Source organism: Loxodonta africana, chromosome 4, assembly GCF_030014295.1.
Source record: "Loxodonta africana isolate mLoxAfr1 chromosome 4, mLoxAfr1.hap2, whole genome shotgun sequence".
Taxonomy (NCBI): Eukaryota; Metazoa; Chordata; class Mammalia; order Proboscidea; family Elephantidae; genus Loxodonta; species Loxodonta africana.
The window spans coordinates 173,553,864-174,130,579 of NC_087345.1; the positions used below are offsets into that span (position 1 = coordinate 173,553,864).

General features: G+C 39.0%; 1 protein-coding gene and 1 long non-coding RNA gene across 5 annotated transcripts; one reads left to right on the top strand and one right to left on the bottom strand.

The window, feature by feature from the left end:
• Positions 1-55,961: 55,961 nt before the first annotated feature.
• LOC111750844 (uncharacterized) lies at positions 55,962-154,798 on the bottom strand. 2 transcript variants are annotated; one of them, XR_010321971.1, is made up of 5 exons: positions 153,882-154,798; positions 109,786-109,921; positions 104,386-104,483; positions 103,896-103,963; positions 55,962-58,951 (listed from the first exon to the last, which is right to left on the bottom strand). It is a non-coding gene; the product is annotated as an uncharacterized LOC111750844 (long non-coding RNA). The 2 variants fall into 2 exon arrangements; XR_002785881.2 differs by lacking the exon at positions 55,962-58,951 and having other exon boundaries at positions 103,053-103,963.
• Positions 152,779-378,715, top strand: ZEB1 (zinc finger E-box binding homeobox 1). Of its 3 annotated transcripts, XM_064285050.1 has the most exons (13): positions 207,825-209,306; positions 210,731-210,795; positions 214,663-214,818; positions 231,193-231,335; positions 236,532-236,589; positions 309,589-309,789; positions 344,496-344,555; positions 354,582-354,743; positions 358,769-358,971; positions 362,903-363,008; positions 371,457-373,267; positions 375,361-375,541; positions 377,952-378,715. In XM_064285050.1, exons 5-13 carry the CDS (start codon positions 236,586-236,588, stop codon positions 378,530-378,532), a joined length of 3,309 nt encoding a protein of 1,102 aa, XP_064141120.1. In that variant the 5' UTR covers positions 207,825-209,306; positions 210,731-210,795; positions 214,663-214,818; positions 231,193-231,335; positions 236,532-236,585; the 3' UTR covers positions 378,533-378,715. The 3 variants fall into 3 exon arrangements, with proteins under 3 accessions (XP_064141117.1, XP_064141120.1, XP_064141118.1); XM_064285047.1 differs by lacking the exons at positions 207,825-209,306; positions 210,731-210,795; positions 214,663-214,818; positions 231,193-231,335; positions 236,532-236,589 and adding an exon at positions 152,779-152,867; XM_064285048.1 differs by lacking the exons at positions 207,825-209,306; positions 210,731-210,795; positions 214,663-214,818; positions 231,193-231,335; positions 236,532-236,589 and adding an exon at positions 300,368-300,409.
• Positions 378,716-576,716: the final 198,001 nt, after the last annotated feature.

The following is a 576,716-nucleotide window of genomic DNA, read 5'->3' on the forward strand; positions in this document are numbered from 1 at the left end:
TTGATAGTAAATAGAAATACAAAATACTTTTGTATTGTTCTTATATCTAGTGTTTCCATGCTGAATCCACTTATTAATATAGCAACTTGTAGATTATTTTGAATTTTTTAAGTATGGTAACACTTATGTTTCTTCCTTTCTTATCATTCTACATTTTTCTTGCCTTATTGCACAAGTTAGGACCTCTAGTACAATGTTAAAAGAGAATAGTGATCTTTGTCTCATTCTGACCCAAGGAGGTAACATTTTGATATATCAAAATTAAGTATGATGCTTGCTCTAAGATTTTGAAGATACTTGTTTATCAATTTAAGGAACTCCCCTTCTGTTTCTACTTTGCTAAATTCTATTTTAAAAACATTATTAGGGCCCAAGATACATCTATTGGACTCTACTCATCTGGAGCCAAAGAGAAAAAGGAAACTAAAGACCTCAAGAAGAAACTAGTCTGCAAGACAAATAGCCTATATGAACCATGGTCTCATCTACCCTGAGACCAGAAGAACTAGATGGTGCCCAACTATCACTACAAACAATTATAATTAGGGCTTCAATAGATAGATCTGGGTAGAATGGGGGGAAAAATGTGAAACAGAAATTCATATTCCTAAAAACAAACAAACAAAAAACCAGACCTACTAGACTGGTTGATACTGGAGGACTTCCCGAGACTCTTGCCCCGACATACTCTCCAAACCTTGAACTGAAACTAACCCCTGAGTTCACCTTATAGCTAAATAACAGATTGGCTCAAAAAATAATGAATATCACCCGTAAGCGCTATGATTCTTTAAAAAGTGACCCATATGAGACAAAACAGTCAATAACTACTTTAAAACAAAGATGAGAATGTAAAGGGGCAGGGAAACTAGATTAATAGAAATGAAACAACCAGGTGGGAATAACGTGAATGTCCATGCATTGTGAAGAATGTAATCAATGTGCCTGTGCAACTTATGTAGAAATTGTTGAATGGGAACCTAAACTGCTGTGCAAAACATCACCAAAAACATCATAAATTATTATTTAAAAAAAGAGGGGTGGAGCCAACATGCCATTATAGACAGACACACCATGTGATCTCTCTGCAGCAAAGACCTGAAAAATTAAATAAAACAGATACAAAAGTCAATCCTGGAACCCTAAGCCTCAAATGAGGGATAAAGAACTAGATCAAACACTGAATAGAAGAAGTAACTGAAGGAAAATAGAGAAGGAAGACGGATATGGAGTGGCAGTCACCTGCCAACTAACGTCGCACAGCACTGCCATCTTGGAGCACAGCCAGCAATGACTCTGGAGAGGTAGTGTGGGAAGGCAACTTTATGGAGGTCCCAACATAAAACAGAGTTACAGGTAACCAGAGAAATGTGCTTTCCCTCCCCTCACCCTTCTGTCCTGTATGCCACCTTCATCCCTTTCCATTGGGCCATGGCACACCATTTTTTCCCCCTTTCTTCCTCCCTCCCACATACCCCCATGGGCCACCTCCCCCCTTCCTACCAGGCCATGCTGCACCTCCATGGGTAGAGCACCACTAGTCTGCTGCCTGGGGTCAGCCCCACCGCCACCTGCTCGTTCTCTATGAGCCATCTTTTTTTTTTTTTTTTTTTTGCACTGTTCCTTTATCTTCTTTCTTTTCTTTCTCCCTCCCACCTAGCCCTGTACCTCACCTTCCCTCCCTTCCAACTGGCCCTCAGGTCTGCCCAGCCCCCACTCACTGGCCCGCATCATGCTGCCTATTTTTAAATTTTTTCTTTTCTCTTTCTTCCTTTCCTTTCACCCTCCTATCTAACCCTGTACACTACCTCAACCCCCAGCTGCCAAACTTCATCATGCCACCATGGATAGAGGACTGCTGGCCCACCACTGCTCCAGCTTCACCCTTCCACCACCCACTGACTCCCACTAAGCCTATTTTTTTCTCTTTTACCCTTTCTTCCTTTTCTTTCTCCTTCCCACCTAGACCTGTATGCCACCTCCACACCATTCTGCTTGCCCACACTGTATCACGGCAGCTAGAGAGCCACCAACTCACTGCTGTCCCGGGACTGCACTGCCCTCACCTGCTGGTTCTCACTGCATTGCCATTTTTTTTCTCCTTCTTCCTTTTTTTCCTTCCTCCCACCTAGCCCTGTATGCCACCTCCCTTCCTTCCTCCTACACCCTGCCACACCGTGGCAGCTAGAGAGCCACCAGTGCACCAGCTACCATTGCCCCAGGTCTGCCCTACCCACACCCATGACTCCCACCACACCACCATTTTTTTCTTTTCTGTTTTTCCTTTCTCCTCCTACCTAGCAAAGTACATCACCTCCTCTAGTTTTCACTGGCCCCCAAATTCCCACACCCCTACTTGCTGGGCCCACCATGCCACCATATTTTTTCTATTCCTTTTTTCCTCTTCTCACTCCCTCAAACCTAGCACTGTACACCACCTCCCCCTACTCCCACAAACCTCCACCATGCCACCAGGGAGAGAGTGCCACTGGTACACCAGTCACCTCATATGCCAGCCTCCACTGTGCCACCATATATTTTAGTTCTTTTCTTTTTCTTTCTTTTCTTTCTAGCCCTCACCTCGTCCCATAAGACACCTACCCCCCTTCCTGCTGGCTCCCATGTCTGTACCATACACATCCAGCTACTCTTTCTGTATTTCTCTCACTTTTCTTTATCCCCTACACCTAGCACAATATGCCTCCTCCCTACCCACTGCTCTTCACTGTGCCAAACTGTCCACAGCATCCCTGGTGCTTAGGTCCACCACCACAACAGGATGGCACCACCCCTCCCCTTCCACCACTAGACCAGCTGCTGAATGGTGGGAAGTGATTCCATACCACTCCCTGTCCAACACCTATGCCTATCTTATGAGGGGCTCTCAATGCTCCAACATTGCTGGACCAACATCAGGAGACAGACAGTGCACACCCAGTCTGCCCTCAGCCACCTCACCAAACCAATGTACAGCAAAGCAAGCTAGCCCTGCTTGCTGTGCCCTGCCCACCTGGACAAAGTGTTGAGAGCTATCATGCCCACAGACAAGCAAGCAGCAAAGCATGCCTGGCCTGTCCAGCCTGACATATCAAAAGAAAACAATGGAAGACAGAGTCAGCGAGATTGAAGACAAATCCAAAGAAGGAGGACAAAACAAACATACGATCAATCAATAAAAATAATTAGTACCTTAATATGTCAGAGACAGCCAACAAAATAAAACATAAAAAGGCAGGACAAGATGGCTATAACAAATGAACAAAATACCTTCTGGTAGAAGAAAAGGCAGTGGAACTACCTGATATGGAATGCAAAAGACTAATACTTAAGTCTCTCCAAGAAATTAAGTAATAGATCAAGGAAAACACAGACAAACCCAAGGAAAAAATAGACAAAATAATGGAAAACACAGACAAAACCAAGAAAGCATAGCTAAAATCAAGAAAAACACAAATAGAAGAATTTAGTAAAATAATACAAGAACAAAACATCAAAACAACTAACAATTAGAAATCATACAAAAACAGCAATTAGAAATCCAAAATATAAACAAAATTTCAAAAATGGACAACTTAATAGTTTTAGGAGCAAATTTGAAACAATGGAAGACAGAATCAGTGAGATTGAAGACAAATCCATGAATGCCACTTTGAGGAAAAATTAGAGAAAAGAATGAAGAAAACCTAAGAATTATGTGGGACACGATCAAGAGCAAAAATTTGCACATGATCAGAAATTCAGAACAGGGAAGAAATGGAAAACACAGAGAAGATTGTTGAAGATTTGCTAGCGGAAAACTTCCCAAATATCATGAAAGACAAAAAGCTGACTGTAGAGGTGAGGGGGCCAAGATGGCTGACTAGGTAGATGCTACCTCAGATCCCTCTTGCAACAAAGATTCAGAAAAACAAGTGAATCTATCACATACATGACAATCTACGAACCCCGACCAACAAACACAGATTTAAAGAGTTGACCTGAGTGACAGAGACCATGAATGAACAACTATGGCGAGGCAGTGACTGTTTTCGGAGCCTGGAGCCAGCCTCCCAGTCAGGTAACCTTGGCGCCGGGCTTTGGACTAAGCGCAGGAGAGCTGAGCACAACATCCTGTGACGGCACAAACACAGGGCGCAGCCCTACCCCCTTGAACTGACCTCGGGAGGGGGCGCAACCGGTCAGCGCTGGCGGCTTGGCGATGCGGCTGGCAGGAGGAGAAGTCGCCAGGAGGCAGCGACTGCTTTTGGAGCCAGGAGTGCAGCGTCCCAGCCAGGGAACCTTAGCGCTGGGCTTTGGACTGGGCACAGGGGAGCTGAGCAATAGAATCTGTGAAGGTACAAACACGGGGTGCAGCCCTACCCCCTGAACTGACCCTGGGAGGGGGCCCAACCAGTCGGCGCAGGCAGTGTGGCCACGCGGCTGGTGGGAGGAGAAGTCCCCGGGAGGCAGCGACTGGTTTTGGAGCCAGGAGTGCAGTGTCCCAGCCGGGTAACCTTGGCGCTGGGCTTTGGACTGGGCGCAGGGGAGCTGAGCACCACATCCTGTGACGGTGCAAACATGGGGTGCAGCCCCAGCCCCCTGAACTGACCTGGGGGGGCCAGACGGTCCACGTGGGCGGCCTAGCAACGCAGCTGGTGGGAGGAGAAGTCAACGGGAGGCAGCGACTGTTTTTGGAGCCAGGAGTGCAGCGTCCCAGCCAGGGAACCTTGACGCTGGGCTTTGGACTGGCAGCGGAGGAACTGACCTCGGCTTCTGAGATAGTGCAAGCACGGGACACGGGCCTGACCCTCGGGGGCAATCTCTACCCAGCCAGCGCACACAGGTGACGAGCCCCTTGGGAATCTCAGATAAAACGGTCATCCCAAGCAAGATAAGTAACTTTGTCTATATTCCGGGTTTTTTTTTTTTTTTTTACTCTCTCCTGTTTTTCTGAACCCTTCCCTTGCCTTCCCAGGCGGCTTCATTAACATTGGAATTTCCTGACCCAGAGGGAGAACTGCTCCGTGCTTTTTCTTTTCTTTCCTTTTTTTTTTTTGGTCTTTTCCTAACCCATTCTTCTGGCCTGAGAGAAGCAACCACAAAAAACCCAGGGACCAGAAATCCTTCCCTAATTGGACTGAAAACACAGAACCAGCTCCAGCCAAGGATATGTGATCCACAGTCTCGGGCTTTCATCCCTACAGGGAACAAGGTGGCTATTATAATGCAAAGGCATTTCTGATAGGGATCTGACTGCATTTTTTTTTTTAGCGGATTTACTGGAAAGACAAGTTTCCCAGGTCTGATATCTCTGCATATTCAACAGAGCCCTCACTGACCCACAACAGGGAACTGAGGGCTACAGCTCCCCCCAGACCACCTAGCCTCCTGCCTTAGGGGGCTAAGGAGGGTGACACCTACCAATCTGTAGAGGTACTTTCATTGGGGGCCTAAGGTACAGCTGCAGAGCCCACCCACCAAGGTGCTTTAGGAATAGGGACACACCTACCTCACTGACACTTGGGGGCAGCCTGTCAGCATCCTGCCCCCCCCGGAGTGTGAACCCCAGCTGCTACTAGAATCTGGTGCACACAACTATCACCACTACTTCTCAAGGTGGATAGCTGACAGGGTGCATCACACATTTGATGATGCAAAATCAGATTCTACTCAAGAATAGTGAATGGATCCAGGCATACATATCTGGTAACAGCCCAAACTAGCAGGTAATAGGTCATAAGTAAGTCAAGGGCTACAACAATCAAGACAGCACAATCTAGTAGCCCATTCATGTATATTGAAAGAAAACAAAACAAGATAAGACTCAGTGAGCAAATATAGAATAAATCACTACAATATCTTAGTGATGGCTCGGAGACAGCAGTCGATATCCAACCACATAAAGAAGCAGACCATGACAGCTTCTACAACCCCCCAAACAAAAGAATCAAAATCTTTCCCAAATGAAGATACAATCCTGCAATTATCAGATGCAGAATATAAAAAACTAATTTACAGAATGCTTCAAGACATCAGGGATGACCTCAGAAATGAAATAAGGCAATCTACAGAAAAAGCCAAGGAACACACTGATAAAACAGTTGAAGAACTCAAAAAGATTATTCAAGAACATAGTGGAAAAATTAATAAGTTGCAAGAATCCATAGAGAGCATGCAGAAATCCAAAAGATTAACAATAAAATTACAGAATTAGACAACGCAATAGGAAGTCAGAGGAGCAGACTCGAGCAATGAGAATACAGAGTGGGAAATCTGGAGGATCAGGGAATTAACACCAACATAGCTGAAAAAAAATCAGATAAAAGAATTTTAAAAAATGAAGAAACCCTAAGAATCATGTGGGACTCTATCAAGAAGGATAACTTGCGTGTGATTGGAGTCCCAGGACAGGGAGGGAGGACAGAAAACACAGAGAGAATAGATGAAGATCTACTGACAGAAAACTTCCCTGATATCATGAAAGACGAAAGGATATCTATCCAAGATGCTCATCGAACCCCATTTAAGATTGATCCAAAAAGAAAAACACCAAGACAGATTATCATCAAACTTGCCAAAACCAAAGATAACAAGGAAATTTTAAAAGCAGGGATAAAAGAAAGGTCTCCTACAAGGGAGAATCAATAAGAATAAGTTCAGACTACTCAGCAGAAACCATGCAGGCAAGAAGGCAATGGGATGACATATACAGAGCACTGAAGGAGAAAAACTGCCACTCAAGGATCATATATCCAGCAAAACTCTCTCTCAAATATGAAGGCGAAATTAAGATATTTACAGATAAACACAAGCTTAGAGAATTTGCAAAAACCAAACCAAAGCTACAAGAAATACTAAAGGAAATTGTTTGGTCAGAAAACCAATAATATCAGATACCAGCACAACACAAGGTCACAGAACAGAACATCCTGATGTCAACTCAAATAGGGAAATCGCAAAAACAAATTAAGATTAATTTAAAAAAAAAATGCTCAAAACAGGGAATCATTGAAGTCAATATGTAAAAGATCACAATAATCAAAAAGAGGGACTAAATACAGGTGGCATAGAACTGCCATATGGAGAGAGATGCAAGGCGATATAGGACAACACAAGTTAGGTTTTTACTTAGAAAAATAGGGGTAAATATTAAGGTAACCACAAAGAGGTATAACAACTCCATAACTCAAAATAAAAACCAAGAAAAATGGAACAACTCAGCAAACATAAAGTCAAATACTATGAAAATGAGGATCTCACAATTTACAAAGAAAAACGTCTCAGCACAAAACAGTAAGTGGAAAAATGAAATTGTCAACAACACACATAAAAAGGCATCAAAATCACAACACTAAACGCTTACTTATCTATAATTACGCTGAATGTAAATGGACTAAATGCACCAATAAAGAGACAGAGAGTCTCAGACTGGATAAAGAAACATGATCCGTCTATATGCTGCCTACAAGAGACACACCTTAGACTTAGAGACACAAACAAACTAAAACTCAAAGGATGGAAAAAATATGTCAAGCAAACAATAAGCAAAAAAGAAGAGGAGTAGCAATATTAATTTCTGACAAAATAGACTTTAAACTTATATCCATCACAAAGAATAAAGAAGGACACTACATAATGATAAAAGGGACAATTGACCAGGAAGATATAACCATATTAAATATTTATGCACCCAATGACAGGGCTGCAAGATACATAAATCAAATTTTAACAGAACTGAAAAGTGAGATAGACACCTCCACAATTATAGTAGGAGACTTCAACACACCACTTTCGGAGAAGGACAGGACATCCAGTAAGAAGCTCAACAGAGACATGGAAGACCTAATTACAACAATCAACCAACTTGACCTCATTGACTTATACAGAACTCTCCACCCAACTGCTGCAAAGTATACTTTTTCTTCTAGCGCACATGGAACATTCTCTAGAATAGACCACATATTAGATCATAAAAAAAACCTTTTCAGAATCCAAAACTTCGAAATATTACAAAGCATCTTCTCAGACCACAAGGCCATAAAAGTGGAAATCAATAACAGAAAAGGAAAAGAAATCAAATACTTGGAAAATGAACAATACCCTCCTGAAAAAAGACTGGGTTATAGAAGACATTAAGGAGGGAATAAGGAAATTCATAGAATGCAACAAGAATGAAAATACTTCCTAACAAAACCTCTGGGATACAGCAAAAGCAGTGCTCAGAGGCCAATTTATATCGATAAATGCACACATACAAAAAGAAGAAAGAGCCAAAATCAGAGAACTGTCCCAACAACTTGAACAAATAGAAAGTGAGTAACAAAAGAATCCATCAGGCACCAGAAGAAAACAAATAATAAAAATTAGAGCTGAACTAAATGAATTAGAGAACAGAAAAACAATTGAAAGAATTAACAAAGCCAAAAGCTGGTTCTTTGAAAAAATTAACAAAATTGATAAACCATTGGCCAGACTGACTAAAGAAATACAGGAAAGGAAACAAATAACCCGAATAAGAAACAAGATGGGCCACATCACAACAGACCCAATGGAAATTAAAAGAATCATATCAGAGTATTATGAAAAATTGTACTCTTAACAAATTTGCAAACCTAGAAGAAATGGATGAATTCCTGGAAAAACACTACCTACCTAAACTAACACAATCAGAAGTAGAACAACTAAATAGACCCATAAAAAACAAAAAAGATTGAAATGGTAATCAAAAACTCCCAACAAAAAAAAGCCCTGGCCCGGATGTCTTTACTGCAGAGTTCTACCAAACATTCAGAGAAGAGTTAACACCACTACTACTAAAGGTATTTCAAAGCATAGAAAATGACGGAATACTACCTAACTCATCCTATGAAGCCACCATTTCCCTGATACCAAAACCAGGTAAAGACATCACAAAAAAAGAAAAATTACAGACCTATATCCCTCATGAACATAAATGCAAATATCCTCAACAAAATTCTAGCCAATAGAATTCAACAACATATCAAAAAATTAATCCACAATGACCAAGTGGGATTTATACCAGGTATGCAAGGCTGGTTTAATATTAGAAAAACCATTAATGTAATCCACCATATAAATAAAACAAAAGACAAAAACCACATGATCTTATCAATTGATGCAGAAAAAGCATTTGACAAACACCCATTTATGATAGAAACTCTCAGCAAAATAGGAATTGAAGGAAAATTCCTCAACATAATAAAGGGCATCTCTACAAAGCCAACAGCCAACATCACTCTAAATGGAGAGAGCCTGAAAGCATTTCCCTTGAGAAAGGGAACCAGACAAGGATGCCCTTTATCACCGCTCTCATTCAACATTGTGCTAGAGGTTCTAGCCAGAGCAATTAGGCTAGACAAAGAAATAAAGGGCATCCGGATTGGCAAGGAAGAAGTAAAATTATCTCTATGGGCAGAGGACATGATCTTATACACAGAAAACCCTAAGGAATCCTCCAGAAAACTACTGAAACTAATAGAAGAGTTTGGCAGAGTCTCAGGTTACAAGATAAACATAAAAAATCACTTGGATTCCTCTACATCAACAAAAAGAACATCGAAGAGGAAATAACCAAATCAATACCATTCACAGTAGCCACCAAGAAGATAAAATACTTAGGAATAAATCTTACCAAAGATGCAAAAGACCTATACAAAGAAAACTACCAACTACTACTACAAGAAACTAAAAAGGACCTACTTAAGTGGAAAAACATACCTTGCTCATGGATAGGAAGACTTGACATAGTAAAAATGTCTATTCTACCAAAAGCCATCTATACATACAACGCACTTCCGATCCAAATTCCAATGTCATTTTTTAATGTGATGGAGAAACAAATCACCAACTTCATATGGAAGGGAAAGAAGCCTCGGATAAGTAAAGCATTACTGAAAAAGAAGAAAGTGGGAGGCCTCACTCCACCTTATCTCAGAACCTATTATACAGCCACAGTAGTCAAAACAGCCTGGTACTGGTACAACAACAGGCACATAGACCAATGGAACAGAATTGAGAACCCAAATATAAATCCATCCACATATGAGCAGCTGATATTTGACAAAGGCCCAGTGTCAGTTAATTGGGGAAAAGATAGTCTTTTTAACAAATGGTGCTGGCATAACTGGATCTCCATTTGCAAAAAAATGAAACAGGACCCATACCTCACACCATGCACAAAAACTAACTCCAAGTGGATCAAAGACCTAAACATAAAGACTAAAACGATAAAGATCATGGAAGAAAAAATAGGGACAACCTTAGGAGCCCTAATACAAGGCATAAATAGAATACAAAACATTACCAAAAATGACGAAGAGAAACCAGATAACTGGGAGCTCCTAAAAATCAAACACCTGTGCTCATCTAAAGACTTCACCAAAAGAGTAAAAAGACCACCTACAGATTGGGAAAGAATTTTCAGCTATGAGATCTCCGACCAGCGCCTGATCTCTAAAATCTGTATGATTCTGTTAAAACTCAACCACAAAAACACAAACAACCCAGTCAAGAAGTGGGCAAAGGATATGAACACACACTTCACTAAAGAAGATATTCAGGCAGCTAACAGATACATGAGAAAATGCTCTCCATCATTAGCCATTAGAGAAATGCAAATTAAAACTATGATGAGATTCCATCTCACTCCAACAAGGCTGGCATTAATCCAAAAAACACAAAATAATAAATGTTGGAGAGGCTGTGGAGAGATTGGAACTCTTAAACACTGCTGGTGGGAATGTAAAATGGTACAACCACTTTGGAAATCTACCTGGCGTTATCTTAAAAAGTTAGAAATAGAACTACCATACAACCCAGAAATCCCACTCCTCGGAATATACCCTAGAGAAACAAGAGCCTTCACACAAACAGATATATGCACCCTCATGTTTATTGCAGCTCTGTTTACAATAGCAAAAAGCTGGAAGCAACCAAGGTGTCCATCAACGGATGAATGGTTAAATAAATTATGGTATATTCACACAATGGAATACTACGCATCGATAAAGAACAGTGACGAATCTGTGAAACATTTCATAACATGGAGGAACCTGGAAGGCATTATGCTGAGCGAAATTAGTCAGAGGCAAAAGGACAAATATAGTATAAGACCACTGTTATAAGATCTTGAGAAATAGTATAAACTGAGAAGAACACATACTTTTGTGGTTACGAGGGGGGAGGGAGGGAGGGAGGGAGAGGGTTATTTACTGATTAGTTAGTAGATAAGAACTGCTTTAGGTGAAGGGAAGGACAATACTCAATACATGGAAGGTCAGCTCAACTGGACTAGACTGGACCAAAAGCAAAGAAGTTTCCGGGATAAACTGAATACTTCAAAGGTCAGCGGAGCAAGGGTGGGGGTTTGGGGACCATGGTTTAAGGGGACTTCTAAGTCAATTTGCAAAATAATTCTATTATGAAAACATTCTGCATCCCACTTTGAAATGTGGCGTCTGGGGTCTTAAATGCTAACAAGCAGCCATCTAAGATGCATCATTTGGTCTCAACCCACCTGGATCAAAGGAGAATGAAGAACACCAAGGTCACACGACAACTAAGAGCCCAAGAGACAGAAAGGGCTGCATGAACCAGAGACCTACATCATCCTGAGACCAGAAGAACTAGTTGGTGCCCGGCCACAACCGACGACTGCCCTGACAGGGAGCAGAACAGAGAACCCCTGAGGGAGCAGGAGATCAGTGGCATGTAGACCCCAAATTATCACAAAAAGACCATACTTAATGGTCTGACTGAGGCTAGAAGAATCCTGGCGGTCATGGTCCCCAGACCTTCTGTTGGCCCAGGACAGGAACCATTCCCGAAGACAACTCATCAGACATGAAAGGGACTGGACAGTGGGTAGGAGAGAGATGCTGAGGAAGAGTGAGCTATTTGTATCAGGTGGACACTTAAGACTGTGTTGGCATCTCCTGTCTGGAGGGGGGATGGGAGAATGGAAAGAGTTGGAAGCTGGCAAAATTGTCGCGAAAGGAGAGACTGGATGGGCTGACTCATTAGGGGGAGAGCAAGTGGGAGTACGGAGTAAGGTGTATATAAACTTATATGTGACAGTTTGTCTTGATTTGTAAAGTTTCAGTTGAAGCTCAACAAAAGTTAATAAAAATATATATATATATATACATATTAAAAAGCACCTTGAAGACTAAGGTGCTCCTGACCCAAGCCACGGTGTTTTCAATTACCTCTGGACAATGAATACAGAAGACCAAAGAAGAATTGATGCCTTTAAATTATGGTGCTGGAGAAGAATACTGAATATACCACGGACTGCCAAAATAATTAACAAATCCGTCTTGGAAGAAGTACAGCCAGAATACTCATTAGAAACAAGGATGTTGAATTCTTTTGTGGTTACAAGAGGGGGGAGGGAGCGAGGGTGGGAGAGGGGTATTCACTAATTAGATAGTAGATAAACACTTTAGGTGTAGTGAAAGACAGCACACAGTACAGGGGAGGTCAGCACAATTGGACTAAACCAAAAGCAAAGAAGTTTCCTGAATAAACTGAATGCTTTGAAGGCCATCGTAGCAGGGGCAGGGGTCTGGGGACCATGGTTTCAGGGGACATCTAAGTCAACTGGCATAAGAAAATCTATTAAGAAAACATTCTGCATCCCACTTTGAAGACTGGCATCTGCCGTCTTAAATGCTAGCAAGCAGCCATCTGAGATGCATCAATTGGTCTCAACCCACCTGGATCAAAGGAGAATGAAGAACACCAAGGACACAAGGTGATTACGAGCCCAAGAGACAAAAAGGGCCACATGAACCAGCGACTACATCATCCTGAGACCAGAAGAACTAGATGGTGCCCGGCTACAACTGATGACTGCTCTGATGGAACACAACAGAGAACCCCTGAGGGAGCAGGAGAGCAGTGGGATGCAGACCCCAAATTCTCATAAGACCAGATTTAATGGTCTGACTGAGACTAGAAGGACCCCAGTTGACTGCTGCTTCCATGGTTGTTGATTGTGGATCCAAGTAAAATGAAATCCTTGACAACTTCAATCTTTTCTCCTTTTATCAGGATGTTGTTTATTGGTCCAGTTGTGAGGATTTTTGTTTACTTTATGTAGAGGTGTAATCCATACAGAAGGCTGTGGTCTTTGATCTTCATCAGTAAGTCCTTGAAGTCCTCTTCCCTTTGAGAAAGTAAGGTTGTGTCACCTGCATAATGCTGTTGTGAATGAATCTTTCTCCAAGTCTGATGCCATGTTCTTATAGTCCGGTTTCTTGGATTATTTGCTCAGCATACATATTGAATAAATATGGTGAAAGGATACAACCGTGATACACACCTTTCCTGACTTTAAACCAGGCAGTATCCCCTTGTTCTGTTCAAACAACTGCCTCTTGATCTGTGTACAGGTTTCTCATGAGCACAATTAAGTGTTCTATAATTGCCATTCTTCCCAATGTTATCCATAATTTGTTATGAGTCACACAGTCAAATGCTTTTGCATAGTCAATAAAACACAGGTAAACATCTTTCTGATAGTCTCAGCCTTCAGCCAGGATCAATCTGACAGTAGCAATGATATCCCCTGTTCCATGTCCTCTTCTGAATCCACCTTGAATTTCAGGCTGTTTCCTGTCAATATACTGGGGCAGATGCTTTTGAATGATCTTCAGCAAAACTTTACTTGCATGTAATATTAATGATGGAAACCCTGGAGGCGTAGTGGTTAAGTGCTATGGCTGCTACCCAAGAGGTCAGCAGTTTGAATCCACCAGGTGGTCCTTGGAAACTCTATGGGGCAATTCTACTCTGTCCTGTAGGGATGCTATGAGTCGGAATCGACTCGATGGCAGTGGGTTTAATATTAATGATATTGTTTGATAATTTCCATATTTGGTTAGATCACATTTCTTGGGAATAGGCATAAATATGGATCTCTTGCAGTCAGTTGGCCAGACTGACTGGTGAGTGAGCACTTGAAATGCCACATCTGTTTGTTGAAACATCTCAACTGGTATTCTGTCAATTTCTGGAACCTTATTTTTCAACAATGCCTTCAGTGCAGCTTGGGCTTCTTCTTTCAGTACCATCCATTCTTGATCATATGCTACCCCCTGGAATGGTTGGATGTCAGTCAATTATTTTTGGTATAGTGACTTTGTATTCCTTCCATCTTCTTTTGATGTTTCCTTCATTGTTTAATATTTTGCCCATGACATCCTTCAGTATTGCAACTCAAGTCTTGAATTTTTTCTTCAGTTCTTTCAGATTGAGATATGCCAAGCATGTTCTTCCCTTTTGGCTTTCTATCTCCAGGTCTTTGCAAATGTCATTATGATACTTCATTTTGTCTTCTTTGAGCTTCCCTCTGAAATCTTCTGTTCAGCTCTTTTATTTCATCATTTCTTCCTTTTGCTTTAGCTACTCGACTTCAAGAGCAAGTTTCAGAGTCTCTTCTGACATTCATTTTGGTCTTTTATTTCTTTCTTGCCTTTTTAATGACCTCTTGCTTTCTTCATATACGATGTCCTTGATGTCATTCTATAATTCATTACTGTTCAACGCATCAAATAAATTCTTGAGACGGTTTCTAAATTTAGGTGAGGTATACTCAAGGTTGTGCTTGGCTCTTGTGGACTTGTTTTAATTTTCTTTATTTTCAACTTGAACTTGCATATGAATAATTGATGGTCTGTTCCACAATCAGCCCCTGGCCTTGTTCTGACTGATGATATTGAGCTTTTCCATCATCTCTTTCCACAAATGTAGTCAATTTGATTCCTGTTATTCCATCTTGCGAGATCCCATGTATAGGTGCCATTTATGTTGTTGAAAGAAGGTATTTGCAATGAAGAAGTTGTGGGTCTTTCAAAATCCTATCAAGTTATCTCTGGCATCATTTCTATCACCAAGGCCATATTTTCCAGCTACCAATCCTTCTTTGTTTCCAACTTTCACATTCCAATCACTAGTAATTATCAATGCATCCTGATTGCATATTCGGTCAATTTCGGATGGCAGAAGTTGGTAAAAATCTTCAGTTTCCTCATCTTTGGCCTTAGTGGTTGGTAAAAACCAAAACCAAACCCACCTCTGTCAAGTCAATTCCAACTCATAGCAACCCTGTAGGACAGAGTAGAACTGCCCCATAGTGTTTCCAAGGAGCTCCTGGTGGATTTGAACTGCCAACCTCCTGGTTAACAGCTGTAGCACTTAACCACTATGCCACCAGGGTTTCCTAGTGGTTGGTGTGTAAGTTTAAATAATAATAGTTGTATTAACTGTTCTTCCTTGTAGGTGTGTAGATATTATGCTATCACTGACGGTGTTGTTCTTCAGGATAGATCTTGAACGTTCTTTTTGATGATGAATGCAACCCCCATCCCTCTTCAAGTTGTCATTCCTGAAGTAGTAGACCATATGATTGTCTGAATCAAAATGGCCAATACCAGTCCAGTTCAGCTCACTAATGTCTGAGATATTGATGTTTATGCATTCCACCTCATTTTTGACAATTTCCAATTTTCCTAGTTTCATACTTTGTACATTCTAAGTTTCAATTATTAATGCATGTTTATAGCTGTTTCTTCTCATTTTGAGTTGTGCCACAACAGCAAACAAAGGCCCCAAAAGCTTGACTCCATCCCAGTCACTAAGGTCAACTCTACTTTGAGGAGGCAGCTCTTCCCCAGTCATCTTTTGAGTGCCCTCCAAACTAAGGGGCTTATCTCCTGGCACTATATCAGACAATGTTCTGCTGCTATCCATAAGGTTTTCACTGGCTAATTCTTTTCAGAAGTAAACCTGTGGGTCCTTCTTCCTAATCTGTTTTAGTCTGGAAGCTCAGCTAAAACTTGTCTGCCCTGGGTGGCCCTGCTGGTATTTGAATACTGGTAGCATATATTCCAGCATCACAGCAACACGCAAACCCCCACAGTAGGAAAAGCTGACAGATGTGTAGGGGACAATAATAGCAGGAAAATTAAACACACAACGCTCGGTGAATGACAGAATATTGAGAAAGAATGTCAACAGAGATACAGAAGATCTAAAGGCCAAAATCAACCAACTTAACCTCATAAACATGTATAGAACACTCCATCCAACAGCAGCAAAGAATACATTTTTTCCAATGCACATGGAACATTCTACAGAATAGACCACATTTGAGACCACACAGCAACCCTCAATAAAATCTGAAACACTGAAATAATACACAGAATTCTCTCTTGATCACAAAGACAGAAAATTAGCAATCAGTAACAAACATGAACAGCAAAAAAAAAAAAAAAAATCAAATACATGGAAACTGAGTAATACCTTGCTTTCAAAAAAACTGGCTAATAGAATAAACCAAAGAGGGTATTTAAAAGAAAAATGTCTTAGAAGCGAAAGAGAATGAAAATAATCATAACAAAACCTTTCAGACATAACAAAGGCAGCACTCAGTGGTCAATTTACACCAATAAACACGTACATCTAAAAAGAAGGGGCCAAAATCAAAATGTTAGCCATACTACTTGAACAAATAGAACAGCAAAAGAAGGTCACAGCCACCATAAGAAAGGAAAGGATGAAGATTAGAGCAGAAATAAATGAAATAGGGAACAACAACAACAAAAAAAAAACCAGAAAGAATCTATAAGACGAAAAGTTGATTCATTGAAAAGATCAACAAAATCAACAAACCACTGGCCAAACTGACAAAAGAAAAGCAGGAGAGGAAGCAAATAATCCAAATAAGAAATGAGATAGGGGACATTACAACAGATCTAACTGAAATAAAAAGGATCATAGCAGAATACTATGAAGAATTGTGCTCCAACAAATTTGAGGACCTAGAGGAAATGGATACATTTCTAGAAATACACTACCTACGTAAACTAACACAAGCTCAGATAGAAAATCTGAACAGACCCACAACAAGAGAAAAGATTGAAGACGTAGTTTAAAAAAAAAAAAAAAAACTACCTACAAAAACAACAAAAGCCCTGGCCTGGACAGCTTCACTGGAGAATTCTTCCAAACACTCAGAGAAAAGTTCACACCAGTACCACTCAAACTATTACAGAGCACAGAAAAAGAAGGAATACTCCCTAATTCGTTCTATGAAGCCAGCATAACCCTGATACCAAAGCCAGGCAAAGACACCACAAAAAATAAAAAGGACAGAAAATTACAGACCATTATGTCTCATGAATATAAATGCAAAAATTCTCAACAAAATTCTAGCCAATAGAATTCAGCATCATATAAAAAATAATAATACACCATGACCAAATTGAATTCATAATATCGGGTATGCAAGGATGGTTCAACATTAGAAAACTTAATCAGTGTAATCCACCATATAAACAGAACAAAACAAAAGAAACACATGATGATCTCAATCAACACAGAAAAGGCATTTGATAAACTCCAACACCCATTCCTGATAAAAACTCTCAATAAAATATGAGTAGAAGAGAACACTCTCAACATGATAAAGGGCATCTATATGAAACCAGGAAACCCTGGTTGCACAGTGGTTAAGAGCTCAGCTGCTAACAAAAAGGTCAGCAGTTCAATACCACCAGGTGTTCCTTGAAAACCCCTTGGGGCAATTCTACTCTTTCCTATAGGGTCGCTATGAGTTGGAATCGATTTGACAGCAATGGGTTTGGGGTTTTGGATACAAAACCACAGCCAATATCATTTTCAGTGGAGAGAGGCTAAAAGCATTCCCCTGAGAGTGGGAACAATTTTACCCTTTACTACCACTCTTATTTAACATTGTGCTGGAAGTCCTAGCTAAAGTAATAAGGCAAGAAACAAAATGAAAGGGCATCCAAATTGGAAAGGAAGATGTAAAACTATTCCTTTTTGCAGATGATATGATTCTATACATACAGAACCCCAAAGATTTCACACACAAAAAAAAACTACTGTAACTAACAGAAACACTCAGCAGAGTAACAGGATACAAGATCAACATACAAAAATCAGTTAGATCCATATACACCAACAAAGAGAACTTCAAAAAGGAAATCAGGAAAACAACACCATTTATAACAGCCCCTAAAAAACCAAAATACTTAGAAATAAATCTAACCAGGGATGTAAAAGACCTATACAAAGAAAACTACAAAACACTACTGCAAAAAACCCAAAGAAATCTACATAAATGGAAGAACATACTATACTCATGGATAGGTAGACTGAACATTATGAAAATGTCAATTCTACCCAAAGTGATTTACAGATATAATGCAGTCCTGATCCAAATGCCAACAGCATTCTTTAATGAGATGGATAAGCTAATCACCAACATTTTATGGAAAGGAAAGAGGCCCCAGATAAACAAAGCAGTATTGAAGTAAAAGAACAAAGTAGGCAGCCTCCCACTACCTTATCTCAGAACCTACTATACAGCCACGGTAGTCAAAACAGCCTGGTACTGGTACAACAACAGGCACGTTGACCAATGGAACAGAATTGAGAACTCAGAAGTAAATCCATTCACCTATGGTCAGTTGATCACTGACAAAAGTCCATTAAATGGGGGAACAGGCAGTCTTTTTAACCAATTAAAAAAAACCAAACCCAGTGCTGCTGAGTCGATTCTGACTCATAGTGACCCTATAGGACAGAGTAGAACTGCCCCATAGAGTTTCCAAGGAGCACCTGGCGGATTCGAACTGCCAACCCTTTGGTTAGCAGCTGTAGCACTTAACCATTATGCCACCAGGGTTTCCTTTGGTGCTAGCTAAATTGGATGTCCACCTCTAAAAAATTAAACAGGACACATATCTCACACTATACACAAAAACCAATTCAAAATTTATCAAAGACCTAAAAGTAAAACCTTAAACGATAATGATCATGGAAGAAAAAACAGGGACAACACTAGGCACCCCAATTCATGGCATAAATACAATGCAAACCATAACTAACAATGCACAAACATCAGAAGATAAATTAGATAACTGGGAGCTTGTAATAATTAAATGCTTATGCTCATCAAGAAACCACCAAAAGACTAAAAAGAGAACTTACAGACTGGGAAAAAATTTTTGGCTATGACATATCTGAAAAGGGTCTAATCTCTAAAATGCATAGGATACGTCAACACCTCAATAACAAAAAGAGAAATAGTCCAATTAAAAAGCCGGGCAAAGGATGTGAATAGACACTTCACCAAAGAAGACATTCAGCAGTTAGCAGACACAAGAGGAAATTCTCACAATCATTAGAGAAATGCAAATCGAAACTACAAGGAGATACCATCTCATCCCAATGTTACTAGCACTAATAAAAACAAATAAATGTATAAAGAACAACGATGAATCCATGAAACATCTCACAACATGGATGAAACTGGAGTGCATTATGCTGAGTGAAATAAGTTAGTCACAAACAGACAAATATTGTATGAGACCAGTATTATAAGAACTCAAGAAAAGGTTTACACACAGAAAAAACATTCTTTGATGGTTACGAGGGTGGGGAGAGGGGAGGGGGGGAAATCATTAACTGGATGGTAAACAAGTACAACTTCGGTGAAGGGAAGGACAACACACAATATAGGGGAAGTCAGCACAACTGGACCAAATCAAAAGCATAGAAGTTTCCTAGACACATCCAAATACTTGGAGGGACTGAATAGCTGGGGCTGGGTACTGGAAACCATGGTCTCAGGGGACATCTAGGGCAATTGGCATAATGTAGTTCATAAAGAAAATGTTCAACATCTCATTTTGATGAGTAGTGTCTGGGGTCTTAAAAGCTTGCAAGCGGTCATTTAAGATATAGCTTTTGGTCCCATCACGTCCAGAGCATAGGAGAATGAAGAAAACCAAAGACACAAGGAAAATAGTTCAAAGGACTCAAGGACCACATGAACCAGAGACTCCACCAGCCTGAGATGAGAAGAAATAGATGGTGCCTGGCTACCACCAACAACCACTCTGACAAGGATTACAACAGAGAGTCCTGAACAGAATAGGAGAAAATGTAGAACAGAATTCAGATTCACAAAAACAGAGCAGACTTACTGGTCTAACAGAGACTGGAGGAACCCCTGAGACTATGGCCCCAGGATATTCTGCTAATCCAGATCTGAAGCCATTCCTAAAGCCCACTTTTCAGACAATGATTAGACAGGCCTATAAAACAAAAAATAACACATGTGAGGAACATGCTTCTTAGCTCAATCAAATATATGCGACCAAACGGGCAACTCCTGTCCAAAAGCAAGACAAGAAGGCAGGAAAGGAAAGGAACTGGTCGAACGGACACAGTGAAGCTGGGGTGGAAAGGGGAAGGATGCTGTCACATTGTGGGGATTGCAACCAATTTCACAAAACAATATGTGTATAAATTTTGGAGTGAGAAATTAATCAAAGCTGTAAATTTTCACCCAAGCATAATAAAGTTAAAAAAGGATACTTATACAAGATAATTTAACTTATATCCTATCTCTGAAGTATTATTTGCTAATTTACATAATCTTGTAAAAGAGATAAATATCTAAATTTTAGTATACAATAAACAAAGTTATAACATTAAAAAAAAAAAAAAACCCAGAAAATAACATATGTTGGAGAGATTGCAGGGAGATTGGAACTCTTATGCACTGTTGGTGGGAATGTAAAATGGTACAACCACTATGGAAAACAATCTGGAGCCTCCTTAAAAAGCTAAAATAGAAATACCATACAATACAGCAATCCCACTCCTAGGAATATATCCTAGAGAAATAAGAGCTGTCACATGAATAGACAAATGCACACCCATGTTTGTTGCAGCATTATTGACAATAGCAAAAGGATGGAAACAACCAAGAGCTCATCAACATATGAATGGATAAACAAATTATGGTACATGCACACAATGGAATACAACACAACAACAAATAACAAAGATGAATCTGTGAAACATCTCACAACATGGATGAATCCGGAGGCCATTATGCTGAGTGAAATAAGTCAAACACAAAAGGACAAATATTGTATGAGACCACTATTATGAAAACCCAAGAAAATGTTTACATACAGAAAGAAAAAAAAATCTTTTATGGTTATGAGCAATGGAAGGTGTGGGGAGGGGAAATCACTAACTAGATAGCAGACAAGTATTAACTTTGGTGAAGGGAAAGACCACATACAATATTGGGAAAGTCAGCACAACTTGAACAAGGCAAAGTCCTAGAAGTTTCCTAGACATATGCAAAAACCTTTAGTCACCAAGTTACTGGTTCTGAAGGCTGGGGACCATGGCCTTGTGGAATATCTAGGTCAATTGGCATAACATAGTTCTTAACGTAAATGCTCTACAGCCTACTTTGGTGAACAGCATCTGGGGTCTTACATCTATTGGTCCCAACACATTCAGAGCAAAGGAGAATGAAGAAAACAAAAGACACGAGGAAAATATTAGTCCAAAGGACTAATGGACCACAGGAACCACAGCCTCTACAAGCCTGACCCCAGAAGAACTAGATGGTGTTTGGGAACAACCACGAACTGCTCTGACAGGGATCACAATAGAGCGTCTCAGGCAGAGCAGGAGAAAAATGTAGAACAAAATTCAAATTCACAAAAAAAGACCAGACATACTGGTCTGACAGAGACTGGAGGAACATCTGAGACGATGGCCCCCAGACACCCTGCTAACTCAGAACCCAAGCCACCCTGAAGTCCACTTTTCTGCTAAAGATTAAAACAGGTCAATAAAACAAACAATAATACACGTGAGGAACATTCTTTGTAGTTCAATCAAGTGTTCCAGACCAAATGAGCAACATCTGCCTAAAAGCAAAGATGAGACACCAGGAAGTGACTGGAAAACTGGACGAATGGGCGAGGAGAACCCAGGGTGGAAAGAGAAAGAGGGAGAGTGCTTACACATTGCAGGGATTACAACCAATGTCACAAAACAATATGTGCATAAATTTTTTAATGAAAAACTAATTTGCGCTGTAAACTTTCACCTAAAATACAACAAATTTTTAAAAATACATTATTGGATTTGAATATGATCAAATGTTTTTTTCTGGATTCGATGATATGATATTATTATTTTCTTCCTTATTAAATTAATGCAGTAAATTGAATTTTATTGAATTTTGTGATATTAAATCTACCTTACATTCCTGGAATAAATTAAACTTTTTGTGATTTGTATCTTTTTTAATAAATTACTGATTCAATTTGATAATATCTTGTTTAGGATTATGCATCTATGTTCATGAGAGAAACTGGCCATTAACTTTCTTTGGTTGTAACATTCTTGCTGGGCTTTGATATGAAGATTATGCTGACCTCATTAAAATGAATTAGGAAGTATTCCCTCTTTTTCCATCCTTGGGAAAAAAATTTTGTAATACTGGTGTTATATCTACCTTGAGGTTTGGAAATGTTCACAAGTGAAATCATCTGGATCTAGAGATTTCCTAGTGGAAAGCTTTTAATTACAGATTTAAGCTTTAAAAAAGTATTTAGATTTTCCATCTCTTCTTATCTTAGTGTTAGTAAATTGTATCAAATATATTTTAATACGCTATATTTTTATTGTCATTCAGTCCAAAATATCATTTAGTTCCGCTGAGATTTCTTTTTGACTCAAGGTTTATTTTAAAACGAGTTGCTTAATTTCCAAATATTTGAGGGTTCTCTAGTGATTTTTTTAAAATTCTAGTTCAGTTTCACTGTGGTAAGAGAGCATAATTTTAATCGTTTCAAAATTGTTGAGTCTTGTTTTATGATCGCAAATGATCAATTTTGATAAATTTTCCATATGACATGAAAAAAGTATGTATATTCTGTAATTGCTGATGCAGCATTAATTACATTAATTTTGTTATCACATCGTTCATATTTCCTATATCCTTACTTATTTTTGTATGTGCTTGTTTTATCAATTACTGAGAGAGGTGTGCTAAAATTTCTCACTCTGTGGATTTGTCTCTTTTTTACTTCAATCTGTTTTTTGTTTACCATGTTTTTACAAAAATAATGTACACCTTCTATGTTTGTTTGCCAACTGCATTCTCCCCCTGGGAGGTATTTTTGTAAGAACGCAGTGCCAGTTTTTTTTTACGTGTTGCTGTAAAAAATTAGCACAATGGTGCTTACAAAAATAACTTGTCGGGGGGGAGGGCATGATTGGCAAATAAACATAGAAGTTTCACATTATTTGCGTAATATATTTTGTATCTATTTTCTCAGATGCATTCAAGTTTTTAATCATATGTATTCTGTTGGATGGACACCTACAAGCATGAAAGATTCTTCTTCATTTCAAGAAATGTTTCTTGCCTTTAAACCTGCCTATTTATACAGCTACACAAGCTATCAGTTAGAGTTTGCATAGTATACATTTTTCTACTCATTTATTTTCAATCTTTCTGGATCCTTTTATTTAAATTATATCGTCTCAGACTGACAATAGGTGTTTTTAATAGAAATAATTAACTCATTTACATGTAATATAGTTTTCTACTTTTGTGTCCTTTTTTTCTGCTTTCTACCCCCTTCCTTGGGGTTGATTCAGTTTTTTGTCACTGTTTGTTTCAATTTCTCTCCTATTATCATTATTAGATAATTATTTTGCTATTCTTTTAGTGGTAAATATAGAGATTACAGAATTTTTCCTTGACTTACTTGAGTCATGATTTAGAACATTTCCACTACTTAAATGTTGTTTTTAGGTGCCTTCAAGTCAGTTCAGACTCACAGCGACCCCATGTACAACAGAACAAAGCACTGCCTGGTCTTGTGCCATCTTCACAATCATTGTGCTTGAGCCCACTATTGCAGCCAGTGTTATCAATCCATCTCACTGAGGGTCTTCCTCTTTTTTCTGACCCTCTACTTTACCAAGCTTGATGTCCTTCTCCAGGGGACTAATCCCTTCTGTTAACATGTCCAAAGTATGTGAGACATAGTCTCGCCATCCTTGCTTCTAAGGACCATTCTGGTTGTACTTCTTCCAAGACAGATTTATTTCTTCTTTTGGCAGTCCATGGTATATTTAATATTCTTCACCAACACCACAATTCTTCTATCTCCCTTATTCACTGCACAGCTTTCACATGCATACAAGGCAACTGAAAACACCAAGGCTTGGGTCAGGCACACCTTAGTCTTCAAGGTGACATCTTCGCTTTTCAACACTTTAAAGAGGTTTTTTGTAGTAGATTTGATTTGCCCAAATGCAATGTGTCTTTTTATTTCATTACTGCTGCTTCTATGGGTATTGATTGTGGATCCAAGTAAAATGAAATACTTGACAACTTCAATTGTTTCTCTCTTTATCATGATGTTGCTTATTGGTTCAGTTGTGAGCACTTTAGTTTTCTTTCTGTTGAGGTGTAATCCATACAGAAGGCTGTGGTCTTTGATCTTATCAGTAAGTGCTTCAAGTTCTCTTCACTTTCAGCAAGCAAAGTTGTGTCATTTCCATAATGCAGGCTATTAATAAGTCTTTCTCCAATCCTAATGCTGTGTTCTGCTCCATATAGTCTAGCTTCTTGGAATTGAGTTGACTCAAAGTCAACCTATTCATACAGCCTGAATAGGTATGGTAAAAGGATACAACCCTGATGCACACCTTTCTTAACTTTAAACCATGCAGTATCCCTTTGTTCGGTTCGAACTACTGCCTCTTGATCTATGGATCACTTTCCTTGGGAATAGGCATAATATGGATCTCTTCCAGTCAGTTGGCCAGGTAGCTGTCATCCACATTTCTTGGCATAGACAAGTGAGCACTTCCACAGGTGTATGTGTTTGTTGAAACATCTCAATTGGTATTCCATCAATTCCTGGAGCCTTGTGTTTCATCAATGCCTTCAGTGTACCTTGAACTTCTTCGTTCAGTACCATCAGTTCCTGATCATATGCTACCTCCTGAAACGGTTGAACGTCAACCAATTCTTTTTGGTACAGTTACTCTGTGTATTTCTTTCATCTCTTTTGATGCTTCCTGAATTGTTTAATATTTTCCCCTATAGAATCCTTCAGTATTACGACTCAACTTCAGTTCTTTTAGCTTGAGAAATGCCAATCATGTTTTTGGTTTTCTACTATTTAGATTGTTGTTGTTGTTAGGTGCTGTCAAGTTGGTTCCAACTCATACCTACCCTATAGGACAGAGTAGAACTGCCCCATTGAATTTCCAAGTGGTGGCTGGTTGATTTGAGCTGCCAGCCTTTTGGTTAGCAGTCAAGCTCTTAACCACTATGCCACCAGGGATCCACTATTTAAATAGTGCTAGGATATTAGAACACTTTAACTGTATATACTCCCATCTTGCCTTTTGTGTTTTTGTTGTCATGAATTGTAATTTTAGAATATAGTTTAAACCATACAATATGACATTATTTTTAATAGTAGAAGTCAATAATATTTTAGAGTTACCCACTATTTTCCCTTTCTTGTGCCCTTTATTTCTTCCTGAATTTCTGCTAGCATTTGGAATATTTTTCTTCTCCCTTTGCTGTTTCTTTCTGTACTGATCAGCTGGAGATGAATTATCTTAGTGTTTGTCAAGGAATACATTAATTTTGCGTTCACTTTTGAAGCACATTTTCACTGAATATACTTTAACCACTGTGCCACCAGACCTCTTGAATTCTATGTTACTTGACTTTTTTCCTCAGTCCTTTGAGGATGTCGTCTCATTGTCTTCTGGTTTTCATTATTTATGTTGAGAAGTCAGCTGTCAGACATATTGTTGCTCCTTTGAAAGTAATGCTTCTGTTTCCTCTATCTGCTTATAAGATATTCAGTAATCTTTAGTTTCCATAATGTACCCTGTGTGTGTGTGTATTTATCCTGCTTATTGGCTTGTAGCACTTCTTGAATTTGTGACTAGATTTATTATACCAGTTTTGGAAAAATCTTGGTCATTATCTCTTTACATATTGTTTCTATCTTATTTTCCTTCTGTGATTTTGAAGGAACTTTTTCACCATATCCCATATACCTTTTACTCTGTATTTTGCACTCTTTTTGTTCTCTATGCTCGAATAATTACCAAATTAGCTTCCAATTCACTAATTCTCTCTTCAGTTATATGTAATTAGTTATAAAACATCTATTTACAGCTTAATTTACATTCTATTTTTCAGTTTTTTAATTTTTAAAAAATAGTACTCTGGTAAAATTCTCCATTTTGATTTCTATTTTTTTAACATAACGATCTCAGTTATTTTTAGGTACATGTCTGAGAACTTCAATATCTGGGTCACCTATGGGTCTTATTTTTTTATATACCTGTTATTTGCTTTTTTTTTTTTTAACAATGGACATTGTGATTAAAAATATTTATGGCTTTGGGTGGTATTATCTTTCTCCAAAGAGGATTCCCCCTATCTTTTGTTAGATCTCTAACATGGGGTCATGTCAGTTGAATCCAATCAGGAATTGAGTTGACTCAAAGATGAGTTATAAAGTTTATAAGGCTTGGCTTACTGCCAGGCTTGATGTAGCTTTTAGGAATCCTGAGTGAAAGGCTGGATGTTTACTAGGGCTCTTCCTTTTTGGCGGAAACTGAAACCCAATTCTTGTCTCCCACACACCATGAGACTGTCAAAAATTCCACACTGCATTTCAGTTGTTTCTGCTGTTTCCTAGGCTTTGCCTTACATAGCTTAAAATTTATTAAATGCCTTACAGAGAAAAATGGTGCAAATGTTGATCTTTCCTTAATATTCTTTTTATCTGGGGATATTGGTCCCTCAAGTCCTGGCCACTTCAGTGGGAGCATTGGTCCACCACAGAAGCTAAAGTGTATAGTTTGAAAAGAAAACCTAGAACTTGTAGGATGATTTTCCATTTATTAATGCTTTTCCTGTTCCAGTCTTATAAAGTTCAACAAACTCAGTATTTTTTATTTAACATCACAATTTCTAGAAGGTAGTTGGTTTAGTGTTTCTTTTAAAACACTTAGTTATTGTAGATTTACATCATAGCCAGTACGAATATCACTGGACTAGCTATTGTCAGACAAATTATTAGGTTGGACTGAAGCTCATTTTATTAAATTGTTTTTATTTTTATTGATTATTTACCACCAGTTCACTCTCTTCCTTGTAATTCTTGCTCATTTATGTTTGTAGAGGTGCTTGATCCTAACATCGTAAACAAAAATGTTGGAGTGGCTTCAGATTCTCCAACAGTCAATTATTTCCTGAGTCTCAGGCCATCCAAATTTATTTTTGGAACAAATGTCTTTTTTAAACTAAGCTTTAAAACATCCGCAGGAAAAAAGTGTAGTTGTTTTTTTGTCAATCCTCTCTTGTGGATAAAAACCTCGAATGAAAAATTGGGAGCCAATCAAAGGCTGTGATTCTCCACCTGAAGAATTGATAATATTTGGTAAAAATATAAGTCAGGGTTTTTTCTTAAAAATCAACATATTCTGAAATGTAGTCCAACAGAGAGGAAGCAAAAGAATCTGAGCTAAGACTTTTTAAACTTCAAGATATTAATTTTAAAGTTTATTATGAAGGTCCTTTTTTTAAAATGTAAGGGTTTCATCAGCATTCTCTTTTAGTGAATTTCAATGTGTTTTTTCTCAACTAGTAAGTCACGGACTGTTTTGTTCTTCTGTGTCCTGTTGTTGTTTTTGTTAGGTGCCGTCGAGTCTGTTCCGACTCATAGCAACCCTATGTACAACAGAACGAAACACTGCCCAGTCCTGCACCATCCTTACAATCATTCTTATGCTTGAGCTCATTGTTGCAGCCACTGTGTCAATCCACCTCATTGAGGGTCTTCCTCTTTTCCGCTGACCCGGTACTCTGCCAAGCTTGATGTCCTTCTCCAGGGACTGAGGCCTCCTGACAACATGTCCAAAGTATGTAAGACGCAGTCTCGCCATCCTTGTCTCTAAGGAGCATTCTGGCCACACTTCTTCCAAGACAGATTTGTTCATTCTTTTGGCAGTCCACGGTATATTCAACATTCTTCTCCAACACCACAATTTAAAGACGTCAACTCTTCTTCGTTCTTCCTTATTTATTGTCCAGCTTTCACATGCATATGATGCAACTGAAAATACCATGTCTTGGGTCAGGCACACCTTAGTCTTCAGGGTGACATCTTTGCTCTTCAACACTTTGAAGAGGTCCTTTGCAGCAGCAGATTTGCCCAATGCAGTGCGTCTTTTGATTTCTTGAGTGCTGCTTCCATGCCTGTTGATTGTGGATCCAAGTAAAATGAAATCTGTGACAACTTTAATCTTTTCTCCATTTATCATGATGTTGCTCATTGGTCCAGTTGTGAGGATTTTTGTTTTCTTTATGTTGAGGTGTAATCCATACCGAAGGCTGTGGTCTTTGATATTCATTAGTAAGTGCTTCAAATCCTCTTCACTTTCAGCAAGAAAGGTTGTATCATCTGCATAAGGCAGGATGTTAATGAGTCTTCCTCCAATCCTGATGCCCTGTTCTTCTTCACATAGTCCAGCTTCTCATATTATTTGTTCAGCATACAGATTAAATAGGTATGGTGAAAGAATACAACACTGATGCACACCTTTCCTGACTTTAAACAAAGCGGTGTCCCCTTGTTCTCTCTGAACAACTGTCTCTTGATCTATGTACAGGTTCCTCATGAGCACAATTAAGTGTTCTGGAATTCCCACTCTTCGTAGTGTTATCCATAGTTTGTCATGATCCATGCAGTCAAATGCCTTTGCATAGTCAATAAAACACAGGTAAACATTCCTCTGGTATTCTCGACGCTTTCAGCCAGGATCCATCTGACATCAGCAATGATATCCCTGGTTCCACGTCCTCTTCTGAAACTGGCCTGAATTTCTGGCAGTTCTCTGTCGATATACTGCTTCAGCTGTTTTTGAATGATCTTCAGCAAAATTTTGCTTGCGTGTGATATTAATGATATCGTTGTATAATTTCCACATTCGGTTGGATCGTCTTTCTTGGGAATAGGCATAAATATGGATCTCTTCCAGTCAGTTGGCCAGGAAGCTGTCTTCCATATTTCTTGGCATAGATGAGTGAGCACCTCTAGCACTGCATTTGTTTGTTGAAACATCTCAATTGATATTCCATGAATTCCTGGAGTCTTGTTTTTCGCCAATGCCTTCAGAGCAGCTTGGACTTCTTCCTTCAGTACCATCAGTTTCTGATCATATGCCACCTCTTGAAATGGGTGAATATCGACTAATTCTTTTTGGTATAATGACTGTGTATTCCTTCCATCTTCTTTTGATGCTTCCTGTGTCGTTTAATATTTTCCCCATGGAGTCCTTTACTATTGCAACTTGAGGCTTGAATTTTTTCTTCAGTTCTTTCAGCCTGAGAAATGCCGGGTGTGTTCTCTTCCCTTTTTGTTTTCTATCTCCAGCTGTTTGCACATGTCATTATAATACTTTACTTTGTCTTCTCGAGAGGTCCTTTGAAATCTTCTGTTCAGTTCTTTTACTTCATCAATTCTTCCTTTTACCTTAGCTGCTCGACAGTCAAGAGCAAGTTTCAGAGTCTCCTCTGACATCCATCTTGGTCTTTTTTTTTCCAAAAGGTTGGCAGTTCAAATCCACCAGCTGCTCCTTGGAAACCCTATGGAATAGTTCTACTCTGTCTTATAGGGTCGCTGTGAGTCAGAAATGACTCAAGAACAAGGGGATTGGTTTTCTGTGTCCTATCATATAAAATAGTTTTACAGAGAAATTGGATGAAAATTAAATGTGGCTGGGTAACAAATGAATTCTTTATATTGAAGATGAATACATGCCTATATTTTAGAATGAATAATTTAAACCAAACGTGACACAATGGAAATTAACATTTGTTTTTTCTCAATGCTTGGACACTGAGTAGTATTCTCATATCTGATTTCCCAGTTACAATAACATGAATAGATATTGATATAGTCTATTATCTCAACAATAATGCATATTACTACAAGTGATTATTTATTAGCAGTAAATGTTTCCCTAGGGCTTAATTTAGAATGCCTAAAATAAAATGACAAAATCTCAGTCTTGGAAGTGATACTCTGTGTAGTTATTGTTTAGGGAAGTTTTTATGGCTCCCCAGCAGTTTAAGATCCTTAATTGGCTAGTTCTTTGGAATGAAGGCATATGGTCCAGTATCAAAGTCTTGGAAGCCTGATGTAAATGAACCCATGCAGTACTGGAAGCCAGGCTCCTTGAAATGGTTGGTAGCTTTTAGTACAGAGGAAGAAATGGTAATCCCCTTTACGCTCAGCGACATCCCTAGGACTTCTGGATGTCCTGCTGCCTAAGCAGGTTCTAGCCATGCCCTGGGCTCTACATGCAGCTAAAAATGTTGACATGGGGGTGTTAATGCACTCAACTGTATTCTTTCATGATCGGGGCTCAGACAAATGACAGGACAGTGCAGATGGAGTTGCAGTGGGGTTATGGTGTGAAAACTAGCTGATCCGATGGGTTAGAGCAGGTTATCCTAGAAGATTTCAACACTGATAGGTTAAATCTACTTAAGACTTTACTAGCAAAAGAGGAATCTGATCCTAGCAATCTCTTGTTAGAGCAAGCTTACAGTCCTGAAAACACAAAGGCAGTTAAGAGTTCAGGTCCATAGGAGGAAGATAAGAGTACAAGTCTGGAACTTCAGAGTTTCCAGGTGAGGCCTTATTAGAAAGCATAAGGTGAGTGTCAATTTATCTACCACACTCAGGAGTGCAAGGTCAGAGTGGGGACTACAATAAGGCAGACTTTATGCTGCACCACCAAACTAATAACTAAAGGCTTCCTACCTTCTCCCTGATCAGAAATGGCATTGATCATAGAGCCTGGTACAGTGTTGAGTCTCCAAGTAGTCACTAAGTGGTCCAGCTGCGGGACTGGATGGCTTTAGGAGTGGAGAATTATTAGGTCACTACATCCTTCCCCATTCTAGGAACTTATTTCTGTGGGCTTCTTTATCCATTTCTAAGATTCTTAATTTTGGTGATCGATTCTGGATCTAGAGACGGAAATTACCAGATATCATTCTTGTGACCCATAAGAGATACTCAATGAAATTGGTACAGGGTCCCAGGTACCCTCTTCCTGGCATAACTGCAGTTGTGCCTAGGTCTTAGGGATGGCCCAGGGCCCCAGATTTTTTTTTTTTCTTCTGAGCTTCCATTCAATCTGCTGACTGAGGACTGAGTAATGGCTGAATGCGTCCATGACTGAACTAAAATCTTCATGCTTCCAAAACACTAAAATAAATTTCGTTAATGGAACTGTTGGCTAGGGGGAAAGCATCTATAGAATTCTTACTTGTACTTCTCTCCAAATCTTTTCCAATGATTCCAAACCCCAGGCTCTCAGTAGATTGCTTAATTATTTGGAAAGGTGCTGAACCAGCAGGTGGCCTTACTCAGTGCAGATCTAACCACACTGCAGCCAAGTATTGCCTCCATCTCCTGAGCAAGTCTGTGTCTTAAATAGGCTTGCCTCCTCAGGACCACTAACTTGGCTGAACACAGTTTTTCTTGTTCATCTTCCTTAGTCCAGAATATTAGGATAATGGCTGGGAAGTAAAAGGTTCAGACAAACTAGGGAAGCCTGGGTCTTCAAGTAGAGGTACATACAACACAAAGAAGCAAGTCCTTGTACAGGTGGGAGTGAGTTGAGGAGATTCAGCTTCAGGTAAAGAGAAATCCAGCCAAACAGAAGATATGGTATTTGGATTATAGACTCAAATATTAAGTAGTTGACTCAAGAATAGCACAGTGTAGGATAAAAAGGATGGTCTTTAGGTTTTCACAAACCCCACATGGAATTTTAATGCTTCCAATGACTCTCCATTAATTCATCCAACCAACATTTGCTACACACCTACTATGTATCCCCTCCACACATCTGTCAGTTTGTCATACTATGGTGGCTTGCTTGTTGCTGTGAAGCTGGAAGCTATGCCACCAGAATTCAAATACTAGCATGGCCACCCAAGGTGGACAGGTTTCAACAAAGCTTCCAGACTAACACAGACTAGGAAAGACCTAGCAGTCTGCTTCTGAAAAAAAATTAGCTGGTGAAAACCTTATGAATAGCAGCAGGACATTGTTTGATATAGTACTGGAAGATGAGCCCCTCAGATTTGAAGGCACTCAAAAGATGACTGGGGAAGAGTTGCCTCTTCAAAGTAGAGTCAACCTTAATGACATGGATGGAATCAAGTTTTCAGGACCTCCATTTGCTGATGTGGCAAGACTCAAAATGAGAAGAAACAGCTGCAAACATCCATTAATAATCAGAACCTGGAATGTGGGGAGTATGAATCTAGGAAAATTGGAAATGGTCAAAAATGAAATGAAATACATAAACATTGTTATCCTAGGCATTAGTGAGCTCAAATGGACTGGTATTGGCCATTTTGAATCAGACAATCATATGATCTACCATGCCAGGGATGACAACTTGAAGAGGAATGGCATTGCATTCATTGTTGAAAAGAACATTTCAAGATCTATCCGGAAGTACAACACTGTCAGTGATAGGATAATATTCATATGTCTACAAGGAAGACCAGTTAATACTATTATTCAAATTTATGCACCAGCCATTAAGGCCAAAGATGAAGAAACTGAAGGTTTTTACCAACTTCTGCAGTCTGAAATTGATCAAACATGTAATCAAGATGCATTGGTAATTACTGGTGATTGGAATACGAAAGTTGGAAACAAAGAAAGATCAAAACCAAGAAAACCAAGCCCACTGCCATCGAGTTGATTCCAACTCATAATGACTCTATAGGACAGAGTAGAACTGCCCCATAGAGTTTCCAAGGAGCACCTGGTGGATTTGAACTGCCGACCTTTTGTTAGCAGCGGTAGCTCTTGACCACTACACCACCATAGTTTCCAAAGAAGGATCAGTAGTTGGAAACTATGGCTTTGGTGGTAGAAATGATGTCAGAGATCGCATCATAGAATTTTGCAAGACCAACAACTTCTTCATCCCAAATACGTTTTGTCAACGACATAAACAGCACCTACACATGGGCCTTGCCAGATGGAATATACAGGAATCAAACTGACTACATCTATGGAAAGAGATGATGGAAAAGCTCAATATCATCAGTCAGAACAAGCTCAGGGGCTGACTGCAAAACAGACAATAAATTGTGCATATGCAAATTCAAGTTGAAGCTGAAGAAAATTAAAACAAGTCCAAGAAAGCCAAAGTACAACCTTGAGTATATCCCACCTGAATTTAGAGATCATCTTAAGAATAGATTTGATGCATTGAACACTAATGACCAAAGACCAGATAAGTTGTAGAATGACATCAAGGACATCATACGTGAAGAAAGAAAGGAGTCATTAAAAAGACAGGAAAGAAAGAAAAGACCAAAATGGGTGTCAGAAGAGACTCTAAAACTTGCTCTTGAATATTGAGTAGCTAAAGCAAAAGGAAGAAATGATGAAACAAAAGAGCTGAAGATTTCAAAGGGCAGCTCAAGAAGACAAAGTGAAGTATTATAATGACATGTGCAAAGACCTGGAGTTAGAAAACCAAAAAGGAAGAACATGCTAGGCTTTTCTCAAGCTGAAAGAAGTGAAGAAAAAATTCAAGCCTTGAGTTGAAATATTGAAGGATTTTACGGGCAAAATATTAAATGACGCAGGGAACATTAAAAGAAGATGGAAGGAATACCCATAGTCACTGTACCAAAAAGAATTGTTTGATGTTCAGTCATTTCAGGAGGTAGCATATGATCAAGAACGGATGATACTGAAGGAAGAAGTCCAAGCTGCACTGAAGGCACTGGTGAAAAACAAGGCTCCAGGAACTGACAGAATACCAACTGAGATATTTCAACAATCAGATGCAGCGCTGGCGGTGCTCACTCGTCTATGCCAAGAAATATGGAAGACAACTACCTGGCCAACCGACTGGAAGAGATCCGTATTTATGCCTATTCCAAAGAAAGGCAATCCAACCGAATGTGGAAATTATGGAACCATATCATTACTATCACATGTAAGCAAAATCTTCCTGAAGGTCATTCAAAAGTGGCTGTAGTAGTACATGCACAGGGAACTGCTAGAAATTCAAGAAGAGGACATGGAACAAGGAATATCACGGCTGCTGTCAGATGGATCCTGGCTGAAAGCAGAGAATACCAAACCAGAAAGATGTTTACCTGTGTTTTATCGGCTATGCAAAGGCATTTGACTGTGTGGCTCATAACAAATTATGGATAACATTGTGAAGAATGGAAATTCCAGAACACTTAATTGAGCTCATGAGGAACCTGTACATAGACCAAGAGGCAGTCGTTCAAACAGAACAAGGAGATACATGCGTGGTTTAAAGTCAGGGAAGGTGTGTGTCAGAGCTGTATTCTTTCGCCATACTTATTTAATCTGTATGCTGAGCAAAAAATCTGAGAAGTCCTTATTGTTGTTAGGTGCCGTTGAGTCGGTTCCGACTCAGTAGGGACCCTATGTTCGTTCTGTTGTACATAGGGGAAAGTTGGCATGGGACATTATGGCAGCTGGTAACAAGCCTCAGGGGAGAGCTGAAATCCAGAGCTCAGCCACCAGTTCTGAAAAAAAAGAAAAAAAAAAAAAAACCCGTTGCTGTCAAGTTGATTCTGACTCATAGGACAGAGTGGAATTGCAAAGGAGTGCCTGGTGGATTCGAACTGCTTACCTTTTGGTCAGTAGCTGTAGCTCTTAACCACTGCGCCACCAGAGTTTCCCACCAGTCCTGAGGGGCCTGGAAAACCAAGGCAGGGAGTGAGTGGAAAGCAGATTAGTCATGAGGAGAAATCAAAAGCCCAGTCACTAGATGTGAGGTTAGGCAGGAGGTTAGGGAAGGACTGGTCAGAGGGGAACAGCAGCTGCTGCATTTCAGCAGGACCTGTAGCACCTGGCAAGAAGGAAGTCATTTGTCAGAATTCATTGATCCCATATTCCCGTCTCCCAGGAGCTGGAGCTCTCTGTTCATCCTTGCATGACTCAGCAACTACTCAGCTGTTTCCACCTGTCTCCAGCCTTGTTTCTCAGATCCCAAGGACCGATCCTCTGCATCTCTGATGCTGTCTTCTCCCAGCTTGGTTCACAGTCAGCTCACTCGATGCTGAGTCATCTAGAAGTCAGGGCTCCTTGAACTGCCCTATGAGTCAGTGGGCCTGTGCAAGGCTGATGGGGTTGGTGGGATAAGTGGTCCCAGATGGGGCAGGCAGTGACTGTAGACACAGAGCCCAGGTAAGAGATCCCCTCTGCAAACACACACACACATACATGCTCACACACACGGACACACACACCTTAACAAGTCATGGGAATATGGGGTATCTAGGCCATATTCCTCCATAGGAGAAACTCTTCTTGCTCTTGACTTCTGAGTATTGTGATTATTTCTTTCTCATCAATGAAGGTGACTGACTCCAGCATGGACATTAAAAACAGGGTTTCCTCCTGAAACTATGCCCCTGGACACTCTGCTAACCCAGAACTAAAACCATTCCTGAAGCCCACTCTTCATAAAAAGATTAGACAGGACTATAAAACAAAAAAGAATACACATGAAGAGTGTGCTTCTTTGTTCAATCAGACCAAATGGGCAGCTCCTGTTCAGAGGCAGGATGAGAAGGCAGGAAGGCACAAGAACTGGTTGAACGGACGTAGGGAACCCAGGGTGGAAAGGGGGAGTGTGCTGTCACATTGTGGGGATTGTAACTAATGTCACAAAACTATACGTGTATAAATTTTTATATGAGAAACCAACCTGAGCTGTTACCTTTCACCTAAAGCACAAAAAAAGGGAAGGGGGGGCTTTCTCTGATTTCTGTTCGTTAATTAGACCATAATTGAAGGACAGGAAAGTTTGTTTTGTCTCCATGTAAATGCATGTAATTAGATCTGGACTGAATTACAGAATTATCATATTTCTCTCAGTTTGGATCCCAACCCAGAATTCATCCTAGGGCGTTCTCTTCCTTGAACATCCACCAGGTTGGCATTAATTTGTCCGTTGAACACATGTCCATGAAACATCAGCAGAAAAAGTTTTTGGATATGGGATCAGGAAGAATGTGAGTACAGAGAAGGGCGTGTGTCTATAACAAAAGGAGAGTGTCTAAGCAGACACATACAGGGATAGAAATTACATAAAAGTTATGTAGAATTCCTTTTACACTTACGTCTTAGTCATCTGGTGCTGCCATAACAGAAATACCACAAGTGGATGGCTTTAACAAAGAGAAATTTATTTTCTCACAGTCTAACTCGACGGCACTGGGTTTTTTTTTTTAGTAGGTTACAAGTCCAAATCCAGGGCGTTGGCTCTAGCAGAAGGCTTTCTCTATGGACTCTGGAGGAAGGTCTTTGTCCTTAATCTTCCCCTGGTAGAGGAGCTTCTTGGGTGCACGGACACTGTGTCCAAAGAAAGCGCTCTGCTCCTGGCGCTGCTTTCCTGGTGGTATGAGGTCCCCAACTCTCTGCTTGCCTCCCTTTCCTCTTTATCTCTTGAGAGATAAAAGGTGGTTCAGGCCCCACCCCAGGGAAACTCCCTTTACCTTGGATCAGGGAGGTGACAGGAGTAAGAGTGGTGTTACAATCCTACCCTAATCCCCTCAACATAAAATTACAATCACAAAATGGAGGACAGCCACACAATACTGGGAATCATGGCACATATTCTTGGGGGGACACAATTCAATCCATGATAACTTAGAATATCATTCACCATCTCTCTGAATTCAAATATTTCCACTCAACCACAGTTTAGCTAAATTCTTCCTTGGTCATCTCTGTTAATAATTTATTCATTCTCAGAACTCCCTCAGACCCTCATATGGTTCTCTCTTCTCACATTCCTTCTTTTGTCCCAGGGGTACATTCAGGTTATGTAGGGCCTGAAGCTTAAACAATTCAGGAGTGCCTCTTTAAGAAAAGCAATTGAAAACTGTTAATATAAAACTAGATACGAAAATGAATGTTTATTTAGAATAAGAAATCACAACAAAAACCTGGTCTTAAAAAGTTGACAAATACAACAAACACTACGAAATCTAGAAAATAACATTTTTAAGTGACTATCTTATAATATTAATATTTGTAATATTTTCTATCAAGAAAATGGAAAGATAACTCAGTTTTTCTTTTATAGTGGTTGATCACAATTTTTTTATTACTGATAACTGAGATGAATAAAACACAACTTTTTTTTCTCATGCAAATGTACTTACTCTTTGTAATACTGCCACAAGGTTGTATCCTAGAAACATACACATTCCATAATTTTGTGTAATTATCAACAACAACAAAAAAAATTATATGGTGTATGGATAATTGTATAACTGTTTTTGCTGGGTTTTTGAGAATATTCCTGGCATCAGAGAATTCTGTTTTTATCAGGCACTGATGATAACCAAATTCTGTGTTTACAGTTTTACATGTCTGATTAGAAAAATTTTCCACAGACTAGCTTCTGGCTCCCTGCATCTCAAACTTTACTCCCTTTCTGGTACCTGCATACGTCCAGTTCTATGTGTCATACAGTGAGTTTTTGGCATGATACAGTCTCCCTTCTGCATCCTCGTGTCATGAGTGCCCAACGAGTCAGCACGGACGGTGGGGGGACGTTTCTGGAAATCACTCCTCCACCAGGGCAGCCAACAATAACTTAATTCTACCTGGAAGTGTCTGTGAGTGAGCCTTACACATACATTGCAATAAATTCAAATAAATGTGTCATCAATGTAACTTCCTCTTAGTTAGATCTCAGAAATGACCCTGGTCATTCCAACAATAAGGAAAGTGAGAGGGGAAAGAAACAGCAGTTTAAGCAATTGCAGTTTTCAGAAATATCTCACTTTTGCAAATTTTAACAAAACGTATGACTCCATATGCATGTATAGGGCCTGTCTCAGAGCACTGGAAGGGGCCCATGTAAGTGAGGGGCACCGGTGCTTAGCTTCATTAGCTTTGCGGTAAATCTGCCTCTGCTTTCACTTTGTGTTGTAATAATCACTGTGCCCATTTCATTATGCCTACTACATTTGCAAACATTTTACATTTTTCAAGGCCTGATACAGTTTCTTTCACACAGAAGCTGTTCAATCAATTTTGTTGAAGTAACTAAGTAACCCATGTACTTTAAAAAGCCGTGGTGGTGCAATGGTTAAGCACTCAGCTGCTAGCCTAAAGGTCAGCAGTTCAAATCCACCAGCCACTCCAGGAGAAAAAGGTGTGGCAATCTGCTCCCATAAAGATTACAACCTTGGAAACCCTATGGGGCAGTTCTATTGTGCCCTATAGAAAAAAAAAAATTTTTTTTTTTTTTTTTAGGGTCGCTATAATTCAGAATCAACTCGACGGCAATGGGTAATGGGCAGTTTTGTAGCCTGATCTTTCTCCTCACGTGATCCAGTGTGCAGTGGAACATCAGGCTGTCCACCTCAAGGAAAATGACAGTTTGTGCCTTCTTAGAGAGGGCACCAGTCAGCGGATTAGCTCTTGGCTTGCTCAGGAACCCCAAGGTTTCTTTCACTGGTCTTAAGAGGGTCAGAGACTTCTTGGTGATGACTTCTGTAAGGATCAAAATTTATTAGTTTAAATAAGACTAATAGTATTTTACTACTACGATTTAAAATAATTAAAATGAGATATTGCTTAATTATAGTACATATATAAAATGGAATGCTGTTGCTAGGTGCTGTTGAGTCAGTTCTGACTCATAGTGACCCTCTGTACTACAGAACAAAACACTGCCCTGCCCTGCCCCATCCTCACAATTGTTGCTATGCTTGAGCCCATTGTTGCAGCTACTGTGTGGAATACTATGCTAAAATACATGGGGTAGGTCTATACCTTTTAAAATAAAAAAAAAACTCTGTGGTATCTCATTAGGTAGAATAAGCTCTCCTTTCCAAAATCAGCACCAGTTCCAATCACTCCAACTGCAGTATTTCGTCCTTCCAGCTTGTCTGCTCAGGTAACCCTACCGCCACTCTTCTGTAACCTCAGTGGAACTCTGTATCCACTGTCCTCTCCACTTTCTCCCTGTCCATCTTTGCTTTCTTCTTATCCACCTTAGATTCCATGGCACATCATTTCAACTATTCTCTCGCAAGTACTCTAAACTCCTTTGGCACTTGTATGTCTGCTTTTTAATTGCACCCTGTCCCCCACCATCACCCAGAAAAACTTTAATCTTTATACTGGCTCAATCATTCTTCTTCTCTTGGGTTGCAATCAGGCAGTTGAATACCAATAGAGAAAATTATTCTAATGGTAGGTCATTAACCATCATAAATTAATGATCTCCAAGTAAAACTGGAACCTACAAATTTCCGATCAATCTTTCTTAAAAAGGTTGTATCTACTTCATCTTCTCTTAGTTTTTTTTTTTCTTTTTAAAAATATAAAATATTTCAGACACCCACTGGAATATAAGCTCTATGAAAGTGCAGATTTTTGTTCATTATGTTCCTTAGTTCTTAAAACAGAGTCTGGCACAGAGTAGACTCTCATTTTTAATGAATGAACACAGTTGTTGTTAGGTGCCATCATGTCAGTTCCGACTCGTAGTGACCCTACGTACAACAGAACGAAGCACTTCCTGATCCTGCATCATCCTCACAATTGTTGCTGTGTTTGAGCCCATTGCTGCAGCCACTGTGTCAATCCATCTCATTGAGGGTCTTCCTCTTTTTCTCTGACCCTCTACTTTACCAAGCATGATGTTCTTCTCCAGGGACTGGTCCCTCCTGATAACATGTTCAAAATATTTGAGATGAAGTCTCGCCATCCTCGCTTCTAAGGGGCATTCTGGGTGCACTCTTCCAAACCAGATTTGTTCATTCTTCTGGCAATCCATGGTATATTTAATATTCTTTCCCAACACCATAACTCAAATTCATCAATTCTTAGTATTCCTTGTTCATTGTCCAGCTTTCACATGCATATAAAGCGACTAAAAATACCATGGCTTGGGTCTGGGGCACCTTAATCCTTCAAAATCATGTCTTTGCTTTTTAACACTAAACCCTATTGGACAGTTCTACTCTGTCCTATAGGGTCACTATGAGTTGGAATTGACTCGACAGTGATGGGTGTTTTTGTTTTTTTGATCTTTTGCAGCAGATTTGCCCAACGTACACAGGGAAGTATAAAATTAATATTGAAAATGCACTTGTACCTTCACACTTTATCAAATCTTGACATATTGCCTTATTTGTCCCCAGATTCTTCTTTCATGAAATTAAATATTGCAGATATAGTTTATCTAAGTTATCTAGTGCCTCTATAACAGAAACACTACAAGTGGATGGCTTTAACAAACAGAAATTTATTCTCTCAAAGTCTAAGAGGCTAGAAGTCGGAATTCAGGGATCCAGATCCCAGGGAACGCTTTTTGTCTCTGTCAGTTCTGGGGAAAGGTCCTTGTCGTCAATCTTCCCCCCGTCTAGGAGCTTCTCAGGTGCAGGGACCCTAGATCCAAAGGATGTGCTCTGCTCCTGGCACTGCTTTGTTGGTGGTTCGAGGTCCCCTCATTTTCCTGCTTGCTTCTTTTATATCTCAAAAGGGATGGACTTAAGACACAACCTAACCTTGTAGATTGAGTCCTGCCTCATTAACATAACTGCTGTTAATCCCATCTAATTAACATCACAGAGGCAGGATTTACAACACATAGGAAAATCACATCAGATGACAATATGGCAGACAATCACACAATACTGGGAATCATGGCCTAGCCAAGTTGACAGATATTTTTGGGGGGACACAATTCAATCCATGACATAGTTGAAGCCCCTTATGTGCCCTTCCTAAATCCTATTTATCTCTGTCCACTCCCAATCATAGTTGCTGTCAGTAGTTTGGTGTTTATCTGCCTCTTACAAGGTTTTATATTTTACTGCATATTTAAGGATCTCTAATATATATTTTAATATATATAGTATTGTTTTGAAGGAGTATAAACTCTATATAAATGGCACCATATTCTGGATATGATTCTGCAATTTAGTTTTTTTCCTTATATATTATATTTTTGCAATTCATCCGTGTTGATACCTGTGGATCCAGTTCCCTCATTTTAAGTTGTATAGTGTTCATTTTTGCTTTTATCCCAATTTGTTTATCCATTTTCCTATTGACTGACGTTCAGGCGGTTTCCAGATTTTCACCATTAGCAGCACTGCTGCAACAAACATTCCTGTACAAATGTCCTCGAGTAACATCTGCAAGAGTTCCTCCAGGAAGGACCTGTATCTAGGATTGGAATGCAGGGGTCTGGGGTATACATAGTTACATCTCTACTAGATATTGTCAAATTATTCTACAAACATCTTGGACAAATTATCACTCCCAACTGAAATATTTGAGAGTTCTACTTGTTCCGCATCTTAGCCATCATTTGGGTATTGCCAGGCTTTAAACATTTTTTCGAATCTTGTAATGTAAAATGGCAACCCAGTCTTTGTCTTGCAGTTCTCTGATTACTAGTGAAGTCATTTTTCATGTTTATTGGTTGTTAGGGAATCCTTTTCTGTAAATTGCCTTCTTATATAAGTTTGTCTATTTTTTATTAAGCTATTTCTTTTTCTCTTCAATTTGTAGGCATTCATTTTATATGCTGGCAATTAACCCTTTGTCAGCTCTATACATTATAAGTATCTTCTCTCGGCCTATGGTTTATCATAACTTTATCTTTTTTTAATAAAATTTTACATTTTTATGGAGTCAAATTTACCAATTCTTTCCTTAATTGCATTTGTATATTGTGTGAGACAGCACTGGGTTGGGTGGGTATTGTGTGAGAACTCTTTTCCCATCCCTAGTTCTTAAAAGATATTTGCCTATGCTATCTTCTGAATGCTTAAAATATATCCTACACATTTAGTTCTTAATCGAGCCCAGCAAATGAGGTTAGAATTAAATTTTACCGTTTTCCATATGGATAACCCAATTGTTCCCCCACCATTTTATTATCCCAGTGATCCAGAATGCAACTCCTGACAGATACTAAGTTTCCATGTATGGATGAGACTAAGCTCTGTGTTCTGTTTTCACTGGTCATTTTTGTCTGTATTAATCACCATAATTTTGCAAAAAGTATTGATTTCTTCCCTACTTTGTGCTTCTTCAAACACTTTTGTGGTCTATTCTTGGTTCTGTACCATATGAATATTAGGAAAACTTGTCAAGTTTCATATAAAACTCTGATGGGATTTTAAATGAAATTGCATTGAATTTAGAAATTAATTTGGAGAGAATTGGCATGCTTATTATAGTAAGCCTTCTCTTCCAAAAACGTGGTTTTAATTCATGACTTCTCCAATTATTTGGCACAATGCTTTGTTGTTTTCTTTTTAAATGTCTTGTACATCTTTGTTGGATTTATTCTTAGGTAAATTGTATTTTTTGCCCTGACTGTGAAAAGTTTCTTTTTTGCATTGCCTTCTTTTTGTATATATATCTATATATTTTGTATTGCAGTGAAGTTATTAAGAATTTATAACTTATTTTTGTATGCCGAGCTTGTATCAAAATCTGGATCAACTCTCAAGTCAGATTTAGAATTTTATATTTGTTCTATTACTGAACATAATATTCTCTTATGTTTTATATGCATGGAAATAGGGCTCACGTCTTTCTTTCCAACACTTACATCGCTTATGTTTTTACTTTGTTTTACTGGATTGTCTAGAACTTCTGATACACTGTTGAATAGAAGTGGTAGCCTGAAATATACTTGCCTTGTTGCCAACTTTAATGGAGATACTTCTAAAATCTCATCAATAAGAATGCTTACTGTAGGTTTGAAACATTAGACAAAGAAAGGACCCTTGTATTATTAGTTTGCTAAGAATTTTTTTTTTAAATCATGCTGAGTGTTGATTTTTATCAAATTCTTTGAGATACTGCATGGTTTAAAACTGAAAAAGGTGTCAGGGATGTATCCTTTAACCATACTTATTCAATATGTATGCTGAGCGAATAATTCAAGAAGCTGGACTATATGAAGAAGAATGCAGCATCAGGGTTGGATGAAGACTCATTAACAACCTGCGATACGTAGATTATACAACCTTGTTTGCTGAAAGTGAAGAGGATTTAAAGTACTTACCCATGAAGATCAAAGGCTACAGCCTTCAGTATAGATTACACCTCAACAGAAAAAAAAAAAAAAATCCTCATAACTGGATCGATAAGCAACATCATGATAAATGGAGAAAATATTAAAGTTGTCAAGGATTTCATTTGACTTGGATCCACAATTAACGCCCATGGAAGCAGCAGTCAAGAAATCAAACATTGTACTGCATTGGGCAAATCTGCTGCAAAAGATCTCTTTAAAATGTTAAAAAGCAAAGGTGTCACTTTGATGACTAAGGTGCACCTGACCCAAGCCATGGTCTTTTCAATTGCCTCATATGCATGCAAAAGCTGGACAATGAAAAAGGGAAACTGAAGAAGAATTGATGCATTTGAATTATGGTGTTGTTGAAGAAAATCGAATATACCATGGACTGCCAGAAGAATGAATGAATCTGTCTTGGAAGAAGTACAGCCAGAATGCTCCTTAGAAGTGAGGATGGTGAGACTTCATCTCATGTACTTTGGACATGTTATCAGGAGAGACCAGCCCCTGGAGAAGGACATCATGCTTGGTAAAGTAGAGGGTCAGCGAAAAAGAGGCAGGCCCTCAATGAGATGGACTGACACAGTGGCTACAACAATGGATTCAAACATAACGATTGTGAAGATAGAGCAGACCGGGCAGTGTTTCCTTCTGTTGTACGTAAGGTCACTGAGTCAGAACCAACTTGATGGCACCTAACAACAGCAACTTTACAATCTTAATATGATATGTTACATCAAAAGATTTTTGAATCCCTTCTGAAACTATCCTTCCATTCTCATCATGAACCTAACTTGAACACACTGATGAATTTGATTTGTTATTATTTTATTTAGAATGTTTTGCCTCTGTGCTCATATATGAAATAAGTCTATAGCTTCCTCATATTTTTCTTGTTCTCACTAGATTCAAAAAGGAGCTATGTGGCTTTTCTCCCTTTTCAGTTCCCTGAAATAATGTGCGCAAATTAGAGATTATCAGTTTCTTGTAGATACACCCATATAATCATCAGTACCTGGTGTCTCTTTGGTAGAAAACGGGTTTTGATTACTGACTTAATCTCTTGAATGATATTAGACTATTCATGTTGTCCAAACTTTCATTAAGTTAATTTTTGTGATATTCTTATTAAAGAATGTATTTATTGTATCTAAATTTTTACATTTTGCGCATAACTTTGTTCATTGTACATTTTGTGCTTTTAAAAATCTCCATCTGCAGTAAAGCCCCCATTTTAATGCTAATGATATAAATTTATGTCTTTCTCTTTTTTCTTCACTGTTCTCTTTCATTATTTTTTTCAAATAATTAGTTTTGGGGTTATCCTATCTACTTGTTCCTTTACATTTTATCACCTTAATTTCTTTTCTATACTTCTTGGGCATATTTTGCTGTTATTTTTCTGGCTTATTTATTTTTAATATATTTTATTTTTTTATTTCTTAATAAAGGCATTTTGTGCTGTGTCCACCTAGCAGTACCATAACCATAGTTGTTTGGTAGGTAGTACATCACTGCTGTTTAGTGCTAAATGTAGTTTCTGTTGTCATTTCCTCTTTAACCTATAAGTTATTTAAGTTTCTAAACATTTTTTTCTGTCCTTTTATTGTTGATCTTTGACTTAATTTCATTTTGGTCAGAGAAAGTTCCTATATATTAGCAATTCTTTAAAATTTATTAAATTTTCATTGTTACTTTGTTAGAATCCCTGGTGATGCAACGGTTAAGCGCTCAGCTGCTAACTGAAAGGTCAGCAGTTTGAACCGACTGCTCTGTGGGAGAAAGATGTGGCAGTCTGCTTCCGTAAAGACCACAGCCTTGGAAGAAACCCTAGGGGCAGTTCCACTCTGTCCTACACAGTGGCTATGAGTCGGAATTGACTCGATGACAAGAGGTTGTACATGGACAATACTTGGAAATACTCTGTGATTCTTGAAAAGAAAATGTATTTCTTACAGGAGGAAGAAAATGCCTTCATATAGCCTTCTGTATAAACCTACTAGATCAAGCTTTTTAAGTTGTTGTGTTGTAATAGAAAAATTATTAGTCCACATTACTTGTAAGCAAAGGTACCTTGTAGGAGACAACAAATTCTACAGTAAATATGGAGTAAGTTCTGGAATAAGACTCTTAACATATAACTGTTTTATTATTTTATACATTCTTTTTTTTTTATGGTTGACTACATTTAACAATTTATCTGAACTCTATTTTGAAGCTTCTACTAGAGCACTAAAACAGAATTTTAATAAACCATCAGAAGAGAAAGTGTGGTTTTGAAAATACCTAAAGTTAAGTTAGCCTTGGGAATGTATCTCTTTGTCTCTAATATATGTAGTACAAAATTTTACATAGCTTTTGAGGTAGGCTGAATAATGCCTCCTCCCCCCGTTCCAAAGAAGCCCATGGGCTAATTCCTGGAACTTGTGAATATGTTACCTTACCTGGTAAAAGGTGCTTTGCAAATGTAATTAGATTAAGGTACTTTGCAGATGTAATTAAGGATCTTGGGAGATGATTCTGATTATCCAGGTGGGTCCAATATAACCACAGGAGTCCTCATAAGTGAAAGAGGGAGGCGGCAGGGTCAGAGTCAGAAAGAGATTTGAAGATGCTAGGCACCTGGCTTTGAAGATGGAGGAAGCTGATCTAGAAGCTGAAAAACACAAGGCAAAAATTCTCCCCTAGAGCCTCTACAAAGAACACAACCCTGCTGACATCTTTTGGCCCTGTGAGACCCATTTCAGACTTCTGACCTCCAGAAGTGTAAGGGAATAAATTTGTGTTGTTTTAAACCACTAAGTTCAGATAATTTGTTACCAGCACTAGTTTGTTATAACAGCAATAATAAACTAATACAATATGGAAAAGTCCTTATAAAAAAAATATGGAAAAGTCCTTATAGGTCATCATAATTTTAATTTTTTTGACACGTATATCTTCCTTACTAATTTTTATCTGTTTGATCAATTTTTCCCACTGATTGTGGATTTGTCCATTTATCCTTGTACTTTTGTCAGTTTTTGCTTTGCATATTTTGATGCTATGTTGACTTGAGCTAATTCATGATTGGTTTGGCTTTTGGGTAGATTGTTGTTGCTGTTCATTGCTGTCAATTAGATTCTGACTCAGGATGACCCCGTGTGTGTAGAGAGGAGCTGCTCCTTAAAGTTTTCAAGGCTGTGGCCTTTCAGAAGCAGATTGCCAGGCCTGTCTTCTGAGGCACCTCTGGGTGGGTTCGAATTGCCAGTCTTTGGGCTAGTAGTCAAGTGCTTAACCAGGGATTCCATCTGAGTATACGTGTTATTCCTCTATTATTATGCAATTTCAGTTTCCCACCTTATCCCTTTACCAGTTTTCACTTACATTGACATTGTCATACAAGTGCTGTAGAAGCTGTTTATGCTTAACTATACTCCCCTCAGAATTCACCTGTACGTGTAAAGACTGCTTGCTGCAAATACCTAGGATTTTCTACCTGAGGAATTTTTTTTTTTTTTTTTTTTGTAATGGTAGAACATTCAGCTCATACACAAGGCAAGTCAAGACGGTCAGAGAGTTAACACTCCCAGAGCCAGCATTCCGCAAGGAAAGATGGGGAGTTGGTCAATAAATACTCAAGTTTCCTTGCCCCTCAGTTGCCCACAGTTGTTGCTGGTTTGATAACACACCTTTCACTGGTTTCCTTCTCTTTCCTTTCTCAAGTCTCCATTCCCCTACCAGTGTTTCCCCTACTGGGATCACCTCCCAAATAAACTCCTCCTCCTGGAGAAGAGGAGACCTCACTTCCTAGTCTGCTTTTGAAACACTCAAACTAAGACAACTGGATTTCTTTTGATTAACATATTCTTAGTATATCTTTTCCTACCCTTCTATTATCAATCTCTTATATAATTTTTTTTAGGCTTTTCTCTTGTAAGCAGTATGCTTTTTTTTTTTTAATGTACTTTAAAAATAATCCAATTAGAAATTTTTTGTGTGTTAAATGTTTAATTCAGAGGTTGGCCAACTACTCCTACAGTCAAGTCTGGCCTGCAACGTGTTTCTGTATAGCCTGGAATCTAAGAATGGTTTTTCACATTTTAAATCAGTACAGAAACTGTATGCGACTCACAAAGGCTAAATATTTATTACCTGGTCCTCTTTAGATAAAGTTTGCCAATACCTGGCTTAACCCATTTATATTTATTGTGATTGCTGACCTATTACATATATTTCTAACATTTTAGATTTTAATTTACTATCATTTCCTTTGCAGTTTTCTCCTTTTCTGTCTTCTACCCTTGGTGGCACAGTTAATTGCTTAACAGTTAATCGAAAGGATGGCAATTAGAACCCATCTGGTGGCTCTGTGGGAGAAAGACTTGGTGGTCTGGTTCCATAGAGATTATAGCCTAGAAAACCCTGTGGGGCAGTTCTATTCCATCACACAGGGTCGCTATGAGTTGGAATCAACTCAACAGCACCTAACAACAACACAACAACATTGGATTGATTAAGTTTTTTTGACCTTTCTTTTTCTCCCTTCTGTTTGTTTGGAAGCTCTAGGTTATATTCTTTTGGTGATTACCATTAAATTTTTTGGATCCATTCATACCTATAAAATTTAGACAAGAAAGCCTAAAGTTGTTCAGCATATTAACCTCCTCCCACTGAGAACATCATATTGTTATTTACAGCTTCAGTTCTATCTTTTATAACACCAAAAAGCAACTGTAATCTTTCTAATAGTCAGTTGTTATTGTTGCTCTTAGGTGCCATCGAATTAGTTCCGACTCATAGCTACCCTATGCACAACAGAACGAAACACTGCCCAGTCCCGAGCCATCCTTACAATCGTTGTTATGCTTGAGCTCATTGTTGCAGCCACTGTGTCAATCCACCTTGTTGAGGGTCTTCCTCTTTTCCACTGACCCTGTACTTTGCCAAGCATGATGTCCTTCTCTGGGGACTGATCCCTCCTGACAACATGTCCAAAGTATGTAAGACGCAGTCTCACCATCCTTGCTTCTTAGGAGCATTCTGGTTATACTTCTTCCAACACAGATTTGTTTGTTCTTTTGGCAGTCCATGGTATATTCAATATTCTTTGCCAACACCACAATTCAGAGGCATCAATTCTTCTTTGGTCTTCCTTATTCATTGTCCAGCTTTCACATGCATATGATACAATTGAAAATACCAAGGCTTTGGTCAGGCACACCTTAGTCTTCAAGGTAACAGCTTTACTTTCGATACTTTAAAAAGGTCCTTTGCAGCAGCAGATTTGCCCAATGCAATGCATAATTTGATTTCTTGGCTGCTGCTTCCATGGCTGTTGATTGTGGATCCAAGTAAAATGAGATCCTTGACAACTTCAATCTTTTCTCCGTTTATCATGATGTTGCTCATTGGTCCAGTTGTATTTTTGTTTTCTTTATGTTTAGGTACAATCCATACTGAAGGCTGTGGTCTTTGATCTTCATTAGTAAGTGCTTCAAGTCCTTTTCACTTTCTGTGATCAAGGTTGTGCCATCTGCATAACGCAGGTTGTTAATGAGTCTTCCTCCAATCCTGATGCCCTGTTCTTCATATAGTCCAGCTTCTCAGATTATTTGCTCAGCATACAGATTGGATAGTCAGTAGTTAATATAATGTCTTTATGTCTATCAAAATCTATGCTCATGTTATCTTGCATCCCATATATTCACTTAGAATGCAAGATAACAAAGAAACACGGGTTCATTTCTTTCCCTTTTTTTTCATAAGTATATTCTTTAAGGAGAGTCTATGATTGGTAAATTATCTAAATCTCTGTAATTATAAAAATATCTTTGTTTTATGCATTTTTAAGTTTTGCTGAGAACAACATTCTAGATTGAGAGCTAATTTCCTCAGCTCCTTGAAGACAGTACTGTCTTCTCACATCTGTCATACCTAAGGAGAAAATTCGGCTGTCAGTCTATTTAGTGTTCCCTAGCATGTAATCTGCCTTTTCTCTATGGAAGCCTTTTAAGATTTTTCTCTTTATTCTTGATTTTCTTCAGTTTTGCTATGTTGTATATTGACTTGTCTTCATCCTGCTTGGTACATTAATATATTTTAATCTGAGGATTCAGGCCTTACTACAATTCTGGAAAACCTCAGTTCTTATTTCTTTAAATATTGCTCTTCCATTCCCCTTTTCTGTTGCTCCTATTAGGTATATATTGGAGGACTCGTGTCACTCCTCATCAGCATCCTTGCTATTGCCCATTAGGTTGTGTCTATTTCTCCATCTTTCCAAATCGAAAATTAAGATAAAATATAAACAGTGAAGAGCTTAACTATTATTCTCCTAAAGTAAAATACAAATTCAGAAATGTACCAAGCCACATTGTTTCTAAGCCAAGGACATTAAGACTGTAAGTAAGATGATTTCAAAATTCTGTTTATTACCCACCCAAAACTATAAGGCTAAAAATATAATTATGCTTTGAATTTGATTGACTAAAAAAAAAAAAATCAGAAAGCTTCTTCAGACCTAAAATTTATAAGTGACAACAAATTACTTATCCAAATCTATTTCAAACTAGTTATAGGAAATGTCTAATTGTCGAGTCCTGATGCCATTAAAAACCTGCTGATACATGCTTATGGTGTAATCGAGTCAATTCTGACTCATGGTGGCCCTACATGTGTCAGAATAGAACTTTGCTCCATAGGGTTTTCAATGGCTGATTGTTGGAAGTAGATTGCCAGCCTTTCTTCTGAGACGCCTCTGGGTGGACTTGAATCTTTTAGTTAGCAGCTGAGTGCTAGGTAATCATCTAGGGACTTCTTACTGTATAATAGCATGTATCTATTCTATTTAAAAAAAAAATTTTTTTTTTTGTAAATCATAATCCTGTATAAAATAACACCCTCCAGCAATTGTTATCCACATATCCATTTTCTACATAACAATTATCCCATCTGATATGTGATGCATTAACTTGCTTATTTGTCTGTCTTCTTCCTCTAAAATGTCCATTCCATGAAGATGGGGACTTCGTCTTTCTTGGTCTTTACTATATTGTCTAGAACACTTCTTTGAACATTCAGTTACTTAGTAAATACTTGTTGAGTGAGTGGTAAGCTCAAAACTATATTTCTATATGTTCCAGAACTTAAATCAAGTTAAAACTGAATGAGAGACATTTCCATGAAAATATGTAAAACAGAGTTATGGGCATGTTGAAAGCCCAGATGAATCAAAGAGATTGAGGAGGACAGTGGCTGAAGTAGGTAGAACAGATTGAGCAATGACCAAGTTAGAACAGTCCAATAGCTGCTCATTCTGGCCATAAACCCATTGTCATCAAATCAATTCTGGCTCCTAGTGACCCTATAGGGCAGAGTAGAACTGCCCCATAGGGTTTCCAAGGAGCACCTGGTGGAATCGAACTGCTGACCTTTTGGTTAGCATCAAACTCTTAACCACCATGCCACCAGGGTTTCAAATTAAAACAAATGAACAAACAAACTCGTTGTTGTCAAGTTGATTCCAACTCATAGCGACCCTACAGGACAGAGTAGAATTACCCCATATGGTTTCCAAGGAGTGCCTGGTGGATTCAAACTGCCAGCCTTTTTATTAGCAGCCCTAGCTCTTAACCACTATGCTGCCAGGGTTTCCAATAGCTGAGATTAATTGTGGAAAGATGAGATAGTAGGAGAGCTAGCCAAATGGTTCGGAGTTTACGAACTTTCTCAGGATTGAGCCTAGATGCTTAAATATAAGCAGGTAAAGAACCTGATAGATAAAAAAAAAGGAGTTTACGAACTTTCTCAGGATTGAGCCTAGATGCTTAAATATAAGCAGGTAAAGAACCTGATAGATAGTTGCTCTAAAATAAAAACAGTTCTTAGGGTGCCTCCTCCAATGGGTCTCATTACATTCAATTCCCTGGGAATGGCATACATTGTCCTTTAGGTTCCGGTCTCTACCTCTCCAGCCTCCTCTCTACTTCTAGCTCCATCCACTTTGAATTAATCCTGTTTTACCTGAACTGGATCTTGCTGTTTCTCACAGGTTTGGACTGTTACTTATGTATAAAATATTCCGCCATCTCTCCTTACGTTTGCTCCCCCTTAAGTCTCCTGGCTATCTCCTTCTTTTCCTTCAGGTCTTCATTTAAACATGGCCACTTGTGGGAAGTGTTTTCTGTTCTCCCAGATCAGGTACAGTGCCTTTCTGATATGTTCTGACAGCACCCACTCACCTCTATGTAGCATTTCTTATATTGTTTTGAAATTGCCATTTTCATGGCTGTCTCCCCAACCAGCCAGTAATCTCCTCAAAAATAGGGACTAAGTTTTGTTCACGGATGTATCTGAGTGCCCAGCACAAGTGACACAAAGAGGACACTCAATAGTTATTGAATACATGATGACAAAATGAGTCACAAATGAATGAATGTGAATAGATCCAAGAGGGCAGTTGAATCATAGGCAGCCTAAGGAGGCATGATCATGTGGTTGGTCAAAGAAAGGTATGTGTTCGGCTTAGGAGTCAAGGGAGCTTTAAGGAAGACTGGGAGGCATAGGTGTCACAGCTGAGTTGTGTTAAACTCCATTGCCATCGAGTCAATTCCAACTCATAGTGACCCTATAGGACACAGTAGAACTGTCCCCATATGGTTTCCAAGGAGCGGCTGGTTGATTCAAATTGCCGACCTTTTGGTTAGCAGCCAAGCTCTTAACTACTACACCACCAGTTGTGTTAAGAAAGGTTAAGTCAATGGCAATTTAAGGCTAGGCTAACATAAAGTTGTCAAGTAGCCACACTTTGTCTGTGGAAGTTCCAACCTTTCCTTTCTGGTGCTTTCCCTCCATCTCAGTGTGGCATCCTCTTATATAACCTGACTTCAAACATCAGATTCCCTCATATTCTATCTCCTTTCTGTAACACCGACTCTCTAGACATTTTATCTGTGAAATGTTAGGCACTCACCAGTGAAGAGGGTCCCTGGATGGCGCAAATGGTTAAGTGCCCAACTACTAGCCAAGAAGTTGATGGTTCGAACCCACCCAGAGGCACCTCAGAAAACAGGTCTGGCGATCTGCTTCCGGAAGGTCACAGCCTTGAAAACCCTGTGGAGCAGTTCTACTCTGCACACACAAGGTCACCATGAGTCAGAATCAACTTGAGGGCTGATGAGGAAGGCGCTATGGATATTTGAACTGCAGGATGTTCTCTCAGACTCTGGCTATGTGACCCATAAGAAGCTACCCACTTGGCTACCAGTAGGATGGGTGAGCACTCCACTAATCACTTAGTGGAGAATCAGGAAGACTCCCATGAGGACATGGAAATCAGCCTAAGAGAGGTTGTTAGAGAGGTAAATGCCTGGTGTAATTTCAGTTGGTTAGAGATGATCTTTAATGATGCACAAATCATACGTCTACAATTTCCGCCAACTGGAATCCCTTATTACCCTTTTGAGCCAACTGTTCCCCAGGTTTTGTTCCTTATAAAGGAAGCATTACCTTGAGATTATACCTTTTTAACCGTACATCCTCAGAAACCTATATTGATACTAATAAAGGGACTCATTTCTGCCCCAAGAGCCGCTCTGTGGAAAAAAGTATGTTTGGGTATTGCCTGATGAACTTATAATAAATATATACAGCCATAAAACAGAGCAAGAGTCCTGATAGCCTGTTATTTGCAGTAATTGTAGATTGTGAGTGGCCATTTTAAAGAGTGGCTTACAAGTTAGTTGTACTTTCTGGTAGTAATTACCTCCCACAAACATGACTCACTTCGCAGTTTAAATGCAAGAGTTGGGTGTCCCAAAATCAACAGTCTTAAAATAAACCTCTGAATCATGAACTGAATGCATAAATGTTTAAATATTTCTCCCTGATCTCAAGGACAGCTTTAGATTTAAGATTTCATGCATTGAAATACCTTAGACAAAAAACGAAAACAAAAACAAAGATTGTGGCTGTCTCTATGTACTGTAGTGAGGTTTCTTCATTCAGGGGCCACTCTGGAGCACAGAAACACCACCAACCAGAGTGTTAAGTGTATGTTTTCTTCAAGCCGGGAGGGGATGTTTCTATTTGTTCTAATGCAGCCCTTTCGTGTTTTAAAATTGTGCTCACAGAGAAGACTTTTATGGTAATGTAGCAGCATTAATGCTTTCAGGTGGGACTGCCCAAGAGGCTCATGGGGTAATAGAACATACAACTGAAGAAATGTGGGCTGTGTCCACTAGGAAGGCATAAGAAAGAACAACACACCCCAGAAGGAGATATTTACATTTTGGAATGTTCACTCAAAGACAGTTTCTCAATGAGCTGTAGACTTACAATCAGTGAAACTTTTTTTTTTTTTTTAACATAAAAAAAGCACACTTTGAAAGTATTAGCAGAAATTTAGGTGCTGACATCATCCACCCACTAAGTCCATTTTTTTTGTTTGTTAAGTCCTAGTTTTATTTGTGTACAGTTAAAAAGGGGAAGTATATTAAAGGCTCTGTTCTATTCTCATTGTTGTGTGCCCTTGAGTTGATTCTGACTCACGGTCATCCTATAGGACACAGTAGAGCTGTCCCATAGGGTTTCCTAGGCTGAAATCTTTACGGGAACAGGTTGCCAGATCTCTTTTCCCTCAGAGAGACTGGTGAGTTTGAAGCTGAGTGTTTAACCATTGCACTACTAGGACTCCTTTCTAGTCTCATTATGTCTATGTACCTCAGAGTGTGATATTAATCACCCACATGGATCTGAGAGTCAAGTCCAGGGCCAGAACTCTATCATCTATGTTTAAAAAATGAAATCACATGTCAGTCTACATACTTTTTTTTTTTCCATTCAAGTTTAGCCACATGGCAGGCGATGTTTCACTGAATCCTATAGAATGTTCATTGCCAAAAGAGAACTGCTTCTGCTAAAAATTATTTTCCAGTACTTTTCTGAATCTGATGTCTATTTTGTTCCTAGTCATTTCCTCAGCTGCTGCTGTTGCATTCCCATCTCTTGGAAGATTCCAGAGGAATACAGGGTTCCTCTGTGGCCAAGGGGAAAAACGCCTGCCAAGAACGCTGAACTTTTGGTGAAGGTCACTCAATACTACAAAATGGACTAAGTACAGTAAATAATAATGTTGGTGCAAACAAATGAATAGACTATGGCAATGGCATTTTGTGGAGAAATTTGATATCCTATAATAACAGTAGTACATCTAAACATGGAGGAGCATTGTAAAATATCTCCAAGGGCATGCAGCAATTCTGTGGTTAAACAAAGACCAGCCCAAGGCTCAAAGCGTCCCAGAATAATCTCCATAACAAACTATTGGTATGTTATATGTGTTAGAACCCTCCCCCTCAACTCCCCCTGCCCCCCCCCCTCCCCCAGCATCACAGGCCAGGAACTTTCCACCTGGCTCTTATTAAAAGTCCTTGGAACAGGAGGGAAAAACTAGCCCCTTTTCTTTTGAGGGCAAAATGATCACTATAACTGGCTCTCGGACTCACAGCATGTTAAATGATGGGGCAAATAAATCCCTCCATATATCTCACTGGAGATGCTTACAGTGCCTAGGATGTTAATTCTGGTCCAGGAAGAGTCTTTGAGTTTTGAGGGGACAGGGTAGGGAAGTGAAAGGCTGTGGGAGGGCAAAGTCTGGAGGAGATTCAGCATCACATGCGTGTCCTCAAACCACTTTTTGAACAAGAGTAGCTTACTGCTCTAAAGACAGAGCTCTGAGGCACCTTAATAAGCATCTGGGGAGAACAGACGTTGCCTTGAGGCAGCTCAGAAGTGGCTTGGGAGAGGCCAGAAGAATGCTAATTGATCCTCCAATCCCCAGGCTCCTCTGCCAGAGAATGAGTGAGGTCTCTCTTCCAAAGGCAGTAGCAAATCCTTTTGACTTTAAAAATAGTATCAAATTGTCTGCATTTGCTTTTAACTAAGTTGGTCTTGTTGTTGTTAGTTGCCGTGGAGTTGGCTTCAACTCATGGTGACCTTCTGTATAACAGGACAGAACTGTTGCCCGGTCTTGCAGGGTCTTGTAGTTGCATCAGGAAGTAGCATTTCCTTGTTAAATTGAGGGACTCTCTGCTCCCCACTTTATAATATCCAGTTTTTTGTAAATTTGATCCTAATCATAGCAAGTGAAAGAGAATGTAAGAAACATGCCTTTAGGTATAAATGGAATAATTCCCTTTTTAAAATTTTATTGTTATGTTCCAGAATGGAAAAACTAGATAATATAAAGAGTTTGTTGATTCCAAATTTGCATTCTCTTAGAAGCTCCTCAGATAACTGTCTTGTGGGCTCTGTCTGGGCTTTTGTCTGGGGCTTCTGTTTGATAACCAGGCGTGAAGCACCATGGGGACCACCAGGGGCCGGTCATGTACCACCCAGAAGTGTGGGGAGTGGATTCCCTGTGGAGTAAAACTTGATCAATGGGATGTGAGGGCCAGGGCTTCCTTCCCTGGATCTACTGCCTTGAGATGCTGTTTGTTATGGATTGAATAAAAAAAAAAAATAGGTCCCCCAAAATATGTGTTGTAGATCCTAACCTCAAAGCCTGTGGTTATAATCCCATTTGTGAATGGGCTGTCTTTGTTATATTACTGAGGCAGTATTAGTGTAGAGTATCTTAAGGCAATCTCTTCTGAGATGTAAAAGAGACTGAACAAGCAAGCAGAGGAGAAATGGGGTAAGGTAGATGCAAAGACACACGGAGATCTCCAAGGAACCAGGAAGTAGAAGCCGAAGAGACAAGGACCTTCCTCCAGAGTCGACAGGCAGAGAAAGCCTTCTCCTACAGCCAGCACTCTGAATTTGGACTTTTAGCCTCCAAAACTGTGAGAAAATAAATTTGTTTGTTAAAGCCATCCACTTACGGTATTTCTGTTACAGCAGCACTAGATGACTAAGATACTCTCTCTATAACTTCTCAGAGGAGAGCCTGTAGGATTGAACAGTTACCCAGAGCAACAGCCAGCTAGATGACACCTTCTTCTATTGGCTCTCTCTCCTTCCCTGCTTCATTACCCTTGTCCCTCATGATGTTCCCTAGGGCTGGACTCCCTAATAAGCATAAATCCTTTGTCTTGGCCTCTGCTTTCTGGAGAAGCCAGGCTAAGACACACTTTTCACAGAAAACAAATGGCTCTGTAGTTCACCTGGAAGAATAAACTATCAAAAACAGTGTGTAATTCCTTTATTAAAAGGAGTCTGATAAAGGACTAGCCCAAGCAAATATTAAAACATATTATGGAGTTACAATGATTAAATCAGTATGCTCTTCATGCAAGGAAAACTCAGGATTAGCTGCCTACTATGTGTCAAAACCAAAAAAACCAAACCCGTTGCAGTCGAGTTGATTCTGACTCATAGTGGCCCTATAGGACAGAGTAGAATTGCCCCATAGGGTTTCCAAGGAGCAGCTATGGATTCAAACTCCTGACATTTTGGTTAGCAGCCATAGCTCACAGTAGCTCTTAACCACTGTACCACCAGGGCTCCACTATGTGTCAGACCCTATGCTGTATATTCTACATGAACTATCTCATTTAATCCTTAGGCTAGCCTTGTTTGGTAGGGATCATTTAGGTCATTTCATAAAATTGGAAAAAACAAAACAAAATCCTGAGCCCTAGAAACTTTCCCATATTCACTCAATTAGTATGTTGCAAAATAGGATTTGAACTTTTAAATAATAAAGTTTTACATAATAATATTTATTGAAAAATAAGTATAAAAATTAGATACATAATCCCTGAATGTTAAAATTTTAATGCATAGATAAAAAGATGAGAAGAAAATGTTGCTGTCATTAGCTGCTACGAGCTGACCCTGACTCATGTTGACCCCATGCACAACAGAACTAAACGTTCCCCATCTTGCACCATCCCCACGATCGATTGTGGACTGGGCAATTGCGATCCACAGAGTTTTCACTGGCTGATTTAGTGGAAGCAGATCACCAGGATTTTCTTCCAAAAAAAAATATATCAGACTCTCTTAATAGCTGTTGTTTCCAGACTGGGATTGATAACAATTTTTTTCTGCTTCTTTATAATCTTTTGGCAGGCACAATGGTACAGGTTCACAAATCATTTCATTCTCTTTCTGGACACACGAGAAGACTACATTTCCAGGTGTTCATTTAGGTGTGGTCATGTGACTCCTTCTGGCCATTGCAATATGGGCAATAGTGATGTGTGCCACTTCCAGACCTGGCCCCTGAAATCTCATCAGAGACCCTGTGCTCACCTTCCCCCTTTCATTGGCCAGCTGGCTGCAGAGGATCTAGCAGATGATTTCAAGATCCCAAAGGACTCCAAGGCCCCAGAAGGGAATGGATCCACTAGATGAACAGGCTAGATCTCTAGTTGCTGCTAGAAGGAGAGCAACCTAGGAAAGCTGCCCCAACCATCACCCCATAGGACTGTGACTTGAATGAAAAATAAATATTTTATTGTGTTTATTTCTCAGTTAGCTCCTGAGCTTCAGGGCTGTTTGTGTAACAGTCATTACTAACTACCTCAATGAACAAATGTACTTGCCAACTTTTTTTTTTCCTTGAAAAGCAATCCAAACCATATAAAGCAACATTAGTTTCTTGGCTCAAGAATTCCAATTTTAACCAGTGATTTTTTTTACTCCCTTAAAGTTTTACCAGCTCCACTCAAGGTAATAATCACAATAGCAACAACAATAATTAACTCACTTTTGGCATAGAGCTTGATGAATTTTGGTAACTGTATACAGTCATGTAACCACAATCAAGATCTAGAATATTTTCATCACTCCAAAATGTTTCTTAGTGCCTCTTTGCAAGTTTAGCACCTCCTAGAACCCTGGCCCAGGCAATCACTGATCTGCTAGCACTATAGTTTTGCCTGTTCCAAAGTTTCACATACATGGAAATATACAGTATGTAATCTTTTGTAATGGACTTCTTCCACTTAACATAATGTTCTAGAGATTCTTCCATGTTATTGCATGTGTAATGTCAGGGCCCTTTTAATCACATGCATTTCCCAGGTGTGACTGTGAGGATAAATTCGCTCCAATGAGATGTAGAGGAGAAATGATACATTTGATTCCCACATCATCTTAATAGCAGATTGCTTGTCCTGAATTTCTCCTTCCTGCTAGCTGGGAAATTTGACTATGTCTGAAGCAGTCTTAGAATCTATATGCTCAGGGACACACTTGCCTCTGGAATGCTACAGGGGAAATAAGCACATTTCTACCTTACTTAAGCCATTGTAGCTTTAGATCTCTTTATTAACAGCAGCTAAGTAATTAGCCTAACAAATGCACTCCCCATGAAGCAGGAGCTATATTTTATTCATCTTTGTAATCCTACCACTGCTTGGCTCAGTGGTTTATATTGAACAAACTTTCAGTAGCTGTTTATTGGAATGAATATTGACTAAATAAATGAATGGATTTCATTTATGCATAATGTTAACCCTGGCAGAAATATTTTAAATCTTAAAATGTCATGTAACTTTTATCTTTTAAATATCAAGAGAAAACATGTTATGCCAGCTTTGTCCTTGACACATTATAAATGCCTAAAATTAAAGTTGGTAATGTAAAAAGAGCAGAAAAGGGAATGACTCTTAAAGATGGCAACTATATAATGCTTTCTTCTGAGACAAGAAGCACATCCAGAATGCTCCTTAGAAGCGAGGATGGCAAGACTTCATCTCACGTGCTTGTCCCTGGAGAAAGAATTCATGCTGGGTAAAGCAGAGGGTCAGCAAAAGAGAGGAGGACCCTCCACGAGATGGACTGACACAGTGGCCGCAGCAATGGGCTCAAGCATAGAAACGATTGTGCGGATGGTGCAGGACCGGGCAGTCTTTTGTTCCGTTGTACATAGGATTGATGGCACCTAACAACAAAAACATATAATGCTTTATTTTTTTTCAGTCTGTATTATATAATAGTAAAGTAATGCAAACAAGGATGAATTATGAGATAACCATCTAAACATAATTTGACATCCAAATTTATAAGTTTTTCTTTCCAAGTAGTTATCAACTTCCAAATCAACTAAAACATAGCTATAACAATTAACTGGAAATGTGCGTTCATAAAAAAGTAAATAGGGGACTTCCGGCTAACTTCTGTCATTCCTAGAACACAAAGTGTCAAACAAAGAGAGAGAACTCAGCCAAACACCTAATGGAATAACAAACTGACAGAGGACAGAGAGTCAGGAGAGATACATGCGGAGGTCCCCTATCAGCTAGCACAGCACAGATTAGCCATCATGGACTCCTGCTGGAGATTGGTGTACAGGGGGTGGGGGAAGGCAGCTTCACAGAGCTCCGAGCAGGAGACAGAGCACTTGGTAGCCAGCGATACATGCTTTCCCACCCCCCCATTCTCTCCTGGCTTCTCTATCTCCTCCTTCCTGGCTGGCTGCTGAAAGGGAAGTGCAGCACCCCTGCCACTTGGATTCACCCTGCCCACATCAGAGATTGACGGACAGGGAGTATGGGAAAGCAGCTTCACAAAGTTCCCAGCAGTAGACAGAGCACCAGGTAACCAGCGATACACACTTCCCTAGCCCTCACCCTTCTTTCCCTCCCCGCCCCCAACCTTCAGCCTCCTCTGCTTCCCACTGGCCGCAGGACTCTTGACCAGAAGGCAACTGCTTCGGCCCCAGGCCACTTGGATTCACCCCACCCACACTGGCCGGCTCCCTGAGTTGCCATTTCTTTTGTTTTCTTCTGTGCTTCTCACCACCTCCGCCTCCTTTCTCTTGAACGTCTGGTTCTGTGTGCCATCTTTGCTTCTTCTTGAAAGCCCGTGAAGACACACTCGACTAGGGAACCACTCTTCTGGCCCGTGATACCACACTGCTAGGATCCCTGGGGCTTTTTATTATTATTTTGCTTTGTTTTGTTTTGCTTTGGTCTGTTTTGTTTTGATTGTTTTCTTTTTTCTTTCACAGTTTGGGAGACCCTTCTAGCCAGGTTGCACTACATAGCTTAGGAGCCACTTCCTCAGTCTATGCAGCCCCTGAGGGCATTTCTTTTTTCTTTATTTCTTTTTTTTCCACTAATTTTTCCTTTCTGTCTTTCATTATTTTTCAGTTGTCGTCTCTCTATACTTGAATACCTGGTACTGTGTGATACCTATAACCCCTCTAGCCAGGCTATACCATGCAGCCTGGGAGCCACTTCCTCAGTCTTTGAGGCCACACTGATGGGACCCCTGGGGGATCTTCTTTTCTAAGTTTTCACTTGTTCCCCCCACCCCTTTTTCTTTTCTCCATTTATTGGTTTCTAATCTCTCCACTCCACTGGCAAGTTGCCTTAGCACTCTTTTTTTTCCCCCTTGGTTTGTTTTTGGCTTCTGTTTCTCTCTCCTATCGCTTCTCTTTCCCATACCCATATTAGCTTCATACATCACAATCTCCTCCCTTTTTCCTGCCTACCTGCACCATGTGCTGAAAATCACACCCCTGAGCAGCATAGGCATGGCCTATCAGAACCTACCCAGCACTGATTCCTTGCCCGCCCTGTAGGTCCCAGTACGTGCCACAAACGAACCATCCCAGCCCCTCCCCTTCAGCTAGACATGCCCTGCTGCACCATAGTTGAGTGACTGGCCCTACCCATTGGACAAGGAGGTGAAAAGTATCATGGCTACAGATGAGCAAACAACAAAGAACACACAGTCAGCCTGCTCAGACATAACCAAATAAAACAAAAAAGTAGGATGAAACAAAAAAATCTACAATAAATAAATGAAGAAAATAACTAATGGACGTCCTTGAACACAGCGACAATATCAAAACATATTTTAAAAAGACAGTATGGTTCTAGTAGGCATCCAAAATAAAATACCATATGACTTTCCAGTAGAAGGAAAGGCACTAGAACTACCTGACAGGGAATTCACATCTCTAATATTCAAAGCTATCCAAGATTTGAAGCAAAAAGCAGAAAAAAAATGAGGAAAAAATAGACAAAGTCATGGAATATACAGAGAAAAACCTGAAAGAATTCAGGGAGATAATACAAGATCAAAATGCCAAAATAAATTCACAACTAGAAATCATACAAAAACAACAATTAGAAATCCAAAAGATAAACAACAAGATTTCAGAAATGGACAGTGTTATAGAAGGGCTGAGGAGCAGGTTTGAAATGATGGAAGACAGAATCAGCAAAATTGAAGACAAATACTTGGATACAACTCTGAGGAAAAATCAGAAAAAAGAACAAAGAAAAATGAAGAAACCCTGACAATTAGGTGGGATACAATCAAAAGCAAAAATTTACGAGTGATCGGAGTTCAAGAACAGGGGAGAAAACGGAAAACACAGACAGGGTCACGGAAGAATTGCTGACAGGAAACTTCCCGAATATCATGAATAATGAAAAGCTGACCATCCAAGAAGCTCAATGAACTCATACAGGATAGATCCCAAAAGAAAATCACTAAGGCATATCATAATCACACTCACTAAAACCAAAGACAAAAAATTCTGAGAGCAGTTTGAGAAAAACAAAAAGTCACATACAGAGGAGAAACAATAAGACAGCTCTGATTATTCAGCAGAAACCATGCAGGCAAGAAGGCAATAGGATGACATATATAAAACCTTGAAAGAAAAAAAAAATTGCCAACTAAGAATAATATATCCTGCAAAACTTTTGTTCAAATATGGTGGTGAAATTAGGACATTTCCAGATAAATGGAAATTAAGGGAATATGTAAAACCAAACCAAACTTACAGGAATTATTAAAGGGAGTCCTTTGGTCTAAGAACAAACAACATGAGACCACAGCCTGAATCAAGGGTGTAGGACTGCACCAGCCAGATACCAACCTAGGAAATGAACTCTCAAGGACTATCCAAAACCAAAAGAATTGCAACAGGGAACCAGAGAGGCTAATGTGTAAATGACAACAACCTCAGAACAATAAAAGAGGGATTAAACAGTGTAGGTATTGAACTTTCTAATGGAGAGGAAGGCAAGGCAATACCCAGTAATGATAGACTGGTTTAAACCTAGGAAGATAAGGGTAAATTTCAAGGTAAACACAAAGAAAGTTAACAAAACTACTCATCAAAATAAAGAAGAAAAATGTAGTCTCAATAAAAACAAAATCAACAGAAACAAAAGAAATGAAAAAGAAATCCACAAACAAAAGAAACTGAGCACAGGAGAGTAAGAGAAACGAAGAAAATGTTAGTGCCACAAAAGAAAAAAAAAAAAAAACTAGAAAATGATAGCAATACACCTATCAATATTACACTGAATGTAAATGGCCTAAATGCACCCATAAAGAGACAAGAGAGTGACAGAATGGTTGTAAAAAACAGGATCCATCAATATGCTGTCTACAAGAGATACATCTTAGAAGCAAGGGTGTAAATTTATTAAAAATCAAAGGATAGAAAAAAATATATCAAGCAGTTACCAAAAAAGAGCAGGAGTGGCAATACTAATCTCAGATAAAATAGACTTTAAAACAAAATCCACCATAAAAGACAAAGAATATAATGATGAACGGGATGATCCATCAAGACGACTTAACCATAGTAAACATCTATGCACCCAATGACAGAGCTCCAAAATACATAAAACAAACTCTAATAGCACTGAAAAGAGAAATTGACAGTTCTACAATAATGTAGGAGACTTCAACACACCACTCTCGGTAAAGGACAGAACATCTAGAAAGAAACTGAACAAAGATACAGAAGAGCTAAAGAGCACAATCAGCTAACCTGACCTCATAGCCATATATAGAACACTCCACCCAAAAGCTGCAAAGTACACATTCTTTTCCAATGCACATGGTCTATTCTCCAGAATAGACCACGTCTTAGGCCACAGAACTCACAACAAAATCCAAAACACTGAAATAATATGAAGTATCTTCTCTGACCAAAATGCCATCAAAGTAGAAATTAATAACAGGAAGAGTGGGGAAAAAATTAATTACATGGGAACTGAACAACACCCTGCTTAAAAACCACTGGGTAATAGAAGAAATCAGAGATGGAATCAAAAAATTCCTAGAATCAAATGAGAATGAAAACACCTCATATCAAAACCTTTGGAACACAGCAAAGGCAGTGCTCAGAGGTCAATTTATAGCAATAGACGTACACATCAAAAAAGAAGAAAGAGACAAAATCAAAACGTTAGCTATGCAACTTGAAAAAAATAGAATGAGAACAGCCAAAGAAGCTCACGGCCACCAGAAAAAAGGAAATAATAAAGATCAGTGTAGAAATAAATGAAACAGAGAATAGAAAAACAATAGAAAAAATAAAGAAAACCAGAAGTTGGTTCTTTGAAAGGATCAATAAAATCAACAAACCACTAGCCAAAATGACAAAAGAAAACAGGAGAGGATGCAAATAACCCAAATAAGAAATGAAATGGGGGACATTACAACAGATGCACCTGAAGTAAAAAGGATCATAACAGAGTATTATGAAAAACTATTCTCCAAGAAATTTGAAACCTAGAGGAAATGGACAGATTTCTAGAAACACACTAGCTACCTGCACTAACACAAAATGATGTTGAATATCTGAACAGACCCATAACAAGAGAAGAGATTGAATAGGTAATTAAAAAAAACTCCCAGCAACAACAAACCCTGGCCCAGATGGCTTCACTGGAGAATTCTACCAAACATTCAGAGAAGAGCTTACACTAGTACTACTCAAACTATTTCAGAACATACAAAAGAAAGCAATACTTCCGAATTCATTCTATGAAGCCAGCATAACTCTGATACCAAAACCAGGCAAAGACACCACAAAAAAATTGCAGACCAATATTTCCCATGAATATAGATGCAAAATTTCTAACCAAAATTCTAGCCAATAGAATCCAGCATCGTATCAAAAAAAAAAAAAAAAATACACCACAACCAAGTAGGAGTCATACCAAGTATGCAAAGATGGTTCAACATTAGAAAATCAATCAACGTAAGCTACCATATAAATAAAAGGAAAGAAAAGAATCACGTGATCATCTCAGTCAACACAGAAAAGGCATTTGACAAGGTCCAACACCCATTCCTGATAAAAACTCTTGATAAAATAGATATAGAAGGGAAATTTCTCAACCTAAAAAAGGACATCTATGAAAAACCAACAGCCAACATCATTCTTAACTGAGAAAGGCTGAAAGCATTTTATCACCACTCCTATTTAACATTGTGCTGGAAGTTCTAGCTACAGCAATAATGCAAGAAACAGAAATAAAGGGCGTCCAAATTGGTAATGAAGAAGTTAAACTGTCCCCATTTGCAGATGATATATATAGAAAACCCAAAAGACTCCATGAGAAAACTACTGGAACTAATAGAAAGATTCAGCAGAACAGCAGGATACAAGATAAACATACAAAAATTAGTTGGATTCCTATACACCAATAAAGAAAACGATTAAAAGGAAATCAGGAAAACAATACCATTTATGAAAGCCCCTAAAAAAATAAAATACTTGGGAATAAATCTAACCAGGGATGGAAAAGACCCATAGAGAGAAAACTACACAACGCTACTGCAAGAAGCCAAAAGAGATCTACATAAATGGAAAAACATACCATGCTCATGGATAGGGAGACTCAACATTGTGAAAATGACAATTCTACCCAAAGCAATTTACAAATACAATGCAATACCGAACCAAATACCAACGACATTCTTTAAGGAGATGGAAAAATTTATCATTAACTTTACATGGAAAGGGAAGAATCCCCGGATAAGTAAAGCACTACTAAAGAAGAAGAATAAAGTAGGAGGACACGCACTACCTGACCTCAGAACTTACCATACAGCTATGGTAGTCAAACAGCCTGGTACTGGTACAGCGACAGATCCATTGACCAATGGAACAGAATTGAGAACCCAGATGTAAATCCATCCACCTATGGTCACCTGATCTTTGACAAGGGCCCAAAGTCCATCAAATGGGGAAAAGATAGTGTTTTTAATAAATGGTTCTGGCAAAACTGGATGTCCATCTGCAAAAAAATGAAACAGAATGCATACCTTACACTATATACAAAAACTAACTAAAAATGGATTAAAGACCTAAATATAAAGCCCAAAACTATGAAGTTCCCAGAAGAAAAAATAGGATGAATGCTAGAGGCCCTAAAACACGGCATTAACAGGATACAAACCATAAGTAACAACACACAAGGCCCAGCTGATAAGCTAGATAACCGAGATCTTCTAAAAATTAAATACTTACGCTCACCAAAAGAGTAAAAAGAGAACCTACAGACTGGGGAAAAAAACTGGCTATTACAAAGTAGATAAAGGTCTAAAATCTACAAGAAAATCCAACACCTCTACAACTAAAAGACAAATAATCCAATTAAAAAATGGGCAAAGGAAATGAACAGGCACTTCGACAAAGAAGACATTCAAGAGGCCCAGAGACACATGAGGAAATGCTTGCAATCACTAGCTATTAGAGAAATGCAAAACAAAACCACAATGAGGTACCATCTTACCCCAGCATTACTGACACAAATCCAAAAAACAGGAAATAACATATTTTGGAGAGGCTGCAGGGAGACTGAAACTCTTATGCTCTGCTGGTGGGAATGCAAAATGATACAACCATTTTAGAAAACAATATGGTGCTTCCTTAGAAAGCTCGAAATAGAAATACATATGATCCTGCAATCCCACTCCTAGGAATATATCCTAGAGAGATAAGAGTTGTCACACTAATACACATATGCATACCCATGTTTACTGCAGCATTGTTCATAATAGCAAAAACATGGATACAACCTAGATGCCTATCAACAGATGAATGGATAAACAAACTGTGGTGCATACACACAATGGAGTATTACGCAACAATATAGAACAATGAATCTGTGAAGCATCTCATAACATGGATGAATCTGGAGGGCATTATGCTGAGTGAAATAAGTCAATCACAAGAGAACAAATATTGTATTGAGATCACTGCTATAAAAACTCATGAGAAAGTTTACATACAAAAAGAAACAATTTTTGATGGTTACGAGGGAGGGGAAGGATGGGGATGGAAAAACACTAAATACACAATAGGTAAGTGGTAACTTTGGTGAAGGGTAAGATAGTACACAATACTGGGGAAGCCAGCACAACTCGTAAAAAGCAAGGTCATGGAAGCTCCATAAACACATCCAAACTTCCTGAGGGACTGAATTGCTGGGCTGAGGGTTGTGGGGACCATGGTCTCGGGGTACATCTAGCTCAATTGGCATAACATAGTTTATAAAGAAAATGTTCTGCATTCTACTTTGATGAGTAGTGTCTGGGGTCTTAAAAGCCTGTGAGTGGCCATCTAGGATACTCCACTGGTCACACCCCTTTAGGGGCAAGGAAGAGTGAAAAAAACTAAAGATACAAGGAAAAGATTAGTCCAAAGGACTAATGGACCACATCCACCACAACCTCCACCAGACTGAGTCCAGTACAACTAGATGTTGCCCCCTGGCTACCACCACTGACTGCTCTGACAGGGATCACAATACAGCGTCCCAGACAGAGCTGGAGAAAAGTGTAGAACAAAATTCTAACTGAAAAAGAAGGACCTGACTTGCTGGCCTGGCAGATACTGGAGAAACCCTGAGAGTATGACCCCCGGACACCCTTTCAGCTCAGTAATGAAGTCACTCCTGAAGTTCACCCTTCATCCAAAGATTGAACAGGCCCATAAAACAAGACAAGACTTAAGGGGCACATTAGCCCAGGGACAAGGACTAGAAGGCAGGAGGGGACAGGAAAGCTGGTAATATGGAACCCAAGGTTGAGAAGTGAGATTGTTGACATGTCATGGGGTTGTTAACCAGTGTCCTAAAACAATATGTGTACTAATTGTTTAACGAGAAACTAGTTTGTTCCGTAAACCTTCATCTAAAGTAGAAATAAAAATAAAAAAAAGTAAACAACATGAATTGAAGTATACAGCTTGATCCCCACTGAGACAAAATCTGATTCCTTGCTGAAAAAATCTGCTCAAAACAATTCCAAAATCTATCCTGCATTCCTTGTAAAAATAACTGAGTGAAAAAACGTAATGGCCTTTTAAACATTCTTTAACTAATTGTCTAGTCTCTGCAATTAACTTAAGGTTCTAGGTCAAGTTTTTCACAGCAGAAAAAGGACCAGAATTTTATGCTGTTTCACAGGTGTAATTTTAAAAAAAGGTTTTGTTGCTGCTCATGGCCAAACTACTTCTTCTTTGCTATTATTTCTTTTACCTCGAAGCTTTAAAAAGTAGAAATTTGTATGTCAAATTAGTTTAAACGGTTAATCCCTAATCCATCCATGATTGTATTGTTTTATAATCAATAATACAAACTGAAAAACATAAAGTATTATTGTATAGTTGCCATCTTTAAGAATCTTTCCATTTTCTGCAAAACCAAAGAAATATAATGTAGAGCCTAGATGACAATATACCAATGTTGAGTTTTAGGGCTTAAGCTATTGTGGAGTGTCACTGTCTAGTTTACACCACAGGAGCTAAGCAATTGCAAAGTCCCTCCACTAGGAAATCCTATGAACAGTTTCTACCAGGTCCCACTCCACTCTGCCCTAAGGGTGCAGTGATTTTTTTTTTTAAGGTCAAACTAATCATTGGCAACTATAATTGTGTATTTTCAGCTGTAATTTACTTATTTTCTAACTCTAAAACATAATTTTTATTTTAGCAAATCAATCTCCTTTCCTAATGAGTGTTTTTTTAAATATAATGATGGATTAGCATCCTTTTAGTTTAATAAACTATAAATGGTATGCTCACATTGCTCTTGCATTGATATCTCGAACTATTTGCCATTCTTTTATTTGGGATAATGAAAAACCACTTAAGGCCATTTACAAACCTGGCATGTAAATGTAAAGTAGCTATCCATCACTAAAATATTATATTAAGTTATTAAAATGCCATTTCATTGTACTTAAAATAGTTACTCTAATGTGAATTTTAAGTAGAGAGTGAGTTATAGCCTTCAAATAATTTCTATTTAAAAGCTTTAACATACTGTTATTTGCAGAAGAGTTTCAACAAATTATTATTATTTTCCCTATTATAAAAACTTGAATGGCTGTTTGACATTTAGAACTCAAGATGGAAAGTTCTTTTTATCCCCTCTGCCTACCTTTGGGACTGCATTTTTCTTAAAATAATTTCCTTATATTTTCCTGTGAGGGACTCAGCCAGTTTTCCTGACTTTGGATCACAGGGACTTGGAAAACTGTTGTGTAATGTAGTAAATCACAGGATTTGCCTGAGGATCTTCCTGTTTGTGCCTTTGATTCTCCTTGCCCCTTGGAAGGCGAGGAGGAAGAGGGGCCATGGTTGGAAGGGAGAGGAATAATGAAGACATGCCGGGAAAGGAGATACAAGGTCACAGTGGGAACATCCATCTTCTGTGACTTTCAAGGCAGGGCTTCTCGAGAGCTGGCTGAGGGACAAATCATCCCAAGGGGACAGGAGGGGGGTTGCACACCACCTGGAACTGACAAAAGGGATTAAGCACGATGATGGGTTGCTGTTGGCTCTCCGAATGTCATCTATATATTTTTGTAGAACCAGATGCTTTCTTGGATTGACCAGATTAATTCCAGGCCCAAGGAGCAAAAGGATCATAGAGTAGAGTCATAGGGTGAGAGCTGAAAGGAGCTGTGGATGATGCTGTCCTAAGATGCAGAAGCCCAGACATTCCACGTGACTTGCCTGGATCTCACAGAGAGGAAGTGGCTGAGCTGGGGATCCAAGTCTCATGACCCCCAGACCACGTCCTTTCGTGCTACACAACGTACATAATGTGGTTCCAATCCTCAAACCCTGTCTCACTTTCAAATTTGTGTCTACAGCAGCGGGGCCAGTGGCAAGGTGAGAATGTCTTCCTTGCTCCCTGGCTCAGGCCTTCTGAGAGTGGTTGCCCCAGAATCTCTTCTCTCATGTCTCCAGAGTCCTATTGTTCTGGATTTTAAGCAGTCGCCTCCCATTCCCCAAATCTCCTACTTCCTTTTCTCTTTACTGTCCCATACCAAGCCAAGCAAGAGGGTGGGGCCGAGAAACCTTGGAGTCCACAAAAAGATGATGCATACAGATTACTGCAACTAAATGGTTTCAGAATTATTGACTAGGCATGCTAACTGATATAAATTCATCTAGAGACAGTTCATTCTACATTTTCTTCCAGTTAGGAGGGTAAATTCTCAAACCACCACTAGAACAGCACTCTAGGATTCCATTTTTTACAACTCCCAGTGGAGCAGTCTTGTCCAGTTGAGACCTGCACTGGGCTTACTACCAAGAGGTCTGCCCATATTTATTGGTTATCAGTTGGCAAATTATATGAAATAAATGTCCTTTCTCACTAATAAACTTAAATCGTATCAAAAAAAAAAAAAAAGTTGCCATCAAGTCGATTCCGACTCATAGCAACCCTATAGGACAGAGTAGAACTGCCCCATAGTGTTTCCAAGGAGTGCCTGGGGGATTCGAACTGCCAACCTTTTGGTTAGCAGCCGTAGCTCTTAACCATTACGCCAACAGGATTTCCAAATGGTAAATGGTCATATTAAAAATAAGATTGCCTAATACCAATCTTTCAACGACCATTCTATCTGAGTCATCTATAGTACCCCCAGGTATGGAATTTGTAGAAATAGTTGATACTTGTTGAGTACTTCCTTTGTAAAGACATTATTTAAAATATTTTTCCATGTAAAACTCATCTACACCTTGCAAAAACTCTGTGGGGGTAGGTTCTAATATTCTTCCATTTTACAGAGGAGGAAACTGAGTCTTAGGGTGCTTAAATATATTATTTTGTCCACATTCACATGCCTAGTCACTGACAGAGCCAGGATCTGAACAGAAGCAGCCTGGCAATATGGCTGTGTTCCTAATAACCCCATTATACAACGTCTCTAAAGGTCAGCTGGTCTGCAATAATTCTGTGTGTAGCAAATATGGTATGATGAAAAGAGCACAAATTTTAAAGTTGACACAAACCTGAGTTTAGTCCCAGTTTCTTCTCTATAAACTAGTTAGCTTTGAGCAAATTCTAAATGACTTGGTTTTCTCACCTATGAGAACAAAAAATGACTACCTCATTGAGGTTTTTGAGGAATTCAATAGGAAATGTACGAAAAGGGCCTAGGTGAGCATGACTTATACTAGATGCTCAGTCTAGCTTAGTGCCTTCTTTCCCTCTGTTCTGACTGGATTATTTAATTTGGCTGGATCTGGTCAGTCCACTCTCATTAATGTAAACCTAAAAGACCGGAAGAGTTAGTTAGAATACACCTTGGAAATGATATACTTCCCTTAAGCCTGATTCTTTGGCTTCCAGACTATTAGCTGTTTTATTGATGTCTGAAAACATGAAGACAGTCCTGAGGAACTGGATTTTCAATGAGAAAGGGATGAGGTAGGATAAAGGAACAGATTGATCAGTGTTTAAAATGTTGTTGTATGTTTTTCTTTCATGAGTAAGTCTCAAAATCCTATAATGTTTGTCCTGGATGGTTTCCCTCCAATGATATATTCTCAGGGCTACAAGAATAACATATTCCTCAACCTCTTTCAATTTTTGTTCTTTTTTCCATTTCTTAAAAATTTTGATGGGTTCTGAATAGCGAGAAAGGCAATGATCCTTTTCTACTTGAGCAAATTTATGTTATTATTTCTAGTTCAAAAGTCATCTACTGCAATGGACGTGTCCAAAAGTATGTCCAAGTTTGTCAAAAAAGAATACTTTCCAGTTCCAAAATTAGAGGTGAAACCTATTGTGCCCAGCTCTGCTGAGTCTTCCACAGTCCTCTCAGCTGAGGAAGGAGCTGGTTCTGTCAGGGTGAGGTCTGAGGACCTGGAAGGGGTTCAGCAGTCACAGCTTTTGGCCACAATATGAGGATATTTCAGGAGACCTTCACGGGACTGAACATTTTGCAACTGACAGGGCAAATGTACTTACTGCCTGTACAATCACAAAGGAAAGTTCTTCCTTTGGGAAAGTGTCATCAATAACATGGATGGCCAATCTGTTTACTTGTTCTGGAGAGGACACCATGTCTGGCTTGTTTTATCACATGCTACATATATCAGTTAGCAATACTTTCAACAAACCACCAACTAAAAATCAGCACAGCGTTAATTTAGACAAACCCTAGCCTTCCCAGCATGTCCTCGAATAGCATACCTGGAAAATGCGGTGTTCCAGTGCTTGCCTCCACACGTGGATATTTAACCTATTCAGGACAAATTATTTTCTATGCACTTCTTGAGTGTCCTCAAGGAGGTCTACTATCTCTAGTGTTTGGTGATACATTATCTGCCTTACATACTACTGTGCTTTAGAATGGTTGAGTGAGTCATATCCATGGATATGAAAAAAAAAAAAAAAAGACATGGAAGGAGAGACAAGAGTGCCTTGATGGGCTGTGTAGCAGAATAGAAAGAGTATGACATTCAGAGCTAGACAATCCTGGTTCTACCTCTGTCACTCGTTAGCTGCAGTACCTCATACAAGTGCTTCGACATCTCTGTGCCTCAGTTTCCTCACGTATAAAATGGGAATAATACTTGATGTTTTTAGGTCCGTCAAGTTGATTTTGACTCCTAATGACCCCATGTGACAGAGTACAAATTCCCCATAGGGTTTTCTTAGCTGTAATCTTTATGGGAGCAGATTGCAAGGTCTTTCTCCTACGGAGTCACTGGGTAGATGTGAACTACCAACCTTTTGGTTGGTAGCCAAGAGCTTAACCATTGTGATACCACGGCTCCTGGGGATAATACTAGTTTGTGGTGCAGTTGATTACTTTTGTGTGTGGCCTTTCTAGCCATAGGCTTGTAGCTCCCTCCCAGGTGACCGTGTGATAGGATAATTGCGGCTTACCAAAGGGATTGGTCAGCTTTGCCTTAAAAGAGAGCCAATTCCAGAGCAGGGAGGAAGAGTCCCCCACCAAGGAAGGAGAGACCCAGCAGGAGAGAACGGCAGCAGGAGACGGCACGGTGGGCTTCCTGGCCTATGGAAGGAGAAAGCTGAGTGCCTTTGGGCAGAGACTGAGGGCCAGAGAGAGGCGTGCCTGCAAGCTTGGCTGGGAAAAAGCTGTCCTGATGAAAGAACTGTATCATTGAGTGTTCTGAGCCTAAATTGTAACCTGTTACTTCCCTAATAAACCCCTTAATTGTGAGTATGCTCTGTGAATTCTGTGTGGCTACTGCAATGAATTACTGAACCCAGCAGAGAAGTAGAAAGTGCTGTGGGAGGGATGACTGGTGTCAGAGTTGGTAAAGATGGCAAAGAGAGTAGGCATATCTGAGCTCTGCCTCAGAGGAATAGCCTTGGGCTGTTGATCTTGGTTCTCCTTCCCCGCTGTGGGGTTGGAGGAAGTTAGACACTGCCCCCAAGCCATTCTTACAGTCTTATAAAATGGGCTCATAAATAGTAATAAAATAACTAATATTTATGGAGCACTTACTGTTATTTGTTATAAGCATTTCATGTGGGTTATCTCTTTTAATATTCACAGCAACACTAAGAGATGGGTTCTATGGTGACTGAGCTTTACCACAAGGAACCTGAGGCACCATAATAGCCATAATGGGAGCTGTTATTATTAATAATGATGAGGTCATTAATACTGCAGTTTAAAAGTTAAGTGCAATGAAAGGAAATAAAACTAACAGGCATTGTTCCACTCTTTTTAAAAAATTATAAAGCAAGATTTATATAGGAAAAAGATTAGTAGTGCTCAGATAAATCATTCTTTAGATTTATACTTGATTCCTTCTCCCTATGCCTCTTACTCCATAAAGGCAGGTAGTCACAAAAACCATTTACAATAAGTGAGCCTTATAGTCTAAACAAAGGTATGTTTAGATCTTAGTTCTGTAAATATAGAGAAAGTGAAATTATTTGCAAGTTCGAGAGAGAACAGGGAACATAGATTGGGGAAAGCATAAAATAATTCAAGAATACATCGCAAAATCAAAGGATATGAGTTTCCAGATTGAAAGGGCCTAGCACAATGAAATAGGAGCCCTGGTGGTGCAATGGTTCAGAATTCAGCTGCTAATTGGAAGGTTGGTCGTTTGAACCCACCCAGGTACTCCCCAGGAGAAAGAACTGGTGATCTGCTCCTATAAAGATTACAGCCTAGAAGACCCTATGAGGCTGTTCTACGCTGTCACATGGTATGGCCATGAGTTGAAATCAACTCGACAGCACCTAATGATAACAGCACAATGAACAAAAAAAAATCCTCACCAAGGCACATCACCAGAGACGAAGAGACGATCCTAAAGGCTACAAACAAAAAGCAAATAAAAACTACTTACATAGACTCAGGTGTCAGAATAACATCAACACAGGAAACCTGAAGATGATGGTAAAATGTCTTTGAACTTCTGAGGCAAAATTATTTCCAAACTAAAATATACCCAGAAAAATTATCAATTACCTCTGACATCTTCTGATGTTCAAAGACTCAAAAATCATACCTTCTATGCGTGCTCTTAGGAAACTACTGGAGAACGTGCTTCACAAAAAAAAAAAAGTAAATGAGAAAAAAAGGAAGACTTGCCAAACAGAAAACAGAGGATGTAGGAGACTAAAGGAACTCCCAGAAGTTAGTGAAAGAATGTTCCAGAATGACAGCTGTGCAGCAGCCCTGGATAGTAAGCCTGTAGTTGAGCAGGAGGATCTAGAGCCATGGGAGGAAAATCTCCGGGCAGGAAGGGGGGGAATGGAACTGATCGATCTACTTTGTTTAGCTTTTGGAAGTTATTTCTAGTTTGACAGACATGTTAAAGCACTAGAAAAAATACACACAGTGATAGCTACACAGAAACTAAGCAAATAAAAATATAAACAAGGTAATTATTAATTCTAGGAAGAATAAAAAGTTGTACAAAAAAAGGACTCAAAATACACTCCTGAATGGAAAATTAAATAGATTTACATAGATTGTTCATTGATATGAACAATGACTGCTGAGCTAGTAAAAAATTGAAATGTAACTCTATTTGGAAGATAGGAATGGGGAAGTGGGCTTAGACAACTGAGCCTCACCTACCATAATATTAAGCTGACCGTGGCTAAAATTCATAAACTAAAGAACTGCATTATATATAAGCATTACTTAATATGGAGTATTACTTAAAATATGGACAAACAGCTAAAAGAATTGAACTTGGCTGCCTCTGAGTAGTCAGTTCTGGCGGTTGAAGTGGGATAGGGAGCAGGCTACTGTTTTCAACAGTAAGAGTTTTAGGTTTTTTAATTTCAAAATGTGTAAACATATTCACGTATTACTCTTCAAAACAGAAAATAAATAAAACATTTTTAAAAGGCTCATCTTGAGTAGGTAACTTCATCAGAGATGCTGCTGAATTCAAGGATCTGCTTTTAGAACCCATATTAAGTAATTCCAATCTGATGGTTAAAGGTTGCCATTTGCTCTTTAAAAAAGAATGAATTTTTGGAAGTTAACTGTAATGCCCCAGACTGATAGAAAATAAGCAGAAAAAATTAAGGATGAGAGATAGTCAGTAAGAGGAAAAGATGTTAGGAGAGGAAAACGAAAGAAGAGCAAATAAGCTGGAAAAAAGAACTTGGGAGGGCAGTGAACACTCGAGCCAAGGATTTGTGGAAAGGCTCATGTATTCAGAAAACACTGGAAGAGGAGACAGGCTCCCAGAGACCTTTGCCGGCCATCCGCACGCACAATAGGAAGGAAAAGATTTATTGCAGCCAAATAAATCATTTTTTTAAGAATCATTGGCTATTGGTTTGAAATTAGTTGCTAAAAAGTTTTTTTTTTTTTTTTCTCTTTGAGACTTAGAAAGGAAAATCCAGGAAAATGTACACCTTAAAAGAGAGAGCAGAACTAATTCACCTTGAGAGGAAAAAGGGACATTTCCAAAGGTGTGAAAACTCTTCCTTGGTGGGTACGAGTGACAGGGTATTGCCATGCTAACGTACGTGAGCTGTCGTCTTCTTTGGGGCAGAGGAGGATGTAGGGCAAATGAAGAACTCGGGAAAAGCCTACTCAGAAATATAGGTTTTTTTTTTTTCTGATTGGAAACAGATTTTGATCAGAATTAATAATCCTTTCTTTCTTCTGCTTCTATGCTTCCATTCTGTTTGTGCTACATAAATTTCCAAATGTTCTGAGTTTCTGGGTAAAATGATATTCAAAGTCTCATTCCCATTTATCCAACGCATTGTGAAATTTGGATGCTTGTGCGACACTATGGAAACTACAGGTCACATGTAGATTGTTCTTTTGATGCCACCATTATTTATGGTAGCAGAAATTCAAAGCCCCTTAAACTGTGTAAAAAGAAGAAAAAGAAAGCACTAGCTTTCTGTAAGGCAAACATAGACACTGCCTATTTTACAATTTATATAGTCATTTATTTTTTAATAATCCCTAACTATATTCCCTGAGTGGTACAAATGGCGTGTGCTCGACTACTTACTGAAAAGATGGCAGTTCAAGCCCACCCAGCAGCCCACACAGATGAAAGACCTGGAGATCTGCTTCCATAAAGATTACTGCACAGAAAACACCACAGAGCAGTCCTACCCTGTAACACATGGGGTTGCCAGCAGTCAGAAATGACTTGATGGCAATGGGTTTTGTCTTTAATTACATTCGTAAGGATTCTAGGAATAAAGTGGCCTGATTTGGCACAGTCTTTTTCTCTCCTTAAGCTCTGGGCCTGGGTTACAGCCTCTGGCCTATGAAGAGGAAGAATGTGGCATGACAAACTTTCCTTAGAGTTCCCGAAGTTCCTGCCCTCAGTTTTAGCGTTAACTGTTGTTGCTTTCTGCCGCCGCCCAGCTGGCTCAGGTTTTCTCTGCTAACACTCTGCTGGGGACTAGTTATTGTAAAAGGTACCACATAACCAGTTCTAGTTTAACATGATTGAAAATAAACAAAAATATAGAATGTATATAAAAATGTATTTCCTTTAAATACACACCCATACACATACTCAGTAGAATATACCTCTGCATTAGAAAACCTCTGGTTACAAGTCTAGGAGCCGGGCCTAATGTTGTAAACATAGTTTAGCACGTAATCTACATGGTAGGGTTCTGACTGGCCCTAATGTCGTAAACTTAGTTTAGCACGTAATCTACATGGTAGGGTTATGACTGGGCCCGAGCCTGGAATGTTCTTGCTCGGGATCGATTCTTACTAAAGCTGCCTGTGGTTCTCACATGTCAGAGAGAATGTTCAGACAAGTCAATTTCATCTCTCCTCCGTGGGAAGACATCTCTAATAAAGTGATAGAAAAAGTACATTTTTTCAACAAGTATTTATTGAGCGACCATCTTCTAGGCGCTGATGATTCAGTAGTGGGCCAAAACACAGCAATCCCCACCCTTGTGAAACCCACCTTGGAGAGGGAGGTGGTGAGGCAGGGAAAGTCAATGTGAAAGTACATTTCTTTTTATAGAAATGCCCTGTCCAGCCAACTGTGTAAGGTTTTTTTTTTTTTTTTTTACAAAATTAGGGAAATTTATATAGACATTTACTAAGTAAAATATAGCTCAACTTAGAAAACCTCAGGTTGAAGACTGGTTAACTTATGTGGTTAAAATTTCATTAAAATGTAATGAAATTTAGTTATAAGGCCACTCAGCTGTACTTTATAACTATACAAACCAACAGATTTGGTTACGGAGCAAACACAGACACTGTTTACATCTTACTTCCTGTACCAAATACAACTGAACCTATATTACGACACAATTCTACTTAGATGTAGCAATATTTCTATTTCTGTAACGCGGTTTTTGTATAATTTTGCTGCTCATGTCTGAGATTCAACAACCACTATCAGTCTTACCGAAAAAAAGAAAAAATCCATTGCCATCAAGTTGACTCCAACTCATGCAGAGTATAACTGCCCCACAGGGTTTCCAAGGAGCAGCTGATAACTTTGAACTGCCGACATTTTGATCAGTGCTGAATGCTGAACCACTGCACCACCACGGCTCCACTATCAGCCTTAAGAGGTGTAATATCTATTAACTGAGAATTCTCTACTTCTTCTCACATAGCAGCTGCAACAACAGCAAAAAAAAAAAAAAACAAAAAACAATAAACTCAGAGTTGTGACAATTATTCAGGTTTTAAATAGTGGGTGGACAGATGGAGAGGGATGGACAAATAGACATCCAATTCATCTAGTTGACTTATAGGCACAATTACTCCATTCCCCCTTGCAAGATAAATGATGTCCAAAAGAATAAAAGGTGGAAAGGTGGCTGCCAGGGAGTTACAGGCAGCACGGGAGAGCCCCAGAATGTCAAATGTGGGAATCTATGTTCCTTTTGAGTGTCTCATCAACTGAGGATTAAGACATGCATCTATCAGTTTGTTGTACTGTAGAGGCTTGCATGTTGCTGAGATGCTGGAAACTATGCCACCAGTATTTAAATACAAGTAGGGTCACCCATAGTGGACAGGTTTCAGCTGAGCTTCCAGACTAACACAGACTAGGAAGAAGGACCTGGCAGTCTACTTCTGAAAAAAATTAGCCAGTGAAAACCTACAAATAGCAGAAGAACATTGTATGATACAGTGCCAGAAGATGAGCCCCTCAGGTTGGAAGGCACTCAAAAAAATGATTGGAGAAGAGCTGCCTCCTCAAAGTAGAGTCAACCTTAATGATGTGGATGGAGTCAAGCTTTTGGGACCTTCATTTGCTGATGTGGTACAACTCAAAATGAGAAGAAACAGCGACAAACATCCTTTCATAATAGGAACATGGAATGCACAAAGTATGAATCTAGGAAAATTAGAATAGTGAAAAAAGAAATGGAATGCATAAACATCTATATCCCAGGCATTAGTGAGCTGAAATGGACTGGTACTGGCCATTCTGAATCAGACAATCATATGGTCTACTATGCTGAGAATGACAACTTGAAGAGGAATGGCTTTGCACTCATCGTCAAAGAGATCACTTGAAGATCTATCCTGAAGTACAACACTGTCACTGATAGGGTAATATTCATATGCCTACAAGGAACAGCAGTTAGCACAACTATTGCTCAAATGTAAGCACCAACCCCTAAGGCCAAAGATGAAGAAATTAAAGATTTTTACCAACTTTTGCAGCCTGAAATGGATCAAACATGCAATCAGGATGCATTGATAATTACTGGTGATTGAAATATCAAAGATGGAAATGAAGAAGGATCTGTAGTTGGAAAATACAACCTTGGTAATAAAAATGATGCCGGAGATTGCATGATAGAATTTTGCATGACCAATGACTTCTTCATTGCAAATACCTTTTCCCACCAACATAAACAGCAACTATCTACATGGACCTCGCCAGATGGAATACACAGGAATCGAATCGACTACATATGTGGAAAGAGACAATGGAAAAGCTCGATATCATCAGTCAGAACAAGGCCAGGGGCCTACTGCAGAACAGACCATCAGTTGCTCATATGCCAGTTCAAGTTGAAGCTGAAGAAAATTAGAACAAGTCCATGAGAGCCAAAGTACAACCTTAAGTTCAACCTTGAGTACCACCTGAATTTAGAGATCATCTCAAGAAAAGATATGATGCACATGAGTTGTGGGATGACATCAATGACATCATACATGAAGAAAGCAAGAGGTCATTAAAAAGACAGGAAAGAAAGAAAAGAGCGTAATGGATGTTGGAAGATACTCTGAAACTTGCTCTTGAACACAGAGTGCCTAAAACGAACAGAAGAAATGATGAAGTAAAAGTATTATAATGACATGTCCAAAGACCTGTAGTTAGAAAACCAAAAGTATGTACTCAGCATTTCGCAAGCTGAAAGGACTGAAGAAAAAATTCAAGCCTTGAGCTGCAATATTGAAGGATTCTACGTAGAAAATGTTAAACGAGGCAGGAAGCATCAAAAGAAGGTGGAAGGACAGTCACTATGCTAAAGATAATTTGTCGAAGTTCAACCATTTCAGGAGGTAGCATATGGTCAGGAACCTATGGTACTGAAGGAAGAGGTCCAAGCTGAACTGAGGGCATTGGAGAAAAACAAGGCTCCAGGGATTGACGGAATACCAATTGAGATGTTTCAGCAAATGGATGCAGCACTGGAGGTGCTCATTCGTCTATGCCAAGAAATTTGGAAAACACCTACCTGGCCAACCAACTGCAAGACATCCACAGGGGATCAAACTGAATGTTTGATGTTTACCTGTGTAAACATAGGGGATTGAACTGAATGTTTGATGTTTACCTGTATTTTAATGACTATGCAAAGGCATTCGACTGTGAGGACCATAACAAATTATGGGTAACACTGTTAAGAATGGGAATTCCAGAACACTTAACTGTGCTCGTGAGGTACCTGTAAATAGATCAAGAGGCAGTCTTTCGAACAGAACAAGGGGATATTGCAGGGTTTAAAGTCAGGAAAGGTGTGCATCAGGGTTGAGTCTTTCACCATACTTAATCAATCTGTATGTTGAACGAATAATCCAAGAAACTGGACTATATGAAGAAGAACGGGGGCATCAGGATTGGAGGAAGTCTCATTAACAACCTGTGATAAGCAGACGACACAACCTTGCTTGCTGAAAGTGAAGAGGACTTGAAGCACTTACTGATGAAGATCAAAGACTACGGAAGCTTTCTGTATGGATTATACCTTAACATACAGAAAACAAAAGTTCTTACAACTGGACTAATAGGCAACATCATGATAAACGGAGAAAAGACTGAAGTTGTCAAGGACTTCATTTTACTTGGATCCATAATCAACACCCATGGAAACAGCAGTCAAGAAATCAAATGACACATTGCATTGAGAAAATCTGCTACAAAAGACCTCTTTAAAGTGCTAAAAAGCAAAGATGTCACCTTGAAGACAAAGGTGTGCCTGACCCAAGCCATAGTGTTTTTTCTTTTTTAATTGTACTTTAGGTGAAAGTTTACGGCTCAATTTAGTTTTTCATACAAAAATTTATAATACATTGTTATGTGACCCTAGCTTCTATTCCTACGATGTGAATTCACAATCTTCGTTTCCACCCTGGATTTGCAGTGTCAATTCAACCAGCTCCTATCCCTTTCTGCCTTCTCATCTCACCCTCCGGATAGGAGCTGCCTAGTTAGTCTGCCGAATCTACTTGAACCAAGAAGCACACTCTTCACGGGTATCGTTTTATGTCTTACAGTCTGGTCTATTCTTTTTCTGAAGAGTTGGCTTCTAGAATGATTTTAGCTCTGGGTTAACAGAGAGTCTGGGGCCATATCTTCTGGGGTTCCCCCAGTCTCAGTCAGACCATTAAGTCTGGTCTTTGTACTAGAATTTGAATTCTGCACCACACCTTTCTCCTTCTCCATCAGGGAGTCTCTGTTGTATTCCTTGTCAGGGTGGTCACTGATGGTAGCCAGGCATCATCTAGTTCTGGTCTCAGGCTGATGGAATCTCTGGTTTATGTGGCCCCTTTTGTCTTTTGGGCTAATATTTTCCTTTTGTCTTTGGTGAGGAAACCCTGGTGGCGTAGTGGTTAAGTGCTCTGGCTGCTAACCAAAGGGTCGGCGGTTCAAATCCACCAGGCACTCCTTGGAAACTCTATGGGGCGGTTCTACTCTGTCCTATAGGGTTGCTATGAGTCGGAATCGACTCGACGGCACTGGGTTTGGTTTTTTTGGTTTGGTCATTGGTGTTCTTCCCTCTCTTTTGCTCCAGGTGGGTTGAGACCAATTGATGCATTTTAGATAGCTACTCACAAGCTTTTGAGACCCCAGATGCCACTCACCAAATGGGGACGCAGAATATTTTCTCAGTAAAATTAGCTATGCCAATTGACCTAGATGTCCCCTGAAACCACGGTCCCAGACCCCTACCCCTGCTACACTGTCCCTCGAAGTGTTTGGTTGTGTTCAGGAAACTTCTTAGCTTTCAGTTTAGTCCAGTTGGGCTGACCTCTCCTGTATTGTGGGTTGTCCTTCCCTTCAACTAATTCTTGTCTACTATCCAGTTACTGAATTCCCCTCTCCCTCTCTCCCTACCCTTGTAACCATCAAAGAACGTTTTCTTCTGTGTTTAAACCTTTTTTTTTGAGTTCTTAAAATAGTGGTCTCATACAATATTTGTCCTTTCGGGACTGACCAATTTCACTCAGCATAACGCCTTCCAGATTGATCCATGTTATGAGATGTTTCGCGGATTCATCCTTGATCTTTATCACTGCATAGTATTCCATTTTGTGTATACACCATAATTTGTTTATCCATTCATATGTTGATAGGCACCTACGTTATTTCCATCTTTTTGCTATTATGAACAGTGCTGCAGTGAACCTGAGTGTGCATATATCTATTCCTGTGACAGCTCTCATTGGATATATTACAAGGATTGGGATTGCTGGATCCTATGGTACTTCTATTTCCAGCTTTTTAAGGAAGCGCCAAATCGATTTCAAAAGTGGTTTTACCATTTTACATCCCCACCAGTGGTGTATATGTCTCTCCAAAGCTCTCCAACATTTACTGAGTTTTTTGGATTAATGCTAGCCTTGTTGGGGTAAGATGGTATCTCATTGTAGTTTTGATTTGCATTTCCCTAATGGCTAATGATCATGAGAATTTCTTCATGTATCTATTAGCCACCTGAATGTCTTCTTTGGCGAAATGTCTGTTCACATACTTTGCCCATTTTTTAATTGGGTTATTTGCCTTTTTGTGGTTGAAGTTTTGCAGTACCTTGTAGACTGTAGAGATTAGACCCCGATCGGATATGTTGTAGTCAAAAATTTTTTCACTCTGTAGGTTGTCTTTTTGCTCTTTGGGTGAAGTTCTTGATCAGCATAAGCATTTGGTTTTTAGAAGCTCCCAGTTATCTAGTTTCTCTTCTGGTATCTGTGCATTGTTAGTTATGTTCTGTATTCTGTTTATGCCATGTATTAGGGCTCCTAGCATTGTACTTATTTTTTCTTCCATGATCTTTATCACTTTAGATTTTATATTTAGGTCTTTGATCCATTTTGAGTTAGTTTTTGTGCATGGTGCGAGGTATGGGTCTTGTCTCATTTTTTTGCAGATGGATATCCAGTTATGCCAGCACCATTTGTTAAACAGATTGTCTTTTCCCCATTTAACTGACTTTGGGCCTTTGTCAAATATCAGTTGCTCACAGGTGGATGAATTCATGTCTGGGCTCTCAATTCTGTTCCATTCGTCTATATGTATGTTGTTGTACCAGTACCAGGCTGTTTTGACTACTGTGGTGCTATAATAGTTTCTAAAATCAGATAGTGTGAGGCCTCCCACTTTATTCTTATTCTTCAGTAATGCTTTACATGTCCAGGGCCTCTTCCCTTTCTATACGAAGTTGGTGATTTGTTTCTCCAACTCATTAAAAAATTTCGTAGGAATTTGGATCAGGATTGCATTGTATCTGTAGATCCCTTTGGGTAGAACTGACATTTTCACAGTGTTGAGTCTTCCCATCCATGAGCAAGGTGTTTTTTTCTACTTAAGTAGGTCTCTTCAGGTTTCTTGTAGTAGTGTCTTGTAGCTTTTTTTTGTGTAAGTCTTTTATTTCTCTAGTTAGATTTATTCCTATTTCATAATCTTGGGGGCTATTGTAAATGGTATCAATTTGGTGATTTCTTCTTCAAAGTTCTTTGTTGGTATAGAGGAATCCAACGGATTTTTGTATGTTTATCTTATACTCTGATACTTGGCTGAAATCTTCTATTAGTTCCAGTAGTTTTCTTTTGGATTCTTTGGGGGTTCTCTGTGTATAAGATCACATCATCTGCAAATAAGGATACTCTTACTTCTTCCTTACCAGGCTGGATGCTCTTTGTTTCTCTATCTAGCCTAATTGCTCTGGCTAGGACCTCCAGCACAATGTTGTATAAGAGTGGTGATAAAGGGCATCCTTGTCTGGTTCCTGCTCTCAGGGGGAATGCTTTCAGACTCTCTCCATATAGGATGATGTTGGCTGTTGGCTTTGAATAAATGCCCTCTACTATTTTTTTTTTTTTTTTTTACTATGTTGAGGAATGTCCCTTCTATTCCAATTTTGCTGAGAGTTTTTATCATGAATGGGTGTTGGACTTTGTCAAATGCCTTTTCTGCATCAATTGATAAGATCATATAGTTCTTGTCTTTTGTTTTATTTATGTGATGGATTACACTGATTGTTTTTCTAATGTTGAGCCATCCCTGCATACCTGTTATGAATCCACTTGTGTCATGGTGAATTATTTTTTTGATAGGTTGTTGAATTCTATTAGCTAGAATTTTGTTGAGGATTTTTGCGTCTATGTTCATGAAGGATATTGTTCTGTAATTTTCTTTTTTTGTGGTGTCTTTACCTGATTTTGGTATCAGGGTTATGCTGGCTACACAGAATGAGTTCAGGAGTATTCCATCATTTTCTATGCCCTGAAATACCTTTAGTAGTAGTGGTGTTAACTCTCCTCTCAGAGTTTGGTAGAGCTGTCAGTGAAGCCAGGTTTATTTCTGTTGTTGGGAGTTTTTAAATTACCTCTTCAATCTCTTTTGTTATAGGTTTATTTAGTTATTCTACCTCTGTTTGTATTAGTTCACATAGGTAGTGTGTTTCTAGAAATTTGTCCATTTCCTGTAGGTTTTCAAATTTGAGTACAATTTTTCATAGTATTCTGTTATGATTCTTTTAATTTCAATTGGGTCTGTTGTAATATTCGAGTTATTTGCTTTCTCTCCTGTTTTTCTTTTCTGAGCTTGGCCAGTAGTTTATTAATTTTGTTGATCTTTTCCAAGAACCAGCTTTTGGTCTTCTTAACACTTTCAATTGTTTTTTTATTCTCTATTTCACTTATTTCTGCTCTAACTTTTATTATTTCCTTTCTTTTGGAGCCCAAGGGTTTTTTTTGCTGCTCTCTTTCTATTTGTTCAAGTTGTCGGGTTAATGTTTTGATTTGGGGCCTTTCTTCTTTTTGGATATGTGCATTTATTGCTATAAATTGATCTCTGAGCACTGCTTTTGCTGTGTCCCAAAAGTTCTGGTAGGATGTGTTTTCATTCTCATTTGGTTCTGTGAATTTCTTTATTCCGTCCTTGATTTCTTCTACAACCCAGTAGTTTTTGAGCAAGCTTTTGCTCAGTGTCCATTTATTTGACCTTTTTTCCTTGTTTTTTTCTGTTACTGATTTCTACTTTTATGGCTTTACATTCAGAAAAGATGCTTTGTAATATTTTGATGTTTTGGATTCTGTTAAGGCTTGCTTTATGGCCTAATATGTGGTCTATTCTGGAGAATGTTCCATGTACGTTGGAAAAGAGCGTATACTTGGCTGTTGTTGAATGGAATGTTCTGTATACGTCTATGAGATCAAGTTGGTTGATTGTGGCATTTAGATCTTCCGTGTCTTTATTGCGTTTCTTTCTGGATGTCCTGCCCTTCACCAAAAGTGGTGTGTGTTGGTCTTCTACTATTATTGTGGAGGTGTCTCTTTCTCTTTTCAATGCTGTTAGAGTTTGTTTTATGTATTTTGGAGCCCTGTCATTGGGCGTGTAAATATTTATTATGGTTATGTCCTCCTGGTGTATTGACCCTTCAATCATTATATAGTGTCCTTCCTTATCCTTTATGGTGCATTTTGCTTAGAAGTCTATTTTGTCAGATTAATATTGCCACTCCTCTTTTTTGATTGTTGTTTGCTTGATATATATTTTTCCATCCTTTGAGTTTTAGTTTGTTTGTGTCTTTAACTCTAAGGTGTGTCTCTTGCAGGCAGCATATAGACGGATCATGTTTTTTTTAATCCATTCTGCCACTCTCTGTCTCTTTATTGGTGCATTTAGTGCATTTACATTCAGTGCAATAGTGTAATTATTGATAGGTTTTTTTATGAGTTTAGTGCTGTCATTTTGATGTATTTTTTTATATGTTGTTAACAGTTTCTTTGTTCCACTAAATTTTCTGTGCTGAGTCATTTTTCTTGACGTATTTTCTTTTCCTTTTTTTTTTTTCGTTATTATTGATTTTGTATTTGCTGAGTCTTTATGTTTTTCTTGGTTTTTTTATTTTGGTGTGTAGGACTGTTAGTTTCATTTGTGGTTACCTTAATGTTTATCCCTATTTTTCTAAGTTTAAACCAATCTTTTATTTCTTGATATTGCCTCGACTTCTTCTTTGTATGAAAGTTTCATGACGTTATTTGCTCGTTCTTTTTTGTGTTTGTGTTTTCATCTTTTACTTATTGACATCTCTGTTTCCCTATTTTCAGTGTTGCAGCTTTGCTTTATTTTTTGACTTCCCCGTCTGGGTTGATATCTGGTTGTTGTGTCCTGTGTTCAAGTCTTGGTTTGTTATCTGATGTTATTGATTTTCTAACTGGAGGTCTCCCTTTAGTATTTCTTGTAATTTTGGTTTGGTTTTTACAAATTCCCTAAACTTATGTTTATCTGGAAATGCCCTAATTTCACCATCATATTTGAGAGACAGTTTTGTTGGATATATAATTCTTGGCTGGCAATTTTTTTTTAAGGCTTTATATATGTCATCCCATTGCCTTCTTGCCTGCGTGGTTTCTGCTGAGTAGTCAAAGTTTAGTCTTATTGACTTTCCTTTGTAGGTGACTTTTTGTTTATCCCTAGCTGTTCTTAAAATTCTTTATCTTTGGATTTGGCAAATTTGACTATTTTTGGTGACTTTCCTTTGGAATCTACCTTGTGTGGGGTTTGATGAGCTTCTTGGATAGATATCTTCTCATCTTTCACAGTATCAGGGAAGTTTTCTGCCAATAAATCTTCAATGACTCTCTCTGTATTCTCTGTTATCCCCCCTTGTTCTGATACACCAGTCACTTGTAGGTTATTCCTCTTGATAGAGTCCCCCATAATTCTTAGGGTTTCTTTATTTTTTAAAATTCTTTTATCTGATTTTTCCTCAAATAATTTGATGTCAAGTGCTTTATCTCCAGTCTCAATAATTCTGACTTCCATTGCCTCAATTCTGCTCCTATGGCTTTCTATTGAGTTGTCTAATTCTCAAATTTTATTGTTAATATTCTGGATTTCTATTCGCTTTCTATAGATTCTTGTAGCCTATTAAATTTGCCATTATGCTCTTGCATAACCCTCTTAAGTTTATTGCTTTATCTATGTGTTCCTTGGCTTGTTTTGTGTTTTGCCTGATCTCCTGATCTCTTGCAGAGTTCTGTATATTGGTCTTTTGAATTCTATCTCTGACAATTCCAAGAATTTATCTTCCTCCAGAAGGTTCCTTGATTCTTTGTTTTGGTGGCTTGCTGAAGCTATCATGGTCTCCTCTTTATGTGATTTGATATTGACTGTTGTCTCCAAGCCATCAATAAATTATTATATTCATTTATTTTGTTCACTTACTGTGTCCTAGCTTCTTGTTTGGTTTTGATATGCTCAAATAGGCTGGTTGTGTGAGCTAGTTTGATTATTGGTGTCTTTGAAGCTCCCACGTTCTGTCTCCAGGTAGCTAGAGCTGTTACTAGGTATGTGACCCCAGGAGTCCATTTACTTTTCTTGTGTGGATTCAGTTCAGGTCTCCAGGTTGTCAGTCACTGAGAGTGTGGTGCAGGCTCTCATCTACTGCCCTAGTAGGGCAGGGTGGTTAGAGTATGCACAGGTATCTGGCTGCAGTAGGGGGTCATACACTGAATGCAGGGTGCTGACTGGTGCCCCTGAGTGTTTGGGTAGGTGTGTCCCTGTTCCCTAGGGCACTTAGGTAGGTGGGTTTTGCAGCCAGACTATGGGCACCCAATGCTGTTGGCTATAAGGACTGACAGTCACCACTTATTCTTGGACCCCTGTCACAGTGGCTTGGTGGTGTGTGTGGAGCCATCAGTCCTTAGGCCCCTGATGTGGGTAGGTGAGGACACTGTTTAAAGGGCTGGGCAGTGTCAAATATCACGTATCTGCCACTTCCCCTTATAGGAGATACAGATGAAAAGAGGTTTCAGGTATATACCCTGTTATACTGTGCTAATGAGGGCCTACACTGTTGAAATGGGCCCACACAGGTCTATGGAGGGGTGAAAGTCATTCAAAGTCTGTGGACCCCTTATGCCTGTGCCTAGGCAAAGGGGCTGTGCCTACCCTGAGTTCCTAGCTTAAGGGAGCTGGCAGATTATTTATTCCTGTTTGTTAATTTGTTCACTCTCAAAGCTGGGAGAATGGCTTGGGACATGCAGTGGGTCCCACTTTTGGCCCAGGGAGCGCAGCAATTGCTGAAGCAGACCAGAACCTGGAATAGAGTGGTACCACTTTTGGCCCAGGGAGTGCAGCAATTGCTGAAGCAGACCAGAACTTGGACTAGAGTGGGAAGGGGCCTGGTGTGATGGTTACTATTGTGTGTCAACCTGGCAGGGCCATGATTCTCAGTGTTTATATGTGTTCACTCCCATGACTGAATCTGCTGTGAGTAGCCAATTAGTTCAAAAGTAGTTTCCTTGGGGGGTGTGGCCTGTATCCAAATATAAGCAGAAGTTCTGGATTTTTTGCTAACTCTGGATCTTGTGCTGCCTCCTGTTCATCTGACCTCTGGCTCTTGGGATTTGACCCAACAGCTTATCTGCAGATCTTAGAATTTGTTGATCTTCACAGCCTGAGAGTGGAAGCCCCACTCTCCAACCTGCCAATCTTGGGTTTGCAATCCCCTGCAGGTAGATGAATTGAGAGAAGCCTCTATCCTGATACATGGACTTGGGATGTTTCAGCCTCTACAATTGCATGAGCCTCTATATATATTTATACGCTGTACTGGTTTTACTTCTCTAGAGAACCCAGGCTAAGACAGCAGGTAAATGGGAGAGAGGTACTTCCCAAAAGGGTTTTTGTTTTTGTTTTTGATCTACATGGTAGGTTAGACTTTGTACTTATCTTTCACTGATTGAGCACTGTTTCTCACTGGTTGTGAAGGTTTGAGCTGACTCTCTGCCACTCAGTCTCTCCCTATGTGGAATGTGTCCCAAGTGTCACTGCTTGGCACACCGCTTGTGCCAGCTGATCCAGTCTGCAGGGTGCAAGCACCGGCCAGGTCAGGTCTGCCAACTCCTCGCTACCTATGAACCATCTCTCCCTCCTCCTGCCACTCAGTCCGATTCCTCAACTTTGTCCTTGATGTTCAGGTCTCCTAGATTGTCATATATAATCAATTCACTTGTTTTTTTGTGTCTTTGTATAAGAAGGCCCACAGGAAGCGTCTGATTATTCCCCCGTCTCGGCCCCACCCAGCCATGGTGTTTTCAATCACCTCATATGCATGTGAAAGCTGGACAATGAATAAGGAAGACAGAAGAAGAACTGATGCTTCTGAGTTGTGGTGTTGGCAAAGAATACTGAATATACCATGGACTGTCAAAAGAACGAATAAATCTGTCTTGGAAGAAGTACAGCCAGGATGCTCCTTAGAAGCAAGGGTGTAGAGGCTACCTGTCACATACTTTGGACATGTTAAAGGAGGGATCAGACCCTGGAGAAGGACATAATGCTTGGTAAAGTAGAGGATCAGTGAAAAAGAAGACCCTTGATGAGATGGATTGACCCAGTGGCTGGAACAATGGGCTCAAGCGTAACAATGATTGTGAGGATGGCCCAGGACCAGGCAGTGTTTCATTCTGTTGTATATAGGGTTGCTATGATTCAGAACAAACTTGAAGGTACCTAACAACAACAGTAGAATATGCTTAGGCTGTTTTGTTTTGTTTTTTAATCAAAGCTTAGAATGGAGTAAATTACTTATGGTATAGAATTAAAATTAAAGTCCAGTGAGTGAGGTGGTGGTTTCAAACTTGAGTATGTATCAGAATCACCTGGGGGGCTTGATAACACACAGGTTGCTGGGCCCCCAGGGTTTCTGATTTTGTAGGTCTGCGTTGGGTCTGAGAATTTGTATTTCTAACAATTTCCATCTGACGCTGATGCTCTTGGTCCAGGAACTACATTTTGACAACCATTGGGTTATGGTATTCCATAAAGATGGAGAAAAGGGAGTGGGTATGGTAGGTAAAATTCTAAGATGTCCCCCATTATCTTTTTGCCCCTGATGTTATGCTCTTGAATAATTCCCTCCCTTTGAGTGCAGATGGAACCTGTAAATATGATAGGATATCACTCCTGTTATTAGATTAATAATCAGCCTTTAAATAATTAAAAGGAGGATTATCTTGGGTGGGCCTTACCTAATCAGGTGAGTCTTTTAAAAAAGGTGAAAAGCCAGAGAGCAATGGCCCTGCTGGCCTGGAAGAGTGCAAATATTCATTAATTTGAACTTACATTGTGGGGCCACATGTCACTTATATCTAATTCAACAAATATTTATTAACCGACTAGTATTTGCAAGTATATGATGGGCCCTGCTGTAGATTTAAAAACAATTCTAGGAATGATGTTTGTCTCTGTTTTACTTAGTCTTTCAGGTCTTTGCTGTGGAGGGACGGTGTGGTGCTTCTGTCTTAAGGGAATATGTAAAAACCAAATGAAACTTACAAGAATTATTAAAAGGAGTCCTTATGTTTGAGAACAAACAACATCAGACCACAGCCTGAATCTAGGATTGAAGATCATACCAGCCAGATACCAATGTAGGAAATGAACTCTCAAGGACTACCCAAAACCAAAAGAACTATAACAGGGAATCAGAGAGGTTAATCTGTAAATGACAACAATGTCAGAACAATAAAAGAAGAAATAAATAGCATAGGTATAGACCTTTCTAATGGAGAGGAAGGCAAGATGCTACAGCATAATAACATACTGGTTCAAACCTGTGAAGATAAGCATAAATTTCAAGGTAACCACAAAGAAAGTTAACAAACCTATTCATCAAAATAAAGAAGAAAAACATAAGAACTGAGAAAAAAAAAAACTATAAAAACAAAAGAAATGAAAAAAGAATTACAAACAAAAGGAATTCAGTGCAGGAGAGTAAGAGGAACAAAGAAAATGTCAGCACCATAAAAAAAAATGCTCTACGAAATCATGGCAATAAACTCAGACCTATCAATAACTACACTGAAGGAAAGTGACCTAAATGCACCCACAAGGAGACAGAGAGTTACAGAATGGATAAAAAAGCAGGATCCATCAATATGCTATCTACAAGAGACACACCTTAGACACAAAGATGTAAATTTATTAAAAATCAAAGGATGGAGGCGGGGCCAAGATGGCAGACTAGGTAGATGCTACTTCGGATCCCTCTTGCAACAAAGACTCAGAAAAACAAGTGAATCGATCACATACATAACAATCTACGAACCCTGAACAACAAACACAGATTTAGAGACGGAAAACGAACAAATACGGGGAAGCAGCGACTGTTTTCGAAGCCTGGAGCCAGCGTCCCAGTCAGGTAACCTTGGTGCCGGGCTTTTGGGCCCAGGGGAGCTGAACTCAAAAATCTTGTGATGGTGCAAACAAGGGCTGCAGCCCTACCCCCCTGAACTGAACTCGGGAGGGGGCCCAGCTGGTCCGCGCGGGTGGCGTGGCGACGCGGCTGGTGGGAGAAGTCCCCGGGAGGCAGTGACTGGTTTTGGAGCCGGGAATGCAGCGTCCCAGCCGGGGAACCTTGGCGCAGGGCTTTTGACTGGGCGCTGTCACGGCACAAGCACGGGGCGCAGCTCTACTCCCCTGAACTAACCCCGGGAGGGGGCCCATCCAGTCCGCGGGAGCGGTGCAGCGATGCGGCTAGTGGGATGAGAAGTCCCCGGGAGGCAGCGACTGATTTTGGAGCCGGGAATGCAGCGCCCCAGCCAGGGAACCTTGGCACCCAGCACTTGACTGGGCACTGTCACGGCGCAAGCACGGGGTGCAGCCCTACTCCATGAACTAACCCCAGGAGGGGGCCCATCTGGTCTGCGGGGGCAGCGTGGCGACGCGGCTGGCAGGTCAAGAAGTCCCCGGGAGGCAGCGACTGATTTTGGAGCCGGGAGTGCAGCGTCCCAGCAGGGGAACCTTGACGCTGGGCTTTGGACTGGCAGCAGAGGATCTGACCACGGCTTCAGCGGGCCAGACTCCCGGGGACAATCTCCACACAGCCAGCACATGTAGGCAACACGCCCCTCGGGAATCTCAGATAAAATAGTCATTCCAAGCTAGACAAGCAACTTTGGCTATATTCCGAGGTGCTACTCTCCTGTCTCTCTGAACCCTCCCCCACCCTTCCCAGGCGGCTTCATTAATATTGGAATTTCCTGAGCCAGAAGGAGAACGGCTCTGGCTCCGCGGCGGCTTTGCTTCCCCCCATCTTTTTTTTTGTTTTTTTGGTCTTTTCCTAAGCCATTCTTCCAGCCTGAGAGACAGAACCACAAAAAACCCAGGGACCAAAAATCCATCCCTAATTGGACTAAAAACACAGAATCAGCTACAGCCAAGCATATATGATCCAAATCTCAGACTTTCATCCTTACAGGGAACCAGGTGGTGGTTATACTCCAAAGGCAGTTCTGATAGGGATCTGACTGCATTTTTTTTAGCGGATTTTCTAGAAAAACAAGTTTCCCAGTGATGGCTTGGAGACAGCAGTCGATATCAAACCACATAAAGAAGCAGACCATGACAGCTTCTACAACCCCCCAAACAAAAGAATCAAAATCTGTCCCAAATGAAGATACAATCCTGCAATTATCAGATACAGAATATAAAAAACTAATTTACAGAATGCTTCAAGACATCAGAAACGAAATAAGGCAAACTGCAGAAAAAGCCAAGGAACACACTGATAAAACATTTGCAGAACTCAAAAAGATTATTCAAGAACATAGTGGAAAAATTAATAAGTTGCAAGAATCTATAGAGAGGCAGCATGTAGAAATCCAAAAGATTAACAATAAAATTACAGAATTAGAAAACACAATAGGAAGTCAGAGGAGCAGACTCGAGCAATTAGAATGCAGATTGGGACATCTGGAGGACCAGGCAATTAACACCAAGATAGCTGAAAAAAAATCAGATAAAAGAATTAAAAAAATGAAGAAACCTAAGAATCATGTGGGACTCTATCAAGAAGGATAACTTGCGTGTGATTGGAGTCCCAGAACAGGGAGGGAGGACAGAAAACACAGAGAAAATAGTTGAAGATCTCCTGACAGAAAACTTCCCTGACATCATGAAAGACGAAAGGATATCTATCCAAGATGCTCATCGAACCCCATTTAAGATTGATCCAAAAAGAAAAACACCAAGACATATTATCATCAAACTCGCCAAAACCAAAGATAAAGAGAAAATTTTAAAAGCAGCCAGGGAGAAAAGAAAGGTCTCCTTCAAGGGAGAATCAATAAGAATAAGTTCAGACTACTCAGCAGAATCCATGCAGGCAAGAAGGGAATGGTACGACATATACAGAACACTGAAGGAGAAAAACTGCCAGCCAAGGATCATAAATCCAGCAAAACTCTCTCTGAAATATGAAGGCAAAATTAAGATATTTACAGATAAACACAAGTTTAGAGAATTTGCAAAAACCAAACCAAAGCTACAAGAAATACTAAAGGATATTGTTTGGTCAGAAAACCAATAATATCAGATACCAGCACAACACAAGGTCACAAAACAGAACATCCTGATATCAACTCAAATAGGGAAATCACAAAAACAAATTAATATTAATTAAAAAAAATGCTCATAACAGGGAATCATTGAAGTCAATATGTAAAAGATCACAATAATCAAAAAGAGGGACTAAATGCAGGTGGCATACAACGGCCATATGGAGAGTGATACAAGGCGATATAGAACAATACAAGTTAGGTTTTTACTTAGAAAAATAGGGGTAAATAATAAGGTAACCATAAAGAGGTATAACAACTCCATTACTCAAGATAAAAGCCAAGAAAAACATAACTACTCAACAAACATAAAGTCAAACACTACGAAAATGAGGATCTCACAATTTACTAAGAAAAACGTCTCAGCACAAAAAAGTATGTGGAAAAATGAAATTGTCAACAACACACATAAAAAGCCATCAAAATGACAACACTAAACACTTATTTATCTAAATTATGCTGAATGTAAATGGACTAAATGCACCAATAAAGAGACAGAGAGTCTCGGACTGGATAAAGAAACACGATCCGTCTATATGCTGCCTACAAGAGACACACCTTAGACTTAGAGACACAAACAAACTAAAACTCAAAGGATGGAAAAAAATATATCAAGCAAACAATAAGCAAAAAAGAAGAGGAGTAGCAATATTAATTTCTGACAAAATAGACTTCAGACTTAAATCCACCACAAAGGATAAAGAAGGACACTACATAATGATAAAAGGGATAATTGATCAGGAAAACATAACCATATTAAATATTTATGCACCCAATGACAGGGCTGCAAGATACATAGATCAAATTTTAACAGAACTGAAAAGTGAGATAGACACCTCCACAATTAGAGTAGGAGACTTCAACACACCACTTTCGGAGAAGGACAGGACATCCAGTAAGAAGCTCAATAGAGACATGGAAGACCTAATTACAACAATCAACCAACTTGACTTTATTGACTTATACAGAACTCTCCACCCAACTGCTGCAAAGTATACTTTTTTTCTAGTGCACATGGAACATTCTCTAGAATAGACCACATATTAGGTCATAAAACAAACCTTTGCAGAATCCAAAACATCGAAATATTACAAAGCATCTTCTCAGACCACAAGGCAATAAAACTAGAAATCAATAACAGAAAAACTAGGGAAAAGAAATCAAATACTTGGAAACTGAACAATATCCTCCTGAAAAAAGACTGGGTTATAGAAGACATTAAGGAGGGAATAAGGAAATTCATAGAATGCAACGAGAATGAAAATACTTCCTATCAAAACCTCTGGGACACAGCAAAAGCAGTGCTCAGAGGCCAATTTATATCGATAAATGCACACACACAGAAAGAAGAAAGAGCCAAAATCAGAGAACTGTCCCTACAACTTGAACAAATAGAAAGTGAGCAACAAAAGAATCCATCAGGCACCAGAAGAAAACAAATAATAAAAATTAGAGCTGAACTAAATGAATTAGAGAACAGAAAAACAATTGAAAGAATTAACAAAGCCAAAAGCTGGTTCTTTGAAAAAATTAACAAAATTGATAAACCATTGGCTAGACTGACTAAAGAAATACAGGAAAGGAAACAAATAACCAGAATACGAAACGAGATGGGCCACATCACAACAGACCCAACTGAAATTAAAAGAATCATATCAGATTATTATGAAAAATTGTACTCTAACAAATTTGCAAACCTAGAAGAAATGGATGAATTCCTGGAAAAACACTACCTACCTAAATTAACACAATCAGAAGTAGAACAACTAAATAGACCCACAACAAAAAAAGAGATTGAAACGGTAATCAAAAAACTCCCAACAAAAAAAAGCCCTGGCCCGGATGGCTTCACGGCAGAGTTCTACCAAACTTTCAGAGAAGAGTTAACACCACTATTACTAACGGTATTTCAAAGCATAGAAAATGACGGAATACTACCCAACTCATTCTATGAAGCCACCATCTCCCTGATACCAAAACCAGGTAAAGACATTACAAAAAAAGAAAATTACAGACCTATATCCCTCATGAACTTAGATGCAAAAATCCTCAACAAAATTCTAGCCAATAGAATTCAACAACATATCAAAAAAATAATTCACCACGATCAAGTGGGATTTATACCAGGTGAATGGCACTAGTTTTTACGCAAGGCTGGTTTAATATCAGAAAAACCATTAATGTAATCCACCACATAAATAAAAGACAAAAACCACATGATCTTATCAATTGATGCAGAAGACGCATTTGACAAAGTCCAACACCCATTTATGATAAAAACTCTTACCAAAACAGGAATTGAAGTAAAATTCCTCGACATAATAAAGGGCATCTATGCAAAGCCAACAGCCAGCGTCACTCTAAATGGAGAGAATCTGAAAGCATTTCCCTTGAGAATGGGAACCAGACAAGGATGCCCTTTATCACCACTCTTATTCAACATTGTGCTAGAAGTCCTAGCCAGGGCAATTAGGCTAGACAAAGAAATAAAGGGAATCCGGATTGGCAAGGAGGAAGTAAAATTATCTCTATTTGCAGATGACATGATCTTCTACACAGAAAACCCTAAGGAATCCTCCAGAAAACTACTGAAACTAATAGAAGAGTTTGGCAGAGTCTCAGGTTACAAGATAAACATACAAAAATCACTTGGATTCCTCTACATCAACAAAAAGAACATCGAAGAGGAAATAACCAAATCAATACCATTCACAGTAGCCCCCAAGAAGATAAAATACTTAGGAATAAATCTTACCAAGGATGTAAAAGACCTATACAAAGAACTACAAAGCTCTACTACAAGAAATTAAAAAGGACATACTTAAGTGGAAAAACATACCTTGCTCATGGATAGGAAGACTTAACATAGTAAAAATGTCTATTCTACCAAAAGCCATCTATACATACAATGCACTTACGATCCAAATTCCAATGTCATTTTTTAAGGTGATAGAGAAACAAATCACCAACTTCATATGGAAGGGAAAGAAGCCTCGGATAAGCAAAGCATTACTGAAAAAGAAGAAGAAAGTGGGAGGCCTCACTCTACCTTATTTCAGAACCTATTATACAGCCACAGTAGTCAAAACAGCCTGGTATTGGTACAACAACAGGCACATAGACCAGTGGAACAGAATTGAGAACCCAGATATAAATCCATCCACATATGAGCAGCTGATATTTGACAAAGGCCCAGTGTCAGTTAATTGGGGAGAAGATAGTCTTTTTAACAAATGGTGCTGGCATAACTGGATCTCCATTTGCAAAAAAATGAAACAGGACCCATACCTCACACCATGCACAAAAACTAACTCCAAGTGGATCAAAGACCTAAACAGAAAGACTAAAACGATAAAGATCATGGAAGAAAAAATAGGGACAACCTTAGGAGCCCTAATACAAGCATAAACAGAATACAAAACATTACCAAAAATGACGAAGAGAAACCAGATAACTGGGAGCTCCTAAAAATCAAACACCTATGCTCATCTAAAGGCTTCACCAAAAGAATAAAAAGACCACCTACAGACTGGGAAAGAATTTTCAGCTATGACATCTCCGACCAGTGCCTGATCTCTAAAATCTATATGATTCTGTGAAAACTCAACCACAAAAAGACAAACAACCCAATCAAGAAGTGGGCAAAGGATATGAACACACACTTCACTAAAGAAGATATTCAGGCAGCCAACAGATACATGAGAAAATGCTCTCGATCATTAGCCATTAGAGAAATGCAAATCAAAACTATGATGAGATTCCATCTCACTCCAACAAGGCTGGCATTAATCCAAAAAACACAAAATAATAAATGTTGGAGAGGCTGCGGAGAGATTGGAACTCTTATACACTGCTGGTGGGAATGTCAAATGGTACAACCACTTTGGAAATCTATCTGGCGTTATCTTAAACAGTTAGAAATAGAACTACCATACAACCCAGAAATCCCACTCCTGGGAATATACCCTAGAGACACAAGAGCCTTCACACAAACAGATATATGCACACCCATGTTTATTGTAGCTCTGTTTACAATAGCAAAAAGCTGGAAGCAACCAAGGTGTCCATCAATGGATGAATGGTTAAATAAATTGTGGTATATTCACACAATGGAATACTACGCATCAATAAAGAACAGTGACGAATCTGTGAAACATTTCATAACATGGAGGAACCTGGAAGGCATTATGCTGAGCGAAATTAGTCAGAGGCAAAAGGACAAATATTGTATAAGACCACTATTATAAGATCTTGAGAAATAGTATAAACTGAGAAGAACACATACTTTTGTGGTTACGAGGGGGGGAGGGAGGGAGGGAGGGAGAGGGTTTTTAGTGATTAATTAGTAGATAAGAACTGCTTTAGGTGAAGGGAAGGAGAACACTCAACACATGGAAGGTCAGCTCAATTGGACTGGACCAAAAGCAAAGAAGTTTCCGGGATAAAATGAATGCTTCAAAGGTCAGCGGAGCAAGGGCGGGGGTTTGGGGACTATGGCTTAAGGGGACTTCTAAGTCAATTGGCAAAATAATTCTATTATGAAAACATTCTGCATCCCACTTTGAAATGTGGCGTCTGGGGTCTTAAATGCTAACAAGCAGCCATCTAAGATGCATCAATTGGTCTCAACCCACCTGGATCAAAGGAGAATGAAGAACACCAAGGTCACACGACAACTAAGAGCCCAAGAGACAGAAAGGGCCACATGAACCAGAGACCTACATCATCCTGAGACCAGAAGAACTAGTTGGTGCCCGGCTACAATCGATGACTGCCCTGACAGGGAGCACAACAGAGAACCCCTGAGGGAGCAGGAGACCAGTGGGATGCAGACCCCAAATTCTCATAAAAAGACCATACTTAATGGTCTGACTGAGACTAGAGGAATCCCGGCGGTCATGGTCCCCAAACCTTCTGTTGGCACAGGACAGGAACCATCCCCAAAGACAACTCATCAGACATGAAAGGAACTGGACAGTGGGTAGGAGAGAGATGCTGATGAAGAGTGAGCTAATCATATCAGGTGGACACTTGAGACTGTGTTGGCATCTCCTGTCTGGAGGGGGGATGGGAGGACAGAGAGGGTTGGAAGCGGGCAAAATTGTCACGAAAGGAGAGACTGGAAGGGCTGACTCATTAGGGGGAGAGCAAGTGGGAGTACGGAGTAAGATGTATATAAACTTATATGTGACAGACTGACTTGATTTGTAAACGTTCACTTGAAGCTCAATAAAAGTTAATAAAAAAAAAATCAAAGGATGGAAAAAAATACATCAAGCAAACAGCTACCAAAAAAGAGCAGGAGTGGCAATACTAATCTCAGATAAAATAGACTTTAAAACAAAATCCACCATAAAAGACAAAGAAGGGTACTATATAATGACTAAAGGGACGATCCATCATGAAGATATAACCATAATAAGCATCTATGCACTCAATGACAGGGCTCCAAAATAATAAGACAATCTCTAACAGCACTGAAAAGAGAAACTGACAATTCCACAATATAACGGAAGACTTCAACACACTACTCTTGGTAAAGGACAGAACATCTAGAAAGAAACTCAGCAAAGATACAGAATAATTAAAGGGCACAATCAGCCAACTTGACCTTATAGACATATATAAAACATTCCACCCAACAGCTACAAAGTATACATTTTTTTCCAACGCACATGGAACATTCTCCAGAATAGACCACATCTTCGACCACAGAGCAACCCTCAACAAAATCCAAAACATTGTGATAATACAAAGTATCTTCTCTGACCACAACGCCATCAAGGCAGAAATTAACAACAGGAAGAGTGAGGAAAAAAAATCAATTACACAGAAACTGAATAACATCCTGCTTAAAAAGCACTGGGTAATAGAAGAAATCAGAGATGGAATAAAAAAATTTCTAAAATCAAATGAGAATGAGAACACATCATATGAAAACCTTTGGGACACAGCAAAGGCAGTGCTCAAAGATCAATTTATAGCAATAGATGCACAAATCACAAAAGGGACAAAATCAAAGCATTAGCTATACAACTTGAACAAATAGAAAGAGAACAGCAAAAACAGCCCACAGCCACCAGAAGAAAGGAAATAATAAAGATCAGAGCAGAAACAGAGAATAGAAAAACAACAGAAAGAATCAACAAAATCAAAAGTTGGTTCTTTCAAAGGATCAACAAAATCGACAAACTACTGACCAAACTGATAAAAGAAAAAAAGATCGTACCAGCCAGATACCAATGTAGGAAATGAACTCTCAAGGATTATCCAAAACCAAAAGAATTACATCAGGGAACCAGAGAGGTTAATCTGTAAATGACAACAATGTCAGAACAATGAAAGAAGAAATAAACAGTGTAGGTAGGACTCACTTAACCCAAATAAGAAATGAAATGGGGGACATTACAACAGACCCAACTGAAATAACAAGGATCATAACAGAGTATTATGAAAAACTATACTCCAACAAATTTGAAAACTTAGAGGAAATGAACAAATTTCTAGAAAAACACTACGTACCCAAACTACACAAATGATGTTGAAAATCTGAAAAGACCCATAACAAAAGAAGAGATTGAAAAAGAATTAACCCCCCACCCCCCCCCAAAAAAAGCCCTGTTCCAGATGGCTTCACTGGAGAATTCTACCAAACATTCAAAGAAGAGCTTACACCAGTACTACTCAAACTATTTCAGAACATAGAAAAGGAAGCAATACTTCCGAATTCACTCTATGAAGCCAGCATAACCCTGATACCCAGACCAGGCAAAGACACCACAAAAAAGGAAAATTACAGACCAGTATCTCTCATGAATATAGATGCGAAAATTCTCAACAAAACTCTAGCCAACAGTATTCAGCATCATATCAAAAAAAGAATACACCATGAACAAGTAGGATTCACACAAGGTATGCAAGGATGGTTGAACATTAGAAAATTAATCAACATAACCCACCACATAAATAAAATGAAAGAATCACATGATCATCTCAAGGGACACGGAAAAGGCATCTGACAAAGTCCAACACCCATTCTTGATAAAAATTCTCAATAAAATAGGTATAGAAGGCAAATTTCTCAACATATTAAAGGGCATCTACGCAAAACCAAAGGCCAACATCATTCTTAATGGAGAGAGGCTGAAAACATTCCCCTTGAGAACAGAAACAAGACAAGGATTCCCTTCATCATCACTCCTACTTAACATTGGGCTGGAAGTTCTAGCTAGAGCAATAAGGCAAGAAAAAGAAATGAAGAGTATCCAAATTGATAATGGAGAAGTTAAACTGTCCCCATTTGCAGATGATATAATACTATACATAAAAAATAGAAAATCCAAAAGACTCCATGAGAAAAATACTAGAACTAATAGAAAGATTCAGCAGAGTAGCAGGATACAAAATAAACATGCAAAAATCAGTTGGATTCCTATACACCAATAAAGAGAATGATGAAAAGGAAATCAGGAAAACAACACTATTTACAAAAGCCCCTAAAAAAACAAAATCTAACTAGGAATGTAAAAGACCTATACAAAGAAAACTACAAAACACTACTGCAAGGACCCAAAAGAGATCTACATAAATGGAAAAGCATACCATGCTCATGAATAGGTAGATACAACATTGTGAAAGTGACAAATCTACCCAAAGCAATTTACAAGTACAATGCAATCCTGATCCAAATACCAACAACATTCTTTAAAGAGATGGAAAAACAAAACATTACATTTATATGGAAATGGAAGAAGCTCCGGATAAGTAAAGCACTATTGACCAAGAAGAATAAAGTAGGAGGACTCACGCTACCTGACCTCATAACTTACTATACAGCTAGGTAGTCAAAAGAGCCTGGTACTAGTACAACAACAAGTACATTGACCAACGGAACAGAATTGAGAACGCAGATGTAAATCCATCCACCTACAGTCACCTAATATTCGACAAGTGCCCAAAATCCATCAAATGGGGAGATGGCAGTCTTTTTTAACAAATGGTGCTGGCAAAACTGGATGTCCATCTGCAAAAAAATGAAACAGAACCCATACCTCACACCATACACAAAAACTAATTCAAAATGGATCAAAGACCTAAATATAGAGCCAAAAACTAAAGTTCATAGAAGAAAAAATAGGATCAACACTAGAGGCACTAATACAGGGCATTAACAGGATATAAACCATAACCAACAATACACAAACTCCAGAAGATAAGCTAGATAACTGGGATCTTCTAAAAATTAAACACTTATGCTCATCAAGACTTCATCAAAAGAGTAAAAAGAGAACCTACAGACTTGGAAAAAAAATTTGGCTATTACAAAGCAGACAAATATCTAATCTCTAAAATCTACAGGAAAATCCAATACCTCTACAACAAAAAGACAAATAATCCAAATAAAAAATGGGCAAAGGAAATGACAGACACTTCATGAAAGAAGACATTCGAGTGGCCAGCAGACACGTGAGGAAATGCTCGCGATCACTAGCCATTAAAAAAAAAAAAATTAGAGAAATGCAAATCAAAACCACAACGAGATACCAGCTCACCCTGGCATTACCGGCACGAATCAAAAAAACAGGAAATAATAAATGTTGGAGAGGTTCTGGGGAGATTGGAACTCTTACGCACTGCTGGTGGGAATGCAAAATGATACAACCATTTTGGAAAATGATATAGCGCTTCCGTAGAAAACTAGAAATAGAAATACCATATGATCCAGCAATCTCACCCCTAGGAATATATCCTAGAGAAATAAGAGTTGTCACATGAATAGACATATGCACACCCATATTCACTGCAGCATTGCTTACAATAGCAAAAAGATGGAAACAACCTAGATGCCTATCAACAAACTACGGTACATACATACAATGGAATATTATGCATTGATAGAGAACAATTATGAATCTGTGAAGCATCTCCTAACGTGGATGAATCTGGAGGGCTTCATGCTGAGTGAAATAGGTCAATCACAAAATGACAAATATTGTATAAGACCACTACTGTAAAAACTCATGAAAAAGTTTACACACACAAAGAAACAATCTTTGATGGTTACGAGGGAGGGGAAGGGTACAGAGAGAAAAACAATAAATAGACAATAGATAAGTGGTAACATTGGTGAAGGGTAAGACAGTACACAATACTGAGGAAGCCAGCACAACTTGTACAAGCCAAGGTCATGGAAGCTCCATAGACACATCCAAACTCCCTGAAAGAATGAATTGATGGGTTGTGGGCTGTGGGGACAGTGGTCTAGGGGAACATCTAGCTCAATTGGCATAACATACTTTAAAAGAAAATGTTCTACATTCTACTTTGGTGAGTAGCATCTGGGGTCTTAAAAGCTTGTGAGCAGCCATCTAAGATACTCCACTGGTCTCATCCCTTCAGGAGCAAGGAAAAACTAGATGGTGCCCAACTACCACCACTGACTGCTCTGACAGGGTTCACAATAGAGGGTCTCAGACAGAGCTGGAGAAAAATGTAGAACAAAGTTCTAAGGCACAAAAAAAAGACCAGACTTACTGGCCTGACAGATACTGGAGAAACCCGAAGAGTATGGCCCCTGGACACCCTTTTAGCTCAGTAACGAAGTCACTCCTGAGGTTCTCCCTTCAGCCAAAGATTAGACAGGCCCATAAAATAAAAAGAGACTAAAGGGGCACACCAGCCCAGGAGCAAGGACTTGAAGGCAGGAGGGGACAGGAAAGCTGGTAATGGGGGACCCAGGGTCGAGAAGGGAGGGTGTTGACAGGTCGTGGGGTTGTTAACCAATGTCATAAAACAATATGTGTACTACTTGTTTAATGAGAAACTAGCCTGTTCTGTAAACCTTCATCTAAAGTATAATTTAAAACAATTATAATTATATTTAATTGGGGGGGAAAAAAAGAATTCCAAGTTTTGCCCTTCAAAGAGCTTACACTCTAATATGAGAGAATAAGATGGATAATACAAGAACACAAATGATTTTTCTGCAAGGAAGATGATAATAAAAGTCCCAAGAGAAACATAAACAAAATGTTACCCTGTTTAAAAGAACAGCATTTGAAATCTGGCTACAAATGGAAACATTTAATGGAGAAAAGAGGTATGTGGGAGAGTACTAAAAAATAAGGTTACCATTGACAGAAGGATAAAAAAAAAAGAAGAGCAAAGGGGTTAGATAAAATGAGAGGATATATTTCAGGGAGAAACAAACAAACAAACAAAAAACCAAATCCATTGCTGTCAAGTTGGTTCTGACTCATAGGCACCCTATAGGACACAGCAGAACTGTCCCATGGGGTCTCCAAGGAGCGGCTGGTAGATTTGAACTGCCGACATTTTAGGTTAGGAGCCAAGCTCATTCACTGTGCCATCAGGGCTCCCATTCCAGGGAGAGACACCACGTAAACAAAGGCTCGGAGGTGTAAAAAATACAGGGCATATTTTTTTTTCTTTATATTTGTAGAATCTCAAGTACTACAGTATGGTTGGAAGGATGCTAAGTGGTGCAATCAGTCGATAACTGAAAGGTTGGTAGTTCGAAGTTACCCAGTAGCTCCACAGCAGAAAACACCTGGTGATCTGCTTCTGTAAAGATTTACAAGCAAGAAAACCCTATGGATAGTTCTATTCTGTAACACATGGGGTCACTGTGAGAAGAACAATACAGTACAGCAGGAGAAAGGGAGGATAAAGCCAGAAGATTAAGTTGTAAAGGATTCTAAATGTTACAGATTGATCAGTGATTGGGAGAAGAAAGTGAGAGTCAGTGTTGGGGCCTGTCTATAGAAGTCAGTGGGACTACAGGTAGGACTGACTGGACACTAAATTGATGACTTTTTGTTGTTAGCTGCTGTGGTATTGACCCCTAACTCATGGTCACTCCACGCACAATGACCAAAATGCTGCTTACCAGCTATTGCTTTGCTTGGCCTTCCTACACTTTCTATTACCAGACTTTAAAATGGTGTTGTTTGTAACGTCCACCTCATAGGACTGTTAGGAGGAGTATATGAAATAGTAAAATTAGGCACTTATAATAAGCACTCAAATATTAGCTATGATTTGACTAAAGACTAAAGGTCATTCGGTAATCAAGATTCCCACGTGTCCCCTGTTATTTACTATCAACAATCTTGTATTAATCCAAGGAAAAAAATTATTTTGATCCATGGAGTAGGTAAATAGCAAGGAGTCTGGGTACTAATTTTCTGGTTGTACAGAAGAGATTTTATTGGTTCTTTTCTTAATTCAACTACCTTTGGAGCGCATTAATACAGATGGTGTCCACTGGTTCATTTCTAAGAGTTTCTGATGCCTTCACATCCTGGAGTTAAACAAAGAACCATATCAGCAGTAGGTAAGCATTTAAATGATCAACAATCCTCCATTAGAAGAAAAACTCAGTTCTTAGAACAGCACGACTCTGTGATGACGGCTTTTCAAAGTAAACATGGCCTAATCCTGGGAAGACGATTTCCTATTTTAAGGAATCCCAGGGAAAGGTTTTCTTCGACTACTAGTATTATAATTTGTGATTTAATTATATTCTGTTACAATTTCTGTTTGTGAATATTGGCCATTGTTTTATTTAAGTTGTTTGTCCATTCTATATTTGACATTTACCTTTTGATAACTACGATGGGATTAATGGGTCATATGGCTATGGGTTTGAGGTGGGGTAAATTATCTCCTATACGCATTCATTTCTGCTAAAATTCCACACCATTACCCTTTAACATATTTTACCTGTCTTGATAGACTCATTGATTCCCATTGTGATGTCTTTAATTCTTGATAAAATTATTTGCCTTTCCATGATGCTGTATCCATTTCTCGGTGACTACCTATAAAAATAAAGGTATTATTCAAGTTATTTTCAAAGTAAAAAAATATTCATACCCATGACCCAGCAATTCCTATACATCTGCTCTCTAAAATTAATAAAGACATTGGATGGATGGATGGATGGATGGATGGATGGATGGATGGATGGATGGATGGATGGATGGATGATTGGTTGCAGCATTTTCGTAATGACAAAAACCTGGAAAAAATCTAAATACCTGTAGTATAAGAAAACCCTCATGGCGTAGTGGTTAAGAGCTACAGCTGCTAACCATCAGCAGTTCAAATCCACCAGGCGTTCCTTGGAAACTCTATGGGGCAGTTCTACTCTGTCCTATAGGGTCACTATGAGTCAGAATCAACCGGACAGTAGTAGGGTATTAGCAGAAAGAAAGTTAAATAAATTATGAAATTTCCCTATGTTGGAATATTATGTAACCATTAAAAAGAACAGAGTGGATATTTATGTTCTAACATGTAAATATGATAAAACAATATTAATGTAAAAAGAGAGTTGCAGGAAACAGTATGATCTTAAACACTGTAAAAAGCAAACAAGCAAAAACCATATGTATACACATAGAGGATTTATAGAAAGACAAAAAAAGAAAAAGAAAACAATCTGTTAGCATGCTTAATTCTGGGAAGAGGGAATGGGGAGGACAGAGGTAAAGGGAAATTTACTTTCTACTATAAAATCTCTTGAGTTTAAATATCTTGACATTTACTTTATAAGAATAAATAAGATAGATACATAGATATCTGATTTAAGAAAATGAACAATTTCAAACATATACTTTAGGTGTAAAAAGAAATCACAAAATAATATACAAGATATGACTGCATTTCATTTTTACAAACTTATACATATTTTACTTGTATTGATAATAGCAGGTGTAGACAAACGGAACCACAGAAGAATGTATAAATTTGGAATTAAAATATTATTTTTAAAAGCATGTGTTTGACCAGACTTACTGGCCTGACAGACTGGAGAAAACCCAAGAGTATGGCCCCCGGACACCATTTTAGCTCAGTAATGAAGTCACTCCTGAAGTTCACTCTTCATACAAAGATTAGACAGGCCTATAAAACAAAACAAGACTACAGGGGCACACCAGTCTAGGGGCAAGGACTAGAAGGCAGGAGGGGACAGGAAAGCTGGTAATAGGGAACCCAAGGTTGAGAAGGGTGAGTGTTGACATGCCCTGGAGTTGTTAACCAATATCACAAAGCAGCATGTGGACTGTTTAATGAGAAGCTAGTTTGTTCTGTAAACCTTCATCCAAAGTACAATTGAAAAAAAAAAAGTACGTGTCTGATAAAGTGCCTCTTAAATCTTTGTTCCCATGCTTGCTAACTCAGAATATCCAGTCATTTTTAGGGTCAAAAGTATGATCTCCTGAGACTCTGTAATATTTATTAGTTAACATAAGACCTTTCCCAACAATGGTAGCACATTGCAACAACAACAAAATCAACTGACAAAACAGGTAAAAATTGTACTTAATGAGTAAGAGTTGCTATATTGCAACGGGAATTTTTAAGAATAGTTTTTAAATTATTGAAATATAACAGACATATATTAAAACACATAAGTGTATGTAGCTCAATGAATTATCACAAAGTGAACATCTTTATAACCACCACCAAGTTCAAGAAAGAGAATATTACCAGTACCTCATATCCCTGTCTTATTCCTTTCCACATATAAACTTTCTGAACAAGTAATCAATACTCTTATTTTTATTATCATAGATTAGTTTTCTTTGTTTTTGAACTTTATATAAATAGAATCACAGTAGTTCATTTTCATTGCTTGAAAGGACATTTTGCAATGCTATTTACATATAAGCTGCTATGAACATTCCCGTACATGCCTCTTAGTACATTATGCACATACATAGGCATTTCCACCTAGAAGTGGCATTACTGGGTAATAAGTATTCAGTATGTTCAGCTTTAGTAGATAATACCAAATAGTTTTCTAAACTGCCAGTGCCAATTTACATTCTTGCCAGCAATACAAGAGTACCCATTGCTCCACATCCTATTTAGTACTGTCAGTCTTTCATATTTTAGCCATTCTGGTGGATTTGAAGTGGTATCGATTTATGGGTTTAATCCGCATTCCCCTTAAGAGTGATGATGTCACCTTTTCAAATCTTTACTCGTCATTTGGATATACTCTTTTGTGAAAGGTCTGTTCAAGTCTCCTGTTCACTTTTCTATTTGGTTATCTGTCTGTATCTTATTCATCTGTAGGAATTCTTGATATATTCTGGATATGAGCTCTTTGCTGGTTATATGGGTTACAAATATCTTTTACTCTTCATTGTTATTTTTTTAATAATATCTTTGAGGAGTTGGAAGTTCATAATTTTAATGTAATCTAATTTGTCAATCTTCTTTTTAGATAGTGCTTTTTGTGTTAAATATTAAGAAATGTTTGCCTATCCTAATGCCTAGAATATAATCTTCTATTGTATTTCCTGGAAGATTTATTCTACATTTCATATTTATACATACATACAATTCACTTGTAATGGATCTTTCTGTATGGTATGAGGTAAGGGTCAGATTTCATCTTTTACCATATTGACTCAGTACCACTTATTGAAATAATGCCACCTGTCATAAATCAAGAGTCCATATATGTACATGAGTCAGTTTTTGAACTCTCTTTTCTGGTCCACTGGCCATTTTGTCACTCCTTTTATCAATATACACTCTCATTTTGTCTGATAATAAATCTTGATATTTGTTAGATGAATTTCTCCATAGTTCCTTTCCTTCAACACTATCTTAGCTATTTTTAACCCTTTGCATTTCCATATAAATTCTAGAATCAGCTTGTCAGTTTTCACAAAAATGTGCTGGAATTTTTATTGGGATTGTTTGCATCTATTCATTGCATTAAACCCAGTGAATTTGGAAAGAAGTGGTATCTTCAGAATATTGACTCTTTCAATGCATACATATTTATTTAGGTCTTCTATACTTATGATGGAGCCCTGGTGACGCAATGGTTAAGAGCATGGCTGCTAACCAGGTCGGCAGTTTGGATCCATCAGCCACTCCTTGGAAACCCTATGGGGCAGTTCTACTCTGTCCTGTAGGGTCAGTATGAGTCTGAATCAACCCGACGGCAATGAGTTTTATACTTTTGGTAATGTGTTATGGTTATCGGTGTAGAGGTATGCATCTTTGATTAGACTTATTCCTAGGCATTTGATACTTTCTAAAACAATTTTATATGGTATCGCTACAATTTTTTTCTCTTTCTAAGTGTTGTTTATTGGTGGTATAGAGAAATGCAACTGATTTTTTTAATAAGCAGTACTTTAATATTAGAGTGATTTTTCTCTTAATTATTGTACTTTAGATGAAGGTTTACATAACAAACTGGCTTCTCATTACACAATTAGTACACATATTGTTTTGCGACATTGGTTACCAAACTCAAGGCATGTCAGCGCTCTCCCTTCTTGACCTTGGGTTCCCTATTACCAGCTTTCCTGTCCCCTCCTGCCTTCTCATCCTTGCACCTGAGCTTGTGTGCCCCTTTAGTCTCGTTTTGTTTTATGGGCCTGTCTGATCTTTGGCTGAAGGATGAACCTCAGAAGTGACTTCATTACCGACTTAAAAGGGTGCCCAGGGGCCGGACTCCAGTCTCTGTCAGGCCAGTAAGTTGGATCTTTTTAACGAGTTTAAATTTTGTTGTACATTTTTCTCCAGCTCTATACAGGACCCTCTACTGTGATCCCTGTCAGAGCTGTCTGTGGTGGTAGCCAGGCACCACCTAGTTGTGCTGGACTCAGTCTGGTGATGGCCATGGCAGGTGCGGTCCATTAGTCCTTTGGACTAATCTTTCTTCTGTGTCTTCAGTTTTCTTTATTCTCCTTTGCTCCTGGTAGTGCGAGACCAGTAGAGTATCTTAGATGGCCACTCACAAGCTTTTAAGACCTCAGATGCTACTCACCAAACTAGGAATGTAGAATATTTTCCTTATAAACTATGCCAGTTGAGCTAGATGTCCCCCAGAGCTATGGTCCCCAGACCTCAGCCCAGTATTTTGGTCCCTCAGGAAGTTTGGATGTGTCTATGAAGCTTCCATGACCTTGCCTTGGTCAAGTTGTGCTGGCTTCCCCAGTATTGTGTGCTGTCTTATCCTTCACTAATGTTACCACTTATCTATCGTCTATTTAGTGTTTTTTCCTCCCTACCTCTGCCCTCCCTCTTAACAATCAAAGATTGTTTCTTTTTGTGTGTAAACCTTTTCATGAGTTTTTATAACAATGGTCTCATACAGTATTTGTGCTTTTGTGATTAACTGATTGCACTTAGCATAATGCCCTCCAGATTCATCCATGTTGTGAGATGCTTCGCAGATTCATCCTTGTTCTTTATCATCGCACAGTACTCCATTGTGTATAAGTACCATAGTTTTTTTTTTATCCATTCATCTGTTGACGGGCATGTAGGTTGTTTCCATCTTTCTGCTATTGTGAACAATGCTGCAATGAATATGGGTGTGCATATGTCTATTCATGTGATGGCTCTTATTTCTGTAGGATATATTCCTAGGAGTGGGATTGCTGAATCATATGGTATTTCTATTTCTAGCTTTCTAAGGGGGTGCCATATTTTCTAAAATGGTTGTACTGTTTTGCATTCCTACCAGCAGTGCATAAGAGTTCCAATCTCCCCACAACCTCTCCAACATTTGTTATTTCCTGTTTTTTTGATTTGTGCCAATAATGCTCAGGTGAGATGGTATCTCATTGTGGTTATGATTTGCATATTGATTTTTGTATATTGATCTTGTACTCCACATTCTTGCTAATAATCTTAATTAATTCTAAAAATTTATCTGACGAATCTTATGGATTTTCTTAGATCAATCATGTAATTTGTGAATAACAAACTGTATTTCTTACTTTCTGACTCTTACGCATTTCATGTCTTTTTCTTGTCGTATTACACTGGTGTGGTGCAGTGGTTAAGTGCTCGACTACTAACCAAAATGTCAGCATTTGAACCCACCAGCAGCTCTGCAGGAGAAACATGTGGCAGTCTGCTTTTGAAAGATTACAGCCTTGGGTGATATGAGGCCAAGACGGTAGAGTAGTCAGACACTTTCTGTGGTCCCTCTTACAACAAAGATCCCAAAAAACAAATAAATCGATTATACTTGACAATCTAGGAGACCTGAACATCAAAGACAAAGTTGAGGAGTTGGACTGAGAGGCAGGGGGAGGAAGAAACAGTTCAGAAGCAGGGGGATTTGCCATAGCTGACCTGGCCAGCATCCTGCAGGCTGGATTGGCCTGTGCGCACAGGCTGAGGCAAGCAGTAGCACTCAGGATACGTTTCCCACACCGGGGGAAACCAAGCAGCAAAGTGTCTCCAGAAGAAGGGAGAAGCAGTGCTGAATCTGCAAAAGTTAAATGTAAACGTTTAACCTGCCACATGGGATCAGAAAAACCCTTTCCCTTCTGGGAAGTACCTCTCTCCCATTCACCTGTCCCCTCCCTGCTCTGTTTCGGTCCCAGTATGGCTTCAGTGATTGCCATGCCCCCTCTACCAGAAGTGGGACCCGTCATGTGTCCTGAGCCATTCTCCCGGCTTTGGAGATGGAACAAATTAACAAACAGGGAAAAATAATCTGCCAGCTCCCCTAAGCTGGGAACTCAGGGTAGGCCCAGCTCCTTTGCCTAGGCACAGGCATAAGGGGTCCAGGGACTTTGAATGCCTTTTACTGCTGCCTAGACCTGTGTGGCCCCATTTCAACAGCGAAGGCCCTCATTAGCATAGCACATGGTTCCCTTCAGGTATATACAACAGAGTATATACTTGACACCTATTTTCAACTGGGAGTGACAGATTTGTGACATTTGACACCGCCCTGCCCATTAAGCAGGGTCCTCAGCTGAGGACTGGTGGCTCCTCCCACTCCACCTAGCTAACCATGACAGGTGTCCAAGAATAAGTGGTGCCTCCCAGTCTTTATATCCAACAGCACTGGGTACCCAAAGTCCAGCTGCAAAGCCCACCCACTTAACGCACTCTAGGGAGCAGTGACAAGCCTTCCAGCTAAGCAATCGGGGCAGCCGTCAGCCCCCTACCTTGCTCAGCACATCACCCCTATTGCAGCCAGATACCTGTGCCTACTCCAATCACCCCCACGTAGCCCTGCCCATCTAGGACTGTAGGTGAGAGCCTGCACCATACACTCAGTGACTGACGACCCAGACGCATTAGCTGAATCCACACAAGAGAAATAAATGGACTCCTGGGCTCACATACCTAGTAACAGCTCTAACCACCTGGTGACAGGACGTGAGAGCTTCAAAGATGCCAATAATCAAAGTAGCTCACACAACCAGCCTATGTGGGTATACAAAAAAACAAAACAAAACAAGAAGTTGGACACAGTAGGCAAACATAAAATAAATAAATATAATAACTTATTGATGGCTCAGACACAACAGTCAATACCAAATATCATAAAGAGGCAGACCATGATAGCTTCAGCAAGTGAACAAAACAAAGAACCAATAAATCTCCTGGAGGAAGATAAAATCTTGGAATTCCAGGAGGTAGAGATCAAAGATTAATATACAGAGTTCTTCAAAAGATCAGGAAAGAGGTCAGGCAAAACACAGTTCAAGCCAAGGAACACACAGACAAAGCAACAGAGAAACTTAAGAAGGTTATACAAGAGCATAATGACAAATTAAACAGGCTGCAAAAATCCACAGAGAGAGCAGATAGACATCCAAAAGATTAACAATAGAATTTCGGAATTAGAAAACTCAACAGAAAGTCAGAGGAGCAGAATTAAGGCAATGGAAGTCAGAATTAGTGAGACTGAGATAAAGAACTTGATATCAATTTATCTGAGGAAAAATCAGATAAAAGAATTAAAAAAAAAAAAAAAAGGAAGAAACCCTAAGAATTACATGGGACTGTAGGAAGAGGAATAATCTATGAGCGATTGGAGAACCAGAACAGGGGATATAACAGAAAATACAGAAAGAATTGTTGAAGATTTGTTGGCAGAAAACTTCCCTGATATCATGAAAGACAAGAAGATATCTATCCAAGAAGCTCATCGAACCCCACACAAGGTAGATCCCAAAGGAAAGTCACCAAGAAATATTATAATCAAACTCGCCAAAAGCAAAGATAAAGGGAGAATTTTAAGATTGGCTAGGGATAAACAAAAGTCACCTACAAAGGAGAGTCAATAAGACTAAACTCTCACTACTAAGCAGAAACAATGCAAGCAAAAAGGCAATTGCCAAGAATTATATATGCTGCCAAGAATTATATATCCAGCAAAACCGTTTCTCAAATATGACAGCGACATTAGGGCATGTCCAGATAAACAAAAGTTAAGGAAGTTTGTAAAAATCAAACCAAAATTACAAGAAATACTAAAAGAAGTCCTCTGGTTAGAAAATCAATAACATCAGATAACAACCCAAGATTAGAACACAGGATAAAACAACCAGATATCAACCCAGATAGGGAAGTCAAAAAAATAAAACAAAGCTAAAACACTGAAAATAGGAAAACAGAGATGTCAATATGTAAAAGATGACAACATTAAAACAGAGACTAAATAATGTAGTCATAGAACTTCCATATGAAGGAGAAGTAAAGGCGATATCAAGAAATAAAAGGTTGGTTTAAACTTAGAAAAATAGGGGTAAACATTAAGGTAACCAGAAAGGAAACTAACAATCCTACACACCAAAATAAAAAACAAGAAAAACATAAGGACTCAGCAAATACAAAATCAACCACAGTGAAAAAGATAAAAAACAAATACATCAAGAAAAATGACTCAGCACAGAAAATTAAGTGGTAAAAAGAAACTGTCAACAACACACAGAAAAATACATCAAAATGACAGCACTAAACTCATAAAAGAAAAAAAAAACTCATACCTATCAATAATTACGCTGAATGGAAATGGACTAAATGTACCAATAAAGAGACAGAGAGTGGCAGAATGGATAAAAAAAACATGATCTGTCTATATGCTGCTTATAAGAGACACACCTTAGACTCAAAGACACAAACTAAAACTCAAAGAATGGAGAAAAATATATCAAGCAAACAACAATCAAAAAAGAGCAGGAATGGCTCTGACAAAATAGACTTTAAAGCAAAATCCACCATAAAGGATAAGGAAGGACACTGTATAATGATTGAATGGTCAATATATCAGGAGGACATGACCATAATAAATATTTATGCATCCAATGACAGAACTCCAAAAACCGTAAAACAAACTCTAATAGCACTGAAAAGAGAAATTGACAGCTCCACAATAATAGTAGGAGACTTCAACACAGCACTTTTAGTGAAGGGCAGAATATCAGGAAAGAAGCTCAATAAGACATGAAAGATCTAAATGCCACAGTCAACCAACTTGATCTCATAGCCGTACACAGAACACTCCACCTAATAGCAGCCAAGTATACTTCCTTTTCCAATGCACACGAAACCTTCTCCAGAATAGGCCACATTTTAGGCCACAAAGCAAGCCTTAACAGAATCCAAAACATCGAAATATTACAAAGCATCTTTTCTGACCATAAAGCGATAAAAGTAGAAAGCAATAGCAGAAAAAGCAAGGAAAAAAATTCAAATACATGGAAACTGAACAGCTAGCTCAAAAGTTATTGGGTTATAGAAGAAATCAAGGACAGAATAAAGAAATTCACAGAATCAAATGAGAATGAAAACATATCATACCAGAACCTTTGGGAAACAGCAAAAGCAGTGCTCAGAGGTCAATTTATAGCAATAAACATACACATCTGAAGAGAAGAAAGGCCCAAAATTGAAACATTAACCCTACAACTTGAACAAATAGAAAAAGAGCAGCAAAAGAAGCCGTTGGGCACCAAAAGAAAGAAAATAATAAAAATTAGAGCAGGAATAAATGAAATAGAGAATAAAAAAAACAATTGAAAAAGTTAACAAGACCAAAAGCTGGTTCTTGGAAAAGATCAACAAAATTAATAAACCATTGGCCAAACTGACAAAAGAAAAACAGGGGAGGAAGCAAATAACCCAAATAAGAAATGAGATGGGCAATATCACAACAGACCCAACTGAAATTCAAAGAATCATAACAGAATACTATGAAAAATTGTACCCAAACAAATTTGAAAACCTAGAGGAAATGGACAAATTTCTAGAAACACACTACGTACCTAAACTAACACAAAACAGGGGTAGAACAACTAAATAAGCCTATAACAAAATAAGAGATTGAAGAAGCAATTAAAAAACTCTCAACAAAAAAAAAAGGCCTGGCCCTGATGGCTTCACTGGAGAATTTTACCAAACTTTCAGAGAGGATTTAACACCACTACTATAAAATGTATTTCAGAGTATAGAAAAGGATGGAATACTCCCAAACTCATTCTATGAAGCCAGCATAATCCTGACACCAAAACCAGCTAAGACACACCCCCCAAAAAGAAAATTACAGACCAATATCTCACATGAACAGGGATGTAAAAATTCTCAACAAAATTCTAGCCAACAGAATTCAACAACATATCAAAAAAATAATTCCCTATGATCAAATGGATTCATGCCAAGAATGCAGGGGTGGTTCAACATTAAAAAAAAAAATTAATATAATCCATCAAATAAATAAAACCAAAGAACCACATGATCTTATCAACTGATGCAGAAAAAGCATTTGACAAAGTCCAACACCCATTCATGATAAAAATTCTGTGCAAAATAGGACTAGAAAGGAAATTCCTCAACATAATAAAGCCAATAGCCAACATCACCCTATACAGAGAAAGTCTGAAAGCATTCCCTTTGAGAATGAGAACCAGACAAAGATGCACTTTATCACCATTCTTATTCAACATTGCGCTGGCGGTCCTAACCAGAGCAATAAGGCAAGAAAAGAAATAAAGGGCATCCAAATTGGTAAGGACGGAGTCATAGTATCCCTATTTGCAGATGACATGATCTTACACACAGAAAACCCCAAAGAATCCACAAAAAAACTCCTGAAATAAATAAAAGATTTCAGCTGAGTATCAGAATATAAGATAAACACACAAAAATCAGCTTTGAGGCGGGACCAAGATGGCTGACTAGGCAGAAGCTTCCGCTGAACCCTCTTGCAACAAAGACTCAAAAAAACAAGTGCATCGATTACATACATGACAATCTACGAACTCTGACCATCAAACACAGAAACTAAGGAATTGGACCAAGTGACAGGAGAGTGAGAAGCCGTGTGCTAAAGTAGAGACCAGTTTTGGAGACTGGCGTGCTGCACCCCAGCCCTGAGCCCTCAGGGGAGCGAGAATCCACATGCTGAAGCAGCAAGTAGTCCCAGAGACCGGCATGCCACGCCCTAGCCCTGAGCCCTCAGGGAAGCAAGAATCTGAGGGCTGAAGCAGCGAGCAGTCCTGGAGACCGGTGTGCTGCGCCCCAGCCCTGAGCCCTCGGGGGAGCGAGAATCCATGCGCTGAGGCACTGAATAGTTCCGGAGCCTGGCAAGCCACGTCCCAGACCTGAACCCTTGCGGAGCCTTAGCGCCAGAGCTGCGGGGATGATCGTGGCTTCCTGAGACTAGGCAAGCAGGGACGCAGCCCTAACCCCTGGGGGCAATCTTGGCGGGGACCCAGCCAGCACACACAGGCTACACACCCCTCTGGAATCTCAGATAAAACAGTCCTCACCAAACAAGATAAGTGATTTTGTCTATTTTACCGAGCTACTCTCTTCTATCTATCTGATCCCTCCCCTCTCTGCCCCAGCCAGCTTCATTAACATTGGAATTCCCTGGGCCAGAGAGCTAAGTGCTCTGTGGGGGGTGGGGGGGGTGCGGTTTCCTAACCCATTCTCCTGGCCTGAAAAAGCAGCAATTAATAATCAGGGGGAAAATCCTTTCATGATTTCTCTAAACTTGAATAACTGTACAGAACCAGCTCCATCCAGGCACAAGAGGTCCACAGTCATTGGATTTCACCCCTACATGGAACCAGGTGGCTATTTTAGTGCAAAGGCAATTCTTTTAGAGATCTGACTGTAATTGTTGCAGCTGAGCAGTGGAAAGGCAAGTTTTGGAGGCCTGATACCTCTCTACCAACTAAACAGAGCCCTCACTGATCCACAACAGTGAACTGAGGGCTGAGGCTCCACCCACACCACCTAACCACCTGCTAAAGGGGCCTGAAGATAGTGACGCCTACCAATCCTTAGAGGTACAAGCATTGGATGCCTAAGGTACAGCTGCAGAACCCACCCACCAGAGTGCTCTAGAGAACACAGATGCTCCTTCCTCACTGACACTTGGGGGAAGGCTGTCAGCACCCTGCCCTCCTTGGAGTGTGACCCCCTGCTGCTAATAGAAACCGGTGCATACAACCATCACCACTATGCCTCTAAGATAGTAGGTGAAAGCCTACACCACACACTAGATGACCCACTATCAGGACACCTAAGCTGATTCTATTCAAGAATAGTGAATGGACTCATAAGCTTGTATATCTGGTAACAGCTCAAACCTGCTGGTAACAGGACATAAGTGACTCAAAAGCTACAACAATCAAGTTAGCAAAATCTAGTAGCCCATCTGGGTGTACTGAAACAAAACAAAACAAGAAGATAAGACTCAGTGAGCAACTATACAATAATTCATTACAATATCTTATAGATGGCTCACAGACAGCAGTCGATATCGAATCACATAAAGAAGCAGACCATGATTGCTTCTACAAACCCCCAAAGCAAAGAATCAAAATCTTTCCCAGATGAAGACATATTCCTGGAATTGCCAGATGTAGAATATAAAAAACTAATACACAGAATGCTTCAAGACATCAGAGATGACCTCAGAAATGAAATAAGGCAATCCATAGAAACAGCCAGGGAACACACAGATAAAGCAGTTGACGAAGTCAAAAAGATTATTCAAGAACATGGTGAGAAATTTAATAAGCTGCAAGAATCCACAGAGAGACACCATTCAGAAATTCAAAAGATTAACAATAAAATTACAGAATTAGACAACTCAATAGGAAATCAGAGGAGCAGAATCAAGGAATTGGAATGCAGAGTTTGGGAGATGGAGGATAAGGCAATTGACACCAATATATTTGAAGAAAAATCAGATAAAAGAATTTTAAAAAATGAAGAAACTCTAAGAATCATGTGGGACTCTATCAAGAAGAATAACTCATATGTGATTGGAGTTCCAGAACAGGGAGGGATAACAGAAAATACAGAGAGAATAGTTGAAGATCTGATGGCAGAAAACTTCCCCAACATCATGAAAGATTAAAGGATATCTATGCAAGATGCTCAACAAACCCCATACAAGGTAGATTCCAAAAGAAAATAATATTCACCAAACTTGCCAAAACCAAAGATAAAGAGAAATTTTAAAAGCAGGGAGGGATAAGTGAAAAGTCACCTACAAAGGAGAAATCAATAAGTTCGGACTACTCGGCAGAAACTATGCAGGCAAGAAGGCAATGGGATGACATATCTAGAGCACTGAAGGAGAAAAACTGCCAGCCAGTAATTATATATCCAGCAAAACTCTCTCTCAAATATGAAGGTGAAATTAAGATATTTACAGATAAACACAAGCTTAGAGAACTTGCAAAAACCAAACCAAAGCTACAAGAATTACTAAAGGAAATTGTTTGGTCAGAAAATCAATAATATCAGATACCAACACAACACAAGGTCACAGAACACAACATTCTGATATCAACTCAGATAGGGAAATCACAAAAACAAAATAAGATTAATTAAAAAAAATGCTCAAAACAGGGAAGCATTGAAGTCATTATGTAAAAGATTACAAGAATCAAAAAACAGGGACTAAATATAGGAGGCATAGATTGTCCATATGGAGAGGAAACCAAGGTGATATAGGGCGATATAAGTTAGGTTTTCTTAGAAAAATAGGGGTAAATATTAAGGTAACCACAAAGAGGTCTAACAACTCCATACTTCAAAGAAAAACCAAGATAAACGTAACGACTCAGCAAAAATAAATTCAACTACCATGAAAATGAGGAACACACGATTTACAAAGAAAAACTTCTCAGCACAAAAAAGTGGAAAAATGAATTATATCAACAACACACAAAATAAGGCATCAAAACGACAGCACTAAACTCATACTTACCTATAATCATGCTGAATGTAAATGGACTAAATGCACCAATAAAGAGACAGAGAGTTGCAGATTGGATTAAAAAAAAAGATCCATCTATATATGCTGCCTACAAGAGACACACCTTAGACTTAGAGACAAAAACAAACTAAAACTCAAAGGATGGAAAAAATACATCAAGCAAACACCAATCAAAAAAGAGCAGGAGTGGCAATATTAATTTCTGACAAAATAGACTTTAAAGTTAAATCCACCACAAAGGATAAAGGTAGACACTACATAATGATTAAAGGGACAATTTACCAGGAGGATATAACCACATTAAATATTTACGCACCCAGTGACAGGGCTGCAAGATACAGAAACAACTCTAACAGAATTGAAAATTGAGATAGACACCTCCACAATTTTAGGAGACTTCAACACACCACTTTCAGTGAAGGACAGGACATCCAGTAAGAAGCTCAATAAAGGCACAGAAGATCTAATTGCTACAATCAACCAACTATAGGCTTATACAGAACACTCCACCCAACAGCAACCAAGTATACTTTATTTTCTAGTGCACATGGAACATTCTCTAGAATAGACCACATCTTAGGTCAAAAAACAAGCCTTTGCAGAATCCAAAACATTGAAATAATACAAAGCATCTTCTCAGACCATAAGGCCATAAAAGTGGAAATGAATAACAGAAAAACCAAGGAATAGAAATCAAATACTTGGAAACTCAACAATACCCTGCTCATAAAAGACTGGGTTATAGAAGACATTAAGGAAGGAATAAAGAAATTCATAGAATGCAATGGGACTGAAAACACTTCCTATCAGAACCTTTGGGACACAGTGAAAGCAGTGCTCAGAGGACAATTTATATCAATAAATGCACACATACATAAAGAAGAGCGAAAATCAGAGAACTGTCCCTACAACTGGAACAAACAGAAAGAGAGCAACAAAAGAAACCATCAGGCACCAGAAGAAAAGGAATAATAAAAATTAGAGCAGAATTAAATGAATTAGAGAACAGAAAAACAATTGAAAGAGTTAACAAGGCCAAAAGCTGGTTCTTTGAAAAAATTAACAAAATTGATAAACCACTGGCCAGACTGACTAAAGAAATGCAGGAAAGGAAACAAATAACCCGAATAAGAAATGAGAGGGGGCATATCACAACAGACCCAACGGAAATTAAAAGAATCATATCAGATTACTACGAAAAATTGTACTCTAACAAATTTGAAAACCTAGAAGAAATGGACGAATTCCTAGAAACACACTACCTACCTAAACTAACACAAACACAAACAGAGGTAGAACAACTAAATAGACCCATAACAAAAAAAGAGATTGAAAAGGTAATCAAAAAACTCCCAGCAAAAAAAGCCCTGGCCCAGACGGCTTCAATGCAGATTTCTACCAGCTTTCAGAGAAGAGTTAACAATACTACTACTAAAGGTATTTCAAAGCATAGAAAAGGGTGGACTACTCCCTAACTCATTCTATGAAGCCAGCATATCCCTGATGCCAAAACCAGGTAAAAAAAAAAAAAAAAAGACACCACAAAAAAAGAAAATTACAGACCTATATCCCTCATGAACTTAGATGCAAAAATCCTCAAAAAAATTCTAGCCAATAGAATTCAACAACATATCAAAAAATTAATCCACCGTGACCAAATGGGATTTATACCAGGTATGCAAAGACTGGTTCAATATTAGAAAAACAATTAATGTAATCCACCATATAAATAAAAGACAAGAATCACATGATTTTATCAACTGATGCAGAAAAGGCATTTGACAAAGTTCAACACTCATTCATGATAAAAACTCTCAGCAAAATAGGAATAGAATGAAAATTCCTCAACATAATAAAGGGCATTTATACAAAGCCAACAGCCAACATCATCCTTAATGGAGAGAGTCTGAAAGCATTCCCCTTGAGATCAGGAACCAGACAAGGGTGCCCCTTATTGCCACTCTTATTCAATACTGTGCTGGAGGTCCTAGCCAGAGCAATTAGGCTAGACAAAGAAATAAAGGGCATCCGGATTGGCAAGGAGGAAGTAAAAGTATCTCTGTTCGCAGATGACATGATCTTATACACAGAAAACCCTAAAGAATCCTCAAAAAAAAACTACTGAAATTAATAGAAGAGTTCAGCAAAGTATCAGGATACAAGATAAACATACAAAAATCAGTTGAATTCCTCCACACCAACAAAAAGAACATCGGAGAGGAAATTACCAAATCAATACCATTCACAGTAGCCCCCAAAAAGATAAAATATTTAGGAATAAATCTAACCAGAAACGTAAAAGACCTATACAAAGAAAACCACAAGGTACCACTGCAAGAAACCAAAAGGGAACTGCGTAAGTGGAAAAACATACCTTGCTCATGGATAGGAAGACTTAACATTGTAAAAATGTCTGTTCTACCAAAAGCCATCTATATATACAATGCAATTTTGATCTAAATTCCAACAACATTTTTTAATGAGATGGAGAAACAAATCACCAACTTCATATGGAAGGGAAAGAAGTCCCGGATAAGTAAAGCATTACTGAAAAAGAAGAACAAAGTGGGAGGCCTCACTCTACCTGATTTTAGAACCTATTATACTGCCACAGTAGTCAGAACAGCCTGGTACTGGTACAACAACAGGCACATTGACCAATGGAACAGAATTGAGAATCCAGACATAAATCCATCCACATATGAGCAGCTGATATTTGACAAAGGCCCAGTATCAGTTACATGGGGAAAAGATAATCTTTTTAACAAATGGTGCTGGCGTAACTGGATATCCATCTGCAAAAAAATGAGACAAGACCCATACCTCATACCATGCACAAAAACGAACTCAAAATGGATCAAAGACATAAACATAAAGTCTGAAATGATAAAGATTATGGAAGAAAAAATAGGGTCAATGTTAGGGGCCCTAATACATGGCATAAACAGGATACAAAACATTACTAAAAATGCAGAAGAGAAACCAGATAACTGGGAGCTCCTAAAAATCAAACACCTATGCTCATCTAAAGACTTCACCAAAAGAGTAAAAAGACTACCTATAGGCTGGGAAAAAGTTTTCAGCTATGGCATCTCTGACCAGCGCCTGATCTCTAAAATCTACATGATTCTGCTAAAACTCAACCACAAAAAGACAACCCAATTAAAAAATGGGCAAAGGATATGAACATGCACTTTACTAAAGAAGACATTCAGGTGACTAACAGATACACGAGAAAATGTTCTCTATCATTAGCCATTGGAGAAATGCAAATCAAAACTACAATGAGATTCCATCTCACTCCAACAAGGCTGGCATTAATTCAAAAAACACAAAATAATAAATGTTGGAGGGGTTGTGGAGAGACTGGAACACTTATACACTGCTGGTGGGAATGTAAAATGGTACAACTGCTTTGGAAATCAATTTGGCGCTTCCTTAAAAAACTAGAAATAGAATTACCATATGACCCAGCAATACCACTCCTTGAAATATATCCTAGAGAAATCAGAACCTTTACATGAAGAAATATATGCACACCCATGTTCATGGCAGCACTGTTTACAACTGCAGAAAGTTGGAAGCAACCAAGGTGCCCATCAATGGATGAATGGATAAATAAACTATGGTATATTCACAAAATGGAATATTACATATCCATAAAGAACAACGCTGAATCCACGAAACATTTCATAACATGGAGAAATCTGGAAGACATTATGCTTAGTGAAGTCAGTCAATTGTAAAAGGACAAATACTGTATAAGACCACTATTATAAGAACTGGAGGAACAGTTTAAGCAGAGAAGAAAATACTCTTTGATGGTCACGAGAGCGGGAGGGTGGGAGGGAGGGAGAGGGGCATTCACTAATTATATAGTAGATAAGTTTCATTTTAGGTGAAGGGAAAGATGATACACGATAAAGGAGAGGTCAACACAAATGGACTAAACCAAAAACAAAAGTTTCCTTAAAAAACTGAACACTTCAAAGGCCAGCATAGCAGGAGCGGGGGGTTGAGGACCATGGTTTCAGGGGACATCTAAGTCAACTGGCATAAGAAAATTTATTAAGAAAACATTCTGTATCCCACTTTGGAGAGTGGTATCTGCGGTCTTAAACGCTAACAAGTGGCCATATAAGATGCATCAACGGGTCTCACCCACCTGGAACAAGGAAGAATGAAGAACACCAAAGGCACAAAATAATTATAAGCCTAAGAGACAAAAAGTATCACATAAACTAGAGACTACATCAGCCTGAGACCAGAAGAGCTAGATAGTACCTGGCCACAACTGATGACTGCCCTGACAGGGAACTCAACAGAGAAATCCTGAGGGAGCTGGAAAGCAGTGGGAGGCAGACCCCAAATTCTTGTAAAAAGACCAGACTTAATGGTCAGACTGGGACTGGAGGAGCCCCGGAGGCCATGGACCCCAGACCTTCTGTTACCCCAGGGCAGGAACCATTCCCAAAGCCAACTCTTCAGACAGGGATTGGACTGGAATAGGGGATGGAAAATGAGACTGACGAAGAACAAGCTTCTTGGATCAAGTCGACACATGAGACTATGTTGGCATATCCTGTCGGGAGGGGAGATGAGAGGGCAGAGGTGTCCAGAAGCTACCCAAATGTACACGAGGAGAGAGAAGGGAGGCAAGTACTGTGCTATCTCATCAGAGGGAGAGCAATTAGGAGTGTATACCGAGGTGTATGTAAATTTTTGTATGAGAGACTGATCTGATTTGTTAACTTTCACTTAAAGCACAATTAAAAAAAAAAAATCAGTTGGATTCCTCTACACCAACAAAGAGAACTTCGAAGAGGAAATCACTACCATTTACAATAGCCCCCAAGAGGACAAAATACTTAGGAATACATCTAACTGGAGACGTAAGAGACCTACCTATACAAAGAAAACTACAAGACATTACTGCAAGAAACCAAAAGAGACCTACATAAGTGGAACAATATACCTTGCTCATGGATAGGAAGACTCAACATTGTGCAAATGTCAATTCTACCCAAAGGAATCTACAGATACAATGCAATTCCAATCCAAACCCCAAGTATTTTTTTTTAACACAATGGAGAAACAAATCACCAACTTCATATGGAAAGGGAAAAGGCCCCAGATAAGTAAAGCATTGCTGAAAAAGAACAAAGTGGTGACCTCCTGATTTTAGAACCCTTTATACCACCACAGAAGTCAAAACAGCCTGGTACTGGTACAACAACAGATACATAGTGCATTGGAACAGAACTGAGAATCCAGAGGTAAATTCATCCACCTACGACCAGCTGATATTTGACAAAGGCCCAGTCTTTTGAATGGGGGAAAAGACAGTCTCTTTAACAAATGGTGCTGGGATAACTGGATATCCATCTGCAAAAAAATGAGACAAGACCCATACCCCATGCCATGTACAAAAACAAACTCAAAATGGATCAAAGACCTAAATATAAAATCTAAAGTGATAAAGATCATGGAAGAAAAAATAGGGACAATGCTAGGAGCCCTAATACATGGCAGAAACAGAATATAAAACATAACTAACAATGCACAAACACCAGAAAAGAAAGTAGATAACTGGGAGCTCCTAAAAACCAAACACTTACACTAATCAAAAGACTTCACCAAAACAGTAGAAAGACAATCTATAGACTGGGAAAAAAGTTTTAGCTATGACATATTTGATCAGGGTCTAATCTCTAAAATCTTGGGCTAACAGATACTGCAGTACCTCAACAACAAAAAGACAAATAACCCAATTAAAAAATGAGCAAAGGCCAAGAGACGGAAAGGGCCATATAATCAGAGACTACATCAGCCTGAGAGCAGAAGAACCAGATGGTGCCCAGCTACAACTGATGAACTAACTGCCCTGACAGGGAACACAACAGAGAATCCCTGAAGGAGCGGGAGAACAGTGGGATGCAGTAAAAAGACCAGACTTAATGGTCTGACTGAGACTAGAAGGACTCTGGAGGTCATAGTCCCCAGACCGTCTGTTAGCCCAAGACAGGAACTATTCCCAAAGCCAACTCTTCAGACAGGGATTGGACTGGACCATAAGATAGAAAATGATACTGATGAGGAGTGAATGTCTTAGATCAAGTAGACACATGAGACTATATGGACAGCTTCTGTCTGGAGGGGAGATGTGAAAGCCGAGGGGCCCAGAAGCTGACTGAATGGACACAGAAATACAGGGTGGAGAGAAGGAGTGTGCTGTCTCATTACGGGGAGAGAAACTATGAATATAGGTGTATATAAGTTTTCGTATGAGAGACTGAGTTGATCTGTAAACTTTCATTTAAGGCACAATAAAAACTAAAACAAAACAAAACTAACAGGCAAAGGATATGAACAGGCACTTTACCAAAGAAGACATCCAGGCAGCTAACAGATACATGAGGCAATGCTCATGATTATTAGCCATCAGAGAAATGTAAATCAAAACTATAGTATGTTCTATGTATGTCAATTAAGTCATTTTGTTAATTATGCTGACGAAATCTTCTGTATCCTTACTAATTTATTTTGTCTAAATATTCCATCCGTTACTGAGAGAGAAGTTCAAGGCACATATGACTGTTGATTTGTAACTTTTTCCTTTTATATTGGTCAGTCTTTGCTATATATTTTGAGGCTTTATGTAATAACAAAAAAACTCCAGACCCATTGCTGTTGGGTCGATTCCAACTCATAGCGACCCTATAGGACACAGCAGCACTGCCCCTATAGAGTTTCCAAGGAGTGGCTGGTGGGTTCGAACTGCCAATTTTTTGGTCAGCAGCCATAGCTGCTTGCCATAGCTCTTAACCACTGTGCAACCAGGGCTCCCTTTATGTAATACAGACATAAATACAAGGATTCTAGAAGACTGAAAATAGAAGGATGGAAAGGATTTACTGTGTAAACATTAAAAGAAAGCTAATGCAGCGATACTAATATCAGACTTTAATTGAGAATTATTATTTCTTCCTTGTGAATCATAAGTTTTATTATTATGAAAGTGTCCTCTTTATATCTATTAATGCTTTTTTTTCTTCAAAGTCTTCTAGAATCCTTATACTTAAGGTATGCATTGTAGGCAGCATATACTTGCTATTTTTTAAATCTAGTCAATCTTTGCCTTTTAATTGGGCTATTTAATTTCTTTACATTTAATGTAAATACTAAAACTACCACCTTGCTATACCACCTTGGCCTTTGCCTTTTCTGTTCTATGTTATTTTTTTTTAATCTCTTTTTCTTGCTTACTTTTTTGGATTGATTGTATAACATTTAGTATTCCATATTTTCCTTCTATTAGCTTGTTAGAGAAATATGTATGTATATATTTCTTTTACTGGATTTTTAGCAAATATACCCTATAACATACATCTTGATTTTTAAAAAGTAAAACATAAATGAGTACTTATAACTTTTCTGGGCAATGCACAAACCTTAACTACATTTACAACTCCTAGCTGATTTGCATGTTCTTTTTGTCATATATATTCCCAGAAAACATTACAATTGCTTTATACAGTCCATTATAATTTAGACTTATTCACATATTTACTGTTTTCATTCCTTCCTGTATCTTTAAGCCTCCCTCTAGGATCAATTTCCACCTGTGTGATGAACACTACTTAATAATTCTTTTATTGGAGGTCTGCTGGTGACAAGCTCTCCATATTTTGTTTGTTTGAAAATATCTATTTCACCTTCATTGCTTAAATTTTACTAGGTGCAGAATTTTAAGTTTTTAGTTAAAATTCCAGCGTTTTTGAAGATACTCCATTCTCTTCTGGCTTCTGTTGGTTCTGTCAAAAAATTAGCTTCAGTCGATTTTTGCTCTTTTGACAACAATGTCTCTCTTTTCTCTGGCTTCTTTTAAGATCCTCCTTTTGTCTTTGGTTTTCAGAAGTTTTACTGAGATGTACTTACATGCGGATTTCTTTGTATTAATCCTGCTTATAGTTTGTGGTTACTCTAATCTGCTATACTCCTCTCCTATTCCTTGACGTAATGGGTTGATACCATTTTGGGTTTTTCCTTCCATTTTAGTGAGATTCCAAGAGGTAACAGAAACGAACATATACATGCAACGTGTCAGATTTAACCATAATTCAATTACATTTTTTGAAATAGTTATATATTCTCAATCATAGCATTTTTAAATTGGGAAAATATTACAGGTAAAGTTACCTGTAGTTTGGTTGAGTATGGTAATATCTTAATACCACTTTCTCTGAAACCACCAGTTCTTTCTTCACTATTTAAATACATAGCTCTACTTATTTTAATTGCTACCAGGTAATGTATTATTTGAGGCCTTACCCTCAACTCCTTTTTCTCTACATTGTGAACACAATTAAAATTGTTCTCTATTGCACTTAGTATAAAATTATCTTTAATGAGACAGAGAAGCATATTTCTCCATCTTTGTTCTCAAGTAATTATTGCACTTACTGAAAAAGCTGAAGAGGATAAGCAAATGGCATTGCCCAAGTGTTGGTGCCCCAAGTGTCTTAGAGCAGTTGAGTAGGCATGAGCATGATTTCCAAAACTTTGAAATATGTGATGCTAGGTGTGATAAAGGTATCAAAAATAAACAGAATAAGACAATCTTAAGACTACCGAATAGCAGACAATACAACTGACAAAAGTGTTATATCTCATAAAGTTTATTTTCTGATGGAAGGATGAAAGAGGTTTCAGGCTTTCGTGGGTAGAATTAGGGCACAAGTCAGGGGCACTGAGAGAGGGTATTCCAGGAGAGGAAACAGAAGAAATAAAAGCATAGTTATCTGGAGCACAGCACATGGGACCAGTTGAGGGAAGTGATGAAAGACGGAAAAGGCAGCCTTGGAAGGAAGTTGGAGGCCCTTGGAAAATGTGTTTGGAAGTTCGAAGCATAGTTTTTTGAATGTCCTAAAAGCCACCAAACCATCATCACTGGAAAGTGAATTTAATTTACTAAAGCACCAAATCTGGTATAATAAGTAATCAAAGCGGGTAATTCCATTTGGGGAAAATTAAAAAAAAAAAGATACGGATATTAAATAATGAGATTGCTTTCGAATGTCATTTAAGCTTGTAAATATTGTTTCAAAATGAGGAATTTCAAAAAGGTTCTGTGCAATTGCAGCATCATTCTACTCAGTGTATAACTTGCTTGGGTAAGTTTAATTTTAAATCAGAAAAAAATAGTTACGGTCAAGTCAATTCCAACTCATGGTGAACCCATGTGTGTCAGAGTAGAACTGTGATCCACAGGGTTTTCAATGGCTGATTTTTCAGAAGAAGATCTCCAGGCCTTTCTTTCGAGGCACCTCTGGGTGGACTCAAACTTCCAACCTTTCAGTTAGCAGCCTGGAATGTTAACCATTTGCATCACCCAGAGACTTCTAAGTAAGTTTTACTATGTTAAAAATCCAGATTCATTTAACAGTCATACGTTACATTCTGTTTCGGACAAAGGCATCTTCTTGTGATGCCACTTTTGCAAAATCACTTGGGGCTTCTCCAGTTTCTCCCGCCTTTTCTCTTTCTGTGACTGTCTGTCTGTCTCTCTTTCTCTTTCTTCTTTTTCCTCTCCCTCTTTCTCATTCACCACTACAACTGTATCCTCTTAACGTGGGGCCTGACACATACGGGGTCATAGTAGATGCCAGCGCATAATAAATACTAAATATCTGTTGACAGTATTAGGAAGCTTTTAGTAGAATTACTCATAATTAGACAATGTGTATATATCACACATCACAGAGCTCTGTCAGGTCTTTTTCTTTTCAGTCCCGTAATTGTTTATATCAGATTTTGGAAAACAGCCAGCAAAAGAAGTACTATGATTAGAATTCCTTTTAATAAGGGCATTTTAAAGATTAGTGCATGACTAAGGTACTATGTGTCTATGAGAATATTCTGATTAGGATTTCTTCAGTATCTCTATTCAATTATTTAGATTTAGAAATAAGCTTTGGAATCTGAGAGACCTTGGTTCTAATTGCAACTCTGAGGCAGGAACATGCCTGGCATAGTCAAGACCAATGAGGAGGCTGAAGAGACTTGAATGGAGTAAAGGATGGTGGACTGTAGGAGGTGAAGCCAGAGAGCTGGGGTGGGGCAGATCACATGGACATTGCAGACCATTATGAAGACCTTGTATTTAATGTATTGAGGTGAAGCCATGGGAAGGTTTTGAGGAAAGAAAGTGAAATGATCTGACTTATGTTTTAACAAGATAACTCTGCTGTCTCTGTTGAGAATAGGCTCTGTTGAGACAAAGGTAGAAACGGAAATCCACTGGGAGCAATCATAATAATCCAGGTAAGCAGTGGTGGCTGGGTCCAGGGTGGTGGCCAGGGAACTGATTCAAAGTAGTTAAATTCTGGATGTATTTTCAAAGTAGAACATATGAATTTTCCAAGGTATTAAATGAGGAATTTAACCAAAAGAGAGGAATCAGGATTAACTCCAAGGTTGATAGAATTGATAATACTTAAAAAAAAAAAAAATTTTTTTTTTTTTTTTTTTAAATAAGAGATTGAGATTTCAGAAGGAGCAGGTTTGGTGGAGGGCTGATCTATTAGCTATCCAAATGAAGAGACCAAATAAGCCATTGAACATATGGGTCTGGAGTTCATGGACTAGGTCCAGGCTGTGGATAATAATTTGGGAGCCACTGGCATACAGGTAAGAATTTAATGCTATGAAAATGGATAAGATCACTTAGAGATGGCAAGTAAACAGAGAAGGAAGGACATCCAAGGATTGAGCCCTGGCATGCTAGCATTTGGAGTTTGGGGAGGAGAGGACGAACAAGTAAGAGAGACTGAAAGAAGTAGGTAGAAATGTATTAGGGAAACCAGGCAAGTATGATGTTCTAGAAGCTAAGGAAGAAAGTATTTCAATGGGGAAAGAGCACCAACTGTGAAGACTTGCTACTCCAAGTTATCTGAGGTTGGGGTAATAGCTACTGGGTTTTACAATATTAAGGAGCCCTGGTGGTGCAGTGGTTAAGCATCAGGCTGCTAACTAAAGTCAGGGGTTTGAACCCACCAGTGCTCTGTGGCAGAAAGATGTAGCAGTCTACCTCTGTAAAGATTACAGCTTTGGAAACCCCTTGGGCAACTGTACTATAAAATATAGCATAATAGCTTGTCTTGTAGGGTTGCTATGAGTCAGAATCGACTTGATGGCATTGAGTTTATGATATTACAGTGTGTCTGTGTACCGAAGGAAGTGCTGATGCAGAAGGAAGGAGATAATTTCAGGATCAAAGTACTTGAGCAGCTGGGGAGCTGTGGGATTTGTAACACAAAGCAGAGGGGCTCATCTTGTTTTATTGCCTGTTGAGAAAACCAGCAAGAAAATCCAAAAATCCAAAAGCAGTAAGCCATTTGAGCAACAAGGACAACCATCCTAATGAACCTGTAAAAATCTGGAATGAGGCTGTAAGCCTCCTTACCTGGAAGCCTTTCAAAATAAGAAACTGAGCTTTGTGGGACAGTTTATATATCATCCTATCTTTCTAATGTGGATTTATTTCAATCTTTAGAGGCACTCCATAAATAATAAAATGCTTTTCACCTGCGATGGGGTGGGGCACTCCTGTTGGATAATGCTAAATTTTATTCCATTATTTATTATGCAGTTAAACTTAATTTCTAATTCCTTAGTACAGCACACCAAAAAATTTTCCTCTAAGGCAATTTTCAAACAGCAAGGGGGGGAAAAAAGAAACCCTCTAGATTTCAAAGAGTATTTTTTTTTTTTTTTGCTTTATTTTGCTGTTTCACAAAACACAATGTGATAGGTTGTTCCTTTGCAAGCTTAGTTAATGATCAGGTTGTAAAGAGAGACTTGAGGCAAAGCCTATGGTGGTTAATGTCCCAGACACTCATTAATAGACAGTAAAAGACTTGAATGTCTCAGCATTTGGCAATTCTACTTTTGTGATAATATGAGTATTGGAACTGGCGTATTTCACAGATTTGGAGTCTAAAATTTTGACTTGATCCATAAATTACAAGGTAGCAAGACCTTTTTCTTTGAAAATATTTTTACAATATCTAGTTTAAGGTTTCATTTTTGAATCTTAAACAATCAAGAATTAAGTGAACAGACTGTATGAGAGATACTGCTTCACATTGAAACATTTTTACAGAACATATTCAAAGTGAGCATAACAGTTAGAAATAAACCAACTGAAAGTCTTGTCCATAGCTGGTTGCTTCCCTTGTTGGAGATTACAACAGTTCTGTTCCAACCCCCTGAGATGAAAAGGCAGGGTGAGTCGAGGTGAGCTGAGCTGCCAGCAGGGGCAGGGAAACAGCAGTGGAACAAGAGGAAAACATGCTTAGTCATTAAAGGAAGGGCATTTACCTCCACAATACAGAGATCTGGGTTTGCTAAGCCCTATTAAGTACTTTTTCAGTTTTCAAAACAAAACCAATTCACTAAAACATAAATAACTTATTAAACATTTGTCCTTTAAAGACGGTGTAGTAATCATTGCTACCCCTCCACACATTGTGCCCTCTGCCCCCTCCCCAACTAGGTTAGTGGCCTTGGGAAAACCACCTCTCTGTGCCTCAGGTTCCAAAGAATTTTCCTGATATCACGGTGTTATTGGGAGGATCAAGTGAGATTTTAGCTGACAAAGAGTATGAAGCTCTCTAAACTATTATTATTTTAGATTAGTAATAATGCATTCGTTTCCTAATTCTAATGACCTTTCAAAGGTTGAAAAAAGAAGGAAGAATTTCACATGTCTATATGGTCTTGAACTTAAGTGTCACTGACAATGACCGCTAGTGGGAATATTACTGCAGTAGCGTTCTAGTTGGGTAGAATTGAAAGAACCAAGCAAAAGATACACAAAGCCAAAGGTCCTTAGCCCAACCCTAAGTTATTAAATCCCTTCATATCCTTCAGCTCCCTTCCCAAGCAGGTGAGCTGTACATATTTATTTGTGGCAATTAAACAAATTATCCCTGTTTTCTTAAATATACAAACATAGACAATTGTATCATCATTAACATTGATGAAAGGATGTAAATGTTTTATGACTAAAACTCCACATATGTTCAATTATTTTGTTGCAAAACAGTACTGAAATAGTACTTAACAAAATGAAAAGCCAAAGTCAGGTAAATAAAGGGAACAGGTGTAAGGGATTCACTTAATGGAAGACATGACAGATTTTGTTTATCATAGCATTTATGAAAAAGTATGTATTTATTTTATGAGAATTATACCACTTAATTTCTGCTACGATACCTGCTTTGGACCAAACATGAATTCTTGAGTAGCTAAAGTTAAACAGTCATTGATTGGACCTCCTACATGCCTAGCTCCATTCAGATCCTCCTCAACAGACTAATGTGCACCTTTCTTCTAGGTTTCCTGTACTCACTGTAGGCAACTGGAGTTTTTCTGTTTTTGTAATTTAAAAGAAGGAACCACAACTCTTCCGCATCTCCACCGCTCTTACCCTGCTCTACACTTCCATAGCACTTAATCCCTTTCTAACATATTATATGATTTACTTATTTATTGTATTTGTTGGTTATTATTTGTCTCATTCCATTAGAATATAAGTTCCGTTAGACAGAGATTTTTTTTTTTTGGCTGTATGGTTTCGTAATGTATCCCAAGGACCTGGTACAGTGCTTTTCATATAGAAACTGATCAATAAATATGTTGAATGAATGAGTGAATGAATGAATGAGTGAGCTCTTCATAGCATCCCTCTTTAAAATATTAGGCACTCTTCCTTGGTTCCAAGCTAGGTTTATAAAGTTACACGGTGTGCTTTGGCATCTATAGCTTAATATATGGTCTTGGCTTTATCTTACACAGGCATGCCCAGTTTTCTAAAATCAATCCAGTAATATTTTCTGTAATGACCTCCTCACATTGACCTTCTCAGCTACCGAAAGCACAGTAATTCCCGTGCCCTAAACCAATAGTCGCAGCCTTGGTGGCACACTGGTTAAGAGCTCGGCTGCTAACCGAAAGGTCAGCATTTCCATTCCACCAGCTGTTCGTTGAGAACCCTAGAGGGCAGTTCTACTCTGTCCTATAGGGTCACTATGAGTCTGAATCGACTCCACCGCAAAGGGTTACAGGTTATACCAATTGTTGAGGAGCCCTAGTGACGCAGCGGTTAAGCGGCTAACCGAAGTCCACAGTTCCAACCCACCAGCCCCTCCACGGGAGAAAGATGTGGCAGCGCGCTTATATAAAGATTAAAAAAAAAAAAAAAGATTGCAGCCTTGGAAATGCTGTGAGGCCCTTGTACTCTGTCTTATAGGGCTGCTATGAATGGAATCTACTTGACCACAACGGGTTTTGTTTTTTTGGTTTAAACCAACAGTTGGCTCCACCCAGAAATTCAGGAACTCCTTAAGTAATCCTTCCATTTCACTATGATTTCTGTTGTTCTAAGATCATTATTAATGACTTGGATGACTTTTGAAAGGTATTCTTTCTCTGACATTTCTTCATGTAAAATTGTTATTACCTGTGTCTATACTTACATTCTACGTTTTTTTCTTGCACAGAATTAGGCCTTTAACTTTAAATCATAGTAATAATTTCAGATATCTAGTGAAAGTATAATCTTTTATCTCATTTGCTCTTTAAAATTCTCAATCAGTACCTCCTGTGTATATGTGTATGTTCATAGAACCATTATAGAAACCAGTCTTTGTTCTGAAGTGCAATTACAGTAAGTCTCCTAAAACATTTTTTTTAGTGTCATGGTGGTGGTAGGAATTTTTTCTTCCTTTTTTACTTTTTTAGTCTAAATTATCTTTTTCATAGGCTTCTGAGATTTCTTCCTACCCTGCAGTCATTTGTTTTTAAGTAGAGAGAATCATTAACTAAGTCTTGGCTTTTCTAGCTTGAAAGAATAGGTTACCGTGATGTTATAAGGGATACATCTTTTTGAGAAAGGTTGCCCTGTTATTTAAATTCCCTTCCACAACAATTATGACATCTTGTGATATATTAAAAACTTTTCTCCCCATCCCATTTGTACCATTCTTTTATTCTTCTACTTAGAAGTAATAAAAGAAATTAATTTAGAATATACATATTGAAGGCGCAATGCCTTAAGAGTTCTACAAATTATTTTGTGTCTGGTTGGCAATTTATTTTGGTACAAAAGGAGCTAATATAGTTATCAACTTTTGGGTCTATATCCTATTTTAACATAAGAACTTAATTATATTTTTAAAAAATCTTATGTTTGTGGGTACGCTTGCAGTAATGAAATATTAGCTTTTTTTCTTGGCTTTGCCGTACTATATCCCACCTGAATTCAGAGATCATCTCAAGAATAGATTTGATGCATTGAACACTAATAACCAGAGACCAGATAAATTGTGGAATGACATCGTATGTGAAAACAAGAGGTCATTAAAAAGATAGGAAGGAAACAAAAGGCCAAAACGGATGTCAGTAGAGACTCTGAAACTTGCTCTTCAATGTTGAGTAGCTAAAGCAAATGGAAGAAATGATGAAGTAAAAGAGCTGAACAGAAGATTGCAAAGGGCGGCTCCAGAGGACAAAGTCAAGTATTGTAATCACATGTGCAAAAGACCTGAAGTTAGAAACCAAAATGGAAGAACACGCTTGGCATTTCTCAAGCTGAAAGAATTAAGAAAAAAAAAAAATAAGCCTCGTGTTGCAATATTGAAGGATTCTACGGGGAAAATATTAAACAACACAGGAAGCATCAAAAGAAGATGTAAGGAATACACAGAGTCACTGTACCAAAAAGAATTGGTCAACGTTCAGCCATTTCGGGAGGTAGCATGATCAGGAACTAAGGGTACTGAAGGAACAGGTCCAAGCTGCACTGAAGGCATTGGCAAAAAATAAGGCCCCAGCAACTGATGGAATACCAATTGACATATTTCAACAAACGGATGCAGTGAAGGAAGTACTTACTCATCTATGCCAAAAAATTTGGAAGACAGCTACCTGGCCACTGACTGGAAAAGATTCATATTTATGCCTATTTCAAACAAAGGTAATCCAACAGAATGCAGAAATTATTGAACAATATCATCAATATCACACACAAGTAAAATTTTGCTGAAGGTTATTGAAAAGCGGCAGCAGCCATACATTGACAGGGAACTGCCAGAAATTCAAGCTAGATTAAGAAGAAGATGTGGAATAAGGGATATCATTACTGATGTCAGATGGATCCTGGCTGAAAGCAGAGAATATCAGAAAGATGATTACCTGTGTTTTACTGACTATGCAAAGGCATTCGACTGTGCGGATCATAACTAACTGTGGATAACACTGCAAAGAATGGGAATTCCAGAACACTTAATAGTGCCTGTGAAGAACCTGTACATAGATCAAGAAGCAGTCGTTCCATAGAACAAGAGGATGCTACATGGTTTAAAGTCAGGAAAGGTGTGCGTCAGGGTTGTATCCTTTCACTCTACTTATTCAATCTGCATGCTGAGCAAATAATGTGGGAAATTAGACTATATGAAGAAGAATGGGGCATGAGGATTGGAGGATGACTCATTAAATACCTGTGATATGCAGATGACACACCTTGCTTGCTGAAGGTGAAGAGGACTTGAAGCACTTACTGATAAAGATCAAAGACCACACCCTTCAGTATGGATTACACCTCAATATAAAGAATACAAAAATCCTCACAACTGGACCAATAAGCAACATAATGATAAATGGAAAAAACACTGAAGTTGTCAAAGATTTCATCTTACTTGGATCCACAATCAACACCCATGGAAGCAGCAGTCAAGAAATCATATTGCGTTGGGCATACCTGCAGCAAAAGACCTCTTTAAAGTGTTAAAAGGCAAAGATGTCACCTTGAGGACTAAGATGTGCCTGACTCAAGCCATATTATTTTCAGTTGCTTCATATGTATGCGAAAGCTGGACAATGAATAAGGAAGACTAAAGAAGAATTGATGCCTTTGAGTTATGGTGTTGGCGAAGAATATTTAATACACCATGGACTGCCAGAAGAACAAGCAAATCTGTCCTGGTAGAAGTACAGCCAGAATGCTCCTTGGAAGCAAGGATGGCGTGACTTTGTCTCATATACTTTGGCCATGTTATCAGAAGGACATCATGCTTGGTAAAGTAAAGGGTCAGCAAAAAAGAGGAAGACCTTCAAGATACAGTGGCTGCTGCAACAATGGGCTCAAGCATAACAACGATTGTGAGAATGGCGCAGGACCAGACAGTGTTTCGTTCTGTTGTACACAGGGTCGCTGTGAGTTGGAACCAACTCTACAGCACCTAACGACAACAACAACCTAGAGGTACACATTCTAGAAGATATATTCCTGACATTTTCTAAGTAACACCAAAGATGTATCATTACGTGTCCTCATCTTCATGGACAATATAGATCCCTTTTTATTGCAGAGCTACCAAATTCTGGTTTAGAATTTAAATTGTTTGGGATCTTTTTTATATCAACTTTTGGCTGCTATTTTCCTTTTTTTGTTTTGCCTAGTCACATTCAAGATATTTGCTTTAAAAATCAACCTTTTCTTCCTTGGTTACCAGGACTCAATATAATATTCACACCATACATAATGATACCAAAAAGCAGTGGCTAATTCCTGATATCCCATTACAGAAGATTATCATTTTTTCAGGCTTTGTGCTTTTGGTTGTTAGGTTCAGGTTATTAAGTGCTCTGAGATAAACTGTGATCTCTTTCCATATTAGCCTGGAATCAGGATCCTCCTCCTACACCAGCCACTGATGGTAGTTACCTATTACAGAAGAGATTTAAAAAAATTTTTTTCAGATATGCTCATCTCTATTAACAGAGTTATTAGCCATAGTCTCTGTCATAAAAGTGTTTATGAAACAATTGATTATGAAGTATAGATGGCAAAAATGTGGGTGGGTGGTCAGAGACCAAGGGAATTAATGAAGAATAAAGGGCAGATGGGGAGAGGTAGAAGACAGGGTGGTGATGCAAGGAAGAAGGACCATCTTGGCAAGTAGAACAAGGAGCAGGAGGAATGTTTTGGATTCAGGGAATTGCCCAACTACAGAAGAGGAAGTGTAAAAAGAAGTACAAGTCATCCTAAATTTTGTATACTATGGAAAAAAATATAGAAATCCTGGATATTTAACAAAATATTCATTAAATATTTTTTTTCCTGAATATTACCTCTTTATTTAGCTTTAGAATCTTGTCCTGGCAGAGCCCCTGGATATGATTTTGTATTTATTGAGTACAATAGAATAATAAAAAAGAATTTAAACATGAGATTTGTAGTTAATGTCTAGGTTTGCGTCCCAGTCTGGAGTATAAAAACTGTGTGGCTGTAGCTTCTCTGAATCTCAGTTTCTACACACATAGAATAGAAATAATAATTAGTGCTAAAATGAAGCACAAATATAATTGTGTTATAGTAGATTATAAAGGCTCCACAAATGGCACATTCACATATATAGGATATTTACTTCCTTCTTTTTCTTTCTTTTTTCGTAGACTCTAAATACAAGGTATGTATGATTCGCCATTTTATTGTGAAAAGCAGCTTTCATTCTTTACCTGGAACATGGCAGCAATCATTCTCTAGTTAGATCTCAATGACTGAATTGCAAGGTGAACTGTGTTGGTGACTAACTCATTTTCTCTCACCTACAGCACCCTCTTTTCCCAAGATCAAGCAATTTTCCTGTGTAATGAACTGCATCTGCTATCAAGTGGCCTGGAAATTAACAGGTCCAAAGCATCTTCCACTTTCTTGTTTCCTATTTGGTGTCATGATGTCTTTTGCTGCTACATCACTGATCTATGTTTTCTAAGGCTATACAAAGGAAAAACACAAAAATGAATGGGACTACAGAACAATTTTATATATGGGGAAAGGCTTCAATCAATTTTAAATTATTCAGGGGATGGTTTTCCAGCCAATGAGTTGTCAAATTCTTTGCATCAAACCCTTCTGTCTGGTTGATAGCCTTTTGGTCAGTTGGTGCAGACCAGCAATGGAGGAAGGGCAGATGCGTGAAGGGATATGCTTTAGAACCAACATCAACAGCCAAAAGTGGATAGTGGTGCTTGATTTATGGCCATAATATACCCAATTTTTGGATTAGGTGAGTTTAATGGAGGACAAAAATGTATGTTAACTAGGTAATAAGGAAAAAAAAATAATAAATTCAAGCTATACCTTTTCTTATTTACTATGACTTCAATAGACAGAAAGTAAAATGAAAAAGGGAAGAACTATAACACATTCATTTGATCATCTTAAAAGATTAATTATATTTTTTTATAAGGTCAATGTTTTTAATCTTTCTTTTAGAAGACAATATCTGGAAAACAACTTCTACTATTTCTGCTATTTATAAAGTTTATGCTAAACATTTGATGTTTTATATTCATATATTATTTTTGGCATTTACTATAAATGCCACCAGCTAGCTAATGCAAATATCATCCAGAAAAATCTTCTATATTTTTATGATATTATTTGAATAAAATAAAACATAAGTATTTATCGGTGACTTAACCAATCAAAAACAGTTTTGAATGGGTAGATTCAGGAAATAATTTGAGCTGCTAAAGAGAAAATATACTTGTCTAGTGACAGTAATTCAATGTATATAAATGACTAAATTCTACAACTATTTACAGCACTAAAGTAGTATATTAGTTGCAAGTAATAGCAAAACATGTTGAATGATGCTTATTCCAAATGAGTATGCTTTATATACTATTTTAACTTGGAATGACTTTACCTATAACAAAAACATGATTACTGAAGGTGAAACAACATAGTTATCTAAACCTATATAGCAATAATATAAAGCAATATCAAAGCTAGGAATAAATAATTTGTCTCTTTGTGGGTTTCTTGATAATATGTAGGAACATCATTTAAAATACTCTAGAAAAAAACATGATTAAATTCAATTGCTTTGGACAGTTAATAGAATACTTTGGCCAAAGCTTAGGCAGATCATTTCAGAGACAAAACTGGCCGTAAAGCCAAAGCAGTCCTTGCAAAAACCTTCAGAAAGAAAAAGCAAATACTTTAGAAAACCATATCAGGGTGAATTTAACATGATAGTTAAATATTTGATATACTATTTCATTTCAGACCTCTTTTCACTCTGCCTTTTGTATCTACCGTTTTTGGCATTTTCACTGTTTAAAAGCACCTCCACCAGAGGGTGAGCAAGAGAAAGGAAATAAAAACAAATTAACCAATTCAATTTATGCTACTGAGTGGATTAACATTAGAGAGGCTCTAATAAATTCCAAAAGACCTAATTATACAAAATTCATTAATACTTGATTTGAAAAAGGACTTTTATATTAACATAGCAGACTAATACATCAAAACTTTAAAATTCTGTGTTTTACAGTTTTCAAAATAACTTCACCATGCATCATCTCATGTGACTCTCACCAAAACCCTGAATATATAGGGAAGGTGCTTTTATTCTGCAGAGAAAAAATTCTGGCTCAGAGAAGTTAAGTGATTTGCCCAAGCTTTTCAGACCCACCAGCCACTCCATGGGAGGAAAGATCTTTAAAGATTACAGCCTAGGAAACGCTATGGGGCAGTTCTACTCTGTCATACAGGAATGTTATGAGTTGGAATCGCTTCGACAGCACACAACAAAAACTGTGTTAAGTATGGACTCTCAGATCTTTTTTATTCACCTATTTGTTTACTTTTTGCTAATATTAAAACAGTTTTCCATTTCCTGAGTGTCCTTTGCCAGGTGAATGCAATCTAAACAAGATCACGAAAAGCCATCTGAAATTGAGACTTTATCACAGAAAATCATCAAAATGGAAAACTGGCAAAAATTGTATGGTTTGGGTGTGGATCAAAAGTAAAAATCCTGGCTAACAGAAGATTGGTAATTCTGTTTTATCATGCTTTACCTCTGCTCATTAGCAGGGCTGAGAGTTGACTGTATCTCTGTATCATACAGTTTTTGATGGAGTCACTTTATCACAATTTTGAATATTTCAGTCTAATTTACAAGCACCATTAGTGGGTAACCTTACACTCAAAAAGGTCTTAAAGAGTATTATCTAGCCCTTTGGGTCCATTTAAAAAAAAGTGTTATTTTATTTCAAATAGATAAATTTGATCATTACAAAATTCAAAAGTTAGGGAGATTTCCAGTACAGTCTTTCTCTCCCTTGTACTTCAGTCTCCCAGCTCCTCACACTAAAGGCAAACATTGCTGCCGATTTCTCATGCGTCCTTTCACAGATAAGCTATGCAGTTACAAATACACATATGTATAAATATGTTTGTATGTTGTTGTTAGGTGCCATCCAGTCAGTTCTGAATCATAGAGACCACATGTACAACATAGCATAACATTGCCTGGTCCTGCTTCATCTTCACAATTGTTGCTATGCTTGAGCCCATCGTTGCAGCCAGCGTGTGAATTCTTCTCCTTGAGGGTCTTCCTCTCTTTCGCTGACCCTCTACTGTACCAAGCATGATGTTCTTCTCCAGGGACTGGTCTCTCCTGAAAACATGTCCAAAGTAAATGAGATGAAGTCTCACCACTCTCACTTCTAAGGAACATTCTGGCTGTACTTCTTCCAAGACAAACTGTTCATTTTTTGGCAGTCCACGGTACATTTACTATACTTTGCCAACACCATAATTCAAAGGCATCAATTCCTCTTCAGTCTTCCTTATTCATTGTCCAGCTTTTGCATGCATAAGAAGCAACTGAAAATAATATGGCTTGAGTCAGGCACACCTTAGTCCTCAAGGTGACATCTTTGCCTTTTAACACTTTAAAGAGGTCCTTTGCTGCAGATTTGCCCAGTGCAATACCTTGTTTGATTTCTCTACTTCTGCTTCCATGGATGTTGATTATGGATCGAAGTAAAATGAAATCTTTGACTTCATTATTTTCTCCATTTATGATGATGTTGCTTATTGGTCCAGTTGTGAGGATTTTTTTCATTGTGTTGAGGTATAATACATACTGAAGGCTATAGCTTTTGATCTTCATCACAAAGTCCTTCAAGTCCTCCTCCCTTTCTGTAAGCAATGTTGTGTCACCTGCATAACACAGGGTGTTGAGTCTTCCTCCAATTCTGATGCCACGTTCTTCTTCGTGGAGTTCAACTTCTTGGATTATTTGCTCAATGTGCAGATTGAATAAATACGGTGAAAGGACACAACCCTGACGCACACTTTTCCTGATTTTAAAACATGCAGTATCCCCTTGTTCTTTTCAAACAACTGTACAAGTTCCTCATGAGCACAATTAAGTGTTCTGGAATTTCCATTACTCTTAATCTTAACCATAATTTGTTATGATCCACACAATCTAATGCCTTTGCATAGTCAATAAAACACAAGTAAACATTTTTCTGGTATTCTCTGCTTTCAGCCAAGATCCATCTGACATTAGCAATGATATCCCTAGGTCCACGTCCTCTTCTGAATCTAGCTTGAATTTCTGGCAGTTCCCTTTCAATGTACTGCTGAAAATGTTTTTGAATTATCTTCAGCAAAATTTTACTTGTGTATGATATTAATGATATTTTTTCAAGTAATTTCTGCATTCTGTTGGATCATGTTTCTTTGGAATGGATGCAAATATGGATCTTTTCCACTTTTTAACCAGGAAGCTGTCTTCCAAGTTTATTGGCATAGACAAGTGAGCACCTCCAGCACTGCATCTGTTTGTTGAAACATCTCAATTGGTATTCCGTCAATTCTTGCTGCCCTTGTTTTTTGTCAATACCTACAGTGCAGCTTGGTAGACTTCTTCCTTCAGCACCATTGGTTCTTGGTCATATGCTACCTCCTGAGATGATTAAAGGTCGACCCAATTCTTTTTGGAACAGTGACTCTGTGTATTCCTTCCATCTTCTCTTGATGCTTCCTGCATTGTTCGATATTTTTCCCACAGAATTCTTCAAAATTGCAACTCGAGGTTTGAATTATTTCTTTAGTTCTTTCAGCTTGAGAAATGCTAAGCATGTTCTTCCCTTTTGGTTTTCTAATTCCAGGTCTTTGGACATTTCATTATAATACCTGACTTTTGTCATCTCAAGTCACCCTTTGAAATCTTCTGTTCAGCAATTTTACTTCATCGTTTCTTCTAGGCCCTTTAGTGGCTCTACATTCAAGGGCAAATTTCAGAGTCTCTTCTGACATCCATTTTGGTTTTTCTTCTCTGTCTTTTTAATCATCCTTTGCTTTCTTCATGTTTGATATCCTGATGTCATCCCACAATTCCTCTGGTCTTCAGGCATTACTGTTCAATGTGTCAAATTTATTCTTCAGATGGGCTCTAAATTCAGGTGGGATATACTCAAGGTCATATTTTGGCTCTCATGGACTTGTTTTAATTTTCTTTCACTTAAACTTGAACTTGCATATAAGCAATTGGTCTGTTCCACAGTCAGCCTTGTTCTGACTGATGATACACAGCTTCTCCATTGTCTCTTTCCATAGATGTAGTTGATTAGATTCCTGTGCTTTACATCTGGTGAGGTCCACGTGTACAGTCACCTTTATGTTGTTGAAAAGGGTATTTGTAACGAATAAGTCATTGGTCTTGCTAAATTCTATCATGAGACATCCGGTGTCATTCCTGTCACCAAGGCCATATTTTCCAACTACTGATCCTTCTTCTTTTCTAATTTTTCCATTCTAATCACCAGTAATTGTCAATGTACCATAATTCCATGTTTGATCAATTTCAGACTGCAGAAGTTGGTAAAAATCTTCAATTTCTTCATCTTTGGCATTAGGTGTGCCTCATAAATTTAAATCATAGCAATATTAACTGGTCTTTCTTGTAGACATATAGATATTATCCTATCACTGACAGCACTGTTATTTCAGGATAGATCTTGAAATGTTTTTTTAAACTATGAATGGGATGCCATTCCTCTTCAATTTGTCATTCCTGGCATAGTAGGCCATATGATTGTCTGATTCAGAATGGCTAATACCGGTCCATTTCAGCTCACTAATGCCTAGGATATTGATCTTTATGTGCTCCATTTTTGATGACTTTCAATTTTCTGAGATTCATACTTCCTACATTTCACCTTCTGATTATTAATGGATGTTTCTTCTCATTTTGAGTCATGCCATATCAGCAAATGAAGGTCCTGAAAGCTTTACTCCATCCACGTCATTAAAGTCAACTCTACTTCAAGGAGGCAGCTCTCATCAGTTGTATTTTGAGTGACTTCCAATCTGAGGGGCTCATCTTCTAGCACTATATCAGACAGTGTTCTTCAGCTACTCATAAGGTTTTCACTGGCCAGTTTTTTCAGAAGTAGACTGCCAGGTCCTACTTTCAGGTCTGTCTTTATCTGGAAGCTCTGCTGAAACTTGTCCACCATGGGTGACTCTGCTGGTATTTGAAATACCAGTTGCACAGCTTTTAGCATCACAGCAACAAGCAAGCTACCACAGTATGACAAACTGACAGACAAGTATGTGTGTGTGTATAAATATATATATTTACACATTTATATATCAAATGGTAGCAAGCTATACATACTGTTCTTCACCTTGCCTTTTAAACTGACGATATTCTCTTTGAAAGCTTCCCAGATTGGCGGCTTCATTCTTTATAAATAGCCATATACTATTCCTTGGAAATCCTTTGGATTACTCTCCAATTTATTTGATAGTCAAATATAGTTACTCAAGAGTTTCAAGATTGCTAACCTTTGCTAGCATATAAAAAGGATCCTTACAATTAACTCATTCTTTTTAAAAGAGCAAGAATTTGAAACTTAAAAAAAAAAAAACCTATAAATACTGCTATTTTATTGGGTATTTCTTCAATTTAAAAAATCCAGTGATAAGCTTACTTAGAATCCAACTGAAATACAAACTTTTTTTTTTTACTATTAAGGAATTTTTTTTTTTAAATACATGCTTTTTGTAATGCTGGGTATAAGAGACCTTGACCAGGTCTCAAAATATAGAGCTGGAATGACCATTGCTTTAACCCAGTATGGAATTTACCACATATTTATATATGTTCTTGATTAGTCCATTTAAATGCTTTCCCACACATTCTAAAATGTTGAGTAATTCACATGTTTTCAGTCAGTGCGAATAAGCTACCAATTTTCAAAAAACTTTAGTCATGGAGAAAAAAATTCTCATACATTTCTAGTGACACCATATGTTGGTATAATCCTTTTCAAAAGTAAGCTGACAACTTATTTAGAAAGACACAGCCATGTTCATTCCCACTGACTAATTTCCATTTTGAGAATATTGTGCCAGCAAATGCTACAAAAACAGTATCATAAGAGTGTTCATTCTTCAAAATGAAAAAAAAAAAAAATTGGAAGTGATTTAACTGTTCAACAATATGTAACTGACTTAGTAAATTATACCATATCAATTTGAAGGAACATTACAGTCAAGTAAAAAAGGACAAGAATAAAAGCTATGCACCTATACAGGAAAATGCGTGATATGTTCAGTGAAAACAGTGTAATACTAAATTATATGTAGTTTCATACGTATATGGCAAAAACTAGACATTATTATAACGATAAAAACCATAAACGCAAAAAAAAGTGAATAAAAATAATACTGGCATTACGGGGTGAGAATAGGAATGATTGCCTTTTTATTCTAAGCTGTGTATAATGTTGTAGAAGACACGTTTGAATTCTACCAATACCTCTTCTCTGAGACATTACCACCATCATGCACTGCAGAAGGCCTTGGAAGAAAATGAAACAGATGCAGAGAGATCCAGAGGTAATAAATGAAGAGGTGCTGCCTGCATATCTAAAGGTCTTCCAATTCTCTTGTAAGACCTGGCTACTGGTGCAGTGGTTAAGCAGTCTGCTGCTAACCAAAAGGTAGGTGGCTTGAACTCACTCATCACTCCCGCGGGAGAAAAGTGTGGCAGTCTGCTTCTCTACGTGTACAGCCTGGAAACCCTAACGGCCAGTTCTACTCTGTCCTATTGGTCCACTGAGTCAGAATTGGCTTGACAGCAGTGGGTTTTTTGGTTATGAAAAAAAAAAATTATGTCCTTATTATAAATATATCTTTTTGCTTGGAGAAGTATGAATTGCTGCATGTTACATACAAACCAAGAAACACAACTAAGACAGTTTTTATATTTCCATAATAATTTTTATTTATATTAATAATTATAATGATTACTTATTGGGTAGATAGTTCTTAATATATTTAGTGTAAGCCAACTGTATTTCTAGATAATAACAAATATTCCAACTATTAAACAAAATGTCAACATCACCTCTTCTTTTTACCCTTGAATTAGGACTGTCCCACCTTTACCTGAAGTGACATTTTCAGGGATAAAAATTATTTTATCCTTTAGCTTTAGTCAGAAAGGTACTGCATGGGAATTCTGGTGGATTATGCCCTTAATACTTGATTCTAATCTTTGCCTGAGAATTTACTTCTGTTGTTGTTCTGTTGTTTTTACTACTTATCATCTACTGTTTACCATGTGCCGTGTATTATGTAAAACATTTAATATACAATATCTTATTTGCTCTTTACAAAACGCCTGTGACTGAATGAATCACAAGTGGTAGGAACTTCCCCTCTTGTCCAAAATTACTGGGATGAGGAGAAGAGACAGATGTAAAAATTATAGTAAAAGTGATAAATGCTACAACAGCGCTATGAAGTATGCGAGGGAATTACTAGCTTTGTGGGGCTGGTTGTCTAATTCCCAAGAACTGTGATATACTTGGAGAAGTGCTGAGATAATCTGAAGTCCAGGGAAAGAAAATTAATCTGCCTTCTTGGAAATATGTTAAAGTAATCTAGAAGACAGCAGGATATGAATGGAGAGGATGTTGGCTTATGTGTGTTAACCCAAAAACCCACCCAGTGCCATCGATATGTGTGTTAGGCTATAGTAAACAGCAGTGGGAAAAAGCAGCAAATTTCAAAGGATATATTGGAGACTTCTGTTTTATATTGATTCATTCTTCATCGAGTTTTGAGGACCTGCCATGTTCATGGCACTATTAGGAGCCAGACAGAGCACCACAAGAATACATAGCCTGAGTAATTTTATTAATACTATAAATACAGGAAATGCTAATTATGCTTTATATTGCATAATTTTTAAGAGCAGTACTACACTAGTCATTGCTATAATCTGAAAACATTATTCTTTATCTGTGCTTCCTGTGAATAGCCACATCTTGTATTTCTGCTGTTTTTCCTTGCTGAGTTATTCCTTTTGAAATGATTATTCAAAAGAAAAAAAATTACTTTTTCGATTCTCTTAATGCTTGTTCTGCTCACTTTTTCTTTTCCCTCATGGAACATATAACATGGACACTCCTACTTAAAACCCTTTCATGGCTAAAACTGCTTCCAATATAAGGTCCCAGATCCTTAGCATGGCCTTTCATATGACCTGGTTCCTGGTTACCTACCTGGACGGCTTGTCTGTTAATTATGTATATCCTTTTTATTCAATGTTTTACTTCTTTCAGATTCTATTCTCTCATTTGTAGCTTTTTCATTATGCTGTGCCCTTTGCTTTTGACACTCTTTCCCCTTATTCTTCCCCTGAAAAATCCCATCACTTATCCAACAAAGACTTCCTTGATTCCAGAAAATCTTAGATCCCTCTCCTACATACACCATACCTCCTTGATGTTTGTGTAATAACCTCTTTGAAAATCTCTTTCTCCTGCAAGCCTGTAACTTCTTGAGGTCTAGGACTGCCCTAGGCATTTCCATAGCCCCATGCAGTGTCTGTTATATAGAATATGCTCAAAATATCAGTTGAATAAATGAAACAATGAATAATTATTACAACTTCTACATGGCACAGCGCTAATGCTATATAAAGAGTAATTATCAACATACTATAAAGCTGCTTATCAATTAAAGATACAAATCAATAAAAACAAAAAATTTCTCAATCACAAAATTTGAAACTTGCATACTGTGATGAGTAGAATAATGACCCCCAAAGGCGTCCACATTCCTGTCCTCAGTGCTGTGAATGGTTATTCAGGAAAGGGAGATTAAGGTTGTAGACGGAATTGAGGTTGCTCATCAGTTGACCTTGAGATGGAGCCATATCATGAATTATCTGAGTGAGCCCAATTTAATCATAAGGGCCCATATAAATGGAAGAGGGAGGCATAAGAAAAAGAACCAAAGAGACAGCAGCATAAGAAAGACTCGTGATATTCCTGGCTTTGAAGACAGAAGAAGGGGGTCACGAGCCAAGGGAGGCCTCTAAAATCTGGAAAGACAAACGGATTCCCCCCTACAGCCTCAGGAAGGAACCCAACCCTGCAAAAACCTTGATTTTAGCCCAGTGGTACCCATTTTGGACTTCCAATCTCCAGAACTGTAAGAAAATTAATTTGTATGGTTTTAAGTTATTAAATTTGTGGTAATTTGTTAAGTAGCAATAGGAAACTAAAACATATACCCACTTCGAACATGATTAACTTTAGCTGCATATGACAGAAAATCTAAGATAATGGTGGCCTAAACGAGAGAACTTTTTTTCTCTCTTTATAAAAGGACTACATAGACATCTACAGACATGAAGTCCAGGGCTGGTATTGGTGTTCCTCACTGTCAAGGAACTCGGGCTCCTTCAATCTTGTTGCTCTGCCTTCCTTAAGGAGCTCAAGCCATTAGGACTGATTCCAACTACCAGGGAGAAGAAAAGAAAGAATGGTAGATCATTTCTTTTTGAAGGACCTCCTTGAAGTTACACATACCACTTTGCCTTATATTTTAGCAAGTAATGTGCCCACACATATAACGCACATAGCACACCTAGGAAAATAATGCACAAGTAGATTGCATGGTTGACAAAAAACGTATAATGAGCATGTTATTTTTGTAAAAAATATGGTATATATCACCGGCCAGAACTGAGTAGCACAGAAGCACCTAGGCACATGGAAGGAAGTTGGGAAATAGAGTCATTATTTCAAGTGGCCATGTGATAAGACTAGAGGGTTCTATTATTAAGAAAGAAGAGGAAGAAAGATATTTCCCTAAAATAGTGGGGACAAATTGCTACTATAACCACATTAATACTGTAGTATTATGATTTTTTTTCTTCTCTCATTGATTTAAGTATGTAAAAGTAGTCTCACCTAGATTTTGGATCAGTGACGGCAGGAGTTCATCCCACAGTTATTGAATAAACACTCTGTAATAGAGTGCTTGAGACATTTCTAAGTATTTGCCAGACTCCGCATGCACACTCATTAGAGCCTCATTAGAACTTGAGTATATACACGCATTCAACAAATAACATAAGATTTATATCACATTCAAACTTTGGTGTTTTGTAATTACTGGGAATAGTAGAATTCTTGGTTGATAAGAAATAAGGTTAAAAAATACTTTTTATTTCTATACGTGCATTACTCAAGGGCCTGACAGGACACAGACGGACAATCAAAGGGTTAACTGAAGAGGTTAATGAAGAAACTATTTACAGGGTGTGGGCAGGCTTTAAGGGAGCAAATAAGGGATGATGAAGTACCCAGAGACTAGCAAGAGCATACAACCATTACCATCTCCAGGCCTGAGGGAATAAAGAGAAGCAGCAGAGTTTCTGGATCCTGGCAAGACTTACAGCCATAGAACAGGGGTGTCTGACAGGAGCCATGGCTTTAGGTAAAGGCACACAGCTACTGCAAAAAACCACAGCCAAGGAGGAGGAAATGTGGGGATAATGGAATAAATACTGTGACCCTCTTTCTTCCCTTACTCTTATCATTTGACATGCCTCCAAATTGGCTGAAACCAAACAGAAACCAGACAGCAAAGGAGCCTGGGTGATGTGGTCCATAGAGGTTAGCCTCTCAGAGGCTGGAAAGGTAGAGAATGGACTTTGAGAGAGAGAATAGCCAGCATAATATGAAAAATCCAAGCATTTTACAGAATTGGAACGATTCAAAAGACTTTTGGGGGAAAAAAGTGGGGGCAGGGGCGGGGAGGGAAAAAGGGTAGTTAATCCGAGAAAGCTGTGTGGAGCCCAGGACAAAGAAAAATGGAGGAAGAGAATGATTACAATGTAAAACAGTAGGGAGATGTACAACATCTGATCTATGTATACAAGTTGGGTCAAGGGAGCGAGCAAGGAAATAGACAGGAGGTGAAGGATGAGAATGGTCTGACCAGGTATCGTATATTGTGGAGATAATCGTGTAGACTATTTCTTATTGCCAACTTTTTCACTTGAGTTTAGCACAATGGTAGGATAGGGAAAACCTGTTACTGACAGTAAATATTTTAAACACATATACTCCAAAGGTTGAACAGCGGCGGTTACTGTAACTGAGGGTCTGTAGAATACAGCAGGCCAGGACAGGAGGTCAAAGAAATAGACATACTCTGTAACAGAGCTGGTTAACTGCTAAAAGTCAACATGCCATAGCAAAGAAATATATGGAGACAAATGGGAAAAAAAGCAGTAGAAACCAGATATTAGACCCCTAATATCATGGTCAATACTTAAAATTCACTCTAATTCCAAATATGCACATGTTGTTCTTTCCCTAGTAAAAATTACCTACCTATACTTGGAAGAAGTACAGCCAGAATGTTCATTAGAAGCAAGGATGGCAAGACTTGATCTCAAACACTTTGAACACGTAATCAGAAGGGACCAGTTCCTGGAAGACATTGTGCTTGGTAGGCTACAGGGTCAACAAAACAGAGTAAGACCCTCAAAAAGATGGATTGACACAGCAGCTGCAACAATGGGCTCAAGCATTAACAACGATTGTGAGGATGGCGCAGGACCGGGCAGTGTTTCATTTTGTTATACATAGGGTAGCTATGAGTTGAAACCGACTTGACGACACCTAACAACAGCAACACACTTACGAGTTTAAGAAAAAAATTTTATTCATGTTTATAAGTAATACCAATAATAGAAACGGTATCTTCTGTGGAGGCAACCTTTGAAAGGAATCCGTTTTAATTACTGTGATTTTATGGAAAAGATTAGTTTTACTTTTGAATATTCACTGTCATCTTATAAACATCGCTATATAGTTACATCTATATCTCTCTATGTTAGACAGGTTCCTGAAAAATGCCCCTCCCCCCATAAAAGCTCGCTCCACACATTAGCTTTGCATTGACTTCTATTAAAAACAGGAGCCTTATTCCCCAGAGAGGGAAAACCATTTTGCGGTGCTGGTGTGACATGTAATAAAATCACATGTAACCAAAACCAAGCCCAAGCACATTGCCATTGTGTAAATTCAAAATCACATGTAGGTTTGGGAAAAATATTTGTCCCTATTACCATGTCCCGGAGGCTTTATGAGAAAAGTTGGTGTGGGTCCTGAGGACTACCGCTGGCTCTGGATCACCGCAGAGTCATGTTTCCTTCCTGACTCAGTGGCTGCAGCAGTAAAATGACCATTGCCATGTTTGTCCCATTGTGAATCACATATTCAGAGTCACTATTAGGCCATGGAATAGCTTTCACGCACACACACACACACACACAAAAAAACCACCAAAAGCATGCTGTCGAGTCAATTCTGACTCATACTTTGAAGGATTAACATGTATTAAATTTATTCCTTTTCTTCAAAGCTCTGTGATTAAAATTACATATTGAATTGAGGAGCGGCTCAAACTTATTCTTGCATGAACTATAACCAATTATTTTGAGGAAGATCACAGAATCAAAACTACACTTCTCAGATGTGTTCGGGAAGTGAGGTACGTAGAAAGCATATATTCAGTATGGAACACAGAGATATATCAACATTTTAAACTTAAAATAACTTTGTCAAAATTTATCCTAGTTTTATGTATGATTCTTATATGGAGAGCAAATAGCAAGCACATAGAATTTATGAAAAATTAATAGAAAAAACTCAATATTGAAAATATTCTACCTGTTTATATTTTTTCCTGTAAATTTGGAAAAGATTAGAGAAATTTATTTTTGGCATATTATTTCTCCTTCAGCACACGCAATACCAGTACTTTTTTGGGGTAGAGTTCGAAAACCAGTATATTACAGTATATATCTGTAGCTATAAAGCTCCACACATTAACATTTCATTGACTCCTATTAAATATGGTATATATTAAGTATATATTGTATGATGGTACTGAAATTATTAAAAATCAACAATGCAGGACACATGTTAAACTCTTACCAGTACCTCTCGCAGTTTCATTTAGATAAACTCAAATCTTAATAAATTTGTTCCTTTTCTAAGTTGATTCTAGTTTTTCCAATTCTTAAGTTATATTTAAGAGATAAGCAACCATCACCCATGCATCAGGTTTACAGCAGCAACTTATTAAGATTACTTTTGTCTGCTTCTTTCCAGTTTAGATTTCAATAATGTTACAAACATCACAGTAAATGAAGTGCACTAATAAACTACTCAATTTATTATATAATTACCAGAGGATTTTATAAAATTCAGATTTTGTATTAAAATATTTGGGTATCAAGAATATTGCAGAGTTAATCATTTGGAGAAAATTATTATGGAGAAACTAAAATCAAGAGTAATTAGTTTGGAAATAAGGCAGGATATAAATGACAGTAAACAACTTTCACACCCAGGATTTCAACTATTCCTAAGAACTAATGGGATGAAAGGCAGATACACAACTCCCACTTTTATAGCCAAGAATGGCCTCTGAAAATATCAACAATGTTAATTTACTTAAGAAATATTTATTTTTTATGTGTCTAAGTGGAAACCCTGGTGGCTTAGTGGTTAAGTGCTACAGCTGCTAACCAAGAGGTCAGCAGTTCGAATCTGCCAGGCACTCCTTGGAAACTCTACAGGGCAGTTCTGCTCTGTTCTATAGGGTCACTATGAGTCGGAATTGACTAGACGGCAGTGGGTTTGGTTTATGTGCCTAAGTGCTCTGCTAGGTGTTGGAAGGCACAGAAATTAACAAGTAAAAAAAAAAAAGTACCTAACTACATGAAGTTTGGCCCAAAATAACTATGCCAGTAATCACTAAAGGGAGAAAAATGACTTCCACTCTTACTGCCCATCCATGTTGTCTCTTTATGATTTCAAGGTGAGGATGAACACAGAAGGAAGTTTAGTAGAGGTGAAGAGAAAATAGCATGCGTGATACTTCATAAGTTTAAGGGTAGGTAAAATGTGTGCTAGAGTTAGAAAATATTTTTCTTTCTGAGCAGAAATTAAGACAGCGTTAAAAAAAAGTATGCAGTAGAAAATTGGTGGTGAAAGGCTATGACCTGATTCAGAAGGTATTTGAAGAACACTATGTATTTCTTAAAAGACGAGTAAAAATTACCACTGAATTGTGCAAAACAAGGACACCATTTCAACATGCATGAATTTTAGGTAATATGTTATTAGGCAAAGCAAAGATTGCCTGTACTTAGAATGATCATTAAGAATAATGATCTAATTTCAAGGCTGGTGATGAGAGTAGGTACATATAGTAAGATAATATTTACAGTCACATTTCATGCACCAATAAATAATGCATTCACTTCTCAAAATGTCAAAGCAAATGTGGGAAAGAAAATTTTCATCTATTTTCAGGATTCAACTTTCTAATTTTAAATTTCCAGACGTTAGCTATAAATTTATTTCTTGAAAGCGTTGAAGAGGTTATTAATGAATCTTCTAAAACTCGGCAGGATGTCTAAATGTTAATTTTAACATAATCGAGAATTCTTCCATAAAAAAAATTTTTTTAGGTATGGCAAAAATTACAGGTATAATTTATTGACCACCTACTAAGTGCCAGTACTGCCCTAGGTGATTTACTATTTATAACTAACATTTGTAACCATTTGTAACCATAGTATTTCAAATCTCAGCTTGCTTATTTCATAAAGTTGATCCCAAAAACATTTCCTCATTTGAAAGGGGGAGGGGAAAAAAAGAGGAAAGCTAAATCCTATTGAATCTGTAAAGATTTTGTTTGTATTCCTCATGTTATCCATAAGATCTTTCAGAAATCCCAAACTTGTACAAAGTTTAGGCTTTAATAGAAGATTAGCAATCTCTTAGTCTCACAAACCATTTTTGTCAGTGTTTCTTAACTTAAGGCCCTAAGTAGTGATAACTTCCCATTTGGGTAGTGAATCACGGTATGATAATACCTAACTAAACTTGACGCCTGCAATCCCTCAGTCTACCCTGAGGGGAAAGCAGGGAGGAGGACCGAGAGAGGCGAGTGGGCGGGGGAGGCCGAGGTGACAGCAGGTGAGAGCCTGGTAAGGATGAGGAAGTGAGACTGGGGCCGTGTGGGTATTACTCATTCCGCTTTACTGCCAAGCTTGCTTGCAAGCGGAACTTCTTGCCTCTCTTTCGGTCCAGGCGAAGTTCAGTCTAACTGAAGTCACTTCCCATCCCGGTTCGCTGGGGGGAAAACCGTGTGTCCATGTCAGGGAAAGGAGTCTGAGCTGCAGGGTCAGGTAGCCTTTCTGGTGACGCTGCGAGTCCTCACCGTCAGAGGCTGAGCTTCCCAAATCCGTCCCTCATCGTTTCCCGAACCTGCCCTTGAACTAATCATGGGAACTTCCCGCGTACAGTTCTTTATTGGCCCGGGGTGCGCGGAGGAGACCAGCAGGGCGTGGGTGCGGAGGCTAACCTTCAGGAAGAGGGAGGACAGGTTACTCAGGACACTCCTAGGAGCAGATCTGAGGGTACAGGGTCCGGAGGAGAATTAGCCAGACGCGTACGTGCCCCACCAGCCGTGACGGGTGTGGCCAGCTCAGAGGGAGAGAGCCACTGAGCCCCCCACTTTACCTTTCTCATTCTGACAGCCTGCGACCCAACCTCCCCCCTCGTCCCCGCCATTCGACAACACCTGAGGAAAACTTTTCTCTCTTGCCTCAATTCAAACTCAGCAGCGTCTACGGTTGCCGCAAACCGTCCTCTCCCTAGCAACAAGGTTCCGGCCGTAGAGCGAGCGCCCCTAGGTGTAAGGAAGGTGATGTCGTAAAACCGCGAGTGTCGTAAACCAGGTGCGGTGGGGAGGGGGGAGGGGTGGAGGCGGAGGGGTGGGGGGAAGGGGGAGGGAGGGGGAGGAGGTGACTCGAGCATTTAGACACAAGCGAGAGGATCATGGCGGATGGCCCCAGGTGTAAGCGCAGAAAGCAGGCGAACCCGCGGCGCAATAACGGTGAGTGGCGGAGGGGACCGGGGAGCGGCGGAGTCAGGGGGAGCCGGGCAGCCGGGGCGACCCGGGGGTGAGGGGGGCGAGCAGGGCTGGGGGCGGCCGGGGCAGGGACGGGCAAAGTGGAGTGGGAAAGTAGAAAGTAGTGCTCTCTGCCCCCCTCCGCTGCCGCCGCTGCCGGAGCCGCGCCGCGGCTGCTCGCTCTCCCTGAACCGTTATGTCTCTTACCTGGTCTCTCTCCGCCTAGCGGCTCCTGCCGCCCCTGCCTCCTCCCTGGACCGTTAGCCGCCGCCGCCGCCGCCGCATCCCCAGCGGCAGGGAGGGCGGCCGGGAGGCGGCGGGGCACTTTTCTGGTCCCGGGTGGAGCGGCTGTTGCTTCTTTTCGCACTTTTCCCCACTCTTTTCCCCCTCAGCGCCTCCCCTCTTCCCCCTCCTTCCCAGCCCCCCTCAGCGGTATTCTCCCTCAGCGCAGAGGCCCCCGGGAGCCGAGAACAAACTTGTTCCCGGCGCTGACCGTGGAAAGTGGCTTCCTCGCCCTGCGGCCCCGTCAGTGGCCGTCGCTCGGGCCCTGCGGCTCCGGTCGGACTGCCAGGGCGCCCGGCGGGCTACGGGGCGCGGCGCGGGGCGCGGGACGGGGCGGCCGCTGGTGCTCGCGCGAGTTTCTCGCTGCCCGCGGGCGCGTGTGTGTGTCCGTGTGCGCGTGTGTGCGCGGGCGCCAGGCTGTGCGCGCCGCGGCGGACCCGGCTCGGCCGGCGGCGGTAAAGTTGTGACCCGGGCGCGGCGCGCTCGCGGAATACGGATTAGAGGCGCGGGAGACGCGGGTCCCTAATCGCCCCTCCTCCCCCCGCACCTCCCTGCCACCCTGCCCTGTGGCACCCCTGCGCGGGAGCGGCCCGGACTAGGGGCTCCGCGCTGAGCCCCGCGAGTGAGAAGCTGGGTTTCCCAAGACCCAGGATGTCCACATTTTGTGGGGAGGTGATAGGGGCGGGAGAGGGAGATGGGGCAGGAACGGGCACCTACTTGCTGCTTCCTGGGAAACCTCTGGATGGCGGCTAGCTTGGCACCGGGGTGTGTTTGTGGAGTTGTTGTTACCTGGTCTTCGAGACAGGGAAGCACCACAGACAGATCCCCCCACCCCAGTGAGGACTTATTCTCCGCGCTGGGATGGGGTTTTGTGCGTACGCCTCTCTTTTTTCTCTTTCGGTTTTTGGGGGAAGTTGTTACCTGGGCCGGACGCACTGAGCACTGAAGCCGGATAATAGACCTTGGATGGCGCTCTCGGTCTCGGGTGGAAAGGAAGAGTGGGGGAGGGAGCAGACGGACCGACAGACGTACGTTTCTGCTGCTCTTGCTGCAGCTGCAGTGTTTATTGATTTGTGCTGATTTGTCGGGGAAACACACACCCCCTCTGCCTGGAGCGAGAGTTAAAAAAAAAGAGAGAGAGAGCCCCAAACATGTGGCTGTTGCACAGTCGCCTTTTCCAGTTTGGAGAGACGTTGTAAGTTGATTGTATTTCTGCTTATCTCGGTGGTGATTCTGTCCTTTCTCTGCCACTTGTTCAGCAGCGAAATGTCTGCTGATTTTTATTGTCTGGATAGTTCTTCTGGCGAGAGGGACGCGACTTTTCAGCTCGGGGGCGGCGGAGAGCGCCTGGGGTGAGGTGCCCCCAGCTCCGGTCGCCGCCTCTGTACCTGTTTGTATAATAATGGGCGGTAACGGCCCGCGGGCCTCTGCCCTGCCTGCCGGCTGCCGCCGAGTCTATATAAGGCATTACGCTTACATTTCGGACAGAGGGGCTTATTCTGGTTCCAGCGTTATTATTAAAGCGAGTTTAAGAGTGGGGAAATTAATGCTCATATAATGGGAAACGGAATCGCTGTATCGTCGAGAAAATAAGGAAATATGTGTTTAAGTAAAAACTCTCTCGCGCTCCCACCCCCCACCCCCAGCCCTCGCGCCTGCTCTTTTTCTCCCTCCCCTCTGGGATGCGAAACGCGAGGTTTTGTAACCTTTCCTGGCAATTTTAGATTTTGTGTGGGATTTCCTGTCTAGAAGCAGATACGAAGATTTTAAGCTGCTCCAAGATGTTTCCTTCCAATCGTAAACCTATATTTAATATATTTGAGCCGACATTAAAATCACTGCTTTAATGAATTTGTTATTTAAATAAACATTTACGTTTTAAAGACCTCTATTAGTTGTGATTTAAAGGTATATTTGGTATCTTCATTGTGGAGCGATGACTTGTTACAGCAAGGAGCGGTGCCTAGGCTGTTGCATTTTTAATTTCCTGTTTTAGCGTCAAATAGTGTGTGTTCTATATCGAGCTGTTGCCGCTGTTGCCGCTGTTGCTGATGTGGCTTTATGAAAGGTAAGTTGGTTTGGAAAGGGCTGTTGGCTTTTTACCTTATTTAAAATGTTGATCGCCAGAGAAAGGGGCTTTTCTTGTTGCTGACGACATGTGTGTGACATGTGAGTCTGAACCACCCAGCGTCTGTGCAGCTGCTGTAAACATGTTTACCTGAACAGGGAAGAATGGATTTTTCTCCTAAAGATCCCGTGATATGAATATTACACTCATAAGGCATATCAACAGATGACTTAAGGGAGAAAAGCTGTCCTGAAAGGTTCTTGAAATCAACAGGAAAAAGAGGCTCTTGATCGCTGCAGCAAATGGCAACTTGTGCAGGTAGAAAAAAGATGGTGTTTAGTTTTCTCCTGCATGTATGTCAGCCCCCTCCTGTCTGCTGCTTTCATTCTCAAGGGAGGGATTTATTTACCACGCTTGCTGTCAGTGTTTTTCCTTTGTGTTTAATATTAGAAAAACAGATTTGGGAGCTGTTTAGCACAAAACGTCTTGTCTGCAGTACGCATTACTCAGAAAACAAAAGGTGTTTAAGATAGTACTGTACTATACAGGTATCTTCCATTTTTGTCATTTTTGGCTTTATCCTTGTATTTTCTTTTTGTTCTCAAATGCATTCATCCATTGCTGACGATTTTAGCGATGTTATTTGATTTAGCCTTATATTTTGCAAATTAAAAATGAAGTTATATGCCATTGCGTTGTGAAACCTCAGAATAGGTAGTGGTTAATATTTCTTAGCAACGCAATCATGTTTAAGTTGCAGGTGTTTATTTGAGAGGATTTCCTGGAAAATGTTAATCCTTAGATCTTTTTAATGAAGGCATAAGTGATGTGTACAGTAAGATATTCGTGGAGATACTTTATACTGATATTTATATGTAAATAACATTTTTGTTCATTTTGGAATAAGAAATGCAGATTTTATGCTAAGCCTCCAGTAAAATATTTTAACTTCCTTACTGGAATATATCTGCAGGGTAGAGTATTAATGGGAGTATCAAGTAATATAACCTGACATGAGTAAACCAGTAGAGCAAGGTTTGGTCAAAGCACCAAAGCTTATGCGGTAACTTTATGGTAATGATATTATCTATAAAAGAGTGGCATTCAGTTGCTTAAATTGATTTTTATTGTATATAATTTGATGCTTTCTTGTATTTAAAAACTCTCTCTTTTTTCATTTTCTGCTTTTACTCTCTGTGGTTTTCTTATTTTTTTGAGAAATGTACTCTAGTTACTAATGACTTACATGCTGATTAATTTGCTTTAGATGGAATGGCAGGTACATATCTTTCTGTCATTAGCACCATTCTCCCTGCTGTCTTTGGAAACCACCAGTAGAGGATGCTAACAAAAGTGACTGTTGGTACAGTAGTACCACAGGTCCATGTCTTGTGCTGATTGGGACCTTCAGTGTAATTCTGAGTTTTATTGCTATTTAAAACTAGCCTTGGGTAAATTAAGCATAAGCATTTTCTAGCCTGGTAAGACTAGAAAGAGGAATGTTTTATCTCAAACAACTTTATAAACTTACGCTTTTTAAACCTTGAATTTGAAATTGCTTTTTATTCAGTCTTGCTACTTTAGATCAGTTGTTTTACTGCTTTTTTTAAAAAAAGTTGTTTTTTTTTTTTAGTGTTGTTAGGTTTAGGGAAGAAAATTTAATGATTGGCCCATATTTATTTTGCCTGTTTACTTTTTAATATCCCCTTTTTTTATTCATAGTGGGAGCACCAGAAATATATTTTTGACATTAAAAAATGTAAATATTTAAATGTGATAAGTAAAATTGTTAATTGATAATACCATGTAATTATTTTTCCATAACTTCTGTGGACTTGAAGCATAGATGGGTTGCCAGACAACTACTAAACAAGGTGTTAACCAGCTGTCAGTCACTCAGATATTTGTGATATTTAAGTTTTATCTTTTACTTCCCCTTCACGTTTCTTTCCTACTAATGGTCCTTCCTTACCCCACCTTGTTACTCAGGAGTCAGGTGGTATATAAATTTTAAATTTACCAGTTGTAAACTAAGGCACATAGGTTTGTTTTGAGGTTTTCAAGGCAGTGGAAAAATCTCTTTAGTTTAATTATTTTGTGGTTGTATTCAAATAATATTAATTTTCAAACGAACTGCCAATTGATATAACTTATATGTAAATAATTAAAAAAAAATTTTTTTTTTTTAGGTAAGATTTAATGTATTTGGTTCTGCCTCTTTGGTTTGTGTACATATAATTGTGTTAATACAGCTGTAAACTTTTGGAAGCCTTTCATTTAAGTGAAATGTTAGAAGTATTTATTTCCCTAATTATTTTTAATGGTGTTTCTATAAATGCAGCAACACCAGTACCATAATGCAATAGTCATACTCCTTCTCTTGAATTAAGTAGGAATTACCTAAACTAATCTCGTAAGCCTGTGTAAATTTCTCATTTTAAGGAGTCATGGGTCTTCAAATATATATACGTATATGTATATGACTTGATGGCACTGCATGTATATGTATATATGTATGCGTGTGTGTGTGTATATATAGCTAGTTTTAGATTTCCTGATAGGTGTTTCTGGAATTTGGTGTTCTCCTAATTCCTGAGAGCCTAGTAGTGAATAAGTGTGATTTACTTATTTTTTATGAGCTGAGGAGCTTTACCACAAAGCTGTAGCATGGAGCAAAACTTAAAAGTATCATATAAATGGAAAATACCAATCATTTAAGTCGATCCTGATATAAAAACGTGAAATATTTGGTTAATACTTTTTTCTTCCTTTCTCTAGTCCCTGCTATTTTTTAAATCCCATGCCTTCCTATGTTTGCAATTTTAGTAACTTTGAAGCATGGGATTAAAAAAAACTTCTATTGAATTGGGAATGATATTTTAAAAATAACAGCACAATTACTTTCATAGTTGCGTTTTTATTATTATTGTTACTTTTTCTGCTTTTTGCTTTCCTGTGTATAAATCACTTTTAAACGTGTGATTACAGCCAGATGTAAACATAGATGTAGTGTCATGTGGAATTGTATTGTTAGCTACTCTTAACTGTTGTTGTTGTTAGGTGCCATAGAATTGGTTCCGACTCATAGTGACCCTGTGTACCACAGAACAAAACACTGCCCAGTCCTTCGCCACCCTCACAATCCTTATGTTTGAGCCCATTGTTGCAGCCACTATATCAGTCTACCTTGTTGAGAGTCTTCCTCTTTTTCACTTATCTTCTGCCTTACCAAGCATGAAGTCGTTCTCCAGGGACTGGTCCCTCCTTATAATATGTCCAAAGTATATGAGAGAAAGTCTCACCATCCTCGCCTCTAAGGAGCATTCTGGCTGTACTTCTTCCAACACAGATTTTTTGTTCTTCTGGCAGTTCATAGTATATTCAGTATTCTTTGCCAACACCATAATTCAAAGACATCAGTTCTTCTTCATTCTTCCTTATTCATGGTTAAGCTTTTGCATGTCTATGAGGCAATTGAAAACACCATGGCTGGGATCAGGCGCGTCTTAGTCCTCCAAGTGACATTTTTTGCTTTTTAACACTTTAAAGAGGTCTTTTGCAGCAGATTTGCCCAATGCAATACATTGTTTCATTTCTTGACTACTGCTTCCATGGGCGTTGATTGTGGATCCAAGTAAAATGAAATCCTTGACAACTTCACTACTTTATCTTCGTTTATCACGATGTTGCTTATTGGTCCTGTATTGAGTTGCAGTGGTGGAGAAGAAAAGTCATGCAGGTGTTGGAAGAAGATATACATTAGCGTGCAAAAGTACAATGAGGGGTTAGAGGACTTGCAATTGTAGAAGTAGAGTTTAGGATTGAAAAAGATTTCTTAATCTTTGCAGCATGATCTCTAAGTTATGGGGAAATATATGTTGTTTATTTGTAATAGAGATAAAAGTGTGCCATTGAAAGAAAATTAAAAAAATTCAGACAAGAAAAATGCCCTGATAAGAAAATGTGATAAAATATTTTTTTTAATACTTTTTAAAAGGCTAGATGTTATACATAAACCAAACCAGAAACCAAACCCTTTGCCGTTGAGTCAATTTCAACTCGTAGCAACCCTAAAGAACAGAGTAGAACTGCCCCATGGGGTTTCCAAGGAGCACCTGGTGGATTTGAACTGCGGACCTTTTGATTAGCAGCTGTAGCTTTTAACCACGATGCCACCAGGGTTTCCAAATGTTATGTACATATCACCAGCTAAATAATCATTGGACTAGGCATACTGTAAACATATAAAATAAAACCTAATTGATACACACACAGTGGAAAAAGTTTTGTAAATACCCCAGTTATAGGTATTAATATGTTGTTGTTGTTAGGTGTCTTCAAGTCAGTTCCGACTTGTAGCGACCCTCTGTGCAACAGAATGAAACACTGCCCAGTCCTGCACCATCCTTACAGTCGTTATGCTTGAGCCCATTGTTGCAGCCACTGTGTCAATCCATCTCGTTGAGGGTCTTCCCTTTTTTTACTGTTGGGATGGAAAATGATTACTTCCTTTGAATGAAATAGTGTTTTGAGTATTGTATTCCTACAGGAAGCAATTTTAGGACATCAGTTTTACTTAATAAATAGAAAATTGCGATATGGTATGAGTATCTCTGGATTTTAACTTTGATGGAGGTGAGTTACACTATTTGTTAACATGAAATTGGGTTGCTTGAAAATATGGCAGTATGATATACTACTTAAGTAACAAAATAACTCTCAAATAGTAAAATTTGTCTTAATATTTTACCTTAATATATAGAACTCACTTCATTAATTTTGTTAAAACATTCTTTGGAATATATCATTTAGGTTTTAGGTAAATTGGAAGATTCTAAAAGGAAGAGCAAAAAAGCTTAGTTCAAGTGTTTACTTCTGTTTGTGAAACTTTATTAGATTATTTTTTCATTCCCTACAAATTATTTCTTCAAACAGCTGCTTGTTATTTAATACACATTCTGTATATACAGAGAGATTGCATATATCTGTCCAAATACACATTCCTTCTTATGATCAATAATATTTATTGAGACTTGATAGATGATCTTCAAAGTATAAGCTACAGCTGCTGGTATAAGACATAGTGTGGCACCCTGGGAAAAACTCACCAACTTTTTTTGTAGTAACAACTGCGTCTGTGCTGCGATTATTAGTAACTGATGTTTTGTGACCTCTCAACTCCCTTCCCCACCCACTCATACTTAAAATAAATGTGAATGGGAGATAAGTCTGCACATGATGATAGAATACAATAATAAACATGAGAACTAAGGATATTGAAAGTCCTCTGTGTTCTATTTGAAAATATTCTAAACATTCTATTTTAAAGTTTTCAAATAAAATGTGACGCCATTATTATTCATGGTCACCAGCCTACAATATATTCTAATTTCCTTTATTCTTAAGACCTTTGTATTCATTTAATTCACAGTTCTAACAGAATGCTTGCTTTTTCTTTGTTAAGCAGACACTGCTCAGAATGTGACTAGTTTGTTGATTATCATAAATTTTTGTATGTGGAAGAAACTTTTAAGATCATCTTTTCCAGTATCATTTTTTAAAATGATACAAGTAAACTGAAATTTAGGGTCTTCAAATTGAATTTCAGAAGAAACTGGAACACGTGTTTTGCAGAGAGGTAATGATACCAGACAGAAATAATGATGTGGAATAGTACATAGTAAAATCCATTGAGGAATAGATTTTTCTTATTATCTGTACTTTTCATTAAAAAAAGAATTTTTTTTTTTAATAGTCAATATTTTTAAACCAAATCTACTTAGGGACATAATTTCAAGTGTAGGCTTTATTGTTACATTAATATTTGTCACTAGTCAGAAAACGTGAAATTGAAACATTTCTAAAATATCATTTTATAGCTATAGTTTATGAATATTGATATCTACTTAATAAGTACCTATACATATTATTAACGGTAGGTTGGATGGTGATTCTAGCATCTCTGCCTTAATCTGGGCTCAAGTTAACCTTGCTCTGCCTTGGATACCTAAAAAGACTGTGAAAATCACTCTCTCTTTAATGTTTTCTTATGTCTACCCTAAAACTAAGTTTCTGTGTACTCCTGTTGCTACATCGCTTTTCTAAACCTCTTTCGATGCTCTTGGTTTTTGCTTTTTTCTAGGGGTGGGGGTGGATTAGTTTGAGGAGAGAGAAAATAATTTTATATGAATAAATGTTAATAACATAAAATGAAATAATTTTACAGCTGAAGGGATTTGGGAGAATCGTCCAAAATCTTATTTGCAGATTAAGGAAACAGATTCAAAAAGGTGAAATGACTTTCCCAAGTGCATATTACTAGTTTCCTTGGACTATTGTTAGTTGTCATGAAGTTGGCTCCAACTCATGGTGGTTTTATGTATAACATAAGGAAAACATTGCTTGGTCCTGTGCCACAGCTTTTCAGGTTCCTAATTCAGTGTTCCTCTTATTGAACCATTTTGAGCACATTTATCTATGATGATAACAAGAAATAACAGGTGTTGTGAATTAACTTTTCAAATTTCTTATAGTTAAAACCAAAATATGTAGAATACTCACTACAATCATCACAGAAAAGGGATTTTTTAATCCATGTGCATAAATTTGCCAAATTTAGTAGTTCATATAACTGTATCACTTAAGACATTTCAGATGTAGAGTTAGGTTAGTATTACTTAGTTAAAAACCAAGCCATTGAGTCGATTCTGACTCACAGTGACCCTATAGGACAGAGTAGAACTGCCCCATAGGATTTCCAGGGAGCGGCTGGTGGATTTGAACTGCCGACCTTTTGGTTAGCAGCCTGAGCTCTTAATCACTGTGCTACCAGGGCACCATTAAGAGGCATATTATCATTATCAGTCTATACATGGGTCATCTCTTTTTGGATTATTATTTTTTCCTTCATGCCCAATCTCAGCTCCCATTCACTCTAACGCTTCCAGCCCTCACTTGCCCCCAATCTGATGTGTTCTACCTATGTTCTTGGTTATGTATACATCCTTGTAAAACTATGTAGCTGATTGTGTGTTTTGCATTTACATGACTGCTGTTCTGCTGTATATTTTATTTAGTGTTGTTTGAGATCTGTTCATTTTGCTGTATGTACATTTGGTTCGTTGCATCTGTGTCCTGTATTTCATGGGTTATAGCTAAAGTAGATTACTTACCCTTTCCCGTAATGATGAATACCCAGGTTTTCACCAGTTCTTGGATACAAATAGTTCTGTAATAAATGTCCTCCTACATGTGGTGCAGATGGCCCTTGGCTGCTAACTGAAAGGTTGGCAGTTTGAGTTCACCCAGAGGCACCTAGGAAGAAAGGCCTGGTGACCTACTTTAGAAAAATCAGCCATTGAATACCCTATGGGGTGGAGCTCTACTCTGCCACACGGGGTCAACATGAGTCAAAACCAGCTTGATGGCAACTGGTAACTGGTACATGTCCTTAATGGCAGTGGAAGAATTTTTCTAGGGACATATATGCAGGAGTGGTATTGCTGAGTTATGGGCTAGTTGTGTATTTAATATCATGAACTGCTGCAAGATTATTTCTAAAATGGCTATGCTGATTTTTACCCTCACCAGCAATGTGTACCAGTTCACGTTTTCTCACATTTTGCCAGTCTTTGGTATTGTACAACATCCAACCTTTTGCTAATTTGACAGTTGTTAAATAGAGTCTCATGATTGCTTTAAGTTATGTTTCTCTGGTTACCAGGGAAGTTGATCATTTCTTCTTACTCTTCATGGACATTTGGTTTTCCTATTCCTTATGTGACCCATTCATACTCTTTGTTCATTTTTTTATTACGTTTCCATTTTTTTCTTGTTGATTTTCCAGAATTCCTTGTATATTTGAAATAGTGATCCTTTGGTGATTTTAGACAGCACAGATATTTTCCCCAATGTGTTAATTTTCTGTTAACTTTGACTGTGGTACAGGAATCCTTAATTTTAATGCATTCAGATATATCAAATTTTTGAGTTTGTAAATAGTAAGAAATCAAAAATATTTTTGCATATTTTCTCCTATTTTTATAGTTTTACCTTTCATATTCAGGTCTTTCACGTATCTGGAAGGAACTCTGGTGGCACAAACAGTTAAACTCTTGGCTGCTAACCGAAAAGTTGGCGGTTCGAACCCACCTGGAAGTTTGAACCCACTCAGCGGCTCTACGGGAGAAAGACCCCAATGATCTGCTTTCGTAAAGATTACAGCCAAGAAAGCCCTATGGGTCAGTTCTACTCTGTCACATGGAGTTGCTATGAGTCGAAAAACAACTGACTACCTAACAACAACAACAGTGTATCTGGAGTTCACCTTTTGAGTATAGCATTTCTTAAGAGAAAACAGTGGTTAAGAGACTAGTTGATCTGGTGATTTACTAGCAGTGTTACCTTGGCCAAATCTAATCCTCTTGTCCGATATTTACTCTGATGTAACTGTCATCTAACAGGATATTATAAAATCCATTGTTTCTGTAGTTTTGATCTTAAGCTTTGCTTAGTTGTTCTGGCCTTCAACAAAGCTGTTTGTGTTAGGACTTCTAGTTTAAGGCTGGCTGTCTTGGTTTTTTGTCTTGGAATCTCCTTAAGGGCCATTATATTGAAAGAGCCTTCACCATAATAACACTGTTATGTATACTATTGACATGGACTTCAAGGATAATGCGCTGGTGTTATTCTGTTGCATAACTGAAAGAACCCAAGACCAAGGAAACTAAGCTCTGTATTTTATATTTGAATGGCCTAACCAGTATGGAGTCTGCAGCTTTTCATACATCATTTGGCTTGGAATACTCTTTAAGAAGATGGTTGTCTTACTGTGTTCCTGTGGTTCGATCAGGGCAGTGGTAAGAAAAAAGTTAAAACTGTTCCCTGTTGTGGTGGTGTTGTTTTTAATAAACTTGGAAGTAAAATTTACATACAGTAAAAGTACCATTGTGCCTGTACATTTTGATGAGTTTTGATACATTTGAACATTTATGTAACCACCACCACAATTAAGATATAGAGCATTTCTGTTACCCCCAAAAGTTCCCTTATACCTCATTCTAGTTAATGTGCCCTCCCCTGGCCCCAAGCCACTGATGATCTGCCTTTGGTTACTAGACATTAGATTTATCTTTTCTAGAGTTTCATATAAATGGAATCATATGTTGTGTACACTTTTGTGTCTGCCTCTTTTGCCAAGCATAGTGTTGTGAGATTCATCCGTAGATCATGGATTCATGTATCAGTAATTCATTCCTTTTTATTGCTGAGTAGTATTCCATTGCGTGAATATTCCACAGTTTGTTTATTTGTTCACCACTTGATATTTGCATTGTTTCTGGTTCTTAACTATAATGAACGAAGCTGCTATGAACATTCACAGAAATTTTTGTGTGGATATATGTTTGCATTTCTCTAGAGGTAGAATTGCTGAGTCAATTTTTTAAGTATGTGTTTACCTTTGTAAGAAACTACCAAGCGGTTTTCCAAAGTGCTTGTAATATTTTATATTTCTGCCAGCAATTGTATGAAAATTTTAGTTGCGCCACATCCTTGCAAACATTTGGTGTTGTCCATCTTTTTTATTTTAGGCATTCAAGTAGGTGCATGATAGTGTCATTTCGGTCTTAATTTGAATTTCCCTGATGACTAATGATGTTGAACATTTATTGATGGCCATTTGTGTATTTTCTTTTGTGAAATCTCTGTTCAGATATTTGTCCATTTTTATTGGATTGCTTGTCTCTGTATTACCGATTGTAAGAGTTCTTTATATATTCTGATGGATCCAGGTTCTTTGTTGGATATAACATAAATATCTTTTTTCTAACCGGTAGCTTGCCTTTTAATTTTATTAATGGTATCTTTGAAGTGAAAAAGTTTTAGATTTTGAAGAAGTTTAATTTATCATTTTATTCTTGTAAGCTGTATGCTTTTTGTTCCTGCTGTAGTTTTAGCATTTAGGCCTGTGTTCCAATTCAGATTAATTTTTGTTCGTACCCTGTTTTGATCTTCATCTACAAACGTGCCTGAGGTAGGCTTGAGTGATTTGGAAGAGGCAAAAATGATCCTAATTCAGCAAAATTCAGTATGAGAATTTAGATTTGAATTTCTAAAGGTGTTTGAATGTTTAGGACTTAACTGAAAAACCAAAGCTCAGGATTGTAGAGGAACACAAATCTTGGTTTTATACTTTTTTAAATGGAGAGCAGTTGCCTTGTGCCTAGTCAGTGTGTCCAAGATTTTTCATGTCCTTGACACATTTTTAATTCACTAAGACGAGTTTCAGAGAAAGATGCCTGAGGACAGTGACTGTAGTTAAGCAGAATGTGCACATTACCTCTGTGGCCTCTTCCTTCTATGTGGTTTTAACGAGCTTAGCATGGTACCAGTTCTTTTTCATGTTCCATGATTTTTATCTTTACATAAGAGAATTTGTTTAAATCTACCATTTATCTTTAGTTCATTAAGGGCCATAATGTTATCATTTTGATACACTAGTCTCTTTCGTAGTCTCCAGGTTCTTGGCTCATCACAGTAAGGGTTCCACCCGTACTGCTCCACTGAAACTGTGTTGGCAAAGGTCTCCAGCGGCCTCCAAATCCATGAACGTTTCTCACTTCTTTTTCGGCCTCACGGTATTTGATATTGTTGACTTATCTGAAGTATGTTGCTTATTATTTTACTCTTTTTATGTGACTATTATTATTTTCTATATTACTGTACAGTCTTTTCTTATTTTCTCATCTCTGATTCCATTCTTAGCTCTTAGAGCCTCTCTATCTTTGGTATTACCCAGGACTTTGTCCTTAGTCAGCTTCTCTGCACTCAGTACCTCCTGCCTACCAAGTTTGACCCAACTCTGTTCGTATTAGCTACCACCTATCTGCTGATGTTTTCAAAATCTTTCTCTCTTGCCCTGAACTAGACTGAGCTCCAAATATGTATATGTAGTTGTTTGTGCAACTTCTCTACCTGTAAATCCCACAGGACTCACAAACTGCTTGTATCCAAAGTTGAATTCCTTTCATCTCCCATCTAGTCTTTTCTTCCTTCTCATTCCCTTATCTTGGTAGTGCTACTGCCAACACACTGAGCTCACAAGTTAAAACTTAGGGTTACCCTTCTATTCTGTTGCTTGACAGTCACCAAATCTGTCAATTCTACATCCTGACTATCTTACAAATCAGTCCTTTCCTCTCCATTTCTATTTCTATTGCATTAGGATTCTCCCTTCTCACTTGAACCCTTACACTAGGCTGCTAATTTGCTTTCCTTCCCTGTAATCTCTCCCTACTCTTCTGTCATCCGGGATGCTGCCAAAATGATCCTTAAAAAAAAGTCTATGGTAAAAAAGGTCTGCCTCGAGTGTTACGCTGCTTTAAGAGCTATCTACGTGGGATCAGATTAACAACAGCAACTGTAAGATTAGATAGGAACCTCAGGAGGCAGTGAGTTTATGTTAATGGAGAACAACTCAGAAAAGCAGGGTGAGAATGGTTGCACAACTTGAGGAATGTAACCATTGTCACTAAATTGCACATGGAGAAACGAATTAGTGTATGTTTTGCCATGTATATTGTTAACAACAACAACAAAATAAAAATTTAAAGTCTGAATCAGTGATTCTCCCAGTTAAATCCCTTCCCTGGCTCTTTGTTGTCTCACTGGATAAAAACCAAGATCCTCAGCATGGTATACAAGGCCCTGATTTATGATCCTGCGCTGTTACTTCTTCCACTGTCCTCTGACTACCTCCCTCCTTCTGCCTTCTACCTGTAGATTCTTGTATCTACAGCTGTTTCCTGTTTCTATGCCTTCGAATATACTTTCCTTCCCTCTACCTGAAATATACTTACTTTTTTACCACCCCATGCTCTCTGGTATATTTTGAAAGGTAAACAGGAATTAATCTCAGATATTACTTCTTCCAAAATGCTTTCTCTGACCCCTTTCCCATTTTTCAGAGTGTAAAAATGATGGCTTAACGGTGCCAGACCTCGTCTAACTTCAGAGGGAGAGGGGAGACTCGAGATCAACCTCAGCCCAAGGCTGATTCCCATGAGGTGGAGGTCAGATATACCTCCACTCCAACTTTTCTTTCTTTTCTTTTTTTTTTTTTAAACTGATTGTGATACCAGCCATCCCTCCTACTGCACTCTACTTCTCTGCTTAGTTTGATAATTCGCTGAAATGGCCGCACAGAACTCATAGACCATACTCATGATTATGGGGTTTACTAGGGAAGTAGTAGGTTACAGTTCAGAATCAGGTTCAACTTAGAAGTACCAGGAACGACTCAGGATACAGTTCTTTGATCAGGATAGCATCTTCTTGGCTTTGCTGCAGGCAGGACTCTCCCTCAGCCCTGCCTGAGCAAGCGTTACAAAGCTCTTTAGCTCTGCTGTTAAGTGCCCAAAGGCACCCCACTCCACTAGGAAGCCCACTGCCCAAAGGCACTCAGCTCTCTCACTTGATGGGTCAGCAAGCCTAGCCTGCCAGTCCTTGTGGTGCTGCTGTCTCGTGCAGTCTTCAGTGTTACAACTCTAGGAGGTTCTCAGTGCAGGGACCCTGGGTCCAAAGGATGCACTGTGCTCTCAGCTCTTCTTGATGGTAGTGAGGTTCTCACCCCTCCACCCCACCCCCCAGCCTTTGGGATTGGCTCCCTTTAAGCTTAGCAGGATGGCAAAACTAATTCCCTAAAAAGGTTCCATGCACTTTATTTACATAGTCCCACCTCTGTAAGGGTTCCATATACCGTATTTGCATTAGTAAAACTGTCCAATCCCCTTGGTGTGCCACAAGCACCTTATTTGCATTGCATAGTTCCATCCAGTTATTTTGTGGGGTTTACAAGACCATGGCTAGAAGGACCGTATCAAAGCAATTCACTGCATTATGTAGGAAAAAAATATTTTTTTTTCTCTGTTCTACCAATCTTTTATACTATTATTGTGCTTATATGTTAGGGTTTGTTTACATGTCTGTCTTTCCTACTTGACTATGGTTTCCTTTAGGATGAAGATGTCATGCTTAGTAGGTAGGAGTAGTTAAAAAAAAAAAAATTTGTAGTTATAATAACACTTGTAATACTGACTACAATTATATTACTCATTGTGTGCTTGGTGACATAGTGGGTAAGAGCTACGGCTGCTAACAAAAGGGTTGGCAGTTCGAATCCACCAGACGCTCCTTGGAAATTCTATGGGGACAGTTCTACTAGTCCTGTAAGGTCGCTATGAGTCAAAATCAACTCGATGGCAACGGGTTTGGTTTGGTTTATATGCCAGGCAGAGCCCTGGTGGCACAGTGGTTAAGAACTCAGCTGCTAACCAAAAAGTTGTCAGTTCAAATCCACCAGCTGCTCCTTGGAAACCCTATGGAGCAATTCTCCTCTGTTCTGTAGGGTCGCTATGAGTCGGAATCATCTTGACGGCAACAGGTTTGGTTTTGGGTTTTTTTTTTTATACGCCAGGTGTTGTTCTAAAGTGCTTTACGTTTATTAGCTCATTTGATTCTCACAATAACCCTCTTAAGTAAATATGATTTTTAGACCCTTTATACAGATGAGGAGACAGGCAAAGAGAGATTAAGCAATTTACCCAAAGTCACATAGCTAGTAAGCGGTAGAGTAGGAATTTGAATCCAGTTAGTTGCTTTAGAATCTGTGCTGCTAGCCGTTACCCTTTATTTTCAGCATAGTATATACCACCTGGTGCACAGTGGGCATTAAGTACTTATTGAATGAATGATTAATTCTGAGAAAGAATTTTCCTTCCTTGTCACCTCTACCCCCCAAAATAACTTGACTTAGTAAGATGTACTTAGGCTTTGTTTTCCTATATTTCATGCATCCTTAAAACCGTATACATCTGAATTGTTTTATTTTTATTTGTAAATGGATTTTTTTAAGTTCATTCTGCTTATAGTGGTGATATTTCACTTAAATTATGTTACTTCCTATGAACTGTGCTTGAGCCAAGCCTTAAGGATGTGCGTGGGTTATTCAAGTAAAGATGTAGAAAAGACTATTCCAGCAGATGGAGTAGTATGTTCCACAGTCGGTGTCAGACCAGTCCAGAGAGGCTGAGATCACCCTCCTCTGATGCCAGATTGTGTGGTGGATAACAAATCCCACTCCACACACCAGCTGATTCCTATAGGAATCCCAGTTTCCCTTCCTGCTCAGCTCAAACCCCAGCTGCTCCATGCAGCCCTTTCTCTCCCATCCCCATTCACTGCGGGTAGGTCAGCAGGTACCAAACCCATCTCTATTTCTTAGGTCATTGGAACGACTCACAGACTCCAGGGAGAGGACCACCTTTAAAAGATCAAGGATAGAAACACATAGGGTGAAGTCATGGAGGGAGAGGTCTTGGTGCAGAGCTTTTATGTCCCCAGGAGATGAGCTTACCTTCCCTGGAGCTCTCTCCACCCAGAAAGCTCCATTGAGCCTCAGTCTTTCAAAGCCTTTATTGGCCTTACCAAGTGACCGTGAAAGATTACAGCATGTCTCCTGAGGTTTAGTAAGCATCGGCCCTCAGCCTTCACTCGTTGGCCCCAGGTGTGATCTGGCTCTCAGGAGCCCAGGACTAAAGACCAAATTATTTACTGAAGGGGATTCCACACTTTGCATATGTGCAAAGGCAACATACATGTGTACATACTGTGGCACCTGCAGGTCAGTTAGGCTGAACTGTGTAGGGTGAGTGGAGGAATAGGTAGAGATGAGGCTAGAGAATTAGATAAGAAGAAAATGAAGACCACTATGCCTTGCTGAGCTTGGGTTTTATCCTGGGAGTGAAGGGAAATTGCCAAAGGTGTTGAAGCAGGGGAGTGACATGATTATATAACTCATCAGTTTATGTTTCTTGAATTATTAAACACTAAAATGATGAAAAATCCAAGAATATATATACTTGCTTTGTTAAAAGTGGGAAAAGCTGCGATAGTAAAAGCTGATTTGTCTTGCTTTCCTGATTTTGAGTTTTTGCTTGCTCGTATTACAATGCTGATAGCTTCACAGAGTAATTGCTCTAAAATGGTGTTGCCGTCACCACTTCTGTCATCACCACTATTTCTACACCGTCATCATCGATATCAATAAAAGGCTTACTTTACCAGAAGCAGATATGGCCTTAGGTTAGAGTTGGTTGCTGAAATCCAAACTGGCTATGCGTTTGTGTGCTGTGCACTTCTGTGAGAAATTGTGGGTTTTTACTTGTTCCTTTTTTCAAAATCACAACCCGAGCAAATGCATTGTGAACTTACAACCCTATGGAATAGAATGGTTTTACTGCCATTAATTATGGTTCTTCAAAGATGTAAAATCTTTTGCATTTATGATTATTAGATAATTTTCTGGATTATTTCTGGCATTTACTAATAGTTCTGTGTAGAGTTCCATCTTGTTATATGTGCTTTGGTATTAGTTTTCTACCATAGGTATTTAATAAAACACAATGAGATGATCCTTGCCATTCTTTCAGCTGGCATGGTCCAGTGCCAGATTGCCTGTCATAAAAGAGGTTAAGAAGTGAGCTCACTACTTTATTGTCTGCATTAAAATAACTAGACGTCTACAAAACTTTTAAATTCAAAATAAAATAAACTTGATTTGCCTGAATGTTACTCATTCAAAGTAGCTATAATTCAGGCCTGGTATGTTTTTTTTATAAAAATATCAACCTTGCTTTGGAAGTTACACTATGTACCACAAAATAAACAGATTAAAACCAGTGCCTTTCTTAGAGTAAGTGCTAAGAAAATGCATTTTATAATGTTTCAATCTCAGAGTTTAATAATTCTTCTGTAAAAAGTAGTGTTTTTATTTATAAATCGGTGTTCTAAGTATTTCATGTGTGATCTCATATGCGTGTTAATTAAGGGATTTTGTGCTTCATACATTATTATATACTGTTTATTTTTTAATCAAATTAACCTCATTTTATTAGTATTCATGCATTCCTTGCACCTTATTTACATAACTTGGCTTGTATATCATATGTTACAATAGTAAAACTGAAGAGCTATAAAATGCTATATAATTTTAACTTTCACCAAATCAGGGCATCATCTTCACTCCATTTTTTTGTATAGGTGGAGACGAAGTTTTACTGTACCAGTTTCAAAGCTGGTTGAGGGCAGTAAGGCAGACCTTGACAGTCTGTTTTCTGGCCATGTGTACTCAGCATGAGGGCAGGGAGGCAAGGTGTTAGCTATATTAAGATTTAATGTCCACACTAACCCCTATCTTGTTGATGTTCACCTGAGTTGTATAGAGCCCCAGAGACTGCCAGCTGTCTTTAGTGTATTTGATTAAATCAGCAGTGCAGGTAACAGTAGTGATCCTACTTTCACCATTACATGCTCTGAGTTTCTGATCACCACATTTTCATAAGATAAGGAAAGTGATTGCAGATGGAAGGTCTGAGATACAAGGAGGATGAGAACACAGGAAGTGTAAATATAAGGTGGTTGTTGTCGTTAGGTGCCATCAGGTAGGTTCTGACTCATAGTGAGCCTGTGTTCAACAGAATGAAACACTGCCTGGTCCTGCGCCATCCTCAGAATCACTGTTATGCTTGAGTTCATTGTTGCGGCAACTGTGCCAATCCATCTCATTGAGGGTTTTCCTCTTTTTCACTGACCCTCTCTACTGAGTGTGATGTCCTTCTCCAGGGTCTGGTCCCCCCGATAACATGTCCAAAGCATGTGAGACATCGTCTTGCCATCCTTGCTTCTGAGGAGCATTCTGGCTGTATTTCTTCCAGGACAGATTTGTGCGTTCTTCTGACGGTCCATAGTATGTTCGGTATTCTTTGACAGCACCACGATTCAAAGGCGTCAATTCTGCTTCAGTCTTCCTTATTCATCTCCAGCTTTTACATGCATATGAGGTGATTGAAAACACCATGGCTTGTGTCAGGCACACTTTAGTCTTCAAGGTGATATCTTTGGTATAGATAAAACCAAAAAAACCAAACCCAATGCCATTGAATCAGTGCCCGCTCATCATGACTCTATAGGAAAGAGTAGAACTGCTCCATAGGGCTTCCAAGGGTGAAATCCTTATGGAAGCATACTGCCAGATCTTTCTCCCACAGATATAGATAAACAAGGTATAAAACTTGAGACGAGGGTAAAATTATTGATTAGCTATATACTTTGATAAATTAAATTTTTTTAGGATAATAAAGGTCTAGCAGTAGTGTATGTATCTTCCAAACTAGTAAAGGAGGGAAATGAAATGAGAAAAAATAATCTAAAAAAGGGGGGCAGAGGAGAGGCAAGGAGGAGAAGAATAGACAGGAGGAGTTGAGTAGAAAGCACAAAATAAAATAATTCTAATAAATTCAAATATGTCAGTAATCATAGTACATATAAGTCACAGAATGCTCCAGTTAAAAGAAACCAGTTATCGGATTGGATAAAATAACAGAATCCATTTACATGCTGTTTACAAGAAATATACCTTTTAAGGATATAGAAAGCTTGAGAATAAAAAGGCTTAAAAAAAAAAAAAACAAGATACTCTTGACAGTGCCAACCAAAAGAAAAATTGTGTGGCTATATTGATATCATATGAAGTTGATTTTGAGGCAAAAACTACCCTGGGGAGGGTGTGTGTCACTAAATAATGATAAATGTAAATTCAAAATATGTTAAGAAAAAAATACAGTCACAGAAAAAAATAGACAAATCCCCTTCATTATGTAAACAGTGACTTAAAATGACATCTCAGATGTTGGAACAAGCAAAGAAAAATCCACAAGAATAGAAGATTTTAATAATAGGTTAACAAATTTGATGTAATGGACATTTATGGAGCACTGCATCCCACAACTACAAAATTCTTCCAAAGCACATGAGGAACACTTGCAAAAAATGATCACATTTTGGTAAAATACAGCTAATTTGAACAAATTTTAGTGAATTGACGTCATACTACATTCTCTGTCTACAATGCCATTAACTTAGATACAAATAACAATATAATTATCCTCCAGGTTAGATATTAAGATGTATGTTTGCAAATAATGCGCGGGTCAAAGAAAAACTTGTAATGAAAATCAGAAAATATTTGTGATTTAGCAATAATAAGACATATACGTAAGAACCTGTGTGATATAGCTAAGGTGACACTTTATGGAAATTTGTAGACTTTAATGCCTACATTACAGGTGTAAAGGCTGAAAAATCATAGCCATGCATCCTTCTCAAGAATTAGAAAAAGAACAAGAGAATGTTTCCCCAATTAAAGCAAAAAGGAAATAATGAAAATGAGAGTATAAATTCGTGCAATAGAAAATAAAAGTAAAACGGGGAGGAGGCAGTACAGCTAAATATAGATTATTTGAGAATAACAAAATTGACAAACCTTGGCAAGAATAGTCAAGGAAAAGAAAGAAGTCACTAACCAGTATCTGAAATGAAAAAGAACGTTACTACCTACAGATGTTTCGGGAATGAGCACCTTTATGCTAACACAGTTGAAAACAGTTCAAATGGACAAATTCCTGGAAAATATAGCTTAAACTGGCTCAAGAAGGAATAGGAAATCGAATAGTCTTAAAACATAAAGGAAATATCTTCTCACAGAAAAAAAGCCCAGCTCCAGACAGGTTTACTAGCAAGTTCTATAAAACATCAGGGACAATAACTGTTTTACAGAAAATAGTCCATAATTTGGAAAAAGAAACAGCAGTCCCCAACTCCTTTTATGAAGCTTGCATGACAAGGAAAGTTTGAGAAATGAAAATTGCAGCACAACCTTAACTCAAACATAGGTGTAAAAATTCATAAATTAAATCATACTGATCGAGCAATTTATAAAAAGTAATACATCATAACCAAGTTGGTTTTATCCTATAGTTTCAAGGTTGTTCTTATATTAGAAAATCAGGTAATGTAAGTTACCACATTTACTGCTTAAAGGAAAAGAATCCTGTGAACATCTCAATAGATGCATTTGCAATAAAACTCTTCAAAAGTCGGAAATAAAAAAGCTGCTTAACCTTATGAAGTCTTTTTCGAAACTTTCCAGCCTTTATCAGATTTACATTTAATGGTAAAATATTGAAATCACTCATTCTCCTTCATATCAGGCAAAAGATAAGGGTGTCTGCTCATATCCCTTTTAGCCAGCATTGTCCTAGAGGTCTAATGAACGCAGTAAGTTTAAGCACATACACACATAAAAGCCAAAAACCAAACCCACTGCCGTCGAGTCAATTCCAACTCATAGCAACCCTATAGGACAGAGTAGAACTGCACCATAGAGTTTCCAAGGAGCACCTGGCAGATTCGAATTGCCAACCTTTTGGTTAGCAGCTGTAGCACTTAACTGCTACGCCACCAGGGTTTCCACATACACACATAGGTTAGAAATAGAAATAAACTATCTTTACTTGCAGACAATATAATTAAATATGTAACCCAGAGATGTCTACAGGTGAATTATTAGAATTACTGAAAGCTTCAATTTGAATGCAAAACCATTATACAAATTACATCTTCAAACTCTGCTCCATAAAGAAATGCAATTCAAAAAGCATTATTTATAATAGCATAAAATAATATAAAGTATCTAGTAGTAAATTTAATGAACAATGTGCAGTATCTTTATGGAGAAATTATAAAATATTATTGAAAGACCTAAAAGGAAAACTAAATAAACATGGCACAACATACCATGTTCATGGAAGAAAATTTGATTATTGTAAAGATATTAGTTCTCCCCAATCTGATCCATAGGTTCTGTGCCATCTGATCAAAATATCAACAAGTTTATGTGGAACTTGACAAACTGATTCTGAAACTTACAGGGATAATAAAACGATACTTATTAAGGAAACTTGGTCTGTAATAACACTGATATTGCCAGGCAGTGGGGATAAGATGGCCGTTTCAGTAACTGGGACAGTTGGTTATTCAAATAGAAAAATTTGAGATGGGCTTCTATCTCACAACATTCAGAAAAATCAATTTCAGCTGGATTGTAGATCTAACTGTGACAGTAGAGTAGAAATGTCTTCATGACTTTGCGTAAATAAAATGTAAAAAATTAAAAAACTTAGAACAAAAGATTGGTAGATATGGCTGCATCAGAATTAAGAACTTCATCAATAGATGCCATAAAGAGAATGAGGATTAGTATTCAGCATATATAAAGAGTTCCTGCCATATTAGTGAAAATAATAATTCTCTGTCTACAACCTAATAGAAAACTGGGCAAAGAACTTGAATAGATATTTCATAAAAGGGTTAACTCATTTGACCAATAAGCACATTTTACAAGATACTCAACCTCATGAATGATCAGGGAAATGCAAATTAAAACCACAACAAAAAGGCATTCCACACCTCTTAGAGTCTCAAAAATTGAGTGTCAAATGATAGAGCTTTCAGTGTGGATATGGAGCAGCTGAAACACTTATGCAGTGCTGGTGGTGATGTAAATTGTTATATCCACTTTGGAAAAGTGAATAAAGATCAAGGTACATATTCCCTGTAATCCAGTGCCTCCATTCCTAAGTATATATCTTAGAGAAGTCTCTATACTAGTATACCAGACAGTGTATGTAATTGTTCTTACAGCACTATTTATTCTTAATAATAAAGCAACAAAAACAACTCAAATATCCATCATCAGTAGGATAAATAAGCTGTGGTATATTTATACAGTGGAATGTTATGTAATACTGAAAATGAATGAGTTACAGTTATGCTTATCAACTTGAATCTATCTCAGGAATATAATGTTGGAACACAAAGCAAATCCCAGAAGAATATAAGCATGGTTTCTTTTATATAAAACTCAAGAACATGCAAAATTAAGTAATGTTTAAGGCTATACAAGAAGTGACAAAAATTTAGGAATGAATAAATAACATGAGTTCAGCAAGGGACACAGCATGGTTATCAGAGATGGGGTAATTTTTTTTTTTTTTTTTAAGCTGGATAGTGAATACTCAAGTATTCAGTGTGTCGAGTATTTATTTTATTATTTATACCTTAGACTTGCAGAATTCTACATTTAATGTTGAATATACTGTTAATTACTGATATAACTAATAATTACTGATAATCATGTAATTTAAATTAGTAACTGAAAAATGAAACTGATTAATTTCAGGTAGAGTGTAGTATTTGCTATGTGTTTCCTATGTACATATAGTTAATCTTTAAGAGTTCTCAAATGTAACGAAATTTTTTAGATATTTAGTGTTTTATAGTATCTTTGCGTTTAATATAGGGTAATAATTTCTACCCCTGGTTTTGAGGCACTGCACATGTATTCATTTATTTCAAGGGGTACAGGCAGTTTTAATTTACATTTTTCTGATCACTAAATTTACATGGTTTCTACCTTCATGTATTTCCGTTTGTTGACCACATTTTAAGAAGTTTCTGAAAGATGATTCTTACCTTATTCTGTTTTTCTAACTTAAATCATGTGTAATGCTTTCGTTTTTATGATTACATTTGTGGATATAATATTTTGTTTGTGAATCTTTCCATTTTATCTTCTGTTTTATTAAACAATAGCGCCTATTGTCAGGCACTGTTTTAAGCACTCGAAAAATATTAACTCATCTTCATTACAGCCACATGAAGAAAATATTGTTGTTATCCTCATTTTATAGATCAGGAAATTGAGGAACAGAGAGGTCATGTAGCTGGTAAATAGGGCCAGGATTCACACCTAGGCCATTTGGCTGTATAGTCTGTGCACATAATGAACTAAACCTCTTAGGGGAAAAGTATGTCTTCTTTCTTAATAAAAAATACTACTTAATAAATTGAATACTAGTTTTGAAGGTAGCCAGGGATATTCAGACTAGGATGAAATGATTATATAATTCCCTCTCCTTTTTCTGAGAATGTAAAAATATTGGTAAATGATACACTGCTGGACATTGCTTAAATTTACTTATAAATGAAATTTGTGTCCATATATTCATGAGATGAGAAGAGTAGCTAGGCAAAAGTACCTGTTAGTCTAATTGCAGATGGGACCATACTGCATAAATGGTGAAGTGGACGTTCTTCTGATGATGGGTTAATAGAGTCATAATTTAAAATAAAAAAAAAAACAAACCCAGTGCCGTCGAGTCGATGCCGACTCACAGCGACCCTATAGGACAGAGTAGAACTGCCCCATAGAGTTTCCAAGGAGCACCTGGCGGATTCAAACTGCCGACCCTTTGGTTAGCAACCATAGCACTTAACCACTACGGCACCAGGGTTTCCTAAAAAAAATAAAAATAACAGTCACATGTATAAACTAGGGAAGGTAATATTTGATTCAGGAATGTTGACCTGTTACTTTGGGAAGCATATTAAAATATAGCTAGACTATGGGAATAGAGAAAATTGGGCAATTGTGATTTGTAAAGAAGGTAGTGGTAATATTTGAAAGTGAAGAATGAGACAGATCCTTGAGGGCAGTGGTTCTTTACCCATTGAGGATCATGTGATGCCTTTGAGAATCTGATGTTAGCTTATAGAAATTTCCATATAAATTCAAGGGTTTTATAATCCTCTTGAAGCCTATCCGTGGACCAACCCCCTCAACCCTGTTCTCATTTATAGCCTTTATTTTAGAGGTTCTTACTTGAGGGAAAATCTCATCATATAGCTGTATGCTCATGGTATGTATGACATCTCTAAGAATTACAGCTTTGCTTTGTGATGCTTTATTGTTAGCTACTTCAAATAGCACAACTTTCAGTGACATGTGGCTGGACAAAACACATGACTGTTACAGATTGTTCCTGAAACTGAGCATGTGGCCTAAATTCAGTTTTAGAAATTCTTCAGAGAGATAGTATTTCTATCTAATTTACTTGAGTGGCCTGCTTTTGTTTTAAGATTAAATACATATGTAGCAATGTGTAGCAATTTTGTTAAGATTAAGTACATATGTAATAAATATTGTAAACAGTTACCCAGTTGAGTAGATTCAGACTCATCAATGCCTGTGAATTGTGGTGATGGCGAAGAACATTGAGTATACCACAGCCTGCCAGAAGAATGAACAAATCTATCTTGGAAGAAGTGTAGCCAGAATGCTCCTTAGAAGCGAGGATGGCGAGACTTCATCTCACATGCTTTGAATGTGTTATCAGGAAGGATCAGCCCCTGGAGAAGGACATTGTACTTGGTAGAGTAGAGGGTCAGCAAAAAAGAGAAAGACCCTCAATGAGGTGGATTGAGACACTGGCTGTGAGAAGGAGCTCAAGCATAACAACGATTGTGAGGATGGTGCAGGACTGGGACCGGGTATTATGAGTTGGAACTGACTCAACAGCACCTAACGACAACAGTGACCCTATAGGAGAAAGTAGAACTGTCCCATAGGATTTCCAAGGCTGTAATCTTTACGGAAGTAGTCTGCCACATTTTCTTCTGCGGAGTGACTGGTGCGTTCAACCACCAACCTTTCAGTTAGCAGCCGAGCACTAAACCCACTGCTCCACTCTTGCAGCTGAATAAAAACATTGCACTTTTAAGAACCCATATTAAGTGTACAGCAATTTATAGCTGTAACTATCAAATTAGATTATTTGGGCTGTTCACAAAAATTTTGGGTAAATATGACAGAGTACCATCCACATCCGGTATTTGTTTTGCCCAGTTCTTTACTGGAGAGTAGGTCACATAATACAGTGAAACCTGTGAGAGCCAGAACTTGACGGGACTGCCTTGTTTTTCTGGGTCTCCCAGGTTTTCCCGTTTTGACGGTCTTACCACTGTTCTGTTGTTGGTTTCCGTTAGTGGAAAATATTTTTAGTTTTCCTTCTCTGACAGATTTTCACTTTACACGGGCTCCGGCTTTAACAGGTGTTACTGAATAGTGTATCATATTATTTTAGATTAATCAGTGTAAACACAGCACAGGAGAGCACATTATACTCATGGCAGATTTGGGGGCATAGCCTTCATGAAATGTCTTTCAGAAAGCGAGAAATATCTTTGGATTGCATCTTAGAAGTTAATGCAAAATTACCATTATGCCATAGTTTGTGTCCATTAATATAAGGACTATAGAAATTTGTATTGAAAAATTTCCATTTAAAAATTGGGCTCGATACAGTCTCTAGGAGTATTACATTATTTATTTTGTGGCTTCAAGTCTCCATGTTAGACCCTTCTCCTCCTAAGCATATCCTGCTCTTGGCAGAGGATAGCTTTCTTTCAGACCTCAAAACACTTAGGAATACATTTTATGAATTATTAATTTATTCTCTTATTTTGGAACAGACTTGACACCATTTAGAGGATAAACTATTGAAATATAAAACTCTGGTTTTTGAATGTAGCTGGAAGTAATCTTTAAGACTAGTTGATGTCGTTTGAATTGCATAACTTCTCATTTTTTGTTTTATGTAACTTTACAGTTTGGTACTTGATTATCTACTTGCTATTCTTGGTATAACATCAGATAGTATAGTTTAATAAGCATTTAATAATTGCCTGAAGCCCTGGTGGCACAGTGGTTAAGAGCTCAGGCTGTTAATTAAAAAGGTCGGCATTTGAATCCACCTGCCACTCCCTGGAAACCCTGCGAGGCAGTTCTGCTCTGTCCTGTAGGGTGCTGTGAGTTGGAATTGACTTGACGGCAACCGGTTTGGTTTTTTATTTTGTTTTAAGTTCCAGGTACTAAGCTAATTGTTGGGGTTACAACCATGGATAAAGCTGTGGTCCCACACTTTGGGAACTCACAGTCAAATTAAGGATAGAGTCACAAGAACAGATAACTGTAATACTGTATCCCAGCCCACTGCTGTCGAGTCACTATAGTACAGAGAAATGGACAAAATGGTCAAAGAAAGCTTACTAGAAGAGATAATGTCCAAAGTGAATATTAAAGGATAAGTAAAAAAAAAAAAAAAAAAAGGATAAGTAAGAGAGACAGAAAATGAAAGCATGTGTGCTTGTATGTGTGTGTATGAATGAGCGAGATTTGTGGTGAGAGGGGACAAAGGAAAATGGGAACAGAAGGACCAGCCTGCAGAAGAGTAGAAGCAAAGGCACATTTGTGAGAAATAGCATGATGTATTCTGGAAGTACAAGCACTTCTGTGTTGGTCAGAGTATAGAATTAGTGGCAGAGAGTGGTGAGAGAAAAAGCTGGAGAGGCATGGAACCAGATCACAGAGGATTTTTATGCCATGCTTAGGAGCATGAACTTTATCTCACAGTCTATATTTTGGGGATCCATTGAAGGGTTTTAAATAAGGGCCCAATATGATTTTATTTAGGCTTAATAGATTACTCCAGTAGTTATTGTGGAGATAAATTCGAAGGGAACAAGATTAGAGACAAGGAGGTAATTTGGGAACTAGTCGACTTGATAAGAGGTCATGAGGGCTTAAACTAGGACTGTGTTAACAGAAATGGAGAAGAGGGAACAGATTGTAGATTTATCCATTTTTGTTAGTAAATTCAGTAGGACTTGATGCTTGGAAATGACCAGTGGGGGAGAAGAAGTAGACAAGGTTAATTCCAGAGTTTCTAGCTGGAGTGACTGCATGGATGATGATGCCACAAGACAGAGTAAGAATCAATTTAGGAGAAGATAAGGAATTTGGTTTTAGATATTTTGAGTGTGAGATGATAGTGAGGTAACCAGTGACTGAGGTCTAATAAGGCAATTGACTTTTTGAATCTGAAGCTGTTGGGATGGGACTGGGGGCCCTAGACTGGAGATTCACATATGAGAATTCATCAGTTTGTGAAAGATGATTGAAACCTTGGGATCATTTAGGGAGTATGTGGAATGAAGGGGAAAAAAAATAAGGCAGACAATAAGATCTTGGGAAACATCAGTGATTCAGGGTCAAGCAGAGAAAGGAGCCCACAGAGGAGACAGAGAAGGGGCTGATGAACAAATAAAATGAGCAGTGGACAGACCTGAGATTAGAAACTGCATGCTTTTAATGGAACAAATCTATATAGTTATGGTTTCCTTGATGCCCTCTGTGTTCTAAATTAGTGATGGAGATTAGAATGTAGCCTTAATACAGGATTGAGGTTTTACCAGGCTGGCTCAGTGAAAAGTTGTGACTTTAAGAAAACTAAGGTGTTCATATTAGAACAGTTCATTTGATCAGCCATGGAAACTGTTGCATATTATGTGCTTTGTATTATTCTGTGTTCATTACATATATTAACACATTTAATTCTCATAACAACCATAGTTCTTATAGAAGATTCTAGAATGTAAGTTCCATGCAGGGAGATATGCTTTGTTATCCGCTGTATCCTCAGCGCTTGGAAAATAGAATGGGCTCATATGCTTATTGAATAAATGAATAAATATGAGGTACATGCTATTATCCCAGTTTAACTAATATGGAAACTGGGCACAGAGAGGTTAAGTAACTTGCCCACACAATTAGTGACAAAGTCAGTAAGGAAGGAAGTGAGCACAGCTGAGGAAGCTGGTAGAAAATTGAGGGATTCTAGAACTGGAGATGTCTGTGACATATAGTGGAAATGAAGGCATGATAGATGTAGAAAGGAAGGAAGATACGGTCAGAGAGTAAAATGTTGAGGTTTACGACTTTTTGAGGTGCCGTAGTTCTGGGTGATGGCAAAGGGACATGTTTTAGGACTGGAATGGAGTCGTTATTAGGAGTGGAGTAGAGGATGTTGTTGAAGCTATATGAATATTTACATAGATACTGAAAGATCCTAGGGTTATAATGGAAACCCTGGTGGTGTAGTGGTTAAGTGCTACAGGTGCTAACCAAGAGGCTGGCAGTTAGAATCCACCAGACGCTCCTTGGAAACTCTATGGGGCAGTTCTACTCCATCCTGTAGGGTTGCTGTGAGTTGGAATCGACTCGACAGCAGTGGGTTTGGTTTTTTTTTTTTTTTTTTAGGGTTATAATAGAAATTTGGGTAGAGAGGAAGACTGATATTCTTATTATTGTTGGGTGCTGTTGAGTCAGTTCCAACTCATAATGACCCTATGTACAACAGAACAAATCACTGCCTACTCCTGCACTGTCCTTACAATCATTATGTTTGAGCCCATTGTTGCAACTACTGTGTCAGTCCATCTTATCAAGGGTCTTCCTCTTTTTCACTGACCTTCTGCCTTACCAAGCATGATGTCGTTTTCCAGGGTCCCTCCTGATAACATGTCCAAAGTACATGAGAGGAAGTCTCACCATCCTCTCTTCTAAGGAGCACTTTGGCTGTACTTCTTCCAAGGTAGACTTGTTCATTCTTCTGGGAGTCCTTGGTATATTCAAGATTCTCTGCCAACACTGTAATTCAGAGGCATCAGTTCTTCCTCGGTCTTCCTGATTCATTGTCCAGCTTTTGCATGCACATGAGGCGACTGAAAACATCATGGCTTGGGTCATGCACACCTTAGTCCTCAAAGTGACGTCTTTGCCTTTCAACACTTTAAAAGAGGTATTTGCCAGCAGACTTGCCCAGTGCAGTAGTCTTTTGATTTCTTGACTGCTGCTTCCATGGGCGTTGATTGTGAATGCAACAAAAATGAAATCCTTGGCAACTTCAGTTTTTTCTCCATTTATCATGATTTTGCTTATTGGTCTAGTTGTGAGAATTTTTGGTTTCTTTATGTTGAGGTGTAATCTACACTGAAGGTTGTAGTCTTTGATCTTGATCAGTAAGTGCTTCAAGTCCCCTTCACTTTCAGCGAGCAAGGTTGTGTCATCTGCATATTGCAGGTTGTTAGTCTTCCTCCAGTCCTGATGCTGCATGCTTCATATAGTCCAGCTTCTCCAGTTATTTGCTCAGCATACAGATTGCATAAGTACAGTGAAAGGATACAACCCTGATGCACACCTTTCCTGACTTTACACAGTATCTCTTTATTCTGTTCAAACAACTGCCTCTTGGTCTATATACAGTTCAGCATGAGCACAATTAAGTGTTATGGAATCCCGTTCTTCACGATGTTATCCACAATTTATTATGATCCACACAGTTGAATGCCTTTGCGTAATCAATAAAACACAGGGAAACATCTTTCTTTTATTCTCTGCTCTTAGCTAAGACCCATCTGATATCAGCAGTGATATCCCTCTTTCCACATCCTCTTCTGAGTCTGGTTGAATTTCTGGCAGCTGTCTGTAGTTGCATCCATTTTTTTAATTATCTTCAACAGAATTTTACTTGAGTGTTATATTAATGATATTGTTAGATACTTTCTGCATTCTATTGGATCACCTTTCTTTGGAGTGGGCACAAATATGCTTCTCTTCCAGTCAGTTGACCCAGCGGCTGTCTTCCAAATTTCTTGGCATAGGCAAGTGAGCACCTCCACCGCTACATCCATTTGTCGAAACATTTCAATTGGTATTCCATCAGTTCCTGGAGGCTTGTTTTTTGTGAATGCCTTCAGTGCAGTTTGGACTTCTTCCTTCAGTACCGTGACTTCTTGATCATATGCTGCTTCCTGAAGTGGTTGAATGTCGACCGATTCTTTTTGGTATAGTGACTCTGTGTATTCCTTCCATCTTCTTTTCATGCTTCCTGCTTCGTTCAGTATTTTCCCCATAGAATCCTTCAGAATTGCAATTCAAAGCTTGAATTCTCTCTTCATTTCTTTGAGCTTGAGAAACACTGAGCATGTTCTTCCCTTTTGGTTTTCTAACTCTGGGTCTTTGCACATGTCATTATAATACTTGACTTTGTCTTCTCAATCTGCCATTTGAAATCTTCTGTTCAGCTCTTATACTTCATCATTTCTTCCACTCGCTTTAGTTACTCTGTGTTTAAGAGCAAGTTTCAGAGTCACTTCTGAGATCCATTTTGGTCTTCTCTTTCTTCCCTGTCTTTTTAATATCCTTTTGCTTTCTTCATGTATGATGTCCTTGATGTCGTTCTACAACTCATCTGGTCTTAGATCGTTAGTATTCCATGTGTCAAATCTATTCTTGAGACGGTCTCTAAATTCAGGTGGGATATACTCAAGGTCGTATTTTGGCTCTCGCGGACTTGTTTTATTTTTCTTTAGCTTCGACTTAAACTTGCATAGGAGCAATTGGTGGTGTTTTTCGCAATCGGCCCCTGATCTTGTTCTGGCTGATGATATTGAGCTTTTCCATTGTCTCTTCCTCCAGATGTATTGATTTGATTCCTGTGTTTTCCACCCAGCAGGGACCACATTTATAGTCATCGTTTAAGTTGTTGATAAAGGGTGTTTGCAATGAAGAAGTCGTTGGTCTTGCAAAATTTGATCATGCTATCTCTGGTGTCATTTTTACCTTCAAGGCCATATTTCCCAACTACAAATCCTTCTTTGTTTCCAACTTTCGGATTCCAGTCACCAGCAATTATCAATGCATCTTAATTGCAGGTTTGATCAGTTTCAGACTGCAGAAGTTGGTAAAAATCTTTAATTTTTTCATCTTTTGCCTTAGTCATTGGTGTGTAAAATCAAATATTAGTTGCATTAACTGGTCTTTCTTGTAGGCATATATATATTATCCTATCAGTGATAGAGCTATACTTAAGGATAGATCGTGAAATATTCTTTTTAACGATGAATGAGATACTACTCCTTTTCAGTTGGTCCTTGTTTGATTCAGAACGGCCGATACCAGTCCACTTCAGTTCAGTGATGCCTAGGATACTGATCTTTATGTGTTCAATTTCACTTTTGACGACTTCCAGTTTTCCTAGAGCCATACTTTGTACTTTTCACGTTCCGATTATTAATGGATGTTTGCAGCTGTTCCTTCTCATTGTGAGTCGTACCATACCAGCAAATGAAGGTCCTGAAAGCCTTACTCCATCTACATCATTAGGGTCAACTCTACTTTGAGGAGGCAGCTCTTCCCCAGTTGTATTTTGAGTGCCTCCAACCTGAGAGCCCCATCTTCTGGCATTGTATCAGGCAATGTTCCACTGTTATTCATGAGATTTTCCCTGGTCAAATTTTTCAAAAGTGGATCACCGGGCCCTTCCTCCTAGTCTGTCTTAGTGCGAAAGCTCTGCTGAAACCTGTCTACCATGGATGACGCTGCTGGTATTTCAGTAATGGTGACATAGCTTCCAACATCATGGAAACATGCAAGCTACCACAGTATGACAAACTTACAGACGTGGTGGGATTTTGATATAGTCCTCAATACATGAGAAGATACCTAGAGAGCTGTAGTTGATAGTAGAGAATGAAATAGGTGAATGTCGTCTTCCTCCTTTGTATCCTGGCTTTTTAACATAGGATGCGGTTCATCCTGGCTTGTTGAAAGTACAGGATTAAACTGGGTTTGCAGAATGTGATTTATTTTCCGTTTGGATATGAACCTTATTCGTAAACTTCAGGAGTATTCAAGATACAAATACAAAAGTTTTAAATTTTGCCAGCTGTGCCAGCCATACTTAGGATATGAATTCTAAGTGTTATATCCTCTACCCACCAGAAGAGGCACTCTCACCATTTGTATGCAGTAGTAGAGCAAAAGTTTTATTTTTGTGGCAGCACGGCTCACTCCTTTTTGTTTGGTAGTTGTGGGGTGCATATACCAAGGATGGTAAGACAAAATGCATTTGCTCTTCTAAATCTTCAGCCACTGCCAAGTGGATTCCCATTTGTTCCCTTGCTGACATTTTTACCCTCCCCCTCTTCCAAGGCATTTTTTTGAATGCTTTTGTTTCAGGAAGCTCTTGGGAGCTTGCTTTTCTACATTATGTTGAAGCACTGAAAAACTAAAACGCGTTTAAGCACTAAATTATAGTTAACGTTTTAAGTTAAGCAGTCAGTCTTGTTTCATTTTAAAAAGATTATTCAGTTTGATATTTCATGTGTTTTAAAAGGCTTTAATTTCTTTTCATGTATTTTGATAGCATTGTAACTTCTGTCCTGAACATTTCCCTTTAGAGAAATATAAAAATTCAATAATTTATTATTGTAGGGTTATATTAAACCTAAGATTTCATCATTTTAAGCACAGCCTTTGATTTATAGAATTTTGAGTTTTGTGGTTTTAGGTCATGCTTGCTGAACATTTTTGTTTGTGTATGTATCTGTCTTTCCTACAAATGAGTGCCACCCTATGAATAGCTCTTAGGAGATTCAAAATTAATTGACTATGTTATCGAACACGTTTGTATAATGAGAAGGTTGGAGATGATTTCCAAAGGTACCTTGTAGAGCAGATGTACTATGATTTTGTAGTTCTGCATGCCCTACCCACTTTAAAACTTAGTTTGCAGCAGCTGAAACACTGCTAAATGACCTTTGACCCAGAACCCATGAATGCCCCAAGTATGATTTCACTTTCACCATGTTCTTTGTAAACCTAAATGCTTGTCAAATCACATGTGTGTTTAGGTCGTTTTACTGAAAGTGCCTTGAGGAGGAGAACAAAGCTTAGGGTCGACTTGGCATAATCCCCACGTTTATCTTTTTCTGTTACAGACATTTGTTGGGGGACGGGGTGATTATTCTTGCTGAGGAGAGAAAGTGCAAGCAGAGTGTAGGACGACTTTTGTCTTTTCCTCCATACTTTTTCTGGAAGCCTGTATGGTATTCGTGCATTAATTTGAAGCAGACTGGATGGGTTGCTGGGTTGATATTTGTGGTTCCTATTTAATGCAGGTACCTCTCTTATGTAACAGGCACATCAACTAACTGATTATATTAAGTAAGCAAAATATTCAGCCGTGGACACTATACGTGGAAATGTTCCCCTTTTTCTTTATTGATAAACAAGATTGTTTCACAGTACTTAATATCACAAGAGATTTTTTCATATTTTCCTGTATGTGTGCAGTACAGACAAAAAGCTTATTTGTGTATTTTTCTGTGTAAATTTTTGTAAATTTGCTGATTTAGACAATTATTAACTCTTAAGTATAAAATACTTAAACTAATTATAAATATACTTGAATAAATATTTAATATTTAATTAGTATTTTACTTTTATAGTAATGAAAATTAGAAATTTTTAAGTATTTTTTTTTTAATTTTCTGGTTTAGGTTCTGATTATCTGTTTGAAAATTAGGAATATACTTAAGCTTACTTGACTTTTAAAAGCAAAAGTTACTACTTCTTTACTGGGTATAGTTGGTTAGAAGCTGCAAATAGTCCTTGATTGTTAAAATTATAAAGTTGTAGGGGGCCATATGACAAAAGAACTAGTTACCTTTACTGTTAGTTCGCTGTACTTTATGCCCTTTGTTTCAGAAGAAAAGCTCTATTCAGTGCCTTTGGTGAAAAGGCCCTTACTTCCCTTCAGACGAAGATTGTGGGAAGTTATTGCTAACTTGGGAATTTCAGCTTTTCAGGGTTATTTTAAATGTACTGAGATGGTGTCATGGAATGGTTGAGAACTTTATTTTTTCTTGTTTTAGTAGTTTAGTGATTAAAGTTTATTTCTTTTAATAGGTTTATTTTAATAAAGAAGGGAAGAGATAGTAATTTGAAATTTCAGTTAATAAAGTATTACATAGAGGGGATATTCAATAGTTCTGATACGGAATATAATAGAAAATCAAAGTATTTAAAATTTTTGTCTAGATGATAAGACTAAAACGAAGATGTTTTCTACCAGAAAAACGTTTGATTTTAACAGTTGTGGGGAGGCGGGGAGTTGGAGAGATGATCAATTTCAAGATAATTTCAAGATAGCATGCCAAATATTGAAATTCACAGGCATTTCACTAAACCATTTATGTTTTCAGCCTTTTTTTTTTTTGACTAGTCTTTCATTTACAGGTCTACTTAAATTACTCCACTTATCAATGACACCATTTAGAAGAAGATTAAAACGTAAATTGACATAGAGGAAAACAGATCTCTTTGGTTTGTATCATATAATATACTAAATCCTATTAAATCTATTTAGAATGGAAATATTGACACCACCTTTCAGAATTGTTTTAGCGATGGTGAACTAGTTTAACTAAAATTAATTTTTTCTCTAGTTTTGCCTCATTCTTTAGCTAATATGGTAAATATAAACCTTAAGTGCTATGAGTTATCCACCTGTACGAAACTAAACCTAACACCTTTTGTGGCAAGAAACCCTGTTATAGGCTATTAAGGTTCATCTTGGCCAAGCAGGACACCTAGGGAACCTGCCCAGTTGGCATTAGTAGCCAATAGTGTAAACAAAGAAGGATCAAAAGGAAACTCTTAGCAGAGATCATCATGTTACAATGGCAAGCAGTTTCTCTAGATCCCAAGGCTAGAGGAGTGGCAAAAATGCTAGAAGAGCCTAGAAACCCATTCTGTGTAAACTACCAGTCAGAAAAAGGTGAGGTTTCTTTTACTACAGACACCTCACCACTTTTGAAAGGATTTGAAAATGACTGAAATATAGATTCTTTATGTGAAAGGGGGCCTTAGAAATCCATCTGGTCTGGTTAATTTTATAGATAAGAACCGAGAACCTCAAAAGTTCTGTGATTTGGTTTAGATCATAGAGCTAGGTTGAAGCATAAGCTATGGTTTCCTTACTGGGTTTGGTTGGTTAGAAGTGTGAACTATCATTGTTAAAATGTTAGGAGGTTTTAGGGAACCATCATATGACAGAAGAACTATACCTATGCCTCACTTACTGTCTTACTATTCATCATTTCACATTTACGATAGTAAAAAACCTACTGCCCAACTATTTTGCGCATTAATGACATATGTCTGACAGTAATGAATGCCGAGGTGCAAGGTGAGAGTAACACTGGCTGTGGTGGTTAAGATTATGTGTCAGCTTGGCTGTGCCATGATTCTCAGTGGTTTGGCAGTTATGTAATGATGTAATTTGGCAGTTATGTAATGATGTAGTCATCCTCCATTTTCGCATAACACTGATTTTCACACGATGACCTGGTCTTTGGAACCTAATTAGATGGGTTTGGGAATAATAATATTTATTTTAACAAGGAGTGAAGATATAGATGGAACTTTTATATATCCATTTTTTCTGTTTTTGAAGGTAGAGAAGCTTCCAATGTTGTTCTTATCTCATGTATTGACAAGTCAGGAACACGTCACTTGTGGAAGGGAGTAATGAAATGCTAAAATAGAAAAAAAATCCTATTACAAAAAATCAGCCTTTTTCACTGCCTTTTTATTTGATGTTTTTTATGGCATAAAGTGAAAATAAGTCTTGTCAGCTTGTACAGATCATAAGCCCTATTTCTTAAAGGTATAACCATACATGTTTAGTGATGTCATTTATTTGGTTTTCTCCTACTGTGTTAATTGCGTTGAGTCAGCCCTGACTCATAGTGACGCCATGTCCAACAGTTCCAAATATTGATCGGTCCTGCATCATCTTCATGATCTTGGTATGTTTGAACCCATTGTTACATCTATTGTGTAGTGCCTTCTAGCCTTTGGGGTTTATCTTTCAGCAATATCAAGACAGTATTCTGCTGTGATATTAAGATTTTCATTGGCTAATTTTCAGAAGTAGATTTCCAGACTTTCCTCATCTGTCTTAGCCTGGAAGCTCCACTGAAACTTGCCCACCATGGTGTACTTTGCTGGTATTTGAAATACTGGTAGTATAGCTTCCAGCATCATAGCACCACAGAACCACAGTACGACAAGCTGACAGACGGCGATGGTCTGTCACTATAGATTACAGAATAAATAAATGTGTTATCAGACGTTCAAGCCTTAAGATAATATGAATATCCTTTATGTGTTTTTCTGCATTGCCTGTTTGATAGATGTACAAAATTTTTTTTTCCATTCTCAGACTATACTTCTGCTACTTAGCTTTTTCCTTGGGGTTAAGATTAAACAAGATCCACTATTTCTTAAAGAGTCTGATTTTTGAAAGGCCTCGAACTACTGAGGATGGCTCGAGGCTTTGATAAATGAGATATTATACTTTCAAAGAGGATAGTTTTTTTTTTTTTAATATCTCAAAGCACTGGGAATATATTTATTCCAGTTTTCCTAAGTCAAATACAGTTCAACTTTATTTATGTAAGGAAGGGCCTTGAGGTTTTATTTTGGGATTGAGGGAACTCATTTTATTCCCACTTTAAAGTGATTACAAGGGCAGGATTTTGTTCCCTTTAAAGTGAGAGAGGAAAAAAATGAGTTGTGTTGCAATGCCCATTAAAAAAAAAATTAAAGTAAATGTATTTTCTAGAGAAAGTAGATCATTCCCCCACCTCGTATAACTGAATTCTGTTTTAAAAAATAAGTCTTTCCTCGTTTTCTCAGTAAGTCTTAACAAGGTAGAACCTCTCTCAGTGAATATCTAAGGACTCATTTGATGGAAATATTTGTTTTGCACACATTCATGAGCTTTTGTATCTTGTTTCTTCCCCCTGCTTGACATAGAAACCTGACTCTTACAATACTACTATAAAACTTCCATAAACGTTTCACCTTGGTCCGTTACAGTTCTTTGGTTGGATGTACCATCTCCCCTTATTGCTCATTTTTACTTTTTAAATTTTCTCATTTTAAATAACTGCCATCAATATCTGTGTATACAGCTTGTCTGACAATTTAGATTTTTTATCCTAGGATAGAGTCCCAGGAGTAGAATTATTGGGCAAACGGCAAACCCTTTTAAGCTTCACAGTACATATTGCTAAGTGCTTTCCAAAAGGCTTTATCAGTTTGTACTCTCTAATATGAATTCCAGGATCCTTTTGGGCAATTGGGAGGAGGCACATAGCAGAAAGTGCTAGACGGTGTCCAGAAACCTGGTATCTAGTCTCTGCCATATACTAGTTGTAGATTCTTGGTTAGTAACTTAGCTTGTATAGGCCTCAGTTTCCTCACCATGCAATTTGATGAATACTAGCTGATGTCTTAGCTCTTATTCTCATTCTATAATAAATGGTTTTAATCAAGGAGGAGCAATTCTGAGATTTGCTGGGTGATTTGTCTGGTAGAAAGCAGAAGCAGGGAGAATCAGATGTGCCTTGAGGGAGGAAGCTAGGACAAATGAGCAAGACATCTGGTTTAGTCTTCTGTTTTTGTTGTTGTTGTTGTTGTTCTTGTTTATCTTAAGAAGAATAGAGTTTGGTAAATTTATATCACATAGATACTTATTTTGAGACATAAGGATTTTTAAATAATTTTAAATAGAGAATGAAGGTGTACCAAGCCAGATATGTAACTTTCCTAAGAAAATTGTGTTCTATGTGGGTTTTAGGTTATGTGGAATGACTCAAACCAAGCAAAAGTAAATAAATACATAAAAATTGAAGAGTATGTTTAAGATCTAAAGGAAAATATTTTAAAGTAAACTATTTTGCGATGAGAAAGAGAACAAAAATTCTGCATCGTCTCAAATATGTGTGAAAAAGAGACTTAGGCACAGCCTGGACCTGATTATTTCTCTTTCCAAGAAGCAAGTAACTTATCTTTGTTCTTATTCAAAGGAGACTTAATGTCCATAAATAATTTAGGCAACAAAACATCATTAATGGTGTAGGAGAAATCTGACTCTACCCTGGCTGTGCTAATCAAGAACCAAGACTATACCTTCCAGAGACTTGAGTAAAATAAATCGTGATGGCACTGTCAACGGTGGAGCAAGATTTTCTTGAACTAGTTTAAGGTATTGGTTATCCAGTAGCCAGGTGTACACACACACACACACACTCACACATACACATTAAGTGAGCATTTCTGTAGTCTCTTAAGAATAAAAAAAATGAATGTTGTGTTAATTCTTAATATCCTGTGATGAAAGTTATTAGCTGATTTTTTTGTCAGTTTTAAAAATTTATTCTTTTGGTTTGCCATACAATTTTTATAAATTAGAAATGTAAATTATTGGAGAAAAATATAATTTACATTTTTAGAAATGTTTTCAAGTGAAAAAAAAGTTTGCTGAATAGTGATAATCTTAAAACTTATATTAGTCTCTGACTTCACTATTTAGAGTTCCCTCACAGATTGTTAAGGAGCTCTGGTGGTGCAGTGGTTAAGTACCCAGCTGCTAACTGAAAGGTCAGGGGTTTGAACCCACTAGCTGCTCTGCAGGAGAAAGGTGTGGCAGTCGGCTTCCTTAAAGATTTAAAGCCTTGAAAATCCTAGGGGACAGTTCTGCACTGTCCTGTAGGGTAGCTATGAGTTAGAATTGATAGAAGGCAGCAGGAATAGGTTGTTAGAAATAGTGAGTTCATTGCTTGACTGAGTAAATAATTCAAATGGCACAAAAGCAGCCTTTTTTCCTCCCTAATTCTTTTCTCTCCATTGTATTCACATTCTCTCTTTTAAAAGAAAGACTCCTTTACAGCCAAAGAGCAACTTTGTTTGAATGTTCAAGAGCCTGGGCATAGTTGCAACTTTAGTGGCAGCTGAGTAAAAAAAAAGAGTATTTGGGGTCAAATAATAGAACGAAGAATCAGTCTTAAATGTGTATTTTCCAGTAGCAATTAAATAGAAATATAGTACTTATAAATTGTTGAACTTTGCTCTTATGGCAAAGTGGCTCTGGAAATTTCTTTTAGCAAAGTACCTTTTTCTTTGTGGATATAGTACCCATTACTGTCTAATCAGTTCTGACTTATAGCAACTCTGTAGGACAGAGTAGAACTGCCCCCATAGGGTTTCCAAGGAGTGGCTGGTGAATTTGAACTGCCATCCTTTTGGTTAGTAGCCCAGCCTCTTAACCACGGTGCCACCAGGGCTCCAGAAGGCTGAAGACAGATATAATTTAATTTTCCAGCGATCATTAATAAGGAGAGTACAGAGATAGGGTACTTTCTTAAAAAAAAAAAAAAAGCTTGGTACTAAATAGTCAAAAGCCAAATGTTTCATTCTATGTGAGTCAGCTGTTACTTAGTCTCAGTTGCCACCAGTCTGTCACATTGCTAATACATAGTTTTGGTTACCAGGTGAGTGAGTTAAACTGAGTCATAAAAAAACTAGTACTACATGTAGAAAAATAAGGAAAAGTGTACATCCTGCTTTGCTTTTGAAGAGCAGTTTGAGGAGAATACCTGTAAAAGAAAATATTACATTAAATATAACAAAAGAGTGGATAGACATAAGGAAGAACTTTGGGACAGTAATAATGATATTAGAATAGGTTTCCCAGGAGAATATTTTAAAGACTTGAACATATGACAATGTTATGGATTCTGTGGGCGGTGCTGAAAATGAGAGGAGGGCCAAAGAAGTAAGCTTAGTTCTGTTAAGCCTGTTTGGTCTAATAAAAGTTAGGGGGAATGTTTCATTTCCTCCGGAAAAATGCAGTGACATTGGAATCCCATTTCATACTCTCATTTTGACTGTATAAGTGATTTTTGGGAGAAGCTTTTAAGAATTATCTAAACCACTTTTATTTTTGTATGCAGCACACAGTGGACATTTTTTAAGTTACTTATTTGTATAGCACTCAATTTGCAGAACATGTTCATGCATAATGCTGTATTTTCTTACTTTTAGGAGATCATCGATTGTGAGATACATCCTTTGATTTAATAACAGCTTTCTTATTTTCTTGGAAAAAACACTTTTCTTGGGGAGGAATATTCTAAGGATTGTTCTGAATTATTTTTGCCCATAGGCATTGCAGCCACATCTGCTCTTGACCTCTAGCACTTCTAGGATTGATAGCATAATTCTGAGCTGCATCCAAGAATTACTTTAGCTTGATTTCTATTTCCTATTTAATTAAATTTGTACCTTTCTTTTTTTTTTTTAAACTAATTATATGATGTATCACTGAAAGTTAAATAGCTTCTCTTGAAAGTTACCCAGAAAACTTTTCACAGGCAGATATTTGGTACCTGTTAAGAATTATCTCTTGTTAGACATTCACTTTACATGAACCAGCCAAGTTGGCCTCCTTTAAACTTGAAAAATTTATGATCTTGCCTGTGATTTTTTTTTTTGGGGGGGGAGGTGGTGCTTCCTGCTGCTTTTAATTGAGTACCTTGGCACATCACAGGCAGTTCTGTATAGATAATCACTTGTTTCAATGCTGCATTATAGTAATCTTTTAAAAGACATTTCAAGAGGCAATTAGGCATTTAAAATTAAGTTAAAATTCAACTGTATACAGTTTTATCAATGTAGATAACTGAAGTAACAGATAAATAGATGTATTTGTATTCACGTCTAAGTTCACAGATAGATAGGCAATGACCAGGTATTTCAGCATTCTGTGCAGTGGCTGGCAAGGGTTCTTTTGCTATCTACTGTCCGACTCCTCTTAATTTAAAAAATGTTAAAGTGAAAAATGTGCATTTTAGAATTGAGAAAATAGACTATTTTTCCCTGCCTTCAACTGCGTGAAGGAGACAGAACAGATGATAGGTAGTATACATATTAAGAAATAGAATCTGAGTGTTTGAAACTTAGTCACACAGTAAGCGGTAGATCTGGGGTTATACACCACGTTTAAGACTTTTAGATATGTGCATTGTCTCTTCTGTTATGCTGCCTTTTCAACAATAATTTATTTTGGTTATGGGCTACCTTCAATTTAATGAGATTCATCAACAGACATTTATTAAATGCTATTATTTTGTGCCAGGCATTATGTTAAATGATGTTGTAAGACAGTAAAGAAGACAGATATGGTCTCAGTCCTCATGAAACCAAAAATTTTGGAAAAAACTGGAACTAAGCAAATAATTACAACTAAAATAAGATGGTGTGAGTATTTAACAGGCAGACCTAACTTGACCTGGGATGGGGAGCAGGTCAAGTCATGGAGGGACTAGAGAAATAACTTTTATGCAGACAGGGGAAGAATTAGTATGAGTTAGTTAAGCCTAGGAGGTAGGAGAGAGTGTAGATAAAGTGTATTTATTACAGCCAGCAAAAATAGCATGTGCAGAAGCAAAAGGAAGAACTAAAAGAATTCCAATTTGACTGAGCATTGAGAAAGAGAAGTAAAGGTGGGGAGGAATGCAGGATTGTGGCCTTGTTCAGGATTTTGGACTTCATCCTAAAGGGCAGTGAGAAACCATGAAGAGGCTCTAAGCAGGAGTGTGACATGATTAGGTTTTCATTTGAAAAACATGAATCTCACGGTAGCGAACATGCAGGCCACGTTAGGAAACTATTGCTATAGAGCAAGTTGGAGATGATGGGCATAGCAGTGGAGCAGTTGAAGAGAAGGGAGTGGACTTGAAATTTGGGAAGTGGACAAAGCCTGGTGATTTTACAGAAGTATAAAGCTAGTGTTGTTATTGTACCATCTATAAAATCGGATTGTAAGATCGGCTGTAACTAAACTACTGTAAGTAACTTGTGCTTATTGTCAGGAAGTGACTATACTATATAATTTAGAAAGCATTCTTTCTTAGAAAATAATTTGTGAAATGAGCTAATTCTTGTTATTGTTTGCTCCATTAATAGCATGGGGATAATTTATTTTCAAAAGAGAGTTTGGCATCTTAATGTATATGTTATAAGACATAAGTAATTTTGTATATACATAATGTGTGCATTTATGGTACATGATTTTGTTCATGCCCCTTAGTAATCAAAATCAGATTTGAAAGGTGATTGTGAATATTTAGAACTTCCCTGTTCTTGGTTGATTGGTTGAAATTTAGAGGAGGAATCTATGCCATTTTATTTTAACTGGAATTCTTTTAAGAAACACTTTTTCCTTTATTATGATAAGAATTTATTGTTGGATCTTTGATTCTTTTTGGATCTTTTTGGAAAAAAAAACTTTTCTTCGGGAGGAGCATTCTACCTAAGGATTGTTCTGAATTATATTTGGTACTAGTTAAATTTAAAGATTAAGAGTTCTAGTTAAATTAGAAGATTAAGGAGGAAAAAATCTTAGAAGTGCACTTTCCTAAACTCTTTAAGAACTGCCATATTTTCTTAGCTAACAGTAGTTCTTATATACCTGTGGCTATTATTGTCCTGTTATATTAGGGGTGGCATAGCTGAATACCTATAAAGGCCTTGACCATTAACGAATTAAACAACCAAGGGAAATAGTATAGAAACTGGGGCTTGGGAGATTTCATGTTTATCTAAGTGGGGAGGGGCCAGCTAATACTCAACTCCATCTGATTATGACCGTGTGAGTATTCAGGCTGATTGTCACATTTGTCGGTTTTTCATAGGATCCTGAAATACAGATTTTTTAAATGTGAATCCAGTTGGTAATTAATTAAATTGTGTTTAAAACACTTGGTAACCATTGCTGTACAGGGCAGAATATGCCTGTGGGATGTATTTGGCCCACGGACCTTCACTGTACCACCTCTACTTTATAGATGTCTTCAATCACTATTAAAAGTAAAAAATCAGAATTGTTTCTAGATAAATGTGGAGGGAAGGAGGGAGGGAGGATGGAAGAAAAGAAGGAAGGAAGGAAGAAAGGCTGAAATGTTTTTGTAAGAAGTACAAAACTAATTTTATAGCTTATATTTTTATCTTAAATTCAGTTCAAAAGAAATTCACTCTGCCCAGAATAATTTTTATATGCTTTAGGGCGTACTTCTAGTAGGTTTAAACATCTGAATATACATTACTGGGAACACAGAGTGAGATAGGAGTGTGTAAGAGATAGGAAGCCAATGAACTATAGATGAGAGTCTAGTTCTCTCTTAAGCAGTAATGAATAAAGTACAGCAGGAACAAGAGACAGTTGATATTGGAGAGAATTCAAACTTGAAGAAGACAGTAATCTAAGTATATCATGGGCCCATGAAAACATTACTGTATTAAAAGAATAGCATTATTTGACTTTTGTATTATTTTTTTCCGATGGCACTGCTTTTTTTTTTTTTAATTGATGTTCAAGGGAAGTTTAAATTGGTTGGTTCACTTTGATTTTTAAGTACCCCTCTTCCAATTACGGAGCCCTGGTGGTGCAGTGGTTAAGAGCTTGGGTGCTAACAAAAAGGTCGACAGTTTGAATCCCCTGGCCGCTCTTTGGAAACCCTCTGAGGCAGTTCCACTCTGTCCTGTAGGGTTGCTATGAGTCGGAATCGACTTGACGGCAATAGGTTTTAAGGAGTTCCCTCCATTATAGCGGTAATGCATGATCATTGTAAGGAAACTGAGAAACTATACAAAAGTAAGTAATACATAGTATTTTTTTAAAGCTAGGAGTAGATAAAATGGATTTTATAATGTCCTGAAAGTAATTTGGCACTTAGCAGTTTCTTAATAGCTAATTAATTTCCAAATTAATTTTGATATGAATAAAATGGATATTGGTTGACTTGCATAAGAAAGTACCAGGGGTAAGACATACATTAGAATTAGTTAAGCCAGGGACTCAAAGATTTCTTCAAGGACTCAGTTTGTGTTTTTACCTTATTCTTTCTACCCAGTATTGTCTTTCTCCCAGCACTATAGTTATAGGATAGCTGCTGGTCACGATCAGAATTTTGTGTTTCCTCCTTCAGACCCAAAGGGAAAGAATTAACTTTTCTTGGTTTTCTCATGAGCAATATAGCTTCTTTTTCCTACCTCCCCAACCTAGCTTGCTTCTCATTGGCCTACATTTGTTTAGTTCTATATATACCTAAACTAGTCATTGGCAAGGGGGATGGGTTTACTAGATGGGTTAGACTAATAATAGTTTACCCTTGGTGCTCAGGGTCAGTCAGCTTCCCCCGAGGCACAAGGGCTGTTAGGAGAGACTTGAGTATAGAAATCAAATTATGGATCATTAGGAAGAAGGAGGTGTTGGATAGGCCCTCAATATGGTCCACTGCAGATGCATTAAGGAGTATGTATTATTATCTGAAATATTTTACTTATGTGAAACACCAGTTTCCCCTCTCAAGACTGGTAAGTATGAGGTGAGTCCCTGGTGAATCTACTGTCTCTTTCTCACAGAACTTCTGTAGATTCAGTTGAAGATGATGTTTTATTAAAACTTCTCTTGTCATGTAATAGATAACTCTTGGGTAGGACAAACTTTGTGGACCAAAAATGGAAGAAAGTTAGTTTAGGCAAATACAGCTTCTTAAATAAGCTTACTTTTTAAAAAATGTGTATACTCCTTATGCTCCTCTCTGCAAAGGATTTTTGTGCCATGATATCTTTAGTAAGTAGTGTCATCCTTATTGTCTGATTATAAAGGTGAAGTATAATTTTTGGGATCATTTACAAAGCAAAAAAGAAATACTTATTTTTAAAGTTTTTAAATATCTTTACAGAAAATAGCTAATTATATATTTTAAGTGCAGCACCTATCATTTTGACTAAAATACTTAATCAGCAGACCGTATACTTTATTTCTTTCAACTTTTATATTTCTGAGTATTAGTCAAATACCCTAGCATCTGGGTCACAAAGTCATTACAAACAAATCTAGGCTAAAATGGTTTATGCTTTTCAGTTACCAGCTTAGTTCTCACTTTGACCATGCTTTGACTTCCTTTTCATTATTTGTTTCCTTTTCAACTAAATTTTATTTACTGACTTTTGCATAGTACTGTGTTAATTCTTTATATAGAACTAGTCTTCTTGTGTCTTTTTTTTCCCCACTAAATCAAGGTAACACAGCTTGATTTGCTCTTGGCTCTTGGTTGTATGTTTTAGAATTGTTGCTGTGCAAAGAGTCACACGTGTTAAATTACGTACTGCAGTGTTAATTATTGTGTGAAACCCTGTTTAAAATGCTAGAGACTGTTCTGTCACTTCTGCCATAACGTGTCTTAAAGATCTAACCTATATGCAGTTTTATATTGAAAGCCTCAAAGCTCCTAAAGACCTTACATGAATTTAAAGTTGTTTCACCTTATTAGGCTAGATTGTATAGCATCTTTCTTCAAATATAAGAAGATTGAAATGTTGTAATGTAGAGGTGGGGGAAGGGTGGTAGAAAGAAGAGGAGTAAATTGGAACAACAAAACTTTTACCTTCATCATGAATTGCCGTATACTCTAAAATTCCATTTTGAAACACTCTTAACTTTGGAAAAGATTTAGTTTACTGTTAGCTTGTGTTTATAAGAGACCCATAGTTTTCATTTTCTTAAAATTGAGAACTTTATAACTTTTGCCAAAATTGAGAACTTTGTACCTTTTGGAAATTTTTATTTTTTATTAATAGTGCTGTGGAGCCCTGGTGGCATAGTGGTTAAGAGCTCAGCTGCTGACCAAAAAAAGTTTGGCAGTTCAAATCCACCAGCTGCTCTTTGGAAACCCTATGGGGCAGTTCTACTCTGCCCTGTATGGTTGCTATGAGTAGGAATCAACTTGACTGTAACAGGTTTGATTTGGTTATTAGCAATGAATAATTTTACACTATTGTATCCTTTTAGGAAAATATAAAATGATAACATGTATCCTTCCCGAAGATTTCTAAATAAATTAATACTTTATTCGTCTAGCATGAGCGGGCACTGAATTAGTAAATTTTCCAGATAATAAATGCTTATCTTTGATTGCTAGAACACTCATTTCAACCACTTTTATTGTAAAATATCTTTCAAAGCCTTACTTATTTTAATGACTAGAGATTGCTGATGAATATTTGTTAATACACGGTCCTCAGGGCCTACTGAAGTATGTCATAGAGCCATTTGTCTTTACAATAAATAGTTCTCAATAGCTATCTTTGCTTTGAGTTTTTGTAAGCAGTGTTTCTGTTTTTTAAAACTTGGTATTAATATGGCTAGTAACATTCAGATGAGGGTATCTGTGAGTAAAGTAAGAAAAAGGTGTTTTTAATAGGCTTGAAGAGCACTTCAGTAAGTAAAGTGCTTGGACTTTATGATGTTTGCTTTTACATCACTCATAGCTTCCCCTTTGTCCCATGCATCCGCCCCTTAACCTGATACTTGGTAGGGTTCCAAATAGTTATCGTAAGAAGGACAAGCTTGGAGTTACAGCTGGATCATTTAGTGTTTCTGGGGCCTTAAGCAGGTTCACAGATATAAAATGAGTATGCTATGCCTGTCACTCACGGTTGTGAGTGAGGATTAAAAATAACAGATCTTAAATTTAGTATAACAAAACCAAACCTGTTGCTGTCAAGTCAATTGTGACTCATAGCAAACCTATAGGACAGAGTGGAGCTGCCCCATAGGGTTTACAGGGAGTGGCTGGTGGATTCCAGCTGCTGACCTTTTGGTTAGCAGCCATAGCACTTAACCACTACACCACCAGAGTTTCCAAATCTAGCATAAAAACCCCAAAACAGACCCATTGCCATCGAGTTGATTCTGACTCCTAGGGACCCTATAGGACAGAGTAGAACTGCCACATTTTTCTCCAGCAGATCCGCTGGTGGGTTAGCAGCTGAGTGCTTTAACCACTGTGCCCTCAGAGCTCATTAAGTCTGTTATAGGAGATGTTTTAACAAATGATAGTTCCCTTTCCTTAGGCTTTATGATAAGTGACCTAGTTACTTTGGCAATGGCATTTACCTACTTTAGTCTGATACTATAGGGATTAATGAACCAACATCTCTAAAATATGGTACCTTTTAAGATCTCTTGACCTGTTCACAAATACATTTTGTGTGTTAAGGTGTTGTTGATTAATTTGGTTGGTCATAGGCGTAAAATGTTTTTGAAGACTAAAAATATAAATTCAGATGCAAGAAGAAATATTTTTGAATGTAAAAACTTGTTTTTTTTACCAGTAAGTATAATTATGTTGAAATACTTTATTAATACACCCAAACAGTTCATAAACTAGTAAATGTTATTTTTTTTAATGCAGTGGCAAATACTAACCTAAAAACCATATACACACTTAAGGAAATAAAAACCTACAGAGTGCTTAAGGCCATTTTGCATTTACTGGTGCCACAACAGTGACGCACCTATAGCTGTCAGCTCCAGCGACCTGAAACAATACTGCACGGGTAAAACACATATCTGTTATTACGACATTGTGTAATTGTCCATAACTTTAATTTAACCCATTTAAAGATCAGATTATAGGATTTCACTCATTTAATAAGTATTTTTTTTTTAATAAGTATACTAAATATGTATCTGCCACTGTTAAGTTTTGATAGTACCAAAGGGGAGTAAACAAAAAAAGGATGGGAGGTGGAACCAAGATGGTGGAATAGACAGACGCGTCCGGCAAGCCCTCTTTACAAAAAAGACCCCCCCAAAAAAGTGAAACGAGTATATTTATGACAAGCTGGGAGCCCTGAGCATCAAACTCAAGCTTAGAAAACAAACAGAGGGGCAGTGGGAGGAACAGACAGTTCAGAATCAGAGAGGAGTTACTGGACCTGAATTGCGGGGAGCCCTTAGGCACCATTTCCGGAGCAGCAGCGGCGGCAAGCTGGTACTAGTGTTCGGCCACAGTTTCCTCAGGGAGAAGCAGCCAGCCACACAGCCTACTCACACCTCTGGAACCTGAGAAGAACAGCGCTCTTGGCAAAAGCTAAGTACTTGCATATATTTTACCACGACTGCCCCCACCCCAAGCCGGCTTCAGCGGCTGCATTTCCTGGGCCTGAGATAGCCACTGTTGAGCACCTAGAACCATCATCCTGGCCTTGGAGAAGGAAAAAATTTGCAGTTGGGGGAAAAGATAATTTGCTAGCTACCTTAACTGGGGAGCTCAGGACAAAAGTGGCTCCTGTCAAGGCATAAGCGGTCCATGGACTTTGAGCACCTGTCCCCTTTGCATGGACCAGTGTGGGCCTATTCGGGAGAATAGGCCCTTGTCGGTAGACTCCAACCATTTCACCTATGCAGTGGAGAGGTGGGTGTTTGATGTTTGACGTTGCTTTGCTTTGTCTATTAAACAGGGTCCTCACCTACCTACATCAGAGGCCTAAGGACTGGTAGCTCCACTCAGGCCACCAAACCACCCGCAACAGGGGTCCAAGGATAAGTGGTACTGCCCAGTCTTTACAACCAAAAACATTGGGTGCCCATGGTCTGTCTGCAGAACCCACCCACCTGCATGCTCTAGGGAACAGAGACGCGTGTTTCTCAGAGACACTTGGGGGTTGGTTCTCAGCCCCCTGTGTTGTTCAGAGCGTGACCTCCTGCTGCAATCAGATACCAGTGCCTACACCAATCACCCCTGCCACTCTAAGATTGTAGGTGAGAGCCTGTACCACACACTTGATGATCAGCTACCTGGAAACCTGAGCTGAATTCATACAAGAAAACCAGATGGTCTCCTAGAGTGATATACCTGATAACAGCTCTAGACATCTGCAGACAGGACGTCAGAGCTCCAAAGGCAGAAATAATGAAGCTAGCTCACTCAAGCAACCCATTTGGGCATATCAAAACAAAACAAAGCAAGAAGCTATAACACAGTGAGCAAGCATAAACTAATATGAAAACTTACAGATGGTTCGGAGACAACAGTCAATATCAAGTCACATAAAGAAGCAGACCATGATCACCTCAACAAACTCTCAGAACAAAGAATCCAGGGATCTTCTAGATGAAAGTGCCTTCCTAGAATTACCAGAGGCAGAATACAAAAGGTTAATATACAGAACCCTTCAAGACATCAGGAAGGAAATGAGGCAATATGCAGAACAAGCCAAGGAACACACAGATAAAGCAGTTGAAGAAATCAGAAAGATTATTCAGGAACATAATGAAAAATGTAATAAGCTGGAAAAATCCGTAGACAGACAGCAATCAGAAATTCAGAAGATTAACAATAAAATTATAGAAGTACACAACTCAATAGAAGGTCAGAGGAGCAGAATTGAACAAGTAGAAGGCAGAATTTCTGAACTTGAAGATAAATCACTTGGCACTAATATATTTGAAGAAAAATAAGATAAAAGAATTAAAAAAAAAATGAAACCTTAAGAAACATGTGGGACTCTATCAAGAGAAATAACCCATGAGTGATTGGAGTACCAGAACAGGGAGGGATAACAGAAAATACAGAGAGAATTGTTGAAGATTTGTTGGCAGAAAACTTCCCTGATATCATGAAAGATGAGAAGATGTCTATCCAAGATGCTCATTGAACTCCACATGAGGTAGATCTTAAAAGAAAGTCACCAAGACACATTATAATCAAACTTGCCAAAACCAAAGATAAAGAGAGAATTTTAAGAGCAGCTAGCGATAAACGAAAAGTCATCTGCAAAGGAGAGTCGTAAGAATGAGCTTGGACTACTCGGCAGAACCATGCAGGCAAGAAGGCTATGGGATGACTTATTTAAAGAACTGAAGCAAAAAAATTGCCAGCCAAGAATCATATATCCAGCAATACTCTCTCTTAAATATGAAGGTGAAATTAGAACATTTCCAGATAAACAGAAGTTTATGGAATTCATAAAAACCAAACCAAAACTATAAGAAATACTAAAGGGAGTTCTTTGGTTAGAAAATCAATAATATCAGTATCAACCTAAGACTAGAACATTGGGCAGAGCAATCAGAAGTCAACCCAGACAGGGAAGTCAAAAAAACAAAGCAAGATTAAAAAAAAAGCTCAGAACAGGGTGACAGCGGTATTATTATATAAAAGAAGACAACATTAAAACAATAAAGAGGGACTAAGAAATGTAATCATAGATCTTCCATATGGAAAGGAAGATAAGGCAATACAAAGAAATAAAAGATAGGTTTAAATTTAGAAAAATAGTGGTTAATAATGCGGTAGCCATAAAGGAGAAAAAATACACTGCTCGTCAAAATAAAATACAAGAAAAAAATAGAGACTCAGCAGAAACAAATCAACAACAACAAATATGAGGAAAGGACAATATATAAAGAGAATCTACTCAGCACATAAAATTAAGTGGGAAAAAGAAACTGTCAACAACACACACAAAAAGACATCAAAATGATAGCACTAAATTCATACCTGTCCATAATTATGCTGAATGTAAATGGACTAGGTACACCAATAAAGAGACAGAGACTGGCAGAATGGATTGAAAAACAAGATCTGTCTATATGCTGCCTACAAGAGACACACCTTAGACTTAGAGACACAAACTAAAACTCAAAGGATAGAAAAAAATATATCAAGCAAACAACAATCAAAAAAGAGCAGGAGTGGCAATATTAATTTCTGACAAAATAGACTTTAAAGTTAAATCCATCATAAAGGATAAGGAAGGGCACTATATAATGATTAAAGGGACAGTATACCAAGAAGATATAACCATATTCAATATTTATGTACCCAATGACAGGGCTGCAAGATACATAAACTCTATCAGCATTTAAAAGTGAGGTAAACAGCTCCACAATAATAATAGGAGACTTCAACACACTGCTTTTGGTGAAGGACAGAACATCAAGAAGAAGCTCAGTGAAGACACGGAAGATCTAAATGCCACAATGAACCGTGACCTCGTAGATATATATAGAACACTCCACCCAACAGCAACCAAGTATACTTTCTTTTCTAGTGCACATGGAACATTCTCTAGAATAGACTACATATTAGGTCATAAAGCAAGCCTTAGCAGAATCCAAAACTTTGAAATATTACAAAGCATCTTCTCTGACCATAAGGCCATAAAAGTAGAAATCAGTAACAGAAAAAGCAGGGAAAAGAAATCAAACACTTGGAAACTGAACAATGCCCTACTCATAAAAGACTGGATTATAGAAGATATTAAGGATGGAGTAAAGAAATTCATAGAATCCAATGAGAATGAAAACACTTCCTATCAGAACCTTTGGGACACAGCAAAACCAGTGCTCAGAGGTCAATTTATATCAATAAATGCACATATACAAAAAAAAGAAAGGGCCAAAATGAGATAATTATCCCTACAACTTGAACAGATAGAAAGAGAGCAACAAAAGAGACCCACGGGCACCGGAAGAAAACAACTAATAAAAACTAGAGCTGAGCTAAATGAAATAGAAAACAGAAAAACAATTGAAAGAGTTAACAAGACCAAAAGCTGGTTTTTTGAAAAAATCAACAAAATTGATAAACTAATGGCCAAACTGACAAAAGAAAAATAGGAGAGGAAGCAAATAACCCAAATAAGAAATGAGAGGGGCGATATTACAACAGACCCAACTGAAATTAAAAGAATCATATCAGACTACTATGAAAAATTATAGTCGAACAAATGTGAAAACCTACAAGAAATGGATGAATTCCTAGAAACATACTACCTACCTAAAATAACACAAACAGAGGTAGAACAACTAAATAGACCCGTAATATAAGAAGAAATTGAAAAGTTAATCGAAAAACTCCCAACAAAAAAAACCCTCACCTGGACAGCTTCATTGCAGAGTTCTACCAGACTTTCAGAGAAGAGTTAATACCACTACTAGTAAAGGTATTTCAGAGCATAGAAAAGGACGGAATACTACCAAACTCATTCTGTGAAGCCACCATATACCTGATACCAAAACCAGATAAACACACCACAAAAAAAGAAAATTACAGTTTTCTGTTTTTTTTTTTTTTATCCCTCATGAACTTAGATGCAAAAATCCTCAACAAAATTCTAGCCAATTAAATTCAACAACATATCAAAAAAAGAATTCACCATGACCAAGTAGGATTCATACCAGGCATGCAGGGATGGTTCAATATTAGAAAAACAATTAATGTAATCCATCTTTTTTTTTTTTATCACATAAATAAAACAGAAGACAAAAATCACATGATTTTATCAATCGATACAGAAAAGGCATTTGACAAAGCCCAACACCTGGTCATGATAAAAAGTCTCAGCAAAATAGGAATAGAAGGAAAATTCCTCAACGTAATAAAGGGTATTTTTTATACAAAGCCAACACTCAACATCATTCTAACTGGAGAGAGCCTGAAAGCATTCCCTTCGCTATCGGGAACCAGAGAAGGATGCCCTTTATCACCGCTCTTATTCAGCAGTGTGCTGGAGGTCCTAGCCAGAGCAATTAGGCTATAAAGAAATAAAGAGTATCCTGATTGGCAAGGAAGAAGTAAAAGTATGTCTATTTGCAGACGACATTATCTTATACACAGAAAACCCTAAGGAATCCTCAAGAAAATTACTGAAACTAAAAGAAGAGTTCAGCAGATTATCAGGATACAAGATAAACATACAAAAATCAGTTGAATTCCTCTACACCAACAAAAAGAACATCGAAGAGAAAATCACCAAATCAATGCCATTTACAATAGCCCCCAAGAGAATAAAATACTTAGGAATAAATATAACCTGAGACATAAAAGACCTATTTGAAGAAAACTACAAGACACTGCTGCAAGAAACCAAAAGAGAGCTAGGTAAGTGGAAAAACATACCTTGCTCATGGATAGGAAGACTTAACATTATAAAAAATGTCTGTTCTACCAAAAGCGATCTATACATTTAATGCAATTCTGATCCAAATTCCAATGACATTCTTTAATGAGATGGAGAAACAAATCACCAACTTCATAGGGAAGGGAAAGAGGCCCCGCATAAGTAAAGCATTATTGAAAAAGAAGAGCAAAGTGGGAGACCTTACTTTACCTGACTTTAGAACCTATTATACTGCCACAGTAGTCAAAACAGCCTGGTACTGGTACAAGAACGGATACATAGACTAATTTAACAGAATTGAGAATCCAGACAGAAATCTAACCGCATATGAGCAGTTGATATTTGACAAAGGCCCCAAAACAGTTAAATGGGGAAAAGACAGTCTTTTTAACAAGTGATGCTGGCATAACTGGATATCCATCTGCAAAAAAATGAAACAAGACCCATACCTCACACCATGCACAAAAAAGAGCTCAAAATGGATCAAAGACCTAAATATAAAATCTAAAACAATAAAGATCATGGAAAAAAAAAATAGGGACAATGTTAGGAGCCGTAATACATGGCATAAACAGTATACAAAACATTACTGACAGTGCAGAAGAAAAACTAGATAATTGGGAACTCCTAAAAATCAAACACCTATGCTCATCCAAAGACTTCACCAAAAGAGTAAAAAGGCTTCCTACAGACTGGGAAAAAGTTTTTAGCTATGACAGTTCCGATCAGCACCTTGTCGTACATGATACTGCAAAAACTCAACTGCAAAAAGACAAATAACCCAATTTAAAAATGGGCCGAAGGTATGAACAGACACTTCACTAAAGAAGACATTCAGGTAGCTAACAGGTACGTGAGGAAATGATCACGATCATTATCCATTAGAGAAATGCAAATCAAAACTACAATGAGATTTCATCTCACTGTAACAAGGCTGGCATTAATCCAAAAAACACAAAACAATAAATGTTGGAGAGGCTGTGGAGAGACTGGAACACTTACACAGTGCTGGTGGGAATGTAAAATGGTACAACCACTTTGGAAATTGATTTGGTACTTCCTTAAAAAGTTAGAAATAGAAGTACCATACCATCCAGCAATCCCACTCCTTGGATTGTATCCTAGAGAAATAAGAGCCTTTACATGAACAGATAAATGCACACGCATGTTCATTGCAGTACTGTTCACAATAGCAAAAAGATGGAAGCAACCAAGGTGCCCATCAACAGGTGAACGGATAAATAAATTATGGTATATTCACACAATGGAATACTGCACATCAATAAAGAACAGTGATGAGTCTGTTAAGCATTTCATAACATGGAGGAATCTGTAAGGCATTATGCTGAGTGAAATGAGTCAGTTGCAAACGGACGAATGTTTTGTAAGACCACGATTGTAAAGAACTCAAGAATTAGTTTAAAGAGAGAAGAAAATATTCCTTCTTGGTTACGAGAGGGGAAAGGGAGGGAGGGTGGGAGAGAGGTATTCACTAATTAGATAGTAGATAAGAACTACTTTAGGCCCCGGGAAAGATAAACACACAATTTAGGCAATGTCAGCAGAACTGGACTAAACCAAAAGCAAAGAAGTTTCTAGAATAAACTGAATGCTTTGAAGGCCAGCGTAGGAGGGGCAGTGGTTTGGGGACCATGGTTTCAGGGGACATCTAAGTCAATTGGCATAAGAAAATCTATTAAAATATTCTGCATCCTACCTTGGAGAGAGGCATCTGGGTTCTTAAATGGTAGCAAGTGGCCATCTAAGACACATCAATTGTTTTCAACCCACCTGGATCAAAGGAGAATGAAGAACACCAAGGACACAAAGTAATTATGAGCCCAACAGACAGAAAGGGCCACATAAACCAAAGACTACATCAGCCTGAGATGGGAAGAGCTAGATGGTGCCTGGCTACAACTGATGAGTGTCCTGATAGAACCCCTGAGGGAGCAGGAAAGCAGTGGGATGCAGACCCCAAATTCTCATAAACAAACAAACAAAAAAAAAAAACAGACCAGACTTAATGGTCTGACTGAGACTAGAAGGACCCCGGTGGTCATGGCCCCCAGACCTTCAGTTGGCCCAGGACAGGGACCATTCCCAAAGCCCACTCTTAAGACAGGAATTGGAGTGGACAATGGGTTGGAGAGGGACGCTAATGAAGAGAGAGCTTCTTCTATCAGGTGGACATTTGAGACTATGTTGGCATCTCCTGCCTGGAGGGGAGATGAGAGGGTAAGTGGGGGTTAGAAGGTGGAGAAATGGACATGAAAAGAGACAGTGGAGGGAGAGAGCGGGCTGTCTCATTAGGGGGAGGAGAGCAACTGGGAGTATGTAGCAAGGTGTGTGTAAGTTTTCGTGTGAGAGACTGACTTGATCTGTAAACTTTTACTTAAAGCACAGTGAAAAATTTTTTAAAAATTAAATAAAAAGATGGTTTCGGCCTTTAAGGAACTGTTTCATGGTAATAGGAATTACTTGATTGGGAAGGTTTATGTGTGTGATATAATGGAATTCTAGAAGAATTGCCTGTTGAAAAACATTTAAAAATTGGGGGGGGGGCGGTGGTGGTGGTGGTGGTAAATGAACACAATAGATATGCCTGTTATTTGAAATTTTCATATGTTTAAGAATAATACGAAATTTCAGGTGAATTCCAGTCTGACAAAGCAAGAATTCTCACTTCCAAACCAAGGAAATTAGCACTGTTTATTATTGAGATTTGTACACAAGTACTTGACATGTTTCTGTGACTGGATATTGCAAAGTATTATTGTTGATCTTTTTTGTCAGAGGTTTACTTAATTTACATTGTGAAGTGTATTAAATAGATTTGTATGTCCTACTAAACATAAGTAACATTATTTAATCTTTAAACTCCAAATAATTATCATTTATGGAAATTCTTTGCATTAAATAGTTTTGTCTTTTCTTTCTTCCTCAGTAACAACTTTAAGGCCTTTTGAAGTATCATTAAAAAAAGGTAATTGTGGGTTGTTTGGCTCTAGCAAAAGAGAACTATTTGACTGGAGGATAATTTCCTACTTCCAAGTCTTTGCTCAAACTGTTCTTTACTTTTGCTGCCACCAGTTATTCCTCCTCCCCTACTTGAAGCTCTCTCTGATCATTCGTAAGCTCACTGTTTGACAGCTTCTTCTGCCTGCTATCCTGAATGTACCCAGGGCAGGATGGAAAGTTGCCAGAAAACAGGCTTGAAATTTAATTCATCTTTGATACCTGTTTTGTTCCTCACAACCAATTGATTAATAACCCTTTAAATTATTGTCTATGTCTGTTTTCAGAGCCAGGGTTAGACTATTAAAACACTCCCCAATTTATGTATACCACTGCCAAAACAATCTTCCTAAAGTACTGATTTGGTTTTTGAACAAAGTGATACCGATCATCCTCTCCAGAGCTGGCAAACATGCAGTGTATGTAGTGTCTGGAAATATCCATAGTACATTCCCACTTCCATGTTTCTGCTTTCTACTCACACTATTTTCTGAAATGCAGTTTCTCTCTACTGATACAAATCTTAGTTAAGCAAAAACCTGTTGCCATCGAGTTGAGTCTAACTCATAGTGACCTACTGGACAGAGTAGAACTGCCGCATAGGGTTTCTAAGTTAAAGTCCAGCAAAGATCTTGTCCCTTCTGTGAAGCCTTTCCTGTCGCCCCTAACTGAAATCACCTTTCTGAGCTCCTAACTCATTCTGCTCATGGAGCTGAAACAAGACTTTAGTGATACTTGGAAGGTGGGAGGTTATTTTCCCAATGAGATTCCAGGGTTTTTGGAAGTAGAGTTTCATGTCTAGTGCTTCTATCTACTTTAACACTTAGCAGAGTATGCTACATATAGTGAGTGCTCAAATATTTCATAATTGCTTTGTTCGGAAAAGTTTTGTGTAAAATTGTTAGCTAGTATTTACCCAAGAAGAAATGAAGTGTGTAAGCTTCTTCAGCTCTGCATAGTTGGGTCCTTGGAAAATGACTAGGGGACAGAGTATTTGTGCTTTGGAGAAGGAAATAAAACTTTTAAAATATTTTGTTTCTTGTTACTATATTCATAAGGTCGTATTGGTCCTAACAGTTTCTTGTATTTTTGTCTACTTCCTTTCTCTTTAAATCAGTATTTTCAAACTTTGGTCTGATGTTCAGTCAGAATCTCTGGGAGTGTGACCCAGGAATCTGCATTTTTAGTGAAAATCACCTGAGCTGCTTATGAAAAGTGGCAGGCGGTGCTGGTTGGTGGTGGTAGTGATGATGATAATGATTGTGATAGCTCTGCTTTTGAAGTCTTACTCTTTGCCGGGTGCACTCTTCTAGGCAATTTATAGCTGTCAGCTTACCTAATGTGCACAACAAGCCTATGTGGTAAGATTCTTTTATTATCTTCATATTGCAGATGGAGAAACTGAAGCAGAGATAAATTAAATAACTTGCCTCCAAAGTAACTTTCTTATAAACAAGGTAAGAAGGCATGAAAAGGATGAGAGGCATACTGATTTGGTTGATTAAAAAAAACCCAAAATACCACTTTCTAAAGAATCGCTGTGAGTAATGTGAATGTAAGCTGTTTCTTCTTACATAAATTGGCATATCAGTATGCTAACTCCACATAGAATACTTCAGCAACTAAGACCTAAATATAGATATCCTCTTCTGCTTTCAGGAAGCCTATCACAACTCTTGATTACACAACACACACACACACACGTACTCACTCGCACTAACTTAGCATATTGAGGAAAACTTTAAAATATTACATTTCTAATAAACTTACATGATTTGGGGAAGACTGCCTTTTATTGTATGTATTTGTTTAGGTCCCTGAATGGTGCAGATGGTTTGCACTCGACTACCGTATTTTTTTGCAAATAATGTACCTATACGTATAACTGGTGGAATAGCACGCTTACAAAAATAGCTGGGGCGGGGGGAGAAAAGTTGCACAGTTGGCAAAAAACGAGTAATGTTTGCATTATTTGTGTAAAAATATGGTACTAACTGAAAAGTTGGTGGTTCAAACCCACCCAGTGGTGCCACAGAAGAAAGGCCTGGCAATCCACGTCCGTAAGCTCACAGCCACTGAAAGCTCTTGGGAGTGCAGTTCTGCTCTGACGCACACGGGACCGTGAGTCAGAACTGACTTGATGACAGGGGTTTGGTTTTTGTTTTTGGCATCTGTCAATCTATTATCTTTTTTTAGATGTTACTTTGTGACCAGATGGAATATAAGTACAACTTCTTAAACATGTATTTTTTGTTTTAACAACCAGAGATAAATCTTGGTCGTATGTGTCAAAATATTTATTCTGTTTTTAATAATAAATAAGAGTACTTTATGCCCTTTTGGTTCATAGACTCTAGAAAGTGGGGTGGAGGGTGAAGGTAGTGGTGATGGGGACTGGGTGGAACTAACTCGTTTAGCCTCATTGCTTGTTCAGGAGTTTTGGCGAATGATTTTAGATGTTTATGTGAGTTCTGGCTTTAGAGACCAGTTGAACTAAAAACAATGTTTACTGGAAACATGAATTGTGATTTCAAATAAACAGTGGAATCGAAATTGAGTTAGTGACTAACTTTATTCCTTATACCTAAACTTGAGTCACTATTTTGACTGTTTCTTTTTATAGTTTCCATTTTAAAATTTTCACAACTTCTTTTGCTGCCCATTTATATAATTGGGATGAGTTATATGACCTGTAGGAATTAATATAAGACTTTATTTCTCATACTATCCATGTGGCATGCTTCAATTGTTAGATAATCCTGTAAAAAACTGGATAAAATTGGACTCTAGAAAGTGAACTTTTTTGGGGTAGAAAGTGAAAGAAAAACAGATGTGATGCCATGACAAATTCTAGTGAACTGCCTTTTTGCTTTACAGAGAGTTTTGATAAAATTTTATATATTCCTCAGCCTCAAGTTCATAATGAAAGTTAGGTGCAAGACTTAGATGCTTGGTAGCATAAAAAGGGTTGGTATCAGACTTAATCATACAGATTTATGAATTGGCTCTTTGCATTCCTTGGGATTGATTATGTGAATGTTTGAGATTTAGCATGGAGTTGAAAAGTTGAAATTTTCCTCATCAAAGTGTATCTCATTCTGAGGCATAACTGTTTTTTTCCTTGGTTACAGTAAAAGAAGCACATGTTATCTTAAGGGGTCTTGATTTTACTGCTTTGTGACTGTAGGCAAATACCGTCATATTACTGGACCTGTTCCTTCATTTGTAAGATGAGGGGTAGCATTTAATTGTACAACTCTTATAAGAGGATTAGTAGAATCTATTTAAGATTATGCATAAACACACATATTGACAAGTCACTTGCCATTCATTTGTCATCTGCTGAAATGTGAAACTAGCTTTGTTGTGTAGGTCTGTTATTGGTAACATTATCCACACTTAGAGAATAGTTCTAGGCTTTTTGATTCATGATTTTGTTAATCTAATAGTGACTTTTCAGGATTATCTCTACCATATTAAAAATTAAATTACTGCCACGATGGTGTTAGGAATCTTTAGGATGAGTGATGTGGACAAATTTAGAATTACTTCTCATATGGAAAACCTGATTTTTAAAATATCTACATGTTCTGTGATTTCATTTGGCTAAGGAATTTATCTGTAATCTTCCAGAGTAAGGACACCAATACTGCCATAGCCATAGAGTCTGTATTTAATGACTTTTTGCTTTGTGGGTTTCATCAGGCTGAATAAAAATAAAGTGGTTGTATGTTTCCTAAGTTTAAAACATGATTCTTTATATAAAGTCTCACATCAGCTCCACATGTGACAACCTGTTCAGGTGACTGAATGTCTTAGTAGTGCTTCTCTCAGGAACCTAGCCATTCATGTGTCTTCATCTGCTGCTGCTTCTTCCTGTGTCAAGTTTTAGATTATAAACTCCTTCAGAAAGAAGCTGAAACTTTCCTTTATATCTCATAGCACCCAAGAGAGAGCTCTGTTAGTTTCTGAATAGTTTCTAAATGTTATTGCTCTTGAGGATTTTGGATTAAAATTATTGAGTAGAACGGAATAAGCCTGTTTCTAGGATATCAGACTGGGGTCATTCTGATTAACTCAAAGACATAGCAGTTTTATTAAACCTAGGCTTTGTTTCTGAAGTCATTTTCTCTTGATTTAACTCTAAGTTGGTTATTCAGCTTAAGTTGTCCGTTACATCTTTGTCTCAGGTTGTTAATAGGGGAACGCCCGTGTCAAGATAGGGTGTAAGTTGGATAGATATGCATGTGCTTGTACATACATGCATGTCTCTGTGTGTGTACGTGAGAGAGAGAGAGATTGGGAGAGACAGAAGAGAGGAGGGAGCGAGCGTGAGAATTTGGAGTACATGTTATATTTAGAAATCTGAATTATCTGCGTCTTACATAGCTGTCTAGTTATGTGCGTTTAATTTTTGATCTGTTATAGTTGACATTAGAAACAATTTTTAATCAATAGTAAGCATGATGCCTTAGGTAAGGACATGTTTTCCTTCTAGCTTTATTGCACATATATTAAAGACTGAAACTGTTGGGATAAATAATAACTGCTGAAATGAGCTTATACCTGGGCAGAAATGATATTAGGGCTCTGAGGTGCATCTTAACATTTGGGAACAATTTAATATGTCTAATATCTGAGGAGCATCAAAACATATTGAACAACTCAACAATCATAAAGCCTAACGGTCAAAATTTGTACATAATTATCAGGCTCTACAAATTAATCATGATTAAGAGAGAAAACAGCACAAAATAGTAGAGAAAAGAGGCTGAGTCATTTGTACACTATAATTAGAATATGGTAACCATCAATTTTGCCTTCTCTAAATGAAGAATGATGTTTGCAGGCGGGGATATGTCTCTTCATTGTAACTTTTAAGTTCTTGATGGTATGTACTATTATAAGTAGTTGACGATTTCATTAATATTTTATGAATATAGGTGATACTTAAAGTGGGTCCAAATATTACAGCTAGTGTTTAGGTAGAGTCAGCGTTTAACAGAATTTAAATTTGTCACTCTGTAATATGTGATACATCATTGAATAGATAACCATCTTCATCATGTGCTAATTTGGATTGCACCGTAATTGAGTGAACTTTTTGGGGGAGGGAGTTAAAGTTTACTTAAAACTGTTCTCTGAAAGTATTAAGATTTTAGAGAATTTTTTTTTTCTGGTTGTAGCATTTATTTTCAAACAATGTTATGACTGCTTGAAAGGAGGTAAATCAGTAGTCGGCCACTTTATTTTCCAGTTTAAAGTCATTGTTCGTTATCAGTTGGTGAGCATAGGAACAACTTAATAAAGTTTGGGTAATTTAGTTTTCAGTTTAAATTTTCAACTGGCAATTGGCCGAAAACTCCTGTCTGAAGACGTGAGCATCCAAATGCCATTTTGTGGTTTGGCTACTGTCTGCTTGACATAGGAAGGCCCTATCAAGAAAGACTAATGGAGTGACTATCAAAAGGAAATCAATGGTAAGAGCTTTCATTTTAACTATAATGTGTATGTGTGTACAACATACCAGTTATTATATTTGAATTAAAATTTTAGAGCTTTTTAAAATCTAGAACATAATTAATGCTAAATGTTTGAATTTATGTCTTGCATTTTTAGAATGAAATAAATGCAAAGTATGTGTTTTTATAGATAAGAAATTTTGTATACTCAATGTCAATAAGAAAATAGTACTAAAAGTGCAAAAAGTTAGTTACACAGTCGACATCCAGTTTAACAGATTCATTGTTTGTAGTTCTACTGTAGCCAATTATCTTTTAAAATTAACAGTATTATAAATATTGCTTGAGTAAAGTTTAACTTTAAAATAAAATTTATACCAAACTGAATTTAACCTGTTCAGTTTCATAGATGCTTCTTAAAGATGTAACTGTTATAAATTTTGCCATAAAGTAGTCTGTTGAACTCTGTTTTGTTTTTTACTTCCACTGTAAAATGATAGAGAGGAGGAGGACAGAAAGACATAGAATATCATATAATAAAAATCTCTTAGTTTTACATTAGATCTTTAAAAAATGTATCATTGCCACTATGCTCTGTGGCAAGTATTAAATTCTTAAAGTATTAATGGTATTTTTTTCATTAATGGTATTTTTATATTCACTCTCAAGTAGAATAACAGTGCTCATAATTTGCACATTATCAGATTTTGGTAATAAAATCAGACATCTATGCTCTGCTTTACATATGTTTGTACTGGGAACATAATTCCCAGAGCCAGGCAATTTGGCTACATTCTTGTATGCTTCAAATAACCTTAATCTTATATTTATATTCTGAATCTGTTTGGCTTTTATAGTATGCCCTTATTTGACATCTGTGTCTTACTAGATCGATAATTGGTTATGTTAACTTTGGACAGTAGTAGGGAGAGTAATATATAAGTGATGAAATCTAAAATCAGTGTTTTTCAGAGTTTTTCTCTAGGGTCTCCATAGACAAAGTAGCTTTGTGATGACTGGATAATGGCTGATGAAGATCAGCATATTAATAATAATAGATGGTGATTCTATTGACAGTTCTGTTGTCAGACTTACAATTTTTGAGATTGACATAATTTGAGTAATTTCTTTTGTTCTAATTAAAGATATCAAAATAATGTTAATTGAATCTGGCCACATTCTTAGCTGTTTCCTAGAGCTTCATAACAAACAAATCAGGAATAGCATATGTGACAGGCACATAGCACAGCATCTGTCATCATGTAAGCATTCAAAATGTTGACAAGGAACTAAGTACTTTAGATGGCAATGTCTGTGCTCCAGTCCATCTATCCAATAATTCAGATTTTGGAGATTATCTGTCCATTCAGCTAGGAGCTGAGGACAAAATGGCACAAGTAAAAACACAGCTATATCCTAACTTCTCTTGAACTTCCAGTGTAGATGGAGAGACAAACTTGAATGAAATAATTAACAGACAAATGTAAAATTGCAACTGTGACCAGTACATATGGAAGAGTATAAGTTAATATGAGAATAGAAGCAATAGGGTTGGTATATAAGTAAGTAAGGCACAGAATCCACACATTCTGTAAGTTTATTTTTTAAAGTGAATTGGTAACTTGTATTATGAAATGTTTAAGTTTATAATTCTTTTAAATGAGTATCTTCTGTCGAGGCATGTAGAAAGACTAAATTCTAAGCATGGAGAAAATAAAATCCTTATGTTGCTAGGCTATTTTCTGGAGCCCTGGTGGCACTGTGGTTAGACATTCGGCTGCTATTGAAAAGGTCGGCAGTTCAAATCCACCGCCACTGCTTCGAAACCCTGTAGGGTGGTTCTGCTCTCTCCTTTACCATTGCTATGAGTCAGGATCTGTTCGATGGCAACATATTTATCTTTTTTGCTTTAGGCTATTTTCTTAGATTTCTTAAGAATTAAAAACAAAGCTTGGTCAAAGGAGCATTGTTATGTGAAAATTTCACTTACAGGAGAGGAGTTCTTATGTGATCCTTGAACATCTCAGGAAGGAAAGCAGTGAATGAGGACCCTGATTTCTTTAACTGGATTTAAGTTAATTAAAGGATATCCACCATAAAATCACTGCTGTCCTTTCTGCAGTAACCATTCCATTCTAATACCAAGCCAATTCAGGGGTTTATTTGTCACTCATTTTATATCACTGAAAGATGTTACATGCAGACATTTTTCAGTGGTAATGTGATCTCCTTAAATCAACTTTTATCCCTTTTTTTAAAAAAAAAAAAATGACTGTAAAATACAGGTTTCATTCTAGGCTTCATTTTAAATCAAACCTCTTAAACTCTTTTTTATAATTTTATTCTAAAACATATATATTTATTAAATTTTGAAAAATAAAATGATAGAACTTTTAGATGCCTACACGCTTACACTTTTTCTGTTGGACACAGAGAATCTGGTCTAAGGAAAATCACTAGGAATGTTTGAAAAATAAGGAAGTTAGTCATTTTTACATGTTAGATTCATTGGCATTTTTAAAAACTCTCATTAAAGACTAAAAAAAAAAAAAAAAAACCAAAAAAAAAAAAAAGACATTAAAGACTAGCTTTTCTTTATTTGGAAACCCTGGCGGCGTAGTGGGTAAGTGCTATGGCTGCTAACCAAAGGGTCGGCAGTTCAAATCCGCCAGGCGCTCCTTGGAAACTCTATGGGGCAGTTCTCCTCTGTCCTATAGGGTTGCTAGGAGTCGGAATCGACTTGACGGCACTGGGTTTTCTTTATTCAGCTGATAGTATAAATGAATTGAGTCAGAGCATATAATCTAGCATGAAACTAAAATTAGAAAAGTTTACTTTTAAAATAGAAATAATCTTACCCTAGTTTGCTATTGAAATATGTAAGCTATTTAAAATATGAGCTAAGTATAAATCTTTTTCAAGTGGCAAAATCCAAATTAGGTCATTTGTTAACTTTTTCCTCAAAAATATTATGTTGACGTTAATCTCTGCGGTGACTTCTGAATTTGTTCTTTTTCCTATTGTTGTTGGATTCCAATTTACGGCGACCCCATGTGTGTTAGAGTAGAACTGCTCCATAGGGTTTTCAAGGCTGTGACCTTTCAGAAGTAGATTGCCAGGCCTGTCTTGCAAGGCATCTCTGGGTGGGTGTGAACAGTCAAACTTTCGGCTAGTAGTTGTACACTGTTCACACCACTCGGGGACTGCAGGTCACCACGGTGACTGTCAGATATTCTAATTTAAAGATCTTGAAGCAGGTCATCTCTAGGTAGCTCTCGTCAATGCTGTGAGGAAGATGTCTTTCCTGTACATTCTATCAAGGAGTGTCTTGACGAAAATATTCCTTGCTGGGTAATTGCCTATGACGTTCAGTTTTCTTCGACAGCCCCTTTTGGTCCTAGGGAGCCCTGGTGGTTACAGTGTTAAGAGCCTGGCTGCTAACCAAAAGGTCTGCAGCTCAAATCCACCAGCTGTTCCTTGGAAATTTTCTGGGGCAGCTCTTCTCTGTCCTGTAGGATCACTATGAGTTGGAATTAACTCGATAGCAACAGATTTTTGGTTTTTTTGATCCTTAGCTTTTATTAGTCTATGATGTCAAGTAGAACATTACGCATGTAGCCACTTGAAGACACTAAAAACACGTAGCTACCTAAACCTAAACCTAAATATCCCAGGTGGAGGGTGGTGCATAGCATTTCTTTTACTGAAGTGAATTAAAAATTACTTTTGTTTCTAAGCAAACAAAAGTCTCCTACTATTCATTAATGTTTAACTATATTACCTTTCAGTGTAGCAGATAATGCAGCATCTGATTGCATGCATGTACAAATGCAGTATAACGGCTGCTGCTCTAATGCTGAGGCTAAGCTGGGACTAACAGTGGTATGGGATTGGGAATTTGAATGAGACAATAAATTTGTAATAAAAGCTATTTATGGTTGTGAGAAGAAAAATGTTTTTATAAGGAAGAACCTTTTAATGTGGAAAATAAAATGGGGTGACTTCCAAGATCAATTCAAACTTAAGGATCTTCAACAGTTTGAGAAAAAAGGATTCTTGCTGATACAAATCACTGTGATTTACTTGAAGGAATTTGTAGTGTATCTTTAAAAGTTAATGTAGTAATAATAACAATTAATCACCATGATATTAATATATAAAAATTTATATGAAGTAAATAGTACTAGCAATATTAAGCTGCTACTTATGGTGGGGTCCTTACTGAATAAACAAGATATAGAAAAGCAAATCCCATTCATTCATTTTGTGAATTCTTATTGAGAACCTGCTATACATTGGGCACTACAGTAGGCCCTGGGGACATATTCTTGAATAGACTGATATGACCCCTGGTTTATAATCTGACAAGAAAGGTAAACATTAAACAAGTAATTACTATAAAGTATAGTGACATGTGACATTGTAAAGACAAAGGAATTCTTAAGAATACCTTATGAAAATTGATAGGTAGTATGCTAATAATTTTAGAAGTTTACTTTCCTTGTGAAACGAGGTTATTCATTTTGACATAAAAATTGGACAGAAATTCTTTGAGAATGGATCTTATAAATTGGTAAAGATTGAAACAGACTTGTTGTTTGTATAGCTTATTTAAGACAGAAACTGCCATGGAACCATCTTGTCTATCTACTCTTGGCATTAACAAGAAAGTGTATTCATGGTAGGAGATTGGAACTACTTTTGTTTGCCTCATTGTGGACCTTGTTCTACTTTCAGTTATGACTGAGTATAATATTTGAGTATTATTGTGCTTTTAATCCTACATTAGAACATTCTTTCAAACTTCTATCAGCCATCTAAGAATATGGGTGATACCCTTTATATATATCACTAAAATAGGTCTAAGCAGGTAAAAGTAATGCTCCTTATAATTATTTGTTATTACATATTTTATTCTTTAGTTTCTAGGTATCAAAATGTGAATATGAGCAGAAGGAACTCAAGGACTCTTTTGTATATTGCACATTATATTAATACAAATAAAATGATTTGAGATAGTTTTACATTAAAAATTTTCAAGTAGTAGTGGTTAAGAAGTTGGGCTCTAGAGTCAGGCTGGTTAGACTTGAGTATGAACTCTATCCTTTACAAGCTTTCCAATCATAGAAAATTGTATAACCTCTCTGTGCTTCAGTTTCCTCATCTGTAAAATGGAACTAAAAAGAATAACCTACCTTATAGAAAGTTAAATTATTTGATGTTTATAAAATGCTTAAAACAGAATGTAGTACATAGAAAATGCTCATAAGGGCTCCATATGTTGTTGTAGTTAACAAAAACAGCAACAATAATTTCTTCATCTCAGAATTGTCCTGCCTAATTCACAAAGTAGGGTGAAATGAAATAGTCAAAGAAATTCAACTATAAATTTCAACTATGCTACAATTATATACATTACCATACAAAGAACTGTTACCATTATTATGCTAAGTAAAATGTCAGTGAAATTCTCAGCCAGACTCTAGGGCCTGTGCTTAGCAACAGTTCCGCAGTCACTCAAAAGCCTCCATAGATTGCATCTCTCGGACCAAGGTTATCTCAGCAGTAAACCAAGACTCCGTCTATCCTAGGCTTCATAGAATTGGTCTTTCTCTTCTAAGAAAAGAAATAGCAAAAATTTTTTCCTATTTACCCCATGGAAGATAAACCCAAACCAAAGTGGAGTAAGTGTAGGAAAGAAATGACGATGTTGATAGTAAATGTTTTTTCCATGTAGAAACTCCATCAAAGGATTCCTTCCTATAATAGGTCTGTGTTAAGTGTATGTAGCACTATTTGTTACTTTACCTATATCATTAGAAAGCAAATTTTCTTCTCTCACAATTGTCTTTGTCGTCATTATGTGCCATAGATTCCGAGTAGAACTACCCCATAGGGTTTCCAAGGAGTGGCTGGTGGGTTCAAACTGCCAACCTTTTGGTTAGCCTGAGCTTTTAACCACTGTGCTAAGATGGTCATGTATTATTACATTATCTATTTCTCATATAGTTTGTGAAAAAATCCAATTTATGTTTTTTTCTTAAAATTAATGAAGATAAATAAAATATGATCATGTATCTGTTGGTTTTATGTCCTAGCAAAATGTTTTAAGAGTTAAATGATTTTGCCAGTATTCAGGGTGAAATTGAATTAGACTGGCAAGCCTGTGTATGTAAAAAGAGAGTATTTGTGGGTTAATTTAGTTTAATGTTCATAACAAGTGTAACTATCTTAACTGATTAGTTTTTGATGAAGTATTTGAATTAAATCTAAAATAGATATTTTACAACCTAGTCTCTTTTGTTTGCAGTACAGAAATATTTCTTTCATTTTAAGATGCTAAATGAGAGAAAATTATTTGAATACTATTAAGTGGGGTGTTCTATGACTACTAGTACAATTAGTTCTAATAGAATTAATCAAGTATTTATTGATAACTTATTAGCAGTATAGCATTTGCTAATCATAACATTATAGTAGCCTAAAAGAATTATACTTTCACCCTACTTAGGACCTAGGAAGGCTTGTTGTTGTCAGCTGCCAAGTCTACCCCTGATTCATGGCAACTCCATGCACAACAGAGACTAGAACCCTGAAAAGAACACTCGGACTTGAAGCAGAAAATTTGAGATCTAGTTCCTTCTCTGCCACTAATAAATGGAGGGATCTTAAATATATATATATGAACTTAATAAATTTCTGAAGCCACCTTAGCATCTCAGTTGCCTCATTGTATCTCAAATATTTCTGCTTATGTAGCATTCCTGATTCACAAGGGAAATGTAAAATTCCATTAGTTTGCCTAATTTTCAAATAGACGTCTTTGTTAGATAATTAAGATTCACAAACCAAACCGAACCAAGCCTTCTGCCGTTGAGTCGATTCCAACTCATAGCAACCCTATCGGACAGAGTAGAACTGCCCCATAGAGTTTGCAAGGAGCACCTGGTAGATTTGAACTGCCACCCTTTTGGTTAGCAGCCATAGCACTTAACCACTATACTACCAGGGTTTCCAAGATTCACAAAGGTCATTAAATTATTTTTCAAATAAACATTTTCAAGAGGTGTCACTCTTTTTTTTCCTACCTGTGGACTTATCTTTTTGTAAATAAGTTTTAAATAAGTAGAGTAGTCATACCAATTCTGTCATTTGTAACACTATAGGGAATTTTTAGTTCTTCAAATAGTGTCGTGATTTCTCAGATTATAATCTACTAATTCATTAACAAGTAGACTACAACATTTTAAGGAAAAGGAAATAAAATAAGTATGACTATAATTTATATGTATAGTATATGAGTGTGTGTGTGTGTACTACAGAAAAATCAGCAAGTGAAAACCATTATTGCGTACAGTTCTCCTGTGACATGCATGGGGTTTCCATGAGTTGGAATCAACTCCACACAACTGGTTTTTATATATATGGTGTGTGTGTATGTGTGTACACATAGACTTGAGTCTGCTTTACCAGGTGATCTCATTGAATCACTTAAGTGCGATTCAGTCCCTCTGAAGAGGAAACCAAACCCAAATCAAACCTTTTGTGGTTGAGTCAAATCTGACACATAGTGACCCTGTAGGACAGAGTAGAACTGCCCCACAGGATTTCCAAGGCTTGCTATGAGTCGGAATCGACTCCACAGCACTGGGTTTTTATTTTTAACCTTTATGGAAGCAGACTGCCACAGCTTTTTCCTGTGGAGCACCTTTCAGTTAGCAGCCAGGTACTTCACCACTGCACTATCAGGGCTCGTTCTTGAAGAGGAAGGGAATAGTAATTAGAGCTTGCCACTCTTCTTGGGAGTTGCTGATTGACCCCAAAGCATTACTGTATTATCTTGTTGTACTTTTGTGTTGTAGAGGTCTATGCCCTGATAGGTTTGTTATAATTCTAAATAGAGTCAAGTGAAAAATGCTATGTAAATCTACTAACAGTTAGAAATTGGTTGGTAACACTGTTGAACTACTAGATGCTATTATAGTTATAATTAGAATAATTTTAAGGATAAATCAAAATTAAAATAGATATTATAGGCTTAATAGAAGATTTAAGAATATATATTGTGAGCTACTCTGTTTTAAATGATAGGCTATTATAGGAGCTTTGTAAACATGTTGGGACAAGGATAATTTTATGAAAGAAGACTAAAGCTTATAAGAAAATACAATTAACGTGAAGAAAATAATTTTTTCTCTGGAGGATTTGCTTACTTTGGCATCATGGGGAGAAAGCCTATACACATTGAGCAATTGCTAACACAGTAAAATTGAAGGAGAGAACCAGCAAAAATGGCCTCTTTAATTTGCTGTGAAAATAAGATGACTAGTAGACCACCTTATGCTATAGAACACTTTTTATAAGGGGGGAATTGGTGGTCAACCGCTGTTCTTCTGTAGTGAAGTTGCATGTGGTGGAATAGATAAGGGTCTTAAGGAAGTTTTTTTGGTTCAGATGTGTCTATGCCATATACTTTTAGCTGTTAGAGATTCATTTAAATTTTTATGCAAAACATGTAAATCCAAATATCTCTTTTCATTTTATACCTATTTCTGTCATTCACTTAAATATACTTGAGTACTTACTAAGTATAAAATATTGTGCTAATAAGCGCAGTGAGGCTTTTTACTTTTGGTACATGCATATTTTCACACCTGACCTTCTAATACTTAGCTAAAACCTGTCAGTCTGATTTAGAGAAAAGAATATCAACTGATTAAAGAAGGGGTAGTTTGAAACATGGGATAATTTTTGAGAATGGAGACCTAAGTAATATATACCATTGAAAATCAGAGGGCACCATGAATTCATTGAGATAGGAAAGAAGTAGAAAGGTATCAAATAAAATAACTTACTCTGCGTTGGTTCCATGTCCCCTACAAACTGTCATGTATTTTGTATCCTTGCTTTGTATTGGTTGTGAATGTTTGGTGTACAGTACGATGGTAGATAATAGTTATGTTTTTACTCATATTAGAACAGATTTTAATAGATGATATTCCTGGGACTTGAATTTTTTTTTTAATTGCGAAAAATTTCAAACATACACAAAATAAACTAGCGTAATAAACCCCCATATATCTATCATCGTGATTTAACAACTAGCAAAAAAATTGTCCCACTTGTTTCATCTAATTTTTTCTCAAATATTTTAAAGCAGGAAACCCTGGTCGCGTAGTGGTTAAGAGCTAAGTTGCTAACCAAAAGGTCGGCAGTTCAGATCCACCAGGCACTCCTTGGAAACTCTATGGGGCAGTTCTGTGTCCTGTAGGGTTGCTATGAGTCAGAACCAACTTGATGGCAACGGGTTTGGTTTTGGTTATTTTAAAGCAGATCTCAGACCTCAATTCTTTTCACTCCTACCTTCATTGGTATATAGCTCTTTTTAAAAAGACATTTTTTATATAATAATAAAACTAACAGTAATTGGTTTTTACTACCTAATGTGAATCTACTCGATGACAACTGGTTTTTTGGTTTAATATCACATCTGATTTGGTTTTCTCTGATTTTGTCTTGAAAATGTCATTTTACATTTGGATTGCTCATTCAGAATCCAGACAAGATCCACATACAGCATTTGGTTGTTAGGACTGCCCTGTATTTCAAGAGCGCTTTCTTCTCCACCGCTTATCTACCGGTGTGCCTCCCTCCCTCCTTTCCCCTCTCCTTCCTCCTTCCCTCCCCTGCTCTCCTTTCCTCCTCTCTTCCTTTCTCCCTCCCTTTCTCCCTTCCTTCTTTTTCTTATGACTTAATAACTTATTGAAGAAACTGGCTAAGCTATCCTGTAGAATATTCCCTATTCTGGATTTTTCTGCTTCTCTAGCCTCCAAACTTTCTGAAAATGACAAATTAGCTCAAAAGACTTAATAGATTCAGGTTCAGCTTTGGTTTGTAGATGGGGTTAGGGCCGGACAGAAATACTCCCTACATGGAGCTATTCCTTCCTACTGTATCCCATCAGGAAGCATATAATGTCTGCTTGCCACCCTTTTAACGATGTTAAAATTGGTCGGTGGTGACAAACAGCCTGATCTCAGTATTGAGAGTTCTCCATCAATCTTTCTTCCAGTGGTTTCATCCACTGTTGATTGTTGCCTGAATCATTTATTTCATTAGGGTTTGCAAGGTAATGCAATTTAAAATCTGCTACTCCTTCGACATTTATTAGCGGAAATTCTTTTATAAGGAAATTTCCCTCGTAAACAATGGCTTTCTGGTTCCCTGAAATAGCAGAGGCATAGTGAGGGTAAAGAGCACCCAGGAGCAGTCTCTAAGTTTGCGGCCCCACCCATCCAGCCTCACGGGATTCAGTTACTTGGGGGCGGTTGATATTACGGCCTCATCTGGCCCCCCTTTGGAGTTGTACCCAGGGGCAAATGCCCCTTTCTGCCCCGTCCCCTTCTTAGCCTCTGTGAAACAGTTCATCTTCCAGTGTGTTCTGGTGTTTTTAATATGTGTCTTAAATACCTAGTTTAGTATCCAGGGATGACTTGTGGTATAAGGGGCAACATAGCACATTGAGAACCCACATGATTTTGAAGATTTTTATAAAGATATTTATTATTTGATTTTCACAAAAACTGTCAATATTGGAATGACTTTATATATAGTCAACAAAAGTAGGTATCTTGGTCATATAGGAGTTGGGAACCTTCTCATGATTCTACTTGGTCAAATATACTACTATGTGAGAGGGTTGGGTGATGAGGTGAGCTTCAAGGAATAGAATACCTCATTAAGTCAGCAGGCTGAAGAGTATCACCTCACGGAGCAGTAGCATAAATGGGAATGATTTTTATATTGCTAGAATCGTAAACTTAAATTCAGAAATGAAACAGTTACAATTTTATTATTTATTCGATAGTTATCAGTAACCCCATTTTTATTTAATACTGTTAATGAACAAAACCTGAAGAAAAAATAATACCAAAATACTGATTTTTGGATGACGTGATTAATTACCTGGAAAATCAAAGACAGCTTTAAAACCACTTACAAACAATAACAATTTAATAAAGTGCTAGATAGACCATATATCTGTGCCAAGTCTTTTTTTTAATGGAAAAAGATTCTACTCAGAATTGTAACAAACAAAATATGCTACTTTAGCAATACATTTGAGAGACATGTTTGACCTATCAAACATATTAGAAAAAAAATTTAAGATTCAAATAAAAGAAACTTTCTGAATCATGAAGCTATTGATAAATTATTTGATCATAAGTAATTCATAGATTTTTAGGTTTTCTTTTAATTTTTAAAATTTGTGGCATTTTATTTTACATTGATTCTGCAGTGAGGGGGAGTCTAGCCCTGCTAAATATCAGAACCTTTTAAAGCATCAGTATCTAAAACAGTGGTAATGATGCAAGAATAGATGTGTAATAACAGATACAAAATGAGACTTCTCCTCTTGGAGATTTAAATATAAATGTCCTTTGAACCTCTGACTTCATGGTCTGTGAAAGTCAAGAGACATGCACCTCATCCTATGATTTAGGCAGATTCCTGTCACTGAAGTATGACCTCATGTTTCCCTGCCTCTGCTCATAATGCCACCCTGTTTTCTGCCAGTGTCAATACAGACCTGAAATCAGCCCTTTGACTGGTTTCAAGAAGTTAGCGTTTTGTAAGTTTAGACACGGCGTAGATGGTATAACCAGCAAATTCTTTTCTTAGCATTTGTGCAAGACGCTACTGTCCACATTCATTCACGCCCCCTTCTGCTCACGTACTTTCCTAAATTAATGCAATTGCCTTAAGAGGAATTCTGAAAAGTGAACTTTTTTCTCCCATATTGTACAACATGGACCATTGGAACATTATGAGGAATCCAGAATTAGTCCCATCTACATATAACAACGTAATATATGATAAAATATTCTTTTCTAAAGGAGGGACCACGTAAAGGATACTCATTTAATGATATTGGTTAGTGGCATATAACTGCACAACTGATAAGACAAAAAAAAGTTTCATGCGTACCTTATACAACCATAGGAATTGAAAAGGTAGCAAAGAAAACAGTATTTTCACATCTCATATTTGAAGCACTACTAGAACTCACCAAAGAAATGATATACTTGGATAATAGAAAATTAGATTTTGTTAGACTAAAACATTGCAGTTAAAAGGATCACAGAAGATTTGGAAAATATCTGTAATCAAAAGTTACAAAGAAAGTAGTAGTAGCTGACATAGTTATATATTATTATGGAATATGTAAATTTGAGACATCAAGATCCCAAAATAGAAAGGAGAAAAGAATATGATGAGACTATATGAATATGAATAATAAAGAAATATGAAGGAAAATTTACTCTTGTATTTACCACAAAATTACAAATTAAAATAGCCATGAGATGCTATTTTTTTCATTGTATTGAAGGAGGTAAATTTTTTGAAGAAATTAATATTGGTAAGAAAAGCAGTGATAGCAAATCCTTTTTAGAAAGTAATGCAGAATGCAAGCTTAGAGCCACAGTAATATTCAGAAATTTCATTTCTAGGAATTTATTATTAGGAAAATTTTTTTGGCTAATTATAAATCATATATATAAATAACCAATCGAAGGGCTAACTATAAAAAAAAACTATAGAACATTAATATGAAACACATTGCCTTTCAAAGATTATTTTCGAAGACTGTAGAAGAGCACTAATAGAACTTTGTGTCGATGGAAATAATGTCCAGTTTTCACTGTCCAGTGTGGTGGCTGTTAGCCATTTGTGTTTCCTGAGTACTTGAAGTGTGGCGAGGGAAGCTGAAGAACTGAATTTTTAATTTTATTTAATTTTAATTATTTAAATGTAAATACATGGAGCTAGTGGCTGTAGTATTGGACAGTGCAGCTGTAGAAATAGGGAGAAACTTTTTTTTTTTTTTTAGGGTAAGTGAAAATAAACTGTTAAGTATATGTGCCATGATCACAAGTATGTAGATACCTATATGTACATATGGACAGTGTTATGCACAATTAAAATACTTATTTTAGGATCAAAGGAAAATGGGTGATTTTTTTTTAAGTGCTGAATTTTTAAAAACTGAGGGAAAATAATACATTTCAGCACTGTACTGTTCAATATGGTAGCCACTAGCTCCATGTGACAATTTAAATTAATCAAAATTAAATTAAAATTAAAAATTTAGTTCCTCATTCACACTTGGCTCAATAGCCACATGTGGTTAACATTTACCACTTTGGACAAAGAAGAGAACATTCCCACTATCACAAAAAGTGCTACTCGACAGTGCTACAGAAAGAACTGTACTCGTCTTTCTGTAGCAGTGTCCAGAAATATGCTGGAACAAACCATTGATAATTCATTAGCCAGTAATTTCAAAGAGCACAGGTGAATTAAAACTGGAAATTGGGTTCAGTAAAAAGTAAACCACTATAGTATCATAAGGTCATACGCCTATAACCTAGATCAGTGCTCCTTAAAATGTAGCCTGTGAACTGCTGCTGGTTTGTTACCAGTCCATGACTGAATGTTTTACTCTGAATTTCTATACTGGTTTAGAAACTTTCATAGCAGTGTGATGTTGCTGTGTCATCCAAGCACATGATCTGTGGACTCATCTTGTTGAAAAGTAGACCAGTCTGGTTGTTGTCAAAGCTGCGTGGAGCGTTTTATCTAGTGTGAATTTAGTACCTGTCATAAGTGGTAGTCCACAAACCTGTGTCTACAAAAGGATGGGGAAAGAAAACAGTCCTTCACTACAGTATGAGAAACATTGGTCAAGATGAAAGAGAGAAAGTAGATTAAGAGCATTTTTGTAGGACACATCAAATGAGTTGTTAGTATGGCAAAATAATCTATACTTGCAAATGAAATTAAAAATTGGACACTGAATCTCTGAATGTGGTAGACTTTTTAGACTCCATCCCCCCAGCTAATGGAAACGAGGCACATATATACATACATATATGTGTGTATATATATGTTATCCGCCAATGTGAATAAGGACTGTAAAGGAATTCCTCTTCAGTTCCACTGTCTCTGGAACTTATTTCCTTTTTTCACTGTCCTTGATGTGGTAGATTGAGCCAGGTAGTGGAACCTTCCCTTTCCATCAGGATTTCCACCTTTGTATTGCCGTTTACTCCCTCTTAGCCCCTTTTGGTGTATCCTGCACTTAGTTCTTTGCAACAATTTTTTACTGCTTCACCCCAAAATTAATTTCAAAGGCTTGCAAGATGTACAAAGTAGGAAAACTATTTAAAAATATTAGCTTTTGTGAATACTAATATTCTTTAACCTAAACTTTTGTTTTAAACTCTCTTCCTATCACATTTAAGCGTGATTTCTTGATATGAAAAGCAAGATACTAAACTACTTGTGAAATGTGGAAAGCATTTTACAGATATATTATCTATCATTAAAGCATTATTTTGGTGGTACAAGGGTAGACAAATTATTAATTTACTGCTTGTTTATTTTGGTTTTTGGCTATACATTCAACTCTGTCACATTGGGTCTCTATGAGTTGGAATTGACTCGACACCACACAACAACAACATATTATAAAATAAAATGCACCATGTGCATTATCCAGTTTGTTTTGAGAACTAATTCTATGTTTGTGTAATTTGGGGTTAAACTGAATGAAGTATTTTATGATAGTTTCTTCTGATTCTAGGGGTCTTGCATATTGGACTTAAAAATAATTACACACTTTCTGTCCTTTATCATTACAGTAGATTTATCTGTTATTGGTTTCAGTATCTTTTTCTACCTAATTTTTTTAATTTCAAAAGAGTTGAGAAAACAGTTGAAGAAACTCCGTTTCTTAGTTTTTAGTAACAGTCTGTAAGTTACAGAAAGACAGGCAAATCAGTAGTATTACTCACCATTTCCTATTTAAATTCTGTTCCTTTTAAAATTGAAAAAGATGTACATATTTACTTAAAAGTACAAATGAAGTCATACTTACAGAAAAGTATCTTCTGATTTTAACTTCATATATAGTAATCATTTAGGCAGGATTATAGATATAGATAACCATTTTATCATTTGCCTTATACAGACCTACTTTCCAAAAGATGAAAATAATGAATACTGAAGTACTGCTGCTTTTGTCCAAATTTTTGTTCTTATATTTGATATTTGGTAAGCGCTTGACAACTAACCAAAAGACTGGCAGATCGAATCCACCCACAGATGCCTTAGCAGACAGTCCTGGTGATCTGCTTCCAAAAGGTTACAGCCTTGAAAACCCTATGGAGCAGTTCTACTCTGCACACATGGTTCTCCATGAGTCAGAATTGACTCAAGGGCTGCTAACAACAAGAAAACAGTATATTTTAAAGTACAGTGTATGATTTCTTGCTCTTAACAAATTATTCCATTCCTTTTAGGGAGTTTGGATTGCAATAATATATTTATAGTGTTTAAATTAACATCTAAATATTTTAAGATACAGCATTTTCAGGCATTGTGTTCCTAAGTTATTTAACATGTGACTAAAAGTTGATATTGCTAACAGTATTTTTATATGGCCCATTTTTAAATCAGAACATTTTTAGGATTCTAATTGCTTCATTTTATACATATTTCACCCTTGAAAATATTCACTAATTGGTTAATATTCATTCTGTCCATCAAAAAAAAATTTTTTTTTTTTTTAGTGCTTACTATTTGGTGGGAACTATTTAAGGCTCTGCAGATAAGCACTGGTTTTTTTGTTTTTTTGTTTTTTTTAAAAGGCAAAAATCCCTTTCCTCATGGAGCTTACATTCTAGTAATTTGCTTAATATTTGTTTTTGTGCCATTTAACACAACTCATAGGGCTACTTTTCTGTTAGTTGTCAGGAAAGTGCACATGTAATTATTTGGAAATATAAAATGCCATCAAATCAATTCTGACTCATAGCAACGCCATAGGACGGAGTAGGACTGCTCCATAGGGTTTCCCAAGGGGCAGCTCGTGGATTCAAACTGCCAACTTTTTCGTAAGTAGCTGAGCTCTTAATCATTGAGCCACCAGGGCTCCACTTTTCTGTTGTCAAGCAAGTGCCCCATTGCTTTTAAATGAGTTTACCTGTACTAGTTTTTTTTAATGGAATTTACAACTATGATCATTTGGCAACCCAAAATTTTTCAGTCTTTTCTCAGCTTTCCAGCTTCTCAGCTGATAGTTCAATGATGGGAGAAGAAATTGAACCTAGTAACTTAAGGTTTGAGGCTTTAAAGAATTAAGTTTGAAGCATGCAATATTCTTTAGGAAAGGTAGTTTTTTTTTTTTTTTTAAAGAAGAGAGTGTGATTTTTGAAATACTCATGGTTTTATGTAATTTCTTTATAGCTTGAATTTATAGTATGGAAAGATAAACTTTCCAATAGGCATGGTCTCAGCATAATCTTTTACTCTTCTCTCCTTCTTCAGGAAAATCTTAAGCTTCCACCATAAGAAGATTAAAAAGAGGTCCCTCCTGCACCAAGAAAGATCTGCAGATCTTTTTCAGTGTTCTTGGAGGTGTGGGGTGTGAGAACTTGATCAGTTTGTGTCAACCACCTTGTTCTCTAAAGGTAAGCACCATGTAGTGAGCGCACACTCATGGGCCCAAGCTCCTAACGGAGGACTGGTTTTGGAATGCTCCATTGAGGGTTTGAGACCGTCAGACTTTCTCACACAAGGGTGGCCCAGGCAGCCACTTGTGGTCAGATCAGACATATCCATCAAGAGGTGATTTTAATTTTTTAGAAATGAAGCACATCCTAGAGATGTATCAATGTTTTTTGTTGTTTTGGTGTATTTTTAAAAATTCCAGTTGTCATAAAACTTGTCATCCAGTTTAATCTAAAAAGATTCCTGCCCTCCCCACTACCCCTTTTTAAAATGAGTTTTGTCTAATGAGATTAGTGACAACATATTTTGGAAGAAGAGAAGTTTATTCCACCATTCTAGAGCAAGCATTCTTTAGTTTGAGATGTAGAATGTGTATATAAAACAAAGACCACTAAGATCTTGCCTTTTGTGTCTAAAGTATCAAAAATAAGATCTTGTTCCAACAATTCTTATTAATAACTTATATCACCTCAATTCATATTAGGCAACAAAATTGCTTGTCGTATGGTTTTGATAATATATAAGAGTGAAAACCAAACGTAATGGGCAGAGTGTTTCTTCCATTGAAACTAGGACCTGGGAGAATATTTTATTTTTATATAAACACACTAAATCATACACATATGTACATACTAATGTTCATTTATTCTTTTGAATTATTTAAGAATTAATTGCCCAATTTCAGATTTCTGATTTTTCTTTCACTAGTATTAGATGCTGTGTTTTTTGTTTTGTTTTGTTTGAAGTGGCCATAGCCAGACCATGGATGCCGTCCTTACTAGACATTGGTGTGATAATGCTCCCTACCTATTCCAGTAGCTAGAGGGAGGTGAGGAAGGCAGCTCTGTGTTTACCAATATTGATTTTTTAGCAAAAGAACAAGGATATTCTAGCCTAGGAGCTATCTAGACAAGCATCGTCCAGTAGAAATACGAGCTACAAATATAAACTACGTATGTAATTTTAAGCCTTCTAGTAGTAAAAGTAAAAATAAGCAGATTAATTATAATATTTCTTTTAACCTAACATACCCCCAAATATTAATGTGTAATTAGTATAGAAATTATTTTGAGCTACTTTACATGGTTTTATACTAAGTGTTGGAAATCTGGTGTGCGTTTTACACTCAGAGCACATCTTATATTGGAGTAGCTACATTTCGAGTGCTCAATAGCGCCTATAGCTAGCAGCTGCTGTTTTAGACAGTACAGATCTAGAGTGAGAGTAGAGCTCCCATATTAGCTTCATCCATGCTGAAATCTATTGGGTAGCCCTGTGAGCACCCTTGGTTTAGAGTTCGCAGATTTAGCAGAAAAATTATTTAGTATAATATATAATTTTTTAGCGTAATGACTTTTCATGCAGTATTTGGGACATATAAAATATATTTTTGTTGTTTTTTTTAATCTGAAATTCAAATTTAACTGGACATCCTGTATTTTATCTGGCAACTCTGCCCTCGTTTAGCTTGAGTGGAAGGCAGCATCAGGCTGTGTAGAAACTTGGAGGGCTACAGGAAAGAGACTCTCTTCCTCAGTGCAGGATTTTTATAACCCTCAGAAAATCAGTATCCACATGCAAAGAAGATGCTGTCTGTAGCCCTTTCTTCCTAATTTTCTAAGATGCTTATGACAAAACAAGAGCTTATGTGATAGGAACTCATTCCTTACACATTTAAACATTTGAAATCTATATTATTAAGGTTATTAAAAAAAAAACCCATTGCCGTTGAGTCAATTCTGACTCATAGCGGCCCTATAGGACAGAGAAGAACTGCCCCATAGGGTTTCCAGGGAATGGCTGGTGGATTTGAACTGCCAGTCTTTTGGTTAGCAGCCATAGCTCTTAACCACTGTGCCACCAGGGCTCCAAAAGTTATATGGTTTATGAAATTTTATGAATTGAATGATTAGTTACTTTCAACTATAAAACATAAATCCTCTAAGAGTGCATTTACTAGTACCACATCTTAAGAAAAACAGTTCACCCTTGACAATAATCTCAGCAGCTTTCAGGGTCCTGGGCATTTTAAGGTACTTTCTTACCATTGCAGCTTTCACATAACTCTCAAGTTAGCAAACATTAACACAGAATACTGGCTTGTAGAACGCCAGGATAAGGCTTTTAGTATGCTTATTTTTACTTTTACTACTAGAATTCTTAAAATTACGTTATGTAGTTTATATTTGTAGCTCGTATTTTGTTGTTGACCATTGGATTCTGACCCAGTCAACAGCCAGCCGGTTCTTATACCAGCATCTCTGATTTTTTCTAAGAGTTTCTTTTACAGAGGTTCTATATTCAGTTCTCATTCTTTAACATTTCCTAATATAAGAATTTTGGAGCCTTGGTGGCACAGTCGTTAAGACCCTGGCTGCTAAACAAAACGTCAGCAGTTCAAATCCACCAGCTGCTCCTTGAAAACTCTATGGGGCAGTGCTACTCTGTCTGGTAGGATCGCTATTAGTCAGAACTGACTCGACAGCATATAACAACAACAATGTGAGAATTTTAGTACCATTTTTGAAGTGAAGAACAACCTCTTGGTAGTGTGGATCTACCTCCCCTTAACCTCAAGAGAAGCAGCCATTTATAATTCCTGTTCTCTAAGGACAGCAATTAGACCAGCTCCCGACTCCCTCGGGGGACACTTGCCTTAACAAGTTGAGTAACTGTAGGTGACAGCTCTGCTTTACTGCCAGGTAGGCAGGTAGATCCCAATTGCCGGTGTGGTATGGCAGGTTAGCAGTTCAGAGCTTAAGCTATGGCGCATTCCAAATCCATTCACACTTAGGAGAATGTACCCAAGGGTGTGGATATGTTTATTATTACTGCATTTCCTTCAGAGAACAAGAATTACAGGTAAGTTTTTTGCAGGTATTCAACAATTATTTTTTATTGAGAAATTTCAGGATCTGAAAGTATTCCCCTTGTCTAAAAAAAGTTACCCAAAAGTCTCAAAAATAGCCTTCATTATATAGTTTTTTTTTTTCGCCTCACTCTAAGAAGAAATTGAACTTGGTGGTAGTGGGTTCAGGGGAGACAACATATTGTCATTGGAAAGCTGTGAAAGTCACAAATTTCCATGTCTAGAAATAACCTAGATTTATGTAAGAATCTTATTTTGCCTAACTTCTGATGTCTTAGGCATGAATTATTTTATCAAATTTACACCTACATCTATATATAAGTAAGGTGTTCAGCCTTTCCTAGTTATGTCGTTAAAACAGCAATGAGTAAATTAATTGTGTTTGGGTTTTTACTTTTATTCTCGAGACTAACTGACTTTTGTTTTAAGGCTTTAACCTTATTTTGGGAACCAAAATCTGAAGTTACAAAAGACCTTAAATATCGCCCCTCTTTCCCCAGTGGTCCAGCAGTGAGTCTGAAAGTGCGTGTAAATCTCCTAAAATCAAATTTTGTATGTATGTTTTTTCTTAGAGCTAGTATCCATAATTTTCATTATATTTTCAAAGGGTTTTTTAACCAAAAATTTGGTTAACAACACTTGATCTAGTCTAACTTCATCATTTTACTGATAAAGTGAGATTCAAAGAATTAATTTCATATGACTTCATTCATATGAAATTTAATACTTATGAAAAATTAAATTTTATTTCTAAAAAGCATTGTACTTATGTTTAGAAGGCTAAAGCTTTAACTTGAATTAATTAAACCTGAGAATATCAGCCTAAATTGGAGCAGTTAATGAATTTGCTAATAATTTCTTCTACTCTGGCTGTTTGACTGGAGTCTTCATCATGCACCGAGTAAATAACATAAAAATGCCCCCCCCCAATAAAGGATGAGACTGTGTGATAAATTCTTGCTAATGGATTAAAGAGAAAATGAATTATGTTCTATTTTTTTTCTTTCAAATCCTTCCTCCAAAAAGAATAACTAAAACTCAAGAAAATAAAGCAAAATATGCTGTTTTTATTATTTCCAGAGCATTAAATAAGTAGCTAATTGTCTTAATAAACATCAAACTGGGCTTTATTAAGGTCCTTGGGTGGCTCAAAATGTTTACATTCATCTACTAACTGAAAAGTGGACAGTTTGAACCTACCCAGCAGCACTTCGGAATAAAAGCTCTTGTGATCTGCTTCCGTAGAGATGACAGCCAAGAAAACCATACTCAGTTCTACTCTGTAACACATGAGGTTACCATGAGTTGCACTTGACAACCATGGATTTGGTTTGGTTTGGTTTGGGGGCTTTCTTGGGACTCCTGGTTTTGAACCCTGGTTAAACAAATTCTATAGTAGACTGTGTATGCTTCAAGTTGTTGTTCAGTAATTAGAGTATTTTGAAATCGTTCTTTTTTTACTCTAAGATGTTTTTAATGTTAAAACAGTACTTTAGAAATGGTAAGTAAACAAGTTCTGTATTAATTAAGGAAATTAACATTTCTTTCTCAAAATAAAGGCAATACCATTGTTTTTTCTTTTCCTATTACTATACAATAAAGTCTACCTAATTCAAGATTTAATAAACTTATACCATTAATTGAATGTTAGAATAAAAAGAAATTTGAGAGATGATACACAGAAAACATTTGTTCCCTGAAAGGATTAGAAAGGAGTAAGACAACTTAGGACACTACAGGTAATCCCCAACTTAAAATGTGTTCCAGTTACAATGAAGTGCACTTGTGAAGATCTTGTTTTTTTTCCATACATCTTATCGTTAATATGTAGTACATGCAGTGTTGTAGTGCGTGATTTGCTGATGTTATCATTCTCAGATGTTCACTCGCAAATGTTTATACGTAATGTTTCTAACCCCCAAAGAGGAATAAAGATCGGATTTATAAAGATACTGATAACAAAAAGCAAGAATAATGAGCACTGAAAAGAAAAGTATTCAACTTACATCAGAACTGACTTACAACATTTGCGGACTGGAACCCTTTTGTAAATTGGGAATTACCTGTAAATGTATTTTTTTACTTTAAATTATGCTTAAAGATTCTGAAATGCGTAGTATAAAGTTCATTATAGAAAACAGCATTGATTTCTGAAATAGATTATAGTTGTGTTTTTCTTTTCCTCCTCCTTTGGGCACTACCACTCAGGGTTTAGGCTGGTGTACATACTCTTGTCCCTTTGTATAAGGTAACCTTGTAAGTGAGCCAGATTTTGCTTTTTATCCAGGAAGAACAGTGTGGCAGATGAATGCCATTCAGTAGGCGGCCCGTATGATTTTCCATGGGTAAGGCTAAAAAAGAAAATATTGCACTTTTAATTAATCAAATTACTTTATTTTTCAAATAGAAAGGCTTAAGTTCTTCTTAGGAAGGTTTAAAAATATTTATACGTAGTTTTAAAAAAGTTGAGGTAGGCCAAATGGTATTTTCTTGACTTTGCATTTAAAGAAACTGAAATAATAAATTAATTGACCCATTCACTCAATTTATTAAATCACTGGCGGAGCCTCAGTTATCAGGATGGGCTAAAAATGATTTCAGCCTCTCTGGGTAGGCGAGTAGCAAGTTATAATCAATTTATTTCAGATTTTTTTTTACTATAGATTATTGTTAAAAATAGAACTCTCATAAGCTTACGAACCATTGAAGTGACTTCTTCCTGTGCCTACATTCATGGCTTATATCTTCCTGTGCATAAACAATTTAGCATTTAACTCTGACATCCTTTAAGTTTTTGTATGAAAAATTCTTTTAACTGTTTCACCGTTATAAATGTGTATATAAATACATAGTACATAGACTTTGAAATTTTGTATCATAAGTAAATATATTCTATCAGTCATCAAGTGTGTAGAGAGCTGTGAGAATTGAGTAGTAAGCAAACACATTCCCTACCTTCACAGAACTTGCAGTCTCCTAAAGATGTGTGAATGAAGTCATTGTGAGGGGGAAATTGAGGGGATTGCAAACCTAACCTGGAGTCAGAGAAGATTTCCTTGAGAAAGTGAATTTTAGCTGAACCAAAGGCATTATTAAGAGTTAGTCCACAAAAGGAAGGTGGACTAGTGTTTGTTCTGAGTTGAAGACACAGCATATGTGAAAGCCCTAAAGGAAGAAAGAGAGGAAGACACATTCAAGGCAAAAGACTTAGAAAGATGGGACCATTTGGTGGAATATCTTGCAAATTATAGTTAGGTACTTGGTGTTTGGGCTTCAGCTTAAGAACAGTAGGAAGACATTGTACATCAGATTTGTGTTTTTCTAAAGCTTTTTATCAAAGAGTAATAATCGTATAGAAAAGTGAATGTATAGTAAGCATACAGCTCGATGAATTTTCACAAACTAAACACATCTAGGAAACCGTGGTGGCAATAGTGGTTAAGTGTTATGGCTACTAACCAAGAGGTCAGCATTTTGAATCTGCCATGCGCTCCTTGGAAACTCTATGGGGCAGTTCTCCTCTGTCCTGTAGGGTCGCTATGAGTCAGAATCGACCCGACAACAGGGGTTTGGTTTTTTGGTTTAAACACATCCATGTGACCAGTACCCAGATGAAGAAACAGAACATTCTTAGCATCCTAGAAGTCCCCTTTCATCTTTCTTTCCTGTCACTCCTGCCCCCTACCCACCAAAAGGAACTGTCACCTGACTTCTTATACCGTAAATAGTTTTGCCTGAGTTTATACATATGGGATCATATATATACTCATTTGAGTGAAAGAAGCCAGACACAACATTATGACTGTGAAATTCATCCATATTATTGAGTATAGTTGCTGGTTGTTATTGTCACTTTATAATATTCCATTGCATGAATATGCTACAAGATTTGTACTTTTCTGAGATTCTCATGTTCTTCCCACAAAGGATAGAAAGGTGTGAAGTCAGTAAGCTTTATAGTAATCTGGGAGGGAGGTTGCTAATAGGCCTTGTTGAGATAAGTGTGGTGACAATGAGGATGAAGAGAGGTGGGCAGATGAGAGAAATATTTATAAATTAGAATTTACAGGATGTGGAGATTAATTGGATGAGGAAACAAAGGCAGCTCGTGGATTTCTGTCCTGGACAAAGCTGGATGGTGGTGCCCTATATTAAGTTCAGACGCTGGAGAGAAAGTGGATTGTTGCTTGAGTTTGATGATACCCGTTGCCATAGAGTTGATCCTGACTCATAGCAACCCTATAGGATAGAGTAGAACTTCCCCACAGGGCTTCTAAGGCTGTAATCTATATGAAAGCAGACTGCCACGTCTTTCCCCTGCAGAGCAAATAGTGGTTTTGAACCACCGACCTTTGGTTAGCAGCCAAGTGCTTAACCACTGCACCACTAGGGCTCCTGAGTTTTTGTTTTTTAATTTGTGATACAGCATAATAATGTTATGTTTCAGGTGCCTGTGAAGCATAGCACAGATCTGCTTTATATAACTAAATAACTGTTTACTAACTTAATGAATCAATGACTCTCTATTCACTAATGTTCAGTTGCCATCAAGTCAGCTCCAACTCATGGCAACCTTAATGTGTAACAGAACAAAATCTTGCCTACTCCTCTGCCATATTCATGGATTGTTGGTATGTTTGAGTCCATTTTTTTGACTGTGTATCAGTCCAACTCATTGTTTCCTTGTTTAAATGGCCCTCTAATAGCAGTGTGCTAACAAAGAGCCCTTCTACATATGGTAAGTTGTAAATCTTGTCTTTCTTCTCATTATCTATTCAGCTCTAGATCTCATTAGATACTTTTTTTCCTGAGCATTTGTAGGAGTGGTTTTACCACATCTTGTGTCTTTTCTTTCTTTTGATAAGGTATTTTAAAAAAACAAACAAAAACCATTGTTGTGGAGTCAATTCTGACTCATAGTGACCTTGTAGAACGAAGTAGAACTGCTCCATATAGTTTCCAAGAAATGCCGTGGATTCGAACCGCTGACCTTTTCGTTAGCAGCCATAGCTCTTAGCCACTATCCCACCATACTTCCCAGAAATCAGTGCTAACTTTATATTCCAGCAGAGCAGCAAAACAACACTTTCCTATTTATGTAATATGAAAGGCATTGTTGAGATGTGTACATACTTCAAAAATTATGTTTCAGTCATTATAGTCTTTCCTTTCGTTAGCACAATAATCATGTTTAAAGTGAGTTTGTTTATATGAAATCATTAACCTAATTACTTGCCAAGACTAATAATGGTCACTAAATGTTGTAGGAGTAAAGAAAGGAAGATAGAGGTGAGGTATGACCTACAAACTGAGTACAAGCCTAGGCAGGGTGCCTGGGCATCAGAGAGAGCAGGAGGCGAGCTCCTGGTTTGAAAGGGAGGGAATGCCAAAGGGGAGAAGGGTCTGTGAAGGAGGAACTCTGCCTACTTGATGATGCTGCAGGGACTGGCTGTGCCTTGGGAAATTTTATGTGAACCTGAATAATAAGTAAAGCACCAAATAAAGCAAATGCCTAAGATACCAATCAGGATTCAGTGCTATGTTTAGGCCACAAAATTTGAATGAAAATCTGGACAGTTTATTCTTGTCTCATGATGTCCATGGTGCGGCAGTGGGGGTGGGGGGGAACTACACTAAGTAATCATGGTCACACTTTTCAATTTATAGAGTTTTAGATAGCTTTGGACTCTCAGTTATCAGGTGCACAGTTTTTAAAATTAAATGATTTGTTTCATTTCATTAAGTTTTTGTTTTCTTCACATTTTTGCCTACAATTCAGGTTTACCTAGTGAAACCAAACCAGTATTTTCAAAGCCATTGAAGTAAATTAATTTATTTAACAATTACTTGTGAATTCTGTCATATTTATGATTGTGCTGTAGCCTAAGGTGACGATGCAAAGAAGCATTTCTGTCGTAAGTCACTGGCGCTATACTTGGGAGGGTTGGGACACATAAAAACAGTATGAGAGTGCATATCATTATATGATTAGCTGATTGAATTGTGGTGAAAAAGCGATGAATCCAGGGGCAAGAAATTATGGGTTACGTATCAGAGAAGAAATGATAGAGGTGGTAGAATTTCATCTGGGTCTTAATGGATAGGGAGGTTTGAATAGGTGTGGCAGGAGCACTGCAGACAAGGTAAGATGGTGAGAACAGGTGCATAAAAAAATACAGCACACACTGGGCACCGTGCAGCAGTGAAACCTGCCAGCCTGCAGTGCAGAGTACAGGCAGGTGTGAGAGGAGAGAGACACTTCATGATGGTTGGGGTGTATTGTAAGAGACTTTGAATTGGGTAAAAACTTCACTAGGTATAAGGACATAAGATTATTATCTTGAGTTTTAGATTATTTGTAAGTATGACTTTACTTTATTTGTTATCATGTGATAATTATTTAGGTTTCTAACTTTTTAGAAGCCTTGTGTGAAATTGCCTGAAGGAACAAAGGTGGTTGTGCTTTTAAAGCACGGAGAGTCTTCACCTGGTATCTGTGGATAGGCTTGGGGGAGTCTAGATTTGCCTGAAACTAAGGCAGAAGTTTCAGTGTTTATCTTTTTCTGGAGGAAGCATCCATTGCCTTTATCAGAGTCTCAAAGGATCTGACAATCCAAAAGAAGTTAATAAAATAGCTCTCCTAGTAGTTTTGCTACCTTGTGTACATTTGTTTTATTAATATATGGAATTACAGTAGGGAAGTTAAAACATATTACAGGCCATCCCTGGATTATGAACAAGTTCTGTTCCCAAGTCTGTCTTTAAGTCAAATTTGTATGTAAATCGGAACAGTTAGGTACGGTTCATATCTAACATCAGTCAAACGTTTGTCTTAGTGTATAGTACATAGTGTACTTTTCTATGCATAAAACCATTAAAAAAAAAAACACTTCCAGACACACTAAAACATCTTTAACATAATAATACAGTAATAATAATAGTGTTTTGATGTGCATCAAAAAGTAGTGCCCAATTTGTTATTACAAACCATTGTATATACCTCGAATTTTTAATATAGTAGGCTTTACGGGGGTTGGTTGGTAACTGTGGCTTGTACGTAAATCGGATATTCATAACCCTAGGGACTGCCTGTAAATGTTATAATGCTTTCCTTTTCTCTTACTACTTACTGGTACAATATTTAACAGGTAATTCTGAAAAGTGAAACAATGGACTTGATTATATAACTAGAGATAGTGGCTATTTTGCGGATTCCGTGTCTTTTAGTAAGCGGACATCCAAATTGCTTTTTAGATAAAAGGCATATTTCTGAGTATGCTGTTTCAAATAGAAATTTCTTCTAGTTTGGGGAGATGTATTATAAGTCTCCTTTCTACAGAATATAAAGCATTTTTTGTCGATGTCCAACTTTAATCCTGAAATATGACTCACCTGGGTCATGTTTAAGCTTTGTACAACCGTTTAAAGGAAGAGTCGACAAAACTGTGGTCCATGGGCCAAATCCAGCCCTTAGCTTGTTTTTGTATGGCCCATAAGATAAGAATCATTTTTACGTTTTTAAGATAACTGTTAACAAAAAAAGAACAGTTTGTGACAGAGATTATATGTAGCTCACAAAGCCTAAAATATTTACTGTCTGACTCTTTACAGAAAAAAGTTTGTTGGTCCCTGGTTTAAAGTAGTTTAATTTTTAAGCTCTCCCAAATACGTGTGTTATTCTACAAGTGGGTATATTACTATGGGTAGATAAGGTAGATAGAAATTTTTTGAAGTTGAGTGTATATTTGTATAATCCTAGCAAAGTTGATTAGGTAAGGTAATCTTTTGTTTTCTATGTTGAACATTTAGCTAGTAGTAGTTCAGCTTTCTAAAGACTGGAGTAGAAAGTGTATGAACAAAATGTGGACTTCATCCATTTCAGGGAACCATGTAAATGTAAAAGTAGATTTTTTTCTTCATAAATGTATTTAATGTAGCAATTGTAATACAGACAAATTCATAAAGATTTAATGTAATCTTTACTTCTGAAAATACCATTTACATAAAGCAAGTAAATTATGTAAAAGCAAAAGAAAATATACATTTAAACAATAATGTTTCAGACAGGGCAATTAGTAAAAAGTATGTTATTCATTAGTCTACTCAACATTTATTTATAGAACTGTTAAATGTATTTTATATTGACTTTTTGTTATTAATGTATAAGACACTGATTCTAATTTTTTGATAAATATTAAAATACTCTCATTAATGGAGGATTATCATATGCCATAATTGTTGTTCTTGTTAGTTGCTGTGAAGTTAGCTCTCAACTCATGGCAGCCACATGTGTTACAGAGTAGAACTGCTCTGTGGAATTTTCTTGACTAATCTTTACAGAAGTGAATCGTCACACCTTTTCTTCCATGCAGCCACTGGGTGGGTTTGAACTGCCAGCCTTTTGGTAAGCAGCTAATTGCAAACCACTTGCACCACTCCCGTTAAACCCATTGCCGACTCATAGAGACTGTGTAGGACAGAGTAGAACTACCCCATAGAGTTTCCAAGGAGCTCCTGGTGGATTCGAACTGCCAACCCTTTGATTAGCAGCTGTAGCACTTAACCACTACACCACCAGGGTTTCCACTCAGTCCCCCAAAATTAGAGCAATTCTGCCTTCTCTCGCCTGCATCATTAATTTTTTCTTTATTGCTAGGCCTTTTCCATCAACATACTAGTAAATGCTGTGTTTTTCTCCCATCTAAAAAGAAAAAATTCTTTTTCCAGTTCTCCTTCTGGTTAGTGCCCTATGTCTGTCTTTACATTTACAGTGGATCTCTCTGTGCTTTCTGAATTCATTTTTTGTAGCTCCTGTCCTCTACCAAACTTTCTGGTAATGACCCCTGTGCTGCCAAGTCAAGTCAAGTCACTTCTCCATCCTCATCACACTTGACCTATCAGCAGCATTTAGCCCTTTCCTTGTTTGGCTTTCGGATAGTATACTCTCCTGACTTTTTCCTCCTGCCTCTCTGGCTGCTACTTCTCCATCTCCCTTGCTGATTCCCTCTCATCTCTTCAGTCTCTACATTGGGTTGTTATCTGATGTTATTCATTTTCTGTCCAGGGGAATCCTTTCAGTATTTCTTGTAATTTTTATTTGGTTTTTTACAAATTCCCTAAACTTCTGTTTATCTGGAAACGTTCTAATTTCACCATCATATTTGAGAGACAGTTTTACTAGATACATAATTATTGGCTGGCAATTTTTTTCCTTCAAGCCTTTATGTATGTCATCCCATTGCCTTCTTGCCTGCATGGTTTCTGCTGAGTAGTCCAAGCTTAGTCTTATTGACTCTCCTTAGTAGGTGACTTTTCGTTTATCCCTAACTGCTGCTAAAATTCTTATCTTTGGCTTTGGCAAGTTTGATTATAATATGTCTTGGTGACTTTCTTTTGGGACCTACCTTGTGTGGTTTTTGATGAGCATCTTGGATAGATACTCTCTCATCTTTCACAGTATCAGGGAAGTTTTCTGCCAACAAATCTTCAACAATTCTCTCTGTATTTTTTGTTATCTCCCTGTTCTAGTACTCCAGCCACTCATAGGTTATTCCTTTTGATTAAAAAAAAAAGTTTTTTTGTTTTTTTTTTTTGTAGAGTCTCACATAATCCTTAGGGTTTATTCAAGTTTTTTAATTCTTTTATTTGATTTTTCCTCAAATAAGTTGGTGTCGAGTGCTTTATCTTCAATCTCACTAATTCTGACTTCCATTGTCTCAATTCTGCTCCTATGACTTTCTATTGAGTTGTCTAATTCTGAAGTTTTGTTGTAAATCTTCTGGATTTCTATTTCTTGTCTCTCTATGGATTCTTGCAGCCTATTAAATTTGTCATTATGCACTTCTGTGATCTTCTAAATTTCCTCTATTGCTTTGTCTGTGTGTTCCATGGCTTGTTCTGAATTTTACCTGATCTCCTTCCTGATCTCTTGAAGAGTTCTGTATATTGATCTTTTGTATTGTAATTCCAAGAAATTTTCTTCCTCTGGAAGATTTTTAGATTATTTCGGGAGCTTGTTGAAGCCATCATGGTCTGCCTTTTTATGTGATTAGATATTGACTGTTGTCTCCAAGCAATCAGTAAGTTTTTATATTTATTTATTTTATACTTGCTTACTGTGTTCTACCTAGCTTCTTGTTTTGATATGCTCAGATAGGCTGGTCATGTGAGCTAGTTTGATTATTGATGCCTTTGAAGCTCTAACATCCTGTCACCAGATGGTTAGATTTGTTACTAGGTATGTGAGCCCAGAAGTCTATTTACTTTTCTTGTATGGATTCAGCTCAGGTGTCCAGGTAGTTGGTCACCAAGTATGTGCTGCAGGCTCTTGCCTACAGTCCTAGACAGGCAGGGGTGATTGGAGTAGGCACAGGTATCTGACTGTAGTAGGAGGTCACGTGCTGAGCAAGGCAGGGGGCTGATGGCTGCCCCTGAGTGTCTGTGAGGAAAGTGTGTCCTTGTTCCCTGGAGTGCATAGGTGGGTAGGTTTTGTAGCCAGACTGTGGGCACCCAATGCTGTTGACTGTAAGGCCTGAGAGTCACCACCTATTCCTGGACACCTGTCATGGGTGGCTCAGTGGAGTGGGTAGAGCCATCAGTCCTCAGGCTCCTGATGTGGGTAGGTGAGGACCCTGCTTAATGGGTAGAGTGGTATCACATGTTGCAGACCTGCCATTTCATCATACAGCTGATACAGTGAAGTTAGCCTTCAGGTATATACCCTGTTGTACTGTGCTAATGAGGGCCTACACTGTTGAAATGGGCCCACACAGGTGTATGCAGGGGTGGAAGGCATTCAAAGTCCATGGACCCCTTATGCCTGTGCCTAGGCAAAGGAGCTGTGCCTGCCCTGAGTTCCTGGCTTAGGGGAGCTGGCAGATTATTTTTTTCCTGTTTGTTAATTTGTTCCCTCTCCCAGGCCAGGAGAATGGCTCAGAATGCATGATGGGCCCTACTTCCAGCCCAGGGGAAGAGGCAGTTGGCAGTTGCTGAAGCCAGGTCAGGACGGTGCAGAGCAGGGAGGGAGCAGGGAGAGAGGTTCTTCCTAAACTGGGTGTTTTTTGATCCGTGGGGTAGGTTAGGACCATGTACTTAACTTTTGTTGATTGAGTGCCAATTTTCACTAGTTCTCGAGGGTTGAACAGACTGCTGCTTGGACTCCCCTGAAGTGGAAAACACGTCCCAAACGCCAGTGCTTGCCTCACTGCGTATGACAGCTGATCTGGCCTGCAGGGTGCTGGTTCCTACTGGGTCAGGTCTGGCAACTCCTTGTGGCTTCTAAGCCATCTCTCCCTCCCCCTGCCACTGAGTCCTATTCCTCAACTTTGCCTTTGAAGTTCAGGGCTCCTGGATTTTCATATATAATCAATTCACTTGTTTTTCTGAGTCTTTGTTGTAAGAGGGACCACTGGAAGCGTCTGACTGCTCTGCCATCTTGGCCCTGCTTCCTTCTCAGTCTCTAAATTGGGAGTGCTCCAGCATTTGGAATTTGAATCTGCTTTCTGTTCAAATTGACGCCTTTGGTTGCTTCATCTAGTACCGTGGCTTTAAGATAACCATCCATATGCTAATAAGCAGTCCATTTGTCTTCTCAGATTGTAATATAGCAAAAAAAAAAAAAAACTAAAAATATGTCTTCCATTGAAAACTTCCTCCTGCAGTTTTTCCCATCTCAGTAAATAGCAGCTGCATTCTTTTGGTTAGCCTTGATATCCTTGATAACTCACTTTCTTTCACACCATATCCTATTCCACACATCTCTTTCACCAAATTCTCTTGTTTCTGCCCTTAAAATATATCTAAAATCCAGTCACTGCTCACCATCTCCACTGCTGCATCCCTGATCAAAATTTAGATTTGATCCATTTCAAATCACCTTTGTATCTCACCTTTATTTATTCCAAAAGCTGCTCACTTGGTCTTCCTGTTTCTGGCCTTGACTTATCCATTCTTAATACAGCAGGTACAGTAATTATATTAAAATGTATGCCATATCATAACACTGCTTGGATCAAATCCTGTAGTGACCTCTCATCTGAATCAGTGTAAAAGCCAAAGTACTTAAATGGCCTACTAGCCTGTACCGTCTGGGCCCCTGTTATTCCGTGATCTTAACTTCTACTCCTCGCTTGCTCAGTCTGCACAAGTCACACTGGATTCTTGGAACATGCCAGAAACATTCTTGCTTCAGAGCCTTTGGCACAGTTCCCTCTGCCCATAACACTTTTTCTATATGTCTGCATGACTCATTCCCTTGTCTTCTTGAGATTTTTCCTTAACCGTCAACTCAGTGAGGCTTTCTTTGGCCACTGTAAAATTGCTAATTTCTCTCACCCCCATATTCCTTTCTGTTTTATGTTTCTTGTAAGCCCCTATTACCATCTAACTGTCCCATATATTTCACTTACTTTTTGTGTTTATTTTCAGCCCCTTTCCATTAAAATGTGAAGATAGGCATTTTTATTTGCTGCTCTACCCTCAGCAGGTAGAAGTATAGTACCTGGCTCATGTTACATATTCAGTGTAATTGTTGAATGAGTGAATGAATGCGTCTTAGGAAAACAGCAAAAACAGGAAATTTAAAAAAATAGTTTAGGGATTTTGAGAGCACTAGGATTTTTTTTTTTTTAGGATATTTTAATAAATAACATGCATGGAACTATAGGTATTAGATGTATGATTGTATATATTGATATTAGGATACATGTAGAACTTAACTTCTATGAGTAAATCTTGCTTTTGACCATTTGCCTGCTTAAGTTTTTAAGTATGGAATACTGAAAAAAAATTATCATAACTTAAATATGATTGAGCATACTGTAATGTGGATATTTTTTAAAAGAACCATTTTTGTCATAAGAATATCATGTTTGGTACAATAGTAAGGATTTTTTTTTTTTAAGTTTTTGAAGCTTCTAGGAATAATTTAGATTTATAGAGGTATTGCTGTAAAGATGGTACAGAGAGTTCCCGTATACCCTTCAGGATTCTTATTTGTTTTATGGGTTTATGAGCTTTAAAAAGCATGCAGTGAATACTAGTTCAGGCTACCAATGTATCTTTTTAAAATTTTTGATTGCTTTTAAAAATAGTTTTTAAATATAACTACCATAAACTAATCCAAATAACTATTTTTTAATTTGCTCATTAATTTTCTGCCTTCGATTACATGCATAGGTACTTTAAATAATTGTCATAATACACATTTCGTTTTGTTGCTTTATGACAAAATTTTCCATCTTTCACTACAGTCTCCAACATTATCTTTGTTAATTAATAGATCATCTTATTGATGTATCATTATTAATAAACTATTTTTCTGTTAAACGTATTAAGGTTATTTGTGTTGTTTTACTGCAACTGATAACATGGTTGAGTGTTTCTTCGTGCATGTAACTGCTTTCCTTTGCCAAAATTATTCCCTTAAGCGAAATGATTCAGAGTTAGATTACTATTAGGTCAAAGGATATGACATGGCTTTGTTCTTTCCGTAAGGGTTATACAACCAGTTCTGCCAAAACACCAACATATACATCCTAAAAACCATTCGCTATGCAAAACTGGACAATAAAATCATTGAGTTTCTAGAAAAAATGAGGTTGGAATACAATACCCAAAATCTTTGTCAATGACACATTAAAGAAAAGAAACCTAATAATAATAGCACAAGTCTACACATGTTAAAGGATTACACATGTTAGAGCTCAGCTGCTAACCAAAATGTCAGCAGTTCAAATCCACCAACCGCTCCTTGGAAACCTCATGGGGCAGTTCTGCTCTTTCCTATAGGGTCGCTGTGAGTTGGAACCAACTCGATGTTACCTAACACCAACAGCGTAATACATATGACACTTTGAAAAAGACTTGAAGTTTGTGGAAGCAGTCATCAGATGGGTTGTGGTCCTTGAGTTATTGTAAAATGGTGGAAGGAGGATTATCTGAAATACGAAGGGAATTTGTAACCCCAGATGTGAACAGGTGTGCTCATAACAACAACTGGGATAGCTAGTGATGGCTTGAGGTGTGTGCAGGTGTGTGTTTTGTTTATTCTGATGCCGGTTCTGTGCAGCTGGCTGCAGTTTTATGTGGTCAGCTAGTCTTTCTTGTGGATGAAATCGTGCATAAACAAACATGAAATTCTCTTTATGCTCAAATTGTCTGTAATGTATCAGTTGCATTGAAGTAAATTTGTGTTTTCAAAATAGATGTGATAGCAGAACAGAGTACTACTTCATTACCCCACCAATTTCACTGCAATTTTAATACGGTGCTTGTTTTTTTAAACCTTTATATAGTGGATTTTTCTTCATATATTCTTAACCAGATACCTTTTAGTGCTATTTACTGCGATTTTAGAGATCTAGCTCCAACCATGATAACCTCTGAATAAAAATAAAGCTTATTAATTGCACACAGACGAGAAAAAATAGAGGACAGGTTCCTCCCAAGTATGGCTGGAGCACAAAGGGAAGTTAGAGAAACTATTAAGAGAAAAAAAAGAAGATGCCAACCGCGACTGGAAAGCTAATTTGTGGCTAGGTGGAGTGCCTTGAATGCCAGATTAGAGTTTAAACTTTCCAGTTGTTGGGTGTCATCGAGTAGATTGAGACTCATAGCAGCCACATGAGACAGAGTAGAACTGCCCCATAGATTTTTTTGGTTGTAATCTTGATGGAAGCAGATCACCAAGCCTCTCTCCTGCAGAGCTGCTGGGTGGGTTCAAACTTCCAACCTTTTGGTTAGTAGCCAAGCACTTAACCGTTGTACCACCAGGACTCCTTTAAACTTTCGGTAGGCAACCAAAAATCAGTGTTTTTTGAACAGCAGAGATGAAAGACTAGAAGAGGTAGAAAGCTCAAGAAGGAGGCCATAGTGTAATATAAATTATAAATTAGAGATAGTGAGATACCAATCCAGTGTGGTGGCAGTAAGAACGGAAGAGAAAGTATAAATGCGAGAGAACTTTTGTGAGCAATAGGATTTGCCCTCCAAGTAAATGTAGGTTAAAGAAGGTAGAAAATAAATGTTTGTCACAGATTGCTGCAAAGTGTTATCCTGAGTGGCTAAGTCATGGTGATCCTAGGAACCAAATCAGGAAGAAATGTGTCAGTAGGTGAGGGGGTTCTTAAAATGATGAGTTTAGTTTAAAAGAAAGCCTGGTCCAGTAGGCAGAGTGTTGGACTGAGAATTAGGAAAATTGAGGTTCATCACCCCAGGGACCCTGGACAGTAGTTTACTTCTCTGACTTCCAGTTTTCCTATCTGTAAAATAAGTATTAGACTACTAGATGTTTGCTGATGTCTCTTCCAATTTTGAAATGATTGCCGTGTCTTTTGTTTTATTTGCACTTCATTACCATTTCTTCGTGACTGTTTTCTGTGATCTTTTATAAAGACTTTGGTTTATAATGAAAGAGGATAAAATGTTCAATCTTGGGTCTATTGGAGATTAATTAAACCTTAATATTGAAACAGTTGGTTCAGGAAGTGCCAAAACTACTAGTTCGTTTCATCTCTACTAGAAGAAATTTTTCGTAGATCAAAATTTAGAGCAAGAAAATCGGATATTTAAGGCCAAATTTGGAAAAAACATTTTTGACTTTTCATTAATACATGCTTTTAGGATACCTGTCATTATGAACCAGTGATCATGAAGATGGCACACGACCAGCCAACATTTAGTTCCGTTACACATGAAGTCAACAGGAGTCTGTGCCGACTCGACAGCAGCTAACAACAGCAACAGCAAATCGTTAGGAACTATCAGAAATCCCCATAAATGCCTTGGGAAAAAAATAATGCAATGCAAATAAATATAATCTAAGAGAGGCAATGTAATAGAGACGACGGACACACTTGGAGTTAGACAGCTTGCGTTCAAATACCAGCTTTGCTGCTTTACTAGCTGTGTAACCTTAGGCAAATTGAAATGAAAAGTTTGGTTTTGGAGGATGAATTGGTCTCTTATATAAAATGGGAATAGTAATTATACTACATTGCAGAGTTGTTATGAGGATTAGAGAGACTGTGAAGTAATTAGTGCACAGTCTGCTGTTGGGTGAACGGCGTTTATCAGTTATCAGTAAGAGTTATTGTTGTGGTGTGAACACTTACAGTCAATACTCTTTCAAAGTCTTGTGTTAAACACCTAGTCTGTATTTCTTTATTAGAATCGTGTGTTACTATGGAATCTATATTGTTTACCTTTTGGGCAGCTTAAATGAGTTGGCAAAATAAAGAATGATTTTAAGAATACATATCCTGTAGTTTCGGCACATTCACTTCTCAGATGGAATAAGGTCTGTTTTTGAGGACATGCTTCTTCCACGTACCTGCCTTTCCTGTCCTGCTGTAGTAAGAACACCTGTTAGATTCAGACTACAGTTAAAAAAAAAAATCACTAGAGCACTTTTCAGGGGGGTTAGGTCATACAATGCCAGACATTTTGTGATAGGAATCAGGAGAGCTGATGTTCTTCTCCTTAAGATCATTGCTTATGTTTTGTTTTATAGTGTCCGTGACAGGGTAGTGCCACACTGTGCGCTGGTGTGTTATTTTCTAACACCACAGCCAGAAGGACTGCCCTGGCTGTTCAACTGGAGGACAGTTCCTGTGGTTCTCAACAGCCTCTTTTGGGAATTTTATTTATTCAGAGAGCTAAAGAAAGTAAATGCAGTTCTTTGCCTTGGTTTATATTTTTTAAAGTAGAAAGCTCTTTATTCAAAAGCACATGGGGAGAGAATAGTGGTTAGTGAGGAAACTGATTGTACAGGTGTATCATGAACTTCAAAGCTAGGAGGAAAGATGGATGAAAATGACTTAATAGTTTATCAAGAGAAGACTTTAATCAGAGGCAAAGTAGAAAAAATGAAAAAAATCAGAAGAAATTTTTTAAAAAACACTTTGAATACATATTTTATAACAGAAGCAAAAAGATTTAAGTTCATGAGAAAAAAACATGTTGAATAATAGGAAATTGTAAAGATGCAAACATTATTAATGCCAAATAATATGCTATTGGAGGACCTATTTTGTGCTAGAATTAATTCAAACTGAAGTAGGATAGCTACATTTCTATATCAGGACTCTAATGACTTTCATTTTGGTGTCTTCAGGAACAGTTTTCCAGGTGATTTCTCTCTTTTGTGTCACATTCTTGAATTTTTGTACCTAGTATCAGCTCAGTAAGTGTTTTATACTTATTATGATTTCTCAATTCATAAGATATATTATACAGTTTTACTGAAAACATTTTTTGTAGTTCTGTTTTCTTAACTCCCTAACCTGGGTGGTGTGAACAGTCAAACATTCAGCTACTTACCGAAAGCTTGGCAGTTTGAATCCATCCAGAAGTGCCTCAGAAGAAAAGCCTGGCAATCTGCTTCCAAAGGGTGACAGCCTTTGAAAACCCTATGGAATGCAGTTCTCTGAAATGCATGGGGTTGCCATCAGTTGGGATCAATTTGAGTCAACTGGTTTTTGGTTAACCTGTTAGTGACCAAGACATTGCATTCAGTCATAATTGTCCCCTCATATGGTTTGATCACATTATTGCTAAAAAAGAATAGGTTTTGTGTGTGTGTTGAGTGGAAGATATATAGCAAAGATACCATTAATGTTAGTATATACCTGGAACCTATTGGAAAATGCCTTTGTGAAAGGATTTCTTTTTCTTCTAAGCTGCACTAAAACTATTCACTTGGTCTAAGGACATTTTGAAGGACATTTTATTAATAAAAAATGACTTGAAATTTGGACAGTTTCATTCAAGAGACCTCATGATAAGACATACTAAGTTTCTTAAACTTGAGCTGTATCAGAATCACCTGGAGAACTTGGTAAAACACAGATTGATGGACCCTGCCCTGGGAGTTTCTGATTCAGTAGGCCTGTAAAGGGATCCCGGAATTTGCAAGTACCCAGGTAATGCTGTTGGTCTGGGAACTACACTTTGAGAACCACCGCACTGAGAGTAATCTTTACTCATCAAACAATTAAGAATTACTTATGTTTGGATTGCATATATTAAGGGTAATCTTATGACTCTTTTTTACCTGTTTATTCCATAAAGACAAATAATGACCTTGTCCCAGGTACATGGAACTAATTTCTCCTGTTGTTTAAATACCATATCTACTCCTTTGTTTAGAAGGGAATTGTTTGTGTAAAATTAGGGTGATTTTCACTTTCTTTTTCTTGCATTTCAAAATAGCATTATTTCTGAGACTAATGTACAAAAGGAGCCCTGGTGGCACAGTGGGTAAGAGCTCAGGCTGCTAACCAAAAGGTCGGCAGTTCAAATCCACCAGCCGCTCCTTGGAAACCCAATGGGGCAGTTCTGCTCTGTCCTGTAGGGTCGCAATGAGTCAGAATTGACTTGACGGCAACGGGTTCAATGTATAAAAAGAACACTTTTCAAAATAAAAGTCTTACTTCAGATTAGTAATCTGCCAGATGTGACAAAATGGTAGAAACAACGTTCTGTTTTTGCTGACACTACCACCTTCTTTAAAAATGCACTGTATTGTGGGTGCTTAGGATTGTTTCTAGTACACTTTATATTACATATTCTTCTCTGATTTTATAAAATTTATATTGATCATTTCAAAGAAATACTTTAAAACTAGGGACTTCTTCACATGTGTTTTGCTTTTGCTTTAAATAAAAACAGATCGATGATGCAAATGATATCGTAAATCTGCCATGTCTTGCAGAAATCATATTTTCTGAAGTAATAAAAATATGTTTTATGATAGATACAGAAAATATGAAGGCAAGTTGTTGCTGAAAATTCAGATAGTCTTGATGGGATGAACTGTTAACTGTGAACCAAAATGAGCCAGTTGCTGTTAAATTGATTCTGACTCATGGTGACCCAATGTGTTGCAGAGTAGAACTGTGCTCCATAGGGTTTTCAATGGCTGTGATCTTTCGGAAGTAGATCCCAGGAGCCTAGATGGTGCAAATGATTTGTCATCGGCTGTTAACCTAAAGGTTGGGGGTTCGAACCCACTCAGCTGCTCCATAGAAGAAAGGCCTGACAAAGTGCTTCTGTAAAAGGTTACAGCCAAGAAAACCATGTGGAGCAGTTCTGCTCTGTAACACATGGGTTCGCCATGAGTTGGGGGCCAATTGGACAGCAGCTGACAACAATGTATTAAGACTCACAGAAGGATCCATTGGATGATAACGATACTAGGTGAAAAAGATGTACAGAAGCAGATTGCCAGGCCTTTCTTCCAAAGTGCCTATTAAAAAAAAAAAACCAACTCGTTGCTGTGGAGTCGATTCTAACTCACAGCGACCCTATAGGACAGAGCAGAACTGCCCCATAGGGTTTCCAAGGAGCACCTGGTGCATTTGAACTGCCAGCTTTTTGGTTAGCAGCTGTAGCTCTTAACCACTGTGCCACCAGGTTTTCCAAAGTGCTTATGAATGGGTTCAAATGGCCAAGCTTTCAGTTAGTAGTCAAGCACTTAACCCTTTGCCCCACCCAGGAACCGTAACCATAAACAGACTGGTGTATAATTACTATATTGAATTTCTACTCAAGTTATAAAAGATTCAGCATATTATCATTTTGAACATTTAAAAATAGCAAATCACACGTTTTATGAGTAGGAACAATGTTTTGGAAGTAACGGATTTATTTTATAATTGCAGTTTAATTTGAAGGCTGAATCTTAATATAACTGTTGCTTCTCTTATTGCTGTGTACTTTCCCTTTTCCATAATCCTTTTATTTTTTGTTCTTAAAGTATGTTTCATTACACAGGACTCTTTTTCTGCCTGTTTCAAAAGGAATAAATTACTCTATTTATTAATAATAAATGCAGGCTTCTGTTTATCTGCCTTTATACATTTTTTTACTTGCCTATACTCAGTGGTTACCTGTGCATAAACCAAAAAGCCTGTTGCCATTGAGTCGATTGTGACTCATAGTGACCCTGTAAGATAGAGTAGAACTGCCCCTTAGGCTTCCAAGGAGCAGCTGGTGAATTTGAACTGCTGACCTTTTGGTTAACGGCCGAGCTCGTAAGCACTCACTACCAAGGCTCCTACCTGTGCATAATGCTGTTATTTTTCTTTTTAACTCCAAAGTTAATTCCAAAATTCAGACGTTCTTATGTTTGTGTATTAAAGTTGCAATATCTTTCTCTCATTTTACATCATAACCAAAATATGTGCTAATGTTATATAAAAGACAAAAGAGTTGGATTCCATGAACTCTTCAGCATGAGCTTTACACTTAAAATTTTTTAAAGTGGTACAAAAACTTCTGTAACAACTGGGAACTTGCTAATATTCTCTTACTTGAAATAAAATTTGAATTTTGTATACTTTTTAAAATTCTGATACTTGATTAAAGTTAATAAAAATAACTAAAAGTTTCAATTTACCAAGACAAAACCTAAACTTTGCAAATGAACTTTAGAATATGGTTGTGTTTAAGGAATGTATATAATATGGATGCATTCTTTTAATTTTTAAAAATCCAATTTAAACTTGAAAAAAAGTGACTCATAGCAAAAAAACAACTTAAAATACTATAAAAATCAGTCTGCGTACAGATGAATTTGAAGGTTCTTTGAGTAGTTAAATCAGGAGCCTGCCTATCTTATATTTCACCGATTTAGAACCAGATGTGATTGGTATAAGACAAAAAAGATAATGCTGATTGTAAACCTAAAATCTGTTTTCTTACTCTTATTGTATTCATTATATATCTTAGCCTCTTAAACACAATGTTCAGCATGTTTTTCTCCTTTGTGATCAGAAGGCGACTTTTAGTGTTCATAATGGTTAAGAACAGGTTTGATGTGTAGCTTCAAGTCCTCAAAGATAGTAGTTTTATGCTGTAAGTGATCCTTGTGATTTTGGCATTGCTAATAAGTAAGCAGGAACAAATGACATCTTTGAAAGGAATAAACCTGTTTTTGTATTCACAAGTATTAATTTACTGAAAAAGTTACCAAATTTGTGGCCTTGATACCATTAAAAAAAAAATCTCTTTTAACTGACCTTGATACTTTCATTAAAAACAAAATGCTTACCTCCTACTTGAAAGGATTTGTTTTTACCTTTACTGGAAAAAATTAATGCATTCAATCATGCTTTAAGTTAACATCTGCTTACTTTCACGTATTAATTACTTTGCACTTTGTGTTTTTATACTTTTCTAGAAAGTTAATCTTTTTATGCATTCATTATATTCTGTTGTTATCTTGTAAAGACCAGGTATTGTGTTAAACTGTGGGCCTTGCCTAGCATCGTGTTCCAGTCCATCTTTCTTTTTATTCCTTCAATCTAAAGATAGTGACAATAGCAGATAGAGAATGTTGTCTCTGTAAACCATGAGCTAGCTAAGATAATTGTGCTTTAGTTCAGATGGCTGACGTTAGGGGAAATAAGTGTTCAACAGGAGACAGTGAGGAGGTGAATAGGAAACAAAGTCAAAGCCACTGAAGGCAAAGAGCAAGACCGCTTCATGGGCCTGGGCACAGTCACAAGGGCCCAGTGTGCCGAAGGACACCACGCTTGGTTTAATGCTCCGTTCTCACTGTCTTCAAATTCTTAAGTTTTGAACGAGAGGCTTGGATTTTCATTTTGCGCTGGGTCTGGCAAATTATGTACCTGAGCCTGCAGTAGAGAAACAATATGAGAAAAAGCAGCAGAGATTTCTTTCATGCCCTTAGTTCTTCATTCTTTTCCCCAGTGTGACCAGAATGGGAAAGTATTTCAAAATGATGACTTAATGACACTAAAAAACTTGTGGGAAGTTAGCCTAATTTGAAAGCAGCTGTGCGCACGTGCATGTGTGCTTTAGTCACTAGGCAAAGGATTGCGTAGAGGAAGGTGAATTTCATTGAAATTTTCTTAGCAAAAGTATCAAAGGATGGTCGCACTTCCCATAGTAACTTTACAAAGTAAGGAATGGTGATTTCTTCACGCAGAGAGCCTAATGCTTTATAATTAGTACCGTTCTTTATTACTTGGTAATTATTTTTTATCGTTACTATCTCTAGTCATTTTCTCTTGCCTTGTGCTTGCAAACTTTACTTTTTAAGGACTTCGGAAATTAAAATTTAGAAATTCAAAATCCCAAACATGGTGGTTTTTAAGGATCTCTGTCAGCTTCTTGATTTTATTTGGTAGATAAATAGTACTTGTCTATTTAAAATGATAAGTATTGTTCGTATCACACCTAGAATCGTTTTCCAAGTTTCCCTTCTTGCTGAAGCCTTGCTAATTTACACAACTAAACTGAAATATAAAACAAATCTTATTTGTATTCTTTCACATTTTGAATTTAATTTTTATTCTAATAACTATGGAATAATGACTGGGGAAAGGATTGCCTAAACTCATAAGAATCTTTGCAAACTTGGGTGACCAAATATAAGATTATTTTCTGAAAATTAGCAATTCCATTTTGCAGATCCCAGCCAGAATTAATTATGTCTGAACTACATAACAGAATAAGACCCTACTTTCTTTAATAGCAAAATTAAGAAAAATGGCAGAGGTAAGTAGAGATACTTACAGCACTGTATGTTTCTGTGCAGATTTATAAAAGAATGTGTCCATTTTTATAAAGTGTCTTACTCTCCCTTTTGTGTGTATAATAGAGAACTAACTTTTAAAACTAGATTTGGAGGGAATATCAATATTTTCCTTGTAAGATGGCTTGACTTGTGGAATTTTTGCTTTAAAATTGATGAAATACATTTATTTAAAGCTCCCTCTTAGGGAATTTTAAAGTTTCATTGGCTTAATTTTAGATCTCATTGGCCTCAATCCAAAATGTATTAGCCCTTCAGAAAGTCTCTTCTGGTTTCTAAAAGTATTCCAAAAGAGTTATCAGGAAGCAGCAGCTGAAGGTTTAAACAGGGAGTATTGCTGTCGGCTCAGTGAAGTTGTTGAAACCTTTCTGTATCCTGGAAGTATAAAAAAAAAAAACCTCAGCTTAAAGCCAGATGATTTTTTTTCCCTGTAGTTCTTCCTTTTGCAAGGGAACAATTTTTAAAGAGTCACATATTTAGGAAATTTTTAAAGCCATACCTCAGTAATACCTTCTTTTTCTTTTTTTTAGGTAGGTGGAAAAAGTCAATTATTAAAAAAAAAAACAAAAAACCTCCTGATTTATGGACCTATCAAGAATTGTTTTATTTCATTTATTTCTATCCAAAATAACAAGATTATATATTTAGATTATGTAGAAAAAATAAACCACACTAGAAACTACTTGTGTACCTAGTTTTGCGTGATGTTGTACAATAGCTGTAAAAATAAAGTTAAATGAATATAATCTTTTCTCACCAGAACCTTAAAACAGACATTAACATAGACATAGAATCAAAACCAAACCTGCTGCGGTCAAGTCACTCCTGACTCATGTTGTTGTTAGGTGCCGTGAAGTCGGTTCCGACTCATAGCGACCCTATGCACGACAGAATGAAACACTGCCCGGTCCTGCGCCATCCTTACAATCGTTGTTATGCTTGAGCTCATTGTTGCTGCCACTGTGTCAATCCACCTTGCTGGGGGTCTTCCTCTTTTCCACTGACCCCATACTCTGCCAAGCATGATGTCCTTCTCCAGGGACTGGTCCCTCCTGACAACATGTCCAAAGTATGTAAGACGCAATCTTGCCATCCTTGCCTCTAAGGAGCACTCTGGCCGCACTTCTTCCAAGACAGATTTGTTCGTTCTTTTGGCAGTCCGTGGTATATTCAATATTCTTGGCCAACACCACAATTCAAAGGCGTCAGCTCTTCTTTGGTCTTCCTTATTCATTGTCCAGCTTTCACATGCATATGATGCGATTGAAAATACCATGGCTTGGGTCAGGCGCACCTTAGTCTTCAGGGTGACATCTTTGCTCTTCAACACTTTGAAGAGGTCCTTTGCAGCAGATTTACCCAGTGCAATGCGTCTTGATATCTTGGCTGCTGCTTCCATGGCTGTTGATTGTGGATCCAAGTAAAATGAAATCCTTGACAACTTCAGTCTTTTCTCCGTTTATCATGATGTTGCTCATTGGTCCAGTTGTGAGGATTTTTGTTTTCTTTATGTTGAGGTGTAATCCATACTGAAAGCTATGGTCTTTGATCTTCATTAGTAAGTGCTTCAAGACCTCTTCACTTTCAGCAAGGAAGGTTGTGTCATTTGCATAACGCAGGTTGTTAATGAGTCTTCCTCCAATCCTGATGCCCTGTTCTTCTTCATATAGCCCAGCATACAGATTAAATAGGTATGGTGGAAGAATACAACCCTGATGCACACCTTCCCTGACTTTAAACCAATTAGTATCCCCTTGTTCTATACGAACAACTGCCTCTTAATCTATGTAAAGGTTCCTCATGAGCACAATTAAGTGTTCTGGAATTCCCATTCTTCGCAGTGTTATCCATAGTTTGTTACGATCCACACAATCGAATGCCTTTGCATAGTCAATAAAAACACAGGTAAACATCCTTCTGGTATTCTCTGCTTTCAGCCAGGATCCATCTGACATCAGCAATGATATCCCTGGTTCCACGTCCTCTTCTGAAACCAGCCTGAATTTCTGGCAGTTCCCTGTCGATATACTGCTGCAGCTGTTTTTGAATGATCTTCAGCAAAATTTTGCTTGCGTGTGATGTTAATGATATTGTTGTATAATTTCCACATTCGGTTGGATCACCTTTCTTGGGAATAGGCATAAATATGGATCTCTTCCAGTCAGTTGGCCAGGAAGCTGTCTTCCATATTTCTTGGCATAGATGAGTGAGCACCTCCAGCGCTGCATCCGTTTGTTGAAACATCTCAATTGATATTCCATCAATTCCTGGAGCCTTGTTTTTCGCCAGTGCCTTCAGAGCAGCTTGGACTTCTTCCTTCAGTACCATCGGTTCCTGATCATATGCCACCTCTTGAAATGGTTGAATATCGACTAATTCTTTTTGGTATAATGACTCTGTGTATTCCTTCCATCTCCTTTTGATGCTTCCCTTGTCGTTTAATATTTTCCCATGGAATCCTTCACTATTGCAACTCGAGGCTTGGATTTTTTCTTCAGTTCTTTCAGCTTGAGAAATGCCGAGAGTGTTCTTCCCTTTTGGTTTTCCATCTCCAGCTCTTTGCACATGTCACTGTAATACTTTGTCTTCTCGAGCCGCCCTTTGAAATCTTCAGTTCTTTTACTTCATCTATTCTTCCTTTTGCTTTAGCTGCTCAACGTTCGAGAGCAAGTTTCAGAGTCTCTTCTGACATCCATCTTGGCTCTTTCTTTCTTTCTTATCTTTTCAACAACCTCTTGCTTTCTTCATGGATGATGTCCTTGATGTCATTCCACAACTTGTCTGATCTTTGGTCAGCAGCGTTCAGTGCGTCAAATCTGTTCTTAAAATGGTCTCTAAATTTAGGTGGGATATGCTCAAGGTCATATTTTGGCTCTCGTGGACTTGCTCTGATTTTCTTCAGTTTCAGCTTGCACTTGCATATGAGCAATTGATGGTCTGTTCCACAGTTGGCCCCTGGTCTTGCTCTGACTGGTGATATTGAGCTTTTCCATCAGCTCTTTCCACAGATGTAGTCCATTTGATTTCTGTATGTTCAATCTGGCGAGGTCCACGTGTATACTCGGTCTCATGTTGGTAAAAGAACGTATTTGTAATGAAGAAGTCGTTGGTTTTGCCGAATTCTATCATTTGATCTCTGGCATTGTTTGTATCAACAAGGCCTTATTTTCCAACTACTGATCCTTCTTTGTTTCCAACTTTCACGTTCCAATCACCAGTAATTATTAATGCATCTTGATTGCATGTTTGATCAATTTCAGGCTGCAGCAGCTAATAAAAATCTTCTATTCATTTTTGGTCCTAGTGGTTGGTACAAAAATTTGAATAATAGTCGTATTAACTGGTCTTCCTTGTAGGCATATGGATGTTATCCTATCACTGACAGCACTGTACTTCAGAATAGATCTTGAAATGTTCTTTTTGACTATAAATGCAACACCATTCCTTTTCAAGTTGTCATTCCCAGCATAGTAAACTATATGATTGTCCAATTCAAAATGGCCAGTACCAGTCCATTTCAGCTCACTAATGCCTAGGATATTGATGTTGATACGTTCCATGTCATTTTTTGACAATTTCCAATTTTCCTAGATTCATACTTCATACATTTTGTGTTCTGATTATTAATGGATGTTTGCGGCTGTTTCTTCTCATTTTGAGTTGTGCCACATCAGCAAACGAAGGTCCCGAAAGCTTTACTCCATCCACGTTATTAAGTTCGACTCTACTTGAGCTTGTCACATATTATTCTTAAACTAATAATGCTAAAAATTCTTTATTCAGTGAAATATACTTTATAAGAAAATGTACTTTGATGTATTTAATGCTTCTTTGATAATAGAAGGCATTTCACTTAGAAATTTAGATGCTAGTTAATAGAATTTTTTAGTTTAATGTCTATTTCATACTTGCTGATTTTTTAATTTGAAAATATTTTGCCTTTCTTATTTTTAACTAGACAGTGTCTCTTTTCTCCACTCTGAATGCCTGCTAAGGTACTTTGCACATAATATTTTCATAAAATGCTTGATTCATTCTGTCAGCAAATATTCATTGAGCACCTACTATGTGCCAGGCATTGTGCTAGACTTTGGGACCACAGTCATGGAAAGACAGCCTTTGTTTCCAGTGTGGTTATAGGGTAGTGGAAAAGGTGGACAAGTGGGCAGACAACTCTAATGCAGTAGAAGTTCTGTAATATTTTGGGGTACCTCATCTGTTCTAGGGTTGTCAAGCTAACCTTTGCAGGAGAAGTACTGTCAGTACCAAAAAGGGAGTTAGGTAATTTTAGTCCTTGATAATCTTTTTCAGTCCCCCAAACCAAACCAAATGAACATTATAATCAAAGTAACAAAGTATGTTTGCTATGCAAATACAACTTTAAGACAAATCTTCAGCATGCCCTCCTGCCCAAAGTACCACCCCTAAACCTTCCCATATAGGAATTCTGGAATCACTTCTGAGAGGAAGGGGCTAAAGTGAGGCAAGTAGGGAGTCATCCTGAAGAAGAAAATAAGAATATTCCAGGCAAAAGGAACATGAACAAAGGCCCAGTGGTAAAAAGAGAGCAAGGTGAGCTGGGAGAACTGGTTCTCTAAGGCCAAAATGTAAATTTGGTTGGAGGGGTGAGTTAGGGGGATGCAGGCATGGCCATAGAGGAACTGCAGAAGTAGACAGGAGCTAGAACATGAAGGATCTTACAAACCAAGTTAAGTTGGATTCTTATCCTAAGTGCAATGGGAAGCCATGTAAAGGTTTTAAGCTAAAGAAAAAGGACTTGATTCTGTTTCATCATCAAAGTTCTTCTAAGCCCAACGTAGACTCTTTATTTTTCATGCCTTTTACTAGTGAATTTTTTTTAAATGCTACTTTATATTTTCTTGGTATTTCGTCAATTCCTGAAGCCTTGTTTTTCACCGTGCCTTCAGTACAGCTTGGAGCTCTTCTTTCAGTACTGTTGCTTCCTGATCATATGCCACCTCCTGAAATGGTTGAACATCGACCAGTTCTTCTTTGGTAGGGTGACTCTGTGTATTCTGTCCATCTTCTTTTGATGCTTTCTGCATTGTTTAATATTCTTCAAGTGGAATCCTTCAATATTGCAACTCGAGGCTTGAGTTTTTTCTTCAGTTCTTTCAGCTTGAGAAATGCTGAGCATGTTCTTCCCTTGTGGTTTTTTATCTCCAGGTCTTTGCATGTGTCATTATAATACTTTATTTGGTCTTCTCAAGCCGCCCTTTGAAATATTCTGTTCAGCTCTTTTACTTCATCAATTCTTCCTTTTGCATTAACTACTCAGCACTCAAGAGCAAGTTTCCGAGTCTCTTCTGACATCCATTTTGGTCTTTTCTTTCCTATCTGTTTTAATGACCTCTTGCTTTCTTCATGTATGATGTCCTTGATGTCATTCCACAACTCGTCTGGTCTTCGGTCATTAGCATTCAGTGCGTCAAATCTGTTCTTTAGGTGGTCTCAAAATTCAGGTGAGGTATACTCAAGGTCATATTTTGGCTCTTGTGGATTTGTTCTAATTTTCTTCAGTTTCAGCTTGAAATTGCAAATGAACAATTGGTGGTCTGTTCCACAGTTGACCCCTGGCCTTGTTCTGACTGATGACATTGAGCATTTCTGTCATCTCTTTTCACAGATGTAGTTGATTTCCTTCCAGTGTATTCCATCTGGCAAGGCCCATGTGTGTAGTCACTGTTTATGTTGGTGAAAAAAGGTATTTGCAATGAAGTAGTCGATCTTGCAAAATTCAATCATGCAGTCTCTGGCATCCGTTCTATCACCAAGGCCATATTTTCAAACTACCAGTCTTTTTTGTCTTTGTTTCCAACTTTTGCATTCCAATCGTTAGTAATTATCAAGGTATCCTAATTGCATGTTTGATCAATTTCAGACTGCAGAAGTTGATAAAAATCTTCAATTTCTTCATCTTTCACCTTAGTGGTTGGTACATGAATTTGAGTAATAGTCATATTAACTGGTCTTGCTTGTAGGCATATGGATATTATAGTATCACTGACAGCATTGTACTTCAAAACAGATCTTGAAATGTTCTTTTTGATGATGAATGCAATACCATTCCTCTTGAAGCTGTCGCTTCTGGCGTAGTAGACCATATGGATTGTCCAATTCAAAATGTCCGATACCAGTCCATTTCAGCTCACTCATGCCTAGGATATCTGTGTTCATGCGTTCCATTTCATATCTGACAATTGCCAATTTTCCTAGATTCATACTTCATATATTACATTATTAATGTAATATATGATTATTAATGGGTATTTGCAGCTGTTTCTTCTCATTTTGAGTCGTGCCGCATGAGCGAATTATGGTCCCGTAGGCTTGACTTCATCCACATCGTTAAGGTTGATTCCACTTTGAGGAGGCAGCTCTTTCCCAGTCATTTTTTTGAGTGCCTTCCAACCTGAGGGACTTATCTTCTGACACTATAACATACAATGTTCCACTGCTATTCTTAAGATTTTCACTGGCTAATTCTTTTCAGAAGTAGACCACTGGGTCCTTCTTCCTAGCCTGTCTTAGTCTGGAAGCTCAGCTGAAACCTGTCCACCATGGGTGACCCTGCTGGTATTTGAATACCAGTGACATAGCTTTATAGCATCACAGCAACATGGCCCCCACAGGAATTGGCGGAATACCAATTGAGATGTTTCAACAAATGGATGTAGTGCTGGAAATGCTCATTCATCTATGCCAAGAAATTTGGAAGACAAACTGTCTGGCCAACTGACTGTAAGAGATCCATATTTATGCCTGCTCCAAAGAAAGGTGATCCAGCCAAATGTGGAAGTTATTGAAAAATATCATTAATATCCCATAAAAACAAAATTTTGCTGAAGATCATTCAAAAGCAGCTGCAGCAGATATTGACATGGAACTGCCAGAAATTCAAGCCGGATTCAGAAGTGGACCTGGTCCCAGGGGTATCATAGCTGATGTCAGATGGATCCTGGCTAAAAGCAGAGAATACCAGAAAGATGTTTACCTGTGTGTGTTTTTTTTTTTTTAATTGGCTATGCAAAGGCATTCAACTGTGTGGATCATAACAAATTATGAATAACATCGCAAATGATTCCAGAACACTAATTGTGCTCTCAAGGAACCTGTACATAGATCAAGAGGCAGTCGTTGGAACAGAACAAGGGGATACTGTGTGGTTTAAAGTCAAGAAGGGTGAGTGTCAGGGTTGTGTCCTTTCACCATACCTATTCAATCTGTATGCTGAGCAAATAACCCAGGGAGCTGGACAATATGAAGAAGAGCAGGGCATCAGTATTGGAGGAAGACTTATTAACAACCTGCATTGTATAGATGACACACCCTTACTTGCTGGAAAGTGAAGAAGACTTGAAGCACTTACTGATGAAGATCAAAGACTACAGCCTTCAGTATAGATTACACCTCAACATTAAAAAAAAAAAAATTCTCACAACTGGACCAATAAGCAACATCATGATAAACAGAGAAAAGATTGAGGTTGTCAAGGATTTCATTTTACTTGGATCCACAATCAACACCCATGGAAGCAGCAGTCAAGAAATGAAAAGACACATTGCACTGGGCAAATTGGCTGTAAGAGATCTCTTTAAAGTGTTAAAAAGCAAAGATGTCACCGTGAGGACTAAGGTGCACCTGACCCATACCATTGTGTTTTTAGTTGCCTCATATGCATGCGAAAGCTGGACAATGAATAAAGAAGAGGAAGGAAAATTGACCCTTTGGAATTGTGGTGTTGGTGAAGAATATTGAGTATACCATGGACTGCCAAAAGAATGTACAAACCTGTCTCGGAAGAAATACAACCTGAATGCTCCTTAGAAGCAAGGATGGTGAGACTGTATCTCACATACCTGGGACATGTTGTCAGGAGTGATCAGTCCCTGGAGAAGGGCATCATGCTTGGTAAGGTAGATCCTTGGTAAGAGATCCTAAATGAGATGGATTGACACAGTGGCTATAACAATAAGCTCAAACATAACAATGATTGTGAGGATGGTGTAGGACTGGGCATTGTTTCATGCTCTTGAACATAGGGTCGCTATGAGTTGGAACTGACTCGATGGCACCTAACAACAAAAACAATGACATATTTCCTTACTCTTAAAATACTTTTTAAAAAAAGCATTTCAGATCCTTTAAATCAATGATCTTAAAACTTTTGTTTCACTAGCAATAGAATCTTAAAATTTTACCCGGTAACTCAATTTAAAAAAGAATAAGTGATAGAAGCAGAGCTATTTGTGTGGGGTTTGGTCGTGTTTAGGGTTTATTTTGTTTTGTTTTGTGCTGGGATGCTGGAGTCGGCAGAGATGATGACAATTGTCTTGACTCCTGGCTCCTGCACTCCGATGAGGTTAGAATTTGTGTTCTAGAGCGGCATTGTTTATGCCAGTAGATGTGACTCTGTGGTTCTAACTGGCGGTAGCAATACCTTTCATAATTTGTGGTTGGATAGTCTCCTAAGCCTTTACTTATTCAACAAATAGGTATTAAGTATTCTTAATACTGGTGATATTTCTTTGAGCAAAACAAACAAAATCCCTGACCTCATGAAGCTTCCAGTATAAAGAGATGGAACTTCAAAGATAATCGCACAATATAATTAGAAGCTGATTGATAATTGCTGTGTAGAAGGGGTAATTTAGTTAGGGAGATCATTGAAGAGATTTAAGTAGAGATTTTAACCAGAGACCTGAAGGATGAGTAGGAGATAGGCAAAGACAGAATGTTCCAGGCAGGACAAAAACATACATGAACACTCTCAGGTGATTGAGTGAGTGGCCGGGGGTGAAATGGAGAGGGAGGCAGAGGCCAGATTTTGGAAAGCCAAGTTAAGGACTTGGATTTTATCCTTAGTGTGTTGAGAAACCGTTAAAAGATTTTGAACAGGGGAATGAAATAATAAGATTCGTTTTATTAAAAAATTATCCTGTATGAAGAATGGCTAAGACTACGTTGACAATGAAATTAGGGGAAGCAGAGCCAAGATGGTGGAATAGACAGACACTTCCGGCGAGCCCTCTTTACGACAAAGACCCTAAAAAACAAGTGAAATGAGTATTTTTATGACAAGCTAGGAGCCCTGAGCATCAAAGGCAAGCTTAGAAAACAAACTGAGGGGCAAGGGGAGGAAGAGACATTTCAGAAGTGGAGAGGAGTTACTAGACCTAAATCTCAGGGAGCCCTCAGGCACCATCCCTGGGAGTGGTGGCAGTGGGCTGGTACAACTGTTTGACCGAAGTTTCCTCGGGGAAAAGCAGCCAGCCACACAGCCTACTCACACCTCCGAAACCAGAGCATGACGCTCTTGGCAAAAGCTAAGTACTTGCGTATATTTTACCACACCCACCACCCCCACCACCCCCCGCTCCCAAGCTGGCTTCAGTGGCTGACTTCCCAAGGCCTGAGATAGTCCCTGTTGAGTGTCTAGAGCCATCCTCCCAGCCTTGGAGAAGGAATAAATTTGCAATTGGGGGAAAAGATAATTTGCCAGCTCCACTAACTGGGGGAGCTCAGGACAGAAGCGGCTCCTGTTCAGGCATAAATGGTCCATGGACTTCAAGTACCTTTCCCCCTGCATGGACCTGTGTGGGCCTGTTTTAGAAGAATCGGCCCTAGTTGGCAGACTACAACTGTTTCAGCTGTGTGGCGGAGAGGTGGGTGTTTGATGTTTTGACATTGCTGTACCTATTAGACAGTATCCTTACCTACCAACATCACGGGCCTAAGTACTGGTAGCTCCACTCAGGTCACCCAGCCACCCACAACAGGTGTCCAAGGCTAACTGGTACCTCCCAGTCCTTACAGCCAAAAACACTGGGTGCCCATGGCATGTCTGCAGAACCCACCCACCAGCATGCTCTAGAGAACAGGGACACACTTTCCTCAGAGACACGTGGGGGACAATTCTCAGCCACCAGTTGTTCAGAGTGTTACCCCTTGCTGCAACCAGATACCGGTACCTACACCAATCACCCCTGCCCCTTAAGACTGTAGGACAGAGCCTGTACTACACACTTGATGATCAGCTACCTGGATACCTGAGTTGAATTCATACAAGAAAAGCAAATGGACTCCTAGACTGATACACCTGGTAACAGCTCTACACATCTGTAGACAGGACGTCAGAGCTCCAAAGGTGAAAATAATGAAGCTAGCTCACTCAAGCAACCCATTTGGGTATATCAAAACAAAACAAAGCAAGAAGCTACAACACAGTAAGCAAACATAAAATAAACTAATACAATAACTTATAGATGGCTCAGAGACAATAGTCAATATCAGGCCACATGAGGAAACAGACCATGATCACCTCAACAAACTCTCAAAACAAAGAATCCAGGGATCTTCTAGATGAAAGTTCATCCTGAAATTACCAGAGGCAAAACACAAAAGATTAATATACAGAACCCTTCAAGACATCAGGAAGGAAATGAAGCAATATGCAGAACAAGCCAAGGAACACACAGATAAAGCAGTTGAAGAAATTAGAAAGATTATTCAGGAACATAATGAAAAATGTAATAAGCTGGAAAAATCCATAGACAGACAGCAATCAGAAATTCAGAAGATTAACAATAAAATGACAGAATTAGACAACTCAATAGAAAGCCAGAGGAAGGCAGAATTTCTGAACTTGAAGATAAATCACTTGACACTAATACATTTGAAGAAAAATCAGATAAAAGAATTAAAAATAATGAAGAAACGTTAAGAATCATGTGGGACTCTGTCATCAGAAATAACCTATGAGTGATTAGAGTACCAGAGCAGAGAGGGTAACAAAATACAGAGAGAATTGTTGAAGATTTGTTGGCTTAAATCTTCCCTGATGTCATGAAAGATGAGAAAATATCTATCCAAGATGCTTACTGAACTCCACATAAGGTAGATGTTAAAAGAAAGTCACCAAGACATGTTATTATCAAATCAAACCTTCCAAAACCAAAGATAGAGAATTTTAAGAGCAGCTAGGGATAAACGAAAGTCACCTACAAAGGATAGTCAGTAAGAATAAGCTCAGACTACTCGGCAGAAACCATTCAGGCAAGAAGGCAATGGGATGACTTATATAGAAAATTGAAGGAAAAAAATGCCAGCCAAGAATCATATATCCAGCAAAACTGTCTCTCAGATATGAATGTGAAATTAGAACATTTCCAGATAAACAGAAGTTTAGGGAATTCGTAAAAACCAATCCAAAACTACAAGAAATACTAAAGGTAGTTCTTTGGTTAGAAAATCAATAATATCAGGTATCAACCCAAGACTAGAACACGGGGCAGAGCAATCAGAAGTCAACCCAGACAGGGAAATCAAAAAAACAAAGCAAGATTAAAAAAACACTCAAAACAGGGTAACAGCTATGTTATTATGTAAAAGAAGAGAACATTGAAACAATAAAGAGGGACTAAGAAATGTAGTCATAGATCTTCCATGTGGAGAGGAAGATAAGGCGATACAAAGAAGTAAAAAACCCATTGAAATCAAACCCACAGCTGTCACATCAATTCTGACTCATAGCAACCGTATAGGACAGAGTAGAACCAGCTCATAGGGTTTCCAGAGACCGACTGGTAGATTCAAACTGCCAACTTTTTGTTCAGTAGCTGTAGCACTTAACCACTACGCCACCAGGGTGAAAGTTAGGTTTAAATTTAGAAAAATAGGGGTAAATAATAAGGTAACCACAAAGGAGACAAACTATCCTACTCGTCGAAACAAAATACAAGAAAAAAACAGAGACCCAGCAGAAAGAAAATGAACAACAATGAATATGAGGAAAAGACAATATATAAAGATAATATATTTACTTTGCACATAAAATTAAGTGGGAAAAAGAAACTGTCAGCACACAAAAAAAGACATCAAAATGATAGCACTAAATTCATACCTATCCATAATTACGCTGGATATAAATGGACTAAATGCACCGATAAAGAGACAGAGAGTGGCAGAATGGATTTAAAAAAAAAGATCCATCTACATGCTGCCTACAAGAGGCACACCGTAGACTTAGAGACACAAACTACAACTCAAAGGATGGAAAAAAATATATCAAGCAAACAACAACAACAAAAGAGCAGGAGTAGCAGTATTAATTTCTGAAAAAATAAACTTTAAAGTTAAAGCCATCATAAAGGATAAGGAAGGACACTATATAAAGATTAAAGGGACAATGTACCAAGAAGCTATAAATATATTAAATATTTATGTATCCAATGACAGGGCTGCAAGATACATAAACTCTATCAGCATATAAAAGTGAGGGAAACAGCTCCAAATTAATAGTAGGAGACTTCAACACGCCACTTTGGGTGAAGGACAGAACATCAAGAAAGAAGCTCAATGAAGACGCGGAAGATCTAAATGCCACAATCAACCAACTTGACCTCGTAGATATATATAGAACACTCCACCCAACAGCAACCAAGTATACTTTCTTTTCTAGTGCACATGGAACATTCTCTAGAATAGACCACATATTAGGTCATAAAGCAAGCCTTAGCAGAATCCAAAACATTGAAATATACCAGAGCATCTTCTCTGACCATAAGGCCATAAAAGTAGAAATCAATAACAGAAAAAGCAGGGAAAAGAAAGCAAACACTTGGAAACTGAACATTACCCTGCTCAAAAAAAACTGGATCATAGAAGACATTAAGGATGGAATAAAATTCATAGAATCCAATGAGAATGAAAACACTTCTATCAGAACCTCTGGGACACAGCAAAAGCAGTGCTCAGAGGTCAGTTGATATCAATAAATGCACATACACAAAAAGAAGAAAGAGCCCAAATCAAAGAATTATCCCTACAAGTTGAACCAACAGAGAGCAACAAAAGAAACCCTCAGGCACCAGAAGAAAACAAATAAGAAAAATTAGAACAGAACTAAATGAAATAGAAAACAGAAAGACAATTGAAAGAATTAACAGGACCAAAAAATGGTTCCTTGAAAAAATCAACAAAATTGATAAACCATTGGCCAAACTGACAAAAGAAAACTAGGAGAGGAAGCAAATAACCCCAATAAGAAATGAGATGGGCAATATTACAACAGACCCAACTAAAATTAAAAGAATAATATGAGATTACTATGAAAAATTGTACCCTAACATATTTGAAAACCTAAAAGAAATGGATGAATCCCTAGAAACATGCTACCTACCTAAACTAGAACAACTAAATAGACCCATAAAGAAAGAAGAAATTGAAAAGGTAATCAAAAAACTCCCAACAAAAAAAAGCCCTGGTCCGGACGGCTTCACTGCAGATTTCTACCAAACTTTCAGAGAAGAGTTAACACCAGTACTATTGAAGGTATTCTAGAGCATAGAAAAGGACAGAATACCCCCAAACTCATTCAATAAAGGTAGCATATCCCCGATACCAAAACCAGGTAACCCAAAACCAAACAGTGCCGTCAAGTCAATTCCGACTCATAGCAATCCTATAGGACAGAGTAGAACTGCCCCATAGAGTTTCCAAGGAGCGCCTGGCAGATTCGAACTGCCAGCCCTTTGGTTAGCAGCTATGTATCACTTAACCACTACTCCACCAGGGTTTCCAAAACCAGGTAAAGGCACCACAAAAAAAAGAACGTTACAGATGTATATTCCTCATGAATGTAGAGGCAAAAATCCTCAACTAAATTCTAGCCAGTAGAATTCAACAACATATCAAAAAAAGAATTCACCATGACCAAGTGGGAGTCATACCAGATATGCAGAGATGGTTCAACATTAGAAAATCAGTTAATGTAATCCATCACATAAACAAAAGACATGAATCACATGATTTTAGCAATTGATGCAGAAAAGGCATTTGACAAAGTTCAACACCCATTCATGATAAAAACTCTCAGCAGAATAGGAATAGAAGGAAAATTCCTCAACATAATAAGGGGCATTTACACAAAGCCAATAGCCAGCATCATCCTAAATGGAGAGAGCCTGAAAGCATTCGCCTTGAGATTGGGAACCAGACAAGGATGCCCTTTATCAAAGCTCTTATGCTGGAGCTCCTAGCCAGAGCAGTTAGGCTAGATAAAGCAATAAAGGGCATGTAGATTGGCAGGGAACAAGTAAAATTATCTCTATTTGCAGATGACATGATCTTCTACACAGAAAACTCTAAGGAATTCTCAAGAATACTACTGAAGCTAATAGAAGAGTTCAGCAGAGTATCGAGATACAAGATAAACATACAGAAATCAGTTGGATTCCTCTACACCAACAAAAAGAACATTGAAGAGGAAATCACCAAATCAATACCATTCACAGTAGCCCCCAAGAAGATAAAATACTTAGGAATAAATCTTACCAGAGATGTAAAAAACTTATACAAAGAAAACTACAAAACGCTTCAGCAAGAAACCAAAAGAGACCTACATAAGTGCAAAAACATACGTTTCTCATGGCTAGGAAGACTTAACATTATAAAAATGTCTATTCTACCAAAAGCGATCTATACATCTAATGCAATTCCGATCCAAATTCCAATGACGTTCTTTAATGAGATGGAGAAACAAATCACCAACTTCATATGGAAGGGAAAGAGGCCCCGGATAAATAAGGCATTACTGAAAAAGAAGAACAAAGTGGGAGGCCTTACTCTACCTGATTTTAGAACCTATTATACCACCACAGTAGTCAAAACAGCCTGGTACCGGTACAACAACAGGTACGTAGACTAATGGAACAGAATTGAGAATCCAGACATAAATCCATCCACATATGAGCAGTTGACATTTGACAAAGGCCCCAAAACAGTTAAATGGGGAAAAGACAGTCTTTTTAACAAATGGTGCTAGCATAACTGGATATCCATCTGCAAAAAAATGAAACAAGACCCATACCTCACTCCATGCACAAAAACGAACTCAAAATGGATCAAAGACCTAAGTATAAAATCTAAAATGATAAAGATCACGGAAGAAAAAATAGGGACAACATTAGGAGCCCTAATACATGGCATAAACAGTATACAAAACATTACTATCAATGCAGAAGGAAAACTAGATAATTGGGAGCTCCTAAAAATCAAACACCTATGCTCATCCAAAGATTTCACCAAAAGAGTGAAAAGATTATCTACAGACTGGGAAAAAGTTTTTAGCTATGACATTTCTGGTCAGCACCTGACCTGTGAAATGTACGTGATACTGCAAAAACTCAACTGCAAAAAGACAAAAAACCCAATTAAAAAATGGGCAGAAGATATGAACAGACACTTTGAAGAGTGGCGTCTGGGGTCTTAAACGCTAGCAAGCGGCCATCTAAGACTCATCAATTGGTCTCAGCCCACCTGGATCAAAGGAGAATGAAGAACACCAAGGACACAAGGCAATTACGAGCCCAAGAAACAGAAAGGGCCACGTAAACCAGAGATTGCATCAGCCTAAGACCAGAAGAACTAGATGGTGCCTGGCTACAACCTATGACTGCTCTGATGGGAACACAACAGAGAACCTCTGAGGGAGCAGGAGAGTAGTGGGGTGCAGACCCCAAATTCTCATAAAAAGACCAGACTTAATGGCCTGACTGAGACTAGAAGGACCCTGGTGGTCATGGCCCCCAGACCTTCTGTTTGCCCAGGACAGGAACCATTCCTGAAGCCAATTCTTCAGACATGGATTGGACTGGACAATGGGTTGGAGAGGGACACTGATGAGCAGTGAGCTTCTTGGAGCAGGTGGACACTTGAGACTATGTTGGCATCCCCTGCCTGGAGGGGAGATGAGAGGGTAGAGGGTGTTAGAAGCTGGCGAAGTGGACACGAAAAGAGAGTAGAGGGAGGGAGCGTGTTGTCTCATTAGAGGGAGAGCAATTGGGAGTACATAGCAAGGCGTATGTAAGTTTTTGTGTGAGAAACTGACTTGATTTGTAAACTTTCACTTAAAGCACAATAAAAATTAAAAAAAAAAAAAGAATGAAATCTGGTACATTAGTTAGGCTAATAAAAAAAAAAATTTGGCTAATGCAGAGTCTTATTCTAACATCTGGCACGTAGTAGGCACTCAGCAGCTACATGTGGATTAGCTCTGTGATAAATATGTTACTGCCTCTGTTGTAATATCTCAGATCACTCATACCTTAACCGGGAGTTAATTTGAGTATTTCCAAGGAGCCACAAAAAAATGATGCTAATTTGTAGTTTTTTCCTCATAAATTTCACATATTCTAAACTTTCCTGTTTTTCCCAGTTTCTTTATCTTTCAGATAAAGAATTTACTTTGCCCAGTCTGAAATTCATTTATTCATTCAACAAATATTTGCTTAAAATGTGCCAAATACTGGCTGGGAGCTGAGAATGTAGAATGGGTGAATAAGTTCAGCAGGAATAGCTGCCATCAGGGGACTTCTAGGCTAGTCAGTCAGCTCTTAGCAAGGCAGGCTGTATAGTGGCCTCATGCCTAGTAAGTGATGGGTCTTAGCTTTTCTAGCCCAACTCAATATCTCAAATGGTCTAGGTAAGCCGTGAGACGCTCTTAGCAATTAAACTACGTCTTTCTGCTGTTGCCTCTTGGTTCTGATTCATAGTGGTAGATTTCTGTTGTGATTATCTTTGTTAAAACTACAACCTGTCATAAGCCCTAACTCATGTGACTGGGACATGATGTCCCAAAGATTAAATCTCAACTCCCTTTTACTCGTAGAAAATCTGGGACCTTGCTTGCTATAATAGTTTTCTGTTGCTGCATAAGAAATTAATACAAATTTAGAGACTTAAAACAACACACATTTACTATCACAGTGTCTGTGGGTCAAGAGTGCAAGCACAGCTCAGCTGGGTACTCTGCTCAATGCTGCAGTCAAGGGAATTCTCACCCCTAGCTCAAGGTTCTCTTCTGAGCACATTCAGGTTACTGGCAGAGTTGATTCTCTTGTGGTTGTAGGAACGAGGCCCCAGCTGTCTCTCCCTTGGCAGTTCACAGCATGGCTCTTTGCTTCTTCAGGGCCCACAGGAGAGAGAGTTTCTGCTGTTTCAAAGTCTCTGAGTTCAGGGAAGGCCTAAGCCCTCTTTTATAAAGCTCATCTCGTTAGATCAGGCAGGGCCAGCAAGAATAATTTCCTTTCATTAACCCAAAGTCAACCGGTTAACCAAAAAACCATACCCGTTGCTGTCGAGTCAATTCCAAATCATAGTGACTCTATAGGACAAAGTAGAATTGTCCCATGGAGTTTCCAAGGCTGTAATCTTTATGGAAGCAGACTGCCATATCTTTCTCCCATGGAACGGCTGGTGGGTTCAACTGGCTGACCTTTCAGCTAGCAGCTAAGCACTTAACCACTGTGCCACCAGGGCTCCTCCAACTGATTAACAGAGTAGAACTGCCCCACAGAGTTTCCAAGGAGCACCTGGCGGATTTGAACTGCCTACCCTTTGGTTAGCAGCCATAGCACTTAACTACTACGCCACCAGGGCTTCCCCTCCAGCTGATTAGGGACCTTAATTATATCTGCAAAATTCCTTCACCTTTATTATATAACTTAAAATAATCCTAGAATTAATATCCCATACTCAAGGAAGAGATCATACAAGGGCATGGGTCACTGGGAGTCAGTCATCTTAGAATTCTGCTTATCTCAGTTGTCTCTATGTGAAATCTGTCTCATCTTTTGGCTACCAACAAGATATGCTCTTCTTAGTCTCTTCGTGCCTTTTATGGTTCCTTCTTCATTCTCTTTCTCCGTTCCATAAATGTTGAGGCTCCCCAGAACTTCCGATCAACTATTCAACCTGTTTTTTGACCTCATACCAATTGTTTTCCTCTGGCTAAGGACGAATTCCCTTGTTCTTATAAAACTAAGGGCAGGTTCTTTTTCCTCTAATCACTTGCCAAAGAACTCAGACTCATCAGATAAGGAGTAGAACAAAAGCAGCCTATAATGCTACTTCCTTCCACCCTGGAACCCACCCAGGGAGAAAGGGAAGGATTTTAGCCCAAGGTAGCTGATGGATTACAGCTCCCACCATTCAAGGTAGGGTGGTCTGTGTGAGGATGGTTAGGAAAATCTTATCAGACTGGGGGCAAGCAGATGTATCTGTGAGTTCTAGCTGGTACAGCAGCAGTAGCATGGAGGTATGTTGTCTTGTTAACACCAGGGTACCCTAGAGGAATACAGCTGCTGTCATGGCTTTTAATGAGAGGGCCAGACATGCATGGGCTATGACAACTCTATGGTATCAACCACCAGTGGTTTCAAAAAATACTTCCTTACAATTCAACTGTAGCATTTGCACTTAAATTCAACCTTCTGCCCTGTAACAAAGTTGAGTATCTTCCATATAACTTAAGACCTTCAGTCTTCATCTAATTTAGGGATAGCTTGGTAGATTTTTTTTTTTTTTAGTAGATTTTGTATGGAGGGAGCAGTTCCTTTTCCTCTTTCTGAAATGCCCTTCATTCTCTCCTTTTATCTGGTTGACTTATCCAGATAAGGGGGGCGGGGGGAGAAGCTTAGACATTACCTCCGTGATAAAGCTTTTCTGTTTCTAGAAACCTGCACCACAATATCCATCCTTGAGAAAGGGTTAATCCTTTTATTCTTTTCTACCTGGATTGTAGGTCTTACAATCAATTAAACCTATCATAATGTATTGTAATTTATTTTTTTATATGTCTGTCTTCCCTACCAGTGAGATGCTGCTGTTTTTGTTACATGCCATTGAGTCAAGTCTGAATCACAGAGACCCCATTATAATAGAACAAAACACCGCCTGGACCTGCACCATCCTCACAATCGTTGTTATGTTTGAGCTCATTGCTACAACCACGATGTCAGTCCACCTTGTGAAGGATCTTCTTCCTGTTTCTCATTGACCCTCTACTTCACCAAGCACGATGTCCTTCGCCAGGGACTGGCCTCTCCTGGTACCATGTCCAAAGTACTTGAGGTGAAGTCTCACCATCCTCTTTTCTGAGGACTAAGGTGCGCCTGACCCAAGCTGTAGTATTTTCAGTCACCTCATATGCAAGTGAAAGTGAGATTCTAGGTGATAGAAACTGATATATTCGTTTTCTTAACTATAAACCAGAAAACCAAATCCACTGCCATCGAGTCGATTCTGACTCATAGCTGTCGTATAGGACAGAGTAGAACTGCCCCATAGAGTTTCCAAGGAGCACCTGGTGGATTCAAACTGCTGACCTTTTGATAAGCAACCGTAGCTCTTACCCACTATGCCACCAGGGTTTCCATCTTAACTATAGTGCCTGATGTATGGCAAATGCTCAATAAATGTTTTGAATAAGTAAATGAAACAATCTTTAAACTAGAACCACCAAATCCATTGCCATCTAGTCGATTCTGACTAATAGCAAGCCCACGGGACAGAGTAGAACTGCCCCATAGGGTTTCAAAGACTGATCTTCACAGAAGCAGACTGCCACATCTTCTCTCCCTGAGAGCTGCTCATGGGTTTGAACCACCAACCTTTCAGTAAGCAGCCAAGCGCTTAACCACTGTACCACCACAGCATTAAACTGCCCCAAATCACAATATTTCCACCCACCTGACTTCAGGTGACCAGATCTGATTCTCTTACAGACTTTGATCCTGATTAAACCTATGTTTACTTTGCTCCATGGTTATATGTTTAGATGATGGGCACCTTTCCTGTAGCTAATTTGATTACTCTGGCGTAGAGTTCTCTGCCCTTCTTTTTTACCCCATTGACCAGCATGTTGTAAAGTCGTAAGACCAGTCTTCCAAAAAGATCTTGTGACTGGGACAAATAAAAAAAAACCTTTTGTTTTGAAGTCACTCTAGAGGATATGGGACAAAGCAAAGTGCGTGGCGTAGGGTGCAACAAAGCAGAGCCAACAGGGAGCTAAATCAGAGATGGTATCTTCAGATTATTATCTCCACTGAAGACCCATGTATGTTTTTAGTGTTGAAAAACAGTATTAAATAATGGTGAAGTGGCATCATTAGAAATATGGCCTTTGGAGCACATAGCTTCCATATTAGAAATGTCCTTTTCATATTCGAGAATTAAGTCTGTAAAATATAGATGGCTGTAGCATAGGAGTATAGAATTAAGTGAGTTTTATGTAGATAACAATTTCAGAAATCTCTATGTAGCTCTTCTGGAAGATGGGCACAAATTAGTTTCATAATTTTCTCTATGGTCAACAGTTTTCTGTCAGTACCTTGTCAGAAGGTATTTAATTGACTGCAATTAACTAATTGTGGAATTTTTTAAAGATTATAAGATATGTTAATGTTATATATATTTTTCCAGCTTTTCTGTTTTTCATATTATTCCGATTAGAAAAGTTTATGCAGTCACTATACTTCCATACGATTATGTTACTGCATAATGTAAATCATGTAGATCAGTGTTTAAAGAACTGAGTAGTCAGTCACTGCCTCTGATTTACCTTTTCGCAAAATACAGTGTTTTATTTCTTTGAGTTATCTGTAAGCAGGCACATTTGTAGGAAGGAATGGAAAAATGGGGGAAATTTGGCTGCATAGCAAATAGCTTCATCCAGAAAATTTCAGGGTTTTAGTCTGAAAACTTCATGAGAAATCTTAAAATAGTCACTTAAAATCAAATATGATTATAGTTACTTGTTATCAGTTGATCTTAAGGCCCAGCCTTTTGATTCTGTTAAGTTTTAAAGTTCTTAAAGGAGGAATTCCAGAAGTGTACGACTCGCATTTAAGCTGGTAAACCCTGAAGGCACCGTAACGGTAGAAACCTACTGTGGAATTATAGGGGCAGTTTAGATTTGTCTTAGAGATGCTGTTATAAGGATCACTTGTTATAACGATGCTCTTCATACAAATCCAAATTATTACTTTTGTATTTATTATGGCAGTTTTTTTTTTTTTCCTTTTATTTTGGTCGATTAGTTTCAGTTTACTATTTTAGATCCTTACCATCCAAGTGATTCTTTACTCCCTTATTCTCTATTTGACTCTGTTTTTTCCTGAAAAGTATGCTGTGATTCCATTAAGCGTTTTACGTTTTCTTCTCTAACACGTATTTACCCAAATCCATAATTCGTATTGAGAAAAATGTTTAGATTATCAGCTGTATGGAGTAATTAATAACTGATGGCATCAGTGAGGAAACTAAATTTTCCTCATAGACTAGGCTTTTCATCATTGCACGGCATTGTTTCAGCCAAATCAACAAATCGATCATTATATTTATTAAAATGTTATTATACTGTGAATAATGCCTTAAGGTCTCAGTAATGTGAGTGAAATTTATTGGAGTGGGTGTTTTTTTAAGCTGCTGTGTGTAAATGGTGCTGTAATATACCTAGTTCTTCGAATCCATGTAGAGTGAATATTTGACATTGTTAATAAAAGGTTTTGTTAGCTTTCTTTATATTGAACATTTGAGCAATACATCGTTCTGTTGTACTTTAGGATTTGAATTGATTATGTACAAGAGTATTTACTATCTTCTTTGTTTCATTTCAGATTGACCTTATTTGAAAATGTATGAGGCTATTTATAATCGACTCTGTGGCAGTGATTAAAGAGGTGTGAATAATAGGTTGTTGGAAGTTGACAGCTTCTGGTTTGCTAAACCAGTGTTAGAACATTTATGCTGTTCAGATGTACCTTATTTTCCTAAAGTGGGAATTTCTCCCCCCACCCCGAGGGATATATATACATATTTTTTTTATTGTACTTTAGATGAACATTTACAGAACAAACTAGTTTCTCATTAAACAGTTAGTACATATATTGTTTTATGACATTGGTTAACAATACCACAACATGTCAACATTCTCCCTTTTCAACCTTGGGTTCACTATTACCCGCTTTCCTATCCCCTCCTGCCTTCTAGTCCTTGCCCCTGGGCTGTGTGCTCGTTTAGTCTCGTTCTGTTTTATGGGTCTGTGTAATCTTTGGATGAAGGGTGAACCTTGGGAATGACTTCATTACTGAGCTATAAGGGTGTCCGGGGGCCATACTCTTGGGGTTTCTCCAGTCTGTCAGGCCAGTAGGTCTGGCCTTTTTTTGTGAGTTAGAATTTTGTTCTACCTTTTTCTCCACCTCTGCCCAGGACTCTCTATTATGATCCCTGTCAGAGCAGTCAGTGGTGGTAGCCGGGCAGATGTGGTCCGTTAGTCCTTTGGACTAATCTTTCCCTTGTATCTTTAGTTTTCTTCATTCTCCCTTGTTCCTGAAAGGGTGAGACCAGTGGAGTGTCCTAGATGGCCGCTCACAGGCTTTTAAGACCCCAGATGCTACTCACCAAAGAAGAATGTAGAACATTTTCTTTATAAACTACGTTATGCCAGTTGTGCTAAATGTTCCCTAAGATCATGGTCCCCTCTAAGGTGGAAATTTCTCTATTTTGACATGTAGATTGTTGATATAGGCATATCCCATAGGTTTTTCACTTTAAAGTAGTTTACCAAATCTTAGTATTTTATTGATTTATTTTGCATTTTAAACATTCAGCCTAATGCATCAACAATCGGTGTGGACAGGGGATCGGTTTTTAAGCACAGCATTGGCCTTCTGTCTGAAGCTCTGCTGTAAGATACATGCAATCAAGATTTTATTTTAATGGGAATAAAACCTTTTTCTTAAACAGAAAATTTGAAAGCATTTGGTAGGTTATTTTGGGATGAATGTCAGCACTCCTGAAGGAATATGGAATAGTACAATATATCCAAAAAAGAAGGATGTATACTTTGTATTTCAGTAAACCTTTGTTAGTTTTAAATATAAAGACTAGAAGAGCATGTATTTTAATTAATCAAATTTGGATTAGATAACGTTTTTATTTAAGAAAAAAAGAAAGTCTAGAGAAATAGTTTAAAATTTTGAGTAATTTTGAGTAAACCAATAATTTATCAGGAGAGATCAGTCCCTGGAGAAAGACATCACGCTTGGTAAAGGGTCAGCGAAGGAGAGGAAGACCCTCAACGAGATGGATTGATGCTGTGGCTGCAACAGTGGGTTCAAGCATAGCAACAATTGTGAGTATGGCACAGGACTGGGCAGTGTTTCGTTCTGTTGTGCATAGGGTCGCTATGAGTCAGAACTGACTTGATGGAACCTAACAACAACAACAAATAATTTGTCTAATGAGTCTTCAATTTTTTGTTCTTATGGATTCAAAGCAATTTATCAGTTCGTAGCACTCTTAAAGTACTCTTAAGATTTACTAAAATGCATTTTAATATTACAACTCACTTTTCCTTTGCTAGCCAGGAGGTAGTGTTTACAAAAAGAATATGGTTGGTAAAACTGCAGCAAAGAAAGTCAGGTCTCCTAGAAAACAAATGTTAGTGAAATAAAATTAAAAATTACTATATATGTATTCCACAATAAATCTGAGAAACTTCTTAATCTAGAAAAGAAGAAATTCCAAAATAAACCACATTTTCTCAGCATGACCAGCCTGCTCTCTTAAGTTACTCGTCTCATAAACCACTTTTCTCAGTTGTGACCTGTAGACCAAACCCAACCCACTGCTGTTGAGTCAATTCTGACTCGTAGCAGCCCTAAAGGACACAGCGGAACTGCCCCATAGGGTTTCCGGGGAGCACCTGGTGGATTCGAAGTGCCAGCCTTTTGGTTTGCAGCCATAGCTCTTAACCACTACGCCACCAGGGTTTCCGATCTGTAGATAATCTCGTGCAAATTTTGTTTTATGTAAATTGTACCCATTTTTGAAGCTTTTAAGCTATCTAGATTGAAACTTTCTTTTCACTTGATTTTGTTTCATTTTTGCAAATCCGAAAAATTATTTGTATCAGCTTGGTCTTATCAAGTATTTTGATAGTACATCTATACATATTTTTCCAGATCTGGTCTTCTGTAGCCTTCTACCATATATTGAGAAGTTGGAGTACAAATGTTTTCCAATGGATGGAATAATTGTTTTAAAATTTCAAACGACTGTACATGCACATGTATAAGCACCCCATAGGTTTTTTAAATATGATAATGTATTCAAAGCACCTGATAAGAGTCTTGTAGCTAGTGGCCCTCTTTATTCCTAGAGTACATGGTACTTTGGAAAGAGCTCCAGAGACCTGTTTTTAATCCTTAGTTTCCTATTTACTCTGGGTAAATTTAAGTAGTTTTCTCAGGGCTTCAAACAGGTTTGTTCAGTTTGAACCCTTGCGATAATTTCTGTTTCTGACAAGTCCCCAGGCAATGCCGATGCTGCTGGTTAGGGACCAATTCTGAGAACCAGGAGTAGACGAGTGGTTCTCAGAATTTATTATACATAAGAATCACCTGAGGATCTTGTCAAACTGTAGATTCTGATTCAGTATATTTGTGGTGGAAATGCAAATTCTCAGCAGGGGTTCAAACCAGAACAAACTGGTTCAAAGCACTGGTTTTCTTATAACCTCACTAAGTTCTGTATGCCTTTTCTTTGGAAAGAGTACTAATAATGTCAGATCTACCAGCCTCACAGTATTGTTCTGAGGATGTTCGGTTAAATTGCCTTGTAATTGTATATTGCAGTAGAGTTGTACTATTTGGTGATGTTGTTTTTGTGCTTGTTGTCATCTTGAAGATTCAAGTGGAACACAAAACACATGACCTAGAGAAAACATGTTCCCCTTACTGTCTGGTTGGCAGCTGTTCTTGGTTAAAAGACACTTGGGAAAAACAAGACAGTTTGGGAATCTCCCTGTGAATATTCATTGACTTCTAGTTCATTTTGGCCTTTTGAGACGTTTTTCTTGATAGTCTATAACTTCACTCCAGAGTCTTTAGATCACTAGGATATTCTGATTATAGAGTTGGTTTAAGTTTATAGGCCTAGAGTAGTGCAGCGCCCTCATGTTCAGGTTTTCCGATTGAGGACATCCTGTGATCTAACTGTTGCTGGTGCACATGTTGATCTGCCCATATCCTGTTTGTGAGTAACTGAGAATGCCTGGAAGTTCTAGTGCCAGATTGTACACCTTTTACAGCTTAACCTCCACTGTTTGCTCACCTTCTCTCTTAATAAGCACCTTTTACAGGTGAGTCTTTGCTCAAAAAGGGCAGATTATTGTCTTAGTTACCTAGTGCTGCTGTAACAAAAATGACACAGGTGGCTGGCTTTAAAGAACAGAAGTTTATTTTCTGACAGTTCTGGAGGCTAGATGTTTCAGTTTAGGGCATTGGCTCTAGGGGAAGGCCCTTCTTTGTCTCTTTCAGCTTCCAGTTGCTGCTGGAAGTCCTTGGTGTTCCTGGACTTACAGCTGCATCTGCCTTCATAGTCACGTGAACCATAAAATCTAATTTTACTTTTCTTTTCCTTAATTTCAACCACTGCAAATATAGTATAAAATTTTTGAACTGTTACACACATATGCACACAATTTATATGGAAAATAATGTAGTTCATGAAAATACGTTAGCTCTTATTTAAGTCACAAGCATTTGTAGTTACAGAAACGTTGTTTAGGATGAGCTCATATAACAAGACAAAATTTAAAACAAAGGTTTTAGAAGCTAGGATAATAAAGTTTACCATTTATAAAAATTACTTCTTTTAAATAGCAATTATTTTTATTTGCTTTTATTGAAGAAATAAATTCCTGTGGTCCAACTTATAGTATACATGCTGTTCCATGAATGAGTGACTTTGTAATACCCAAATCAGGACTGCTTATTGCAGTACATCAGGTATTTTAATTTTGTAGATCATCTTCTCTTCTCTCCCCAAAAACTAGATTTCAGAAGAAAAACTTCTTTTTCCGAGAAGAATCTGTAGGGGTGTGTGGTGAGAATGATGTCCAGTCCTAAATTGGCATAGGGCTTGGGTGTGTATACAAGCAACTAATCTCTCACTTAGTTCCAGGTACATATTTTGGCTGTTGACCAGAGAAATACCTGGCCAGAAGCCCACATATCTCTCCTTTTATTAGCCTTCCTAAAAAAAAGTCACCTTGTCTGCCAGGGAGCATTGCCTGAAACTAAACTGGAAATAAGGAGAAGCCGTCATTACATTATAAATCTCTAATTACTGTATTAAGAATAATGGAGGGATGATAGAACACTATAGGCCAGCCCTAGTTTTTTGGTATCCCAAAATACTTTGCAATTATCTTAATATGTAAAAATCTCAGAAATTAAAATAAATAAAATTTTAAAATAACCAAAATCTATTATAAATTTTAGTTTTAATAAGCCTTTAAAAATTCCACTCGCTACTTTTAGTAGAGTATAAGGATTGTGAAAGCAAAATAAGAGGTGCTACAGCTTTAAAAAGTCAAGAACTCTGTAAAGCTTACAGTCAATAGTCATTCTGTGAACCTTGGTGTAATACTAGTTCATTCAAAACAAATTTAATTGTTTTATTGTTTATAGGTTTCACGTAGATTTTAAAACATAGCTTTCAACCACATGAATGTAATGTTTGGAAAACTTGAAAACTGAAAATTATTTACTATTAAGACTTACTTAGTATAACCAACAAGTAAAAAAAAAAAGTCCTTATTTATAGATATGTGAAGTGAAGCACTATAAGCATTAAACTGACTGTTGACAAAGTAGTTTATTATGCATACATAAGAACAGAAAAAGCAGAGACCCAGTGTATGTAAACTTGGACAGGAGTACATTAAAACATGAAAGTTAATAAACATAATCATGTAGTGCTTGGCCTGTGTTAGACCTCAGTAAAAATTTGTTAATATTCAGTTGAATAGGTATCTTATTTAACATCTTTATGGCTAGTAATGTATAGATAAGATACCTTATAGGTATTTACCAGTATTCAGAAACCCTGGTGGCTTAGTGGTTAAAAGGTACTGCTGCTAACCAAAAGGTTGGCAGTTTGAATATAGCTGGTGCTCCTTGGAAGCCCTGTGAGGCAGTTCTGTTCTGTCCTTTAGGGTAGCTATTAGCCAGAATTGACTTGATGGCCACAGGTTTTTTTGTTGTTTGTTTTCTTTTATCAGTATTCTGGAGCCCTAGTGGCACAGTGGTTAAGAGTGTGGCTGCTAAGCAAAAGGTTGGCAGTTCAAATCTACTAGCCATTCCTTGGAATCCCTATGGGGCAGTTCTACTCTGTCCCTTAGGGTCACTATGAGTTGAAATCAACTTCACAGCAATGGGTTTGGTTTGATTTTAGTTTATCAGTGTTCTAGTTCCTGCCATTAAAAGTCACATATTATTATGAGGAGTTAATAGAGATATAGTAAAATGCTAAAAGAATTATACTAGTGAGATATAATAAGATGCTAATTCAGAAAAAAAAAAAAAAAAACAATTAGCTGCCCCCAAATACAGTTTAGACTAGCACTGTCCAATGGAACTTTCTGCAGTGATAGAAGTGTTCTTTATCTGTTCTAATAGCCACTAACCTTACGTGGTTGTTGAGTACTAGAGATGTGTCTAATGCAACTGAGAAACTGAATTTTATATTATATTTATAATTTTAATAGATTTTAATGTGAGTAGATATGTGACTAGTGTCTGACCTATTAAATGGCATAGGTATAAAAAAAATTATAAACCCCAACAATTCTCAAACTTTTCAATTTTTAGACTCCCTTTTACTCTTAGAAATGATTGAGGACCTCAAAGTGCTTTTGATTATGTGGGTCATATCTATCAATATTCAGAATTAAAACTGAGAACATTTTACAATATAAATGAATTGATTTTTAATAATAAAGTCATCACATGTTAACGTAAGTAACATTTTTATGAAAAAAAATTTCTGAAAAGATTAGTGAAGAGAGTTTTGTGTTACATTTTTACAAATCTCTTTAATGTCTAATGTAATAAAAGGCAGCTGGACTCTCATATCTGCTTTTCCATTCAGTTTGTTGCCGTATGTTGTTTTGGCTTAAGTATATTAAAACCCAAACTCATACAGATATACAGCTAGAATTAGCCTTTTAAGATAATATTGGATATTCTTTGATTATTATACCAAAACTCATCAAGTAGCAGCTTTTTAAGGTTTAGTTGCAATATGGAATGTGAAACCTTATCAGTGAACTTTTTGTACTCTACTACATCGAAATCCATTGGTCTGGCTCACACTTTGAGTGGACTTTTTACTCATGAATTTGTAACATCATGCATTAGTCATTTGGAAAATATTGGTTCACTGAGTTATGCACATCTTTCAAACATCAACACATTTCATTACACCATATTTAAAAAAATCACTAATATCATCACCAGTCTCTTAGAAAGGTCTTTAATATTGAGAAACTGTCAAACTCATGAGAGTTACAAATTTTCTGAAATTCTAATTTCCATTTGAAAACTCAAGTTTTACCATTGGCAATAAATTTGGTCATTTATTTTCCCTGAAGTGACTCGCTTACTTCATTTATTTTTGAGAAAATCTCTGTCAAATACCCAAGTGTTAATAACCATAGCTTGTCAGTTTTCTTTCAGGAAAAGTTGGCATAGCATGAAAAAAGCTAGTTCAGCTGGCAACTCAAACAACTACATGAATGTTTTTCCACCAGACAACCATCATACTTTGATATCCAGCAGAAGTGTTTAATGTATACATCCCAGTTTGTCACACAGAATATTTAAAAGAGCATATACTAAAAAGTCAAGATTTAATAAGATGTCCTTCATAAAGGACATTCTTAAGTGAAACCAGCCTTTTTTTTATTACTGTGAATGAGTGGCAGTGAAGACTATGACTCCCAGTACACTTTGCTCTCACTGCTTTGAATCATGCTAAGGCACCAGCAGTTGTGCCTAGTTTTGCTTTGCATCATCAGTGCAAATGTCAACAGAGTAAAAAAAGGCAAATAACGCCTTTGTGTTATTATAGAAATGATTTTCAGCCTGATGGTAGAGACAACAGGGAAGGAGAAAAATTGTCTTTAGCTGGAATCAGTTGAGGAGGGCTTCATAATAGAGATCAGTGTAATATGCACGCTTTGCTTCTCCTTCACCTGCTTTTTCCTATAAAGGTAAGCAGGAAAATATTTAACAGTTAAAAAATATTGTCCAACTGTATTCACTTGTATTTTACTTTTTGATCACTTGTTAATTCAACAAGTGTTTGTTGAGTATATAGTTTACATGAGTTATATTTATTGTTGTTGAACATGGGTAATATACAACATTTGTAGTGATAAAAATGATGTTCATAAAAGCACCTACTACCCCCGTATTTATAGAGCTTGTGCCAGGTTTATGTGATTTAAAACGAGGTAGGTTTTATAGAAAGTCCACTGGATTTTGTCCTGTTGTTGCTGTGGTTAGTTACTGTTGAGTCTGTTCTGACTTACAGCAACCCAGTGTGTGCAGAGTAGAACTGCTCCATAGGGCTTCCCAGACTGTCATCTTTCAAAAGCAGATCACCAGGCCTGTTTTCCAAGCTGTCTCTGGGTAGGCTCGAACTGCCAATCTTTTGGCTACGAGTCAATCTTGTAACCATTTGCACCACTCAGAGAATCCTTGGATTTTGTTCTAGGCTCACAGTTTTCTGTGTAACTAGACAAATTACTTAACCTCTTTGGGTTTCAGTTTTCTCAAGGGTGAAATACGAGATTGAGGCTTGTCTTCAGATCCCTTTCAGCTTTAAAATTCATAATTTAACAGATATTTCAGAGCAGAGTAATCCTATATTGACACATTGTCAGAACACCCCACACTTAATTAGAAAGTCTTGAAAACAATTGCCAAATCATTAGCATAAACGTTTAGAAACATTTTTTATGTTCCTTCCACTTTAAATGTCATTGGTTGAATACATGTTTTGCAGCCCTTAATCCTTCATTGACACACTTGCAGAACACTTCACACCTTACCCAAGACCTAATGATAGGCATGTGAACTTAATGAAAGCATGCTGGGATGGGCATTATCTCAGAGAGTTGTAAAAAATGATAGAGAAGCACACAGGTGGAGCAAGAGTCAAGAAAAGTCAGAAGGAACATGACTGTTGTGATCCATTTTTTCCAGCAGTAGATTGACAGAACTTTCTCCCTAGTCTGTTTTAGTCTGGAATTCTGCAGAAACCCATTCAGCATCATAGTAACATACAGGCCTCCACTGACAGACAGATGTGGCTGTATAGGAGGTATGTAGGCCAGGAATCGAACCCAGGTCTCCTGCATGGATAGTGAGAATTCTGCCGTTGAACCACTAATATGTCATGTATGCAGGCTAGAGACCCTTATTTGCCATGCATAGAGTTTGGAATTTACAGTAGAGGCAATGGAGAGCCATCGAAAGCTTTAAATCAAGGGAATAAAACAGTTGCTGAACTGAGGTTTGGTGGTTATGTATGTCCTCCCGTCTCGTTCTGAAGTAAAGAAGAAGAATAATGATATTTTTAATTTTATTGTCTTAGATTATGTGGACTTCAGAAAGATTTATTAAGTACTTATGAGTGAAGTGTTTTATAATTCATTGTGAACCTCACTTTTTTTCTGTTTCATTTGTTTGGTTTTTGAGGACTTTTTGTTCGTTAGTTTGCTGTAACATCCTGCTTGCTTTTAGAGAACCAGTGTAGTAACCTGGTTCAGAGGATAGCCTCCAGAGCCATATGGCCTGGATAAGAATCCTGGCTCCAGTACTTAATGACTGGTATACCTCTCTTAACCACAGTTTCCTCATCTATAAAAGGAAGTTGTAATTTTGCACCAACACAAACAACAACCAAAAAATATGCCTGGTTACACTAGTATGTATATAGGCATGTAAGTAAATGAGTGTGGGTACATATGTGTGCACAGACAGAGGTATCTATGGGCATACGTACATACAGGTGTGTGTGTGCATGCATGTATATTTACATATATAATAAATCACATAGGGGACACAAGTACGATACTTCTTAAACACCTCACATGATTGGTTTTCTGGGTTTGAAGACATAAGACTGTAGTCTCATGGGACAACTCAGGTAGTTGGCATAATATAGTTCATAAAGCATAGGTTTTACATCCCAATGTGGTGAGTGGTGTCTGAGGTTTTAAAAGCCTGTGAGCAGCCATCTAAGGTACAACTATTGGCCTCTACTCATCTGGAACAAAAGAGAAGGAAGGAAACCAAAGGCTCAGGGAAGAAAGTAGTCTGCAGAGCTCATAGTTGACACAAACCACAGCCTCATCTACCCTGAGACCAGAAGAAATAGTTGACTGTTCTGATTAGAGTCACAATAGATGGATCCTTATAGAATGGGAAAGAGATGTGGAACAGATTTCAGATTCTTTAGAAATTCAAATTTACTGGACCACTTGAGACTAGAGAACTTCCCGAGGCTGTCACCCTGAGGTACGCTTTAAACCTTAAGCCAAAGTTACCCCTTGAGGTCAACTTTTAGCTAAATATTGGCTCCTAAAATATCATCCATTAGTAATGAGCTTCTTTAAGAAAAATTATCTGTAGGAGACCAATGGTCAAAATTACTCTAAAAAGAAGATGAAAAGGTAAGAGGGTAGGGAAACTAGAGTACTGCAAATTGTGCAACCACAATAGAATGAATGAGAACAAACGTACAATGTGAAAAATGTTACCAATATCACTGAATAATTTGTGTAGAAATTGTTAAATGGGGGGGGCTATCTAAACCTGCAGAAGGAGCATTGACCTTTTCTTTATACCACTAGTAGAAATTTAATAGGCCACAATTTCTTTAAAATACTTTTTTTTTTAATTTTTATTGTGCTTTAAGTGAAAGTTTACAAATCAAGTCAGTCTCTCACACAAAAACTTATATACACCTTGCTACATACTGCCAATTACTCTCCCCCTAATGAGAGCCCACTCCTTCCCTCCACTCTCTCTTTTCGAGTCCATTTCACCAGCTTCTAACCCCCTCTACTCTCTCATCTCCCCTCCAGGCAGCAGATACCAACATAGTCTCAAGTGTCCACCTGCTCCAAGAAGCTCACTGCTCATCAGTGTCCCTCTCCAACCCATTGTCCAGTCCAGTCCCTGTCTGAAGAGTTGGCTTTGGGAATAGTTCCTGTCCTGGGCCAACAGAAGGTCTGGGGGCCGTAACCACCGGGGTCCTTCTAGTCTCAGTCAGACCATTAACTCTGGTCTTTCTATGAGAATTTGGGGTCTGCATCCCACTGCTCTCCTGCTCCCTCAGGGGTCCTTGGTTGTGTTTCCTGTCAGGGCAGTCATCAGTTGTAGCCAGGCACCATCCAGTTCTTCTGGTCTCAGGATGATGTAGTCTCTTGTTCATGTGGCCCTTTCTGTCTCTTGGGCTTGTAATTACCTTGTGTCGTTGGTGTTCATTCTCCTTTGATCCAGATGGGCTGAGACCGATTGATGCATCTTAGATGGCCACTTGCTAGCGTTACTGTCCAAAGTGGAATGCAGAATGTTTTCTTAATAGATTTTATTATGCCAATTGACTTAGATGTCCCCTGAAACCATGGTCCCCAAACCCCTGCCCCTGCTACGCTGGCCTTCAAAGCATTCAGTTTATTCAGGAAACTTCTTTGCTTTTGGTGTAGTCCAGTTGTGCTGACCTCACCTGTATTGTGTGCTGTCTTTCCCGTCACCTAAAGTAGTTCTTATCTACTATCTAATTAGTAGAATACCCCTCTTCCACCCTCCCTCCCTCCCCCCTCATAACCATCAAAGAATATTTTCTTCTTTGTTTAAACTGTTTCTCTAGTTCTCATAATAGTGGCCTTATACACTATTTGTCCTTTTGCCACTGACTAATTTCACTCAGCATAATGTCTTCCAGGTTCCTCCATGTTATGAAATGTTTCACAGATTCCTGACTGTTCTTTGTCGATGCATAATATTCCATTGTGTGAATATACCATAATTTATTTATCTATTCACCCATTGATAGGAGCCATGGTTGCTTCCATCTTTTTGCTATTGTAAACAGTGCTGTAATGAACATGGGTGTGCATATATCTGCTCACGTAAAGGCTCTTATTTCTCTAGGATATATTCCAAGGAGTGGGATCACTGGATCATATGGTACTTTTATTTCTAACTTTTTAAGGAAGCGCCAAATCCATCTTCAAAGTGGTTGTACCTTTTGACGTTCCCACCAGCAGTGTGTAAGTTTTCCAGTCTCTCCATAGCCTCTCCAACATTTATTATTTTGTGTTTTTAGGATTAATGCCAGCCTTGTTGGAGTGAGGTGAAATCTCATTGTAGTTTTGATTTGTATTTCTCTAATGGCTGATGATCGTGAGCATTTCCTCATGTATCTTTTAGTTACCTGAATGTCTTCTTTAGTGCAGTATCTGTTCGTATCTTTTGCCCATTTTTTAATAGGGTGTTTTGTCTTTTTGTAGTTGAGTTTTTGCAGTATCATGCAGATTTTAGAGACCAGGCGCTGATCAGAAATGTCATAGCTAAAAACTTTTTCCCAGTCTGTAGATAATCTTTTTACTCTTTTGGTGAAGTCTTTGGATGAGCATAGGTGTTTGATTTTTAGGAGCTCCCAGTTACCTAGTTTTCCTTCTGCATTGTTAGTAATGTTTTGTATACTGTTTATGCCATGTATTAGGGCTCCTGACATTGTCCCTATTTTTTCTCCCAGGATCTTTATCATTTTAGATTTTATATTTAGGCCTTTGATCCATTTTGAGTTCGTTTTTGTGCTTGGAGTGAGGTATGGGTCTCGTTTCATTTTTTTGCAGATGGATATCCAGTTATGCCAGCATCATTTGTTTAAAAAGACTGTCTTTTCCCCACTTAACTGTTTTGGGGCCTTTGTCAAATATCAGCTGCTCGTATGTGGATGGATTTATGTCTGGATTCTCAATTCTGTCCCATTGGTCCATGCATCTGTTATTGTACCAGTAACAGGCTGTTTTGAGGCCTCCCACTTTGTTCTTCTTTTTCAGTAATGCTTTACTTATCTGGGGCCTCTTTCCCTTCCATATGAAGTTGGTGATTTGTTTCTCCATCTCATTAAAGAATGTCATTGGAATTTGGATCGGAATTGCATTAGATGTCTAGATCGCTTTTGGTAGAAGAGACATTTTTATAATGTTAAGTGTTCCTATTCATGAGCAAAGTATGTTTTTCCACTTATGTAGGTCTCATTTGGTTTCTTGTAGAAGTGTTTTATACTTTTCTTTGTATAAGTCTTTTACATCTCTGGTAAGATTTATTCCTAAGTATTTTATCTTCTTGGGGGCTACTGTGAATGGTATTGATTTGGTGATTTCCTCTTCGATGTTCTTTTTGTTGGTGTAGAGGAATCCAACTGATTGTAACATGTTTATCATATATCTCGATACTCTGCTGAACTCTTCTATTAGTTTCGGTAGCTTTCTTGAGGATTCCTTAGGGTTTTCTGTGTATAAGATCATGTCATCTGCAAACTCTGCTGAACTCTTCTGTTAGTTCCAGTAGTTTTCTTGAGGATTCCTTAGGGTTTTCTGTGTATAAGATCATGTCATCTGCAAATAGAGATACTTTTACTTCTTCCTTGCCAATCTGGATGTGCTTTATTTCTTTATCTTGCCTAATTGCTTTGGCTAGGCCCTCCAGCACAAGGTTGAATAAGAGTAGTGATAAAGGGCATCCTTGTCTGGTTCCCATTCTCAAGGGGAATGCTTTCAGACTCTCTCCATTTAGGATGACGTTGGCTGTTGGCTTTGTATAAATGTCCTTTATTATGTTGAGGAATTTTCCTTCTATTCCTATTTTGCTGAGATTTTTTTTTATCACGAATGGGCGTTGGACTTTGTCAAATGCCTTTTCTGCATCAGTTGATAAAATCATGTGATTCTTGTCTTTTATTTATATGATAGATTACATTAGTTGTTAAAATACTTTTAAAATAGCCTATTCTTTGTTTCTGTATAAAGTATTAAATTTGGTTTTTGTATTTATCTTTCTAAGAATGTTCACGTCCTTCACCACTAAGTCAGTGTACTCTTTGAAATGAAATTTACGAGAAAATGTAAGTATGGTTTAGGTCACATGCTCTTCCATTTTCTTTTTTTTTTTTTTATTGTACGGTGGATGAAGGTTTACAGAACAAACTAGCTTCTCATTAAACAGTTAGTGCACATATTATTTTGTGACGTTGGTTACCAACCCCATGACATGTCAACACTTTCCCTTCTTGGCCTTAATTTCCCCATTACCAGCTTTCCTGTCCCCTCCTGCCTTCTGGTCCTTGCCCCTGGGCTGTTGTGCCCCTTTAGTCTCATTTTGTTTTGTAGTCCTGTCTAATCTTTGGCAGAAGAGTGAACCCCAGGAGTGACTTCATTACTGAGCTAAAAGAGTGCCCTGGGGCCATACTTTTGGGATTTCTGCAGGCTCTGTCAGGCTAGTAAGCCTGACATTTTTTTTTCTGAGTTTAAATTTTGTTCTACATTTTTCTCCAGCTTTGCCCAGGGTCCTCTGTTGTAATCCTTGTCAGAGCAATTCTCGGTGGTAACCAGGTACCGTCTAGTTGTGCTGGACTCAGTCTGGTGGTGGCTGTGGTAGTTCTGGTCCATTAGTCCTTTGGACTAATCTTTCTCCTTGTGGCTTTAGTTTTCTTCATTCTCCCTTGCTCCTGAAGGGATGAGACCAGTGGAGTATCTTAGATGGCTGCTCACAAGCTTTTAAGACCCTAGATGCTACTCACCAAGTAGAATGCAGAATATTTTCTTTATAAACTCTGTTATGCCAGTTGAGCTAGATACTCCTGGAGATTGTGGTCCCCACAGCCCTCAGCCCAGTAATTCGGTCCCTCAGGAAGTGGATGTGCCTATGGAGCTTCCATGACATTGACTTGGACAAGTTGTGCTGGCTTCCCCAGTATTATGTACTGTCTTACCCTTCACCAAAGTTACCAGTATATTTTTTTGGAATGGAAAACTTTTTTTTTTTTTTTTTTAGCCCTCTATCCACCTAGTGGAAGCCCTGGTGGCATAGTCATTAAGAGCTACGGCTGCTAACCAAAAGGTCAGCAGTTCAAATCTACCAGGCACTCCTTGGAAACCCTATGGAACAGTTCTACTCTGTCCTGTGGGGTTACTATGAGTCGGAATCAACTCGATGGCAAAGGGTTTGGTTTGGTTTTTATCCACCTGGTTGGTTTCATTTCTGGATGAAATATTTTTAATTCATTTGTCCGTGCAAATGTTTTGTCCCTCTGATAATTGTTGTGCAGGAATTTTTTTCTTTTATTGTGCTTAATACTATTTTTTTAATTCTTTTATTGTTGTAGTTTAGATGAAGGTTTACAGAACAAACTAGTTTTTCGTTAAGCTGTTAGTATACATATTATTTTCTGACATTGATTACCAACCCCATAATGTGTCAACACTCTCCCTTCTTGACCTTGGGTTCCCTGTTACCAGGTTTCCTGCCCTCTGCTACCTTCTAGTCCGTGCCCCTGGTGTGGTGTGCTCCTTTTAGTCTCATTTTTTTTTTTATGGGCCTGTCTAACCTTTGGCTGAAGGGTGAACCTCAGGAGTGACTTCATTACTGAGCTAAAAGCGTGCTCAGGGACCATATTCTTGGGGTTTCTCCAGGCTTTTCCATTTTTTTTTAATATTATTTATTTTTTGGAATAGATTCTGTTCAAAAGTGATTATAGCTCCCACTGCCTCGCAGGTAAAACAATATACCAGTAATTATTTGATGCTAGAATTCCAATTTGTTTAACTTAAACACCATATTTCAAATAAAAAGAAACTATTCAAATTTCATTTCTCTGGCATATTGTTGTTGTTAGTTAGGTGCCGTCAAGTCGGTTCCCACTCATAGAGACCCTGTGTACTACAGAATGAAACAGTGCCAACTCCTGCACTATCCTCACAGTCGTTGCTATGCTTGAGCCCATTGTTGTAGCCACTGTGTCCGTCCATCTCGTTGAGGATCTTCCTCTTTTTTACTGACCCTGTATTCTACCAAGCATGATGTTCTTCTCCAGGGACTGATCACTCCTGGTGACAAGTCCAAAGTATGTGAGATGTAGTTTCGCCATCCTTGCTTCTAGGAAGCATTCTGGCTGTACTTCTTCCAAGACAGATTTGTTCGTTCTTTTGACAGTCCGTGGTATATATTCAATATTCTTCACCTACACCACAATTCAAAGGCATCAGTTCTTTGGTCTTCCTTATTTTCCAGCTTTCACATGCATGTGATGAGATTGAAAATAGCCATGGCTTGGGTCAGATGCACCTTAGTCTTCAAGGTGACATCTATGCTTTTCAACACTTTAAAGAGGTCTTTTGCGGCACATTTGCCCATTGAAATGTGTCTTTTGATTTCCTGACTGCTGCTTCCATGGGTGTTGATTGTGGATCCAGGTAAAATGAAATGCTTGACAACTTCAGTCTTTTCTCCATTTGTCATGATGTTGTTTATTGATCCAGTTGTGAGGATTTTTTTTTTTTTTTTTATGCTGGGGTGTAAGCCATACTGAAGGCTGTGGTCTTTGATCTTGATCAGTAAGTGCTTCAAGTTGTCTTCACTTTCAGCAAGGAAGATTGTGTCATCTGTATAACACAGGCTGTTAATGAGTCTTCCTCAGAAGCAGAGCCTATAGATATTATATCTTCATTTTCCTACCTTCTGGAGCACTTAGGTCAAAGGAACTAAATTATTCATTCTAATATGAGAACTCACAAATGTGTTGTGATGTTTAGAAGGTCTCTTAGTTACCTGTAAATTCCATATGAATTGTTCGTCTTTAATGCTTTGTTAGGAAATAAGTGCTAATTCGAATTTTTTTTAGTGTGACCCTTGTCCATCCATGTCTGACTAGTTGAGGACTAGAGAGACTTTTTTGGCAGGCAAGAAGCGGGGATTGGTGCCCCTGTGTTGAAGTGTGGCCTTCAGGAAAGCCCCGGAAGAGGAGATCTCCTAGTTAGGGGCCATTAAGCTTTACTTGGATTATTGTATACTGCCGCTTCCCTGGAAACAAGGGAGAATCGATCCTCAGACTATGTCCTTGGAATTCTTGATCTTCTCCTTTTCACTTCTGCAATGATTTCCTTTCCCATCGTGAACAATAGTGTCTAGCATGTGGCCAGTGGTTATAAATCACACGCACTATTTTACTAGTTTACGGGAATCTGAGAGAACCAAATGAAATTAACTAGAGTAGAATTTTTGTCCTTTTCCTTCCTCTTATTTTTCATAACTACTTCAGTTACTGATTAGTGAGTCTTAAAACAATTAGGGAAAAATAAAGTGCTGTCAAACCTTTGATACCCTAGAGTGCCTCTTGGGATTGGTAAATGACAAAATGTAAACATTTTTATAAAATAAAAACTAAGAATCATGCTAATTCCTGTAGTATAAACTATTTAAACATTTCTTGATTTCTTGTATGGAGATATGTGTGTTGCTATAACCTGTATGTTGGGGTTTGAGTTGCCTTTGACAAGGGAAAGCATGTGCTGTCCACATGGCATTGCACTTGGGCATCTGCTCACTAACTTAACTGCTGGCAGGGCGAGTGCAGCTTCTCTCAGCTCTAGCCCAGGCAGAATTAACTTATTTTGGTCTTCACTTATCTCGCCCTGCAACTATAATCTTTCTCTTTGTTTTACATAACCCTGTGCTTTATGTAGCCATGAACAGAAGAGGTGAATGTTGATTCATACCTTATGATAGACTTTCATACAGAAGGAAAACAGAGCTTATTATTTTCTAATAAGAACTTCAAATAATATTTAATTTTGCAATCTACAATTTATTTATAGTGTATTATTTATTTTCTTCTTAAATGTCATGTAACCTTTAATATTTTACATTCCATTTAGTATCTTGATTGTTTTTTAAATTACACCTCCTATTGTAAAAATTCAAACAATGTAAAAATATTAAAGAAGAAAATGTTTTCCTCAGTTCCAGTTCAGTTTTCTAAAGTTCACCACTAACAACAGTATGCTGAATATAATTTCAGACTTTTTTTTTTTTGCATATTTAAAATTTATCTTGCAAAATTTTTGGAAAATAAGCATTCAAATTGTACGGAAGGAATAAAGTAAAAGAGACAAGCCCACTCTTTCATTACCTTATTTCCTCATTCATGTATTCTTCTAGACATTGTTAATTAATATTCGGGAACATGTATGTATACTATATATCTTTATTTTCTGCAAGAATGAGATCAAACTATTTTGGAGGAAACCTCTGTATGTCAGTACAAAGGGATATATCTTGAGTGGCTATTTAAGTTTTTGTAATTAAAAACAAGTTTGCAGATAAACACATTATGTACATTTGCACACAGCGTATGTTAATTTGTAGTGTAAATGCAAGAAATTGCAGAATCAACAGATAAACATTTTAAATTTTGATAAATGTTGTCAAATTAACAAAACGTGTAAGAGAGTACCTGTTTCTGTAACCCTTGCTTATACCATGTATTATCAGAACTTTTTTTTTTTTGCCAATTTAGCAGAGAAATATCATTTATTGAGTAATTAGTACTTTTAGGCGTTGTTCTGGATGCTTGGGAACATAGCAATGAACAAAACAGAAGAAACCCCTGCTCATATGGAACTTACATCTAGTAGGAGGAGACAGGGAGGGAGGGAGGGAGGAAGGAAGGAAGGAAGGAAGGAAGAGGGAAGAAATGGAAGTATGGAGGTTAGTAATAAGTATTTTGAAGAGAAATAAATCTAGGGAGAGGGTGGGAGTTACACTTTTAACTAAAATGGTCATAGAAGACCTCACTGGCGAAGTGAAATTAAGCCATGCATAAAGAGCATTCCCAGGTAGAGGGAACATGACATACAAGAGCCTCGAGCCAAGAGACCAGTGTTGTAGCTGAAATGGTATTAAGTAGAAGATGAAGTCAAAGAGAGAACCAGGTGAACAGGAGTCAGATCGTGAAGGGCCTTTGGGTTACAGTGAATAAGATGGAAAGCCATTAGATAGTTTTGAGCAGAGGAGTGACAGGATTCCACAGATTCTTTGAAAAGATACTTTGGCTGCTGCGGTGAGAACTATCTGTAGGCAAAGGAGGAAGCAGGGAGATCTGATAAGAGACAATGACAATATTCTGGGTGAGAGATGATGATGATTGGCTTGTAGCAGGGAAGTGGCAGTGGAGGGTTGGGGCTAAGTGGTTAGATCCTGAATGTATTGTTAATGTAGACCCAATAGTATCTCCCTCCAGATTAGAGGCAGGGTGTGACAGAAAAAGAAGAGTCAAAACTGACACCAACATTTTTGGTTTGAGCAACTGGAAAAATGGAATTGCCATTTACTGAAATGGAGAAAGACTAAGAGAATAAGACTTCATTTTCAGACATGCTAGACATTAGGTATCCAAGTGGAGATGTCAGGTAGGCAGTTGGGTATCCAAGTCTGGGGTTCAAAGGAGAAGTTTGGGATGGAATATAAATCCAGGAGTCACCAAATGGTATTTACAAGTACAGAAGACAAAGGAAGAAAACTAAAAAGAAGCAGTCAGTGAGTTAGGAAAATCAAGAGAGTCAAGAGAAGGGATTGTTGTGAAAACGAGGGAGTGATAGGTTGTGTAAATACTGAGGTCAAGTAAGATGAGGACTGGAAACTGTCATTGGATTTAGCAACATAAAAGCCGTTCATGATTATGACGAGCAGTTTTGGTACAGTGTTATGATTGGAGTGGGTTTAACAGAGAACAAATTGGAGACAGGGCAACTTTTTAAATAAGCATTGTAATAAGGGGGGACTGAAGTATGGAATTAGGAAAAGTGAGACTTAACCACAATAGGGGTTTAGTCACATTAGGAGTTTTGAGAAGGACAAGGGAGATAAGAAAGTGATTATAATGCCATAGGATTAAATGGGATATTTCTTTAATTATAAGTGAAGTCAAGCATGTTTTTGCGTGTTTATCGTCCATTTATATTTTCTGTGTGTGAATTGCCTTTGCTTATTCTTATCGGGTGGGTGTCTTTGTTATCTAGTGCTACTATAACAGAAATTCCACAAGAGGTTGGCTTTAACAAGCAGAAATTTATTTTCTCACAGCTAGGGCCCTGATGGTGCAGTGGTTAAGAGCTCAGATGCTAACCAAAGAGCCAGCAATTCAAATCCATCAACCACTCCTTGGAAACCCTATGGGGCAGTTCTACTCTGTCCTATAGCGTTGCTATGAGCCAGAATCAACTCGACGGCAGTGACTTTGGTGTTTTGGTTTAGGAAGCTAGAAGTCCAAATTCAGGGCATCAGCTCTAGAGGAAGGGTCTCTCTCTTTCTGTTGGCATTAGGTAAAGGTCCTTGTCTCTCTTTAGCTCCTGTTCCTAGGTTCCTTGGGGATCATCATGTGGCATGGCATCTATCTTCCCCTGCCCCCACCCCACTTTGTACTCACTTGCTTAATCTGCTTTTGTATATAGAAAGAGATTAATTTAAGACGCACCCTACACTAGTTCTCATTAGTATAACAAAAGAAGAGTAATTCCCAAATGGGATTATAACCACAGATATAAAACCAAAAAGCCAAATCTGTTAAGTTGCTGGGAGTTGATTTCAACTCATAGTGACACTGTAGGACAGGGTAGAACTGCCCTATAGGATTTCCAGGAATTGGCTGGTGGATTCAAACTGTCAGCCTTTTTTGGTTAGCAGCAGAGCCCTTAAGCACTGCTCCACCAGGGCTCCACCACAGATATAGAGGTTAGGATTTACAACACATATTTTTGGGAGACATAACTCAATCCTTAAATGGGTCATTTTTCTTTATGATATCTTAAAATTCTATGTATAATGAAGAAAGCCCTCTGTCATATGTATTGCAAAGATTTTTTGCAGTGTCATTTTTTTTGTCTTGAATTTATTTTTCTAGGTATAGTCATGTCATGCTTCAAACAGCCTTCCTTATTCCATCTATGATTGTAGAAGGATTTGCCTATGTTTTCTTCTAGTGCTTTTTTTTTTAACGTTTATTTTCTTCTGGTACTTTTTTTTTTTTTTAGTACTTTTATAGTTTCATTTTTTTAAGTTAAAATCTTTGATTAATTTTAAAGATTTTATTTTGCTGAAAGTTGTGAAGTGTGGTGGTCTGGCTTTATATTTTTCCCAATGATATTTGTTGAATAACGTGTCTTTTCCCCCACTGATTTATAAGACTGCCATATGTTTGGGGATATATTTCTGGCTTCTTTCAAGTCCATGGTCCCTCTCTATTCCTGTACCAGTATGAATCTGTTTCCATTTCTATAGCTTCACAAAACATTTTACTATCTGATAAAGCTACTCCGCATTCCTCTACCATCATTGTTACTATAGTTTCTCTGAAGCGTCCTGAATATTTTTATTTCTTGTTTTTCCACATAATGTTGATACTATAAACAAGACTTATTGATGTGTGGTACTGTGTTAAGTGTTTTTGTATATATAATTATTTTCATCATTATGACAACCTTGTTAGGCACATATGGTTATAATCCCTGCCTTAGAAATGAGGAAACTGAAGTGTGAGAAGATTAAGTAGCATGCCCAAGGCCACATAGCTAGTAGATGGTGAAGCTGTGATTTGCACCAGGCGGTTAGCTCCAGAGACTCTGCTCCTTACCTTTCCATATAAACTTTAAGCCCATTTGGTCTAAGTCATTTAGCTTTAGAACGTGAAGTAATCTGTTAGTATTTTGATTAGGATTACATTTTAGGTAGAATTGCCATCTTTTACAATATGAAATTTTTCTATCTAAGATAAGATTTGTCTTTCCATTTTTTCATATCTTTTATGATGCTCAATAGACTGTTAGAGTTTTCTTTATATGTTGTTGTTAGGTGCTGTCCAGTCAATTCTGATTCATAGCAACCCTACGTACAACAGAACAAACGGTGCCCAATCCTGTGCTATCCTCACAATCATTGCTATGTTTGAATCCATTATTACAGCCACTGTGTCAATTCATCTCACTGAGGGTCTTCCGCTTTTTTGACAACCCTCTACTTTACCAAGTATGATGTCCTTCTTCAGGGACTGGTCCCTCTTAATAACATGTTCAAAGTAAGTGAGGCAAAATCTCACCATCCTCGCTTCTAAGAAGCATTCTGACTATACCTCTTCCAAGACACATTTTTTGTTCTTCTGGCGGTCCATAGTATATTAAATATTATTTTCCAACACCATAATTAAAAGGCATCAATTCTTCTTCAGTCTTCTTTTTATTGTCTGGCTTTCTCATGCATATGAGGCAATTGAAATTACTGTGGATTGGGTCAGGTACACCATAGCCTTCCAATTGACATCTTTGCTTTTTAACGCTTTAAAGATGTCTTTGCAGCAGATTTGACCAATGCAATGCATCATTTAATTTCTTGACTGTTACTTCCATGGGCATAGAATCTGGATCCAAGTAAAATGAAATCCTTGACAATGTCACCCTGTTGTCCATTTATCATGATGTTGCTTACTGATGTGGTTGTGAGGATTTTTGATTTCTTTCTGTTGAGTGTAATACATACTGAAGGCAGTAGTCTTTGATTTTCATCAGTGTTTCAAGTTCTTTTCACTTTCAGCAGGCAAGGTTGTGTCATCTGCATATCTCAGGTTGTTAATGAGTCTTCCTCCAATCCTGATACAGCGTTTTTCTTCATATTATGTAGGTTTCTTTATATAGGTTTTCCATATTTCATTTTACGTTTTTCCTTTATGTGCTGTCTTTTATGTTGCTATTATTAATAACTTTTTTTTCTGTTTATTTTTAGCTGGCTATTGTTGGTATATGGAGTCCCTGGGTGGAGCAAATAGTTAAGTGCTCGAATACTAATTGAAAGTTTGGCGGTTCAAACCCACTCAGCAACACTTTGGAAGAAAGGCTTGGCGATGTTCTTCTGAAAGGTCACAGCCTTGACAACCCTCTGGAGTCCAGTTCTATTGTATACATATAAGGTCACCATGAGTTGAAATTGACTCGATGGCATTGGGTTTGGCTTTGGCTTTTTATTGTTGGTTTATTGGAAAGCTGTTGATTTTTTCTGTTAAATTCATAATTAGCCATTTACGAAATAGTCTTATTACTAACAGATTTTTCCTGTAGTTTCTCTTGAGTTTTCCAGAAATGTCATCATCACCTGCAAATAATAACTTTGCTTCCTTCTTTCCAATATTTGTGCTTTTACTTTTTCCTTTAAAAAAATCACATGGGCTTGTTCTTTCAAACACTGTTAACTAAACGATGACAGTGAGCGTCTTCATCTTGTGAATGCCTCTAACGCATTGTCTTCACCATTGGACTGTCTTCAGTTTCACTTTTGTAAAAGAATATTAACAAGGAGTATTGAATTTTATCAATTGCCTTTCAATGCCTGCAGAAGTCATGTTTCTTTTTACTGTGTTTATATCATGAATTCATATATTTCCTAATGTTGAACTGATCCTTTATTCCTTTTATGTACTACTGTATTTAATGTTTTATTTAGGAATTTTGTATCATTGATTACCAGTGAGACTGAGCTTGTGTGTGTGCAGGCATGTGTGTGTGTGCGTACATGTGCACGCATGTGTGTATGTGTGTCGGTGCTGTTTCTCGGATTTTAGTTGACAGTTATTAAACCGGCTTCACGTAAAGTATTTAGATTCTTTTCTTTTATCTCTATCTTTTAAAAGAGCACGATTATCATTCCTTTGAAGATTTGAAGAAATCAACCTGAGAAAGCATTTGACTCCTTTTGGGTGGTTAACTATTCAGTATCTTTTTCAGTTTATTCTATTGTCTCTCTAGCTTTTCTCTCTTTTATTACTTATAAATCCTATACAATTATAAATGTAATTATAATAATTTACATTTTCCTAGAAAGTTGTTTCATCCCCGTTTTCAAATTTATTTGCTTAGAAGATTTGTGCAACATATTCATTTTTTAAGTAAGTCTCTTAGATTTCTTTGAAGTTTTACATTTTAATATTGAATAGTTTTGCTTCTTAACTTTTTCTTGAATTAAGTAGGCTAGTGATTTATCCATTTTATCGGTCCTTTAAAGACCTGGCTTTTGGAGTTACTTATCAATTACATGGCTTCTCTGCTTTTTAATTCAATAATTTCTGCTTTGTATTTTTATTCTATCTTCACACTTTCCTTGGGTTTTGTCATGCTGTCTGCATCTCATAAGTAGTGAATCATATAAATTAAAAAGTGTCCTTTTTATAAATGCAGATTTTACCTATGAAGGAAATACTAACTACTAGTAATTTAGTGTGAGTTGTTTTAGTCCAAATTCTTTCCTCTCACAAAGAACCACAGATTTCTGGGCCTGAGTTTAGTATAATCTACTGAGCACTTTGCTGTTTGTTTCATCTTCCTGTTTGTGAGTTGTATTAACATTGGCTGAAATTAGTTCCCTGTGTGAATGGGAGTTTTGATGAAACAAGGAGAAGGGAAGCTAATTTGGGAGAATGGAATTTGTTGGGGATATACAGACGGAGGCCTGTGGAGAATGGGTGAAAAGCCAAAATAAAACTGCAAGAATATCAAAGACAGATCCCATGAATACTTAGTAGTTTTACATAATGAGAGAGATGAAGAATTAAAAATTAAGATTCTGCAAGTGATAACAACCTTCTACTCGGCCTTTGCCTATCAGTGTTCATTCTGTTAGTAGCTTATGTCTGAGGGCATTAAAAACCACCAACCCTTTTGCAGGGGTAAAGTTCAGAATCATTGACTTTCATTGCAGTTATATTTTAAGAGATGTTTTGAAAATATAAAAAGAGTCTATGGCCATTGTTAAATTTGATAGGCACCCTAGATTAAGAAAGATTTTACCTAGAGAGGAATTTTAAATTTTCTGCACAATTTGCTGAACCATTAGTATTTACTAAAACTTAACATTTCATGGTACTTGAGACACTATAAAACAAATATGATACCTATTCTTAAAGGACTTAAAGTTAGATAATATACATGCTATATATTATTTGAAAACCCTGGTGGCATAGTGGTTAAGTGCTACGGCTGCTAACCAAAGGGTCAGCAGTTTGAATCCGCCAGGCGCTCCTTGGAAACTCTATGGGGCAGTTCTGTTCTGTCCTATAGGGTTGCTATGAGTCGGAATCAACTCGACGGCACTGGGTTTGGTTTGCTTTGGGGTATATTATTTATTATATTATGTATATAATGTTGTTAGGTGCTGTCGAGCTGGTTCTAACTCATAGTGATGCTATGTACAATAGAACGAAACACTGCCCAGCCCTGCACCATCCTCACAATTGTTACTATGTTTGAGCCCCTTTTTGCAGCCACTGTGTCAATCCATCTTGTTGAGGGTCTTCCTTTTTCTCACGGACCCTCTACCTTACCAGGCATGATGTCCTTCTCTAGGGACTGGTCCCTCCTTAACATGTCCAAAATATGTGAGACGAAGTCTTCGCTATCCTCGCTTCCAAGGAGCACTCTAGGTGTATTTCCAAGATACATTTGTTGGTTCTTCTGGCAGTCCATAGCATATTCAGTATTCTTTGCCAACATCTTAATTCAAATATATCAGTTCTTCTTTGGTCTTCTTTATTCATAGTCCAGCTTTCATATGCATATGAGGTGATTGAAAATATAGTTTGCGTCAGGTGCACCTTAGTCCTCCAAGTGACACCTTTACTTTTTTAACACTTTAAAGATGTCTTTTGAAGCAGATTTGCCCAGTGCAATACATCATATGATTTCTTGACTTGTGCTTCCATGGGCATTGATTGTGGATCTAAGTAAAATGAAATCCTTGACGATTTCAGCCTTTTCTCTGTTTATCATGATGTTGCTTATTGGTCCAGTTGTGAGGATTTTTATTGAGGTACAATCCATACTGAAGGTTGTAGTCTTTGATCTTCATCACAAAGTGGTTCAAGTCCTTTTCACTTTCTGCAAGCAAGGTTGTGTCAGCTGCATAACACAGGTCGTTAATGAGTTTTCCACCAATTCCGATGCCTCATTTTTCTTCATATAGTCCAGCTTCTTGGACTATTTGCTTAGCATACAGATAGAATAAGTATGGTGAAAGGATACAACTCCGACGCACACCTTTCCTGCTTTTAAACAACGCAGTGTTCCCTTGTTCTGTTCAAACAACTGTACCTCTGGGTCTAGGTACAGGTTCCTCATGAGCACAATTAAGTTGTTAATATATTATGTATATGTTATGGATTGAATTGTGTCCCCCAAAAATGTGTTTCAACTTAAATAGGCCATGATTCCCAGTATTGTGATTGTCCACCATTTGGTCATCTGATGTGATTTTTCTGTGTGTTGTAAATCCTACCTTTATGATGTTAATGAGGCAGGATTAGAGGCAGTTATGTTAATAAGGCAGAACTTAATCTACAAGATTAGATTGTATCTTAAGTCAATCTCTTTTGAAATATAAAAAAGAGAAGGGAGCAGAGAAGCAGAGGGACCTCCTACCACCAAGAAAGACGAGCCAGGAGCAAACTCGCCTTTTGGACCCAGGGTTCCTACACTGAGAAACCCCTAGACCAGGGCAAGATTGATGACATGGACCTTCACCCAGAGCCAACAGATAGAGAGAGGCTTACCCTAGAGCTGGCACCCTGAATTCAGACTTCTAGCCTCCTAGAGTGTGAGAGAACAAAATTCTCTTTGTTAAGGCCATTCACTTGTGTTTCTGTTACTGCAGCACTAGATAACTAAGACAGTATATAATATATTACATTAAATATACATCTCATTACATCATATTCTTTATTATAGAATGTAAAACATACAGATAGTAAGTTAATGTTATCTACCATTTAGATCAAAAGCCAGATTAACAGATATTTCCACTATTTGTGGACTAAGAACATAAGGTCCTCTTTCCTGGAGTAATTTTATATGCAGACATTTTCTCTAATCCTGTCATTGTTGTGTGTTGTCAATACCAACTCATAGTGATGCTGTATAACAGTGTACAGCTGCCCCATAGAATTTCCTGCATATTGTCAAATGACATCTCCGTTCCATTGTGCATACTTACTTAAAAGTTCTGCTTACACTTTATTTTGTCCTCAGTTTCCTAAATTAGCAGCAGCACCCAAATACATTGACTTGTTTTGTCAGTGAGAAAAAGTGTGGCTCCATATTCAATTCAGCAAATGATTTTATACCTACTGTGTGGAACATATCTCAGGTTGAGATAAACCAAAACCATTGCTATCAAGTCAGCTCCGATTCATAGTGACACCCTGTAAGACTGTGTAGAACTGCTCCTTAGGGTTTCCAAGGATTGGCTAGTGATTCGAACTGCCAGCCATTTGGTTAGCAGCCATATCTCTAACCACTGCACCACCAGGGCTCCCTCTAAGCACTATACCTGTAATAAATCATTTGATCCTCACAAGCAGCCTATGCAGAGGGTGCTATTATATCTGGCATTAAATGTTAGCAAATAATACCAACAAGAACTATTACCAAGAAGTCAGTGTGTTCTCAACCACATTCTGATGATAAGAATGCATTGAAAATGTTACCATTTTCTATTAAAATTTAAATTCATATTGTATATCATAAGATGTATTTAAAGATTTAAAAAAAGTTGGTTGCCTTGTCTATTTTTCCTTTATTCCTTTCTTGATATTTTATTATTTTAATTAAGACTCATAACCAAGAGGTGATAATAAACTGATTGTTATAACTATATCACTCTTTAGACAAACTATAATTTATTGTATTTTTTAGTAAAAGGTTAAATAACCTAGAGATGTGGAGATAAATTGACAGAGTTGTGATAACTGACACTGTCGTTGGCTGCTAGATTTTGTTAAGGGTCTGTGTTATTCTTGATGCTTTTGATGCTAGGGCTTCGTAAAGTGAGCTCTGTACATTCACAAATGAAAAGGTAGCTCAGGAAACACTGGGAAGCGTTCCTGTTATCTCAGTTACGATAATCAACGTAAGCAGTTTTCAATGTTCTTTCTCTTAGCTAAGTGATTGTGAAGCAAAAGATATTGGGGAGCCTTAGAAAATAATCACTGGTCTTTCTATATGTTAGCCAATAAAATGTATGGCTCTTTGGGATTTTTCCAGCCTTATGCTACATATGCAAAACATGCTTTGGGAAAATTCACAAGATGGCTATAAAATGTATTCAGTCTTTGTGTTTTGGAGAGTTGATTTATAAACTACCATATCACAATGGCAACTTAATCTGGCTGACAGGAAGGAGTTTCACTAGTCTTAGAAAGTGACGGGTGTTTTTTAAGACCACTTTGGGCTATGGTTGACTTAGGCAGGATAAAACATTTTGCAGCTCATGGAAAAAAAAGAATTCAGTGAAAGCTATGAAGCATATAAGCAAATATCTGAATCATAGTGCACATATGCCTGAAGGCCTAATTATTGGGAAACTTCTAAGCCCAAAATACTCTAGATGGATATGTGTTAAATGTACATTGTAGGGTAACAACCTAAAACAAAGCTGATAATGTTAAAATTAAAGTACAGTATTATATCATTAAAAGGCAAGAATAACATCAATATGAAACCTTGGCCAACTTAGGCTACTAGAGAAGCAGTAAAGCCTCCCTCCACAAAATAGAAGGAATTTCAACTGTCCATGTGTATGAGAGCTTTGCAATGAGCTAGATATTCTGTAGTGGCCACATCTAGTGGACTATAGTAAACATAGCTATAGTCTAATTTTAGTTTATAGTATTTAAATACCAACTTTAAATTACTTTAGCAAATCATTTAGTAGGTTACTAGTAAGCAGCCTTGAAAGTAGAAGTGAAAGTTAATGACATTGAGCATCATCTGCCAGTAAGATTCCCCACTCAAAAAAAATATATATATATATATGCACGCACACACACACACGTATATATGAATGCACGTCTGTGTGTATTTATTTTTGGATCTTACTGTGAGTCAAAGGCCCATCAGGAAACCCTTCAACTGTGAACTACCCTTTGAGAATAATCCTCCTTACCCACACACACAACTCATTCTGCTCAGAGTGTAGCTGAAGTAAAAGGAATTCCCCATGTTTCTGTCTTGACATACATCTTCCCCTTACTATATTAAAGGGAATTTTTCTCTTTACTATATTAATATGTTGTAATATAGTATTTGTGGGGAGAAAAAAAAAAAAACTTTCTAGAGGGAAATATAACAGTAAGTGCCCAACTGCTAACCAGAAGTTTGTGGTTTGAATCAACCGATAGGCTCCATTAAAGAAAAAGCCCTGATGATCTGCTTGGGAAGATCACAGCCATTGAAAACCCTGTGGAGCACAATTCTCTGATGAAGCACAGGGCGTCTCCATGAGCTGAAGTTGACTCACTGGCAACTGATTTGGTTCCTATTTACCTACTTAATAAGTTTTCCCTTTGACTCAGCAGTTCCACCCCTACTAACCTGACAGATGTATTTAACTAATGTCCAAAGATGTATCTACAAGAAAATTTATTCTGACATTGTTGCTAATGTTTATACAATGGAAAGAAAGTAAATGTTATCAATAGATTATTGGTTAAGTTGTACCATTACAATGGAATGTTGTATTGCCATTCAGGGGAAAATGAGTAAGCTCCATATATATTAATTTAGGAAGATCTCCAAGATATGTTTTTCATTGGCAAAATAGAAAGTATAATAGCCCATATTTGTGTTTTTAAATATACACATACACATTTATACTTAAGTGGTATAGGATTTATATTAAATATACGGGGTGTGTGTGTGAGAGTCTGTCCTACAAACGAATAGGATAAAGCATACAAGCTGTTTAGTATCATGCCTATCTAGTGCATAGAAGTAATTAATAAATTTTTCTATTATTATTGCCTTTGATAGTGGGTACAGGAAGGAAAAATAGGGGACTTTTACTTGTTTTGGAAACCCTAGTGGTGTAGTGGTTAAGTGCTATGCCTGCTAACCAAAGGTCAGCAGTTCGAATCTACCAGGTGCTCCTTGGAAACTCTATGGGGCAGTTCTACTCTGTCTTGTAGGATTGCTATGAGTCGGAATTGACTCAATGGCAGTGGCTTTTTTTTTTTTTTTTTTGTATTTTACGTGTTTTGTATTGTCTGGATTTTTTTAAATGTATTCTTTTTATAAGAAAATAAAGGAATAAGTCCTTTGCTCTTGGGAAAAGATCTGGAAAAGTGTATTTACACTAAAATATTAATGAGATAAGACTTGATATTTTCTTCTGACAATGGATACTAAGGAATTTCTTATGTGGGAAAAGGGTAACTCAGTTTCTCTTTTTGGACAGATAGGTCTTCTCAATGTTTATAAAAGCTATTTAGGAGGTATTTGATTATTTGTTCTTACTTTGACATATACATCCATCTTTTTTTTTTTTAACATATTTCTTCAAGTTCTCAGGTGTGTGTGTATTTATGTGTATTTGGGGGATATGTGTGCATATTGTTTACCGTTTAGGTGATTTTCTTCTGGCAAGAATGTTGGAAAATCTCAGGAAGCAATGCAAAGAATAACTAGAAGTAATTACTATTTAGTTATCTAAACAAAGCAAAGCTTCCCTTATCTCTCTTCCTCTCAGTCTTATTTTAGCAAGTAAGAATTACCTGGCAAATAGTTGAAAAAGGATATTCCAGTAACCACACTCATTGAGGTACTAAATAATTTATCCTATTAAAGTGATTATTACAGGGAGTCTGAAGGAAAACATTGATTACGCTAAATTATTTGTTTTAGAGAATTTTGTTCTCAACTATTACTCATAGCTCTAAGAGCTGTAAAAGTCATTCAGAATAATTACATATATTTGTAATACTAATGTTAAATTTCACTGAAATTCATTAAAAATTATGGAAAAGGTGCCCATGTGAAAACTTCTGAATGCCAGTTATTTTTTCAGTATGACTTGTGGTTATTTTTCAGAATAATTTGTAGGAATTTGGCAAAATTTCTTGATTCTTTCTAAAGTAGTACAGGGTGGAGAGATTAGTATGATATCACAGGCCTAACTGACAATCTGAAAATACCTTTGGTATGAAAAAAATTAATGATGTAATGCTATTTTATTAGGAGGGATGGCTTCTTTTCTTAAACTGTAATGCTTTAAAGGTTTGAAGCCCTAATTCTACCTAAGCAGTATTATATAAGCACATTATTATTGGAGAAGATGTTTAATATAATGTTTAAGAATACAGAATATAGAACCAGACTGCTGGAGTTCGAATTCTGGCCTGCCAATTCCTAGCTATATGATCTTGGGCAAATTACTCATCCTTTCTATGCTTTGGTTTCCACATTTTTAAAAAAAGGGTATAAGTAGTAAGTAGTAGGCAGATACCCTATTCCATAAGATTGTTGTAAGAATTAAGTGAGTTACTATTTTAGAAAGCACTTATACATATAGTAAGGAGTCTCTGGGTGGCACAAACACTTAAGCATTTGAATCTACCCAGTGGTGCCTTGGAGAAAGGCTGGACAATCTACTTCCGAAATATCACAGCCATTGTAAGCCCTATACAGTGCAGTTCTGCGTTGAAACACATGTGGTTAACTATGAGTCAGAATCAACTGGGCAGTTGATCTGGTTTTATGCATATACTAAGTGCTCGATAGGGGCCCTGGTTGGCGCAGTGGTTCAGAGCTGTGGCTGCTGACCAAAAGGTCTGCAGTTCGAATCCACCAGCTTCTCCTTGGAAAACTTATCGGGCAGTTCTCCTCTGTCCTGTAGGGTTGCTATGCGCCCGAACCCACTCTACAGCAACGGGTTTGGTTTTGGCTTAAGTGCTCAATAAGTGTAGCTATTACTGTTTGCCATTTTGCCCATCTAATGTCTAGTAAGTGCCGTGTGTGTGTGTTGTCAAATAAATTACTTGTTTAGATATCATGGTCTAAAAACATTATTGAATTACAATCTGGTTTAAGAGCCCTTTTTTTTTTTTTTTTGGTTCTATTTTCTTGAGGTAGAAAAACTGATTTTTACATTAGGTGATTTTGAATATTTGTTTCTTGTTTGTATTACAGTTACAAATTATAATACTGTGGTAGAAACAAATTCAGATTCAGATGATGAAGACAAACTCCATATTGTGGAAGAAGAAAGTGTTACAGATGCAGCAGATTGTGAAGGTGGTGTGCCCGAAGATGACCTGCCAACAGACCAGACAGTGTTACCAGGGAGCAGCGAAAGAGAAGGAAGTGCTAAGAGCTGCTGGGAAGACGATGGTAAGTTTAAGTTTTATTGTAATATTCTATTCTTTTGATTCTTTTGAAAGACACAGGTTAACTTAAAAGATAAATTGAGTGAAAACTTTGAAATGAACAGTAACTTTTTAAAATTGATCAATAGAAGGTATCCTTCCACTTACTAAAAAGTGAATTATGAAGCAGAATAATGGAGTTAGACTATTTATACAATGCTTATAACATATGAATTTTAATTGACTTTTCTAAGATCTTAAAGCTTTCTATATATCGTTAATATAATTTAACATACATTTAATTTCATATTGTGACCACCAATGAAGATCTTAGAAACCAACAAATTCTGTTTTGATGCAATGAAATCGTAATTTGGTATGCAAAAATCCCAAACACAGATAAATAATAGGAATTTTCTGAAATGTTTGTAAAATATTCTATATGTACATCAGAACCTTGTAAGTAATGTTTGTTTTCAGAATTTGGTTTGTCCTTTCATTTGCTTTAAATATTTAGTCAAATAAATTTTTTACTTTTACTCAAACAAGCTTGGTTTAGTGGAGGGAGCAGTGAAAATAAGGAGACCTTCTACTTACCACTCTTTCAGTGAACAAACACTGAATATATAAACCTCTCTTCCTCATTTGCCAAATGAAGAAATTAGACTATATTTTTTTTTCTTTCAAGTCTAAAATTCTTTCTTTCTACTTTTTCAGAGAAGCTAAATAAATTATTTAGCCTGTCTTGCCAGGATTTAAGCAACAGTTGTATAAGAATAGAAGAATGTGTTTTATTAAAAGCAAACCCTCTACATCCACACCATCCTCAGGAGTCAACAAGCAAGGTTGCCTTGGTTAGGTGACAGAGAAACAGAGAATTGTCTATGAGAAATAGTAACCACAAGCTGTCTTTCACTGATTTGCAGCCCAAATTCACATTACTGGGTAGTCTGATAAATCTCAAGCAATAATTTGGTTTAAAGTAGAACTGCTAGTACCCATAGACACCAAGCAAAAGCAAATACATATCTGTTTAGAGGAACAGACTTTAATACTTCTAGCACTATAGACACTGCCCAAATAATTTAGCAAGAAGAATGCAGCATAAGTAAGAATTACAATAAGCAAAAGGAAGCAGAAACTGAACACTAAAGACTTTAATTACTAGAGTTATCTGCTAGAGATTATGAAATGACTGCTTACTGTGTTTTAAAAAAAGGTAAAGACAAACTTGAAATTATCTGCTATGATAGAATAAAATATAACTAACAGATATTAAGAAAACTTCAATGGAACGTCAAAAGATTAAAAAAAAAGAATAATAATAAAATCAAAATTGAGAGGATGGATTTAACAACAAATTAAACACAGCTAAAGAAATAATGAAAGATAGGAAAAAATATACTGAATGAGACCCAAAGAGACAGAGATGGAAAAATATGAAAAAAATATTAAGAGACATGAAAAATAGTGTTAGAACATCCAGTGTATGTCTAATTCAGGAGAAGAGAGACTAGGGCAACAACAATATTTGGTGGGATAATGGCTGAGAATTTTTCAAAATTAATGAGGGACACTAGACCATAGACTCAAGAAGCCCAACAAATCTCAAGAAAGATAAATAAACCAATCCCTAGTACCATAATGGTGAAATTGTAGAATATCCAAGACAAAGAGAAAATGTTAAAAGTAGGGAGAAAGGAAATTAGATTATGTTTGATGAAGTGGCAGCTCAGTGGACAGCTGAATTCTTAGTAACAACAATGGAAGCCAGAAAATATTAGAGTGATGTCTGCCTACACAGAATTCCATACCTAGCAAAACTATCTTTTAAGAAATAGGGTGAAATAAGGTAATGGTTTCAGGTAAGTTTCAGACAACCAAAGCAGAGAAATTTGCTTTACTAGACACTGAAGCACATTTTAAAGGATATATTTAATGCATGAGGAAAGAAATCCTTGATAGAAGGTTAGAGATGTAAGAAAAGTAGAGGAAATAGCAAATAAATTGGTAAAGATAAATACATAGTATTTCCCATGCAAATAAGTACTAACCAAAAGAAAGCAGCATAGCTAAATTAATTTCAGACAATATATAGACTTTAAGGCAAAAAGCATTATTATAGATAATGTTGTTGTTGTTGTTAGGTGCCGTCGAGTCAGCTCTGACCCGTATCAACCCTATGTACAACAGAATGAAACACTGTCCAGTCCTGCGCCATCCTTACAGTCGTTATGCTTGAGCCCATTGTTGCAGCCACTGTGTCAGTCCACCTCGTTGAGGGTCTTTCTCTTTTCTGCTGACCTGTACTTTACCAAGTATGATGTCCTTCTCCAGGGACTGATCCCTCCTGACAACATGTCCAAAGTGCGTAAGACTCAGTCTCGCCATCCTTGCTTCTAAGGAGCATTTTGGTTGTACTTCTTTAGAGGGATTTGTTCATAAAGGATCACTTCATAATGATGACAGATTCAGTTCACTAATCAGATATTATTTTAAATATGTTTGTACCTAAAAACAGGCTTCAAAAATATGTAAGGGAAAAAGAGGTAATCTACAAAGAGAAAAAGACCAATTTACAATCATACTGGATTTTTTAAAAATTTAGTGGTATGAAATTTAACACACCTCTCTTAATCATTGATAGAATAATTATACAAAACTGATGAGAACACAGAAGATGTGAAAAATGCATAAGATATATAAAACCAAAGCAAACCAAACCCATTGCTGTCAAGTCGTTTCCAGCTCATAACAGCGCTATGTAGTAAAGAGTAGAACTGCCCCATAGGGTTTCCAAAGAGCTGCTGGTGGATTCAAACTACTGACCTTTTGGTTAGCAGCCTGAGCCATAAGATACATAGACAGAAAACAATGTACCTAATACAGTCATGCACCATATAACATCTGTTCAGGCAGCAGCTAACTGTATATACATCTGTGGTCCACTGGGTACTCTCCTGGAGATGCCCACAGCCCAACTTGACAGCAAACCTGCCCCTCTTGTACGCGCAGGAACAGGCGCCCTGCCTCTGGGAAGAGTGGATGCCAGATCCTGCTCCCAAGTGCCCCAGGTCAGCATGAATGGCAGGGCCCAGCTGGGGTGGGGTTGCCAGGTCGCTGAGACTTCTCCCCTGCTTCCCTGTGGGTGCCTAGAGCTCCCGCTGTGACTTTCACAGGGCTGCAGGGCCACGTCCTGGGCGAGGCTGTCCCAGCCCTGACCTGAGCATCAGCAGTGGAGCTGCCTAGGCTGCGTGCCATATAGCAGCATGGCCCAGTGGACCCAGGTGTTTGCACAGTGTCCAAATCACATAATGTCCTGTTTCACAGAACCTGTCATGGACACTGACATGTGACTTTCAAAATAGTTTCCAGATCATAGGTAATACTTAGAAAAATTGAACATATATAGGGTCATAAAATGAATCGGAAATTTCAGAGGATAAAATCATGCATGAACACAGTATAATTAGGCTAGAAATAAGATATGTAGAAAATTATGTTTGGAAAATTCAAGAAATACTACTTTTTAATAACCATGGGTCAATAAAGAAGTCATAATTATAATGAGGAAATACTTTGAACTGAACAATAATGAAAATATCAAAATTTATAGGATATGGTTAAAGTAGTTTTTAGGTTAAAACTTAGATCCTAAGTCTAATATTTTATGAGGCCAAGTTATATGACTTTTTTTTCAGTGAACTCATGGTGGATATTAGTGATCAATTTTTGTTTCTTAAGCACACACAAATAATATAATCTTTATAACCTGGTATGGAATACATTCTTGGCATAGATGTTAAATATCGCCAACCTGTAGTTTTCTAAAGAAAGTGGAAGGTATAATATGCAAATTTAAATGGCATTTACCCAGCTTTTCTAGCTAAAACTACTCCTTAAAAATCGTAAACCAAACCAAACCCACTGATAAAAATCATAACCAGTGACAAAACAGTTTGTGTATTAATTGTTTAATGAGAAACTAATTTCCTCTGTAAATTTCACCTAAAGCACAATAAACAAAATCATGACCAGTAAAAAAAAAAAATCAGTGCTGTATTTTCAAAGATTGTTATGTTTTCTGAAATATAATTTACATGAACCAGGATACCAAATGTTTTTGTACAATGGCTTATCTAGCCTGGGTTTTGGTTTCCCCTTTTGCTTCTCGAACATTATACTTTCTGGAAGAGAAGAGCAAAACTAATTCTTCAGCTCCTGGTTACCTGTAGGACTTGAGCCCACACACTAGCATGACAAACAATGATTCTTACAATCCAGCACCACATTGTCTTCCTAGACTTAATCTTGCACCACTCCCCTTGTCCATACTCTTGTATTCCTCTAAACCTTTGCATGTCCTATTCCCTGTGTCTGGCATGTTCTCTTCCTCTTCTGTTATCTCCTCCGTGAACTACTGCCTGACCTCCATAGACAGAGTGAATATGTGGTCTGCAAAGCTCCCCTTGTTCGTAGACTTTTCACAATGAACTGTGACCAATTGTGTACATACCCCTGATTGACTGGACTAAAACATGAAATAGAGCAGGGACTGTATCTTACTGATCTCTATATCTTTTACCACTAATGTCCGACACATATTAGATTGTTCAGAAGTCTTCTAAAATGAGTGAATATGTTGACAGTTTCGTTTTTCTTTTTAATTGTAAATCCTTGATAGTTATGCTATCGGTTTCAAGACGATGGTTTTGCCCTCCCTTGCTTACCTTAGCATTTTGAGAACCTTGGTTCTTTTTCATTTTTAATTTTCCTGACATTACTTGGACTTTAAAAAAAAGTTTGTTTTTTTTTGTTTTTAAAGTACATGGCCTAAACTCCTATATTCATTCATGGTCGTGTGACATTCTTTCTGCTCTTTGCAAATATACTTTTAAAATCTAAGCTGCCTAAAAGCGGTGCTCAGAGGCCAATTTATATCAATAAATGCACACATCCAAAAAGAAGAAAGGGCCAAAATCAAAGAATTATCCCTACAGCTTGAACAAATAGAAAGAGAGCAACAAAAGGAACCCCCAGGCACCAGAAGAAAACAAATAATAAAAATTAGACCTGAACTAAATGAAATAGAAAACAGAAAAACAATTGAAAGAATTAACAAGACCAAAAGCTGGTGTTTTGAAAAAATGAACAAAATTGATAAACCACTGGCCAAACTGACAAAAGAAAAACAGGAGAGGAAGCAGATAGCCCGAAAAAGAAATGAGGAGGGCGATATTACAACAGACGCAACTGAAATTAAAAGAATCATATCACATTACTATGAAAAACTATACTCAAACAAATATGAAAACCTAGAAGAAATGGATGAACTCCTAGAAACACACTACCTACCTAAACTAACACAAACAGAGGTAGAACAACTAAATAGACCCATAACAAAAGAAGAGATTGAAAAGGTAATCAAAAAACTCCCAACAAAAAAAAGCCCTGGTCCAGACGGCTTCACTGCAGAGTTCTACCAAACTTTCAGAGAAGAGTTAACACCACTACTACTAAAGCTATTTCAGAGCATAGAAAAGGATGGAATATACCAAACTCATATCCCTGATACCAAAACCAGGTAAAGACACCACAAGAAAAGAAAATTATAGACCTATATCCCTCATGAATGTAGATGCAAAAATCCTCAACAAAATTCTAGCCAATAGAATTCAACAACATATCAAAAAAACAATTCACCATGACCAAGTAGGATTCATACCAGGATGGTTCAACATTAGAAAAACAATTAATGTAGTCCACCACATAAATAAAACAAAAGACAAGAATCACATGATTATATCAGTTGATACAGAAAAGGCATTTGACAAGGTGCAACACCCATTCATGATAAAAACTCTCAGCAAAATAGGAATAGAAGGAAAATTTCTCAACATAATAAAGGGCGTTTATACAAAGCCAATAGCCAACATCACCCTAAATGGAGAGAGCCTGAAAACATTCCCATTGAGATCGGGAACCAGACAAGGATGCCCTTTATCACCACTCTTATTCAACATTGTGCTGGAAGTCCTAGCCAGAGCAATTCGGCTAGATAAAGAAATAAAGGGCATCCAGATTGGCAAGGAAGAAGTCACAGTATCTCTATTTGCAGATGACATGATCTTCTACACAGAAAACCCTAAGGAATCCTCCAGAAAACTACTGAAACTAATAGAAGAGTTCAGCAGAGTATCGGGATACACGATAAACATACAAAAATCAGTTGGATTCCTCTACACCAACAAAAAGAACATCGAAGACAAAATCACCAAATCAATGCCATTTACAGTAGCCCCCAAGAAGATAAAATACTTAGGAATAAATCTTACCAGAGATGTAGAAGACTTATACAAAGAAAACTACAGTACCTTCAACAAGAAACCTAAAGAGACTTATATAAGTGAAGAACATACCTTCCTTGTGGCTAGGAACACTTAACATTATAAAAATGTCTATTCTACCAAAAGCCATCTATACATTTAATGAAATTCTGATCAAAATCCCAAGGATACTCTTTAATGAGATGGAGAAACAAATCACCAATTTCATATGGAAGGGAAAGAGGCCCCGGATAAATAAGGCATTACTGAAAAAGAACAAAGTGGGAGGCCTTACTTTACCTGATTTTAGAACCTATTATACCACCACAGTAGTCAAAACAGCCTAGTACTGATACAACAGCAGATACATGGACCAATGGGACAGAGTTGAGAATCCAGACAAAAATCCATCCACATATGAGCAGTTGATATTTGACAAAGGCCCCAAAACAGTTAAATGGGGAAAAGACAGTCTTTTTTACAAATGGTGCTCGCATAACTGGATATCCATCTGCAAAAACATGAAACAAGACCCATACCTCATTCCATGCACAAAAACTAACTCAAGATGGATCAAAGACCTAAATATAAAATCTAAAATGATAAAGATCATGGAAGAAAAAATAGGGACAACATTAGGAGCCCTAATACATGGCATAAACAGTATACAAAACACTATAACGAATGTAGAAGAAAAACTAGTTAACTGGGAGCTCCTAAAAATCAAACACCTATGCTCATCCAAAGACTTCACCAAAAGAGTAAAAAGGCTTCCTACAGACTGGGAAAAAGTTTTTAGCTGTGACATTTCTGATCAGCGCCTGATCTCTAAAATCTACATGATTCTGCAAAAAAACTCAACTGCAAAAAGACAAATAACCCAATTAAAAAATGGGCAAAAGATATGAATGGACACTTAAGAAGACATTCAGAGAGCTAACAGATACATGAGGAAATGTTCACGATCATTAGCCATTAGAGAAATGCAGATCAAAACTACAATGAGATTTCATCTTACTCCAACAAGGCTGGCATTAATCAAAAAAACACAAAATAATAAATGTTGGAGAGGCTGTGGAGAGATTGGAACACTTAAACGCTGGTGGTGGGAATGTCAAATGGTACAACCACTTTGGAAATCAATTTGGTACTTCCTTAAAAAGCTAGAAATAGAAGTACCATACGATCCAGCAATCCCACTCCTTGGAATATATCCTAGAGAAATAAGAGCCTTTCACAAACAGATATAGGCACACCCATGTTTATTGCAGCACTGTTCACAATAGCAAAAAGATGGAAGCAACCAAGGTGCCCATCAACGGATGAATGGATAAATAAATTATGGTATATTCACACAATGGAATACTACACATTGATAAAGAACAGTGAGGAATCTGTGAAACATTTCATAACATGGAGGAACCTGGAAGGCATTATGCTGAGTGAAATTAGTCAGTGGCAAAAGGACAAATATTGTATAAGACCACTATTATAAGAACTTGAGAATTAGTTTAAACTGAGAAGAAAACATTCTTTTGTGGTTATGAGATGGGGGAGGGAGGTGAGGTGGGAGAGGAGCATTCACTAATTAGATAGTAGATAAGAACTACTTTAGGTGAAGGGAAAGACAGCACACAATACAGGGGATGTCAGCACAATTGGACTAAACCAAAATCAAAAAAGTTTCCTGAATAAACTGAATGCTTCGAAGGCCAGCGTAGCAGGGACAGGGTCTGGGGACCATGGTTTCAGGGGACATCTAAGTCAATGGGCATAATAAAATCTATTAAGAAAACTTTCTGCATCCCACTTTGAAGAGTGGCGTCTGGGGTCTTAAATACTAGCAAGTAGCCATCTAAGATGCATCAATTGGTTTCAACCCACCTGGATCAAAGGAGAATGAAGAACACCAAGGACACAAGGTGATTACGCGTCCAAGAGACAGAAAGGACCACATGAACCAGCAACTACATCATCCTGAGACCAGAAGAACTAGGTGGTGCCTGGCTACAACTGATGACTGCCCTGACAGGGAACACAACAGAGAACCCCTGAGGAAGCAGGAGAGCAGTGGGATGCAGACCCCAAATTCCCATTAGACCAGACTTAATGGTCTGACTGAGACTAGAAGGACCCCGGTGGTCATGACCCCCAGAGCTCCTGTTGTCCCAGGACAGGAACCACTCCCAAAGCCAACTCTTCAGACATGGACCGGACAGTGGGTTGGAGAGGGACGCTGGTGAGGAGTGAGCTTCTTGGATCAGGTGGACACTTGGGACTATGTTGGCATCTCCTGCCTGGAGGGGAGATGAGAGGGTGGAGGGGGTTAGAAGCTGGCGAAAAGGACACGAAAAAAGAGAGTGGAGGGAGAGAGTGGGCTGTCTCATTAGGGGGAGAATAATCGGGAGTGTGTAGCAAGGTGTATATGGGTTTTTGTGTGAGAAACTGACTTGATTCGTAAACTCTCACTTAGAGCACAATAAAAATTATTAAAAAAAAAAAAAGAAAAACCTAAGCTGCCTGAAAACTCCTTTTGTATGACACTTTTCTTTCTCTTCTTAAGAAACAATTCTTTTATAAAACATGAATAGAGAACGCAACCAGTCGTAAAGTTGCTTTCTTGGTGCATGTGTAAGGCATCTAAAAAAAGACCCACTGCCGTCGAGTCATCTAGGAAGTAGTAAAATAAGATAATCAGTTAATCCTTCATCAGCTGTTTTAAAAAGAATCACAGAGACTTCCAGTTATGTAAAGATGGAGTAGACTGCCTTTTCCCTATTCTTCCCACTAGGCACAGCTAAAAGCCCTGGATATTATATATAAAACAAGTACAAGAAAACTCTGAAAGGTGGAGAGAAGAAGGCAGGCAGGCAAGGGTCCTAAGGACCCAAAGAATGACACAGCAGTGAGTTCTTTGGGTTTCCTTTTGGCCTCATATATCCCCACTTGGGCACAGGGGGAACCAGTAACCCAAAATCACCGACAGACTTGTATACACACATAAAGCCACAAGAAAAGCCTGCTCTCCATAGCCATAGACCAGAAAAGGGACAGCCTAGTAAAACAACTTTTAGATGGTAAGTGTTCTACTCAAGCCAAATACCACAGAAAAAACTGTGACCTGCTCCCAGAGGCTGAGTGGGGAACCTAGACTTCTCAGTGGTGTCAAAGAAGACCCAGGTAAGGGCCTGGGCTGGGCGTGATGTCAGAGGATGCCTGGTGAGGAGTCAAATTTTCACCATTGCCCAGCAGGGTACCCCTCTCATGGTGTCAGTGGACACAATGTGTGGAGCATTAACAAGGCGCACCTGCCCCTCCCAGCCAGGGCAGTATCACCAAAGGCCAGCAGTAACAAGCAGCCGTTTTCCCCAGATGAAGAATGGCAACTGAGTGGGAAACCTGGACTCCCATTCCCACTTGTAGTAATGAGATGATACCTGGCTTCCTCTACCAGAGTGCTGTCAGGGGAGGGCTCCTAAAACAGAAGGTTTTGATAAAAATCTGATGTCTCCTAACATAATAACCAAAATGTCCATCTTTCAATCAAAAACCACTTGTAATACCAAGAACAAGGAAAATTTTAACTTAAATTAAAAAAGACAACAGATACCAGCACTGAGAGATAAAGATTTTAAAGCAGGCATTGTAAAAATACTTCAACTAGAAATCATGAACATGCTTGAAAGTAAAAAATAGAAAGTCTCAATGAAGAAATAGAAAATATAAAGAAGCACCAAACAGAAATATTGTAGCTGAAAAGATATAACTAAAATAAAAAGTTTAGTAGTTGGGCTAGTAGCAGAAAGGAGAGGAAAGAATCAATGAACTTGATGATAGAACAGTAGAAATTGCCCAATCTGAACAACACAAAGAAAATAGACTAAAAAAGAAAGAGAGCCCAAGGACCTGTTCAGATCTAGTATTTATGTCATTGGAGTCACAAAGAAGAGGAGAGAGAGTGGCGCTAAAAACGTATTCAAAGAAATAATGGCTAAAAATTTCCAAAATTCAGCAGAAGGCATAGATCTGTTGTTGTCAGGTGCTGTCGAGTCAGTTCCAACTCATAGCGACCCCACGTACCACAGAACGAAACACTGCCTGGTCCTGTCCCATCCTTACAATCGTTGTTATGCTTGAGCCCATTGTTGCAGCCACTGTGTCAATCCATCTCATTGAGGGTCTTCCTCCTTTCTGCTGAGCTTGTATTTTACCAAGCGTGATGTCCTTCTCTGGGGACTGAGCCCTCCTGACATGTCTAAAGTATGTAAAACGCAGTCTCGCTATACTTGCTTCAAAGGAGCATTCTGGTTATACTTCTTGCACCGCACATTTGTTCATTCTTTGGCAGTCCATGGTATATTCAGTATTCTTTGCCAACACCACAATTAAAAGGTATCAGTTTTTTGGTCTTCCTTATTCATTATCCAGCTTTCACATGCATATGATCCAATTGAAAATACCATGGCTTGGGTCAGGCACACCCTAGTCTCAAGCTAACATCTTTGCTTTTCAACACTTTAAAGAGGTCCTTTGAGGTAGATCTGTCCAGTGCAATGTGTCTTTTGATTCTTGACTGCTGCTTCCATGGGTGTTGATTGTGGAACCAAGTAAAATGAAATCCTTGGCAACCTCAATCTTTTCTCCTTTTATCATGTAGGCATAAACCTACAGATTGAAAAATCTGAATGACCTTCAACAGGATAAACCCAAAGAAAGCCACACCGAGCACACCATAGTTAAATTTCTGAAAACTGAAGACAAAAATCTTGAAACTAGCAAAAGAGAAATGATAAGTACAGAAGAAAAGCAATTTGAATGACAGTGAATTTCTCATAAGAAACCAGGGAGGCCAGAAGGAAATGGCTTAACATTTTCAAATGCTGAAAGAAAAGAATTGTCAACACAGAAATCTATATCCAGAGAAAATATCCTTCAACAATGAAGGGAAAGTTAAGACATTTTCAAATAAAGGAAAACTGAAAGAATTTGTCACCAGCAGAGTTACCCTAAATAAATGGCTAAAGGAAATGATTTAAAAAAAAAAAAAGGAACCTTAGAACATCAGGAAGGCATAACAATGGAAAGAATGAAAATATGGGTATATGCAGTAGAATTTCCTTTTATTCTTGAGTTTTCTAAATTGTTTAATGTTTGAAGCAATAAAAAAAATAGGAATATGGATGGATAAAATTAAGGAAATGTGAATAAAAAATGGTTTCTAACTTGTGTACATATACAAATATAATTACCTGAAAAGTTATATTTGGCCAAGTCTTGTTGTAAATTGAATACCCAAGTCGCAGAATATTTAGAATTTCACACAAAATCCTATTTTAGGATAACTATTTTCATTTGAATCATTACTGTTCAACGTGTATTTTACAAGTTTTATAGAGAACATTCTTAGGATCTTAAAATTACTTAAAACTCCTATAAAGGAAAAACAATTCCATTTGAAGATACCTTGCTTTCAGGAATAAACTGTATTCTTAAACCTACATAAAGGGTTAATTTTAGGCTTTTACCTTACCTAATTTTGAAAAAAATTAAAGGTTTATGCGTGTCACTCCATGCTTAAAACAAGCTTGCCTGACCAACTGGAACAAACCAATAAACACAAAACAGTGTCCAATTTTGACCAAAATCAGCAGCAGCCATTGAAAACCACAAATAACTCAAGATAATTCTGGCATTCCACTTGTTAAAAAGTACCTGTTATTATCACTAAATTAAAAATATCTTTGTGAAAGTGTGCACAGATTTGTAACATTGCCCAGTGATGCAAGACAATCTAGACTATATGCTAGGATATTTAGAATCTTCAGTAAACTGATCTTAATTTATGAATACCAAGGTTAATAACTCTTAATAATTTATTTAGTTGGTTACCATTAAGCAACCATACAAACCAGTCCAGGGAAACTAAGATTACCCACTTCTGATGTCAAGTTCTGTGGTGTATAACAAATCCCACTCCACATGCCAGCTGCATCCTATGGAAATCTGAGCTTCCCTTCCCTCTTCAGTTCAGACCCCAGCTTCCCACACAGCCTTTTTTTCTAACTCTAGCCACCCCAGGTTAGATCAGTAGGTACCAGCCACCAGCTCAAGAGTCCATATGAATCCCTCCACTTCCAACTAAAAACATAAAACGAAACAGTTGCCATCAAGTCAATTCTGACATGCAGTGACCCCGTGTATGCAGAGTAGAACTGTATTCCATAGGGTTTTCAAGGCTGTGACCTTTCAGAAACAGATTTCCATGCCTTTCTTCTGAAGTTCCTTTGGGTGGATTCAAACCACCAGTCTTCTGGTTAGTAGTTGGACACTTAACCGTTTTTGCCACCCAGAGATTCCACATGAGCCAGTCCAAAATTTGGGGCTTTCCTCTACCCCCCTTACCATCTCAGGGTACCAACCACAAACTCTGGAGTCCACATGACTCCCTCCACTTCAGATCAGCCAGTATCCACTATTCCTTTAGATCCTATAATTCCCTGGAACCACTAACAGAGCTCACAGAAAACATCATACATGTGATAACAGCTTTAATGTATAACAAAAAAGGATATAAACAAAGAGATGCATAGGACGAGGTCCAGGAGGGATCCCAGCATGAAGCTTTCATGTCCCAAGGAGATGCGTTACCCTCCCAAGAGCAGGTGATAGCTCTTACCAGCCAGGAAGCTCCATCTGAGTCTTTGGGCTCAGGGCTTTTGTCAGTCTCACCAGGTAGCCATGGTAATTATGTCATGCCTCATGAAGCCTAGTCAGCATCAGACTTCCAGGTGAGCCCCTCTTGGTCTGGTCAGCCCCCATTCATTAGCCTCAGATGTAGTCTGGCTCTCAAAAACCCAGAGCAAAAGTCCAGATCGCCTTCTGCACCTCACAGTGGCCCTTAGTCATACATTTAAATGAAAGTTTATCTAAAATGGGACTTCAGACTCAAAGAAAAAAACTTCTGTGCATCATCTTCATGGCTCTTCAAGATGATCCTTGTGGCAGAATTTGAAAAATAAGTCTGTGAAGCTGGAGATAATTGACCAAACCAGCCTACTCTTGAATCAGATACAAAGAATTTGAGTTACCACATGCAAAGCTTGGTTTGAAGGGGCAGTTGACCTACTTGGTAGAACTCTACTGTATTCACAATTACCTTCAGGTTCTGTTCTTTCATGAGATCATGCTTCGCTGCTGTTTTTATGTTTACTTTTTTTGTACATATTCATAATAAACTACTACCCAGTGGGAACTGTTAGAAATGTCTTGATCATGTCACTATTATAACTTCAAGAAGACATGAATGTGTATAATTTTCTGCTGTTGAAAGAAGAGATTAGTAATGTTCTGAGAAGCTAGAGGAGCTGCAACTTAGGTTCTCAGAAGGAAGTTAGAAATCCAGTTGCCCAATAAAGAGTCTTCTTTGTAGTTACTGGATGGGATAGTGAAACCAAGGGGCTTTAAAATTGCTGACCTAAAGGACGTCACACTACCTATACCAGAAGGGGAAACAATAAATATGAAAGTTGTCAGTGATATTCAGCTGTGCTAGAGAGCAGCACATGAAACTGATACAGATCTGTAGCATAAAATAAATCAAGGGTCTAATTTATTTGGGAAATATGCTGTTGAAATGTTATATATGTAGGAAAAAACGGCAACAACAAAACCTGTTGCCATTGAATCGATTCTGACTCATAGAGGCCCGATAGAACAGAGTACAACTGCCTCATAGGGTTTCCAAGGAGCAGCTAGTGGATTTGAACTGCCGACCTTTTGTTTGGCAGCCAAGCTCTTAACTGCTGCACAACCAGGGCTCCATAGATGTAGTAAGTTCCTATAAAAGGTGATTCTTAACTGTGAATGAAGTCTGAAATTAGGATCAAGTTTTTAGAAGAATAATTATATAGAAGAAGCAATATTTTGTATTGTGGGTATTAAATAAACTGGGACACATTCGCTATCTAAAATAAGTAAAATTTCTGGAGTAATTAAGTCCCATTGTCTTAAAATACATCAACTTTAAATTTTCTTGTGGGGAATAACGTCAATTTGGCAGTGTTCCAACATATCTGTACTCATAAGTCCTTCTTGTGGTTCAGCCAGAAACTCCCAGGCTTGTGTCGGTTAAGCCTTTTTAAATATTTACATCCTTACGTTTGAGACACCTGTTTTATAGGCCCCTCATACTTTTGGTTTAAAAATATATGTATATAACTAATTTGGTGATATAAAATACTGTTTAACATATGAAAAATTCCTTAACATTTTAAAATTGGTGAGTTTAAAAAAATTATCCCAGGCAATAGTTAGTAAAACATTTTTCTCACATGAAGCTTTTTTTAAACTTTATAGACATTTAAAAGTTTACCAAAACACCAAGGCAGTGAAAACTTCTCTGTAATAAAATATATTTACAACTCTGATCTTGCAGTCCATAGTAATAAGGCTTTCTTGGGTACAAGTTTAATAAAATACCATTAAGTAATCTATGCAAAGAATGTATCGATCACCATGTCCCTAACGTTTGAGTCAAATCATACTCATTCCCCAAGATTCGGTTCAGCCTACTCTTTGGAACCTTTTTCAGTGAGAGGTGGAGTTTGATATAGAAAAAGCTGAGCACATGCCTTCCAGTCCTTACTGTACCACTTACTGTGTCTCTTGAGTTCCACTTTTGCATCTGTAAAAGAAAAAGACTAGGCCAGATGACCTCCAGAGTTTCCTTCTAGCTGTACTTAAAAGGTAATCCACTTCTAGTTGCAGTAAATAGAGAACAGTAACCTTTAAGCACCCCCAAGTAAGAGGGAACATCAGTGAAGGAGTTTGGGCTTTCCCCACCATGCGGAACCTCAGTTCTATACTCTTCCCTCTTTAAAATACTAATCAAAAAATTTGCTACCTGGAGTACAGTGTATATAATTCTTTTTGTCTTTAGCCTTACATAGTCAAAATACTGTTTTCCAAAGTTACTTAAGTTCCTTCTTTTGTTCCTCACCCTCTTCAGTGTTATTTGTAATACAGTTAGGTTCTTTTGTTACTGTTTGTGTTCCATTTTGTGTTCTCCCCATCTGCTGGGTGATTTAAATTATTTATTTTTTATGCATAGGAAACATTACCATGGTTATATAGGTTGTTGTTGTTGTTGCTGTTAGGTGCTGTCGAGTCGGTTCCGACTCATAGTGACCCCATGCACAACAGAACGAAACACTGCCTGGTCCTGCACCATCCTCACAATCATTGTTATGCTTGAGCTCATTGTTGCAGCCACTGTGTCAATCCACCTCATTGAGGGTCTTCCTCTTTTCCGCTGACCTTGTACCCTGCCAAGCATGATGTCCTTCTCCAGGGACTGATCCCTCCTGACAACATGTATGTAAGGTGCAGTCTCGCCATCCTTGCCTCTAAGGAGCATTCTGGCCGCACTTCTTCCAAGACAGATTTGTTCGTTTTTTTTTTGGCAGTCCATGGTATATTCGATATTCTTCGCCAACACCACAATTCAAAGGCGTCAACTCTTCTTCATTCTTCCTTATTCATTATCCAGCTTTCACATGCATATGATGTGATTGAAAACACCATGGCTTGGGTCAGGCGCACTTTAGTCTTCAGGGTGAAATCTTTGCTCTTCAACACTTTGAAGAGGTCCTTTGCAGCAGATTTGCCCAATGCAATGCGTCTTTTGATTTCTTGACTGCTGCTTCCATGACTGTTGATTGTGGATCCAAGTAAAATGAAATCCTTGACAACTTCAGTCTTTTCTCTGTTTGTCACGATGTTGCTCATTGGTCCAGTTGTGAGGATTTTTGTTTTATGTTGAGGTGTAATCCATACCGAAGGCTGTGGTCTTTGATCTTCATTAGTAAGTGCTTCAAGTTCTCTTCACTTTCAGCAAGCAAGGTTGTGTCATCTGCATAACGCAGGTATATTCAGAGAAATGGCCTCCCCTATACGTATCTACTACCATGTTCCCATTTTCCCTCTGGTTAATAAATTTGTTTCTCACAGAAGCATGAGTTGTTCTGAAACTGCTTACGTGTATACCAAGGCTGAACAAATAAGAAGCATATTGAGGATAATGAGACCCAGTATCAGAGAAAGAACTTACAAATAAGGAAAAGGGAGAAGTCTAGAATGAATCCTGTGGTGTTCCACTGGAGTCAGAGCTATGAGTATGAATTCATGGTTCTTAATATACATAAAGATAGATTCAGAAATATAGTGTACATGCAGGTGTTAGTCCACATACACATGTTTCCTGACTGCTGGGAAGGCATACAAGCAGTGATACCCAGTAGCAGTGAGCATACCTGGTGTCCATGTTCAGGGCTCAAATACCATTATCCAGTAAAAGATTCCAAGGCTCATGAGTGAAATGGCTGATTTCAGAGCTGGAGCAGGGGAAGCACAAGGTAAGCATGGAACATCTTGTCATATCAGTAAGAAAGTGCTTTAAAAAAAAAAATGATGAGGGACTGTCAAGAGGATTCAGAAGCTAACCTCAAAGAGGTTCCAGTGGCCAAATTTGGAATAATTTTAGTGACAAAATAAATAATGGTAGTTTGGGATTCTAATTCGTAGAATAAAATAAATATCCTTGGGTCCATATTGGTATACATAAATAAATACGTGGGAAAGAAGGGAAAGCTCTTCTTTATAGTAGGATTCCAATTCTAAATTAAGAAGTAATTAAGGAAATAAAAAATAAACATTAGATAAACTCCATGGTTTTTTGCAGATAAGAAATATCTATACTAAAATCTGTGGAGGAAGTATAGTGAGAAAAAATATTTGTATAACCTCAAAGTATTTGCCCTTATGATAATTATTAATTAAAAAGAGAGAAATAGTAACTAATATGAAGAAACCTGACAAATACCAACTTAACTAGGTGGTCAAGGTTAACAACACCAGTAATAGGACATATTGACGTCATGTTCCACTGGTTGACATACTGACAAGGGCACAGTATCACATCAGTGGTATTCTTGCTCAAAATCTTAACTGTAATATTATCATTAGAAAGTACCAGGAAAACCCAAATTGAGGGACATCCTTCAAAATAACTGACCAGTAGTCATTTAAAAAGTATCAATATCAGAGTCATGAAAAATGAAGAAAGACTGAGGCAGTTTATCAAGGACTGACAAATTAGAGTGTCAAATTTTAGAGGAGACTCTGTAGACATGACAATGCATTATGGGATCCTGAATTGGATCCTGAACCAGAACAAAAAAGAACATCAGTGGGAAAACTGGAGAAATTCAGATAAGATCTGTAGATTAGTTAATAGTTGTTAGGTGCTGTTAAGTCAGTTCCAACTCATGCAGTGACCACGTGTACAACAGAACAAAACACTGCCTGGTCCCGCACCATCCTCACAGTCATATGTTTGAGCCCATCGTTGCAGCCACTGTGTGAGAGTGTGAGTTGTGAGGGTCTTCCTCTTTCGCTGACCATCTACTTTAGTCAGCATAATGTCCTTCTCCAGTGACTGGTCCCTCCTGATAACATGTGCAACATACATGAGACAAAGTCTCACCATCCTCAATTCTAAGCAGTTTTCTGGCTGTATTTCTTCCAGGACAGACTTTGTTTGTTCTTCTGGCAATCTATGGTGTATTCAACATTCCTCATCAACACCATAATTCAAAAACATCAATTCTTTGGTTTTCCTTATTCATTGTCCAGCTTTTGCATGCGTATGAGGCGATTGAAGTTACCATGGCTTAAGTCAGGGGCACCTTAGTCCTTAGAGCGACATCTTTGTCTTCTCACACTTTAAGGGTGTTATCTGCAGCAGATTTGCCCAATGCAGTGTGTCATTTGATTTCTTAACTGCTGCTTCCATGAGCATTGATTGTGGATCCGAGTAAAATGAAATTCTTGACAACTTCATTATTTTCTCCGCTTATCATGATGTTGCTTATTGGTCCAGTTGTGAGCCTTTTTGTTTTCTTTATGTTGAAGTGTAATCCATACTGAATGCTGTAGTCTTTGATCTTCATCAGTAAGTCCTTCAAGACTTCTTCGCTTTCAGCAGACAAGGTCATGTCGTCTGCATTTCTCAGGTTGTTAATGAGTCTTCCTCCAATCTTGATGTCACATTTTCTTCATACAGTCCAACTTCTCTGGTTATTTGTCAGCATACAGGTTGAATAAGTATGTTAGTTTCATTTTTTTCGTATTAGTTCCTACATATAGATAGTGCACGTGCAGGTGTTAGTGCACATACATGTATTTCCCGTCTGCTGAAAAGGCATAGAAGCAGTGACACCTAGTAGCAGTAAGCACACCTGGAGTCCACATTTAGAGTTCACATCAAATATGATTATATAAGTTATTCTCGTTAGGGAATTAGTTTACCTGAAAAAAAAAGTTGGAATTTTCAAAAATATTTTTCTTAACAAATAGTAATAGGACAAAAGAAAGCATATCGAAGCATAATAATAATGCAGCTTACAAAGCACACATATATATAGGATTATTCCTAGATCTCTGGCCCTTGTCACATTCCTTAGCCTTCTAATAGAATGACTTGATGTCTAGACCTAAAAGATTCAGGCAGTTCTTTATAACTCTCTTGGTCTGCCTCCACATTGCAGATATGAGCTTACATTCCCACCATTTCAGAGCTGATCTCAAGACTTTGCATTTTGGGGGCAAGGGTACATCATGATAATTCTGTCTTTCGTTAGGACTTTACTCTTCAGGTCTGGTTCGGGTTTTGGGAGACACGCCTCTTGTCTAAAAAACTAAAACCGGAGGACTAGGAAGGTTGACACAATAAATGAACGTTCAGTTGCAATCCCAACCCTTACATATTAGCTAAAAAATATAAACTTTCTGAGTATACTTGTACCAGGCTTAGTGCTAATTGCTTTCCTATAAATTATTTCTTTTAACTCTTATAATAACTATGTGAGATAGGTATTGACTCCATTTTACAAATAAGGACACTGACACTCAGAAAGATTAAAGGTCTTGCCCAAGATGACACATTAAATAAATGGGAGAGCCAAGATTCAAACCCAAAATGATTTGACTCCAAGGATGCTATATACACATATATACACACACATTAAATACAATGTCCATACATGGATTACGTGTATAGAGCAGTGTGGAAGTAATTCATCATAGTATCAGTGCCTGTCCACATAGTTCTTTTCATGGTGCTTCTGCTAATACTCTTCTTTATTTCATGTTCTCCTTTTTAATTGATTTCTATTCTGTAATTGTTAAGTTTATTTTACATGTCTATTTTTATATTTTCTTTATATTTGTATGTTTATATTTCATTTTTATATTTTAAAATTAAAATCCTCAAACTCTTTATTTTCCTAGGCAAGGCACATACCTCCCTAGGTTGTAAGTGTCCTAACAGCAACCACGTGTCACTCCTTTAGAATTAAGGTGACACATTCACAGGATCAGGGGCCATTGTTCTGCTTACCACAACAGCCACCTATACAACGAAAATTGCCCAAATTCACAAAACACCAGCTAATATTAATAATAATCATAGCTTTTACTAAGCGCTTTCTATGAGCCAAGCAGTGTTCTAAACCATGTTTTACATAGTTTGTCTAATTCTTAAAACACCATAATGAGAGACAAGAGACAAAAGGTAGCTTACCTAAGGGCCACGGCCAGTAAGTGTTATCCAGTGTTCGATGGCCCAGTGGTTAAGATCTCAGGCTGCTAACCAAAAGGTCAGCAGTTTGAAACCACCAGGTGCTCCTTGGAAATTGTGGGGCAGTTCTACGCTGTCCCACAGGGTCACTATGAGTCGGAATCAACTCGACAGCAGTGGATTTTTAGTCTGGGCTTAGAATCTATGCCACTACCCTTAAGTCACACAGATGATTCAGGGTTTTTGACATTTTGCTGAACTACTTAGAGGTAAAAATGCTTAGCAAGCCCTATATATGGGAGCCCTGCTGGTACAGTGGAAGCTGGTTATTTACTCTTAGGTTTTTAGGTAAATGATATTTTTTCCTTGCCAGCTCAGAGAGAAAAAGAACAATAATGAAGATATATAAATGATTGGAAGTGCATGTTATTTGGATAATTTTATTTCTGTGTTACCGCTATTGCATTAGGAATACATGTCACAATTTGTTAAACCAATTCTTTCAGAACAACTTCAGTAGAAAAAAGGAGATAATTAGGTTATCCTGCAATTGAGTGGCAGGCATCTCCGTTGTAGCACTTGTTACAGTGTTGTAATTATCCATGTCTGACTCTTCCTTTAATTCTGTTCTATGAGGCTGCTGGCGAAGTCATTTCAGTTGTGTATTTCAGTACCTAGCAGATTTTTTGGCTCCTTGTAAACTCTCAAATAATGAGCCGGTGACTGGATGAATGGATTAGTTAATTAAATCATTCATATTACTGCCAGTCCACTTGTACTCACTAATAAAGTTTAGTGAGTTAACTTGAGGTCAAAATGTTTCAGAAAAAATGATCTCCAAATCCTACATGTAATAAAGTTAGCTTTTAGGAATCTCAAAACAATTAGTATATCGTTCTAGAATCCATAAAAATGGCCATTACTTGAACATTTGCTGTGTGCTAAAAAAAAAAAAAAAAAGTGTGCTAGGCATTGCTAAATATGTACATTCTCATTCAGTCTTCACAACGGTCTTGGTAGGTAAGGTCCTCATTTTTGTAGATGTAGAAACTAGATATTAGAGGTGCTAAATCACTCTACCAAAGTCTACCAAGATCTTAACCCAGGCTAAATTGACTCTGAAGCCTTTCCTCGTATTCAGTGCCTGCTTATTCCTTTTCCCAAAATAAAAGAAATTTATCACAGAATTTTGAGCTTGATTTTCCTGTTACTTGATGAATTGATTAAATAAAAAGACATTATTATGTGTTATTATCAACTGGTCTCTCAAGTAACTGAGGATGAAACATAAAGACAGTTTTAGAATCCTGTAAACACTTCTTTTGATTCTTCCAGATTGCCACTTACAGAATTATATAGCACTATAGAAAATAAATTTCTTCTTCTTCTAAGAACTCAGGCCTTTTTTTTTTAAATTTACATATAGTAAAGTTGATTTTTTTCATTGTTGATATACAGTTCTATGAGCTTTAACACACTCATATATATGTGGGGTAGTGGTTAACTGCTACAGCTGCTAACCAAAGGTTTGGCAGTTCGAATCTGCCAGGCACTCCTAGGAAACTCAATGGGGCAGTTCTACTCTGTCCTATAGGGTCACTATGAGTCGGAATCAACTCGACGGTACTGGGTTTGGTTTTTTTTTGGTATGTATACTTGTGTACTTACATGTACACATACATATATACATACAAACACGGATGGTCCTGTAACCAGCACCACAGTCAGGATACAGAGCAGTGTTATCCCCAAAGAACTCCCTTATGCTTCCGCTTTGTAGCCGCACCTTCCTCCTACCAAAACTCCTGGCAGCTGTCATCTCTTCTCTGTCACTATAATTTTGTCTTTTCAAGAGTGTCGTATAAATGTAATCATACGATATGGAACATTTTGTGTCTGGCTTCTATCACTCAGCATACTGCCTTTGAGATTCATCCAAGTTGTTACATGTTTCAGTAGTTTGCTCCTTTTTATTGGTGAGTAGTATTCCATTCTGTGGATATACCAGTTTATTCATTCATCCATTGAAGAACATTTGGGTTGTTTCCAGTTTATGGAGATTTTGAATAAAGCTGCTATAAACGTTAGTGTTCACATTTTTTGTGAACATAAATATTCATTTCTCTAGAGTAAATACCTAGGAATGGGATTGTTGAGTCATATGGTAAGCGTAACTTTAATGTTATAAAAAAAAACTGCCATGCTTTTCCAGAGAGGCTGTACCATTTTGCACTCCCATCAGCAACGTATGAGGAATTCAGTTTCTCCACGTCCTTACCAGCATTTGATTTTTACTTTAACCATTGTAATAGGTGTGTAGTGATACCATGGCTTTCATTTGCATTTCCTTAATAAAGTTGCTAGTAAAGTTGAACACCTTTTCATGGGCTCATTTACAACCCATATATCCTCTTTGGTAGTGTCTCTTGAAGTCTCTTGTGCATTTTCTAATTAGGTTATTTCTTTTACTATTGCCAAGTTTTGAGAATTCTTTGTGATTTGTAAATAATTTCTCTCGGTCTGTAGCTTTCTTTTTATTCTCTTATCCACATTTTCACAGAGCAAAAATGTTTAATTTTGATGAAGTTCAGTTTATCAATTTTTCCTTTTATGGATCATACTTTGGTGCTAAAACCAAGAACTCTTTGCCCAAACTATAAATCATTAAGATTTTCTCCTATGTTTTCTTCACTTTCGCATTAGATATATGATCCATTTTAGTCCAACTTTGTATAAGGTACAAGGCTAAGGTGAGGTTCTTCTTCTTTTTTTTTTTTAATGGATGTTCATTTGTTCCAGCACCATTTGTTGAAAAGACTGTCTATTGAATTGCCTTTGCATCTTTGTCAAAAATTAATTGTCCATATTTGTGTGGATCTATTTCAGGACTCTGTTCTGTTCCGTTCATCTGTGTATCTGTCCCTTTGTCAATACCACACAGTCTTGATTACTGTCTAAGAATTTGATTATGTGATTTCTCCAACTTTTTCTCTTTCAAAATTGTTTTGATTTTTGTTTCCCTTTTCCTGTAAATTTTATAATAGTATCTATATATATTTTAAATATTCACCTTGGATTTTTTATTTATATTGTGCTAAATCTTTAGATCAGTTTGGGGAGAACCAACATCGTTATTGGTCCCTAGGTAGTGCAAACAGTTAACGCACTTAGCAGGAACCGAAAGGTTGAAAGTCCCAGTTCACCCGGAGGCACCTCAGAAGAAAGGCCTAGTGATACACCTCTGAAAAGCCAGCCATCGAAAACCCTATGGTCATGAGTTAGTGTCAACGTGATGGCAGCTGGGTTTAACATGTTTATTCCGTTCAGTCTTCCAATTCATGACCATGGTATGTCTCTCCATTTATTTAGGTCTTTTTTGATATCTTAACACCAGAATTTTTAGTTTCAGGATGCAGATCATGTACATGTTTTGTTAGATTTATACCTAAGTTTTGTTTTGTTTTGTTGGGAGGCACTGTGATCAATGCTGTTATTTTTTAAATTTGATTTCCAGTTGTTCATTGCTAGTTAGTATACAGCAATGTAATTGACTTTTGTATGTTGACCTTGTATCCTGTGGACTTGTTAAACTCACTTGTCAATTCTAGGAATTAGTAGATTTCCTTGGAATTTTCTGTGTAGACAGTCTTGTCCTCTGCAAATGGGAACAGTTTTCTTTTCAATCTCTACATTTTTTATTTATTTTTAATGACATTATAAAATGTCAAATAGAAGTGCTGAGAATGGACTTTTTTGCCTAGTTCCCAATCTTAGGGGAAAGCATTCAGTCTTTCACGTTTAAGTATAATATTAACTATGGGCATGCAGTAGATGGTGTCTATCAAATTGAGTAAGTTCCCTTCTGTTCCTAGTTTTCTGAGAGTTTTCGTTGTGAACGGATGTTGCATTTGTCGCATGCCTTTTCTGTATCAATTGATATGATCATGTGTTTTTGCTCTTTTTTAGCCTATTAATATAGCAGAATTCATTGATGGATTTTCAAATATTGAACAAGACATGGAGTCCCTGTAGAAACTCCACCTAGTTATTTTCTTTTTCTGAATTACTAGATTTGATTTGCTGATATTTGGTTGAAGATTTGTGTGTGGATATTCATGAGGGATATTGGTTTATATACTTTATCCTCCCTTTTATTTTCTTGTACTGTTGTTTTCTGGTTTTAGTATTACAATAATGCTGATCTCTTAAAATTAGTTGAGAAGTGTTCCTATGTCTTTTATTTTCTTGAAGATTTTGTTTAACTTTCGTGTATTCCTTCTTTAGTGTCTAGTATAATTTGTGAATGAAACCACCTGGGCCTGTACTTAGTTCATTTTTGAAGGTTTTTAACTAAAAATTCAATTTTTTAGTAGTTATTGGGATATTCAGGTTATCCGTGTAATCCTGAATGAGTTTTAGTAGTTTGTGGTTTTTAAAGAATTGATCTGTTTAATCTGAGTTTTTACATTTACATGTGTAGAGTTGTTTGTAGTATTCCTTTATTATCTTTTTAATATCTGCTGGCTTTGTAGCCCCCTTTTAATCTTTATATTAATAATTTGTGTCTTTTTTTCTTTTTGCCAGTCTTACTAGAGGTTTTTTATTGACCTTTTTAAAGAACCAGCTTTTGTTTTCATTGATTTTTTTCTATTTTTGATTTTATTGATTTCTGCTATGTATTATTTCTCTCTTTTTGCTTGCTCTGGGTTTATTTTGCTCTTTTTCTACTTTTTTGTTTTAAGTGAAAGTTTACAGTGCAAATTAGTTTCTCATTCAAAAATTTATACACAAATTGTTTGGTGACACTGGTTGCAATCCCTGCAATGTCCCAGCACTCTCCCCCTTTCCCTTTCCACCCTGGGTTTTCCATGTTCATTCATCCAGTTTTCCTGTCTTTTCCTGCCTTCTCGTCTTTGCTTTTGGGCAGGTGTTACCTATTTGGTCTTATATACTTGATTGAACTAAGAAGCACATTCCTCACATGTGTTATCGTTTGTTTTATAGGCCTGTCTGACCTTTGGGTGAAAGGTGGACTTCTGGAGTGGCTTCAGTTCTGAGTTAGAAGGGTGTCCAGGGACCATAGTCTCAGGGATTCCTCCAGTCTCTGTCAGACCAGTAAATGTGGTCTTTTTTTGTGAATTTGAATTTCACTCTGCATTTTTTTCCTGCTCTGTCTGGAACCCTCTATTGGATCCCTGTCAGAGCATAGCCAGGCACTATCTAGTTCTTCTGGACTCAGGCTGGTGGAGGCTGTGGTTCTTGTAGTCCACTAGTCCTTTGGACTAATACTTTCCTTGTGTCTTTGGTTTTCTTCATTTCCCTTTGCTTGAACGTGATGGGACCAGTAGATGTATCTTAGATGGCCGCTCACAAGCTTTTAAGACCCCAGATGCCAAAGTAGGATGTAGAACATTTTCTTTATGAACAATGTTATGCCATTGACCTAGATGACCCCCCAGACCATGGTCCCCAGCCCTCAGCCCTAGTAACTCAGTCCCTCAAGGTGTTTGGATGTGTCTAGGGCTTCTATGACTTTGCCTTGGTCAAGTTGTACTGACTTCCTGTATATTGTGTGTTGTCTTTCCCTTCACCAAAGTTACTGCTTGTCTACTATCTAGTTAGTGATTTTCCCTTCCCACCTCTCCCCTCCCTCATAACCATCCAAGATTGTTTTTTTCTGTGTGTAAACCTTTTCTTGGGTTTTTATAATAGTGGTCTCATACAATATTTGTCCTTTTGTGATTGACTTATTTCACTCAGTATAATGCCCTCCAAATTCATCCATTTTATGATGTCTTTCATGGATTCATCGTTGTTCTTTATCATTGCGTAGTATTTCATTATGTGTGTGTACCGTAGCTTATCTGTTGATGGATACTTAGGTTGTTTCCATCTTTTTGCTGTTATGAATAATGCCGCATTGAACATGGGTGTGCGTATGTCTATTCGTGTGACAGCTCTTATCTCTCTAAAATATATTCCTAGGAGTGGGATTGCTGGATTGTATGGTATTTCTATCTGTTGCTTTTTAAAGAGGTGCCATATCGATTTCCATAGTGGTGGTACCATTTTACATTCCCACCAGCAGTGCAGAAGAGTCTAGCCTCCCTGCAACCTTTCCAACATTTGTTATTTTACTTTTTTTTTAAGTTAACAGTTGAAAATTTTTATTTGAGGCCTTCTTTTATAACATAAATGTTTGATGCTATAAATCTCCCTCTAAGCATTGCTTTACCTGCATCCCACAGATTTTTTTTTTTCTTCTGTGACCTATGGATACAATGTTCCGCTGCTATTCATAAGGTTTTCACTGGCTAATGCTTTTCAGAAGTAGACTGCCAGGTCTTTCTTCCTAGTCTGTCTTAGTCTGGAAGCTCAGCTGAAACCTGTCCTCCATGGATGACCCTGCTGGTATCTGAATACCGGTGGCATAGCTTCCAGCATCACAGCAACACACAAGCCCCCACAGTACGACAAGCTGACAGACATGTGGGGGCTTCTTTCAGGGTTGTATTCTTTCACCATACCTATTTAATCTGTATGCTGAACAAATAATCCAAGAAGCTAGACTATATGAAGAAGAACGGGGCATCAGAATTGGAGGAAGACTCATTAACAACCTGCGTTATGCAGATGACACAGCCTTGCTTGCTGAAAGTGAAGAGGACTTGAAGGACTTACTAATGAAGATCAAAGACCACAGCCTTCAGTATGGATTACACCTCAACATAAAGAAAACAAAAATCCTCACAACTGGACCAATGAGCAACATCATGATAAACGGAGAAAAGATTGAAGTTGTCAAGGATTTCGTTTTACTTGGATCCACAATCAACAGCCATGGAAGCAGCAATCGAGAAATCAAAAGACACATTGCCTTGGGCAAATCTGCTGCAAAGGACCTCTTCAAAGTGTTGAAGAGCAAAGATGTCACCCTGAAGACTAAGGTGTGCCTGACCCAAGTCATGGTATTTTCAATCACATCATATGCATGTGAAAGCTGGACAATGAATAAGGAAGTCCGAAGAAGAGTTGATGCTTTTGTGAATTGTGTTGGTGAAGAATATTGAATATACCATGGACTGCCAGAAGAACAAACAAATCTGTTTTGGAAGAAATGCGGCCAGAATGCTCCTTAAAGGCAAGTATGGTGAGACTGCGTCTTACATACTTTGGACATGTTGTCAGGAGGGATCAGTCCCTGGAGAAGGACACCATGCTTGGCAGAGTACAGGGTGAGTGGAGAAGAGGAAGACCCTCAACAAGGTGGATTGACACAGTGGCTACAACAATGAGGTCAACAACCATAACAACGATTGTAAGGATGGCTCAGGACCGGGCAGTGTTTCGTTCTGTTGTGCATAGGGTCGATATGAGTCAGAACCGACTCGACGGCACCTAACAACAACAGCAATGACCTATGGATTATTTAGAAATGTGTTGACTTCTAAGTGTTTGGAGATCTTCTTGTTATTTTCTGTTAAGTCTAGTTTAAATTCATTATGGTTTAGAGGACATACTTTGTATTATTTCAATTCTTTTAATTTTTAAAGTGTTGTTTTATGATCGTCGATATGGTCTGTCTTGGTGTACACTTGAAAAAAATGTGTATTCTGCTGCTCTTGGGGTAGAATGTTCTCTAAACGTCAGTTTGGTCCAGTTGGTTGTTAGCGTTGCTTAGTTTGTCTATATCTTTCCTCATTTTCTGTCTACTTGTTCTGTCGATTAACGAGATAGGAGTGTTGAAATCTCCAATTGTAATTATAGATCTGCCTCTTTTGCCTTTAAGTTCTGTCAGTTTTTGGTTTATGTATTTTGAAGCTCTGTTCTTAGGTGCACTCATATTTAAGGTTATTATGCCTTCTTAGTGACTCGACCCTTTTATTATTTTGTAGTGTTTCTCTTTATCCCTGATAATTTCCTTAGCTCTGGAGTTTACTTTATCTGATTTAATGTAATCACTTTAGCTTTCTTTTGATTAGTATTTGTATGGTATATCTTTTTCCATCATTTTACCTTCAGTATTTTAAAAATACGGTTTTCAAAGATAGCATATAGATGAGTCTTTATTTGTTGTTGTTTATTTGTTTTTACCCTATTCTGATCATCTTTGACCTTTTATTGGCTTATTTAGGCAGTAGACATTTAATGTAGTTACTGATGCTTGAAGTTAAGTTTACCATTTTATTATTTGTTTTCTGTTTCTTCTGCTTTTTATCCTCCTTTTTCTCCTTTCCTGTCTTCTTTTGGATCACTCATGTATTTTTAGTATTCCATTTTAATTTAGCTATTTCATTCTTGCTTTTTTGGAACCCTGGTGGCACAGTGGCTAAGAGCTGTGGCTGCTGACCAAAAGGTCAGCAGTTCGAATCCACCAGCCACTCCTTGGAAACCCTATGGGGCAGTTCTACTCTGTCCTGTAGCGTCGCTAGGAGTCGGATTTGACTCAACAGTGATGGGTTTTATTGGGTTTTTTTACTGTATCTTTTTGTATAGACTTTTAAGTGGTTTTCCAGAGATTACAATGTACATACTTAAGTTTTCACAATCTAATAGAAACAATATTTTACCAGTCGAAGTGGAGTGTAGAAACCTTACCGCGCTATGAGTACATTTAGCCTCCCTCCTTTATGTTGTAGTTGTCATATGTAGTACATCATTTCTGTTCTTTCATTCCTGACATTCAGGTGTCCCTCTGGTAGCATTTCCCCTTCGTTCTGGAGCTCTTCCTTTAGCAATTCTTTTTGAGTGGGTCTGCTGACAGTGAGCTCTGTTAGTTTTCCTTATCTGATGATATCTTTGTTTTACCTTTGTTCCTGAAGGGTATTTCACTGGATATAGAATTTTGGGTTGACAGTTATTTTCTTTCAGCACTATAAAAATAATGTTCCACTTCCTTATAGCATCTGTGGTTTCGTTGGTAAATCTGCCCTCATTTAAATCATTGTTCCCTTATAGTTATGCATCATTTTCTCTGGTTATTTTCTACCTAGCTATCTATCTATCAATTTTAGTTTAGTTTTCAGTTTGGTTATGATAGGCCTAGACCTGAAATTTTGGGAAGTTATTCTGTTTGAGGTTCAGTGAATTTCTTGAATCTATTGGTTTATATCATTTGCTAAATTTGGGGAGTTTTTGGAGTGATTATATTCTTCAGCCTTTTTTTCTCCACCATACTCTTATTCTTCTCATTCTGGGACTCCAGTGACAGGAATGTTAAATATTTTGTTCTTGCCCTACATATCCTTGAGACTTTATTTTTTTTAACATCTTTTACTCTGTGGGTTGCAGACTATATCATTTCGACTAAGTAGAGGAATGTAGATGAAAGAGGAAAGATTTGTGAACTTGAAGGTATATCAGTGGATATATATCAAGTTCACAAATCTTTCATCTCCATTCCTCTATTTGGCCTATCCACTGAGTTTTTCTTCGTTTGTTTTGTTATTCTATCTTGTCCTATAGGGTTGCTATGAATTGGAATCAACTTGACAGCACACAACAATACCAACAGTTATAATTTTTAGTTCTAAAATTTCCTTTTGGTTCTTATTTATATCATTTGTTTGCTAAGAATTTGCAGAGACTTTGTCTTCCCATTCTTTTCAAGAGTTCTTACTTCTTTGCACATTTTTGGTGATAGATGCTTTAAAGTCTTTGTGTGATAACTCCAATATCTGCGTCATCTCAGTGTTGCCATGTTTTGATCATCTTTTCCCATGCAAGTTGAAATTTTACTGGTTCTTCATATGCCAAGTAATTTTGGATTGTATCCTGGACATTTTGACTCTCTTGGTCTTATTTAAGCCTCATGGAGAATTTTGACATTTTTTATTTAGCAGGCAACTGATTGAATTGGATTTAGGCGGTAAGCTCCACCCAGCTTTCTGTGCATTTTGGTTCCAGTGTTAGTTCATTTTTCAGTTTTGGTTTTTCAGTTTGCCAAAGTCTTTGCAGTGCTGTTTGGATCTGTCCTGTCCAGTGGGCAGGGTAGTGTCGGGGACATGAGTAATGGTCTACCCCATACTTCATTTCTCAATGCTTTTTTTTTTTTTTGTAAGATCCACCCATGCAAATCTTGGGCATGAGCCCAGGAGTTCACAAACAGCTTTATGGAGTCGCTTTCCTGGGCTTCTCCCTTTTCATAATTCTCCCACTACTTTCAGTTCCCTGGGGACTGCCGTTTCAGTCCTTTAGCCAAAAAGCCAACACTCTATTTACTTCATTTTGCCACACGCTTAACTATACCTGCAAGAAGGAGAACCACAAAGAAACAGGAAGAGGAACATCACAGTGGAAGTTTGTACCACCCTCTTGAGACCACAGCCCCTCCAATTGGAGAAAGAGGTTCCCGTCCCTCAGAGTTTTAGGCACCGACAGGTGTCCCGTCCCCCCGCCCCCCGGTCTCCGTTGTCTCTACCACTACTACCAGTACCTTGGAATGACCTGGGCCAGAAAAGAACCAAGGAGGGAACGGTGTATTTCTCCCTTCTTTGAGCCTTAGAAGACCTCTTTCCTAAGGGGTTTCCTGGTGCTCTCTGACAATCCCAGTATCCACTTCCAGGCTCCAGGCTATCTTGATTCCAAGCCAAGGGATACCAGAGTTAAAAAATAAATTTAAAAAAATGGAGGGGAGGGGCACCTACTGTTGCTCACTGGTACTTTCAATTTTTGCCACGTCATCTTCCCTAGTCTGCCTGCTATCATTTACATTTCAGTCTTCAAATAGCTGCTGCATGCATTCTCCCAGAGTTTCATTAGCCAGATTCAGTAGCAGGCAAGGTGGTATGTGCTTGCTCCATCTTAACCAGATCCAACCTCCAGGTTAACAAGAATTCACAGAGATTGTAAATTATATTTACTGTGACTTTGCTGGGCAGTTATACCACAAATATTTGCATGTACACGTAGAAAGTAGAGGATACAAGGGGAATAATTGGAGCTGTTTGGAAACTCTCTGAAAAAATACACGGTGAAACATTTCATCTCTAATTAAGGTTTGAATGCTTCAAATTTGAATTTGGGGATCTACCGGCATTGCTTTTTGTAGTTTTCTTTCAGCAGGGATGGGAGAGGGAATAGCAGAGAAGAGGCTTCAGGAAGACTTAAAGAATGAGAGAGATGTGAATGGACCTTTAAAGGATTAGATTACGCGAATTTATTCAGATGGAATGTATAAAGGCATTCTAGGCAGAGAGAACATCGAGTGAATTCTGACTCACAGTGACCCTATAGGACAGAGTAGAACTACCCCATAGGATTTCCAAGGAGCGGCAGGTGGATTCAAACTGCCAACCTTTTGGTTAGCAGCAGAGCTCTTAACCACTGCGCCACTAGGGCTCCTGAGAAAAGGTGTACAGGTGTAAATTGCATGGTCTGTGTGGGTGTGTTTGGTAGAGGAGGAGACAAAACCAGGAAAAGAAAATCTGACTCTGCTAGCTATTTCCTATGCCTTATTAATGATTATTATAAAATACTGCCACAGGCACATTTGGAATGGGTAATTGGTATGAATTTCAAAAATGCAGGTTTTAGAACTTAGAACATGTGTTTTGAATTCTTCTGTCCTGCAATTGGTAGTAAGTCTTCTATATTTTTAATTAAAATGAATTACATTTGCGATCCTTGTTTTCATTTACTTACTAGATATTCCTTCTTATGGCTAAAAAGGACAAGAGCTATCTCTATCTAAATCAGTGATATTTGCCTTTGACTTATTTTCTTAATTAAACAGTATTTTGAGAGAATTGTAGAATCACAAATAATAATTCACAAATACTTGTAGATTCCTAAATAATAGAGATCCCATATACCCTTTACCCAGTTTTGCAAAATAGTAACATCTTACAAAACTATTAGAATATCTTAGCCAAGATATTGACATTGATGTAGTCAAGATAAAGAACATTACCATCACAAGAATCCCTGTTGTCCTTTTTAAACCCACCTCTTTTTTCCCCCCCGCCTCACCCCTAACCCCTGACAAACACTAACCTGTTGTCCATTTTGATAATTTTATTTCAAGAACGTTCTATAAATGGAAACATACTGTATGTAACAATTAGATTGGCTTTTTTCATTTACGATATTTCCTGGAGATTTATCTAAGTTGTTGAGTATATCTGTAGTTTGTTCCTTTTTTATTGCTAAGTAGTATCCCATGACTATTTTACCTTTGCCTGAAAAAAGAAAGTCTGTTTCTCAGAAGTTCTCATCGTTTTTATATTAGCTTTAGAATTTAGATTAAAAGCAAAAGCCTTAGGAGAATTCTGATGTTCCTTCCTAATTGCATTTAGGTTAATCAACAGTAATGTGTTGTCATTATTAAACCCTACAGGAAATAAAAATCTTATGTACAAGTAGATTCTACTACTTATTCCTCTATTAGAACACATGAGGGAGAATATTCCTTGAAAAATATCCAGAGCAGCCCCCATTCAGTATTCCCTCATGCTAATTCAAGGATGAAGCAGAAAGGAACTTATTCCTGGGCAGCACTTCTTACAGTGACCCTGTGTTCGAGTTACAGCATTAGTATATTCCTGTTTCCTTTAGGCAATATGGCTTCCGTTGTTCAACTAAAATTCTGATCCTAATAATGAGGGGAAGAATGGAGACTTCCAGTTTTTAAGTTGTGAGAGATAAGTCTGGGACCAGATTCTGAAGTATACGCTCATCTAAAAAACCAAAACACCATCGAGTCCATTCCAACATGGATTTTATCCTAAGCAGTGATGAAGGAATGAAGAAATCAATCAGTCATTCACTTAACTGAATTGCACATAGGTTGCCAATTAAGTATAATAATAACGATAAATAGGAAAACTAATATTGTCCAAAATGTTATTTTAACCTTTAGTATCAGTGTCATCTTCCACCTTAGCAAGTAGTGTCTCTGGCTGCTTTAACTCTCCTCTGAGAAGAGATAAAGGGCATAGATATACAATAATAAGTAGTTACTATTACCCAATCATATAATTGCCCGGTTGGAATACTGATTTTTTATTTTAGTATAAGCAGATGCATTGGAGAAAGAAAAAAATAAACACAAAGGCTGTTAGAGATTTGTAGACATTTGGCGTGCACTGGTGTTTATCCTACTATAAACACTTTACCAGGGGTTTTTAAATTGTCATTTTGCTGATGGCAAGTATAAAATGAAGATTCTTCAGTAGACATTAATCTCATCATTATCTACATTAAAAAAAATTTTTTTTTTTTTTTTTTCAGTAACTTGGAGATTTAGGGTCATGGTTTCATGGGACATTCCAGTTAATTGGCCTAACAATGTGTTTAGTGCTTCTGTTTTACCTCATGTTTTTATGTTGATCTATAAAGATGTGTGTGTATTTTAACTATTTTTTGTATAGTGATAATCTTTAAGAACTAATATAGAAATTAATGAGCAAAGAAAATCTGCTGAATAAATCCACCTGATAATCTAAGAAACTTGAAGAAATATATACTTTAACCCAATGCAAAGACTTCACTTGCTCAATACCATGTTTTTCAGTTCAACAAACAAACTTAGGAGAAATCTAAATCAATATTTTTGACTGACATATTTAATGGGATTTGATTGGGATGCAGACAACCACACCGTGTTTTAGTGTGACTTTGTAACTATTCTGATTGTAATTATGATATATACACGGCTACCAGTTGGGAAAGAGCAGCTTTTTCAACTTCTTAATGTTTTTCATATACGCACATGTTCTTATTAACTACTATACTAAGGAAAAGATACCTGACTATATAAAGCATATTTTTCTGCTTGCCAAACATATATATTTATTTATAATACAGAGTATTTACTCTGAGCCCATTCTGTATATTTAAAAAAAAAGTTGCTCTCTAGGTGACCCCACGTGTGTCGGAGTAGAACTCTTCCACAGTATTTTCAGTGACTAATTTTTTTTTTTTTGGAAGTAGATCACCAGAACTTTCTCTGACACATCTTTGGGTGGACTCCAACCTCCAGCCTTTCAGTTAGCAGCCAACCATATTAACCCTTTGTATGACCCCGGGACTCCACTGTTCTGTATGGAATACTCCAGTTAGCCCACTACGAATATAGAAGCAGCAGGGACAAAGAATAGACATCTAAAACTGTTTATCAGTACCCATAATATTTATCAATAGTTAGAATAATGACTAGCATGAAAGAATAATGAATAACATGAAAGGAAACATACAGTGCCTTAGGTGTTTATTCTGGGCACAGTGAAATCCGGTCCAATCTTCTTTCTAGTTTTCTGTTATTCTAGTTAGATAGCTGTGTGTCCTTGGGCAAGTTACATAACCTTTCCAAGCCTCAAGTTTTGTCTGTTTGTTTTGTTAACTTACAAAACAGGTTGTTATGAAGGCTAAAGGACATAAGTTTATAAAGCGTCTAGCACAGTGCCTAGAACATAGAAATGTGTGTTTGGGGGAAGAAATGAAAAAAGAATCTATTACCTGTAGGTAGAGCTCCTCTCCTAAAAATAAAATCCCAGGTCTCATGTAATTCCAAAATATGCCTAAATTCCAAAATTGTATATAAATCAGTACTGATTTTGCTTCTCTAAGATACCTTTGTGACTTTAGTAAAACTGCTTAATTTTGTTTTAAAGTTTTAAAGTACACATTACCATATTTGTAAGAGGAGGAAGATCCAGATGAAATATCGTCTATACTGAAAGTTTCCTTTTCAGAATTCTAGTAGTTAAAATGTTTGTGACACATGGATTTATTTTAATTCCTTGTTCTTTGGAATATGTCTTTCAACAGGAAAGGAAAGACAAGAAATCCTGGGGCCTGAAGCTCAGTCAGATGAAGCTAGATGTACAGGTAGGTACTCTCTGGCCATTTTCTTTCTTACTATTGTCTTTGAATAAGGTCTTTTGTATCACTGGTTTTTACATTGTGAGTCAATTTAGTCTATTTCCTCCTTTTTTATCTTGGCCTTCTTAAATATTTAAGTACCTAGGCATATGGAGCACTGTATTAAAAGTTAGTCAGAAGTTTATATTCTTTACAGTATAAATTTACAGATTCACACTACAGCAGATTTTCATTCTGTAAAGATGACAAGTATAATCTACAGATAGTCAAAAAAAATAAGTGCTTGGATGATGACTTAATCTTCTATAAAATCTTTACCGAAGTTATAGAAATGCAGATCTAACCATTTTGAGTTTCATTATTAGTCACCAGGTCTACATTGAGTTGCCCACAGGACAGAAATCAGAAGAGAGAAGAACAAGTAAATATCATAGGTTATTTATAAATCAGATGAGAAACATGAATATTGATAAGTAAGTGAATATGTCACAGTGAATAAGACTCTGAAAAACTTTACTTGTAATTTCCCTGATTGAAAAAGACCAAAATGAAGTCAAATTGTAGTAAACAGGGAAATTTGCTTCTAGGTGACTTAAAGTCCATACTCCCTGAGACTTAAGGCTATTCTTCTGTAATGGATTCAGATCAGATTTAAGAAGCAAAAGAGTAAGTGAAACACTTAAATCCAGATCTTACATACGATAATACCAGACACTTTTTAGGGTGCCCGTAAGTCAGCTACAGCTGTTAGAAGGTGCACCTTATAATGAATACCAAATATGAAAACATAAATGCTGTACTTGAAAGTACTATAGTTATATTTTGAATAGTCAATCATAAAATAAATACTTCTATCATACAGTTTAAATTTTCTTTTTTTCTCTCTCATCTTTGAGTTAATGTTTATAGATTATTTTTTCCTTTGCCTTGCATTTTAGGAATATTCCATAGAGCCTTTAAATTATTTTTCACTATTTCAGTGTGGTTCATGGTGATAAGTGTCAAAAAAAGATTTTCACATATATTATAAACATTAGCGCACACATACTTGTCAGTTCTTCCATAAAACAGAGTGACTCTTCATGCTGCTATTAAAGATGCACTCCACATTAATTAAATAATGGAGTATGTGGTAATTTATGGAGCCTAAAAAAATTTTTTTTTTTTTACAGCATAAGTTTTTATATTTTGCCTTTAACTTGGTTGTGTGTAATTTGCATAAATAATGTATTCAGGTATGCTTATTATCAAATATTTGTCATGCTAGCCTACAGATTATATAAAATATTGAAACTAGATGTTTGTTGTTGGTAAAACTGTAGTGTAAATGAACAGGAAAGAATCCTGTTTATTACTCTTCTATCTAATGTTAAATTTTGATGATTTATAAATATATTACCAGAGTTACAGATATTTGACCTACTAGGCAAATACTATCAAAAAAGCCATTCATAATTCCAAATTTACTGTATTTTACCTCACAGTTTGCTCTTCACTACAAAAATGAATAGATTATGTCAGGCTGAAGTACTGAGTACTAGATAAATTCCCTTAAAAAAAAAAAAGGTCCTATCTAGAAGGTAGAGTAGCCTGTATTGACCAAAGTTGCTGTTAACTTAAGGTCCCTTCCCCAACGCAGAGAAGATGATCCCTCCTGCATTATTTTCCTGAAACATGGAGAGTTAGGAATAAGCAAACATTTTAATAAAGCCCTGGTTTTTTTGGTAAGAAGTATGGCTTTAGGGAAAGAAGGATGGAGATTGGGAGTTAAGGAATTTTGAGCAGTTAAACTTTGAAATTATGTTTTTCCTTTGCTTTTGTTATTTCCTTGACTTCTTGGGAATAATGTGCCGACAAAGTAAACAAAAACATTGTACAAAGGTCACCATCATTAGTTTAGAACTTTGCCAGATCCTTTCTATAGCTGACTTCCTTTTGCAATTCATGAAGTTGTCAAGAGAACTGTCGTCTGAGCTTAGTATTCAGAGTGAAAAATTCACCCAACACAGCCTTTGTTCCTTCTGAGCATCTCTTTTTTGTTTCTATAGCTAGTAGTGTTACAAAGTTTCAAAAATGGATAAAGATAGGAGGACACCTGAGGATACTTTATTCTGGATGAAAAAAAAGAAATGATGGCTAAGTGAAAAAAATTAATTTTTATATTAAAACTTGCCTTACTGTACCTGTTTTCTCTGATTTGTGGTGAGAGTCCTGCAATTCTGTACTTTGACAATCACCTCTGAGTTTTTTCATAGTATCATGTCTGTGCTCATCTCTCTTGTATCTAAATGTGTAAGTTTATCAGTCTCAAGATCTGGGGATTTTCTTTATAATTGAGCTTTTTGTGGATGTGCACTTCTCAACACCTTTAATTTTATGGGTGAAACTTGAGAATTTCTTGCCTCAGCTTGAAATTAGGCTTGGTAAATGTGGGTTCATGAGACCATAGTTTAGCAGACAGCACAAAGGATTTGATAATCAGACACCTAATAACAAATAGTCTGCTCCAATAGTAATACTTTTTTACTGTGTGATCTTGAAAAAGTTACCTAAATTTTCTGACCTTAATTTTTTTATTGCGAATTATAACGTTCACCTTGCAGGACTGCTTTAACAAAAACAACCGTTTGGTAGCACTCTGTGCCAGGTACAGTACTAAGCACATTATTATGTTAATTTACAGCCTTAAGAGGCACTGTTGTCAAGTTTTTAGAATGTAAACCAGGGCTTCCAGCCTTTTCATTACAGTTCAAACCCCTGCTGAGGATTGGCCTTTCTAACAAGTTCCCAGGAAGTTATACCTAAGAATCACCTGGGGATCTTGTTAAAATGTAGATTCTGTTTCAGTATATCTGGGGTGGAAATGCAGATTCTCAGCAGGAGTTTGACCTGGAATGACCTTGTTTGCAGCCCTGATGTAAACTGAGTTATGTCCTGCTTCACAGTTTTTTTTTTACTGTACTTTAGATGAAGGTTTACAGAACAAATTAGTTTCTCATTAAACAGTACACATATTGTTTTGTGACATTGAGTGCCAACCCCACGACATGTTTTGTTTTATGGGCCTATCTAACCTTTGGCTGAAGGGTGAACCTCAGGAGTGACTTTAACACTGAGTTAAAAAGGTGTCTGGTGGCCAGACCCTTGGGGTTTCTCCAGTTTCTGTCAGACCAGTAAGTCTGATCTTTTTTGTCACCTCACAGATTTTTTAACAGACATCTAAATTTTTTCTTTTTAAATGTAAATAGTTACAAAGAATTTAGTTTCTGACATATTAAGAAGTTGATATTTTAGCATCACTTATGTGCATTCAGTGAAAGCCATAGCCATTTAATACCTATAAGTTTTTTTTATCATTCTTTTTTTAAAAAATATGAGTACGCTGCTCTTTGAGTCAGAAATGTTACAACATGTTTATTCCTCACACTCATTTTCGTTTCACATACCCAACAAAATTTTCTGCTAATATATACTGCTTGTTTGAAAATATTCATAACTCATATTTCTTTGCAACAAAAATATGTATATAATTTGAAATTTAAATTTCTCCTTGATTTCCAGGAACCACAACCTCTTAAGTATTAAAAAATTTGTGGGTTGATTTATATTTGTAATTGTTACAGTGTACAATTGATCACAACATAAATATGTTACACATTTTAATAAATAGTTATTAAGAATAAAATATTACTGGAAATGAGATTAAAAATAGAATTATTTTTTAATTACTTCATATGTCAGTAGTTTAATATTACTTATTTCTAGAATGAAAAGTGTTCAACGTTCTTTTTCTATTTTTTGTTTATAGATGTAAGGACTGAGATGCCTTATTCTAATAAATAAAAAGACGAAATAAACCTGTTGTTATAACTGAGTTACTCAATTCTTTGCATATCTTCAAAGTATATTACAAAAACTTAAGATGGTTTATCAGTAAAAATATTTCTAATGTCCAATTCAATTAAGTACCCCTTCACTTTAAAAGAAAAAATTTTCGTTTTAAAAATATAAAGAGCACAACATCTACCAGTTCAACATTTTCCATGTGTGCAGTTCAGTAAAACCAATTACATTAGTCATGTTGTACAACTGTCACCAATGTCCGTTCCCGAATTTTCCATCCCCATAAACAAAAATTGTATGCTGCTCGAGCAATGATTACCCTCCTCCTTCCTTGTCCCACCCCATTCCTCCCTTCCGCCTATGGTAACCACTGTTAAACTCTAATCTCTATGCCTTTGCTTATTCTAGGTACTTCACAGTAATGAAAGCATGTATTTGTCCTTTTGTGATTAACTAATTTTACCTTAGCATAAAGTTTTCAAGATTCATCCATATTATGGCATGTATCAGGGCTTCATTTCTCTTTATGGCAGAGTAGTATTTTATATGTGCACCACATTTTGTTTATCCATTCATCTGTTGATGGATATTTGGGTTGTTTCCACCTTTTAGCCAAAGCAGTCTTGAAAAGAAGAACAGAGTAGGAGGACTCTCACTTCCTTCCCTTTTGTTGAAAGCAAGAAATTCAAAGCTACCTAATTTGTCAAAGAATTTGTTTCCCAACCACTAAAATTATTCACTGCCTCATTTTCTGGGAAGTATACCAAAAAGATTTTACAAATACTTACCAAAGGACTAATTATACCTGTTTTTCTGTTTTGTTATTGTTTTTTTCTCACTTAAAGGCATCTTGTTGAATCTGTTACATTCAGAAATGGTTGGAGAAATTGAAATATTGTGAATTTCGCTACCTTTTGCCAACATATTTTTTATAAAAATCTTTTTATCTTACCGCATACACTAAATACATGTGGTCAATACTTTAGCAATACAGATTTATTTCATTTAGTTTCTGGAAAATTTTTACCTAATAACCTGACTAGCAAAGCCATTTATCCATCTTATACCAGTTGGCCAAATCAGACTTTCTTTCTGTCAGAAAAGAGTGTGATTTCATTTTCCATTCAAATAATTTTATCAGTACACATTATGAGCAGTTTTATAAAATTTCCTCAGTAAGGAAATATATGAGGAATACATAAGTTATAAATAGATGCATCTTATAAAAATAGATCGCTAAGTAGTGAAGTCAAGATTAAAATAATATAGAACTAATATAATTTTTTATAAGTTATGAAGATCCTTGTCTCCAAATGAGTACATTTAGAACCAAAATATCACCAAACTCATAACTTATTGAGGAATCAAGATTCATGTGTAAAATACACAATATTGAGTTTTGAAAAATAAATACTATTACAAAATTTATTACTCCTGCAGCTGGCATATACTGTATACATGCACATATACATGCATATATGTATATATACACACTTATATTTATTTTTATTTTTTGTTATTAGAATGTAGAAAATCTTAACATTTTATAAGGTGGAGACTATCTAATTGGAATAAATATTATATAATTTGGTAAAAATAGGTTTTAACTACCTTGTCAAGTCTAACTGTATGGAATCTATAAGAAATCACATAAAATATAAATTTCATTCATGAGTTAACTTGAAAAATATGTAGTACAGAACACACTGCAGTCGCATCGACAAGACTCAACGTCACCGACTTGTGTTGCTTTAGCTGTTTAGAGGTAGTTATTTTCCAGCTAATGACAGAGTCTGGAAATGATTATTGACAATAGTCTTGCTTTACTCTCACCAGGCCTTCTGAGGAGCAGTGTTTTTTGTTTTAAATAATAGGTGATGGAACAGTGAGGTCATTAAAGAAAAATTACCATAACTGCCTCTGGCCACATTATTATATAGCTGATTTCAAAACGTCTTAATTAGAGTCAAAATACCCTGTTCTAATTACCATGCGTTATTACGCTGAATAGAAGTCCTCATAAACAGAAAAGACCAGAAGGGCTCTGGTGGATTTATGTTGCTCTAATTAATCAATAAAGATTTTCCCCAAATAGTATTTTGAATTTTTCAGCTTTGGCACCCTGGAGGTTTTTATACTTCAAGACAATGCACTATATTAATGTTCTGGATAAATGGAGGGATGTCCTTTTTTCTTTTTTTAAGGAAGTAAAAAAAAAAAAAAAAAACCCAAGGGGGAAATGGGAGAAGAGCCTTCAAGATGCAGATACAGAGTATGCATGGAAGTTGAGAACCTGGAAATTACCTCTTAAAAAAAAACCATCACAACCCCCTGGATCCACTAACCCCAGTTTGGTGACTACTGGCACGAAATAAGAGTAATACAGTTCTCAGTAGATACCAAAACCAAACCAGTTGCTGTCACATCGACTCCAGCTTGTGGTAAACCCCGTGTGTTTCAGAGTACAACTGTCTTCCATAGGTGTTTTGTTTTTTTAACTGTGGTGAAAATATAAACAAGAAATTTGTCAATTCAGCAATTTCTACATATATAATTCAGGGACATTGATTACATTATTCATGTTGTGCAATCATTATTGCTATCATTTTCCAAATACTCTACCACCATTAACGTAAACTCCATCAATGCCCACTAAACAAAAGTTCCATAGGGTTTACAATGGCTGATTTTTCAGAATTAGATCACCAGACCTTTTTTCTGAGGAACCTCTGGGTGGACTCAGACTGCCAGTCTTTTTGTTAGCAGCCAAACACATTAACCGTTTTCACCACCTAGGGCCTCCCTCTCAGTGTATACCAAAAAACCAAACCCATTGCCACCGAGTCAGTTCTGACTCACAGTGACCCTATATATAAACCCACTACCATCCAGTCTGTTCTGACCCGTAGTGACCCTATGTATAAACCCACTGCTGTCGAGTCAGCTCTGACTCATAGTGATCCTATATATAAACCCACTGCCGTCGAGTCAGTTCTGACTCATAGTGACCCTATGTATAAACCCACCACGGTCGAGTCAGTTCTGATTTATAGTGACCATGTGTATAAACCCACTGCCGTCCAGTCAGTTCTGATTCACAGTGACCCTATATACAAACTCACTGCCGTCCAGTCAGTTCTGATTCACAGTGACCCTATATATAAACCCCCTGGCATCCAGTCATTTCGGGACTCACAGTCACCCTATATATAAACCCACTGCCGTCCAGTCAGTCCTGACTCATAGTGACCCTATGTGTAAGCCCACTGTGGTCATAGTCAGTTCTGACTCATGGTGACCCTATATATAAATCCCCTGGCATCCAGTCATTTTGGGACTCACAGTCACCTTATATATAAACCCACTGCTGTCCAGTCAGTTCTTATAGTCACCCTATATATAAACCCACTGCCGTTGAGTCAGTCCTGACTCATAGTGACCCTATGTGTAAACCCACTGTGGTCGAGTCAGTTCTGACTCATAGTGACCCTATATATAAACCCCCTGGCATCCAGTCAGTTTGGGACTCACAGTCACCCTGTATATAAACCCACTGCCGTCCAGTCAGTTCTTATAGTCACCCTATATATAAACCCACTGCTGTTGAGTCAGTTCTGACTCATAGTGACCCTATGTATAAATTCACTGCCATCCAGTCAGTTCTGACTCATAGTGGCCCTATATATAAACCCCCTGGCATCCGGTCAGTTCGGGACTCACAGTCACCCTATATATAAACCCACTGCTGTACAGTCAGTTCTTACAGGCACCCTGTATATAAACCCACTGGTGTTGAGTCAGTTCTGACACATAGAGACCCTATGTATAAACCCACTGCCATCCAGTCAGTTCTGACTCATAGTGACCCTATGTATAAACCCACTGCCATCGAGTCAGTTATAACTCACAGTGACCTTATGTATAAACCCATTGCCGTTGAGTAAGTTCTGACTCATAGTGGCCCTATATATAAAAAACCCCAAAACCAAACCTGTTGCTGTCGAGTCAGTTCCAACTCATAGTGACTCTATAGGACAGAGTAGAACTGCCCCATGGGGTTTCCAAGGAGCACCTGGTGGATTCGAACTGCTGACCTTTTGGTTAGCAGTCGTAGCTCTTAACCACTACACCACCAGGGTCATGGCCCTATATAGAGCAGATGCTAAATAATTGGTACATATAGCCCTGGGTGGTGTAAACAGAAAGAAAAGTGGTAACTTTGGTGACTTGACGGCACCAGGTTTTCTGGGTCGGTGAAGAGTAGGACAGTACACAATACTAGGGAAGCCAGCACAACTTGACCAAGGTAAGATCATGGAAGCTTCATAGACAAACAAAACCCTGGGGAGCACTGTTCTACTCTGACACATCTGGGGTCGCCATGAGTCAGAATCAAATCAGTGACCCCTGGTTTTTAAGCCTCTTGGCAGTGCCCATGGTTAAGTGCTTGGTTGCTAGCTGAAAGGCTGATGGTTTGCGTTCACCCAGAGGTCCTTGGAAGAAAAGCCTAGATGATATATTTCTGAAAGGTCACAGCCATTGAAAACTTTTTAGAATATGGTTCTACTCTGACGCACATGTGGTCATTATGATAGCTACTGATTATTGGCTATACTGAAAAGGAGAAAAAAGTAAAGTCATAGTCATCAGTGTCACCATGATTACTATGTCACGAGCTCTAAGAATTTGAACAGCGGATACTCTGAGGCACTCATTTACTACTACTGTGCAGGGGACTTAGCAAGGTTGTTTTACTAACTGTTGAACAAAAAGATGCTTGTATCACCTCCTTAATTTGGCCCAATTTCAGGCTGCTAGCATTGCTGTATAGAAACCCTGGTGGCGTAGTAGTTAAGTACTACGGCTGCTAACCAAGAGGTCAGCAGTTCGAGTCTGCCAGGCGTTTCTTGTAAACTCTGTGGGGCAGTTCTACTCTGTCCTATAGGGTGGCTATGAGTCAGAATCAACTCGATGGCAGTGGGGTTTTTTTTTAGCATTGCCGTGTTACACATTTAGATCTGACTATATGAAGTCACTTGCTGTTGTATTTTCTATAGTCAGCCATGAGACACTTGTGAGCCATACTAAGCCATTACAGTTACCACCAGACACTCTCCTCTGGAGCCATTGGAGGAAATGGAGTAAGAGCATAGTGCAGTAATACAGTATTAGAAACTGGGCAGTACTGTGTGCTATGTTCTCAAATTGAGAACATTCTATTACTCTGAGCCTTTGTGTTTTTCAAGAAAAAGGACCTCCGCCTTAACTCCATAGTTAAACATTGAGGCAGAAATAGAGAAAGTATAGCCTTGTCTATATGTGAATACTGGAGGAGGTAAGAAACAATTTATCAATTTGATACCTTTTGACCTTTATTAGAAATCTTTCCAGCTATTGGTAATTCTTAAAGCTTTTTCTTAAGAAAACACATAACCGAACTGAACCTCAGTTGTTTATATGGGGATGATTCAGATTTAAAGTACAACCCTAAATAAATACTATATGACAGGTTGATAGGAAGATGATCTTTGAGAACTAAGGTTTTTTGTTTTTGTTTTTTTCTGTTTTGCTTTATCATTGTTTGAGAAATTAGGAAACCAGTCAACTATATTACCTTCCTTATGGCTTGTTGATTAATAAAATGAAATAGAAGTACAACTCGAAAGCTTAAAAGGGATATTGTCAGACCTGCAGGACATTTCTAACACGTTGGATTTATAAAGCAAAAGGACCTTTTAATAGAGTCCAGGTAATCCCCTCCTTATGAGGAGGTTCCAACATATGAGTCAGTTCTGACGTAAGTCGAATGCCTCTTTTTTTTTTTTTGAGTTTTCATTATTATTGCCTTTTATTATCAGTATCTTTATAATTCCAATTTTTATTTGTCTTTGGGGGTTGTAAACATTACATATAAACATTAGCAAATTACATGCTGCAACATTGTATGTAGTACATATTACTAACGATGAGAAAACAGTCATTAAGTGGTGTTCATCGCTACTGAAATATGTGGTAAGTCGGGAACTACCTGTATTACAAAATGAGTGAATTTCATTTTTAGTTTCCAATAAGTATTTCCTAAAAATTCAAGAACCGTCGTGCATTCTCTCAAGATAACTTCTTATTTAGTAAAACTTCATAACAATTTAGTGATAAAATTGCTTCTTATAAAGTATACATTTTTTTTAGTAAAAGATGATGAATGTGACTCAGATGCAGAAAATGAACAAAACCATGATCCGAATGTTGAAGAGTTCCTGCAACAACAAGACACTGCTGTCATTTATCCTGAGGCACCTGAAGAGGACCAGAGGCAGGGCACACCAGAAGCCAGCGGTCATGATGAAAATGGTAAATGGAGCTTAACAGTTGTTTTCCTTTTCATCTTTAAAGGATTATTATTTCCATTACTCTACTATGGGAACCTACTCTACTAGAGAGAACATATTTTGAGAACCAAAATTTATTGCAGTTGCCTGTAGAGAGTAATATTTTTTATTAATGGGACATTGTGATAACAGTACAGTATTAAATTAGTGGCTGCTCACGTGTGCAGTGGTAATGCCAGTGCCTGTGAAATGATTAGAACCAATTTCCATTCACTCACGTGGCAGCAGAGAGGTAAAATGGGAACCGGGGTGACCCTTATTGTCCTTTGATTATTTTCCACTATTCTTTTCACAAGCAAAACGTCATTGTCTGGTTCTAAAGTACAAATTTTGAGACAAAGGTTTTTCTGTATCTATTTGATCTGTTCTGATATAAAGTAGTGTATAAATAGTGGGAAATGTAGTAATAATGTGTTCAGACTGTCCTGAAAAGACATAGGCTGTCATTCTGCCCTTCTGACCACTATAAACAGATGAAAATATCATGCAAATGTTTCTATAAGAAATCTCTGCACCAAGAACTGTGGAGCTATTTGAAGTTTTTAAGGGTGGTAAAAGCAGTAAGATCCTGAGTCTGGTTTGATTGTGCCATGGCTCTCAGTTTAATGGATAGATTTAGCTTCAAAAAACCAAACCAAACCCAGTGCCGTCGAGTTGATTCCAACTCATAGCGACCGTATAGGACAGAGTAGAGCTGCCCCACAGAGTTTCCAAGGAGCGCCTGGTGGATTCGAACTGCTGACTCTTTGGTTAGCAGCCGTAGCACTTAACCACTATGCCACCAGGGTTTCCAGATTTGGCTTAGTATTCGCATTATCAACTTTTAAATTTTTGAAGAAAATTGCAGAGTGAACTGCATCTTCCATAAACCAACAAACAACTATGAAAAAGGGCAGAAACAAAAAGAGATAAGTTTTCTGTGTCTAAATCAGTGACAGAGGAAATAAGACGAAGGGGTACTCTAGAATTGTTTCCACCAAAAAAAATATATTTCTGAAGAATGTAAATTATTGACCTTGAGGATTGCATTTCAGCTAAATCATTAGTGTTCTGTTTATTTATTTGCATATTTAAAGAGTCATTGGTTATTGGCATTATAATCCTGTAAGGCCCTGCCATTTCTACTTTAATTTCTAGATTTTTTTTTTCTTTTAAAGAACATGTGTTACCATTTCACCTGAAGAAGCAGTAGATTACACTAGAAACAAAAGGGATATAGAAAGTAATTATACACACACTTATACCTACATATATATGTGACAAAAGACTCAAAAAACCTCAGTGAAAGAAAAATAACATTTTCTTAAAATTTCCATTGCATAGTTCTAATCAGGTTAAACTTTGCAAAGTCAGTCATCATAAATCAGTACAGTAAAATCTCACAAAAATTGGTGAGCTAACCCTTCTGAATTATAGAAAATATTTTTAATTCAGGTGTCCATTAATGTCAGGTATAGAATGTAGTTTAACTAACTGCTAGTAAACTCTTTCAGAGTAGACCTCCTGTCACACCAGCCATGTCTGTTTATATGTAAATAGTGATTACGTTCAGAAACTCTTAACTTTTTTCATTTTGGGTAGATTAAACATGCTCTTCCATAATCCTGCTTTATACATTCAGTTGCCAAGTACTTTTTTTTCATAAATTGTGAACAGGCAAACTTTGAGTTATCACAAATTCTGAACCAGTGGAGAACAAATAAATGAGATTTTTCAAAGGTTTTATATCAAGTAGTACAATCAGTCTGAAATGGTATGCTCCTCACCAAAGGAAATATTAGGCTATAAGAAATAAATAATTTTGCTTTGAAAATGTAAGCATAAGCATATATTCATAGATATATGAATTATTTATGGACAGTTCAAAAAACAGTCAAACATAAGTTTTTAGGAATATTGAATATAGCTGTCTTAACTTTCTTTTAAAATTTCTAGAAAGAAACATATCCACCCTAAAAGCCAAGACTTCATTGTTATAAAGTGACTTTTAAAAAAACAAAAATCCAATGTTTTTCAAAAATAGAAAAAAAAAATTGTATTTAACTTTTAAACCTGTTTGTTTTCATTTTATAACTTGCCTGTTATCCTAAATATTCATATTTACTTTTTGTTGTTATTAGATATGATATGAATTAATATCTCATATATATGAGAAGATTCAATATATATCAATTTATGAAAATAAGAATTTGTCAAAATATCAGGAGCAACCTGTCATTTTACAAAATTTACTAGTGTTTTATTAAGTATTAGGGTTAATCATGAAGGCGAAGAAGAAAGCAGCATAGTGAAAGCAGACAGCTCTATGACACATGGAATATAAGTAGCTTGATTAATGGAAATCATGTTATATCATGGTGCCAATAATGATGAAAAACCCACCATGGTTCGCTTTGACTTTTGCCATTGTACCAGAATATTTCCTGAAGTAGCTAATTCATTCATCCAAAGGAGAGGATCATGTTAGGCTCATCCCCGCAGAAGACTTCTCTGGTTTAAGTTGGCTTGTTAGCTAGTCACTAAAGATATCACCATAAACTTTGGGGATTTGGGTTTGATTTTATTCACATACTTAATACATATTTCAAAGTATTTAGCTATTTAGAGTTTAGGTACTCAATCAATTATATGCAGCCTGGTCCTTGAGCAAGACATTGAATTTGTGTGGACTTAAAGTTCAGAAAAGGTGATAGATGCATTTGGAGATTATTATGAAATTTTCCTTGGTAGTCTGTTTCTCTATAAAGAATTCAAAATGAAGGTAGAGATGGTATTTACAATAAGTTGTTACTTAGAAACTTATTTCTTTGAAAAAAATAAATCACATGTGGAAAACTACTCTTGATTAACAAATTGACATAATATTACATTTTAGGATTATGAGGTTTAAGTGGTTCCAGTTTAAAATACAGTTCATTCAGTGAACTCCAGTTGATCCAGAATGCCTTTATTCTCTGAAAGCTATCCTATATTCATACACACAGAATTATACAGAAAATGTGTGTGAGTGTATTTCAACAGGAAATCTATGAAGGATAATGCATGGGAGGTCTTTACAGGCTAGTCCTAGAACTGGTACCCAGCACCCACCCCCACCCCCACACCCACCCCTGCCCACAGACACACTTCTTTTGTTCTGAACTTAGTCATATGGCCACACCTAACCTTAAGAATGTCTGAGAAACGTACTCTAACTCCTTGATGACAATAACTTCAAAGTGTCATTTCAAATCCAAAGGAATGAACATTAAATAAATCATGATGACATTGGTACCAATGGTAAGATTCTGTCATGGAGCACACATCCTCATGTATAAATATATACAAATAGATACATTTATAAAAGTAACCTACCTTCTCATTTTACTTTTGTTTCCTCAGTCAAGTTAACCGTACAAGGGAAGGGAAGAATTACGTTTAGCAAACAAGATATCGACTTAAGTAATCCTGAGTTCATCATTTACTGACTGTGTGATTAACTACCCTGAGCCTCACATTTTCTTTTTTATAGAGACGAGTTAACATTGGATTGTTTTGAGGGTCAAATATAAAATGAGTAACAGTATCTGACTGAGGAGCCCTAGTAATGAAGTGGTTAAGCACTTGGCTGCTAACCAAAAGGTCGGCCCCACCAGTGCTGCACAGGAGAAAGATGTGGCAGTATGCCTCCGTAAAGACTGAGCCTTGGAAACCCTATGGTTTCCCTAAGGTTCTGCTCTGCCGTATAGAATCACTATAGGGTTGCTATGAGTCAGATTCAACTCGACAGCAACAGGTTTGGGTTTGGGGTTTTTTGTTTTTGTTTTTGTTTTTGTTTTGGTAAAGAGCCGCTATGAATTGGAAACGACTGAACAGCAATGGGTTTGAGTTTTGTTTTGTTTGTTTTTTTATTTAGCACATCTGACACATAGCCTAAGGACTCAGTGGTAGCTTTGGTAATATTTTCTGAATGTTCTGAGTTTGGAATATATCCTCTTTCTTTTACAGGAACACCAGATGCATTTTCACAGTTACTCACCTGCCCGTATTGTGATAGAGGCTATAAACGCTTTACCTCTTTGAAAGAACACATTAAATATCGCCATGAAAAGAACGAAGATAACTTTAGTTGCTCCCTGTGCAGTTATACCTTTGCATACAGAACCCAACTTGAACGTCACATGACATCACATAAATCAGGAAGAGATCAAGTAAGTGAAGTGGCTGAGAGTTCACTAACTTTCCAAATTTTGAGAGTCTAACCTTCACAGAAGGCAAGGGTTTCAATATACTTAAAAATGGAAAGGATGCACTAGATAGTATCTTGTCTACAGGCTTACAAAAATGAAAGCAATTATTCAAGTTATCTGATAATTTCTCAGTTAAAAAGCACATATGATCATTATTTTAGAGGAAACTGGTTTTTTTCTCTTTTTCAGGTAGGATCTTAGTCATCTCAATGTAATTATTTTGCATATACTATACCAAATATTTCTTTAAGTTTGTAAGATTTCAAAATTCATTCTGTTAAAATGTTTAGTGTGCCTTGTAGGAAAAATAAATACTGGCTACATAAACCACATGACTCAGTACTTAGCAAATTGAAAAGAAAAGCATATGGATAATAAAGCTTAATTTTCTGTGAACTGGTGATTATTTATTCTCAGTATAAGCCACTCTAGGATTTTGCCTATAGTAAGGGAGGTTGCCTCATCTAAGAATTTTGTTTAGGTTCTAAACCATTTTTATTCTGAAGACTCAGTTTTCATATGGTTTAATCTACTTTTATGTTACCTTGCTCTGATTTCTAGAAGTGCAAAGCAAGACTATTCTGTAATTATAAGTTACATTTAAACTATTGGTTTTATACTGAAGGATTAAAGCCAAAGAACCTTTTGCAAGTTGTCTTTCTTTTACAAGGTCCTGATAACCATAAATAAATTTAATCATGATTAGAATCCAGGGTTTACTACCTAATTTTAGAGTTTGACTAATAAACAGAGGCCAAAAAAAAGCTAACAAATTAACATAACTCCAGTTTCTGAAAAAATCAAATAAATACTCAACCACACAGGGTTGCTGTGTTATGATATATGTTGGAGTTGGGCCACATGTCCCATTTCCTATATCAAAGGATGGTGAATATTACATACCCAAATCTATAAGAACTCTGCCCTTTTTATGTACCTGATATAAGGCATGTATGCCATAGACAACAAGTAAGACGATTTATTAAAATGGTGGATAAACCAAATGAAAAAATTGTAACATAAGCAGACTGAGCAGAGCCAGTCTATCTTTTCAGGATTTAGGCAACAATAGTCACAAAAGAACAAGATAATGGGGGAGAGGGTGGCAATCAGTTGGAATGGGACGAAGATTTCCTAAGGTAGACTAATGGTCAAGTCTGTGAAGGAGCACCTAAAATGGAGGATACCAAAAGAAGGAAAAAATTGGTACAGAGAAGGGACTACTGAAGTCAAACATCACCTATTTACCACTTATCCTTACTGACTAGTCTTATTAGAGACCATACAGAGGAGTCGTTTCTCCATGTTAGTGTTCTGTGGTAACTACAGTATAAACAAGCCTTGGGAAAAGAGCCTATCCATGTGACATTTGGGGAGTAGAACCATCCTCCAACTGCTGCCACTGTATCCTCTTCCTACCAAGAGCCCTTGTCAAAGGAAAGGATCTCCGAAGGCAGAACTGGTAGTGAAAGCAGGAGATGCCATTATAAAAACAAACAGGAAGATCTCTGATGAACACGAAAGCTACTTTTGTGATCTTTCCTAATGAATGCAAAGGTAGTAGATCATAAAGTGTGTGGTCAAGTTATTAACAAGGTCAGGAGGGAGCTGTGATAGATGTGCAGACCAGTAATGTGAGGGAATATAATTGGGAAGCCTTGGAAACAATTTAGGTTGCTAGGCAACAAACTAAAGGGTAGAATGTCTATCTTGCTAATCTTTGAAAATCATGCCCAGGACTAAAAATTAAGCAGCATTTACATGTCTTATTAGTTTATTCATTCTACACATAGTTGAGTTTCTGTAATGTGTTAAGTCCTATCCCAAGTATTAAAGGCACAAGAGTGAAAAAGACAAGTCTCTGCCCATAGGGCACATACATTAATAAATAATATAAAATAGATATGAAATATAAAAACAGGTGGTATGAAGAAAAATAAAGCAGGGTCAGAGGCTAGAAAGTAGTAGAAGCTGCTGTTTTTACAGGGTAGGGGAAACTTGCTTAGGATAGGACATATGATCTGAGGCCTGAATGAAATGGAGCCAGACATGGAATATTGGGGGAAGAACATTCCATTCAGGGGGAACAGGGGGAGCCATGGAAAGACCTCGAGGCAGAAACTTCCTGGCGTGCTCAAGAAACAGCAAGGAGGCTAGTGTTCCTGGAGTACAGTGAATGAAGGGGAGAGAGGTAGGTGAGGCCAGAGAGGTGTGGGTCAGGTGATGCAGGCCCTTGTATACGTCATGGTCAAAACATTTGAGTTTATTCTAAAGTGTTAGAGGGAAGACTTTGGAAGGTTTTAAGAGAGGCAGTCACATAATCCGCCTTTTATTTTTAAAGGAACACTGGCAGTTGTATGGAAAACAGACCAAGAGAGACAAGAATGGAAGCAGGGAGGCCACTTAGAGGCCGTTTCTATAATCCAGGCCAGAGAGATGGTGGTAGCTTCAAACTAGGGTAGTTGGGGAGGACGTGACATAGTAAGGAATGATTGGATTCAGAATATATTCAGATGGATTGCTGTTAGGCTAGAAGAGGGTATAAGAGAAAGAGAGGAATCAAGGATTACCCCAGGGTTGGGGGCTTGAGATACAAATGTGGGAGTTATACTAAAACCAAAACCCACTGCTGTTGAGTTAGTTGATTCCGACTCTCAGCAGCCCCACAGGGTTTCCAGGGCTGTAAATCTTACGGAAGCCGACGGCCACATCTTTCTCGTGCAGGGCCACTGGTGGTTTTGAACTGCTGACCTTTTGGTCACCAGTTGAGCACTTTAACCACTGTGCCACCAGGGCTCCTTTATTATCACTAAATATACTAAGTACAAATATGGTGTTTAAAGCCATGGGTTTGAATGAAGTAGGGCCTAATATATAATAGGTACTCATTCTTTTCCTTCCTGTATAAAAGACCAAAGAAGGGAGATTTCTGCTGAGGTGAGAGTGGCTGCAAGCAGGACTTGACTCAAGCCTTTGAAGGATGGGTAGAATTTAAACAGTCAGAATTAAGGGGTTACATAGCCAAGGAATAAGCAGTAGTATGAACAAAAGTGAGGATCTTGAGAAGAGCAGTATGAGTGTAAACAGTGTGGCTCCCTCAATGATTGGAATGTGGACTTCTCACAGAGAACGAGTGAAGAGTAGGCCTGGAAATTTAGGGGCTAAACAATTGGAATCTATAAACTTAGATTCTTTATCCAGGGCTTAATGGAAAACCTTCAGAAATTTTGAGCAGGATGTGATATAATTAAAGTAGTGCTTTATAATATGAATCTAAAAATAGTATGTAGAATGCATTAGAAATATATGCAAATGTGAATTTAATAAAACAGACTGAAAGCTCTTCTAATAATCTACATTTGGTTGGAAAAGATGGTAATAGTTTTTTGTTTTTTTTTTTTAAATCACTAGATTAAAGAGCATTTGGAAATGTTAAACATGTAAGAGACAGGATAAGGTACTGGGAAAAGCCCAGCCTGAGAGTCAGAAGACCTTGGTTTTCTGTTGACTAACTGTGCTTTTAGACAGATTACTAAATTTTCTTGGCCTTGTTTTCTTCATATTAATTAGAGTACAGACTTGATAATCTCTAAATTCCTTGCCTGTGTACATGACTTTATTTTTGCCAAATACTGTGTTGCTTAACAAATTATGACTCCTGTATGTTACATTGGAACGTGGAGAGTTTTCTCTGAATCAGAATTCCTTTCCCACTGTCACCATCCTTCTTGGTAATAATTTCAAGTATTAGATTTCTGTAACTGCTGCAGTTTGAGGCCTTTAAGGAACAAAATGATCATCAAACTTACCCAAAACATTACTTTTAGCAGGGCGTACTTTATATCTAAAGCTCTTTTGTTTTATAAAATAAAACACCGATTCTTTCTTACAGAGACATGTGACGCAGTCTGGGGGTAATCGTAAATTCAAGTGCACTGAATGTGGAAAAGCTTTCAAATACAAACACCACCTAAAAGAGCACTTAAGAATCCACAGTGGTAAATATTTGTTTCTTTCTACACCCCAAATATGATAGCATACTTAATAACAATCTATTGTAACATAACCTATACACATAATCAGAAATTCTGTGCTTTTCTTTTAGGGTAAAGACTAATATGTAGAAATTTTCCATATAAATGATATTTTACTGGAGTCTTAATTTATGACTAAAGCGTATCAAATTAATAGAATGTGACATACTCCAAATTTGGTAATCAGAAAATAATATATAGCATGTTTTAACGAGAAGTACAACCTAAAAACACTTTTATTTCCTGATGAATATGAATTTCGTTGCCTCTTTTGCAGAATTAAAGGAATGGAAAAGGGTACGGTTTGCACAAAGAAATAGAAGGTGAAGATGTTCTCTATATGAGAGAAATAGAAATGGAACTTGAGGAGGCAATGGTGTAGGGGTGACGTGGAGACAGCGACAGGGCAGTGCAAGGGGGGAACTACAGCATTAATGAGCTTGTCAGAAATGCCTGTCCTATCACATCTTCATCTTGTATATTATTAATTACAGAAAGAATCCTGGTTTATGAAAAAATATTAAATGCATTTTATTGAATTTATGATGAACCAAGAAGGCTATATTTATATTTGCATTTCTTTAATGACACTTCTTGAACAATAGCTTATAAAGAACATGGTAACAGCCCGCATTGCACTATGGAATCTGTTCATCCCCTGATTAATTTTGATGTATTACTTTAGATTTAATTAATCTTTAATAGAAAAAAAAAACTCTTAGCTGATGAATGGGAAATGATAGGTGTTTGCACATTGCTTACTTTGTAAAAAATTTTATCAACATTTACATTTTATAAACATATTCTACAAAAAAGTATGGTCATATCTGTATTTTATTTTGGAAATGTGTTTCTAGAAGTTGTATGGTGTTGCTTCTTGAGGCTTAAATAATGCTGAAGTTACCGCTTAAAAATACTCAAACCAGGGTTATTACAAAAACATTTATTTATTTTCACACATGTATTAATGATTCTAAAAGTAGAGATTGTGTTTTACAGCCTGCCCACAGGATCCATTTCTTAGCTCCTGAGCTGTTGAACACCTTTTATCAATAATAATATATTTTCAATAACCTACCTTTATACCAGAAACAGTTTGAAGTTGCTCACAGACATGTAGCTAATTCAGGATGGTAGAAAAATGTCGAAATTGGGGTTAACATTGTGTGCTGTCAAGTCAATTCAAATTCATAGAGACCCTACCGGACAGACCAGGACTGCCTATAGGGCTGCCTAGGCTATAACCTTTACAGGAGCAGATCACCAGCTCTTTTCTCCCATGGAGCAGCTGGTGGGTTTGAACCACTGACCTTTGGGTTAGCAGCCAAGCAATTAACCAGTGCGCCACCTGAAATTGGGGTAGAAGAAGGAAAATAAGACAAAGCTTAGAGTAGGATTCATGTCATGTACAAAATAAATGTCATAGGGTTATTGCAGTTGGATAGGAGGATTTGTCAGACCTGTGGATACAAAGTTGGGAAGGATAGATCCTACAAAAAATGAGAGTCAAAATTCAAAGCATTCTCATCAGATTAAAATACTGGTCTAGAAACAACAATTTGAAATTTAACTGCCAAATCCTGCAGTGATATTCAAAAATCGGTCTCACTCACATAGTAAGTAGGGAACTACCGCCTGTAGTACAGAAAAGTTCTGAGGGCTTGGTTGGTCTGCAAGTTAACTGCTGCTGCTGCTACAGCTGCTGCTGCTACTTGAGAAGCCAGATTACAGAACACAAAACTCCCACCGTACTCTCTTCATGGTCCATTCATTATTTATTTACTTGTTCTTAAAATTGTTTACTATGAGGTATATATACATTTAATATATCCAGAAATTTTAATTTTAAAATATATAATAAAAATGAAGTAAATTTAAGGAAGTAATACAGGTAAACATTTAAAAAAAAAAAAAAGGATGCCATGAAATCCCTGCCAGAAGTGGACCACAAATTAAGCTCTGAGCTTTAGGAAATAGGAAAGCTGCATTCAGCAACAAGACCCAGAGTTTCTTTAAGTAAAATGAGTCAATTGCTAGAAAAAGTACAACTTATCCTGACACTAAGTCCAAACAGAAAGATGCTTCTGGAAGTATCATAAAGAAGAAAAAAGAACAAAATATGTCATCCTTAGTAATAGCCTGAAAATAAAACAGCAGAGAATTTTAAATAAAATTCTTCAGTAGAAGCCAGAATTGTACCAAAGTGCAATTCAGAAAAATTGTTTCTCCAAGGTGGCCACTTAGATACAATCTAAGTATACAACTCTTGGATGGTATGATGGTCTGGTTTATTCTGTGGGAAAATTTTAGAACAGTGCTACTACTGAAAGTGTCTTCCAAGAGTGGTGCCCTTCTGCAAACTAGTCGTTACTGGTTCTCAGAGAGATAAATATAAAATTAAGAGCAATCATTTAGAAACTGTTACACTAAGACATTGCTGTGACATTTTTATTATATTTTAACAAAATACTAGTCTGCATTAGATTAAAACATATTTTAAGAACTACAAAAAACACAACTGTTCCTTCACCTCAGATAGTTTTAAGATCTCTGTTTGGAATATCTAATAATGGATGACCTGTATATCCTTCAGGAAATCCTCTGTGATTTTTTTTTCCACAAGTTTTAAAAAGATATTGAGGATCAAGGTTCAAAATTATACTCTCTAGAAACTACCTGGATTGTTGCTGTAGCCTGACACCCATAAATTTTAATAGTGGCTCATATGCACAATCGTGTGTCAACACTCATTCAAACTCCACATGTAGGAGTTGAGCTACTATGAGAAAGCCACCATACCCCTACTCAGAGATGAGACAGAAGAGCACCTGCAGATGGGCTCCGGTCTTCCCCAGAAAATAACTTGGGGTGTGTTCTAATATATGCCAGATATTCAAGTGGATGGTCAAGGTCAAATGATTCCCCATCTTCCCCCCACCCCCCCCCCAAAAAATGACCTTAGCCATTTTAGCATGGAAAATTTTTATATCAAATGCAACAACTTCGCTTTAGCCATTAAAATAAATTTCAATATTCATAGTACATTTAACTTTGAGTAGTAACACCTCCTGGTGTAATCTTCAAGCTACACTAGTTGCAAATACTAACCTAGGTGGATAAAGTAGGTGGTGTACTTAAGCATAAACTATAAACCTATGAAGTTAGAAACTAGGCATTGTCTAGCTACCATGGTGACTTTGGCTTTAGAATAATTGTTCTATAAACTTTCTTTCTGTCACTTATTAATATCAGGCCAATCCCAACAATGATAAAACTGGCATGCATTGTACACTTAACTGTGTAGCAGCCACATGCTTGTTAAAATCCTAACAATAATCCTGTGAGGTAGGTACTGTTATTTCCTCCTTTGTACTGATACAAAAACGACGTCTTGGATAGTTCTATTAATTTGTCCAGCGTGACTCAGCTAGTGCATGGCACAGCCGGGGCTTACACCTAGGCATCCTGACACCAAAGTCATTTTCTTACCCACTTTGTTCCCTCATCTCCCTGTCTGTAAATGTAAAATAGTCTGTGTTATAGATGCTTATCTTCCTAGTGTCTCTAAGCAGGAGAACAAGCATCTAGCTCATCAAAAATGGAATCAAATCATTAAGAATGTTAAAATAGAGACATATCCCTTGTTTTACCCTGTTGAAAATTCAATCTGATGTATTTTGAGTATTGAATCGCATTCCAGGCATTCCAGTTTGAGAGACATTGATAAGCTGGAGAATATACAGAGGTGGGTTAATAAGCAGGTAAAAAAAAAAAAAAAAGGATTCTGAAAATCATGTCCTTTGAGGAAAGTTTGAAGGACCTAGGTATGTTTAATCTACACAAGGGAAGACTAAGGATGCACATGATAGCTCTTCATACACTTGAAAGTCTGGCATATAGAAGAAAAGCTACACTTGCTGTGTGTGTAGCAGAAGGAAAAACTAGGACAGGGAAGTAGCCATTGTAGGAAACTGACTTTGGCCAGTACTAACCTTTCTCTTGGTAGATTTGATTTTTAAAAGAATCACTAACGTCTGTTGAGGTCATACTAAGAGATTTGTCATATTATCTCATATAACCCCTACCAGAATTCAACGAGGATACATCTGCATTTACACACGAAAACACTGCGGCTTGGAAAGGTTAAGAAAATAGTGTTTGTCAGAGCCAAGATTTCAACACAAATCCATGGGCCTCAGCAGAACCAGACTAGACTGTCTTTCATAAAGCTGTCCAGTGGGTTATAACTTCCTTTCATTAAAAGAATTTAAGCAGAGACTAGCTGATGGACTGCTACCCTAAAGGTTAGCAGGTTGAACTCACCCAGAAGTACCTTGGAAGACAGGCCTGGTGATCTGCTTCTGAAAGGTCATAGCCTTGAAAACCCTGTGGAGTGCAGTTCTCCCCTATACACATGGGGTTGCCATGAGTCAGAATTGACTTGACAGCAACAAACAACAACAACAAAGTTGATGTCAAGGATGATATAAAATGAGCTTTTCATTGAGGAGGAGGCTGTAGTAGAGGACTTTTTAGAGCATTTCCAAATCTAATTTCAGATTCTTCAGATAATGAGAATACTGGATTATATTTGTGAGAAAATATAACATATTTTTTAACTTTACAACACTAAAGTTACGTTACTAGCAGAGATTACATTGACTTTCTCGTTGCTTTCATTTTATTAGTAAAAATGAAGGAAGAAGGAAAAAGCTTTAGTTTGATAGATAAATCAGCATCACCGTATTTTATAATTCTACAATTAGCCATTCATTCATCCATCTAAAACATGTTTAATGACTATCTCAGTTATCTAGTGCTGCTATAACAGAATTACCACAAGTAGGTAGCTTTAACAAATTTATTTTCTCACAGTTTAAACCAAAAACAAACAAACAAGAAGCTATTGCCGTTGAGTAGGAATCTCACAGTTTAGGAGGCTAGAACTCAGAATTCAGGGCACCGACTCTAGGGGAAGCCTTTCTGTCTCAGTCAGCTGTAGGGGAAGGTCCTTGTATCTTTAGCTTGTTTCCTGGTTCCTTGGAGATCTCCACGTGGCTTGGCATCAGTCATCCCCGGCTCTGCTTGCTTGTTTGCTTGTTTTAATCTCTTTTATATTTCAAAAGAGATTAATTTAAAACACACCCTATGTTAATCCTGTATCCTTAACATAACAAAGACAAAGACAACCCATTCCCAAGTGGGATTATAACAACAGCCATGTTGTTGTTGTTAGGTGCTGTCCAGTCAGTGCCAATTCATAGCGACCCTATGCACAACAGAATGAAACACTGCGCTGTCCTGCGCCATCCTTAAAATCATTGTTATGCTTGAGCTCATTGTTGCAGCCACTGTGTCAATCCACCTCGTTGAGGGTCTTCCTCTTTTCTGCTGACCCTGTACTCTGCCAAGCATGGTGTCCTTCTCCAGGGACTGATCCCTTCCTGACAACATGTCCAAAGTATGTAAGACGCAGTCTCGCCATCCCTGCCTCTAAGGAGCATTCTGGCTGCACTTCTTTCAAGACAGATTTGTTCGTTCTTTTGGCAGTCCATGGTATATTCAATATTCTTGGCCAACACCACAATTCAAAGGCGTCAGCTCTTCTTTGGTCTTCCTTATTCATTGTCCAGCTTTCACATGCATATGATGCGATTGAAAATACCATGGCTTGGGTCAGGCACACCTTAGTCTTCAGGGTGACATCTTTGCTCTTCAACACTTTGAAGAGGTCCTTTGCAGCAGATTTGCCCAATGCAATGCGTCTTTTCATTTCTTGACTGCTGCTTCCATGGCTGTTGATTGTGGATCCAAGTAAAATGAAATCCTTGACAACTTCAGTCTTTTCTCCATTTATCATGATGTTGCTCATTGGTCCAGTTGTGAGGATTTTTGTTTTCTTTATGTTGAGGTGTAATCCATACTGAAAGCTATGGTCTTTGATCTTCATTAGTAAGTGCTTCAAGTCCTCTTCACTTTCAGCAAGCAAGGTTGTGTCATTTGCATAACGCAGGTTGTTAATGAGTCTTCCTCCAATCCTGATGCCCCGTTCTTCTTCATATAGTCCAGCATACAGATTAAATAGGTATGGTGGAAGAATACAACCCGGACGCACACCTTCCCTGACTTTAAACCAATCAGTATCCCCTTGTTCTATACGAACAACTGCCTCTTGATCTATGTAAAGGCTCTTCATGAGCACAATTAAGTGTTCTGGAATTCCCATTCTTTGCAGTGTTATCCATATTTGTTATGATCCACACAATCGAATGCCTTTGCATAGTCAATAAAAACACAGGTAAACATCCTTCTGGTATTCTCTGCTTTCAGCCAGGATCCATCTGACATCAGCAATGATATCCCTGGTTCCACGTCCTCTTCTGAAACCAGCCTGAATTTCTGGCAGTTCCCTGTCGATATACTGCTGCAGCTGTTTTTGAATGATCTTCAGCAAAATTTTGCTTGCGTGTGACGTTAATGATATTGTTGTATAATTTCCACATTCAGTTGGATCACCTTTCTTGGGAATAGGCATAAATATGGATCTCTTCCAGTCAGTTGGCCAGGAAGCTGTCTTCCATATTTCTTGGCATAGATGAGTGAGCACCTCCAGCGCTGCATCCATTTGTTGAAACATCTCAATTGATATTCCATCAATTCCTGGAGCCTTGTTTTTCGCCAGTGCCTTCGGAGCAGCTTGGACTTCTTCCTTCAGTACCATCGGTTCCTGATCATATGCCACCTCTTGAAATGGTTGAATATCGACTAATTCTTTTTGATACAATGACTCTGTATTCCTTCCATCTTCTTTTGATGCTTCCCTTGTCGTTTAATATTTTCCCATGGAATCCTTCACTATTGCAACTCGAGGCTTGAATTTTTTTCTTCAGTTCTTTCAGCTTGAGAAACACCAAGCGTGTTCTTCCCTTTTGGTTTTCCATCTCCAGCTCTTTGCACATGTCATTATAATACTTTACTTTGTCTTCTCGAGAGGCGTTTTGAAATCTTCCGTTCAGTTCTTTTACTTCATCAGTTCTTCCTTTTGCTTTAGCTGCTCGACGCTGGAGAGCAAGTTTCAGAGTCTCCTCTGACATCCATCTTGGTCTTTTCTTTCTTTCCTGTCTTTTCAGTGACCTCTTGCTTTCTTCATGGATGATGTCCTTGATGTCATTCCACAACTCATCTGGTCTTTGGTCACTAGTGTTCAATGCATCAAATCTATTCCTGAGATCGTCTCTAAATTCAGGTGGGATATATTCAAGGTCATATTTTGGCTCTCGTGGACTTACTCTGCGCAAAAAACAGGCATAGAAGTTAGGAATTACAACACATATTTTGGGGGGACACAATTCAATCCATAACAATAAGCATCTTTGTGATCGGTAATGTGATAGGTGCTAGGGATAAATGGCAGATGAGACCCAGAGGCTCCCACCCTATTCAAGCTTATTTGTAACCTATAAATTACAAATTAATGAGCTATAACTATAAATTCAAACTAAAGTGGAAAATTAAGCTTGTATGAAAATAATCCATTTAGTTCAGGGCTTCTCAGAATTTTCTACCAAAGTATTCGTAATGACCAGGGAGGATAAATGCCTCGTACCATGGGGAGTCTAAGAAGCAGCTTGAAGGAGGCCCTCACAAGCTAGAAGCTTCCCTGAGGTTATATTTTTTTACCTAACAATTTCCACACATGTTGCATTTTTCTCCATAATCTAATCTGTCTCTTAATATAAAAAATAAAGTTTTTAATGACCATATCTACTGTCATTAAAATTGAAACTCCAAGATGCTTTGCATACCCACTAGAACATTGCCTTTTATTTCTAGGGGTACGTACACACCAGTTTAATAGCCAGGGCTTATAGCATTACCTTATATTTACAGTTTTCCCCCCATTAGGAGAGATCCTTTAAAGGAAACCGTGTAGAGATGGGAAGTTTTATCAGTCAAGGATAGATATTCATACTCGTAAAGTCTTACAGGAAAATATACTTACTTTGTCTCTCCTAACATTAATTTCTCTTACAGTTAGTTGATTAGAGTATAATATAGAAAATTATATAGGTTGGTGAAAAAAGATACGAACAAAATGTTTGCAAGATTAGAATATAATTATATTTGATATTTGGGAATTATTTGCAGTTATAATGGTTGACAGAAGTTTTATACTCATACGCTGAGAACATTCCTTTGTTGATCACTACGTGTAGTTCAGACTTAGATCTTACCAGTGTTTATAATATTTATATAGGTTTTGAACTTAAAGAGATTATTCTAAATAAAATTATATCAAGCACACATGATAACTCATTTTTAAATTCATATTGGTTGTTTTAGGAAAAATGTGGATTCTTTAAACATGTCTATGGAACAATTCAGTGAATATAATTTCTTGTTGTTGTTTAGGAGAGAAGCCATATGAATGCCCAAACTGCAAGAAACGTTTTTCCCATTCTGGTTCCTATAGCTCCCACATAAGCAGTAAGAAATGTATCAGCTTGATGCCTGTGAATGGGCGACCAAGAACAGGACTCAAGACGTCTCAGTGTTCCTCACCATCTCTGTCAGCATCACCAGGCAGTCCCACACGACCACAGATCCGACAAAAGATAGAAAATAAACCCCTTCAAGAACAACTTTCTGTAAACCAAATTAAAACTGAACCTGTGGATTATGAATTCAAACCCATAGTGGTTGCTTCAGGAATCAACTGTTCAACCCCTTTACAAAATGGGGTTTTCAGTGGTGGTGGCCCATTACAGGCAACCAGCTCTCCTCAGGGTGTGGTGCAAGCTGTTGTTCTGCCAACAGTTGGTTTGGTGTCTCCCATAAGTATCAACTTAAGTGATATTCAGAATGTACTTAAAGTGGCAGTAGATGGTAACGTAATAAGGCAAGTTTTGGAGAATAATCAAGCCAACCTTGCATCCAAAGAACAAGAAACAATCAATGCTTCATCCATACAACAAGCTGGTCATTCTGTTATTTCAGCTATCAGTCTTCCTTTGGTTGATCAAGATGGAACAACCAAAATTATCATCAACTATAGTCTTGAGCAGCCTAGCCAACTTCAAGTTGTTCCTCAAAATTTAAAAAAAGAAAATCTAGTCCCCACAAACAGTTGCAAAAGTGAAAAGTTACCAGAAGATCTTACTGTTAAGTCTGAGAAGGACAAAAGCTTTGAAGGGGGAGTGAATGATAGCACTTGCCTTCTGTGTGATGACTGCCCAGGCGATCTCAATGCACTTCCAGAGTTAAAGCACTATGACCTAAAGCAGCCTGCGCAGCCGCCTCAGCTCCCTGCACCGGAAGCTGAGAGGCCCGAGTCCTCTGTTCCGTCAGGTACTGGAGATGGTAATTTGTCTCCCAGCCAGCCACCTTTAAAGAACCTCTTGTCTCTCCTAAAAGCATATTATGCTTTGAATGCACAACCAAGTGCCGAAGAGCTCTCAAAAATTGCTGATTCAGTAAACCTGCCGCTGGATGTCGTAAAAAAGTGGTTTGAAAAGATGCAAGCTGGACAGATTTCAGTGCAGTCTTCTGAACCATCTTCCCCTGAACCAGGCAAAGTTAATATGCCTGCAAAGAACAATGATCAGCCTCAATCTGCAAATGCAAATGAACCCCGAGACAGCACAATAAACCCACAAAGTCCTCTGAAGATGACGAAATCTCCAGTTTTAGCAGTGGGATCAACCGTCAATGGTTCCAGAAGTCGAACACCACCCCCATCACCACTAAACCTTTCCTCATCCAGAAATACGCAGGGTTACGTGTACACAGCAGAGGGGGCACAAGAAGAGCCACAAGTAGAACCTCTTGATCTTTCACTACCAAAGCAACAGGGAGAATTACTGGAAAGGTCATCCATCACTAGTGTTTACCAGAACAGTGTTTATTCTGTCCAGGAAGAACCCTTGAACTTGTCTTGTGCAAAAAAGGAGCCACAGAAAGAGTGTTGTGTTACAGACTCAGAACCAGTTGTAAATGTAATCCCACCAAGTGCCAACCCCATAAATATTGCTATACCTACAGTCACTGCCCAGTTACCCACAATCGTGGCCATTGCTGACCAGAACAGTGTTCCGTGCTTGCGAGCACTAGCTGCCAATAAGCAGACGATTCTGATTCCCCAGGTGGCTTACACATACTCAACTACCGTCAGCCCTGCAGTCCAGGAACCACCCTTGAAAGTGATTCAGCCAAATGGAAATCAGGTAAAACCCCCACACCTGTTTGGTCAAGTGCTGGTTCGACTTATTTCAGTTAATATTTTCTAATAAAAATCAGTCACTGTAGAGCCAAGCAAGTTGTTATAAACTGTCATTTTTAAAAGGAAACATATCAGTGTTTGCTTTAATTTTCGTGGCAGGATATCTTTGGTGCTTATTAATCCAAGGGATAGTTGTCAACTAAAGTTTAAAGTGTTGTTCTACTGTGAGAGCGATTTATAAGTCTCAGTCAAAGTCCTGACTGTATGAAACTGGAAACAGAAAAATAATTGGAAAATTCACTAATCACCCATTGCCATCAAGTCAATTCTGACTCATAGCAACCCTGTAGGATGGAGTAGGACTGCCCTATAGAGTTTCCAAGGAGCACCTGGTGGATTTGAACTGCTGACCTTTTGATTAACCACTACGCCACCGGAGTTTCAATTCACTAATTAGATTTATGTTTTTATAGTTATATTCCTGAAATTAGCAAATAGTTTCTGCCTTGGTTATGATCATTAATACACAGAAATATGTTCCCATTCACAAGCATTTCACACCAGGAAACTTAGCTATCACTTTTTATGTGCTAACACCTCTGTTTATAGAGGCTTCAATTAAACTAACAATAAGTCTACAAAAAAGAACTCATCTAGTGAATTTTCCGATCATCTCTCAAGCTGTAAACATTAAGCAGTGTTCAGGCATAATCATATATATGAGAAAATACAGCTGTGGATTTATATTTATGTTTTTCTCTTAACTTTCCTTTAAATCCCATGATTTTTAGCTCAACCAGTTTGGGGGTGGAGCTGTTTTGTGTGACTGTTGGTGTGTCTTAATTCCCAAATAAGCCCGAACTTCTTCCGTATGTCACTAACCTTGTTGTCTCTTCATTTTTTTTCTGTCAATTTCTGATTGAATCAAATGATACTAAAGATAAATACCATCTCTTATGCAAGTATTTTCTTTTAGTAGGTGCGGCTGAAATAATTACAATATCCTGCTCAAGTGTGTATTTGCTGCTTTTTTCTCAAATATAGCTACTGATTGGTTTCCTGGAATTGTGATTTCTCTTGAAAATGGTTTTACAATGAATTCTTCTAAATTTTTTGTGTATAGAATGTTTTGCACACCTTCGAGTAGAAAAAGACCTGGCATTAATGCTTCATCTAATCATTTGATGAAATCAAATAACAGTGAAAATACCCTCAAGTTAACTTTAGCACCCATTGGCAGCTCACAAATGACCTGCACAAAAGGCTACCCCTTGTCGTCCCTTACAAAGCCATCAGCAATATTGTGAAAAACCTTTGTGGTTTAGAGGCAGCAGAATGGAAGACTCTAGAAAAGACGCAAGTCTCTTAGGTAACCCAGTTTCACTGCAGACTCCCTACAGGATTATTCTACCTACAAAATAAGCCCAAAATTATCTCCCTGAGACTGCCTAAAATTTTTTATTCCATTGAAGTTCTAGAGATTGATTTTGACTAGCAAGTGTTCCTGTTAAAAAACGGTTTTTCATTTCATCCTGTTCTTTAGAAAAGTGGTGGAGCAAACATCTGGTTTTTTTGTTTGTTTGTTTGTTTTTAAGAAGACCATGGAGGTTAGTTTATAGAACTCTGAAGTTCTCCAGAATGCAATTTAAAGATCATTTTTAATGAGTCTTAATTTTTACCTAGTGAGACCCAGAATGAAAAAAATGAAATGAAAACAAATGATGCAGTTAAGAATTAGTGATTATTTTAGCCAACTTGTTAATTTAAAACTTTCTGCAAATTTCTCATATGGAACCAAGTAAATTATGTTACCACACATTTCCCATTCTTGCTTTTTGGTATCTGTTCTCTTCCATAGCATGTATTATTGCTACAGTTGTGACTGTATTTTCCCAGCCTCGCTTTTGTCTAATATCAACCCCCCCCATCATCTAGCCCCACCCTTGGATCACATCTGCCTTGATGAGCGGTATGCTTGCTTTGGCAAAGTTGTTTAAAGTATAAATCGAAGTATTTCTTTAACCCACGCTTTTATGTATATCTTGTGTTTCTCTTTTACTTTTAAATTAAATTTCCTTACTCCTTTTTTTCCTTTAGGATGAAAGGCAAGACACTAGCTCAGAAGGAGTATCAAATGTAGAGGATCAGAATGACTCTGATTCCACACCGCCCAAAAAGAAAATGAGGAAGACAGAAAATGGAATGTATGCTTGTGATTTGTGTGATAAGATATTCCAAAAGAGTAGCTCTTTACTAAGACATAAGTATGAACACACAGGTATGTTGATGAACACAAATGTATTGTCCTTTTCTAAAGTTCCTGTGATATGATAACACTGAAAAAATTCTAGATTAAAGATTACAGTTCCTGTATCGGGATTATGACTTTTTTTGCTTTCCACTTCTTTGATCTTGCCACTTCCACTTGTCTTCCCACTTCTACCTAGTATTTAAGTCCCTTTTTTAATTTTTAGATTTTTGGTTTTTGGTTTTTGCTGTTGTTGTTCTGTCCGTTCCTTTAGCGACTAGTTTCTTTAAGCTAGCACAGCAGTTACTCTGTCTACCCTTACTTCTGTATTCTGTAGGGTTTAAATATATGTCATAACTATAAAGTAGTAAGTAAAAGACTAATGTGAGCTTATTCCATATTAATAAAAATGTGGTACCTAAAATAGGGGATCGCTGGCTGACTTTACAGAGAGACAGAATCTGACTTAATAAAAGAAAAAACTGCCTAGTAAGAATGCAGAATGCTGCCCACATGAGTCATAGGCTTCTTGTCAGTTGAAGGGTTTTGACAGATCTTTTGTGGTGTGTGGAAGTCCTGCCTCAGAGGGTGAACCAGATGATTCTAAGATCGCATCCAACTCTGAGAGTCTGTAATTCTCCCACAAAATATAAATTCGCCCAGCTAACCCAGGGGTCAGCGAACTGTGGCCCACAGGCCACATGTGGGCCTCTACCTGTTTTTGTATGACCTGTGAGCTAAGAGTGGTTTTTACATTTTTAAATGATGGGGAGAAAAAGAAAAATACTTATGACCGTGAAAGTCAAATTTTAGTGTCTGAAAATAAAGTTTTATTGAAATACCACCACGCCCATTCATTAACATATTGTCAATAGCTGCTTTCATGCAGCGACAGAATTGAGTAGTTGTGACAGAGACTACATGGCCTGCAAAGCCAAAAATACTTAGTATCTGGCCCACTACAGAAAATGTTTGCAACTCCTGGTCTAGCCGATTCTTTCTATCTGATGGTATGCTGGTAAATTTTAACAGCTGGTTCTCTGAGGGTGGGGGAAGCCCTGATTTGCAGTGTTTGCAGATTCCCTTGGTGTAACTACTCCCAGCAGGCTGATTGCAAGCTTGCAGGGTGAGATCAGTGGCTTGCAGAATTCCTGAAAAATTTAGCAGTAGGCTCCCTCAAGCCAGTTAAAAGCTGGCTTCAGCGTACCACAGCTTCTATCTAACCCAAGTTTCTGTGTAAGGGGTTGGGCTTATCAAAGCTCTTTAGCCCCCTACCCTCTTCTCCCTGTCCCCACCCTCAGCCATTTTGGCTACACCGTCCAGGTTTATCTTTCGTATTCTTATCAACTTTTTAATTCATTTCTTACTCTTTGAGAAAGGGCAGAAAACTGTTTTCCCTCCCTCTTTATAGATACATATATGCAGTGACATTTGAGTGGTTCTTGGAGTCAAAAACTTCTGTTAGGTAAGAGAAAGTTGCACCTCAAAGTAAGCCCCTTGTGACGCTTTCTTCCAGTTGCTTTTACTGAGATTTGAGCAAAATTTAAAAAAATCTCTTTGTTCTTTGGGCAAGACTTAAATATTAGCAAATACCAGAATGTCTGTATGAAGAATGTCCTACTCTTTAAAATAAGAAAAAGCATTTCTGCATTTGTTAGTGTTAGCTGCTTGATTGCACTGAAATTGGGCATTGTCAACCCTAATTTTGGTCAACTTGCGGTCGGTTCCTTAAATACCTAGAACAGCAGCATTTCTCTAGCCAGTTCATCTCAAGGGGCAAAAATTGTTTCTTGGGGCAGAAACCTTAGGTAATACAATAGTTGGTGGTTCTCCCAAGGACCATAGTACAAAAAAAAAAAAAAATAGTATATTGACATATAAATCATATATGACACATTAAAATTTTGATTGGGAAAAAATGTCTAAAAATACCCCTGGAAGGGGTAGTTGTTGTCAGGTGCCGTCGAGTCGGTTCGACTTAAAGTGACTCTGTGTACACAGAATGAAGCGCTGCCCAGTCCTGAGTCAAGAAGGGGGAGAGGCGGCAATATTGAAAAACAAAGCAGAGAAACACTGCTCTAAGCCTTCCTGCCCCACTGCCTTCACTACCAAATACCTCTTCTGAGTTTCACTTTTTTCTTCCTGTTGTCATGACACTTGTATTTGTGGCATTTCAATCTCACGTAGCCCTCTTGGCCTTTTCATCTGTAATGAAGAGCACATAAACTAAATTTTCTCATAGAAATGGCAAGCCATATTATTATGTTATGGAGGTTATTGTATTATATTACAGAGAGTTTGTAGTGGAGAGCTGGGCAGTTATTAAAAAATTAAACTATAGCCCTAGCCTTTCCACAACCTACAGCACCCTAAAAGCCTTATTTATAAGGATATAAAAAATACCACCTTTTTATTTCATAGCTTTGTTCTTATTTTGCAGGTAAAAGACCTCATGAGTGTGGAATCTGTAAAAAGGCATTTAAACATAAACATCATTTGATCGAACACATGCGATTACATTCTGGAGAAAAGCCCTATCAATGCGACAAATGTGGAAAGCGTTTCTCACACTCTGGTTCTTATTCTCAACACATGAATCATCGCTACTCCTATTGCAAGAGAGAAGCAGAGGAACGTGATGGCACAGAGCAGGAAGAGACAGGACCAGAGGTCCTCACCAACGAGCACGTTGGTGCTAGGGCATCTCCCTCGCAGGTCGACTCGGATGAGAGAGAGAGTTTGACAAGGGAAGAGGATGAAGACAGTGAAAAAGAGGAAGATGAGGAGGAGGATAAAGAGATGGAAGAACTGCAGGAAGAAAGAGAATGTGAGAAACCACAAGGGGAGGAGGAAGAAGAGGAGGAGGAAGAAGAGGTAGAAGAGGCAGAGAATGAGGGAGAAGGAGCAAAACCGGAAGGTCCGATGAAGGATGACGGAGTTGTAAATCAAGCAAGCAGCATGGAGCAAAAAGTACATCAGAATAGTGAGCAAGTGTCTGAAGGAAAAACAAATGAAGCCTAATAGTTTTTCTAGAAGGAAAATAAATTCTAATTGGTAATGAAGTTTGTTCTATATAATACATGCTTTTCATGGAAACACAGTAGCCTGTATACTGTGATTTCTGTTCACTACTGTGTAAAGTAAAAATTAAAAAAAAAAATTACAAAATACAAAAAAAAAAAAAAAAATACACAAAAAAAGAAATCCAGGTGTGCCTGAACCTCAGACTTAGTAATTTTTCATGCAGTTTTCAAAGTTAGGAAGAAGTTTGTAACATGAAGCAGATTAGAAAACTTTAGCGAGGCAGAAAGCAAAGGTTCGACAGGAAACTGATTAATTAGATAAGCATCTGGCATTGTCTCATTTTATCAGTATTAATTATCACTTTTTTGTTGGTTTATTCTTGAGCTGTACAATTGGGAGAATTTTATAATTTTTTATTGGTAAACATATGCTAAATCCGCTTCAGTATTTTATTATGTTTTTAAAAATGTGAGAACTTCTGCACTACAAAATTCCCTTCACAGAGAAGTATAATGCAGTTCCAAACCGTGCTAACTACCTTTTATAAATTCAGTCTAGAAGGTAGTAATTTCTAATATTTAGGTGTCATAGTAGAGCATATTATCATTTAAAGTGTATTGTTAGCCTTAAGAAAGCAGCAGATAGAAGAACTGAAGTTTCTTACTCATGTGGTTTAAAATGTAGTTCAGAAGATTGTCATTGAGTTCTGATTGCAGGGACTAATAGTGTTAATACTGGTGAGGACAGCAACGTCGTCAGAATCAGTGTTTGTAATTAATTGTGTTTGAGTATGTGGTAACAAATATGAAGGATATGATATGAAGCTTTGTATCTCCTCTGGCCTTAAGCAAGACCTGTGTGCTGTAAGTGCCATTTATCAGTATTTTCAAGGCTGTAACCTGCCTTTGTTCAATGTGTGGCCTACAATAACTAGCATTTGTTGATTTGTTTGTTGTATCAAAATTCTAAAATAAAAGTTAAAACCACTGACTCTGTCAGAGAAACCGAAACACTGGGACATTTCATCCTTTAATTCCTCAGTATTCATTTTGTGTTAATTGATTCTCAGAATTTCTCTACAGAAATGAAAGGGAAATTTTCTAATCTGCTTTATCCATGTATTTGCATTTCGGGCATGGACATGTCATTGTTATTTGGCTCATAACTGTTTCCAAATGTTAGTTATTATGGACCCAATTTATTAACAACATTAGCTGATTTTTACCTATCAGTATTATTTTATTTCTTTTAGTTAATAGATCTGTGCAACGTTTTTGTACTGTATGTCTTCAAACCTGGCAGTATTAATACCCTTCTTACTGACATATGTACTTTTAGTTTTAGAAAACTTTTATATTTATGTGTCTTATTTTTATATTTCTTTATTTATTACACAGTGTAGTGTATAATACTGTAGTTTGTATTAATACAATAATATATTTTAGTATGAAAATTTGGAAAGTTGATAAGATTTAAAGTAGAGATGCGATTGGTTCCCTTGCATTGGGATTTGATTTAACAGTGTTATGTTAACATTTATACTTGCCTTGGACTGTAGAACAGAACTTCAACGGGAATGTATTAGTTTTACAACTACAATCAAGTCATTTTACCTTTACCCAGTTTTTAATATAAAACTCTTAAATTTTGAAATTCACTGTGTGACTAATAGCATGATGCGCTGCAGTTTTATTAAGAGATTTAGCCTAACCATAAAACTCTCATTTCCTTAGTCAGCCAAACTAGGATAACCATATGTAAACAGTGTTGGGAACAATGTTTAACATTTTTGTGCCAATTTGTTCCTGTATTCATGTATGTAAGTTACAAATCTGACTCTTCATTTTTAAGTTCCTTGTTACACCATGGTCATTTTCTAGTTTTTTACCAGACTCCCCCATCTCACAATAAAATGCATCAACAAGCCTGACCTGCTGTCATTCTTTCAGTCATTATCAAGATTTTCTTTGGAATACTCTCTGAAATTGGACATTGCACTGTCGCTCTGCACTTGATTCATCTTGGGCTGAATTTGCAAAACAAACTAAATGTGTTAGGCATTCATCAAGAGCACAAAATGAAGGATTTTCTTGTGACTAATTTTTTTTAAATGTTTCTAGGAAGTTAAGGCCTCTTCAGAGGTCGTTCCCTCTTTCTGAAACCCTTGATGCCCCACTCCTGATCCCATGACTTCTCATCCTTCAGGTCATTTCAGAGAAACCTGGGTTTAGATGCCTTTCTTCTGTGCTCCCAGAGCACCCCGTACCTTTCTCATTATAGCTCTTAAGTTGTCATTTATGTTACTCTCACACTAGGGACCAGGAGCACATGTGTCACAGTCACTCTCTTATCCCCCAGTGCTAGCAGAGTGCCTGGTATGAGTAAGTTTAAACATTTGTTGAATGAAAAAATAATTTGCATCTTAATGGAGCTCAACTATGTTTTCACTACTATTTCTGCTTCTAATCCCTGAATATATTTGTTAAATGATTCCAGTTAAGTTAATGTTCTTATGCAGGTCCTATTAATCAATAGACACATAATAAAAGATACCTATTTTTTTGCTATTTTTAACTGTTCTGATTTATCGAGACTTTATTTCTAGGCTCTTCCTTAGTGTTTAACCTCATGGCACATGGCACAAACATTCAAAGCCTCTGGAGTAATAGGAGTATTAGGGCCAATCCTAGCTGCCTACTAAAAAAAAAAAAAAAAAATTTTTTTTTTTTTTTTTTTACTAGGCTCTGTATTTTAGGACCCACCTCTTTCTAGAGCTCCACATCCCTAGGTGCTCACATAGATAAATGGCCAATAAAAGAAGTCAGGCATTATCAGAGATATTTTGAAAATTCCTCAGCAATAGCAATAATAATAACAGAGTGTCAAATGTTACTTGTGCTATGCACAGATGCTTCACTACCGTTATGAAAATTACTTTTCACACAGAAAAAGTACAAATAAAGACAATGCGCCCACGCACACAAACATACTAATTATCAGAATAGGCCTATCTGACTCCAAGATCCATGCTCTTGACTGGCCTATATCACATCTCAGGTAAGAATAGCCTACATTGTCTACATTTTAACTCAAACCTGGTCTGAAAGGCTATCATAAACTTTAGTAAGACCGATATTCATTTATAGGATGATGGAAAATGGAAGTGGGCATGAGATTTTTCAAACCTCTGTGGCAAAGTTATAATTAGCCTTGAAAAGGGTACTATTTATAATGATCGTTGATATGAAAGCTTACGTTTACAACAGATGTCATCTCTTAAGATTGTTGAGATGGCATATTAACACAACCAAAATATGCACTTGGTCTGTGAACTGAAAATAAGCCTCTGTGCTCCAGTGAACAAAAATATACTATACCCAACAGCAGAATTTTTTGTTTCCAAGTACCCATGGAACACTCATGAAGATAGACCATATTCTGGGCCATAAAACAAGTCTTGAAAGAATTGCAAACAAGTGTTTTCTCTAACTACAAACAAAACTAGAAGTCAATAATTTACTGGAAGAGCCCTCAAATAACTGGAAATTAGACAATATGTGTCAAAAATAATCACAAAGGAAATTGCAAAATATGGTGAGCTCAAGGAAAATGCAACAGGTCAGAACTTGCATAAATTTGGCTAAAGCAGTGCATTTGAGAAAAAATTTATGGCATTAAGTTCTTATATTACAAAAAAAAAAAAAAAAATGACAATTCACCAAACCAAACAGAAGAATTAGTAAAGAGAGTCCTTCAGTTAGAGAACCAACATCTGAATCTAGGACACAAGATAGCATCAGCCAGGTGACAACCTAAGTAATGAACTCTCAAGGATAAAACAAAACAAAGATTTACGGCAGGGAACCAGAGATGTCAATCTGTAAATGACAACAACATCAGAATAATGAAAGGGACTAAATGGTATAGGTATAGAACTTTCAAATGGAGAGGAAGTCTAGGTGATATCAAGTAATAAAAGACTAGTTTAAACTTAGGAAGATAGGGGTAAATTTCAATGTAACCACAAAAAAGTTAATCAAAATAAAGATGAAAAATAAGTCTCAGTAAACACAAAATCTACAGAAATGAAAAAAAAATCCAGAAACAAGGAATTCAGCACAGAAGGGTAAGAGGAACAAAGAAAACGTCAGCACCACACACACACGCACACACACAAAAAAAGTACAAAATGACAGCAATCACATATCAGTAATCACGGTAAATGTAAATGGCTTAAATACACCCATAAAGAGACAGTGAGAGAATGGATTAAAAAACAGTACCCATCAGTATGCTGTCTACAAAAGACACACCTTAGAAACAAAGACAAAAATATATTAAAAATCAAAGGGTGGAAAAAAGTATTTCAAGCAATCAGCAATCAAAAAAGAGCAGGAGTGGCAATACTAATCACAGATAAAATAACTTTAAAGCAAAACCCACCGTAAAAGACAAGGGAGGACATTATATAATGATTAAAGGAACAGTCCAACATGAGAACATAACTGTAATATCTACACACCCAATGACAGGACTCCAAAATACATAAATTCCAGCAGCACTGAAAAGAGAAGTTGAGAGTTCCACAATCAAAGTAGGAGACTTCAACACACCACTGTTGGTAAAGGGCAGAACATCTAGAAAGAAACTCAAAGGTACAGAAGCTCTAAAGGCCACAGTCAACCCACTTGACCTCACAGACATATATAGAACACTCCACCCAACAGCAGCAAAGTACACATTTTTTTCCAATGCACATAAAATGTTCAGAATAGACCACATCTTAGGCCACAAAGCAACCCTCAACAAAAATCCAAAACATTGGGATAACACAAGATATTTTCTCTGATCACAACTCCATAAAAGTAGAAACTAATAACAGGAAAAGCAAGGAAAAAATATTAATCAAATACATGAAAACTGAATAACACTCTACTTAAAAACCACTGAGTAATAGAAGAAATCAAAGATGGAATAGAAAAATATTCCTACGATCAAACAAGAATACCAAAACCTTTGGGACACAGCAAAGGCAGTGCTCAGAGGCCAATTTATAGCAATACATGCACACATCCAAAAAGAAGAAAGGGGCAAAATCAAAACAGTTACACAACTCAAACAAATAGAGAACAGCAAAAGAAGCCCACAGCCACCAGAAGAAAGAAAATAATAAAGATCAGAGCAGAAATAAGTGAAATAGAGAATAGGAAAACAATAGAAAGAACAAAACCAAAAGTTGCTTCTTTGAAAAGATAAACAAAATTGACAAAATTATTGGCCAAATTGACAAAAGAAAAACAGGAGAAGATGCATATAACCCAAATAAGAAATGAAATGGAAGACATTACAACAGACTTGACTGAAATGAAAAAAAGATCTTGGCAGAATACTATGAAAAACTGTACTCAAATTCGAAAACCTAGAGGAAATGGACAAATTTCTAGAAACACACTACCTACCTCAACTATCAAACTGAGGTTAAAAATCTGAACAGACACATAACAAGAGAAGTTGAAAAAGTAATTAACAACAACAACAAAATCCCAACAAAAAGAAACCCTGGCCCAGATGGCTTTACTAGAGAATTCTACCAAACATTCAGAGAAGACCTCAACCAGTAGTACCCAAACTATATCAGAACATAGAAAAGGAAGGAATATTCCAAAATTCATTCTATGAAGCCAGAATAACCCTGATACCAAAACCAGGCAAAGATATCACAAAAAAAGAAAATTATCAATATCTCACGAATACAGCTGCAAAAATTCTCAGCAAAATTCTAGCCAATAGAATTCAGTATTGTAAAAAAAAAAAAAAAATACACCATGACCAAGTGGGGCTCACCAGGTTTGCAGGGATAGTTCAACATTAGAAAAACAATAAATGTAATCCACCACATAAAAGAATCCCATGACCACCTCGGTCAACTCAGAGAGGCATTCAATAAAGTCTAACACCAATTCCTGATAAAAATTCTCAATAAAATAGGTATAGAAGGGAAATCTCTCAACATAATAAAGGGCATCTATACAAAACCATCAGCCAACATCATTCTTAGTGGAGAGAGCCTGAAAACACTCCCCCTGAGAATGGGAACAAGACAAGGATGCACTTTATCACCACTCCTATGTGACATTGTGCTGGAAGTCCCAGCTAAAGCGATAAGGCAAGAAAAAGAAAAAAAGGCATCCAAATTGGTAAGGGAGAAGTAAAACTATCCCTATTTGCTGGTGGTATAGTATACATAGAGAACCTAAAGGGTTCCACAAGGAAACTGCTGGAATAGATTGAGCAGAGTTGCATGATACAAGATAAACATACAAAAATCAGTTAGATTCCTATACATCAATAAAGAGAACTGCAAAAAGGAAATCAGGAAAGCAATACCATTTATAACAGCCCCTAAAAAAAATAAAATACTTAAGAATAAATCTAATTAGGGACGTAAAAGACCTATCAAATGAAACTACAAAGCACTCCTGCAAGAAACCAAAAGACACCTACATAAATGGAAAAACATACCATGCTCATGGATAGGAAGACTCAACATTGTGAAAATGTCAATTCTACCCAAAGCAATCTATGAATAAAATGCAATCCTGACACAGCATTCTTTAACAAGATGGAAAAACTAATCATTAACTTTATATAGAAATGAAAGAGGACCTGAATATATAAAGTGCTATTGAAGAAGAATGAAGTAGGAGAAATCTCACTACCTGACCTCAGAACCTACTATACAGCTATGGTAGTCAAAACAGTCTGGTCCTAGTACAACCACTAGACTTACTGGTCTGACACAGACTGGAGAAATCTCAAAAGTATGGCCCTTGGACACACTTTTAACTCAGTACAGAAGTCACTCCTGTGATTCACTCTTCAGCAAAAGATTAGGCATATAAATCAAAACGAGACTAAATGGGCACACCAGCCCAGGGGCAAGGACAAGAAGGCAGGAGGGGACAGGAAACGTGGTAATGGGGAACCCAAGTTTGAGAAGGGGAGTGTTGATATGTTATGGGGTTGGCAACCAGTGTAATAAACCAGTATGCATATTGATTAATGAGAAACTAATTTGCTCCCTGACCTTCATCTAAGTACAATTTTTAAAAAAAAGTTAAAAAAAAAATTGAGAATTCACATCAGCCCTCTGAGATTCCACATTAAGAAACTAGAAAAAGAACAAAATTAAGCCCAAAGCAAGCAGGGTGAAGGCAATAAAAAAGAAAAGACAGAGAGCAATGACTTAGAAAACAAGAAAAGCAATAGAGAAGATCAATGAAATGAAAACCTGATTCTTTGAAAAGATCAATAAAATTGATAAACATCTGGCCAGATCAGGGAGGATAAAGAAGGAAAACAAATTGCCAATATCAAAAGTGAAAGAGGAAATATCATTGCAGATAGTAAAATATTATGTAACAAGAAAATATTAGGAACAACTTTATGCTGATAAATTCAACAACTTAGAAGAAGTGGACATATTTTTTGAAAAACACAAACTGCCAGAATTCACTCAAGAAGAAATAGATACATTGAATAGTTCTATATCAAAGCAATTAAATTTCTAGTTAAAAATCTTCCTCCTAAGAAAACTGTAGATCCAGATAGCTTTCCTGGTGAATTTTACCGAGCATTTAAGGAAGAAATTATACCAAGTCTACACAAACTCATCCAGAAGACAGAAGAGGATGAAATATTTTCCACCTGAGTCTGTGAAGCCAACGTTACCTTGAGACCAACATCAGAAAATGACGTTAGAACAAATGAAAACTACACACCAATATCTCCCATGAACATAGATACAAAAACCCTTAGCAAAACATTAGCAAATCAATTGGAACAATATATCCAAATGAAAATGGATCATGACTAAGTGGGATTCGAAGTCCCTGGGTGGTGCCAACAGCTAATGCACTTGGTTGAAGGTTTGAGTCCACCCAGAGGTGCATCAGAAGAAAGTCCTGGTGATCTACTTCTGAGAACCCATCATTGCAAACCCTCCGGAGCACAGTTCTGACACACACAGGGCTGCTATTCTGACACACACAGGGCTGCTCTTCTGAAACACACAGGGCTGCCCTGGGTTGGAATTGACTCAATAGCAACTAGTTGGTTGTTTTTTGTTTTTTGTTTTTTTTTAAGTGGGATTCATCCCAGGAATAACACATAACTGATTTAGAATTAACTGAAAAACCAGTTGGTTTTTTCTAAATCTCTTCCTGTCAGACTTAAAGTCAAGCTTCAGTAAAGAGCTTGAAAGTTGTCAGCCCTGTCCTCACACAACAAGAAAAAAAGCTGAACAAACTGAAAATCAGAAACTCTTTTTAGCTCCATCACAGAATTGAGATCACAAAACTGAAGAGACAGAAGGATATAGAAAATCTCAATTTACTGGGAGCAAAAGCACAGGAGCAGAAGCCCACAACTGGAGTCTGTATCCAGCAAAAGTATCCTTCGAAAGTGAAGGAGAAATACTTTCTCAGACAAATAAAAATTGAGAGAATTTGTCACCTGTAGACCTGCACCTTGTAAGAAATGTTAAAAGAACTTCTTCAGAGAGAAGGAAAACGATATAGATCAGAAATTTAGATCTACAGAAAGAGTGTTAGAGAAGGAATAAATTAATGTAAGGTAAAATATTTTTCTTATTCATTGATCTAATAACAGTGTGTTCAAAATAATAATACCAACAATGTATCAGGTGATTATAGTGTTCAGATAAGTATGGTAGTGATGTAGTAAGGAATGGAAGGGAGGGATTGGGAGTGCTCTGTTATATAAGGTACCTGCACTACTAGTGAAGTGGTATAGTGTTATTTAAAAATAGACTTAGATTAGTTGTAAATGTATTTTGCAAACTCAGTGATAACCACCAAAAGTTTTTTTTTAAAAAATCAAGTATAATTTGATATGCTAAGAGAGGAAAGAAATGGAATCATATAAAACGCTCGTTAAAACCAGAGAAGGCAGAATAAAGAGTGGAAGACAAAAAAAAGAAAAAGAAGAAAACAAAGAACAAGGGAAATTCATAGGAAGCAGTCACAAATATGGTAAATATTAATCCAACTATATCCATAATAACTTTAAATGTGAATGCTCCAAATACATCAATTAAGGGGCAGACTATCAAAGTAGATTTTAAAAAAAAAAAAAGACCCAACTGTATGTTGTCTATGAGAAATCTACCATAAATTAAATGTAAAGACACAGATGGATTAGAACAAAGGGTTGGAGAAAGATACACTATGATAACACTAATCAAAAGAAAGCTGAAGTAACTGTATTAATTTCAGACAAAGCAGATTTCAGAGCGAGAAAAGTATCAGAGATAAAGAAGAGCATTACGTAATGATAGAGATCAGTTCTCCAAGAAGACATAACAATCCTGAATGTGTGCATGTCTAACAACAGAGAATCAAAGCATATCAGGCAACAACTGATAGAACTACACGGAAAAATAGATAAACCCATTATTATTGTTGGAGACTTTGACACTTTTCTATCCGTAATTGATCCAACAGAGAGAAAATCAGTAAAGATATAGTTGAACTGAACAACACAAAAAATTAACTGGATCAAATTGACATTTGCAGAATTCTTCAACGAGAATTGAATACACATACTTCTCAAGCTCACATGGAACATTCACCAAGATAGACCACCCTAGGGCCATAAAGGACACCTTACCAAATTTAAAACAATAGAAATAATGCAAAGGCAAAAGAGTACTTAAAGGGAAATTTATAGCATTGAATGCATATATTTGAAAAGAAGAAAGATCCAGAATCAATAATCTAAGCTTCCACATTATAAAACTAGAGGAAAAAGAGCGATATAAACCTAAAACAAGCAAAAGATAAGTAGTAAAAGAGCAGAAATCAATGAAATTGAAAATAGAAAAACAATAAAATAACAAAACCAAATGGTAGTTCTTTGGAATCAATAAAACTGATAAACCCCAGACAGGCTAACCAAGAAAAAAGAGAAAATGCAAATTACTAATATCAGAAATGAAAGATGAGCCATTACTACTGATCCTATGGACACTTAAAGGATAGTAAAAGAATATTTGAACAACTCTATGCCTACAAATTTGATAACTTAGATGAAATGGAATTCCTTAAAAGATACAAAATACAAAAACTCACATAAGAAGAACTAGATCATCTGAATAGGTATATATCTATTAAAGAAATCGAGTCAATAATTAATAACCTTTCAAATAGATGATTTCTCTGGTGAATTACACCAAACATTTAAGAAAGAAATGATACCAATTCTCTACAATCTGTCCCATAAAATAGAAGCAAAGAGAACATTTAATAATGTTCTCATTCCTGAGACCAGAATTACCCTCATACCAAAAGCAGACAAAAACATTACAAGAAAGGGAAACTTTAGACTAATATACCCTTATGAACAGAGATGCAAAAATCTTAAGAAAATATTAGCAAATAGAATCCAAAAATGTATAAAAAGAATTATATACTACAACCACGTGGGGTTTATTCTGGGTATGCAAAGCTGGTTCAAAATTTATAAATCAGTTTATGTGATTTGTCACATTCACAGGTTAAAGAAAAAAAATCATATAATCCTATCAATAGATCATAAAAAGTGTTTGACAAAATCCAACACCCATTCATAATAACTCTCAGCAAGGTAGGAATAGAGGGAAACTTCCTCGACTTGATAAAAACCTTAAATATGAACAAACAAACAAACCAAAACCCTCACCACGCCTAATGGTGAGAAACTAGATGCTTTCCCCCTAAGACTGGGACTAAGGAAAGGATGTCTGCTTTCACCCCTCTCATTCAACACTATACTAGGAGTCCTAGGCAATGCAATAGGGCAAGAAAAGGAAATAAAATGTATACAGATTGGGACAAAAAAAGTGCAATTGTGTTCATGGATATGATTGTCTATGTAGAAAATCCCAAAGAATCAATTTTTTAAAACCCTGGAACTAATAAGCAATTTTAACAATGTTGTAGGATACAAGGTTAATATACATAAGTCAATTTCCTTCCTATATACCAAAAATGAATGATTGGAATTTGAAATTAAAAATACAACACTACTTACATTAACTAAAAAATTAGTACCAAAAAAAAGGGAGGGGGAGGGGAGAGGGAGAAGGAGGGAGGAAAGGTGGAAGAAAAGTGCTTAGGTATAAATCTAACAAAATATTTACAAGATATATATGAAGAAAACTACAAAACTCTGATGAAAGAAATCAAAGAAGTTCTAAAAAAAATGGAGAAATATTCCATGATCATGGATATAAAAGATTCAATATTATTAAGATGTCACTTCTTCTCTACTTCATTTATAGATTCAATGCAATCCCAATCAAAATCCTAGAAAGTTACTTCATGAATATTGACAAAATGATTCTAAACATTATATGGAAAGGTAAAAACCCAATACTGAAAAAGAACAAAGCCAGAGGACTGACATTTCCTGACTTGCTATAAAGTTACAGTAATCAAGACAGTGTGGTATTGGTGAAAAAGATAGACAAATAGATCGATTCAACAGAATAGAGAGCCCAGGAATAGACCCACACAAATATAGCCAACTGATCTTTGGCAAAGTTACAAAGGAAATCCGATGGGAAAAAAGCTAGTATCTCAACAAATGGTGCTGGAACAACCAAACATCCTCATGCACAAAAAAAAAAAAAAAAACAAACCTAGACACTGATCTTCCAGCTTTCACAAAAATTAACTCAAATGTATCATAGATCTAAATGTAAAATGCAAAACTCTAAAACTTCTAGAAAATAACCTAGGAAAAAATCTAGGTGACCTTGGGTTTGGCAATGAGTGTTTAGATACACCAAAAGCACAATCCAGAAAAGAAAAAATTGATAAATACTACTTCATTAAAATTTCTGCTCTGCGAGGCGGAGCCAAGATGGCACACTTGACAGATGCTTCTGGGGAGCGCTCTTTACAACAAAGACCTGAAAAAACAAGTGAAATGAGTATATCTGTGACAAGCTGGGACCCCTGAGCATCAAAGGCAAGCTTAGACAATGAACTGAGGGGAAGGGGAGGAAGAGACCGTTCAGAAGCGGAAAGGAGATACTGGACCTGAATTGCGGGCAGCCCTCAGGCACCATTCCCGAGTGGCGGCAGTAGGCTGGTACTAGTGTTCGACCGTAGGTTCCTCAGGGAAAAGCAGCCAGCCACACAGCCTACTCACACCTCTGGAACTGAGGAGAACGGTGCTCTTGGCAAAAGTTAAGTACTTGCGTACATTTTACCATGCCCCCCCACCCCCAAGCCACCTTCAGCGGCTGAATCCCTGGGCCTGAGATAGACCCTGGTGAGCACCTAGAGCCATCCTCCCAGCCTTGGGGAAGAAAAAAATTTGCAACTGGGGGAAAAAGATAATTTGCTAGCTCCATTAACCAGGGGAGCTCAGGACAGAAGCTGCTCCTGTCCAGGTATAAACTGTCCGTGGACCTGGAACACCTTTCCCTTCTGCATGGACCTGTGTGGCCCTATTTTGGGAGAATAGGCCCTTGTTGGCAAACTCAACCATTTCAGCGGTGAGGTGGAGAGATGGGTGTTTGACGTTTGACATTGCTTTGCCTGTTAAACAAGGTTCTCACCTACCCACATCAAGGAACTAAGGACTGGTAGCTCCACTCAGGTCACCCAGACACCCGTGATAGTGGTCCAAAGAAAACTGGTAACTCCCGGTCCTTACAACCAAAAACTCTGGGTGCCCATGGTCCCTCTGCAGAACCCACCCACCAGCACGCTCTACGGAACAGAGACACGTTTTCCTCAGAGACACTTGGGGGTTGGTTCTCAGCCCCCTGCCTTGTTCAAAGCATGACCCCCTACTGCAATCAGATACCAGTATATGCGCCAATCACCCCTGCTCCTCTAAGGCTGTAGGACAGAGCCTGTACCACACACTTGATGATCAGCTACCTGGAAACCTGAACAGAATTCACACAAGAAAACTGAATGGACTCCTAGACTGATATACCTGATAACAGCTCTAGCCAGCTGGGGACAGGACACCAGAGCTCCAAAGGTGAAAACAGTCAAGCCTGCTCACTCAAGCAACCCATAGGGGTATATCAAAAGAAAACAAAGCAAGCAGCTATGACACAGTAAGCAAGCATAAACTAATATAATAACTTAAAGATGGCTCGGAGACAACAGTCAATATCAAGTCACATAAAGAAACAGACCATGATCACCTCAACAAGCTCTCAGAACAAAGACTCCAGTGATCTTCTAGATGAAGTGCATTCCTGGAATTACCAGAACCAGAATACAAAAGGTTAATACACAGAACTCTTCAAGACATCAGGAAGGAAATGAGGCAATACGCAGAATAAGCCAAGGAACACACAGATAAAGCAACTGAAGAAATCAGAAAGATTATTCAGGAACAAAATGAAAAGTTTAATAAGCTGGAAAAATCCATAGACAGACAGCAATCAGAAATTCAGAAGATTAACAATAAAATTACCGAATTAGACAATAGAAAGTCAGAGGAGCAGAATTGAGCAAGTAGAAGGCAGAATTTCTGAACTTGAAAATAAATCACTTGGCACTGATATATTTGAAGAAAAATCAGATAAAAGAATTTAAAAAAATGAAGAAACATTAAGAATCATGTGGGACTCTATCAAGACAAATAACCTACGAGTGATTGGAGTACCAGAACAGGAGGGGATAACAGAAAATACACAGAAAATTATTGAAGATTTGTTGGCAGAAAACTTCCCTGATATTGTGAAAGATGAGAAGATATCTATCCAAGATGCTCATTGAACTCCACATAAGGTAGATCTTAAAAGAAAGTCACGAAGACATATTAAAATCAAACTTGCCAAAACCAAAGATAAAGAGAGAATTATAAGAGCAGCTAGGGATAAACGAAAAGTCACCTACGAAGGAGAGCCAATAAGAATAAGCTCGGACTACTCGGCAGAAACCATGCAGGCAAGAAGGCAATGGGTTGGCATATTTAAAAATTGAAGGAAAAAAATTGCCTGCCAAGAATCATATATCCAGCAAAACTGTCTCTTAAATATAAAGGTTAAAATTAAGACATTTCCAGATAAACACAAGTTTAGGGAATTCATAAAAACCAAACCAAAACTACAAGAAATACTAAAGGGAGTTCTTTGGTTAGAAAATCAGTAATATCAGGTATCAACCCAAGATTAGAACACTGGGCAGAGCAACCAGAAGTCAACCCAGACAGGGAAATCCAAAAAAACAAAGCAAGATTATATATGTATATGTATATATATAAAGCCCAAAACAGGGTTACAATGATGTTATTATAAAAAAGAAGACAACATTAAAATAATAAAGAGGGACTAAGAAATGTAATCATACACCTTCCGTACGGAGAGGAAGATACGGTGATACAACGAAATAAAAGTTAGTTTTAAATTTAAAAATATAGGGGTAAATAATACGGTAACCACAAAGGAGACAAACTACCCCCTACTCATCAAAATAAAATATGAGGGAAAAATGCAGACTCAGCAGAAACAAAATCAACAGCAAATATGAGGAAAGGACAATATATTAAGAAAATCTACTCAGCACAAAAAATCAAGTGGGAAAAAGAAGCTGTCAACACACAAAAAAAGACATGAAAATGATAGCACTAAATTCATACCTATCCATAATTACCCTGAAGGTAAATGGACTAAATGCACCAATAAAGAGACAGAGAGTGGTAGAATGGATTAAAAAACAAGATCCGTCTATATACTGCCTACAAGAGACTCACCTTAGACTTAGAGACACAAACAAACTAAAACTCAAAGGATGGAAAAAATATATCAAGCAAACAACCATCAAAAAAGAGCAAGAGTGGCAATATTAATTTCTGACAAAATAGACCTTAAAGTTAAATCCATCATAAAGGATAAGGAAGAACACTATATAATGATTAAAGGCACAATACACCAAGAAGACATAACCATATTAAATATTTATGTAACCACTGACAAGGCTGTAAGATATATAAAACAAACTCTATCAGCATTGAAAAGTGAGATAGACAGCCTCACAATAATATTAGAGACTTCAACACACCACTTTCGGTGAAGGACAGGACATCCAGAAAAAAGCTCAATAAAGACACAGAAGATCTAAATGCCACAATCAACCAACTTGACCTCATAGACATATACAGAACACTCCACCCAACAGCAACCAAGTATACTTTCTTTTCTAGTGACATGGAACATTCTCTAGAATAGACCATATATTAGGTCATAAAGCAAGCCTTAGCAGAATCCAAAACATCGAAATATTACAAAGGATCTTCTCTGACCATAAGGCCATAAAAGTGAAAATCAATAACAGGAAAAGGAGGGAAAAGAAATCAAAAACTTACAAACTGAACAATATCCTGCTCAAAAAAGACTGGACTATAGAAGACATTAAGGATGGAATAAAGAAATTCATGCAATCGAATGAGAATGAAAACACTTCCTATCAGAATATTTGGGACACAGCAAAACCAGTGCTCAGAGGCCAATTTATGTCAATAAATGCACACATCCAAAAAGAACAAAGGGCCAAAATCAAAGAATTATCTCTACAACTTGAACAAATAGAAAGGGAGCAACAAAAGAAACCCACAGGCACCAGAAGAAAACAAAAAATTAAACCTGAACTAAATGAATTAGAGAACAGAAAACCAATTGAAAGAATTAACAAGACCAAAAGCTAGTGTTTTGAAAAAATCAACAAAATTGATAAACCACTGGCCACACTGACAAAAGAAAAACAGGTGAGGAAGCAAATAACCTGAAAAAGAAATGAAAGGGGCATATTACAACAGACCCAACTGAAATTAAAAGAATCACATCAGATTACTATGAAAAACTATACTCAAATTAGAAAACCTAGAAGAAATGGATGAATTCCTAGAAAAAAACTACTTACCTAACACAAACAGAGGTAGAACAACTAAATAGACCCATAACAAAAAAAGAGATTGAAAAGGTAATCAAAAAACTCCCAACAAAAAAAAGCCGTGGTTCGGATAGCTTCACTGCAGAGTTCTACCAAACTTTCAGAGAAGAATTAACATCACTACTACTAAAGGTATTTCAGAGCATTGACAAGTAAGGAATACTACCAAACTCATTCTGTGAAGCCACGATATCCCTGATACCAAAACCAGGTAAAGACACCACAAGAAAAGAAAATTATAGACCTATATCCCTCATGAATGTAGATGCAAAAATCCTCAACAAAATTCTAGCCAATAGAATTCAACAACATATCAAAAAAAAAAAAAAATTCACTATGACCAAGTGGAATTCATACCAGGTATAGAAAAAAAAAAAAAATGCAGGGATGGTTCAACATTAGAAAAACAATTAACATAACCCACCACATAAATAAAACAAAAGACAAGAATCCCATGATTTTATCAATTGATGCAGAAAAGGCATTTGACAAAGTTCAACACTCATTCATGATAAAAACTCTCAGCAAAATAGGAATAGAAGGAAAATTCCTCAACATAATAAAGGGCATTTATACAAAGCCAACAGTCAACATCACAGAAAATGGAGAGAGCCTGAAAGCATTCCCACTGAGATCGGGAACCAGACACTCTTATTCAACATTGTGCTGGAGGTCCTAGCCACAGCAATTCGGCTAGATAAAGAAATAAAGGGCGTCCAGATTGGCAAGGAAGAAGTCAAAGTATCTCTATTTGCAGATGACATGATCTTCTACACAGAAAACCCTGAGGAATCCTCCAGAAAACTACTGAAACTAATAGAAGAGTTCAGCAGAGTATCAGGATACAAGATAAACATGCAAAAATCGGTTGGATTCCTCTACACCAACAAAAAGAACATCGAAGAGGAAATTACCAAATCAATGTCATTTACAGTAGACCCCCAAAAGATAAAATACTTAGGAATAAATCTTACCAGAGATGTGAAAGACTTATACAAAGAAAACTACAGTAGGCTTCTGCAAGAAACAAAAAGAGACTTACATAAGTGGAAGAACATACCTTGCTCGTGGCTAGGAAGACTTAACATTATAAAAATGTCTATTCTACCAAAAGCCATCTATACATTTAATGCAATTCCAATTCAAATCCCAAGGACATTCTTTAATGAGATGGAGAAACAAATCAACAACTTCATATGGAAGGGAAAGAGGCCCCGGGTAAATAAGGCATTACTGAAAAAGAAGAACAAAGAGGGAGGCCTTACTCTACCTGATTTTAGAACCTATTATACCACCACAGTAGTCAAAACAGCCTGGTACCAGTACAACAACAGGTACGTAGACCAATGGAACAGAATTGAGAATCCAGACATAAATCCATCCACATATGAGCAGTTGACATTTGACAAAGGCCCCAAAACAGTTAAATGGGGAAAAGACAGTCTTTTTAACAAATGGTGCTAGCATAACTGGATATCCATCTGCAAAAAAATGAAACAAGACCCATACCTCACTCCATGCACAAAAACGAACTCAAAATGGATCAAAAACCTAAGTATAAAATCTCAAATGATAAAGATCATGGAAGAAAAAATAGGGACAACATTAGGAGCCCTAATACATGGCATAAACAGTATACTAAACATTATAATGAATGTAGAAGAAAAACTAGGTAACTAGGAGCTCCTAAAAATCAAACACCTATGCTCATCCAAAGGCTTCACCAAAAGAGTAAAAAGACTACCGACAGACTGGGAAAAAGTTTTTAGCTATAACATTTCTGATCAGCTCCCGATCTCTAAAATCTACATGATACTGCAAAAACTCAACTGCAAAAAGACAAATAACCCAATTGAAAAATGGGCAAAAGATATGAATAGACACTTCACTAAAGAAGACATTCAGGTAGCTAACAGATACATGAGAAAATGTTCACAACCATTAGCCATTAGAGAAATGCAGATCAAAACTACAATGAGATTCCATCTCACTCCAACAAGGCTGGCATTAATCCAAAAAACACAAAATAATAAATGTTGGAGAGGCTGTGGAGAGATTGGAACACTTCTACACTGCTGGTGGGAATGTCAAATGGTACAAGCACTTTGGAAATCGATTTGGCGCTTCCTTAAAAAGCTAGAAATAAAAGTACCATACAATCCAGCAATGCCACTCCTCAGAATATATCCTAGAGAAATAAGAGCCTTTATGCGAACAGATATATGTACACCCATGTTTATTGCAGCACGGTTTACAATAGCAAAAAGAGGGAAACAACCAAGGTGCCCATCAATGGATGAATGGATAAATAAATTATGGTATATTCACACAATGGAATACTACGCATTGATAAAGAACAGTGAGCAATCTGTGAAACATTTCATAACGTGCAGGAACCTGGAAGGCTTTATGCTGAGTGAAATTAGTTGCAAAAGGACAAATATTGTATAAGACCACTATCATAAGAACTTGAGAAATAGTTTAAACTGAGAAGAAAACATTCTTTTGTGGTTACGATAGGGGGGAGGAGGGGTGGGTGGGAGAGGGGCATTCACTAATTAGATAGTAGATAAAAACTACTTTAGGTGAAGGGAAAGACAGCACACAATACAGGAGAGGTCAGCACAATTGGACTAAACCAAAAAGCAAAGAAGTTTCCTGAATAAACTGAATGCTTTGAAGGCCAGCGTAGCAGGGGCAGGGGTATGGGGACCATGGTTTCAGGGGACAACTAAGTCAATGGGCATAATAAAATCTATTAAGAAAACATTTTGCTTCCCACTTTGGAGAGTGGTGTTTGGAGTCTTAAACACTAGCAAGCAGCCGTCTAAGATGCATCAATTGGTCTCAACCCACCTGGATCAAAGGATAATGAAGAACACCAAGGACACAAAGTGACTACGAGCCCAAGAGACAGAAAGGGCCACATAAACCAGTGACTACATCATCCTGAGACCAGAAGAACTAGATGGTGGCCAGCTACAACCGATGACTGCCCTGACAGGGAACACAAGAGAGAACCCCTGAGGGAACAGGAGAGCAGTGGGATGCAGGCCCCAAATTCTCACAAGACCAGACTTAATGGTCTGACTGAGACTAGAAGGACCCTGGTGATCATGGCCCCCAGACCTTCTGTTGGCCCAGGACAGGAACCATTTCCAAAGCTAACTCTTCAGACATGGCTTGGACTGGACAACGGGTTAAAGAGGGACACTGGTGAGGAGTGAGGTTCTTGGATCAGGTGGACACTCGAGACTATGTTGGCATCTCCTGCCTGGGTGGTAGATGAGAGGGTGGAGGGGGTTAGAAGCTGGTGAAATGGACACGAAAAGAGAGAGTAGAGGGAGAGAGCGGGCTGTCTCATTGGGGGGGAGTGTGATTGGGAGTGTGTAGCAAAGTGTATATGGGTTTTTGTGTGAGAGACTGATTTGATTTGTAAACTTTTACTTAAAGCACAATAAAAATTATAAAAAAAAATTACCCTGCAAAAGATGTTAAAAGAATGAAAAGGCAACACACAGACTGGGGGAAAACATTTGCAAAACACATCTGATAAAGGGTTCTATTGAAAATATACAAAGAATTCTTAAAACTCAATAAGAAAATAACCCAATTAAAAATGGGCAAAAAGAGGCGGGGCCAAGATGGCTGACTAGGTAGAAGCTACCTCGGATCCCTTCTGCAACAAAGACTCGGAAAAACAAGTAAATCGATCACATACATGACAATCATCTAACCCTGACCATCAAACACAGATCTAAAGAGTTGACCTGAGTGACAGAGACTGAGAACGAACAACCACGGGGAAGCAGCGACTATTTTCAGAGCCTGGAGCCAGCGTCCCAGTCAGAAAACCTTGGTGCCAGGCTTTGGACTGGGCGCAGGGAAGATGAGCATGGCATCCTGAGAAGGCGCAAACACGGGACGCAGCCCTAGCCCCCAGAAGTGACCTCAGGGGAAGTGCAGCCAGTGCACGCAGGCAGCGCAGTGACATGGCTGACAGGAGGAGAAGTCCCGGGAGGCAGCGACTGGTTTTGGAGCCTAGAGTGCAGCGTCCCAGCCAGGGAACCTTCACGCTGGGCTTTGGACTGGGAGCAGAGGAACAGACCATGGCTTCTGAGACAGCACAAGCATGGGACACGGGCCTGACCTTTGGGGGCAATCTCGACCCAGCCAACACACACAGGCTACACACCCCTTGGGAATCTCAGATAAAACAGTCATCACCAAACGAGATAAGTAACTGTCTATATTCCAGGGTGCTACTCTCTCCTATTTATCTAAACCCTCCCCTTCCCTTCCCAGGTGGCTTCATTAACATTGGAATTTCCTGGGTCAGAGAGTGAAGTGCGCTGCAGTTTTTCTTTTTTTTTTTTTTTTTGGTCTTTTCCTAACCCATTCTCCTGGCCTGAGAGAAGCAGCTACAAAAAACCCAGGGACCAAAAATCCTTCCCTAATTGGACTAAAAATACAGAACCAGCTCCAGCCAAACATATGTGATCCACAGTCTTGGGCTTTCATCCCTACAGGGAACAAGGTGGCTATTATTATGCAAAGGAAATTCTGTTAGGGATCTGACTGTAATTGTTTTAGCGGATTACTGGAAAGACAAGTTTCCCAGGTCTGATATCTCTGCATATTCAACAGAGCCCTCACTGACCCACAACAGGGAACTGAGGGCTACAGCTCCCCCCAGACCACCTAGTCTCCTGCCTTACGGGTCTAAGGAGGGTGACACCTACCAATCTGTAGAGGTACTTGCATTGGGGGCCTAAGGTACAGCTGCAGAGGCCACCCACCAAGGTGCTTTAGGAATAGAGACACACCTACTTCACTGGCACTTGGGGGAACCCTGTCAGCATCCTGCCCCCCCTGGAGTGTGAACCCCTGCTGCTATTAGAATCTGGTGCACACAACTATCACCACTACTTCTCTAGGTGGATAGGTGACAGTCTGCACCACACACTTGATGACCCAAAATCAGATTCTACTCAAGAATAGTGAATGGACTCTTAGGCTTATATATCTGCTAACAGCCCAAACCAGCTGGTAATAGGACATAAGTGATTCAACGGCTACGACAATCAAGACAGCACAATCTAGTAGCCCATCTACGTATATTGAAAGAAAACAAAACAAGATAAGACTCAGTGAGCAAATATAGCATAAATCACTACAATATCTTAGAGATGGCTTGGAGACAGCAGTCGATATCCAACCACATAAAGAAGCAGACCATGATTGCTTCTACAACTCCCCAAACTAAAGAATCAAAATCTTTTCCAAATGAAGATACAATCCTGGAATTGCCAGATGCAGAATATAAGAAACTAATTTACAGAATGCTTCAAGACATCAGGGATGACCTCAGAAATGAAATAAGGCATTTCTACAGAAAAAGCCAAGGAACACACTGATAAAGCAGTTGAAGAAATCAAAAAGATTATCCAAGAACATAGCAGAAAAATTAATAAGCCGCAAGAATCCATAGAGAGACAGCATTCAGAAATCCAAAAGATTAACAGTAAAATTAAAGAATTAGACAACAGGAAGTCAGAGGAGCAGAATCGAGCAATTGGAATGCAGAGTGCGGGAGTTGGAGGATAAGGCAATTGACACCAATATAGTTGAAAAAAATCAGATAAAAGAATTTAAAAAAATGAAGAAACCCTAAGAATCATGTGGGACTCTATCAAGAAGAATAACTTGCATGTGATTGGAGCTCCAGAACAGGGAGGGATAACAGAAAATACAGAGAGAATAGTTGAAGATCTGTTGGCAGAAAACTTCCCTGACGTCATGAAAGACAAAAGGATATATATCCAAGATGCTCATCGAACCTCATTTAAGATTGATCCAAAAAGAAAATCATCAAGACATATTATCATCAAACTTGCCAAAACCAAAGATAAAGAGAAAATTTTAAAAGCAGCCAGGGATAAAAGAAAGGTCTCCTACAAAGGAGAATCAATAAGAATAAGTTCAGACTACTCAGCAGATACCATGCAGTCAAGAAGGCAATGGGATGATATATAGAGCACTGAAGGAGAAAAACTGCAAGCCAAGGATCATATATCCAGCAAAACTCTCTCTAAAATATGAAGGCGAAATTAAAACATTTACAGATAAACAGAAGCTTAAAGAATTTGCAAAAACCAAACCAAAGCTACAAGAAATACTAAAGGAAATTGTTTGGTCAGAAAATCAATAATATCAGATACCAACACAACACAAGGTCACAGAACAGAACATCCTGATATCAGCTCAAATAGGGAAATCACAAAAGCAACTTAAGATTAATTTTAAAAAGAAAAAAATGCTCAAAACAGGGAATCATTGAAGTCATTATGTAAAAGATCACAATAATCAAAAAGAGGGACTAAATACAGGAGGCATAGAACTGCCATATGAGGAGGAAAACAAGGCAATATAGGATGATACAAGTTAGGTTTTTACTTAGAAAAATAGGGGTAAATATTAAGGTAACCACAAAGAGGTATAACAATTCCATAACTCATAATAAAAACCAGGAAAAACATAACGACTCAGCAAACATAAATTCAATTACTATGAAAATGAAGAACACACAATTTACAAAGAAAAACATCTCAGCACAAAAAAGTAAGTGGAAAAATAAAATTGTCTACAACACACACAAAAAGGCATCAAAATGACAGCACTAAACACATACTTATCTATAACTATGCTGAATGTAAAAGGACTAAATGCACCAATAAAGAGACAGAGAGTCTCAGACTGGATAAAGAAACATGATCCGTCTATATGCTGCCTAGAAGAGACACACCATAGACTTAGAGACACAAACAAACTAAAACTCAAAGGATGAAAAAAAAATTATCAAACAACAAGCAAAAAAGAACAGGAGTAGCAATATTAATTTCTGACAAAATAGACTTTAAAGTTAAATCCACCACAAAGGATAAAGAAGGACACTACATAATGATTAAAGAGACAATTGACCAGGAAGATATAACCATATTAAATATTTATGCACCCAGTGACAGAGCTGCAAGATACATAAAACAAACTTTAACAGAACTGAAAAGTGAGATAGACACCTGCACAATTATAGTAGGAGACTTCAGCACACCACTTTTGGAGAAGGATAGGACTTCCAGTAAGAAGCTCAATAGAGACACGGAAGACCTAATTGCTACAATCAACCAACGTGATCTCATAGACTTATACAGATCACTCCACCCAACAGCTGCAAAGTATACTTTTTTTTCTAGTGCACATGGAACATTCCCTAGAATAGACCACATATTAGGTCATAAAACAAACCTTTGCAGAATCCGAAATATCACAAAGCATCTTCTCAAACCACAAGACCATAAAGTGGAAATCAATAGTAGAAAAATCAGGGAAAAAGAAATCAAATACTTGGAAACTAAACAATACCCTGCTGAAAAAAGACTGGATTATAGCAAACATTAAGGAGGGAATAAAGAAATTCATAGAATGCAACAAGAATGAAAACACTTCCTATCAAAACCTCTGGGACACAGCAAAAGCAGTGCTCAGAGATCAATTTATATCGATAAATGCACACATACAAAAAGAAGAAAGAGCCAAAATCAGAGAACTGTCCCTACAACTTGAACAAATAGAAAGTGAACAACAAAAGAATCCATCAGGCACCAGAAGAAAACAAATAATAAAAATTAGAGCTGAACTAAATGAATTAGAGAACAGAAAAACAATTGAAAGAGTTAACAAAGCCAAAAGCTGGTTCTTTGAAAAAATTAACGAAATTCATAAACCATTGGCCAGACAGACTAAAGAAATACAGGAAAGGAAACAAATAACCCGAATAAGAAACGAGATGGACCACATCACAACAGACCCAACTGAAATTAAAAGAATCATATCAGATTATTATGAAAAATTGTACTCTAACAAATTTGCAAACCTAGAAGAAATGGATGAATTCCTAGAAACACACTACCTACCTAAACTAACACAATCAGAAGTAGAACAACTAAATAGACCCATAACAAAAGAAGAGATTGAAAAGGTAATCAAAAAACTCCCAACAAAAAAAGGCCCTGGCCCGGACGGCTTTACTGCGAGTTCTACCAAACTTTCAGAGAAGAGTTAACACCACTACTACTACTAAAGGTATTTCAAAGCATAGAAAATGATGGAATACTATCTACCTCATCCTATGAAGCCACCATACCCTGATACCAAAACCAGGTAAAGACATCACAAAAAAAGAAAATTACAGATCTATATCCCTCATGAACATAGATGCAAAAATCCTCAACAAAGTTCTAGCGAATAGAATTCAACAACATATCAAAAAATTAATCCACCACGACCAAGTGGGATTTATACCAGGTATGCAAGGCTGGTTTAATATTAGAAAAACCATTAATGTAATCCACCATATAAATAAAACAAAAGACAAAAACCACACGATCTTATCAATTGATGCAGAAAAGGCATTTGACAAAGTCCAACACCCATTTTGATAAAAACTCTCACCGAAATAGAAATTGAAGAAAAACTCCTCAACGTAATAAAGGACATTTATACAAAGCCAACAGCCAACATCACTCTAAATGGAGAGAGCCTGAAAGCATTTCCCTTGAGAACGGGAACCAGACAAGGATGCCCTTTATGGCCGCTCTTATTCAACATTGTTTTAGAGGTCCTAGCCAGAGAAATTAGGCTAGACAAAGAAATAAAGGGCATCCGGATTGGCAAGGAGGAAGTAAAATTATCTCTATTTGCAGATGACATGATCTTCTACACAGAAAACCCTAAGGAATGCTCCAGAAAACTACTGAAACTAATAGAAGAGTTTGGCAGAGTCTCAGGTTATAAGATAAACATACAAAAATCACTTGGATTCCTCTACATCAACAAAAAGAACATCGAAGAGGAAATCATCAAATCAACACCATTCACAGTAGCCCCCAAGAAGATAAAATACTTAGGAATAAACCTTACCAAAGATGTAAAAGACCTATACAAAGAAAACTACAATGTACTAGTGCAAGAAACTAAAAAGGACCTACATAAGTGGAAAAACATACCTTGCTCATGGATAGGAAGACTTAACATACTAAAAATATCTATTGTACTAAAAGCCATCTATACATACAATGCACTTCCGATCCAAATTCCAATGACATTTTTTAATGTGATGGAGAAACAAATCACCAACTTCATATGGAAGGGAAAGAAGCCCCGGACAGGTAAAGCATTACTGAAAAAGAAGAAGAAAGTGGGAGGCCTCACTCCACCTGATTTCAGAACCTATTATACAGCCACAGTAGTCAAAACAGCCTGGTACTGGTACAACAGGCACATAGACCAATGCAACAGAATTGAGAACCCAGATATAAATCCATCCACATATGAGCAGCTGATATTTGACAAAGGCCCAGTGTCAGTTAATTGGGGAAAAGATAGTCTTTTTAACAAATGGTGCTGGCATAACTGGATACTCATTTGCAAAAAAATGAAACAGGACCCATACCTCACACCATGCACAAAAACTAACTCCAAGTGGATCAAAGACCTAAATATAAAGACTAAAATGATAAAGATCATGGAAGAAAAAATAGGGACAACGTTAGGAGCCCTAATACAAGGCATAAACAGAATACAAAACATTACCAAAAATGACGAAGAGAAACCAGATAACTGGGAGCTCCTAAAAATCAAACACCTATGCTCATCTAAAGACTTCACCAAAAGAGTAAAAAGACCACCTACAGATTGGGAAAGAATTTTCAGCTATGACATCTCCGACCAGCGCCTGATCTCTAAAATCTATATGATTCTGTTAAAACTCAACCACAAAAAGACAAACAACCCAATCAAAAAGTGGGCAAAGGATATAAACACGCACTTCACTAAAGAAGATATTCAGGCAGCTAACAGATACATGAGAAAATGCTCTCGATCATTAGCCATTAGAGAAATGCAAATTAAAACCATGATGAGATTCCATCTCACTCCAACAAGGTTGGCATTAATCCAAAAAACACAAAATAATAAACGTTGGAGAGGCTGTGGAGAGATTGGAACTCTTATACACTGCTGGTGGGAATGTCAAATGGTACAACCACTTTGGAAATCTATCTGGCGTTATCTTAAACAGTTAGAAATAGAACTACCATACAACCCAGAAATCCCACTCCTCGGAATATAAAAAAATATATATATACCCTAGAGAAATAAGAGCCTTTACACAAACAGATATATGCACACCCATGTTTATTGCAGCTCTGTTTACAGTAACAAAAAGCTGGAAGCAACCAAGGTGTCCATCAACAGATGAATGGTTAAATAAATTATGGTATATTCACACAATGGAATACTACGCATCGATAAAGAACAGTGACGAATCTGTGAAGATTTCATAACGTGGAGGAACCTGGAAGGCATTATGCTGAGTGAAATTAGTCAGAGGCAAAAGGACAAATATTGTATAAGACCACTATTATAAGATCTTGAGAAATAGTATAAACTGAGAAAAACACATACTTTTGTGGTTACGAGGCGGGGAGGGAGGGAGGGTGGGAGAGGGTTATTTACTGATTAGTTAGTAGATAAGAAGTACTTTAGGTGAAGGGAAGGACATAATACGCGGAAGGTCAGCTCAACTGGACTGGACTGGACCAAAAGCAAAGAAGTTTCCGGGATAAACTGAATGCTTCAAAGGTCAGCGGAGCAGGGGCAGGGTTTGGGGACTATGGCTTAAGGGGACTTCTAAGTCAATTGGCAAAATAATTCTGTTATGAAAACGTTCTGCATCCCACTTTGAAATGTGGCGTCCGGGGTCTTAAATGCTAACAAGCAGCCATCTAAGATGCATCAATTGGTCTCAACCCACCTGGATCAAAGGAGAATGAAGAATACCAAGGTCACACGATAACTATGAGCCCAAGAGACAGAAAGGGCCACATGAACCAGAGACTTACATCATCCTGAGACCAGAAGAAGTAAATGGTGCCTGGCCACAACCGATGACTGCCCTGACAGGGAGCACAACAGAGAACCCCTGAGGGAGCAGGAGAACAGTGGGATGCAGACCCCAAATTCTCATAAAAAGACCAGATTTAACGGTCTGACTGAGACTAGAGGAATCCCGGCTGTCACGGTCCCCAAACCTTCTGTTGGCCCAGGACAGGAACCATTCCCGAAGACAACTCATCAGACATGGAAGGGACTGGACAATGGGTTGGAGAGAGATGCTGATGAAGAGTGAGCTACTTATATCAGGTGGACACTTGAGACTGTGTTGGCATCTCCTGTCTGGAGGGAAGACAGGAGGGTAGAGAGGGTTAGAAACTGGCAAAATCGTCACGAAAGGAGAGACTGGAAGGAGGGAGCGGGCTGACTCATTAGGGGGAGAGTAAGTGGGAGTATGGAGTAAGGTGTATATAAGCTTATATGTGACAGACTGACTTGATTTGTAAACTTTCACTTAAAGCACAATAAAAATTATTTTTAAAAAAAGACTAAAGGGGCACACCAGCCCTGGGGCAGGAACTGGAAGGCAGGAGGGGATAAGAAAGCTGGTAATAGGGAACCTAGGGTTGAGTAGGGAGAGTGTTGACCTATTGTGGGGTGGTTAACCAATGTCATAAAACAATATGTATACCAACTGTTTAATGAGAAACTAATTTGTTCTATAAGCCTTCATCTAAAGTCAATAAAAATAATAAAAAAAAAACGGGCAAAAAGATCTCAACAGGTATCTCACCAAAGAAAACATACAGGTGGCAAAAAAGTATATGAAAAGATGCTGAACATTATACATTATTTCCAAAAAAAATCAAAACCAAATCTGTCATCTAATCGATTCCAACTCATAGCGACCCTACAGGACAGAGTAGAACTGCCCATACGGTTTCCAAGTGGCAGCTGGTGGATTCGAACTACCAACCTTTTGGTTAGCAGCCAAGGTTTTAGCCACTGTGCCATTACGGCTGTATATATTATTAGAGAATTTCAAATTAAAACAACAATGACATACCAGTACATACCTATTAGAATGGCTAAAATTCAAAACACTGATAACACCAAATGCTGGGGAGCATGTAGAACAACAGCAATTCTCATTTATTGCTAGTCAGAAGGCAAAATGGTGCAGCCACTTGGGAAGACAACTTGGCAGTTTCTTACAAAGCTAAACCTAGCCTTAACCATACAACACAGCAGTCGCTCTCCTAGGTGTTCACCCAAGTGAGTTGAAAAATCTACACAAAAAATCCGCACCCGAATGTTTATAGCAGTTTTATTCATAATGCCGAAAATTGGAAGCAACCAAGATATCCTTTGATAAGTGAATGGATTAACTCTGGTACATCCATACAATTGAATTTCATTCAGTGGTGAAAAAGAAGTGAGCCATCAAGCTTCCAAAAGACGTGAAGGAACCTGAAATGCATAACAAAACAAAAACCCAAACCCGTTGCCGTCGAGCTGATTCTGACTCATAGAGACACTACAGGACAAAGTAGAGCTGCCCCATAGAGTTTTCAAGGAGTGCCTGGTGGTTTCGAACTGCCGACCTTTTGGTTAGCAGCCTTAGCACTCAACCACTGCACCTCCAGGGTTTCCTAAATGCATATCGGTAAGTAAAAAACCACCATTCATCTGCCAGTTTGTCATACTGTGGTAGCTTGCATGTTGCTGTGATGTTGGAATCTATGCCACCTGTATTTCAAACATCAGTAGGGTCACCCATGTCTTATGTTAAACACACACACCCCAGCAATCCCACTCCTTGGAATTTACCCAAGATAAATGAAAACAAATGTCTACTCAAAGACTTGTACGAAGATGTTCATGGCAGCTTTAGTCACAATAGCCAAACTAGAAACAACCTAAATGTCCAGCAACTGGTGAATAAATAAATAAATGCCAGTGTATCCATACAGTGGAATACCACTCAGCAATAAGTAGCAATTAACACATAACAACATGGATGAATCTCAAAAACAGTCTACTAAGTTTAAAAAGCCGGTCGCAAAACACCGTATCCTCTATCAGCCCATTTACGGGAACTTCTGGAAAAGGCAGAACTGCAGGGGCAGAAGGCCTATCAGTGGTTGCCAGAGATCAGGGGCAGAGGCTGACCTCACAGGGGCACAAAGGAATCACTTGGGGTGATAGAAATGTTTTATATCGTGACTGTGGTGGTGGTTACACAGATGTGAAGATTTGTCAAAACTCACTGAGTTGGGCACTTAAAATTGGTGGATTTTAGTCTGCGCAAATTATCAGCAATAAAACTGACTTTTTAAAAAAGATGGGAGAATGCATACCCATTGCCCATTGCCGTCAAATCGATTCTGACTCATAGCAACCCTACAGGACAGAGTAGAACTGCCCCATAGAGTTTCTAAGGAGTGCCTGGTGGATTCGAACTGCTGACCTTTTTGTTAGCAGCCGCAGCTCTTAACCACTATGCCACCAGGGTTTTATAAAGACAATCAAAAAGTGAACTCAGTCCTGAAGCTAAAAGAAAGCAGAAGCTCCCTTGCTCTAAAAAAGCAAAATAGAAATGCTTTCGCACACAAAACTCATCCAAATTTAATAGCTTGAAAAGAGGCAGATCAATTATTCTCAAATAGAAATTAATTCTTGGAACAACATTCTCACCTTTAACCTGGTTTAAAAGCAATAATTCCATCTAATGGATTATCTCAGTTAGTGACTTTGATGCACATTTCACGAACAGTTTAACTTTGAAAGGTAACGTTGCTCAAATCTAAGCGTTTTATGATATAAATTGCTGGGATTCTATTTTGGCTAAGGTAGAATTCTAATCATACCTGCCCTTAGACGGCTTGGAAACCTTGGTGGTTAAGGGCTACGGCTATTAACCAAAAGGTCGGCAGCTGGAATCCGCCAGGCGCTCCTTGGAAACTCTACGGGGCAGTTCTGCTCTGTCCTATAGGGTCGCTATGAGTCGGAATCGACTAGACGGCAGTGGGTTTGGGTTTTTTTTTTTTTTTAGATGGCTTTAGGCTAAAGTAAAATAGAACTATTTCAATGTGAATTTGTAGTCTGTAGGAATAGTTACACTGGATCGGAGTAATATAGGTGTGTAATTTGTCATTTGGGGGCAGGATTATCTTTTTGGATGTCAGTCTCGCAGAACTTGCATTTCCTTTATTAATATAAAACAGACCAAAAAAAAAAAAAAAAAGGTAGTATGCACTAGCTTTGGGTTCTAATTATATATCTGGATTTTATTGAGCTTGTTTTTGTGAAGTAACTCAATATTTCTGTTACTGTATTAGTTTGTTTTCAGTCTTTGAATATTAGAAGGTGAAAATCTGTTAAATGCAGGCATATTTAAGGCAAATTACAAGATAGATTTTTTTTTTTTTAATCACCTGGATCTTCAGAAAATGCTGTGTTCTATTTCTGAAAACCTAGACTGCAATTTTGGCTTCAGCTTGTCTTTGATGCCGAGAGTGGCCAGAAAGTGAGGCCAGCTCACACAAGTGGACATACCCTCGTGCACACACACTGACACAGGCTACTTAGCTAACAAGAGATAAGGCCATCTGAGAGGTCCAGGAGAAAAGTCTTATCTTGGCTTGGGTTTAGCTGGGCAAATATGAGCTTTGAAAAGTAGAAGCATATAGAAATCTACAGTCCTCACCAGGCACTGAGGCTGGTTCTGGAATGCTATAGAGATCAGTCCTGACTTTTACTATACATTCCTCTCAACTAAATAACAGGGTAGAGAACATAAAATGAATTACGCCAGCACTAACCAGTAACCAGCTTCCTTCAAGTCAATTTTTACTCATGGCGGAACTGTGCTCCATCAGATTTTCAAGCTGGAACTTTTGGGAAGCAGACTGTCAGGTCTTTTTTCCCAGGTGCCTCTGGGTGGGTTCAAACTGCCAACCTTTTGGTTCGTAGTTGAGTATTTACCCATTTGTACTACCCAGGGACTCCGAGCAGGTACTATCTTCAAATTGCCTGAGTCTTGTTGTACACAAAATATCTAGCTTTCTAAAGTATCTAATGAAACTGAGTGAGAAAAGTAACAACCATGGGAAATTAGTGGCACTCCCACAGGTGGCTTGGGCAGAGGCTCTGCAGAGATCACTGGAGGAGAATATTGCTGAATGTAAAGGTTGCTTTACTCTGGCACGCGTCATGGAGGGAAAGATGACAAACAAAACAAGATTGTATGTATTTCTTTCCTATTCATTGAGGTGGTCACGAGTTTCAGAAGAAACCTAGCCAAGATGCAGGAGCCTACAAAAGAGCAATGAGAGGAGGCTTGCTGGCCAGAAATAGATTTCTCAGATTCATTCTTGTGCCAAAAAACAAGAAAAAGAAGATGAAGAATATGTTGAAGACAAGGACCTACAGTAAGTACTCTTTCTCTTTTCCTACATGTCAGATCAAGGTGAGTCAGAAAAGTTATAAACCTGAAAAAAGGATTCTTCCCCTGGAATACTGTTTTGGGGATTGACAGTTATAATAGAATTTATATTTCTGATGTCCCTGAGGAAAAAAAAAAGAACCAACACCTAAAAGAGTAAATTTGGCTTTAAATTTCAGGAAAGAAGGAATAGCAGTTATGAACTATTTGAGGGTTTTGCTTCCTTGTTTGTTTGGTTTGTTATGCTTTGCTTCTAGTCAGATAGTTCTGAAAAATATTTAACTAACTCTATTTGTATATTGTTTCTAACTAGAGACAGGGTCATTATTACTTATCAGAAGGCAGTTCGAATATGTTAATAGTTCTACATTAGGGCAGTTACCTCGTCAATATTAATCAGCTAATGTTTTTTTTTTTTAATGTTGCTTAATCATCTCAGCTGATTTGCCTCAGTTAGTAATCTTAAACTGCATAAAATTTTTCTTAGCTGGTTTACTCCTTCATTCTACTCTGTTCGTTTAATAATGATAGATATTCTAGGATTAGAAGGATTGCTACACCCTCTTCCTCTTCTTGACCTCACAATGTTGGGATACACCATGACGGCATTCTGGGCCACTCGCTATGGTTTTCCTGAATAATTAACCTCCTATTCTCCCAAAGGAAACCCTGGTGGCATAGTGGTTAAGTGCTATAGCTGCTAACCAAAAGTTCAGCAGTTCAAATCCACCAGGCGCTCCTTGGAAACTCTATGGGGCAGTTCTACTCTGTCTTATAGGGTCACTATGAGTCAGAATCGACTCAATGGCAATGAGTTTTATTCTCCCAAATGTTTATCTCTAGCCCACTGAGCTCCAGGCTCATCTATCCAACTACCTATTTGATAACTTCACTTAGATAACCAAGAGACATCTCAAACTTAACCAGGTCCAAACGACTGTTGATTGACCCATCTTTACTCCCAACCTATTTCTCCCCCAGCCCTCCCCATCCCAGTAAAAGCCACCACTATCCACACCTTTCCTCAGGCCCCAAATTCTAGAATCAGGGAGCAGGCATTGGAGAGGATGTGCTGCCATGAAGCCTCCCCCAGTGAAATATCTCTGAGAGAGACTCTGGTCTCTTATTCTTTCAGAAGAAAAAACACAGCAGTTTTTATTTTTCTGATCATCATACAGTCACAAACATTAAGCAAGGTAAAAACTAAGACTTACCAGAAGGTAAAGTTATCATTTAATTCTTTCCGTATCTGTTGAAACTGAGTCAAAAGGCCATATGTGTAGTGGTAAGAACAGCCCAGGAACCTCACTGCCACAGTCATATCCCAGCTTAGATGATCACGTCCCTGATAGCTACAGGATCTTGGTCAAGTTACATAACATCTCAGGGCCCTCAGTTGCTGCTTTGGTAAAATGAAGGTATTAGTACCCACTGCAAATGGTGGCTGTGAGGATTAAATGAGTTCATAAACCTAACGAACTTAGAACAGTGTTGGGGATATTTTTGGCACTGTTTGCTTTTATTGTCTGTTATGAGGTAGGTCTTGTGTAAGATATCTTGTGTTCCACCAGAGACTGTCATACACAAAAACAAGTACAGCCAGGGAAGCGTAGGGAGACCGCCACTCTCTTCTTTCCCCTGCTTCCTCATCCCCACAACCATATGTCATTAAGACCCCTTATCCTGACAATCACAAATAAACCTCTGTTTTTTTCTAGGCAGACAGACGTAGACTTAAACACTGGAATGCTAGCAATCAGGTCTCAGTTTCTTCACTTCTAAAATGTACTTAATATACTCCCTCATGAGGATTCTATGAGCAAATGCGTGTACAAATGTTTGGAGCATGTGCTGCTTATAGCAATTGTTCAATAAATAGAAGGCTTCCTCTCCCTACGATTTCTCTTACACGTACTGTCTGACTAATCCGCCTGAAGTACAGCTCTGATTGTAGGTCCGCATTCATGTTTGGCCACTGACAATGGAGTAAAATCCAAATTCGTTAGCCTTCCCAACATAGCTTTCCAACATTTACACCTCGTTTCTCTCAAATAATATTAATAGCTAATACTTAATGAGCACTTACGTTGTGTCAGGCACCAGACTAAGTATATTATGCTTATGAACTCATTAACTCTGAGAGCAACACTTTGAGGTAGCTCTCATAACCATTCCCACTTTAAAGATAAGAAAATGAAACAAAGAGACGTTGAGTGACTCACCTAAATTAGGGAGACTTTTGGGATTTCAGCCTAGGTGCCTGACTCCAGAATCATGGTTACAACCTTTAATGGCTCCCCTATATCTTAAGTTCCAACCATACCGGAGCTCTCTAGACCCCATGTTTTCCTGCTTCTGTGTTTTTGCTCATGCTGTCTGTTTTACCTGAACTCTCTTCCCTTCCACCTCCACGATATATAAAACAAAACAACAACAAGAACAAAAATCCATTGCCATCAACTCGATTCCAACTCATAGTGACCCTGTAGGACAGAGGGTTTCCAAGGAGCAGCTGGTAGATTCAAACTGCTGACCTTTTGGTTAGCAGCCAAGCTCTTAACCAATACACTACCAGGTATATCAAGGTCAAAGTCAAATTCTACGTCCTCCAGGAATTTATCCCTGATGGCCTGAGGCAGCCATGAGAATACAACTGGTATACCTCCAACTACAAGGATGTGGCCAATTCCCAGCCTCACTGCAGCCCTCTGGATTTCATGGCTGTATTTGTACAGAGATCATGCTGCACATGGCTGCATCTGGCCAGTGACTGACTGAAGCAGGTCAGAGTCATTCCTAGGAGAATTGGGACAGCTCTGATTGGCCAGCATTGGCTCAAGGATTCCATTGTGGCCTTGCTGAGTCTTCCTTGGACTGTGCACACTTCCACCCAGCCCTTCTTCCACTTTCCTTCACTTGGCTTCAGTCTTGCATGGTGGTTTGAAGCCCTTCTCAGCTCCCTCCCCATCATCTCCCAGGTAGTCTCTCCTAGTCAAATCCTTGCACATTTAGATGACTGTCTTGGTTTCTGCTTCTCAAAAAACTCACACTACCACATCCCCCTAGCTGAAATAATGTTTTTCTTCTTCTGAATCTTATTATCAGTACCTCTCTCATTGCACTTAACATAATCTACCTTGGACTACAGTCGCTGCCTCATTTCCCCTACTAGATTTTAAGGTTCTTTCAAGGCTACTAAGTCTATTTTTATATCCCTCTGTAGACCTAGTAGATGGTCAGTAAATGTGTTGAATATGTTGATGAATAAAGATTTGAGAACAGAGAATACAGTGTGGGAGGGCAGCATTTCTCAAAGTGTGCTCCGTGTTATGTTAATGGTGTTATTTAATTTTAAAAAAAGTTCTGTAGTCAAAGGAGTTTAAGAGCTGCTGAACTAAATGAAAATGAAAGGTATCTTTATTGTAAGAGTCCTCAGAGCATTAAGGTGCTATTTTTATTTTGTGACTTACCAGGAAACGGAGCCCTTATTTGATCATAGGTGTGTTGTAGTAGCATCAGAAACCATCTAAATTCCTGAGGGACAATAAGAATCAGGACCAGCACAAAGCTAGTTTCTATGAATTGGAGGTTGGACTTGCCTCTGCTCTCCAATTTCTTTACCGTTTCTGACACCAGCCATTCCCTCCATGGCACTTTCTACTTCTCTGCTGGGTTTGATAATTCATTGCAGTGGCCACACAGAGCTCACACACCATAGTCACAGTTATGTGGTTTACTAGAAAGTAACAGGCTACAACTTGGGACCAGGATCAACTTGGAGGTAACAGGCTACAACTTGGGATCAGGATGAAGAAGCATATAGACAAGGTCTGGAAGTCTCCCCCGTATGGGAGAGTACATTGTTCCCTTCTTTGGTGCAGGACAAGCCCTTCCCTCTGCCTCACATGCCCTGTCTTAGCCATGCTAGCCTCTCTACCTTTGGCCTCCCTGCCAACGGCCTCTCCACTACCAACTGACCCAGCTCACAGCCAGTGTAGCAGCTTGCTTAGCTCTCTTAACTGCATTCCTAGCAGCAGGTTTCTGCCATCACTGCTGGCTCAGCCACAGGGCCCCTTCTGGGCCTGTCACCTCTGGCTCTGCCACAGGGCCTCTTCTAAGTCTCTCGCTGTCTTCAGTGTTACAGCCCTTGAACCGTGTTACAGCTCTTTTAGGAGGTTCCTCACTTCCTCTCTCTCTGCTTCTTCTCTCTTCTCTCATCTTGCCTCTCTAAAACCTCTGTGGGGTTGGGTGCATATGTAAGCAAACTCCTTGTCAATTTCAAGGCATGGCCCTCCCAGCAGGACCACGAACTGACCAATCCCTTTGATGGTTCACAGATCACTCAATTTGCATAGTAAACCTACCAGTCCCTGCAAGGCGCATAAAACAGACCAATCACTGCAGTCCAGGGCTAGACAAAAAGTATCAAACCGTCAAATTATTTACAGCTTACCCAGGAAATATCAATCAATCTGGACAAAAATAACTAACCGTCTAGGGTAGAAAACTAGGGCAAAGGTAACTGCTCAGAAAAAATAATTTCTCAAGCTGTTTTTCCAAAGAACAAAGGAAAAAGGCCACATAAATGAACTTATTTCACTACACTAGAATTGGTGTTTTGAGGAACCCAAGTTTGCGTACTATAACTAGGAACCAGTTTCTGTCAAGTCCATTCTGACTCATGACAACCCCATATGTGTCAGAGTAGAACTGTGCCCCATAGTGTTTTTAATGGCTGATTTTTCAGAAGTAGCTCACCAGGCCTTTCTTCCAAGGTGCCTCTGGGTAGATTCAAACTTCCAATCTTTCAGATAACAACTGACAGGTTAATTGTTTGCACCACCCAGGGACTCCACATAACTAAGAAGTCCAGGTAAAGCTTTCAGGATGCATGGGCACCTGAGCTGAGTCTGGAAGAATTGTGAGGATTTCAGTAGGCCAAGGGGGGAAGGAAAAAAAAAAAAAAAAAACAGAAATGACTTCCCAGGCAGCATTTCCTAAACAACAGGGGCAGGACAGTAGAAGGCACGTTCAGATAGACTCACATAGACTGTTTATCCTTCAGGTTTTTATAGGGGCCTGAAGGGTGGCAAGGCCAGGGAGGAAGGTTGGAGAGGAGATGCATTTCAGACTATGGCATTTGGGGTTTACCAAATGACACTATGGTGGCTTCTGCTCCAGGAAATGACAGAATAAATGGTGACAAAGGGAATCACGAGTTTTAATTAGGAAGGCATTCTGCACCCATCATGATTTGCCAAGAAGAATTCCATATGCTGCAAAACCAAATGAAGCCTTCTCAGGTCTTATAAGCAAGGCAATTTGTTTGTCACATTTCTAAATCCATAGTCATAATAAGGCTTCTGTCATGCTTAATGTTCTAGCTTGCAATAAGTGCTGTGGGAAAGAATCTATTAAAGCCCTATTAGGATGAACAAATTATTTTGCATCAACTTTTGTGGAAGAGTTATTATAAATCATATCCTTTCAGTTTCTTGCCTTTTTTTTTTTTTTTTTCCTCCTATTTGTAGCCTACACTCACCTCTTTTGGGGCCACTAAAGTTTGTATCTTTTAAGCTAACCTGAGGTTTGTTCTCTCCAAGAGACGTTTAGTTCTTGTGCTTATCTTTAAACCAATAAGCTGGCACACAGCACTGGGCAGACACAAGTGGGGATATATGTCCACCACCTCCTCATCAGATCAAGGTGCAACGTCTTCATGCACTGCTGCTGAGATTGTGCTCTCAGGGAAGGCTGATTGTTGCAGAAATGAAAATATCCTAATCAAACTAAATCAAGGACAAATACTATCGTGTATACTGAAGATATATTAATCCTCAATATTAAATTATGAGATTTGAACAAATTTTAGTCCAGATCCAGCATGATCTTTAGAATATATTATCCCAAAGGGTCATTTTAAACTTCAATTATTTTTGAATTTTAAGCTTCAACATTTTGAGCTTTAATTATTAATTATTTCAAATCAACGTAGGAATAATTTCAAACTATGCCACAGCCAAAATTTGTTATGGCACTTGTAGTAAGTTAGAGAGGAGTTTTTCATGAGAGTACGTTGAGTTATTAAAATACATCTTTGCAATCATTTTTCTCAGGATGCAAATAAGGGTTATGTCTTCCAATCTGTCTTTTGGTTTTGCCAACTTCAATGCATATCCCTGTTAGTTTATAGCCTAGGACTTTTTTCTCAACAATGTACTGTCTAAATATACAACCAACCTCACTGTTTCAGACTAATATCAAAGAGAAACCCTTGACTCCAGGAATCCCTAGATGTATTTACTTATTCTTTCTCTTTACTCCGTAATACTGGCTCCCTACCCTAGAAGCTTTGCTCATGCTATTCCATCTATATGGAATGCTGTCCCTTTTCTTCTGTATCTGGATAACTCTTATTGCTTGTTCAGAGAATCATTCCTGGCTACCCTAAGTGAGGCAGTGCTTCCTTTATCAACTCTCATGGCTTTGCCCCACTTCTTAGAACTACCACAACTGTAATTTTTTATATGTTTTTGTGATTTTTTGGTAGTTGCCTGATTTCCCCCTGGACCTTACTCTCCCTGAGATGAGAGATCTTATATGCCTCTGTTAGCATATATAGTTTATGAAATTACTTTTAATGGATATATTTTAAACCCTTTAATATAACTCCCAAGAAGTTGTCTGGTTTGCAAAATTACAAAAGAAAACTGAAAAGAAAAACAACCAAAACGTGGGAAAGGTTTTGCCGATTTTTTAAAAAACATTGGCTCTGCTTTGGCTAGTAGAAATGAATCAGAAGATGAATCTTTTTACTACATAAACCTCCAGCACAACTGCTCAAGAAAAAAGAAATGGTGCAAGTCAAAGAAATGGTAAATTAAAGGGGAGAAATAACACCAGAAATATAACAATAATAAAATACTAAAAAGAGCTCAAATTAACAAATGTAGAAAGTCTAGAAAAAAATTAATTCATTTCTGGAAAAAATATATAATGCCAAAAAATGGCACAAGAAGGAAGAGAAATATTGACTATTCCAATAATAATTAGGGAAATTGAATCAAATTTTCCAAAAAAATACTCAGACCCAAAGGATTATGAGTGCATTCTACCAAACTTTCAAGGAATAAATTTTCCCTATCTTATACACACTAATGGTATATCTTGTATATCTCATATGCTTGATTCTAAAATTGGATAGAGTCTAAAAAAAGTAAAGATTCTTTCTACTTATAAATATAAACACAAAAACTCTAAACAAAGACGAGACTTACTGGTCTAACAGAGACTGGAGAAACCCCAAGAGTCTGGTCCCCGGATACCGTTATAGCTCAGTAATGAAATCACTCCTGAGGCTCACCCTTCAGCCAAAGATTAGACAGGACCATAAAACAAAACAAGACCAAATGGGTACACCGGCCCAGGGGCAAGGACTAGAAGGCAGGAGGGGACAGAAAAGGTGGTAATGGGGAACCCATGGTCAAGAAGGGGAGAGTGTTGACATGTTGTGGGGTTGGCAACCAGTGTCACAAAACAATATGTGGATTAATGGGTTAATGGGAAACTAGTAAACCTTCTTCTAAAGTACAATAAAAAATAAAAATAAAAACCCTAAACAAAATATTAGCTATCTACCGAAAGGTCACAGCCTTATAAACCCTATGGAGCTCTACTCTGCATAAAACTTCTAGGAGAAAACACAGTAGAAAAATTTTGTGACCACAACGTAGACCACTGTCAATACTGTCTCCAACCACCTCACGGGTCGGTCAAGCTTTTGTGGGCTGACCTAAGAACCTAAATTACCACCAAGCAAAGCCTTTTTTGTGTGTGGGGAAATGTGTCGTTACCTCAGAACAAGGAGATTAATAAAGAGTTTTCAGAACATACCCTGTCCCTAAGCTGAGGACTGTCTGCACAGCTTCCCGGGAACAACTTACACTCTTCAGAGTTTCAGATGGGGCCAAGTCTGTAGGCAGGTCTAGTAGAGGGCCCAGAAATCATCCCATCCCCACTCTTCTGTGCCTGAGAAAGATTTCAAGGCTGAGGATTAGCAAAAAAGAAACATTTTTCTGTCAAGTCAACTCCCGCTCATGGTGATCCCATGTGTGTCAGAGTAGAACTATGCTCCATAGGGCTTTCGATGGCCGATTTTTCAGAAATACATTACCAGGCCTGTCTTCCAACATGCCTCTGGGTGGGCTCGAACCATCAACCTTTTGGTTAGCAACCTATAGCGTTAACTGTTTACACTACCCAGGGGCTCCTGAGGATCAGCAAACCTGCCCAAATTGTGAAGTTGACTGAGTTTGTGACCCATGTACCAGGCCCTTTCTTTCTGTTCTCCTACTCCCTTGGTGGTACCCCCTCTGGCTTCCTTCAAAATCCAGCACCTTGGTGCTTTCTCCATACTCCCCTGTATGGAACATTGCCTTGAAAATGTCATACACTCTCATCCAAACCAAGCTTCAAATACCCAATAAGAGTGAAGAAAGGACTCCTACAAGGACTTACTCTTTATCAGGGAAATAAGCTGTAACCCAAGTGAAAAGTCTTAAATTTCACAATTTCAGGAATGTGACTTTCCTGTGCCTCTGAAATCATCCAATAGGTAAACAATCAGTCCACAGATGCATAAGGGAGTCCCTGGGCCCCAAGCCACCCACCCTCCACGGATCTCAACTCAGCATCTTTCCTGATACCAAGGACCATTGTGGAGACTATAGGCCCTGAGGCTGCTGGTAACAGCTAGGTTCCAACCCAGTTGAGCTAATGCATTAAAATTAGCAGAATCTCTTTATCAACACACCATTGAAAAGGTTTCCCTGTCTGGATTACCCCCATAGAACCATCCTAGCCTCCTATGAGGTTACTAAGTTTGTAGACCCAAGCACCTGGTTCCAAAAACCACTAGCTTCTCATTGTGAGGAGCGCTGGCTTAAATCCACTGGCTCTGGGTTAAATGGCAGGAGAAACTATGTTCCCTTTTGGCTGTTGTAAGAGTGTTAAGAGTGGTGCTTTTCAATCTGTGTGACTTAAATTGCCTGGTGGCTCCCAGGGTTCGAGATTAAGCACACACACCAAACTGTGTCCAAAGCTCCTGTTGGCCCCCCTGCCTGCTCCTCCAGCCCTCTCCCACAATTCCCCACAAATTCTGCAGCCTCCAGCTCACATGTTGGGTCCTAAATGCTCTCATTCCTTGTCCTAAAGGGCCCCTCTTCTCCCATCATGGAATCCCTGGGTGGTGCAAATGGTTAACGCACTTGGCTGCTAACTGAAAGGTTGGAGGTCCAAGTCCACCCAGAGACACCTGGAAAGAAAGGCCTGGAGATGTACTTCCAAAAGATCAGCTATTAAAAACCCTATGGAGGACCTTTCCACTCTGACACACATGGGTAGCTGTGAGTGGGGGCTGGCTCAAAGGCAACTAGTATGGTTCCCCCACCATGCCCCACCTTCCCCACCTGCTTAAAGCCTCCTTCTTCCTCAATTGCCTGTCGTTCCCTCCTCCTAGGCCAGGCTCACTTAGTTACCCTCTCCTATGCCATCTTGTGGGTTTAATCAACCTTCTCCTTCTCTGGACTGCCAGCTCTGAACAGTGCCAGCAAGCAGGGCCACAAACCAGTGCCTTTCATCTGTCCTCAGATAAAAAAGACCTTAGATGAATAGGTCTTTTAAAATAGGTCAGTTTGGCAATAAAAAGAAATGAAGTCCTGATACAAGCTACTATATGGATGAGCCTTGAACACATTACACTGAGTGAAATAAGCCAGAGACACAAAAGGAGAAATATTGTGTGATCCCACTTACATGAAATGTCTGAGTAGGCAGATGCAGACAGACCAAAGTAGAATAGAAGTTACTAGGGGCTGAGGGGTGGGGGAATGGGAAATTATTGCTTCAGATGTACTGAACTTCTGTTTGGGGTGATGAAGAACTTTTGGAAATAGATAATGGTGATGGTTGCACAGCATGGTGACTATAATTAATATCGTTGAGTTGTGCACTTAAAAATGTTAAAATAGTGAATTTTATGTTATGTGTATTTCACCACAATAAAATTAATTAAAAAAAAATTAGGTCATACTCTTGCCTGCCTACAGTGAGTTCTGCACAGCCTGCCAGAAGACATGGGGATAGCAAAGATGGTGGTTAAGTTTGAACTAAATATATATGGCACCATGAGGCACAGATGATGGTCATGGTCTGGACTGGAAGAATAAGGAACCTTCCTTGAAGTCTTGGGTTTGTGAACACCTGCAATGAAGACTACCACAAAATGTCCTCTTCCCCTCAGATTCTCATTTGGCAGCACAGTCCTAGGCATTTCATCTTCATGTTTGCTTAATAAAACATTCAGAGAGGCTGGCAGGAAGAGGAGGAAGTTTGGAACACAGATTTTACTGAGGTGGCTGAAGAAAGCCTTGGGCAGAGCCAGTCTGTGCAAGAGGGGTTGTAAGAGTCCTGGGTATCTGGGTCATCAGGCATGTTGCACAAAAGAGCTGCTGGGGATTTTTAAATAAAATCACCCAATGAGTCATCAGCCAGGCTTTCAAGTTATAACATGAGGGCTGCAAGTTGTACTGCAGCAGGTTCCTAGCTTGCTGCGGATGACCTGTGACTAAGTAAAATTTTAGAAAGTCTGTGTTGGGGCTGACTCTACCGTGGACTGTCATGGTGTGGCATTTAAGCAAAGGTCTCAACTCTCCAGTTGGGTTGGGGCTCAGGAAAAGACAGCTGCTGATGATAACAACCCCAAGCCAAGCCTCAGAGGCCTTCAAAATCACATCACTGCCCCCAGCCATCCCTTCCACTAGAGTGGTCCTGGGTGGACTAAACTATTATTTGGTACATGAAATTTAACACCAAACACTGGGGCAAGGTCAAAGGAAGGATAGGACAAGGAAGCACATCAAAGAGGTTGTTACAGATTGAATGGTGTCTCCCCAAAAGATACGGTATCTGTGAACATGACCTTGTGTGGAAATAGGGTATCTGAAGATGTTATCAGTTAACATGAGGTCATACTGGAGCATGGTGGGTCTTAATCCAATATGACTGATGTCCTAATAAAGAAGAGACACAGAGACACGCACAGAAGGAAGACAGTTATGTGATGGTAAAAGCAGAAATTGCAGGAGGCAGAGCTATAAGCCAAGGAACGCCAAGGATTGCTGGCCGCCACCAGAAGCTAGGAGAGAGGCGTGGAACAGACTCTCCCTCAGAGCTCTCAGAAGGAATCAACATGGCCAGCACTCTGATTTCAGGCTTCTAGCTCCAGACTGTGAGAGAATAAATTTCTGTTCTTATAAGCTACCCAGTTCATGGCACTTTGTCACGGCAGCCCTAGGGAACTAAAGAGAAGGTATGGCAGGAATGGACTGAAGTCAGCTGTGTGATCTTCAACAAGTCACTTAACCTCTCCAGGCTCCAGTTTCCTCATCTCTGGTCTCAATGGGATGGATAGCAATCTTTATGAAAAATGAAAACAAAAAGTAGGTATGAAAGCAATTTAAAACTATGTCACACGACAGAAATATAAAATACTTACTGAACTACCTTCCGGTCATAAACTGTATGTTTCTGTGAAGTCAAGACAGAGGCCAAGTGACTTGGTGACTTGGCAAAGTGGGTGTGGGGTGAGCTGAGGGCTGCTGTAGATAGACTTGTTCTCAAAAAAGAAATGCTGATTTCCTGACCCTCAAACTTGTGAAAGTGACCTTGTTTAGAAATAGAGTCTTTGAAGATGTTATCAGTTTTAGAATGAGGTCATACCAGAGTAGGGTAGGTTCTAACCTAATCTAATCTGAGTGGCATCCTATAAAAGAGGGGAAGAGACAGAGGAGATGGCCACGGGAAGATGCATCTACCACCCAAGGAATACCTGGCCCTACCAGAAGCTCAAAGACACTAGGAAGGATCTTCCCCTACAGCAGACAGAGAGAACATGGTCGTGCTGACATGCTGAGTTTGAATTCCTAGTATCTGGAATTCTGAGACAATAAATTTCTGTTCTTACAAGCCCCTCACTTTGTGATACTCTGTTATGACAGCCCTATGTCAGTAAGACACTGGGGGAAGAAGCTTTACAAGTGGCGGGCTGTCTCTCCAAAGACACACGTACATGGCAATCCAAGGGACTCATGATCAAATAAGTTATGTAACATAAAGAAATCAAAGTATGTCACAAAAATGACATGTTTGGTCCCTGGTATCTCAGACACCGCCAGAAGCTAAGCTTCTTCCCCTGTTGGATCATTCACTCCTAAGACAGGGATGGATTACCCAATAAGCAAGGTAAGTAGGTCCGATGTGGCAAAACCCATGTGAAATTGTGCACTATAGATTAGGAAGTAAACACAATTAAGCCCATGCGTACCTTGCTTACTGTAAGCCGGTGCCTACCGTGCTTACTGGTTAATCCACCTCGTCCTAAGATCTGAATCCACAATCTGCCTAGTACAGCAAAATGCAGCAACCCCAGGAACCAACACATTGGCCCCTAGTTGCAGAGAACTGCAAGGCTACAAGGCCTTCATGAGAACAGTGCTGTGCTTGTAGTGCAGACAACATGCAGGACAAGCTCAGCTTTGTTCATCTCTCAAAGCAAGACAATCACAAAGGGAACTTTCAAAGTCCCCGATACTGTGTGGAGACAGCTGCATCATTGTCACTGTGGAGAGCTGGAGGGTGAGAAACCAAGACAAGGAGGCTCTGAGGAGGCCACTGTAATAGCCCAGAGGTCAGGGCAGGGTTGAGCTGCAGCAGAGGTACTTCAGCCTTTGGTCTTCCAGCCAGGCTGCTCTTTTAGGGAGTTTAATTCAGGCAAATGCATGGGGCCTGGCCTAGGGTTTGAAGGAGGAGTCCTGGTTGTGCAGTGGTTAAGAGTTCAGCTGCTAACCAAAAGGTCAGCAGTTTGAACCCACCAGCTGCTTCTTGAAAGCCCTATGGGGCAGTTCTACTCTGTCCTACAGGGTCGCTAGGAGTCAGAATCGATTCGATGGCAAAGGGTTTGGTTTTGGTTTAGAGCATCTAGAATAGCTATTCCCTTAGTGAAGACAGGAGTCAGACACCGAGTTGTTTCAGGTGAAGAAGTGAGAGATTTCTGGGAGGGCTAGCCAGAGGGTAGTGTCAGGCAAGGAAAGGAGGTGAGGCTGTGGGAGAGGCATGGAACAGACATTCCCTCAGAGTCCTCAGAAGGAATCAACATGGCCAACTCCGATTTCTGACTCCTAGCCTCCAGCTGCCTGTATCCTACACACCAGGGCTGAGAGACAATAAAGGTCCAAAAGTTGCTAGCCCACCAGAAGACTCTCAGTATTGATTTTGGTGTTTTTACAATTTAAGAAAATTTTTATTGTAGTAAAATATATATATATATTAAAAACATCAAATTTGCCATTGTAACCATTTTTAAGTGTACAATTCAGTAGCATTAATTACATTCACCATGTTGTACAAGTTGCAAATTAACCACTAAGCAAGTTATGCAGGGGCTTACAGTAAGCCAGGTATGCATGGGCTTACTTGTGCTTACTTGCTAATCTGTAGGGCACAATTTCACAGATTAGCAAGTAAGCACAAGTAAGCCCTTGTGCACCTTGCTTATTGGGTAATCCCTGTATGCAACCATCACCAACCACTATTTGCAAAACTTTTTCATCACCCAAACAGAAACTCTGTACTCATGAAGCTTTAACTTCCCATTTCTGCTTCCTCCCAGTCCCTGGAAACCATTTATTTACTTTGACCTTTCATACTGAGTGTCTTAAGTTTAGTTTGAATCTCATATCAAAAAGAATTGTGTGGTCATTACTTTTTTTTTTTCACTGAATTTTTCTCCAGCCTCATCCTTGAGGCTGACTGCTTTCACAGATACTCGAGGACAATGACTAAAATGAAAACTTAGCTGCCTGGGGTTTAACTTTTAACTCTCCGTTTCTCTCAGTCATTTCCCCTCTGGGTGCACCTAGAACAATGAATCGTTGTAGCTGGTTCAAGAATCGCGCCTGTCTGATCTCTCAGCCTTCCTGTCCCGGGTTTTAGATTTATCCAGAAGCACCGCTTTCCTGTCTGTCTGTGGAATGATTATATAAACGTAACATTTCATCTGCATCAGCTCCTGGAGGCTTTGGCATTCGATTGACTTTAATGCTGAAGGAACAGAACACAATCCATTTAGAGGACCAGGAACATCTCAAAAACGTCCTCTCTTCCCGTTCCAACTGCGCCATGATGACATTTACGCAAAATGGGATAACATAATAACATTTTTTGAGAACCCTGATTCTCCGGCTCTGAGCCACAGAATGAAATTAGCTAAATTTAATTACAGATAACAAATGGCTGTGCTCATCTCCTTGGTGCACAGCAATCCCAAGAGTCCTTTGTAGGCTCCCTGCCTCCACCAACACCTCCCCACCACCACCCTGTGGGGCTTGACATGTCTCCTTCAGGGCCATCCCCCAAAGGTAGAGCTAAGATGCTGGCCACTGTGATCCAAGCTGCCTCAGCTGTTGGTTTACCTTGGCAACTGTTGCCAAGGACCCAAAACAAAAAAACCCTTTGCCGTCTAGTCAATTCTGACTCATGGCAATCCCATGTGTTACAGAATAAAACTGCTCCATAGGGTTTTCTTGGCTGTGATCTCTATTGAAGCAGATCGCTAGGCCTTTCCTCCACGGCACTGCTGGGTGGGTTTGAACTACCAACCTTTGTGTTAGTAGCCAAGCCAATCATTTACACCACCCAGGGACCTTGCTAAGGGCCAGCAAGCTTTAAATCACCTGGAGCAGAGCAAGCAACACAGAAATGAAGAGCATTAGAGATTATGCAGCATCCCTGGGTGGTGTAAACAGTTAATGCGCTCAGCTGCCAGCCAAAAGGTTGGAGCGTCAAGTCCACCCAGAGGTGTCTTGGAAGGCCTGGTGATCTACTTCTGAAAAACCAGCCAATGAAAACCCTACGGAGCACAGCTCTACTCTGACACACATGGGGTCACCATGAGTCCAAGTCGGCTCAAAAGCAATAGGTTTTAGTGACCTTGCAGAATACAGGTTCCTGGCCCACTGCTCTGAAGCACACAGGGTCTACCCTGGAGCTCAGCCTTCCCTGCTCCCCCATCACCAGTACCAGATGCCAGTTGAGTTGATTCTGGCTCATGGTGACTCATGTGGGTCAGAGGAGAACCATGTTCCACACAGTTTTCAAAGGCTGATTTTTTGGAAGTAGATCAACAGGACTTTTTTCTGAGGTGCCTCTTGGTGGACTCAAACTTCCAGCCCTTCTGTTAGCAGCTCAGTGCATTAACTGTACCACCAAACTTTGTTCGCTGTCACCTGGTAGATATAACCTGCAGATCCTTGTCCATTGGGGTCCAGCCCTGGGAAGCCTTGGAGCAAATGCCCGACTAATGCCCCAACAGCTCTCCCCCTCCTGCTCCAGCTGTGGCTGCCCCTGTGTCCTTAGCACACAAGGCATTGGGTTCCTGGGCACAGTCATTCCTGGTTTCAGGGTCTATGAGCCCAGGATTTCTCCACAATATTTATCAAATGCTTTCTTTGAGCTAGCCCCTGCTTAGTTTATAGGGATTCAGAAATAAATTGGACACAGTCACCAGCCCTCAGGAATTTCATTATCTGATTATCCAAAAGGGCAAGATGGGCTGCTGCTTTGACCCCAGAAACAATCCAGGGGTATCCTGGAAGCATTTGTTTCCCTCCTCTTCCAAATTCAGAAATATTCTTAGATGCAGCAGCTTCCTGACTTGCTAAACAAAACATCCAAGAGAGACTTTGGCCTCTGTCTTCATCCTAAAGGGTACCAAGTCAGCATTTCCCAAAATGTGAGAAAAACAACAGTTAAATATAAGCTCCTTAGTAACAAAGGGTAGGTTTGTGGGAAAGAGGTGTCATGCCACAGAGAAAGCCATTTGCTAAAAGTCAGCTAAAAGAGGTAAGGCTCAGAACCTATGGGGCTGGCTCAGCAGGGAGGGCTGAGCTGGAGTGATTAGCACCCCCAGGCTGAGAAATGCTGGATTCTTTAGAGCAACCACAGTTAGAGCTGGTGAGGCTGAAGTGAGGAAGGCAGTTTCTTGAATTGGAGTTATTCAGAGTTAATAGCTTTGATTTGTCCAGGGACAATGACAGCAGCGATTTCACTGAAAGACCTGAGATGCACAGGATCCCTAGAAATGAAAGAAACTGCCCTACTCCAACTGCAGGGTCATTTTCTCTTGTTGGCTGTGAATAAAGCTGCTTGAACACTGGTCAGCTTACTGTCATATGTCCCTGGAACAGTTGTATGGGTATAGGGGCTGTGTCCTTGAAGAAGTAGAAAGCTTGGAGGTTCCAGGAATCCAGGATTCACTAGGCAATTTCTGAGGGCATGTGCCTCCCTGGGGAAGACCTAAAGCTTGCAGCCACCACCTCTCCCCCACCCCCAGCCTGAACCCCAACATAAAAACAGGATGCCCTACAAAGTGCTGAGCCAGGAGAATGAATTATCCGGCCTTCCCCAGTATCCCTCCCCTTTCCCTGCTGAAAGAGGAAGGAACACAGGTGGGGGCCGAACATACGGGTTTGGGCTGGAACTTACGTGAATGAGACAGAGAAGCACCCTTGGCCATTGTGGGGATAGCAAGGACTTGGGGGGTCTGTCAGTTCTGATCTCAACTCTCAGCTTAGTCACTTCACTTACTAGCTGTAGGGTCTCAGTTCCTAGTCTGTGAAACAGGGTTGAAGGCTGAGACAATTGGAGGAAAAAATATGCTCACGAGATGCCAGCTCCCTCCCTGTCTCGACCAGCTGTGAGGTGGGTGATGATTGTCAGCAGGCTGGGTGAGGGGTGGGTGCTCCCAGCATGCCAACAAGACTACGGCACTGAGGCTGGTGGCCAGGGTTCATGGATGGAGGGGGTGGGGGAAGCAGTAGACACAGAAGGGGGCCTCTCTGCCCGCCCCTGCTCACACAAACTGAGCTAAGAAATAATAGTAATTATAAATAATTAGTAGTAACAATTATTATTATTCCTAGCACCCTATGATGACACATGCCCCTAAGTTTACCCCCCTCCCCCGCTGCTTACCAGCTGCCCTTCTCCCACAAGCCTCTGCAGAGACACTTTTTCACTCAGTGCTGGCAATGGTGTCTCCTTCTAAGAGTGCTGCATTTTAACTCAAAGGATTCAGGTCTCAATACTTGATGAACCCCACTGAGCATCTGTGTTAACTTCCAGGCTCCAAGGTGGTACAGTGTGGGAGATAGCTTGGGGTGGAGGTGCCCTGTGGCTCACCACCTACTAAGCTCCTGGCTGGGATTGGTGGCTGACTCCACTTTGGTGGTGAAGGGGCCTATGACAGGACATCTCTTCCAGAAGAACCTGCAGTTCTGGCCTTCTGGCCTCCTAGCCCCCAAAGGGCCCCTTCTTCTCTACTCTCACCCCCACCCACATGCCCACACACTTACAAGCTTGTATAACAGCACTTCAGCTTCACAAGGCTGCAAACTAGAATAAGCATGGGGGCAACTTGAGCCAAAGACATCCAGAGAACCTGGCAAAGTGCATGTGTCTGAGGAATGAGGACAGAAATAGGAGTCCTGGGCCGTGGGTTCCAGTCTTCCAGGCTCAGCCCAACGGCCCTCAGTGAACACGGGCAAGCCACGCAACAACCTGAGCCTCGATTTCCTTGTCTGAACAACGGCTATTGTTGTTTTTAGATGCCTTTGATTTTTTTTTTCATAGCGATCCCATGTGATAGAGCAGAACTGCCACATAGGGTTTTCTTAACTATAACAATTACAGAAGCAGGTTGCCAGGTCTTTCTCCCCTGAACAACAGGGACCTGGGTATTTAAGCATATAAGATGAAAGGCTGGAGCCACCCCCCAGGCTCTGTGCGGTGGGGCTGGAGCAAGGCCACTCAGGGCTCCACCTGCCTGCTGGGGCTGGACACCCGGGCTGCCCCCACCCTGGCCCGGCAGGACCCTCCTCCCACGCCCACCAGCTGGGCAGCGAATGAGATCATGTCTTCCATCAGGCACAGAGCCCACTCTTCTCGCCCCTATTAATCTTCATTATGCCTGCCCCTGGGCAGGGGCAGCTTGCCTGTGTGACAGGACTGGGATTTCATTCCATTCTCAGGCAGGGAGAGGCCATGCCGTCATTGTTTTCCTTTCTGAGAGCAGATGGGATGAAATCATATTCTCAGCTCTTAGACCAGGAAAGTTTCCTGGAAATCTTGGGGTCTTCACCTCCACCGCTTCACCTTTCTCCTGCTTCCTTCCAAAAGGAAAGAGGAGTGCCACCAAGGGCCAGCAGACAATCATCCCCTGGCACTGCTGGCAGACCTGTGAAGGATGACAATCTTTTCAGAAAATTACCAAGTCGAAGCCAATGCAATTTAACCTGCACATACCATTAGGTATAGTAAATCTCTCCTATAGAAAGGAATACCTAGGGATATGTGTATGAGGTTGTTTATAGCAACATTGTTTACAGTGACAAAAAAGGAAATAAGCTATATACTAGAATGGTCAAAGAAATTATAGTGCATCCACACTATGAAATATTATGAAGTTATTTAAAATAGGCTGGAGTCACATTAGTTACCTATGAACAGTTTCATTTACATATTGTTAAGTGGGAAAAAAGCAAGATGCAGAAAATGTTCTGCATAGACTGATCTCATATTTGTAAAAAATGAAATAAAGTAGATGGAGAGACATAAATGGTGGTATATTTTTAAATGACTGTGAAGAAAGGCATGAAAGAATACATATAACTCCGTTAATATTTATTCCCTCAGGGGCATGGGATTTTTCTTTGTATATCTTTGCATTGCTCTACTTGTTATAAGCAAGTATTTTGAAATTAAAAAATCAGTATAGTAGAAAAGTTTAACAAGGACAACAAAAAAATGTGGTAAAGGCTGATTGCTGGCCTCTCAATAACCTTTCATTCTTTCTTGTACAATAATAAAAACTGAAAAAACAAAACCAGTTGCTATCTAGTTGATTCCAATTCATGGCAATCCTATATGGAGTCCTTGGGGGGTGCAAACGGTTAACACAGCTGGCTGCTAACCAAATGGTTGGAGGTTCAAGTCCACACAGAGGTACCTTGGAAGAAAGGCCTAGTGATCTACTTCTGAAAAATCAGCCATTGAAAACATGGAGCCCAGTTCTACCATGACACACATGGGGTGGCCATGTACAATAATAGATCCTTTCATTTTTAGCTGGGCTGTGGCCACATTTCTCTGCCTTCCCTAAGACCATGTGACTCTGCAGGCCAATGGGATAGGAGAGAAAGGTGTCTGCAGCACCTGGGACAATATCCTCTAAAAGAAGGGGTTGTCCTCTTCTTACCTCCTCCATCATGACCCTGGGCACGGGTATATGGCTGGTGAGCCATATTGGACACTGCGGCTGAGAACTGCCCCTGAGAATGGGTGAACTGGCAGCCCGGAGAGCCTGGTTTGGGAAGACTGCCGAGCGAGCCACCGTACCTGCCCAAATGCCTTTATTGAGACTTACAATAGAGTGAAAGAAATATTGATCTTGTTTAAGCCACTGTTATTTGGGATCTCTTCTGCTGTACACGGGGTCACCATAAGTCGGAGCCGATTCAACGGCAATTTACAACAACAACATTACACAGAACCCAAAAATGGAGTCCCTGGGTGGTACCAATGTTTAATGTACCCAACTGCTAACTGAAAGTTTGGAGGTTCGAATCCACACAGAGGCACCTCAGGAAAAAGGCCTGGAAATCTGCTTCCAAAAGGTCACAGCCTTGAAAACCCTATGGAGCACAGTTCTACTCTGACACATACAGGGTCACCATGAGTTGGAGTTCATTTGTTGGCAACTAGTTAATGTAAAAAACAAGGGAGAGCGGGTTAGAAGCTGGCGAAATGGACAGGAAAAGAGAGAGTGGAGGGAGAGAGCAGACTGTCTCACTAGGGGGAGAGTAATTGGGAGTATGTAGCAAGGTGTATATAAGTTATTATGTGAGAGACTGACTTGATTTGTAAACTTTCACTTAAAGCACAATAAAAATTATTAAAAAAAAAAAAACACACACAAGGGAGAAAAATTAGACTCCTTCTTGGTCATCAGAGCCGGATGGGAATATATCCAGAGCCTGATGGGAATACATCCAGGGCCCGATGGGAATACATCCAGGACCTTGACATTTTGGAGGGGAATAGGGTTTGTTCTAGAGGCAAGAGAGAAGCCTGAAGCCCAGGACTGCTAAGAGGTCCACTAGGGATCACACACTAGTGATTAGCAGACCAGCCTGGGATTCAGAGCACCTGAATCTAGAACTAGTCTAGAAGTCATGCTGCCTTCAGTTCTAACTGCAGTCCCTTCTTGGTAAGAGAGGGCTGGTGACCTCCGTGATGCCTGGAGGCTAAGGAAAGCCCTGAAAGAGAACACTCTGGGAAGGAAAGGAATGCTGCGTCCTCAAAGTGAGGCCCTGGTTGGGCTGAGGGGCCCTCTGCTGCCTTGCTTCCCTTTCTTCTCCAGGTCAGGGTTAACAGAGCATTGTATAGGCAATACAATGCCTTGCTGTCTGTGGTAAAACTTCCTGGAAAGAGAAGCAGTACTGGGGTGACCCATCATCATTGAGGTGTGATATCTCTTTGGGGGAAAGGTACTGACTTGGATTCCAGAGGGAAAAGCTGTTGCTTCATGCTCTAGAGTGAGGTTTGAGGTGTTCTCTATCATCTCTGTGGCTTCTCGGCTGACAGTGGAGGAAGGGAACGGAAACATCATCAGTCAGACAAACAAAGCAAAGGCCAAGAGCCCAGAATTGCATTTCCTTGTCTTAGTCAAGATTTGTGACCTGATAATTCCGATGGCCAACTTTTTCTAGCTGACTTGGGTTTTAACCTCAACTTCTCTGGAGAAAATCTGGTTGACTCAACCCCATTTGATCCCCCTAGGTCCTATTCCACCCCGTGTGGGCTCCAGGGTGCTCTTCCCAGGGCTCTCCAAGGGAAGAAAGTCAAATGTTAAATTTTACCAAGACAAGTGGCCCAGTGGAGTTGCTGGGGAAAGTGGAGGTCCCCCACAGCTCCAGATGAAGAACAAGGATGTGTAGAGACTCAAACATGCCCTTCGCTCTTCTGTTACCACTGGCAGCTTCATGGAGGACACCTGAGTGCAAAATGGGGTTCAGGCCTGCCAACCCTTTGAGCATAGAAAAAAAGCCCCATAATTCATATCCAACTTATTTGACACTTGTGATAATTTAAACAGGGGCTACACTGATATTTACCTTTGTACCATGTCTATCTCTAAAAACACAAACTATTAATATAAAGAAGACTGTGATAATGTTTAGTCTACTTAAATAATAATCTTCAAATTCTCATCTGAATACCAGCAATTAATATGCTAATTACAAAGTGTGCATATCTCATCGTGAAAGTTAATCTAACAAGAATTCATTAACTGTTGGGTCTTCTTTTAATTGCTTGAAAGCATTAAGATAGAACTTATTTTTAAATAGTTTTATTCAGTTTTATCACAAATTTCAGATTGGTCTCCTTCCTTCTGCTACCCCTGCCCCCCCCCCACCCCATTAATCCAGGTTACTGGGATTGAAACTGCACCTAATAACATCACCACTAGAGATTCCATTGGAACCGGGGCACAATGGAGTGTATTTGGGGGGTGAAAGGGGATGGAAGTAGGAGTGGCTTCATTCAGTATCTCTTAGTGACCTATGTGGAGAAAATTGTATTTCCCATCCCTGCCACCTCAGACTGTGTTGGTCTAGAGATCCTGGCCCAGAGGGAAGATCCTTCCACCAGAGAGCATGGTAAGAGTCCCACTAAACCTACAGTTACAATTGCCACCTGGTCACTTCATATTCCTCATGCCAGTAGACCGGCAGGTAAAAGAGTTACCATTCTGGAGGAACCTGATGCTATCTATATAAAGGGAGGCATGACGAATATGTTGGCACTTGTGTCATTCATGAGGGATGCCTCTTGGTACTCCCATGCCCAGTTTTAACCGCAAATGGTCAAGAACAACAGCAACCGTGGTCTGAGGAGGGCTTGGTGACCAGAGCCTCAGAGCCCTCAGGTATGAAAGTCTGGATCACTCCAGCAGGCAAGTCACCTAGACCAACAAAAGTGAGGAGGGCAGTCAAGAATAGGTGTTGGAGGAGGGAGACAATAAGTATCAGTTATGGTCTCAGGACCAACTGCACCTGTAGGGACTAGAGTCTCACTAACCTTTGCCTTTTAAGTTTTCCCAGAAATCATCTCCAGCCAGAGTTCTGGAGAAACTGTGCCTCAGTGGAATGGACTTAATGTAAGAAGTGGATCTGAGCAGTGCAAGGGAGTGGACTGTAGTGGATATTGTTGATAGTCAACCCAGATTCCCTTTTCTGAGTCAGTGCACCCATTAGCCAGCTGCTGTGAAAACTGCCTTCTAATGGCTCACAGCTGCCCCCTTCTTCAGACAATTTCTCTTAGCCAAACAAGGGCTGTCAGGCCCAGGAGGCTCTGCTCTCTGACAGGGGCAATCCATAAACAGTGACTGATACAGGAGTATAAAAGCTGGTCCTTTGCCTCAAGGTAGAGAACCTCTGTGGTGCAGAGCTTGCTGTAAGATGAAGCTGAAGTTAGAGTCCAGTTTTGACTACATCCATGCTTGGTTTTATCCCCAGGCCTATCCTACTTCCTTCTCTCCCTCTGTCCCGAGAGGGGACCCTCAATAAATCTCCTACACCCATATCCTGCCTCACACTGTGCTTCTAAGGAACCCAGTCTAAGACAGTGTGGGAGAGGATGAGCTCAGTCTATGATGTGCTGAGTTTGAGGTGTCTATTGGCAGGGGCAGATTACCCAATAAGCAAGGTAGGCATGGGCTTACTTGTGCTTACTTACTAATCTCTAATGAACAATTTCACATGTTTTTCACCACATTGTGTGAAACTGTTCACTACAGATTAGTAAATAAGCACAGGTAAGCTTGTGCTTACCTTGCTTACTGGGTCATCCACACCTGTCAAGGATTGTAAGTTTCAAAAGAGGTTTTGATTCTATAAGAAGGTGCTATGGGGTTGGGAGAAAGACAGAAGCCAGCCAAACCTAGAAGCAGAATCTTTGATGTGGTGAAAAAAATGTGAAATTGTTCACTACAGATGATCTGGTAAAAAAGGTAAACACCGTGCTTACCTTGCCTATTGGATAATCTGCCCCTGCCATTCAGATAGAGCTAATAATCATCTTAAGAATGTTTTTCCCTGGACAACCTTTTAGCTCAGTAACGAAGTCACTCCCAAGGTTCACCCTTCAGCCAAAGATTAGACAGGCCCATAAAACAAGACTAAATGGGCACACCACCCCAGGGGCAAGGACTAGATAGCAAGAGGGGACAGGAAAGCTGGTAATAGGAACCCAAGGTTGAGAAGGAGGGTGTTGACATGTTGTGGGGTTGTTAACAAATGTCATAAAATAGTATGTATACTAATTGCTTAATGAGAAACTAGTTCTATAAACCTTCATCTAAAGTACAATAAACAAATAAAAGAATGTTGTTGTTGTCTACCCCTGACTCATGGCGATCTCATGCACAATGAAAGGCTGCCCGGTCCTGCACCATTGCTGGTTTTCAGAAGTAGATTGCCAGGTCTTTCTTCCTAGTCTGTCTTAGTCTGGAATCTCTGCTGTAACCTGTTCAACATCATAGTAACACACAAGCCTCAACTGACAGATGGGTGGTGGCTGTGCATAAGGTGCATTGGCCAGGAATCAAACCCATGTCTCCTTCATGGAAGGCTGAGTATTCTAACACTGAACCACCACTGCCCTTATCTTAAGAACAGCAACGATTTCTAAAAATCTGACCATGTACCAAGGTAGTGAGTCTAAGATTGACTTACTGCTTTTTCCCAAAACAACCCAATAAGACAAATATTATTATTATACTTATTTTAAAGATGAGGAAAGTGAAGTACAGCGGGGTTAAACAATATGGCCAAGGTCACCCAGCTGGCAAGTGGTGGATACCAGATCTGAACTCCACAGTCAGATGCATACGTAGATCTTAAGCTGAAGAGAAATATCTGGGCTCAAGATAGAGATTTGGGGAGTGACAACACAGTGGTGGTAACTGAAGCCACAAAATTGAATGAGATAACCAGCTTGAAAAGAGAAGATGTCATACAACAAAAATCTGAGGATTATCAGCATTTAAGTGATGGGCTGAGCAAAAGGCCAGTAGCCAGTTGCCATCACGTCCACCCTGACTCATGGAAACCCCAAATGTTTCAGAATAGAACTATGCTTGCTCCACAAGTTTTTTAATGGCTGATTTTTCTGAAGTAATAGAACTGATAGAGGATTTCAGCTAAGTATTAGGATACAAGATAAAGACACAAAAATCAGCTGGATTCCTCTACACCTACAAATAGAACTTCAAAAAGGAAATCGCCAAATCAATACCATCTACATTAACCCCCAAGAAGGTAAAGTACTTAGAAATAAACCTAATTAGAGGCGTAAAACAAAACTATAGGACACTATTACAAGAAACCAAAAGAGACTTACATAAGTGGAAAAACATACCACATTCATGGATAGGAAGCCTCAACATTGTGAAGATGTCAATTCTACCCAAAGCATTCTGTGGATACAATGCAATACCAATCCAAATTCCAACGATATTTTTTAATGAGATGGAGAAACAAATCACCAACTTCATATGGAAAGGGAAGAGTCCCCAGCTGGGTAAAGCATTACTGAAAAAGAAGAAAAACACACTACTTGATTTTAGAACTTATTATACCACCACCATGATAATCAAAACAGCCTGGTACTGGTACAACAACAGATACATAGACCAGTGGAACAGAATTGAGAATCCAGATGTAAATTCATCCACCTATGAGCAGCTGATATTTGAAAAAGGCCCAAAGTCTATTAAACAGGAAAAGACAGTCTCTTTAACAAATTGTGCTGGTATAACTGGATATACATCTGTAAAAAAATGAAACAGGACCCATACCTCACACCATACACAAAGACTAACTCAAAATGTATCAAAGACCTAAATATAAAATCTAAAATGATAAAGATCATGGAAGAAAAAATAAGGACAACCCTAGGAGCCCTAATAACGTCATAAATAGTATACAAACCATAACTAACAATGCACAAACACCAGAAGAGGAACTAGATAACTGGGAGCTCCTAAAAATCAAACATTTATGTTCACCAAAAGAGTAAAAAGAGAACCTACAGACTGAGAAAGAATTTTGGCTACAGCATATCTGATAAGGGTCTAATCTCTAAAATATACAAGGTACTGCAACACCTCAACAACAAAAAGACAAATAACCCAATTCAAAAATGAGCAAAGGGTATGAACAGATGCTTCACCAAAGAAGACATTCAAGTGGCTAACAGACTCATGAGGAAATGCTCACAATCATTAGTTATTAGAGAAATGCAAATCAAAACTACATCCTAATGAGGCTGGTGCTATTCCGAAAAAACACAAAATAATAAATGTTGACGAGGTTGTGGAAAGACTGGAACACTTATGCACTGCTGCTGGGAATGTAAAATGGTACAACCACTTTGGAAAATGATTTGGCACTTCCTTAGGAATATATCCTAGAGAAATAAGAGCTGTCACACAAATAGACATATGCACACCCATGTTCATTGCAGCATTGTTCACAACAGCGAAAAGATGGAAACAACCTAGGTGCCCATCAACTGATGAATAGATAAACAAATTATGGTACATACACACAATGGAGTATTACATAACAATAAACAACAACGATGGAGTCGAGAAACATCTCACAACATGAATGAATCTGGAGGGCATTATGCTGAGTGAAATTAGTTACAAAAGGATAAATATTGTATGAAACAACTATTATAATAACTCAAGAAAAGGTTTAAACACAGAAAAATTATTCTTTGATCATTATGAGGGAGGGGAAGGAGGAAAAAGGGAATTCACTAACTAGATAGTAGACAAAGATCATCTTTGGTGAAGGGGAGGACAACACACATTGCTGGGGAAGTCAGCACCACTGGACCAAAGCAAAAGCTAAGAAGTTTCCTGAACACATCCAAACACTTTGAGGGACAGAGTAGCTGGGGCTGGAGCCTAGACACCATAGTTTCGGGGGACATCTAGGTCAATTGGCATAACAAAGTTTATTAAGAAAATGTTTTGCATCCCACTTTGGTGAGTGGCGTCTGGGGTCTTAAAAACTTGGGAGCGGCCATTTAAGATTCATCAGTTGGTCCCAATCCACTTGGAGCAAAGGAGAATGAAGAACATCAAAGACACAAGGAAAATATTAGCCCAAGAGACTAAAGGTCCACATAAACCAGAGACTCTACCAGCCTGAGACCAGAAGAACTAGATAATGCCTTGCTACCACCGATGACTGCCCTGACAGGGAACACAACAGAAAGTCCCAGATGAAGCAGGAGAAAAGTGCAGAGCAGAACTCAAATTCACATAAAAAGATCAGACTTAATGGTCTTACAGAGACTGAAGAAACCCCCAAAACTATGGCCTCCGGAAGCTCTGTTAACACAAAGCTAAAACCACTCCCAAAGTCTACTCTTCGATCAAAGATTACACGAGACAATAAAACAAAAATAATACACGTGTGGAGTGTGCTTCTTAGTTCAATCAAATACATGAGACCAAATGGGCATCTCTGGTCCAAAGGTAGGATGAAAAGGCAAGAAGGGACAGGAATTGATTGAATGGAAACAGGGAACCCAGAGTGGAAAGGGAGAGTGTGCTGTCACATTGTGGGTACATAACACAAAACAATATGTATATAAATTTTTGTATGAGCAGCTACGGTAGTAAAAACAGACTGGTACTGGCACAATGACAGATACATTGACCAATGGAACAGGATTGAGAACCCAGATGTAAATCCATCCATCCATGGTCACCTGATCTTTGAAAAGGGCCCAAAGTCCACCAAATGGGGAAAAGACAGTCTTCTTAACAAAAGGTGCTAGCAAAACTGAATTTCCATCTGCAAAAAAAAAAAAAAAGGACCCATACCTCACACCATATACAAAAACTAATTCAAAATTGATCAAAGACCTAAATATAAAGCCAAAAACTATGAAACGCATAGAAGAAAAAATAGGATCAATGCTAGAGGCCCTAATACACGGCATTAATGGGATAAAAAAAACACAACCGACAACACAAAAACTCCAGAAGATGAGCTAGATAGCTGGAATCTTCTAAAAATGAAACTTTTATGCTCATCAAAAGACTTCACCAAAAGAATAAAAAGAGAAACTATAGACCGGGAAAAAAAATTTGGCTATTAAAAATCAGACAAACTTCTAATCTCTAAAATCTACAGGAAAATCCAACACTTCTACAACAAAAAGACAAACAATCCAATTAAAAAATGGGCAAAGGAAACGAACAGACACTTCACCAAAGAAGACATTGAAGAGGCCAACAGACACATGAAGAAATGCTTGAGATTACTAGCCACTAGAGAAATGCAAATAAAAACCACAAAGAGATATCATCTCACCCCTGCATTACAGGCAGGATTTAAAAAACAAAACAAAACAGTAAATAACAAATGTTGGAGGGGCCTTGGGGAGATTGAAACTCTTTTGCCTTGCTGGTGAGAGTGAAAAATGATACAACCATTTTGGAAAACGATATGGCACTTCCTTAGAAACTGGAAATAGAAATACCATATGATCCAGCAATCCCACTCCTAGGAATATATCCTAGTGAAATAAGAGTCGTCATACAAATAGACATATGCACACTCATGTTCATTGCAGCATTGTTCACAATAGCTAAGAGATGGAAACAACCTAGATGCCCATCAACAGATGAATGGATCAACAAACTGTGGTGCATAGACACAATGGAGTATTATGCAACAATAAAGAACAGCGATTAGTCTGTGAAGCATCTCATAACATGGATGAATCTGGAGGGCTTTATGCTGAGTGAAATAAGTCAATCACAAAAGGACAAATATTGTGAGACCACTATTGTACTGAAAAGGTTTACACACAAAAACTTAACCATCTTTGGTGGTTATGGGGCGGGGGAGGGGTGGGGATGGAAAAACACTAAATAGACAATAGCTAAGTGGTAACTTTGGTGAAGGGTAAGACCGTACACAATACTGGGGAAGCCAGCACAACTTGTTCAAGGCAGGGTCGTGGAAGCTCCATAGACACATCCAAACTCCGTGAGGGACTCAGTTGCTGGGCTGAGGGCTGTGGGAACAATGGTCTCAGGGAACATCTAGCTCAATTGGCATTAAATAGTTTATAAAGAAAATGTTCCACATTCTACTCTGGTAAGAAGCATCTGGGAGCAAGGAAGAATGAAGAAAACTAAAGCTACAAGGGAAAGATTAGTCCAAAGGACTAATAGACCATATCTACCACAGCCTCCACCAGGCTGAGTCCATTACATCAGGATGGTGCCTGGCTACCACCACTGACTGCTCTGATAGGGACCACAGTAGAGGGTCCCAGACAGAGCTGGAGAAAAATGTAGGACAAAATTCTAACTCAAAAAGATAGTCCAGACTTGCTGGCCTGACAAAGACTGGGGAAACCCTGAGAGTATGGGCCCTGAGCATCCTTTCTGCTCAGTAGTGGAGTCACTTCCAAGGTTCACCCCTCAGCCAAAGATTGGACAGGCCCATAAAACAAAACAAGACTAAAGGGACACACCAGTCTGGGGCAAGGACTAGACTAAGGCAGGAGGGGACAGGAAAGCTGGTAATAGGGAACCCAAGGTTGAGAATGGAGAGTGTTCGCATGTTGTGGGGTTGTTAACCAATGTCCTAAAACAATATGTGTACTGTTTAAAGAGAAACTAGTTTGTTTTGTAAACCTTCATCTAAGGTACAATTAAAAAAAAAAGAAAAAATCTTTTTTTGTGTGTGTGTAAGAAATTAACTTGAGCTGTAAACTTTCACCTGAAGCACATTAAAAAAAAAAAAAAAGATGGGGAGACTTCAGCATTTTGAATTAAAGAGAGTACCTGCCTGGAGCCCTGGTGGTGCAGTGGTTAAGACTTCAACTGCTAACCAAAAGATCAGCAGTTTGAATCTATTAGCCACTCCTCGGAAACCCTATGAGGCAGTTTGACGGCAATGGGTTTGGTTTTTTTGGTTTATTGGTACCAGCCTGATGATCAGTTATTCCATGGAGGGAATCTCCCACGGTTAGCCCAGGATTTGGGTCTGGGTCCTGGCTCTGGCACTCACACTGTCCCCTGGAGATTGTGTTGCCTCTCCAGGACTCAGAGTTTTCACTCGTGTAATAGCGATAAATGACATGCCTACTTCAAAATACTGCTGACGGTAAGTCCGAAGCGCATATGGAGCCACTATATCAATAAAAATCACTATTTCCAAATACACAAGGCAAAGGCATTGGCTGAACTACGGATGATTTCAAGACTTTTGAGCCTGACAGTCTGGGAAAGAGTGTTGCTGATTGAATTGGGAAAATTCTGGCAGCAAATGCTTTGGAGAAGGAAAGATAACAAGGTTGGTTTTATGTGTACTGATACTAGGGTAGAAGTCCTGGTGGCAAAGTGGGTTAAGCTCTTAGCTGCAAACCGAAATGTCAGTGGTTCGAACACACTGGCCACTCCACGGGAGAAAGATGTGGCAATCTGTTTCCATAAAGATTACAGCCTTGGAAACCCTATGGGGCAGTTCTACTCTGTCCTATTGGGTCATTATGAATTGGAATCAACTCAGTGACAACGGGTTTTGCTGGGGTTGATACTGGGGTCGTGACAGGATGTCAAAGGTGGAAACGGTCAGCAGATATGTGGAGCTTGCGACCAGATGCATGAGAGAAGTCAGAGATAGACAAGGAGATCTGGACTCTTAGCCCGGAGGCGAGAAGTGAGTCACCAGCAGATTGTGTAATCTCTGGCAGAGTCACAGAACAACATGCCCTGCCTTTACCATGACTATCTGCATTTTTTAAATATATACATATTTATTTTATTTTGTTGCTATTGTTGAGAATATACACAGCAAAATATACGCCAATTCAATCAGTTCTACACGTACAGTTCAGTGACGTTGATTACATTCTTCAAGTTGTGCAACCATTCTCCCCCTCCTTTTCTGAGTTGTTCCTCCCCCAGTAACATAAACTCACTGCCCGCTAAGTTTCCCGTCTAGTCTTCTAAGTTGCTGTTGGAATACCTGTGTTTTACAGCCAAGAAAGCTGAGGCTCAGAGAGGTCACCCAGCTAATAAAGAATGTAGCCCAGAATCAAACAAGGTCCACTCTGGTTCTAAAACCTACATTCTTTCCACTACTTCGTGCTGCTCCAAGGGCTGGGGTCTTAGGGGATAACTGTAATTAGGAGACAAAAGGAAACAGCTCATTGGACAGAAGAATGTTCAGAGGGTGTGATGTTATGAAGGCCAAGAGAAGAAAGAGTTTCAAGAAGCTGGAAGAGAAAAATAATCTCAGATACTGCAAAGAGGGTCAGGAGAATGAGAACTGAGAATAGGCCACTAGATTGGGTGAGCAGATGGCGACTAGTAACTGTGGATGGTTGGCGGAGGCTGTGCCAGTAGAAAGAAAGGTGTCTGCATAGTAGTAAGACATTATGCTCTCAGGTCCCCACAAGGGTGCTGCTTGAGAAACTCTACAGCAGTCAATTCAGCAAGTGTCTCTCTGATGGTCACTAGATGTGAGTGAATCAGAGAAGTAAAAGGCAAAGCTTTGGTTCTCAAGCAGCTCACAACTTAATTGGAGGTCCAAATCACCAAACCCAGAAAAATGTCCCATAGGGTTTCCAAGGTTGTAACCTTTACAAAAGCAGACTGCCACATCTTTTTCCCTCAGAGTGGCTAGTGGGTTCAATCCACTGGCCTTTTGGTTAGCAGCCAAGCAATTAAACACTGTGCTTCCAGGGCTCTTAATTGGGGGCGGGGGGGGCGGGGGGCGGACACTAAAAATGAAGAGAACCAGAAGACATTTAGACTGAAGAGAATAAATATCTGCTCCAATATTTCTCACACTGCCTCAACTTCTGCCAACTCCTGGACATGTAGGTCCAAAGTCTCCAAAAGAGAGCTGGGCTGGACTGCTGGGTGGCATCTGTGTGTGGATGGCAACAGAAGCCCTGGAGGTACATTGACCACACAGACTGAGTGCAGCTGGAGAAGAGAACAGGCTGCAGGGAAAACCCTAAGTGATATCAGCATTTAGGGGATAGGCAGGAAAAAGTGGACCCCTAATGACAATGAGAAGGAGTGGCCTGAGAGGAAGGAGAAAAGACAAGACTGTAGAAAGGGAAGGTGTAAACCAGAGATAGATTAGATAGATAGAGAGAGAGAAAGTGAGAGAGAGAGAGATGGTAGATAGATAGATAGATAGATAGATAGATAGACAGACAGACAGACAGACAGACAGACAGACAGACAGACAGATACCTATCATGGAGTCCACTCTGACTCATGGTGATCCCATGTACACCACAACGAAATGTTGCCTGGTCCTGTGTCATCCTCATGATCACTGGCATGTTTGAATCCATCCTTGTGGCTATTGTGCCACTCCATCTCACCAAGGTTCTCTCTCGCCCTCACTGGCCCTCTACTTCACCAAACGTGATATCATTCTCCAGTGAGTGATCTTTCCTGATAAGGTGTCTAAGCAAGTGAGTCAGACAATGTTCTGCTGTGATCCATAAGGTTTTCCTTGGCTAATTTTTTTTTTAATTATGGAGATTCCCAGGCCTTCCTTCCTCATCTGTCTTAGTCTGGAAGCTCCACTGAAACTGTCCACCATAGGTGACCCTGCTTGTATTTGAAATACCGATGACGTAACTTCCAGTATCACAGCAACACACAAGCCACCACAGTACGACAAACTTAAAGATGGGTGGTGGAAACCATGAGTACGGAGCCTCTTTAAGTGCCTTATTTAGCCCAAAGCCAGGTGAGATCCTTCTTCCATTCTCTTCTCTCCACTCACTGCTCAATTTCCTCTCTTCTCTTAACAATCTGCCTTACTTCTATCATGCCTTGGCTCAATTTTTCTTTCCAGTTCCCTCCAGCAATATATTCAGCCTTTTTTCCTCTTTCCTGCCTCTATTCTAAAATTCACAGGCTGAGGGAAAAGCACTGGGCTCCTCCCTCTCTTCCCTACTGCGGCCTTCTTCCTGCTACATCTCCTCTGCTGCTAGTCAGGAGATGACAGCAGAATTCTTCTGCTGGACCAACCTCAGGCTTAGGTCCCTCCTGCCAAAAAAGCACTCAGCTGCCACAAAGCCTGAGATGCCAGCATTATCATTAATACCTTTGAATGGAATTAAGTATTTTAGAAGGATGACAGAATATATTTCTATCATCCTAAAGAAAAGAAGCCCTAGTGGTGCAACTGATTAAGCACTCAGCTGCTAACCGAAAGGTAGATGGTTTGAACCCACCAGCTGCTCTGAAGGAGATAGGACCTGTTGGTCTGCCCCTGTAAAGATTACAGCCTAGAAAACCCTACGGGGCAGTTCTCTCCTGTCACATTGTGTTGCTATGAGTCGGAATCAACTCAATGACACACAACAACAAGACTAAAGAAACTTCTCCCCAGGAGGTGCAAATGGTTAACGCGCCTGGCTTCTAACAAAAAGGTTGGGCATTTGAGTCCACCCAGAGGCACTTTGGAAGAAAAGTCTGGTGATCTACTTCTGAAAAATCAGGCACTGGAAACTCTGTGGAGCACAATTCTACTCTGACATACATGGGGTTGCCATGATCCAGAATGAACTCCATGGCAACTGAGAACCGAGACAGCAAATAAATCAGAAGATGGGTTACTTATTTGATGCGTCTTACATAGTTAAATACCTTGGGAGCCTTGGGCCACTGGGGTTGGCATCATGAGATGATATGAAGAAAAGGGCGGGAAGGTAGGAGGGCCTGATGAAATTCGTAACCCACTGTACAGTTTTGTCCCGGATTAACCTCATCCCTTTGCTTGAGTTTGGAGAAAGCAGTAATAATTTCCACGCAGGAGAGGCTGTAGGTGCCCAGCCACATTCCCTTGATATACCTCAGAATTTACCTCCACACATTTCCCAAATAAGAATGGGGAAAGTCAGACAATCTTGAGAGTTAGCACCCTGGAGAATCTAATGGGGGACAGTTCTGAGGAGTGTTCTACATGGTCTCTCAGAGGGTCCCCAGTGGCAGTAAGCCCCAGTTGCCCACAGCAGCAATCCATTCATTAGTGCACCTTCTATTGCTCCCCTTTAGTGTGCTTCCCGCATCACCTCTGGGAAAAACTACTCCCACTCAAATTCTCATGTCAGAGTTTGCTTTTGGGGGAATCGAAACAAAGACAGCCTGTATGATGGGCCTTTCCCTGTTATTCCCAATACCGATGACAAAGAAAATAAGGCCCATTAGCTCCTAAAAAAAAACCCTCAGACTTAGAATTTAGAAAAATGTATCAAACTTTTAAATGTTCACATCCTTTGACCCAGTAATTCTACTTCCAGAAATTTACCTCAAGAAAATAGACTGGGTGTACAAAAAACATATGTACAAGGATGTTTATCACCATGTAATAGAGTGAAAAATTTCCAGCAATAGGAAACTGTTGAACAAATTATGGTACATTAAAACCTGTGAAAGCCAGAACCCGTATAAGGCGGAAACCTGTCAGAGAAGAAAAACTCACTGCGTGTTTATGAGGTATGATACTTAAGACAGAGATACAAAAGTGGTAAGACTGCACCCTGTCAAAGGTGGAAGATTTGAGAGACCCAGAAAAACAAGGCAGTCCTGTTGAACTCCAGCTCTCCCAGGTTTCACTGTATATTTTATGTTGCCATTAGAAATAATAATACAGGTTTTTCCACATCTCTCCATGTCTCCAGGAGGTTAAGTGGAAATGCAAATGATAAAAGAGCTTGTGCTGTATATAACTACACCTACCTACATGGTACATGGTCACAGAAAGAGTCTGGAAGGATGACAACAAAATGTTAACAATAGTTACCTCTGGGTAGAAGGATTGGGGATTATAGATTAATTTCATTTCCTTCTTTACACCTGTGATGGTTAAGATTGTGTGTCACCTTGGATGGGCCTTGATTCTCAGTGTTTATGTGTGATCACCCCCATGACAGGATCTGCTGTGAGTAGCCAATCAGTTGAAAGGGGGTTTCCTTGGTCATGTGGCCTGCATCCAAAATAAGTGGACATTCTGGCTTTTGTCTGCTCTGGATCCTACAGCTGCCTCCTGTTCATCTGACCTCTGGTTCTTGGGACTTGAGCTACCAGCTTATTGGCCGATCCTGGGATTCTCTGATCTTCACAGCCTGTGAGCAAGAACCCTGCTCCCTGACCTGCTTATCTTTGGTTTGCAGCTTCTGTAGCCAGGTGAATCAGGAGAAGCTTGGCAATCTTGCCTGCCAATCTTGGGATTTCTCCACCTTCACAGGCTGTGAACAAGAGCCTTGCTCTCCGACTTGCTGATCTTGGGTTTACCAGCCTCTGCGGCTACGTGAATCAGGAGAAGTCTCTATCCTGATCCATGAATTTGGGACATTTCAGCCTCTACAATTGCGTGAGCTATTTCCTTGATATAAATCTCTCTATATGTACATTTATACGCTTTACTGGTTTTGCCTCTCCAGCGAACCCAACCTAAGACAACACATTTCTGATTTGAAAAAATATATACTTATAATGTTTACAATAAAAAACTCTTAAAGCTTCCAAAAAACAATTAAAAAGAAATCAATGGCCTCAGCCACATAGAAATGAATTTCATAGCTAAAAACCCTGTTCTCCCAACAGGAGCTATTGGTTTTACCACTTATGCGAGATTGGAAAAGACCTTTAGAAGGGAGCTCTCCCATTTTACCCAAGCCAATGTTTAGCAATGGCGGTTGTAAGCAAGTCAGCAAACACATCTGCTAACTGGCAGGAATGAGAGCACATGTCATGTCACGTGTCCAACATGCGTGGCCCCATGTGAGGAGAGAACAATGACTCAGAGGAAGCCCAAGCACACAGCTTGGGGTTGCTGTCAGACGTACCCACCTCCCTGTCTGACCGGCCACCTCCCCTCTCATCCCGCCTGCCTGGAGCCCCAGCTGGCACTCAGAAGTCCCTTTCCAATTTGCTCCACATTCGGGAGTACAGTGATTCCCACGGGAAGAAGAGCTAGTTGCCATGGCGATGTGAGCCTCCCAACCCGGATGCCTGCCTGAGAGGCCAAATCCTCCACCCACCACAGCCCCACCTGCCGCCCGGGCTTAGCTGGGGCTCCGGCCAGCCCCACTCTGCTCTAGGGGAGCAGGCTTTGTAGTCCCCATTTCTTTGTGCTTGGGGAAAAAAGAGAGAAAAAGACAACAACATTTATTAAGGACACTTACGAGAGCGAAGGGTAAGAAGGGTTTTTAAAAGCCCCTGTGCCTTTTGCTCCCAACCCACCGGACTCATCAGTGAAATGCTTTCTCTGGTTCAAGAATATTCGGATGGGGATGTCAGTCCGCTTTTTCTCTCAACTTCTTCAAAGAACGCAGAAGCTTTTTTTTTAAGTTTCTGGAATGAAGCACACTGTGCTCTAGGCTCGCTTGCTCCCCCAGCCTGGGATTGAAAACGAAGGTGTGGTCAGGAAGTGAGAAGAGTGAGGGACCGACAGGGCCGCGGCCTCCTCGGGGCTTTGCTGGAGGAGCCGACGCTCTCGGAGCCCCGCCTCCTCGGGCCCGGCGGCCCACAGGAGCGCAGGCCTGGGACGCGTGAAGCCGTCCATCACCGCCTGACACCCGCGCGCCTGCCCGGATGAATAATGCATGGCGGCCCCGCTCTGCGGAGCCACTCGGCGGCCGAGCAGCAGGCCGGCCCCGGGAGCCGCAGGAGTCGGCCGAGCAACAACTGTGGGCCACGCAGGAGCCGGACGAACGCGGGAACGCTCTGCTCCACAAGCCGCGGGGAAGCCCTCTCCTCCCGGGGTCAGAGCGTGGACGCTCCCGGCGCCTATTTTCGGCCCTGAGTTCTCTGCGCGCGTCCTGGGGATGCCACGCCCCCTCTGCCCCAGGAGCCCCGCCCACCCCGACTCCCACCTGGCTCCCTCGGGTGCTTCCCTGTGCAGCGCCAAACTTCCCAACCTCAGCACTCGGGCAGAACCGCGTCTCCTGTTACTCACCCCAGGGTGGCTGCCCAGGGAAAAAATCCAAGCATATCACTCAGTGGCCTGGAAACCCTTTCATCTTTGTTCCGTCAGCAGCAGCTCCTTGATTAATTTAGTCTGCTGGTTTTGAAGCCTCCAACGATTAAAAAAAAAAAAAAAAAGACTGTAAATCCTTGGGTGCCCGCTTGCTCAGGTCTGGGGCTCCTGGACACCCAGGTGCACCCCCCTTTCTTCAGCACTCCTCCCTCCCCTGCTGGCTCCCCATTCCTTAAGCCTTTGGAACTTGTGATTGCAATGAACCTTAGAGTTTTCCAGAAGAGAGTTTTTTTTTTCTCCACTGTACACCCAGCTGCTCCAATACTTGACATTTTCCATCAGCTACACCCTTCCTCCTCCCAGTGTACACACACACACACACACCTCTTCTTTCTTTCCATCATCAATTCAGTGAAAAGTCAGCTAACCAATAGGCAAGACCCCAGGCAGCCTACAAACGCTGCCCACCGGGCCCAGGAGACGAAGGGGTGCTCCGAGCCGCAGGCCCATGAGGAAATGCTGCTTTTTGACAATCCTCAGGCATCATATTTCATAAGTGAGCCAAATGTAGAAAGGATTAGCTGTTTCACCTAATAAGCCCACATCTGTAGTTACATTCTGACCGGGATAGAATTACCCTGGTTATTAATCCTTCTGCTTTAGGGTATAAGCTGATCACCAGCTGAGGTCAGGAAAAAATTCTGCCCCAGCCCCTTTCAGCCTTCTCACCATTCGCCTGCCCTATCTCCTGTCATATACTATTGGACCTTGAGGGAGGTCTGCAAACCATGCTCAAGGCCACCAACTGAGGTACCTCTGAGACAGGGCGGCTCCAGTCTGTTCTGAAGGGAACATCCTTTCTACCATTTAAGTGTGCATCGAGAATCAGCTTTGAGCAAGACATAGTGGGTCTCCACTGTGGGGGATACAAAGACGATTTGAGTGTGGCCCTTGCCTTGTTCATGCCAAGAAAAGCTGAAGTGGGTGGTTGGAAACTGCATGTGGTTTCTGGGACTTTCCACCTTGAGGCGCCCGGGGTGTATCAGATGGCCTCAGGGAATCCAGTTTGGAAATGAGGAGTATTTCCCTGTCTGCTGCCAACAAGGCATGGAGCCGTTTCTCCAGCCTCCCACTCATGTGGCCTTTCCCTGTAGTGAGCCAACAGGACAGGACAAGGTAGTTTTTTTTCTCTCACATCTCTTCTCTTTAGACCCCAAATCCACAGGAACTGGAAGCTTCCAAGAGTCTCCATGTCCCTTGATGGGCCCAAGAGGAGCAACGAAGATGGAGAGCGGGAGTTTACTCTTTCCAGATCACTAGATCTGCAGCTACAACACACAAAGAAGTGACGTCCCTGAGAAATCATGTTCCCCAGTCACCTCAGATTTGACCTGAGTGTGGAGCGACCATATAACTTAGCATCCAAATTGGGAACTTTTGATAATAAAAAGAGGTACCTTTGATAATTACATGGAACTGTCCTGAGCAAGGAGTTCCTGGGTGGTACAAGCAGCTAATGCACTTGGCTGCTAACTGAAAGGTTGAGTTTCGAGTCTACCCAGAGGTGCCTTGGAAAAAAGGTCTGGTGATCTACTGCTGAAATATCAGCCACTGAAAACCGTATGGAACACATTTCTACTGTGACACATATGGGGTTTCCATGAGTAGGAATCGTCTCAACAGCAGGAGGTTTAACAGGTCCTAAACAAACCAGGATGAAGTTCATACTACTGAGAAGTCATCTCCATCTGGAAGGACCGTCATCAGAGGCACCACTGAGACACGGAGCTCCTCCTGGATGACTTCCCAAGCTCTCTGCCCCATCTGTTGTGCTCATAAGCCAGACTTCCTCTTCTGTGGACAGGTCTCCACCTACTTCAGCCCTTCCCCTCATCTCAGCTCCTTTGGCTCCTGTAGTTTCATTCCCCAACCTTGGATCAGCCTGACTTCCTGTTGTTGGTACATCCAGGATACTGTGTGATAATGAAGATTGTCATCAGTAATGCTTGTTGAGTGAATAAATCTGGGTTGTTTACATGAAACAATTATGCCTTCTACCCAGTTTTGCTCATCATTCTATTGGCTTTCTCATTCCATATAGTAGTGTTCTAAACCTTCCCAAACCCCCATCTATTCCTTCATTCTTGTCAATGGCCTTAACATTGCCCAGACCAAAAAAAAAAAAAAAGATTTTCAGATACCAATTCCTCAAGCTTTCTAAACTTACCCCCACCCCCAAAACTACATCTCTCAATGTTGTGTGCTGTCAAGTCAATTCCAACTCCTAGTGACCCTATAGGACAAAGTAGAATTGCCCCATAGGATTTCCTAGGCTGTTTTTTTAATCATTATAAGATCAGATCACCAGGTCTTTTCTCCTGTGGAGCTGCTGGTGGTGACCTTTTGATTAGCAGCTGTGTCCTTAACCATTGTGCCACCAAAACTCCTTACATCTTTCAAATGGACACCTATTATTTTGTCAACCAGGCCCCCTGTTCAATGAAAATTGCCCCCATTCTACTTATGGTCCGCATGGGTGATGCCATATTCTTACATAGAACTTTCTGCCCACAGCCTAGCCACAATTGATGATTGATCCATGGCTCCTAAAGACTCAAGCTGGACCAGTGAGAAACTGTCCCTAGATTTTTGGGTTTGACACCAAGAGGGTCAATCCAGCCTCTTTTTCATGGTTGAAGCTGTAAAATGTGGCATTTTGGGAGTTAATGGCAGTCTTGTTTTCCCACCAGGCTGAAGAAGCTGAGGTGGCTGACCACAGCGAACAAGAGAAGAACGAGGCAGATGCAGAGTGTATGAGAGCAATGTAGAGAGAGTTTCTGGTTCCAGATGCTTCCAGTCACACTTCTGTCTTTTCTACTTAAGCTGATTGAATTGTTTCTGCCATTTAAAACCAAAGGCCCCTTATTTAATGCATTATAACATCAACAATGTCTGCTCCTCCTCAGAGGATAGCCCTTCCATTCCTCTGGTCTCTGGCTAATTCCTCCTCCTGCACCTATGACTCAATCCCCACCCTGATCATCCTTGTTGTATCACTTACACTGACTCTCTTGAATCTTCTGTCATTTCACCTACAAATATGCTCATCTCCCTATCCAAAAACTAAACAAGCAAACAAAAGCTTTCTTTCACCTCTGTCGTTCTTCCATTCTACTCTCACTATATCCATTTTCTCATCTCCTACTGTTATGGATTGAATTGTGTCCCCCCAAATGTATATCAACTTGGCTAGGCCATGATTCCCAGTATTGTGTGGTTGTCTGTCATTTTGTGATCTGATGTGATTATCCTATGTGTTGTAAATTCTAACCTCTATGATGTTAATGGGAGGCAGGATTAGAGGTAGGATTAAACTCAGTCTAGTTTTTTTTTTTTTTTTTTTAGAGGATTAGGTTGTATCTTGAGTCAATTTCTTTTGAGATATAAAAAAGGGAATTGAGCAGAGGGGAAAGACCTCATTACCACCAAGCAAGAAGAGCTAGGAGTGGAGCATGTCCTTTGGACTCAGGTCCCTGCACTGAGAAGCTCCTAGACCCAGGGGAAGACTGATGACAAGGACCTTCCCCCGGAGCAGACAGAGAGAGAAAGGCTTCCCCTGGATCTGGTGCCCTGAATTCGAACTTCTACTCTCCTGAACTGTGAGAGAATAAATTTCTGTTTATTACAGCCATCTACTTTTGGTATTTCTGTTATAGCAGCACTAGATACCTATGTCACCTACAGAATACTCAATCTACTGCTGCAATCTTGCTCCCTCTTATCTTCCCACTTTCCTGAAACTGCTCTCTTAATGAGTGGTTCATTGCAAAACATGTTCACTTCCTAGCTTTCATGCTATTTATCTGCAGCTTCTGGCATCAGTAACCACCTCCTCTTGAAACTCTCACTTCTCTTGATTATTTTCTTCCTAATTCCTGTCCTAATACAGAGAAACTTGATCTATGGAAGTTCTAGACCCTTCTAACCTTCCTTTCATCCCATAAAAATGCAGCTGGCCTCTGTTTGCCTTCCTAGTGCCGTGCTAAGTGAGGGCTGACTAATCCAATGAAATAATTGAAGCTAATGTGTTAATACTAATTAATAGGTGAGTTATTTTGATATTTGATAAGAGCTCTCAAAGACTTAGCCAAGCTTAGAATATAGTAGAAAGGATGGTGAGAGCAGGGACGGAGGTGGGGGCATGCTAGGGATATATTATGGAGAGTTTAAGAGTTTTTATGAGATGTTTAAACTTTACATTTTCACTTTGATGTTAACCAGCGCTTGACTGTGCTTTTTTAATTTATCATTCCATTGGCAACAAGTAATCACCAACCTTTAGTGCAGTATTTCCAAACTGGGATGTAGTCTCAAAGTTTCAGAGAATTTTCGCTTCTAAAGTGAATCTCTTTGTTCCTCAAATTGTGAAGTACTGACCAAAGAATAAACATGATAGAAATTTGAGTGCTGTCTATGTACCTAGTAGTGCCAAGGGGAGAGACACAGAAATATAAGACCCGGGTGCTGCCCTCAAAACTTATAGGCTTATTAGGAAACAGCACAGGAACACTTAAAAATTAAATACAAGTATAAGTAACAACATGATACATGTCACAAAATTTCATATTATTAAATGATGCAGATAGCACCTTCTATGGGAGATCAAAGGTGAGAGAGCTTTCCATGGATGGGAATAATCACTGGAGGTTTTCTTGATTGGGGAGAGATTCTTAGTGGTGATGCTGGCCTGGGAATTGAGCAGGGTCTAAAATTAAAAGTAGGAGTTATACAGTCAGAAAATAGAGAGATTTTAGGCATGAAGAAGTCCAAGAATTTATAAAGTCCTGAGCATGGGATGGAGATTGGAATGGCCTGAATGGAGGACTCTTAAGGGGATACAGTGGTCAATGCTTATTTACCCACCATCAAGACCAAGCAATACTTGAAGTATCAACAAAGCATGAGCTCCAAAAAGAATTTATTATCTGATATTACCAAAAAAAAAGGCATTAAAAATGACATTATGGGGAAAATCAGAACACAGTTGGACTTCCTTACACTTATGTCCTGGGTTTTAATGCTATTTTATAGTTACTTATATGGATTATGGAAGGTAGGGGTGATTCACCATAATCATATCAGTGCTTAGCAGCTCTAAAGTTTAATGCAGCCCTTGTAGTAGAAGATAAAGTTGGGTCCATATTTTGGAGGACTTGAATTCCAAATGAGGAAGCCATATTTTGTATGCCTTGATGTGCAAAGAGCTTCAAGGACAATGACTACAAGTTCTCTAGAGAAAAATTGTCTCCAGGTCACACATCTAGTCTAATGCTGGCCTTTAGATCGTGTACTGAGTAGTGTACATTTACAAGGCTCCCCACAGGAGGTTTTCTTTTGTTGCTGTAGTTATTTTGCCTCTTTGGTTTCATTATCATTGTTTCATTGGTGATGTTTATTGCTTTTATTAGCTTGGCAATCTTGGGACAATCTTCATGCAGTTTACATAACTTTTTTATTCCTTCAGGTTACTGGGATATTGCTTGGCCATGATGCATTGCCACCTATACCCACACCATGGTTGGGATAGTGAAGGTCTTGCAATATGGTTGCCTGAGTCACAGATATCCATGAAATGAGTGGATGGATAAATTAATGACTAAGTAAATCTAAGTAAATAAATGGAAATGCTGGTAGCGTAGTAGTTAAGTGCTATGGCTGATAACCAAGAGGTCAGCAGTTCGAATCCACCAGGCGCTCCTTGGAAACTCTATCAGGCAGTTCTACTCTGCCCTATAGGGTCGCTATGAGTCAGAATCGACTCGACGGCAGTGGGTTTTTTTGTTTTTTTTGGTGTAAGTAAATAAATAAATAAGGATTCATGCTAAGAAAGAGCATCCCGAAATTAGCATTGAGAGGGAGGTGGGAATAGATGATCTCTTCCCATTCTGAGAACTTCCCATACATTGGAAATGGGGAAGCACATTCAACTCTCTAATGGCAGCCTCTTAAAAAAGAGATTCAACTTTCTACCAGTCCTCTAGAACTTTCTTAAAAAGGTGCTATCACTCTTCTCAGTAGTATATTTGGGTTTCTCCAGATCTTGTAGAAGAAAGTTCATTCTAATGGTCGACTCAACTCCCTCAAGTGCAGGTTAAGCCCATCCCATCTGTCCATTGCTTCAATGAAAAAAGCTCTTCTCAGGGGCAGGGTAAGACTATTGCTAAAGCCAGTCTAAGGATTAAAATCCACAGAAGGATTGGCAGGGAGGTAGGGAGAGGCATTTACAGAAAACTCATTCAAGGAGATGGGGATCTGCAGAAGTCTGTGAGGAGCCCCCAGGGAGTCACTTAGAGAGAGTCATTACATTGGTCACAACAGGTCTCCCGGCCAGTATCACTGCTGAGGCATGGCCCTGAATGAAGGTGGATTGCTTCAATTATCTGAGCATCATGATGAATGGATACTGCACACACTCTAGGGGAGATGGGAGAAAACTAGCCACAGATTAATCAAGTAAGGCATCACTGAAGAGAGGGTGTTCACTTTGGGAGCCAGAGAGACAACAGGTTTACAAAAACGAGAGAAACCTAGAATAAGCGGGCCATGATTTTTTTTTTTTTTTTTTTAAAGGGAGGGTGGCAAATGTAATCCTGAGACCTTTCTTTTTAGGACAGTGTGCATAAATTCAGTGACAATTGCAATAGCACAGGTAGGAATAGATGGTAGAAATCAGCCCTGGAAAGTGGTCAGCCTAGAGTGTAGCCGAGGTCTGGAGCCCCAAAACCAATTGCCATTGAGTTGACTCCAACTCATAAGTCCCCGTGTGTGTTAGAGTAGAACTGTGCTCCATAGGATTTTCAGTAGCTGATTTTTTTTGGAAATGGATCCCCAGACCTTCCTTCCAAGGCACCTCTGGCTGGACTCAAACCTCCAACGTTTCGATTAGCAGCCAAATGCATTAACATTTGCCCCACCTAGGGACTCCTACCTGGCACATAGATTTACTCGAATTCCTCTTTACTACCAAGCGCTGAGTTCTGGGAAGAGTTGAGAAGAACCTTACATGAGACTGAGAGAAAACAAACTACAGGACAGGATTTGCGTGTGTGTGTGTGTGTGTGTGTGTGTGTGTTCTTTGAGTGAAAGTTTAAAAATCAGGTCGGTCTCTCATACAAAAATTTATATACACCTTGCTATGTACTCTGAGTTGCTCTCCCCCTAATGAGACAGCACCCTCCTCCTCTCCACCCTATATTCCCTGTGTCCATTCAACCAGCTCATGTCCCCCCTGCCCCCCACCTTCTCATCTCACCTCCAGACAGGAGCTGCCCACATAGTCTCATGTATCTACTTGAGCCAAGAAGCTCACTCCTCACAAGTATCATTTCCTGTCCTATAGTCCAATACAATTTCTGTCTGAACAGTTGGCTCTGGGAATGGTTCCAGTCTTGGGCTAACAGAAGGTCTGGGGACCATGACCTCCGGGGTCCTTCTAGTCTCAGTTAGACCATTAAGTCTAGTCTTTTTACGAGAATTTGAGATCTGCATCCCACTGTTCTCCTGCTCCTTCAGGGATTCTCTGTAGTGTTCCCTGTCAGGGCAGTCACTGGTTGCAGCCAGGCACCGTCCAGTTCTTCTGGTCTCAGGGTGATGTAGACTCTGAGTTATGTGGCCTTTTCTGTCTCTTGGGCTCATAATTACCTTGTGTCTTTGTTGTTCTTCATTCTCCTTTGCTCCAGATGGGTTGAGACCAATTGATGCATCTTAGACGGCCACTTGCTATTGTTTAAGACCCCAGATGCCACTCACCAAAGTGGGATGCAGAATGTTTTCTTAATAGATTTTATTTTGCTGATTGAACTAGATGTCTCCTGAAACCATGGTCCCCAGACCCCTGCCCTTGCTACTCTGGCCTTTGAAGCATTTGGCTTATTCAGGAAACTTCTTTGCTTTTGATTTAGTCCAGTTGTGCTGACCTCTCCTGTATTGTGTTTTCTTTCCCTTTACCTAAAATAGTTCTTGTCTACTATCTAATTAGCGAGTACCCCTCTCCCTCCCTCCCTTCCTCCCCACCCTTGTAACCATGAAAGAATGCTTTCTTCTGGGTTTAAACTATTTCTTCAGTTCTTATAATAGTGGTCTCATGGAATATTTGTCCTTTTGCACTCAGCATAATGCCTTCCAGATTCCTCCATGTTATGAAATGTTTCACAGATTCATCATTGTTCTTTATCAATGCGTAGTATTCCTTTGTGTGAATATAGCAGGACAGGATTTTTAACGAATATAGAAAATACGGCACAAGCTACCCTAGTTCTTTGGGCTGCTGTCTCTCGCAGCCTTTAGCAACATCATGTGGACAATGGGACAGAGTCATGCTCATTTTCTAGGTGCTGATTGTCAAGATGGAGTTCTGGGAACCTCATACAAGCAAGTTTTCTTCAGAATAATAATAACTGTTGAGGAATTGAAGGGAAACACAAACAGGAAAATACAGGTTAGATGACCTCACAGAGATGTGCACTAAATGGTCTGCCTCCACTGCAGAGGTAGGACCTACCTAGCAGCTGGTGAGGGAAATATCAGAGTCATGGTATCCAAGGATGAAACAAACCCACTGTTCAGGGAAGCCTGGGTTTTTCTGATGCTGAAACCTCAGATGTTCTTTTCTTGGTCAGCATCCTCAGCAGCATCCTGTGATGATGTCACACTCAGCTAAGTTCCTGTGTATGTCTTTGGAGTCCACACTGGTCAGTTCAGAGCTCCAGCAGCAGCGCCAGCAGCATCCTTTGACAGCAAGGAACCCCAAAGCATCACCAATAGGCCTTTATTCACAGAAAGGCCTTTATTGCTACTACCATTACTACCACTGGCTTGGAGCCAAACTCCAGAATCAGAGGAGCAGCCGTGGGTTTCAAAATGCCACCCAAGTTAAACACAGAACTGCCATATGGCCCAGCAATTCCACTCTTATGTATGTATCCAACTTGAAAGCAGGGACTCAAAAAGATAGGCATACACCAGCGTTCATTGCAGCATTATTCACAATAGCCAAAAGGTGGAAACAGCCCAAATGTCCATCAGCAGATGAATGGATAAACAATATGTGGTATATTCACATGGTGGAGTATTATTCAACCATAAAAAGAAATGAAGTCCTGATACATGCTACCACATGGATAAACCTTGAAAACATGCTGAGTGAAATAAGTCAGACACAAAAGGGCAAATACCGTATAATTCTGCTTAAATGAAATATTTAGATTCAGCAGATACATAGAAACAAAAGTTTATTAGTGTTGACCAGGGGCTGAGGAGAGGAGCATCTGGGAGTTATTGCTAAAGGGGTACTCAGTTTCTGTCTGGGGTGATGAAAAACTTTTGGAAATGGATAGTGATGATGGTGGCACAACATGGTGAAATGTAATTAATGTCACTGAATTGTACATTTAAAAGTGGTTAAAATGACCAACATTTTGTTATATATATATTATATATTACATGTGTATTACTACAAGAAAAATAAAAGGTAAACACATGTTGAGCTTTAAGTAATGATTTGCATGCTAAAGTCTTAAAGAGTAAAATGTACTGATGTCTGCAACTTACTTTTATTTATTTTTTATATATTTATTTTTTTATTGTGATTTAAGTGAAAGTTTACAGTTCAAGTTAGTTTCTCATACAAAAATTTATACATACATTATGTGACCCTAGCTGCTCTCCCTGTAATGTGACAGCACACTCCTTTCCACCCCAGATTTTCCTCGTCCATTCAACCAGCTCCTGTCCCTTTTTGCCTTCTCATCTTGCCTTCGGACAGAAGCTGCCCATTTAGTCTCATGTGCACACTGTTCACGACTATCATTATATGTCTTATAGTCCAGTCTGAAGAGATGGCTTTAGGAATGATTTCAGTTTTGGGCTAACAGAGTCATGGGCCATGTCTTAGTCAGACCATGAAGCCTAGCCTTTTTACTAGAATTTGAGCTCTTTGCCCCACTTTTCTCCTGATCTGTCAGGGACATTCTGTTGTGTTCCCTGTCAGGAAGGTCATTGGTGGTAACTGGACACCATCTAGTTCTGGTCTCAGGCTGATGGAGTCTCTGGTTTATATGGCCCTGTCTCTTGGGCTAATATTTTCCTTGTGTCTTTGGCGTTCTTCATTCTCCTTTGCTCCAGGTGGATTGGGATGAATTGATGCATCTCAGATGGCCACTCACTAGCTTTTAAGACCCCAGACGCTACTCACCAATGTAGAATGCAGAACGTTTTCTTAATAAACTTTGTTATGCCAATTGACCTAGATGTCCCCTGAAACTATGGTCCCCAGACCCCCGCCCTTGCTACACTGTTCTTTGAAGTGTTTGGTTGTGTTCAGGAAGTTTCATTGCTTTTGGTTTAGTCCAGTTGTGCTGACTTCCCCTGTATTGTGTGTTGTTCTTCCTTTCTCCTAAGATAATTCTTGTTTACTATCTAGTTAGTGGAAACCCTGGTGGCATAGTGGTTAAGTGCTACAGCTGCTAACCAAAAGGTCGGTAGTTCAAATCCACCAGGCACTCCTTGGAAACTCTAATGGGCAGTTCTACTCTGTCCTATAGGGTCACTATGAGTCGGAATCGACTCAGCGGCACTGGGTTTGGTTTGTTTTTGATCTAGGTAGTGAATTCCCCTCTCTCTCCCTCCCCACCCTCATAACCATCAAAGAATGTTTTTTTCCTGTGTTTAAACCTTTTTTTGAGTTCTTATAAGAGTGGTTTCATACAATATTTTCCTTTTGTGACTAATTTCACTCAGCACAATGCCTTCTGGATTCATCTGAGATGTTTCACGGATTCGTTTTTCTTTATCATTGCCTATATTCCATTGTGTGAATATACCATAATTTGTTTATCCATTCGTCCATTAATGGGCACCTAGGTTGTTTCCATTTTTTTGCTATTGTGAACAGTGCTGCAATGAACATGGGTATGCATATATGCAATCGTGTGATGGCTCTTATTTCTCTAGGATATATTCCAAGGAGGAGGATTGCTGGATTGTATGGTAGTTCTATTTCTAGCTCTTTAAGAAAGTGCCAAATTGATTTCCAGAGTGGTTGTACCATTTTACATTTCCACCAGCAGTACATAAGTGTACCAGTCTCTCTACAACCTCTCCAACATTTATTATTTTGTATTTTTTTGGATTAGTGCCAGTCTTGTTGGGGTGAGATGGTACCTCGTTGTAGTTTTGATTTACATTTCTCTAATGGCTAATGATTGTGAGCATTTCCTCATGTATCTGTTAGCTGCTTGAATGTCTTCTTTGGTGCAGTCCCTGTTCATATCCTTTGCCCATTTTCTAGTTGCCTTATTTGACTTTTTGTGGTTGAAGTTTTGCAATATCTTATAGGTTTTAGAGATTAGACCCTGACCAGATATGTCGTAGCCAGAATTTTTCCCCAATCTGTAGGTTGTCTTTTTACTCGTCTGGTTAAGTATTTTGATGAACATAAGTGTTTGATTTTTAGGAGCACCCAGTTATCTAGTTTCTCTTCTGGTGTTTGCACATTGTCAGTTATGTTTTGTATTCTGTTTATGCCATGTATTAGGGCTCCTAGTGTTGTCCTTATTTATTCTTCCATGACATTTATCATTTTAGATTTTATAGTTAGGTCTTTGATCTATTTTGAGTTAGTTTTTGTGCATGATGTGAGGTCTGGGTTGTTTCATTTGTTTTGTTTTTTGCAGATGGATTTACAGATGGATATCCAGCTATGCCAGCACCATTTCTTAAAGAGGCTGTTTTTTCCCCCATTTAATGGACTATGGGCGTTTGTCAAATATCGGCTGCTCATAGGTGGATGAATTTATGTCTGGATTCTCAATTCTGTTCCATTGGTCTATGTGTCTGTTGTTGTACCAGTACCAGTTTGTTTCGATTACTGTGGCAGTATAATAGGTTCTAAAATCAGGTAGTGTGAGGCCTCTCACTTTGTTCTTCTTCTTCAGTAATGCTTCACTTATTTGGGGCCTCTTTCCTTTCCACATGAAGTTGGTGACGTGTTTCTCCATCTCATTAAAAATTGCTACTGGAATATGGATCCAGATTGCATTGTATCTGTAGATCACTTTGGGTAGAATTGACACTTTCACAATGTTAAGTCTTCGTATCCATGAGCAAGGTGTGTTTTTCCACTTATGTAGGTCTCTTTTGGTTTCTTGTAGGTGTATCTTGTAGTTCTCTTTGTATAGGTCTTATATGTCTCTGGTTAGATTTATTCCTATGTATTTTATCTCATTGGGAGCTGTTGTAAATGGTATTGATTTGGTGATTTCCTCTTCGAAGTTCTTTTTTTTGGGATAGAGGATCCAAATGATTTTTGTATGTTTATCTTGTATCCAGATATTTGGTTGAAATCTTCTATTAGTTCCAGTAGTTTTCTTGTGGATTTTAGGGTTTTTTGGTGTATAAGATTATGTTATCTGCAAATGGAGACACTTTTGTTTCTTTCTTACCAATTTGGATGCACTTTATTCCTTTTTCTAGCCTAATTGCTCTGGCTAGGACTTCCAGCACAATGTTGAATAAGAGTGGTGATAAAGGACATCCTTATTTGGCTCCCGTTCTCAAGGGAAATGCTTTCAGACTCTCTCCATTTAGGATGATGTTGGCTGTTGGCTTTGTATAAATGACCTTTATTATGTTGTGAAATTTCCCTTCTATTCCTATTTTGCTGAGAGTTTTTATCATGAATGGGTGTTGGACTTTATCAAATACCTTTTCTGTGTCAATTGATAAGATCATGTGGTTCCTGTCTTTTGTTTTATCTATGTGATGCATTACATTGATCGTTTTTCTAATGTTGAACCATCCCTGCATGAATCCCATTTGGTCATGGTGAATTATTTTTTTGATATGTTATTGAATTCTACTGGCTAGAATTTTCTTGAGGATTTTCGCACCTATGTTCGTGAGGAATATAGGTCTGTAATTTTCTTTTTTGTGTGGTGTCTTTACCTGGTTTTGGTATCAGAGATATACTGGCTTCATTAAATGAGTTTGGGAGTATTCCATCCTTTTCTATGCCCCCAAATATCTTTAGTAGTACTGGTGTTAACTCTTCTCTTAAAGTTTGGTAGAATTCTCCAGGGAAGCTGTCAGGGCCAGGGCTTTTTTTTGGGGGGGGGGGGGTTAATTAACTTTTTAATCTCTTCTTTTGTTATAGGTTATTTAGTTGTTCTTTGTGCTATTGTTTTTGACAAATAATATCATCTGTTGTTAGATAAGAGTCTCTGGGTGGTACCAATGGTTAAAGTGCTTGGCTGCTAACCAGAAGGTTGGTGGTTGGTGTCCACCCAGAGGTGCCTTGGTAGAAAGGCTTTCCCATCTACTTCCAAAAAATCAGCCTTTGAAAACCCTAGGGAGCACAGTTGTACTGTGACACACATGGGGTCACCATGAGTTGGAGTTGCCTCAATGGCAGCTGGTGGTTAAATAATTGTGTCATTTCAAATTTTCACACTTACAAATGTTGCTGAGAGTTACATCTCTTTATTGACTTTATTCAGTTAAACCAAAGATGTGGCTCTGAGGATTGATTGCCTTGCTGCAGGTCTCGCAGAGTGCACCGGTACCAGGCCTCACTGGCCCTGGGTTATTACACCAGCTGTTCCCTCATTGCTGCGGGCTGGAACTTTTTTTGCAGGATCAAACGAGGATTAACAAAGATTGAGGTAACTTTGCCATGATACCTTTGCTCCCTATTTAAGAGTTAGAGGATGGGTGGACAGGTGGCCCACCCAGAGAGACGTGCCTGGTGCGTTTCAAGAGCTCCACAAATGCCTCCTTTCAACCATCTCAGCGTCCAAGCTAAGGCAGCTTTACCACAGTTCAGCCAACTGGGGGTGGTGGGCTTGTTACTTGCTTTCCTCCAAGGACTGACTCAGTGACTTAGATACAAAATGACAGGAAGGGCTGAGCTGATCGGGCAGTGGTGGGGGATGTGCACTGATTCACACGCAGTCTCTGACCCAGTTTCACTATGGCCAATGACACAGAGTCATAAGATGGCTGACCTCACCTGTGGAGCTGGACTAACGGAAGAAAATGTGAAACTTCTGGTTCGTCTATCCTAAACCCAAATTCAAAGTGTGGCAAAAGCTGGAGCAGTGAAAAAACAGAAATCACCTAAATGTCCTGTATCATTTTGAAGTTCCACCAGAGAAACCGAGCCATTAGTAGATACGTGTTAAGAGATTTACTGTAATAAATTGGCTTGTGCAATTGGGGGGGCCTAGCTAGGCAAGTCCAAAATCTCTAGGGCAGGCTGTCAGCAAGGGTAGGCTGGAGCTCTGCTGCAGGAGCTGAAGCGACTGTCCACAGGTCGAATTTCTTCTTCCAGAAACCCAAGGTTCTGCTCGTAAAGCCTTTCGACTCATTGAATCAGATCTATACTGATTATCTAGGATAGTTTCCCTTACTAAAGTCAATTGATTATAAATGTTAATCACATTTACAAAATACCTTCACAGAAACAGCTAGATTAGTGCTTGACTGAATGATTGGGGATAATAAATTGCCATAGAGTCAGTTCTGACTCATAGCGAACATATAAGACAGAGTAGAACTGCCCCGTAGGGTCTCCAGGGAGTGGCTGATGGATTCACACTGCTAACCTTTTGGTTAGGAGCCAAGCTCTTAACTGCTGCACCACCAGAGCTCCCAAATTGAGACATAAAACTGACCATCATAAGTCCAAACAAAATATGGGATTATTATCAATGGTATATCCACTTTCTGAAATACTCAGCTCTCTTTTTAAATGATAACTATTAACACTATACAACATCTAAAAATCTTATGACATAATGTTAAGTGAGAAAAGCAGGGCAAAAAATTGTATGGAGAATAAAACTAACATTGTGATTAAAATGAGCATTTGCATATGAAAAAGACTAAATAGAAATACTCCCAAATGATGATAGTAGCTCTTAGGGAGGTAAGATCTTGGAGGGATTTTTTGTTTTTTCTTTTTCTGTTTTCTAAATATTTTGTAATGTAGTTATGGTTACTTTCATAGTGAATGTATCTATACGTGTGTGTGTGTGTGTGTGTGTGTGTGTGTGTGTATGAAGTAGGGTATGTAGGTTCTGAGTCTCTCTTCACATGTTGTGGAGGGTAGAGACGCAAGAACAGGAGAGGGAAAGGAAGAAGCTAGGCTTAGCAAATATTAGTCACCAAGTTGAGAAGGGGGTGATCAAGGGACTCATAGCAAGGGGTGCCTGTGCTCCCCAAGTCACCTGCTTATGCCATCATTGGGGGTCACATCTAGGCCGAGAGCCTCAAGACTGGGGTTTCCTTCCTATAGCGGTAGCTGGCTCCGTAGCACCCAGTAGGATAAACCACTTCAACCTCACATATACTGTTGATTTCCCAAGGCTCTTGAGTATCCACCAGAGGCTCTGGTGGCCCCAAATCTAACATGGCCCCAGACAAGGCAGGAAGAAGAGGGAATCTTCTGAAGGCTGCAGTCTGTGTGCTGGGTCATCCCTCGGCCCAGTCTACTGGGCCCCAGAATTTCCTAGTCACTTGGACTCTGCTGCTAGATGGGGGCCAAGGTGGCTACACCAGCTCCTGGAGGCACCCCTCTGCAGGAGACAGGCCCTTGGGCAGGTAGAGTGGGTGGCGAAGGCCTTCATTTCTTCGCTTCAACTTGGGTTGGCAGTTCTGGAAGGGAGTAAGGCCTCCAGGTCCCCGCCTCAGAGCCCAGCCCTCCCACGCAGCCACCAGGCTGGCTCTGGGGTGCAGCCTCCTAACAGCCGCCCTCTCCCTTCCCTCCTCCTCCCTCTCCCACCGGTCCTCTCTGTGGCTCTTACCATGTGTCCCCGTGTGCCTCTGTTCTTGCCCCCATGTCCTCTCTGGTCTCTCCCTCAGACCATTGTGTTTGTCCCTCTTGCTCTTTGGCTTTGACTGTTGTGTGCTGTGAAGTCGATTGCAACTCATAGTGACCCTATAGGACAGGCTAGAACTGCCCCATAAGGTTTCCAATACTGTAATAACTTTTACGGAAGCAGACTGCTACATCTTTCTCCCATAGTGTGGCTGGTGGGTTTGACCCACCACCCTTTCAGTTAGCAACCAAGCATTTAACCATTGTGCTACCAACGGTCTTTTGTTTCTGATTATCAGCCTTTAATGCAGAAGGAGGTGGCCCCCTGGCTGGCACACAGAGAGGAGAGGCTGGCTGCCTCTTACAACCCATTGACTTTCCACACTTGCCTTTTCATACCAACACCATGGGCTAGGGTATCTACTCCAGACCTGAATCCACCACTCCTCAGAGCAAAACCTCCCTGCGGAAAGAAAGCCAGGAGAGAGAAAGCATAAAAATAAGATGGGAGGGGAAAGAGGGGGCTGAGATATGAGAAGGTACAAGGCAAGAGCACAGAAAGAAAGGAAAATGATTTTGCATCTGTGAAAAGAAATATCCTTCCTGCCAGAGGTGCTGACTGGTCTGGGTTTTGGCGCCCAGCACTGCTCCCCTGGGTGTTTGGGAGAAATGAGGTCACATGGAGAGGGGAGAGAGGAAAATCCCCTCCTATTAGGTGTGCCTTGGGTTTGAATCCCACGGTGGCTCCAGACGGCACAGCCCTTCTGGGCCAAGAGGGAGCAGCTGAGTGACGCAAGGGTCCCGAAGAGGAAAGGCCACCACACCCAGCGCTCCAGGAATTCCGAGGCCTGGATTCTGGAGCACACGCGGTGTGTGTTATTCTTACCACAAACCAGAAATATGTTCCCTTTTGCAATGGTTGGCCCACAGCTGTTTGAAAATCCCCTGGTACTTGGGAGACAAATGGTCCAAGTCAGGCTGTGCTAACAGGTCCATCTCAGAGCCAGGCGCGAGTTGTGACTGATGTGGCCCCGCAGCCTGTCCTGGGGCCCATTTATCATGCTCAGAGGAGATCCCGGGGGGCCACCTGACTCTCCAACAATATTGTTTGCATTAGAGGATGGTTGCGAAACTTTTTCAGAAAAAAGAGGGGTGGCAAAGACACGCACTTAGGCCCGAGGAGTTGCCTCGCCCACGCAGAGGCAGCTGGTTCGCGGCCAGGCTCCCCCGGAGGAGCTGCGGAGGGACATTTCCCAACGCGAGCCACCTAGGCGCCGAAGGGGGAGAGTAGGGCACTCCTAAATGTCGCCACAGCCTGCCATGACATGGTTTCCACTGAGCTTAACACATCGCCCCACCAGAAGTCATGTGAATTCAGCCTGAGGCATCTGCTGACAGGAGACTATTTTTCATTTTTACCTCAGACTCTCACAGCTAAGATGGCTTTGCCCAACGTGGTGAGACAGAGCCTTCCAGGAACCCCCCAGGTGTCCTGGCTTTGCATGGGGCCAGGACAGCTGGGGGGTGCCCGGAAAGGCCTGAACAGAGCTGCGTTTGGGGAGCCGTCAGGACAGGAGGAAGACGTAGACACAGAGAGGCCCACAGAGATGTGGAGCTTCCAGCTGTTGCAGCTGACAAGCTTGGCTAAAGAAGGATTATGCACCTGTTTAATCTTGAGAGAAAGACTGCAAGTTATGGCTGTTTTACTCTAACAAAAAAAAAAAAAAAATACACACCCCATTAAATATTCCCGGAATCCAAATGCAAAAGAAAAAAAAAAAAACACTTTGAAGCTCCAGGCAAGGGGTGCTGTAGAGGGGATGGGGTCCAGGTACAGTTGGACAGTCTGGGGAGGAAGTGGCCGGGCTGGGCCCCGGACGGGAGTGGCCGCCGCTGGGGAGGGGTGCCGTCTAACTGGGTGTGTTTGGACATGGGCTTGTCCTTGGATTTGCAGGGAGTGGGTGGAGAAAAGGGTGACCCCTGTGGGGTGCAGCTGCTGTCTACTTTGGAAGAGCCTTCAGCCAGGGCGAGCCTGGGCAGGCTTTACTTACTGAGATCTCAGGCCACCCTTAGCCTCTAGTAAAGCAAATACTTAGGTGGTACTCACAGGGTCCCAGGCTCTGCTCTAAATGCTTGAAATGCAACTCGTTTAATCATCACAACAAGCCTACAGCATAGGTATTATTATTGTCTCCAAAGCACGCAGCAAGTAAGTGGCAGGGCTGGAATTTGAACCCACAGTCTGGTTCCAGAGTCCCACGTTAACCAGTACACTCTACTGTCTCTTTAACTGCATTGTAAAACCAATTAATTGACCTAAGAAGCAGACCAGCCGCAGACTGGCTCTCACTTCCAGGCAGGTTCTCCCACACTTGTAACTGCTTTTCTCTCTAGGTCAGAGCCCTCCCAGCCACCTGAGCACCCACCCCTGCTCAGGGTCTAACTAACCATCCCACGGCCTGCTGGTAACACGTGCTTTCTGTGCTGTTCCCCACCTCAGGAAGCAGAAGAGTTATGCAAAGCTTTATTCCCATGAAAACATTAGCAGGGGAGAGAGCACCCAGGGTCTTTCTCTGACCAGTCGTTGGCAGTGCCTCCCACTGACCAGTCCCAGGATTTACTGAGACTCGTGAAAGAAGAGGTTTCATTTCCTTAAGGGGGGCTGAGAAGGCAGTGTCCCTGCCCTCCCAGCGTCAAGGTCTCTGCAACCTCTGAGGCTGAGAGCTAGGATGAGAGGCTGGGGTTGGGGGGTGATTGCTATCTCTTACCTCCTCGGGGACAGCACACGCCTCCTATATTTCCTTATGGCTGTCTTCCTTTCCCTCCTTAACTCCTGGGTCCTAAAGAGGGGTAGGAGGAGGTCAGCAGAGGTAGCTCCCTGAGGCCAGAGCTAGTCTTTCTCTGTCAGGAGCTGCCCGGAGAGCCCTGGGAAGGGGCCTCCTTGACTCACACTCACTCTCCCATCTGCTGAAAACATCCACATTACCGAAATCTCTGGAATATGGTCTCCCTTTCTCTCAGTGACTCATCCATCCCCCTCACTGTTACCAGGAATATCTTTCCAGAACACAAATCAGATTAGGCCTCTCCCCTGCTTAAAACAATTTTAAAACTGATGAGGCCAGTTGCCCTCAGGATACAGCCCGAATGTCTTACAGTGATACCCGAGGCCTCCTACAGTCTGGCCCCAGCCCACTGATCTCCACCTGCTTTATCTAGCCATAGGGGACAGCAGTCACTGTGTTTCTAGACAGCAGCTAGACCTAGCAGTGACACCTCAGCCTATTATACATCTTCTACACTTCCTTCAAAACCCCATGCAAACTTACCAGGCTACACCTCTCTCCAGGGGCAAAAAAGAGCAACTTAACCCTTCACACATACCTCTATTATATCCCTTACGTCACTTTCATTTACTTAAGTGTCTATCTCCGCACTATAAGAGAAGGTGGCTTCATCTTTATATTTTAGCACCCAGAACCAATAATGCTGTTAAAGAATAAATATTTGAGAGAGAGGAACACTGAGCCAGTATCATCCCTTAGCATAAAAATATGAATATGTTTTTTCCCTTAGCCGTAGCAAAGAAGGCATTCTGAGACATCAGAATACTGAATGTGGGGGGTTTGATGTCACAGGGAGGAGACCTGAACTGAGAGCCTCCCCAAGGGGACCGGAGAGGCAGGCATGGAGCCTGGGGCCCCTGTTGCATGCTGCAGGGACCTACCTACCTATCGACCCTAGTTGTGCCTCCGATGCCTCGAGGCCTCTCCTCGCCTAATCCTGGCCCTTGGAGTTCCCCTTCTGATACTACCGAAAGTCCGCCCCTGGGCCTACCCTCCCAGTCCACAGCAGGTAACTGCAGGTCATCCCCGGCTCCATCTTCTCTGTCCTCCAGTGGGTCCTAAAGGAGGGTGAGAAGGACCCCCTTCCTGCTGCCTCCACTTCAGGTCACTCACGTGGGGAGATATTGTTTCTGCCTAGCTGAAGGCACTGTGGTATCTTAGAGCATGCTGGCTTTGGAGCCAAATCAACCAAGTTTAAATTTTGACTCAGCCTGTTTCATCATCTGTAAAGCAGAGATAATGAACCCTCCTGGAGGTTTGGTGTGCGAAGTAGAGATAAGGTATATAGAACTCTCAACTAGCAAACAGCAGGTGGTACACGACCGCTGTGGGGTCCATGGCTCCCTTGCTGTTCCCTTCACGATGGTGAACGGCACTTAACCAGGTGCTGGGTTCACGGGCTCTTGAGCTCATAAGCCTGGCCAGAGAGGTAAGAGAAGCACATCCAGTCTACCTGGGAATCATGGCGTCCACCGCATGAACACACAGGATGGTGTACAGCTCCGAGCAGGGCATAGTACAATCCCATGTTTATAAGAAAAAATAATAAAATTATTGCATAAATAAATATTCCTATAAAACATTTAGAAGGATAAATACCAAAATATTAACAGTCGTGAGGCTGTAAGTGACCTTTTTTTAATGTATCTATTATTTTTAAAACAATGAACAATAATAAGAAAAAAAAACTAAGCCACATGTGGTAGAAATCTGCATGCAATATGGATCTTAAATTCAAAGTACCATCTGGGATTTGCGTGTCAAAGAACCTTGGTTTACAACTGCAGATGGCCGTAGCCTCCATATGTATGGAATTAGGGTAGCTAAGTCTGTTCCCACCTCAGGAAAGTCCCTTTGTGGACAGAAAGCAAACGCCACTCCCAAAGTAGAGGTGTCCCCATTTCCATTATGTAATAGAGGGATTTTGTAAAACTGGTAGCATTACTGCTTAAAACAAATTATCCATTAGGTGTGTGGTATGTTTTATTTTTGGAAATTAAGCTATATTTTTAAGCCATTTCATGAGCTTTATGCTTACAAGAACACTCTAGGAAACCTTTTGTAAAACAAAGTTATTTCTGTAGTTCAAACTGTCACTCCCTAAATCTTTCTGTTTTATAAGTTTGTACATTAGTTGGTTTCCTTGAAGCAAGAAAAGCCTCCACTCGGTAATGAAAACTACTTCTATCAGGATAAATGCCACCACATTTATTGCAGAATAAAACTCTGACGCTACAGCCTCCTTCTTTGGCACCAACATGCTGGAATGCATCACAGCAAGGGAGGTGATGACATTTCTGTGTCTATGAAAAGCATATGAAGCAATTTTATGGGGTAGTTTCTCATCAGGCCCGCTCAGAGTCGGGGCAATAGACTAAATTAACTCTTGACAGCGTTTTTAGTTCTGCAAGTCTATCAAATTTATTTTTAACACAAAAATCAGCCATGTTGAGATACTAAGGATTTAAAATAAGAGTTATGTATCATAATAAAAATAATCTCTTCAAGAAGCAAAGGAATCATCAAACTAAGATCATCTAAAATCTATTTACACAAAACAGAAATAATACATGCGAGGAACATGCTTCCTAGCTCAATCAAATATATGAGTCCAAATGGGCAGCTCCTGTCCAAAGGCAGGATGAGAAGGCAGAGAGAGACAGGAACTGGTCGAATGGACACAGGGAAACTGGGGTGGAAAGGGGGAGTGTGCTGTCACACTGTGGAGGTTGCAACAAATGTCACATAACAATATGTGTATAAAAAAATCTATTTACAAATGAAAATTTTACAGTGTAAAGTAGTTAGCTTTCCAAAAAGAAAAAAAGCAAACTCTTTGCCATTGAGTTGATTCTGACTTATAGTGACCTATAGGACAGAGTAGAGCTGCCCCATAGGGCTTCCAAGACTGTAAATCTTTACAGACGCAGACTGCCACACCTTTCTCCTGTAAAGCAGCTGGTGAGTTTCACTACCATCCTTTCAGTTAGCAGCAGAGTGCTTGACCACTGCACCACCAGGGCTCCTAGTTAGCTAAAACCAAAGCCAAAGCCAAAGCCAAACCCATTGCCATCAAGTGGATTCCGACTCATAGCGACCCTATAGGACAGAGTAGAACTCCCCCATAGAGTTTCCGAGGAAGGCCTGGTGGATTGAAACTGCCAATCATTTGGTTAGCAGACGAGCGCTTACCCACTGTGCCACCAGGGCTCCTCATTAGCTTTAGTGTTGGTTAGTTCACCTGCCAATTACATCACCAAGAACTTGGATTTTTTCCCTCTTTCTACTCTGCTATCTCTAACATTTTGCTCTCCTCGTGACCAGAAGATGGCTGCAACAATTTAGCATCACCACATCTTCATGCCGAAACATCCAAAAACCTATTCCTAGACCAATCGCTGATGAGAGTAAACTTATCTGACTGGCTTCAACCAATCATAAGTCCCTCCCTGGGGCTGGAGAGAGGGCCCTTCCTCCTTCCAAGCAATGGTCATGATATTTAAACAAGATCAATGTTCTCTGTAAATGAAGACAGGAAGACCGTATGGTGAATAGTCTACTACCAAGAGTGATCCCAAAGACCAAGTGGAGATTTATAACTGACAACACTAGATGCTAAGAAAAAACAGAGAATTCATTTACAGTTCTAGGAGAGAAATATTTCAAGCCTTAAAAATTATACGCAAACTATCAAAGAGAGAAAAATAAAATCAGTTTCAAGTAGGTAAAACCAGAAAGTTCACTTTCCCTCAACCTTTCTTAAAAATGAAATAAGTATTTGAAGAAGTATTTTATCAGAGCAAAATAGGATTCCAAGAAAGAGAAATATGTATAATCCAGCAAAAGTGAAATTAGTGCAGTACTGCAATGAAAATAAACCTTAGCTTAGAACTCTGCAGGGGGCCAGGAAAACAATAAGTCAAAATTAAAATGAGAAGTAACAAAGAACTCCACCATGCATGTCCTCAAAACGTACATGGGTTCCATTACAAAATTCTATAATTAAAAACCAGTGCCATCGAGTCAATTCCTTCTCTATAATTAGGAACCTATAATATTTTGATCAAATGAAAGCATGTTTCTTCTGTCAATAACAATAAAACAGCTAGAAATGCCGATTAACATAAATATCTATACAACATAATACAAATATGCATCAGATTAAAAAGTAGCATGACTTCAAGCAGCTGACATACTGTAAAAATAATCCATTTAGCTATTATGCTTAGAATGTTCTCTTTTCTGTGGCTCCATGTAGTAGAATAGGATTACATTTCCTTTGCTATGAATCTAATGATATATTTTGGGTACATCAGTAGATGATATTTATATAATTATAACTTTCAAATGCTGTTTTTTTGTGTGTGTGTTTACAACTTTTATAATAAATCTATAGACAGAGTGGAGCCTTGGTGGCATGGTGGTTAAGAATTTGGCTGTTAACCAAAAGGTCGGCAGTTTGAATCTACCAGCCACTCCTCGGAAACCCAATGGGGGCAGTTCTACTCTGTCCTATAGGGTTGCTGTGAGTTGGAATTGATTGGACTGCAATGGGTTTGATTTTGTTTGTTTGTTTTATAGATAACGTGAGGAAGATTAATTCTAGTCAAAGAACAAATTGTCAATGTTATAAATTTTGAAGTAATTTTGTTAAAGTAATATAGAAGTTGGGAAGGCTAGAGAAGAAAAGTGGAGAAAAATTAAGGTGGCCTAATTTCTCATTTATCTATCTGGGGTAGTGAGTTAATAAATACAGTCTGAATCTTATGGATTTAGAAATAAAGATTTAACAATGACTAAACTAACAGTGATGAACATTTTATCACCCAAATTGTGATCTATAAATACCTTTTTCTACTAAAAATAACCAGAATTCCTTGGAGAAATCACTTAATCAGGGCCTGGGGCAGGAAAGGTATGACATGAGCCTGGAACACCTCATATCAGAAAATAATGAGGAAGATACCAAAGACTTCTGAAGTCGAGTCCAAAGGACTCAGGGGTGAATCTGAAGAGGCTTTCGTTGGCCAAAGATGTGACGGTCTGAACATCAATGAGAGTGAACACGCAATGATTTGAAACATGATTTCATCATGATACGAAAAGAAAAAGAAACTTATTCTTTTGAAAACTGGTAATTACACAAGTTTTAAAGTAATTAAGAGTCAAGCAAGTGATTTAAACACACTGAAAAAAAAAACTGAGAGTAAAAATTTCAATACTAACTGGGTATTATATACTATTACGGAATTATTGCTAATTTTCTTAGATATGGTAATGGTACTGTGGTTATATTTCCTTTTTAAGAGTCCTTACTTTTCTGAAATACACGCTGAAATATTTACAGATATTATGTCTAAGTTTTCTTTCAAAGTAATTTGTGGATAGACTCTTCTCTAAACCATCACACTATAGAGCAGTCCCTGATTTCAGCTTGGATTTCACTGCTCTCATCCTCCAACACTGCCAAATTATCGAATAAAAGATCAGTTTCCAAAGACCAACAGGCCCTCCTCCATTAACCAGGGGAGGCCAGGCTAAAAGAGCAAGAAGCCAGTCTTATCAGTCTATAAACACCTTCTGCTACCTTCCCTTTTCACTTGTATCCTTCAAGGCTGACCTTTATGGGAGGAGCTGGCAGAGAAAGAACAGAAGTAAGATGAAAAAGATCCAAGAGACCCTGTTCACCAAGCCCTCCCACGTGAAGTCCCCTAGCGATGCCTTAGGAAACCAGAAGAATGCAATAACTGCTTTTGAAAAGACTGATCAATGGGATGATTCTAGAGGCCTCTGCTTGCTACAGGGCAATTCACTACAAGAAAGAGAGGACTTCGTTCCGCTTTCCCTAAACAGAATTTTGAAAGAAACATAGAAATCATCTCTAAAAACCTCTTAAATTCTGAAAAAGCAAGTATAACTATGAAGGAAGTATATACTGTATCCACCACCCCATTGGTCAGTTGATCTACTGTTGTGGCTTCTGTGTAGCTGTGTTGCTGGATGCTATGCCAACAGTATTTCAAATACCAGCAGGATCGCTGAGAGTTCTCCAGAGAAGCAAAATCAATGAAGCATATATATATATGCATGTGTGTGTGTGTATTCATACATACATATGTGTATATATACATAGAGAGAGAGAGAGATTTATCTTGAGGAAATGGCTCACCCAGTTGTAGAGGCTGGCAAGTCCCAAGTCTGTGGGTCAGGCACCAGGCCAGAGGATTCTCCTGACTCATGTAGCTGTAGGGGCTGATGAATCCCCGATTGGCAGCTCAGACAGCAGGCTGCTGGCTCACAGGCTGCAGAGGTCGATGAATCCCAAGATCGGCAGGCAGTACAGTAGGCCACTGGCTCAATTCCCAAGAACCAGAGGTCAGATGATGACAAGCCAGATGCAGGATCCAGAGTGAGCAAAAGCCAGAGAGCTTTGCCAGAAAGTCCATATGTGTTGGTTGCAGGCCACATGCCAGAGGAAATTCCCCTTACAACTGATTGGTAGATCACATCATAGAGGTAATTACCTTTATCACAAGACGGAGAATAACTACATCATAACATTGCTACTAAACCACTGAGAATCATGGCCCACCCAAGTTGACACACAACCTTAAGCATCACAGTCACCTATGGTAGACAGGTTTCAGGGGAGCTTCCAGGCTAAGACAGACTAGGAAGAAAAACCTGGTGATATACTTCCAAAAATTAGCCAGTGATATCCCCTTGGATCTCAGCAGAAATTGAGCCTTCTGGGTTGGAAATCACTCAAAATACACTGTGGCTGCAACAATGGAACAATCGTGAAAATGGCACTGGACCAGACAACACTTTGTACTGTTGTACATAAGGTCATCACGAGTTGGGGCTGACTTGACTACTGCTAACAACATGCATTTTACATTTGTTATAGCCTGAAAGAATGGCTTTGAAGGTCAAATTTATGATACAACAGAACTGGATTTTTGTTGGCTGTATGTAGTCTTTAGATCACATGCCTACTCCTTGTATACTAACGTGGTGCATACTTTGAGGGCCAAAAACAGCAGTAATATGTAAAATAAAAATCAAAAGGCTGTGGGTTCTAGTTTTTGATTGCCGCCTTGCTGAGTGGCTTTGGAAAAGCTGCTTAAAACCTCTGGATATTGTTTTTTCATTCATTCATTCATTCATTCATTCAGACAGTCAACAATGATTTATTGGGCACATTCTGTGTGTTATTCTTTGTGCTAAACCAGTAACCAGTTGTTGTCAATTCTGATTCAACTCATGAAAGCCCCATGTGTGTCAGAGAAGAACTGCACCATAGGGTTTTCAGTGGCTGATTTTTCAGAAGTAGATCCACAGGCCTTTCTTCCAAGGTGTCTCTGGGTGGACTTGAACTGCCAACCTTTCTGTTAGCGGCTGAGTGTGTTTAACATTTCACCACCCATGGACTCCGTTCTTTGTGCTGGGTCCTGAAAATATAGTGGCGAGCAAAACAAGCATGGATGGTTATCTTTAGGAATGTTTAGTCTAATTGTTATATGAGGCAGTTGGATTAGGTAATCTCTAAATTCTCTAATTCATTGCATAATATTTACAATGCAAGCAGTGTTGTGTCTATGATTTATTTGCTGCTAAGCCCTTGGTCAGGATGAAATCCTTCTTTATAGCATTGTTTCAGTGGGAAAACTTTTTCTTTAAACAACCGGCTTTCTAATGGTTTCCAGGAATGCACCAGGGCAGTAAGTGGAGCTAGAGTCCCTCAGCCACACACACTGTCGTCTCCCAGACTAGGAGCTGCAGCAGAGAGATGCGGTCTGTGCAGTCTAGCCTCTTTGGCAAGGGGAGGGAAGGGATCAGGGCCCACTCAGTGCCTCCCAGAAGCTGAGGATGAGGATGCTGTTCACGCTCCAGAGACAGGCCCTGTGCCCCCTCCATGCCAGAGGACCAGAATCTCCCTGGGCATAGCTGCTAGTGACACTGGCATTGCAAACTTGAAGTAGAGGGCAGGGGTAAGAATACTCCTTTTTTCAGCTGGGATGGTGGGAGAGAATAATAAAGCATTTCCTTCCTTCCTTCCTTCCTTCCTTCCTTCCTTCCTTCCTTCCTTCCTTCCTTCCTTCCTTCCTTCCTTCCTTCCTTCCTTCCTTCCTTCCTTCCTTCCCTCCCTCCCTCCCTCCCTCCCTCCCTCCTTCCCTCCTTCCCTCCCTCCTTCCTTCCTTCCCTCCCTCCCTCCCTCCCTCCCTCCCTCCCTCCCTTTCTTTCTTCTCTCCTTTTTTCTTTCTTATTTCTGTCAATTTTTGTCCTTAGTACGTCACTAATCTACCCGCTTTTCTCTCCCATTCACCACCGTTTTTGCCCAAGCTGCCATCTTCTCTCCTTGATTCTTTAAGCATCTCCTTACTGGTCACCCTGCTTCTATTCGCCCTCCTACAATCTCTTCTCCAAAATTATTTCTTCTTTGAAAATAAATTATTTAGAAGTATTTTAAAATTTCCAAATATTTGGAAGCTCAGAGGGGTTTTTTTTCCTACCATTTTGAGTTCTCGTTGCATTGCACTGTGATGAAAAACACACAGTCTGGATGACACTGGAGTTTTGGTATGTCTTGAGATGCATTGGTGGTCTAGCATATGATCACTTTTGAAAATGCCTCATGTATGCTTGAAAAAAAAGGGTTTATTCTTTCATTGTTGGATAAAACTTCTTTCTAGGTATCTATTAATTGTGTTCAAATCTTCTATCATTACTAACTTATTTATCATTTTATCTGCCAGTTCTTGAAAGAAATACATTAAATTCTTCCACTGTGATTGTGGATTTGGCAACTTATCCTTGTGATTTCATCAATTTTTGCTTTAGATACTTGAAGGCTAGTTTGTTAGGTGAATATAGGTATATAAAGATTCTAAATTGTGAATTTCCTGGCGAACTTTACCCTTTACTATTAGGTAATGGTACCTTTGACACTCTGTGCGGTCCAGCTGCTGACCTGTTCTTCCTCTACCATAGCTGTTTACGCTCAGCCCCGGTGCTTCCTGATACCAATGACCTACAGAACCTCCAAGACCACAACAATCTCTGCTTTGGGTGCTGTCAGCTCAGGGAGATTAGGCACATGCACTGACAAGCCTACAAACTCAAGCAAGTACACAAATGACATGACTAGTGAGCATTTGTTATAGGGAGCACTTGTTACATGGAGTTCTGGTGGCACAGTGGTTAAGAGCTCGGCTGTTAACCAAAAAGTCAGCCATTCAAATCCACCAGCCGCTCCTTGGAAACCCTGTGGGGCAGTTCTACTCTGTCCTATAGGGTCATGATGAGTTGGAACTGACTTGAAAGCAATGGGACCCATGGGGTGTGTGTGTGTGTGTGTATACATACACATATATATATAAGCCCTGGTGGCACAGTGTTTAAGAGATCGGCTGCTAACCAAAAGGTCAGCAGTTCAAATCCACCAGCTGCTTCTTGGAAACCCTATGGTTTCCAGTTTTACTCTGTCCGTCAGGGTCACTATGAGTCAGAATCGACTGGACAACAACGGGTTTGTTGTCGTCATTGTTATGTGGGAGGCATTGTACTGAGTGCTTTCTGTTGTCTAAGCCCCACACAGCTCCATGATGTTAGTATTATTGTTATCCTCACTTTAGAGATGAGGAAATAGGCCCAGAGAGATTAAGTAACTTTCCTAATGTCACATAGTCCCTGGGTGGTTAAAACAACATGCTTACCTGCTAATCCAAAGGTTGGAGGTTGGAGCCCATCCAGAGGCGCCTTGAAAGTAAGGCTGGGAATCTACTTCCAAAAAATCAGCCAGTGCAAACACTAGGGAGCACAGTTCTACTCTGGCATACATGAGGTTGCCTTGAGTCAGGGTCAACACGACAGCAACTGGTAATGTCACATAGCTAGAAGTAGTGACATCTACATCTGACTTCAAAAGGAGTTTTCTAACCATTTCCAAGAAGCTCCAACATTAAAGAGATTCTGCCAAAGGAGGGAATTTGACTCATATCACAGCCCCTGACCCTTGACCTTGAAGATCTGGGCATTCCCTGCTCCCCTTCCTGATCTCCAGGGTCTAAACACTCCCTGATCTCCCTGTGACCTATCTGACCTGCCCCTCTTCCCTGTCTTGGCTTCTTACAGGAGGGTAGAAGGGTGGACCCCTACCCAAGAGCCTGACCAGGCAAGATTTCAGCCTACAGATTCAATGAGCTATGAGGCTGTGTTTCCTTTGGTCAAGCAGAGAATCAAGTGGCCAAGGTCACAGGCTCTTGTTCCTGCCATCACCAAGTGCCAGGCCCCAACTAGAGCCCTTCCAGCCAGATCCACTCCACTGCTTGACTGATGCAAATTAGAGCAGCACTAACCAGCCTATTAGTATTCCTATCTGAGCATCATGCTGAGCTCACCCTGCGTTGATGTTCTTCCGTGCCACCAGCCCTGGGGACTATTGATTTCACAGCCAGCCACTCCTCTTTCCTACTCCCTGCACCCCCTCCCTCCCCTGCACCTGCAGAAACCAGCCCCTTGAAGGGCTCCCTGAGCTCCTCCACAACCACAGGACCCCACACTGCTGAGGAGCAGGTGGGTGGCTCTGTGAGGTGTTTACTCTCAGGTGCCACAGCTGAGGCTCAGGAATCCGTGTTAAGCCAGCTCTGGAGCTGCTCAAAGGCTTGCAGTGGCTCATTAGCCAGTGCTGCCCACAAGGCCATTCTCTGACATCCAGAAAGGTCTGGGTTGGGAGACACCTGGCAGCAGGGAGAAGGGAAGTGAGAGTTGGCAAAGCAGCCTTTGTCTGCTACTGCCATCCCTACCCCTTAACAGCCAGGACCTGCTTTTCCACTCCCTGCCCTCCAAGGTCCAATCCGGCATCCTGCAAGGTACAAATCCACCTCTTTTAAGCCTGACCCAGGCTGCCTGATTTTCAGTGATGGACCTGGAAGAAACCTTGGGGATAATCAGCTGAGCCCCATTATCTTACAAACAAAAAACTGAAGTACAGAGAGTTGAGGGTCTCGCTGGTCCAAGGTAGCATGTCAGATGAGTGGTGTGTACATGCGCTCTCTCTCTCTCTCTCTCTCTCACACACACACACACACACACACAAAGTCCTTGTAAAACTGACAACACCTGAATAAGCTCTGTGTATTGCCCCAGTGTCAATGCCCTGGTTTTTGACAGTGTGCTGCAGTTATGCAAGGTGATACCACTGGAAAGTCTGGGTTAGGGGTACAAAGGACTACTCTATACATTTTGTGTAAATTCCTGTGAATTTTTACTTACTTCAAATTATAAATTTTTTTAAAAACTGTTCTGAGGAGTTTTGAAAACATACTCATGCTTGTACCTCAAACCAGAACATTTGAATTAGAATCTCTTGGGTGGGACACAGGCAAATTTTTTTTTTTTTAACTCCTCTGTGGTAAGCAGGCAGAGTAGAGAGCCATTGTACCAGAGTAAGATAACATGTTGATAAAAATGTGGCCTTAGAACTTCAGCCTTCCCACCTTCCTCACCTGGGGAAACCATTTGAAGCTGGCATCTGGGTGCTCCCCAGCCCCTGCTGAAAGCGGCCTTTCACTATCCTTGAGAGAAACAACATTGTAGCCACTTGGCTAGAGAGATGGAGCGCTGGCTCTGTGACACTGATGAGCTCAAGGGGCAAGTGCTGTCTTGAAACTCTGGTTGGGGACAGTATGTAGACCTTACCTAGAATCTGCTGGTGTGACAGGTAACAGTGTAGTGGGATTTGAGAAGCTCTTTAAGTTGCAAGGCCAACGGATGCCCAGATAATCTTTAGGTAACAGGATGAGCAGGTTGGGGTTTTCTGTTCAGCCATACATTCTCTGTGCATCGGAAGTCTTCCCACCTGGGATGTGCTAGAGAATCCATAACACACCAGGGTTCAGGTTGCAGGATCCTGGGGGACTTGCCTGCTGTTTGTCCTCCTGGCATTTTTCATTCAGTGATCAGGGAGATAACCACAAGGTCATTTGACCACAGAGCCCATGGATCCATTAGAGTCATTGTGAGATGACTTTGAGCCAGAACTATAGCACTTGGCCTCTCCATGCCTCTGCACTAACAGGAGGACCATGATGACATTTTGTGTCCCCTGGTGCAGGTTTTTTAAAATCTGTTCTTGCATCCTTTGACGTATCTCCCTTTAAAGAGTAAAATCGAATTCCCCTCCTATTAAATGCAGGTCAAACACAGTCACTTGCTACTAACAAATAAAAAAAAAAAAAAATTTTTTTTTTTTTTGGCAAATGTGACAATATGTAACTCCCAAGGACAGGTTATCAAAATGATATGTCTCTGCCTAGTTATCTCCCTCTTGGATTGCTCATTCCAGAGGAAACCAATCACCATGCTATGAGGACATCCAAGCAGACCCATGGAAAGGAATCAACTTACTAGCACCAATTTGCCAATCTTGTGAATAAGCCACCTTTTGCTTGGGTCCTCCAGCCCCATTCAAGCCTTTAGGTAACTGCAGCCCTAGCTGATATCTGTCTGCAACCTTATGAGAGACCCCAAGCCAAAACTAACAAATCAAGTACTTACCAAATTACCGACTGTCTTAGTTATCTAGTGTTGCTGTAACAGAAATACCACAACTGGATGGCTTTAACAAACAGAAATTTATTCTCTCACAGTTTAGGAGGCTAGAAGTTCAAATTCAGGGCTCCAGCTTCAGGTGAGGGTTCTCTCTCTCTGTCAGCTCTGGGGAAACTCCTTGTGATCAATCTTCCCCTGGTCTAGGAGCTTCTCAGTGCAGGGACCTTAGGTCCGAAGGACACGATCCACTCCTGGCTCTTCTTGCTTGGTGATAATGAGGTCTCCAGGCCTCTCTGCTCGCTTCTCTCTTTTATATCTCAAAACAGACTGACTCAAGATACAACCTAATCCTGTAGATTGTGTCCTGCCTCATTAACATAACTGTCTCCAATCCTGCCTCATTAACATCATAGAGGTTAGGATTTATAACGCATAGCATAATTACATCAGGTCACAAAATGGAGGACAACCATACACTACTCGGAATCATGGCCTAACAAAGGTGACACACAATTTTGGAGGAACACAATTCAATCCATAACACTGATGCACAGTATTAGACATAACGAGTGATTATTGTCATTTTAAACCACTAAGTATCGGGGTGATTCATTGTATAATAGACACCCAAAGCATGTGGAATCATTGTTAGCTCAGGCCCTGACTCCAGTCCAAAAGTTCTGAAGAAATCTGAATTCTGTCCTTTCCTCAGTGTACATATTCTAGTAAATGACTATAAGTTCCTTTGGGGAAGGATTAGAGGAATATCTATTCCATACACTTGCTGGCACTGCAAGGTCCTTTCTCAAGGAAACTCAGCCTCTTCTTTTATTGTCTCTGAACATCAGGCAAGGGATAGTCATTTTCCACAGTTGTGGCTGACAAGAAACCTTCTGCTTGATCACTTGTGATCTCATTTAACAGTGTTAGTCAAGCAACATTCTCATTGGTTTGCCGTCTATCTTGACACCAGAAAATCCATGGTCTATTTGCCGTCTCCACATGTCCCCATGTGTCGATGTCCATTGACTGAGATTCAGACTTTGCCATCAATTACAGCAATTACTTGCCTCTGATGTTTAAGCTGTGCTGTATGGACTCCTATCTTATTCATTAATACTGTGGAGCCTAGTTCCATAACAGCATCTCCTACCACGAGCCATGGCCTTCAGAGTCCAGTCACCATTGAGCCTGTCAGTGGTTCTAGTGTTTCCTTACTGGCACATTCCTTATCACACTAATGAAGGTGTATCTCCTCAGCCCTCCTGGTCCTATATAAGAAATCTATTCTAGCATTCTCACCTCTCTGAGAAGTTTGACCAGCAGATGCACTTCCAGCATTTCCACCTCATCTACTGTAGGCCATCATTGTTTCCAAGCTCCAGGAAACCATTCCACCAGGGTGGAGGTATTAAGGCCAGCTGAAGGAGCCCTTGCCAGATTGTGAAACCCTGAGTCACGGCGTGTGGTACTGTATCAATAAACTCTCCCCTGCCAGCCTGACATTCCTTCTTCCCTGGTCTAGCACCCTTATGCTCCATTCCCAGGCATATTCTACCCAGTCCTTGCTAGTATCTATTAACCAGGTCTTACAGCTCTTGGAAGAATAATTTCTTTCTTCCAGTAACAGGGACAATGTTTCCTTGCTCGGGCTGTGCTGTGTCATGATCCTAGTTACAGAGCTCAAAGCCAGCAGGCAAGGCAGGAGAGACCTTGGGGAAAATATAGCATCATCTTGAAAGGCCCCGCCCCAGGTGAGGTCTTTGCATGGTCTCTAGGCAACGGGAGAGTGTCTCCTCCAGCATCAAGAAGGGCACCACCCCTACCAGTCTAGAGACATCACAAGAAAAAGTGTTTTAAGTACATCCACTCTAGGGGTCCCATCACAACCCCTGAGTCTAGGGCTCCTGGACACTCTGCTAACTCATAACTGAAACCACTCCTGAAGCCCATTTTTCAGACAGAGATTAGACAGGCCTATAAAACAAACAACAATACCCATGAGGAATGAGCTTCTTAGTTCAATCAAATATACAAGACCAAATGGGCAACTCCTGCCCAAAAGCAAGACAGGAAGGCAGGAAGGGACAAGAACTGGACAAATGGACACAGGGAACCTGGGGTAGAAAAGGAGAGAGTGCTGTCACATTGTGGGGATTGCAACCAATGTCACAAAGCAATATGTGTATAAATTTTTGAATGAGAAACTAACTTGAGCTGTAAACTTTCACCTAAAGCACAATAAAATTAAAAAAAAAAAAAAAAGGAAAGGATTTTGTTTATGGGGATGGTTGCCAAACATGACTGATGTAATTGATTTTTTTGAATTCAATAAATTATAGGTGACAAATGTTGAATCTGCAAAAATAAATAAATAAAGGCCCCATCGCAGGCCTCTGGTTTCCACTGCTTCCCTAACAAGGTCCTGACTTTAGCAGACGAGACCAGCCAGGACATTGTACGTCCATCATCCACTCTTATAACCAAATTTGGGGCCTGGCTCTCAGCATCTCCTCTGGATAGGAAATAGGGGACTCCTTAAACACTCCGGAAACCCTGGTGATGTAGTGGTTAAGTGCTACAGCTGTTAACCAAGAGGTCGGCAGTTCAAATCCTCCAGGAGCTCCTTGGAAACTCTACGGGGCAGTTCTACTCTGTCCTATAGGGTCGCTATGAGTCGGAATCGACTCGACGGCAGTGGGGTTTTTCGGTTTTAAACACTCCCACAGAGGGCTCTAGCTTTCACATTGTACCCTGAGTTGCAAGGTCCTTCCTCAAGGAAGCTCAGCCTCCTCTTGTATTGCTGGTCTCTAGGTCTGAGGACACGTTCCTAGATTGGAGCCAGGGCAGTGCTACAAGACTAGGGGAGGACAATGACATAGCCTGTGTATGCACTTACTGAGTTGAGGTTATTATGGGTTGAATTGTGTCCCCAAAAATGATATGTTGAAGCACCAACCCCTGCACCTGTGAATGTCACCTTGTTTGTAAGCAGGGTTTTTATTTATTGTCAGTTAAAGCAAATGAGGTCATATCAAAGTAGGGCAGCTCTTCATCCTAATCCCTTCGGAGTGGTGTTTTACAAAAGGAGGGGACAGACACGGAAACAGAGTCACATGCTATGTGTGACGGAGTCAGACACCATGAGACAGAGGAAGCAGATTCACCTATGAGCAGCAAAGAAATGCCAAGGGTTGCCAGCAGCCACCAGAAACTAGGCAAGAGCCATGGGAAAGTTCCCCTCTCAAAGCCTTCAGAAGGATTTGGCATGACCGATACCCTGATTTAAACTTCTAGCCTCTGGAACCGTGAGAAAATACAGTTTTGTTCTTATAAGGCACACATTCAGTGGGATTTTGTTTTTGCAGCCCTAGGAAGCTGAGATGGAGGCATATGTCAGCCAGGTCAGGGACACTTTAGCAAGCCAACACAAGACAGGCACTGGGGTAAGAGATATCAACTAAAGATCATGCACGGTCAGGCAGCAGAGGACCAGGACAGGTAAGCTGAGATGGGGAAGCAATACTAAAAATGCAGGGCAGTGTCTCAGGCCAAGGGAGACTACAGAGTTGGCCCTGAGCATTTAGGTACTTAGTGTGCAAAGAAGAACACTAGAGAATGCCCAGAGGAAAGAGGAAAAGGTCTCAAAAAGGCATTAGTCATCTCCTTGCATTGCCAAGGACCAGCCTTGGCTGGAAGAAGATGGATAAATTAGCTTTTATGAGTAAGCTCCACACTTAATTACATCAGCTGAGTATATGACTTGGAGAGGTCCCATTAGAAAAGAAAATCAATTTCCATACAACAAAAGCCAGTAACTGTCCCCACACCAACATCAAAACTACTGTGCAATTCAGACAATTCACTGAAACACCAATCACTTCCACAGGAAAAAAATAAATAAAAACAATAACCAAACGCTCCTGGCAGTATACCAAACAGCCAGTGATTATGTCTAAGTAGAGATTTTTTTTGCTTTTCAGCCAGCCCTTTTGATGTTGGCTGACCTGATCTACATTGGCAAGCATTAACTTGGGGCTACATCTCAGCCCAGGGAGCTGCTGCAGGAAAAACTGGAACAAGCCAACTGGTTAGCCGTTGCCATGAATGAGGCACCAAACAGAAGTCAAGGCCAAGGATAGAGAGCCTGGGTGACCCTTGTGTGCTGTCAGCTTGTCTTGGTCCTACAGATAGAGCATAAAACGTCAAGGTTCTGGAACACAGTACTCTAAGGAGATATGGCCAATTCTTGACTCAGACTCACAAAGGTACTGGCAGGACTGACTACATAATTTGCAAAATGAAAATGTGGGGTCTGGCCTATTGTTAAAAAATTATTAAGAATTTCAGGACAACAACATCAGAGCATTAAACCAAGCAGGAATCTGATTGAAAGCACAGACCAGACACCCATGAAGGTGGCCCTGGGTGTGGGACAACAAGGTTGGGTGGAAAGGGTACTGGACTTGGGAATCAGTAGCTCTGGGTTTGGGTCCTTGCCCTGCCACTGGCTTACTGTGCGACCATGGATAAGTCATTTAGCTTCTCTGGGTCAAATTTCATCATTTCGCAAGACAAACAAAAAAGATGTGAGAATTCAAGGTTTCAAATCTAGTTTGCTGTTCATAAGACCAATGTTTCAGGAATCAAAGTTTCTATAAATATGTATATACTTAGCCCTGAGAAAGCTTTATTTTCAGCCAATGTCTGCTGCTTACCTGCTTCCTGTCAGCCACGTGCCAGGCTCTAGGGATAGTGACTGGGAACATTCACTTACCCAAGAGACCCACACTCTCCAAAGTCATACCGAGAAATGGAGCTACAACATTAACAAATAGAACATATCCACCAACAGTGCCTTTCAAAGGCATCATCCTGAAAGGCTCCAACTTGAAGCTCCATCTGTGGAATTGCCTTTAGAGACACGGTTAAACCACCAACACAGTCAATTTCATTGCACTGCAGTCACTCCTGTGTTTGGACCAATTACTATATTACCCAGCTGGATTATACCTCTTGTTTGCTAGCCTTAATTCAGAATGATTTTGAACCTTTCAAAGATTTAAAGCCACTCTCAGAGAATTTTTAAAAACATAAAATTTGTGTTGTGTTCTACATTTAGCAAAGCAAATTTTATATGTTTCCTTTGTTCTTCTGAATGATGGAAGTATTATTTTTATCCCCATTTTATATATGAAATTTTGTCCCTAGTGAAAATAGCCAAAGAAATATATAATTGGCCCTGAAATTAATTCTGAAAAAATGCCAAGATTTTTTTGAGAAACAGCAACATCATAGGGATAAGTCTACAGTCTACTAAAGTGATCATCACAAAGAGGAACCACTCACATGAGTGTGTGAGTTCAGTTTGACTAAAATAGTGACATTATTTTAATCACACTCATATATTAACGACCTGGAAAGTCTGCAGCAAAAGACCTCTTTGAAGCGTTAAAAAGCAAAGATGTCACTTTGATAACTAAGGTGCACTTGACCCAAGCCACAGTCTTTTCAATAACCTCGTAGAAATGTAAAAGCTGGACAATGAAAAAGGAAGCTCTAAGGCAACTTGACACATTTGAATTGTGGTGTTGATGAAGAACACTGAATATACCGTGGACTTCCAGAAAAACCACCAAACCCATCTTGGAGGAAGTACAGCCAGATTGCTCCTTAGAAGTAAGGACTTCGTCTTGCTTACTTTGGACATATCATCAGGAAAGACCAATCACTAGAAAAGGACATCATGTTTGATAAAGTAGAGGGTCAGTGAACATGAGGGAACATTCTATGAGAAGGCTTGACATGGTGGCTGTAGCAAACATAGCAATGATTGTGAGGATGGTACAGGACTGGGCAATGTTTTGTTCTATTTTACATAAGGTCACCATGAGTTGGAGCAAACTCAACAGCAACTAACAACAACAACAGGTGTGGGAAAATGCATTAGAATTGGCTTTGTTTTGTTTTGTTTTGAATTCTTTCTTAAAGTGAAATCATACACAAAAGTCCAACATGTATAATCCCGCTGATTGGGTTAAGCAAGATAGAGTAGACTCTTCCCTCTGGCCACCCCGCACTTCCCCTGGTCTGTGGAACCCTAGAGACTCTCACAAAACAATTAGAAAAATCCAAGCAAGCTGCAGAAAAATTAGTCATAAAACATTATGTTTGTTGACTCAAGGAGGAAAAAAAGTAGATAATCAATAATTATTTAATGGAAAAATACAACCAGCTAAAATAGAATTGATCGTATTGTGAATATTAATTATATTTACATTCCTTGAACACAAAAAGGATAGATTAAATTTGTTTGAAAATAGGCACAAATATTCCCACCCACAGTAATAGCTCCAGCAGGTGTTATATCTGAGGTAATTGTTGTGATTCTCTTCAACAAACATGGTTCACATTAAAAACAGTGGCACACAGCTCATTACAATTTGTGAAGAGAAAATTCATTTCCTGTTTTCCACATAACTCCTTAAGGGTGGAGTGAGTAGGGCAGGTGGCCTAGGCAGCTGGAAGGAATGTCAGATGCAGCACAGGTCATAGTGGATTACTTGTGGTTGCTAGTGGTTCCTTTGAGTGGGTGTCTTTTTTCAGTGAGGTGGAGGAAGATGTTGGCAAAACTCTGGTTCACCCAGGGCCTCAGAGCCCTCTCTGCAGCCCTCCAAGCAGACATTTGAATCCTTAAAGAGATGCTTCTTTTAATTGACTTTTGTGTAAGTAGCAGCATTTCAGCTAGACTGGGAGTAGAAATCAAGACCCAATAAGCCTTAAGAGACACAGACATGAAATTCGAATTATGAGATTAATCTGAAAGAGTGTCCCAATTTGGGCTGAGGTGGGAAAGAGATAGTACAGTTCTTGGAACTTGGCCCAGAGGCAAAAATATTGGCTTACAAATTTGTGTACTAATGGAGACTCATTGGCCTTTATGATCCCAGGTAATAAAATAATGCAAATCAGAGTAACACAGTATTGAGTGCTATGATAATAATACTATTGAGTACTATTGAGTGCTGGTGTTGTACTCAGTGTTTATCACACATCCTTTCATTTAATCTTCACAGAGCCTATAGGCCAGGTAGTACTATTAGACCCATTTTACAGCAAAGGAGTCTAAGACTTAGATTAAGTAACTTGACAACATCACATGTTTAGTAAGTGACAGGGCTGTGACTCTGACCTAGTACTTTCCGATTCTTCAGTCTATACTTTGGCCATTGCACCATGCTGCCTGCTATACTGGATGGGCAGACTCTGACATGTTTTCTGTTTTGCTGTAGAAGCTGGAGAGTGACAAGGCAGAAGGACAACCTCCCCCATCTCTTCATCCTGAAGACTCTTTTGCCCAGACTCAGCAATACGGAGGTTCAGACCTGGAGCAGACCATAGGCCCACCCTAGCTCCCACAAACCTTCTCACTCTCATACACAGGTTCCTGGGAGAACAAAATGAAGGGTGGCGAGGCACAGGGTTCAGCTGGGCTGCAGTGGCCCCCTCGGTCTTCACTCCAGCCCCCAGGTCACCGCCCTTCTGGCCATTTACCTCTTGGTTCTTCCCGAACACACCGCAGAGCCAATAGCCTTGGAATTTCCTATGAACACATGGGTTTTACTACTCTCTTCCTGTTTCAGAGATTTTTGGATGCATTTATAGTGTTCTTGTAAATGCTAAAGATAAGGCATGGAATGCAGCTCTTACCCCCTCCCTCCCTTCCTCCAATTTTTATTTCTCTTAATATAGAAATGGGCCAGGCCCTGCTCCTTATAGCTGAATATGTTGCCACAAAAATCTGAAAACATCTTAACCTTCTTGCCAATATCCTCAAAAACTGAGTCTTTCTCCAGGGAGTAGAGAATATTCTGTATTCTACTTTTAGGTGGAAAAATAAAAGGGGGTGGGAGAAATAGTTAAACAAAACATTCATTCCTGTTGAGAGAATTAGAAAAAAAAAATAATAGTAGCTTTTGGACTTCTGCTCAAAGCAATATTGTGAATTTATCCTTTAAATCTCCCCCTCTTCTCCAAGCACAGCAGTTATAAATTAATTTTTCTTTAAATGAAAAAGAGAGAGCCAAAATTACAACAAAAACAAACATATCCAAGGACTAAAAATTGAACAAAAACACAGTTCTGAGTGTTGATGTCACAGCCGGGCGTGGGGGGGTTGGGTGGGGAACTCCAGAGAGGAAGTCAGGAGTTCAATCATGGGGGCACTGGGAATCCAAAGCATCACTTTCCTCTTAAGAAACTGGAGCCCAGGTCGTGAGGAACTGAGGCAAGGCTGAGACTGGTGTAAAAATGCATGAGCTACGGCTGCTACCCCAAAAGTTGGGAGTTCAAATCCACCAGCTGCTCCTTGGAAACCCAATGGGGCAGTTCTACTCTGTCCTATAGGGTAACTACGAGTTGGAATCAACTCCATGGCAATGGGTTTGGCTGGTTTTGGGTGCACATGGAGAGGGCAGCAAAGAAAGAAAAAGCTAGTTCCACTCATTGCTTCGGTGACTGGGACTATGTTGTCCCCAATATTACCAAGGCTGGGAGCCTCAGGGCAGGAGTATAACTCAGGTGGGCAGGTGGAGGCAAACACAAAGCCAGGATGGGGTGAAATCAGAGAAAGAAGAAGAAGGGGAAGGAGAAAAAGCAGAAGGAGGAAGAGGAGGAAGGGGATGAAAAGGAAAGGAAAAGGGGGAGGGAGAGAGAAATTAGAAACCATACCCAATCCAGATGACCCTACAAACAAAAATTTTAAAGGAGACAAGGAAATGTAACACTAAGAAAGTGCTCAGACAAACTCAATGACGAACAGAGAAACTCACTCTCTATGAAGTGCATACAGTAGACGCAATCTCAAAATGAATGAAAATGAGTTTGTTTAAGCTCTTGAAGATATAAAGGAAGGACTATTCATAAATAGTAAAAAGACTCCATGAAAAAAACTAGAAACAATGAAATAAGAAAAGATAGATATGAAAAAAAAAAAAAACTGATTAGAAGGCTTGGAAAAGAGAAATGAAAGAATTGAAATAGCCATTCTAGGACATCGCCTTGGTTGAACACACATTCAGCATTCCCTCACACGCCTTGAACAACCTTAGTACCTTACAGTGGGAATCTCAGGCTCAGAAAGTGGGCCAGTGGTGCTTGGTCCTCTAGGAGCTGCTCAAATGTGTGTGTGTTTTGTGTGTACGCGCATGTGCGTATGCATGTGTGTGTGAGAGAGACAGAGAGAGAGAGACAGAAAGACCGAGAGAGACACAAAGACAGAGACAGTGAAAAAGGAGTAGGGAGTGTTGAAGGTGGTGGAGTCCTGGAGTCCTGCCCCCATTAGCTCTATGGCCAGTATTATTCAACCTCCCAGAAACTTCCTGGACTTGTCTGCACAATGAAGGTAATAATGACCACGACAGGGTTGTGGTGGAAATAATGAACATTTTATGTAAAGTGTTCTACCTTTAGTAAGTGTAACTTACCAAAGAATCAAAGTACATCAACACCTTTTAGAAAATGAGTATATTTTTTAAGAATAAAAAGGGTTGTGGTGCCTTACACATCACCTTCCTTTGTTATCAAAGTAATGCCTTCTCTGAATATTCTGATCACAACAAAGTACTGTAGATGGGTAGCTTCTGAGTCCTAGTCTTGGAGGTTTTTTAGGTAACCTCCCATTAAAGCTTTTTTCCTCCACTCCAGTACCTTTCCACATGGCTCAACTGAATCAGAATTAGATGGCTCCACAGAAGTGTCATTTGCTCAGTTGACAGGAGAAAAATGTTTCAAAATGACTTAATCCTTTTACTCTCCAGAGTCTTCCTCCTAAGTGCTCCCACTTAATTCAATAAAAACTTATCTCTGTTAATAAATGTCTGTGTCTGCTCCAGTCTGGGACTTGGGCTAGCCTGGTATCCACCCATCATTGTCTGATAGAGGAGATGCCTGAGTCCACTTTCCCAGCCCTGGTTAGTGGGCATGACATGGTGGCTGACAGTGGCGAAGGGCTCATTTCCAGTCGTTGATGCCTCTCCCACCAGGAAAATTGAACCCTGATTAAATAAAACATGGCAGAATTAGATTTTTCCAACATAAAGAGGACCAGAAACACCCGTGCCTGAGAGCCTAGGCGCCATCAGCAACGTGAAGGAGAGTGAGGGTAACGTGAGGAATTCCCACGTCCCCCCAAGGCAACCTTGGTGTCAGAACTGAGGGAGCAGACCTAACATAAGGAGATAATATGACACTCTTTCTCTTTATTTATTTGCAACTTTTTAAAAATCATAAAATATTTCAAACACCCAAGATAATAGACGTTAACATTTTGCCTTTTTTTCATGACGTTGACCGATCTCTCTAAGAAATAAAATATTATACATATGACTGAAGCCCTACCCTACCCCGGTAATGTTCCCCACTCTCTATCCCAGGGGTGGCTACTATTATGAAGTTAATATGAATTTTTTTTTTTTTTTTTTTTTTTTTACTGCATATCCATTGTCGTTGCCGTTGTTAGGTGCCATCTAGTCGATTCCAACTCATAGCCACCCCCATATGACAGAGTAGGATTTCGTCATAGGGTTTCCTAGCCTGTGACCCTAACCAGAGCAGATCACCAGGTCTTTTCTCCCACGGAGGTGTTGGATGGGTTCAAACAGCCGACGTTTCAGTTAGAAACCAAGCAAGTAACTGTTGCACTATCAAAATCAAAAAAATCCAAACCCGTTGCCATCGAGTCGATTCTGACTCACAATGACCCTGTAGGACAGAGTAGAACTGCCCCAAATGATTTCCAAGGAATGGCTGGTAGATTCCAACTGCCAGCCTTTTGGTTAGCAGCTAAACGCTTAACCACTGTGCTACCAGGGCTTCTTATATATTCATTAGATATCCTTAAACTTGGTACTATCATGTGCTTTAAAACTTGTGTGAGTGGCATTACGCCCTTTGCAACTTGCTTTTTTTCACTTGATATTATGATTTAGAGATTTCCTTTGTTTATTTTTGTCTCATAGTTACAGGCTGCCTGCAATAGACCAGGCATTGTTTTAGGCACTGGAGAGATGGTACTGAAAGAATAAAAAAGACAAAACGCCTATTCTCATAAGACAGAGAAGTAAAAAGATCAGTAAAACACATATTATGATATATATGAAATACAGCATATATGAAAAATATATTATGCCAGTAATAAGCGCTAAAGAGAACACTTAAGGAAGAAAAGGGAATAGGGAGTGTGTATGCGGGGGACGGGAGTGAGTGTGGCATCTTCGACAGATCATGGTAAATTAACTGCTATCCTGTATTTAGAAACACAAACAACCAGCCGTGTTGAGTCGATTCTGACTCGTGGCAACCCTACGCATGTCTGCGTAGAATTGTGCTCCATAGGTTTTCAATGGCTGATTTTTCAGAAGCAGATCGCAAGGCTTTTCTTCCAAGGTACCTCTGGGTGGACTCAAATCTCCCACCTTTTGGTTAGCAGGGAGTGTGTTAACTGTTTTCACCAGCCTACATGGAGTTGTTGTTGTTGTGTGCTGTCAAGTCAATTTCGACACATAGTCATCCTATAGGACAGAGTAGAACTGCCCATAGGGTTTCTAAGGCTGTAATTTCTATGGCAGCAGGCTTTTTCTCCTGCAGAGCTGCTCATGAATTTGAATCTCTGACCTTTGTGTTAGCAGCCAAGCACTTAACCATCTGCCACCTTGGCTTCTTCCATATGGTATGTGAAATGATGGCTTTTTATTACAGAGAGCACTGGCTTGAATGTATATGCTTGCTCACAGCTTCTTTTGGAATTGCCCAGTCATGGTATACATGCATCTTTAACCTTGCTAGGTATTACCACACTGCTTCCCTACATGTTTTTACCAACATATACTCCCCCTAGCAGAGCACTAGGATTTCCATTTCCCCACCTACTTGCCAACACTTGATTATCAGACTTATAAATTTTGCCTTTGTGAAGGGTATAGATGATAATTTATTGATCTTTTTAATTTTTATTTCCCTAATTATTAGTATGGTTGAACATCTGTAAATACTTATTGGCCATTTAAACTTTCTTTCTGGAATTTCCTGTTCACATCACTTGCCATTTTCTGTTTAGTTATTTGTCTTAATTTTCTTTATTTATGTGGGTTCTTCATATAATGTGGATCAATCCTTTGTCATCTATAGGAATTGCAGATATATTCTCCCTCTTTCTGTCTTGTCTTTCTACTTTGTCTATGGTATCTTTTGCAGGCAGGATTAACACTAATTATCTGTTTAATCTCAATTGTCATGTTTTTGTTCACAGTGTTTGCTTAAGAGTTCTAAAATGTCCACCATATGTATGACAAGTCTCCTCTTTTTCTCCTTGCTCAATCTTTCTAGAGATATATTTCATTAGTCTTTTCAAAGAACCAGTTACTGAATTTATTAATCTTTTTAATTCTCTTTGTTTTCTACTGATTTCTGTTCTAATCTTGATTTCTGATGTTTCTTATACTTTCTTTCAATTTTTTTCCTAATAAAAAAATTTTTTTTACTAATAATTTCTAATATATATACTTATAGTTTTAGTTCTAAAAGCTGTTTTTGCTGTATTCCACAACTTCATTTTCTAACTTTTATTATTTTTTTTTCTTTGATTGTGAATTATTTAAAAATGGGTTTTATAATTTACCAACACGGGTTTCTTTTCTTGAGGTATTTAGTTTCTTTAACTTTTTTTTCCTTCCTCCTTCTCTCCTCCCTTCTTTCTGTTTTTCTCTGCTCTAGAGAATATGGGATATATTATACCAAATATTTAATACTTTTGAGACTTTCTCTGTATCTTAATACATGGTTAATTTTTATAAATTCCATGTAGGAATGAAAGAATATGTATTTTCTAATCGTTGAGTGTAAGGTTCTCTCACTATCTATGTATCTATCTGTATCTAAATATCTATATCTCTAATTTATCAGATTTGGAATTACATTATTTAAATCCCTATACTATTTTAATTCTTTGCCTATTTCATCTGTCAATGACTGGCAAAAGAGTGTTAAATCTCCCGTAAAGATTGTAGATATGTATTAAATGAAACAAAAAGACAATACAGGGTAAAAAAAAAAAAAAGGATTATAGATTTGTGAAAATGTCCTGGTAGTTCTGTCCATTGTCTATTTACATGTTTTAGGCTAAAATGTTAGGTATTCAAAGCTTAACAATTGTTATCTTTTCTATTGAATATTCCTTTAATCATTATGTAATGAACCTCTTTATTCCTAACAGTGCTTTTTGTCCTAAAGTGTATCATACCTGTTGTTGATATAGCTTTCTTAGTTTAATTAGTATTTGGCTTTACAATGACTATTTCAGTGCTACGTTTTACATATGTTTCTTGTAAGTAGCATAGAGCGGAATTTTTAAAATCCAGTTTGAGCTTATACATTGTAAGTCATGGTAATTGTCTTCTGGTCACCATGGTTGCTATGGAGAAATCTGCTGTCAGTCTAATCATTATTAGTTTATGTGTGACCTATATTTTCCCCATATGCCTTGCAGATTTTCTCATATTATTTATTGCTTAATAGTTTCACTAGGATGTAACTAGGTTTGGTGAGGTAAGAAGTCAGTCAAGGTAAGAATAAAGCAGCAGCAGCAGAGATAGAGAGAAACAGATGAATGTGAGATATGTTTTAGAGCTATAATCAGCAGAGCTTGCTGATGGATGGTGAGAGAGAGACTGAGAAGGAGGATCAAAAGTGGGCAGAGAAATAAGGAGAGCATGAAATTCAAGAGAAGAGAGGGCTTAAGGATGAAAAAGTGGTCAGCAGTATCAAATACTTCTGAACAGTCAAGCAAGATTAAAAACTGGGCAATGTGGATGCCATTGGCAAGCCTAGCAAAAGTGTTTTGCAAACAGAAAGAGGTAGAGCCGGGTCGAAATGAGCTAAAGAGTAAATGCGACGTGAGGAAGCAGAGATAGACTGTGTAGATACTCTCACAGGAAGGGGAAAAGGGCATCTGTAGAAAAAAGAAAAAAGATTTAACTCAGGGATCGTTAAAAACCAACCACCAGTTGCTATTGAGTCAACTCCAACTCACGGAGACCCCATGTGTGTCAGAGTAGTACTGTGCTCCATAGGATTTTCAATGGCTGATTTTTCTGAAGTAGATCTCCATGTCTTTTTTCCAAGGCGCCTCTGGGTGGACTTGAGCTACCAACCTTTTGCTTACCAGCCAAGCACATTAACCATTTGTACCACAAAGGAACTCCCAGGAAATGTTGTTGTTGTTGTTAGGTGCTGTTAAGTCAGCTCCGACTCATAGCAACCTATGTACAACAGAACAAAATACTGCCCGGCCCTGCGCCATCCTCACAATCATGGCTATGTTTGAGTCCTTTGTTGCAGCCACTGTGTCAATCCAGCTTGTTGAGAGTTTTCCTCTCTTTTTCTGGTCTTCTACTTCACCAAGCATGATGTCCTTCTCCAGGGACTGGTGCCTCCTGATAACATGTCCAAAGTACATGAGGCTCACCATCATTGCTTCTAAGCAGCATTCTGGCTGTACCTCTTTGTAATGTTTAAGGTGTGTGTCAACTCAGCTAGGCCGTGATTCTCAGTGGTTTGGCAGTCGTATGATGTTGTGATCAGTTCCATGATGAGATTTGATATAATGAGACCACGTTCATAATGGGATCTGGTGTGAGTAGCTAGTCAGTCGAAAAGAGTTTCCTCAGGTGTGTGGCCTGCATCCAACTATAAACTGCTATTCTGGCTTTAGCCTGCACTGGATCCTGCAACTGGCTCCTGTTCATCTGATTTGAGTTAGCAGCTTACCTGGCGTCTTGCCTACCAATTTTGGGATTCATGGACCTTTGCAGTCGGTGAGCAAGAGCCCTGCTCTCTGACCTGCCAATGTTGGGTTTGCCAGCTCCTGTGGCTACATGAATCAGGAGGAGCATCTATTCTGACCCATGGACTTGGGATGTCCCAGCCTGTACAACCGCATAAGCCATTTCCTTGATATAAATATATATTTATACACTGTATTGGTTTTGCTTCTCCAGAGAGCCCAGCCTAAGACATTTGGTACCAAGAGTGGTTCGAGAGAAATAAAATTGTAAGGATGAGTTTTCTAAATTGGTTCTCCAGGCTAGTTAGTCTTAAAGATGCTGATGACTCTGCTTCCGGTAGTAAAGAGGGCATTGCAAATCCATGGTGTGAGGTGGCAATACAAATATGCAAAATATCACCAACAATAGATCAGGTATTGGTGAAAGGTGAGGCTCTGGATGATTGCATGTGTGATACCTTTCTACAATTTTGTCATAATGTAAAGTATAAGGAAGCTGGTTGGTAGGTCCTAATTTCACTAGACAAACTAGAGAAAGAAAGAGATGAGCTAAGGCTTCAGAATCAAAGCTAAAGTGCCTCGTAAATGACCTCAGAGTTGCCACTTGTGCCTTGAAAGAAAGCCTTATTTCTTACAGCTGATATTGGCAAAAACCAAGCCCAAAGTCTTATCATAAGAGTGGCTGAATCACAATGCCAACTCAATTGCCAACATCGGCAGGTGTCTGAAGTTAAAGTGAGGGCATTGATTGGGAAGAAACGGGATCCTAAAACTTGGGAAGGGGACATGTGATGGTTCAGATTGTGTGTCATTTTGGCTGGGCCATAATTCTTAGTGTTTTGGCAGTCATATAATGTTGTGGTCACTTCCCTGTTGAGATTTGCTTGTCATCACCCCCATGATGGGATCTGCTATGAGTAGCCAATCAGTTGAAAGAGAGTTTCCTTGGGCATGTGGCCTGCATCTGAATATAAATGGGTATTCTGGCTTTTGCCTGCTCTGGATCCTGCAGCTGCCTCCTATTCGTCTGACCTCCAGTTCTCAAGACCTGAGCTAGCAGCTTACCTGTGGTCTTTTCTGCCAATCTTGAGATTTATCAATCTTCACAGCCTGTGAGCAAAAGCTCTGCTCTCCACCTGCTGATCTTGGGTTCACCAGCCCCTGCGGCTACATGAATCAGGAGACACCTCTATCCTTGGGACATTCCAGCCTCTACAATCACATGAGCCATTTCCTTGATATAAATCTCCCTCTATATGTATTTATACACTTTACAAGTTTTGTTTATCTATAGAACCCAGCCTAAGACAAGACATATGGGCAGATTATCAGGATGCTGGGGACACTAAACCCCTAAATTCTGTTGGATCACTCCTGCCAACAGAACTAGCCCTCTTACTCCCATCTGAAAAGATCACTCCATGTTTGTCTGCTAAACTACCTTCCCCAGTAAAATCATTAGCCCCTCCACCCACATCTAATGAGTTAACCCAGCTGCATCTAAAGATCCTTTGGTTTGAGTCATTGCCTGGGGCATTGCCTAAGGCAAATGCTTTACAAGACAATGTTGAATGTTCTCAAAACGCTTCCCCACCACTGATTTTGGCTTCTACACCTATAACTAGACTTAAGTCCCAGTGAGCCCCAAAAGGTGAGGTACAAGGTGTGACCCAGGAGGAGTTATGGAACACTCCAAAAGAATTGCTTGAATTTTCTAATATGTACAAACAGAAGCCTGGGGAATATTTGTGAGTGTGGGTGTGGGATAACGGTGCAAGGAACATAAAGATGAAATAGTCTGAGTTTATTGATATGGGCCTGCTAAGCACAGATTCTTCATTCAGTGTTTCAGCTTGAGAAATTAGGAAAGGATCTAATAATTTATTTGGTTGGATTGCTGAAGCATGGATTACATGATGGGCTACACTAAATCGAGTTGAGGTATCAAAACTGCTGTGGTATACTGTAGAAGAAGGTATCCAAAGGCTTAGGGAAATTGTCATGCTAGAGTGATTTATCAGGTTAGACCGGCAGACTCACACGCAGAGTGCCCAGGAGACACACCTTTTACTACAACTGTGAGGAACAAATTTGTGAAGGGAGCTCCAGGATCCTTGAAGACTGCTATGATTGCTATTTTGTCAGATTTGACAGTCAGAAATGCCCTAACTGAATTAAGACACCCAACTACAATGGAGAGCCCTGGTAGCTCAGTGGTTAAGAATTCAGCTGCTAACCAAAAGGTCAGCAGTTCGAATCCACCAGCTTCTCCTTGGAAACTCTGTGGGGCAGTTCTACTCTGTCCTATCGAGTCACTATGAGTCAGAATCTACTCAACAGCAACAGGTTTGGTTTTAGTTTTAACTACAATGGGGCTGATTGGATCCTGTGGTAGTAGGTGTCAGGTCCAAAAAAACCAGGTAGCAGCACTCAATTGACAAAGACAAGGTGGGCATGTTTGCCATAATGGACAGTGAAGTCAAAGGAAAATCAGAATAATCTGACTTGTATAGACTTATGGCTTTGGCTACTTAGTCATGGTGTCCCTAGGGGTGAAATAGGAAATCTACTAAATATTTACGTGATCTGTACAAGCAGATGAATTCTAAGTAAAGTGACCACCAGTCTAACTCAAATTGCCAAAATACAGAGTCAGAGCCCCTCGGTCAATTCCCAGACTTGAGCAAGTTTAAGAACCCACAACCCCTTGAAGGAAGGGAAGGCCAGGTCCCCTTGAGGAAAGACTCTAATACACTGCCAAAAACTTATACTGCTAATCTTTCTCCCAGCCTTCCCCAAAGATATGTATGGTCTTTTATGAGAGTGACTGTTCACTGGGGAAAAGGAAATAATCAGACTCTTCAGGGATTACTGGTTACTGGTTCTGAACTGACGCTAATTCCAAGAGACCAAAAACATCACTGTGGCCCACAGTCAGAGTGGAGGCATATGGAGGTCAGGTTATTAAAGGAGTCTTAGCTCATGTCCATCTCATAGTAGATCCAGTGGGTCCCTGAGTCCATCCTGTAGTGATTTCCCCAGTTCAGGAATGCATAATTGGAATAGATATACTCAGCAACTGGCAGAACCCCCACACTGGATCTCTGACAAATGGAGTAAGGGCTAATATGGTAGGAAAACCCAAGTGGAAGCCATTAGAACTGCTCCTACCTAGGAAAATAGTAAACAAAAAGCTATACCACATTCCTGGAAGGATTGTGGAGATTTCTGTCACCATCAAGGACTTGAAGGATACAGGGGTGGTGATTCCCAACACAGCCCCATTAAACTTGCCTATTTGACCTGTACAAAAAACAGAAGGATCTTGGAGAATGACAGTGAATTATCGAAAGCTTAACCAGATGGTGACTCAAATTGCAGCTACTGTTCTAGACGTAGTTTCATTGCTTGAACAAAGTAATATATCTCCTGGTACCTGGCATGCAGCTACTGATCTCGTTAATGCCTTTTTCTCCATACCTGTTTTCAAGGACTAGCAGGAGCAGTTTGTCTTCACCTGGCAAGGTCAACAATACACATTCAGTTGCCTATCTCAGAGCTACATCAGTTCTCCAGCCCTATGTCATAATTTAGTCTTCAGGAAGCTTGATCACCTTTCCCTTCCACAAGATGTCACACTGGTCCATTACATTGATGACATTATGGTGATTGGACCTAGTAAGGAAGAAGTGTCAATGACTATTTATTGGTAAAATATTTTCTTGCTAGAGTCTGGGAAATTAATCTCACAAAAATTCAGACACCTTCCACCTCAGTGAAATTTCTAGTAGTCCAGTGATGTGGGGCATGTCAAGATATTCCTTCTAAAGTGAGGGATAAGTTATTATATCTGGCTCCTCCCACAACTAAAAAGGAGGCCCAATACCTAGTGGGCCTCTTTACATTTTAGAGGCAACATATTCCTCATCTGGGTGTACTACTCCAGCCTATTTATCAAGTGACTAGAAAAGCTGCTAGTTTCAAGTGGGGCCCAGAATAAGAGAAGGCTCTGCAACAGGTTCAGGCTGCCATGCAAGTCTCTCTGCCACTTGAACCATATGATCTGACAGATCTAATGGTACTGGAAGTGTCAGTGGCAGAAAGAGATGCTGTTTGAAGTCTTTGGCAGGCTCCTATTGGTGAATCAAAGTGTAGACCCTTAGGATTTTGGAGCAAAGCCCTGCCATCCTCTTAAGATAACTACTCTCCTTTTGAGAAATGAATTTTGACTTGTAACTGGGCCTCAATAAAGATGGAACACTTAACCATGGGACACTAAGTCATCATGAACTGGTCAGACAGCAGCACTCCATCATTAAATGGAAGTGCCGTATATGAGATCAGGCCCTAGCAAGACTTGAAGGCACAAGTAAGTTCCATTAGGATGTGGCCCAAATGCCCATGGTTTCCACTTTTGTCACATTACATTTCATCTCCCAGTCTGTACCTATGGCCTCGTGGGGTGATCAGTTGACTGAGGAAGAGAAAACTCATGCCTAGTTTACAAATGGTTTTGAGCAATACGCAGGCACCACTCAAAAGTGGGCAGCAGCAGCACTACAGCCCCTCTCCGGGACCTCCCTGAGGGAGGATGGTGAAGTGAAATCCTCCCAGTGGGCAGAACTTCGAGCAGTGCACCTGGCTGTTCACTTTGCTTTGACAGAGAAGTGGCCAGTTGTGCAATTGCATACTGATTCATGGGCTGTGGCCAGTGGTTTGGCTGGATGGTCAGGCACTTGGAAGGAATATGATTGGAAAGTTGGAGAAAAAGAGGTGTGGGGAAGAAGTGTGTGGATAAACTTCTCTGAATGACCAAAGAAGTGAAGATATTTGTGCCTCATTGAATGCTCACCAAAGGGTGACCTCAGCAGAGGATGATTTTAACAACCAAGTGGATAGGATGAGGCATTCTATGGAACCTAGTCATACCCTTTCCCCAGCTCTCCTTACATTGCTCAACGGGCTCATGAACAAAACAGCCATGGTGGCAGGAATGGAGGTTATTCATGGGCTCAGCAACATGGGCTTCCATTTACCAAGGCTGACTTGGTTACAGCCACTGCTGAGTGCCCAATATGCCAGCAGTGGAGGCCAACACTGAGTCCAAAATATGGCACCATCTCTCTAGGTGATCAGCCAGCAAGCTGGTGGTGGGTCGATTACACTGGACCACTTCTGTCATGGAAAGGGCAGCATTTTGTTCTTACTAGAATAGATACTTACTCTGGATGTGGATTTTCCTTCCCTGTACGCAATTCTACTGCAAAAACTACCATCCATAGACTTACAGAATGCCTTATCATCATGGTATCCCACACAGCATTGCCTCAGATCAAGGGACTCACTTCACAGTAAATGAAGTGCGGCAATGGGCACATTCTCATGGAATTCATTGGTTTTACCATGTTGCCTATCATCCTGAAGCAGCTGACTCGAAAGAACAATGGAATGGCCTCCTAAAGACACAATTACTGTGCCAGCTAGGGGGCAATACCTTGCAGAGTTTGGGCAATGTTCTTCAGGAGACTGTATAGACTCTAAACCAGTGTCCAATATAAGGCGCTGTTTCTCCTATAGCCAGGATTCACGTCTCCAGGAATCAAGGAGTAGAAATGGGAGTGGCACCACTCACTATTACCCTTAGTAACCCACTTGCAAGATTTTTGCTTCCTGCCCCCACAACATTATGCTCTGTGGGTCTAAAGATCTTAGTTCCAAAGGGAGGAATGCTCCCACCTGGGGAGACATCACTGATTCCATTGAACTGGAAGCTAAGACTGCCACCTGGCCACTCTGGGCTCCTTATTCCTTTGGATCAACAGGCAAAGAAGGGAGTTACCATATTGGCCGGTGATCAATCCTGGTTACCAAGAGGAAATCAGATTGATATTACATAATGGAGGTAAAGAAGAGTACATCTGGAATGCAAGAGATCCCTTAGGGTGTCTCTTAGTACTACCCAGCCCTGTGATTAAAATCAATGGAAAACTACAGCAACCCAATTCTGACATGAGTGTTAATGGCCCAGACCCTTCAGGAATGAAGGTTTGGGTCACTCCACCAGGCAAAGAACCACAACCAGCTGAGGTGCTTGCTGAGGGCAAAGGGAATAAGGAATGAGTGGTGGAAGAAGGTAGTTCTAAATACCAGTTATGACCATGTGACCAGGTGCAGAAACAAAGACTGTAATTGTTATGAGTATTTCTTCACTGTATGTGTGCATCAAATAATTTTTTTCTTCACTTATTAAATATAAGATGTAAAAAGGGCTAGTGCATTCTCAGTTGTATGTGTATTCATTGTATCATGTTAGGTGTAATTATGACTTTATAATTGTCTTTATTCAGAAATTACGCATGGTTTAAGGAGATGTGTACAGGTGCCAAGTTGACAAGGGGTGGACTCTGCCGGTTAAGGTTGTGTGTCAACTTGGCTGGGCCATGATTCTCAGTGGCTTGGCAGTCGTATGATGTTGTGATCACTTCCATGATGATATTTGGTATAACGTGATCACCTCCATAAGGGGATCTGCCGTGAGTAGCCAAATAGTTGAAAGGGAGTTTCCTTGGGTGTGTGGCCTGCATTGAATATAAGTGGACGTTCTGGCAAGGTTCGTGAGCTTTTGCTAGCTCTGGACCCTGCAGCTGGCTCATGTTAGTCTCACCTTCAGTTCTTGGGTCTTGAGCTAGCAGCTTACCTGCAGTCTTCCCTGCCAATCTTGGATTGATTCATTGATCTTTGCAACCTGTAAGCAAGAGCCCTGCTCTCTAACCTGCTGATCTTGGGTTTTTCAGCCCCTGTGGCTACATGAATCAGGAGAAGCCTCTAACCTGACACACAGACTTGGGATGTTCCAGCCTCTACAACCACATGAGCCGTTTCCTTGGTATAAATATACACTTTACTGGTTTTGCTTCCGTAGAGAACCCAGCCAAAGACTCTCCTCCAAGACAGATTTGTTTGTTCTTCTGGCAATCCATGGCATATTCAATATTCTTTACCAACACCATAATTCAAATGCATCAATTATTCTTCAGTTTTCCTTATTCACTGTCTAGCTTTTGTATTTGTATGAGGTAATTGAAAACATCATGGATTGGATCAGGTGCACCTTAGTCCTCAAAGTGACAGCTTTGCTTTTTAACACTTGAAAGAGATCATTTGCAGAATATTTGTCCGATGCAATACATCTTTTGATTTCTTGACTGCTGCCTCCATGGGGATTAATTGTGGATCCAAGTAAAATGAAATCCTTGACAACTTCAGTCTTTCCTCTATTTATCATGATGTTGTTTACTAGTCAAGTTGTGAGGATTTTTGTTTTCTTTATGTTGAGATGTAACCCATACTGAAGGCTATAGTCTTGGATCTTCATCAGTAAGTGCTTCACGTCCTCCTCACTTTCAGCAAGCAAGGTTGTGTCAGTTGCAGATGGCAAGTTATTAATGAGTCTTCCACCAGTTCTGATGCCAGGTTCTTCATTTAGTTGAGCTTCTCAGATTATTTGCTCAGCGTATAGATTGAATAAGTATGGTGAAAGGATACAACCCTGACACACACCTTTCCTGACTTTAAACCAAACAGTATCACCTTGTTCTGTTTGAATGCTTGACTCTGGGTCTATTTACAGGTTCCTCATAAGCATAAATAAGTGTTCTTCAGGAAACATTACAGGAAGGGAAATAAGAGAAAATTTATGAGGACTAGTTTATGGGAAGGAGATTCAAACAGAGGCTGGAAGATGTGAGAACTTCCTGATGAGACCTGGCTCTTGGAGAATGGATAAGACGGATAAACGAAGAGAGGAGAAAGCATTTTGTGACTGGGAATAATTTAAACAAAAGTGATGGTGCAGGGGGCCAAGATGGTGGAGTAGTCAGACACATCTAGTGATCCCTCTTACAAAAAAGACACACAAAAAAAGTGAAATGATTATATAAATGACAAGCTAGGAGCCCTGAATATCAAAGCCAAAGTTAGAAAACTGACTGAGCAACAGGGGAGGGAAAGACGATTCAGAAGTGACGAGGAGTTGCCAAAAGATCTAAATGCCACGATCAACCAACTTGACCTTATAGACATACAAAGAACACTCCAACAACTTAAACAAATACAAAGAGAACAACAAAAGAAACCCTCAGGCACCAGAAGAAGAAAAAAAAAAAAGAGCAGAACTAAATGAAATACAAGACAGAAAAATGATTGAAAGAATTAACAAGACCAAAAGCTGGTTTGCTGAAAAAATTAACAAAATCAATAAACCTCTGGCCAAACTGACAAAAGAAAAACAGGAGAGGAAGCAAATAGCCCAAATAAGAAATGAGATAGGTGCTATTAAAATAGACCCAACTGAAATTAAAAGAATCATATCAGGTTACTATGAAAATTGTACTCTAACAAATCTGAACACCTAGAAGAAATGGATGAATTCCTATAAACACACTACCTATCTACACTTACACAAACAGAGGTAGAACAACTAAATAGACCCTTAAGAAAAGAAGAGATTGAAAGAGAATCAAAAAAGTCCCAACAAAAAAAAGCCCTGGCCCAGACGGCTTCACTGCAGAGTTCCGCCAAATATTCAGAGAAGAGTTAACACCACTAATAGTAAAGGTATTTCAGAGCATAGAAAAGGAAGGAATACTCCCAATTCATTCTATGAAGCCTGCATATCCCTGATAACAAAACCAGGTAACGACACAACACACACACACACACAAAAATTACAGATGTATATCCCTCATGAACTCAGATGCAAAAATCCTCAACAAAATTCTAGCCAATAGAGTTCAACAACATATCAAAAAAATAATTCACCGTGACCAGTTGGGATTCATATCAGGTATGCTGGGATGGTTCCACATTAGAAAAACAATTAGTGTAATCCATCATATAAATAAAACAAAAGATAAGAACCACATGATTTTATCAACTGATACAGAAAAGGGATTTGACAAAGCTCAACACCCATTTATGATAAAAACTCTCAGCAAAATAGGAATAGAAGGAAAATTCCTCAACATAATAAAGGACATTTACACAAAGTCAATAGCCAACATCATCTTAAATGCAGAGAGCCTGAAAATAGTTCCCTTGAGATCAGGAACCAGAAAAGGATGCCCTTTATGACCATTCTTATTTAACAGTGTGCTGGAGGTCCTAACCAGAGCAATTAGCCTAGATAAAAATATGAAGGGCATCCAGATTGGCAAGGAAGAAGTAAAAGTATTTCTATTTGCAGGTGACATGATCTTATATACAGAAAACCCTAAAGAATCCTCAAGAAAACTACTGAAACTAATAGAAGAGTTCAGCAGAGTATCAGGATACATAAACATACGAAAATCAGTTGAATTCCTCCACACCAACAAAAAGAATATTGAAGAGGAAATCATCAAATCAATACCATTTATAGTAGTTCCCAAGAAGATAAAATACTTAGGAATAATCTTACCAGAGATGTAAAAGACTTATACAGAGAAAATTACAAAACACTTCTGCAAGAAACCAAAAGAGACTTACATAAGTGGAAAAATATACCTTGCTCATGGGAACGAAGACTTAATGTTACAAGAATGTCTATTCTACCAAAAGCGATCTATAGGTTTAATACAATTACAATCCAAATTCCAATGACACTTTTTAATGAGATGGAGAAACAAATCACCAAATTCATATGGAAGGGCGAGAGGCCGCAGATAAGTAAAGCATTACTGAAAAAGAAGAACAAAGTGGGAGGCCACACACTACCTGATTTTAGGACCTATTATACCATCACAGTAGTCAGAACAGCCTGCTACTGGTACAACGACAAATACATAGACCAATGGAACAGAATCGAGAATCCAGACATAAATCCATCCACATATGAGCAGTTGATATTTGATAAAGGCCCCAAAACAGTTAAATGGGGGGAAAGACAGGTTTTTTAACAAATGGTGCTGGCATAACTGGATATCCATCTGCAAAAAAATGAAACAAAAATGATACTTCACACCATGCACAAAAATGAACCCAAAAGTGATCAAAAACCTAAATATAAAATCTAAAACAATAAAGATCATGGAAGAAAAAATAGGGACAATGTTAGGAGCCCTAATACATGGCATAAACAGTATACAAAACATTACTAACAATGCAGAAGAAAAACTAGATAACTGGGAGCTCCTAAAAATCAAACACCTATGCTCATCCAAAGACCTCACCAAAAGTGTAAAAAGACTACCTACAGACTGGGAAGAAGTTTTTAGCTATGACATTTCCAATCGGTGCCTGATCTCTAAAACGTACATGATACTGCAAAAACTCAACTACAAAAAGACAAATAATCCAATTAAAAAATGGGCAAAAGATATGAACAGGCACTTCGCTAAAGAACATTCAGGTAGCTAACCGATTCATGAGGAAATGCTCACTATCATTAGCCATTAGAGAAATGCAAATCAAAACTACAATGAGATTCCATCTCACTCCAACAAGGCTGGCATTAATGCAAAAAACACAAAATAATAAATGTGGAAGAAGCTCTGGAGAGACTGGAACACTTATACACTCCTGATGGGAATGTAAAATGGTACAACCACTTTGGAAATTGATTTGACACTTCCTTTTTAAAAGCTAGAAATAGAACTACCATCCGATCCAGCAACCCCACTCCTTGGAATATATCCTAGAGAAAAAAGAGCCTTTACACAAATACATATATATGCACACCCACATTCATTGCAGCACTGTTTACAACAGCAAAAAGACGGAAGCAACCAAGGTGCCCATTAACAACGGATGAATGGATAAATAAATTATGGTATATTCACACAATGGAATATTACTCATCGATAAAGAACAGTGATGAATCTCTGAAACACTTCATAACATGGAGGACTCTGGAAGGCATTAAGCTGAGTGAAATTAGCCAGCTGCAAAAGGACAAATATTGTATAAGACCACCATTATAAGAACTCAAGAAATAGTTTAAATAGAGAAGAAAATATTCTTCGATGGTTATGAGGGGGGGAGAGAGGGAGGGTGGGAGAGCGGTATCCACTAATTAGATAGTAGCTAAGAACTACTTTGGATGATGGGAAAGACAACACGCAATACAGGAGAGGTCAGCACAACTGGACTAAACCAAAAGCAAACAAGTATCCTGAATAAACTGAATGCTTCAAAGGCCAGCATAGCCTGGGCACGGGTTTGGGGACCATGGTTTCAGGGAACATCTAAGTCAATTGGCATAATAAAATCTATTAAGAAAACATTCTGCATTCCACTGAGGAGAGTGGCTTCTGGGGTCTGAAACACTAGCAAGCAGCCATCTAAGATGCATCAATTGGTCTCAACCCACCTGAAGCAAAGGAAAATGAAGAACATCAAGGACACAAGGTAATTATGAGCCCAAGAGACAGAAAGGGCCACATAAACCAGAGTCTACATCACCCTGAGACCAGAAGAACTAGATGGTGCCTGGCTACAACCAATGACTGTCCTGACAGGGAACACAACAGAGAACCCCTGAGGGAGCAGGAGAGCAGTGGGATGCAGACCCCAAATTCTCATAAAAAGGCCAGACTTAATGGTCTGACTGAGACTAGAAGGACACTGGAGGTCATGGACCCCAGACCTTCTGTTCGCCCAGGACAGGAACCATTCCCAAAGCCAAGTCTTCATACAGGTATCGGACTGGAAAATGGGATGGAGAGGGATGCTGGTGAAGAGTGAGCTTCTTGGATCAGGTGGACACTTGAGACTATATCGGCATCTCCTGCCTGGAGGGGAGATGAGATGGTAGAGGGCATTAGAAGCTGGCAAAATGGATACGAAAACAGAGAGTGGAGGGAGTGAGCAGGCTGTCTCATTAGGCGGAGAACAATTGGGAGTATGTAGCAAGGTGTATATAAATTCTTGTTTGAGAGACTGACTTGATTTTTAAACTTTCACTTAAAGAACAATAACAATTAAAAAAGAAAAATTCACAAAGACCACTCCACCCAACAGCAGCCAAGTATACTTTCTTTTCCATTGTACATGGAACAGCCTCTAGAATAGACCACATATTAGGTTATAAAGCAAGGTTTAACAGAATCCAAAACATCGAAATAATACAAAGCATCTTCTCTGACCATAAGGCCATAAACATAGAAATCAATAACAGAGAAAATAAATCAAACACTTGGAAACTGAACAACACCCTGCTCAATAATGACTGGGTTATATAAGAAATTAAGGATTGACTAAAGAAATTCATAGAATCCAATGAGAATGAAAACAAGACCTATCAGAACTTCTAGGACACAGCTAGAGGAGTGCTCAGAGGTCAATTTATATCAATAAATGCATACATCCAAAAAGAAGAAAGGGCCCAAATCAAAGAATTATCCCTACAACTTGAACAAACAGAAAGAGAGCAACAAAAGAAAGCCCCAGGCTCCAGAAGAAACCAAAGAATAAAAATTAGAGCAGAATTAGGTGAAATAAGAATAGAAAAACCATTGAAAGAGTTAACAAGACTAAAAGCTCGTTCTTTGAAAAAGCTAACAAAATCAATAAACCATTGGCCAAATTGACAAAAGAAAAACAGGAGAAGAAGCATATAATGCAAATAAGAAATAAGATGGGCAATATCAAAAAAGACCCAACTGAAATCAAAATAATCATATCAGATTACTAAGAAAAATTGTACTCTAACAAATTTGAAAACATAGAAGAAATGGATGAATTTCTAAAAACACACTACCTACCTAAACTAACACAGAGGCAGAAAAACTAAATAAAACCATAACGAAAGAAGAGATTGAAAAGGTAATTTAGATATTCCCAACAACAACAAAAAAGAAAGCCCTGGCCCAGACAGCTTCACTGCAGAGCTCTACCAATCTTTCAAAGAGTTAACACCACTACTACTAAAGGTATTTCAGAGCATAGAAAAGGACGGAATACACCCAAACTCATTCTATGAAGTCAGTATATCCTTGATACCAAAACCAGGTAAAGACACTACAAAAAAAGAAAATTACACACCTATATCCCTCATGAATTAAGATGTAAAAATCCTCAACAATATTCTAGCCAATAGAATTCAATAACATATCAAAAAAATAATTCACCATGACCAAGTGGGAGTTACACCAGGTATGCAGGGATGATTCAACATTAGAAAAACAATCAATGTAGTCCATCACATAAATAAAACAAAAGACAACCACATGATCTTATCAACTGACGCAGAAAAGATATTTGACAAAGTCCAACACCCATTCATGAAAAAACTCTCAGCAAAATAGGAATAGAAGGAAAATCCCTCAACATGATAAAGGGCATTTATGCAAAGCCAACAGCCAACATCATCCTAAATGGAGAAAGTCTGAAAGCATTCCCCTTGAGATTTGGAACTAGACAAGGATGCCCTTTATCACCACTCTTATTCAACATTGTGCTGGAGGTCCTAACCACAGCAATTAGACTAGATAAAGAAATAAAGGGCATGCAGATTGGTAAGGAAGAAGAAAGAGTATCTCTATTCGCAGATGACAAGATCTTATATACAGAAAACCCTAAAGAATCCTCAAGAAAACCACTGAAACTAATAGAAGAGTTCAGGAAAATATCTGGACACAAGATAAAAAAGAAATACATAAATCAGTTCGATTCTTCTACACCAACAAAGAGAACATAGAAGAGAAAATCACCAAATCAATATCATTTATAGTAGCCCCTAAGAAGATAAAAAATTTAACCAGAGAAATAAAAGACCTATACAAGACACTACTGCAGAAACCAAAAGAGACCTACATAAGTGGAAAAACATACCTTGCTCATGGATAGAAGACTCAACATAGTAAAAATGTCTGTTCTATCAAAAGTGATCTATAGAAACAATGTAATTTCAATCCAAATTCCAACATTTTTTAAGGAGATTGAGAAACAAATCACCTTCATATGGGATGGAGAGAATCCCTGGATAAGTAAAGCATTACTGAAAAAGAAGAACAAAGTGGGAGGCCACACACTGCCTGATTTTAGAATATATTATACCGCCACAGTAGTCAAAACAGCCTGGTACTGGTACAATAACAGATACATAGGCCAATGGAAAAGAATTGGGAATACAGACATAAATCTATCTACATATGAGCAGCTGATATTTGACAAAGGCCCAAAGTCAGTTAACTGGGGAAAAGACAGTCTCTTTAACAAATGGTGCTGGCATAACTGGATATCCATCCACAAAAAAATGAAACAAGACCCATACCTCACACCCTGCACAACAACTCACTCAAAATCGATCAAAGACCTAAATATAAAATCTAAAACAATAAAGATCATGGAAGGAAAAAATAGGGGCAACGTTAGGAGCCCTAATACATGGCATAAACAGTATAAAAAACATCATTAACAGTGCACAAACACCAGAAAAGAAACTAGGTAAGTGGGAGCTCCTAAAAATCAAACACCTATATGCATCCAAAGATTTCACCAAAAGAGTAAAAGATTACCTACAGACTGGGAAAAAGTTTTTAACTATGACATTTCTGATCAGCATCTGATCTCTAAAATCTGTAAGATACTGCAAAAACTCAACCACAAAAAGACAAATAACCCAATTAATAAATGGGCAGAGGATATGAACAGGCACTTCACTAAAGAAGACATTCAGGTAGCTAACGGATACACAAGGAAATGCTCACGATCATTAGCCATTAGAAAAATGCAAATCAAATACAAATCAAAACTACAATGAGATTCCATCTCACTCCAACAAGGCTGGCCTTAATCCAAAAAACACAAAATAATAAATGTTGGAGAGATTGTGGACAGACTGGAACACTTATACACTGCTGATGGGAATGTAAAATGGTACAGCCACTTTGGAAATTGATTTGGTGCTTTCTTTAAAAGCTAGAAATGGGGATCCCACTCCTTGGAATATATCCCAGAGAAATAAGAGCCTTTACACAAACAGATATATGCACACCCACATTAATTGCAGCACTGTTTACAATAGCAAAAAGATGGAAGCAACCAAGGTGCCCATCAATGGATGAATGGATGAATGGATAAATAAATTACGGAATATTCGCACAATGGAATACCACACATTGATAAAGAACAATGATGAATCTGTGAAACATTTCATAACATGGAGGAACCTGGAATGCATTATGCTGAGTGAAATTAGTCAGCTGCAAAAGTACAAATATTCTATGAGACCACTATTATAAGAACTCAAGAAATAGTTTAAACACAGAAGAAAATAGTTTTTGATGTTTACAGAGTGGGGAGGGGAAAAGAGGGGTATTCACTAATTAGATAGTAGACAGGAACTATTTTAGGTGAAGGGAAAGACAACAAACAGTACAGGAGAGATCAGCACAACTGGACTAAAGCAAAAGCAAAGAGTTTTTCCTGAATACAACCGAATGCTTCAAAGACCAGAGTAGCAGGGGTGAAGATCTGGGGATCATGGTTTCAGGGGACATCTAGGTCATTTGGCATAACAAAATGTATTAAGAAAACATTTTGCATCCCACTTTGGTGAGTGGCATCTGGGATCTAAAATGCTAGCAAGTGGCCATCTAAGATGCATCAATTGGTTTCAACCCACCTGGAGCAAAGGGGAATGAAGAATACCAAAGACACAAGGTAATTATGAGCCCAAGAGACAGAAAGGACCACATAAATCAGAGACTACATCAGCCTGAAACCAGATGAACTAGATGGTGCCCAGCTACAACCCATGACTGCGGTGACAGGGAACACAACAGAGTCCCTGATGGAGCAGAAGAACAGTGGGATGCAGACCTCAAGTTCTCATGAAAAGGCCAGACTTAATGGTCTGACTGAGAGTAGAAGGAACCTGGAGGTCATGGTCCCCAGACCTTCAGTTAGCCCAAGACAGGAACCATTCCCAAAGCCAACTCTTCAGATAGGGATTGGACTGGACTATAAGACAGACCAGTTAATACGACTATTATTCAAATTTACACACCAAACACTAGGGCCAAAGATGAAGAAACAAGATTTTTATCAGCTGCTACAGCCTGAAATTGATCGAACATGCAATCAAGATGCATTGATAATTACTGGCAATTGGAATGTGAAAGTTGGAAACAAAGAAGAAGGATCAGTAGTTGGAAAATATGGCCTTGGTGATAGAAACAATGCCGGAGACCGAATGATAAAATTTTGCAAGACCGATGACTTCTTCATTGCAAATACCTTCTTTCACCAACATAAACGACAACTATACACATGGACCTCACCAGATAGAACACACAGAAATCAAATTGGCTACATCTGTGGAAAGAGACAATGGAAAAGCTCAATATCATCAGTCAGAACAAGGCCAGGGGCCGAGTGTGGAACAGACCATCAATTGCTCCTATGCAAGTTCAAGCTGAAACTGAAGAAAATCAGAGCAAGTCCACGAGAGCCAAAATAGGACCTTGAATATATCCCAACTGAATTTAGAGACCATCTGAAGAATAGATTTGATGCATTGAACACTAGTGACCAAAGACCAGACGAGTTGTGGAATGACATCAAGGACATGATCCACGAAGAAAGCAAGAGGTCATTGAAAAGACAGGAAAGAAAGAAAAGACCAAGATGGATGTCAGAGGAGACTCTGAAGCTTGCTCTTGATCATAGAGCAGCTAAAGAAAAAGGAAGAATTGATGAAGTAAAAGAACTGAATAGAATATTTCAAAGGGCAGCTCGAGAAGACAAAGTATTATAATGACATGCGCAAAGAGCTGGAGAAGGAAAACCAAAAGGGAAGAACACACTCGGCGTTTCTCAAGCTGAAAGAACTGAAGAAAAAATTCAAGCCTCAAGTTGCAATAGTGAAGGACTCCATGGGGAAAAAATTAAACGATGCAGGAAGCATCAAAAGAAGATGGAAGGAATACACAGAGTCATTATACCAAAAGAATTAGTCGATATTCAACCACTTCAAGAGGTGGCATATGATCAGGAACCGATGGTACAGAAGGAAGAAGTCCAAGCTGCTCTGAAGCCATTGGTGAAAAACAAGGCTCCAGGAATTGACAGAATATCAACTGAGATGTTTGAGCAAACAGATGTAGTGCTAGAGGTGATCACTCATCTATGCCGAGAAATATGGAAGACAGCTTCCTGGCCAACTGACTGGAAGAGATCCATATTTACGCCTATTCCCAAGAAAGATGATCCAACTTAATGTGGAAATTATACAACAGTATCATTAATATCACACGCAAGCAAATTTTGCTGCAGATCATTCAAAAACAGCTACAGCAGTGTATCGACAGGGAACTACCAGAAATTCAGGCCGGTTTCAGGAGTGGAACCAGGGATATCATTGCTGATGTCAGATGGATCCTGCCTGAAAGCGGAGAGTACCACAAGGATGTTTACCTGTGTTTTATTGATTATGCAAAGGCATTCGACTGTGTGGATCATAACAAACTATGGATAACACTGCAAAGAATGGGAATTCCAGAACACTTAATTGTGCTCACGAGGAACCTTTCCATAGATCAAGAGACAGTTGTTTGGACAGAACAAGGGGATACTGATTGGTTTAAAGTCAGAAGAGGTGTGCGTCAGGGTTGTATTCTTTCACCATACCTATTTAATCTGTATGCTGAACGAATAATACGAGAAGCTGGACTATATGAAGAAGAATGGGGCATCAGGATTGGAGGAAGACTCACTAAAAACCTGCGTTATGCAAATGACACACCTTGCTTGCTGAAAGTGAAGAGGACTTGAAGGACTTACTAATGAAGTTCAAAGACCACAGCCTTCAGTATGGATTACACCTCAACATAAAGAAAACAAAAATCCTCACAACTGGACCAATGAGCAACATCATGATAAACAGAGAAAAGATTGAAGTTGTCAAGGATTTGATTTTACTTGGATCCACAATCAACAGCCATGGAAGCAGCAATCAAGAAATGAAAAGACGCATTGCATTGAGCAAATCTGCTGCAAAGGACCTCTTCAAAGTGTTGAAGAGCAAAGATGTCACCCTGAAGACTAAGGTGTGCCTGACCCAGGCCATGGTATTTTCAATCACATCGTATGCATGTGAAAGCTGGACAATGAATAAAGAAGACCAAAGAAGAGCTGACGCCTTTGAATTGTGGTGTTGGTGAAGAATATTGAATATACCATGGACTGCCAAAAGACATGGCCAAAAGAATGAACAAATCTGTCATGGACGAAGTGCGGCCAGAATGCTCCTTAGAGGTAAGGATGGCGAGGCTGCGTCTTACATACTTTGGACATGTTGTCAGGAGGGATCATTCCCTGGAGAAGGACATCATGCTTGGCAGAGTACAGGGTCAGCGGAAAAGAAGACCGTCAACGAGGTGGATTGACACAGTGACTGCAAAAATGAGCTCAAGCATAACAACGATTGTAAGGATGGCTCAGGGCCGGGCGGTGTTTCGTTCTGTTGTGCATAGGGTCGCTATGAGTCGGAACCGACTCGATGGCACCTATCAACAACAATATAAGATAGAAAATGATACTGGTGAGGAGTGAGCTTCTTGGCTCAAGTAGACACATGAGACTATGTGGGTAGCTCCTGTCTGGAGGTGAGATGGGAAGACAGGGAGCGGGGGGCGGGGGAACATGAGCTGGTTGAATGGACACAGGGAATATAGTAGGGTGGAGAGGAGGAGAGTGCTGTCTCATTAGGGGGAGAGCAACTAGGAGTATACAGCAAGGTGCATATAAATTTTTATGAGAGACTTACTTGATTTGTAAACTTTCACTTAAAGCACAATAAAAAAAAAAGCACACACACACACACACAAAAGTGAGGAAGCAAAGGTGGTCAAAGGATGGGGAAGCGGGGACCAAGAAGACCCCTATGTGTGAGACAGCTTGTGTCTGAAGGAACTGAACAATAAAACTGGATGGGAAGTAGTGAGTATATTTATTTTTTAATCAGCCCAGCACTCCTCCCCACCAGAGGTGTAGCTAAGGTATGGCAGGTATAGCAGGTGTCCCGGGCGCCGCTTGAGGAGGGACATTAATTAGCCGTTTCTCTTGGCCATGGTAACTTCCATCTCCAGCCGTGATAGATCATTCAGTAATTTAAAATGGTTTGCAGCAGGTGCTTTTCCCCCTAGATTGGCCCCTGCTCTCCACTTTTGAGAGACATACTTGGTGCCTGCGGATGGAGCTCTAATGCATTCCATCCGGGAGGTGGCAGAGGCGCTGACCATCAGAGTGCTCTCTCCACTCTCCAGGGACACGTAAATCACATGGGAGTCAGGCCAGACATAGTCTTGCTGACAAGGGCTCTTGTTAGCAGAGGCCTTTGTTGGCAGAAGCCACAGAACTGTTCTCCTGGAGAGAACGGGCAAGAGCAGCAGAGTTGAGAGGGACCCAGTGGGAGCAGTACGTGGCATTTAAGGCCCACCTGGCCCCACTTACACCTCTGTTCTTCCTGTGGTTTGAGTACATGACGTTCTCAAATACATTCTTTCCCCTTTAGGCTTGGTTCTAGTGGGTATCACTCACCACCAAGAATCCTGACGTGCAAAAGTGAGACGGTGCCAGGGAATGGAAGAGCCCTGTTGTGGGGCTGCATCTTCGGCTAAGAGGTAGTGGGGTGCCTTGACCACTTAGGAAGTAGAGGAACACCTACCAGGAACCACAAAGACACCCTGCATTGCAGGAATAGTCTATTCTTGTTTGTTAGTAACAACTTTTGAAATATCTAGCTTTTTCTTGTTAATAAATTATGGTTTTCTATTCATATCATTTTGAAATGACATTAAAATCCTTTTCTCTGAAGCCTCAAGAATTAGCCCATTTCAGAATCAAGACACCATGACTCAATGATCTGAGCAGGGATGAAACCTCTAAGGACAGAGGAATGTAGAAGGAGCTGATAAAACCAGCCCAACCCTTTCATCCACCGGCTGGAAGTCTGGCTGCCATCAGCCCACAGGGGAAAATCTACTGCAGGTTTATGGTATGATGGAGGTAGAAGACAGTGTGAATATCATTTTCCTTGCCAAAGAAGTGACAAGGAAGCATTTTCTAGCCTTGCCGGCTCTCTTCTCATGTTTGATGCCTTATTTGGATTGCAAATGCATACACACAGTAAAGGGTCCCTGCTGGCTGTGATGTCACAAGGCATTTGTTATTGCAGTTCACTTCCATGAAGAAGCCACCATCACTATGCTTCTTATTTAAAATCTATGAAAGCTGATTTCTTGCATGTGGGGCTCCATAGCTAATTCAAGCTCCCTGAATTCATAACATACCCAAGGAGTGGATGCAGGGGCCAGGCAGGCCTCTTTGGAGGGTCACACTGTAGGGACAGCATAAATGCCCAATGTTGATGCGAGCTAACTCTTATAAAGAGACATAGCAGCTCAAAAATGTCATAACTTGGTAAATGTTCATGAGAAAGTATATAAGAAAGTCAAATTATCAAACAATGTATACAGTGTAACCCCATTTTTATAAATAAACGTATACAACTCTGTGTGTGTGCGTGCATTGAAAAGATCTCATAGTAACATATATAGTCCCTAGGTGGTGCAAATAGTTAATCTGCTTGACTGCTAACTGAAAAGTTGGTGCTTCGAGTCCACCCCGGGGAGCCTCAGAAGAAAGGCCTGGCAACCTGCTTCTGAAAGATCATCTATTGAAAACCGTATGGGACACAATTCTACTCTGACATACACGGGCTCACTTTAGACATGAGCCCGAGTCTCTACAAAGGCACCTGCTTGTTTCTCAAGTGATACATACCAAAATGTTAACAATGGTTATCTTGCTGGCAAGGAGTAGAAAGGGGTTTGTAGGTGGCTATTTTATTTTTCCTTTTCTTTGCTCAGTCATGGTTTTCAATTTCTCTACAATTGACACATATTACTTGGATGATTTTTTAAGTTATTTTTAAAATGAGCACTAGCGTATTTCTTACACTTTTTTTTTTTTTTTGGTGGGGAAAGTGAGAAAAGGAGGAGGTTTGTATGTTGCTGGTTGCTACATCGCTTAATTGCAACGTACCAGAGGGACAGGAAGTGTCCAAACAGTGTTTGATAACATCATATTTCCCATATAAAAGATGGTTCTCTGGGTTCTCATTCTCACTTAAACCCAAAAACAAAAGCCATTGCCCTAGAGTCAATTCCAGCTCACAGCGAACCTACAGGACAGAGTAGAACTGCCCTATAGGGTTTCCAAGGTTGTAATCAATACGGAAGCAGACTGCCACACCTTTCTCCAGTAGAGAGGGCTGGTGGGTTCGAACCATCTACCTTTCCGTTAGCAGTTGAGCACTTAACCACTGTAACAAAAAAAACAAAAAACAAACCCAAACCCATTGCCATTGACCCGATTCGGACTCATCGCAACGCTATAGGACAGAGTAGAACTGCCCCATAGGGTTTCCAAGGAACAGCTGGTGGATTTGAACTGCCGACCTTTTTGGTTAGCAGCCAAGCTCTTAACCACTGTGCCAATAAGACTCCTTATTCTCACTTAACTAACCATAAATAAACCCACCTAGCTAATATCTGGCTGATATTAGGGCACATAACCCTCCCTAATCAGGCTTTTACACTCAGTCTAGGTAACTATGTTTTCACCGCTGCTGCCCCAGGTTTGGTAGAAACCACTTAATCACAACGCCCCAACAGACCACTTCTCAGCCCTATTAGCCAAAATGCCCAATTCTGCAAAGATGTCATTTTGTACTCTGCATACTTATTAGTAGTTCTTAAATGGTCTTACATGCCCACATCCAGTTATTGGCTCTGTCCTAAGAACCGAAGAATTGAAAAAAAAGACTTAAATGGATTCTCTCACAGCTGAGCTCACTGAAATAGAAATACTTGCAGGCACACAATCATATATCAGTTGTGCATACACAAAAATGTACGTATCTGCGTAGTGCCTAACGGCATGGATTTTGGAGTCAAATAGTCTTTGGTTCATAAGCTTTAGCTGTATGATCTTATTTATCACAGTATCCCTATGAGGGCAGTTAATATTAGCCTCCATTTCATAGCTGGGGAACTGAGGCTCACAGAAGTTAAGGAAATTTCTCAAGGTCACACAAGACAGTAAGTCAAAGTTGGAAACTGACCCCATATGTACCTGACTCTGGAGACCATGTTTTTCATCTCCTACCTGGTTATTTCCATGACTCCTACAAGGATACAACTCTACAGGGATGTGCACACTCATGGACCCATATCGCCAAGTTGTTTGAGGTGACTATGGCCTCGTTCCCCAGCAAACTTCTCCAAGAACAAAGAAATTGTAAAGGGAGCTGGTAAAACAGACTGAAGGTCTGGCTGCCATAAAGCCACAGAGGGTTCCCCTTTTCTTATGCCCTCCCTTCCTCCCACTATCCACCAATGTGCTACACACACACACACACACACACTCACACTCACATACACACACACAGACACACACAGTCTTAATGAAATAATTGCAGACACCCTGCTGGAGCTGCAAGGAAACCCCTTCCAGGCAGCCACCCAGGTGGTAAACTCTATGCCCTTATAAGGTATGTCCTCACAAGATCAAATTCTAGAGGGTCTGATTTGAGGCCCTTGCATAATAGAATATTTGGGGTGCAGCAATCTTTTCTAAACCTCCATGTGCAAACAATAGCCAGACATGCCCATGGGGAAGCTACAGAAGAAGCCATTTTTAAAGGGCCCATGGAGCCCAGTGACTTGGCTCTCCTGCCCTTAGTCAACCTCATAGTTTGGTTGTGAAACTTTCAGGGGGTTTCCTAGAAGACAAATCTTTACAAAACACAGAGTGCAACCCAGGTGAAAATATCATTGCCTCTTAGTGGACCCTGGTCCCAGCGGGGGCTATTTATTTATTGATATCAAGGCCACTATAGTCCGTGGGTGGTATAAATGGTGCTTGGCTGCTGTTATAGATTGAATTCTGTCCCCCATAAATGTGTGTCAACTTGGCTAGGCCATGATTCCCTGTATTGTGTGATTGTCCACCATTTTGTCATCTGACGTGATTTTCCTGTATGTTGTAAATCCTACCTCTATAAATTAATGAGGCGGGATTAGAGGCAGTTATGTTAATGAGGTAGGACTCAATCTACAGGAATTAGGTTGTGTCTTAAGTCAATTTCTTTTGAGATATAAAAGAGAGAAGCAAGCAAAGAGACAGAGGGACCTCATACCACCAAGAATGAAGAACCAGGAGGAAAGCGCGTCTTTTGGACCCAAGGTACCTGCGCTGAGAAGCTCCTAGACCAGGGGAAGATTGATGACAAGGACTTTTTTCCAGAGCTGACAGAGAGAAAAAAGCCTTCCCCTGGAGCTGACACACTGAATTTGGACTTCTACCTCATTAGACTGTGAGAATAAATTTCTCTTTGTTAAAGCCTTTCACATGTGGTATTTCTGTTATAGCAGCACTAGGTAACTAAGACAGCTACTAACCTGAAAGACTGGAGGCTTGAGTCCACCCAGAGGCACTTTGGAAGAAAGGCCTGGTGATCTACTTCTGAAAAATCAGCCATCGAAGACCTTATGGAGCACAGTTCTACTCTGACACACATGGGGTGTCCGTGAGTCGGAATCAACTCCACAGCAACTGGTTTTTATCGAAGCTACTGAGGGTGAACCAGCGCAGAGCCTGCAAGAGCAGGGGGGACTGCCCTCGGGCAGAGTTATCTGGAAGGAAGTCCTTGGGCAATGTTCTTCACTTCCCTGGGACACAATTTTCCTCATCTGAGAAATGGGAATCATCCAGCACCGAGCTGGGTTATAGTGAGGCTTCCATGAATCTCTAGTAGAGCAAATCTAACCCAGTTCTTAAAACCCAGTATCGGAGTCTCAATATACAAATATTAGCCTAGCCAGCTGCCCACCCTGCCGCAGGTTTTCCTGCTCAAACAAATCATGTTCCTTGAGAGAGGGGGCTCCAGCTGACACATGCCCTTGTTCAGACGGCAATTACCATAATGAGGAGAAGCAAACAAAACGGAGGTCCTAATCCAGCCGCTGGTTGATGAAACACAATAAAGATGGCTGCATGGGGCACAACACAGACTTCATTTGCACTTTTCACCACAAGCCTGATGCCAGCAAACCACAACTGCCTTCATAATTAAACAGTCGCTAATTACTCACGTTAATTACCCAGTCAGGGGTCAGATCCCACCTAAGGATAGTCAAAGGCTAAGGGCATCAATTCTTCCTCAGAGCCTTCCAGAGAGGCTCAGTTTGGATGTCGTAAATCTTTTTGATTGGTTCTCATCACCTTTAAGACACGTTCTCTGCATGGATGAAAAGCAAAGCAACACCCCACGTCCTCATTTTTACCTTTTAAGATCCCCAGCTCAAACCATACTTTGTGCTTTTCCTTTCTCTGCACAGAACATTCTATAAGAGGAAGCATTAGCAAAAATAAATTAGTTAGTTAAATTAATAATTAATGAATCAAATGGCTACCTATGGTACAATTCCACTTATATGTTGGTGGTGGTGGGAGTAAGGGCCATCAAGTAGATTTCTATTCACAGCAGCCAGCGGATCACTAGGTCTTTCTCCCAAAGAGCTGGTGGTTGGGTTCAAACTGCCAACCTTTTTAGAACATTCTGGAAAAGGCAAAGCTATAGGGGTAGAGCAAAACCCTGGTGGTGTAGTGGTTAAGTGCTATAGCTGCTAACCAAAAGTTCGGCAGTTTGAATCCACCAGGCTCTCCTTGGAAACTCTATGGGGCAGTTCTACTCTGTCCTATATGCTATGAGTCGGAATCAACTCAATGGCCGTGGGTTTGGTTTTGTTTTTTTATAGGGTTGGAGAACAGATCAGTGATTGCCAGGGGTGGAGGTGGAGGGAAGGGCTGACTACAAAGAGGCAACAGGAGGGGATTTGGGGGGAATGATAGAAGCCTTCTGTATTGTGATGTGGTATTGGATACACAATGCTATGGATTTGTCAAGACCCATAAAACTGTACATAGCAAAAAAGTGACTTTTACTGTATTTTACTATACAGTAAATTTTAAAAAATGTAAAAAGAACAATAAAACCTGCTCTTATTCTTTTTGATTGATATTTTGTAAATTTGTCTTTATTATTAGAAATCATTAAAAAATATATATGTTCTGACAAAGGAAGCCTTTGAAATTCTAGCAAAAAGGGGGGAGGGGAAACATTTGTTTGCTCCATTAATTTGTAATGAATGTCCTGCATCTATTGTTTTTGAAATGAGTAAGCAGGTGCCTTTTTTTTTGGCTGGGAATGTTAAACTCATGTTACAAAAGCAGAGTGGAGCAAAAGCTTGAACAATTTTCCAGTGAGATCTGTGAAGTCTTAATCTCCATGACGCCAAAAGACTTGGCCACAGAGTGGAAAGTTTAGTCAATTACCCAGCTGTTTTGTCTCTGTGTGCCCCCCAGTCTATGTGACTGTACAGTGACAGGTTTCAGATTGTTTCGCTGGTGCCAGGGAGACGCCATGATAGTTGGCAGCTTTCCCTAATAACAAATTTTCTTTATACTTCCTCAGCTGGCTTCACTGGGCCAGCTATAGCCTCCAGTTCTTTATTATCTCACTTCAACAACAGTTGCTTAAAAAAAAAGAATCTGTGACTTCAGGATGCATTCGAACATGCATCTTTCTTTTCTTCTCCTTGGAGCCCGAATCCCAACTCCTCAAAAATGCTGATGCAACCAGACAGCCTTAAATATCACAAAGGTCATTCATTATCACAGCCACAGGAAAAACTCACCACAGTTCTGAAATAATCACCCCAGAACTGATAGACAGTTTTGCATTCATTTGTAATGTTAAGTGCTTAATCAACAAGTTAAATATTCTTCAGGTTCACAAGTCTGATGACAACATCAGGATCGTTTTCTATCACTTAAATGGAGTTTGTCTGATTAGAGCTGACAGATGTATAGAAGAAAGCAAGCAGGTTTTCCTACACACTTTTTTATCTTGCTAGGAGTATGGTAATGTGATAAAATTAGATTTTTAAGATGCTTGCATGTTTATGCCTTTAAAATCATACCCATACCTTTGCTGCAGAAGTAAAGGGGTGGGGGGGAATGGTCTTAGAGATACCTGTCTGTTAAATGTATCTGTCCAGATGAATGGATAAACAAAATGTGGTACATACATACAATGGAGTCTTACTCAGCCATAAAGACAAAGTCCTGACTCTTGCCACAATATGGATGAACCTTGAAAAGATTATGCTGAGTGAAATAAGTCAGTGACTAAAGGGCAAATATCATATAATCCCACTTACATTGAAATATCTAGATAGGCAAGTATGCAGAGACCAAAATTTAATATTGATTACCAGGGGAAGGCAAGAGGGAGGTGAGGAGGGGGAGTCATTGCTTAGGGGACCCTGAGCTTCTCTTAACCATGATGAAGAAAAGTTGGAAATAAGTAATGGTGATGGTTGAACAACATGATGAACATAACAGCACTGAATTGTACAGATGAAGAATGGTGAAAAGGTAAATGTTTTGTTACATATATATTTATTACTAAAAAAAAAAAAATTGTGTCCACAGTGCCTTGGTTACCTGTGTGCAGGGCACAAAGTCAGATCCTTAAGGTAAACCCTTAACTCAATTTGCAGAATGAATAGTATCTCAGGTTAGCAGAGGTCTTAAAGGTGGCTCTGGTTAGCTTTTGAGTGCAAAGATCAGAGAACTCTCAAGTTTCCTTAAGAAATTGGGATTGTTGTAAGAAAACACACCATCTGGGTCTGAGCCTGAAAAACTATAAGAAATTAAGACAGTTCTGAGGGCTGGCTGTTTGCTTTGTCTCTCTTGGGCCAAGTGATGTCTCTCCCAGGAGATCTCCTCCCCTCTCTGATGACATGCTCCCCTCCCATCTTTCTAAAAACTACCTCCTTGTTTTAGCTGCATCATAATTTCAACTTGTTCATGGTCCATCATGACTCTCTGCCCTCACCTTAGCATCTAAACCATTGCAAACTTGCTGGCTCACGCTGTGCTGCTTAGTTTTAAAAGCTGATTACTATAGCTTATTTTTCCATGCCAGACTCTATCATGTGTTACTCTCAGCCTGAGAACTGGATCAGATGTCAACCCAAACTAATCAGTTTAGTTAGGGTAACATGGCATACAGTGTGGCCATCTTGGCAGCAATGGCTCTGGACAGGGCAGTTCCCATTAGAAAGGTGGGGGGGATCCTAAGTCCCCTCAACTAAGAGTTGAGATTCCTCTGTAATAGAGGTGACAAACTCCAATGCCTACGGGAGCCAGGCAACGTAACGAGCTAAGCCGGCCTGGCTAACAGCATACATTGTATGAGTGGGAAAGACTTTTAGAAAGTGGAAAACATGGCCTGGTATAAAGACGACAAGAAAACTAGCTCTAATTAACCGGTAACATGCAAAAAAGAGGACCTCGTATTGCCAGATCTTCAAATCTGCCAATGAAAGGCAGAAATCTGATATTTTATGTAAAGTCTCCCAAACTTTAGTGCTGGCTCAAAATTTTCAACAATGTGGTCTTCTATAGGTAACTCCCTTTCCTCCTCTGTCCTTCAACCAACAGGTTGACCCTAAGGTTCCACCAACTGGTCCTCTAGCCTCTCCTGAACGTGTAGCAATGATGAAGAGGTTGCCACCGTTAAAGGAAGATGTTTTACAACAGTTCTAACCACTTAAAATTCTTTCTCACATTTGAATCTAAACTTGTCTCCCCACAGTCTGTCCTGCAGGATTCGAAGGGAACAAACGGAAAGTCTCTTCAATGTGGCAGCCAAATACATACTGGAAGACAATCTCCAGAACACAGCTCTTCCTCGCCACACATTTCTTCAGAAGTACCTGTTGTGATTCGTTCCCTTCACCATCCTGGCTACCATGCTCCGAACACACCTCAGTTTGTGAATGTTTCTCTTAGATTGCGGTAGGTATATTCAGTGGTCAGAGTATTGGCATGCAATATTGTAGAACTGTTTCACCTTTCTCGCTTAAGGCATTATACTCCCACCAATGTGATTTAAGAGTTTACTTTTGATGGCAAGTTCACGCTACTGATTTATGCTGAATTTACAACAAATGATAATGCCTAAGGTGGTTTGTTTGTGTGTTTGTTTGGTTGTTCGTTTCACACCAACACTACTAAACCTACTTTTATCACTCTTCCATTATAATATGGGACCATCAGGATCTGAGCAAATACATTCTCCCTATTAAATTTCATCTTGTTAGATTTCGCCCTTTCCAGCAACATCTCCCCTAGATCCTTTTGTTGTTTTTGTGGTCTAACATATTAGCTCATCTATATAATAATTTTTTTATATAATAATTTTTGTCTTTTATACTTTATGTTCCATATCACATTTGTTAAATTTGCTTCTCTCTCATTCTTTGAGATATTTTGTCATTGTGGTGTGAAAATTTCACTTTCTTTCTCAGATGTCTTTTGTGATTTCTTCCCTTTTAATAATCTGACCCTGGGATGCTATCTCTTTTTCTTAGGAGTTTTGAAATCTCTATTTCTAAAACCCAGGGCACACATCTGGCTGCTCTGTACTCCTCTATCCGGTTGTTGCAGAGTCAGAGACAACCAGGTCATTTTCTTCTCAGACTCTCATCATTTCTGCATCTTCAACCTACATCTTTGTTGAATATAATTAAGTCCACAGCAGCAGTTTCCTTCATTGCTCATTCTTGCTTCTGAGAGTTAAGTCAGCATGATCTGCATCCATCTATGGTGGAGTGGATGGTATCAGATTAGCCCCCTACTGAGAACAACTATAAAAGCTGGAGATACAAAAGCCAACTGTTGGAAGGCATTGGAAAGCAACCAAAGCAGCCAGAGCCCCCAGGGGCTGAGATCCCAGAGACACAGGAAATGCATTGAAATAAGCCTAATTTTCTGCGCCGGCTTCTAAATTGTGCATGGAGTTAATGCACTTGGCTGCTAACCGAAAAGTTGGAGGTTTGAGTTCACCCAGAGACACCTCAAAAGAAAGGCCGGGTAATTTCATATGAAAAATCAGCCATTGAAAACCCTATGGAGCACAGTTCTACTCTGACACACAAAAGGGGTCATCATGAGTCAGGATCGCCTGGATAACAACTGGTTTGTGTGCATACAGGCCTAATGTTGAAGGTTGGGTTCCCTGAGTCAGACAGCACAATATTTATTAGAGACTGCTTTCAGGAACAACCTCTGAGCAAGGGAGAGGAAGGAAGCAGGATAATAATACAGACCCAGCAACAGCCTCTACCCGTGGGGCTAGAATGGCCATTCCAAGTTGTCCCAGGTTGCTGCAAGGTGGCAGGTCATTATACCCCCAGATTAAACAATCATTGGATGCAGGCTGCCCCTGGAAGAAGATGTGACCTCAGGTGAAGCAGTTCTCTTCAACAAAGGCCATCCCCAAAGAGGGCTGACTATTAAAGGCTGTCTCTGGCAATGCTCCCAATAACTGGGGGAATATGTCTTTCATTCCTGAGGGGGATCCAGGCAGTGCAGTGCAGCATCCAGCACACTTAGAGACTGACAAACCAAGCAGAAATTACCCTTAAAGAGATTAAAAGCCTAAACGTTAACTTCAGTAGTCTCATGTGCTAACCAGACTAACTGTCGTCAAGTCATTTCTGACTCACGGCCACCCCATGTGTGTCAGAGTAGAACTGTGCTCCAATAGGGTTTTCAGTGGCTGATTTTTTGGAAGTAGATTGCCAGGATTTTCATCCAAGGTGCCTCTGGGTGGACTCAAATCTCCAACCTTTTGGTTAGCAACAGAGTATGCTAATCATTTGTACCATCGAGGATTCCCTTGTGGGGCTACAGAGACAAAAAGTTGGAGTACAGAGTGTCCCAAGAAAGAAGGGCACTGATAAACACATAAGCTTTCAATTGAGATCTTGGAAGGGCTACCCACCAGGAATAACAGCAAACTTGAAATAAGCAATCAGCTTTTGACCAGACAGATCAAGGTGGTCAGCAAATACTCTAGCAGCCAGGAGAAAATTAAATCCTTTCTGGAGGAAGATCCCAAGCCTCTACAATTTTTCATACACAACGCCCAGCTTCCAAACCAGGCATCCCAGGAGAAATGGAAAAATGTGGGCAGGAGGTGGTGGGGAGAGAAACAGATAAAACAGAAAATAGAAACAGAGCAAGATGATCTAGATGTTAGCATTAACAGATACAGAATTTTAAACAACTATGACCAATAGTTCAATAATATAATGGAAAAGATGGAGAATTTCATCAGAGAACTCAATTCTATAAAGAGACAAATCGAACTCGTACAACTAAAAAATGTGGTAACAGAAATTAAGAATTCAATAGATTGGTTTAGCAGGTTTAGTGACTTGGAAGAGAGTTGAGTAAAAAAATGTCCAGAATAAAGTAGTGTGAGTTGGAGGGGCGGGATATAAAATACAGGAGAAAAAAAAGCTTAGCAGACATACGGGAAACAATAAAATGTCTAAAATACGTGAAATTGAAGTCCTAGATACAGAGATAAGAGAAAATAGAATAGAAGCAACATCTGAAGAAATAGAAACTGGGAATTTTTCAAAACTGACAGATTTAAGAAGCTTGGGTTACTCCACATTAAATCACCCACATGCCTGAGCAGGGCCTGCAGTGTTGGGAGCTCAGACCTTCATCAACTAATAGTAGCAAATGGTCATTGAGTTTTTAAAATACCCCACTGGGTGAAACATTTAGGACCACAGAAGTTATCTCACTATTCCTCACCTCATTCCTATAAGTTAAGTATATGATCACCAGATGAGGAAACTGAAGCTGGAGGTTTACTCCTAGTCTGAGGCCACCCAGCAACTATAGTGGCGACTGAACTCAGCTCTGTTGGACTCCAAAGCCTCTGCTATTGACCTCTTTACTCCTTTTTGGAGCCACACAATTATTATATCCATTCCTGATACCTTGCTTAGGTAATCGGCACAGAGAAAATGAGAATGCTCACAGGGACAGGGAGCCTTGGGAGAGACAAATCTAGGAAGCATTTTGGAGGACAGGAATGCCTCACTAGGTGCCCCAGGAGAGTGTGAAAGCTGAGGGAAGAGAGACCAACAGACAAGAGAAGGTTTACAAAGGAGACACGGGAGCACATACATACAAGCCTTTCCAGTTTTGTTTCTTTGGTTTTTCCCAAAGCTAGTCTTGTGCTCAGGGTGAAACAACCTTTTCTGTCTGTATCACCTCTCCTCATCCCTTCAGTACTCCGAACTCGGCTGATATGGTCTAGTTGTGCCACATTGTGGGTTAAATAGTCTTTTATGAGCTGACCTGTGGGCCCAACCTCCATTTATAATACCGCTTCTATGGGAAAATGTGTTCTGATTCCAAACAGCCTAGTTACAATTGGCCTGAGAACACAATTTATTCTCCAGTTAGGATCTGCCTGTACTTGAGAAGTTAATAGGATCAGACAATAACTTAAGCCTCATCACAAAAATGGACACGGTTAATTACCAAAGGAGCATCGTAAACCACAGGGCAATGAGTTCTAAAGGGACCCAGAGGGATTCTTGCAGGTTGCAGGTGTGTGGGGGGTTTGCTTGGAGGCTGAGGAAATGCTTGAGCCGGTGTTGTTAGCTGCCACTGAGTCAACCCTAGGAACAAAACATTGCTTGGTCCTGTGCCATCCCCATGATCGTTGTATAAGATACAAGATCATTGTACTCCATAGGATTTTGTGGGCTGGTTTTCAGAAGTAGATCTCCAGACCTTTTCTTCTTAGTCTGTCTTAGCCTGGAGGCTCTGCTGAAATCTGTTCAGCATCATAGCAACGTGCAAGCCTTCACTAATAGATGAGTGGTGGCTGTACTTGTTTCATTGGCCGGGAATCAAACCCAGGTCTCCTGCCTTGAGGGCAAGAATTCTATCACTGGACCACCACTACTGCCCCTGCTGGAGCCAGTAGACTGGTTAAAGGAAAATGGGAGAGAGCAGCAACAAAGATATGGAGCGGGAATGAATGGACTGGGAGTGGGGACAGAGGTTACTTTCACATTTGGGGAGCTTAAGAATTGTCCTGTTCAAGCTTCAGGACACTGCCTTCCTCAGCTTCTGATCACACATGAGAGAAAGGGGTTGGGGTAGGGTCTGATTGTCCCTGGAGTTCCATGGGGCAGAAGGCTATTTTGCTGTTCAGCATGTTGTATGGCTGCCTCTGGACCTGCCTGAGCCCTTCTCTACTCCTGTCCCAGAAACTTGGCTCCTTGTGCCTTCACAGTCCAGCCAAGCCTCCTTCTCGGCTTAGTCCAGCTCCAGTGCCAGACCCTGCACCATGTACTGCAGACACAGTAGAGAGTAAGATGTAGCCACTGCCTTAGAATGTGGCTTCTTGGGCAGGCAGCCCCAGAAGGGAGAGGACCAAAGGGGTGAAAAGTGCTACACAGGGTGGGCATGTGGCCAATGAGCCCAAGCGAGGGGCCTGAAGGGGCAAAGAGCCTCTGGATCAAAGCCCTGCTGCGCTTACAATTCACCTTTCTACCCAGTGCAGTGCAGTTATTCAGGAAATAGGCTGGGGAGCAGGATCAGGCAGATTCCAGTCTCTCAACCAAGGATTTGAGTTTTGGGTTCTATACTTATCAGCTGGGGCAAGTCTTTCTAAGTCTCACTCTCCTCAACTATAAAAAAAAGGTAATAGTACAGTTTGTCTACAGTGACATAAAAAAAAACACCTTCCTAAAATCCACCACTCTATGCAAAATTGTACGATAAAAAGAATGGGGCTTGTGGGAAAATGGGGTTCGGGGAACAACACTCAAAAATGTCATCAGTAACACATAAAATAAGACAGGAACCAAATAAAATGGTAGCACTGTTTTGCACAAGTTAAATAGTTAAGAAATGCATAACTACTACAATAAATATAATATTTCACCTTGACAAAGACCTGAGGCTTGCTTATGGAAGTAGGCAGCAGCTGGTTTGCAGCTTTTGAGTTATTGTGAAGTGGTAGAAGGAGGGCTATCTGAAATGGGAGGGAAGGTTGTCATACCAGAGGAGCGTCACGGTGAACTGATGCAGCTGGTAGGTGTTTCAGGTATGTGCAAAGGTATGTTTTGTGTATTCTCATGCAGCTCTGTTCAGCTGGTGCCGTTTTCTGCATTCTCCTCGTTTGTTTTCCTTTTATTTATTTATTGTGCACAAAATCTCACTTAAGCAAATGCAGAATTCATACTGTTCATTTTCCTACTGTTCTCTAATATATCCACTGTGTTCAAAAATTTCACATTTTTTAAAACAAGTGTTATAGCAGAACTGGCTATACTAACTGCCTTATGGGGATACTATGGGGATTAAATAAGATGATTCATTTAAGTCCTTAACCCAGTGCCTGATATAGTAAGTGATAAGTAAGTGTTGTTATTCCGATGAATATACATCAAGTCACAGAATGAATCAATAAATGCAAGTCTGCCTAAGTGTGGAGTAGTGGGATAGGGAGTGGTGGTGGTGATGTTTTACCTTGATGAAAGGAAAACTTCCTAGAGGAGCAAAAGATTTCAGAACCTAGCAGTAGGCTATGACCAGGAGGACTACCTGCACATGATTATAGGAATACATCCACTCACCACTGAAGAGACCTCATTGCCTAACACTTATTATAATTTGTAGATCAGGAATTTGAGCAATGCTTAGCTGGGTGATTCTTCTGTTCCATGAAATATCAACGCAGGTCACTGGGTGTTACCTTGCTAGCAGATGGGCTGGTCTGGAGGGTCCAGGACAGCTTCATTCCGTGTCTGTTACCTTGGTGGGGATAGCTGGAAGGGTGGGCTCAGCTGGGACTGCCAACAGGAGCACCTACATGCCACCTCTCCAGAATAATCAAATTGCTTACATGTTCCAAGAGCCAGGATACAGATGCTGCAAGGCTTCTTTTGACCTAGACTTGGGAGTCTCAGAATGTCCCTTCAGCTGCATTCTACTGGTCAAGCAGGTCACTAAGGCACTAAGGCCATCCCAGATCCAAGGGCAGGGGAATTAGATTCTTAACTCTCAATGGGAGAAGCAGCAAAGCTCTATGGTAAGCTTTAATCTACTACACTGCTCTGGAAAACTCAGCTTCAGCATCACCTCCAGAAACCTAGAGTGGAGTTTTCTGCTGTGGATGACCCTCCTGAGTGCTCCCACCATAGGCTGTGTATATTTCTGCCATAATACGAAGCACCCTGCTCTGTACACATTGTTTCATTGAATGTTTCTCATGGGCTGCAGGCTCCTGCAAGGTAGGGACTGAGTTTCATTCAATTTTTGTCCTTGTATAGTGTCTGGCACATAAAAGGCCCTGAATAAATCTCAAATAAATGAATGGATGAATGAACTAACAAACAAGAATAAAAAAGGACCACTTGTACCTCTTCTGGTCAAAGACTCTGATATGTCAAAGGCAGAAACCATGGGCTATTTCTCTTGTACCCCGAAGACAGAACACAAGGCCTGACCCTTAGCCAATGCTTCATGTTTTTTTTTTAAACCTAAACACATACTCACACTACTGGGCCCCATTATCCAGACATGGCTGAGAGGCTGGGTGGGGCAGTCCCAGCAGGGCAAAGAGAATATTGTCAGCCATGGCCCGAAGCTGGGACAGGTTGAGCTAAAATCAAGGAGACCTGAGTCAGGCCTTCTAGTCACAGTGGATGTGACCAGGAATTAGAGCAGGTCACCACCGTGAGCACCAAGAGAAAAATACAAATGAAAATTGAACTAGGGATCACATAAGGATGGGTATACCAAACCAAAAAACCAAACCCTTTGCCATCGAGTCAATTCTGAGTCACAGCAACCTTATAGGACAGAGTAGAACTGCCCCACGGGGTTTCCAAGGAGCAGTTGGTAGATTCAAGCTGCCATCCTTTTGGTTATCAGCCGAGCTCTTAACCACTACACCACCAGGACTTCAACGATGGGTATACCAAAACCAAAAACCCGTTACTGTCGAGTGAATTCTGACTCATAGCATCCCTATAAGACAGAGTAGAACTGCCTTATAGGGTCTTCAAGGAGTGGCTGGTGGATTTGAACTGCCAACCTTTTGGTTAGTAGCCGTAGCTCTTAACCACTACGCCACCAGAGCTCCAGGATGGGTATAGGCATATACACATACGGGTAGGTATAGGTGTACACATATGTGAGAACAGATATAAGTGTCTGTATGTACAAATAAATAGTTATTTGTAGGCAGGCACATATATTCATTGAAGACACAACTACAGACACTCCTCGGATACAACCGAATACCTTCTGAGATTGGTTTTCTAGGTTTGAAAGCTTAGAACCATAGTCTTACGGGTCAGCTCAGTCAATTGGCATAACACAGTTCGTAAAGTTCATGTTTTGCATCCTAGTGAAGTGAGTTGTGTCTGGGTCTTAAAAGCTTGTGAGCAGCCATCTAAGATACAACTATTGGTCTCTACTTATCAGGAGCAAAAGAGTAAGAAGGTAACCAAAATTACAGAGAAGAAACAAGTCTCCAAGGCTGATAGCCTACACAAGCCACGACCTCAACTACCCTGAGACCAGAAGAACTAGATGGTGCCTGCTACCACCATTGACCAGTCTGGTGGTATAACAGATAATACTAGTTAGAATGGGAAAAAAATGCAGAACAAAACTCAAATTCTTAAAAATGTCCAGACTAATTGGACCACCTGAGACCAGAGGACTCCCTAAGATTATCACCCTGAGACCCTCTTTAAACCTTGAACCTAAACTATCCCCTGAGAGCACATTTTTTTTTTTTATTGTGCTTTAAGTGAAAGTTTACAAATCAAGTCAGTCTCTCACACAAAAATTTATATACACCTTGCTATACACTTCTGGAAACCCTGGTGGCATTGTGGTTAAGTGCTGCTGCTGCTAACCAAAAGGTCAGCAGTTCAAATCTGCCAGGCACTCCTTGGAAACTCTACGGATCAGGTCTACTCTGTCCTATAGGGTCGCTATGAGTCAGAGTCGACTCGACAGCAGTGGGTTTGGTTTTGGTTTTTATGCAATCCTAGTTGCTCTCCCCCTAATGAGACAGCATACTCCTCTTCTCCACCCTGTATTCCCTGTGTCCATTCAGCTGGCTCCTGTCCCCCTCTGCCTTCTCATCTCCCCTCCAGACAGGAGTTGCCCACATAGTCTCATGTGTCTACTTGAGCCAAGAAATTCACTCCTAACCAGTATCATTTTCTGTCTTATAATCCAGTCCAGTCCCCGTCTGAAGAGTTGGCTTTGGGAATGGTTCCAGTCCTGGGCTAACAGAAGGTCTGAAGACCATGACCTTCAGAGTCCTTCTAGTCTCAGTCAGACCAGTAAGTCTGGTCTTTTACGAGAATTTGAGGTCTGCATCCCACTGTTCTCCTGCTCCATCAGGGATTCTCTGTTGCATTCCCTGTCAGGGCAGTCATCGGTTGTAGCCAGGCAGCATCTAGTTCTTCTGGTCTTAGGCTTATACAGTCCTGAGAGCACATTTTAACAGAAAAGCAGAGTGACACGCGAAATAAAGGATATTATCTGTTAGATTGGTACTCTACTGAAAAAAACATCTATATCAGTCCAAAAGCTCAATGTTCAATCCAAAGCAAAGAGGAGAAGATAAGGGAGCAGAGAAATCGGAGTACTAGAAATGGAACAACCAGAACACAATGAGAATGTTGACACAATGTGAAAAATGTAACTAATAACATTGATGAACTTCTGTAGAAATTGTCAAAGGGGAGCCTAACTGGCCATGCAAAGCTTCACCAAAAACACAATATCATTTAAAAACTGGACCAGGAAGATGTCTTAGTCATCTAGTGCTGCTATAATAGAAGCACCACAAGTGGATGGCTTGAACAAAGAGAAATTTATTCTCTCACAGTCTAGTAGCCTAGAGGTCCAAATTCAGGGTGTCAGTTCCAGGGGAAGCCTTTCTCTGTTGGCTCTGGAGAAAGGCCCTAGTCATCAATGTTCTCCTGGTCTAGGAGTTTCTCAGGTGCAGGGACCCCAGGTCCAAAGGACACGCTCTGCTCACAGTGTTGTTTTCTTGGTAGTATGAGGTCCCCGTGTCGATCTGCCTAATTGAATCTTGCAGATCTCGTCAACATAACTGCCGCTAATCCATCTCGTTAACATCCTAGTGATAGGATTTACAACACATAGGAAAATCATATCAGTGGACAAAATAGTAGACAATCACGCAATACTGGAAATCATGGCCTACTCAAATTGATACACATGTTTTTGGGGGACACAATTCAATCCAGGACAAGAGGGGAAAGAAGAACTATATGTTAGTTCTGTTGCCGTAGCTTTTCAGAGGATACAGCCTGTACACACTCATGCATGCATGTACACTCACATGCAAAAAGACCTCCGGCTCATTCCCAATATTGATCAAACTGTTCTCCACAAAGACCTGCTTATTAATACAGTGACTACGCCGAGCACAAAAGAAAAACTGCCTTGAGTTCTGCTCAAGTGAAAGAGCTTTGAGAAGAGGGAAACTTGACACAGAAAATGAGCATTTACTAACATGGGAGCTGTTAGTTACCATTAGCAGTAAACCAGGTGTTGATTATGTGACTATCTTAAGTCTAATTTAATTTAGCACTTGGATTAAGTGTGTGCTATTTATAAGGAGTGATAACAACTGATGCTTAGGTCTTGGAGCAGGTGGGAGCAAATTTCACCTGTAGATGCCATAGCCTGCAGAATCCCAGGTTCAGGCTCTGCAGCAGGAGGCCCAGATCTCTGCTCAGAAGCGATCAACCCACAGAAGTACCATCTAGTTCTTCTTGTTTTAGGCTTATGTAGTCCTGAGAGCATATTTTATCAGAAATGCAGAGTGACACACAAAATAAAGGATATTATCTGTTAGATTGGCACTCTGCTAAAAAAAAAAAAAAAAATCATCGCCTCATGAGCTAATTGACTCAAGTTCTCCGGCCCTGTCTGTGCTGAGGCCTCTGCCTGGTGAAAATGTGCAGGACAAAGAATGTGCTGGGAGACCTAGGCTTTGTCCTGCCTGGCCTCACCCTTCAGAAAAGATGGGATGAAATGGTTTGTCCCAGCAAAGTGACCCCCTTCCTCACCCAGGCCTTTGGTATCTTCCACTGAACACAAAGAAACTGCTTCCACAAGCCTCCCAGTTGCTGGAGACACTGAATTGGAACAGTGACTGAACTGACCTTTGTAGCCGGCCGGCATCCCTAGAGACCCGAGTTTTGGCTTCCCAGGCAGGCCCATGCTGGCTGTGGGAACTTTTTCCAGAACAAACTGAAGGTATAACCCTTGTATGAGAGGAGCCCACCCTTACCAGAGCCCAGCATAGCAGTGACCGGGGCCTGGCTGGAGGAGGGGGAGGCCTGCCAAATCCCAGCAGCCCTGAGCTGCTCACCAGGCCACCAGTGACAAGCAGACCAGCAGCACCTAGGCAAAGGACAATTTCTTGAAACATAACCAAATAACACACAAGTCCAGGGCAGAGCATGTGAACCAGACAGCTCAGCTGGAGACACGGTGTGGCCGAAGGCCAGGGCTCAAGAGAGGCTGGCTGAGGTAGATGGGGGTGGGGAAGGCTGGGGTCCTATTGGTCTCCAGTTTGAGGTCCTCTCCAAGCCCTCCTCAGTGCAGCAATAAATTTAGAGGGATAGTTGAGAGAGCTCATCCTCACTGACCCTGCAATTAGAGACCTCTGACCCAGATTGGGTAGATACAGGCACCTCCAGAGGGGCCTCGGCTCCGCACCAGGAGTTGGGCCGTAAATAAGGTCAGCACAACAAGCGTCTGGAAAGAGTTGAGCAGCCCGGCACCTGGCAGGCAGCACCGCATTTCCCGAGCCTCCCTGGCGCCTTGCCTACCCCTTCAGTTCACGCTGTCCCTCCCAGCCTGGAATGGCGGCAGTGACACAGTTTAAATTGGACCTGTCCCTTTTCTGTTTGCAAGTTGTCAGACCACTCATAGGGGACCCGACCTCGCATTCTGTCTGGTGGAGGGTGATGAGGGTCTGCTGGATGTCTGGGCCCAGACGGCCAGGTATCGAAGAGCTGGGTCTGGGCCCTGAGAGGTTAAGAGCTGTCCTAGGAAGGGGCAGCGGTGACAAGGAAGAGAAAACTTTCAGCTCAGAGTGATTCTAACAGGCTTTTTTCCTCCCCAGGAAAAAGGCAAACCATGAAGTTTGTTTTTCTTTTGTCATGTTTAATTCATTACCTGGTGAAGAGAAAAGTGGAGTCTTTTTTTTTTTTGAAGGGTTTTTATTTGTCCTAAAGTCTGGTAAGGGCTCTGGCCTCTGAGCACACACACCATGCCTTGTCACCATACAGCCTAGTCCCACAGCGGCGCCCTGGACGCCTTGGTTCTGTCCCTGGGGGCCAGGCACTCCTCTTCTGATTGGGAATATGGGCCTGATCTCGGCTTCCCTCCCTCCACACTCCTCCAGAAGAGCAGGCTTGGGAGGGAAGGCCGCTGCTCTCCAGAGCCTGCCTAGTTCCTCAGAAACATCCCCTAAAGTGACAGGCAGAACACCTGATGTGCTATTTAAGTAGTTTCTGTGCCTTCTTTGAAGGGGAGAGCTGTACTTTATGCTTCCTGAAGGCAGAATCAGGGTGGAGGTGGGGAGCAGCCACTCCTCCCAACCTGCATCACCTCCGGGGGGAAATGTCTGTTCTCATTTGGTTGCATCCTTTCTCTTCTGTCTGGGCTGCAGTGTTTTCTCACATTTGATGCACACCCAGGGGCGGGTTATCCAGTAGACAAGGTAAGCACAGGCCGCATGGTGACCCGGGGTGGTGCTTGCCTTGCTTACCAGGTCATCCGTAATGAACAACTTCAAAGATGTGGTAAAATTCATGTGAAATTGTTCATTACAGATTAGTAAGTAAGCAGAAGTAAGCACATGCTTACCTTGCTTACTGGGTCATCCGCCCCTGTCAGGGATGGTAAATTTGAAAAGAGGCTTTGAGTCTCTAGGAAGGAGCTGTGGAGTGGGGAGAGAGAGAGATGCCAGCTATACTTAGAAGCAGAATCTTTGACGTGGTGAAAAAATGTGAAGTTGTTCACTATAGATGATCTGGTAAGCAAGGTAAGCACTGTGCGTACCTTTCCTATTGGATAATCCAACCCTGTGCACATCCTTAGGGAACCCTGGTGGTGTAGCAGTTAAGTGCTACAGCTGCTAACCAAAAGGTCGGCAGTTCAAATCCACTAGGTGCTCCTTAGAAACTCCATGGTGCAGTTCTACCCTGTCCTATAGGGTCACTAGGAGTCAGAATTGACTCCATGGCAATGGGTTTTTTTTTTGTTTGCACACCCTTAACTGCAGAGAAGATTGATGGAGACCAGTGGCTCCTGCTCAGTGAAGATGGCTGCCCAGCCCCTTGCTGAACAATGGTTCCATATATTTGCAGGCCCACGCCCTTCCTCTGTCTCTGTTCCCAAAAGAAGCTTCTTTGTTTCCCTCATCTTTTGAGTTCCTGCTTCCAAGGGACTGTAACTGGAACCCGAGGTCTGAGAGATGGATCAATGGTAATCGATGAATTCAGGGTGAGAGAGGAATGTGTGTGTGTGTGTGTGTGTATGTGTATGGGGAGGGGGAATGTTTGCACACATTCTGTAATCATATCCTGCTTCTCTGGATTAAGCTTTACTCTTGATAGTTTATACAAAAAAGGTTAGAATAACAGATTAATGTTAACACATAATAGTAATTTAATGATAATAAATAAAACACAGGTCATTAAGAAATTTCCTTAAGCCAAGAACTATTACCATATATAAAGCTAACTATGTTGCAGGCACAGTTCTGAGCACTTTACATGCGTGATCTCGTATCAACTGAGTAACCACACAACAACACTATGAGGTTAGTATGCTTACTATTGACCCATGTTATAGTGAAGGGAACTAGAGGAAGTTTCAAGAGAAGATGGCAGATGTAGTCTTCCAAGTTTCTAAGGAATCGTAAGGTTTTCAGAAACTTTTGGAGCAATCTAGCAGAGCAGGCTTGTGACATCTGAGGGACTCACCTTGTGCATGACTGAAGTCCTCATCTTCTCAAGGAACTAGCATTAATTGAAGCCTTTGAAACATCAATGTAAGGGTTCCCATATTGCGTGTGAACAAAGATAAGAGATAAGTGTAAACAAATGTCTAAGGTGACACTTATTAAAGACCTAGTTCTGAAGCAGGGTATCAATAGGAAAAGGGATTCTGTGGTCAGTGAAGACTAGGAAATGCCAAGTTAAATAAACTGAAATTTTCTTTATTATAGGACTTCTCAGAGCTTTTAACGTGCCAACATACATTGTTACCCTACATGAAGCACTTCCCCAACTTGCTACATCTCTTTGTGAAGAGGTGCTCATGGAACCAGAGTTCCATGAACTAGACTTTGGAAAACACTTAGTGTCTGACCTTACCAATCTATTCACTTTTAAAATAACTGTTGGCCTGGTCTGGCCTGGAACTCGAGGTATCTCTCTGCTGAGACCCCAAATGAACATGTTCCCTTGGAAGGCAGCATGTATTCCAGCAACAATGCTATAGCTTTGATTCTGGAAATTTTTTCAGAGCCAGTAGGATATATTTTGCAAATATCTTCCACAGTGGCAAATTTTCACCTTTGAAAGGAGAGTTTAATTTTTGCAAATGACCAAAAGTTCCTTAAAACAAAATCTAATGAATAAAATGGCTGAGCAGTTTGAAAAATACTGAATGGATCAAGTGTGTGATGTGACTCTGACGTTAAGAGCTGACTTTTTTTGCCCACAGTCTCCTCTTTCATCTTTGTGGCCTAGCCACTGCACTTCTGGGGCACTGGCTGAAGCCAGAGCCTAATCTTTCTCCCTCGTACTTTTAGGGTGGAAGGTTCTTTGAGAAGGTGGAGGGAATGCAGAGATGGAGGATGACACACTGCCTCCAGGTGGACTTTGAGGGAGCCAAGGATGGCAAGGTTGTCGACAAGTCTCAGCAAAAGGTAGTGATGGGCAATCAAAGGAAAGTCTGTTGATTCTGAATCAAAAGCCAGGGTCTCTTTTAGATACCAGTAACTGTCTGGTTCATTTTTTCTGCAGTGTTCAAAGAAACAAGCTTATGTGATTTGTGTGTAGTGGTGACCATGTCTCTGGAAGCAGACGTGGCAACCCAGGTACTCCACACAGCCTTCAGCATTGGCAGCCTTGCTTTGCATTTCCAGGATCCTACAGTTTTCTCTAAAAACAAGCTGTCTGGGCATTGAATGGGAAGTGCTGAGAGAAAGATTTCCCAGGCTGTAAAACAAACTGTCTCAAAATTATTGTGGGATAGAGTAGTGCTAAACCTGTGGACCAAGATGGAGGAGACACTCTTCTCTATAGTCCACCTACTAACTACAGATTAAAAATCCTGGACAGTATATATAACAAACATAAGACCGTAAAAGGAAGAGAGAAGGAGGAAGACCAGCTAGGGATCTAGGAACCCAAAGAATGACACAGCAGTAAGTTCCTTTTCTTTTTGCCTCATATATCCTGGATAGGGTGCTGAGGAAGTGGAAACCCGGAAATGCCAGTGGAAGCAGCTTTTTTTTTTTTTCTTAATCCTCATGATAAATCCACTCTCTCTAGCCAAAGGACCAGGAAAGGGGCAACCTAGAAAGATGAAAAACTTTTTTTTCAATAACCTCCCAACCCCTAACCAAACATCATGGAAAAATCCATGGTCCCACTGCCACCCTGTCAGCAGAGACAGAGTGGAGAACCTAGATTTCCACCATTCCAGGCTGTAATGAGGCACTCTTACCCTCATCTCCTGCTGGGGTGGTATCAGAGAAGACTGAGTAGGGAGCTTGGACTTTTATCCCCATCTAGCAGCTGCATACACCCTTTCCACCCTAGGTGTCAGTGGAGGCTACATGGGAATGGAGATCCTGGATTTCTACCCTCACTCAGTGGTAATAAGGCACCCCACTCTCTCCCTGCCAGTGTCAGAGGAAGCTGAGTAGAAAGCCAGAATTTTCACCTCCATCCAGTGGTACAGAAGCCTCCACTGACCTAGCCCCAACAGTGTCAGTGGAGGCTTGCTAAAATAAAAGATTTAAATAAGAAACAGAGTCTCATGACATAATGCCCAAAATGTTCAGGATACAAGCAAAAATCACTGACTGTACCAAAGAATCAGGAAAATCTCAACTTGAATGAGAAAAGGCAATTAACAGATGCCAGCACCAAAATGATATAGATGTTTGAATTATCCGGCAAGAAATTTAAAGTATCAATTACAAATATGCTTCAAAGAACAATTACAAACATGCTTGAAAAATAGAAAGTCTCAGCAAGAAAATAGAAGATGTAAAAAAAAAAAAGAATGATTAAATAGAAGTATTAGAACTGAAGAAAATATGATAACTAAAACTTAATTAAAGTGCTCAGCAACAGAAGGGGGAGGATAGATGATAGAATAAATGAATTTGAAGATAGAACAATAGAAATTATCCAATCTAATAAAAGGAACTAGATTTAAAAAACATGAACATGATCTGTGGAAATATAGTAAAAGAGCTAATATTTGTCATCAGGATTGTGGAAGAAGAGAAATAGGGGAGGGAAGCTGAAAAGGCCCTTGAAGAAATAATGGCTGGAAAGTCTCAAATTTGGCAAAAGCCAAAAACTGGCAGGTTCAAGAAGCTGAACAAACCTCAAACAGGATAAACCCAAAGAAATTCACACCAAGATATTTTATAGAAAAGCTTCTAAAAAATAAAGGCAAAGGAAAAATCTTGAAGGCAGTAAGAGAAGCAATTCCTTACCTATAGGGGAAAAACACTTGGAATGACAGAGGATTTCACATCAGAAACAATGGAGGCCAGAAGGAAGTGGCATATTTTTTTTATGTATAATTTTTATTGTGTTTTAAGTGAAAGTTTACAAATTAAGTCAGTCTCTCACACAAAAACTTATATACATCTTGCTACATACTCCCAGTTAGGAAACCCTGTTGGCATAGCGGTTAAGTGCTGCGGCTACTAACCAAAGGGTCGGCAGTTCTACTCTGTCCTATAGGGTCGCTATGAGTCGGAATCGACTCGACGGCACTGGGTTTGGTTTGGTTTGGACATACTCCCAATTAGTCTCCCCCTAATGATACAGCCAACTCCCTCCTTCCACTCTCTCTTTTCACATCGATTTTTCCTGCTTCTAACCCCCTCTACCCTCTCATTTCCCTTCCAGGCAGAAGATACCAACATAGTCTCAAGTGTCCACCTGATCCAAGAAGCTCACTCCTTAACAACATCTCTCTCCAACACATTGTCCAGACAAATCCATGTCTGAAGAATTGGCTTCAGGAATGGGTCCTGTTCTGGGCCGACAGAAAGTCTGAGGGCCATGACCACCAGGGTCCTTCTAGTCTCAGCCAGACCATTAAACCTGGTCTTTTTATGAGAATTCGTGGTCTGCATCCCACTGCTCTCCTGCTCCCTCAGGGGTTCTCTGTTGTGTTCCCTGTCAGGGCAGTCATCAGTTGTAGCCAGGCACCATCTAGTTCTTCTGGTCTCAGGATGATGTAGTCTCTGGTTCATGTGGCCCTTTCTGTCTCTTGGGCTCATAATTACATTGTGTCCTTGGTGTTCTTCATTATCCTTTGATCCAGGTGGGTTGAGACTCATTGATGCATCTTAGATGGCTGCTTGCTGGCGTTTAAGACCCCCAGACACAGCTCTTCAAAGTGAGATACAGAATGTTTTCTTAATAGATTTTATTATGCCAATTGACTTAGATGTCCCTTGAAACCATGGTCCCCAACCCCTGCACCTGCTACGCTGGCCTTTGAAGCATTCAGTTTATTCAGGAAACTTCTTTGCTTTTGGTTTAGTCCAGTTGTGCTGACCTCCCCTGTATTGTGGGTTGTCTTTCTCTTCACCTAAAGTAGTTCTTATCTACTATCTAATTAGTGAATACCCCTCTCCCACCCTCCTCCCTCCCCCGTCACATAACCACAAAAGAGTGTTTTCTTCTGTTTAAACTTTTTCTCAAGTTCTTATAATAGTGGTCTTGAACAATATTTGTCCTTTTGCAACTAATTTCACTCAGCATAATGCCTTCCGGGTACTTCTCTGTTATGAAATGTTTCACAGATTCATCATTGTTCTTTATCAATGCATAGTATTCCCTTGTGTGAATATACCATAATTTATTTATTCATTCATCCATTGATGGGCAACTTGGTTGCTTCCATCTTTTTGCTATTGTAAACACTGCTTCAATAAACATGGGTGTTCATATATCTGTTCGTGTAAAGACTCTTATTTCTCTAGGATATATTCCGAGGAGAGGGATTACTGGGTCGTATGGTGGTTCTATTTCTAGCTTTTTAAGGAAGTGCCAAATAGATTTCCAAAGTGGTTGTACCATTTGGCATTCCAACCAGCAGTGTATAAGTGTTCCAATCTCTTCACAGCCTCTCCAACATTTATTATTTTGTGTTTTTTGGGTTAATGCAAACCTTATTGAAGTGAGATGAAATCTCATTGTAGTTTTGATTTGCATTTCTCTAATGGCTAATGATCATGAGCATTTCCTCATGTATCTGTTAGCTACCTGAATACCTTCTTTAGTGAAGGGTCTATTCATATCTTTTGCCCATTTTTGAATTGGGTTATTTGTCTTTTCGCAGTTGAATTTTTGCAGTATCATGTAGATTTTAGAGGTCATGTGCGGATCAGAAATGTCATAGCTAAAAACTTTTTCCCAGTCTGTAGGTAGTCTTTTTACACTTTTGGTGAAATCTTTGTATGAGCATAGGTGTTTGATTTTTTTAAGCTCCCCGTTATCTAATTTTTCTTCTGCATTCTTAATAATGTTTTGTATACTCTTTATGCCATGTACTAGGGCTCCTAACGTTGTCCCTACTTTTTCTTCTATGATCTTTATTGTTTTAGATTTTATATTTTGGTCTTTGATCCATTTTGAACTCGTTTTTGTGCATGGAGTGAGGTATGGGTCTTGATCATTTTTTGCAGATGGATATCTAGTTATGCCAACACCATTTGTTAAAAAAGTTGTCTTTTCCCCATTAACTATTTTGGGGGCTTTGTCAAATATCAACTGCTCATATATGGATGGATTTATGTTTAGATTCTCAATTCTGTTCCATTGGTCTATGCATCTGTTGCTTTACCAGTACCAGGCTGTTTAGACTATTGTGGCGGTATAATAGGTGCTATAATCAGGTAAAGTAAGGCCTCCCACTTCGTTCTTCTTTTTCAGTAATACCTTACTTACCCAGGGCCCCTTTCCCTTCCATATGAAATTGGTGATTTGTTTCTCCATCTCATTAAAGAGTGTAGTTGGGATTTGGATCAGAATTGCATTAAATGTATAGATCGCTTTTGGTAGAATAGACATTTTTATAATGTTAAGTCTTCCTATCCATGACCAAGGTATGTTTTTCCACTTATGTAAGTCCCTTTTGGTTTTTTGCAGAAGTGTACTGTAGCTTTCTTTGTATAAGTATTTTACATCTCTAGTAAGATTTATTCCTAAGTATTTTATCTTCTTGGGGCCTACTGTAAATGGCATTGATTTGGTGATTTCCTCTTTGATGTTCTTTTTGTTGGTGTAGAGGAATCCAACTGATTTTCGTATGTTTATCTTGTCTCCCGATAATCTGCTGAACTCTTCTATTAGTTTCAGTAGTTTTTTGGAGGATTCCTTAGGGTTTTTTGTGTATAAGATCATGTCATCTGCAAATAGAGATACTTTTACTTCTTCCTTGCCAATCTGGATGCCCTTTATTTCTTTATCTAGCCGAATTGCTCTGGCTAGGACCTCCAAAACAATGTTTGATAAGAGCAGTGATAAAGGGCATCCTTGTCTAGTTCCCGATCTCAGTGGAAACGCTTTCAGGTTCTCTCCATTTAGAGTGATGTTGGCTGTTGGCTTTGTATAAATGCCCTTTATTATGTTGAGGAATTTTCCTTCTATTCCTATTTTGCAGAGTTTTTATCATGAATGAGTGTTGAACTTTGTTGAATGCCTTTTCTGCATCAGTTGATAAAATCACGTGATTCTTGTCTTTTGTTTTACTTATGTGGTGGATTACATTAATTGTTTTTCTAGTGTTGAACCATCCCTGCATACCTGGTATGAAACCCTCTTGGTCACGGTGAATTATTTTTTTCAATACGTTGTTGAATTCTATTGGCTAGAATTTCATTGAGGATTTTTGCCTCTACATTCATGAGGGATATAGGTCTATAATTTTCTTTTTTTGTGGTGTCTTTACCTGGTTTTGGTATCAGGGATAGGGTGGCTTCATAGAATGAGTTTGGTGGTATTCCATCTTTTCTATGCTCTGAAATATCTTTAGTCATAGTGGCGTTAACTCTTCTCTGAAAGTTTGGTAGAAATCTGCAGTGAAGCCAACTGGACCAGGGTTTTTTTTTGTTGGGAGGTTTTTGGTTACCTTTTCAATCTCTTCTTTTGTTATGGGTCTATTTAGTTGTTCTACCTCTGTTTGTGTTAGTTTAGGTACGTAGTGCGTTTCTAGGAATTCATCCATTTCTTCTAGGTTTTCAAATTTGTTACAGTACAATTTTTCATTGTAATCTGATATGATTCTTTTAATTTCAGTTAGGTGTGTTGTAATATTGCCCCTCTCATTTCTTATTTGGGCTATTTGCTTCCTCTCCTGTTTTCCTTTTTGTCAGTTTGGCCAGTGGCTTATCAATTTTGTTCATTTTTTCAAAGAACGAGCTTTTGGTCTTGTTAATTCTTTCAATTGTTTTTCTGTTTTCTATTTCATTTAGTTCTACTCTAATTTTTATTATTTGTTTTCTTCTGGTGCCTGTGGGTTTCTTTTGTTGCTCTCTTTCTATTTGTTCAAGTTGTAGGGATAATTATTTGATTTGGGCCCTTTCTTCTTTATGGATGTGTGCATGTATTGATAAAAATTGTCCTCTGAGCACCACTTTTGCTGTGTCCCAAAGGTTCTGATAGGAAGTGTTTTGATTCTCACTGGATTCTCCGAATTTCTTTATTCCATCTTTAATGTCTTCTATAATCCAGTCTTTTTGAGGAGGGTATTGTTCAGTTTCCAAGTGCTTGTTTTTTTCTCCCTGCTTTTCCTGTTATTGATTTCCACTTTTAAGGCCTTATGGTCAGCGAAGATGCTTTGTAATATTTCAATGTTTTGGATTCTGCTAAGGCTTGCTTTATGACCTAATATGTGGTCTATTCTAGAGTATGTTCCATGTGCACTAGAAAGTATACTTGGTTGCTGTTGGGTGGAGTGTTCTGTATATGTCTACAAGGTCAAGTTGGTTGATTGTGGCATTTAGATCTTCCGTGTCTTTATCGAGCTTCTTTCTGGATGTCCTGTCCTTCACCGAAAGTGGTGTGTTGAAGTCTCCTACTACTATTGTGGAGCTGTCTATCTCACTTTTCAACGCTGATAGAGTTTGTTTTATGTATCTTGCAGCCCTGTCATTGTGTGCATAAATATTTAATATGGTTATATCTTCTTGGTGTATTGTCCCTTTAATCATTATATAGTGTCTTTCCTTATCCTTTCTGATGGATTGAACTTTAAAGTCTATTTTGTCAGAAATTAATATTGCCACTCCCGCTCTTTTTTGATTGTTGTTTGCTTGATATATTTTTTTCCGTGCTTTGAGTTTTAGTTTGTGTCTCTAAGTCTAAGGTGTGTCTCTTGTAGGCAGCATATAGACGGATCTTATTTTTTAATCTATTCTGCCACTTTCTGTCTCTTTATTGGTGTATTTAGTCCATTTACATTCAGCGTAATTATGGATAGGTATGAATTTAGTGCTATCGTTTTGATGTATTTTTTTGTGTGTTGTTGACAGTTTCTTTTTCCCAGTTAATTTTATGTGCTGAGTAGATTATCTTTATATATTGTCCCTTTCTCATATTTGTTGTTGATTTTGTTTTTGCTGAGTCTTTATTTTTTTCTTGTATTTTATTTTGCTGAGTAGGATAGTTTGTCTCCTTTTTGTTACCTTATTCTTTACCTCTGTTTTTCTAAATTTAAACCTAACTTTTATTACTTCGTATCACTGTACCTTCCTCCATATGGAAGGCCTATGATTACATTTCTTAAAAAAAACATTTGTCCCTCTTTATTATTTTAATGTTGTTTTCTTTTATATAACATTGCTGTTACCCTGTTTTGAGTTTTTTTTTTTTTTAATATAATCCTGCCTTTTTTTTGTTGTTGTTTGGATTCCCTGTCTGGGCTGACTTCTGGTTACTCTGCCCAGTGTTCTAGTCTTGGGTTGATAAAAAAAAAAAAAAAAATTTTTTTTTTTTTTTTTTTATAGCTGATGTTATTGATTTTCTAACCAAAGAACTCCCTTTAGTATTTCTTGTAGTTTCGGTTTGGTTTTTAATAATTCCCTAAGCTTCTGTTTATCTGGAAATGTCTTAATTTCACCTTCATATTGAAGTTTTTTTTTTTTTTATTGAAGTGACAGTTTTGCTAGATATATGATTCTTGGCAGGCAATTTTTTTCCTTCAATTTTTTTAATATGTCATCCCATTGCCTTCTTGCTTGCATGGATTCTGCCAAGTAGTCCGAGGTTATTCTTATTGGCTCTCCCTTGTAGGTGACCTTTCTTTTATCCCTCGCTGCTCTTATAATTCTCTCTTTATCTTTGGTTTTGGCAAGTTTGATTATAATATGTCTTGGTGACTTTCTTTTAAGATCTACCTTATGTGGAGTTTGATGAGCATCTTGGATAGATATCTTCTCATCTTTCACAATATCAGGGAAGTTTTATGCCAACAAACCTTTGACAATTCTCTCTGCATTTTCTGTTATCCCTCCCTGTTCTGGTACTCCAATCACTCATAGGTAATTTCTCTTGATAGAGTCCCACATGATTCTTAAGGTTTCTTCATTTTTTTAATTTTTTTTATCTGATTTTTCTTCAAATATATTAGTGCCAAGTGATTTATCTTCAAGTTCAGAAATTCTGCCTTCTACTTGCTCAATTCTGCTCCTCTGACTTTCTATTGTCTACTTCTGTAATTTTATTATTAATCTTCTCAATTTCTGATTGCCGTCTATGGATTTTTCCAGCTTATTAAACTTCTTATTATGTTCCTGAATAATCTTTCTGATTTCTTCAGTTGCTTTATCTTGTGTTCCTTGGCTTGTTGTGCATATTGCCTCATTTCCTTCCTGATGTCTTGAAGGGTTCTGTATATTAAACTTTTGTATTCTGCATCTGGTAATTCCAGGAATGCACTTTCATCTAGAAGATCCCTGGATTCTTTGTTTTGAGAGTTTGTTGAGGTGATCATGGCCTGTTTCTTTATGTGACTTGATATTGGCTTTTTTCTCCGACCCATCTATAAGTTATTGTATTAGTTTATGCTTGCTTACTGTGTCATAGCTTCTTGCTTTTTTTTGTTTTGATATACCCAAATGGGTTGGTTGAGTGAGCTACCTTGATTGTTTCTGCCTTTGGAGCTCTGACATCCTGTCCCCAGATGGCTAGAGCTGTTTTCAGTATATAAATCTAGGAGTCCATTCAGTTTTCTTGTATGAATTCAGCTCAGGTTTCCAGGTAGCTGATATCAAGTGTGTGGTACAGGCTCTGTTCTACAGTCTTAGAGGGGCAGGGGTGATTGGCGTATATACTGGTATCCGATTGCAGCAGGGGGTCATACTCTGAACAAGGCAGGTAGCTGAGAATTGACCCCTTAGTGTCTCTGAGGAAAGCACCTCCCCTTTCCCTAGAGCATGAAGGTGGGTGGGTTCTGCAGATGGACCATGGGCACCCAATGTTTTTGTTGTAAGGACTGGGAGGTACCAATTATTCTTGGACCCCTGTCGTGGGTGGCTGGGTGACCTGAGTGGAACTACTAGTCCTTAGGTCCCTGATGTGGGTAGGTGAGGACCTTGTTTAATAGGTAAAGCAATGTCAAACATCAAACACCCAACTCTCCACCACACAGCCGAAATGGTTGGAGTCTGCCAACAAGGGCCTATTCTCCCAAAATAGGCCCACACAGGTCCGTGCAGAAGGGAAAGGTACTCAAAGTTCACAGACAGTTTATGCCTGGACAGAAGCCGCTTCTGTCCTGAGCTCACCCAGTTAGTGGAGCTAGCAAATTATCTTTCCATGCAGTTCAAATTTTTTCCTTCCCCAAAGCCGGGAGGATGGCTCTAGGTTCTCAACAGTGCCTATCTCAGGCCTAGGGAATTCAGCCACGAAAGCCGGCTTGGGGGTCGGTGAGCGTGGTAAAATATACGCAAGTACTTAGCTTTTGCTGTTCTTCTCTGGTTCCGGAGGTGTGAGTAGGCTATGTGGCTGGCTACTTCTCCCTGAGGAAACTGTGGCCAAATGCTAGTACCAGCCCGCAGCCTCAACTCCAGGAATGGTGCCGGAGGGCTCCCCGTGATTCAGGTCCGGTAACTCCTCTCTGCTTCGGAACGGTCTCTTCTCCCCTTGCCCCTCAGTTCGTTTTCTGAGCTTGCCTTCGAAGCCCAGGGCTATCAGCTTGTCACAAATATACTGTTTCACTTGTTTTTTCAGGTCTTTGTTGTAAAGAGGGCTCACTGGAAGCGTCTGTCTATTCCACCCTCTTGGCTCTTGGCATAACATTTTTAATGTGCTGAAAGAAAATAACTGTCAACTGATAATTCTATATCCAGGAGAAATATCTTTCAAGAACATAGGGGAAATCAAGGCATCTTCAGATGAAGAAAAATTAATTTGTCACCAGCAGATCTGCCCTAAAAGAATAGCCAAAGGAAATTATTGAAACAGAAAGATAATGATAAAAGAATGATCCTTGAAACATCCAGAATGAAGAAAGAGCAAGAGAAAGAATTATAAACAAACAGGTTAAATACAACAGATATCTTCTCTTGAGTTTTCTAAACTGAATTTAGTTACAGCAAAAATCATAATATTGTTTGATGTGGTTTTAAATGTATGCAGAAGAAATATTTAAAATAATTATTTTATAAGCAAGGGAAGGTAAAGGAACTTAAAGAGACGTAAAGTTTCTATATTTTAATCAATCAGGTAAAATGTCAACTCCAGAAAACTGTGATAAACTATGTATGGATGATGTAATACCTATAGGAAGCACTAATGAATCTTTTTTAAAAATGCTCAAAAACACTATAGATAAATCAAAATGGAGTTTAAAAATAGGTTCAGTAACCTACAGAATGGCAGGAAAAGGAAAATAGAGAAACACAAAACAAAAGGAACAAACAAAACAAAAAAATAAAAAGCCAGGCTTAAGCCCTAACATAGCAATAACTACATTAAACATAAATGATTTCATTTGTGTAACATTTTCAAAATGAAAAATTAAAGAGATGGAAAACATATTAGCAGTTGCCAAGGGTCAGCCTGTGAGGGAGAGGAGATCTTTGTGAAATAGTGGATGGAATAGTTTCATATCTTGATTGCAACAATGGTTACACAAATCTACACACATGATAAAATGGCACTGAAGTATACACATAACTGGGCCAATGTCAATCTCATGGTTTTGATAGCATACTATTGTTAGGTAAGATGTTACCAGTGGAGAAAACTGGATGAATGGTACAGGGGACCTCCCTGTACTATCTTTATAACTTCCTGTGAATCTATATTTACTTCAAAATTAAAATTAAAAAAAGAAAAAGATTAGGTATGAATACAGCTGCCTGGTTCTAATATTAGCTCTGAGGTAGGATTCTGTACTGAACCAATCTCAATCTCTCCCTCTCTTTCTCTCTCTTTCTCACATACACACACTCCCACACATCCCTTTGCCCATCATGGATCAGGTACTTAAAGAAACAACAGTTTCAACTTCCAGCAGTTTCAGTCTTCTAAGGAGGTAGCAAGCTATCTTTGGGGCAAACTGTTCTTTTTGTCTGAAAAAAAAAAAAAAAAAAAAACTATATAGGCCAGCGATAGGAAAGTAAGATCCTCCTGAGAGCTCGAATGTAGTAATTTGAAAAAGATTGAGAAGTTAAGATATCTGCTTAGTAATGTGAATTGGGTGTATATATTTACAGCATTTATTACCACGAAATGATTGTTTTCCTTAGAGAAATTTTTTTTTTTTTTTTAGCATTTGTGCCTGTGTATTACCTGATGTCCTTACGGCATGGAGGAAGGACAGAAGAGCAGGAAGCTGGGTGAGACTGGTGCTGTCTCACAGCATGCTATTTAAGATGAAAGAGTACAGAATGTCCTGATGTTGAAATGAAATGCTCTGTGGGAGTTAGTAGCTAAGAACGTGGGCTCTGCAACCAGGCTGCTTAAATTTGAATGCCAGCTTCAATACCTACTGTTGTGGAGTCTTAGGTAAGTTACTTAAGCTTTCTGTGCCTCAGTTTCCTCAACTGTTAAATGAAGATAATAATAGTAATTGCACCATAGAGTAGTTGTGTTAAAAGAGATAATATTTGAAAAGCACTTAGAATAACCCCTGGTACATAGCAAGTCTTTGCAATTTTATTATCACTATCACTCCAGTACTGGGGTTTTTTTTTTTTTATCACTCCAGGGTGCTGTGAATGTCATTCCAGACATTTGTGTGTTGCCTGGGAAGAGGTCATTTTGGAGGTTGGAAATGAGACTGAAGAGAAAGGGAATGTTTCTTCCTCTATTAGTTGCTTCCTGTCTGTTTTTCCTAGACTCTAAAGCCAAAAGGTTGGTGGTTCAAAATTACCCAGTGGCTCCACAGGATCTGCTCCCATAAAATTACAGCCTAGAAAACCCTATGAGCAGTTCTACTCTGTCACATGGGGTTGCTATGAGTCAGAATCAACTCAACTGCATCTAACAGCAACAACAACAAAGCATGGAGACAGTCACCTGGAAGCTTCCAATGGTGGAGGCACATTTTCCCTGGCTACGTAGAAGTCACCAGACAGCTAAGGGAAGAGGGCGTCAGGAAAGGAGCCTTGCAGTCAGGTCTAGGTCTGTGAGTTCTGACAGAAGTGAGTTACTTTCTTTGTGGTGTGGAGCTCTGATGTTGCTCAGCCCTTTTCTCCTATTGAAGGCTGGCTGTTAACAATACACGAGGCAATCTGAGGATCGTGTTTTATTATTTCTCTCCCTCTGGCTCTCTCTCCCTCTTTCTCCCTTTTTCTCTCTCCCCTCATATATTTTCCCCGGCACTCCAGAGTTCCTTGTCTTTCTAGTGCTCCATTGTCGTCCATCTGAGTGGCTTAGGCCTACAAGGAAGAAGAAGCAGGCTTCCTTCTTCCTCTGTCTACACGGTCCCGTCGACCTCTGCCAGACCTAGCCTCTAGACTGTATTCCATGTAGGAAATTCTTCACTTACAGGTGGAGACAACCCTAAAGGCAATATTAATGTAAGAGGGATAAGGTGGAAGTTTTCCTAACTTGCAATTCGTTGTGTGCTATCCCAAGGAAGGCATTTCAAATTCTTATGTCTTCACCAAGGGCTCTCTCCTGGATATTCCCTCCATTGCTACCCTGGCTCTGCGGCCCTAAGCTTATAGCTTGCCCAGCATATTCATGCCTCCTTGAGTCCCTCTCACAGACCAACTCCACTCCTTCATGGAAAAGTATCCCCTTCAATAGAAGGAGTAGGGGGAGGAAAAGGTGGGCTCCAATACCTAAGGGGGTTCTCCAATTATAGTTCGTCTACTTACCAGTGAGCAATGTTGGCCTGATTGCTCCCCTACTCCAGGTATTAAGTAAAAATATTTCTCCAAGACATAGACGAGACAATACAATGCTATCTTATAGAGGAGCTATTTCTCCTTTTGGGAACAAGGTTCCTAAAGGTTAAGAGTATACCTTTGTGTGTAACCCCCATATGTACTGGGAAGTCCTGGGCTTCTCCTGATTTGAGGCCTGGTAGTGCAGTGGTTAAGCACTTGTCTGCTAATTGAAAGGTCGATGGCTTGAACCCACCAGCCGCTCTGCAGGAGAAAGATGTAGCAGTCTGCTTCGGTAAAGATTTGCTGTTGTTAGGTGCCATCAAGCTGGTTCCAATTCATAGCAACACTATGTTCAATAGAATGAAACACTGCCCAGTCCTGCACCATCCTCATAATCTTTGCTATGTTTAAGCCCATTGTTGCAGCCACTGTGTCAATCTACCTCATTGAGGGTATTCCTCTTTTTCACCAACCCTCTACTTTACCAAGCATGATGCCCTTCTTCAGGGACTGGTCCCTCTGTAAAGATTACAGCCTTGGAAACCCTATGCGCTAGTTCTATTCTGTGTTAAAGGGTCACTATGAGTGAGAATGGACCTAATGGCAACAGGTAATCTTACCAAAGGGCTGTGCTAGTTTTATTAGGGGTTCTTTGTTACCAGAGAAGATGACAGTGGCTCAGATTGCATTCTGTTTAGAGTCCTCCTGCGATTTCTGTCTGTTGTTTATGCCTGCCCTACATTGATTCATTGCCCGCTTCTCTGGTAATAGCCCCTGGATTTTCCTTCAGGGACTCATCTTCCTCCCAATCTTAGTCCTCACGCTCTGGCCAATGAGATGTAAGGGAAAACCTCAACAGGATTGATTGACACAGTAGCTGCAACGCTGGGCTCAAACACAGCAAAGATTTCGAGGATGGCAAAGGACCAGGCAGTGTTTCATTCTGTTTTACATAGGGTCGCTATGAGCCGGAATCGACCTGATGACACCTAACAACACCACCATGTTTCTATGGACATTGTGCTTCAGGCTGTAAGCTCTTAGAATATAGCAACTATGTTAGTTTAGCTAATTTCCAGTTGCCATCAAATCAACTCCAACTCACAGCGACCCCATGTGTGCCGGAGTAGAACTGTGCTCACTGGGCTTTTTTTTCAATGGCTGTTTTTTTTAGAAGTAGATCTCCAGGCCTTTCGTCCGAGAAGCCTCTGTGTGGATTCAAACCACTAACTTTTTGCTTAGCTGCCGAGTGTGTTAACTGTTTGCAACTTCCAGGAACTCTGCTTAATTAATAGTCATTAATAGATGTAACTGATAAAAAAAAAAAACTGATAATAACTACTTAATAGGTGCTTTCCATTTTTAACATATCTTTCTTACCTTGTTATAAACAGAAAAAAAAAAAATCAAGGGAAGCGATGCATGAAAGAGTAGCCCCTCTGTTGCTGAGCCTTGTTGTTCCTGGAACTGCTGTAGTCATCCTGCTATCAAAGGGGAAATTTATTGTTGTTGTTTCCTGCCATGGAGTCAATTATGACTCATGTGACTCTGTATGAGCAGAGTACAACCGCTCTATAGGGTTTTTAAGGCTGTGATTTTTTGGGGAGCAGATTGCCAGGCCCATCTTCCAAAGCTCTTTTGGGCAAGTTTAAACTGCCAACCTTTTAGCTAGTAGTCGAGCGCTTAACGATTTGCACCACCAGGGGCTTCTAATAGCTGATAGAAATTAGTCAACAGTTGCAAAGAAAAAAAGTAGAAAGAACCTGGGTCCTTGAAGATATCGTTGACTGGATGAAGTCCCCTTTACCTTGGGACTTCTTTTAAGCGGAATAATAAATTTGCCTTATTATTTAATCAGGCTCTATCCTGCTATAACAGAAATACTACAAGTGGGTGGCTTTACCAAACAAATTTATTATCTCACCATTTAGGAGGCTAGAAGTCTGAATTCAGGGTGCCGGCTTTAGAGGAATGTTTTCTTTCTCTGCCAGCTATGCAGGAAGGTCCTTGTCTCTTCTGAGCCTCTGCTCCTGGGAAATCTTCGTGTGGCTTGGTATCTCTCTTCCCCCATCTCTGCTTCCTCACTTGCTTGTTTAGTCTCTTTTATAACTCAAAAGAGATCGACTCAAGACACACCCTACACTAATCCTGTCTCATTAACATAACAAAACAACTCATTTACAAATGAGATTATAACCATGGGATAGAGGTTAGGATTTACAACACATATTTTGGTGGGACACAATTCAATCCATAACAGGCCCTTTCTGCTTTTTTGCAGCCAGAAGCATCCCAACTAATATAGTAAGCTAATAAATGACCCACCTTTTAAAAGCCAGTTTAAATTAGGTTTTTGTCAGGAATGGTTAAGAAGGATAATGCACCAAGGGAAATACATCTGGTAGGTAAAAGCTGAGGCACAGAAAGTTAGTCCAATGCTCAGGTAAAAAAGTCTGGCTACGCCTGGCCAGAAAGCTGTAGTGTATACTATGGCCTGGTGACCGCTATATGTTGCTTTCCTTTTTTCACTCATATAAATGGGAGTTTGTATTATGGTTAGCCAACTTTTCCTTCATAGTACGTTTTGGGCATCTTGTGGTGGTGTTAGATTTATCACTCGACCTACAATTGCCAAATCTGCACATTTGGACCTAAGTGAATAGAAATTATACCACTGTGTACTTTGCTTTCTACTATGCATGAAGCGGTATAATGTCACTTGCAAGTATATTGTAATGTTAAAGATGTGTATTATAAACCATAATTGCTGAAATAACAAAAGAGTTACAGCTAATAAGACAACAATGGAGATAAAATGGAATCTTTAAAAATATTCAATTAATCCAAAAGAAGACAGAAAAAGAGGAAAAGGAGGACAAGGAACAGATGGGACAATTAGAAAATGAATAGTAGGCTGATACACTTAATCCTAACCATATCACAATCACATTAAGTATAAATGGTCTGAACGCACCAATTGAAAGGCAGAGATTGTCAGAGTGGATTTAAAAAAAAAAAAAAGAAGACCAACTAACTATATGCTGCCTATAAGAAATGCACTTTAAAAAACAGATACAAGTAACCTACAAGTAAAAGGATGAAAAAAGATATACCATGCAAACACTAATCAAAAGAAAGGCAGAGAGAGTGTATTAACAGAAGACAAAATAAATAATAGATCAAAGAATATTATCATCACTTCTATCCAACATTGTACTAGAGGTTCTATCCAAGGAAAAAATAAAAGGCATCCATATTGGAAAGGGAGAAGCAAAGCTGTCTTTATTTGCAAACAAGATGATAATCTATGAATGAAATCTTATTAATCTATTAAAAAAAAGCTATTAAAACTAGTGAGTTTAGCAAGGTGGTAGGTAAAATATCAACATAGAAAAATCAATTGTACTTCTATATACCAGCAATAAACAATCAGAAAATGGAATCAAGAAAAAAAATCATTTACAATAGCATTAAAAAAAATGGGGGTGGAGCCAAGGTGGCGGAATAGACAGACGCTTCCCTCGAGCCCTCTTTACAATAAAGACCTGAGAAAACAAGTGAAACGAGTATATTGGTGACAAGCTGAGAGCCCTGAGCATCAAAGGCAAGCTTAGACAATGAACCGAGGGGCAGGGGAAAGAGGAGACTGTTCAGAAGCTGAGAGGAGTTTGCCGGACCTGAATCGCGGGGAGCCCTCAGGCACCATTCCCTGAGTGGTGGCGGTGGTGGCGGTGGCGGGCTGGTCCTAGAGTTCAGCCGCAGTTTCCTCAGAGAGAAGCAGCCAGCCAGGCAGCCTGCTCACACCTCCGGAACTTGAGGAGAAGGGCACTCTCGGCAAAAGCTAAGTACTTGCGTATATTTTACTGCTCTCCACCCCCACCCCCAAGCCAGCTTCAGCAGCTGAATCCCTAGGCCTGAGATAGACCCTGGTGAGCACCTGGAGCTGTCCTCCTGGCCTTTGGGAAGGAAAAAATTTGCAACTGCGGGGAAAAGGTAATTTGCTAGCTCCATTAACTGGGGGAGCTCAGGACAGAAGCAGCTCCTGTCCAGGCATAAACCGTCCGTGGACCTTGAGCACCTTTCCCTTCTGCATGGACCTGTGTGGGCCTATTTCGGGAGAATAGGCCCTTGTTGGCAAACTCAACCATTTCAGCGGTGCAGTGGAGAGGTGGGTGTTTGACGTTTGACATTGGTTTGCCTATTAAACAAGGTCCACACCTACCCACAACAGGGACCTGAGGACTGGTGGCTCCACTTGGGTCGCCCAGCCACCCGCGACAGGGCTCCAGGGATAACTGGTACCTCCCAGTCCTTACAACCAAAAACTTTGGCTGCCCATGGTCCCTCTGCAGAGCCCACCCACCAGCACACTGTAGGGAACAGAGATGCATTTTCCTCAGAGACACTTGAGGGACGGTTCTCAGCCCCCAGCCTTGTTTAGAGCATGACCCCCTGCTGCAATCAGATATGGGTATATACACCAATCACCCCTGCCCCTCTAAGACTGTAGGACAGAGCCTGTACCACACACTTGATATCAGCTACCTGGAAACCTGAGCTGAATTCATACAAGAAAAGTGAATGGACTCCTAGGCTGATATACCTGATAACAGCTCTAGCCAACTGGGGACAAGACACCAGAGCTCCAAAGGCAAAAATAATCAAGCTGGCTCACTCAAGCAACCCATAGGGGTATGCCAAAACAAAACAAAGCAAGCAGCTACGACACAGTAAGCAAGCATAAACTAATACAATAACTTATAGATGGGTCGGAGAAAACAGCCAATATCAAGTCACATAAAGAAACAGGCCATGATCACCTCAACAAACTCTCAAAACAAAGAATCCAGGGACTTTTCAGATGAAAGTGCATTCCTGGAATTACCAGATGCAGAATACAAAAGTTTAATATGCAGAACCCTTCAAGACATCAGGAAGGAAATGAGACAATAGGCAGAACAAGCCAAGGAACACACAGATAAAGCAACCAAAGAAATCAGAAAGATTATTCAGGAACATAAGGAGAAGTTTAATACACTGGAAAAATCCATAGACAGACAGCAATCGGAAATTCAGAAGATTAACAATAAAATTACAGAATTAGATAACTCAATAGAAAGTCGGAGGAGCAGAATTGAGCAAGTAGAAGCTAGAATTTCTGAACTCGAAGATAAATCACTTGGCACTGATATATTTGAAGAAAAATCAGATAAAAGAATTTTAAAAAATGAAGAAACATTAAGAATCGTGTGGGACTCTATCAAGACAAATAACCTACAAGTGATTGGAGTACCAGAACAGGGAGGGGTAACAGAAAATACAGAGAAAATTGTTGAAGATTTGTTAGCAGAAAACTTCCCTGATATCGTGAAAGATGAGAAGATATCTATCCACATACGGTAGATCTTAAAAGAAAGTCACCAAGACATATTATGATTAAGCTTGCCAAAACCAAAGATAAAGAGAGAATTATAAGAGCAGCGAGGGATAAAAGAAAGGTCACCTACAAGGGAGAGCCAATAAGAATAAGCTCAGACTACTTGGCAGAAACCATGCAGGCAAGAAGGCAATGAGATGACAAATTTTAAAAAATTGAAGGAAAAAAGTTGCCTGCCAAGAATCATATATCCAGCAAAACTTTCTCTTAAATATGAAGGTGAAATTAAGACATTTCCAGATAAACACAAGTTTAGGGAATTATTAAAAACCAAACCAAAACTACAAGAAATACTAAAGGGAGTGCTTTGGTTAGAAAATCAGTAATATCAGATATCGACCCAAGACTAGAACACTGGGCAGAGCAACCAGAAGACAACCTAGATAGGGAAATCCAAAAAAAAAAAAAACAAAGCAAGATTAAAAAAAAAAAAAAAGCTCAACACAGGGAAAGAGCGAAGTGATTATATAAAAGAAGACAACATTAAAATAATAAAGAGGGACTAAGAAATGTAATCATACATCCTCCATATGGAGAGGTAGATACGGCGATACAAAGAAATAAAAGTTAGTTATAAATTTAGAAAAATAGGGGTAAATAATAAGGTAAACACAAAGGAGACAAACTATCCTACTCATCAAAATAAAATACAAGGGAAAAATACAGACTCAGCAGAAACAAAATCAACAACAAATATGAGGAGAGGACAATATATAAAGATAATCTACTCAGCACATAAAATCAAGTGGGAAAAAGAAGCTGTCAACACACAAAAAAAGACATCAAAATGATAGCACTAAATTCATACCTATCCGTAATCACCCTGAATGTAAATGGACTAAATGCACCAATAAAGAGACAGAGTGGCAGAATGGATTAAAAAACAAGATCCGTTTATATGCTGCCTACAAGAGACACACCTTAGACTTACTGACACAAACAAACTAAAACTCAAAGGATGAAAAAAATATATCAAGCAAACAACAATCAAAAAAGAGCGGGAGTGGCAATATTAATTTCTGACAAAATAGACTTTAAAGTTCAATCCATCAGAAAGGATAAGGAAAGACACTATATAATTATTAAAGGGACAATACACCAAGAAGATATAACCATATTAAATATTTATGCACCCAATGACAGGGCTGCAAGATACATAAAACAAACTCTATGAGCATTGAAAAGTGAGATAGACAGATCCACAATTATAGTAGGAGACTTCAACACACCACTTTCGGTGAAGGACAGGACATCCAGAAAGAAGCTCAATAAAGACACGGAAGATCTAAATGCCACAATCAACCAACTTGACCTTGTAGACATATACAGAACACTCCACCCAACAGCAACGAAGTATACTTTCTAGTGCACATGGAACATACTCTAGAATAGACCACATATTAGGTCATAAAGGAAGCCTTAGCAGAATCCAGAACACTGAAATATTACAAAGCATCTTCTCTGACCACAAGGCCATAAAAGTGGAAATCAATAACAGGAAAAGCAGGGAGAAGAAATCAAACACTTGGAAACTGAACAATACCCTCCTCAAAAAGACTGGATTATAGAAGACATTAAAGATGGAATAAAGAAATTCAGAGAATCCAGTGAGAATCAAAACACTTCCTATCAGAACCTTTGGGACACAGCAAAAGCGGTGCTCAGAGGCCAACTTATATCAATAAATGCACACATCCAAAAAGAAGAGAGGGCCAAAATCAAAGAATTATCCGTATAACTTGAACAAATAGAAAGAGAGCAACAAAAGAAACCTACAGGCACCAGAAGAAAACAAATAATAAAAATCAGAGCTGAAATAAATGAAATAGAAAACAGAAAAACAATTGAAAGAATTAACAAGACCAAAAGCTGGTTTTTTGAAAAACTCAACAAAATTGATAAACCATTGGCCAAACTGACAAAAGAAAAACAGGAGAGGAAGCAAATAACCCAAATAAGAAATGAGACGAGCGATATCACAACAGACCCAACTGAAATTAAAAGAATCATATCAGATTACTATGAAAAACTATACTCAAACAAATTTGAAAACCTAGAAGAAATGGATGAATTCTTAGAAACACACTACCTACCTAAACTAACACGAACAGAGGTAGAACAACTAAATCAACACATAACAAAAGAAGAGATTGAAAAGGTAATCAAAAAATTCCCAACAAAAAAAAAGCCCTGGTCCGGATGGCTTCACTGTAGAGTTCTACCAAACTTTCAGAGAAGAGTTAACACCGCTACTATTAAAGGTATTTCAGAGCATAGAAAAGGATGGAATACTACCAAACTCATTCTATGAAGCCATCATATCCCTGATACCAAAACCAGGTAAACACACCACGAGAAAAGAAAATTATAGACCTATATCCCTCATAAACATAGATGCAAAAATCCTCAACAAAATTCTAGCCAATAGAATTCAACAACATATCAAAAAAATAATTCACCACAACCAAGTGGGATTCATACCAGGTATGCAGGGATGGTTCAACATTAGAACAACATTTAATGTAATCTACCACATAAATAAAACAAAAGACAAGAAACACATGATTTTATCAATTGATGCAGAAAAGGCATTTGACAAAGCTCAACACTCATTCATGATAAAAACTCTCAGCAAAATAGAAATAGAAGGAGAATTTCTCAACATAATAAAGGGCATTTATACAAAGCCAACAGCCAACATCACCAAAAATGGAGAGAGCCTGAAAACATTCCCATTGAGATCGGGAAGCAGACAAGGATGCCCTTTATCACCACTCTTATTCAACATTGTGCTGGAAGTCCTAACCAGAGCAATTAGGCTAGATAAAGAAATAAAGGGCATCCAGATTGGCAAAGAAGAAGTAAAAGTATCTGTATTTGCAGATGACATGATCTTATACACAGAAAACCCTAAGGAATCCTCCAGAAAACTACTGAAACTAATAGAAGAGTTCAGCAGATTACTGGAATACAAGATAAACATAGAAAAATCAGTTGGATTCCTCTACACCAACAAAAAGAACATCGAAGAGGAAATCACCAAATCAAGGCCATTTACAGTAGCCCCCAAGAAGATAAAATACTTAGGAGGAATCAATCTTACCAGAGATGTAAAAGACTTATACAAAGAAAACTACAGTACACTTCTGCAAGAAACCAAAAGAGACTTACCTAAGTGGAAGAACATACCTTGCTCACGGATAGGAAGACTTAACATTATAAAAATGTCTATTCTACCAAAAGCCATCTATATATTTAATGCAATTCCAATCCAAATCCCAAGGACATTCTTTAATGGGATGGAGAAACAAATCACCAATTTCATATGGAAGGCAAAGAGGCCCCAGATAAATAAGGCATTACTGAAAAAGAAGAACAAAGTAGGAGGCCTTACTTTACCTGATTTTAGAACCTATTATACCGCCACAGTAGTCAAAACAGCCTGGTACTGGTACAACAACAGATAAATGGACCGATGGAACAGAATTGAAAATCCAGACATAAATCCATCCACATATGAGCAGTTGATATTTGACAAAGGCCCCAAATCAGTTAAAAGGGGAAAAGAGAGTCTTTTTTAACAAATGGTACTGGCAGAACTGGATATCCATCTGCAAAAAAATGAAACAAGACCCATACCTCACTCCATGCACAAAAACTAACCCAAAATGGATCAAAGACCAAAATATAAAATCTAAAACAATAAAGATCATGGAAGGAAAAATAGGGACAACATTAGGAGCCCTAATACATGGCATAAGCAGTATAGAAAACATTATAAAGAACATAGAAGAAAAACTAGATAACTGGGAGCTCCTAAAAATCAAACACTTGTGCTCATCCAAAGACTTCACCAAAAGAGGAAAAGACTACCTACAGACTGGGAAAAAGTTTTTAGCTATGACCTTTCTGATCAGTGTCTGATCTCTAAAATCTACAGGATACTGCAAAAACTCAACTGCGAAAAGACAAATAACCCAATTAAAAAAATGGGCAAAAGATATGAATAGACACTTCACTAAAGAAGGCATTCAGGTAGCTAACAGATACATGAGGAAATGTTCATGACCATTAGCCATTAGAGAAATGCAGATCAAAACTACAATGAGGTTTCATCTCACTCCAACAAGGCTGGCATTAATCCAAAAAACACAAAAGAATAAATGTTGGAGAGGCTGTGGAAAGATTGGAACACTTCTACACTGCTGGTTGGAATGTCAAATGGTACAACCACTTTGGAAATCGATTTGGCACTTCCTTAAAAAGTTAGAAATAGAAGTACCATAAGATCCAGCAATCCCATTCCTTGGAATATATCCTAGAGAAATAAGAGCCTTTACACGAACAGATAATATGCACACCCATGTTTATTGCAGCACTGTTTACAATAGCAAAAAGATCGAAACAACCAAGGTGCCCATCAATGGATCAATGGATAAATAAATTATGGTATATTCAGACAATGGAATACTACCCATCGATAAAGAACAGTGAGGAATCTGTGAAACATTTCATAACGTGGAGGAATCTGGAAGGCTTTATGCTGAGTGAAATTAGTCAGTTGCAAAAGGACAAATATTGTATAAGACCACTATTATAAGAACTTGAGAAAAAGTTTAAACAGAAGAAAACACTCTTTTGCGGTTACGTGACAAGAGAGGGAGGAGGGTGGGAGAGGGGTATTCACTAATTAGATAGTAGATAAGAACTACTTTAGGTGAAGGGAAAGACAGCACACAATACAGGGGAGGTCAGCACAATTGGGCTAAACCAAAAGCAAAGAAGTTTCCTGAATAAACTGAATGCTTCAAAGGCCAGCGTAGCAGGGGCAGGGGTCTGGGGACCATGGTTTCAGGGGATATCTAAAAGTCAGTTGGCATAATAAAATCTATTAAGAAAAAATTCTGCATCCCACTTTGAAGAGTGACATCTGGGGTCTTAAACGCTAGCAAGCAGCCATCTAAGATGCATCAATTGGTCTCAACCCACCTGGATCAAAGGATAATGAAGAACACCAAGGACACAAGGTGATTACGAGCCCAAGAGACAGAAAGGGCCACATGAACCAGGAACGACATCATCCTGAGACCAGAAGAGCTGGATGGTACCTGGCTACAACCGATGACTGCCCTGACAGGGAACACAACAGACAACCCCTGAGGGAGCAGGAGAGCAGTGGGATGCAGACCCCAAATTCTCATAAGACCAGACTTAATGGTCTGACTGTGACTGGAAGGACCCCAGTGGTCATGGCCCCCAGACTTTCTGTTGCCCCAGGAGAGGAACCATTCCCGAAGCCAACTCTTCAGACATGGATTGGACTGGACAATGGGTTGGAGAGGGATGCTGGTGAGGAGTGAGCTTTTAGGATCAGGTGGACACTTGGGACTATGTTGGCATCTCCTGCCTGGAGGGGAGATGAGAGGGTGGAGGGGGTTAGAAGTTGTCGAAAAGGACACGAAAAGAGAGAGTAGAAGGAGAGAGCAGACTGTCTTATTAGGGGGAGAGTAATTGGGAGTTTGTAGCAAGGTGTATATGGGTTTTTGTTTGAGAGACTGACTTGATTTGTAAACTTTCACTTAAAGCAGAATAAAAATTATTTTAAAAAACATGAAATAGGTATAATTTTTACAAAAGATGTATAAGATCTGTACACTAAAAATCTAAAATATTGCTGAGAGGAATTGCTTTATGTAAACATAAATAAATGGTGAAATATACCTTGTTCATGGGTCAGAAGGCTCTGTTGTTGTTAGGTGCTGTTGAGTCAGTTCCGACTCACAGCGACCTCATGTACAACAGAACGAAACACTGCTCGGTCCTAAGTCATCCTCACAATCATTGCTATGCTTGAGCCCATTGTTGCAGCCACTGTGTCAGTGGGTTTCATTGAGGGCCTTCCTCTTTTTCCCTGAACCATTACTTTACCAAGTATGATATCTTTCTTCAGGGACTGGTCCCTCCTGATAACATCCAAAGTACATGAGAAGTCTTGCCATCCTTGCTTCTAAGAAGCATTGTGGCCGTACTTCTTTCAAAACAGATTTGTTCATTCTTCTGGCAGTTCATGGTATATTCTTCACCAACACCATAATTCAAAGACATCAATTCTTTTTCGGTCTTCCTTATTCATTGTCCAGCTTTCACAAGCATATGAGGCGACGAAAAACACCATGGCTTGAGTCAAGCCCACCTTAGTCCTCAAAATGACATCATTGCTTTTCAACACTTTAAAGAGATCTTTTGCAGCAGATTTACCCAATGTACTGCACCATTTGATTTCTTGACTGCTGTTTCCATGGACATTGATTATGGATCCAAGTAAAATGAAGTCCTTGACAACTTCAATGTTTTCTCCATTTATCATGATGTTGCTTAGGATTTCTGTTTTCTTTATGTTGAGGTGTAATCCATACTGAAGGCTGTAGTCTTCAATCTTCATCCTGTAAGTGCTTGAAGCCCTCTTCACTTTCAGCAAGCAAGGTTGGTTGTCTGCATATCATGGGTTGTTAATGAGTCTTCCTCCAATCTTGATGCACCATTTTTTTCATACAGTCTAGCTTCTCTGATTATTTGTTTAGCATACAGTTTGAATAATTATGATGAAAAGATACAACCCAGATGTACACATTTCCTGACTTTAAACCACACAGTATCACCTTGTTCTTTTTGAAAGACTGCCTCTTGGTCCATGTACAGGTTCCTCATGAGCACAATTAAGTGTTCTGGAATTCCCATTCTTCCCAATATTATCAGTAGTTTGTTATGATCCGCACAGTTGAATGCCTTTGCATAGTCAATGAAACATGGGTAATCATCTTTCTGGTACTCTCTGCTTTAGCCAAGATCCATCTGACATCAGCAATGATATCCCTCATTCCACGTTCTCTTTTGAATCCAGCTTGAATTTCTGGCAGTTCCTTGTCGGGGTACAGCTGCAACTGCTTTTGAATGGTTTTCAGCAAAATTTTACTTGTGCTGTGATATTAATGATATTGTTTGATAATTTCCACATTCTGTTGGAACACTTTTCTTTAGAATGGGCACAAATATGAACCTCTCTCTTAGTTGGTCAGGCAGCTGTCCTCCAAATTTCTTGGCAGAGACGAGTGAGCACTTCCAGTGCTGCATCCATTTGTTGAAACATCTCAATTGATATTCCATTAATTCCTGGAGCCTTGTGTTTTGCCAAGGCCTTCAGTGAAACTTGGACTTCTTCCTTCAGTACCATCAGTTCTTGATCCTAAGCTACCTTCTGAAATGGTTGAACATCAACCAATTTTTTTTTTTTTTTTTGCTACAGTGACTCTGTGTATTCCTTCCATCTTCTTTTGATGTTTTCTGCATCGTTCAATAATTTCCCCATAGAATCCTTCAGTATTGCAACTGGAGGCCTGAATTTTTTTCTTCAGTTCTATCGGCTTGAGAAATGCCAAGTGTGTTCTTCCCTTTTGGTTTTCTAACTCCAGGTCTTTGCACATGTTATTATAATACTTTACTTTGTCTTCTCGAGCTGCCCTTTGAAATATTCTATTCAGCTCTTTTAATTCATCATTTTCCTTTTTGCTTTGAATGTCCTATTTGACATTCAAGAGCAAGTTTCAGAGTCTCTTCTGACATCCATTTTGCTCTTTTCTTTCTTTCCTGTATTTTCAATAGCCTCTTGCATTCTTCATGCATAATGTCCTTGATGCCATTCCACAACTCATCTGGTCTTCAGTCATTAGTGTTCAATGCATCAAATCTGTACTTGAGATGGTCTCTAACTTCAGATGGGATATGCTTAAGGTCATATTTTGGCTCTCTTAGACTTTTTCTAATTTTCTTCAGCTCAACTTGAACTTGCATATGAGCAATTGATGGCCTGTCCCTCAGTTGGCCCATGGCCTTGTTCTGACTGATATTGAGCTTTTCCATTATCTCCACAGGTGTAGTCAATTTGATTCCTGGGTATTCCATCTGGCGAGGTCCATGTGTATAGTTGCCATTTATGTTATTGAAAAAAGGTATTTGCAATGAAAAAGCCATTGGTCTTGCAAAATTCTATCATGCAACCTCTGGCATCATTTCTATCACCAAGGCCATATTTTCCAGCTTACTTTTCCTTCTTCTTTGTTTCCAACTTTCATATTCCAATCACCAGTAACTATCAATGCATCTTGAGTGAATGTTTGAACAATTTCAGACTGCAGAAGTTGGTAAAAATCTTCAACATCTTCATCTTTGGCTTTAGCAATTGGTGCGTAGATTTGAAAAATGTCATGTTTACTCATTTTCCTTGTAGATGTGTGAATATTATCCTGTCACTGACAGCACTGTACTTCAAGACAGATCTTGAAATGTTCTTTTTGACAATGAATGCAACATCATTCCTTTTCAATTTGTCATTCCCGGCATAGTAGATCATATGATTGTCTGATTCAAAATGGCTAATACCCATCCATTTCAGCTCAGTAATGCCTAGGGTATTGATGTTTATGCATTCCATTTCATTTTTGATGATTTCCAGTTTTCCTAGATTCATACTTCATATATTCCATTTTCCAATTACTAATGGATGTTTGCAGCTGTTTCTTCTCATTTTGAGTCATGCTACGTCAGCAATTGAAGGTCTGGAAAGCTTGACTCCATCCACATCATTAAGGTCAACTCTGCTTTGAGGAGGCAGCTTTTCTCCAAATTGATCTATAGATTTAATGCAGTCCTTACCAAAATCCCGGGAGGTTTTATGTATAAATTGGCAGCTGATTCTAAAATTCATATGGGAATACAAAGCACCTTTGATAGCCAAAACAGCTTTGAAAAAGAAGGACAAAATTAGAGTGCTAACATTACCTGACTTTCAAGACTTATATTCAATGTAGACAAATAGATCAATGGAATAGAATGTAGAAAAATACCCACACATATATGGAAAACTGATTTTTGACAAAGGTGCAAAGGAATTCAGTGGAGAATGAACAGTGTTTTCATCAAACAGTGCTGGCACAATTGAATATCCATATGCAGAAAAAATGAACTTTGCTCCACACCTCACACCATATATAAATATCAACTCAAAATAGATCATGCACCTAAATGTAAAACCTAAAACTATAAAGATTCTAGAAGAAAATTCAGAGAAAATCTTTGTGACTTTGAGTTAGGCAACAATTTCTTAGATACGACACCAAAAGCATGATCCATAAGAGAAAAAAAAAAAAATTGGACTTCATAAAATTAAAAACTTCTGCCCTTAAAAATAGCCTTTTAAGTGAATGATAAGACAAGCCACAGACTGGGAGAAAATATTTGCAAAGCACATATCCGATAAAGGGCATGAATCCTGAATATATAAAGCTCAATACTAAGAATACTCAATGAGAAAACGGTCTAATTTCTTTAAATGGGCAAAAGATTTGAATGAATACTTCACCAAAAAAAGATATATGTATGGAAAATAAGCACATGAAAAGATTCTTACCATCATTATTCATTAAGGAAATAAAATTAAAATCACAATGAAATACCTCTACACACCTAACAGAATGGCTAGAATTAAAAATACTAATAACACCAAATGCTGGGGAGAATGTTTAAGGAACTAGAATTCTCACTTTGGAAAACAGTTGGGAAGTTTCTTTAAAAATTAAACATATACCCACCATATGTTTCAGCCACTCCACTCTTAGTTATTTACCCAAGAGAAAAGAAGGCATATTTCCATACAAAGACTTGTACAGGAATGCTTATCACAGCTTTATTTGTAATAGCCAAACGCTGGAAACAATCCAAGCATTCATCGACAGGAATAAGCACTCCAATAGTTGCTTTGGGGTGGGGCAGGAAGGGGGGCATTCCAATTTTTTCCATTTTAGGGCCAGGAAGGAAAAAAAGTCTAATATTCTAGGCATTCTGCATTGAGCCAGGCGGTGAAGGATTTTAGAGTGACCCGCTCCCTGCATGCCAGTGGCTTCCGCCTCCACTAAACTTCACCTTGGCATTGGTGGTTCAGTGGTAGAATTTTCACCTTCCATGAGAGAAACATGTTCGATTCTCTGCCAATGCTCCTCGTGTTCAGCCACCACCAATCCCTCGGGGGAGGCTTACACGTTGCTATGATGCCCAACTTTCAGCAGAGGTTCTAGACTAGGAAGAAAGGCCTGTTGATCTACTTTGAAAATCAGCCAGTGAAAACCCTATGCATCACAACCATCTGATCAGCAATTATTCCTGGAGATGGCACAGGACTGTTCGGTGTTTTGTCCTGTAGTGCGTGGGGTCCCCATGAGTAAGGGGCTAACTCAAGGGCAGTTTGTAACAATAACAAGCTTCTCCTTGCTCCTTAAAGGGAAGCAGTGAGCTGTGGTATGTTTTTACTGGCACCACCAGTGGTTGGAATGGGAAGGGAGAAAATGGAGCTGGCCTTTGGCCTCAGCTACGGTTGCTTTTCTTCTGAGGTACATGAAATCAAGCACAATTCACTACCATAGGGAGTGTTGCTCTGTCAAAGACCACCCTATCTAATCTATAAGAAAAAAGCATGCTCTTTAAGTTAACATGACTCCGAGCATATTTTTTTCATAATAACAACCCCATCCTTTCCATGCCCCTTCCAGCTCTAGGTTCCATTCTATGGTGTCCTCATCTTACTGAACAATGAATCGTATCCTGTCAATCTTGCTTCTCTCTAATTCCCAGGTAGAAACCTTGCCCATGGTGGGGACCTGAGGCAGAGACAGATGGTGGGATTAGGGATGAGGCGTGCAGAGAGAAGTTTCAGTTCACCCTGCCATAAATACTACATTATAACTTAGGTCAAATTCCAGCACACCAAATATTAACCATGTGACCTTGGACAAGCTCCTCAACCACTCTGAACCTCAGTTTCTCCATCAGTAAAGTAGATTTAATAATGTTGGTCTTGCAAAGCAGTTGAGAGGGCTATAAATAATCTGGGCAAAACTCCTTCCCCAGGGTGGGGAGCTAATTTAGTGATGGCTACTATGATTATTATTATTACTCTTATATTGACATGCATACCATACAAATACATATATTTACATTACCAATCAATCTCCTAAATGAGTACTAAACAGCAATAACACTTTTTTTCTTAATTAACTTACTGTGCCAGGGAGGTAATAAAAGGAATGAAATCAGCAATTTTTTTTCAACATGCCTGTGATAAATTAGGCATCCAGGTAAGGAGCTTTTCCCAAGGTTACAAATACTCTTGCCTAGGCCTGAGTAGGTGAGCAGGGCCAGATGGTGAGGGGCAGTGTATAAATTCTCTCTTGCTCTGCCCTTGTGCCTTTCTCCGAGAGGAACATACTCGAGCTTCTTGCTCTTAAGGTGTGTGATTATGACTCCTACCTTGCAGAACCTTGATCAAGAGGAAAGCATCCTGGGTTTTCATCAGGCATTGCTAGTGGGTCTCGTTCATCTGACATATTAATTCCTGCCTCTTCCTGTAAAGATAATTCATGCTCCTTGGAAGCATTGTATAATGCACAATGCCCAGTGCCAGAAATCTCCTGCAAACTCCAGCAGGGCCACCTTGTAATGTGCCACTAGGTTAATCCAACCATCAAAAATGCATTTTTAAAACGCCAGAGGTCTTTCCCATGGATAACATGGCTAGCGTTTCTGCTTCATTGTAATTTCCCTCTAATGGAGTTTGGGGAAATGCAATGAGAGTTATTAGCCAGATTTATAAGACTGCCTCCTGAGAAAATAGGACTGAAGGGGGGCTGACTTAGCAGGCAAGGTGTATGCATCGGTTGTCTATCTAACCAAAGAGAGAGATGGCCAGTTTGCAAAGACAAAAAAAGAAAAGAAAAGAAAAAATCCTTCCCCAACAACATTTATTCTGTGTGCTGTCAATGGAGGGAGAGCTGTACTTTCTGTAACCTGAGGAGGCACTGCGCACACATCTCCCAGCCATCTTTTCTCCACTCTGGGTGTGGGATTCAAGATCCCACACAATGTTAGAGATCCAAGAGGAGCATGCGTGAGACCATTCCACCACTGGTATGTGGAAGATGAAAGACCACTTTATTCAAGTGCATATATATCTTCAAGAGACAGGGCATCTGTGTATGGGAAAGCGGCTGGCCAAGGCCAAGCTACCCACTCTTGAAGGAGGAAGGAGAAAATTCACTTCAAATGGAGTCACGAGCCTTGTCTGCTACCTGAGGAGAAACAGGCCTGGTGAGGCGTGAGTGTGGGGGCTCTGTGCAGCCAAAGGGCATCCTGCCAACACAAGGCATCCTGGAAGGCGAGGAGAGGCTCCAGGAGTGGGCGAGGAGAATGTGCATGGAGAATGTGCCTGTTCTGCTGGACCTGCTGAAGGGAATGTTTTCCAAGGATAGGTCAACCGTTCTCTGTACTGCTCGCAGATTATAAAGTAGGGCAGAGATTTAGGCCATGAACAACAGTGACACTGATATTAAGGAACTTGCAGAATTCGTATGATTTACTGTAAAGCCACAATGGTTGCCTTCACTGGGCATTTGTTGGCCTTCTTATGGATCACTTCGCCTACAGCTAATCTTCAAAACAGTCCTATGAGGGAAGTACCATGGTTGTTCACACTTCAGAGGTGAGGAAACTGAGGCACATAGTGGTGAAGCAACGTGCCTGGTCAGCAGCAGGTTTGAACCCAGGCAGTCTGCTGCCGGAGCCTGCACTCCTGATCACTACCTCATCCTGCCTCTTCTCCTGTGTTTGCTACAGAAAAATGTGCAAACTATAGAAGAGAAAGAAGAAAATAACAGTCATCCATAGCCCACCCATCTAGGCTGGACCTGTATATATATATATATTGTTGTGGTTGTTAGCTGCTGTAAGTTGACTCCAACTCATGGCAACTTTATGTTCAACAGAACAAAACGTTGTCCCATCCTGCGTCATCCTCTCACCCACCAGTATGTTCAATTCCATCATTGTGGCAACTGTACCAATCCATCTCACTGAGGGTCTTCCTCACTCTTGCTGGACCCCTAATTCACCAAATATGATGTCCTCCTTTAGCAATTGATCCCTCCTGATGAGTCCAAAGCAAGTAATTCAGACATTGCTCTGTTGTGATTTAGAAGTTTTTACTGGCTAATTTTCAGAAGCAGATCAAAAGACCTTTCTTTCCAGTCTATCTTAGTCTGAAAGCCCCACTGAAGCCTGTCCACCATGCCTGACCCTGCTGGTATTTGAAACACTAGTGGCCTAACTTCCAGCATCACGGTAACATGCAAGCCACCACAGTACAATAAACTGAACAAGGGTGGTGTAGTACCATAACATATATATTTGTTTTATATACAGTAATATATATAACTATATATAGTAATATATATATGTTAGTATATATTACTACATATAATAATACGTATTACTATATATAGTGCAACATGCTCAACTTTTTAAATATATATATGTATATATATATATCACAGTACACTACCCGTCTGTCAGCTTATCATATTATGATGGCTTGCATGTTTTATATACATACATACATACATACATACATATATATAGTAGTTGTTGTTAGGTGCCATTCAGTCACTTCTGACTCATAGCAACCCTATGGACAACAGAAAGAAACACTGCCCAGTCCTGCACCATCCTCATAATCATTGTTATGCTTGAGCCCGTTGTTGCAGCCACTGTGTCAGTTCATCTCTTTGAGGGTCTTCCTCTTTTTTGCTGACCCTCTGCTTTGCCAAGCATGATGTTCTCCTCCAGGAACTAATCCCTCCTGATAACATGTGCAAAGTATATAAGACATAGTCTCCTCATTCTTGCTTCTAAGGAATATTTTGGCTGTACTTCTTCCAAGACAGATTTGTTCATTCTTTTGGCAGTCCATGGTATATTCAATATGCTTTGCCAACACCACAATTCAAAGGCGTCAGTTCTTCTTTGGTCTACCTTATTATTTGTCCAGCTTTCGCATGCATATGAGGTGACTGAAACACCATGGCTTGGATCAGGCAAACCTTAGTGTTTGTGATGGTTAAGATTGTGTGTCAACTTGGTTGGGCCATGATTCTCAGTGTTTTGGCAGCCATACAATGTTATCATCGCTTCTCTACTGAGATCTGACATGTGATCACCACCATGATGGGATCTGCTGTGCATAGCCAACTAGTTGAAAGGGAGCTTCCTTGGGCTTGTGGCCTGCACCTGAATATAAGTAGGTGTTCTGGCTTTTGCCTATTCTGGATCCTGCAGCTGGCTCTTGTTCATCTGACCTCCAGTTCTTGGGACTTGAGCTAGCAGCGTACTTGCCAGTCTTGGGTTGACCAATCCCTACAGCTATGTGAATCAGGAGAACCCTTGTGGTCTTGCCTGCCAATCTTGGGATTCATTGATCTTCACAGACTATAAGCAAGGGCCGTGCTCTCCAACCTGCTGATCTTGGGTTTGCCAGCCCCTGTGGCTACATGATTCAGGAGAAGCCTCTATCATGATCCACAAACTTGAGATATTCCAGCCTCTACAACCACATGAGCCATTTCCTTGATATAAATCTTTGTCTATATATATACATTTTATCGCTTTTGCTGCTCTAGAGAACCGAGCCTAAGACAGTCCCAAAGTACCATCTTTTCTTTTTGACTCTTCAAAGAGGTCTTTTGCAGCAGATTTGCCCAATGCAATGCATCTTTTGGTTTGTAGACTGCTGCTTCCATGGGTGTTGATTGTGGATCCAAGTAAAATGAAACCCTTGACAACTCCAATCTTTTCCCTGTTTATCATGATGTTGCTTATTGGTCCAATTCTGAGGATCTTTGTTTTCTTTATGTTGAGGTGTAATACATACTGAAGGCTGTGGTCTTTGATCTTCATCAGTATGTACTTCAAGTCCTCTTCACTTTCAGCAAGCAAAGTTATGTCATCTGCATGATGCAGGTTGTTAATGAGTCTTCCTCCAATTCTGATGCCCCATTCTTTATATATTCCAGCTTCTCAGATTATTTGGTCAGCATACAGATTGAATAGACATGGTGAAAGAATACAACACTGATGCACACCTTTCCAGACTTTAAACCACACAGTATCTCCTTGTTCTGTTCCAATGACTGCTTCTTCATCTGTGTACAGGTTCTTCACGAGCACAATTAAGTGTTCTGGAATTCCCATTCTTCAAAATGTTATCCATAATTTGTTATGATCCACAGTCTAATACCTTTGCATAGTCAATAAAACACAAGTAATCATCTTTCTGGGATTCTCTGCTTTCAGCCAGGATCCATCTGACATCAGCAATGATATTCCTGGTTCCACATACTCTTCTGAATCCAGCTGAATTTCTGGCAGTTCCCTGTCGAAATACTGCTTCAGCCGCTTTTGAATGATTTTCAGCAAAATTTTACATGAGTGTGATATTAATGATATTGTTTAATAATTTTCGCATTCAATTGGATCACCTTTCTTGGGAATAAGCATAAATACGGATCTCTTCCAGGTAGTTGGCCAGGTAGCTGTCTTCCAAATTTCTTGGCATAGACAAGCGAGCACTTTCAGCACTGCATCCATTTGTTGAAACATCTCAATTGGTATTCCATCAATTCCTGGAGCCTTGTTTTTTTGCCAATGCCTTCAGTGCAGCTTGGAATTCTTCCTTCAGTACCGTCAGTTCCTGATCATATGCTACCTCTTAAAATGGTTGAACGTCAACCAATTCTTTTTGGTATAATGACTGTGTATTCCTTCCATCTTCTTTTGATGCCTCCTGCATCATTTAACATTTTCCCCATAGAATCCTTCAATATTGCAAATCGAGGCTTCAATTTTTTTCTTCAGTTCTTTCAGCTTGAGAAATGCTGAGCGTGTTCTTCCTTTTTGTTTTTCTTTTGGTAGGTATTTGCACATGTCATTATAGTACTTTACTTTGTCTTTTCGAGCCACCCTTTGAAATCTTCTGTTCAGCTCTTTTACTTCATCATTTCTTCCCTTTGCTTTAGCTACTCAGTGTTCAAGAACAAGTTTCAGAGTCTCTTCTGACATCCATTTTGTTTTTTTCTTTCCTTCCTGTCTTTTTAATGACTTCTCGCTTTCTTTATGATGTCCCTGATGTCATTTCACAACTCGTCTGGTCTTTGGTCATTAGTGTTCAACACATCAAATCTATTCTTGAGACGGTCTCTAAATTCAGGTGGGATATACTCAAGGTCATACTTTGGCTGTAGTGGACTTGTTTTAATTTTCTTCAGTTTCAGCTTGAACTTGCATATGAACAACTGATGGTGTGTTCTGTAGTAGGCCCCTGGCCTTGTTCTACCTGATGATATTGAGCTTTTCCATCGTTTCTTTCCACAGATGTAGTTGATTTGATTCCTTCTATTCCATCTGGTGAGATCCACCTATATAGTTACAGTTTATGTTGTTTAAAAAGGGTATTTGCAATGAAGAAGTCGTTGGTCTTGCAAAACTCTAACATGCGGTCTCCAACATCATTTATATCACCAAGGCCATATTTTCCAACTACCAGTCCTTATTTGTTTCCAACTTTTGCAGTCCAATAGCCATTAATTATCAATGCATCCTGATTGCATGTTCAATTAGTTTCAGACTGCAGAAGTTGGTAAAAATTTTCATTTTCTTCATCTTTGTGGTTGGGGCATAAACTTGAATAACAGTCATGTTAACTGGTCTTCCTTGCATGCATATGGATATTATCCTATCACTGACAGCATTGCACTTCAGGCTGGATCTTGATATGTTCTTTTTGAGGATGAATGCAATGCCATTCCTCTTCAAGTCGTCATTCCCCCACCTGTCTGTCAGTTTGTCGAACTGTGGGGGCTTGTGTGTTGCTGTGATGCTGGAATCTATGCCACTGATATTCAAATACCAGCAGGGTCACCCATGGCGAACAGGTTTCAGCTGAGCTTCCAGACTAAGACAGAATAGGAAGAAAGACACACTGGTCTGCTTCGGAAAAGAAGTAGCCAGTGAAAACCTTATGAATAGCAGCAGAACATTGTTTGATATCGTGCTGGGAGATGTGCCCCTCAGTTTGGAAGGCACTCAAAATACGACTGAGGAAGAGCTGCCTCTTCAAAGTGGAGTTGGCCTTAATGATGTGGATGGAGTCAAGCTTTTGGAACCTTCATTTGCTGATGTAGCACAACTCAAAATTGGAAGAAATAGCTGCAAACACTCCTTAATAATCGGAACAGAGAATGCACAAAATATGAATCTAGGAAAATTGGAAATCATCAAAAATGAAATGGAACACATAAACATTGATATCCTAGGCATTAGTGAGCTTTAATGGACTAGTATTGGCCATTTTGAATGGGACAATCCTATGGTCTAATATGCCGGGAAGTATTGGCCATTTTGAATGGGACAATCCTGTGGTCTAATATGCTGGGAAATATATAGATATATAAAATCAGTAGTTTTGGTATCCTGTTTTTCTAACTTAACGTTGACACACATCTTTGACACTGCTTTCCGGTAGCTAGACCAGAGGAAAGACATAGAGGCTTGAAACCTATGCCCATACAAATATCCAAAGGCATGGAACAATGCTAATGATGGAGTTTTAGGTGAAAAAACCAGATTCCTTAAAAATATGTGCAGTATGAGCCCAATTTTTAAAAAAACAATTAACACTAGATGCTTATAGTAGGTGATATTAATTTTCTCCCTATATTTTTCAAATGTTCTAGGATAAGTATGTAAGCAAAATGACTTCTGTGAGTAGAAATGAAATGCCCTATAACCCTGATACCAAAGCTGGGCAAAGATGCCACAAAAAAAGAAAATTACAGACCAATATCTCTCTCATGAATACAGATCCAAAACTTCTCAAAAAAAATTCTAGCCAATAGAATTCAGTATCATGTCAAAAAAAATAATACACCACAACCAAGTGGGATTACTACCAGGTGTGCAAGGATGGTTCAGCATTAGAAAATCAATAGCATAATCCACCACATAAAGAGAAGAAAAGAAAAGAACCACATTATAATCTCAACTGATGCAGAAAAAGCATTTGATAAACTCCTACAATCATCCCTGATAACAACTCTCAATAAAATAAGAATAGAACAGAAATTCCTCAGCATAATAAAGTGTATCTATAAAAACAAACAGCCAAGATCATTCTCAATGGAGAGAGGCTGAAAGCATTCCCCTCGAGAATGGGAACAAGACAATGATGCCCTTTATCACCACTCCTCTTTAACATTGTGCTGGACGTTCTAACTAGAACAATAACGCAAGAAACAGAAATAAAAACAGAAATAGGGGCATCCAAATTGGAAAGGAATAAGTAAAACTATCCCTTTTAACAGATGATATGATCCTATAAATAGACAACCCCAAAGATTCCACAAGAAAACTACTGGAACTAATAGAAAGATTCAGCAGAGTAGCAAGATACAAGATCATCATACAAAAACCGTTTGGATTCTTATACACGAACAAAAAGAACTTCAAAAAGGAAATCAGGAAAACACTTATAATAGCCCCTAAAAAAATGAAATACGTAGGAATAAATCTAACCAGGACATTAAAAACCCACACAAAGAAAACTACAAAACGCTACTGCAAGAAAACAAAAGAGACCTACATAAATGGAAAAACATACCATGCTCATGGGTAGAAAGACTCAACCTGGTGAAAATGTCAATTCTACCCAAAGCAATCTACAGATATAATGCAATCCAGGTCCAAAAAACAACAGCATTCTTTAACAATGGAAACACTAATCACGAGCATTATATGGAAAGGAAAGAGGCCCTGGATAAGTAAAGCATTACTGAAAAAGAAGTACAAAGTAGGTGGCCTCACACTACCTGATCTCCGAACCTACTATACAGCCATGGTAGTCAAAACAGCCTGGTACTGGTACAATGACAGACACAGAAACCAATGGAACAGAATTGAGAACCCAGACATAAATCCATCCACCTATGGTCAGCTGATCTTTGACAAAGGACCAAAGCTCATTAAGTGAGGAAAGACAGTCTTTTTAACAAACGGTGCTGGCAAAATTGGATGTCCATCTGTTAAAAAAAGAAAGAAAGAAAGAAACAGGACCCATACTCACACCATAGACAAAAACAAACTCAAAATGTGTAAAAGACCTAAATATAAAACCTGAAATGATAAAGATCATGGAAGAAAAAAATAGAAATAACACTAGGGGCCCTAATACATGGCAGAAATACAATAGAAACCATAACTAACAATGCACAAACACCAGAAGATAAACTAGATAACTGGGAGCTCCGAATAATTGAACACGTATGCGTATCAAAGACTTCACCAAAAGAGTGAAAACAGAACTGAAAGGCTGGAGAAAAAATTTTGGCTAAGACATATCAGACAGGGGTATAATCTCTAAAATCTATAGAAAACTTAAACACCTCAGTAACAGAAAGACAAATGATCCATTTAACAAACGAGCAAGGGTATATGAACAACACTTCACCAAAGAAGACATTCAGGCAGCTAACAGACACATGAGGAAATATTCCCAATCATTAGCCACTGGAGAAATGCAAATCAAAACTACAATGAGATACCATTTCACCCCTACATTACTGGTACTGATTAAAACACACACACACACACAGAAAAAATAACAAATATTGGAGAGGTTGTGGGGCAATTAGAACTCTTATGCACTGTGGGTGGGAACGCAAAATGGTACAAACACTATGGGAAACAATATGGAACATCCTTACAAAGCTAGAAATAGAAATACCATATCATCCAGCAATCTCACTCCTAGGAATATATCCTAGAGAAATAAGAGCTGTCACACAAATAGACATATGCATACCCATGTTCGTTTCACCATTATTCACAATGTAGCAAAAAGATGGAAACAATCTTAGTGCCCATCAACAGATGAATGGATAAACAAATTATGGTACATACACACAAGGGAATACTACACAATGATAAAGAACAGTGATGATTCCACGGAACATTTCACAACGTGGATGAGTCTGGAGGGCATTATGCTGAGTGAAACAAGTTGATCACAAAAGGACCAAATACTATATGAGATGACTATTATAAAAACCCAAGAAAAGATTTACACACAGAGAAAAACAATCTTTGATGGTTACAAGGTGAGGGGGGGAGGACATAGTAGACAAGTAGTAAATTTGAAGGGAAAGAATACAGAATATAGGGGAATTCAGCACAACTTGACTAAGGCAAAGTCATAGAAGCTTCCTAGACACATCCAAACGCCTTGAGGGACCTAGCTGCTGGGGCTAAGGGCTGGGGACCCTGGTCGTGGGGGACATCTAAGTCAACTGGCATAACAGTTCATAAAGAAAATGTTCTACATGCTACATTGGTCGGTAGCATCTGGGGTCTTAAAAGCTTGCAAGTGGCCATCTAAGATGTATCCATTGGTCCCATCCCATCCAGAGAATGAAGATAACCAAAGACACAAGAAAATATTGTTCCAAAGGACTAACGAACCACATGCATCACAGCGCCACCAGCCTGAGCCTAGAAGAACTAGATGGTGCCTGGCTATCACTCTGACAAGGATCACAATACAGGGTCCTGAACAGAGGAGGAGAAAAATGTAGAACAAAATTCAAATTTACAAAAAAAAAAAAAAAGATCAGACTTAGGAGTCTGATGGAGACTAGAGGAACCCCCAAGACTATGGCCCCCAGATACCCGACAAACTCAGAGCTGGAGCCACTCCGGAAATTCAGCTTTCAGTCAAAGATTAGACCAGCCTATAAAACAAACAATAACACACGTGAGGAACGTGCTTCTTAGTTCAATCAAGTATTCCAGACCACATGGGCAACACCTATCCAAAAGGAAAGCTGAGAAGACAGGAAGCGGCAGGAAAACCTGATGAACTCGTGTCCAGGAGAGTGAAGGGAAAGCGGGAGAGTGCTGAAATATTGCACTGGGCAACCAGTGTCACCAAACAATTTGTGCATAACTTTTTGAAGGAGAAACTAATTTGCGCTGTAAACGTTCACCTAAAGCACAATAAAATAAATGAAATACCCTAAGGTGGGGGGTGGGGGGACAGTACCCACTCACAGCACTGCGGGCCTGATTCCTTGATTTAGTCTCGAGTCTGGAAGATTTCTCTATATGCAATTGGAAAGGAAAACCAAAGCCTTGGAGTCTGTGAGGAAATCTATTGGAAACAACATCCAGAGTGAGAAAAGCGACAAAATAACCGCCTCCCTAAAGGCGGCCCAAAGCGGCTGTTCAAATAGTAAAAATGACGCAAGGCCTTTGAAACAAAGTCCCAGCTTTCAGTCAGTTTCCTGAGCCAGTGAAAACAGCAAGCAGGGAAGAGGAAGCCTGTGCTACCAGCCGCCCCGACCCTATGGCTGCCACCTATGCCAAGACTCCACACAGCTCAGAGAGAGTCCCTAGGGAGGGTCAATTCCTGCCCCCAGGTGCTCCTAGCAAAACCAGAAGGACCTGCCCTTTTCCCTCCCAGCAGCCTAGCAGACCACTGGCAAGCTTTGCTTCTGTGGAGCAGAGCTGGACTGGGGTGGGAAACCCAACCTAGGGCTGGGTCGGGGGTTGGTCGCTAGTCCCACCTCCGCCACCTGCTTCCTGCTGGGCTGTGCAGCCTGGAGCCAGAGAGGCACACACAATGGGCAGGACCCACGTCAGATTCTTAGGGGAAGAAAATTGCTCTTTGTGGCCCAAGAGATCCGGACAGGATATCTATAAGTGTTTAAAGAAAAGCCCAGTCTGCAACCCCCTCCCTCCCCAAGCACTTCCGAAGTCTGTAACATGCCCGACTCTTTAAATATCCAAAACCAGAATAAACGTGTGCGAGGCATTTCCCTCAGCAACGGGTCCACGCGGCTGCCAGCTGAGTCGCAGAATGGCTAAATGTTAGCCCTGGGGAGGGCCTTCAAGATCAACAAGTTCAGGCTAAGAATAAAACTACCTGCACTTACAGTCCACTCACCTTGCGCCAGACGCTCACCTGACACTGTTCTCTCTGTTCCCAGCCAGGTCCTGACATTTTATAGACAAGAAGCCTGGGCCTTAAAGATGCAGAGTGACTCCAGGCCTCCCTGATGCCGGGGGACTCAACCACTTCACCACACCGCCTTCACCCCTTAGGCCACCCCACACTTTTAAGTAGGAAAATGAGTCTAGAGAGGTGAAAGGCCCCAACCAAATGACACAACTTGTTAGTGGCCAAACTGGGGCTAAAATCTGGCAACCAGGCCCCCATCCTCAAGTCTTTCCCTAGACCACTGCTAATATTTTGGACCGGATAACTCTGTTGTTGGGAGCTGTCTTGGGCATTTTAGGATGTTTAGCAGCAACCCTGGCCTCTACCTACTAGATGCCAGTAGCACCTCCCACTAGTCATTACAACCAAAAATGTCTACGGAAAGCGCCAAATGTTCCCTGGGGCGGGGGGGGGTGGGGGTCAACCTGTCCTGGCTTGAGAACCACTGCCCTAGTCAAAATGATCCCTCTGAATAAGAGGAAGCAAAGTGAACACACAACCATTTTGCTCACCTTTCCCCAGCCCTTTTCCACACAACTACTTGCCTGGGACACTATGAACTCAAGTCCAAATGTTTGCAACAAAAATATGCAGAGAGCTCAGGGCAGTGTGAGAAACAGCACTATGGAGCCATTTTTGGTCATTGTTTGGATGTTTTTTCCAATCATGTTCATTAAATTTCAAGAAAATTATTCCTCAGGTCCACACAAGCAGGACAGAGCTGAAAGCCATAGGACAGACCACTGCACTTTGTCTGCAAAGGGAGAGGCGTGGGACTTGCCTGGGGCGGGGGGGGGTGGCTCCAGTTCTGGGGCGGCATTATCTAAAACTCACCCTTCCACCAGCACAACTTGTCCAAGACAAAGTCATGGAAACGCCAAAGACACATCCAAACTCCCTGAGGGACCGAATTGCTGGGCTGAGGGCTGTGGGGACCATGGTCTCAGGCTAACTTCTACTTCAAGTGTCATAATATAGCTCATAAAGAAAATGTTCTACATTCTACTTTGGTGAGTAGCGTTTGGGATCTTAAGAGCCTGTGAGCAGCCATCTAAGATACTCCACTGGCCTCACCCATCGGGAGCAAGGGAGAATGAAGAAAACTAAAGATACAAGGGAAAGATTAGTCCAAAGGTCTAATGGATCACAACCACCACAGCCTCCACTAGACTGAGTCCAGTACAACTAGATGGTGGCTGTCTACCACCACTGACTGCTCTGACAGGGATCACAATAGAGGGTCCCGGATAGAACTGGAGAAAAATGTAGAACAAAATTCTGACTCACAAAAAAAGGCTAGACTTACTGACCTGACTGAGACTGGAGAGACAACCCTAAGAGTATGGCCCCAGACACACTTTTAGTTCAGTAATGAAGTCACTCCCAAAGTTCACCCTTCAGCCAAAGACTAGACAGGCCCACAAAACAAAATGAGACTAAAGGGACACACCAGCCCAGGGACAAGGACAAGAAGGCAGGAGGGGACAGGAAAGCTGGTAACAGGGAACCTGAGGTCGAGAAGGGAGAGTGTTGACATGTGGGGTTGTTAACCAATGTCACAAAACAATATGTGTACTGGCTGTTTAATGAGAAACTAGTTTGCTCTGTAAACCTTCATGTAAAGTACAATTAAAAAAGGGCGGGGGGAGGCGAGAGAAATCACCCTTCCTCAACACTTTTGCTCACTGGCATAGGGTAAAGAAATAAGACATGAGCCAGTCAAGAAGCAGCTCTGCTTTTGTGTTTGGCTTCAACAGGTGTAGCAGAGGTCTGTTCTCCACATCATCAAAGGCCCCGTATAGATTCAGTGGCGCCATCAAACAAGCTCTGATTTAAGAGTCAAAAGCCACAACCCTGCAAGCTCCAGCAGGTCGCTTTAGCTTTTCCAAAATTCATGCCCCCCACATCACTGACTTCTTCATGGAGTTATTGTAAGGACCAAGTGGACGTGGTTGATGTGAGGGCACTTAGTAAACTGTAAAATGGGACACATTAATGAGAAGTATTACTGTTATTGAACAGATCAAGGGGATGATGTGTGGTTTAAAGTCAGGAAAGGTGTGTGTCAGGGTTGTATTTCTTCACCATACCTCTTCAATCTGTACGATGAGCAAATAATCTGAGAAACTGGACTATATGAAGAACAGGGCATCAGGACTGGAGGAAGACTCATTAACAACATGTGTTATGCAGATGACACAACCTTGTTTGCTGAAAGTGAAGAGAACTGGAAGAACTTACTGAGGAAGATCAAAAGACGACAGCCTTCAGTATGGATTACACATCAAAAGAAAGAAAACAAAAATTCTCACAATTAAATCAATAAGCAACATCATGATAAACAGAGAAAAGATTGACGTTGTCAGGGTTTTCATTTTACTTGGATTCACAATCAATG

Bases quoted from the DNA above. Each gene is read 5' to 3' on its own strand.
- ZEB1 (XM_064285047.1), top strand. From the start codon at position 152,810: ATGGCGGATGGCCCCAGGTGTAAGCGCAGAAAGCAGGCGAACCCGCGG. The intron at 354,744-358,768 runs GTAAATGGAGCT...TTTCTTTTACAG, and splicing joins CAGCGGTCATGATGAAAATG to GAACACCAGATGCATTTTCA. The intron at 363,009-371,456 runs GTAAATATTTGT...GTTGTTGTTTAG, and splicing joins GCACTTAAGAATCCACAGTG to GAGAGAAGCCATATGAATGC.